The sequence below is a fragment of the Cervus elaphus genome, chromosome 31, assembly GCF_910594005.1.
Source record: "Cervus elaphus chromosome 31, mCerEla1.1, whole genome shotgun sequence".
Lineage (NCBI taxonomy): Eukaryota > Metazoa > Chordata > Mammalia > Artiodactyla > Cervidae > Cervus > Cervus elaphus.
The window spans coordinates 7,979,830-8,556,545 of record NC_057845.1 but is presented as its reverse complement, the minus strand read 5'-3'; the positions used below and the strand labels follow the sequence as shown (position 1 = coordinate 8,556,545).

The window sequence follows — 576,716 nt, the reverse complement described above, 5'->3', positions numbered from 1 at the left end:
ATGATCAATGCTAAGAAGACGGTGAAATGTATTTATTCATCAGGACTAATTATTTAAGTGTGTCTTACCCAGTTGCAGAAACTTTGAGAGTTTGGTCCTTGCTTTCCTTATCTCTAGGTCTCCAGAATCTAGTGTACTGGTCAGGAGACAAGTTGCAGTATATGTTGACTGAAATGAATAGAATTAACTTACTTTGCGCTTAGGGGCAATAGTGTTTTAACGCTGTTTAGTATGATGACCATACAGGCAGATTTTTCCAACAATTTCATATTTTAGATATTCTCTTTCTATAAATATGTCGTCACACCTTGGGAGTCTTAAGAATTTGTTTGGAAATTGGCCGTCACAGTTATAGCTTTTGTCCAGAGATTCTTTAGATGTCTCAGGTCCATGCACAGAATAGACTCTCATCCTCAGCATGCATATTTGAAAATAAGTTTTGCTGAAAGGGATATCCTTTGTAAAGTTTTGATCGAGGTGTCAAAGTCAAACTAGTTGATGGAGCCTCGTTGGAGCTTGGGTGTTCTCCAGTCACAAGTGCTAAGATTTACATCTTTTATACCAGTAGGAAAGAAAGAGGATGCTCTAATGGAGAGAATTCTATTTATATGTATAGGCTTTTTTCACTGTTGTTTCATTTTCCCTCTCCAAATGTTAATAAAAGGTAAGTCAAGAACTTAGGGTTCAGTCTGTTAAATTTTTTTTTTTTAATTTATAGGCTTCATGACTCTGAAAAGAATTTATGCCAGCTTAAAGGAATATATAAAGTGCTGCAAAGTTACATACATTGGAAAAGTATGAGAAAGAAATGCAGTGAAAAACAAAGTTGGAGACAGATGATAGACTTGCTGTCAGTAGTCTCCAGTCTGGGCTCTTATCTATTAGAAAACATATTGAACATTAACATAAATTTTCCATTCAATTAAGATTTAAAAAATTCATTACAATAGCAAAAATATATTTGGTGCTTATTCTGTTCCAGTCACCATGTTAAGCTTTTTAAAATGCACTAGTTAGTCCCTGCAACAAATATTTGATGAGTTAGGCACTAATACAATTCTATTTTACAGAATAGGAATGGCTATTACTGATATTAAGGCAAGAAAGGAAATTGTGGAGAATATTCTTATAAAGATGATTTTTATTGTTGTTGTTCATTTGCTAAGTCATGTCTGACTCTTTGAGACCCCATGGACTGGATCACGCAAGGCTTTCACTATCTTTCACTATCTCCCAGTGCTTGCTCAAATTCATGTCCATTGAGTCAATGATGCTATCTAACCATCTCATCCTCTGCCACCCCCTCCACCTTTTGTCTTACATTTCTCCAGTATCAGGGTCCTTTCCAATGAGTTGGCTTTTCTCATTAGGTGGCCAAAGTATTGGAGCTTCAGCTTCGGCATCAGTCCTTCCAATGAATATTCAGATTTGATTTCCTTTAGGATTGATTGGTTTGATCTCCCTGCAGTCCAAGGAACTCGCAAGAGTCTTTTCCAGCACCACAGTTCGAAAGCATCAGTTCTTTGATGCTCAACCTTCTTTATGATCCAACTCTCAATTCGTACACGACTGCTGGAAAAACCATAGCTTTGACTACACGGAACTTTGCTGGCAAAGTGATGTCTATGCTTTTTTATATGCTGTCTAGGGTTGCCATAGCTCTCCCTCCAAGGAGCAAGCATCTTTTAATTTCATGGCTGCAGTCATCATCTGTGATTTTTGGAGCCCAAGAAAATAAAATCTGATACTGTTTCCACTTTTCCCCCATCTATTTGTCATGAAGTTATGGGACTGGATGCCATGATCTTAGTTTTTTGAATGTTGAGTTTTAAAGCTAGCTTTTTCACTCTCCTCTTTCACCCTCGTCAAGAGGTGATTTAGTTCCTCTTCACTTCCTGCTATTAGAGTAGTACATTTGCGTATCTGAGTTTGTTGATATTTCTCCCAACAATCTTGATTCTAGTTTGTGATTCATTCAGTCCAGCATTCCTGCGTAGAAATGCATAGAAATTCAGTCCAGTACTCTGCATAGAAGTTAAATAAACGGGGAGACAATATACAGCCTTCTTGTATTCCTTTCCCAATTTTGAACCAGTCCATTGTTCCTTGTCTGGTTCTAACTGTCACTTCTTGAACTGCATGCAGGTTTCTCCGGAGACAGGTAAGGTGATCTGGTATTCCTATCTATTTAGAAATTGTCCACAGTTTGTTGTGAACCACACAGTCAAAGGCTTTAGTGTAGTCAATGAAGAAGAAGTAGATGTTTTTCTGGAATTGCCTTGTTTTCTCTATGATTCAATGGATGTTGACAATTTGATCTGCTTTTTCTAAATCCATCTTGTACACTGGAAGTTCTCAGTCCCACATACTGCTGAAGTCTAGCTTGAAGGATTTTAAGTATAACCTTGATAGCATGTGAAATGAGAGCAACTGAATGGTAGTTTGAACATTCTTTGGCATTGCCCTTGTTTGGGATTGGAATGAAAACTAACATTTTCCAGTCTGGTGGCCACTGTTGTGTTTTCCAAATTTGCTGACATATTGAGTACAGCATTTTCACAGCATCATCTTTGGGATTTGAAATAGCTCAGCTGGAATTCTATTACTTCCACTAGCTTTGTTTATAGTGATGCTTCCTAAGGCCCACTTGACTTCACCTTCCAGGATATCTGGCTCTAGGTGGGTGATCACACCATCGTGGTAATCTGAGTCATGAAGATCTTTTTTGTATAGTTCTTCTGTGTATCTTGCCACCATTTCTTAACCTCTTCTGCTTCTGTTAGGCTCTTACTGCTTCTGTCCTTTATCATGCCCATCCTTGCATGAAATATTCCCTTGATCTCTCCAATTTTTCTTGAAGAGTTCTTTAGCCTTTCCCATTCTGTTGTTTTCCTCTATTTCTTTGCATTTGCATTTAAGAAGGCCTCCTTATCTCTCCTTACTATTCTCTGGAACTGTGCATTCACTAGGGTATATATCTCCCTTTCTCCCGTGCTTTTCACTTCTCTTCTTTTCTCACTTAATTGTAAAGTCTCCTGACAACTACTTTGCCTATTGCAAAAAAAAATTGTATCTTCTAACTGAATGACAGAGGAGAAATAGGAAGTGTTGACTTTGACTTTGGATTGGAAACTGTGGATTAGATGCCAGTGCCTAAATGTGGTAACCCTTGACCTGTAAGCACGGCTAATACACATACTTTTCCAACTGAAGACGGTACTAAACAGTAAAAAAAAAAAAAAAAAAAAAGGTTGTTATTGTATTAGTATTACCAATACAATAGGTAATGCTATTGTATTCTGTAAGTCTCTGAACTTCAGTGGCTTTGTACAAAAAAATTCTTACTTGCCCTCATGTAAAGTCCATTTGTCCCTCACAGCTCTTCCAAATTGCAGTAATGCCCCCTGGAGCAAATAACCTCCAAGGTCAATGTAACAGGGGAAGAGAATAATCTCTGAAAAGGAACACCCGTTCTTACTTTTCTCAGATGGGAACCTGCATATTGTTTCTGCTCATGTTCTACTGATAAGAATTAGTCACCTGAAGTCACTCTGATGTGTGGACTTGTGAAATGTGGAGAAACACATGGATATTTTAGTGAGTTCCTGTCATCTGAGCCACACAAGGTTTAAGTCCTTTCTTCTGTTTCTTCTGGGAATTTCTCGCCTCCTATCTTTCTCCTGAGTCCTTCAGGCCTCTTGTTTCATGAAACAATATCCTTAAGATTTTAGGTTCCCCCTCTTTAAGCAGTCGGTTCAGACTAGAGGAGATGTCTAGGTGGGCGGGTGAAGACGCAGAAAAGTAGGAAAGGGAGAGGAAAGAGAGGAGATATGGGAGCCATCTCCAGCTGTCACAGCCCGGGTCTGACTGATGGTTGCAAGTGGAAGGAGATTGGAGAGAAAAGAGAGAATTACTTTCTATTTCCTTTAAGGGACCTCGGCTATTTCTTCTCCTTCATATCCCTTTATTTTCCCTTTATCAAGGCAGGAATAGAGAGGCAGACATGGAGAATGGACAGGTGGATACAGGGAAGGTGGGACAAACTGGAAGACTGAGATTGGCATTAGCTATGCTATCATGTGTAAATTAGATAGCTAGTGGGAACCTGCCATAAAGCACGGGAAGCTCAGTTCGATCCTCTGTGATGACCTTGACGGATGGGATGAGGGGATAGGAAGGAGGTTCAGGAAGGAGGGGATATATGTATACAAGTGACTAATTGACTTAATTGTATAGCAGAAACCCCCACACTGTTGTGAAGCAATTATATTCCAGGAAAAAAATTCTTATCCCCTAAACACATATTTTAGCACATTCTGTGAGCCAGTCATGAACAGGCATTCAGTCAGTCAGTTCAGTCGCTCAGTTGTGTCTGACTCTTTGCAACCCCATGGACTGCAGCACGCCAGACCTCCCTGTCCATCACCAGCTCCTGGAGTTTACTCAAACTCATGTCCATTGAGTCGGTGATGCCATCCAACCATCTCATCCTCTGTTGTCCCCTTCTTCTCCTGCCTTCAATCTTTCCCAGCATCAGGGTCTTTTCCAATGAGTAAGTTCTTTGCATCAGGTGGCCAAAGTATTGGCGTTTCAGCTTCAGCATCAGTCCCTCCAATGAACACTCAAGACTGATTTCCTTTAGGATGGACTGGTTGGATCTCCTTGTTGTCCAAGGGCATTGGGTATCCAGAAATGCACAGTATGGTGGCACCTGAGCTCCAGTGAGACCCAGGGACTATACAGTCCACGGAATTCTCCAGGCCAGAATACTGGAGTGGATAGCCATTCCCTTCTCCAGCGGATCTTCCCAAGCCAGGGATCGAACCCAGGTCTCCCGCATTGCAGGTGGATGCTCTACCAGCTCAGACACCAGGGAAGCCCAGTGGGTCCAGAGATCCACAGTGTGGCCGCGCCTGAGCTCTAGGACTCTTGGCTCACTGGTGAACACTGAAGGCAGCAAAGTGACAGAGCGATAGAGTGCAAAGTAGAAATAAAATTTAAACAACCAAGTGAGCACATAAATGATTTGACACTTCCACCTTGTGTGCAGAGAGGAGGAGCCATGAGGAGGAGGCTTGCCTTGGGGCAGCACTGAGTCTGAAGGTGAGCAGGGAAGGTCAAAGAGAGATGCTGCGTATGCTTAGTTGCTCAGTCGTGTCCAACTCTTTGTGACCCCACGGACTATATCCCGCCAAGCTCCTCTGTCCATGGAATTCTCCAGGCAAGAATATTGGAGTGGGTTGCCATGCCCTCCTCCAGGGGGTCTTCCCAACACAGGGATTGAACCAGGTCTCCCACATTGCTGGTGGATTCTGTACCGTCTGAGCCATAAGAGAAGCCCATGAATGTTGGAGTGGGTAGCCTATCTCTTCTCCAGGGGATCTTCCTCACCCAGGAATTGAACCAGGGTCTCCTGCATGAATTTACCAGCTGAACTCCCAGGGATTCCCTAAGAGAGGTGCGGGAGTTGCAAGTTTCATCACTCTTCACTACCTCCGGTCTCTTTCTTCGCTCTCCCCGGACTCTTTGGCCATGCTTCTGTTGCCCTACAACACAAATCCTCATCCTTCTCCTCACATCCCTGCTGTAGCATCTAGTCCTCAACCCTCTGGTGTCTACATACAAGGTGGAGACAGGGGATGCTCCTGATTGAGTCTTGGGACTACAGGAGATGTGTCTGTGTAGCTGGTACCCCCAAATTGGTACTGTGACTCCATCCTACTTTTTAAACATGCTGAGTTGCTCAGCTGTGTCCAGCTCTTTGCAATCCCATGTTCTGTAGCCTGTCAGGCTCCTCTGTTCATGGGGTTTCCCAGGCAAGAATATTGGAGTGGGTTGTGGTTCCCTAGTCATAATGCAAAATGGAACAATGAGTTATTTGTTTACTGTTTGTTGCATATGTTAGGGTACTTTATGATATAAACACAACTTTGCCGTGTCATCTGAAGGCTTAATTGCCATTTATAACGTGATTTGTTTGGCAGGGATGATGTAAGAGGTGATTAAGTCTCAGAGAAGCACTTGACCTAAATGATCTTTGAGCCTCTTTCCAACCTGCAGATGCTGTGATTGTGTGGGAATACACATGTGCTCTAAATTCTAAATGAGAGATTTCAAAATGAGCCTTTGGAACCTGTCATTGACTAAGAGAGAGACAGCATGTGATGTAGCAAATTCTCATTCCTTCAACGTCTCTTCCTTCTCAAGTTTTCATTGAAACATTGCTCTCTAATTTTTTTCTACTTTCTCTGTATATTCACGTAGTATCCTTTATTAATCCCAAATTGCTGCTTTTTGATTACAAGCAGTTTTGAATCTTTGTTGGCTATTTCACTAAATGAAATAAATACATCCCCAGTAGGGTAGAATATACATCTGAATGAATGACCAGGGACTATTTCATTAATTTGCTTCTAAGTCTTTGCAATCATGTACATTAAAATGTTTGACTGATGCTTTTCCTCTAATAAAATGAGAAGTGGTTGTTAATTTTTTATCACTCCCCTAAATAAACTGTGCCATTTCACATGGATGTATAACCAGAACGAATTTCAAACAGAAATCATTCCTGACATGTAAAGAGGATTATGTGAGTTTCTTGCAACATTTTATCCAGAGATATATTTTCCTGAAGATACTTTACATTTGTATTCAGTCACTTTCGTGCTTTCTACAACATATTTTGATTCTTAAAAATATTGGTATATAACTTGGGCATGATATTGGGTAGAATCAGACTTGGAGAGGTCATTAAAATCACCTTTTGCTTCCTTTCAGGCAATTAAGAATTCATTTTAAAACTTCATCTATTCAAGGTTAGGAACTTCACCATCTCTTCTGGCAAGCCATTTAAATATTTAACAACATTTTATGTCAAGATTTCTTTTCTCAGAAATAATACAGCTGAAATGCCTTTGGTCATTTTACGTTCTTTCAAACCTTGAGGCAAAAGGCAAGTAGTTGGTTAGTTTCCACAAAATCATGAGTTTATAGTAAAATCATGTATTTGAAATCGTCTTTTATTAAACCCATCAAACAAAGGTCGTCTTTATCATTTAAAAAATCAGTTTCTTTACAATGATCCTCTATCACGTTAACTTTTAAAGCATTTTCTTTTTAAAATGCATTTATTATTTTTATTTATTTGGCTACACTGGGTCTTCGTTGCTGCGTGTGGGATTTCTCTAATTGCGGCGAGCGAGGGACTACTCTCTGTAGTGGTGCGTGGGCTTCTCACTGCCGACTGTGGCTTCTCTTTTTGCGGAGCACAGGCTCTGGGGTGTGAGCTTCAGTAGTTGTGGTACACTGGCTTAGTTGCTCTGTGGCATGTGGAATCTTCCTAGACCAGGGATGGGACTCGTGTCCCCTGCACGGGCAGGTGGATTCTAAACCACTAGACCACCAGGGAAGTCCATGTCAAATTTTATAGTTAGGCTCATATTTATAAATTGTTGTTCCCCACTAAATCATGTCTGACTCTTTGGGACCCCATGGACTGCAGCATGCCAAGCTTCCCTGTCCTTCACTATCTCCCAGACTTTACTCAAACTCATGTTTATTGTGTTGGTGATGACATTAAAGAAAGCTGAGCACCGAAGGACTGATGCTTTTGAACTGTGGTATTGAAGAAGACTCTTCAGAGTCCCTTGGACTGCAAGGAGATCCAACCAGTCCATCCTAAAGGAAATCAGTCCTGGGTGTTCATTGGAAGGACTGATGTTGAAGCTGAAACTCCAATACTTTGGCCATCTGATGCGAAGAGCTGACTCATTGGAAAAGACCCTGATGCTTGCAAAGATTGAAGGTGGGAGAAGAAGGGGACGACAGAGGATGAGATGGTTGGATGGCATCACTGACTCAATGGATATGAGTTTGAGTAAACTCCGGGAGTTGGTGATGGACAGGGAAGCCCCGTGTACTGCAGTCCTTGGGGTCACAAAGAGTCAGACACGACTGAGCGACTGAACTGAACTGATGCCATTAAACCATCTCATCCTCTGCTGCCCTCTTCTCCTTTTGTCTTCAATCTTTCCCAGTATCAGGATCTTTTCCAATGAGTTGGCTCTTCGTATGAGGTGGCCAAAGTATTGGAGCTTCATCTCTAGCATCAATCTTTCCAATGAATATTCAGGGTTGATTTCCTTTAGGAATTCTTGTAAATATTTATAAAATATTTGAACAGATACTGTCCAAAGATATGAACGTAAAATTTTGATAGAAGACACAAGAGTCTTGTGGAAGGGAATATCTGTGGGGCCAGGTAGAAGAAGGACTATGAATTGCTCTGTTAAAAGGAGGAGGAGGGACATCCCTTGGCAGCCCAGTGGTTAGGAATCTGCCTGTCAGTGCAGGAGACACAGATTCAACCCCTGATCTGGGAAGATTCCACATGCTGGGGGACAATGATGCCCTCCAGTTGCATTGAACTGAGATCCACATGCCTAGAGCCCATGAACCACAAGAAAAACCACTGCCCTGAGAAGCCTGCTCACCACACCCTCACAGCAACCGGAGAGAGAAGTCAAGAGCAACTGGACCGGAGGGGCTAGTTAACCCTCCCACCCCACCCCCTAAAAAAATCCAGATCATTATTGTTCACAATCAGAAGTGAATTTCACACAAAATTGAAGGGGGTTTTGACCCTTGTGAGTAGAGGAGTGTGTAGAGGGGGAAGGCAAATCTGCAAGCAGTTGATGAGTGAATGGTGCATCTCCTGGATGAAGGAACGGGAAGACTGGCTGAAACGGGTGATCCCAAGTGTCTCTGTAATGAGCTGAATTTATGGCAGAGTGCAAGGCTGAGGGCATTTATTAGTAAATAACAAGGAGAGTGTGGCCGGGTCCCTATCACGGGCCTATAATCAGTCAGAGGTTGGCCTCCTGGGAGATTGTTAGGAGGAAAACACTGCCCTGGCCAGACACTGATGCATGGGGGGCTCATTAATGGCTTATGGGATCAGATGTCTAATTTCTGTACATGTGGAACTTCTGTTTATTAGGGAAGAAGGGAGAAATGATGAGAGACCCTGTGACTTTCCTTCGTAGTGGAGTTTCGAAAAGACAGCAAATGTTGGAGTGGAACTTAATTTAACTGCAAATAGTTGGAAGAGCTAATGAGATCGTATATTATTCTGACATCGAAGATTTTGATGAACACAATGCCTAGTGTAAGTAATCTCTTACTTACGGAATGCATTGACAAAGATGTGTGTTAAAATCTATTAATAAAGTCATAGCAATAGATTCATATATGATGAGTGGTGGGTAGGTAGTAAGGTCTGCACTGTGCTTAGTCACTCAGTCGTGTCTGACTCTTTGTGACCCCGGGGACTGTAGTCCACCAGGCTCCTCTGCCCATGGGGATTCTCCAGGCAAGAATACTGGGGTGGGTTGCCATGCCCTCCTCCAGGGGATCTTCCCCACTCAGGGGTCAAACCCAGGTCTCCTGCATCTCCAGCATTGCAGGTGGATTCTTTACTGCTGAGCCACTGGGCAAGCCCTCTACTTCTGCATCTTCAGTCTAGGGACTTTTTAACTTAGTGCTTATTTGTTGCAAGATGCATGCTGTCCTACAGAGGTATTCTAGGCCTCAGGATGGGACTTGAGGATAAGAAATGGCAGAGGCAGGAAGAGAAACCCTCCTGTGGCTCTCTCTTCTCACATCTGTGAAGAAACATTATTCCAAAAAGACATCCTTTTTCATCTCTGTGATTAGAATGTTGTGACCTGGCCATGTGTTTCTGAAAGCTGCATGAGAAGCTGGAAGATGGAGTATATAAACAAAGGAAAGAAGACAGTCATGGCTGACCTAACCCACTGCACTGGAGCCTAATTATGTAAAACTATTGATCTGCAGGCCTGCTGGGCTGTTTGTCAGGGCCGCTTGCATACTCCTGCAGGTGTGAACTGGGCTGCTTGTGCTATTTCTTACGGTTGCTATGTGCCACTCACTCAGTCTCTTGGTTGGCTCAGCCTGTCATTACTAGTATGAAGAATTGATGCTTTCAAATTTTGGTGCTGGAGAAGACTCTTAAGAATCCCTTGGACAGCAAGGAGATCAAACCTGTCAATCGTAAGGGAGATCAACCCTGAAGATTCACTGGAAGAGCTGATGCTGAAGCTCTAATACTTTGTCCACCTGATGCAATGAGCTGACTCACAGGAAAAGACCCTGATGCTGAAAAAGATTGAGGGCAGGAGGAGAAGGGAGTGACAGAGGATGAGTTGGTTGGATGGCGTTCCCAACCCAATGGACATGAGTTTGCGCAAACCATAGGAGGTAGTGAAGGACAGGGAAGCCTGGTGTGTGGCAGTCCATGGGGTCGCAAAGAGTCGGACATGACTGAGCAACTGAACAAACAACAAGTGATCTGGGTGGCTTAAACAACAGAAATTTGTTTTTTCATACTTCTGGAGGGTGGAAGTCTGAGATCAGGGTGCTAGCATGGAAGACTCTGTCTGGTTTGCAGACGACCACCTTCTTGCTGTATTCTCATGTGGCCTCTACTCAGAGCCTGCTCGTGGAAAGATGAAGTGAGCAAGCCCTTTGGTGTCTCTTCCCAGAAGGGCTTTAATCCCCACTGTAAGGATTCCACCTTCAAGGTCTCACCTAATCCTCATGACTTGTCAAAGGTTCCATTTCAAATGTCATCACGTGCTATTGTTGTTCAGTTACTCAGTCATGTCTGACTCCCTGAGAGCCCGTGGACCGCAGCACGCCAGGCTTCCCTTTCCTGCAACATCTCCCAGAGCTTACTCAAAATCATGCCCATTGACTTGGTGATGCCATCAAACCATCTCATCCTCTGTCATCCCCTTCTCCTCCTGCCTTCAATCTTGCCCAGCATCAGGGTCTTTTCTAATGAGTCCACTCTTCACATCAAGAAGTCAAGGTATTGGAGCTTTAGCTTCAGCATCAGTCCTTCCAATGAATATTCAGGGTTGATTTCCTTTAGGATTGACTGTTTGGATCTCCTTGCAGTCCAAGGGACTTTCAAGAGTCTTCTCCAACACCACAGTTCAGAAGCATCAATTTTTCATCACTCAACCTTCTTTATGGTCCAGATCTCACATCCAGACATGACTACTGGAAAAACTATAGTTTTGACTAGGTGGACTTCTGTCAACAAAGTAATGTCTCTGCTTTTTAATATGCTATCTAGGTTGGTCATAACTTTCCTTCCAAGAAGCAAGAGTCTTTTAATTTCATGGCTGCAGTCACCATCTGCAGTGATTTTGAAGCCCAAGAAAATAAAGTCTGTCACTGTTTCCATTGTTTCCCCATCCATTTGCCATGAAGTGATGAGACTGAATGCCATGATCTTCCTTTTTTAAGTGTTGAGTTTGAAGGCAGCCTTTTCACTCTCCTCTTTCACTTTCATCAAGATGCTCTTTAGTTCTTCACTTTCTGCCATAAGGGTGGTGTCATCTGCATATCTGAAGTCACTGATATTTCTCCTGGCAATCGTGATTCCAGCTGGTGCTTCATCCAGCCTGGCATTTTGCATGATGTACTCTGCATATAAGCTAAGTAAGCAGGGTGACAATATACAGCCTTGATGTACTCCTTTTCCTATTTGGAATCAGTCGGTTGTTCCATGTCTGGGTCTAACTATTGCTTCTTGACCTATTTACAAGTTTTGCAGGAGGCAGGTAAGGTGGGCTCATATTCTCATCTCTTTAAGAATCTTCTGCAGTTTGTTGTGATCCACATTGTCAAAGGCTTTATTATAGTCAATGAAACAGAAGTAGATGTTTTTCTGGAATTATCTTGCTTTTTCTAGGATCCAGCGGATGTTGGCAATTTGATCTCTTGTTCCTCTGATTTTTCTAAATCCAGATCAATCATCTGGAAATTCATGATTCATGTACTGTTGGAGCCTGCCTTGGAGAATTTTGAGTATTACTTTGCCAGCATGTGAGATGAGTGCAATTTTGTGGTAGTTTGTACATAAGAGGCATTGCCCTTCTTTGGGAATGGAATGAAAACTGACATTTTCCAGTCCTGTGGCCATTGTTAAACTTTTCTAATTCACTGGCATATTGAGTGCAGCACTTTCACAGCATCATCTTTTAGGATTTGAAATAGATCAGCTGGAATTCCATCACCTCCATTAGCTTTGTTCATAGTGATGCTTCCTGAGGCCCACTTGACTTTGCATTCCAGGATGTCTGGCTCTAGGTGAGTGATCACACCATCGTGATTATCTGGGTCGTGAAGATCTTTTTTTGTACAGTTCTTCTGTGTATTCTTGCCACCTCTTCTTAATATCTTCTGTTTCTGTTAGGTCCATATCATTTCTGTCCTTTTATTGTTACCATTTTTGCATGAAATATTCACTTGGTATCTCTATCATCACTTAGGAGTTAGAAATGCTAAGCTAGAAAAGAGACAACACACCCTCTCCTTCCCCAGCATCCGCTTTCTGCTAGATTCTGGATAAGCTGGAATGGACCAATGTTTAATGCAAGATTGAAATTCTGACCAGTACATGCATGCTATGTCACTTCAATTGTTCCGACTCTTTGTGGCCCCGTGGACTGTAACCCATCAGTCTCCTCTGTCTCTGGCATTTTCCAGACAAGAATACTGGAGTGGGTTGCCATTTCCTTTTCCAGGAGATCTTCCCAACCCAGGGATCAAACCAGCATTTCTTAGTCTCCTGCATTGGCAGGCAAGTTCTCTACCACTAGCGCTACCTGGGAAGTTCCCATATATTCACAATGGAATATTGTACAAAGTGAAAGTCACTCAGTCCTGTCTGACTCTTTGTGACCCCATGGACTATACAGTCCGTGGAATTCTCCAGGCCAGGATACTGGAGTGGGTAGCCTTTCCCTTCTCCAGGGGATCTTCCCAACTTAGGGATCAAACCCAGGTCTCCCACATTGCAGGTGGATTCTTTACCAGCTGAACCACAAGGGAAGCTCAAGAATACTGGAATGGATAGCTATCCCTTCTCCAGCAGATCTTCCCAACCCAAGAATCGAACTGGGGTCTCCCGCATTGCAGGAGGGTTCTTTACTATCAGGGAATATTGTATACTCAACCATAAAAAAGAATGAAGTAATACCATTTGTAGCAACATGGATGGACTTAGAAATTGTCATTCTAAGTGAAGTGTGTCAGGCAGAGAAAGATAATTATCATATGATATCACACATGGAATCTAAAATATGATACAAATGAACTTATATGTAAGAGATGTGGGTTTGATCCCTGGGTCAGGAAGATCTGCTGGAGGAGGAAATTGGCAACTCACTCCAGTATTCTTGTCTGGAGTGTCCTTTGGACAGAGGAGCCTGGTGGGCTACAGTTCATAGGGTCACAAAGAGTTGGACACGACTGAAACCACTTAGGAGCACATCTCTTTTCTCCATCCATCTATCGATGAACATTTAGGTTGCTTAGCTATTGTAAATAGTGCTGTTATGAACATTGGGGTGCATGTATGTTTCTGAATTAAAAGTTTTCATCTTTTCCAAATATATGTCCAGAAGTGGGATTGCTGAATCATATGGTAACTCTATTTTTAGTTTTTTAAGGAATCTTTGTTCTGTTTTCCGTAATGGTTGCACCACAATTTACATCCCCACCACCAGTGTAGGAGGCTGCCTGAATTTTCATCCTGAAACAGGGATATAAAAACCAGCCTCAATGAATAAATTCTAAGAGACAGTGGGGTGGGACAAAAATAGTTATATTTTATGAGGCAAGCTTGTTCAGCTTAGCTGTAATAGAGCTCTATTTTGCTCCCCAATCCATTTTTAAGGGGAAAAATATAATTTTTCAGAATAATGGTTTGATAGAGTGGTCATAACAGGACGTGATCTCTAGATGTGGGAATTTTCACAGGTAGTTTTCTCTGGGGGAAGTCTGGAATTAAAGCATTTCAAGTAGCTGTAATACCCACGGTGACCGCCTGGTGGCAGCCATCTACGAAAGCCGCACCTGCTCGTTCTCTGTCCTGGAAACCCTGGGCTTCTGTGTGAATAGCATTTTTCATCTCAATACCTCTAGTACAGTGCCTATTGCTTTCGGTGGAAGTTCTATTTTCCCTGACGATATCTGCTTTGTAGTGGAGTCTTCTTTGGCTCTGTGAGGCCAACTTTTGTGATGTGTTCTGAATATCATTATATTCTGCTTCTGTTTATCTTCATGCAGTTTGGAGGAAATTTAGCAGTTGGAAATCTCTAATGGTTTGGAGGACTTTCTTTTGTCTCCTTTAATTCAAATGCAGATTGACGCAGTGAGAATGAAAAGCCACTCTTCCCTTTCCCTGGAAAACTTTCCTCAAAGAAGGCAGACTTCCTAAAAATCCTTACCTACATCAGAGAGGGAAGATTTTCTGCTCCCCTTGAGGTTTCATTATTCATGTTTGCACATGTCATTAGCAGGGTGAGTTTTCTTTATATTTGCACCAGATGGTGTTTTTTTTTTTTTTTAAGAAGAGGCATAGAAATGTCCTTCATTATAATGTATCAAAAACGAATCTTTCCTAATTAACTCACTTCTTTAACAACAAAATTGCATTTTACAGGGATCCAGTAGCCAAGTGAGTCTTTAGTACCCAGAAAAAAATCTCATTTTGCAAACCAATTGCCTTCCTATGGCTCTGTAGAAATGAGGGTCAGCTTTTGTCTGGATGGAGGTGGTGGTATGGGGGGTATAGAAAACCACACCAGTCAGGTGTGAGTAAGCTGGTTTCTAAAACTGGGGCCAGAGCTTGTGGCTACACTAGCTGTGTGTCCTCCTAGCCCAACAATTAGGTTTGCTGTGATTCTGAGGTGAAACCATTCATTCAGGCCACAAACTCTGCATATGTGGCAGGTACAGATGTTGAAGCTGAAACTCTAATCCTTTGGCCACCTGATGCGAAGAACTGACTCATTGGAAAAGACCCTGATGCTGGGAAAGATTGAAGCTGGAGGAGAAGGGGACGACAGAGGATGAGATGGCTGAATGGCATCACCGACATGACGGACATGAATTTATGTAGACTCTGGGAGCTGGTGATGGACAGGGAGGCCTGGCGTGCTGCGGTTCATGGGATCGCAGAGTCGGACACGACTGAGCAACTGAACTGAACTGACAGAGTTGAATGACATAATGAGGACGGCTGGCTGTGGTCTGAGCTCACAGTGCCGACAATCAGTGGATGGAACAAACAGGACTTCCAAAGAAACACTCAAGGGAGTGAATGTATAATCAGAGACCGCGGTTAGTGCTCAGAAGGAAAAGAAAGTGTTGCAGAAATGGAAGAAACAACTAACAACAGCACACGCTCCAGGCTGGAAGTTCAGGCCAGGACTCCCCAGGAAGCTACCTGTGCTTGCATGCTTAGTCGTTTCAGCCCTGTCTGACTCTTGCGGCCCTGTAGACTGTAGCCTGCCAGGTTCCTCTTTCCATGGGGATTCTCCAGGCAAGAATACTGGAGTGGATTGCCATGCCCTCCTCCAGGGGATCTTCCCAACCCAGGGATAGAAACACCAGTCTCCTGAGTCTCCTGCATTGCAGGCGGATTCTTTAATGCTGAGCCACTGGGGAGGCCTTCAGGGAAGTTTAGAAGGTAGTTGGCAAAGGCCGGGGAAAGGGCATTGGAGCAGAGAGAAGACAGTGCAGATGAAATAGAATGGGCGTCTGCAGATGCTCGAGGTGGGGATGAGTATGATGTGTCTGAGCAGCGGGAGGGAGGTTCTGGAGGTTGGAGCACAGCGTGAGAGGGAGAGGGTTGTGAAATAAGCCTGGAGGAGAAAGTATGAGCTAATCCTGAGACCCACAGCAGGAGTGGAGGGGCTGTTGGTGATGGTGATGGACTTGCTGTGTGTTCAATCAGTTCAGTTGCTCAGTCCTGTCCAACTCTTTGCGACCCCATGAATCACAGCATGCCAGGCCTCCCTGTCCATCACCAACTCCCGGAGTTTACTCAAACTCATGTCCATTGAGTCGGTGATGCCATCCAGCCATCTCATCCTCTGTCATCCCCTTCTCCTCCTGCCCCCAATCCCTCCCAGCATCAGGGTCTCTTCAAATGAGTCAGCTCTCCGCATCAGGTGGCCAGAGTATTGGAGTTTCAGCTTCAGCATTGGTCCTTCCAATGAACACCTGGACTGATCTCCTTTAGGATGGACTGGTTGGATCTCCTTGCAGTCCAAGGGACTCTCAAGAGCCTTCTCCAACACCACAGTTCAAAAGCATCAATTCTTCGGTGCTCAGCTTTCTTTATAGTCCAACTCTCATATCCATACATGACCACTGGAAAAACCATAGCCTTGACTCAGCGGATCTTTGTTGGCAAAGTAATGTCTCTGCTCTTTAATATGCTGTCTAGGTTGGTCATAACTTTTTGGTGTGTGTAGACACAAAAATAGCCCTCTGGCTGCAGCAGTGGAGTGTGGAAGTGAAGGATGCCCCGGACTCCGAAAGAGCAGAAGTCTAGCTGTGTCAATCCTGACACAAGGAAAGGGAGTGTGGGCCAGAGCAGAGGCCCAGCAGGCAAGAACTGGATTCAGGTGAGTGGGATCTAAATGAGGCTGAACGTTGAGGGGAACTCAATGGGCAGGGGACATTCAGGAAGAGGAAAGTCATAGATCCTTCTGAGCTGAGTCCTGAATGTTTGGTAGTCTCTTCAGTGAATGAAGGAACAGAGATTGAAGACAGATTCCGGGTGAAACATGTCTCTGATGTCTATAACATGAACAGAGAAAGACTGGAATCTCCCCAGAGCGTGCAATGGAGAGAGAGACAGAAGAATTTAGCACATGAATAAATCATACAGTTAAGCTCTTCAGAAAAGAAGTCTTGCACACAATGGTTATTTTTCTTCCCTGCCCTGTTTTCTCTCTTTTCTCATCCCTTCCTTCCTTTTCCCCCCTCCTTTCTCTCTTTGCAGAATTTTGTCTAAACTTGCTCAAGTTTAATTGCAGAAAGTCTCAAATTTTTCTACCTTATGTATCATTGCGATCTTTTGCATAATTTTGGGAAAGGGTTTGTACATATTTTGGTATAATTCAGTAATTTTTCTTAAAGATAAGCTCCCTGGCCCTCCTGGGGATTTGCCACAGTTTTAAAGTATTTTTATTTTAATGCCTTTTTCATTTTGCATTTTTGCATTTTACTGCATCTTTTAACTCTAAATATAATTTGGGGCAAATTAACCTCTCTTTGCTTCAGTTTCTTAATTTGAAAAATAGGTTAATAATCTGGCTATATGATAATTGTACCTTTCTAATGTGTTGTTTTGAGGATTAAATAAGTTAAAAATTTGTAAAGTGCATTGTATGCATGCCGTAAATGTTACCTATAATTATGAGCTATTATTATGGGATGGGGAAAGATAGCAGACTGGGGGACCCAGAGATAAAGCTAGAACCAAAGCAGTGGAAATTTTAAGTATGTTTAAGGTACCCAGGAGGTGAAAGCCAGTGTTCTGTGGAGCTTCACTTTGCATCACACAAAGGAGGCTTTTCTGTAGAACGAGTGGAGAAGAGGGTATGGGTGTTCATGCTTGGATGGCAAGGTGGAGGAATAAATGTGTTTTGGGAGTTCCCTGGTGGCCCAGTGGTTAGGATTCTGGGCTTTCATTGCCATGGCCCAGGTTCAATCCCTGGTCAGGGAACTGAGACCTCACAATGTTTGGGATCCACATGTACACACGGCTGTATTTAAAATGGGTAACCAACAGGGTCCTACTGCCTAGCAAAGGGAACTTTGCTCAGTGTTATGTGGCAGGCTGGATGGGAGGAGAATTTGGAGGAGAATGGATACATGTGTATGTATGGCTGAGTCCATTTGCTGTTCCCTGAAACCATCCCAGCCTTGTTCGTTAATTGGCTACACTGTCTTTGTTCAGTTGATAAGTTGCGTTTGACTCTTTGCAGCCCTGTGACCTGCAGCACGCCAGGCTTCCCTGTCCTTCACCATCTCCCGGAGCTTGCTCAAACTCATGTCCATTGAGTTGGTGATGCCATCCAACCATCTCATCCCCTGTCGTCCCCTTCTCCTCCTGCCCTTAATCTTTCCAAGCATCAGGGTCTTTTTCAATGAGTCTTGGCTCTACCTCAATACAAAACAAAAAGTTAAAAAAGTAGTGCTGCAATGAAAAAAAAAAGACTAAATGTTTTTACACCCCTTTGTGTTTCTTTTGATGGGCCTTTTCTTAGTGACATGAGGAACGTGGCTACAGCTGAATAATAACAGTAGTGAGAACCAAGGCTGAGGACTTCCACTATGACCACAAGGAGAAAGGAGGCCTTCGCTAATACACGGCTTATCTTGATGAGCCCCATGAGAGCTCCAGGGGGTCGCGTCTGTTTTCATGTTCATCTCAGCAATGAGAAAATGGAGATTGTATACCACACTCAAGGTTACATTGATCATTAAGTTGGGTTGGAATCCAGGCATTCTAGCTTTACAGCCAAACATATATGAACGACTTCCATTTTCCCAATTACACTTTCACTCCTAAGATTTTCTCAAATGTCCAAAAGCTTGTGCCTTCTTTAAGAAGAAAGCAATCATGCAGGCTTTTCTTTCTTTAGTTTAAAAGAGGAGAGTTTAACCAGAGAAGGCACACTTTGCTTGAAATGATCTTTAAGGGCACATCTAATCCTGAGTTTCCATAATTCTATGAATAAAGAAATGATGAATTCGAAGAAGTTGATAACAATGGTGATGAAAAATGTATGTTTGTACAATCAAATCACTGTCTGATGGTCGGTCACAAAGAGTGAGAAAGACACCTAAATGAAAGGACAGCACAGATTCCACCTTCCATATGCTGACATTTATTTTTCCACTCAATATAAGCGTATAAGTACCTCCTATGATCCAGGCACTGTACTGTGTTATCATGTCAGAATCCCTGTCTTCAAGATGTTTGTGGCTCCATGGAAAAGGAAAGGAGGGGAAAGACTTTTTAAGTATACAGGTAACAGAGGTTTCTAACAGGAACATATAAATATATTATGGGAATGGAGAGAATCTGTTTGTAGTGAAGACTGGTTAAGATAAAAATATGAGTCAACAGTGGTGAGCAGTATGAGAAACTACAGATGGATTTGGGGAGGCAAACACATTATAAGTAATGAAAATAGAGGAACCAGCCTCTGGCTGAGAAGAATGGAGAGAGAGGCAATTTTAAGAGAAAAGGAAGAGAGGAGATGAAGGAGAGGCCTTACTACATTGGATCAGAGTTCCATGTTGGCATTGGCGCTCTTTCCTGGGTGTCCTAAGACACAACAGATGTGGAACCAAACCAAACCTAACACATAAAACCTAACATAAAACCAAGCCTAACACATAAACCTAACACATAAAACCCATAACCAAACCTAACACATAAAACCACAGCAGAACTACAGACAAGAATAGTCAAGGGTAGAGACAGAGAGGCAGAAGGCTGCACACTTCTCGCCACTATTGGCAGTGGGCACTCGACAACTTCTACTTCCATTTGGATCCTGCAGAGACAGTAACTCAGGCCCTTTTATTTGTTCCTTTGTAACTGCAGTGCTGGATGGGGAAGTGTTAGCAGGTGGTCCATAAATGGGCAATTGTGGTGGAGGTGGTTAGGAATGGAGCAGCCTCAGAGTAGTCAACAAGAAAGAATGTACTGGGTTGGCCAAAATGTTACTGGGGCTTCCCAGGTGGTGCAGTGGTGAAGAGTCAACCTACCAAGGCAGGAGATGCAAGAGACAGGGTTCAATCCCTGTCTCCAACCTGTCCATGCTGTTCCAACCCTGTCTCCAGGGAGTCAGAAAGAAAGCCTGGAGCAGGAAATGGCAAACCACTCCAGTATTCTTGCCTGGAGAATTCCAATGACAGAGAAGCCTGGTGGGCTATAGTCCATGGGGTCACAAAGAGTTGGACATGACTGAGCATCCATGCATCACATCACAAAACATTCACATTTTCCATAAGCTGCTATGGAAACACTTGAGCTTTCAGACCAACTCAATAAGTGTATCTTAGGCTCAAAAAGGAAAACAGAAGCGTTGCCAAACACTAACACCTTTTTCTCTGAGTTTTTCTTTATTTATTCTCTTCCGTTGGGCTCTGTGAGTATGTTGTGTCTCCAGTAAAAGTCAAGACTTTTTCATTCATTAATACATCTAAAAATGGGACAACTGATGAATAATAATTGGGTTTTCTGGCCCTGGCCTCATTTCTAAGATGAATCTTCAGAGTCAGTTCATTTGAGCTATATGAAAGGCACTTAGTTGATAATGAGACAACTTTCCTAATTAACTAAGCCTTAAGAACGAATTATCTCAGCCCACAGAGAGGGCCACCTTTACCCTCATTCAAAGGACTGGCAGATGGTGGGGTTGTGGGAGGTTTGAAGCTGATTTCCTTTGGAGTTTTAAACAGAATGTTGATCGAGAGTAGAGGGTTAACTTCAATATGTCTGTCTCTGCACAGTTAAGCAGCTAGCCATCTTCACGGGTCACTCAGCAAACTCTGAGCCCAGGACAGCAGAAAGTGCTGCGTTGGAGGCTCATTCCTCCATTACCTGGTTTATGGAGACTCTCTTGACCATTTGATGTGGTCAATGTTTACAGTTCCTCTCCTTTGCCCTCAGAGGAAATGAGTATTTTCCTGTCACTTCCCAGGGCTCCCTGTTCATTTCCTCTTCCCTCCATGGGTCTTTGATGTTTTTCATTGTTGCCTGCTGTTTCTTTGCGAGACTCACAGAAAGAGCCTAGGCAGAAAACAAGGTCTGGTACTCTGGGTAGGATGATGTTTCCCCAATCTCATTACCACTCCAGCAAGATTTCTTTTATAAAAGGCAAACACGTCCACTGACAATCATTCTATTGTGTCTAATATCTCTTTGTTGTTGTTGTTTAGTTGCCAAGACGTGTCTGATTCTTTTGCAGCCCTATGGCCTGTAGCCCACCAGGCTCCTCTGTCCATGTGATTTCCCAGGCAAGGATACTGGGGTGGGTTGCCATTTTCTTCTCCGGGGATCTTCGCAACCCAGTGATCGAACTCAGGTCTCTCACGTTGCAGGTGGATTCTCTACCAGCTGAGCCAAATCTCTTTAACATCCTATAAATAAGTTCCTAAACAGATCAAATAAGCCAGCCTTCTTTTCAGGCAGGCATTTGTAGATTGCAAAATAAATAAAATCAAATGGCTTTAATCGTCTTCTGGAAGAAATTTATTTTCTTTCCCCTTAGCACATGGTTATGTGTACGGTAGACTTCACATGGAATAGCCACTTTGTAAGTCTTCGGCTGCAAGTGCCAGCATTATTGTTCCTTTTTTGCATTGACATATAAGAAGGAAAGTGTAATAGAAGCTTCAAAGCTAGTCTAATGAGGGTGACCTAGTTGGGAGAAATGTTAAAACATCTCCAGTGTAAAACCTTTTTAATTCTCACCAACGATAAGACGAATCATTTGGAGTCCCGAGTACTTCCAATTAGCAAGTGAGAGGCTCTGATTAAAAAATCAGGCCCGGTGCATGGCAGAGGGTGTTTTGGTTCTTTATTTTGATAAGTGGTTTTAAGTATTTATTATAATAATCCACAGCCTCCGGACTAATGGGCTGTAGTATGTCTTTTAACTGCAATAAAGCCTTGAGAAAATGGGGCCTCCTTGTAAGCACTCGCAGTTAAATCTTGGCTGGAAAGTAAAATGAGGCCACTTCTTGGATCACAATGATCATGTTTTCTGATTAATGAAGTGAAAAAATAGATCATTTTCCCATATAGAAATTACAATACCCTGTACAGAAGACTATGAACAAAAGGCATTAATTGCTATTAATGGCCTTGATGTCTATCCTGAAGCATTGCATTTAATTGCTTTCTTCAGTTGCCTTATTCAATTATTTGGATTTCTCTTTCATTATGGAAGAACAACTCCCCCAGTTTTATGGCCTGGTCTTCTAACATCAGAACTGGAGCAAGATTTCCAAGGCCGCTTCCTCCGCTGTCTTCTTTCATCGCATCAGAATCTTGTCAGCGTGCCATCCCTGGTGGTCCAGTGGTTAGGACTTCAACTTCTGATGCAGGGGGTCTGGATTCGATTTCTTGTCAGGGAGCTAAGCACCCACATGCCTCATGGCCAAAAAACCCAAGAAACAAAAACAATATTGTAACAAATTCAGTAAAGACTTTAAAAATGGTCCACAACAAAAATAAATTTTTTTTTTTGAACAGAATCTTATCCAGAACGTACTCCTCTTTCATTCCTTTCTTGGCAGCTCACAACTGGCCCGCTGTTGAGCTTTTGGAACAACGCACTGGTGTGTTCATGCGTTTGCACTGGTCATGCTGTTTGCCATTGCCTCAGCCAGTTTTATTTAAACGGTTGCTCTGTCTCTGACTCAAGACAGCTTGTGGATGCAAGCACTCCTGTGACAGGTGGTGGAGAACCCCTCAGCAGATGCTAACAATCCGTTAAGAATCTTCCTAATGTGTAAATCCAAGCAGGATGGACATGCAGGCAAATCTCTTGGCCCTGACGTGCTTGCCCAGGCCGTACAAGAGCCATTGACATCAGTGTGATCAGTTCCTTGTTCAGGACAACAGGGAAGTTAAAATATCTCTGTCTCAGAAGTCTGCCAACGACTTGAGGCCATTGTGGATGCAAGTTCCTGAATGATGCTCTGCCCTTCTTCTTAGCTATGAAGGTCCTTACCAGAAAGCTTTGAATTCCCATAAATGACCCTGATTCTATAAGCACTGAAGGGATGGTTTTATTAATAGGCTTTTGTGTAGTGTTGCTGGGAATAGTGATAGCCTCTTCAGCCACAACTCTTTGCTTCTCTTGTTATTGTTTTTGCTTTTAACAAGGTGCCTACGCTTTGCCAACAAAATTCTTTTTCCAATGAATTTTGATTGAAGTGTAGCTGTTTTATCACGTGGTGTGAGTTTCCACTGTACCGCAGAGTGAATCAGCTGTACACACACACGCCGCCGTTGTGGCTCCCTGAGTCCCTAAGTCACGTCCAACTCTTTGCAGTCCCCACGGGCTGCAGCTCGCCAGGCCTCCCTAGCCCTCACAGGGACACATCCATATGCCCCTCTTTTTTTGAATTTCTTTCCCATTTAGGGTATCACAGAGCGCTGAGTAGAGTTCCCTGTGCGACACAGTAGGTTCTTGTTAGTTTTCTATTTTATGACTTCCCCGGTAGCTCAGACGGTAAAGCGTCTGCCTACAGCGTGGGAGACCTGGGTTCAGTCCCTGGGTTGGGAAGATCTCCTGATGTGATACAGTAGGTTCTTATTAGTCTTCTATTTTATACCCAGTAGTGTATATATGGGCTTCCCAGGAGGTGCTAGTGGTAAAGAATCCACCTGCTAATGCAGGAGATGCAAGAGATGCAGATTCGATTCATGGGTCAGCAAGATCCCCTGGAGAAGGGAATGGCAACCCACTTCAGTATTCTTGCCTGTAAAACCCCATGGAGAAAGGAGCCTAGTGGGGTTGCAAAGAGTTGGACACATCTTAGCGACTGAGCACTGCATATATTGTCAATTCCAGTCTCCCAATCCATCCTACCCTCCTTTCCCTGCTCTGGGATCCATATGTCTATTCTCTACGTCTGTACAACTGGATCTTTGAATACAAACTGCCCCTTTGGCTTCCAGTCCTTGCTATCCCACAAGTTCTTCTTGACTTGTGTGCCTTTGGGAACCACTCCTCTTGCTTTTGGAGAAGGCAATGGCACCCCACTCCAGTACTCTTGCCTGGAAAATCCCATGGACAGAGGAGCCTTGTGGGCTGCAGTCCATGGGGTTGCTAAGAGTTGGACACGACTGAGCAACTTCATTTTCACTTTTCACTTTCGTGCCTTAGAGAAGGAAATGGCAACCCACTGCAGTGTTCTTGCCTGGACAATCCCAGGGACAGGGAAGCCTGGTGGGCTGCCGTCTACGGGGTCACACAGAGTCAGACATGACTGAACCGACTTAGCAGCAGCAGCTGCCTCTTGCTTTTAGCTCCTTTGACCGGCCACGGTCAGCTTCCAGGTATTCCTAACCCTTCATCCCTGGAGACCTCACTGAAGGGAATTTTAGTCGCCTGTGATCTCCAGAGGCTGTATCTATCCACACCTTCGCTAAGATATTATTAGTTGTGCATCTCACACATGGGTGGCTTCCCTTGCTTCCTTGGCTGGATGCTCACCTGGTCTTGTAGCCACTCTAGGGTTCTAGAGAAATCTGATGTCAGGACACTCAGTTCCTGGATAAGATTTCTTTCTCCAGGTTCCTCTGGCTGTCTCTCCTGGTAACCTAAATCACACCATGCACTGGCACAAACCATCTCTTTATGGTCTCAATCCTTGAAGCCCAGACAAATCCCCACCTGGCCTGTTGTCTTTTCCATCTGGGACTCTTTGACCATCCTGAGCTAAAGACTTTCTAATCTGAAAATCTAACCAACTTACCTTCTAAAAACCCAGAGGAGATTACATAAGAAAGCCTTGAGAATTTATTCTTCTTCAAGACCCACACCCAGGACATATTTTCTTCTGGTTGTTCTTTAGTTACTGTAATTGCGATTCAGTTAAGTTACACGGTAGGCCTTGGATAGACAGACTTGCAAATAAAACTGTTACGTGTCCAAACAGATCTTTTAATATCCATCCAGCAAGGCTAGTATTGGGATCTTTTTCACACTGTCGTGAGGATGGTTTGTACTGTTTTACTGGTAGTCCCTCACATTCTTCATCTTGGGACTCACTATCTACCTTCAGAACTTGGCTAACTGGAGAGTATAGAAAGATGTTCTGAGAACAACTTCAGTGTGTATGTGTTTGTGTGTATGTGGCTGGGGCATTGCCCACATTAACAAGAAGGAATTGTCAGAACACCAGCTTGCGTGCTACAATTCAAGTCTGATACTGTCTACCTGAACATTCCACGTTGGATGGCATCATCAACTCAATGGACGTGAGTCTGAGCAAACTCCGGGAGATACTGAAGGACAGGGAAGCTTGGTGTGCTGTAGTCCATGGGATCACAGAGAGTTGGACACGACTGAGCAGTTGAACAACAACCTGCCTTTAGACACCATTTGTCACCTTTGCTTCTGACCGCTAGCTGTAGATTGGAGATTCCCATGAACCTCTCCTTGGGTTCAATTACTTTGCTAGAGTGGCTCACACAACTCAGGGAAGCATTTTACTTGGCAGATGATTGGTTTATTATGAAAGACTATAACTCAGAAACAGCCAGATGAAACAGATGCATAGAGCAAGACACAGAAAAGATGTCCACCTTTTTTCAGAGCACCATCCTCCCAACACCTCCAGGTGGTCTTTAATCCAGAAGCTCTCTCCTTCGGCATTTTTGTAGGGGCTTTATCACATAGGCACAATTGAACCTTGGTGATTGAACTCCATCTCTAGCCTCTGTCCCCTTTTCTGAGAGAGGTGATGCTGAAAGATCTCAGATCACAGCAATATGTCTCCTGGCAACTAGCCCCTGTCCTTAGGTTACCTTGGGACTTTCCCAAAGTCACCTCATTAACATCACAAAAGACACCTTGATCACTCTCAGCATTTGGGAAATCCCAAGGGTTTTAGGAGCTCTGTGCCAGCAAAGGGATGAAGCCTAAGTACACATTTCTAATCAGAAATCACAGTAGCCCAGGATACAATTTCTGTCACAGACCAAGTCAAACTGTGGAGCTTGGATGCTTTAGAACAGGGCTCTAATTAGATGGTGGGATTAGATGATCCCACCAGACACAGGATAAATACACATGTCCAAAGTAAATATCTATATTAACACATCAGGCTTCCCAGGTGGCACTAGTGGTTAAGAACTGGACTGCCAATGCAGAAGACATAAGAGACGTGGGTTCGATCCCTGGGTTGGGAAGATCTCCTGGAGGAGGGCATGGCAACCCACTCCAGTATTCTTGCCTGGAGAATCCCGTGGACAGAGGAGCCTGATGGGCTACAGTCCAGTTCAGTTCAGTTCAATCGCTTAGTCTTGTCTGACTCTTTGCAACCCCATGGACTGCAGTATGTCCAAAGGGTTGCAAAGAGCTGGACACAACTGAAGTGACTTAGCACATGTTAATATATCATATATCTATTTATCTATGTTTTTAATGTATGTACATACACTGGAGCTTGCAAAAAGCTGGAAAACAAAAGCAAATGCATGTGATGATCAGTGAAACCAGAATTTTAAGTGGCTCTTCATTATATTTTTGCTGATGATATAACATTTTCCTTTCTGAAGCAGAGAATGTAAATCTCTGGGCAGGAAGGAACCTTGGATTGTTATTTTCCTTCCAATCTACATAAATAAGATTCTAAAACTGTGCCTTCCTAAGTTTACCATGCAAATGGTCACCAGAGATGGAGCTGTTATAGATTCAGGATATGTATTTAACAGCAGCAGCTTCAGGACACATGCTTTCCGAGTTCAATGGACCAGAATCACCTCCTCCACCCCAACCATCAAGTGTTTATTTCTTGAGAGTAGCCCACCATCTGTCTTAGAAGCACACAAACGGATTTATTTCAATTATCAGAAATTTCAAATCTCTTCCTGCTTCTTTTAGGGGCTCTTTAGAAAGGTTTAAAATATTCCATCTGGACTGGTGATAATAGGTATGCATTTATGCATTATAATCTGAATGTCTTCTCATGTCTTCCCTATAGTAATAGCTGTGTGGATCTCTCTTTTCCTTCTCATTCTTGCCTTTTTTTTTTTTTTTTTTTTAATAAGAATGTATCCAGCAGGCTCTTGCTTTTATCTTGATGGAAAGTTTTTTAAGTCACTTTAGAATTCTGTTTCCCAAATAAGGCACAGAGAAAGGAAGCTTCAGTAGTTTTCCTTGTCACTAGGCTCTACCTGCCCTCTCTCCATTAACACCTAGCTGGAGCGCCGTGTCATGCAACGACCTTTCCTATGTTAGTCGTCTGTTACAGGAACACGTGTAGACAAGTTCATGGAAAACTTATTTTTGTTAACAAAAACAATTCAATTGCCCAACACCGCACAGTCTTGTGTGGAGGTGATTAGCAGGCAGGATGGATAAAACTTAGGAAATTATTCAACGCCTAGATGAAGGTCACATTCCCGAGCTACTTTTAGCATGCATGCTAATGATGGCAATTGCCTGGCTCTTTTACTCTCGAAAAAAAAAAACAGGCTTTGTTAAGTATGATAATTAGTGAGTTGGGAAGGTAAAAGCTTCCTGCAAATAATATTGAAATATTTTAAATAAGCATTATTATAAAAAAAGAGTCCATTATGATTTAGTCTAGTCCTATTTAACTGGAAACTGCATAACAATGATTGTAAAAGCTGGTGCAAAGGGAAACCATGTCAAAACTCTTGATATTAATAATAATAATAATAATGAAGTACTCACTTATTGAGCTCCTTGATATACCCAAAGAAGAACCTAAGGTTTCAACAGCAAACCAAAAGTAGTTTAAAAAAGAAATGAGATTTATGGCCATGTATTCATTTCTGTGAAAGAGTGCTTTTTTTTTTTAAAGTGTATTTGTTGTTATTTGTTGTTGTTAATTACAGTTGCCTAAAAACTTGGGATACCACATGGAAATTTAAGTTTCCTATAATGTAGAAAACCGTCAGTACAATATTACTTCAGAAGAAGAATATTTGCACCAAAGTGTCTGCTAGTGTCAGCTTTTCCTGCCTCTTTAAACAAACTCAGCCTCACATTAAGTACGGTGGTGGTGGTTTAATCACTAAGTGGCGTCCAAGTCTTGCAATCTCATGGGCTGCAGCCTGCCAAGCTCTTATGTCCATGGGATTCTCTAGGCAAGAATACTGGGGTGGGTTGCCATTTCCTTCTCCATACAATTTCTGTGAAAGAGTGTTTTAATGGCAGTGAGCCGTGAGGTGAGGGAGAAGTGGTTGGAATTTTAACAAGAGAGTGGTTGCTTTATTTAATCACAATAATGAATCTTGCCTTTTGTCAACATATGGCTAGTCATCCTCAAGTTATCTTAATGATATCAGGCAGAGTGTGCAGCAGTTGTTCCATGCTTGAAAATTAAAAACAGTAGAACAATCTAACTGATTTAATCCTGAATGCCAATAGCGAGAGAGGGAGCACTTTCATGACAGAAACCTGGGTGATTTTTACATCTTGTGAAAGACTGACATAATGCTTTATGTTTGTACTATTACATATAGGAGTTACATCTAAAAAGTTTGACAAGGACTTGTATTGTGGTTAATCCTCTGGGGAATGTTCTTATTAGCTCTCTATTAAACAGTCTAGAAACTTCTGTTGGGTGCACGCTCAGTCACTCAGTCACATCCAGTTCTTCTCAACCCTTTGGACTGTAGCCTGTCAGGCTCCTCTGTCCATGGGATTTTTCAGGCAAGAATACTAGAGTGGGTCGCCACTTCCTACTCCGGGGGGTCTTCCTGACCCAAGGATTGAACTTGTGTCTCCTGCACTGCAGGCAGATTCTTTACTGCTGAGCCAACTGGGAAGCCCAGAAACTTCTGGAAGAGAACAATCTATGCTCTATTTATGCACTGGCCAAAGTGAAGTGAATTCCTACATAATCTCTCACACCTTTCCAGATAAATAAACACATGAACACCTAAAGACCACCATCCAAATGCCAGCAAACCAAAACCAACTTCCCAAAAAGCTCTCACAGGTAATAGAGCTTTTTCTAAGGATCCAAGTTGCTGAGTCAGCAGGAGGTATGTTTTAAATACTCTTCATGAGCTTAGTTAGCATCAGACTCTTAGCAACTTGTGAACAGAGATGCTCCTTTTCTCTTCTCATAATTACAGAACCTTGTAGAGAAGCTGCCTTTAGATAGGTGTGCTAAAGGAGTACATAAATGGTAGTATGACTGCCTGAGTGAAGTCACTCTGGGAGAATTCTTGAGGACACATCTCAAAAGGAGCTTTAGCATTTTCCTGTGGGTGCAATATGATTCAAAGGAACATCAACTGCTCTCTTTAAAATGAAGCTAATAATAGCATCTCCTTCACAGGGTTTTGTGAATAATGTATATAAAGCTCTTCAAACCATGCTTAGCACATGGTAGAAACTATGTAAATTTTGGTTATTATTATTTTATTTTATTGAAGGGAAAAAATAGTCTGAGTGTAACTTTCACTCTGAAGGGGCTCAGAAAGGGAGAACATGCCATTCTATTTTTCTTTTCTTTTTTTTGTATGTGTAGATATGTCTTTCTTTCTTTTTTAAAAATTTATTGATTCTTAATTGGAGGATAATTGTTTTACAATATTGTGTTGGTTTCTGCCATACATCAGCAGGAATCAGCCATAGGTATATATGTATATATCTCCCCTCCATCTTGAACCTCCCTCCCATCTTATCCCATCCCTGTAGGTTGTCATAGAGCAGTTTGAGCTCCCTGCGTCATACAGCGAATTCCCACTGGCTCTCTGTTTTACCTATGGGAATATGTACGTTTCCACACTGCTCTCTCAATTCCCTCCCTCGCCTGCCCACACTGTGTCCACAAGTCTGTTCTTTATGTCTGCATCTACATTGCTGTCCTGCAGATATGTTCATCAGTTCCATCTTTCTCAACTCCATATATGAGCATGCCATCTTTACTGTGCAGGAGAAGGTACCCACAGCACTGACTTTCAGAGTCTTGGATACATCTGCCTTGGAAGATAACCTTCCTCTATTAGAATATATATATATTCTAATATATATTGAGCTATATATACATAGAGTTCAATCCAGTTCAGTTGCTCAGTCATGTCTGACTCTTTCGGACCCCATGGACCACGCACGCCAGGCCTCCCTGTCCATCACCAACTCCCAGAGTTTACCCAAACTCATGTCCATTGAGTTGGTGATGCCATCCAACCATCTCATCCTCTGTCGTCCCCTTCTCCTCCTGCCCTCAATCTTTCCCAGCATCAGGGTCTTTTCAAATGAGTCAGTTCTTCACATCAGGTGGCCAAAGTACTGGAGTTTCAGCTTCAGCATCAGTCTTTCCAATGAATGTTCAGGACTGTGAAAGTGCTGCACTCAATATGCCAGCAAATTTGGAAAACTCAGCAGTGGCCACAGGACTGGAAAAAGTCCGTTTTCATTCCAATCCCAAAGAAAGGCAATGCCAAAGAATGCTTGAACTACAGCACAATTGCTCTCATCTCACAAGCTAGTAAAGTAATGCTCAAAATTCTCCAAGCCGGGCTTCAGCAATACGTGAACCGTGAACTTCCAGATGTTCAAGCTGGTTTTAGAAAAGGCAGAGGAACCAGAGATCAAATTGTCAACATCTGCTGGGTCATCGAAAAAGCAAGAAAGTTCCAAAAAAAAAAAAAAAATACCCACATCTATTTCTGCTTTATTGACTATGCCAAAGCCTTTGACTGTGTGGATTACAATAAACTGTGGAAAACTCTGAAAGAGATGGGAGTACCAGGCCATCTGACCTGTCTCTTGAGAAACCTGTATGCAGGTCAGGAAGCAACAGTTAGAACTGGACATGGAACGACAGACTGGTTCCAAATAGGAAAAGTAGTACGTCAAGGCTGTATATTGTCACCTTACTTATTTAACTTATATGCAGAGTACATTATGAGAAACGCTGGGCTGGAAGAAGCACAAGCTGGAATCAAGATTGCTGGGAGAAATATCAATAATCTCAGATATGCAGATGACACCACCCTTATGGCAGAAAGTGAAGAGGAACTAAAAAGCCTCTTGATGAAAGTGAAGGAGGAGAGTGAAAAAGTTGGCTTAAAGCTCAACATTCAGAAAACTAAGATCATGGCATCTGGTCCCATCACTTCATGGCAAATAGATGGGGAAACAGTGGAAACAGTGGCTGACTTTATTTTTGGGGGCTCCAAAATTACTTCAGATGGTGACTGCAGCCATGAAATTAAAAGACACTTACTCCTTGGAAACAAAGTTATGACCAACCTAGATAGCATATTAAAAAGCAGAGACATTACTTTGCCAACAAAGGTCCGTCTACTTAAGGCTATGGTTTTTCCAGTGGTCATGTATGGATGTGAGAGTTGGATTATAAAGAAAGCTGAGTGCCGAAGAATTGATGCTTTTGAGCTGTGGTGTTGGAGAAGACTCCTGAGAGTCCCTTGGACTGCAAGGAGATCCAACCAATCCATCCTGAAGGAGATCAGTCCTGGGTGTTCTTTGGAAGGACTGATGCTGAAGCTGAAACTCCAATACTTTGGCCACCTGATGTGAAGAGCTGACTCATTGGAAAAGACCCTGCTGCTGGGAGGGATTGGGGGCAGGAGGAGAAGGGGACGACAGAGGATGAGATGGCTGGATGGCATCACCGACTTGATGGACATGAGTCTGCGTAAACTCCGGGAGTTGGTGATGGACAGGGAGGCCTGGCGTGCTGGGATTCATGGGGTCGCAAAGGGTCGGACAGGACAGAGCGACTGAACTGAACTGAACTGATCTCCTCTAGGATGGACTGGTTGGATCTGCTTGCAGTCCAAGGGACTCTCAAGAGTCTTCTCCAACACCACACTTCAAAAGCATCAATAGATAATGATTAAGTTGGTATAAAGAACAACGTGATCCAAACTGGATTATTATTATTGTTATTATCATTATATTCATATTTTCTTCAGATTAAAAAAGTAATATTAAAACAATTTTGTGAGTCCCTAAAAATTTCATGGGCCCTAGGCACTATATGCTGCTGCTGTTGCTACAGCTAAGTCACTTCAGCTGTGTCCGACTCTATGCGACCCCATAGATGGCAGCCCACCAGACTCCCCTGTCCCTGGGATTCTCCAGGCAAGAACACTGCAGTAGGTTGCCATTTCCTTCTCCAAGGCATGAAAGTGAAAAGTGAAAGTGAAGTTGCTCAGTCGTGTCCAACTCTTAGCAACCCCATGGTCTGCAGCCCACCAGGCTCCTCCGTCCATGGGATTTTCCAGGCAACAATACTGGGGTGGGGTGCCATTGCCTTCTCCTAGGCACTATATACCTAGCTGATAAAAGGGCCCTGAGGTTTGGGGTCAGTCTGGAGGTGAGATTGTCAGAGAGAGAGAGAGGTAGACTGCCGTTCTATGTAGTGGCTCAGAACCCAGGTTCCTGATTAAATAGATCTGCCATTTACCAGTTGAGTGATTCTGCATAATTTATCGAATGTCTCTAAACTTTAGGTCACTCATTTATAAAATGGGGTATAAAATCCTGTAAAATACTCATAGGATTGCTTGTAAGGAAAGTGAGATTATTCATATAATGCACTCAGCATGGTTGCTGGGTCACAGTGAATATGCAATAAATGTGAGTTATTTTATGTTTAGCTTATGCCCAAGTGTATTTTAAGCATCAGTGTCTCCTCTCCACTTTACTCCCACCCCCTTCCTCCCACCTTTTGGAGTAACTTCTAGGTTTTTGTGGCTTCGGGGTCATGACCAAGGTTTTCCATACCTTAGCAATGATTTTTATCATTATTCTGAAGTTTTGAAAGATTCAAAGATATTGATGGTTTGGTTCCAGAGCTCAGAGTGTTTATACATCTTCTGCAGCCTTATCCTACCGCTTAATCTTTGCAACTTAGTTGCTCAGTCATGTTGAACTTTTTGCGACCCCGTGGACTATCAGCCTGCCAGACTCCTCTGCCCATGGAATTCTTCAGTCAAGAACACTGGAATGGTTTGCCGTTTTCTTCTCCACGGGATCTTCCTGACCCAGGGATCGAACTCGTGTCTCCTGCATTGCAGGTGAATTTTTTACCCCTGAGCCACCAGGGAAGCCCTTCAATCTTTATGTAACTTTATATCATCTACCACACTCAGCCCTGAGCTTTGTTCCCAGAGGGTCCTTGTTGAATGCTTGCTAAAATGAAGTGACCCAGAATGAGAGAACATTGGGAGCAAGGTCCTCAGGACACAGAAATTCCTCACAAGCTCTGTGGCAGCTGGGTTAGGGCACTGGGGTGCACTAGGGGAACACTCTACATTTTAGTAGGAAAAGTACAGAAAGAGTAGCATTTTAAGATTTTGAATTCAAACCCACGATTGCATGATTGAGACAGAACAGAAAGAGGAGACTATTTTTATTGATATCTTATCATTCGGCAGAGTCTCCTCTGTTAACGGCTGCAAAATGTAGAAGTTATATGGAGGTTCAGTTGCTCATTCCTTCCTTTTGGAAAATCTGTCCTCTTTTCTGGAGAGGTTGTACATGCAAGCCTGCTATTTCTGGTAAAACACACGTGGAAAGGAAACAAAAAAGGATCAATGAAACTCACCAGGCAAATCAACCTCAGTGGCAAATTGTTCTCACCTTGAACTACAGATCACCTCACTGGAAAAAAGACAAATCTCTACATGGGGTTCATATAAAAAAACCAAGAGATAGTTTAAAACAGTTTAATTTACATAATTTTACTTTTCTCTTTTGCTGAAATCTTATCCAGAACTAGTCCCAAAGAAACAAAGGATATCAATGATCAAATTCAATAATCAACTTCAGAGGAATGTAGGGTTATTTACAATCTTCTATTTTTTTTTTTTAATAAGGAGTTGTATTTTCTTTCAATGTCTTAGAAAGAGCCTTGTATATTTTGCCAGTGGTTGAAAAATAAAGCAACCAGAATATCATGGTTTTATTGTGAAATGGGCTTCCCTGGTGGCTCAAAGGGTAAAGAATCTGCCTGCAATGCAGGAGACCTGGGTTCAATCCCTGGGTCAGGAAGATCCCTGGAGAAGAGAATGGCAACCCACTCAAGTATTCTTGCCTAGAGAATTCCTTGGACAGAGGAGCCTCTGGGCTACAGTCCCTGAAGTCACAAAGAGTCAGACACAACTGAGTGACTAGGTGCACATACACACACACACACACACACACACGAATGCACACACACACATACACGCACACACACGCACTGTGAGATGAGATTCCATAACCACCACCAGTGAGTGAATACTTCCTATCAGGCCATATTAGGTCCTATCTTATCGGAGATACGAGGACTTATATATTTTAGAGATGATTTTAAAGGACTGTCATTGGTGTGGCCATTTTGCTATGGCATCCATGACACCATGTTGGCTTTGATCTTTCTCTTCTCTTCTCGTGGCTTCTCTTCATCATTTGTCACTGCTCATCTCTACATGACCCTTAGCTTCTGGATTGCCTGAGCATTCTTTCTATGCTCTCTTCTCCTCTCACTCCATATCTTTTCCTCTGAGGTCTCCTTTGCTCTCAAGCTTATGGCTCCTGAAACTTCAACTCTAGCTCAGACCACTCTCTGGAGTCCCAACTAGTATATCCAGTTGTCTACTTAACATTTCCATTTAGGAGGTTTTCAGGCAAACAAGAGCTAACATAGTTCAAACTTGGTTAATTATCTTCCCTCCTCCTTTTCCCCTTCAAGACTACTCTTTTTCCAGTTATTTCTGCCCGGGAGAATGGTGAACACTGTCCTTCCATCTGTCAGACAACTGGAAGTTAACTTTGGCTATTCCTTGTCCCTCATCTTAGGCCCAAACATCTCTGGGATGTTGGCTTTGCCTTCTAGACATCTCCACTGCTCATCCATGCCTCTTTCTCCACACTGCCACAGCCCCAGTCCATGCCAGCACTGATTTTTCCCTCCACCACTGCAGTGGTCTCATAATTTAACTCCTGGTCACCATTCTTACTCTACTTCTCTGTAATGGAGACCATGCTTAAGTACAATTTTTTTTTTCAAATTCTATTTCTGATCACAGCATTTCCTGACTAAAGACCTTCAGTGGCTTCTTATAACTTAGGAAAAAGAACAAGTGCTTGCAAGAGCTTATGAGAACCTTGTAGCTTACGAGACTTACCCCCACGGAGCCTGGAGTGGACACCCTCTGTGACACTCAGCAGCATGGGATGTCCAGAAGGCCTGCCTTGGCAAAGTGGTCCTCCTTCACCAAATTCTTTGTCCTTTTTTGTTCACTTGCTGCAGCCATTAAGTCTTTTTCTGTTTCCTGAAGATGCTTTGTTGTTTTGCTCAAACATGGAAGTTCTCATTTAAGCTACTGGCCACCTTTCATATCTTAGCTCTAAAGTTTCATATCTTGACTTGCCTGGTGGGACTTCTCTGCATTCCCGTTGGTTACTCCCCATAGTAACCTGCATTTCCCCACTTGGCAGGTTTGTAATCAGGATTGTATTTATTTGCTTTATGTCATCTGCATGCATCAGGGAGACAATCTCTATCTTCCAAACTTGGAATCTGGTCAAGCATGCAGCAGCTGCTCTGTAAATTTGTGAAATAAAGGAAGGACTGAATGAATACATAACAGAAAGAAAAAAAATATATGGGGTGACTTTTGGGAAAGGTGGCTGAACATTATGGTTAGATATAAAGCCACCCATATATCTATGTGGGCTTTCCTGGTAACTCAGATGGTAAAGAATCCACCTGCAATGTGGGAGACTTGATCCTTGAGTTGGGAAGATCCCCTGGAGGAGGGCATGGCAACCCACTCCAATATTCTTGCCTGGAGACTCCTCATGGATTCTGGAATCCTCATGGAGGGCTGCAGTCCATGGGGTCGGAAAGAGTCAGACACGACTGAGTGACTAAACACAGCACACTGCACACAGCAGATATGTCTATATATTTCTTCAGTTTAATGAATGCCAAAATAACAAGTTCCATTTAAGGCAAGGAAATTATTGCAAGTCAGATATGTCTAATGGAATGAGTGTCTAGTTATTATGAGACCTCGGTTATGTTACCACTAACTAGCTGTGGTCTTGGTTGGGTCACAAAACATTTTTGCCCCTTGGTATCCAACATTTGAAATGGAAATAAAATAGTTACCACCCTTCTCTCTGCAGTAAAACTTACTTACAACAGTACTTTACACATGGAAAAAACTGTATTATAGAATTATCTTGGGGCAAGCCAATCTCAACTCAGTGTCTCTTTGCATCCCTGTTATAAAACAAGCAGGAGTTGTCAGTCTATCTGACAGTCTAGGGCGTTTCAGAGTGTGGCTTGTGGCCACTTCTTCATTTGGATGCATGGGAGATAAGTTAGAAACCCATATTTCTGGAACTCCTGTGAAGACTTTCTGAATAACAGCCCTTGGTGGTGGAGCCCAGAGAAATTTGTCCCCTTCCATTCTTCTTTCCTTCTTCTCTCTCTCTCTCCCCACCTCCATTTATCATCTATTTATATACCTATGTACTTTCTCTCTTTCTTTTTCTACCTATCCATCTATCATTTGTTTATTGATCCATCCAACTGTCATCTATCTGTCTTTATTTCTCTTCTTGCTGTTCAGGTGCTGTCCATCTCGGGTGGCCCCGCACAGCATGGCCCATGGCTTCATTGAGTTTTGCAAGCCCCTTTGCCATGACAAGGCTGTGATCCCTGAAAGGGATCTATCTTTCTACCGGCCTAGTTCCCTGTCTGTTATCTACCGTCTCTATAAAAGCTGCCAAAGTCGCACATGGGCGCATACTGCATATCCTAAAATCTGAGGATCACTGTGTGCCTTTCTTCATGTGGTTCCCCTCAGTTGGCAAGTCCTACGTTTGCCTCCTACCTACAGGCTTCACATATTTCAAGACTCATCTTAAGTCATTCACTTTAACGTGAAGCTTTCCCAGATTATTCCAGGAGTTCTCATTGAACTTCTTTTTGATGATATTTTAAGGCATTTAGAATTCAACAAATTTACACTGCAATGGTTTTCAAAGTAATTGTTCCTGTGCTAGTCTTGTTCCTTCAAATAGCTTTTAAGTTCCCTCAAGTACGGAAATCTGGCTTATTCCATATGCCCTCCAGTATGTGGCAAATGTCAAGCTTGGAGTAGGTGCACACAATTTGGAGGGAGAAGCCTGGGAGAGACAGACCTTCTTCAGTAGATGGAAAATCTGTAAAATGCTCTCGCGCCTTCTTCTCCCTGCTGACCTTGTTTACACTGACGTTTCGTTACATGGCCACAGCATACTTAAAACTCCCTGCTTGGCTTTTTACAACTCTAACGACAACAGGAGACGCAACACACATTTTGCTCCTGATGGGGGGTCTACAGATGCAGATTTCCAGCATGTAGGAAGACTTCCAGGAGCTTTGGCAGAAGGTGCCATGTGCTGGGTATTACTTTTAGAGGTTGATCCCAAAAGTTATTTTCCAATTGTGATTCTGTAATCTTACTTTCAGGAGAACAGTGGTCATTTCTGACATGCTGATCCGTGTGCATGGACCACAGCCACATCAGGGGTTTTTCTTCATCAGTCGTGATTTCTTTCTTTCTTTGTGTTGATTTCTTAAAAAAAAAATATTGACAGAAAAAGTAAAATGGGATTTATACTGACGTGAGACACAGATAAAAGAATTCTTGCAAAAATTTATTCAGAATGGATTATAGGAAGAAGACAAAAAGTCTTAGCTTTTTTTGTTTTTAAAGATGCTAAAATTTACCAGGGTGTCCTGTTTAGGGCTGCTGTAGTAAAACAGATGAACCTCAGGGACTCCTTTAAAGTGTGTGTGTGCATGTGTGTGTGTGTACCTGTGTGTGTGTGTGTGCATGTGTGTGTGTGTACCTGTGTGTGTGTGTATCTGTGTGTGTGTGTACCTGTGCGTGTGTGTATCTGTGTGTGTGTACCTGTGTGTGTGTGTATCTGTGTGTGTGTATATGTGTGTGTACCTGTGTGTATTTGTGTGTGTGTGTGTGTACCTGTGTGTGTGTATCTGTGTGTGTGTGTGTGTATCTGTGTGTGTTTTGAAACCAACAAGAACCTACTGTATTGGACAGGGAACTCTGCTCAATATTATGTAACAATCTAAATGGGTAAAGAACTTGAAAAAGAATAGATACCTGTGTCTGTAGAACTGAATCACTTTGCTGTGCATCTGAAACTAACACAACATTGTTAATCAACTGTACCCCAATATAAAATAAAACATTTTTTAAAAAAGTGCCTTGAGGGAGAAAGGCTGGGAATCAGCAGAATCTAACAGTCATAGCCATTTGTTATTTTGCTATTGAAAAACCTCCTATAAGCAATAAGCTGGTTATTAACATTTTAATCAGAAATCTTCTGTGTACCTGAGGGTCAGGTCACAGAATTGGCAAACCAAACATGTAGTTCCTATGTAAGTGACCTTGAATTAAAAAAATAATGATTGTGTTACTTTCAATTTGTGAATCTTGGCTGTAGTTTCACTTTTATGATCTCGTTTTCATTTTAATCCACATAACACTTCTCTGAAGCAAATAAACAAGAATAACTGCCTGCAAGAAGAACCAACATCCTTGCTGTCATTCAAAATTTCTCCCGGGTGGTTCATTTTGTAACATATTGCCAGTACCATTTCCCCCTTTCTGTGCCTGCCTAGAAATATCAAGAACAGCTTAAAAAACACAAGTCTTTTATCAATTTGGTATTATATTTATATTTAATTAACACAAAAAAGTGTATATTACATGCATTAAGTACAATGAGAGGTCTTTCTTGCCACCCTGGGGAGCAAGAGATATGCTTCAGTGTTGTCTGATATGCAGCTATGAAACTTGAGATCTGGCCCAAGGTGACCTTCTATCCCAGTCCACATAAAGAGATGCTGAAACCGCTTTTGTTAAAGAAGAAGAGTACTCTTACACAGGGCAAACAATTGCACAAATATAAATGTGGACTATATTATGACAACTGAGAATTCCCAGGGAGCCGTTGTTTACAAACCCATCCATTCCCACCCAAGAAACCTCAGAGTAAGTCTGCTTTATGGAGCGATCTTCCTGTTCCTGTCTAGTACCCTGGATGTGCTGCCTTGGCTTCTATTCCAAACATGCTCCGAGCCACTATTCATGCATCTGTCTTTCTTGACCTTGAACACTGTCTGCTCTGCTTTCTGCGTGCAGGAAGAAAGACATCTCTGGGGACCTGCTTGTCACCGGCACTGCCGACCAGGGCCCCAGTGCCTTGTGCTATGATCTGTGACACGCAGGGCCAGCATCAGTGGCCACTCAGCCAACTCCTGCCTCTCCCCACGCCCAGGCAATCCCTTGCTGGCCCCGCTAGAGGGCCAGGAGTCCTTCAGGCGTTTCCTTGGACGCCAAATCCTTCTCTCCCTTTTCCCAGGCTTCACGAAGCCTCCTTTCCAGGCCCCATGTGTCTTTTAAAGTCCCCTCTGCCCACTCAGTTCTTCAAGTTGTCTCATCTCATTGCATTCTTGGGTTATAAACTGTGCAACTCTCATCTCACAGCTGAGGAAGACGCAAGATGAGGAGACAGTAGCCTGGTAAATCATGGAGCTGGGACTCAGGTCTGTCTGATGCCAAAGTGTATGCTTTTAATCACAGCATTTTAATCACACAGATTATTCCTCTTTTGATGTTTAAGGGAGAACATAGTGGAGAAAGAGACTTTTTACCTTTGGTGGTGTTATTTTTTAGTCTGGAAGGAATTCAAATATGTTTTTGCTCCAGAGGACAACCTGGGAACAGAGGCTTGCTGTCAGGATGCTGAGAGAGTTTGGAATTCTAAAACTCTGAAAAGATCTAATAATTCTGGCTTTGAGAATTCAGACATGAGTTAGAATGATGGGCCCGATGCCTTTCAACTTAGTATGGTTTGCTTTGCCTGTTGATAATGAAGAATTGATGCTTTTGAACTGTGGTGTTGGAGAAGACTCTTGAGAGTCCCTTGGACTGCAAGGAGATCCAACCACTCCATCCTAAAGGAGATCAGTCCTGAGTGTTCATTGGAAGGACTGATGCTGAAGCTGAAACTCCAATACTTTGGCCACTTGACGTGAAGAGCTGACTCATTGGAAAAGACCCTGATGCTGGGAAAGATTGAGGGCAGGAAGAGAAGGGGATGACAGAGGATGAGATGGTTGGATGGCATCTCCAACTCGATGGACATGGGTTGGGTGAACTCCGGGAGTTGGTGATGGACAGGGAGGCCTGGCATGCTGCGGTTCATGGGGTCGCAAAGAGTTGGACACGACTGAGCGACTGAACTGAACTGAAGGCAGAGAAAACTCAGCTGCAAACTGAGTGGTGGAGTAAAAGGACATGTATTAATCATAACCAGGATCCTAGGTTGTTTAACAAGTGTCTATAATATTAACAAGCAGAATTGTAAGAACTACAGCATTTAATTTTAAGGAATGTAAACAAAATGGTCTATCAAGGGAACCCAGTTGAATCCTGGACTTGTGCTCAGCTGTTTGTGGTTACAGGTGACCCCTTTCCCCCAAGTTTTTATTTGCCTGAGTTTTTTTTTTTTTCCTGGCTCAAGCAAGTGGAAGAATAGGTTGAGAGTTCAGGGTGAGAACTGTATTTGTTTTCTAGAGCTACCACAAATGATCACAGACTCAGCAGCTTAGAACAACAGAAATGTATTCTCTCACAATTCCAGAGACCAGAGTCCTAACTCAAGCTGTCTGGAGGACTGTACCCCCTTCACAGGCTCTAGGAGAGGATCCTTCCTCACCTCTGCCAGCTTCTGATGGCTGCTGCTATGGAAGCATCACTCCAGTCTCTGCTGCTCCATCTTCGCATGGTCTCCTCTCTTGGGTCTGCAAAGATCCACAAATATTCTGTGTTCAAATGAGATCATATTCACGGGCTTCCCTGGTGGCTCAGATGGTAAAGAATCTACCTGCAATGTAGGAGACCTGGGTTTGATCCCTGGGTTGGGAAGATCCCCTGGAGAAGGGAAAGGCTACCCACTCCGGTATTCTTGCCTGGAGAATCCCATGGACAGAGGAGGCTGGCGGGCTACACAAAGAGTCAGACGTGACTGAGTGACTGACACTTCCACTTTTTTCACTTTTCATAGGTAGCAGAAGTTGAGACTTGGACATATCCTGGTGGGGGGGCGGTGGTGGTCACCATTCATCCTACTGTGGGCAAAAGCATTTGGGAAGGAGAGAAGAAAGATGATCAGTTCAGTTCAGTTCAGTTCAGTCTCTCTGTCGTGTCCAACTCTTTGCAACCCCATGAATCTCAGCACGTCAGGCCTCCCTGTCCATCACCAACTCCAGGAGTTCACTCAAACCCATGTCCATCGAGTCGGTGATGCCATCCAGCCATCTCATACTCTGTCGTCCCCTTCTCCTCCTGCCTCCAATCCCTCCCAGCGTCAGGGTCTTTTCCAATGAGTCAACTCTTCGCATGAGGTGGCCAAAGTATTGGAGTTTCAGCTTCAGCATCATTCCTTCCAGTGAACACCCAGGACTGATCTCCTTTAGGATGGACAGGTTGGATCTCCTTGCAGTCCAAGGGACTCAAAGATCATAGGAGTATGTAAAGGGGGGCCAGGTAGAATATGTGTCCCACTCCTTTTCTAGAGTTTGCAGAGCTGATTCTGACGTCTGGTAAGGGAGGAGTTTAAGCTGGAAGCTTAAGAACTTTTGGCGAAGTGAAGCACAGCAGAGCAACGTCAGGACACAGGCAGAACTGTGACCGAGAACATCCCCCTGGTATTCTCGGCAGACTGGGACCTCAGGATGGCCGCTGGGCGAACACTCTGATACCCAGAGTTGCAGTGGGAATGCCCCCAACCCTTGTTCTCTGAGGGTCTGTAAGCCGCGGAGGGACACCGCCTCAGGATGCCTCTTCCGGTCCACGCGATGGACGGCACGTGCAGCTAGAGCCGAAGTCCACAGGGGTCACGTGAGGCAGTCCTGGAATTTCTGAAACTATTGAGGAGGCTTTGAGGAATTCCCTTTGGTCCTTCCATTAACTAGGAGTTATTGTGATTTTGAGATGAATTTTAAGAAAGCTGTTTTCTTTTCCATGCTACAGAAGCCTGAGAGGACCAGCTTCTAAAGGTACAACAATGGTTAAAAATTACATGCAAATCGTGTGTGGGGAAACGTGCATTGGGTTGAGGCTGGTTGTGAGCTTCATTTTGCCTCGTTTGGGAAAATCAGGAGGCAACAGCTTGTGAAACCTGTGTGAGAAGTGGTCCAAACAGAACTGATAGGAGCCCTGGAAGAATTTGGATGGTAGGGGAAGTTGAGCGGTTGACTAGGGGAAGAGAAAAAAATGGAGTGAAGAAGTAAAAAGTAGAAATAATTTTAGAAATAGGAATGTTACATTATTTAGAGGAAACACACACTCCTGTAAATGAATATGCTAATAGATTGACAGGAAATGGGGTGGGGGATTTGGAAGGAAACACTGTGGAGTCTGACTTCCTTGGATGGGTACCAGCCCCGAGAAAAAGAAGAAGGAGCCACAGTCAATGGCTGACCAGCAAGCGTGGCTTTTGAACCGCTTTTCTCGGGACTGTGAGGAAGGATGATGACCGAGGGAACGCTTTCCTGAACTGGGCACTAATGCCCCCACCAGGGCCTCAGGGCCTTCCCAAAGGCTGTCCTCCTCCAATGCTGCCCCAGGGCCTGCCCTCCTGCTTGTATTCCTTCTTCTTTCAGGCAGGAAAGAGATGAAGACACAACTGACTTTTCCAGTAGAAAAAATAAGAAACATTCACACACAGTTTCTTCTTTTTAAACTTCTGCTGTCACTTTTCATAAGAGATGAACAAAACACCTGCGGAGTCTAACACACGATGCTAGCGGGCACAGAAAAATGTTTTCCCGTAGAAACAAGTGAAACGGTCACCCTTAATCATTCCCTGCTCGTACCTAGGCAGAGGTCAGCGTGCACCTTGCGGGCTACAGTCCATGGTTCAGCTAGCCACTTAGGGCTCCTACAGATCCTGACTTGGTGGTACAGTCTCTGCTTCCTTCCTGTGTCAGTTTGCTGAAATCGGAAGTTGTGTTTTAAAAGATGCGGATTTGTTCCGGGTCAGCACCAAGAAGCTGTCCCTGGAAATAAAAGGGTCTATTCATCACAGCTTCCCTGATAGCTCAGTTGGTAAAGAATCTGCCTGCAATACAGGAGACCTTGGTTCAACTCCTGGGTTTGAAAGATCCCTGGAGAAGGGCTAGGTTACCCACTCCAGTATTCTTGGATTTCCCTGGTGGCTCAAGCTGGTAAAGAATACGCTTGTAATGCAGGAGACATGGGTTCGATCCCTGGGTTGGGAAGATCCCCTGGGAAAGGCTACCCACTTCAGTATTCTGGCCCGGAGAATTCCCCGGACCGTGTAGTCCATGGGGTCGTAAAGGGTGGGGCACGACTGAGAGACTTGCACTTTCACTTTCACCACGGGTCTGTAGGGGGCAGTAGAGAGCAGGTGCCAGGCAGGGCTGCCTACGCAGCTCTGGACCATTGCACTCCCATCCCGGCTGCAGATGAAGGGAGCCTGGACACCCTCCCCAAAGGACAAGCGAGCAGAGCAATGGAATTTGGATAAACAGAGAACTTGTAGCTGCTCCTGCTACCTTCTGAAGGCTCTGGGAAGGCCCCATGTCCAAAAGACACAAGGCATTGTTACCACAATAATTAATATACAGAGTGTCTTCTCCACTTACTGGAACTGCTCAAAGGCAGGAAGGAACTTAGTCTCCATGTTGATATTTCCAACCCCAAACACAATTCCTGAAGCATAAGAAGTGTTCAATAAACATTTGTGAAATTAAAAAAAAAGGGGGGGGGAATGAATGAATTGGTAATCAATTTTAGATTCCATAGTATTTCTCCATCATTTATGATCAGAAATTCTTTTAAATATACATGATACATCTTGATCAAGTTGGATCAGTTCAGTTCAGTCACTCAGTCATGTCCGACTATTTGTGACCCCATGGACTGCAGCATGCCAGGCCTCCCTGTCCATCACCAACTCCCGGAGTTTACTCCAACTCATGTCCATCGAGTTGGTGATGCTATCCAACCATCTTATCCTCTGTCATTCCCTTCTCCTGCCTTCAATCTTTCCCAGCATGAGGGTCTTTTCCAATGGGTCAGTTCTTTGCATCAGGTGGCCAAAGTACTAGAGCTTCAGCTTCAGCTTCAAGTTGGATAGAAAGAATAAAACTGAACAATTATAGATATTACAAAAAGAGATGAATTAGACCTAAACATTTCAGTGCCTCCTGACATCTAGACATGGTATCATATTTTGATAAACTGGTGCATAGGGAAGACTTCAGTGTGGTAAATGGGAAGAAGATATAATAATAATAACTCATAACTTTGCTAGTCCATTGGTGATAATTGGTCAAATTCTGTCCAGTTTAAAGTATGTGGCACGCAGTATAGCCTTGTCATAAAGGGTCATTTGTGAAGTTGCCAATCCCGTTTTTCCATCTGGATAGAAATGAAAGATGCTGTCAGAGTGAATGGAATAATTTTGACCTATCACAGATTTTCACGTATGAGGAGAGGTCACAGGCAAAGATGGAGAAAGATTCTTTTGTAAAGAAGGCTTGAAAGCGGATGAAGTGAAGACTAGTTTGGGGAAGAACAATAAGAAACTGTCAATTGCATCACAGAGTGAACCTCACATTCCTTTCGGCATCCGTGAGGCTTCTGCTGGGTTTCCTCTCTGCATCACCTTATGGGGAACAAACACTGTGTATGTTGGGGAGAGAATGGGAACAGGTAACCTGAAATATTCTGTGTGCCCTTCATAACACTGACTTGGCATCTTGTCTTTTCTACTCTATTCGTTTTTCATTTTTATTTCACCCTCATTATTTCTCCTGTGAAAATAAGTTATTTGGTCCTATTTTGTGCATGAAAAGATGCAGCTGCTAATTTTAAACTTTTCCCGTTTCCTATCGTTTTCTTTCCCTGAGAAAAATCTGTTGGCATGGAAATATTTCCTGTCACCCTTGTCATTTGCAACCATCCTCCTGCACGTATCTGCCTCATTAACTCCACATTTCTTTTGAGAACTCAGCTTGAGATTATCTTTTCCTTTCTTGCCTAACACCAGTTCATTTTTTTTTCCTATCAGCATTATTATTTATTTAACCCAGAGTTGAATTTTTAAGTGCATTTTGTAGGAAAGATGCTGTGATAGAGAAAAACATACACTACCATATTTAAAAATCACAGACAAATAACTCCTTAGGTGATGGGTGAAACTGGAGATGCTCTTGACTTAATGCACTCAGAGTAGAAAAATGATGGATGCTATACAATGCAGCCATTTTTATTATGCAAATGTGAAAGCAAAATTAGGCATAATGTTTTTAACAGTCTTCCAACAATGCTGAAAAAGAAGAGACTTGGGCATTTCCCAAGCTGTTGACATATCTTGCTTTTCGGCTTTCTTCATTAGTTATTTATAATGTCTGCTTGTATAGATCTTTTATTGTTTTGCTTTGTAATTCCACAACAGGAACCACCAAAGATTCTGTTCTTCTGAACCCCAGCTGAGTTTCTTTTCTACTAAATGGGCATAGCATTCTGGGAGATAAGGCATCTGGCATGGAAATGTGCCCTCTTGCTTTGTAGAAGATGTCCAAATTTGAAAATAACATTTTTCAAGTAGTAATTTGTGATGGGGTAAATGTTTATGATCACTTACTGAAGACTGGGGAGAGCGGCAAGTATGGGAGTGCCTTGTTCTCAAGAGATCAGAAGATGGGGAACCTTCCTAAAGATTTGCCTTGTTTGTTTTTTCATTTTCAAAGGAAGGAGTCTACTTTGTTTAGTGAATAAAGACCACAGCGGTGTCACTCTGGAGCCCTGGGTCTGTCCCACACTGGCCCTAGGGGACTTTTTGGCACGCACTTCTGACTTTCTGCTCCTCTGTGAAGAAATTTGATGGCTTCCCAAATGGCTTAATGATGTGCTCACTTCGGCAGCACATATACCAAATGGCTTAATGATGAAGAATCCGCCTGCCAATGCAGGAGACATAAGAGATGTGGCTTCAATCCTTAGGTCAGGAAGATCCCCTGGAGTAGGAAATGGTAACCCATTCCAGTATTCTCACCTGGAAAAGTCTGGTGGGCTACAGTCCATGGGGCCGCAGAGAATCGGACACGAGTGAGCGACTGAGCACATGAAGAAATTCAGAGGTGAGGAGACCAGAACTACTTTTCTCTTTACAGGGTAGGATTTTAGTACCTATCTTTTTCAGTAGAAAATACATGCTGACAATATTCTACGTGTGGCCAGAATTATGAGACTAGAGAATAATGTAATGAATACACAGCTCAAAGGCGGAGCAGCACAGCAAACATCTCAGACATAAACAACTGCATCTCATATTTAAAGATTCAGTTCAGTTCAGTCGCTCAGTCGTGTCCGACTCTTTGCAATCCCATGAATCACAGCATGCCAGGCCTCCCTGTCCATCACCAACTCCCGGAGTTTACTCAAACTCATGCCCATCGAGTCGGTGATGCCATCCAGCTATCTCATCCTCTGTTGTCCCCTTCTCCTCCTGCCCCCAACCCCTCCCAGCATCAGGGTCTTTTCCAATGAGTCAACTCTTCGCATGAGGTGGCCAAAGTACTGGAGTTTCAGCTTCAGCATCAGTCCTTCCAATGAACACCCAGGACTGATCTCCTTTAGGATGGACTGGTTGGATCTCCTTGCAGTCCACGGGACTCCCAAGAGTCTTCTCCAGAGGAGTAAATGTCATAGTGGAGTCCCCAAAGAGGAAGGAATGCCTTAAAAAGAGTTCAGGCAGAGGACTGCCTCTTTAGGGTGCAGTGTTCCTGTGTGTTTTTCGCTCAGTCGTGTTCAACTCCTGGCAACCCCATGGGCTGTAATCCATCAGGCTCCTCTGCCATGGGATTCTCCAGTCAAGAATACTGGAGTGGGTTGCCATTTCCTACTCCAGGAGATCTTCCCAACTCAGGAGTAGAACCCGGGTCTCTTTCACTGCAGGCATTCTTTACCTGCCTGCAATGTGAGCCTGTAGGAAAGCCCCAGTAACTTTAGTTTTGGGAGATAAAAACTGCAGTTGCTTGAAGTTAAATGACTTTTGAGGGGAGCACAGGAGAGAGTCGTTTCCTAGGCAGGTTGATAAGAAGTCTAGGGGTCCCCAAGGAGAGAGAGGTCTGGGATATTCAAGGAGGAAGAAAGGACAAACTTTTTTACTTTTTTTTCTCTACATTCCTTAGGATTATATAACAATAATGTATCCTGCCTGAGGACAGTCTTTGGCTAATTCTGTTATCTTAAAATGTAAATTATGGGAGTAGGTCTGGTCTTTACAAGGATGTATCCTGCCTGAGGACAATCTTTGGATTAAACCTTCTAGCCAACTCTGTTATCTTAAAATGTAAATTATGGGAGTGGGTCTGGTGAGGTCTTTGCAACCTCCAGACATTCTTTGGATTCATTGGAGAGTATATAACTCCATTGCTAACACTAGCAAAGGGGTACTCTTTTGCCCCCTTCTGATGCCTATGTCAGAAGCTTTCTCTATCTCCTTTATACTTTAATAAAACTTTAAGACTCTGAGCGATCCAGCCTCGTCTCTGGCCCCGGATTGAATTCATCTCCTCCAGAGGCCAAGAATCCCGTGTCTCATCGTTCAGCAATAACCTTTCACACCCTTGGTTCTGCAAACAGAAGGTTAGTAGCCATCTGTGATTCTTGGAGAAAACTTTGAGATTTCCACTTGTGTGCATCCAGATTCTGCTCTTTGCTCATGTAATTTGAGTATTTTTCTCTGGTTCATGTTGTAAAAAAGACTGAGTAGTTTCCTCCCAATGAAATATTAACTTATTTAGTTATTGTTTCCTACATGGGAATATGTATGATAGGACAAACCAAGCAGTTATTTACTGTATATTTGTTTATGAATTATTATTTTTATTGAAGTATAGTTGATTTACAATATTAGTTTCAGGTGTATAAAATAGTGATTCAAACTTTTTTATAGATTGTATTCCATTTAAAGTTATTACAAAATAATGGCTATATTTCTCTGTGCTGTACAATATATCCTTGTTTCTTGCATATTTTATACATAGTAGTTTGCTTCTCGACCCCTGTTTTGCTCGCCCCCTCCCCTCTCCCCACAGGCGATGCTAGTTAGTTCCTTTAGCTGTGAATCTGCACATTTTTTTTTTTTTTTGAAAGGCTCCCAGAGCTAACTTGTGGTATAGGAGATAAACTATATTTCATGAATGGCTGAATGTAGAGACTCAGATTGAACCATTCCCCTTAAGGGAGGTAACATGCTTGGGATTCCCGAGGCTGCCTGTCAAAGCCCTTTCCATTTCTTCTGGAGAGTTAAGAGAGAGGACTATGTCTAAATTTGGAGAAAATGAGTGGGGAAGATTTGGTTCTGGGCTTAACATGTGGTGATGCAAGTAAGCCTGGCTTGACCTAGTACCACTGACTCTGAAATGCAGAGTCTGGGTGATAGCTTGTGGGTGTGTGTGTGTTTGTGTGTGCTGAAGTCAGCAGAGGATGCTGGGCATTTGGGAAACTGATCTTACTTCTTGGTAATATTAACCCAATGGACACATTGGATTAGATCAGCCAATGTGAGTGCCCCTTGAAAATATCTGGGGAGGAGCAACTTCCCAAAATTCACTAAGTGTTGACTCAGTATCAAAACTCATGATATTTGTAACAATATAACTTGATTGTACACATGGGAGAGTAGAAATTTTAAAAAATCATAGCTGATTTTGACTATAGAAGTCAACTTTGATGAAATTGAGATGGACAGTCTCTCAGAACCAGGGGCCCTACATCCCTGGTAGATACTATATAAATATTGTACTTGATAAAATATTTAGGATATAATCACAGGTTTTCTTCGTTGGCTTGTTTTTCTTGAGGTATTTCATTTGTTACCTCCTAACCCTTGTAATCTAATCAGATGGTTGACTCCAGCTTTATTTCCTGAGGGGACAGAGGACAGGAAAAGTTTCAAGTCTAATACCTAAGGGAAATTCAGAGGATTTGTAGCAAACTGTTTTGAAAAACATTACCAGTTTGCCTTTGCTAACAGGCTGCTCCAAAATTCAGTGACTAGCACGGAAACCATAGTTCTGCAACCTGAGCCAGGATTGGCAGATGGGTTGGGCTGGCTTATGGGTTTGTAGTCAGTGGTCAGTGGATGCTTGTCATCAGCTGGGGGGTGGGAACTTGGCTCTGCACCTCCCATCATCCAGCAGACCCAGCCTTAGCCTCTTCACTCAGTAGCAATAGGGTACCAGAGGGAGGGCAGATGTACGAAATGCCTCCTTAGACCTGTGTCAGAACCACCACAGCATCGCTTCTGCCACATTCTAGTGGACAAAGCAAGTCGGGAGGTCACCCCAAACTCAAGGAGAGAGAAAGAGCCTCCAATCTTTTTTTTTCAACCCCAAAGCAAATCATATTTATTTGCCTATTTCCGCCCTTTTGGTAAAAGACCCTGAGGCTGGGGAAGATTGAAGGCATGAGGAGAAAAGTGCGACAGAAGATGAAATGGTTGGATGGCATCACCAACTCAATGGACACGAGTTTGAGCAAACTCTGGGAGATAGTGAAGGACAGGGAAGCCGGGTGTGTTGCAGTCCATGGTGTCAAAGAGTCGGACATGACTGAGCGACTGAACATTTTCCGCCTTATGGACAGTACTGCAATTTTATTATTCATTCATTCATTCATTCATTTTGATGTATTGAAATTTAAAAATACAATTCCAGGAAGGAAAATATACGCTCAGCGGAGAGGTGACAGTAAGACCACTCTGAAAGCACTAATAGTAAACTCCCTCCTAAAGCACCATTTTCAATCTTTAAGCAGCGCTCAACTTCACACCTGTTTTATTGAAAGCGGTGCATCTTCGAAGGCTGCATTCTCGCTAGGGAACGCAGGACATAGAGTCTCCACTCTTGAAGGGAGGAGCCATGAGGACCATTGCTAAGGGGCTGCCTACACAGAGAGGTGTCAGTTCCCCAAACAGTGGAGTGAATCCTGTGCCCGTGGGTGTGGCAGGGAACCAGCATGGCCTCGCCAAGCCTGAATGAGGCAAGTGGGCAGGAGTGGAAGTCATCCACTACGCACTACCTGGGACAGAGAGAGACCACCTCTTCCCTCCGGTCCACCCCAATATTTTAGCACTAAGTCATTCCCCTCAACATAAACATCCACAGACAAGAGATAAAAGATACCCTGAGATTACATTTCTGCCATTTCCAACAGAATAGGAGCTGCAAAAATTTAAGAACTTTGTAAAAAATTTTTAGTAATATATGTATTTTTTCAGTGGCTGAATTTGGAGGTTGAATTTCAGCACATATCTAAACAGGAGACAGAACATACATGTAATTGTCTAAGAGGTTTTTTTTTTTTTTTTTTTTTTCATGACTCTTATTCCTAATAAGATATCAAGAAAAGACAGCATGTGGAAAGGGCTTCATCTGGGGCTCTGGAGCAGTAAAAGTGGACATTCTGATATGCCCAGGTTCCTTGGCTGTAAGAAAAGCTTCATGGCCCCAAGTCTGACCATTCTTCCGTAGGTTAATATGTTGTGACCAGCTGTGCAGATGGCTGTTCATCTTATTGTAGAAATGATGAGGTATCTGTGATGGTTAATTTTATGTGACTTTCCTGCACTAAGGGAAGTTCAGAGAGCCGGTAAATCATTGTTTCTGAGTGTGAGTATGAAGGTGTTTCTGGATGAGATTAGCATTTGAATTGGTAGTTATGTAAAGAAGATCCACTCTCACCAGTGTGGGTGGGCATCGTCCAATCTACTGGGGGCCTGAATAGAGCAAAAAGGTTCAGGAAGGGCAAACTCTTCCCTCCTCTTAAGAGGGAACATCCATCTTCTGCTCTTGAACATCAGAGTGTTACCAAAACTCAGGTCTGGTTGCTCACTTCTCAAAAGCCAATACTCCAGAGGCAAGGTTGTTGGAAAGGAAAGTTTGCTTCATTCCAGAGCCTGACAGGGAGAGGGTAGACTCATCCAAAGGACAGCTCTCTATTGAAAATCAGGGAGGAAGAGCTTTAAAGTGGAATTTCAGGAGTATGTAGGCAGAAGGAGGGGGCTACATGCAGAAACAGCAGAGTCAGCTCTGACACTCATCTTGAAATTGATCATACAGTGGTCTGATTGGCATCATCTTGATTGTTTGGGTACAGGTAATCCATAGTTTCAGGGTCGGTGTGTTCCTATTTCTTTGAGGTCAGTTCTTAGAATTACGGCAGTTTATGTCATGGCTTGGAGAAGGAGCTGGCAATCCACTCCAGTATTCTTGTCTTGAGAATCCTTGGACAGAGGAGTCCATGGGGTCACAAAGAGTTGGACACGACTGAGTGACTAACACATACACACACACACACATGCACACACACGTTATGGCTACAGTCTGGTCATCAGATAGTTAACTTCTTCCGTCTGGTGGGGGTTTCAGTATCTAAAACACATCTCGAAGGATATGGCTCAGAATGTTATCTATAGGCCTTGAGGAGGAACTAAAGGTCCTTGACCTTAATGATTAAACTATTGCTATTTGGTCTTATTTGCCTGCTTTCCTTTGCTTCTGCATTTTGTCACTTTTCTGACTGAACTTAATCTTTGGCTAAAGTTTTTATCCAGACAAATGGCAGATGGAGGACATGGAGAAGGACTGTAGGGTCTGCTCTGCTGCAAAATTTCTTAGTTCTTTAGATACCAAGACTTTTACCAGTAGTCTCCCTGGTTTTCAGGCCTTTGGACTCAGACTGAATTATACCACTGGTATTTCTGGTTCTCCAGGTTACAGACAGCACCCAATGCCATATTTCAACCTCTGAAATCACATGAGCCAATTCCTATAATTACTCCCTCTTGCACATCTATGTAATCCTTGTGCTTAGTTGCTCAGCTGTGTCCAACTCATTGTAGCCCCATAGACTGTAGTCCACCAAACTCTTCTGTCCATGGAATTTCCTAGGCAAGAAACTGGAGTGGGTCACCACTTCCTACTCTAGGGGATCTTCCCAACTCAGGGATGGAACCCAGTTCTCCTACACTGGTAGGTAGATTCTTTACCACTAGTGCCACCTGGGAAGCCCCACACTATGTATCTGTTAGTTCTGTTTCTCTGGAGAACCCTGAGACTACATGCAACACTGAAGTCATATACAGTTGAAGTCCTAAGAAGTGTTATTCCAGCCTTGGACAGAGGTCTCTGAACCATGGCTGAGGCCGGTTGTCACAATGGGACAGGAATGGCAAAGACCAGATGAAAGTGGAGAAGCTTGTGATGAAGAGTCTCAGGGCACCATGTTGGAAGTGACTTGCATTCTCAAGGTGAACAATGGTTTTGCTTCTGCACCCAAGGATTTACAGAATGTAGAACTACCACTGGGGATGTTGAGAATTTCTTGCTATTTTTCATGGGGTAGGAACAAAAGTTGATGTTAAGGATAGAGATACTACCACTGACTTTGGGAGAAACTGGGGCAGTAAGTGAAGGAAACACTGATCACCATTTCAATAGATGAAAGCTGGGGACATGCTAAGAGGAATGCTCCTGGTGGAACCCAAGTTCCAAAGGTTCTTCTAGTTATTGAGTCTGATAAAGGGAAGTGGTGGCTTGAATTAATGACCAAGGATTACTGAGTTGAAAGCAAGGTCTTTGGGCCTTAATATAAATTAAGAGTTTGGTGAAAAACTGAACATCTTAACAGGGCAGCCACTGACAAAAGAGCCAAACCAAAGAGCCACTTTTCTCTTGGGCAAAGGGAATGGATGAGGAAAGGCCGAAATAAGCATTGGGACAAATGGGCGCATGGGAAGAGGGTGTAGACACGGAGGGAAAAAAAGAAAAAAGAGAGAGAGTTTTAGTGTTTCATTCTCTGACTGTGAATTATTTAGCTTCATCAGATTTCACTTTTATTATCTTTATAATGGGGAGAGTAACAGCTGTTTTTGTTTAGTTGCTAAGTCATGTCTGACTCTCTGCGACCCCATGGACTGTAGCCTTCCAGGCTCCTCTGTCCATGGGATTTCCCAGGCAAGAATACTGGAGTGGGTTTACATTTCCTTCTCCAGGGGATCTTCCTGACCCAAGGATTGAACCAGCGTCTCCTGTATTGGCAGGTGGATTCCTCGCCACTGAACCACCATAGAAGCCCAATAATAAAAGTATCAATCTCTTAGAATTTTGGATTCATATAAAGGAGTGGTCCCCAACCTTTTTGGCACCAGGGCCAGTTTTGTGGAAGACAGCTTTTCCACAAACTGGGGCAAGGGGATGGTTTTAAGATGATTCTCACAGAGTGCACAGCCTAGACCTCTTGCTTTTGCAGTTCACAGTAGTGTGTATACGCAAGGCTGATTGACTTCATTTTTCAGAAACAATGAAGCTAACACAACAGTGCAAAACAGTTATACTCCAACAATAAATGTAAAGCAATTATACTCCAATAATAAAAGAGTAAGTAAATTTCTAAAAGTTGCTAAAAGTAACATTTTGACCTGAATAATGTCAATGTAAGCCAATGTGTGTTTTTTATAATTGCATGTGGACGTCTGACTCTTTGTGATCCCATGGACTGTAGCCCACGAGGCTCCTCTGTCCATGGGACTTTCCAGGCAAGAATACTGGAGTGGGTTGCCATTTCATTCTCCAGGGGATCTTCCTGACCCAGAGACTGAGCCCGCGTCTCTTGTGCCTCCTGCATTGGCAAGCAGATTCTTTACCACTAGTGCCCCCTGGGAAGTCCTAAGTACTCAGGAAATGTTACCTGTAGTTTTGCCACACTGAATAATATCATAAGATAGTGAAGGAGATGGGGATTCAAGCTGTCTTCCTTTTTCCTTATGGCCTCCATTTAGAACCTTCTAGTTGCTTTCAGGGTCCAGTGCCTAGGACTGATGTCAAGGTGCAGAGAAAGGGCATAAAAGGGATTTGATACTCCGTGGTGCTAGGCAGAGAATTAAACTCCCCATTATACGAACAGGGTAGATCGACTGGAGTCGGCTCATTTGATTAGAGAAGTCTATTCTGATTTCTGTCAGGTGACTGTAAGCTAGATTTCTTGAATGACCTGGTGGAGGGCTTGGAAGAAGGAAGCAGTAATAACAGCTAAAATCAGTTGAAGTACTTGGTAGAAGTCGGGCACTATTCTAAGTACTCTGTACTTAGTGTGGGCCAGGGTGAATGAATACTAAATTTAATACTGAAAAATCCAAGATGAACAAAATACCAGTGTTTTAAATAATGACAGCATCACTAGAAGTGCCATGCTGAGCCATGGTGGAGCCTGAGGCAAAAGGAAAAATTAACAATACGGATCCTGTATTTATTTAAAATTTTGATATTTTGCTAGTTAAGGATTTTTTCATTAATGGTGGTTTTTAAAAATGTAATGCACTCAAATGCCATTTATCTCGATTACTGAATTTTTGGCATTCCTGTTAATTTTGTGTCTTACCTTATTCCACCCCCTCTTCCTGCTGCTTCTATGTAACAGAATTAATTTTACCTCCGTTAAGCCCATTGTGGCAGGTTCTTTGTTACCCACGGTTTTACACATAAAAAAACTGAAGTGTGGGGAAGACACACGCAGGTTTCCAGTGGCCGCTGAAACAAATTACCACAGACTTGTTGGCCTGAGGCAACACACATTATTCTCTTTCAGTTCTGGAGGTCAGAAGTCCAATATCAGTTTTGCTGGGCGAAAATCAAGGTGCTGGCAGGGTTGAGATACCTCGGGAGCCTCTCAGAGAGAAAACTTTTCTTTGCTTTTCTAGCTTCTAAGGAGGTATTCTTTGTATTCTTTGGTCTGTGCCCCTTCTTTTAGCTTCAAAACCAAGGGCATAGCATCTTGCCTTAGTTGACACATGACCTTCTCTTTCTGTTGTGGTCAAACCCTTCTCAGCCTCCCTCTTTTGAGGACAATTGCAGTTATATTTAGGACTCACCCAGATAATCAAGGATAACTTCTGGGATCTCAGGGTCTGTCCCTTTAACCACATCTTCTCTCTCTCTCTCTCTTTTTTTAATGTGGACCATTTTAAAAGTCTTTATTGAATCTGTTACAATCTTGTTTCTTGTATTTTTGGCCGCAAGGCATGCAGAATCTCAATTCCCCAACCAGGGATCAAACCTCCACCCCCTGCATTGGAAGGTGAAGTCTTAATCACTGGACCATCAGGGAAGGTCCTGCAAAGTCCCCTTTGACATCCAATGTCACATTCACAGAGTTTCCTGATGATTAGGATGTGGATCTCTTTGAGGGACAGACATCAATCAGCCTTCCCTAAGCTGGATGGTAAGTGACAAAGTTCACATCAGACTGAGGCTGGTTGGCTTCTGTGCCCTGTTGCTGGAGGCAGTGGAGGTGTCCTTAGGCCCAAGGAGGCTGCAGGAATAAGCATCAATTTCAGTCTCTTTAAGGGATCTCTTTATATAATCTCTTTATACTGTTGTCAGCATTGAGACAAAATGGTAGGAGTTCTCTACATCCTTATCTTACATACGGAATCCTACTTGGAAGACAGAGACAGTGTCTTTATTTTATTGTTTTTTAAAATATTTTATTTGTCTGAGCTGGGTCTTAGCTGCAGCATACGGGGTCTTAGCTGCAGCATATGGAATGTTTTCATTGTGTCATGTGGGATCTAGTTCCCTGAGCACAGGTTAAACCCAAACCCCCTCCAGTGGGAGCATGGAGTCTTAGCCACTGGACCACCAGGGAAGTCCCAAGAGATGGTATTTAGAGCCATATTTATTTGACTCTTCCAGGTGGCATGATCTTATTTTATTCCCTGAGCTGGAAAGGCAGGAAGTTCTAGTAACAGAGACAAAATGGATGCCCAACCTTCTTTCATACCCATGTTTAACCTTCTTCCTGTTGTTAGGAAATGCTTCTTTTGATATATCTGAAATCTTTACGGCCTTAAATCCATTTTCTTTAGCTCTTTTGTTGGAAAGATGGAAAATAATCACCTTCTGCTCTCTAAATGATAGCATTTATGATTTCAGTGACTAGAGAAATTTGACCAATTTTGTTTTATTGTACACAAAGTAAAAAGTAGTGGATGTGTGGGAAAAACACTTTGATTTATTGGCTGTTGGATCTCAACATATGTAGTAAGGATCATCTTCACTTTTTTGTCAGCAACTCTTTGCATGGACATATAAGGACCCTCCAATTAGGGCTGGGTTAGGCAATCTTCCTCCAAGGGTAAGTTGTATCAATGCACCTCTTTGCAGGGCAGCAGTGGAGATACAGACATAGAGAACAGACGTGGACACAGTGAGGGAAGGAGAGGGTGAGGTGAATTGAGAGAGTAGCATTGAAACATATCCATTACCATGTGTAAAATAGGCAGCCAGTGAGAATTGGCTGTACAATGCAGGGAGCTTAACCTTGGTGCTCTGTGACAACCTTGAGTGGATGGGATGGCGTGGGAGGAAGGTTCAAGAGGGAGGGGACGTATGTATACCTATGGCTGATTCATGATGATGTATGGCAGAAGCCAACACAATATTGTAAAGCAATAATCCTCCATTTAAAAATAAATAAATTTTAAAAAAAGGGTAAGGTGGTAAATACTTTAGGCTTTGCAGTCCTTGCAGTCTCTGCTGCAACTACTCAGCTCTGCTGTCATTTCACATAAGCAGCTAGAAACAATATGTGAAGACATTGATGCGTGGCTGTATTCTTTGCTTATGAATTTGGCTTTATAAGTTGTGTTATGAAATATTCTTTAAATATTTTCTACCATTTATAAACAAGTTTTAACACACGAGCCATACAGAAGCAGGTGGTAGGCTATCATTTGCTGATCCCAGACCTGGCAACCTCATATTTTGTGACTTATTCTTGGATTATATCTTGATGATAAAGGGAAGTAAGCTGGAATGACATTATCCTAATTGGAGGGCCAGGTATGGGTAGTGTCTCACCCTTGATCTTGTCTAATCGCCTATCTTCAAATCCATCAATGACTCTAACATAAACTGTTTTTAAAGCAGCCCTTCTTCCATTTACTTTATGCTTCTGCCTCCAGATCATGGTTCAGCTCTGACATCCACCCAGCTCCCAGGCTTCTCTCCACTTCTTCTCCTCCTAGTCTCATGGACCTGTATTTTTTCTGTACTTTTTGTCTCTTCAGTCTTTCCCAATGGAATGTAAGCTCCTTGAAAGGTGAGAGTGAGGATTTATTAATCTTGCCGTCTTGAATGCACTTATCACAGTGATATGGAGTTCCATGAATGTCACATATAAATTCTCCTCCAAATGAGAGCCAATGAAACAAAACAGAGATAGTGTGTCCTCTGTTACGTGTTCATATGTCACACACTTTTGACCCAATTTATAATAAAAAGCAAGGATAGTTATGTCTGTATTTGAAGATACTGCTTTTGGGAAACAAGGTTTTCTTTTCTCAGCCCTGAATCATCCATCATACTGGCTCTATACTCTGCTAATCTGAAAATAAAACAAAACAGAACAGCTGGTCTAGAGGCAAACCAGAGTAAGAAAGGGCGCACAGTCAGATGGTAAAGAAACGGTGGAACACACTCAGGCAGATTCATACACTGGTCAGTTTTTGGTGCCATTGCATTCTGATAACAAAGATCTACTTTCAAAGAAACCACTCTTGATGATAAAAGAGCTTCAGTCTGTGGAAAAGAAAAAGACTTCAAACACTTACAATGGCTTCCTTATTATTTGGAAAATATATTTCTGCAGTGGCTGAGTCCTAGCATCAGCAAAGGAAGAATTTATTTAGAAGTACAAAAGGATTTAGAATTCCTTCAAGGCTCCTTTCATTCTGTTTAAGATGTGGGTCATGTCTTTGAAGCATTGTTGTCTGTGGGTTGTCATGGGGTGGTTGGCAGAAATATAAGAGCAATTGCTACCATATTGAGGGACCCATATATCATAAAGATTTGGTTTGGATGGATGTAGCAATAGGATATGTATACAAAATATTTTGCTGATGCTAGACCAAAGATATCAATGAACAATTTAAAAATTCAACTGCAGTGCAAAGGGCAGTCACCTTGCTGTGTGAGCAGCAGTGCGTGAGGGCCGGGAAATTAAAAGGCTTAACCACACACTTGAAAATGTCCAGGCTACTTTACTGTTTAAGTGAAATGAAGTACAAACACAAATAGCCAAGAGGGCAAAATTTAAATTAAACTTCAAAATCATTTTGTGTTTTAACCATCTACAATGTTCTCAGTGCTACAAAGCAGTCTACTTTCTCTGGAAGCCTAGAAAAATAATCGAATACAGAAAGCTCTCCTGACTTCATCTTCTTCCTTTACATGCTCTGCACATGTTCACTTTGAAATAAAAGTTTACCAAGATCCGAGAGAATGTGACAGAACTACCTAGGAAGAGTTTAGTTTCTAAACCATGATGACAATGGCCAACGATGGCCTTCTCTAAAATAAGACCTTGTCTGTAGCAAGATTTCAGGCCAAGATTGCCTGAAATGCTTTCCCTTGTTAGGTGACTGCATTGAGAATTGCCCTGCAAAACAGACATCTGCAAGGGAATCATTAGGAATCTTCTTCACTATACCCTCGCTTTACCTGTTGAATAAACATTTCTGTAGACTGTTTTCCCCTTGGCACAGTTGTGTGACTGATGGCCAGTCAGGAGATGGATACAAATGGGCAGGAACATTCATGAATGGGATATGAATGGGCAAGAACTGATTTTCTGAACAGTTGAGCTCCTATTCTTTGAGTCAGAGACCACATAGATTCCCCACTATAGAAGGAGGTTGGGTCTACACCGGAGCCAGGCCAGAGGTTCACTGGTTTGGAAATTCCATGGCTTTCTCTCTGAGGTCAATAATCCTTCTGTCTTTTGAAAGGTTTGGAGTCATTCCCCAAAGGAAAATTCAGTTTCTAAGAGTCTGAGATTAAGGTAGCAAGCTAAATATTAAATGCAAAATGGAACAAGTAAAAAGTCTTTGTTTTCATGGGGGATATAGCCGGGTCATAAACATCATGGACTGAGAAGTAAGGATCTCAAGTCTCTCTTCCCTCATAAGCCACACAAAGACAAGTATTTTCTTGCGAAGACATCTATCAAGTTTGTTATATAGATGTTGTTTCTTTAAGAAGACTGATAGCATTTAAGAAAGCTATTCACATTGAATTCTATACACAGAATTAGAAGTAGGAGAAAAAAAAAACAGGAAAAGGAGAAAAAAGGAAGTCTAGTCAACAGGTTTTATGAACAGATGTAATTCCTTCAGGCAAATCTGGTGAAAGGGACCAGAGCTTCTTCAGGGCCTCGCAAGGAGGCCCGGGGTCTCTGGGTGCCTCATCCACATCAGGCAGTGATGCCAAGTCATTTAGATAAAGTGTCTCCCCAAGCCAACAGAAGATTCTGTGTTTGAGCCTAGACTTTGCATTTTTGCCTTGAAAGAATTCTCCCTGTTTATTTCTTTTGACTTGACAGTGCTTTCTCCTTAGGCAGAGGCAAAAAGAAAAAAAATTACTTCTTAGTAGTCGGGAGAGAAAGGAAGAGGTTTCTCTGTGCCGTGGCGACTGAGTGGTTTTAAAAAATCTGTCTCGAATTGCTTTGATATCCCTCCTGTCGTGAGATGGAGTCTCTGTCTGACCCCCTTGACATTGGGAAGTCTTCACGACCGACTTGGTAAATGGAACAGAATTATGCTGTGTGACTTCCACGCCTAGGTTAGACAATGCCACGTGGCTTTGTGGTTTCTCTTTGGGACAGTTGCTTGGGGAGTCTTCAGTTATTTTGAGACAACGTGGAGAGACATTATGTGTTAAAGGATTAACTCCACAGGTCCAGTTTTCCAAACACTGAACACTGGAAAGAAAGGTTGTATGTATGTATACTCAGCTATGTCCCGTCTTTGCGACCCATGGACTGTAGCCCAGCAGGCTTCTCTGTCTATAGGCGTTCCCAGGCAAGAATACTGGAGGGGGTTGCCATTTCCTTCTCGAGGGGAATCTTCTCTACCCAAGGATTGAACCCATGGCTCTTGCATCTTCTGCTTTGGTAGGGGGATTCTTTACCACCAAGCCACCTGGAAAACTCAGAAAGAAAGGCTGGCCTTTGCTAACCTCCTGAGAGGTAACCTTTAAGCCTTTGGGCTTTCCTGCCTGTTAAGAATATCTTTGCTCCCTGGAGCCTTGGGCTATGCTAGATAGTTAACGCTGGTGATGTGACATATGCTGCGGACCTTGGGCTGCAGTATCAACTTGAACTTTGCAGAGGTAAGGTTAGCCATGTAGACGGTCACCCATGCTGACATGACTGACCCTTAAGAAAAATACCAGACGTCAAGGCTTAGGTGAGCTCCCCAGATTGACAATATCGCATGTGTATTGCCAAACATCATTGCTGGAATTAAGTGCTATTTACATGACTCTGCTGGGAAAGGACAACTGGAAGCTTGTCCCTAGCACCTTCTGGAGTCTTTCCTATACACCTTTTTCCATTGCTAATTTTGATCTGTATCCTTCTGCTGTAATAGACCATAATGGTGGGTATAAGAATTCTGCTAAGTTCTGCGAGTCTTTCTAATGGATCCTTGAATATTACAGAATATAGAAGTTGGCCAGAACCTCTGAAATTATTTGGTCCAGACATCTCCCTGACTTCTCTGGTGGCTCGGTGGCGAAGAATCTGCCTGCAATGCGTGAGACACAGGACACACGGGTTTGATCCCTGGGTTGGGGAGGTCCCCTGGGGTAGGAAGAGCCAACCCACTTCAGTATTCTTGCTTGGGAAATCCCATGGGCAGAAGAGCCTGGTGGGCTACAGTCCATGGGATCGGGAAGAGTCAGACATGACTTAGTGACTACAACAACAACACATCTCCCATGGAATTAAGCTCAGTAATACATTTACTAGATGAGGAAACTGAAACTTGAAGACATTCGGTGGCATCTTCGGACTCATATCAATCATTGCCTCCTCGTAAGGCTGTATTCAAGCCTCTTTAGAAAGTCTTGCACAACACTGTTCCAATGGGGCTTTTATAGGTTTGTTATTTCCTTTGATACTTTGTTCAGTGATTTGGCCAACCGTGAAGCCAAATATACTTGCAGATCATCAATGCAGCTTTGAGGCTAGCACTTCCCCTTATTCTGTGGCTCATGATGTCAGCAGAGACAACAGTGACATGCTTTATTTTTTTTTAATTTATTTTTAAAATTGGAGTATAATTGCTTTACAATGGTATGTTCGTTTCTGCTATACTACCTGAAGCAGCCCACATACACACATATACCCCCTCTCTTGGGCCTCCCTCTCACCCCGCCGTCCACCCCTCTATGTCATCATAGGGCACCAGACTGAGCCCCATGCGCTATCAGCAGCTTCCCAGTCACCATCTGAGTGATTGGCTTTAACTTTTCATCCCGCCCCCAGTCAAGTGTGCCTTTCACTTATTCATGCATTTATTTATTCACTTGTATTTGTGACAAAGCATGCATGCTGCAAAATATTTTTTGAAAAAGTACAGAAGACGTTGTGTGTCCCAGTCTGGACACTGCGGCCACTCTCCTCCTCTCTGTTCCTCTCTTAGCCGCTGACCCATCAAGGGGTCTGCCCCACAGGGGGTCGTTATGATGCTTCTGACAGTTCTTGAAGGGCAGCTGTGACCCCCACAAGGCACATTTCATATTTTATTTAGGAGGTTTACAACTACTTTGGCGAGTAAGCGCCTCTGTTTGTCAGGGAAGAGGGAAGGTTTGCTGTCGGAAAGAAAAATGCACAGGGAGAAATTTCAGCGGCTGACAATTTCCTTCAACTCCCCTTTCCCCTTTATATAAAGTGTATAGGCTCCCGTATAAATTAGGAATCTAATCAGAATGGTATGCTCCACTTAACTGTGGCAGGTTTAATTGGGGAATCCGCTTAATCAGGACATCTCCCAGGGAACTGATTTCAGTTCGATGATACATAATGGCTATGATTGCAGTTTAAAGGAGGCGATAATTCTGTTTAATTGAGACACTTTCAGGTAATTTACACTGTTTGAGGCTAGGTGTGTGTGAGTGTAGGCCTGTATGTTCTGGCCTGTCTGATTACGTTTTGATATATATATTTTTTTCTATAGTAAATTCTGGAGTGACTCAGACCACAGCATACATCAGCTCAGCACTGTGCCAGGTGAAAAAGTGAAAGTGAAAGTCACTCAGTCACGGCAGACTCTGCGACCCCATGGACTGTTGCTTGCCAGGGTCCTCTGTCCATGGAATTCTCCAGGCAAAAATACTGGAGTGGGTTGCCATTCCCTTCTCCAGGGGATCTTTCTGACCCAGGGATCTAACCCAGATCTCCCAAACTTCAGGCAGATTCTTTATCATCTGAGAATGCTTATCCCTATTGAAGGGACAAAGATTAGATTCCTTGGGAAAGAACTGCCAGGCTCCTTTCAACCACTGTAACTGGTACTTCAGCCCATTTCTGGGTGCTATTTGTAGACTAATTGACATCTCCTTTGTAACTACTTTTGGTGGGGGGTTTGCTCAAGCAACAGAAGAGATTTCATTTCTGAGTCTCATTCCTGCTTTGCTTCTGAGTGTTCTTCCTGCTGGGATCTTATACAAAATCCTGTAGGTTGATCTAACTTTTGTGGGGTTGAGCAGAATTTAAAAATAATTTTTACAGGATGCTATGGACTGGATTGTGTGCCTGCTTGCTAAGTTGCTTTAGTCATGTCTGACTCTTTGTGACCCCATGGATTGTAGCCTGCCAGGCTCCTCTGTCCATGGGATTCTCCAGGTAAGGATAGTAGAGTAGGTCCCCTCTTCCAGGGGACCTTCCCTACCCAGGGATTGAACCTACATGTCTTACATCTTCTGCACTGGCAGGCAGGTTCTTCACCACTAGCACCACCTTGAAAGTCTGTGGTCTTGACCATGTCCCCCAAAATTTGTATCTTGAAGCCTTGATCCTTCATGTGATAGTATTTGGCGATGGATCCTTTAGGAGGTCATTAGGTTTAGATAAGATCATGAGAGTAGAGCCCTCATGATGGAAGCATTACCTTTTATAAGAAGAGACAGCAGAAGTGACCTCAGCATCATCACTTGTTTCTGACATCAAGAAGACATCACTTATTTTTGTCTCCCCAATAACAATAATTCAACACTCATGGATAGACAAATGTGTCTCTGTGGGAGCTGTAGAATCAGAATCATGTGCAAGATATCCAGGAAGAATCTCCCCCACCTATGTACCTGGTAATAGGTATAGACTTTGATCCCTGATGAGGATCCCACAGTGGGCCTTGAACTTGCTTCAGTCCCTCTTGGCCGTCATCCAGGAGACCCTGGAAAACACTTTTTTAGACAACCACTTACAATGAGAGAGTCTTTGTGGAAATCCAAGTTTCTGGAGAAGAAGTTCTGTTAGGGAAAACACTGACTGAAACCACCCACCCTGGCCAGGCAAGATAGTAGCCACTTGCAGGAACTATCTTATAGCAGGAGGTCCTGGTAACAAATGTGGAGCTAACAAGATATCACCAGCCAGAAGAACTCAGGAAAGGCCAAAAGGAGAGAGAAGGTGCCTGTCCATATGTCCTACCAACCTCTCAGAATCCTCCTTGCTGGAAATCATCTTGACTGAGCAATGCTTGCCACCAGGAAGGACCCTGAGTCAGAAAGAGTGGCCAGAGACAACCCAGAAACTAATCCCATCACCATAAGGCCTGAGAGTGAGCCATGTGGTTGAGTGGTTCTCCGGGGTTCCCATACCCTGCTGCTCTCTGCTTGGACACCCCTTCCCAGTGAAGTCTCTTGCTTTGTCAGCATGTGTTTCTCCTTGGACATTTCCAAGTGTTAGACAAGAGCTCACTCTCAGGCTCTGGAAAGGGGCCCCTTTCCTGCAATAGTTTCAGCACTCTGTTGGAGCAAAAAATTCATAAGTTTGGCTACATTAGAGAGGGCAGCTATAAAGGCTGGAAGAGATAACTGCTACTTCAAAAGTGAAGACAGCAATACAAAACTTCAAGAACATGAAAAATCAAGGATACATGAAATCACCAAAGATCACAAAGTCTTTTTGTAACTGATGCCAAAGTCATGGGGAGCTTTGATTTAACTGATGAATTCGGAATAACTGTTTTAAGAAAACTTATTGAGTTACAATACAGAGTTCAAAAAAATCAAGGAAACAACACACAAACAAAAGGTCAACAAAGATATAAGTCATAAAAAACAACCAAATGGAAATTCTGAAACTGAAGAATACAATAAATGAAATAAAAAAGTCATAATATCTGCAGAACAGATCAAGCAGATGAAAAAAATGTGTGAACTAGAAAGTAGGATGGACTTTTGAAATCATCCATCAAGAAGGAAAGAGGAACAAAGAATAATAAAGAGTGATGAAAACCTCCATGATATATAGGATACCATAAAAGAACCAATTTGCACATTATTTGAGTTCTAGAATAAGAAAAGAGAGAGGAGGGGATGGATGGAAAGCTTATTTAAAGAAATAATGACTGAGAAATTCTCAAATCTGGAGAGAAATTTAGATATATAAGTTCATGAAGCTCATAAGGCACTAAACAAAATCAACTTAGAGATTTTCTCCAAGACACATTGTAATAAAACTGTCAAAAATCAAAGACAAAGAGAAAATCTTAAAAACAGCAAGAGAAAAGAAGTTTATAACTTACAAGGGAAATTCCCACAAGGTTATCATTGGATTTCTCAGCAGGAAACATACAGGCCAGGAAAGATGATATATTTAAAGAGCTGAAAGAAAAAAGGAAAGAAAGAACTGCCAACCAAAAATCTTTCACCTGATAAAATTATCCTTCAGAAATGAAGACAAGATAAAGACATGAACTGGAAAACAAAAGTTGAGGGCACTCATCACTGCTGTAAATGCCTTACCAGAAATACTAAAGGAGTTTTTCAAGATGAAATAAAAGGAAGCTAATTAGTAACATGAAAATATGTAAAAATATACAGCACCACAGTTAAAGGTAAGTACTTAGTCAGATTCAGAATATTTCATACTGTGGTATGGTGGTGTGTTAAACACTTAACTCTAGGTTAAAGAACAAGAGGCTTAAAAACGTATAGCTCCAATAATGTGTTATTGAATACACAACCTAAAAAGAGGTAAATTGTGACACCAAAAGTGGGGAGAGAAAAGGGGCAGAATTTTTAATGTGATTGAAGTTAAATTGTTGTCAGTATAAAATAGACTGCTATGTCTATGTTTATATAAGCTTCATGGTAACCACAGAAGAAAAGCATACAGCAGATTCACAAAAGATGAAGAGAAGAGAATCAAAGTATACCATTAAGGAAAATCTTCAGTTCACAAAGGAAGATAATAAATGAGAAAAGAAGGAACAAGGGAACTGTAAAATAGCCAGAAAATAGTAGACAACATTAGTGAGTCCTTGTGCTGTGCTGTGGTTAGTCACTCAGTTGTGTCAAACTGTTGGTGATACCATGGACTGTAGCCCACCAGGCTCCTCTGTCCATGAGGATTCTCCAGGCAAGAATGCTGGAGTGGGTGGCCATGCCCTCCTCCAGGGCATCTTCCCAGCCCAGGGATTGAACCCAGGTCTCCTGCATTGCAGGTGGATTCTTTAACAGCTGAACTACAAGGGAAGCCCTAGTAAGTCCTTATCAATCAATAATTACTCAAAATAGTAATAAAAAATAAAATCTAACTATATGCTACCAATAAGAGACTCACCTTATCTTTAAGGACACACATAGGCCCAAAATGAAATAATAGAAAAAGATATTCCCTGAAAGTGGAAACCTAAAGAAAGTAGGAATAGCTATACTTATAACAGGCAAAATAAAGTTTAACACCAAAACGGTAACAAGACAAAGAAAGTTGTTACATAATGATAAAAAGCTATAAAAATCATAAATATACATATATACCCAATGTTGGAGTACTTAAATATCCCTGATGAATATGAATGTAAAATTTCTTAACAAAATGCTGGCAAACCAAATTTCCATGGCACATTAAAAGAATCATAAAACATGACTGAGCTGGATATATTTCTGAGACGTAAAGACAGTTCACTACATGCAAATCAATAAATGTGATACATAGCAATAAAGTGAGAGACAAAGTCAAATTAATATCTCATTAGATAAAAAAATATTTGATAAAAGAGAAACATTTTCTTGACCTGTGTATATGTCAAGAAGTAACAGAACAGGAGATGGAACAATTGTCTGGTTCAAACTTGAGAAAGGTGTATGTTAAGGCTATATATTGTCACCCTGCTTATTTAACTTATATGCAGAGTACATGATGCAAAGTGCTGGGCTTGATGAATCACAAGTTGGAATCAAGATTGCTGGGAGAAATATCAACAACCTCAGATATGCAGATGATACCATTCTAATGTCAGAAATCGAAGAGAAACTAAAGAGCCACTTAATGAGGGTGAAAAAGAAGAGTGAAAAAGCGGGCTTGAAGTTCAACATTCAAAAAACTTAGATCATGGCATCCAATCCCATCACTTCAAGGCAAATGGAAAAAGGGGACACAGTGGCAGATTTTCTTTTCTTGGTCTCCAAAATCACTGAAGGTAGTGACTATAGCCATGGAATTAAAAGAGACTTGCTCCTTGGAAGAAAAGCTATGACAAAACTAGACAGTGTATTAAAAAGCAGAGATATGACTTAGCTGATAAAGTCTGTATAGTCACAGTTATGGTTTTGCCAGCTGTTGTGTGCAGATGTGAGAGTTGGCCTGTAAAGAAGGCTGAGCACTGAAGAATTGATGCTTTTGAAGTGTGGTGCTGGAGAAGACTCTTGAGAGTCCCTTGGGCAGCAAGGAGCTCAAACTAGTCATTCCTAAAGGAAATCAACCCTGATTATTCATTGGAAGGACTGATGCTGAAGTTGAAGCTCCAATACTTGGGCCACCTGAAGCAAGGAGACGAATCATTGGAAAAGACCCTGTTACAGGAGAAGGGGGTGACAGACGATGAGAAGGTTGGATGACATCAGTGATTCAATGAGCTTGAACAAACTCCTGGAGATAGTTAAGGGCAGGGAAGCCTTGCATGTTGCAGTCCATGGGGTCACAGTCAGACATGACTGAATGACTGCACAACAACAATATTTTCTATGATAAAAACTCAACAAATTGGGTGTGGGTGGAACACATGCCAGTAAAATATAGACCATATGTGACAAGCACACAGCTAACATCACACTCAATGGTGAAAAGTTGTAAGTTTTTCCTATAAGACCAGGAACACAACAGTGTCCTACTTTCATGATTCCTACCTAACATAGCACAGAAATCCTAGCCAGAAAAATCAAGCAAGAAAAACAAGTAAAACAAAGAAATACAGGTGGTCCCAAGAAGGTGGAGGAATAAGATTGGAGACCACTTTCTGCCCCTCAAATTCATCAAAAGATCATTTGAATGCTGAGCAACTTCCACAAGACAACTTCTGAACTCTGGTGGAGGACACCATGTAACTCTGTGAACATACCTGGGTGTTCCCCTCACTGTGGAGAATTGTTTCACCATTAGTTCAGTTCAGTTCAGTCGCTCAGTCGTGTCCGACTCTCTGCGACTCCATGAATCGCAGCATGCCAGGCCTCCCTGTCCATCACCAACTCCCAGTTTCTACCCAACCCCATGTCCATCGAGTTGATGATGCCATCTAGCCATCTCATCCTCTGTCATCCCCTTCTCCTCCTGCCCCCAATCCTTCCCAGCATTAGGGTCTTTTCCAATGAGTCAGTTCTTTGCATCAGGTGGCCAAAGTATTGGAGTTTCAGCTTCAACATCAGTCCTTCCAATGAACACCCAGGACTGATCTCCTTTAGGATGGACTGGTTGGATCTTCTTGCAGGGCAAGGGACTCTCAAGAGTCTTCTCCAACACCATAGTTCAAAAGCATCAGTTCTTCAGTGTTCAGCTTTCTTTATAGTCCAACTGTTTCACCATTAACCTAGATGTTTATCATCTGTGCTGTATGGATGGAGAAGTCTTGATGCTACTATAAGAATAAAGACTGAAAGCCAGAGGCAAGAGTCTTAACTCCAAAACTTGAGAACATCAGAGTACTCCTGATTCCAGGGAACATTAATAGACAAGAGCTCACCCAAAGCCTCCAGACCTACACTAAAATCAAGTTCCACCCAAGAGCCAACAAGTTCCAGAGCAAGACGTACCATAGTAATTCTCCAGCAAAGCAAGAACACAGCCTTGAGCATTAAAATACAGGCTACCCAAAGCCAGGCCCAACCCATAGACACCCAAAAACTCACTACTGGACACTTCATTGAACTCCAGAAAGAAAAAATCCAACTTCACCCACCAGAACACAGATGCAAGCTCCCCTTACCAGGAAACCTTGACAAGCCACTTGTCCAACCCCACCCACAGGGGTCAGGGTCCACAATAAAGAGGAACTATGAACTTCCAGCCTACAGAAAGGGCACCCCAAACACAACAATCTAAAATAAATGAAAAGGCAAGGAAATATTCAGCAGGTAAAGGAACATGATAAATGCCGACCAAACCAAACAAAAGAGGAGATAGGGAGTCTACCTGAAAAAGAATTCAGAATAATGATAGTACACATGATCCAAAATCTTGAAAACAAAATGGAGTTACAGATAAATAGACTAGAGACAAGGACTGAGAAGATGCAAGGAATGTTTAACAAGGACCTAGAAGAAATAAAAAAGAATCAATCAGTAATGAATAATGCAGTAACTTAGATCAAAAGCACTCTGGAGGGAATCAACAGTAGAATAATTGAGGCAGAAGATAGAATAAGTGGGGTGGAAGAGAGAATGCTGGAAATAAATGAAGCAGAGAGGAAAAAAGAAAAAAAAAGAATTAAAAGAAATGAGGACAACCTCAGAGACTTCTGGGACAATGTTAAATGCCCCAACATTCAAATCATAGGAGTTCCCAGAAGAAGACAAAAAGCAGGGGCATGAGAAAATACTTGAGGAGATAATAGTTGAAAACTTTCTTAAAATGGGGGAGGAAATAGCCACCCAAGTCAAGAAATCCAGAGAGTCCCAAACAGGATAAACCCAATGTGAAACACCCCAAAACACATATTAATCAAACTAATGAAAACCAAACACAAAGAGCAAATATTAAAAGCAGCAAGGGAAAAGCAATAAATAACACACAAAGGGATCCCCATAAGGATAACAGCTGATCTTTCAGCAGAAACTCTTCGGGCCAGAAGGGAATGGCAGGGCATACTTAAGGTGATGAAAGAGAAAAACCTACAACACAGATTACTGTACCCAGCAAGACCTCTTACAAACATGAAGGAGAAATCAAAAGCTTTACAGTCAAGCAGAAGCTGAGAGAATTCAGCACCACCAAACCACTTCTTCAACAAATGCTGAAGGATCTTCTCTAGACAGGAAACACAGAAAAGGTTTATAAACTTGAACCCAAAAGAAAGCAGAAGTAGCAATACCAAATAAAATAGACTTTGACATAAAGATCATGAAAAGAGACAAAGAAGGATACTACATAATGATCAAAGGATCAATCCAAGAAGATATAACAATTATAAAAATATATGCACCCAACATAGGAGCACCTCAGTACATAAGGCAAATACTAACAAGTATGAAAGGGTAAATTAACAGTAGTGTGATAATAGTGGGAGATTTTAATACCCCACTCACACCTATGGATAGATCAACAAAACAGAAAATTAGCAAGGAAACACAAATTTTAAATGATAAAATAGACCAGTTAGACCTAATTGATATCCATAGGACATTTCACCCCAAAACAATGAATTTCACCTTTTCCCCAAGTGCACACAGAACATTCTCAAGGATAGATCACATCCTGGGCCATAAATCTAGCCTTGGTAAATTAAAAAAAAATTGAAATCATTTCAATCATCTTTTCTGATCACAATGCAGTAAGACTAGATGTCAAATACAGGGGGAAAAAAACTATTAAAAATACAAACATATGGAGGCTAGCAAACATGCTTCTGAATAACCAACAAATCACAGAGGAAATAAAAAAAGAAATCAAAATATGCATAGAAATAAATGAAAATGAAAACATGACAATCCAAAACCTATGGGATTCAGTAAAAGCAGTGCTAAGGCTTACCTCAAGAAACAAGAGAAAAAAAGAAAAATAAAAACCTAACTTTACACTGAAAGCAGCTAGAAAAAGAAGAAATGAAGAACCCCAGGGTTAGTAGAAGGAAAGAAATAATAAAAATTAGAGCAGAAATAAGTGAAAGGAAACAAAGGAGACTATAGCAAAAATCAACAAAACTAAAAGCTGGTTCTTTGAGCAGATAAATAAAATAGACAAACCATCAGCCAGACTCATCAAGAAAATAAGGGAGAAGAATCAAGTCAACAAAGTTAGAAATGAAAATGGAGAAATTACAACAGACAACACAGAAATACAAAGGATCATAAGAGACTACTATCAGCAGCTCTATTCCAATAAAATGGACAACTTGGATGAAATGGATGAATTCTTAGAAAAGTATACCTTCCAAAATTGAACCAGGAAGAACTAGAAAATCTTAATAGACCCATCACAAGCATGGAAATAGAAATTGTAATAAAAAAATCTTCCAACAAACAAAAGCCCAGGACCAGATGGCTCCACAGGTGAATTCTACCAAAAATTGAGAAGAGTTAACACCTATCCACTCAAACTCTTCCAGAAAATTGCACAGGAAGGTAAACTCCCAAATTCATTCTATGAGGCCACCATCACCCTAATACCAAAACCAGACAAAGATGCCACCAAAAAAGAAAACTACAGGTCAATATCACTGATGAACATAGATGCAAAAATCCTTAACAAAATTCTAGCAAACAGAATCCAACAACATATTGAAAAGATCATTTACTATGACCAAGTGGGCTTTATCCCAGGAATGCAAGGATTCTTCAATATCTGCAAATCAAACAACGTAACACACCACATTAACAAATTGAAAGATAAAAACCATATGATTATCTCAATAGATGCAGAGAAAGCCTTTGACAAAATTCACTGCCCGTTTATGATAAAAACTCTCCAGAAAGCAGGCATAGAAGGAACATACCTCAATATAATAGAGAAAGAAAGTTTAGTCGCTCAGTCATGTCCAACTCTTTGCGATTCCATGGACTGTAGCCTACCAGGCTCCTCTGTCCATGGGATTTTCCAGGCAAGAGTACTGGAGTGGGCTGCCATTTCCTTCCCCAGAGGACCTTCCCAACCCAGGGATCGAGCCTGGGTCTCCCACATTGTAGGCAGACGCTTTACCGTCTGAGCCATCAGGGAACTCCATAAAAGCCATATATGAAAAACCCACAGCAAACATTATCCTCAGAGGTGAAGAATTGAAAGCATTTCCGCTAAAGTCAGGAACAAAACAAGGGTGCCCACTCTTACCACTACTATTCAGCATACTTTTGGAAGTTTTAGCCACAGCAATTAGAGAAGAAATAAATAAATAATTAAATAATTAAATAAATATATAAATAAAAGGAATCCAGATTGCAAAAGAAGATGTAAACTCTCACTGTTTGAAGATGACATGATCCTCTACATAGAAAACCCTAAAGACACCATCAGAAAATTACTCGAGGTAATGAATGAATATAGTAAAGTTGCAGGATATAAAATTAATATATCCTTAATCCCTTGCATTCCTATACACTAACAATAAGAAAACAGATAAATTAAGGAAACAATCCCATTCACAATTGTGACGAAAAGAATAAAATGTTTAGGAATAAATCTACCTAAAGAAACCAAAGACCTGTACATAGAAAACTATAAAGCACTAATGAGTTAGATCAAAGATGACACAAATAGATAGAGAAATATACCATGTTCATGGACCAGAAGAATCAATACAGTGAAAATGAGTATACTACCCAAAGTAATCTACAGATTCAATGCAATCCCTATCAATCTACCAACGGTATTTTTCACAGAACTAGAACAAATAATTTCACAATTTGTATGGAAATACAAAAAAACCTCAAATTGACAAAGCAATCTTGAGAAAGAAGAATGGAACTGGAGGAATCAACCTGCCTGACTTCAGGCTATACTACAAAGCTACAGTCATCAAGACAGTATGGTACTGGCACAAAGACCAAAATATAGATCAATGCAACAAAATAGAAAGCCCAGAGATAAATTCATGCACCTATGAGCACCTTATCTTTAACAAAGAAGGCAAAACTATACAATAAGCAAAGACAATCTCTTTCACAAGTGGTGCTGGGAAAATTGGTCAACCACTCATAAAAGAATCAAACTAGAACACTTTCTAACACCATACACAAAAATAAACTCAAAATGAATTAAAGATCTAAATGTAAAACCAGAAACTATAAAACTTCTAAAGGAAAACATAGGCAAAACACTTTCTGACATAAATGACAGCAAGATCCTCAATGACCCACCTCCCAGAGTAATGGAAATAAAAGCAAAAATAAATTAATGGGACCTAATTAAACTTAAAAGCTTTTGCACAATGAAGGAAACTATAAGCAAGGTGAAAAGACAGCCTTCAGAATGGGAGAAAATAATAGCAAAAGAAGCAACTGACAAATAATTAATATCAAAAATATGCAAGTAGCCCATGCAGCTCAATACCAGAAAAATAAATGACCCAATAAAAAAATGGGCCAAAGAACTAAATAGACATTTCTGCAAAGAAGACATACCAATGGCTAACAAACACATGAAAAGATACTCAACATCACTCATTTTCAGAGAAATGCAAATCAAAACCTCAATGAGGTATCATTTCATGCCAGTCAAAATGGCTACTATCAAAAAGTCTACAAAAATTAAATGTTGGAGAAGGTGTGGAGAAAAGGGAACCCTCTTACATTGTTGGTGGGAATGCAAACTAGTACAGCCACTATGGGGATCAGTGGAGATTCCTTAAAAAACTGAAAATAGAATTGCCATATGACCCAGCAATCCCACTGCTGGGCGTACACACTGAGGAAACCAGAATTGAAAGGGACACGTGTACCCCAGTGTTCATCACAGCACTGTTTACAATTGCCAGGACATGGAAGCAACCTAGACGTCCATCGGCAGAAGAATGGATAAGAAAGCTGTGGTACATATACAAAATGGAATATTACTCAGCTATTAAAAAAATACAACACATTTGAATCAGTTCTAATGAGGTGGATGAAACTGGAGCCTATTATACAGAGTGAAGTAAGTCAGAAAGAAAAACACCAATACAGTATATTAACACATATATATGGAATTTAGAAAGATGGTAGTGACAACCCTATACACAAGGCAGCAAAAGAGACACAGATGTAAAGAACAAACTTTTGGAGTCTGTGGGATAAGGCGAGGGTGGGATTTGATTTGAGGGAATAGCACTGAAACATGTATATTACCATATGTGAAATAGATCACCAGGCCAAGTTTGATGCACAAAACAGGGCACTGAAAGATGGTGCACTGGGACAACCCAGAAGGATGGGATGGGGAGGGAGGTAGAAGGGGAGATGGCTGATTCGTGTCAATGTATGGCAAAAACCACAATATTGTAAAGTAATTAGCCTCCAAATAAAATTAATTGGTTAATTAAAAAAAGAAAGAAGTACATCAGAAAGAAAAAAATGAAATTGTCTTTTGTTTGCAGGTGATATAATTTTATATATAGATCATCTTAAAGACTCCCCCTGAAACTGTGAAAATTATTCAACAAATCCAGTAATGTTACAGGATACAAAATCAATAGATAGACAAAGCTGCAGCATTTCTATGTATTAACTATGAACTATATGAAAAAGAAGTAAACAACCCCATTCACAGTAGCATCAAAACAATAAAATACATAGGAATTAATTTATCCAAAGGTATGAAAGGTCTGTACCCTGAAAACTATGACTTTGATGAAAGATATTGATGAATACACAACTATATGAATCAGTTCAGTTCAGTTCAGTCGCTCAGTTGTGGCCGACTCTTTGCGACCCCGTGAACTGTGGCACACCAGGCCTCCCTGTCCATCACAAACTTCCGGTGTCCACCCAAACCCATGTCCATTGAGTTGGTGACACCATCCAGCCATCTCATCCTCTGCTGTCCCCTTCTCCTCCTTCCCCCAGTCTTTCCCAGCATTAGGGAGTCAGTTCTTCACATCAGGTGGGCAAAGTATTGGAGTTTCAGCTTCAACATCAGTCCTTCCAATGAACACCCAGGACTGATCTCCTTTAGGATGGACTGGTTGGATCTCCTTGCAATCCAAGGGACTCTCAAGAGTCTTCTCCAACACCACAGTTCAAAAGCATCAATTCTTCTGTACTCAGCCTTCTTTATAGTTCAACTCTCACATCCATACACGACCACTGGAAAAACCATAGGCTTGACTAGATGGACTTTTGTTGACAAGGTAATGTCTCTGCTTTTTAATATGCTGTCTAGGTTGGTCATAACTTTCCTTCCAAGGAGTAAGCATCTTTTAATTTCATGGCTGCAGTCACCATCTGCAGTGATTTTGGAGCCCAGAAAAATAAAGTCAGCCACTGTTTCCACTGTTTCCAATCCATTTGCCATGAAGTGATGGAACCAGATGCCATGATCTTAGTTTTCTGAATGTTGAGCTTTAAGCCAACTTTTTCACTCTCCTTTTTCACTTTCATCAAGAGGCTCTTTAGTTCTTCTTCACTTTCTGCCGTTAGGGTGGTGTCATCTGCATATCTGAGATTATTGGTATTTCTCCTGGCAATCTTGATTCCAGCTTGTGCTTCTTCCAGCCCAGCATTTCTCATGATGTACTCTGTATATAAGTTAAATAAATAATTACCCTATTTTCATGGATCAGAAGAATTAATATTGTTAGAATGGACATACTACCCAGAACTATGTATAGACTCAACACAATTCCTATCAAAATTTCAATGCTATTTTTCTCAGAAATAGCTAAGAACAGCCCTAAAATTTGTATGGAATCACAAGACTCCAATATCCAAAGCAATTCTGAATAAAAGAACAAAGCTGGAGCCATCACATTTCCTGATTTCAAACTAAACTATAAATAGTAATCAAAAAAGTATTCTGCATAAAACAAGACCCACAAATTAATGGAATAGAACCTAGAATCCAAGAGTAAACCATGATTATATGGCCAACTAATATGTTACAAAGGATTCAAGGATATGCAATGAGAAAAGGGTAGTACTTTTGTAAATGGTGATGAAAAAACTGAATGACAACATTCAGAAGAATAAAACTGGAATCTTATCTTATACCACTCACACAAATTAACTCAAAATGAATTGCCTTAAGCAGAAAGCCTGAAATCGTAAAAGTCTTAGAAGAAAACAGGAGGAAAAACTCCTTGATGATGGTCTTGACAATGATTTTTTGTATATGTTCTGAAAAGCAAAAACAAAAAGCAATAAGTGGGATCACATCAAAGTAAAAAGCTTCTGCACAGCAAAAGAAACAATGAACAAAATGAAAAGGAAACCTATGGAATGATTAAATGGAGTTAGTATCCAAAATATATAAAGAACATATACAACACAGTAGCAAAACCCCCATGTAATCCGACTAAGAAATGGGCAGAGGTACTGAGCAAACATTTTCACAAAGAACACTTTGAATGGCCAACAAGTACATGAAAAGGTGCTTGACACCCCTAATCATCAGAGAAATGCAAACAAAAATGACAATGGGATGTCATCTCATACCTGTTGGAAAGGCTGTTATCATCAAGACAAGTGAGATAAGAATTGTTGAGTGTGTAGAGAAAAAGGAAACTTGTGTATTTTGGTGGAATTGTAAATTGGTACAACCACTGTGGTAAATAATATAGACAGTCTTCAAAAAATTGAAAATAAAACTATCATATGACCTAGCAATTTTACTTCCAGACATTTTTCCTAAAGAAATGAAATCAAGATCTCAAGTAGATAGCTAGACTTCCATGTTCATCATGACATTGTTCTCAATAGCCAATATATGGAAAAAAACCTTAAGTGTATGTCTACAGATGAGTAGATAAAAAAAGATATGGAATATATACAGTAGAATATCATTCAGCCACAAGAAAGAAGGAAATCGTGCCATTTGCAACAATGTGGCTGAAACTTGAGAGCATTATGTTAAGTGAATTAAGTCAGACAGAAAAAGACAAATAATGTATGATCACTTGTATGTGGAATCTAGAAAGACCAAACTCTAGAAACAGAGAATAGAATGGGGGTTTACTGGGGTCTGGTGGGGGGAATGAAGACATGTTGGTCAGACTTTCAGTTATGAGATGAATACATTTGGGGGGATCTAAAGTAGAGCAAGGTAATTATAGTTAACAATATTGTATTATATATTTGAAAATTGCTAAGAGAGTAGATCTTAAATGTTCTTACCACAAAAAAGAAATGGTAATTATGTGAGTGATGGAGGTGTTAACTAATGCTACCATAGTAACCATTTCCCAATGTAAGTGAGAAGAAAGCTTCTCTCTCTCTCCCTGACAATCTGAGGTCACAGTGAGAAAGCAGACATCCACAAGTCAGGAACAGAGACCTCATTGTTGAGTTTTATTTTTATTTTATTTTATTTCTTTTTTCGTTTTTCTAAATTATTTTTTTTTCATTTATTTTTATTAGTTGGAGGATAATTACTTTACAATATTGTAGTGGTTGTTGTCATACATTGACATGAATCAGCCATGGATTTACATGTATTCCCCATCCCCATCCCCCCTCCCACCTCCCTCTCTACCCAATCCTTCTGGGTCTTCCCAGTGCACCAGGCCCGAGCACTTGCAGAGACCTCATTGGAATCCAATGATGTAGAGCACTGATCTTGACTGTCAGCCGCTAGAACTGTAAGAAATAAATACCTGTTGTTACATTTGTCACTATTTGTCTATGCAGGAAACTATCTAAATTTATTAATTTACTTATTTGGGTAACATTTATCTATTTTCTTTTATTGCATATAGTTCAGTTTAGTCACTCAGTTGTGTCCGACTCTGCGACCCCATGGACTGCAGCATGCCAGGCCTCCCTGTCCATCACCAACTCCTAGAGTTTACTCAAACTTATGTCCATTGAGTTGGTGATGCCATCCAATCATCTAATCCTCTGTTGTCCCCTTCTCCTCCCACCTTCAATCTTTCTCAGCATCAGGGTCTTTTCCAATGAGTTGCTTCTTCACATCTGGTGGCCAAAGTATTGGAGTTTCAGCTTCAGCATCAGTCCTTCCAAAGAATATTCAGGACTGATTTCCTGAATATTTCGGACTCTTTTGTCAAAAAAAGTCCATGATGGCCACTCCATTTCTACTAAGGGATTCCTGCCCACGGTAGTAGATATAATGGTCATCTGAGTTAAATTCACCCATTCCAGTCCATTTTAGTTTGCTGATTCCTAGAATGTCGACATTCACTCTTGCCATCTCCTGTTTGACCACTTCCAATTTGCCTTGATTCATGGACCTAACATTCCAGGTTCCTATGCAATATTGCTCTTTACAGCATCGGACCTTGCTTCTATCACCAGTCACATCCACAACTGGGTATTGTTTTTGCTTTGGCTCCATCCCTTCATTCTCTGGAGGTATTTCTCCACTAATCTCCAGTAGCATATTGGGCACCTACCGACCTGGAGAGTTCCTCTTTCAGTATCCTTTCATTTTGCCTTTTCATACTGTTCATGGGGTTCTCAAGGCAAGAATCCTGAAGTGGTTTGCCATTCCCTTCTCCAGTGGACCACATTCTGTCAGACCTCTCCACCATGACCTGTCCATCTTGGGTGACCCCATATGGCATGGCTTAGTTTCACTGAGTTAGACAAGGCTGTGGTCCTGTGATCAGATTGGCTAGTTCTCTGTGATTATGGTTTCAGTGTGTCGGCCCTCTGATGCCCTCTCGCAACACCTTCCGTATTACTTGGGTTTCTCTTACTTTGGATGTGGGATATCTCTTCACGGCTGCTCCAGCAAAGCGCAGCCGCTGCTCCTTACCGTGGATGAGGGGTATCTCCTCACAGCCGCCCCTCCTGACCTTGAACATGGAGTAGCTCCTCTGGGCCCTCCTGCGCCCGTGCAGCCACTGCTCCTTGGAGGTGGGGCAGCTCCTCAAGCTCACAGCTCTCCTGAAATAATTGCCTTCTCAAAGCCCCATCTTTAAATACATCACACTGGGGCTAGGACTCAACATATGAATTTTGGGGCGACACATGCATTCAGTCTATTGCATACTCAATGGTGTGTATCTATCACATGCTATCTATTGTATTAAAGTAATCCTACTCATGTAACCAGTAAAAACTTCAAATTTCAGGGGCTTAAAATTTCAGATTAGTTAATGGAGTTGAAACTGAATTAACTGTCCAAAGTGGGTCTCTTCAGTTCAGTTCAGTTCAGTTCAGTCACTCAGTCATGTCCGACTCTTTGCAACCCCATGAATCACAGCACGCCAGGCCTCCCTGTCCATCACCAACTAGGGTAGTCTACCCAAACCCCTGCCCATCGAGTTGGTGATGCCATTCAGCCATCTCATCCTGTCATCCCCTTCTCCTGTCACCAAACCCTCCCAGCATCAGGGTCTTTTCCAATGAGTCAACTCTTCGCATGAGGTGGCCAAAGTACTGGAGTTTCAGCTTCAGCATCAGTCCTTCCAATGAACACCCAGGACTGATCTCCTTTAGGATGGACTGGTTGGATCTCCTTGCAGTCCAAGGGACTCTCAAGAGTCTTCTCCAACACTATAGTTCAAAAGCATCAATTTTGGGCTCAGCTTTCTTCACAGTCCAACTCTCACATCCATACATGACCACTGGAAAAACCATAGCCTTTAGCAGACGGACCTTTGTTGGCAAAGTAATGTCTCTGCTTTTTAATATGCTATCTAGGTTGGTCACAACTTTCTTTCCAAGGAGTAAGCGTCTTTTAATTTCATGACTGCAATCACCATCTGCAGTGATTTTGGAGCCCCCCAAAATAAAGTCAGCCATTGTTTCCACTGTCTCCTCATCTATTTGCCGTGAAGTGATGGAACCAGATGCCATGATCTTAGTTTTCTGAATGTTAAACTTTAAGCCATTTTTTTTCACTCTCATCTTTCACTTTCATCAAGAGGCTCTTTAGTTCTTCTTCACTCTGCCTTAAGGGTGGTGTCATCTGCATACCTGAGATTATTGATATTTCTCCAGGCAATCTTGATTCCAGCTTGTGCTTCATCTAGCCCAGAGTTTCTCATGATGTACTCTGCATGTAAGTTAAATAAGTAGGGTGACCATATACAGCCTTGACGTACTCCTTTTCCTATTGGGAACCACTGTTGTTCCATGTCCAGTTCTAACTGTTGCTTCCTGACCTGCATATAGGTTTCTCAAGAGGCAGGTCAGCTGGTCTGGTTTTCCCATCTCTTTCAGAATTTTCCACAGTTTATTGTGATCCACACAGTCGAAGGCTTTGGCATAGTCAATAAAGCAGAAATAGATGTTTTTCTGGAACTCTCTTACTTTTTGATGATCCAGCAGATATTGGCAATTTGATCTCTGGTTCCTCTACCTTTTCTAAAACCAGCTTGAACATCTGGAAGTTCCCCGTTCTCGTATTGCTGAAGCCCGGCTTGGAGAATTTTGAGCATTACTTTGCTAGCGTGTGAGATGAGAGCAATTGTGCGGTAGTTTGAGGATTTTTTGGGATTGCCTTTCTTTGGGATTGGAATGAAAACTGACCTTTTCCAGTCCTGTGGCCACTGCTGAGTTTTCCAAATTTGCTGGCGCTTTCACAGCATCATCTTTCCAGATGTGGGGCTCTTAGTTATGTGCTTTTCCTCCAAGGGGTGATTTATGGACCCAGGCTGCTTTCATCATGTAGCTTCACAGTCTTCAACACATGGCTTCCGTCCTGCTCTGGGTATTTCCTTCATTTTAGCCACCTCGGCAGAGGAGGGAGCAGGAAGAGTTGCACTGGGGAGGTGTTTATGGCTAGGTCTGCAAGTTGGTGCTGTTGTTCAGTCGCTAAGTCATGTCCGACTCTTTATGACCCCATGAACTGCAGCATTCCAGGCTTATTTGACCATCACTATCTCCCTAAGTCAGGGATGCCATCCAACCATCTCATCCTCTGTCGCCCCCTTCTCCTCTTGCCCTCAATCTTTCCTAGCATCAGGGTCTTTTCCAATCAGTCAGCTCCTTGAATCAGGTGGCCAAAATATTGGAGCTTCAGCTTCAGCATCAGTTCTTCCAATGAATATTCAGGGTAGATTTCTTTTAGGATTGATTGATTTGATCTCCTTCCAGTCCAAGAGTCTCTCAAGAGTCTTCTCCAGCTCCACAGTTTGAAAGCATCAATTCTGTGGCACTCAGCCTTCTTTATGGTCCAACTCTCACATCCATACATGACTAAGGTTTGCAAGTGGACTATTAAATTCTAGACAAATATTCCTTTTTCTGAAATTCAGCCATGTGTTTACACATAATCTCAAAGGGATACTAAGAAATGTGCTTCTTTTCTCCTGGAAGAGGAAATAAAAGATTTGGTAATAAGCCAGAAGTTTTTTACATGTATCTCCATTCTGATGGACTGACAGCCAATACTTGACAACCTCTAGTCCCCTGCCACCAAAAATAATGCTGCAGTTAACATCTGTCTTTTTTAAAAAAATCATTATTTCTTTTAAAAAAAATTAAAAATGAATTTTAGCTATATTGTGCAGCCTGTGGAATCAGTTCACCAACCAGGAATTGAATTCTTCTGCACTGGAAGTATGGAGTCTTAACCATGGGGCCACCAGGAAGTCCCATCATCTCCTTTCTTATATATTCTGTGGACCTGTGTGAAAATATTTTAAATCCATAAACACAGAGATGGAATTTCTTGTTCATTGAACATGTACATGCTCCTTTTCACAAAGAGGTGTCATTTTGCATTCTGGACCATCAACACCAGCCTTCTTTCACCAACAGTGCATAAGGATATCTTATGGAGTCCCCATGACTCCATTTTTTTTTTTCAGTAGACTAATATGTATACAAAAATATATCATTGTAGTTTTAATTTTTTTTTTCTTCAATGGCTAATGATTTTGGGCTTCCCAGGTGGTATTAGTGGTAAAGAATTTGCCTGCCAATGCAGGAGATGGAAGAGATGTTGGCTGGATCCCTGGGTTGGAAAGATCTCCTGGAGTAGGAAATGACAACACAATCTAGCATTCTTGCCTGCAAATTCCATGAACAGAGGAGGCTGGCAGGCTACAGTCCATGTGGTCATGAAGTCAAATACGACTGAGCACATACACATAACAATGTAATGAGTTTGGATATCTTTTCATATTCTTGTCAACCCTTGAATTTCCGCTTCTGTAAATTGCCTAGTCATGTTCTTTCCTCATGTTTTTTTTTTTTTTTTTTCCCATTGTAATTCTTGTGGTGAAGAATATTTTTGAAATTAAACTTGTCTATTTGTTTTCCATTAAAAAAATGCTTATTAAGAAGTCAGGTCACACCTTTCACATTTAGAGTCCACCCTTCAAGTGTCCATCTATTCAAGGCTATGGTTTTCCCAGTAGTCGTATATGGATGTGAGAGTTGGACTATAAAGAAAGCTGAGTGCTGAAGAATGAATGCTTTTGAACAGTCCCTTGGACTGCAAGGAGATCCAACCAGTCCATCCTAAAGGAGATCAGTCCTGGGTGTTCATTGGAAGGACTGATGCTGAAGCTGAAACTCCAATACTTTGGCCACCTCATGCGATGAGTTGACTCATTGGAAAAGACCCTGATGCTGGGAGGGATTAGGGGCAGGAGGAGAAGGGGACAACGGAGGATGAGATGGTTGAATGGCATCACCAACTCAATGGACATGAGTTTGGTTAAACTCTGGGTGTTGGTGATGGACAGGGAGGCCTGGTGTGCTGCAGTCCATGGGGACACAAAGAGTCAGACATGAGTGAGCGACTGAACTGAACTACAAGCATTGGTGCACACTTTTATTTTTTTCACATATTGAATCATTCTTTACTTCATCATCCATTAAACAAACTGTCCATCACTACCCATTAATTTATGGTTCCAGCCTTATTACATATTAATTTCTAATATAAATGTGTATCTTTCCCTGAATTCTATTTGCTCTATTAGTTATTTGCCTGCTTTATTTTTTTAAATTTTTATTGTTGTTTTACTATTTTGCCAAAACCATTCTGGCTTTTTGAAGTGTGACTTTCAGTTCAGTTCAGTTCAGTCGCTCAGTTGTGTCTGACTCTTTTCATCATCTGCATATCTGAGGTTATTGACATTTCTTCTGGTAATCTTGATTCAAACTTGTGCTTCATCCAGCCCAGAATTTTGCATGAGGTACTCTGAATATAAGTTAAATAAGCAGGGTGACAATATACAGCCTTGACGTATTCCTTTCCCAATTGGGAATCACTCTGTTTTTCCATGTCCAGTTCTAACTGTTGCTTCTTACCTGCATAAAGATTTCTCAGGAGGCAGGTCAGGTGGTCTGGTATTCCCATCTCTTGAAGAATTTTCCACAGTTTCTGGTGATCCACACAGTCAAAGGCTTTGGAATAGTCAATAAAGCAGAAGTAGATGCTTTTTGGAACTCTCTCACTTTTTCGATGATCCAACAGATGTTGGCAACTTGATCTCTGGTTACTCTGCCTTTTCTAAATCTGGTTTGAGCATCTGTAAGTTCACAGTTCATGTACTCTTGTAGCCTGGCTTGGAGAATTTTGGGCATTACTTTGCTAGCATGTGAGATGAGTGCAACTGTGCAGTGGTTTGAACATTCTGTGGTCTTGCCTTTCTTTGGGATTGGAATGAAAACTGACCTTTTCCAGTCCTGTGGCCACTGCTGAGTTTCCCAAATTTATTAATATATTGACTGCAGCACTTTCACACCATCATCTTTTAGGATTTGAAATAGCTCAACTGGAATTCCATCACCTCCACTAGCTTTCTTCATAGTGATGCTTCCTAAGGCCCACTTGACTTTGCATTCCAGGATGTCTGGCTCTAGGTGAGTGCTCACACCATCATGATTATCTGGGTCATGAAGATCTTTTTTGTATAGCTCTTTTGTGTATTCTTGCCACCTCTTCTTAATATCTTCTGCTTCTGTTAGGTCCATACCATTTCTGTCCTTAATTGTGCTCTTCTTTGCATGAAATATTCCCTTGGTATCTCTAATTTTCTTGAAGAGATCTCTACTCTTTCCCATTCTACTGTTTTCCTCTATTTCATTGCACTGATCACTGAGGAAGGCTTTCTTATCTCTCCTTGATATTCTTTGGAACTCTGCATTCAAATGGAAATATCTTTCCTTTTCTCCTTTGCTTTTCACTTCTCTTCTTTCACAGCTATTTGTAAGGCCTCCTCAGACAACCATTTTGCCTTTTTTGCATTTCTTTTCCATGGGGATGGTCTTGATCCCTGTCTCCTGTACAATGTCACGAACCTCCGCCCATAGTTCATCAGGCAGTCTGTCTATCAGATCTAGTCCCTTAAATCTATTTCTCACTTCCACTGTATAGTCATAAGGGATTTGATTTAGGTCATACCTGAATGGCCTAGTGGTTTTCCCTAATTTCTTCAGTTTAAGTCTGAATTTGGCAATAAGGAGTTCATGATCTGAGCCACAGTCAGCTCCCGGTCTTGTTCTTGCTGACTGTATAGAGCTTCACCATCTTTGGCTGCAAAGAATATAATCAATCTGATTTCTGTATTGACCATCTGGTGATGTCCATGTGTAGTCTTCTCTTGTGTTGTTGGAAAAGGGTGTTTGCTACGACCAGTGCGTTCTCTTGGCAAAACTCTTCTAGCCTGTGTCCTGCTTCATTCTGTACTCCAAGACCAAATTTGCCTCTTAGTCCAGGTGTTTCTTGACTTCCTACTTTTGTATTCCAGTCCCCTATAATGAAAAGGACATGTCTTTTTGGGTGTTATTTCTAGAAGTTCTCATAGGTTTTCATCAAACCATTCAACTTCAGCTTCTTCAGCATTACTGTTTGGTGCATAGACTCGGATTACCATGATACTGGATGGTTTGCCTTGGAAATGAACAGAGATCATTCTGTCATTTTTGAGATCTCATCCAAGTACTACTTTTCAGACTCTTTTGTTGACTATGATGGCTACTCCATTTCTTCTAAGGGATTCTTTCCCCCAGTTAAATTTCATTTAAATTTCATTCCAGTCCATTTAATTCACTGATTCTTAAAATGTCAATGTTCACTCTTCCCATCTCCTGTTTGACCACTTCCAATTTTTCTTGGTTCATGGAGCTAACATTCCAGGTTCCTATGCAATGTTGCTCTTCATAGCATTGGACTTTACTTTCATCTCCAGTCACATCCACACCTGGATGTTGGTTTTACTTTGGCTTCATCTCTTCATTCTTTCTGGAGTTATTTCTCCACTGATCTCCAGGAGCATATTGGACACCTACCAACCTGGGGAGTTCATCTTTCAGTATCCTATATTTTTTCCTTTCCAAACTGTTCATGGGGTTCTCAAGGCAAGAATACTGAAGTGGTTTGCCATTCCCTTCCCCAGTGGACCACGTTTTGGCAGAACTCTCCACCATGACCCATCCATTGTGGGTGGCCCTACACAGCATGGTTCATAGTTTCACTGAGTTAGACAAGGCTGTGGTTCATGTGATCACATTGATTGGTTTTCTGTGATTGTGGTTTTCATTCTCTCTGCCCTCTGATGGAGAATGATAAGAGGCTTATGGAAGCTTCCTGATGCGAAAAGACTGACTGAAGGGGAAACTGGGTCTTGTTCTGATGGGTGGGGCCATGCCCAGTAAATCCAATATTCTACAATGGGCGGAGCTGTGTCCCTGTCTGTTATTTGACTTGAGGCCAAAGTATGTAGGAAGTAATGAAGATAATGGGAATCTCCTTCTAAAGGTCCCATGCATGCACCACTGTACACAGTGCCCCCAACCTTGCAGCAGGCCACTGCTGACCCACGTCTTTGCCAGAGACTCCTGGACACTCACAGGCAAGTCTGGGTCAGTCTCTTGTGGGGTCACTGCTCTTTTCTCCTGGACCCTGGTGCACACAAGATTTTGTTTATGCCCTCCAAGAGTCTGTTTCCCAGTCCTGTATAAATTCTGGTGGCTCTATTATGGGGTTAGCCTTATGGCAGAAAGCAAAGACCTAAAGAGCTCTTGATGAAAGTGAAAGAGGAGAGTGAAAAATTTGGGTTAAAACTCAACATCCAGAAAACTAAAATCATGGCATGTGGTCCCATCACTTCATGACAAATAGTTGGGTAAACAGCGGAAACAGTGACAGACTATTTTTGGGGGGACTCCAAAATCACTGGAGATGGTGACTGCAGCCATGAAATTAAAAGATGCTTGCTCCTTGAAAGAAAAGTTATGACCAACCTAGACAGCTTACTAAAAGGCACAGTCATTACTTTGCCCACAAAGGTCCATCTAATCAAAGCTATGGTTTTTCCAGTGGTCATGTATGGATGTGAGAGCTGGAGTATAAAGAAAGCTGAACACCGAAGAATTGATGCTTTTGAGCTGTGGTTTTGGGGAAGACTCTTGAGAGTCCCTTGGACTTCAAGGAGACCCAACCAGTCCATCCTAAAGGAACTCAGTCTTGAATATTCACCGGAAGGACTGATGCTAAAGTTGAAACTCCATTACTTTGGCCACCTGATGCGAAGAACTGACTCATATGTAAAGACCCTGATACTGGGAAAGATTGAAGGTGGGAGGAGATGGGGACGACAGAGAATGAGATGGTTGGATGGCATTACTGGCTCAATGGACATGAGTTTTAGTAAGCTCTGGGAGTTGGGACTGGTATGCTGCAGTCTATGGGGTCACAAAGAGTTGGACACGAAATAGCGACTGAACTGAACTGAACTGAAATGATGATGTGGTTAATGGTGATCTCCTCTAAGTGGGCTTATGCCATACCCAGGTCTACTGCACTCAGAGCCCCTGTCCCTGCAGCAGTCCACTGCTGACCTGTAAGTTTGTAGGAGATATTCAAACACAGTTCTGTCTCAGTCACTTTGGGGTCTCTGTGTGGTGGCATGCACAAGATTTGTTTGAGCTCTCTGAATGTCTCTGGTGGGTATGTGGTTTGATTCTATACATGATTTCACCCCTCCTAGCATCTTGCTGGGATTTCTCCTTTGCCCTTGGATGTGGGGCCTCTCCTTAAAGTCACTCCAGCGCTGCACAGATGCCTCACTGTTATCCTCAGTGACTATAAAAAAAATCTTAAAATTTGTATGGAGCCACAAAAGACCCCAAATAGTCAAAGCAATCTTGAGAAAGAAAAACAGAGCTGGCTCTCTGACCTCATACTATATGACAAAGCTATAGTCATCAAAGCAGTATAGTACTGGCATAACATTAGAAATACAAATCAATGGAACAAGATAGAAAGCCCAGAAATAAACTCATGTACCAATGATCAACTAATCTACAACAAAAGAGGTATGACGGTATAATGCAGGAAAGACAGTATCTTCACTAAATGGTGCTGGGGAAACTAGAAAGCTACATGTAAAAAATGAAATTAAAACATTCTTTAACACCATAGACAAAAATAAGCTCAACATGGATTAAAGACCTTATAGTGAGACTGAACACTATAAAATTCTTAGAAGAAAACATAGGCAGGACACTCTCTGGATTTAGGAAAAAAATAAAAACTCAACTATTAGAGATTTTTGGAAAACAGAGAAGTAGGAAGAGAAGCAATCACTTGAACCATTGTCATCCTGGGATAACCTCTTCTGTTATCTGAGCTCAGCTTGGTATAGCATGAAATGGTTTTCTAGAAGAGCTACAACCGGACAGAAGGACAGTTGAATAGGAAAAACTGTCAGGCCCCAGTACATACTGCATCAGTGAGCACTGTCAGGAAGGGGCTGTTTGCTGATATCCTGCAGAGGCTGTGAGTATCACCTCCATCATGACTGTGTGATGTAAGCAGAGAATGGTCCTTCTAGTTATGGTGCCAAGTGGCCAGAAAGGGTTTGGGCTAAACTTCAAGTCAGGTATCTCTCAAGTATTTTCAGTTCAGTTCAGTCAATCAGTTGTGTCCGACTCTTGGTGACCCCATGGACTGCAGCACACCAGGCTTCCCTGTCCATCACCAACTCCCCAAGCTTGCTCAAGCTCATGTCCATCGAGTTGGTGATGTCATCCAACCATCTTATCCTCTGTCATCCCCTTCTCGTCCTGCCTTCAACCTTTCCCAGCATCAGAACCTTTTCCAATGAGTCAGTTCCTCTCAAGTATTTCAGTGGGGAATGAAAGAGACATGGACTATCTGGTGAGGCCTGGAGTTAGCAAGGGCTCTGGAAAGGTCATTGAAGCTAGGCCCAGAATAGTTTGAAATTATCTGCTAAAGAGGCAGAATAAGTAAGACATTTCTGTTTCTTGGCTGTGTGCTTCAAACAGCTCTATTAAAACATGTTGGGTAGCTTTCATTTCCTTGAGTTCACTCCAGACTAGGCAATATTCCTCTGGTCTGAATATGGACTCCATCTTTTGTTAAGGATAATTTTACATCTGGTCTTAACTTTGGTCTGAATTCACAAAGCCTGTGCTGGTTGCTGTCCACCATCCCTGCAGAGCCATTCTGTACACTTTTCTGTCCCGCTTTGTGTACCGGAAGGAGGCTGACCTCTCAGAGTGCAGCACTCACTCAGGCTCCCTGGCCATGTGCTTGTTCAGTCGTTAAGTCATGTCTGACTCTTTGCAACACTATGGACTGCGACACACCAGTCTTTCCTGTCCTTCACCATTTCCTGGAGTTTGTTCAAACTCATCATTAAGTCAGTAGTGCTATCTAACCATTTCATCCTCTGCCACCCCTTTCTCCTTTTGCCTTCAGTGTTTCCCATAATCAGAGTCTTTGCCAGTGAGTTGGCTCTTCATATTAGGTGGTCAAAGTATTGGAGCTTCAGCATTAGTCTTTCCAATAAATATTCAGGGTTGATTTCCTTTAGGATTGACTGGTTTGATTTCCCTGCAGTCCAAGGGACTTTCAAGAGTCTTCTCTAGCACTATTAGAAAGCATCAATTCTTCAGTGCTCAGCCTTCTTTGTGGTCCAGCTTTCATATCCATACATGACTAGTAGGAAAAAACATAGCTTTGACTATACAGGCTTTTGTTGGCAAAGTGATGTCTCTGCTTTTTAATATGCTGTATAGGTTTGTCATAGCTTTCCTTCCAAGGAGAAAGTGTCTTTTAATTCTGTGGCTGCAGTCACTATCTACAATGATTTTGGAGCCCAAGAAAATAAAGCCTGTTTCTAGTTGGATTGTCCCTGTAGAAGGTGTAGGAGGCCATGTTGCACGACATTTCATAATACCCTACTCCCTAAACACAGTTTATGCTGTCAACAGAGACTGTGTTCTCTTACCTACAGCCGTATCTCCTATTAGGTGGTTTCTCTCTTATGGTTAAAGCTGGCTTCTAATTGCCTATTCGTCCCCAATGCCCCTTCTGGCTTAAGGGTGACATTGCCAACCCTTATTGGTTTTTCTCCTTCTTGCCCCCAGCCCTGTAAGCAGTCTCTTCAATAACAATTCTTTTAATTCCTTGAATGCACCATTTGTTTCATGCTCAGTTCCTGACTGAAGTACTTGTTGAAAGGCTTAGCTATGCCTCATGGACTGGTGCTTTGGGGATGCTATAAGCTTAGGACAAAATCTTTCTATTCTTTGGAATCAGGTTACAACCAACCTGCTTTGATGTGCCCCAGAAATGCATGTTGCAATTTAATAATGACAATGAACATGTGGAATACCTGCTTGAGCTTGCAGAAGCACCCCTTTATGATTCTGGAGGGGTGCAGATTCTTTGGCTACTGAATACTAGAGTTTAATTTTTGTTTTTGATGTGGACCAGTTTTTTTTTTTTTTTTTTTGTCTTTATTGGTTTTGTTACAATATTGTTTGTGTTTCAGGTTTTTGGCCAGGAGACATATGGGATCTTAGTTCCTCAACCAGTCACTGAGCCTGTACCCCCTGCATTGGAAGGACAAGTCCTAACCACTGGACCACCAGGGAAGTCCCTGGAGTTTAATTTTGAGCTGCATATTGAATCTCATGGCTGCTCATTGTGTTTTTCTGTAATTTTGTTTTGGATTCCTTAGTAGAGTTTCATTCTATCCCTGTTAACTTCAGACTTTAATTCTAGTATATAATAATTATTGTTATATAAATGATTATAATAAAATATATAATAATGATAATATAATAGATGTCTATGCTGATGGCTCAGTGGGTAAAGAATCCTCCTGCAATGTAAGAGACACAAGAGATGCAGAATTGATCCCTTGGAGAAGGAAATGGCAACTCATCCAGTATTCTTGCCTGGGAAATCCCAAGGACAGAGAAGCCTGACAGCTTACAGTCCAAAGAGTTATAAAGTGTTGGACACACCTGAGTGACTAAGCAGACAATAAACTAATGCTAATATTTTGTCTCCGGTATGATGTACACAGTCTTAACAGTCACACTGTTGACAGGAGGAGACTGAGGTCCAGGCAGAAGTGAGGTAATTTACACAAGCTCACACGTGTAGTAAGTGTCCCAGGGAGAGACTCACCCCAGGTCAGTCTAGTTCCAGTTCTGCACCTTGAATATGGTTGTCTCCTTTCCCTTCTAGAATTCCCTATATTGATTTTATTCCACTCCTTTTTTCTCTCTAAGAAGCAACTTAAAATATTAGGTGTCTGTATGAGTTAAACTATATTTCAGGAGACACTGGATTTCACTTTGAAATCCCTAATAATCCTCTAGCTTTGAATGGTACTTATTACTTATTGATCCACATAAATCCCAATATAGAAGAAAAAATATTGTGCTGGGAAGTCTCTTTTTGCACCTCCACATCCATTTTTCAGCTTGTTCTCTAGTTTGGGAAATGATCTCTAGAGTCAGAACTAGTGGATTCTCTTGATTAGTGGATCAAATATGGGTACTGGCTGGATTGCGTCAATATGAAGAAATCAGAAAATCAGAGTTGTGAAAAAGTGATATCATGATTCCACTGGGTCCTTTCCACCCGGACCTCAGGTTTACAATGAATGCTTTTCTCCCCCGAAGGCCACAGGTCTTACTGGATGAACTTTCAAGGCAGCCTACAGGTTCTGGTAACTGGTCCTTTAGACTCGGGGACGGGTAACAGTTCTCCATTGTTGCTACTCTTAGTCCTGTCCACAACTCAGGAAATAAACCCTCAAGAAACTGCCTTAATCACCCAGTGGACAGCGTCAGGGAGTTCCTCCATAAGATGAGAAAAGTTTATCTTTTATCCAAGCTAAATCATGAACAAATGAAAGCATAAAACCAAGATTCAAGAATCCTTCTGGGCCCTTGAAAGGAAAGTGAAATAAATGATCTAGCCAACTTTAAAGAAAGACTTCTATTGGGAAGAATACAAGTAAAAATCCCACCTAAGGACCAACAGTCCTTATGGTGCATCCACCAACTTCTGAAGCATCTCCTGTCCAGCTCCCCTAAAGGGGCTCAGCGGACCACCAACCAAAGCGGAGCTGATGATTTGGACCTCTTTTAGATAGTCACCTATAAAGTTGGCACTAAATATTTGTACAAAAGCGGAGTTTTAATATTCTGAACATATACTGATTCTATCTTTCCTCTGTTATCACTAAAACTCTCTGATGTCCTAATTGTGCTGGCAGTAAAAGGTAATTTTGACTTAACAAAATTGCCATCTTTTCATGATTCATAGCTAAATAATTTTAAACTACAAAAGCAACGTAATTTGGAATGAAAATTTTAGGGCACAACACAAGGAGGGCTAACCATTGTCTTGGGGTCACATTGTAGACCCTGGAATAAGTATGAGGTGAAAAATGTCACTGTGGGTTCTATTGATGTTGGAATTAAAGATAATAAAGTATCTAAAGATAATAAAGATAAAGAAAGATCTGAAGTGAAAAATAATGTTGTCTTAAAAATGATAGTTTGAGAGAAAATGCTCATTGATGAGCACCAGCTTTTTCTCTGATTCAGCTGTTCATTTTGTGTAAATCACAAAACTGCTCTAATGTGCCCCCATACTAAAGTTCAAAGGCCATCTCCTCTGTAATCTCCTTCATCTGTTCAGATGGTCACAGGGTCATCTGAGAAAGTCACCTGCAGAAGTATTTGGTGGGGAATGAAATGCCTGTCTTTTCCCATAGAAGGCTCCCCATCTTCTCAGATGGGTCTGCTTGGAGCCCCCTTCATGTGACTGATGATAACAGTGGGGGAGTACACCTCTCCTTCACAGGGAAAAGTACCCACTTTCCCAGGTGGATACTGTGAAAAGTCTCTCCCATTTTATCTTTTGCAGACTCTGCTTTCATAAGCTGAAGAGTAGGAAAGGACAGTGGGAGTATGATTGGAGTGATTGTTAATAAGACCTGAAAGGTATACCTGGCTGCATGTTTTGTGGCATCCGTTAGAAGTTTTCAGCCCTCCGTGCTAATTCAAGGGTAAAAAGAACAATCACATTTGATAAAATTAAAATGGCTTTTAAAGCCCCATAGAGCATTAAATCGATGCTTTAGAATTGTGGTGCTAGAGAAGACTCTTAAAAGTCCCTTGGCCTGCAAGGAGATCAAGCCAGTCAATCCTCAAGAAAATCAACCCTGAATATTCAGTGGAAAGACTAAGGCTAAAATTGAAGCTCCAGTACTTTGGCCACCTGATGCAAAGAACTGACTCATTGGAAAACACCCTGACGCTGGGAAAGATTGAGGGCAAGAAGAGAAGGGGACGACAGAGGATGAGAAGGTTGGATGGCATCACTGACTTAATAGACATGAACTTGAGCAAACTCCAGGAAGTGGAGGACAGGGAGGCGTGGTATGCTGTAGTCCGTGGGGCCACAAAGATTTGGACACAACTTAGGGGCTGAACAACAACAAAGAGTATTAAAACTGGCTGGGTGTTTGGTTGATCTCATGGCCCATCTTTCTACTTTAAAGAAACACAACATCAACCGTCTCAGACAAATTAGAGCCCCTGTAATTCTTTGATCATTGATGCTGGCATTTTATCAGTGTCCAACCCAGTCACAACCTACCTACTTTGTCGTTGCTGTTTAGTCACTAAGTCACGTCTGATTCTTTTGCAGCCCCATGGACTGCAACCCGCCAGTCTCCTCTGTCCATGGAGTTTTCCAGACAAGAATACTCGAGTGGGTTCCCGTTTCATTCTCCAGGGGATCATCCTGATCCAGGGATTGAACCCACAGCTCCTGTGTCTCCTGCAATGGAAGGCAGATTCTTTACCACTGAGCCACCAGAGAAGCCCCTTTCAGCTACAGCTACTGTATAAGCCCCTCTCTCCTCCTTCCTCGGTGGAGAAATGGAACCACCCATGTCTACACCTCCAGTCTAGCATTCTGAAAAATGTGCAGGTGGTTTCTTCTTAGCCAAACCCAGGAAAACTTCCTCCTCCTCTCCTTCCTTGCTTCCCCCTTCCTCCCTTTTAGTCTATTAGTTCTCAACTTTTCTGTTAATACATTTTGTGGGTGTATAGTCACCTTTGCTAACATGTTACATTTTTTTAGGGTCTGGGTTGTGTGTGCTACATGCTAAGTTGCCTCAGGCATGTCAGACTCTTTGCGACTCTATGGACTGTAACCCCCCAGGCTCCTCTGTCCATGGGATTCTCCAGGCAAGCATATTGGAATGGGTTGCCCTTTCCTCCTCCAGGGAATCTTCCTGACCCAGGGATCAAAGCCCTGTCTCTTACATCTCCCACATTAGGAGGCAGGTTCTTTACCACTAGTGCCATCAACGTCTGGGTTACTCTGTGTCTTTTAAATTACAGGCTACTTTTTTATATTTGTTTATTTTTAGTTGGAGGATAATTGCTTTACAATATTGTGTTGGTTTCTGCCAGACATCAACATGAATCAGCCATAGGTATACATGTGTCCCCTCCCTCCTGAACCTCCCTCCCACCTCCCACCCCATCCCTCCCCTCTAGGTTGTCACAGAGCATGGATTTGAGCTCCCTATACAGATGACTTCTGAAATTACCAAGGCAAACACAAATGTTTCTACCCAGGAAGACTCCCTTCATCATGGATACTTGCTTGAAAGATTTGATGTGCTTTGTGAGTTTCTGGGAACTTGCAGTATTTTCTTATATCTTTGGGGAGAAAAATAGGATCTGGAAAACATAAAGGAAGAAACAAGGAGGGAAAATATGTATTCAAGTTCTTTCCAAGAAAGTTTAAGAGTGGAGGAGATGAGTCAAGTTTTATATTTGGGCGGTAATTTCATGATCTTGGGTGGATTCATTTACACATTTAACAGGGCTGGTATCCTGAATTGTGTGAGCTAGTCTTTGGAAGGGGAGGTGGAGAAGCAGATAATAAGAGTGAAACAAAATGCTGCACACATTTTTACCACCGTGGACCAAATGAGTTTAAGGTCAAAGTGCCCCAGTGCAGGTAAAGGTCACTGGAGAGGCAGGAGGAAACCAGGGACGGTTTCAAGTACAGAGCCGGCCTTCCATACCCGTGGGTTTTGCATGGACATTTCATTCTGGGGTTGGCTGAGTCTGCGGATGTGAAACTGATGTACATGGAAGGTCGACTGTGTTCACTGTTCTTCACCATTTTACAGAAAGGACTTAGCATCTGCAGATTTTAGTATCTGCTGTAGCTTCTGGAAACAGTCTCCTGAAGATACCAAAGAATTGCTGTCATCAGTGGCATTTGACCAGCGTCTTTAAGTCAAGTTTGGATACAGAGAGACAGAAGTGGTGAGAGAGAGATGGAAAGAGAAAATTTCCACTGAAGTAGGAAGACAGGCTTCCCAGGTGGTGCTAGTGGTGAAGAATCTACCCGCCAATGCAGGAGACAGAAGAGATGCGGGTTTGCCCCTGGATTGGGAAGATCACCTAGAGGAGGGCATGGCAAGCCACTCCAGCATCCTTGCCTGGAGAATCCTAGGGACAGAGGAGCCTGGCGGGCTACAGTCCATGGGGTCACCGAGAGTCTTACATAACTGAGACTGAGCCCACACGCCCAAGTAGGAAGACATGAGCCAGACACAAGCGGCAGATGCTGGCTGGTTCTGGTTCAACGAGATTAACCTGCTGTGTGGCTTCTAAAAGCATTATTTTCTGAAGGAAGTCCGAAGGAAATCATCCAGGAAATCTATGATGAGATCATTAAACATCTCAGTGAAAGATACCCTGGCAATTAATTTCATTTGCAGCATGCATGCTTATGAATCACTATTTGTTGGAATGTTGTGAAAAGGTCAAAACTAATTATATATTTGTTATGATGAGCTTAAAATTCTAGCTGTCATTTGTTATCTTGCTTCCCTTGAGAAAATGTAGACTCAGTCCCATTCCTGCATTGGAGTTCTGAGTGTCAATTTTTAAAGCTTTAATGAAAATGTTTCTTTCATCACTATAATTTGGCTTATTATGCTTAATGCCACTGAATTACTTTTAAATCTTGGCATGGCTTTATTAAAAATGGTCTCGTTTAAATTTGCTGCTCTGGGTACAGAATTCATCATGAAGACAAGAAAAAGGAGCCTGTCTCTTCAGAGATAGTTTGGCAGTAGCTTAATGACAGATATAAAAATACTGAAGACATTATCGACACATTTAAAATTCCCTCTGATGTTGGTTACTTGAAAACCTTTATTTTCTGTGTGTGTGTTTTCTGAGATTGTTACGTTTTTTGGTCTCTTACTGAAGAATTTGCCAGCATATATTCCTTGTGGGTACATTGGAATGCAAATCCCAGAAAACACAATGGCATTCACAATTACAGTCTTTCAAAATCAAGTAGCCTAACAAAATTTCACCTTTGAAATTTGATCTATTCAATTCTCAGAGATAGAAGACAACATATAAAGGGTCACAGAGAGTTGGACATGACTGAGCTACTACTTAGCATGCACTTTCTTAGTCTTCAAGAGTTAAGAAGGGGGTCCTGTGTTGCAATGATGGAGCAGGATTATGCTGAACCACTTGCCACTTCATGGTTAAGTGACTTTGTGCAAGCAATTTAACCTCTCTGAATTTCTGTAAACAATACTTCCTCAGGGTTGCTATGACCATTACATGAGCAGATGTTGTGAAGTACACACCATGCACCTGGATTCAGCACACGCCTGTTAAGTGATAGCTGCTATCGCAGTTATTACCATTTGATAACATGACCTTGGTATTTACTGAGAGCATGGCCCAAGGCAGACCACAGCAACAGGATCTAACTATCTCTACCTATATTTCCATATATCCATATGTGTACAACTTTTCTCATAATGTCCAAACTGAACTGTCAGTCCAACTCCTTCCAGTTCATCCTGGATTACTCTGATGGAGGGTAGGAGGCCCTTGCCTTCATCTGGTGCCTTTGGATAAGGCTACTTTTTAACATCAATAGGGGTTTTAGGTTTATTAGTGAAACTGTATGGTTGTCAAGAAGAGAAAGCTTGAGACCAATTAGCAAAATATCCTATAACTTATTGTCCAAATTGAGATACTCATGTGAAGGGCAGGGGGAACCCAACTTATAGGAGTTCACAATTTCAGGCTTAATGAAGAAACTTCCAGAACAAACTATGATGTCTAGGGATTCTGCTAATGAAGAAAATGAGATAAGAAATGGGTGAAAGGAAGGAAGAAGGATATGAATGCAAATAAACAAACAAACCAAAAAATTTATGTCCATGAATCCATTTGGAGTCTCAGTTAACCTACTAGGTGTATAAAAAGGGAGTAGTAGTCGTCGTTCAGTCGCTCAGTCATGTCTCACTCTTTGCGACCTGATGGATGACAGCACGCCAGGCTTTTCTCTCCAACTCCCAGAGTTTACTCAAACTCATGTCCATTGAGGTGGTGATGCCATCCAACCATCTTATCCTCTGCCACCCCCTTCTGCTCCTGCCTTCAATCTTTCCAAGCATCAGGGTCTTTTCCAATGAGTTAGTTCTTCCCATCAGGTGGCCAAAGTATTGGAGCTTCAGCTTCAGCATCAGTCCTTCCAATGAATATTCAGGACTGATTGCCTTTAGTATGGACTGGTTGGATCTCCTTGCAATCCAAGGGACTCTCAAGAGTCTTCTCCAACATCACAGCTCAAAAGCATCAATTCTTTGGCGTTCAGCTTTCTTTATAGTCCAACTCTCACATCCATATGGGAGAAGGAAATGGCACCCCACTCCAGTACTCTTGCCTGGAAAATCCCATGGATGGAGGAGCCTGGTAGGCTGCAGTCCATGGGGTCGCTAAGACTCGGATATGACTGAGCGACTTCACTTTCACTTTTCATTTTCATGCATTGGATAAAGAAATGGCAACCCACTCCAGTGTTCTTGCCTGGAGAATCCCAGGGATGGAGGAGCCTGGTGGACTGCCATCTATGGGGTCGCACAGAGTCGGACACGACTGAAGTGACTTAGCAGCAGCAGCAGCACATCCATGCTTGACTACTGGAAAAACCATAGCTTTGACTAGACGGACCTTTGTCGGCAAAGTAATGTCTCTGTTTTTTAATATGCTGTCTAGGTTGGTCGTAGCTTTTCTTTCAAGGAGCAAGCATCTTTTAATTTCATGGCTGCTGTCACGATCTGCAGTGATTTTGGAGTAATTTCTCTAATTGGCTATCTTGTGGGCAAAGCTTAAAAGCAAGTCCCTCTGGAGCCCCTGTGACTTCCTGTGAGGACACTCACCTATAAAGTCAGTCTGTTTCTGGATTTATAAATGTCAGCATGTCAAGATGGTTTAATGTTGGTCATTTCGGTCCCAAGGCTTACGGGACTTTAAGTTATTACTTGTAAATATAGTATGTATGTCTCCACTTTGGAGAATTTACCATTCCTATTTTGTCCTGCTTCTTTCCTCTCTATGGTCATTTTTTAAAGAAATGTGACTTGAAAAAAGTTTCCCTTCATATGCAGGACTAGACATGGACAAACCAGAGAAATGGTTATGCCTTTGATCAACTCTTCTGCACCCCAATAGACAACTTCCCTAAGCACTCCATTACTTCATGTGGAATGGCTTACTCGCCTCTCCCTGTGCACTTCTGACAGTCCTGTGACCATACTTGATCAGCGAACATCTGTCCTTTCCTTATTTTCAGCTGGAGGATCCAACTCATAAATGACTTGAGCAAGTAGATTGTAACTTAAGCCAGTCTGTTACTTGATGCACTGGGTCTCTGATGATGGAGAGACTCTGGTGGGTTATACATTTCAGAACTGATAGACTTTGTGTTTCTTTAAAAATCACACTGCAGAGATATTTCTTAGGGATACCTTTCTCAGAAGAGACACTCAACTTTATTTCCTATTAAAACACATCACAGGAGTTTCCTAATTCAGAAATTATTTAGCCTTATGGACAGAGAAGGCTGGCGTGCTGCAGTCCATGGGGTCGCAAAGAGTCGGACACGATTGAGCAACTAAAATGAACTGAACTGAGGTCAAGAGCAGAGCTCAATTAGGGACTGCCCTGGTGGCGCAGTGGGTGGAACTCCACCTGCTAATGAAGGGGACAGGAGATCGATCCCTGGTCCAGGAAGATTCCACGTGCTGTGCTGCACCCAGAGCCACCACAATGAGAGGCCCACACACTGCAACAAAGAGTAGTCTCCACTCACAACTAAGAGGGCCACACAAAAAAGCAATAGAGACCCAGCATAGCCAAAAACAAACAAAAAAAGAGTTGAATTAAAGTAGTAACTGCCGAGAGAGAGGAAACGTGTTGGTCATCTGCATTTTATCTCCATCTAGTTTTCTTGAACCCACTTTCTTCTTATTTCTGTCTCTCTCTCTAGCATCTTTTAAGCTAAGAATAGAAATCTCATGTATCAGCAACCCCATGGGGTCAATCAAGTAGTGGATGGCCTCTCTTCCCTTTTCTCCATGCTAAAGGCAAGAAAGGCCTAGATTTGAAACTTGAAAGGAATATAAATCTTATTTGTTAACATCATCTTTCAATCAACACTGACTTCCCTCTTTCTTCCTGAATATTTCACCTGAGCCATCTTTTCCTATTAACGTCGAGAAATTGCTGAAGGAAAAATGTTGGATCTAGTCTTTAATTAACTTTGCCATTGATTTCTACATAACTGTGTATGAGTCACTGCTTTTTACAGAAAAGGATGAAAATCTCAAAGATTAATAGTTGATCTCAGGGATTTTTTTCTGGACCACCTTCCAGATATTCTGCAATTTCTTTTTTCTCTCCTCTGAACTCATTAGCTTACTTTTTTCTTTGCCCCAACACACACAGACACACATGGAAGCATATGCCTCTGTGTGCACATCAAATGAACTTTCAGAATGAAAATATTGGGGGAAAAGGAAGGTAATTATGTATTATATTTACTAGTTGACCAAAAAAACTCTGTTCTGCATTTCTGCCTAGTTCAATATATTATGTACCTTGAATAAACGTTCAGTGATCAATAAGTGATTTTGAGCCTTAAAATATTTGTAAACCATATTGACACACAACATATTTTACATATTAGAAGTTGCTATATTTCTTTTCCCATAAATTACTGTAACTGTATGTAAAAAGATACAGCACTGTAATATTTCCTGAAATGAGAGAAAAATATTGTTCTGTTACATTAGAATATTAAACTAGAATTCCCTTAGTATAAGATTTAGTCAATTGAATAAACTATGTATTTCCCCTGTAATATTTTCACATCCATTCTAATTCATTGCCAGTCAGTTGGATTCATCAATTGTAATTCTCAAATATAAGAATCTTAATGCATTTTTTATGAACTACATTGTGTTCTATTTGTTGTTAATAAAATTCTTATTGATCCCAAATCTGAGTGTTGATTACAAGCACAGAAAAATATATGTCCAGTATCTGTTATTGCTATTTTAAAAGGTCATTTTGTTTCCTCTTCGTGTCTGGAATTATTTCTGTACTCAAATTCTGCAGGGACTAGGTTAAAAGTTTCTTTTAGTTGTAAAATAATCCTACAGAAACCAATGGGATTTAATTATGTGAAATATTGATCCAGTGCTTGCTTCTTTCCTGTTGCTGTTTCCTAATATCTCGACTCCCCAGCTAAACATTCCTTCCTCCACACCCACTCCTCTGCTCCTAAATCCTGATGTTTTCTTGAACTTCCTTTTCCTTCCCTCAAGACCACTCTCTGAACTCTGGCTGTGTGAAGTGTGCCTCTAAGTTACCTCTGTCATGCAGTGAGCTTTCTGGCCTTCTTCTGTTGCTGTTCAGTCACTAAGTCATGTCTGACTCTTTGTGACTGCATGGACTGCAGCATGCCAGGCATCCCTGTCCTTCACCATCTCCCAGAGTTTGCTCAGATCTCAAATTCGCATCCATTGAGTCAGTGATGCCATTTAACCATCTCAGCCTCTGTCACCCCCTTCTCCCTTGCCCTCAGTCTCTCCCAGCATCAGGGTCTCTTCCAACGAATCATATCAGTTCTTCGAAACAGGTGGCCAAAGTATTGGAGCTTCAGCTTCAGCATCAGTCCTTCCAATGAGTAGTCAGGGTTGATTTCCTATTGGCATTCTTTTAGCCCAAGCTACAGTATCCTTCCTCTGGGCTGCTGATCAAGGGACCCTCTCTCTCTCTTTTCCTCTCTTAGACTTCTTTCCTTCAATTCTTTCTCTAACCTCAACCAGAGTGGCTATCACCTCTGGGACCCATTGCACTCTTTGCATTTTAGCCAATAGACTCCTTTTTTTTTTGGTGTGTGTCATTCTGGCCCTATATTTTCTTATGGCAGTGCCTTAGAATACACTGTTTTTTCAACTGAAACACTTGCCTTCTCTATCTGATGTTTCTCCCTGGAACAGATTAATTTGCCCTCTTTCAGATTTTACCTATACAGTAAATGCCCTACATACGGACCTTCCAGTTGCGAACTTTCAAAGATGCAAATGTGCATTCCATCATCAGGTGTGAGTGACATTGCACACTGCTAAAGACCCTTTAGCTCTACCATCTCCCCCGTCCTCTCCCTCCTCCAGCTGGTAGCTTTTCTTGTCTGCTCACTCGATGCCAGCCCTTGTATGTCAGCTGTTGTACTGTACTACTGTACTTTACAAGGTACTGCCCTGTAAGACTGAAATGTTTTCTTTATTTTTTGTGTTTGCCTTTTTATGTATTATTTGTGTGAAAGGTGTTACAAATCTACTGCAGCACAGTACTTTATAGCTGATTACATTAGTTCTGTTCCCAGGCTTCCTTTGTTGACCATATGAGCAAAACTGGACTAACAAATAGACTCTTGGAAGGGAACACATTCATATGTAGAGGACTTACTGTGCCTTCCTCAAGGAAGACCTCCTTGTCCCATCCCAGGTTAAATACTCCTGTGTGTTCCCGCAGCTTCTGACCTCCACTGAGGAAGTGCAATCCAGCTTTGGGTAACAGAATGCTTTTCTTTTTCATTTTATTATAAACTGTGTGAGGGCAGGGACCATATCTGTTTTCCTCACCATGGTATCCCCAGAACCTAGAAGGGTGCCTTGAATGTGGTGGACCCTTTTATTTTTTAAATTAATTTTTCCTTTTTAGTATCCTTTTATATTATAGTCTCTGATCCAAGTACCATTCAAACTACTTATAAAATTAGACTTTAAAACACAAAGATGAATGGTTTCACTCTACTAGAAAAACAAGGTACTTGGTACAAACTAAAAAGATTTTTTTTTTTTTTTAACACAGCCAGAAATGGCTTTGTCAGGCTGAACAGATAAGAAGATTCATCAAAATAGCAAACTTGACAGCTGATAACACTTGGAAACCAAACACTGTGAATCAGAGCAAGTGATGGAAAACAAACCAACACTCAAACTCATTCTGGAAAAAAACCCTGTTGTTTTATTATTATTTAGAAAGCACACACAGCAGTTTATTGGGATGAAAGAGAAAAGGTAAAATAAGTGAGCGTACAAATTCATTTCAAAAGAATCCGTGCCGCTTCCCAAGTAATCTCAGTCTCTCTGAGCTTTTTAAACTTTTGTATTTCTTGTATCTGTGTCCATAATCCGAGTTATGCATATAGACGTATGGAAAACATTGCACCGTTGTTAGAAATCCTTTCTCCAAAAACCTGCAGTAAGCATGTTTTTCTTCTTGAACGCTTACTCCAGGTATGTTGTCAGCTCACGCCATCGTCTCTTTTCTCTGAGTTCGTCTTTGATGACAAGTAAGGATACTTGTGAAGGATGATTTCCCCTTAGTTCTTGACTTTTTCTTTAACTTTTTCTGATTTTTGAGTGAGATTCCCAGTTCTTCCATGATGGCATTGAAAGAGAGACACTGGAGAACATGAAATAATAGAGCATCAGTTTGATCCACTTGTCTCCAGCCTTCACTGATCTGTTTCCTGTCTAGGCTTTTAGGATTATGAGATATTGGTTGAAGGTAACTTTGCTACAGGGTGAATCCCCAGCCATTTCCCACACCTCCTCCTCCACCCACTGGCCACCCACATTTACTACTGGGGGAAACAGATTTGGCAAGTCAGCTGGGCAAACTTTGGGATTTCATTCACAAATGAAGTAGCAGAAAACTACCCAGGTAGGCTCTCAAAATAGAAAACTTACCTTTGCGGAGACACCAAAATAGAGTTAAATTAAGTCATTTCCCCCAGTGAGATGATCCAAACATTGATAGGATTATCAAGGCATACGGACACTTCAGTAATGCTATAGAAAATGAACAAACCTTCTCTACACCAAGGCTTTGTTTTTTTCTCCCATGAAACCTTACTTTGTTCCTAAAATAAAATCTAATTCTTGATGACTTTCCTTTCTGATAAAAAAAAAAAAGAAAAAAAAAACAATTTAAAATTGTATATTTTCTCCAAAAAAAAAATAATAAAAGTAAATAAATGAATAAATTAAACAGAGATCTGGCAGCAGCAATGATGCAGCTGTGGTTGAAATGAAACTAATATGGTATTGAACTGCACAGCAAAGACGATGGCATAATATGAAAAGAAAATGGAATTATGATTATAAAAATTTATGCATATGCAGATGGCATATATGTGCATAGATGTGTCTATTATAATTATGCTATATCTGTTCACATGCACAATATATAAATAGCATAATAAGACATAATTTGCCATCATTTTTTTCCAGCCAAGAGAAGATCTTTGAGTGACAAATTTCTGCTCGTATAGGGATTTCTACAAAGTAGTGTTGTTTTTGAAGAGACTGCTCCTAAAACGCTCTCTAAAAACCCAGAGCCTTTGGTAAAGTTTATGGCAGTGCAAGCACTATTCCTTGACCAGTAACTCACAAAATGCTCAGAGTTGAAAGCCACCAGCTGATTTCTAGAGGATGTGCGTGTTCCTGACAGGAAGGAAGTGGTGGCCCTTGTGTGCAAATTACAGAATGTCTTGTGTACCAAAGGGCAACATGCTTTTCTGAAAATTGACACCCTACTTTGTTCCATAAAAAAGGTGATGCATTTGAAGCAAGTAGTATTTTTAATTCTTCTACTTGATTTGAGAATCAGACAACAAATTTAGACCCTAGGTGTAAATTATTGGCTTACCAGGCTCACACCTCTAAAAAACTAGCTGTTTGCATATTCGTTCTTGTTTCTTTTACACCTAAGTGTTTATAGGATTTGAATTTCATTTCTACTTTTCTATGGTACTAAAAAAAAAAAATGAAAATTCAGGTCACGCATGTTAATTTTCTTTCAAATGGTAAGTTGTGGCTTCAGTGAATTGAGAAGGTGTCACACCACACAAAGAAAAATTCAGAAATGTTTCCCAAGAATTATACTTCAAAAAATGTAACGGCAAGGGTGTCACAAATGAGATATAATTTTTGTGCCATTATGTGATGTTATGTATTGCTACTAAGATAGAATGAATATTTTATAGTTTTGCTGTGTTAGATAGTGCTGTATTTGGTTTTGCAAGCTTTGTTCAGAATTTTATTTGAAAGGAAGAAAGTGTTTCTGCTCAGGACTTTTCTGGTTTCAGAAAGTTCAGTAAGATGGAGGGGGAGAGAGAGAGAAGGAAGGAGTGCCAAGGAGTTTACACATGCTCTGACACATAAACTGCACAACAGCTTTAGAAAGGAGTTACTATGCCCATTGTATAGCCGGGGAAGCTTACTATTAGAGGTATTAGATAACTTGCCCAAGAAATATGATTCATAAGTTAAAGAGCTTGTATTTGAACTCAGCTCGTTTGACTTCCCCAAATTAACATCTTTCACTGGAAATCTCCCACACCATGATGCTTAATCCTTTTAATTAAGTCATTATAAAGAGCATTCTGTGGGTTCTCTTCTCATAAAATATGTTAAGAATCTTTTGTTTCATTTGAAGTCTTTAATGCTTGATTTTTTTCTCAACTTTTTTTTTTTGGCCACGCTGTGTGGCATGAACCAGGCATTGAACCTGCGCCCCTTGCAGTGGAAGCCTGGTGTCTTAACCACTGGGCCACCAGGGAAGTCCCTCAGACGTTTGATTTTAGACAAATCACTCTACTTTGCACAGAAAGCCACAAAATTGGGCTTCTATTAATAGACATGGCTCATGTAGGAGATACAACCAGAAAGGGACTCTTCAGTCTTTCCTTTCTTATTTTGGGTAAAGGGGCAATCACAAATCTTATCTTGATAATACCTATCAATCAAATTTTTCTTTAAAAACAAAACAAAATCCCCCTCCAATTTTTTGATTGCCTGAAAATACAGCAAACATCTTCTTCATTTTTTGATTAACCCTGGGTATTTATTTCTTCCTGCCTGTGTGAGAAAGCATATAAATATCATTTTATCAGTGGCCTGGTTTCTCTCTCTTTGGTCATAAACTATGATTTCTTTTTGATTCTTACTCTGTCTCCAACTGTCAAAAGGAAAATGGCAAGATATTGGGGCTGACCTTTCTGCTTCCAAGTTTTTGCTATAGTCACAAAACAAGATGACCTTTAAGGCCCCTCCCAGCCATGAACTTGAGTAAACCACACACTCTCATATCCACAGGAAATGAAAGTGTGAAGGTCATCTTTCAACTCAGAGTAGCTTGGGAGAGGCTTGTCTTCATGAGTCAATTTGCCTATTGTAATCTAAGAACTGAAAATACATGTAACATATTAAAGACTGAGCTTCTGAATTAGGATCCAAATGATGGGAGCTTTCCAAGCTTTTACTTCCAGATTTGGTTTTATGAGCCCCTTTATGTTCATACAAACACACACACACACACACACACACATACTACAGGTAAGGCATGAAGGTGTAAATTTCTAAGCTCTTTTGTTAGAAAATACAAAGCATAAAAATGCCCACTGGCTGCCTTGCACTAGAGACAGGAAACTAGAGGTAGGATACTGTATCCGCATCCTTCAGTCCTCTGCAGACTGGAAACCCCCCTGGTGAGCTTGGATCCTGGGTTGTCCCATTTTTCTCTGGTAGATGGAATTCATGGATCTACATAGATGACCATGGATTATAATTGTGAGTTTGCCCCTGGTGTCAGAACACTGGAGTTGAAGGTTAAGCTTACTGGACACGTGTTTATTTTCTTTATTTCTCAGTTTTCTTGTCTGTAAACTGAAAATAATAGTAGAATACTCTCTTTTTAGCAAATAAAAATATTCCCCTGAGGAATCCTTTTCATAGAGCTAATATGAGACTCATTAATCTGACATATGTTAAACACTTAGGCACAATACCTGGCACATAGTAATTACTCTCTGTCTTTAAAATAAAATGTTATGTAGCACTGAAAATATTTTAAGCCTATGGCACTTACTGATCTACGTATCTATCTATCTATGAAATTATGTAGAGTCCCTTGGAAAACAAAGTGATCAAACCTGTCCATCCTAAAGGAAATCAACCCTGAATATTCATTGGAAGGACTGAGGCTGAAGCTGAAACTCCAGTACTTTGGCCACCTGATGCCAAGAGCCGAATCACTAGAAAAGACTCTGACGCTGAATAAGACTGAAGGCAGGAGGAGAAAGGGATGACAGAGGATGGGATGGTTGGATGACATCACCAGTTCAATGGACATGAACTTGGACAAACTCTGAGAGATGGTGAGGAACAGGGAAGCCTGGTGTGCTGCAGCCCATGGCGTCATAAAGGGCATTACTGAGCCACTGAAGACCAGCAACAATCTATCATCTATCTGTCTATCATCTATTTTGTGTGTGTGCGTGGAGCAGAGAAACAGTAAAGAAAGTTGATATTTCTTCAGTTTTAGCCTTTGCATGTCCTCCTTTGCACTAATTCCTTTGAATATTTTATAAACAGTGTTTTAGTTTAAGTAGGTTCTGTGCATGTTTAAAGCATAGAATTTTCAATGCCTGTTATTACTTGTTTTACCCAGCCCATAACATGCTTTGGTGTTTATATAGTAACAGGTTTTTATGACAGCTTGTATCTTGTTCATGATAGGTGCTCATCTATAAGAAGGAAATGGAAACTAACTGCACTTCTCGTCATTTAAATGTGTAATCGTCTTTGTGCCTATGGGCCCCCATTTACAATGAATCACTATGATGATATGTTTGATGGGAAAATTCACTGATAAATGAATGTGTGTAGTAATGAATGATAGTACTGCTATCATGCTGTTCCTGACTCTATCCAAAGATAAAGTGGTGTGTGTGTGTGTGATTTCTCTTGTAGAAGAAAGGAAACTGAGAAATAGAAGTTAATCTATTAGAGACTGCAGCTGAAACTTCAACTAGCACTACAGCTTTCTTAGCTTTAAAAGAAGAGGGACCCAAAGGTACAGATGAACATATTTGCAGGGCAGGAATAGAGATGCAGAGAACAGACTTGTGGACGAAGGGCATGATGGGGATGGTGGACGAATTGGGAGAGTAGACTTGGCATATATACACTGCTCTGGGAAACTGCTGTATAGTGTAGGGAGCTCAATTCAGTGCTCTGTGATGACCTAGAGAGGTGGAATGGGGCAGGGTAGGATAGGAGGGAGGCTCAAGAGGGGGAGGATATATGGATACGTATAGTCGATTTACATTGTTGTAGAGTGGAAATCAATGAAATGTTGTGAAGCAACTACATCCCAAGTCTTTTAAAAAGGAGCTACTGCTTCATTCTGCAGGAAGCCATTCCTCTTGTCCACTTCTTCAGTGCAGATGGTGTGTCCCATCAACCCCCCTTTCCTTTCCTTCTGCCTTGTTTTACCTCCTTACCTGGCTTGTTTCTCTTTATAATTGCTGACTACTGTTAATTAGCTGTTAATTAACTACTGTTAATCTTTGGATTAACCCCGATAATTGATCTCTTGGTACAGCTTCCCTGATAGCTCAGTTGGTAAAGAATCTGCTTGCAGTGCAGGAGACCCTGGTTTAATTTCCGTGTCTGGAACATCTGCTGGAGGAGGGGAAGGCTACTCACTCTAGTATTCTGGCCTGGAGAATTCCATGGACTGTATAGTCCATGGGGTTGCAAAGAGTCATAGATGACTGAATGACTTTCACTTCACTTCAGTGTGAATATGAACATAAATTATTCTCTTCTGACACCTTTATCCTATTATTGCAACTCTTTCCCTGGAAGGGTTGGGAGGAGCTAATTAAGTTCTTCGCCTTTTGTAACTAAAATAAAATGCTTCAGGAAAAAAAAAAAATCTAAGGTGGAGAATGTTTTTTACATCATAGGAAAAGTTGTGTGCCTGGATTTGATTTTCGATCACAATATTGAAAGAAGCCAGCCTAAACCATCTGGGACAGGCTTTCATATTGGTTGCAAACTTGGCATCAGGATGTGAATATCAGGTTGATTTCTCATTGTATATTCCACTTTTATGCATTCAGTGCTTTCATTCTTTAGTACTGTTTAGGAGAACTACTTTGAATACATAACTTCAAGGGTTTTTCTGACACATTTTTTAGAAGGTCGGGCCTACCCAAGAATATAATACAGGTTTTACATTTTGTATAGTTTTCTCCCTTTAATTTATTAGACTCCTTATTCAAAGTCACTTGAAATGATCTGTAGCATTGTGTAATAAATTTTCACCTTATGCTTAGAAGAAGAGAATGATATAGGCAATATTAAAGTCATTTTACTGCTGCAAAAATCTTTAATTTTATATACAGGCTTTAACTTAAAGGCAAGCTGCGATTTGAAGTCTTGCTGTAAAACCATTCTTAGAAAAATATAGCATATCAGTAGATATAGTAAGGAATACTTTGCTGAGAAATAATGATTATTACAACTATTGTTATTATTTTCTGGGTCAGAGGCAGTGTCTCAGTAATTTTTTTTTTTTTAACAAGAAGGACTAAGCATTCACATCCTTTAATACTAGTAAACTCTCAGGTCTCGTGTGGCTGTAAACCTCGTATGTTCAATATGCTCTGGGCCTAGAGTCCAAAAGTTTTTCAAGGAACCTGACAGAAGACTCCTGCTCATGTGCTTGCTATCTTAAGGTTTTGGAAAGTCTGGTTGCCTATCTGCACGAGTGTTTTACTTCTCAGGATAATTGATGATCTGAGAACAGAGATCAGGCTTCAATTATTCCACATTAATTACAGAAAGGAGAGTCTTAGAGGAACTATGCATGCACCGTCTTTGTGTGCAGTTCCCGTGTCCTAGAACTCAGAATTCGAGCATCATTTACTCTGGTTTTATCAGTTTTCTGAGTTTGTTCAGAAACCCTGGGTCATCTTTTATGTGACCATCCTTGGAGTTTTTTTTAAAGAAAACGGATCTTTGAGGTTGAGAGTCGCCACGGTAGCTTCCATAATAGTGGTTATGATGAACTGTGCCCTGGAGCTCATGAGGAAGTTGGTTCTCCTCTGAGTTTGTACCAAAACTCTCAAGTGGAGGAAATCTCAACACTGAGTGAAAATGTCAAAGTGTGGTCCTCGCCCTTCTCCTCACCTGTGAACCTGGGACTTAGCCGCTACTGCTTTCCCAGACCGCTTCACTGCATTTTTATGCTTTAAATGGGCTCTTCATAGGCACCAGCCCCTAGAGCCTGTCTTCTCTCACTTTGGCTATAGCACATAGATGCCAGTAGCTCATGTTTCCTAGCTCCTTTTAATGCCATGTTTTACCATCTTTATGTCCTTTTACCCTCTTTCTTCTGTATTTCATTTTTGTCCCCAGACATGAGGCTTCTTGCTGACATTTTAGCTCTCTCAGGTTCTAGATTTAAGCTTCTAATTTCCTGCATGAAGGCATGCCCTGGAATTCCTTGTTTCTTATCCAAGGTCTTTAAAATAAATATATCTATAGGGGAAGACAGGGTTACTTGATGGCATCAGATACACATGGATCATCTTTCTTGGGTTAATTTTTATTTAAGGATTTTATTTAGAATTTTTTTCCTTCCACTAAATTAAGTATAGTGTGGGATGTCATTTCTTCACTCTCTCTTTTCACCTGGTGTGACTGTCCACAATCCCCAAGCTCTTAGGGCAGTTGTCCCCAGCTGTTTTTGCACCAGAGACTGGTTTCATGGAAGACAATTTTTTCCAGGAAAAATTGGGAGAGGGGAGATTCTAGGGCACAGTTCACAGTAGGCTTCATGCTCCTATGAGAATCTAATACCACTGCTGATCTGACAGGCGGTGGAACTCAGGTGTCAATGCAAAAGGTAGGGAGTGGCTGTAAATACAGATGGGCTCTGCGAGTGGCTCAGCTGGTAAAGAATCCGCCTGCAATACGGGAGACAGACGAAGTTTTGCTTGCTTGCCCCCAACTCACATCCTGCGGTGTGGCCCAGGGATTAGGGACCCCTTTCTTAGGATATAGAGAAGTTTATTTCCCTCTAACATTAGAGACGATTTCATAGAAAGTTTTGAAATACAAAGTTAACAGCAAGGCAGAACATTTTGATACTAATCTATGTGCTTTTTTTCAATTCTATATCTCAACCTCTCTTTTTCTACTTCTAAAGCAAGAGCTTTCATATGCATGGCCCTGAGGGTAGGGTTGACCAAGGGGAAAAAGAAGTCAAATTTGCAGCTTTGAGTTCTGAAATAAACTTGTATGGATCTATAGAAGCCATTGCTGTCTTTGAAGCTATTAATTACAACAATCAGGTGTTTGAGAGGAGAAAAAAGAAGGTGCCTGGAATTGTAAACGTTGAGAGCCTTCTGGATCCAGCATTTGTGACTGGGCCAAGTGGGGAAGATTGGACTGTTCGGTATCTGCTTTCAAGGAGAAATGTCCAGCCAGGTTTGGGAGAGCCTAAACCCCTAGGGATACCTGAGAAGGGGCCCCTCACTTGTCACTGCTGGGATAAAACTCCCAAGGGGTGGGAGAAGGCAAAACAGCCTGATAGGTGGCGGGGGATTCAGAACACAGGGAAACTGTGCCCACTCTCGGGCCCAGACTCTCAGATGAAGCCGTCATTTGAGTGGAGAAATGTCACTGGGCTGCCAGGGGGCCAACTGGAGACTGTCTTCCAAGTCTCCCATGGCCTCTGACTGTTCTCAAGAGCAGCTGCCCCAGAAAAAGCACAGAAGTGGCAGATGGGTGTGATCCATCAAGCCCGTTGGCCAAAGAACAGAGTTGTTTCTGTAGTGAGGGCAGACTTCAGGGGGGCTCACGTGGCCAGCCAGAGGCGAGCAGTTCTCTTTGCCTAGAAGTGGCAAAAATATGTTTCCCTGCCAACCCAAAGTGTTCAACAGGGCCTTTTCCTCTCTGGCGTCATTGTCAAAGGTCAGTGTGAATTTCATCTCTGACCCTCTAGCTTATCTTTGGCTTCCTTACATCTCTTTGGGCTTCCCTTGTAGCTCAGTCGATAAAGAATCTGCCTACAGTGCAGGAGACCCGGGTTCGATCCCTGGGTTCAGAAGATCCCCTGGAGAAGGAAATGGCAACCCACACCAGTATCCTTGCCTGGAAAATCTCATGGACAGAGGAGCCTGGTGGCCTGCAGTCCATGGAGTAGCAAAGAGTCGGGCACGACTGAGCAACTAACACTTAACACTTAACATCTCTTGAGCCTGCACCAGCCCCTCTGATAAGCTAGGAGGCTGCCCACTGCCTCTGGATGTCGGTCTCATATGAATGTGCCCCAGCTCTGCCTGGCAGCCTGAGTTAATACCATGGAAACTGGCATCCCCTCACTTCACAGAGAAGAGGGCTTGGTCCTTCTGGCAACTGAGAGGCTGTGTTAGGATCATAAAAATAAGCTTCCAATATATTCTTTGCATGCCTCTTTTCATGCAGAGAATGACCCTGCCTTGGAGGTAAATGGACTCTGATGATGGCTACAGATACCCGTAGGGCTTGTGGGCATAGCACAGCGTGTCTCTGGGGTACTAGCATACACCCACGTGTACTGAGTACACATTTTTCTCAAGCTGCAAACTGGGGTGTGCAAAAAAAGTTGTGTGATGTCATTTAAAAAAAAAATAGCAACTCATCCTAGCCTAGAGGTCCCCATCTGCCAGTGGATCTTGTTAACTCAAGGTTAACTCACTTTTGGTTTAAAACCAAGCTTTCATTTGGTTAATGGCTCAGTTAATACAGGCCTCTTTCCACTTTTCTTCTCCTTTTCTTTCCCAGGGGTGTCTGGGCTTAGCAGAGTTTGATCGAGGGCCTGGGTATTGGTGATAGTGGGAGTGGCTGGTCCAAGACCACTTCTGTCCTTTTGGCTCCCCCAGGGATGTGACATCCTGCCAGACCATGGTTGCTGCTCTCCATCTCTGCTGCGTCCTCTGAGATGCCCTGAGGTTCCACTGTGGTCTCCATATCAGGACTACGTATTGAATCATTTCCATTCCAACCTCAAGTCTCTTGATCCACTGGTTCTCTCAGGCCTTCCACAAGGCTCCTGGTTGGGAAGGGCCATGGATTTTTGGATGCTTGCCCTGGCCTGCTCTGAGGTTAAGCAGGACTCTGAATGTGCTTTTAGGCTTACTGACTAGACATTGATATTTTGCCATTTAAGAGACAGTTGGATGTATGATTTCTCTACAGGTCTTGCCATCTCCTGGGTTACATACTATTAACCCAACAATGATACTTTCTGTTCGGGATTCCCTTGAGATTTTCTGATGTTTCTACTTTTCTGTCCCTCCAAACTGGGGCTTGGCTCAGAGATGGTCATGAGAGCTCCTCTCAGGGATTTGAATAGCACTTAAACTTAATGATTTCCCTCCAGTTTTGTCTTTCCTAGTGGTCAAGAACTGGTCAGGGATTGGAAGAAGAGGTAGAAAATTATGTATTATGCATATTTCCTCAACCTTGACATTGTTCACTTGCTCAGTTGTATCCCACTCTTTGCAACCCCATGGACCTCAACCTTGACACTCTGGGTTTTAGTTTTTGCTAATAAAGAGCTAGAGAATTCAAACAACTAATTTATTCAACAAAACACCTAGATCTTGAGATCAAAAGCCATAGTTTTTAAGATTTTTGTCTGTTCTCCAAATTTGTAAAATCCATGTAAAATTGAAGACATTAAAAGTTTGAGTCATCTCTAGCTTGGGGGCAATGCATATAAAAACCTTGATGCTGATGGTGAAGGAAGGTAGGGATAAAATCAGTGCAAAAAGAAGCACACCATCTTTTACTTTGTTTCCCTTCGTGTCTCTTTAGCAGAATTACTTAAGTTTCACTTAAAGATTAGAGACTTTCCTGGGCACTGCAGGCCCCTGAACTTCTTCTTTCTAGAATTGGGATTGAGGCTGTAATCAGTTCCATAACTTTGAATAACTCCCTAGGTACATTTCTTTTCTTTTTTTTTCCTATTTTTTTTCCTTTTTTTTTTCCTATTCTATAGGCTCACCAAAGAAAAAAATGATTCCACTTATATAATCTTTGCTGTATTTCTAATGATTCATTTATGATTTATTTGATGAGAACCCTCTCACTCTATGATGCCATGATAGCTATTTTTTTCTATATCCAGAACCAAGCATTCTACCCCAAGTATTGAAAAGGCAAAGTAATTCTGTTTATGACAAGAATTTAACATGTTCAGCATAACTACACAACCTTAATAAATATATATACATATATATATATAATATTTATCATATCAAGTCAGTCAATCCTAAAAAACAATCCTGAATATTCACTGGAAGGACTGATGCTGAGGCTGAAGCTCCAATACTTTGGCCACCTGATGCGAAGAATTGACTCTTTAGAAAAGACCCTGATGCTGGGAAAGGTTGAAGGCAGGAAGAGAAGGGGATGACAGAGGATGAGATGGTTGAATGGCATCACCACCTTGATGGACATGAGTTTGAGCTCTGGGAGTTGGTGATGGACAGGGAAGCCAAGCATGCTGCAGTCCATGGGGCTGCAAAGAGTCGGACACAACAGTGACTGAAGTTGCTCAGTCGTGTCCGACTCTTTGTGACCCCATGAATCGCAGCACGCCAGGCCTCCCTGTCCATCACCAACTCCCGGAGTTTACTCAGACTCATGCCCATCGAGTCAGTGATGCCATCCAGCCATATCATCCTCTGTCGTCCCCTTCTCCTCCTGCCCCCAATCCCTTAATATATATTTATATATAAATATGTTAGTGTGTATACATATATGCATATGGCTTCCCAGGTGGTGCAAATCATAAAGAATCCAATGTAGGAACTGGAGGAGAGATGGGTTCGATCCCTGAGTTGGGAAGATCCCCTGGAGTAGGAAATGGCAACTCACTCCAGTATTCTTGACTGGGAAATCCCATGGACATTGGAACTTGGCTGGTTACAGTCCACGGGGTCACAAAGAGTTGAACACGACTGAACACACATGCATGCCTACACATGTGTATACACACATATATACATATACACAATATATGTATACACAATATATGTATACATACATATATATGCATACAGACACACACACATATTCTCCAAGCTTTTTTCTCCTCTGCTTCTACACTTTATTTTTTATTTTAAAAAAAAATTTTTTTCCATTTATTTTTATTAGTTGGAGGCTAATTACTTTACAATATTGTAGTGGTTTTTGCCATACATTGACATGAATCAGCCATGGATTTACATGTATTCCCCATCCCGATCCCCCCTCCCACCTCCCTGTTGCTTCTACACTTGAATTTTCTTCCCACTTTCTATGAGAATTTAAAAAATGCCAGGGTTGGAAGAGAGTTTTAAGTCCAACCCCCTCATTGCACAGATGACCAAGTTGAGGAGGGAAGTATATGCAATGCCCTGCCTAGAGACCCAGCCATCCAGCAGCAGAACAGGGACCTGACTTCTTGGCTCGTGGTTCCCGAGTCACCTTCCCACTGGGCCACAGATGTCTTTCAGGGTTTGATTTACACGGTGGTGTCACCCTGTACACTGGAAAAGTTATTTCTAAATGGATGCTAATTGCTTCTTGGCCTCTCCGTTAATTAATGAATGTTTGGGTTTCCAGGCAAAGAAAAGCCTCTTTGCACAATTAACAGAAATAACCTGATTAGAGAGACTTCTCCAAATCGCTTGCTAAGTAAGTTAATCAGACTATAGAAGAAATAAAGTCAAGGATGCTTGGAAGCATCTGATAACGTGCCAAGTTTCAGTGAGAAAACAAAATTACCAAATTGTGTTAGATTATCTCTAGACATTAGTCTTTTTAGCTCTTATGGTTGGTAAAGACTAAGTGATCAGAAAAACATTCTTATTTGAAGTTGAAAAATCTGAGTATTTGCAGTCTGAACACCCCGGTTGAAAAAAAGAAAGAAAATTCTGACTAAGCTAAATTTAAAATTATAATCACTAAGGAGAACACAGTGGCTTCATTACATCACTCAGGTTTTACTCACTGATTTTGTGTGTGTCTGGATGCATGCATTGTGATGTGGAAATGCATGCAGTGCAGTGTGGCCAATTAGCCATGTTTGGGCTGATGACGATGAAGCTTAGATTCTGCAGGGCGTGGAAACCACACAACATGTTTGTATCGCTGGTCTTCTATCACAAGAATGCCCTTCTCTTTACAAATAGAATTTCTTTGAAAACTTAAGGGAGAATCCCACTTTCCATGATACCAGTCTCTGTGGAGAGGATTTAGAAAGCAAAAATGATTTTAATGTGCCTGTGCATCTGGACATAAAATTCTATAACTGTGAGAAGCATAATGAGATGGTTCCTAAAGGCAAGTTAAAACTGTAGCACTGAGCAGAAATTTTTCATTATCTATAAGAGTTAATTAATAATGCCATTTGGCACAGTTAGATGGGCAGAAAATAGTACAAGAAGTAAGAATGCTTTGTTTCCCTTTTGCTTTTCAAGGCTGTTCGGGCTGCTTTTAAATTGCTTACTAGGAAATAGACCTTAGAGCATAAGGGTCATGGGTTTGGAAACTAATTGGGATTCATTATTTTGCTGCTTTGCCACAGATGGCTCATATAGAACATACCATAATGTGAGGCAAATGCCTTGAGGTATTTGGAAATAATTTTCCTTGGATAGGTTTGCAGTCATATAATCTGGCTGATTTTCCTAAAGTCACAGTCTCTATCCACCATGTATTCCTTGGGTAGTTCCCATTTTGCTGGAAAAACTTTAAAATAATTCAATTTATAATTTTAGTCTGAAACAAAACAAGCTTTATTTTTTTTGCCTTATTACATGAGACTATACAAACTTGTTAAGAAATAAATTATACATTACATGCTCCATAGTTGCTTTTCAATCTTCTCATACCCCGCTGCTCTCTTCCTAACTTTAAACAATGTTTCTCAGGGTATCATGTTTGTGTTCAGTTGTTCAGTCCTGTCTGACTCTTTTGTGACCTGTGGACTGTAGTCCACCAGGCTCCCCTGTACATGGCATTTTCCAGACAAGAATACTGGAGAAGGTTGCCGTTTCCTGCTCCAGGGGATCGTCCCACCTTGTATCTCCTGCATTGACAGGTGGATTCTTTACTACTAGTGCCCCCTGAGAAGCCCTTCTTAGAATATAATCCACAGATAATCTGCCATTGTTAGTAAAAACTCACATTTTCCGTCTAATTTGAAGTCACACTGCTATATTCAAATTAATTTTAATAAAAACTCATGCTTACCAACTACCTTTAAGTAGAACAACTGTATTTTGGGTTGTTGGGAAAAAGCTCATAAAAAAAAAATTACTTTAAAATGATCCTTGTTTTGAAGATGATTTCAATGGAAAGTCACGTGCATGGTCTAATTTTTAGAAAAAACTGCTATATTTGAGCTATTTTTATGTAAACTAATGTGCACAACTACTTTTAAGCATTCATTCTCAGATTTAGTTAAAAATTCCAATTCCTGGGCTATATTCACTGTGGAGGAATCTCTGGAGGTACAAACTATACTCTGTATCTTAAATAATTTCCCCAGGTGATTCTGATGTACACTGAAGTCTGAAAACCAGAGACATGAAAAATAGAGTTTGAAGATTTTCTTGTATGTTCAAGTTCTCTCTCTCTCTTTTTTTTTTTTCCTAAATTCACTTAAAATGTAATGGTTCCTGCAGGGGTCATTGTGGCCTTAGTGGTTATTTACTTGATGGCAAGAATATGTCTGAGAGCATATATGAAATGAGAAAGAGGAAAATGTAAGAAACCAGGGTCTGAAACGAAGGACAGTTTCTCAAGGGAGGAACAAGGCCCGAGATGGAGCAGGAAACGTACCTGCCTGAGTATCTAGAGTAGGCCTGCCACTTAGAGCTAAAGAGGGAGATCATCATCTGAATATAATGGCATTTCTACCTCAAAGATATGCATGGTTCCTTCTTCTCTCTAGAGAGGGTTTACTAAATATTTAATGCTAAATATATCTTGCTTGGAATTAACGATCCTGCCTCTAGAATCGAGAAATAGCAACAGCCAGAGTGCCTATTACAGACATAAGAGTATGCTTTAGGTCACTACTACATAGATTCTGTGATCTGACAGGTTCGAGAAGTGCTGGATACTTTTCCAACTTGTTAGAAATTCTCAACGCATCCTAACATATTAAACACACTGAAATGTTTTGTAGTAAAGGGACATTTTTCCTGGTGTTCCCCTGGTTACTCAACCATGAAAATCTAATTTGAGATTTGACCAATGAAAGTCATTTTCACAAACACTCCTTTAACTCAACCATGTGACCTAGAAACTATAGCCCCCTATTACATATAAGAAACCAAGGCTCTGAGAAATTCAGTTACTTGTCTACAAACATTTAGTATGGGGCTCCACTAGAACTTGAACCTAAGTTTGGCTGCTTTAGAAAATTCTCTTCTAAGAGACTGTTCTAGGACTCTGGGTCACTGTCTCACATCTATTTCAGAGTCAACTGTTAGTAAAGCTGGAATAAAATTGTGGAAAGGATTAAACTAACACTACTGTATGTTAAAGCATTTTGAAACCATAAAATAATACATAACTATCAGAATTAGTTATGGACTTCTCCAGGCAAGAATACTGGAGTGGGTTGCCATGTCTTCTTCTAGGGGATCTTCCAGACCCAGGGATCGAACCTGTGTCTCTCATGTCTCCTGCACTGGCAGATGGGTTCTTTACTATTAGCGTCACCTGGGAAGCTATTTACAGTGTAAAGTAGTACATAAATATTAATTTTATCTAAGCCTCTGAATCATACTTTTAAATGATACTCTGTATAGAAAGGTAAGTTTTGTTACCATTAATCCTGATCATCTATACCTCATCTATTACCCTTGAACTTTTTGGGTAGCATTTTTGGCTTATTATATACAGTCCTTGGGAAAATAAGTTTATGTAATTGGTGCTTTCTATATATAGAATCAATGAATTATAAATTATATAATGTTTATCCCAATATCTGATTTTTTTTTTATTATGAGGATGCGAACTCTGACTTAGGGCAAACAATATGTTGCTTTTACCTAAATAAATGCTAGTAAATCTTAGTGTAATTTATAGATATTTTCTTAAAAGTGTATTTATTTAAAGAAGAAACCAAGACTGAGAATCAGTCAGGGCAAGAGTCAACTTTCCTGAACATGCTTTACTGGAGAAATACAGAGTTAATCGAAGAGACTTGTGATTCAAAAACTGGAACCCATTTAAAGCTAAGCAAAGAGAAGGCAAAAAGGTACATGATTGCACAGATGGCCTATGTCTACTTCTGAGAAATACATTTTGGGGGATCACTTCACATGTCAAAAGGTAACCCCATTAAGGAGAACAAAGACAGATGGATTCTGTATTGAGGGAAGATGAAAGGCATCTTCAAATCCCCAATTCATTGTGAAGAGGAAACAAGCTCAGAGGGACAGCAGGCATCTTTTGTCACAACAAATTAAGTATGTTGCTGGCTTTCTGTGTCACCAAGCTCAGTTAGAGTGAAAATTACTTACAGCATTTGAATGCAGGTGGAAAATAAATTTATAGAGATCTGTAACTGATGTATAGTGGAATTTTTTTTCTCTATTTTCTTCTCCTTGTCTTTCTCTCCAGTATACTTGGAAGGAATTGAAAATGGCAAAGGATCCAGAGAAATGAGTGTGAAAGCAGCAAGCCTCAGAAAGATTGCTACAAAAACAACCATTCTATCCTGGATGAGTAGGGTGGGAATGAAATAACATCTTGTGAAAAGATGTTCATCAGTGAAAAGAAAGAGGCCGGGTGAGTAGAAAATACAAGAGGCTGGACATTAATTTCTAGCTTAGGAATTGGCTCGGAGGTTGCAAAAGATAATCTATAGCTTGAAAAATCACAGTTCCTTAAAGACTGAACATACTATCTATCTGAACCTACAGAAGACTCAATTTCTACAAATAAATGTTACTTGAGAGATCCCTACTCAGGGATCATCTTTGACTATGTTATGTCTTCCTGAGTGATGTTCAATTTAGCTAATGCTCTTTGTCTGTGGTGCCTGAGGTTCAGTTTTCATTTTCTAGGTCTCTTTTTTGTATCTTTAAAATCTAACACATCTTTGAATCTCTGTATTAATGACACATTTCAAATAGTAGACTCAATTTGAATTAGAAATTAACATTGTTAAGGAGTTATGAAAAGATGGGGTTTTAGATAGTTGGAAAGTGTGGCTTTACAGAGCATATGGTACAGAGAGAAAGAAAGAGGAGAAAAGTTTGACAAAGATGAGAAGACTGCTGCAAAATAACAATTTGTTTTCACGCTTTGCACTTCTGAATGGCTGAACCTACTTTGGTATGAGGAAAAAGTTGCTTAATCTTAATACATGAAAATACAACTAAGATAACCATTCTCTCAATGGTATAGCAAATTGCTGTAAATGCACATGTTTTGGAGTCTGTATACATCTAACATACCTCTGTTTCAACATCAAATGCACGTGTGTTTCTAGTGCATTGAATTCAATGTTCAGAGTACGTGAGTTTTGCTATTTTAAAACAAGGGTAGGGGTTATGGCTATTTATGTTTAGTAGACACAGATATCATCAACAACACTAATTAGCAGAAACAGTTTCTACTGAGGTACACCTTCTTCTTCTTCTTTTTTTTTTTAAATGATTACACAGTGTGAATTGAGGACTGTGTCCGAATCCCTTTCTCCTCTCGAATTAATTTGCCACATTCTAAATCCGTAGATAAAGTGGTTCCAGAAGTGGAGTTGGTTGGATGGGTTTGCTTACACTGCAGTCCATAAAAGAAACAAAAAGCCTTGCATGCAAAAGAAATGAGAAAAATATAGAAAAATGAATAAATCAGAAGCAAAAACATGAGTGTTTAAATGAAAATTTAAATCAAATGACAATTATGAGAAGCACATTAAAGCATAACATATACAAGCTTTTATTTTTCAAATTAGTTGCATAAAACAAGACACCTCAAGAGCAAATTGAAAGTTAAAACAAAGCAGATCAGTCCATTCTCCCTTTTAGTTAAGGACAGTTTTCTCTAACAAGGTCTAAGAAAGTGGTGCTTGATGTTCTCACAATTGCCTTGTAATTTCGGGAAAATTTTCATGATGAAAACTAGGTTATAATCAATCATCCCCATCTTTGGAGATGTTTCCACTTAAAGAAAGTGGGACTCTATGAGATTATTAATCAGAACTGGGTACATTATTTGGAAGGGCAGAGCAAAACGGAAATGTACAGCCCTGTGTTCTAAAGATTTTAAGGGTTTTAAGACATTGATAGCTGAGCCTCACATTAGCACTGTCATTAACAGTGCACAATTTCAAAATTCTAGCTATTTTTAAATTCATTGGGTACCAGATGCTCTACAATGGGCATGAGCTTTGTGTTTAGTTTATTCTCTTGGGTTTATGAAGGAATTATCTTTAATCACCATCCTCTAATTCAGATTAGGGAAAATCTTGGTGTGATTTTTCATCAAAGCTAAAAGTAGCAGGCAAAAAGTGTTGACTGTTGAAATCAATGATAATCCTAATTTGGAAAAATAAATTTTTTCATATTTTATTGTCATCCTGTGTTGTTCATCATTTTTTTTTTGAATTATCTTTTTACAAAACATACTTTGATAGAGGTAATGTTCAGTTTCAAAATATTGCATTTATGTCTTTATATAGACTGCTTTGCATTAGTACATGTGCTCAGTACCTAAACTAAGGAGATGCTAACATTTCTTTCAAAGATTTTTTTTATAACTTTTCTAATTTTGGATTTATTTCTTCCTTGCTCTATCTAGGGTTTCTATCTTAAGAGCAAACAACTGTTGAGGAAATTAACTGAGTTTGGAAATTTTTGCACTGTCATTTCCAAAAGTGCTAATTGGATTTAGTGTATAAGGTTGCTTCTTTCTTCTCATTAATAAATGATGGGCCTACAGTGCCAGCAGCACCTGGCAGGGATTCAAGAGCTCTTTGCTCTAATTCAAAAATGGCTCTTCTTGGCATCTAATTCAATAGTCTATTACAAAAAGGGCAAGCATCCTAAATACCCCCAAACTTAGGACAGATAACACAAACCCCAAACGAACCCGTCTTGGAAAGAGATGACTCACCTGTTCAATGTCGCTGTTTTTTCGGGATTTGTATATAAATTCTCCGATGGCTACAAATACAGAAAGGACCAATCCAGCAGCCAGAACGATGAAGATGCCCCCAATATTTTCTACTCCCAGAGCACTGGCCTCTTTGTTGTCTTCTTCTGGACAGCCATTTCCCCTCCACCATTTTTCTTTCATCATATGCAGTTTCCCCTCTTCTTGTAATTGAAGAATAGCAATAGTAATTTTATCCCGGTAAGGAGAGCCTGTGAGTGAGGACATTTGGATATTGGTCACCAAAAGGTTGAAGAAGATGCAAAGAAGGGTTATCATCTTAGAGGTTACTTACAGGTAAATTACACGTGTCTTAGAGATAACTACTCACAGCTATTGGAAAAACCCCAGTCTACAAATTGGCCAACAAAGGGCATGGAAGCTCAATCCTATATTTTGAAGGATCTAAATAATTGGAAAGGACAAAGCTGACATGCTGAGCTGAGCTATTACCCAGATTGTCGCTTTTAAGTAAGGAACAGCCGAGCTGGGAAATGCATGACATCCTGCTGTTTCTGGTGAGTTTCCTATGAATCTTTACCCACGTTAGAGAATTTCATCATTTCAGTTCCATTTTTTCCAGGCTTTTGGATGTCTAATACTGTGACAGCCTGGCTAGATGATCACCTGTGCCATTTCTTCTTCCTATGGGAGTAGCTAGACATTTCCTAGTCTCCTTTACAATGCCTTGTGGTGACTGACCAATTCCTAGCCATTGGGAGCTAAAGTGCTGTATGACTAGTCCCAGTCCTGTCTCATTAATCCTCCCAACATGATCCTCTACTCTCTCCTTCTCTTTCCTCAAGTACTCAGCAAGGAGGAAACAATTTTAAGACACTAGGGATAGTGGAACCACTGGTTAGAAAGGGCTTGGGTCCCAGGATGACTGAATGAATCAGAATCCCTCTCTCAATCTGCTACTGGATGATAACAAAGTCAAGAAATAAGTATTTATTGCCTTGGCCACTACAGACTTGCAGATGTTGATTAGAGTAATTAGTTCATACTGACTAATACACTTATTAAGATACTATTAAAAATAAGTTTTGAATAATTCAAGGGTCTCACAAAATACAGCTAGATTTAGAAAGTTTGCAAGTACTTTATTGATTATTTATACTCTGTCTTCTAGCAATGCCATTGGACTTTTAATTCTGTTAAGAGTAGAGAGTATCAACATCATCTTGCTGCAGCCACAGCTTGCCCAATACTGGATCCTTATGTTAATCAGAGCAAAGGAAGAGATAAAAAAAAAGTGTTAGATTTCTTTATTCAATTTCTCCTTGAGTGCTAAGAGTTTTCTCAGTAGGTCTTTCTGTAAACTTTAATATTCTTCTTGGTGGAAAAAGAAAAATGAAAAAAAAAAAAAAAAAGAAAAGTAAATGTGGCCTCTTATAACCAGAAGAGAGCTTCAGTCAGTTCACTTCAGTCACTCAGTCATGTCTGACTCTTTGAAGCCCCATGGACTGCAGCACACCAGGCATCCCTGTCTATCACCAACACCCGGAGCTTGCTCAAACTCATGTCTATTGAGTGGGTGATGCCATTCAACCATCTCATCCTCTGTCATCCCCTTCTCCTCCTGCCTTCAATCTTTCCCAGCATCAGGGTCCTTTCCAATGAGTCAGTTCTTTGCACCAGGTGGCCAAAGTATTGGAGCTTCAGCTTCAGCATCAGTCCTTCCAATAAATATTCAGGACTGATTTCCTTTAAGATTGACTAGTTAGATCTTCTTGCAGTCCAAGGGCCGCTCAAGAGTCATCTCCAACACCAAGCATCAATTCTTCAGCACTCAGTTTTCTTTATGGCCCAATTCTCACATTCGTACATAACTACTAGAAAAACCATATCTTTGACTAGATGAACCTTTGTTGGCAAAGCAATGTCTCTGCTTTTTAATATGCTGTCTAGGTTGGTCATAGCTTTTCTTCCAGGGAGCAAGCATCTTAATTTCATGGCTGCATTCACCATCTGCACTGATTTTGGAGCCCAAGAAAATAAAGTCTCTCACTGTTTCCATTGTTACCCAATCTATTCACCATGAAATGATGGGACTAGTTGCCATGATCATAGTTTTCTGAATGTTAAGTTTTAAGTCAGCTTTTTAACTCTCCTGTTTCACCTTCAACAAGAGGCTCTTCAGTTCCTCTTTGCTTTCTGCCATAAGAGAGGTGTCATCTGCATACCTGAGGTTATTGATATTTCTCCTGACAATCTTGATTCCAGCTTGTGCTTCATCCAGCCTGGCATTTCGCATAATATGCTCTGCATATAAGTTCAATGATCAGGGTGACAATATACAGCCTTGACATACTCCTTTCCCAATTTTGAACCAGTCTGTCATTCCATGCCAAGTTCTAACTATTGCTTCTTGACCTGCATATAGGTTTCTCAGGAGGCAGGTAAGTTAGCCTGGTATTCCCATCTCTTTCAGAATTTTCCACAGTTTGTTGTGATCCACACAGTCAAAGGCTTTGGCATAGTCAATAATGCAGAAGTAGATGTTTTTCTGGAGATGTTTTATCTATGATTCAACAGATGTTGGCAATTTGATCTCCAGTTCCTCTGCCTTTTCTAAATCCAGCTTGAACAATTGGAAGTTCTCAGTTCACGCACTGTTGAAGCCTGGCTTGGAGAATTTTGAGCATTACTTGGCTAGTGTGTGAGAGGAGTGCAATTGTGAGGTAGTTTGAACATTCTTTGGCATTCCCTTTCTTTGGGATTGGAAGAAAAGGCCTTAGGATCCATATTATCCAATCCACTTATTTTCAGAACTGAAGGAAATTAGGATGTGAAAATATGGGTGAAAATAATAACTACTGGCAGAATCAAGAACTTAATTCAATTCTCCTAACTCTTTCTTAGTGTTGTATTCATTAATGCTTCTCCCTCCACCCCCATCCCCCACCCCATGTTATCTACCTCTCTCTTGCATGTATCTTGTTCTAAGGCATGGTTTAAAAAGCAGAAGATTAATATTGTGGCATTTATCATTTATTCCCATCCCTCTCAAGACTTCCTAAAGTCATTGTCAGTACCTCAAAATTAAGTTTAAAAGAAGATTAATGTAGAGAAGGAGAAATACTATATGATATCCTTTGTATGTGTAATCTAAAAAGAAATGATATAATTGAACTGACTTACAAACAGAAAGAGACTTACAGGCTTAGAGAATGAGCTTACGATTGCTGAGGTGGAAGGATGGTGGGAAGGAATAGTTAGGGAATTTAGGATGGTGAAAGCAGCCATGAAATTAAAAGATGCTTACTCCTTGGAAGGAAAGTTATGACCAACCTAGATAGCACATTAAAAAACAGAGACATTACTTTGTCAACAAAGGTCTATTTAGTCAAAGCTATGGTTTTTCCAGTAGTCATATATGTATGTGAGAGTTGGACTATAAAGAAAGTTGAGTGCAGAAGAATGGATGCTTTTGAACTGTGGTGTTGGAGAAGACTCTTGAGAGTCCCTTGGACTGCAAGCAGATCCAACCAGTCCATCCTAAAGATCAGTCCTGGGTGTTCACTGGAAGGACTGATGTTGAAGCTGAAACTCCAATACTTTCACCACCTGATGCGAAGAACTGACTCATTGGAAAAGACCCTGATGCTGGGAAAGAGTGAAGGCGGGAGGAGAAGGGGACGACAGAGGATGAGATGGTTGGATGGCATCACTGATTCAATGGACATGGGTTTGGGTGGACTCCGGGAGTTGGTGATGGACAGGGAGGCCTGGCATGCTGCGATTCATGGGGTCGCAAACAGTCGGACATGACTGAGTGACTGAACTGAACTGCACACACTGCTATATTTAAAATGGATAACCAAAAGGACCTGCTGTATAGTATGGGGAACTCTGCTCAATGTTATGTAGCAGTCTGGATAGGGGAGGAGCTTGGGGGAGAATGGATGCATATATATGTATAGCTGAGTCCTTTCACTGCTCACCTGAAAATGTCACAAATTGTTAATCAGCTATTCCCCAATACAAAAGTAAAAGTTTTAAGCAAATGTTAAAAAAAAAGATCAAAATGATTTGGAGTTAGATTGTGGCTTGTCATTTAAGACTGTGGATTTCTGGTGAGAAAATGACTCACAAAGGCCAAATTAAAAGACATTGGCTACTTGCTTAAACACCTCCAGAATAATGGTTAGTGTCAAAATTAGCACAGTTAACATACTCATAGTATGTGAGCATGAGAGCTTTACTTCAATGTACAGAAAGGAGCTTTGAAGAATGTGAGAATGATCACAGGGCAACAATTGCAGCAGTAATCATGGCAGCATACACAGTGGGCACTCAGTAAATATCGCCTGTTGCTCTCCTTCTGCCTTCAGGCTGCATGCTGCCTAAAACAATTCAGACAGATGAGATCGGATCTCTGTTCAAAGTTGGTCTCCAAGGAAGGTCATTTCCAGCTTCCTGGTAACCTGTTTAAGGCTTAACTGCTCTCATTCTCTTCGAGTTTTATTTTAAATCTCTCAGGAGGAGCATTTCCAGAGCCCTGTCCTGAGAACCTATAAGAAACAAAGTTTTCAGTTTTGGGTCGTGACTGAGCTGATTTTGCCCGTCATTGACGGCGAGGAGGAACTTGGAGCCTTAAGGGAGCCAGCCAGGGCAAGACCAGAAGTATGTGGGAATTTTTTATATTTGAATGTATTTTAGCTTCAGTTGTTGTTGCTTACATGGACTGAATGACATTGGAAGTGATTTATGACAAGTCACTTGAAAAAAATATATACGTACACACATGAATCTTCCTGAATAGCAAACTGATCTTTCTTAAAGAGTCAATTCATCATAGAAGAAACATCTCACAAATTTATCCAACAGCTGTATTCCCAATGGATGTATTCTCTCTGAGGTCTGCCATCTGTTCCAATTATTCCCTCATTGTTTTTGTTTTAAAAGCATGACAGGTTTATAACCACTATGAAAAATTCCTGGAGTGTATTTTTTTTTTTTCACGTAGGGAGGTGGAAAAACTCTTCAATTTTGGAATTTGTATGTCAGACACTGCATGAGGTTGGCAAAAGTTAGACTAAATTGGAACATTTAAATCTCTTTATATCATATTATATAAAATATAGTGATAATTATCACAGGGCCAGCTTCCTTCACTTGGAGGTATAGTCATTTTCAAAATGCTATATTGGATTCCCTGGTGGTCAGTGGATAAGAATCCACCTGCCAATGCAGGGGACATGAATTCAATCACTGTGAGCTCAGTCCTGTCTGACTCTTTGCGACCCTGTGGAATGTAGCCTGCCAGGCCCCTCTGTCCATGGAATTCTCCAGGCAAGAATACTGGAGTGGGTAAGCCGTTCCCTCCTTTGGGATCTTCCTGACCCAGGGATTGAACACAGGTCTCCTGCAGTGATGGAATATTATATATATATATATATATATAATAACATCTAGCTTCTTCCACCCCATTATCTAAAATGAGGTGACAAGGCTTAGTTAGGGAGATGAGACATTGCTTTTCAAATGAAAAAGAAGCCTAGTATCCTTTTAGTTAATGTCTGACTATCCTACTGAGTCCCCTGAAGAGCACAGTTTAAGGAGAGGTAACCACTTGGGAAAAGTGTACACTTCACTTGAATATTGGCATTTTCATCAGGAAAAGTTATTATAAATAAAGGGGCAATAAGGTAGTCACATGTTGCCTATCCCAATCATGCTGCTGATTTATTTAAAGGACACACATAACAATAATAATAACATAGTTAATGTCTTTACTGCATATATTTCTAGCACCAGAGGTATTGCATGGAGTCAAATTGGTTATGTATTGACAGTAAAAGGTGAAGAGAGTTGACCTTTATCTGGTTAATCAAGTTAGTATAGATCAAAAATTGAATACAGGCTACTTAATCGTTTTGAAAAAATAAATTTGCTGCCAATTTAAAGTATCAGGAAAGTTCGCCTAAAATCTGTTTGTTTTCTCTTCATGAGAAATAGAAGGTTTAACAACGTTGTGCCTGAATTCCCACAACCAACTGACCTGAAAGGCAGCTGACCCCCTTATGAATCATGTAGTCTCTAATTCTTCAGGGTTGCTACTGTTCCCTATTGCTTCTTCACACAAAGATTTATTCAGTTATGCCTGCTTGATCTCTGTAAGCATCTGAGTTTGTGATCCCTGTATAGTGTTGAGGGAACCAGATAATCCTTTTCGAAGGAGAAAAATAATAATCAACCTTGGGTCCTTAATTATCTGATGTAACTGTAACTTAAGATTTCTTATTGGACTAACCCAGTGGTCAAAGACAGCCTCCAATTCCTCCTCTTTGGAATGCTTATCAGAAAATTGCTGCTGACTCACTTGAGAAGAACAGATCGCCACCATACCAGAACCTTATACAATACAGTTTCTGTAGTGGGGGAAATAGGGGAGTTTTCTATAGGGAAGTCATTGACCCTTGAATATAGAATATAGTTCTAGATCTCGGACATGCAAGAAGACCTAGCTGTGTGGGTCTGTATGCCTACAAGGTAATAATAACCTTAGACTGTGAGGTGGTACAAAATCAAGGTCAGGACTATTTGGCAAATAGATGGGGAAAAAGTGGAAACAGTGACAGATTTTATTTTCTTGGGCTCCAAAATCACTGTGGACAGTGACAGCAGCCAGAAAATTAAAAGACATTTGAGCCTTGGAACAAAAGCTGTGAAAAACCTAGAGAGCATCTTAAAAACAGAGACGTCACTTTGCCGGCAAAGGTCCACAAAGCTGTGGGTTTTCCAGTAGTAACCTATGAATGTGAGAGTTGGACCATGAAGAAGGCTGAGCACTGAAGCAATGATGCTTTTGAACTGTGGTGCTGGAGAAGACTCTTGAGAGTCCCTTGGACAGCAAGGAGATCAAATCAGTCAATCCTAAAGAAAATCAACTCTGAATATTCATTGGAAGGACTGATGCTGAAGCTGAAGCTTCAGTACTTTGGCTATCTGATACGAAGAACGAATTCACTGGAAAAGATCTGAATGCTGGGAAAGATTGAGGGCAGAAGGAGAAGGGGGCAACAGAGGATGAGATGGTTGGATGGCCTTGCCAACTCAATGGACATGACTTTGAGCAAACTCGGGGAGACAGTGGAAGACAGGGAAGCCTGGCATGCTGCAGTCCATGGGGTGGCAAAGAGTTGGACACAACTTAGTGACTGAACAACAAGGACTATTTGGAGATTTTAGACAGTTATTAATGATTGAATCTGGCATATTGTCTGAGCAAATTATAATTTAATCTTTGACCTTTTCCTTTTGATAGATAGTTTTGTTTTCGACTTACATGGAACACTAGCTCTTTAACTTTGTCATCTATATGCTTAGTGAATTTTGCTGTATTCTAGTAAAATTTAATACAGAAAAAACTATATAGGCATGTATTGGATAACATAATGTGAAGAGTGTTAATTTGGAAGATATTTTTAAACAATATTTGGGGGTAAAATAATAAAATCTATGACCTCAAACATATATGCAGTGGTAGAACTTGAAAGAAATAATGAGTTGAAAGTTTATTAGATTGAAGATCCTTGGACTCTATTTCTAACGTGTCTATGATCTGTATGGGCACTTCCCTTTTAATTAGTTCACAGAAGGCATTGTAGACTTTCTCGGAATGTGGAGTAGATATATCTGAGTCCATTCCCTTCTATACTTTGTAATTAACATTCGCCATCTTGGATACTGCCTTGCCTTTCTTACCAATAGGCGTTCCCACTCCATAACCTTTGGAGTCAATGAGGCCCCCGATCTGGGTGAGGTTGCAGTTTCTCTGCGTCACATACTCAATGCTGGTGGACTCCATCAGCAGGGCATAGTCAGTGGTGAGCACTCGATGGATCCCCTCATCACTGTTTTTGACCAGGGCAGTCTGCTGCCTGCTACTCATGAAAGCCCACATCTTCTCATAGGTGGATATCTTCGATTTCTGCAGGGAAAAAAACACACCCGCCAGCAGAGAGTGCTGAGAAAACAGGCCCTAAAGCTACTCAAAACCCCGGGGATTCAAACTGTGTAGGGAGGGTTCTTTCTCTTTAGGTTCGAAACTAATATTGATGATCCTGGGACTTTAGTTTGGTAGTTGTCAAGGAAAAACACTTGGGGGCGCTGAGGCAGCTATGGAGAAAAAAAGAGATCCTGCCCCATTGACGTAAGAATTGCCATAAGGTTCTTTTGTTGATTTCAGAATGGAAGAAAGAACATTGATATCAATGACAGCATTTGCCTAATGAACTCTGGCCACTTAAGATTAAGACCGCAAAGCCCCAAGGGGCCAAAGGGTGACTAGATCACCCCAGGACTCTATTCATTAATTCCATTGCCTTCAACTACTTAACTTCAGTAGGCATTGTTTTACTGTTCTGATATGTAAATTTTAACATTCCTTTGCAGGGACAGCCTTGGGATACATCCCAGAGTTTCTCTGCTTTATTTATGAAAGAACTGCTGATTACTCTTATCTTCTCTAGAAAACTTAGAGCAAATGCTCTTTCAGACTGAAATTCAGATCAGAAAACTCTTCTTACTGTCTTCTTATATGTCTTTTTTGTATATACTTAGTTTTAAGTTCCAATTATGTTTCAGATAATGAGGACTAAATATTCATTTGAAACTGTATGATTTTGTGTGCATTGTTTTGTAATTTCCATATTGCTTCAATTTCTTGTCTGTATTTGTCCTCATTTGCATCAGCACTTCCCTCTATTAATTTGAAAGATGAAAGACACTGGGGGAATTACTGATAACTTCGAGCTATCTCCAGCGCACACATTGTATATGGTACACACACACACACACACACACACACACACACACACACACACGAGAGCTTCCTTGTCAGGCACAGGGCTTATCATCTTACCATCTCAGGAGTGTAAAGATGCTTAAAACATGATTTGTGGTCATAAGCAATAAATGAAATACCTGTGGACTCAACGCTAGCGTGGTTACTCATATTCTAGTGTTCCTGGGGGCTCACTCAATTCCTAACTCTATTTAAGACCTGGGTTAATGCTGCAGGCTTTATGAGTTGAGGGAGGCCAGATGGCTTTATTTTGGGTTGTTAAGCATTTGAAGAGCCCCTTGAGAAAAGTCTCAGGAGACAAATAGCAATTCAATAAACAGTACCTTCTAGATACTGGTGTGTTATGGAAACCATTTTGTCATGGTCAGGCCTGTGTGAATTACTCCTCACTTTCAGAGATATCTGAAAGTTGGGGTTCACATCACCATGAAAAAGTGTGTCTTTGAGGTTGGGGGTCAATGCCTAATTTGTTGGGTCATTTTAGCTTAGAAGAGTCTGATGATGCTAAATTTATAATAAAGAGCTACTTGTGCAAGTGCAAAGAGGTCAGTCTGTCTTTTGGCAGTGAACACACTGCCGGGGAAATTATCCCTTCATCACGAACCTTCCTTAAGGGAAAATATATTTTTTTAGAATTATGAAATTTTAAAGTTGTCAAAAGACTTTAGAAAGTGGCTCATTCAAACTCCTGTTTTCATAAAGGAGGAAATTTTGGCACAGAAGGTTTGGAGACTGTGAAAGTCACAAAACTGGTTAGTACGTACAATAGGGAATACTGGACCTCAGTGTGAGATTAGTCACTCAGTTGTGTCCAACTCCTTGGTCCTGTGTACTATAGCCCACCAGGCTCCGCTGTCCATGGGATTCTCCAGGCAAGAATACTGGAGTGGGTTGCCATTCCCTTCTCCAGGGGATCTTCCTGACCCAGGGACTGAACCTGAGTCTCCTGCATTGCAAGCGGATTCTTTACCATCTGAGCCACCAGGGAAGCCCCAGACCTCAATCCCCTGCAATCTAGTTCAATGGTCTTTGCATGCTTATTTTGGGAGGTGAATGTCAGTCTAGCTAAATTCTTCTGAGAATGATTTTCACCTTATGTGATCTACCTGTGACACTATAGCATATATTCATGAACTCGAATTATGCCCTGAGGTTATCTGTGATTTGGTATCAAGTTAATGCAAACTAGGAATTAGCCCCATATAAAAAATCCATGAAACATCTATTTTTCCACTACACTTAAATTTTATTCAGGATGAATATTGTAAATAGGTAGAAAACTGGATTTTTTGTGTGTGGTCTATGGAAGCTATAGGGCTTTCCAGGTGGAGCTAAGTGATAAAGAACCTTCCTGCCAATGAAGGAGACATAAGAGACTCAGGTTTGATCCCTGGATCGAGAAGATCCCCTGGAGGAGGGCATGGCAACCCACTCATGGCAACCCGTGCCTGGAGAATCCCATGGAAAGAGCAGCCTGGAGGGCTACAGTCCGTAGAGTTGCAAAGAGTCAGTCATGACTGAAGCGACTTAGCTTGCATGCATGGAAGCTGAGGACAAAACAAAGTTAAAGATCAGTTCATTCATGAGAAATAGACCAACTGGGGAGGAGTCCTTCTTGGAGTTTATGTACTGAAGGACATGGAAAAAGATGAGCAGATTCAACTGAAAACATATACTGTTGTTATTGATCCCGATCAAGTGTGGTTCTCCAATCATCTGCAGTGAAGGACTGTCTATGTTTTCATTCCAGGCCAGACCTATCTGGGATCCTACTGTGTTATGGTAGGTAGGGCTCATATGCACTCATACCAGGTGTGGCTCACCAGATTAAATTTTGACAGGCTTCAAAGTGGTCTATATTCAGGAAGAATCCACTAATCATGTTCTTGATGCCACCACAATATCTGAGAGCTACAGCACTGCTAAACTCTTATTCTCATTTTATTTTTTAATCTTATCACAGGTTGGTAACACAATGTTCCCTGAATCAACACATATCATATCGCACTTTGATTAGCGCCACTCTATAGAGCTGATGGGATTTCCCTGGTGGCTCAGTGGTAAAGAATCCATCTGCCAATGAAGGAGATATGAGTTGGATCCCTAGGTAGGGAAGATGCCCTGGAGAAGGAAATGGCAATCCACTACAATATTCTTGCCTGGGAAATCCCATAGACGGAGGAGCCTGAAGGGCTACAGTCCATGGGGTCACAAAGAGTTGAACACAACGTACCGATGGAACAACAGCAACAAATATAGCTGAAGGTCATTAATTAATTGAGGGTCATGACCATGACCTTAAGGTTTATTTACTTCTTCCATTTTGGAGTAGAAGGTTGATTTTGGCTTCAGTTCCCTGAGGTGCTAGAAGGGAAATCTAGCTGACATGGTCTGTGACTCATTGATGGCAGAACTTCTCCTCGGTAAGAAAATAGGTGGTCACTTGGTGGAGGACTTGGTCAAGTAGAAGGCATAGGGAACATTCTAAATTTCTCTGGTCCTTCCTGCTATGTTTGTCCAGCCTAATGGTGGAAAGCATAATGGGTCAGAGAATAGCACCCTTCTGGTTTCATTTCAAGTTTTCTTTCCTTGTTTAGAAAGTTGTGGGACTGCCTTCTATTCTACATTTGAAAAACTGGGGAGCTTAGATAAAAAGACCCAGAATGTGGCTAAGAAATAATCTTTTTAGCAGTTAAAACTATTTGTAGATGACTTTAGCACCTTAGGATATAGTGCGTTTTCTACCACTGGAAACTTGCAAGGAGAATTTCAGTGTTGGACAAGTTTCATTTAAGGATCCTTCAACTCCTAGGTACTACTCTTCAGATCAGCCTTCTCGCATTACTTATGCCAGTCCTGCAGTGAAGTGACACCCAAGTGTCATGTTGATTAAAGAGCCAATACAGAGTGAAGGTCTCTTTCCCCCTTATTTTTTAATTCCATCCTCTTTTACACTATGTTTTGCAATATTTATTTTCTGTTTGGTCATAAAGTACTATTTTAAGAGTAATTAAATTAGGTTTTTTTTTAATAGACAATTTTTAAGACACAAATCTTAATAATTCTTAAAAATAAAGGCATGCTTTATGGAACATTGTCATAAATATTAAAAGATCGAGCAAATCATCTGAATGACAGTTTGGAAATTTCTGCACTTGTAAATCTTCTATAGTCTCAGCCTGCTAAATTGCTCTAAATAATATACGTTTAAAAAGAAGAAACAGTGATTGCATTTTATTTCACTGAATATGGCAAAGGTTAATTAGAAGATTTGTAAAGTACTCTGAGCTTCTTATCAAAAATCACTAAAACTGAAAAGTCCCCATTTATTAAACCTGAAATTCTTTAGCTTTTTTTTTAAAAAAATCTTACAGAGGGCATCAAGGTTTAAATACATTTATTTTGTCTAGTTAAACCTGATTATATGGCTATTCTGATGCTGATGAAAGGTTGTTGGCAAAGAGTAAGTGTTTTTTTCATTTAAAATTTGTTTTAAGGGAGTATAACTGTATCACCATTTGATGACTTGTTTATTTCTCTTTTTTCTCTCATAATTCTTGCAAGTTAAACACTCAGTGGGAAATGATTTACAATTGGTCTCTGTGCGCTTAAAAACTGCTGATTGAAAATGGTAATAATAACCAACACATGCAGTGTTTACTGTGTGCCCAGGATGATTCTAAGCGCTTTACATTATTAATCCATTGAATCTTCACAGTGTTCATGTGAGAAAGATGCCATTATTATTTCTCCTTTACAGATGAGGAAACAGAATGCCACATAAAGAAATGGTGAAACTAGGACCTGATCCTAGCAATCTGGCTCTAGGGTATGTGTTCTTAACTAATAGGGAATCAACTATTTGTTTTAATACACAGAACATCAAACTTATGACTTGGCTGACATTTTAACATCATTAACACATTTTCTAAAGAAATAGTTGCAGTAAAAAGCTGTGGCGTTTTTCTATTATATCTGGGGCTGCTGCAATTCTTGCAGTCATCACACAATGCATGGAAACAATTTACATGAATTTAGACAGCTTATATTTGTTTAGACAAAAAAAAATTAGTGTTTAGGGAAGTGCAGCAGTTGTAACCTGCAAAGAAATGTAGGTATTGTTTATATTTTTTTCTTTTAACAGCATTTTCTATTTCATATAGTTTCATTGGTTTCAGTTGCAGGATTTTTACTATAATAGGTAAAATATGTGTGAATTCTGGAGTGTAATACGATCCTAAGACTGATAGTATGTGCATTTTATAGACCTAGCCCTCTAATATTTTATTTTTTCTGAAATACACATTATCACATTATTTCTTTAACCAGGTTATAGGGCTTCTACAGTAAAGATGTATAATCCCACTATTCAGTTAAATGAATAACTGCAATTCTACTTCAGGCCAACATATATAAAGAATAGCCAGGAGAGATAAGAAAGCCTTCCTCAGTGATCAATGCAAAGAAATAGAGGAAAACAACACAATGGGAAATACTAGAGATCTCTTCAAGAAAATTAGAGATATCAAGGGAACATTTCAGGCAAAGATGGGTTTGGTAAAGGACAGAAATGGTATGGACCCAACAGAAGCAGAAGATATTAAGAAGAGGTGGCAAGAAAACACAGAAGAACTGTACAAAAAAGATCTTCACGACCCAGCTAATCACAATGGTGTGATCACTGACCTAGAGCCAGACATTCTGGAATGTGAAGTCAAGTGGGCCTTAGAAAGCATCACTATGAACAAAGCTAGTGGAGGTGATGGAATTCCAGTTGAGCTATTTCAAATCCTAAAAGATGATGCTGTGAAAGTGCTGCACTCAATATGCCAGCAAATTTGGAAAACTCAGCAGTGGCCACAGGACTGGAAAAGGTCAGTTTTCATTCCAATCCCTAAGAAAGGCAATCCCAAAGAATGCTCAAACTACTGCACAATTGCACTCATCTCACATGCTGGTAAAAGTAATGCTCAAAATTCTCCAAGCCAGGCTTCAGCAATACGTGAACCGAGAACTTCCAGATGTTCAAGCTGGCTTTAGAAAAGGCAGAGGAACCAGAGATCAAATTGCCAACATCCGCTGGATCATCGAAAAAGCAAGAGAGTTCCAGAAAAACATCTATTTCTGCTTTATTGACTACGCCAAAGCCTTCAGCTGTGTGGATCACAATAAACTGTGGAAAATTCTGAAAGAGATGGGAAAACCAGACCACCTGACCTGCCTCTTGAGAAACCTGTATGCAGGTCAGGAAGCAACAGTTAGAACTGGACATGGAACAACAGACTGGTTCCCAATAGGAAAAGGAGTACATCAAGGCTGTATATTGTCACCCTGCTTATTTAACTTATATGCAGAGTACATCATGAGAAACGCTGGACTGGAGGAAGCACACGCTGGAATCAAGATTGCCAGGAGAAATATCAATAACCTCAGATATGCAGATGACACCACCTTATGGCAGAAAGTGAAGAGGAACTAAAAAGCCTCTTGACGAAAGTGAAAGAGGAGAGTGAAAAAGTTGGCTTAAAGCTCAACATTCAGAAAACTAAGATCATGGCATCTGGTCCCATCATCTCATGGGAAATAGATGGGGAGACAGTGGAAACAGTGTCAGACTTTATTTTTTTGGGCTCCAAAATCACTGCAGATGGTGATTGCAGCCATGAAATTAAAAGACGCTTACTCCTTGGAAGGAACGTTATGACCAACCTAGATAGCATATTAAAAAGCAGAGGCATTACTTTGCCAACAAAGGTCCGTCTGCTAAAGGCTATGGTTTTTTCCAGTGGTCATGTATGGATGTGAGAGTTGGACTGTGAAGAAAGCTGAGTGCTGAAAAATTGATGCTTTTGAACTGTGGTGTTGGAGAAGACTCTTGAGAGTCCCTTCGACTGCAAGGAGATCCAACCAGTCCATCCTAAAGGAGATCAGTCCTGGGTGTTCATTGGAAGGACTGATGCTGAAGCTGAAACTCCAGTACTTTGGCCACCTGATGCAAAGAGTTGACTCATTGGAAGAGACCCTGGTGCTGGGAGGGATTGGGGGCAGGAGGAGAAGGGGACAACAGAGGATGAGATGGCTGGACGGCATCACTGACTTGATGGGCATGAGTTTGGGTAAACTCCGGGAGTTGGTGATGGACAGGGAGGCCTGGCGTGCTTCGATTCATGGGGTCACAAAGAGTCAGATAGGACTGAGCGACTGAACTGAACTGAACTGACTAATATATATATACACCTATTTATACACTTATTTTTACATATATCCATAACCCCACACAAATACACTAAGGATAGATTATTTATATTTGATTTTTGTTATCTTATAAACAAATGGTCTTATAAATATGGTAAATACATACTTATAGAACAAATAAAATACCAAAGACAATTACATTTCTAAATGTCATCTCCAACTTACTTTTGTTTTAGATAAACATTGATTTAAAAAAAAAAAAAAGGGACTTCCCTGGTGGTACAATGGATAAGAATGCAGCCGCCAATGCGGGGGCACAGGTTCGATCCCTGGTTCAGGAGAATTCCACGTGCTGTAGAGCGACTAAGCCTATGCGGCACAACTACCGAGGCCGTGCGCTGGAGCCGGGGCTCCGCAATGAGACGCCACAGCAGTGAGAAGCCCGTGCACCGCAGGCAGGGAGCAGCCTCGGCTCACCGCAACCAGAGAAAACCCACGCAGCAACAGAGACCCAGTGCAACCGCAAATAAATAAATAATAAAATTAGGTTAAAAAAAAAATGCAAAAACCTTAAAAATCAATCAGAGACACAGAAATTAGCCATGCAGGCATCCAAACTTATAAAGCAGATATATCAGAGGTGAACCATTGCCTTAAAAGCAATCATTTCCCTTAACACACAGTTGAAGCGAAGTGAAATTTTCTCAGTCATCTCCACCTCTTTGTGACCCCGCGGACTGGAGTCCACTAGGCTCCTTTTTCCATGGGATTCTCCAGGCAGGAGTACTGGAGTGGGCAGCCATTCCCTTCTCTAGGGACCTTCCAGACCCAGGGATTGAACTTTGGTCTCTCGCATTGCAGGCAGATTCTTTACCATCTGAGCCACTAGGGAAGTTTAACAAATGATTAGATATATTATTTCATTAAATAATAAGTTATCCTGGATTTTTAAAAAATATGATTTAATTTACAAAAGTCACTTTGAAGAAAACATTCTCAGATGAAAGCATTTTTACTATAGTGAGGGGCCTCTATCTTTCAAATGTATTAATATATATGATCATTCCAGCTGATTATGCTCTTACCTTGAATTGACAGAAAGTTATGACATTTGCAGAATCTCCTAGGTTTTTAGAAATTCATGTGTTCCCTTTAACAATTTCCTTCAGTGGGATTTAAACACCTTTGCTAAAACATTTTTCATGTTTTTCTCCTGTCCAGAATTAAAGATTGGTCCCTTACAGGCAATGTATCAGGCACTGAAACAGGTTAACTTTAATTGACCTCTTGGATTTCTCCCTAAGCAATACATTTTTAAACTATAGGTACTTGGCAGTTTGAACACTGATGGCAGGATTGGCTGGATCTTTCAAACAAGACCTAATAGCTCCTATGTGAAGAGTTCCTTCCTCTGCAGAGAAGTTTGTGAAATGTCTTTCATTTTGTGCTTCCTTACATGACTATTTCTGTCTGAAACCTGTCTGCCCATAATGGCTCATTGCTTCAGATGCACTGGTGCAGCACTCAGTAACTTTCTTGAAATATCTTTTGAATTAATGAAAGTACCTAGCCACTCTCTGGAAGGAGATTATAAAGGCTAGAGACTCCCTTATTCCCACAGCAGGTCCAAAGTCCCCAGACCATGAAAGCCAGCAATGACAAACCTGTTACGATTTTTTAAAAATCTATTTTATTCAAGTCATTTTAGCCTGAACCATGATCTAATCTATGTAATCCTGTGACTTGGGTCTGAGACGATTTTTACAAGGCTAGCTTCTACTGAGAGTCATTTTTTACATGAGTATTTTCTACTATTCTGGGTTCACAAGGACTTTTCCTATGTTCACACCACTTCCTGTCTGCATAAGGCATGCTATTTAATCACATGCTGTATTATATTTAACAGGTCTATGTGCATCTTGTCTATTTATTGCTATCCAGGTCTTTAAGCCTTGAGCAAAATTTTATATCCTCCCTTTCCTATCTCTTACAGTGCCAACTTCAAGTACTGGTCAAAGTGGAGATTGTGGAAAAAAGTCTAAATTGAGCTGAATTGAGTTGAACTGCCTCATTCTTCTCAGCTGAATTCTAAGGGCAGCCTCACCATCTGCTGATTATCTATCATCTGGAAGCGGTTCTTCTGCAAATGTCTGTATGTGCTCAGCAAAGCTTCCAAGGACTAAGTTTTTCATCTGTCTTGGCCTCTGAAAATCTTTGAGATTTGGGCACTGGCACTCTCTGGAATTTTCTGTCTAGTAGCAAAAGCCACACCACCTAGGGATCACGATGGTGAGGAATCTGAACAAAGACCAAACTGGAGAGTTTTTTTTTTTTTTTTTAATTCAGAAAGTTGAAACAGCAGGACTAATAGCTAGGAATAAGGATTGGATACTAATGGTGTTGATGTTGTAGGTGAAAATTATAATAATCTTTAGCATTTTTTCTCTTTTTTATTTAACAGTTTTCTTGTTTATAATTTGCCAATTAGTATTACAAGCACACTACCTCTATTAAGTTATGTATTTCTTTTTTTTTTTTTTGTATTTCTTAAAATAATATTTTAAGGTATAGAGGATTCAATAACTTACCAAGGTCTACATAGCTAATGGGGCTTCTCCAGTGACTCAGCAGTAAAGAATCTGCCTGCAATGCAGGAGATGCAGGTTCCATCCCTGGGTCAGGAAGATCCCCTAGAGGAGGGCATGGCAACCCATTCTAGTATTCTCGTTTGGAGAATCCCATTGATAGAGGAGCCTGGTGGGCTACAGACCATAGGGTCGCAAAGAGCTGGACATGACTGAAACAACTGGGCATGTATGCACGCATACAGCTAACAAGCAGTAATATCAGAATCTGAACCAGGCTATCTGGCTCCAGAACAAAGCTTTACTCTAAGTTTTAATTTTATGCTAGTTATACCTCCTGAGAAGACTGGCTGAGATCCCTAATCTCTGAACCTAAATCATTATTCTTGGATGATGGTTTGCAAGAGGCATTGAGAAAACCCTTGCTTTAGGCCTTAAATGAGTCTTCAACTTTTAACATGACAATTATTTCTTCATCTAGGAAAAAGAAATGAGTTGCTAAACTATCACTGTGAGACGAAAGTTTGGGCTGTTCCATTTGTCCTAGGGTAATTAATAGAATTAATAATTACAAGGAGAAAAAGCAATTTCTTCACATGTCCTACTTTTTATGAGACATGGAGAAGATTAAAGATTAGTACCTTAGTGCTCTAACATAAAAGGAGAAGTTGTATTTGGGTGCCATGGCTCTCAACATCGTTGTATACAAGAGAGGAAATGGCCTTAGGAAATCTGCTCTCAAGTTATGTCCACAGATCTTGAACTGACTATTCTTTGTATCTCCTAAGATGCTGGGTTGGTCTCAGACAGTGGGGAGGGCTGGAAAGTCTATCATTCAGGATTTTGAAACAATTCAAAGGACAAAGCAATTCAACAGCAGAGAACTGAGAAACCAATATAATTAATACCATGTTATCAATTAGTATTCTCCTGAGTAGAAAATAACAAGAGAATTTGTTTAAAAAATTCTCTTATATGAAGTCTCTTGAAGCTCTGAATTATTAGCATACCGATTTATAAAGAGATTTCATTTAAAAATTGATAGATAGCCCAACAAGGACAAATAAAAGGTCCCCTTATACTTGGAGAATCTCCTAAAACATCTTCGACAGTCCCTGGACAGTTGATAAAACACTCTGCCTTTCTTTAACTTTGACCTGGTAATTGGTCTACTGGTGACTGACACCCTGTCATCAAATAGGCATTATATCATCCACAGTGCTGAAGTCTTTAAGACTCAGGGGCAGATGACCCTGAGGAAGTATGATATTTAATAAGCATCATTAACTAAATGCCCTTGGTTACAAAACTTAAAATTGTTCTTTTTTAATGGGCATTAGCATATAGGTATCTTGAGGTGTCCATCTATAAAACTTTGTGAATATATATGTATTTGAATTTATGATTTAATCCCAGTTCTTTGTGTAAATACAGTCCCTAGTGATCACTGTGATTGTTCCACATACAAATGGCTCTATGAAGGAAAACTATTTTGGCCTCCCTTGTCTTAGACAAGTAGTACCGTGATCCACCACTTGATTAATAAATGTCAATTTATTCCCTCAGCCTTGTCTAAATTCAGATGATGGATAGCGAAACCTCATCTGAGCTATTTAAAAAAATAACTTTTTTCTCACGTTGAAAATCAAATATCCCAAATCTGAAATATAAGGCCAGGTTGTCTGCAAGAATAGCAGTCTAGATTTAAAAAAAAAAATCGAAGACTTTGGATGGAAATTTTAGTGAGCAACTTCCGGTCACACTTTTCAAGCAGTGTGTGTGTGTGTGTGTGCTCAGTCGTGTCTTACTCATTGCAGCCCCATGAACTGTAGTCTCTCAGGTTCTCTGTCCATGGGATTTCCCAGGCTAGAATACTGGAGTGGTTGCCATTTCCTTCTCCAGGGGATCTTCCTGACCCAGGAATCAAACATGCATCTCCTGAATTGGCAGGCAGATTCTTCACTACTGGTGCCACCTGGGAAGCCCTTTGCCTACAGAACTTCTACTAAAAGCATCCCCTGCTTGTGTCCCAGAGACCAAATGTGAAGGGTTAGTGCACTTTGTTTATGGATTTTAGTAATTTCCATAGTCCTTTTCAGCTTCCAACTGCCTATTCCTCAGCTGTGAAACAACTTAGAATCATCTTGAAAGCAAAGAGTCGGCTTCACCATTTGAATGTGCCAAAGGGATATTTTGAGGATATTGAGGGGACAAAAGTGCTTGAAGTTACACTGTGTGATGAAATAAATGCTTCTTATTAGAAATTTCCTTGTGACTGAGTATGAATGGAACCTATGTGAGCAAGGGTCATTACAGCCCCAACAGTAGATCAGAATGCTGGTAAGCTAGACCAGGTAAAGGAAGCTTTCCTTATTGATTCAGCGACCTCAGAGAGGATCCTGTCTTTGATTAAGAGAGAAAGGGAGGAGGGACGCCGTAATGGCACAGCAGAGGTGTTGCATTAATGCAGAGCCGGGTCAGAACTGAGTCCTTGCGACTTTACCTGCTGCACTCTGTGATGGGGTGGAACTGCCCTGAGAGCTAACGGCTGGCACGTGTCTTTCCCTTGCAGAATAATCCAGCTTAAAATCCCCGAGTGTGGATCCCTCTGAAGCTTTCTGACAGCTTGCCTCCCTCAAGGGGAAAATTAAATCGGATTTAATCCTTGTTCTCTTTTTGCAAATAAATTCCTTCTTGATAAATAGGGTTGCTGGGCTACGAGATAACTTGTAAATCGAGGAACATAGGACGGCTTCTCTTCCTCTGTGGATCTCTCTGTATCCTTCCTGTTATGGTCTGAATGTTTCCTCCCCCAAATCCATATGCTGAAATCCTGACCCTCCAAGGTGATGGCATAAGGAGGCGAAGTGTTGGGGAGGTGTTTGAGTCATGAGAATGGAGCCATGAATGGGATTAGTGCCCTTATAAAAGAGGCTCCTAAAAGGCCTTTGTCCGTCTTACCACAGGAGGACATAGTAAAAATCTGCAACCTGGAAGAGAGCCCTCATTCAACCATGCTGGACCCTGGTCTTGACTTTCAGCCTCTAGAATTGTGAGAAATAAATGTCTGTTTTTTATAAACTTCCCAGTCTGATGTTCTGTTATAGCAGCCTGCACAAATACACTTCTTCACCTCCCTCCCTTCTTTTTCTTTTTTCTTTCTCTGATAGAATTCATCTCTCTTAGATTTCATCAGTGCATTTGCTCATTTATTAAAAACAGATTTTCTAAGTGTCTACTATACTTTACTAGGTATCTACAATGTTCCAGGTACTGTTTTAGGTTCTGAGGATATAAATGACAAACAAAAGAGACCAATTGTCTATCCTCAAGATGCTTATCTTCTAGAACTCTCTGGAGTTTGACTGAACTCTGGCTCTCCCATCAATAGCTTTATAAATTTGTGGTGAGTTATTTAATGGAGCTATGCCTTATTTCATCCCAATCCCAAAGAAAGGCAGTGTCAAAGGATGTTCAAACTACCACACAATTGCACTCATCTCACACGCTAGCAAAGTAATGCTCAAAATTCTCCAAGCCAGGCTTCAACAGTACGTGAACCGTGAACTTCCAGATGTTCAAGCTGTATTTAGAAAAGTCAGAGGAACCAGAGATCAAATTGCCAACATCCATTGTATCATCAAAAAAGCAGGAGAGTTCCAGAGAAACATTTACTTCTACATTATTGATTACGCCAAAGCCTTTGACTGTGTGGATCACAACAAACTGTGGAAAATTCTGAAAGAGATGGGAGTACCAGACCACCTGACCTGCCTCTTGAGAAATCTGTATGCAGGTCAAGAAGCAATAGTTAGAAATGGATATGAAACAACAGACTGGTTCTAAATTGGGAAAGGTGTACATCAAGGCTGTATATTGTCACCCTTCTTATTTAACTTATATGCAGAGTACATCATGTGAAACGCTGGACTGGATGAAGCACAAGGTGGAATCAAGATTGCCAGGAGAAATATCAATAACCTCAGGTGTGAAGATGACATCACTTTTATGGCAGAAAGTGAAGAGGAACTAAAGAACCTCTTGACGAAAGTGAAAGAGGAGAGTGAAAAAGCTGGCTTAAAACTCAACATTCAGAAAACTAAGATCATGGTATCTGGTTCCATCATCACTTCATGGCAAATGGATGGGGAAACAATGGAAACAGTGAGAGACTTTATTTTGGGGACTCCAAAATCACTGCAGATGGTGACTGCAGCCACGAAATTAAAAACTTTTGTTCCTTGGAAGAAAAGCTATGACCCACCTAGACAGCATATTAAAAAGCAGAGACATTACTTTGCCAACAAAGGCCCGTATAGTCAAACTGGTTTTTCCAGTAGTCACATATGGATGTGAGAGTAGGACTATAAAGAAAGCTGAGCGCTGAAGAATTGATGCTTTTGAACTGTGATGTTGGAGTAGACACTTGAGAGTCCCTTGGACTGCAAGGAGATCCAACCAGCCCATCCTAAAGGATATCAGTCCTGGGTGTTCATTGGAAGGACTGATGCTGAAGCTGAAACTCCATTACTTTGGCCACCTGATGTGAATAACTGACTCATTGGAAAAGATCCTGGTGCTGGGAAAGATTGAAGGCGGGAGAAGGGGATGACAGAGGATGAGATGGTTGGCTGACATCACCGACTCGATGGACTTGAGTTTGAGCAAGCTCCTGGAGTTGGTGATGGACAGGGAGGCCTGGTGCACTGCAGTCCATGCGGTCGCAAAGAGTTGGACATGACTGAGTGACTGAACTGAACTGAGCGACTGAAGTGAACTGAACTGATGCCTCATTTACTTTCCTACTAGTGGCTCAGAAGGTAAAGAATCTGCCTCCAATGCAGGAGACCCAGGTTTGATTCCTGGGTTGGGAAGATCCCTTGGAAAAGGGCATGGCAACCTACTGCCACATTCTTGCTGGAGAATCCCACGGTAGAGGAGCCTGTCAGGCTATCATCCATAGCGTTGCATAGAGTGGGATATGACTTAAGTGACTTAGCACGCATGTATAGATGCCTTGTTTTCCTCATCATACAATGGGGATAATATTAGCTTTTCCCTCAGTCGCCCTTTATAAGGATCAAATGAGATAATATCTTTAAAGTGTTTAGGAGCAGAGTGTGTGGCTATGAGCTAGTGTGTAATGCATGCTTCTCGTCTCCCTGTCATTGTTTGTACTCTCATCATGGTGTTTCTCCCTGAGATGCTTATTGTCTCGTTTGCCCGGCCACCAGAGAGACTTTTCCTTGTGCCTCAGTACCAGGGAGCAAGCAGGAGCCGGCTCTGAAAATGCCCAGGGAGCAGCTGTTGTGAGACTGGTGCTGAATTATTTCCATGAAAAGCACTATCCAAGAATACCTTAATGTGTTGACCCTAGGATCCTGCCAGGAGACAAGGGGACCAACACCCTTTATACGTAGAAACACGTGAGCAGAAACAAATCAAAATGAGGTTAAAGGATACTGTGTGAATCCAACGATTGATTGGACGGTGGCAAGAGTCAGATCTCTGGCTTTTTCAAAGCATAGCCTCTCCCTCTTTTTATATTTATGATGTGCATCTTAGTAAGCAGTATTCTTGCCAGGAAAATCCCATGGACAGAGGAGGCTGGCGGGCTACAGTCCATGGGGTTGCAAAGAGTCAGACATGACTGAGCACAAGCTCTGTGTATACTATACTATATCACAGTAGTCATAGAATCTTCTCTGCTTCTGCTTGCCCATGTCCCAATACTTTAAAACTTTTTGATATTGGTGAAAGAGGTAAGTCATTTCAGACATTTTTTCAGACTTACTCAATTCTACTTTAGCAGTGTCCCTTGGTCCTATATGCCTTGCAGGTCACTTTCCTGGTTTCTGACAAGTATTGTGATGAATTACTAGCTGGGGGTAGCTTGCGTTTCTTCACACTATTGATTTTAGGAAAATTCAAGCTTTCAGAAAGTTGGAAAGCCAATATTTAATGTCATTTGTCCTGAAAACAACACTTGTCCAAGAAAGAAACAGTCACCACACTTTATACCTTCATTAAATCAATGACATATTTCTTTTAAAAAAAAAAGTGTTTAAAAATCATTTTTTTTTAAATAGAGGAAAAGAAAATCCTAACATTTTAAGATTACTCTGTTTTTTATAAACCTCTGGGTATAGTGTACTGGTGTAGTGTACTCTTTTTATTAAGATTTTTTTTTGATGTGGACCATTTTTTAAAAACTTTATTAAATGTATTAAAATATCATTTCTGTTTTATATTTTGTATTTTTTTTTTTTTTTGGTTCCAAGGCATATGGTATCTTAGCTCTTTGACCAGGAATCAAACCCACACTCCCTGCATTGGAAGGTGAAGTATCAACCACTGGATTGCCAGGGATGCCCCCTAGTTTACTCTTAAAACAAGTTTTTATTTGTTTATCTATTACTGTTGATAACTGCTAAACCACACGCACTGCATAAGTAATAGATGGGAGCCTGGTGAGCTACAGTCCATGGGGTTGCGGAGAGTCGGACACAACTGAGCTATTAACATACACACATACACAATACCAATTTTTGTGAACTATTACACCAAGAAGTGTTCACTTCTTTTTACCCTTAATATCTTGTCTCTACATTAATATCCTCCACAAGTCAGAGCAGTCCACTTGGTCCTGGAGTGGTAACTTCATTTTCGTAATTCGGGTGTGAGATGTTGACAAAAGTGTTTTTAGAGTTTATTTTGGTTACAATTGTTGTTTTCCTTCCCCACTCCACCCCCCGCCTCCCAGGCACAATTACCTCTTACAAGAAGGTCCTAGCCTATCTCTGTCTTAAACCAAGTGTATGATTTTGAGCAGGTAATTTAGCTTCTGAGGGTTTTGTTCTTTTCATGAGTAATGTGAAGGTCTGAATCTTTCTGATCTCTAAGGTTTTTTGTCATCTCTAAAGGTTTCTGGATCTATTAAAATCCATATTTTCCCCCATGGGAGATACAGTATCTGAGATTTGATAATAAAAGTACTACAGCTTATTCTGTATGCAAGGCTGAAATCAGTTTCATTACTCCGGGTAAGTCATTAAAAGACATGAACAACAAAATGTACTTGACACTAAAACTATATTGATTCCAGCTTAAATCTCGTTTGGTGCCTCAGAAAGCTCTCTAGGCTATGGGAAGGCTTCAGGCTGCTCTGGGAGCACTGTCCCTGTTGGTGCAGATGCAATATTAGACTGGAGTCTCCTGGGATATTTTTGGATTTAATTGTGCAAATAAATTCCACTATCAACACATTTACTTGTTATCTGCTCCTGTCTTATCCAGTATAGAACACAAAGAATCAAATAATGATATTCACATTTTTTGATTGTCAGAATTTCAGATTAAGTAAACTTTATTTTGTGAGTTCCATACATGAGTCATTAATCAATGTATATAAAGGTAAGAAAAGATATTGAAGGTACTGATATGTTGAACTGAGTGTACTAAATTGAGGATAGAAGGATTGATATTTAAATGGTCTAAAGGCAAGAGAAAGATATTGAAGGTCGAGATATGTGGATCTGAGTGTACTATATTGGGCATAGAAGGGCTGATATCTAGATGAACTGAAGAAATTGCTTTACACTGACTGCCGTGGGCACCTGGGTTCTTTGTAATCAGATTATATCATTAGACATTTTATTTTATAAAAAAATGGCCTAACAATTTTTTTTAAGTTTTTGGACAGACTCTTATTCTACACCCTCTTTCCATTAGTATGAGATGACCATTGAAAACACACTGTTAGTTCCTTACCTTGAAGAAGGTCATTGTTGATCCATCTCTGACAGCCCCATATTCTATCTTGGTTTGTTTTGCCAAATCATCCGCTGAGTCAATGGGGGATTCCATTCGTTCTACTGTCAAGAAGGCGGCCAGATTGGCAGTGTAGGATGAAATGATGATTAGGGTGAAAAACCACCATATCCCTCCAACTATTCTGGTCGAGAGAGCTTTGGGCATCAACTCTGATCCTGTGATGGTATCATCAGAGTAAGAGTGTTAAACAGAGGTGTTAGAAGAGAGGAGACTCAAGATTCAACAGTAGTCTAGAGAGATAATGCATTTTTGTGACTCAAAATCATAAATCTATCAAGCATTTATTCTCTTGTGTGTAGGTGAATAGATGTATCTTTTAGAAAATGAAGCAAAATCTAAATGATCTTTTATCACTGCTGCTGCTTAAGTGTGATTTATTTCCATTTGATGGTTTTAATAGTTTTAACCCTGAGATATAATATGTCTAAAATTTGTAAATAGTTTAGTTGCTTAGGTTTGAGTTTGTTTGCTTGTTTTTGCTGAAATATCCTCAGAGTTCTGGCCTTTTTGTACTGTCTAATATGCATCTTATTGTGTGAAATAAAATGTTCTTGGTTGTACAACAGTGAAGGCTTTAAAATATTAACATTAACATTTTATTTAATATTAAAGAATGGGAGAAACTTTCAAAAGATTTACATAGCATGCTATTTATCACATGCATTTAATAAAACACTATTTTACAAATCAAATGATATTGGATGCAACTGTACTTGATGGCTGATGAATCATTTTTTATTGTTTTATGTTATTTTTGAAGTCAAAATTATTTTTTTAATGTTGATTCTTGTTTAACTGAAAATAATATATTCACTGAAAAGGCACAATTTTGTCCTCGAATAAAGTACAATTTAATTATGCTTCAAAGACTGGCTGTTTTGCACGTGAAAAGGGGTCATTCTTGGTAAAAAACACTCATTTTAGGTGTTATCAGATGATTCCTGATTATTTGTATAAAGGTAATATAGAGGCATTTAATGTATTTACCAAAAAAAGAAAAAACATCTTTCTCTCTTGAAGAAAGGGTATATGGGCAAAGTTTACCTACACAAAGGACAAGCATCTGTGAAAGCGCTCTAGCTCATAACTTTTGATCAAGCTGAGCTATGGAAGGCTATAAATCCAGCAGCAGAACCGAAAGGGGCAGAAAGGTATATGCAGCCCTTACCCTCATTGTACTGATCCATGGATGGATTTTGGTTAATCTGCTTGCCTGAAATTCACCATTGTTTCTCTCTTGGCATTTTCTCCATAAACTTGGAGAAATGATAGAGTTTATGGGACCACTTAAGAAGTGAAAGGAAAACTGCTACTGCTAAGTCACTTCAGTCGTGTCCGACTCTGTGCGACCCCATCCCTGGGATTCTCCAGGCAAGAACACTGGAGTGGGTTGCCATTTCCTTCTCCAATGCATAAAAGTGAAAAGTGAAAGTGAAGTCGCTCAGCCATGTCCAACTCTTCGCGACCCCATGAACTGCAGCCTACCAGGCTCCTCCGTCCATGGGATACACCCTAAGTTAAATCTAAAGTGTGAAGTTCAGCAGGTGAATTATCTGGTTTAAAGGAGTCTTTCACTATTCTGATTGTCTTGAAGTTTTGTCGTTAATGACTTAAGATAGGGAAATTGGAGTTTACCAATCTACAAATACATGAATTTATGCTCAAGGTTAATCTGTAAACAAATGCAAATATTTCTCATGAAATCAGAGTCAGCTCCAGGCTCATGATATGCAGATAAAGAGTTTCTTAGCTTTGAATTAGCTATAGTCTTCTAAAGCTATTCTTTGTACTTTATTCTCTTTTAATGAGATTAATGGCTTCACCGTGGTTTTTATTTCTTTTTTTTTTTTTGCTTGTTTGTTTGAATTTGAGTGTGTAACGTTACACAGATTTATAACAGTTTTCATCAAATTGCTTCTAAGGATTTAGTAAGATAGTGTGTTGCTGTTGTAATCTTGCAGTTTAATGGGATTTATATGCCTATGGGTGTGTATGTTTAATGCCCAAGTTTGTTTCATATCTTCGTGCTGAATTGATCTAGCAGCCTCATGGCAGTGTGATATTATTTTAGATCTTTAGTTGGCTATCGTTAAAACACCATTTATTTCATAAAATACCCATAGGAAATAGGTAATACAGTTAGTAGATATATTTTCCTAGCTTATAGGTATAGATTTTCTGCTGTGAATTTATCCTTATTTTATTTGGTTGCATTTGTGAAAAGATCAGGTTTTAATTTATTATTTGTATAATTGTGTATTATATGGCAGGAAAACTGGGCAGACAGATGGATAACCAACTGTCTACATGCAATAATAAATTCAATTCTATCACACTTCAAAATAAAATGTATTTATACGTTTGAATGAAGTTGTCTTGGAAATTAAAAATAATTGATAGGAACCTATTCGTACTACATTTTAAACCCTTGGTAGATGGTATGAATTTCTCAACACTTCATCTTTTGAAAAAAATTCACACAGTTTTCTGACTTTCATGACTCTCAGTGTTAACTGATATACCTAGAAATGACTTCACTCAAGTAGAGATGATTTGTTAAAGTTCAGAACTCTAGAGGATGAAATCATGACAGTAATAAAAGTAGAATAAAACATCATCAGAAAATATTTGGGATGAGAGACAATACTTGCTGAAGTCTCTTTAGTGCCTTTTACGGCAGACATGACAGCCAATCCTGATCCAGACTTTGCTCACGCTCTGTAGAAAAGAGAAAGCCTGATCATCACATTAAAAAACAAATTAAACAAAATGGTTTCCAATTGAGTACAGTGACAAACTTTTGCTAGCAAGAGCACAACAGTCAGTATAGAAGTTAGCTACCCGGTCCAATGCCACATGCTAAGGACAAATGCACGAATAGTCACCAGTCTGCAAATTTGTACATCGTAATATTTTTTCACCTGACAGATACTTTAAACTTCTTGAAAAACAAGCAGAGTCTGGTTGGGGCTGACTGTCATGTACCCAAGGTCGTGGTAACTAGCAGACACTGCATCCCACGGTTTGCTGTGGATGATGGGAAACTCCAAACAGGTAGCATATCAAAGAGAAATTTAGGGAGAGGGTACTCTCATATGATGGGCTTCCCTTGTGGCTCAGCAGTAAAGAATCTGCCTTCCAATTCAGGATACATGTGTTTGACCCCTGGATCGGGAAGATCCATGGAAAAGGATATGGCAACTCCCTCCAGTATTCTTGCCTGGGAAATCCCATGGACAGAGGAGCTGGCAGGCTACAGTCCTAGGGGTTGCAGAGTTGGACATGATATAGCGACTAAACAACAACAATAACACTCATATGACAAAAGGCAGTCACGGTCACGTATACCTGCACAGGCGTGCTGCATACTCTAGGAAACCCAAGGCTGTATTTTTCTATTCTAATGGCATAGGAAGGCAAGCTACTGGTGAGGAAGGAAGTCTCTTTCACTTTTTGAAATTGATGGCCCCCAAGATAAATGCCTTAAAGACTAAATGCACTGGTAAAGCAGTATATGTCATCCAATGAGTTTTCCTGTGGGATTTATAGTTCTGTCTTATGCTTTAAACTCACGCAAGTGATTTCCAGTAAATCAGGTGCTGGGTCCACACCTACTTTGCACTGCCTGAATAAACTATACTTAACTGCGTGTTGAGATGATTTACTCACTTTGCTCAATTATTTGGTATTTCCACACTAGAAACCCTTGTTCTCTCTCCTTGGAATTTTTAAACACAATATAAACACTTCGAGTAGCATGATAACAAGTCCCTCCTGAGAAACCTTGGGGTTTACCCCTAAGTAACAAACATCTTTAATATATATCCTAGTTGAAATTTCCTTTGCCAATTTATTTTGCAGCTTGTTGTCAAATAAGGAGATATTCCAAACACAACAGCATCTGTGACTGATGATTTTCTTAAATTAATGCATTTAATCTTGAGAAGTATTTTCTAGACCATACGCCTGGAATCAAAGCTGAGGAAAATCCACAGAAGTGTTGGATTTCTTCCAAAGGTTAAAACAACCTACTCCTCCCTTCCCCACAAAATCAAAATCCTCCAAATCATAGAAAATGTACAAAATGTATTACATTTCTGTGGTTTGAATTTCATTTCCTCCAACATCTCCAGTTTACTGTTGCTATGGTTACTAACTGAGGGAGAGTGTAAAAAGTTACTGGGAAACTAAGATAAATCCCAGTAGGGTTTGTCAGAGTGGTAATTAGGTGACAGTTTTAGGGACTGTCATCTATTGGAAGGCTGTAAGTCAACCTAATTTTCAAAGGATTCAAATTTTATCCCTTTCCAAATTGTAACTTGTGAGGTTATGACTAAAAAGGAAAAGATAGATATCTCCATCTATGCATTTGTAAACAATTTCTAAGGTAATTTATCCTTTCCTTCCCTCTAGGAAAATTTGTATTTGTTGCTTGATAGAAGTTTATTTTAGATCTGTAGCAAAGGAATTCTGTTCCTGTCATATTTTTGTCTTTTTTATTTTTAGAACTGTCTAGGAAGCTGGGTTCAATCTTTTTAACTTCTGAGTTGGTTTTTAGCCTACTCCCTATCTTCTTGGTGGAGTTTACCAGCATAAAAGCCTGTCAGCAGACTGTGGGATGCGTGTGACAAAGATGGGCAACCTTGTACCTTGTTGCATGAGAGCTCCAACTCCAAACCAGAAACTATTTAGTAAAGTAAAATTGTTTTCCACCACGTCTGAGTCAGGGTTGCATGGGTGAGGGTTATACCACTCGTAGGGTGTAAACCTGCAGTAGTTAACAGAAACAGTCTGTAAACATGAGGTAGATACTTGCGGCACCAGCAGAAATCCACTGAATGAGGCACCATACCCAACAGCTAATGAGGGATGCGTCAAACCAAACAGTAGGCCAGGTTCATAAACTTACAGCTTTAGTGGGCAAAGTGCAAAGGAGACTCTAGACATTATATATTTACCAGTCTTCTGATCTCTAGGCAAAGCCCTTTGGTTGGCTGGAACCATATTCCTCAGATCTATGTCTACTGAATTTTTCTGAGTTTTCACTCATTTCCATTTTATTGAACACCTAGATGGACTGCAAAGGGAGGTCCACTCATCCCAAGTATTTACCCCACAGAGCAGCGATGACGATGATACACACAATTGCATACCAACTGTAATATCAAGACCCTGTGTCGCTAGGTGCTGAGGAAGACAGGAAATACAGGGCTGACTGGACTTCAAGGGTTATTGACTGATAGATCAAAGGAGTCTATGTAGTCTAGTGATTTCATAATGCATCAAAGGAGTTGCAAGTTTCAAACGATTAGTGAACAAAAAGAAGGTTTGGATTGGGGTGTATTCGATGTTTTTATGATAGTATGTGGAGATAAAAATCCCAATCTTTAAATGAAGAGATAAATTCAAATTCAGAAGTACCCTGGCCCAGGCATCAGACTTCATTAATGTTAAGGCCAGAGCATGTCTGGATGGACAGTTTTAGGTTCAGACTTTCCTCTAAGATTCATTTCGAATTGTTTCTACAACTGTGAACTGTGGTCATTTGATCACCAGCCCTAGTTGGCAAGGAAGTCAACCTTGAACAAGTAATTTAAACCCTCTGGCTTCAGTTTCCTTATTTGTAAAGAAGAAAGAATCCAGATATCTCTAAGTTGTGTTAAAATAAAAATTTGAGGGGCTGAAATGATTTTTGGTTCTTCTATTTTCTAAACATCTGCCTGACCTCTACAAGTCCAAGGAGCTGCCTGCTCTGTGTTTCCTTTTTAAGACTATCTTTCCAAGGGGCACTTATTTTTCCAAAAACGACATTAGCAAGTGCTCTGTGAAGCGATGTGGAAATGATTTAAAATGCAGTAGTCCTTAGCACCGAAAGCTATGCCATTTGCCATTGGGTCCTTTTAATGCAAGCAGGAGTGTAAGAGTAATGTTCAAACCCCATAAAGTCAATGAGAACATATGGAATGCTCTCCGGCCATAAGGTTTCAGCAGTAAACAATAGCAGGCAGCTGACACGTGGTGGAGAGTTGGTGTTAGGGTGAATACATTATCTATAGCGAGAAGCGGGGCACACTTTGAATCAGGCACAAGGAAGCGGGCAGACAGTTCTAAATGAAACACCATGCTCTAAACCTGCAGACCCCTTCTGAAAAGTATACAGGGTCTCCTCATCAAGTCTTAAGGAGACTAGGATAACAGCCTCGTACTTTATCCCATAATAATGGCATCCAACTCATTACTGCGCCTCTCCACAGCTGCAGGGCAAACAGTGCAGGTTCCTGTGAAGCTTATGAATAAAGCTTTAATTGACAATGCCATGCCAATACATTTTAATTACTGTTTCAACAATATAATTAAGTTTTGAATTTATACTCTCTTATAACCATAGAAGTTTGCTGAGCCGAAGAACCCGATACCAATATTAACGAACCTACTAATTGAAGCAGTATGCAGAGTAAAAATGCCACTACTTAAGCAGTATCATTGGCACTTGTACAATAATTTAAGAAAATTAATTGCAATACACTAGGAGGGCTCTGCCTTCCAAAGCAGAAGTTTTTCTAAACAGATCATAAAACCTGGCCACCACCAGCCCCGTGATATTCCGGCATTTCTCCCATGTCTGTGCTCTGATGAATGAACTCACCACCTCTTTGTTTGGAAAGCTGCATCTCACTCGGTCCTGCTCCAGTATTTCAGACTTTGCAGCTCTAAGTGAACAATTCATCTAGTTTTCTCTGGCAAAAAAGAAAACTGTCCAAACAGCAATGTGATTCTGCCTGCTCTGTGGAGATATTTTAGATTCTTTTTCTCTGGGATTCTGAGTGACTTGGAGAGAGTGTGGACTGAGGAATACTAAATAGTGATTTGATGCTGTACCGTAGCACACTGGTTTTCATAATGCAATAGATCTACCTGTTGCCTGGATGTGGATATTTCAGCTTGAAATTCCTAACGTCTGCTTAAAGATAGCCAGTGTGACAGCAATGTCATCACCAGGAAGCCCGATAGAAAGATTAATTCATGGCCTGTACCAATGATAGTCTGAAGCTGCTCTGCTCACCTGATTTCAGTTTTAGTCAAATGACAGAGAAAAGGACAAATGTGCTTAGAATTTATGTCAAAACTTGCATCTCGAAGAGTTATACTGAAATACAGAGGCTCATTTTGGTTTTATGTTCATATATGCCAGGCTTTTACTTGAATGGAAGATATATAATGATGCTCATACTGAAGACTTCTAATTAAGGGATTCTTTTTATGACTGAGAATGGATATCAGGCTACATCAACAAGAGGGAGATCTTTTAATGGAGAAAGCTCTCAATCTTGTAATGTAACTGGCTGGGTTTATAGTATAACCGTAGAGCTACAGTCAAAGGTTTTCTTGATCTTTTCTTTGCCAGAAGCCAAATTAAAAAATGTCCATTTTAAGAAGATAAACATAAATTGTAAGATGTAAGCAGACATTATTTCTGAATATTTGGTCTATCTAAATTGTATGTTCATGATGGACATAATTCCTTGGGATTAAATACTTTACAAAAAGTAATTTATAAAATGTCAACCACAAAGCAAAAACACTGACAGGCACGTTTGTAACAAGTCACAGTAACTAAAAATTTTTATATGATTTTCCTTAGTTTGTCTAACTTTATAAATCAATTCAGTTCAGCAAATGATTCGTAAGCCTCTGTCTAGTGAGGACATAAGCCCAAAGCAGTGATGAGCTTTATTTTTCCCCTCTAAAAGGACAAGAAAGGGTATACTTCAAAACACAAATTCAAAAGCCTCTCTAGAGCTAACAATGATTAGGAGATTAACTGTTTTTCATTTCTATTTCACTAACTTTGAATGCAAACCACTAAGGTGGTAACAGAAAGTCATTTTCCATCTTAGCTTACTGATGCAGAGTAACCAAGTTCATGGTCTCAGGGTATGATGATGGGAAGTCAAAGAGAATCGGCACACTTATTTAACCAGGATTTGTCTTGGGGAATCACATCCAAGATATATTTAGTGGCTTTATGAACTGGAAGCAGAAATGGATTCAGAGGTATGGGGAAGATGAATATAGTTGCGAATGCAATCCCCATGACAATGCACCTGTGCACCGCAGGGAGTTATTTTTTAAATTTTTTACGTTTTACCACCATGCTGCGTGAAAGATTGGGTTTGATGTCTGACACTTCCACTTCTCCAAGACCCCGAGTGAAGAGAAAGACAGTGAGAAGGGTAATAAGCTAAACAAAGAAAAAACTGGTCTACAAAATGTACTGTTGGTGAGTAGGAATCCTGAGTAAATGGTGTTGATTGGGGGAGAAACAAGGCTGCTTCTTTTAATTTTTTGGCCACACTACACGGCATATGGGACTTTAGTTTCCTGGCCAGGGACTGAACCTGCATCCCTGCATTAGAAGCGTGGAATCTTAACTACTGGACCATCAGGGAAGTCCTGGAGGCTGTTTTCTTCATTGAAAGAGAATCAAGTTAGAAAATGTAGGGCTCTGGATCACCAGGAGCTTACAGAGGAACAGATAACATAAGGATGGGAAAGCTACTGAATGCTACATTCGTTTGGTGGTAAAAATAAGGCAACTTGAAGACACAGTTGGGGTCAAATGTAAACAAATACTTTCAAATCGTGTGTTTGTGAGAACTGCTGGATGCTGTTGACATGGTTTTCTCTTTTGCCAATTTGGGCAAGTCAGTGTGATAAATAATGTAATTACTTGCTCATCAACATTGTCTTGACTATTCTATTCATCAGCATCACTGCCTAGATAAAGCAATGAACTGGGGAATACGGAAACTCACTTCTCTGGTACCCTCTGCTGCTTGGATTGCCCCACTAGTCCTAAAATCACCCAGCAGGTGTGGGCCCCAAATAGAGGAATGGAACAACAAGCCAGCACAAGATTTCTTAGCTATCGTCAGATGGCACATCCCCTTGAGGCAATCATATATTACATGACCATTTGAAGGGAGTATTTATTTCACTTAGGAGCAAGTAATGAGACATGCACCTCCAAAGGTGAGTGATTCATCTTTGAAAATTAGACATTCCAAGCAATATCATCTTTAACTATTTAGAGCACAGTTTTTCCAACTTGACGCTATTGACATTTTGGGGATATCTTTTTGTCATAGGAGGCATGATGTTTTGCACACTGCAGGATGTTTAGCTACATCCCTGGACTCTATCTACCAGATACCAGTAGCATCCTCCACCCTCAGCTATAACAATCAAAAGCTATTTCCTGACACTGTCAAATGTTCCCTGGGGGATAAAATCTCTCCTAGTTGAGAACCACTGATTGAGTATTATCAAAGGATAATATCACACTACATACTGCCACTATATTATTTTCTGAGGTAGGACACATGGAAAGAATGCTTTGGTAATTATTTAAAATTAATATCTGGACAAAACTTGGAAAACAATCTAGGGTTTGGTAATTGTATAGTTTATGAGGTATAAAGAACTTCCAAACATTCATTTCTTATTGAATGTGTCTCACTCATATGCGAAAGTACACATTAATTTGCTTTGACTGTGTCTGCAAAGGATCTGTAAGACCTTTCTAAACTAGGTTATTTTTCTAAGTTTTCTTCATAATTATGCCAGAGAAAGAGTTACCTGGCATTAATCAAAATCATGCAGTGAACAATGACAAAGGACTAGGATGAAGAAATATTTCTCTTAGAAATTCCTAGAGGGAAAACAAAAATTGATTAGGAAAAAGTTTACTGAGTTGAAAAGTTACTTGTTGAAAGATGAAAAAGATTGAAAATGAGTAGAGCACATAAAAATGCAATTATTTTTTTAACATGGTTTGTCCAGGGCTATCAACTGTTTAAGCCAACAGCTTAAAGCAGCTGTGTTTCAAATTCACTATCAAAGGTATTTAGAAAATATGATCTACTGAATGGTATAAAAATCCTTTGAAAAATTGTGTGGAGCAGAATGGTTAAATGTAGAGTTGTTTCAGAAAATAAAATCTAAACAGAATCACCAGGGTAGCACAAAGATTTCATACCTCCAGATTGTATTCATAGTTATTTCTAGAATTCTCTTGTTAACCGATTTTTTAAAAATAAATTTTATACAATTTTCAAAAGTGTTTGTCTTTATTCTGGAAGATTCCATGATCCTTTTTAATCCAGTGTTTCTTAATTGCTACAACAGTTCCTAGCTGACTTTTTTTTTCTATTTTGCTTATTATTTGCAAATATTCCAGGGGTCAAGTATCCGTACACCATTTTCCTCTCCCTGTTGAATTGCTTTAGATTTATTAGCTGAGCTCTGGCTTTTGTGGCAATATAATTCATGGAAAATGGGTAAATAACCATTGTATGTTGCTTTAAATACTGATAAAATTAAATTAGTATAAAACGTAGTGATCTTACTATTTTTTAAAAGTACCTTTATAAATAATTAGAAGATATTCATTTACAGAGTGGCTTTTATGAGGGGGAACATGACAGAACAGAACACCAGGCAAAACTAAATGAATACTTTGATGTTCATGATCTCTGTCTACCTCCAGAGCACACAGTTCAACCTGAGACTGACCTAGACCTGTTGGAAGTTCAGTGGTTCTCTAACTTACCTTGCGATCACAAAAAGTACACAGCTGACTCCTAAGCAGGCTAAGAGGACATACATCCAAATGTCAGGGGACAGGGGGTTGAGGAAGGAGAAGACCCCTGGATTAGTGCCATTGGGCTTCCGGTAGAGAATGCTGATGCCCAGGGTCATGAAGGGTTTGGAGAAGTCGATGACTTTTTCCCGCACGTAGGTGATGGTAAGAGGAGCCACTGCCAGGTCGGCCTTCTGCAAAAGCAAGTTTGAAAAGGTTCCTTTAGCTGTCTAGCTTCCGAGAGAATGTCTAGACTCTCCCTGGTTCTCCTGATTCCCATTCTCAACTCCAAAAACTTCTCACACAAGAAGCTTCTATGATGATTGACTCTGACATAAAAACAGTTGACTACACAGTTATGTTTATGGAATAGTATTTGTTAGCAAAGAGAAAGCAGAAGGTGTGAAACATACACACACACACACACACGTATATATGTAAGGCAGGTGATATTTAGTTGCTAAGTCATGTCCGATTCTTTCAACCCCATGGACTGTAGCCCATCAAGCTCCTCTGTCTGCGGGATTCCCCAGGCAAGACTATTGGAGCAGGTTGTCATTTCCTTCTCCAATATATATGTGTTGTAGTTCAGTTGCTAAGTCATGTCCAACTCTTTGCGACCCCATGGACTGCAGCTCGCCAGGCTTCCCTGTCCTTCACCATCTCTCAGCCTTTGCTCAAACCCAAATATATATGTGTTAAACTCAAATATATATGTGTTCCACATACACACATTCTGGAACTAAATGGAGGGGGAAAAATTGCAGAAAAATGTCTTTAAAAAAGGACATGTGAGAAAAGTAAGAAATGAGCAACTTGGTCATAAAATTAGTTGATGAGATTTTGCTTCAAGCTGCAAACTTCAGAACTCCTTATCTAATCTAAGAATCACTCAAGTTTATTCTTCAGTATGAAGGATGAGCCCATAAATTTTTATCCTCAATTTTCATCCCTGTTGCCCTCCTAAGTAAGGAAACTACATTTATAGGTGGTTTTCTCCCACTTTTTAGGTCATTTTTATGATTAAAAAAAAAAATATATATATATATATATATATATGCCTTCTGCCTCTGACTCAGACATCTTTCTCTCTTCATTTACTTCTCATCACACATTTTTAAGACATTTAAGACCACAATGCAGGAGACGCATTTCTGCTTACATGATCTATAAGCTCCTTGACCATTCCGTTCCACTCTCCCTTGTCATTCTGAGCTCCATATTTGCCGTCAGCGACGAGTTTAACATCGTAAATGAAACCCAGGATGTTTGACAATTCCTTCAACAGATCCAGGCAATATCCTTCAAATCTGTCATTTCCATACAGGGGCTTATCAGATTTCCTGTACATCACATAGGGTTCTTCCTATATGAAACAAATCACACGTGAAACCCTGCTATAATGAAAGGAAGAATTTACTTACATGAGCTCCAACAACAGCCAGAAGACATAAAATATTTGAAAACAGTTTTTAAGATTTGAGAATACTAAAGGAAGTCACTTCCTTTTCTGCCTTTACTAAGCTCATCTTTTGTGCATCTTCTATAAATATAGAACACTTCCTATGTTGCTTTCTCTCCCTCTTCTCTCTTTGAGAGTTTTTTTCCCCTCCACTGCTGAGGGCAGAGCTGTGAGTAAACGGTGTGATAGAGACAGGATCACGTTTAAACCTTAGGTCTAGCTGAGAAGGCAGTGGAGGATCTGATGTCTGGCTGCCTGGTTTCTAGCCGTGCCTACACCTAAGCTTCTAGGGCTAGACCCACCTACCCTCCTGGCTTATATCTACGAGCTTCACCTACTTACTAAAGGAAATCTAAATCAGCAAATATATTCTCTTATTTTTCAAATTTCCTCTCTCCTAAGTACTCTAAATATTTTAATTTTCTCATTTTTCAGCTAAATTGCATTTCAATTTCACTCTTCCCTTAATATTTACATATTTTTCCTGGCTTCCTTCAGGATATCTTATTCAGAGACTGTTTTGATGTCTCCTTTCATCATCAGTTACATTTTCTTATTTGAACTCATCTCAGAGATTCCGTCTTGTAAGTTCTTTGCTTATATGATAAATCCCCTATCCTACGAATAACGGATATTTCCTTACAACTACGTATCTCTAGCCTTATTAATTCTCATTTGACTAAGTAAAATTTTACTTTATTTTATAAAATCAAAATAGTTACTATGTTACTGAACTGTCCTGTATGTTTAGGCTTATTCTCAAAAAAACTGATAGAAGTAGAAAACTCTATATTTCCATGAGAAACTAGTCACCAGAAAAAAAGTTTTTGATTTGGATGAACAATTCTCAGAAACTGTTTCAGAAATAAATTTCACATAATGGAGTGAATCAAAACAGGAATGTCCACAAGTGATGATTTTAGAGGCGGCCACTCCTATGTGTTTCTTGGATTGCGTGTGTGCTAAGTTGCTCAGTCACTTTAGTCATGTATGACTCTTTGAGACCTGATGGACTGTGCCCCACCAGGCTCCTCTGTCCGTGGGATGCTCCAGACAAGAATACTGGAGTGGGTTGCTATGTCCTCCTCCAGGGGATCTTCCTGACCCAGGGATTGAACCCATAACTGTTATGTTCTTGCATTGGCAGGCGGGTTCCTTACCAGGAGTGCTACCTGGGAATCACCATTCTTGGATTAGGGAGGAGCAAAGAGGGAGGACCAACAGTTTGTGAGTGAACAGTGGCTGGACGGGGCATGATAGGATTGCAACAGGGAGCGGGAGCTGCCTTTACCTGGGCTTTTAAAGAGCAGTCAAGAAAGGACTTCCCTGGTGGCTCAGACAGTAAGGCATCTCCCTACAATGCAGGAGACCCAGGCTCGATCCCTGGGATCGGGGAGATCCTCTGAAGAAGGAAATGGCAACCCATTCCAGTACTCTTGCCTGGAAAATCCCATGGATGGACAAGCCTGGTGGGCTACAGTCCATGGGGTTGCAAAGAGTCAGACATGACTGAGCGACTTCACTTTCACTTTTCTTTCAAGAAAGGAGTACAGCTGATAAAGGAGCAGTACAGAGGAATGAGCAGGCCAAGGTGATTTTGGACGCACACAGCAGCAACCAGCAGCTGGAAGAGAGACCTCAGCTCCCTGACCAGGAGTCCTGATTGCTAGACCACGGAGTCCAGCAACTAGGGCTTAAATTCCCAGTCCTCACTTACCTTGATAAGAAAGAATTCTGATGAGGAGGTGGAAGGCAAAGAGAAAAGCAAAATGTTTATTGGAAAAGCAGAGTGCAAGCGGAAAGACACACGGGTGAACTCTGCAAGAGAGGTGTGCCTCTGGGAAGTTTATATCCTTTATAAAGGGATGGTTTTTCGAGTCGTTGTCTTCCCACTGGCCAGTTGGGTTCTCCACCTCCCCCCACCCCACCCCACCCCCCAGCCCCAGCTAATTTGTCTCAGGACCTTCCCCTAGGTGCACCTGGAAAAGATGGACTTCCATGCAAAGGCGTCTGGGAGGAGAGAAGCAAGACTTATTATGGCCTGGCATTCCCTGAATTTTGATTCCCAAGGAGCCTCTATGCACAGGTGTAGTGTCTCCCTTGCCCCAAGGAGAGGGGCTATGTGATCTCTTGATCCTTTTCAGGCAAGGTTTAGTCCGTCTCTGTTCCTGCATGATTGCCTTCTTAATATGTCCACAAGAGACAAAGCTGGGGTTTTTATCCCTGCTTCTGTTGTTCCTTCCACTTCAGAGAGCAAACAGGAGGCTGAATGTAAATTCCTAACCTGGAGCCCACTGATCTCCTGTCTCAGGCGATGCAAGCAGGAGGCCAGTTTTAAGGGTCAGGCCTGAAGCCCATCTTTCCTGCCCCATGAAATGTAAGCAGGGGTGCACACATGGGTGCTAACTCGCTTCAGTCGTGTCCGACTCTGTGCGACCCTGTGGACTGTGGCCCACCAGGCTCCTCTGTCCATGGGATTCTCCCAGCAAGAATACTAGAGTGGGTTGACATGCCCTCCTCCAGGGGATCTTCCCGACCCAGGGATCAAACCCAAGTCTCTTCCATCTCCTGCACTGGAAGGCAGGTTCTTTACCACTATTGCCACCTGGGAAGAAGCCCCGTAAACAGGAAGCTGGTTATAAATGTCTACCCTGGAGCCCATCTGTCTCCTGCCTCAAAAGCAACCAGCAGGGATGGTGGTAAAAGTAATAGGGGGATGTCGACCCTCTGTGCCAAATTGCTTCAGTCGCGTCTGACTCTTTGTGACCCTATGGACTGTAGCCCGCCAGCCTCCTCTGTCCATGGGCTTCCCCAGGCAAGAATACTGGAGTGGGTTGACATGCCCTCCTCTAGGGGATCTTCCTGACTCAGGGCTCGAACTCAAATCTCTTATGTCTCCTGCATTGGCAGGTGAGTTTTTTTTTTTACCACTAGTGCCAACCAGGAAGACCCGTGACCAACATAATTAAAAGGTTAGGGCTAAGGCAGGAAGGGAGGAAGGAGTGGTCCAAGAGCACAGTGCAGGCAGAGTATGGAAGCAGGATCAGTGACAGGAGAGAAGCTGAGGCTGTGAAGGACAGAGGTTCTGACAATACCACTGGGAAGCAGGGGAAGACATTTCCTTGCATCTCTTCCTCCATCCATCTCCCTGGTCTCTTACCAGAATCTCCCCCAGGTTGAAACCACCCACAGCCAGAGAGCAAGGGAAACAAGCTGGGGAGGACTAGGGAGTGGAGCAGAACACAGCTAAGCATGGACTGGAGACTGGAGAGCTTCAGAACAAGGTTGGAAGTGGGTAATTCAGTCCACTACAGATATACGTAAATATATGCTTTTAGTGCCCCACTTAAAAATAGACATTTACAGACAGAGGTGTTGGCACGAAAAAGATATCTGAGGAATCCTTCAAGGTCTAGAGTAGGCGTTTTGATCAGATGCCCTGGATTCCACAGACTCAACTTACCAGAATGGTGGTGACGATGAGCGTTCGGTTGGCAAGAGAGTCGGTGATATTATTGGACCTGTCTTTGTTGCCATCCGTCATGTTAAGCCCACTGTTGGAGTTCCAAATCCCAATCTACACAGAACACATCACATCAGAGGCTGCTGACTGTCAGTGACGGCGTTTATGCTAAAGAGAGGCCCCTTCTACACCAGGAATGGGCACAAAAGTCTGGGAAGAGGACAGCAGGGCATTGCAGGGGAAGCTACTACATGTGGGAGAGCGAAACAATGGAAGGACGACTGCGTACGTGGAACAGAAAATTTGTGCTGTGTGGGGTGGAGGTAGGGGGAGATCTTTTTAATTTATCAAGTTCAATGTTCTTTTCTAAATTAAGAATTAGTAAATGAGTATCAAATTTTCTTCCAATATGTATTTTGTTGAACACCAACTTATAAACCAGGGATTCTTCTAGGCATTGGAGCACACAGCAATGAGCTAGAGAGACAAAGACTTCTGCTCTGGTGGAGCTCACATTAGACTGAGACAGATCTTATGTTGCCAAAGTGCTACCATCCATGCCTTTAAAATTTATGAGAAATGGGACGGAGGAGGCAGGGTGGACAGTCAAGAAGCTGGGCATCTAAAAGGGAAAGAAAAATGGAACAAAAAGTGTGGATGGGCAGGAGACCAAGTTCTAGGCCCATCATTGAGGAACTAGTGCTGGGTGAGGGTGTCTCTTGTAGACCCTGGTAGAACCTCTTCGTACCTCCATTGCACCTCTGTTAGGGACCTTCTTCTGTTCATATCATTGGTTTATCTGTCTTGTTTGTTCACTTGACCATGAATGCCTTTAGTGAAGGTATTACTTCTGTTGCTTATTGATCTTTCTGTCACAGAACCAACCATTGTGATTGGCAGCCAGTGAAGCCTATTGTTCTTTTAAGAACTGGTAACCCCAATTTCCTCCAGTGGCCACCTCATTCTTGGGTTATTAGAGTCTGTAGAAGTAGATTGATTTGTTCTGCCTCTAGGGACAATCTAGGAGCAGGGCCTTAGGGAACTGGTTCTTTGTCTGAAGTCTTCTGGAAGCATTTACTGACAGGCTAGTGAGGTGGAATGCAAACCTGGTTGCTGGGTGACCTTGGACAAGATGCTAACCTTTCTGAGTTCTGGTTCTCTACCTAGAAAATAATTTATAGGGATGTTGAGAACATCAAATGAATAGATGCATGTGAAAATACTAGTATAAGTTAAGAGCTGCATGAATGTTAACAATAAAGGACATCAAAATGATTGCTCCAGTAATTTCTTTAAGCTTGCCCTGTTATGAAAGAACTTAGAATCATTAGTGAAATCCTTTTTCCTTGAAATTTATAAGCTGATAAAGGAGCTATGAAAAACAGGGACAGTTTAGGAACACCAATACTTGGATGCAGTCTGCGATGGACAGGGTAGACCCAAGCTTGATCTCTAAATATACTCTTCCACTGGGAGGACACTTGGCTGGCTAGACAGAGTATGAACTTTTCAGACAGACTCTTGTCCAGATTCTAATTTTGCAATTTACCAGTAGTATGACCCTGGGGAAGTTAATTTCCTTACCAGTAAAATGGAGACAATAGAACTCTTCTGATGATTAAATAAAATTTCACGGGTAGGAATGTTAGGCTTCTTTCCTTTTCTGTTTGTTTAGTTTAATTTACTGCCCAAATGCAGCAGCTGAAAATTCATTTAGCCCAACAAATTTTCTTTTTATAAATATAAATTCTTTGAGGTAGTTTCAAGGACTATTACAGATTTGTTCATCGGTGTGAACTATTTCAATTTCACTATCTTCTTTCTATGCTTAATAAGGGCTAGTTGGATAGTGAAATAAGGAGACAGGTCTAGGTAAATGGGGTTTGGGGGTAGTTTTGGGGTTTGAAAGTATTTCGATCCTGTCTGTAGAGAGAGCACTAGAAGTAGGATTAAGCTGTAGGATAACACCTTTAATAATCACTCAGTCTTTCCAGGATCAAGTGTAATATCCGTCACTTAGAATGCATGAAACACATGCCTGCTGGTGGAAGAACCTTTACTTTTCTTTGGCTTTGAACTCAAGAAAAAGGGAAAATTTTTTTTTTCTTCGCTCTCTTCTAAACTCCACCCGTCTTCTCACTTTTGGGGGGCAGGGACCCTTGCTTCCAGGAAATCTCAGACTAACTACAGTAGGGAGTCTATGAATTTTTAGCCAAAACTATGTTTTAGGTTGTAAACAGTTGAATTCTAACTCTACGAAGACGGTGTTTCAATTGGGCCCTTGCTGTGTTTTTAATTAAACCTTGACTTAGGCACTGGGGAGAGGGGAACCTAATTTTTAATTAAATATTGAAAACTGGAGAAAATAACTGCATTTTAGCCAATTTGTTAAGTAGTGAAGTATGTGCTCAGTAACTCTTACTTCTATTAAAGTCAAATGTTTAAAAGACTTACAGTAATATTTGAAATGGTAGGGCTAGTTGGCCTTGCAACATCACTCTCTTTTAAAATACAAACTTGAAATTGTAGACAAATATATCCCACAGTTTAACATCTGGACTTGCTTCTTTTACCAGCCTCACTAAAAAGTGTGGAAGGTATAATATCATTGCTGCTGCATTTGTAACCTAATGAGTCCCAAAGTACCAGTGTAGACTTTCCTCCATAAAATAAGAAAAAGAAGAATTTTTCCTACTATTGGTGTAATGGAAGTGTCCTCAAATCTAAACTAAAAGAATATCAAGAAACAGTAAAGATCAAGCGATTCATGGGAGGTGGACAGTTTACATATGAGGTTTGAATGATCTCAGCCTTGCATTTTCAAACATTTTAATCAGCAAAACAAGTAGAGTGTGTATGTTTGCATACAGGGGTATGTGCATCTTTTAAACCAAAGTTGTCAATTGGCTTTACCTTTTGTTTAACTGAAGTAAAATAACATGTTAACAAATGTGTCTTTCTGAAAAAGCAAGCTGCCATGATTCACCCCTGCTGGGAGTTTGTTGTTCAGGCAGGAAGTACTGGTGGGGGTCGTTAACCAGGTGCCTGGATATTTAGCATTTAGCCTTTCAGTCCTGTCCTCTGGCCTTGGAGCATTGCCTCTAGGAAGCAGAACCTCAGTTTTCAAACTGTACAGCCAAAGTGGTCAGCAGTAATTTACCGTGAGAAGCAGTGGAAGGTGGATCAATTACTTGTGGGGAGGAACACTCAAAAGCTGAATAGTCTGTTCCTGTCTTCTTTCCCTTTGTAAACTGGCATGAGGGAGCAGTCATTTATCATCTAGGACTACAGAGGGAAGCATTTGAAAATGAGGACTCAAATGCAATTAAGCAGGCCTTTTTTAAAAAAGGTAATGTGACAAAGGGATGCTCAGAAAGTGCCTAAGATCCATCTCTCAAACCTGGTATGTGATTCATGTAAACTCAAAATCCAAAAGTGCTGAGTGAAATAAGTATCTAGGGGAAAGAGGTGACTCTGTTTCCCATATGATGAGTTTTATAAACATGTATTTTAGTGATGAGCTTTGTAAAGACTGCCATATCCCTCTCTTGGAAAGAACTTCAGGCAGACTGTTCTCGACCGAGAAACGTCAGAGTGCAGAGAAGAGCTTTTGGAATCAGAACGCAAAGGGGGTGAATCCTCCTGCTGTGGAGGGGAATCTTGTAGGGAAAGGACAATGTGTTGGTTGGGTCTCAACAGGTCTCTTGTGCTAGCGCTCAGATTACTGCACATTGTTGATGAGGAGTCATAACATAGAACAGCACACCACAGTATATGCAGCTTGCAACGTGGCAACAATGGGTCAGCAGAAGGAAGAGGCACAAAGGCATGGAGGAAGGCGGAAAGCCACGAAGTGCATCCTTGGGAAGTGGGGGTGATTATTGCAGTTTAGTGACAAATAAAGGACATTCCCCTCCCTTGAGAATAATTTCAGAGCTTGGATTTCATTCCCGAGGATATTTGGTTTGAATTAATTCAACATTGCAGAAAATGCCTGGAGTCTCAAGCTGGATTAGTGTAATAAGCTTTTTTCTGGGTACCGGTTAGGTTCATCTATGTATTAGCATAGAGGAGATGGGATTGTCTTCCTTGTGCCTTTGGTAGCCCGATTCATCGAAAATTAAAACACGGTTATTAAACCTGTGCTTATTTAAACTTAAAAGCAAGACATTTTGGAGCTCATCTGAGTATGCTCCAAAAGGGAGACAAGGCTTTTGACTACAGGGAGAAACTGTTTACCCTTTCTGTGACTTAACTCATAATTCAAAAGCTGAAAGTGAACCTGACTAAACTGTTCAAGTTGAACAACCTGGAGCAATTTAAAGTCCACATGTCAATCAGCAGGTAGTTTAGTGGTTTGAGGGAGAGAGAATGAAAGACCATGTTTACATATCGCTGGGACATTTTCCTGATCAGAATGTTGGTAATGTCTAACTTTCGCTTCTGTAATAAATCTGTGCACATTCATTGACAACATAATACCGTACAATAAGCTGTGAGATAGTAGGTGTTATGATTTACAAGACAATCTCATTTCCTTTTCAAAATCTCTCATGTTTTTGTCCTCTGGAAACTGTGGTTCTAAAGCAAATTATGAAACAATATGCACTGACAAGGTTTTGTTTTTCTGCATAAAATGAAGATGGTGTATCATAAAAGGGAATTTCTGAAAATGGTTCATATATTTTGTGGTGGTGACATTGAAGGAGATGTCCTGGCCCCTCAGAGCCTTAGCCTATCTGACTAGTCTGATGGATCAAATCTATTGTATTTTTTTTCCCTTTAGGGAAAAAATATTTAGTGTCAAGAAAGACTATAAATGGACCAGTGTCTGCTTCTGTTGCAGCTACCTGCTTTTAGTCCTAACAGGGACTGATCCCACTCAGGAGAAGCAAAAATAATCTAGAGGGAAATATCTAATCCATCATTATTTAATCCATCTCAGGTCTGTTTCAATTCCCAGGCAATGTTGTTGAGAGACAACATATTCAATCACCCGTGTTTTCCCTTCACGTGGAATTTCGCCTCTAAACTGCAATTAGAGAGCTACTGGTCTGACAAAACTGGAAGGATGCAGGCTTTTCCTTTGGTAATCCCACCCCACTCCCAGATTTCCTGCAGGTTTTGTCCATGTACAAACCTTCTTCCACACTTTATATAAGTGTTTAGACACTTCGCCAGCAGCCTTGGTTTTCAGAGGGGAAAAATAAAAATAGCACTTAATTAAAATGGAACATGGAAGCCAAAAGGCATCAAGGCACGTGAGTGCTCACAGTTACATACCCCACCCATTGTTTGGAATCTTGCATGTTCATTCAACAGAAAGCCTGAGAATAGGTACAGTAAAGACAGGGACCAAGTCTTTGAATCCTACAGATTCAAGTACTTGAATCCTACAGAAGTTACGTCTCCTTGGTGGTGGAACCTGCTATTCACTTTTGCTTTTGCATGCCGAAAAAAAAAAAAAAAAAGGCAAAATTCTTTTGAATATGCACACCTATGCTGCAGAGCTTAAAGTCTCCGTCATTCCTGTTAAAGTCATTTATGACCAGATAGGTCAATCAACCAACACACACATTATTCCTTAGTGAGAAGAAAGTGTGCTTATTATTCTTTGATTAGGTGCTTCTGGGCATTAGAAACTTGAGTGAAAGTGAGAAAATAGGCTTTTTTTTTTAAAGCAGTTTTCCTTGTGGACCCCGAAAGAGGCTGACACGAAAAGATGGGCGTTTCCTCCCTTGCCAAATGAGAGCGATAGGATGGCTTCCCTCACTGCCTTAAGGCTCAGTCAGCCTTCTCAGGAACTGAGCTCAAGTGACCTGGAGGAAGAAAAGTTATTGCAAACAATGAAGAGATAAGAAACAAATTGAGAAAACACTTTCATCTAATTCGATTTTGCCTTTGTTAGAAAAACACCACTAGAATGTGCATAATATTGCCGTGTATACATAGCTGGGAGAGCATAACAATAGCTCCATCTATTTCATCACAAGTCTGAGCCAAAAAGATGTTTCCTTAACAGACTTTCTTCCTGCTGCAGTTTGGTACTGTCAGTGCGGTGGAGAGGGAGAGAGAAAAGCATGTACAGAGAAGCAGACATTTTCTTTTAAAAAGAACTGTTATTGCCTTTTAGTCTGTAACAAGTATTATTTTCTTTCCTTTTGTTCCCTGCAGCCCAATGTCCACATTCCACTACAGAAGTTAGGTGGGTGCCTTGGGCTCGGTCAGAGTGTGCTAAACCAGCAAAAGAGGGAATCAGAGTGAAGAAATGCGAGAGAGAGAGGGGCAGAGATAAACAGTGAGAGGGGCAGAGACAGAGAGAGGAAGAGACAGAGACACGTACAGAGAGAAGGAGACAGAGGAAGAGAAGAGATGAAGAAAGTGGGCATTTTTGAAAGGGGAAACCTGCGTGACTAATATGGACTCTCAAAGTTGTGGACTCATTCCTTTCCTCAAGCACTTCAACACTAAAGACTACCTTTTACATTCAGCCTAATTCATCTTTGTTTGTTTTCAGTAAGCTATTTGGCAGTGGGGCAAATGTGCCTTGGTGGCTCAGATGGTAAAGAGCCTGCCTACAATGCAGGAGACCTGGGTTCAATCCCTAGGTTGGGAAGATCCCCTGGAGGAGGAAACAGCAACCCGCTCCAGTATTCTTGCCTGGAGAATTCCATGCAAGGAGGAGCCTGATGGGCTACAGTCCATGGGGTCCCAAAGAGTCGGGCATGACTGAGTGACTTCCATTTTTTTTTTTTTTTTTTCAAATGTGTCTTGGTTAACAAAAGCAACAAAACAGAAATGGAAGCCTTATCTCATTTTAAAAATCAACCCCAAAGTAAAACATTGTTCCCAAAGATGTTCTTTTACATTAAGCATAACTTTTTGACCAATGAAAGTGAAAAAAAAAAAAGAAAAAAGAAAAACAACACTGGATTATAGAGTTTAGGCGTTTGGGGGGTTTCAAGATCTTTTATCCCTAAGGTTCTAAGAGTTAAAGTCTTCACTATAAGTGTTAGCTATCCCAATATATAGTGAATTCACATTATATATTGTGAATACTAAGTTGGTGTAATAAAGAGAAGGCAAATTCTTTTACTATTATTATTTTTAAAAATATTTGTATTATTATTATTTTATCTTTTGGCTATGCTGTGTGGCATGTGGGATCTTAGTTCCCTGACCAGGGACTGAACCCTTGTCCCTGCATTGTGAGTGCAGAGTCAACCACTGGACCACCAGAGAAGTCCCTATTATTATTATTAATCAATTAAATAACTTACATTTGCATTGCCCTAAATAGTAACTTGAAACATTGAGAGGTTGAAAATTACAACTATAATCCTAAAATCAAACTCAACATTAAAATACATTGTTAAAGCATATTTCCTCATAAAATTAAGGATGCAAAGTTAGTTTACTTCAGTAAACCTTTTATATTCTACTTCATTCTGTCCTCTGTCACCCATCTCAAAATGGAGTACAATTAAAACTCACTTTTGACCCTTGGGTGTCATTCCAAAGATAAATCACTGACAGCTTCTGATTTTCCAAGTCTGAACTCAATTTCTTAGAACCTGTGAGATAAGGGGCTAATGCTCCCCACCCCTAGGGCTGTATGTATGTAATAACAGAATCATGCTTGTAAATATGCCAAGCACTATGTAGCCATTAACATTGATATTGATAACACACGTGATTTAAGAATCTAGTACATCAACATCAGTTTGCAGATCAGAGAGAGGGAGCTAGAAAACTGGACATAAATGAATAGGCTGGGAAAATAGCTTCATCATTCCCCTACTTATTGTGCAAGTAAAATGCATGAGAGGTGTTCCTTTGTAATTTTCAAATTTATCATCAAGGAGGTTACCTTTTCAGTTCCTTCCTCTTTGAGACTAATAATGTCCAGATCAAAATCCTTCCTCAAGCCATCGGTTTTATTGAAAGTGATACGCCCAGTCAAGCCATCCCACTGAGCCTATGGACAAAAGGAACATGGCGTTACTGTTTAACACTTATAATCCTTAACACCATCAAAGTTGTAATACCTCAGATTCATCACAGTATCCAATTATTCAGCTTCATCATGGTGTTATAAACCATTGTGTTAGTTCAGTAACTTGATAGCAGAGCACTTCACTATTTTATTAGCACTCATTTATTTCGTCAGTTCTGACATCTTCACATCAGTCAAATCTGTAATAGTCGCACTCTAGATGGGGGAGTATAGAAAGATTGACTGTAAACAGATCTGCCCATGGACTAAACAAAGTCTGGGAAGCCACAATATTTGGTTTTCCAAGGTCAATCCAAATCCCTTTCAAGGGACTGCCCAGGTGAAGTAATGCCCCTTTTTGTTCTTCAAGAAAAGGATATAATCCATTGACCACGGTGTTTTTTTTTTTTTTTTAGCAAACAAAAGCTGAGGAAGTTGGTTACCACTAGACCTGCCTTACAAGGTACGCTAAAGGGAGTTCTTTGAGTGGAGAAAAAAGAATACTAAATAACATAAAAACATAAAAAAGATGGATGCTATGTGATAATCAGCTCATTAGATATGTAAATCAAACCATTAGGCTCTTCATCTTAGACTTCACAGTGATTAGTCGCTAAGTCGTGTCCGAGTCTTTTGTGATCTCTTGGACAGTGCAGCCAAATAAAATAAAATAAAACAGATAAAACACAGTAGTCTGCTCTTCAGAGGACTCACAATGGAGATCTTAGGTCGTTTCATGAAATAAAAAATAGTGGCCCCAGAGGTTGTGAAGTTCAATCACTAGGTTATTCTTGATAACCTTGCCTAATTTGAGTTGACTTACAAATGAGGATAAAGGAGAACTCAGTCCTTTGTATGCACTTAGCTATTTTCCCTCTCCCAATTTTACCAAATTCATTAGATATATGTAAGATGTGAAAAAGATCCTGAGAGCTATACTATATCCAGAGACTTCATGCCATGTGTGCTTGTTGAATATATTTACCCATTTGACCAAGAGACAGAAGCAATGCAGTGGAAAGGGTATGGGTTTATCACAGAGCTGGTCTTAAATCTCTGAAGTATGACTTCGAGCAAGTTACTTAATCTAAATCTGGGTTATCTCAGGCTTCCATGTTTATCCTTACCGGGTTTCTGAGAGATTTAAATGGCACTTAATACAATTCTTACCACATTGAAAGCATTTAACATTTTAACGGAGATTATTTTTACAGCCATCTCTTATTTTTCTTCCCCACTTTCAAAACTCTAGAATTTGGCTTTCACTACTGCTAATGTCAGTACTCACAGGTGTGGTCTTTTCTGGTCTCTTCTGCACTTCATTTTACAAATTAACATCAAATTCGTTGTTCTGAAATATAATTTCCTATTTATGCAATTTCTCTCAACACATAAAGTATATAATAAATTAATGTCACCTATAAATGAGTCTAACCTTGACTTTACATTTGTAGTTATGCTTAATTGTGTGTGTCAACTTTATTAGGTCATAGTATATTGTTATCTGGTTAAATATCATCTCTAGGTGTATCTGTGAGGCTGTTTCCATTTGAATTAACAGAGCATATCGCCCTCGCCAATGTGAGTGGGCATTATCACATCCATTGAGGGCCTGAATAGAACAAGGAACAAACAATCTTTCTGACTGTTGAGAAGGGGGCTTCCACCATTGGTGTTCCTGGTTCTCATCTTCTTGGTGCCAAGAAGCATCAGGAAAGAGAACATCTAGTAGTTTACAGTTTAGTAGGAATAAGTGCGTTAATGTATTTCAATGAAACACCCGTGTGAGGATAAAAAATTGGCACATAGTAACTGAAGAAAGAAGTATGGATTGCACTTAAACCACTGCAAGAAAAAAGGGCCAGGGAAACGTATTTTAAGGAAAGCAGGCCTGAACTCTCAAAGGATGAGAAGTGTGCTGGGCTAAGTTGCTCAGTCGTGTCCAACTCTTTGCGACCCTAAGGACTGTAGCCCACCAGGCTCCTCTGTCCATGGAATTCTCCAGGCAAGGATATGGAGTGGGTTGCCATTTCCTACTCCATGGGGTCTTCCCAATCCAAGGATCAAACACAGGTCTCCCACATCGCAGGCAGATTCTTTACCAACTGAACCACCCGGGAAGCACTTCATTGAGAAGTTAGTTGACCAAACAAAGATTCACAGCCTGAGTAAAATCTGAAACACAAGACAAGTTGTATCTGCCATGGATCCATCGTGCGAGGTAAGGACTGATGAGAAACGAGCCTGGGAAGGAGAGTAGGTGCCTATTCGTAAAGGTGTCCCGAGTCACGCTCAACGGCCTGGACTTTGCTTCGCAGACATTTGGGAATCACTGGAGTGTTTCAAGCCTACACGTGTGCATTACAGCAAGACATTTTGGCAGAACTGAAGGAGAATGACTCAAGATTGTGAGCAGAAGGCTGGTTAACAGGTAGTTCTCAAAGAACAGAATGTATGGAAACGTACTCTCATTTCCATGTATGAACACAGGGACAGCACAGGTCCTTCATTTCCCTGTCCCAACAACTTGTACACCACAAATACCATCAGGTATTAATAGAAGGAGTTCTACAGCAAGATAGATAGAGTTTCTTGAAGAAAATGTTGCTATTCAAGTTTTACCTAAAGAATATGCTGTAGAATCAACTTGTCCAGAACCAACACAATTCGCACAAAATGTATTTTCTGGCTATCATTCAGATCGAATGGATATCATGAAGAAGTACACTTTATCACTTGATAATGCTGGAAGATAAATCAAATCAATGTCGGGAAATGATGTGTGGACATGAAAAGCCTACACCTCTCATCTAAGCTGCTTATATGGCCAAACTAGATGTGAGTTAAAGTGCTATGACCCATATAGAAAAATGTTTTTTTTTTTTGATCCTAGAACTTGGTCTTCAGAGTTCATCGCCAAGAGAGACCATAATGCCAAACATTAGCTCCTGCTTTAAAAAAGTGATGGCATATTTTTATGGTCAGTTCTAGCGCCTGTTGTTAGACTCTCTGAGATATAGGTGATCTCATTCTCTGCATTAGGACAAAAACATCAACATGGAAGGTATGTAGGGAGCCTCCTCTTGTGTGTACTTAGATACACCTCCTGACTTTGTAATTTCCCCTTTCACCTCATCAAATCCCAATCCTACTTTTTGTACGCAGGTCACTCCTCTATATTTTGCAAGTCAAAGGCTGGCTTCATAGATTAATGGGTTAACTGAGAGTTGCTAAATAAGTTATTGCATTAGGGTTATAGCAGCTGTGTGAGAGTAGAGAGCAATTTGTCTATGACTTTGGTTCAGTGCAAATCTCTACTGTGTTAAGGGTTTGGACTAAGTCAGTTTTCAAACCCCTTCTTCATGCTTCTAAAAACGTGCAGTTCTAACCCTCCTCCTGATATGTTTGGAAGGATGTAGTTATCTCCATTAAGTTCTGTAGGATTTTCAGAAAGCTTTTTCCTGGAGGCAACTTTTCCTTCATGGGGGTCATGCTGTGAGTCAACTCGATACCTTGTCCAGAGTTTATGGAGCTTTCTGAAAATGTACAGAAATTGGTGGCATTTATCTCTTGATGTAGCATATAGTTCATAGCAAGGTCTTAAAACCCCGTTCAGAAATCCAATTTTATTTCCACTAAGTGTGTCTATTGTGTCCTTTTGTTTGGATTCTGTGCTGCTGGTTATATTCTTGAATTTTGTGCTCCAATCAGTGGTGCAGAGTAATTCCCACTTCTCATTTCTCTTCCCTGCTCATCCAAGTGGTAAAAAGTCCCCTTTTCATGTTCTGACAATGCTTCCTTTCCAGCCTCAATATCTATAAAGACACCCTGCCCAGTCCTTTACTGAACTGAAATATCTTTTGACCTTCAAAGTCCAGTTTCCCTAACTGCCAAAATTACCTATGTGCTTCTGCTTCCCGTCCCTAGATGAATATTTCTTATATATTCTTTTTTTGTTGTTTTTCAAACTAATTGTTGATAAGCATTTACTGAAACACCAATGCATTATTGATCAGGGTGAACAGACAATGGCTATGATGAATAAGATCCATGAGGAATCCATTTTCTGAGACAAGCCTGAAGCATATGCAATTTAGATAATGATATATAATTATATTAGTCATAATTACAATTTGCTTGCCTTATGTAGAAGCATTTGCACAGAGGACAATTATAGTATACTTAGCTGAAAACAATACTTAAACTATTGTCCCTATTTTAGGAAATCACTTTAATTTCTACTCTGCATTAGACCTCTTGATAACAACTGCTGATAGCAAGTGAGTCAAATGTTGTGACTTTCTTTCCTCTTATAAGATACGTTATTTGATGGCCAAGAGACAAAAATCAAGAGATGAAAGAAGAAAAATGAAAGTTTTTCATTTCATTTTCAAACATTTTCATTAATGCTTTTTCATTTGTATATTCTTTCTCAAGATGATATACACTGTCCAAATAAAATAAAATTTTAGTATTGAGGAAGAAAGTGGCTAGCATTTAACTCTTATAAGAGTCAATTTTTAACTTCACTTAGTTAAAATGATTTCATTCTTTTTTCCTAAAGGGGACTTAAACATGTAAAAGAACATAAAGCCCCTTTCCTAGAACTAGAATATTCCCTGACACACCCTGACACAATTTTCTCATTTTGTATATGGAGTAAATAGTTTCCTATTGAAAGACATATAATTTTTTTTTTGAGAACTGGATAGAATGTGCTTTTCTTTGTTTATGCTTTTTTTCCCTTTCTGTTTCTTTTCTCCTGATTCTGTTTTGATTCTGATTTTTGCTCAAGTATATCAGACTGAAAATATCATGCCTAACTCATAGCTTTAGCTATTTCTCTTCCAAAACTGGCTGCAAAGACCAGTGGATCCACATCTAGTTGCAGACCATGAGCTGTCTCCGCAGCGCTCTTTCTGGTGCATAGTTAGGAGAGCTCTTTGTGGCTCAGAAGCGCCTGATTTGGGCCATGACTAGGTCTAGGGGTCAGTGGGTATTTTAAGAATATAGGCAAGCACTTTGTGTGTTTTTCCAGTAGTTGTGTACAGATGTGAGAGTTGGACCATAAAGAAGGCTAATCACCAAATAATTGATGCTTTTGTATTATGGTACTGGAGAAGACTCTTGAGACTCCCTTGGACAGCAATGAGATCCAACCAGTCAATCCTAAAGGAAATCAACCCTGAATATTCATTGGAAGGACTGATGCTGAAGCTCTAATACTGGCCACCTGATGCAAAGGGTGATGCTGGGACAGACTAAGGGCAGGAGGAGAAGGGGCTGAGAGAGGATGAGCTGCTTCAATAGCATCACTGACTCTATGGACATGAGTTTGAGCAAACTCTGGCAGATAGTGAAGGGAGATAAGCCTGGCATGCTTTGTGATGTATTACTTTAAGCAAAATTTCCAAGTTCCTCTCTTAAATTTAAGACGTTGAACTAATGTTAACTCAAATTAATGATAATTTCTAGAAATCTAGATAGTTTCTAATAACATAATATAGACATATAGTCACCATTTTGTGTGTATGCACATATATGCATATATACCTTTATTGTTATTTTTATGTTATAAAAAAGCTACACCTTTGGGTCATGCTAATGAATATGTTTATATTTACTATATTGAAAAGGTGTTTAAAAGATGTATGTGGCCCTAGGGCGTTGCTTATATATATAAAGTAATGGAGTATCCTTTTGTTTATAAGGTAAAGAGAAAATATGTACCAAATTATGAGAAAGTATAGTGAACAGAAAAATATCAGTGTGGCTGGTATAGAAGGTTTGAAGGAACTCCTATTTGCACTAAAGCATGATACTTGCATATAATGAGTCTGGGGAAAAAAACAAAGAAATGTGTCAAAAGTTTGGCAGTTTGCTCAGTTTTGACAAAGTTTATTAATAAGATACTTATTTTATTATTTTTTTGGCTAAGCTCACAACATGAGGGATCTTAGTTCCCCCCTGCAGGGATTGAACCTGGGCCCTGGCAGTCAACGTGCCAAACCTTAACCCTTGGACCACCAGGGAATTCCCAGGGGACGTATTTTAATTTTGTGACACTTTTATGCCAAATGCTATATGAATGTTAGAGTTTTATTTTAAAATGACAGTTGGTCTCGGAGTACTTAATCTGCTCTTAAAAGAAGGGATAAAAGTTTATAATTTACCTCCTATGTCATCTGCTCATCTGTTCTCATCATCAACAAGTGGTTTCTGCCTTATTCTCATGTTTGTCCGAAGACTTTGCTGGAAGCTATCGGCTGGTAACTGGATCTTTTTCAAAGAATAGCACTGTCAGAACTTCATGGAAAAATGGCACCCGATACTCTTACCTGTTGGTACTTTAGGAAACAGTCATTGGTACTGGCTTTGGAGCTTAAAGTGATATCATTTAACCAACTGTGAATATAGCAGAGGACTTCCAGGACTTAAGTCTGGAATAGAAGACCTTATGAATGCAGAATGCTGACACAACATCTGGCTATATAAGACATAAGGAGAATTAAATGAATAGTGGGGGTAAATCTAACTGAGATTACTTGATTTTGAGTATTGCTGATATGTTTTTAAATGCTCTATTAAGGGAGTAAGAGATATCCTTTATCTTTAACCTTCAATGTAATCACCTATAAATGACACATTCTTTATACGGTAATTTATTTCCCCTTACTCCTCAGAATTCAGTGTCAACTCACTAGTTTTTATGGTAATGTGTTTATTTGCATAAGATCAATAAACATCTGTCTTCTGTTTTCACCAGGACACAGTTTGACAAACTGGTTCTGTAAGGAAGTTCCTGCCAAGGTTGCCACACCTGAGAACAAATCTTAATTAATTAGGTATAGCAAACCCAACATAAGAAACAAGTGTTGCTCTTCATATTTAAAATCAAGATCTAGTCCTTTTAATAAACCCACCTATTATTTGTTCTATGGTTTATAGAATCCCATGAAGAAGGTCATTTACTGGCAGGACAGGAAATGTACCCGAGTTTGGGCCATTCAAAGAAATTCACCAAAATGTGTAGGTACTGTGGAGATGAGTTTCTTGCGTTTAGTTTTTCATCTGTGCTTGGTAGGGTGAATAATGGTTCCCAAGTCCCAAGTGTCCATGTTTTAATCCCTAGAGCCTAGAAGGTAGCAAAAGGGATGTTATTAAGTTAGGGATCTTAAAATGAGGAGGTCATATTGCTTTATCTGGTGGGCCCAGTGTATTCACAAAGGTCTTTATAAGAGAGATCCAGGAGACGTCAGGTAGAGAGAAGGAGGAGGGAAGAGAGAAAGAGACTGAAAGCTGCTACACTGCCAGCTTTAAAGATGGGGGAAAGGGTCCACAAACCAAAGATTACAGGAACCCCGTCACCCTCAAAGCTGGAAAAGTCAAGGATACTGATTTTAAGAGTCTCCAAAGAAACCCACCCTGACAACACTTTGATGGTAGCCCAGTGAGATTTGTGTCAGACTTCTGACCTCAGAGCTGTAAGAGAATAAACTTGTATTGTTTTAAACCACCAAGTTTATGGTGGTTTGTTTAAGAAGCAAGAGGAAATTAATATTCCAATAAGAGCCACCGAAACACCTCTGAAACAAGAGAGGCTTATGAAAATACAATCAGAGATTCCTTTTGAAATTTCCATGTAGAAGTCAGTTTTCTGACCTTAGTAGCTGCTAAACAGAAGCTCTGAATTTGCTGGTCATACACAAAGAAGCTCATGTAGTTAATAAAAGCTCTTACTACACCCATGCACATTAATTAGGTCCAAACACAATGACTCTGGACTCTTCATAACATAAATAATCTTTAGAGATTATTGATGATATAAGAGGGACTGTTGAGAAAATTATCTAAAACTTGGAAATAAAACAAAAGGATGACTGGGTGTGCTTTTAAGGTCATTCAGGGTCATTGTCTAATAGGCTCACCCAATGATGATTTAATTCTCTAGGGGTTCGTTCTTTTGTTTGTTTTACTATTTCTTATTGTTCAGGGTCAAGACTATGAAATTATATGTTAACTTGTAGACTTTTTGTCCAATAGAGATACAAATAACTTATGTCTGGTACAAGAGATAACCTCAAAGGTTATGGTTTTATTGTTCTGTAGGACAGTAATCAGTTTTGACTCTAACCCAGCATTCTTTTTTCAGTTAGCCTCTCTTGATGGGCTGAATAATCAGTCTTTCTTTAACTTCTCTTTGAACCAGCTTCACTGGTTCACTGGCCTTTTGGTTCCATCATTAAGGAATTTACTTCAATCATTATTGTTCTATCAGTGTTTTCACAGGACATGTTTACATTTGTATGAAAGTCATGTTGATAACTTTACAAAGTTACATATTGACTATTGCTAAGCTATATACTTGTATTACCTCCTTTGATTCTCACAGGAGGCAGTCAAGGTAAATAGGATTGTTCCCATTTTAATGAAGAGAAAAGAGATCCTACAGTTGGTAAGATTCATTGGAGGGATTCAAAACCATGTCTGAATCGCATTCTTTCTCCAGCACTATTCTTCATTCCTACAGATAAGGTCATGGGAAAGAAAATGAAGATGGGTGGGCTAATCTCTCTCATTATAAATCCTCACACATGGGTCCAAAGGAGAAGATATTCTCAAGCCAAGAAAATTAAAAAGATTTTTAAAAAAGGAATTATAAATGCAAGTATTAAATCAGCATGAAAATTCTGACTTCCCTCTAACTCGGTGGCATGTTAGAAGCCTGGGTTGCCCAAACTGACCCAACTTTAATCTGCTAGGTTTAATCAGAAAGACAAAAGCCCAGCTTTTCCCCTAGCTTCTAGGATCCTATTTCTCAGTTTCTGTGCTTCCTCTCTGCAGAGCAGCCTCTCCTGCAAGTTGGTATCATACAGCTGGAGGCTGATGACAGCCTGAGTCAAAATAAACCAGCCATCAGCCTCTTCTGTGTAGCTCCCTCCTGGCGCTGGGCTGTGCTTAGCCCCTCAGTGTCTGACTCTTTGTAACCCCATGGACTGTAACCTGCCAGGCTCCTCTGTCCATGGGGAGTCTTCAGACAAGAATACTGGAGTGGGTTGCCATGTCCTCCTCCAGGAGATCTTCCCAACCCAGGAATTTGCACATAGAATTACTTTGCTCTCATTTTACTTTTTTCCAAAGTTTTGAAATGTTTGCAATGTTGTGCTGATTTCTGCCATATGGTGCTTAATATTCAGGGCAAGGGGAATGTCTAGAAAGTGTCTGAACTCTTGGTTTTATGTTAGTTTGGTTAAAATGCTCCTAACTTTCTCTCTATAACTACCCGCTACTGCTCTTCAGAACCTCATTCTACTTGCTTGCAGTGGGTTAAATGGGTCCCGGGATGGTCCTACTTCCTATGATTTCCATTTTGGATTTCCCTGTGTGTGGCTGTTCATTGACTCTTTATTGAAAATGTTGGTGACTTTTGCTGACTTAAAACTGAAAAGACAGTGGAATGTGTTTTAAAGTCCTTTGTCTCCAGTCACAGAGTCTCCTTCCTTGAAACTTTCTCCCTGGACAACCCTCTCTGTTTCCCTTCTCTTCAGCATCTTTGTCTTCCCTATTTTTCATCAATCATACCTCTTTTTCTTATTCTGAGGTAGCAATAATGCCTTGACTTTTAGAAACCACATGGCAACATGTGACAGAATCAATTTATGGTCCAGAAAGCTAAGTGGAAAAGAAGTTTTCAAGTAAACCAGGAAGATTCAATACAATCATAAATTAATATGCTTTTAGCAGCCTAGCTAAAAAAAAAAAAAATCCCATATTGCATTTAAAAATTTAAAAAATACTGCTAAAAGGCACTTCACTGGTCTTCATATACTGTTCATATACAAATTTTAGTCATAAGCCCAGCATTATAAACAAGATGTGCTTCAACAGAGTGATAGTTCGTTTTAATTGTTAGCATGTTTTGATGTCTGAGTGTGGTACAGCAGGGAAGGTTTGACTTTGGGATCAAATGATGTGGGATTAGCTGGGTGACTATGTATGTTGCAAAGAGTAGGGCAAGACTGAGCGACTAGCAATTTCACTTTCACTCTGAGCAGATTACTTAACTTCTTCAACATGCATTTGCAAAAACTAACACTGTCTTTGGCTAGTTGTTGTAAAGATTAAAGGAGACAATTCTTCAGAGCTTCTAACCAGGACCATCAGATGGAAGCTCAATAAAATTCCAGTTCCTTTCTTATCTTGACCTAGTTAAAAACTCCTCAACTCTCCCCACAGATGCAAGGTCACTCATAGACCATTTTGCAGTTGATCCTTGCTCTGTGTCAGAGCCTTCCTTTACCCTGCTTGTCAGTGAAAAACTAACTTCTTTACTACATCATCAATTACACTAATGCAGTGGCTGTCAAATTCTAACGAGCACAAAACCATTGGGATACTTGGTTGACGTGAGAGCCAGGGGTTTGCAATTTTTTTTTTCACTAAGCATTCCGCTTGCTTTTGCAATCATGAAGAAGGTCCTCATACTATACTCTGAGAATTACTGAAACATGGCTCCAAGCTTGTCAACTCTGTGGACTCTATACTGCCTGTATTTGTTGAATAATCTCACCAAAAATTACCAGTCACCAAACAATTATTGAGCTTGATTTCAGTGACAGATTTCACAGTCTGATGATTAAGGTACCTGTCTGTTTATCTACCTATCTATCTGTCTGTCTGTCTAGCAGTCAATCTATTTATCAAAATGGTCAAAAATTTTGTTTGTAAAATGTTACAGTCACAGTATCTATCTATCTATCATGTATTTATCTATCATTTATCTATGTACAGGGAGTAGGTATTATATAAAATTGAAAAGTAAATGAGTGGGACTGATAAAATTTTATGGAATTGGGAAAAATTATTAATAAGTGTGGATGGTATAGCCAGTGAAGTTTTTAGAAGATGGAGATGGAACTAGTCATCGAAGATAAACAACATTTGAAAAAAAGCATACACTTAAGTCTCTCAGTAAAATATTGATCTAGCAAAATCTGTTATCACGCAGTTTGGCATATATTGATTCAATCCTATACTCTTACATCCCAAGAAAATTTGAGAAATAATACAGATGCCTCTGGGAGAAGACACTTGGTGTATTATAGGCAAAGAGATCTACAGAGTCTTTTCAAAGTCTGTGCTCTCCTTGAGAAAATAGATTTGTCCCCAAAGATCCTGATTGCTATAATTGTTCTTGGGGTCACACTGACCTCACAGGTCCTCTTTTTGGAATCTAGAATCAATCCCTAGCATGACCCCAAACCAGTTTGATTGTTGTCAGTGTTGCCTCAGTGGAATACTATCCTGGTGAGAGATTAGATTCCTGGTATGGCCACACAGTCCAAAGCTCATACATTAATGTGAAGCCGAACTAAGCCTGGAAGTTTCAGCACTTTGCCGACAGTCCAGGGACTCCTGTGTATTGCCAGACCCAGAAGAATTTACACTGATTTCTAGGCATTTCCCAGTGCTCCTACAAAACAGCCATTATAACAGTTGGAGGGAAAGCTATGACAAGCCTAGACAGTGTATTAAAAAGCAGAGACATCACTTTGTCAACAGAGATCCTTATAGTCAAAGCTATGGTTTTTCCAGCAGTCATGTACGGATTGGAGAGTTGGACCATAAAGAAGGCTTAGTGACTAAGTATTGATGCTTTTGAATAGTGGTGCTGGAGAAGACTCTTCAGAGTCCTTTGGACAGCAAGGAGAACAAGTCAGTCAATCCTAAAGGAAATCAACCCTGAATATTCGTTAGAAGGACTGATGCTAAATCTGAAGCGCCAATACTTTGGCCACCTGATGAGAACAGCTGACTCATTGCAAAAGACCCTGATGCTAGGAAAAATTGAAGGCAAAAGGAGAAGGGGTCGGCAGAGGATGAAATGGTTAGCATCACCGACTCAACAGACATGAATCTGAGCAAACTCCAAGAGACAGTGAAGGACAGGGTAGCCTGACATGCTACAGTCCATGGGGTCACAAAGAGTCAGACAGGACTCAGCGGCTGAAAAACAACAGCAACATTCGTATACGGCTGTTTCAGAATCCTCTTTAGAGCACTTCCTTGAAACAATATTTTCAATTGCCTAGAGAATGAACCCCCACCTCTCTAAGACAGTATTTACTTCTCGTCCCGGCTGTTTCCTTCTTATCCCCATCTCTAGCCATGTTTTACCCCAAGGGTAAAACTCATGTTTCAACACAGACTCTGTGCATATTCATAATTTACAAATTTGTTTAGAGTGTAAGCCTCCCAAGGCCAGGGATGGATATCTATTTTGCTCCATCCCCATCACCAAAGATAAGGCTTGACACCTAGTAAGCAGTACTCATTACATACTTAGTGAAAGAGCAAAAGAATCTGTCAAGGTCAGTTCAAATGTCTTCTTTTCTCTGACACCATCCCCAATCCCTTCAGTTAGAATACTTTTTCTCTTGGATTAAGTAGTATTATATTTATATACAATTTTAGCCTGTATTGCAACAGAGTTGTATTACAATCAGATGTGTATATTTCCCTCCAGCTTATGACTTCCTTGGAGTCAGGGGCAGTGTTGTACTCATCATTTACTATACTTAGTACTGGGAAGGATTGAAGGCGGGAGAAGGGGACGACAGAGGATGAGATGGTTGGATGGCATCTCTGACTCAATGGACGTGGGTTTGAGCAAGCTCTGGGAGACGGTGAAAGACAGGGAAGCCTGGCCCGCTGCAGTCCATGGGGTCGCAGTGTCAGACACGACTGAGTGGCTGCACAGTAGCAACTTATGAATTAATTGAATTTCTGAATAAGATCTTCCATAAAAACTTGTCTGTAATACTACAACTTTAGAAGATGTAAAAGTTGCATACTTTAATTAGAAATTCTTTGGAAGAGCTCGAGCTCTTCTCTGTTAAATCTTCCAGTGTCAGAGGCTTTTGTGGTTCCGGCTTGTATGTATGCGCTGTCCTGTCTGACTCTTTGCAACCCCACGGATTGTAGCCAGTCAGGCTCCTCTGTTCACGGGATTTCCCAGGCAAGAGTACTGGGGTGGGTTGCCATTTCCTTCTCCAGGGGATCTTCCTGACCCAGGGATCGAACCTCCTGCATTGCATTGGCAGGCCAATTCTTTGCCAGTGAGCCACCAGGGATGCCCTCGGTCATAACATGAAAGCCCTATTTTGCTCAAGTTCAGTGCCCTGTAGTTTTGGTTTCCTTGCACATAGCAGGATTTCTGTTCTCTAGGATAATCGTTTTACCTCACAGGCCTTCTGTGTCTTGTATAAATGAAGATATTGAATGGAATAATATCTGAGATTCGACCATTCTAGTCCTTCCTCTGTCTGGTTTGGAAATTTGCACAAATTCTCAGGCCATACTTACTTACACAAGCCTGCATGCAACAGTCTTAGGAATCCATCCTGGACCTATTTGAAAATGAACACTGTGCTTCTGAAAGTCAAAGCAGAATGATGGCCAGTCTGAGGAGGAATATCCAGGTCTCTAACAAATCAATTATAATGTAATGCTTAGAAATCCTTTTAATATGGAACTAAGTCCCCTCTTTCATCTCTCTACTCAACCTACTGCTTTCAGCTCCAGGAGACTTGCTGAATTTACTCTTTTCTTGACAAACATACTGCTTTCTTACCCACCGAGCAAGTAAACGTAGCTTTTTAAAAGATTATTTTTAATTTGAGCTCTAGGGGTCTTTTTCTTATTCTTTGACAGGGTCTTATTCTTTAAATCCCAAGTGCTCACCTACCTACAACTTCTTAACTAACCCTTTTGCGACTGTGCCCACTGGAGCACGAAGTAAATGGGATTTGCCTAAAGCAATATCATGATATTTTGGCAGAACTGCTGAGTAAGTCCTTCAGTTTTGTTTTTCTAACATCACATTAAGCAATACTATTTCAACTCAAATGCTTTGCAGCGTTTATTTCCTCAGGATGAGGATTCTGGGGTTTAGATTCATTCAGCGTCTCAAGAACTTCCAGTCAAGTGAAGAAATGAGTCAAATAAATCCCATGGCATTTCATGAAACTGCCTCAAAACTACAAGAGACTTAATTAGACTGCGGTTATTTGACTTAATGATGTTTTAAAACAATATTCACAAATTGTGGGTGAGAAGAAAAATTGCTTCATGCCATCCTTCAAAGCTGTCTTTTGCAGAATTGCTTTAAGCAGGAAGCAACATACATTGCTCTGCCTATTGTAGAATAATTAAGTTCGAATGGTAAAAAGTCAATTGTTTTGATAACATTACAGTTCAATTGAATCATGTTGATTAGAATAGGTTGGGCATGCTCTCATTTAGATCCTTCTCTCTCTTGGTCTGGAGCAAAATTTATTATCGGCCATCACCGAATAAAGTCTTCTAAAAGAAGAAAAAACCAATTATGAAAGATGGGCTTTTCAGATCTCTAATTAGCCAACTACTTGGAAAGAATATTAGTGAAAGTACACCTGTGGTTTAATTTTTAATAATGTTATTACTGCCACATTAAAAATACATAAAACACCTTTCAGGGAAGGGGCACACAGCAACACAGGAGCAATGGAAGGGTCCCTGCTGCTTGATGCAGCGATGAACTTGGTTCTTTTCCAGTGTGAAGCCTCATCTTCAATGATACAGTTGCCAAAAGCCAGTCTCTTTGTTTCATCAGGAATTTGTGACATTATTACTAGTCCCCTTTAAGCTTTTGGCGGATTTATCCCCAGACAAGTTTGAGCAATTGATACTGAATCTGATTGATTCTGGAAGAGATGTGAAAAAAAAAATTACACGATCAAATAGTTTATAAAAAGATGCTCTTAAAAGATATGCACCAGAAACTGATGGTTTCACCTCTGCGTGGCTTCTACCCTACCATCACCCAGGGTGCAGTGACCCTGGGCAATGCCTTAGAAACCCTCCTGGACAGGCCTGTTGCCAAAAGCTGCTTGCAAAGAGGTCACACTACAATTACTAAGACAGGCTGCTAATTTCCATTTAATGTAAATTCGGTGAGCGTTGGGAATACACGATCATGTCACATCTGCCATCAGTATTTTGCTTAGCATTAAAAGAAAATACATATTGGCAAAGACTTGAAGTGTGGCATCAGATCCACATATCCACGGGTTCTGCATCTGCAGAGTCAACCAACTGTGGATCAAAAGTATCAGGAAAAATTCCTAAAGTTCCAAAAAGCAAAACTTGAATTTGCGTGTAATGACAACTTTTTACATAGAGTCCACATTGTATTTTCAATGAATTACATAGCATTTACTTAGTACTAGGTACTTTAAGTAGCCCAGAGGTGATTTAAAGTATCCATGAGGGTGTGCGTAGGTTATATGCAAATGCTACACCATTCACTACACGGTGACAGACTTTATTTTCTTGGGCTCCAAAATCACTGCAAATGGTGACTTCAGCCATGAAATTAAAAGACGCTTGCTCCTTGGAAGAAAAGCTATGACAAACCTAGACAGCATATTAAAAAACAGAGACATTATTTTGCCAACAACAGTCTGTATAGTCAAAGCTATGGTTTTTCCAGTAGTCAGGTATGGATGTGAGATTTGGACCCTAAAGAAGGAGCACTGAAGGACTGATGCTTTTGAACTGTGGGTTAGAGAAGATTCTTGAGAGTCCCTTGGAAAGCAAGAGATCAAACCAGTCAATCCTAAAGGAAATCAGTCCTGAATATCCATTGGAAGGACTGATGCTGAAGCTGAAGCTGAAGCTTCAATACCTTGGCCACCTGATGTGAGAGATGACTCATTGGAAAAGACCCTGATGCTGGGAACGATTGAACCCAGGAGGAGAAGGGGATGACAGAGTGCAAGATGGTTGGATGGCATCACTGACTCAATGGATATGAGTTTGAGCAAGCTCCAGGAGACGGTGAAGGACAGGGAAGCCTAGTGAGCTGCAATCCGTGGGGTCGCAAAGAGTGGGACATGACTGAGCAACTGAATAGCAACACCATTTAAAGGAGATCAAGCTTGTCAATGCTAAAGGAAGTCAACCCTGAATATTCATTGGAAGGACTGATGCTAAAGCTGAAGCTCCAATACTTTGACCACCAGATATGAAGAGCTGACTCATTGGAAAAGACCTTGATGCTAGGAAAGGTTGAAAGCAAAAAGGAGAAGGGGTCAGCAGAGAATGAGATGATTAGATAGCATCACTGGCCCATTGGACATGAATTTGAGCAAGCTTCGGGAGATAGTGGAAGACAGAGGAGTCTGGTATGCTGGTATGCATGGGGTAGCGAAGAGTTGGACATGGTTTAGGGACTGAACAACAACAACACCAACACCATTTAATATAAAGGAGTAGAGGATACACATATTTTGGTATCCACAAGAGTCCTGGAACTCATGCCTTCCGGATACAGAAGACTGCTGTATTTTTTCCTGTATCCTTGTAATTCAAGCCAAAGTGCCTTTAAAGGACCCTTTGAGGTTGGTTTTGCATAGCCTAATGTTTGAGAATTTACAGTGGCTTATTTGTTTTAGTATGTTTATTCAAAATCTGTTTCTTCTTTATTGCTTCATGATCGTTTGCATTTTCATTCCTTTTCATTATACTATGACATTTGGCTTAATTCTGCCTATATTTATTAACCTCTCCATTTCAGTTGATTGTTTACCCTGTCTGGGATGCTTGGGGTAACCTGGTACCCCAGTGTCATTTTGATAATCTCTAATTGTCCTTTAGATTTTATGTTTTATGTTCCTTCCTCCAAAAAGCCCTAAACCTCAAAGACTGGGTTAGGAATTCTTCCTAAGCTTCCCCATTTGTTTAGTCACCAAGTCAGGGCCAACTCTTTATGATCCCATGGACTGTAACCCCCCAGGCTCCTCCATCCATGGGATTTCCCAGGCAAGAATGCTGGACTGGGTTGCCATTTCCTTCTCCAGAGGATCTTCCTGACCCAGGGATAAAATCTGCATCTCCTGCTTGGCAAGTGGATTCTTTACCACTGCACCACCAGGAAGCCCACAGTTTCCATATAGTGCTTTATAATTGTCACTGTGAAAGTGTGCATTGGATTGGATTGATCGCTTACGTGCCTTCCTCTCCTCTTTTACTGTGGATTCGTTGAAGGCAGTGTATCAATGCTCCATAAGACTTATGTGTTCTTATTGTTTGAAAGGCTGTCAGTTAAGCATACTGAATGAACATTTCTTTAATGGAGGCAGTTTTGATATAAAACAAAGCAGCATAGATTTTGGCATCACAGAACCCCAGAGTTAAATCTTTCCTACATTTTATCAGTTGATCAAATGGAGAAGGAAATGGCAAACCACCCCAGTATTCTTGCCTGGAAAACCCCATGGATGGATGAGCCTGGAGGGCTACAGTTCATGGGGCCACAAAGAGTCAGATACGACTGAGCAAGTAACAATTTCACTTTTCAAGCTGATCAAACCAACTGAATTTCACTTTTCTCGTTTGTCAAATGGGAATACAAAAATCTGCCTTGCAGAAATGTTGTCAGGAAAAGCATTTTCATATCTAAGCATCAAAGGGTGACCAGAGGTGATCTGACTCTTTTTACCCCTCAGAGATTTCCATTAAGTGCAGGACTTGAATTCAATCCCTGTCTCTAGAGATGTTATGCTGTCTATAAAGTAAATCTTAGAAAGACAAACATTATGAAATATGTAGAAAGCATGTATGTTATGAAGTTATTTGCCAATTCATTTAGGATGTGTCCACCTGCAAACATGCTAGCTTGGATGTGGATAGGAGACCCAATAATAGTGGGTAGTTCAGCAGGTAAAAGCAAGCATCAGCTCTGTAGTTGTCAAGTGTTGGATATTTGAGATGTAGCAGGTACTTCAGTTCTGAGTTGGAATTTCTCTTGTAGCAAATCCTTAGGTGATCTCATGCAAGGGTTACAGAAGTTTTAATGGGACAAGGGCATCGCAGTGAAAGTGTTATAAGGGAAGAATAAAATTGGAATTGGAACCCAATCAAGCAGTTTGTTGAAAGAGATGACTTCCTTCTATCATGGCCCTTCTTTAAACTCCCTTGAAATAGAGGACATGCTCTAGCCTTTGAGGGCAAGCACTTTATCAGACTTGCTCCAGAGAAAGCATTTCTTGTTTTCATTCTTTTGGGGATTGTCTAGCCTTTTCTGAACTTAAATCTTAACTTGTGCTTTACACTGAGGCCAGAAGGTTGCCAGCAGTTTCCCTTGGATCAGAAAACCCTGTAAAACAGGAACCTTACAGCATGATCCAGGTCCTCGGCTGTGATCAGAAATGGGCGATGTTCTTGGGAAAGACCTAGAAGTTAGGATAAAGCCAAGTGTTTACCTCCTTGTTTGATTGAAGCATGCCTTACTCACCTTCCCTCACTCCATTGCTGAGAAGGCGCTCTCAATAAACCGTACACATGTCCCCATCTTGGATTGTGCTTCTAGGGCAGCGAAACTTTCCTGTAACTTGCATCAATCTGTGATTTGCTAACATTATATTTAAAATCGGAAAGATCGCTGCCGTTTAGCTGGCCATTCATGTTAAAGATGATAGTATCTTCAAGATAATATGGAAACTTTCCATTAGGTCAGAGAGAGGGTAGGAGGGTTGGAATTAGCATAATGATTGCCTATGAGTTTATATCATCTCCTTTAATCAAGTTTTATCTCCTTTGTTACCCACAGGAAGTTGAGGCTCTGTTAGGTCAAGGTTAGCTGTTAGTGGGGAATCCAAGCTTAACTCAAGTTGTCTCATTTCAAAGACTGTTCTTACTGGTTTTTTTGCTTTTTTATTTTTCCGTCTTCCTTTACTTTTCCTTCCTTTTTCTTTCTCCTTATAAGGTCCTTCCTTATAAGGTCAGCTTAAAAATGATTAAGATACACTTATTTCACTGATAATCAGTAATCTCATCAACAGTCAAAAGTCAAATTGGGGGACTTGAGTTTTTCATAAGCTAGTTTAAAAATTAGTTTAAAAATTCATCTGAGAAATAGCAAAAATAGAATGAATAAAAAAGTTGCATAATTTAGTTGGTAAGTTCAACCCTATGTAATCATCAACATATTATTCACAAAAGTCTGAGGTATGAATTGTAACAAGCTAGACATATGCAGAATCTAATGCTCAGGTAACCTTTCACAGGGAGACTTTCATTTATTGTCTTTATTTTCAAAATGTTTTGTTGGCAAATCTTATTGACAAAATGTGAGAGCTGCAAGGATAATTGCAGTTCTTGGCTAGATGTGTGGCTTTGTGTAAAGACATTCTGTTTCCATTTCTAATAGTAGCAAGATGAAAAGAAAATGTGTAATTTTTGAACAGGGCGGGGCAAACTTCCTTCAAGTTCAAACTTAGGTCAACAATTTGCCACGTTTACAAATCTTGTTATTTCTTTAAAAGTAATACCTTGCAATTGTTGGAATTGTCTTTTAAAATATTTGACAGTGACCACATTCATCACATATATTGATTCAGGGGAAAAAAAAAAGTTTAGTTTTCAATTCCTTGCCTCAGAATTTTAATCACAAATACTGTCACTCCATGATTAGATTTTTTTATTTTTTGGTCATGAATCATGACTAGATTATTTGAGTAAGTCTAGATTCTTTGGGTAATTAGATGGTGTTGTTACCAGCCTGTCGGACTTTGGCTCAGAATATTTACTTTGAAAGGGTATAGGATATTTAGAATGAATATTTTTTTAAGAGTTTCTCTGAAAAGATATTACCTTTACTGTTATGTATCATGCCACATAAACTTTAAAGCTGTATTTACCATGGAATCAGTGAAAGGAAGGGATGAGTTAAAAACAAAAGCAAAAACAAAAAAACCCTCTAACATTTATACCCAAAAGGTCAGCTTCAGTTATTACTGTCAAAACCTGACTTTCCAAGGCAAACCTTAGGCTCATCAATTTACATAAAAGCCAACGATGAACGCTGACATCCTTTTCGCCGAGTGTTCCTTCGTAGGCTGCACACCAAGGGAGTCAGTATTCACATGCTATTTTCCAGTGATAATTAGCCTAACATGGAAATCACTGGTTTGTAATTTCGATAATGTTGACAACTAAAGCCTGGCCGTGGGCTGAACTTGCTGTTTGGCCCAGATGGGCCCCGGGAGGAAAGGTGAAAAGATGTCGAACGGGACTTGCCCTCCTCCTCTGCGGCACCCACGGGTTTGCTTTCCTCATTGTCCCCATCTCTCCCGCTGTTCCAAAAATTAGGGGAAAAGAAAGGTTGGATCCAGGCCTTGCTTCTTGCCTTCCTCCCACTTCCTCTTCCTCCGCAGGAGTTCATGGCTGCTTTGTGTTGCTTTGTTAGATCTTCACTTAGATCTGACAGCTGGAGGGCAAGAGGCCATGCTTATTTTGGCTTTGGTCTACTAATGTCTCTCTTAGTCTCTTCCCTACCGTGAACACTGATGAAAATTTGCTTCTGAATAACGGTCCCATATAAAAAGCGTGACTATATCTCATGTCGTTGGTTAGGGGTGATTTATGCAAGATCCGAGGGACAGAGGAAGGGCCATGCAGCCCATGTCATCTTAATAGCTCAAATGCCATCTTTCTCAAGCTGGCATAAGAATTATCCACGTCTCTGGAGGTTGAATGTGGGAAGTAGTTGTTCTTTTGGCGACTTTGCTGGGTGGTTTTGGTGCGTACTGTGAGTGCCGTGTGCTCCATCGTTTCAGTCGGCTCTGCGACTCTATGGACTGCAGCCTGCCAGGCTCCTCCATCCACGGGATTCTCCAGGCAAGAATACTGGACTGGGTTGCCATGCCTTTCTCCAGGGGATCTTCCCAACCCAGGGAATGAACCCGCGTCTCTTGTGTGTCCTGCACTGCAGGCCGATTCTTACCCCCTGAGCCACCTGGGAAGCTAGAGAACCTCTAGCTTACAGAATTGCTCAGAATCATTGGCGCAGCATAGAAGGTACTTTTGTGAACTGGCATCTGCTCATCATTTACTATTCAACCTCCTGCCGTAATTCACTCTCAGCCACCAGCAGGTCTCCAATCATATGGAATCAGAGTGCCCCTCTCCACCATGCCTCCGGCCACAGTCCAACTCATTCTCTAAAGCTGAGGCCAACCTTCATTTTCTCTGAGAAAGCTTTGAAAGCAACTCAGTGCTACCCTGTGACCCTCTCCGTCCACTGAAGAAGTCTTCAACCTGTAACTCAGCCCAGACGAAGGCATGTCTTTGCTTTCACGTCTATCATTATATTGGAATCTGCTCTTATTGAAGTCACAGACCAGCTCTCACTTGTTTATGGAGACAATTCTGGTCAGAGCTCCTAGCCCTTAGCACGTCTTTCTCAACACTGATTATACTGTAAATGTTTCAGAGCAATCTTTTTTTTTTTTTTTTCTCAGAGCAATCTTGATAAATGGTACATATTAGTATTTGGTCTATTAAATGGTTCTACTCTGGAAGAATTTTCAAATACAGGTGATGAGGCTGATATCCATTTCTTTCATTGTTGTAAAGAAGTCTAACTGTTCACCTTAACTCTCAGCTGATGGTCTTGCTTTTATTTTTTTAACAGAACAAGCAGAAGTGCTGCGTTTCTACCGTGTCCACTGACCTATCTATGAGCATCTATGCTTGTATTCCCTGCTTTCCCGCCGGTAGCTACAAATGAGCTCTCTGTGCTCATATGCATATGTGCACTAGACTTTCTCGCCTCTCACCTACACAGTGAAATTGTTCCAGCAGTTTCTCTCTCTCTCTCTCTCTCATTATCAGCTCATTCCTGTCTGACTAGGTCATTCCAATCAGCATACAGACATTGCTAGAAAATATCTCATCTTTGGGAAACACTCTCTCCATCTCATGTCAAATGCACTAGACATTTTTACAATTGCTATTTCCTTTCATTCTTGCAACTGTGTGAAGTAAAAATCATTAGCCTTGCCTTATGAGATGAGGGTGTGAGGTTCACAGAGTTACTAAGGAACAAGACATGGATTCAGACCTTTAATTTCTGACTCCAAATACAGCACTTGGCTGAGAAAATGACCCAGTGTATTAGAATGGTATCCAAGGAACAATATAGAGCCAGTGCCTGAGCATCCAAAATGTTCTTGCTGATCTGTTTTTGATGCTCAGAGACTTATGTGCCTACTCCTCTATCTCAGTTTCCCCAACTGCAGTATGAGGGAATTGGGAAATTTGCCACATTCCCATTAACCTTGAACATCCTACTCTTCGATGATGCCATTTAGGAAGTATCATATAAAATAATTCTGCCAGATGGGTCAAGTTGCTGCACTACCTAACTTTCAGGGAAGTTATGAGTTACTGTGTTTTCAGTCTAAGGCTTCTCTCTCTCTCTCTTTTTTTTTTTTTTGCTATTCTTTAAGTGTAAATGAGAGTAATGAGAATTATAGTGGACACAGTCATATTTTGCATCAAAGAAGTCTGAATCATCACTGGTCGAAGGAAGCCAGATGCAGTAAAAACCCTGATCATATTCTTCAGGGCAGAACAATACTCTTGGTCATCGGCATCAGTGCCTTCTCAGGCTCCCATGGGGCAGAAGCACAGCTACACCGCAGAGGATTCTGAAGAGCTTTGCTGATGCTGTGAATTCTACAGGATTATTTGAGATATTTCAAATATAAATAAAAGCATAGACATGAATAAAGTATAGTCATGTGTTTGGGGGAGAGTATGCTAGTTGGATACCATGGGGTAGAGACTAAGCCATTTCCTTCTCCTGGAGATCTTCCCAACCCAGGGATTGAACCCGGGTCTCCCACATTATAGGCAGATGCTTTATCATCTGAGCCACCAGGGAAGCCCCAAGGCTCTATCTAAGCATCTTCAAATTCTGAAATCTTAGAGAGGCAGTACATATAGAGACTGAGACCACTGACTTGATATTGTTCTAGCTGGATGGATGAAGTTCCATCTAGTAGGCTTCTGCAGTGACTCAGAGATAAAGAATCTGCCTGCAGTGTAGGAGACACAGGTTCGATCCCTGGGTCGGGAAGATTGCCCTGGAGGAGGAAATGGAAACCCACTCCAGCATTCTTGCCTGGAAAATCCCTTGGACTCAGGAGTCTGCGGGCTGCAGTCCATAGAGTCGCAGAGAATGGGACATGACTGGGCACAGCATATCCACCTTGTAAACTCTGGACAATTATCCAAACTTGCTAAGCCTCCATTTCTTCATGTAAAATGTAAATAACATTCATAAGGCTGTTGTGAGGATCAAGGAAGCGAATAGATATAAAACTCTTAAAACGTGCATTTCCTAATCATTCTTGTCCAATAGTTACTATTTCCCTGCTAGGCCTCTGAAGGCTCTCTTACCTCTTTCTAAGGTAACTGAGAGAGGTCTGCACCTTAAACCAACACTAAGCTTTGACATTAGTTCCTTTTTCTGATCAGTATATGAACTCTGAGGACAGTCGGCCTTTGGCACCTGGAAGGATGAAACCTACATCCCTCCTGCCCTTTAGGTAGGCAGTTAAACCAGAGGATTCTCTGCCATTGAGCTCTAAACAGACCCCAGCTCATCAGAATCCATTTACCAGTCACCAATTGCATGTCTATTTTTTTTTTTTTTGCTTCTGATAACTTCAATTTAATGCAGTCCGAGTGGACAAAGAGCTCCCAATGTGATTGACTTTCAATTCTAAAAGATATCATCACTTGCCTTTGTCCACTTGTGAAATATTTAAGGCTGTCCTCCTCTACTTTGATGGTCAAGACCACAGTTATCTCTGCATTCCTCACAAGAAAAGCACATCAAACTATTCGGTTGATAGCTCAGTTGGTAAGAATCTGCCTGCAATGCAGGAGATCCCCAGTTCGATTCCTGGGGCAGGAAGATCCACTGGAGAAGGGATAGGTTACCCCTTCAGTATTCTTGGGCTTCCTTTGTGGTTCAGTTGGTAAAGAATCCACCTGCAAAGGGGGAGACCTGGGTTCAATCCTTGGGTTGGGAAGATCCCCTGGAGAAAGGAAAGGCTACCCACTCCAGTATTCTGGCCTGGAGAATTCCATGGACTGTATAGTCCATGGGGTCGCAAAGAGTTGGACATGACTGAGTGACTTTCACTTTCACCAGAGAAGAGAAACTTTATATCCTAGTGCTCCAAACTGTAAGCTGAGCTAATAGCTCTTATAACTGAAGGTGAATGGGGTAAATCTGACCACCAAGTTTATGTAGACTTTATTTCAGTGGGCTGCCAATAGGTTGTGAGTCTATCACTCTGAACAATGTTCCTACATTGTCTGACATGAGGCAAAGAAGAGACTTTGGGAGTTGATAAGACTATTAGGGTGAAAAAGTGGTTGATCAACCTCCCTTCTATTTTTAGGACACTTTAAAGACATAGAATTTTGAACTCACAGAGACAAAGTGTTGTAATTTGCTCAAAAGTCACATATCTCATCAATGATAGGACTAAGTTGACACTGAACTGTTTCTTGATTTTTAAGACTCAAGTGTACTGTTGTGTGTGTTTGTGTGTGAATACATATATGTGTTACAAACACATCACCTTAACACATTATGACAGTCAATAGAGAGTTGATATATATATAAAGCAATGCACATTATTAAGCTTTCTTTTTTAAAATGAGTCATTCTGCTCCAAAGTTATGAAAAGCAATTGACTTGCTAAGTCAAACACACAAATCTAACAAAGGAAAATAGTGCTCCTGACTTCTGGTTATCTGCATTAAAAAAAAAAATCTGAATTTAAATATTATTGTCAGAAACTTTGTTTTAAACTATGGCTGCTATAGATTGATGAGCTGTAGGTGTCAGTATTCAACAGACCTGAACACAATTGGAAAACTTTGCCTCTCTTTTTATTTGTAACTCCAATAGGGTTTTATTAGTGGGATAGTGTTTGACAATTCTCTCTCTGGGTTTTGTTAATGGATTCATGTACCTCGTTCATAAGTTTATTGATTAATATCAATGTTTCGCACTATCAATTTTTTATGCATTGTTGAGCACATGATTTCTAGTCTGGGATTTCTGAAAAAACAATCAATCAATTATATTAAATGAATCACCCAGCACATTTTCAATATTAACCTTTGGCAAGGAGTCTCCCTTTTTGCCTTGAGTGCCTGAATAATGGGTTCCATTAGCAATGCAGTATTTGAAAACAAAGGCTGCATATTGAAATGGCTGCCTGGTCACATTTCAGAAGTGTTGCCGTCATTAGAGGATTTATTCTCAAATGCTGTTCACATCGAAAGGGTGAAAACCTTAGAGTTATGAGATGTGAGTCTTAAAAAACATATATGGTTACGGTCTGTGCTACCTCTCTGGTATACATTATTAGGTCTTGTATTATGTTAACTATTATCTTAGTTATTGTATATGGTCAACTATTTATTTATTATGCCTTGAAACATAATAATTGTATACTGTGCTGATTGTGTCCACCATCTTTTCTCCAATTAATTGTTAATTCCTTGATGGCAAGAAATGGTTTATCATCTTTGAGGTCCAATGCCTGCATTGGATAGACATCCAAAATATCGGTAGGAAACACAGTTGGATAAAGTAGTACTTCCAAAAGTTACACACTTTTAAGTAGGAGAAAGGCGGAGGGAAAGTAGCAGGACCTGGGAATTAGGATTTTATTCCTACTGGCTGTGAGACCAGGACCACCGTACAGAAAGCGGTACAGAGGAGAAACATCTGTGTGCCCCACTACGTCCTCCAATTCCCCTTCTCATCCGAGAAAGAGCTGGACAAGGAGACTGCACAGCCTGCAGCTCGAGAAGTAAAATCATGTGATCTTCTCAAGGTCATGATGCCTAGGGTCGGGGAATTGGAGACACAGTCAGATTTAGTTTATTTGCGCCCCCCAAAATCAACTCTTACATAGCAGTTCAACTCTAAGGAGATTTTTCTTTGAATTTTGAGGGCTTTCCTAGTTTAGAAATTGGCCTGTGAATGTACATGAAGAGAAATGATCCTTTTAAGCATTTACTAACTCCTGAATTAATACATTCATTCTTTTATTTAGAAAACCTTCATTTTGCTAACATTTTATCATGAAATACTAAGAGTAAGATCAAGAAATAAAGATACCTGGGGGGAGATGGTGCAGAGAAAAGAGAACAGAGAAAGAATTTATGTATTTCAAAAACTTGGCTGCACCTGATTCTGTCTCCTGAATTAAAGAATTAACAAACTCTATTCATTGTGGTATTATTTCATTTGTTTTTAATTAAAGGAGGCCCACTCTATATCCATTGTACAAATACAGGCTTGATGGACTAACTGTACACTTATTGTCTTACTCAGGTCCCTGGAGTATGATACAATGACAAATATCTGAAATTCACCCTTCATTTAAGCAATGTGATCTCTGTCCAGTCACCCACAATTTTAAGCCAGTTCTCAGAAAAGCTATTTAAAACAAAATCTGAAGTATACATAATAATGATGAGGAAAATAAACATTAAGCAAAAGAAGAAGTGATAAACATAACCTTTAGACCACATAACTTCTTTGTATGTCAGCTATTTCAGGAACTGAAATGATGCATTTATCATATTCTCATCTGTTCAATATATAATTATTTTAACTATTATGTGTGTTGTTTATAACCCATTATCTTGCAATAACAGCTTGCATGGATCACTGCATGATTTAAAAATATAATGGCTTTCCTTGCCAATATTTGATTTCCAACTTTAAATCTGCTGACTTTAACTATATCTTTGCCATGAACTGTTTCTTATCTCCTAAGACTTCGTCTCAGAATATGCACCTAGCTCTTCTTTTCTCATAAACTAATTTCCTTTGTCACTGGTTTGTGTGACGGCATGTTTTCCAAAATGGGGTGAATTGGCTTCTGTGCTTGCAAATCAACTAAATGGCCTTTAAACACAAATCTGAGACTCAGTAGGTGGGAAGTGGGTGGGAATAAGGTGCTTGCCTAATTATCTAGATAATGTGATCAATTAAATCTGGAAATCAAATCAGTCTGTCTTAAGTTACTTTGGTCATATTAATCAAATTTTGTCTTTATTGGGTATATACTTATTGTAGTTAATCAACATGCTGTTTGTCAATGAAGATAAAAATTCGGATTCCACATGGGTTAGATTCATACCTTTCCCCAGTTAGACTGATTGGGCGGGATATTGTGTTAAGAAAACATATTTATTTAGTTACCAAGCTTATTGAGAACTTGAAATGTGGCTGGTAAAAACTGAGGACTATAATTATAAGCTTAAAATTCAAACTGAATTTAAAAGACTTATGAAAATAGTCAAATAATTTATTACTTGCTGAAGTAATAATATTTTGGATATATTGGGTTAAATAAAATGCATTATTAAAATTAACTGCATCTGTTTGGTTTTGGTTTTTAATGTGACTACTAGAATATCTGTGTGATTCACATTGTATTTCTACTGAACAGTGCTGTTCTAGAACAAATCTTGCATTTGTGCATAAGAGTATATTTCTTAGGATCCCTAGTAGCTCAGTCATAAAGAATCCACCTGCCAATGTAGGAGATACAGTTTTGATTCCTGGCCTGGGGAAGATCCCCTGGAGAAGGAAATGGCAACACACTCCAATAATTCAATGCTTGGAAAATCCCATGGACAGAGGAGCCTGGTGGGCAGTAGTCCATGGAAATCGCATAAGAGCCAGACACGACTGAGTGACTGAACAGCAATGGCATATTACTTAGATGTCCATCACAGCATTTTTTGAATGTGTAAAAGAAAAGGAGGCAGCCAAAATATCCATTCATGGGGAAATGTAGAAATACTCTGAAGTGTGTTTGCTTGCTTAGTCATGTCTGACTCTTTGCAACCCTTTGGAATGTAGCCTGCCTGACTCCTCTGTCCATGGGATTCTTCAGGCAAGAATACTGGAGAGGGTTGTCATTTCATCCCCCAGGGATCTTCTTGACCAGTATTCTTAATATGAGTTGTTCCTCTGCTTGGAACCTTTGCTCTCTTAACATTTACATGTCCCACTCCCTCTCTTCTTTCAGGACTTTGAAAGAAACTCAGAAACTTTCAGAAACTCAGGTTTCTCATTATCTGTGAGGTGTTGTCTACCTGCCCCACATAACACAGCAATGCCCATTTCTCTAATCGAGGACCTCTGGACAGCCTACCCTCTTCAGAACTTTGTTTTTCTGATAGTCCTTATCATCATCTGCAGTAAAATACCCCCTTTTAAGTATGCCTCATTCCCCCACTAGGGCATGAGAGCAAGGGATCTGTTTTGCTTACTATGGCAATCATGGTGCCTAAGTGGCTGCCACATGCTTAGTATTTAGTAGATATTAGTTGAATGAATTAATGACGGAATATTAGATTTCAATGAAAGTGAATGAACTGGATAAATAATAAATACACATAACTTAGATATATTCCAAAACTTGAATAAGTTTGATTGGAAAAACAAATTTCTAAATGAAATCTATATATGCACAAATATATGTAGGCATACACACAAAATATGCACACTATATATACATTATATACACACACAAATATGTACACATACATCCTCATATATATAATTATACACACATATATATGTATATACATACATATGCTCACACAATAGACATATATGTGTACATACGTGCATATATATCTATAAAATGACATTTATTTAAATAAATGAAACACACATGTGCATGTACACATATACACATGTATACGCATGCATAACAGACTGAGGTATGGAAAGCAAATTCTTCAATCAACATCGCAGAACCAGGACATTAGTAGCTGAATGGAAGGAAAGCGATAATCGACATGAGTCTGTGAATGCTATTTCATAGATAAAAATGTTATTTAGAATCACATAAACTAAGGAGAACTTGGCAGAACCTCCCATTTTATGCTGACATCCCCTTTCAACATTTCTGACAGGCGCTGGTTCACCTAGTTACTGACTGAATGTTTTGGGAGCAGGTCTCTTAGCACCTTAATGATAAATGAGATAACACATGAAATTGGTTAAAACTGTAAACTTTGAACATTTAGGAATTGATGTAATTTCTCTGTCCATTTGTACAGAAAACTGAAGCAGGGACCTGAAGAATTCAGTCTTCCTTTAGGTCCAAATGTCCAAAATGTGAAAGGATGCTGGTGTGAATGGTTTTCATGAATACAGTGCAAGCTAGGAGTCAGAATGTAGGTAATTTTCAGTAGGTGCAGAATGAAGAATACAAATGGGTATTTGTCTGAAAAGTATTTAGAAATTTGACTGAGTTGGCTGCCAGCTCCAATGTTATCTAGTTAATCCAAGGGACAGCTTGTCCTGGCTATCAAACTCAAATGGCATGCAGTAATGGGAAGCGTTACTCATTGGAACCACAGTAGGAGAAAATCATGTCAGAGCTTATGTTTCTCTAGGGACTTCTTTTCCAACTCTGTAATTTTTCATCAGGATCCTGTTTTGTTTTTTTTTTTTTTAAAAAAAAAACCCACTCAATACTGACATTTTAAGTAAAAATCCAAATAAATATCAAAGCAAATATAGGTGCCTCAGTGGAGAATTTTATCTTTTACTCTTTGATTTTTAACATCTTATCTTGAATATCTTGTTTATGTATTCAAATTTGTAATCTTCATTCCTTCCAAATAAATCAATAAATTGCATTTTCATAGCAAAACAGTGGCAGAAAGCTGCCCTTATTTTATATAGCTCTCAGTGATATCCCATATACTTTGGCACTTGAAATAGTGTTTCACTCTTATGTAGGAAATTTATTTTGGACTAGATCAATTAGGAACTATTCATATAGTTTAAAATTAAGTATCAACTCAGCGAAATTTAATAAAAGTTTGCTAGGTTTTAACTTCCTGGGCTCAGTTCAACAAGCATCTTTTCAATGCCTGTCACGTACCACACAGCCATGTGAGGATACAGAGATAAATCGACTTTCTCCTTGTCCAAGGGAAAGATCTTACAGTGTCTGAATGACGCATGTGAAGTGCTAACAAAGAGACATACATGAACTATGAAATCTGTTGGAGGACCCATCCCCAAATAAAGGCTCAGGGGAGGCTTGTTGGACTAGGAAAATTAATTCTGAGAGAGTGTTAGCCCATGTGAAGAATGGGAGGCAGTGCTTTTCAGATTGAAAAGAGGATGACAAGATTGGTTTGTAAGATCGGTTTTGTCAAGAAAAGAGAAACTCATTTGTCTTCACTGTATAAGAAAAGCATGGCAGACATAGGAAACTGTAAGCAAGTTTGTGTTTCTAGAGGTTAGAACACCTACTACGCGTATATGTACATCACTTTGCTTCTACGGGGAAAACAGCTGTAAAAGGGCTGACAGTCAAGATATGGAACCCAGTCAGAGGCTCCTTCCAGCTTCCCTGGTGGCTCAGATGGTGAAGAATCTGCCTGCAATGCAGGAGACCCAGGTTCGATCCCTGGGTTGGGAAGATCCCTTGGAGAAGGGAATGGCAACCCACTCCAGTAATCTTGCCTGGAAAATTCCGTGGACAGAGCAGCCTGGTGGGCTACAGTCCGAGGGATCACAGAGAGTTGAACGTGACTGAGCAAGCCCACAACGTGGCACACACAAGGAGGTCCGACAGCTCAGAGTGTGATGAGGAAGTCTTCAAGGAAAGAAGGAAGAGAGCCAGCCATCCCTCCATTTCCCCAGAGTCTTCCAGCACAGGTCAGGGAGAGGACTTTGATGTAAAATCAAGTTGTGCATTTGCTTAATGTTTTAAACTAGATATTCTAATTACTGTGTTGAAATTCAACTTAAACTCTAGGACTTCCATTATCTTAGTAAACAAAAAAAAAACATAGTCTCTGTCCAATTTTCATTAAACAATTTTAAATGAGCAGTAGGAACAAAATAAATTGATTTTGTTGTCCCACTGGTTGTGTTTGTTTAATATACTGGTTATATCATAATTCACCAACATTGGACCTATTATAGCAATAATAAATTTAATAGATAAAATGATGGATTCTATTCAGGAATTTGTTGATATGTGGATGGTAGCAGAACATCCAAGTGGATTTTTCCAATAGTGAAGCAACTGAATGAATTTATACCTAAATTCATTTTGGTCTAAATTTTGGAGAGAAATTAGGGCTATACTCAAGAAACATTTGTTTCTCTTGAACATCTTTTTTTTTTCTTTTAGCTCTTTATGAGTGATGATTACTTCCAAACCAAGATATCTTCATGAACCCACAATTACCGTGGGTTTATCTGTTTCTATGAAAGCTATAGGTGGTTACCAATAAAAGCTATCTAAAATACTATTTTATCTCAAGAACAGTAACTTCTTATCAACGCTTGATCAATTTTGAATTTCTCAGCAGGCAATTTCCACCAGTTGTCTCTCCATATTTATGTAAACTCATATTTCACCATTTCTACAAGGGATGACTCCATCTGAGCCTAACAGAACTCATGTGTCATTTATATTTTTGCTGTTCAACATGTTGAAACATGCTTTCAACAAAATCCTACCTTAAATACCTAGTTAAGACACTCTTTTTTTCTTTCTCACTGAAGTATAGTTGATTGACAATCCTGGGTTCATTTCTGCTGTATTGCACAGGGACTCAGTAATACATACACAGTCCTTTACATGTTCTTTTCTATCCAGGTTTCCCGTAGGATACTGAACATAGTTCCCTGTGCAGTAAAGTAGGACTCTGTTGCTTATCCATCCCATATATAATGATTTGCATCTGCTAATCCCAACCTCCCTTTCCTTCCCTCCTCCCCTTGGTAACCACAATTCTGTTCTCTAAATCTGTGAGTCTGTTTCACAGATATGTTTATTTGTATCTTATTTTAGATTTCACATATAAGTGCTATCATACAGTGTTTGTCTTTCTCTTCCTGACTTCACCTAGCATGGTAATCTCTAGATCCAACCAAGTTGCTGCAAATGGCATTATTTCATTTCTTACGATTTAATGATATTTCATTGTATGTGCTGGAGAAGGAAATGGCAACCTACTCCAGTGTTCTTGCCTAGAGAATCCCATGGACAGAGGAGCCTGGCGGGCTACAGCCCACGGGGTTGCAAAGAGTCGGACACGACTGAACGACTTCACTTCACTTCATTGTATATGCTTCCCAGTTGGCTCAGTGGTAAAGGACCTACCTGCCAAATGGGAGTTGCAGGTTCGATCCCTGTGCCAGGAAGATCCCCTGGAGAAGGAAATGGCAACCCACTCCAGGAGTTGTGTCTTGGAAATCCCATGGACAGAGGAGCCTGGTGGGCTACAGTCCATGGGGTCATAAAAGAGTCAGACACAACTTAGTGACTAAACACAACAACAATATCCCACTGTATGTATATATACAGGGCTTCCCAGCTTGTGTTAGTGGTAAAGAACCCACCTGATAATGCAGGAGACATAAGAAATGTATGTTTGATCCCTGGATTGGGAAGATCCTCTGGAGCAGGGCACGGCAACCCACTCCAGTGTTCTTGTCTAGAGAATTCCATGGCCATAGGAGCCTGGCGGGGCTACAGTCTATAGGGTCACAAAGAGTCGGCCACTACTGAAACAACTTGACACACATACATGTATACAAACACACACACACATACATATGTATGTATGTATGTGTGTATATATATATATGTGTGTGTGTGTGTGTGTGTATGCCACATTTTCTTTATCCATGCAGCTGTTGATGGACATTTAGGTTGTTCTCAAGTCTAGGGTATCATAAACAGTGCTGCTATGAACATAAAGGTCTGTCTTTCAAAGCTTTGGTTTTTCCAGTGGTCATGTATGGATGTGAGAGTTGGACTATAAAGAAAGCTGAGTGCCAAAGAATTGATGCTTTTGAACTGTGGTATTCACAGTTTACAGTCTTCACAGGAGAAGACTCTTGAGAGTCCTGTGGACTGCAAGGAGATCCAACCAGGCCATCCTAAAGGAAATCAGTCCTAAATCTTCATTGGAAGGACTGATGCTGAAGCTGAAACTTCAATACTTTGGCCACCTGATGCGAAGAACTGACTCGTTAGAAAAGACCCTGATGCTGGGAAAGATTGAGGGCAGGAGGAGAAGGGGACGACAGAGGATGAGATGGTTGGATGGCATCACCGACTCAATGGACATGAGTTTGAGTAGACTCTGGGAGTTGGTGATAGACAGGGAGACCTGGCTTGCTTCAGTCCATGGGGTCGCAAAGAGTCGGATGTGACTGAGCCACTGAACTGAACTGCACCAATTTACATCCGTACCAACAGTGTAGGAGGTTTCCTTTTTCTCCACACCCCCTCCAGCATTTGTTATTTGTAGACGTTTTAATAATGGTCATTCTGATTGGTGTGAGATGGTAATTCATTGTATAACATGTATTTCAAGGAGCCCAGCACGCATATAAGATCCATGAGATTATAAGAATATTTGTATATCTTCTATGGGAATAATGATCCATGATTTAAGTAAGTTTTGATATAGGGTCCATAACACAGAAAATAGCTAAAAACCACTGATTGAACCTAAAATCTGATTCACTTTGCTCTATGTATGCACAGTTTACTGCCCTTTCCAGCATCTGCAATTACTGGAAGACTCTCATCTGCCAGATGTTTTGACTTGCTTGCTCCTCTAGAGCTGTTCCTGCTGATTTCCCCATGGCTAGCTGGCATTTACTCTGGGTCCAGAGTAGCTCTTGTCACAGGCAGGAGAGTTTCAGCTTCCTCATCCCCCACATTCAGCTATAATTTCCTAGACTGACCTGAGATGTGATTTGCCAGACTTTTCTGTTAGCTCAGCACTCCTGATTGTTACCTAATAATGTCTTTGGGTCCCTATGGAACAATCACATGTGTTTGATGATTGAAAGCTCCCTCACTCCCTGGCATCATTGCATTTAGCCTCTGGTGTGCAGCATGCCAGTCTTCACTGAACTCCTGATTTTCCTCTGCCAGGTCTTGTCCTCCTTTTTTACAAGCACTGTTACTTCATCTTGACTCAGTAATAACAACGATGACGCCGAATAACAAAAGCAAGACTGAGGCGCTTACATGTGCTAGGCAATATACTTAAGGTTTTAAATGTGTTGCCTCATTTCTTTCTGACAACCACTTTATGTGGTATACATTTTTAACAATTATCTTCAGTTTAATCTGCCTGCAATGCGGGAGACCTGGGTTCAATCTCTGGGTTGGGAAGATCCCCTGGAGAAGGGAAAGGCTACTCACTCCAGTATTCTGGCCTGGAGAATTCCATGGACTGTATAGTCCATGTGGTCACAAAGAGTCAGACACGACTGAGTGACTTTCACTCACACTCTTTTTGAGCAACCACTGTATGGCAGATATTTTGCTATGCTGTCCATATATTAAATGCAATCTTTACAGACATATAAAATGGATATTTTTATCCTCAATTTGTAGAAGTGTGAATTGAGAAAAAAGAGGCTAAGTGGGTCAGTTTATGCAGAAAAGAAACTGATTAAATCTCAGGGTCTGCATTCCCATTTCATGGTATTATTGTTTTTTAGTGGCTCTGGCTCAGTTGTGTCCAACACTTTGTGACCCCATGAACTGCATCACACCAGGCTTCCCTGTCCTTCACTATCTCTCGGTGTTTGCTCAAACTCATGTCCATTGAGTCGGTGATGCCATCCAACCATCTCATCCTCTGTCGTCCCCTTCTCCTCCTGCCCTCAATCTTTCCCAGCATCAGGGTCTTTTCAAACGAGTCAGCTCTTCGCATCAGGTGGCCAAAATATTGGAGTTTCAGCTTCAGCATCAGTCCTTCCAATGAATATTCAGGACTGACTTCCTTTAGGATTGACTGGTTTGACCTCCTTGCAGTCCAAGGGACTCTCAAGAGTCTTCTCCAGCACCACAGTTTGAGAGCATCATTTCCTTGGTGCTCAGTCTTCTTTGCAATAAGGAGTTTATGATTGGAACTACAGTCAGCACTCAGTCTTGTTTTTGCTGACTGTATAGACCTTCTCCATCTTCAGTTGCAAGGAATATAATCAATCTTGTTTTGATATTGACCTTCAGGTGATGTTCATGTTTGCTATGACCAGTGCATTCTTTTGGAAAAACTCTGTTAGCCTTTGCCCTACTTCATTTTGTACTCCAAACCCAAATTTGCCTGTTACTTATCTCTTGACTTCCTACTTTTGAACTCCTGTCTCCTATGAAGAAAAGGACCTTTTTTTTTTTTTTTTAATGTTTGTTCTAGAAGGTCATGTAGGCCTGCATAAAACTGTATAACTTCAGCTTCTTCAGCATTAATGGTTAGGGCATAGACTTGGATTACTATGATATTGAATGGCTTGTCTTGGAAATAAACAGATCATTCTGTCATTTTTGAGACTGCACCCAAGTACTGCATTTTGGACTTTTTTGTTGACTATGAGGGCTACTCCATTTCTTTTAAGGGATTCTTACCCACAGTAGTAGATATAATGGTCATTGGAATTAAATTTGCCCATTCCTATCCATTTTAGTTCTCTGATCCCTAAAATGTCAATGATCACTCTTGCCATCTCCTGTTTGACCACTTCCAATTTGCCTTGATTCATGGACCTAATATTTCAGGTTCCTATGCAATATTGTATTCATTTCACATGCTAGCAAAGTAATGCTCAAAATTCTCCAAGCTAGACTTCAACAATATATGAACCAAGAACTTCCAGATGTTCAAGTTGGATTTAAAAAAGGCAGAAGAGCCAGAGACCAAATTGCCAACATGTGCTGGATTACAGAAGAAGCAAGAGAATTCAAGAAAAACATCTACTTCTGCTTCATTGACTATGCTAAAGTCTTTGACTGTGTGGATCACAGCAAACTGTGGAAAATTCTTCAAGAGATAGGAATACCAGACCACCACCTACCTGCCTTCTGATAAATCTGTACCCAAGTCAAGAAGCAACAGTTAGAATCAGACATGGAACAATGAACTGGCTCAAAACTGGGAAAAAAACATGTCAATGCTATATACTGTCATCCTGCTTATTGAACTAATATGCAGAGTACACCATTCAAAATGCCAGGCTGCATGAAACAAAGCTGGAATCAAGATTGCCAGGAGAAATATCAATAATCTCAAATCTCAAATAATCTAAAAAATCTCAAATGACACCACCCTTATGACAGCAAGTGAAGAGGAACTAAAAAGAGCCTCTTGATGAAGGTGAAAGAGGAGAGTGGTTTTGACATTAAAACGTAATATTAACTTAAAACTCAGCATTCAAAAGATGAAGATCATGGCATCTGGTCCCATCACTTCACGGCAAATAGATGGGGAAACAATGGAAGCAGTGAGAGACTTTATTTTCTTGGGCTCCAAAATCACTGTAGATGGTAACTGCAGCCATGAAATTAAAAGACACTTGCTCCATGGAAGAAAAGCTATGACCAATATAGACAGCATATTAAAAAGCAAAGACATTACTTTGCCAGCAAAGGTCCACCTAGTCAAGGCTATGGTTTTTCCAGTAGTCATGTATGGATGTGAGAGTTGGACTATAAAGAAAGCTGAGTGCTGAAGAATTGATGCTTTTGAACTGTGGTATGGGGGAAGACTCTTAAGAGTCCCTTGGACTGCAAGGTGATCCAACCAGTCCATCCTAAAGGAAATCAGTCCTGGGTGTTCATTGGAAGGACCGATGTTGAAGCTGAAACTCCAATACTTTGGCCACCTGATGGCGAAGAACTGACTCATTTGAAAAGACCCTGTTGCTGGGAAAGATTGAAGGCAGGAGGAGAAGGGGACAACAGAGGATGAGATGGTTGGATGGCAACACCAACTCAATGGACATGAGTTTGAGCAAGTTCCAGGAGATGGTGAAGGACAGGGAAGACTGTTGTGCTGCAGTCCATGGGGTCACAAAGAACTGGACACAACTGAGGGAATAAACAACACCCTCCTTTATTGTCTAACTCTCACATCCGTAGATGCCTGATGTCAAAACCATAAGTTTGACTATATGGACTTTGTCAGCAAAGTGATATCCTCGTCTCTTCCTAAGACCCCTGACTCACTCTTCCACTAGAACCTATGACTTCAGTGGATGAGTCTAGTCCAGGCTTTCATTTCTGCCTTACTGAATTGTGTCTGGATATGATATTCATGCATGGGGCCAATGGCTATAATATTGTTCATAGATTGGGTGTGTTCTTCAGGTACTTTGGTGTTCATTTGTTCACTTATCCTCTCATTTACTATTTATTGAGTGCTCACTTTACGTTCAGTGTTGTGCAAGTACTAGGGAATTGAGACCGGAAAAGCACAGCTTGGAGACAGACATACAACCCACTATGATGGTCTCACAACAGCTGTAATGAAGGAGAGGGGCCTGAATTTGTGAGTTGGGGCCACAGTCAGGAGCTAGTGCTTGAACTGGATCATAAAGGGTGATCCAGAGGAGGCACTTCAATCAGAGGCAAGAGAATTTGGAAGGAGTATATGGCAAGTTCGAGGAGTCACAGTGAATTCAGCGAGTGTTGGGATGGAAGCAAGAGATGAGAGAGGCGGCATAGGAGGTCAGGAAGGGATCACTACGGACCCTGCATATCCTGCTGAAAAGTGAGGGTTCAGATGAATGTGGATGAAATCTGCCATTCCTCCACCGTGTACTGATAGAATTTATATTGGTAGACAGTAGAAACCACATTTTATAATTTCAGAGAGATATCTCCTGTACCAAGTTGTGTGCTAAGTCATTTCAGTCATGTCTGACTCTTTGCGACCCTATGGACTGTAGCCCGCCAGGCTCCTGTGTCCATGGGGATTCTCCAGGCAAGAATACTGGAGTGGGTTGCCATGCCCTCCTCCAGGGGGTCTTCCCAACCCAGGGATCGAACCTGCATCTCTTATGTCTCCTGCATTGGCAGGTGGGTTCTTTACCACTAGCATCACCTAAGTTAATATAACTTGTATAATGGAGTCCCGGTTGTTGAGTGGGGATTTATAATCTCCTCATATGTACTCATTTAGCAAAAACCCAAAGAGAGAACACTATAACCTATACTGTCGTGTTCAAAATAGTCTTTAATTCTTTCTCTCTTTCTGGTCAGTCTGAAACACTGAAAGGTAGCCAGCTTGAGAGACCAGCCTGAAAGGCTTCCTGATTCTAAACATGTGTGGATTCAGGGGTTAGTGCACATTGCAAGTACCTCTCTGCTCTGGAAATTTACCTCCTGTGATTCATTTGATCTTCTCTCATACATGCAATCTGCTGACTTGCTTCTTTACATTATTTCTGATTACAGTTTTGGAAATAGCTTAGAAAGTAACAGCTACTCAGAGAAAGGACCAAGGGACTTATGTTTCCTAATCAAATCTGATGGGCTTCCCTGGAGGCTCAGTGGTAAAGAATCTACCTGCCAATTCAGGAGATACAGGTTCGATCCCTGGGTTGGGAAGATCCCTTGGGGAAGGAAATGGCAGCCCACTCCAGTATTCTTGCCTGGAAAATCCCATCGTCGAGGAGTCTGGCAGGCTACAGGCCATGGGGTCACAAGATTCAGACATGACTGAGAGACTAAACAACAACAGATCACATCTGATGGCTGCAAAGTCTTGTATTAGGTGCTCATTGAAAGAAATATCTGTATTTTCTCACTTTTGCATGTTTTAGTTTGTCTTAAAATTCCCTCAGTGCAAGTCTTTCAACAGGCCAGGGCATCACTCTTTATCTGATTTTCCATCTTCTCTGCAGGTGCCTAAACCCTGTCAAAGGCAGTAGAAGACATCGTGACTCAGGAAACCAAAGAAAACATGAACTCAAGCTTTCTAATGCGTCTCCCCTCGTACCCCAGCTGTGGAGCCTGAGAATGGGGAATTTATTCTTTGGAGTAAAATGAATGTAAAATGCTGTTTTGCTTTCAATGTGGTTCCTCCTCTTCGAGCTCATTATTTCTTTACACACATCTAAATACGACTTGGTAATTTCACCTTCGTATGCAACTCAAATATAAGAAAAAAAGGTGCTTGGGGTGCTCCAGAGTGTTTGATCCCAAATTGTAATGTGGTCTCATGCCTCTTCTTGCTCTGGGATGAGATAAAAGGAAACAAGCTGTTTTGTTGTTAAAGATCAAGGCGGTCTGAATGGCGATTCGCGACATAACCATGATCACTATGGGGAAAGGAGAGGCTGCGTGATGTTTTCCTATTAGGCACAGTATGTCAGATTTCTGTAACTGTCAGAAAGGGTATTTCATTTCATGCCCAATTGTGATTTCTTTGTTGCTGTTGCCAGTTTTAAATTCCTGGCATCATCCTCAGTAAAATCGAATGAGGGCTGCTGTGAGCAGTCCTTTCCAATGGTAAGAGAATAGCTCATATTTCAGATTCTTATTATGTCCCTGTCCTGTTCTTCCCAAGAATTAACTTTACTCGTTATCCTCACAGTACTGGTGTGAGATAGAAGGTGTTATTCCCATTTTACAGATGAGAAAACTGAGACACAGGGAGTCTAAATAACTTATCCAGGTTACATTGCTTGTACATGTTAGTGGAGGTGGAATTTAAACCCAAATAACCTTGCCAGGAATAGAGTGAGGTAAGAGAGGTGCCCAGGGCACAAAATTTAAAGAAGCAGTCCTTCTCAGTCTTCTGCATGTGCAGGATTCAAACTTGAGAGTGAGTGCCTCCTTAGATCATGTGTCCAAGGCACTTTGCTGCTTGCCACACTTCAGCCTCAGCCTTGTAAATAACCTTAATTTACAAGGAGCCTGGCTAGCCTGTTAACCTTCATACCTCCTGTCTCTCTGCTCCTGACCCTTATGGATTACAGTCAGACTTCAAGGAAGAAGTAGATAGAAGAGCCTGAAAAGGGGGTCTGTAAGTGCACAAGAGACCAGCAAGATAAAGCCCAAAGTAGGCACCTTTCTTTAGATATCTCCCTTCCTCTTCACTGGGCATTATTTTCTTGAACTGTGCTCCTTGCCATTCTTCTTTGTTAAGGCTTTGTCTCACCCCAACCTTCTCCAGTGCAGAAAGGAATAAAGATACTCTTCACTTGAGAGGTAAATCTCTGATCCCATAGAGAAAGCATTAGAACAGCACCACAGCATATGTATCCTCAGTCAGACTCGCCTGCCCCCAAATACCTTGTATCATCTTGTCAAGTCCAGACACACTCCAAGGTGTGTGTTGGGGTCAAAGATAATCCAAGAATACATACCTAGAAGGCATCTCAAGACCTTAGAACAGGATCCAGTGAAGAGAAATTAAATTGTCTTTGAGAAAAGGGAAGGTGCTCAGGGTAAGAGTGAGAACTCACCTCCTCCCTAAACCCTGTACTCTTGAAAATCCTTCAATACATGGCGTAGGTTTCGAAAGATACCAGATTTTTCAGTTAGCTGACAACTGGTGATGTAATCAGTGTATCATTAGAACAAAGAGCGCCTTCTGTTCAGTCCTATAGAACCCACGACTTAGGGAAACCACTGGGACTAGAGGCTGAGAATGGGGAAACTATCTCTGGTTCTCTTCAGTGATGGACCGACCTACCCCATGACTCAGCAGGCCATAGAAGAAGCACCTGTGAGTTATTATGAACACATGTGGAGGGCCAGAAGTAGCTGGGGTCTGAATTGCAACAAAGGAAGGTGCATGTCATAATCCGGTAGCTTTTGAAAGCTTCTCAGCATCACACTAGAAAGTTCCTGGTACTTCTACACACATTTTTACCAGTGAATTCCCAGCAGACGGGTTGATGATGGCTTCTCCTCTCTTATAGACTTCATGCCAACAAAGCCAAATGGAAAGGACCTCACCAAATGACATCATGCCAACAGAGCCAAATTGGAAGACTTCACCATGTGAACAAGGCCAGAAGCACTAAGCCAGAAAAAGAACTGAACTGTGAACAGTGTCACTTGCCTCTTTGATCAGATTCATGAATCTGGGCCCAAGGCGCCACGGCTTGTGTCGGTGGCACTGCAGGGAGCTGACGGCCAGCTGGGAAGCCCGGTGGGAGGCAAGGGCCACCGTGTAGACAGCGTCATACATCAGAGCAGCTTCAGTCTGCGGAGGAAAGCACAAGCCACATCTTCAGCTCCACCTTTGCTCCCTTCCCTTTACCTGCGGCATGACTCTGCCCACTTCCTCATCTCCTATTTGTCTGATCTCAACGACCATTTATTCTCCAGCTGAACACCTTTCCTTCTCCCATAGCTATTTTCCTCTAAAATAATATCTTTGTACCCCAGAGTAAATTGTAGTCATGGCTCTGCTTCATTTCAAGTTCTTTAAAAAAGAAAAAAGAAGAAGAAGAAAAGAAAAAAGCAACTTGGATCAGCCACAAAAGACTTGATTCAGAGAACCAGTATGTTTGGAGTGTCGTTTGTTAAACCCAGTGTTAAGATCAACTATCAATGCATTGAATTAGAAGCTTAATATTTCAATATCAGATTTTGTCTCTCAGTGTTTACCTATCTCTTGTCTATTTACTTGATTATATTTTGTAGAAAGAGAGTGCTGTGAGCAAAATTAACATGTGATTTCTAGATAAAGATACTGATATTGGGCACTTCCATTGACCAGAGTCAACAAGGCTGTAGTCATAGAATGAAATTCAATAGCAGATTTGAAGAGACTCTGAGAAGAACAGACCTCTGCAGCTTGCTCAGAAAACATGTGTTCTTGTTAGCACTTGCTTTCCTGATAGAAATTGGAACTAGCCATTCCTTTGGGGCCAGGGGCTTGGCTATGTCATTCTTAGACTCATGAGATTTCTCTCATTTGCAAAATTTCACATAATACTCTCAGTATTTTCTGAAGTACTGCCCTGTGCTTTTTTTTTTAAGGATAAAATCATATATTACCTTTGCATTTTACTTGAGGATTTTCATAGAAACTTCAAATATACTAGTTCATCTGAAATTCTCACCAACCCCACAAAATAAACAGAACACGTGAATCAAGCTATTATTATTTAGGAAACTGACCTCCAGGCAGTATATTGATTTATGTAGGGTCATACAGATAACCAGTAATTTGTATAGTCAAACCAAAAATCTAGGTCACAGAATGAAGACTATGATGTAGTTTTCCAAAATAAGATGATTTATTCAGCATATATTTATTCAATATTTATTGAAAATGTCTTGATGGAGGTAGAAAGAGAAACTAAGGGGAATTACACCTTGTATTCTATCAGTCTTTGAGTCCAGAGAATATGTCTACTTTGAATGCTTATTATTCTGGGCAATCTCTATCATTGCATTTTTCATATAATATATTAGTCTTTTTATATCTCTTTCTCGATAAAAGTGCTCAACTTCATTTTTCAGTGGCTAGCACAGTTCTTGACACATGAAAGTTGTTTAAAAAATGTTAGATGAAGGAATTAATGTTATTTCATGCTTAAAATAATTTTTTGTGAAAACTGTATAATTCCAAGGTTTTATGATGTATTTCTAAGATTAATTGCTTCACTCACACTTAATATGAGTGATATGTAGAAGCCGTGATGGTGATAATTGTTAAAGCTTAAAAATATTCTGATCATTTCAGTTCAAGGCTGATATAATCAATTTTACAGATCAGAAAACTGAAGTTCAGGGAAATTAAGTGATTAGTCTAAGGCCTATCTATTGACAGAATGGGCCTTTTTAAAAGGCAGTCTATTGTAATAGCTGACATTTATAGAGCATTTATATGTCAGGGCTTCCCAAGTGGCTCAGCAGTAAAGAATATGCCTGTAATGCAGGAGATTCAGGAGATATGGGTTTGATCCCTGGGTGGGGAAGATCCCCTAGAGGAAGAAATGAAAGCCCGCTCCAGTATTCTTGCCGGGAAAATCCCATGGACAGAGGAGCCTGGCAGGCTAGCTACAATCCGTAGGGTCACAAAGAGTTGGACACAACTGAGCATGCACATACATTGGTTTATATGTCAGGTACTCTTCCAAATATTTTGCAGTCATTGTGTCTTCACCATAATTTCTACTCCTTTATGGATGAAGAATTGACACAGTTACATGTTGTCCCCAAACTAGTGATGACAAAGCTAAGATTCAAACACAGGAAGCTGGTGCTCGGGTTTATGGTCTCAACCACAAAGCTGAGTTGCATCTAAACCAAGTATTTGTATGGTGATTTAATGGTTTAAATAATAGGTCAACATGATCAATATCCATTGGCGATTAACTACGTTCTAGACACTATAAGCATTTTACATGTTATCTCCTTTAATTACTGAAATTAAACCTTCCAAGTAGGTATTTTCCCCATTTTGAAAGTCAAGAGTGAAAGTGTTAGTCGCTTAATCATGTCCAATTCTTTGTCACCCCATGAACTGTAGTCCACCAAGCTCCTCTGTTCATGGAATTCTCCACGTAAGAAGACTGAAGTGAGCCAAAAGAAAAAAAGAAAAGACTGGAATGGGTAGCCATTTCCTTCTCCAGGAGATCTTCCAGACCCAGGGATCAAGCCCATGTCTTCTGCAGTGGCAGGCAGATTCTTTACCATCTGAGCCACCAGGGAAACCCAAACACAGACAGAGAAATTGAGGCTTGAATGTACCAGACATAACTTTAATAACAAGTTGCCTAAAGTTATATAGCCAGTAAGGGAAGGAGCAAGGATTTCATCTTGGGATGAATGCTGAGTTCAGAGGGTATGCTCTCAACTACCATGCTGTGGGGACCTGGGACTTTTGGGCCTTGGAATATAGCTTTTTAAAATATACATTTGTTTGTATATTCACTAATTGGCTGATTGATGATTGATTTGATAGAGAAACGTGAGGAGAGGAATTCCAATGGTCGAACTTTTCTATACACTTAACTTAGTCACTCGGATTTCAACTTTCTTTGTCAAGGTTGTCTCTATACTGAGCTAAGTAATAACAAGATTCAAAACTATAGGCCAGATTGGTGCGTTCCAAATTCAAAGAAGAAAATCATTTATTCTAAAATTATGCTTCCCCTTTTATACAATGTTTTCTTAGATTGAGAAGACATTTAAGTACTTTATAGCACAAATAAACTAGCACTGAATTTCCTCCCCTTTTCAGTTTTATGCTAGAGGCCTGCTTACCAAACAGCAACTCTCAAGCCATTTTAAGTAAATATATACAAAAAAAATGGCCAGTGTTTCAAATTTTATTCTTCCAAATATGTTTGTTTTCACATTCTATTTACACATAAAGCTTAGAAGACACCACATGCTCAGTGCCTCTAAAAGAATATTTTTACAGCACGTGGATCACAAAACAGGCACATTGAAAGTGGGCTTCTACAATGAGGTACCATTACACGCCAGTCAGGATGGCTGCTATCCAAAAGTCTATAAGCAATAAATGCTGGAGAGGGTGTGGAGAAAAGGAACCCTCTTACACTGTTGGTGGGAATGCAAACTAGTACAGCCGCTATGGAGAACAGTGTGGACATTCCTTAAAAAACCGGAAATAGAACTGCCATATGACCCAGCAATCCCACTCCTGGGCATACACACTGAGGAAACCAGATCTGAAAGAGACACGTGCACCCCAATGTTCGTCACAGCACTGTTTATAATAGCCAGGACATGGAAGCAACCTAGATGCCCATCAGCAGATGAATGGATAAGGAAGCTGTGGTACATATACACCATGGAATATTACTCAGCCGTTAAAAAGAATTCATTTGAATCAGTTCTAATGAGATGGATGAAACTGGAGCCCATTATACAGAGTGAGGTAAGCCAGAAAGATAAAGAACATTACAGCATACTAACACATATATATGGAATTTAGAAAGATGGTAACGACAACCCTATATGCAAAACAGAAAAAGAGACACAGATGTACAGAACAGGTTTTTGGACTCTGTGGGAGAAGGTGAGGGTGGGATGATCTGAGAGAACAGCATTGAAACAAGTATACTATCAAGGGTGAAACATATCACCAGACCAGGTTGGATGCACAAGACAAGTGCTTAGGGCTGGTGCACTGGGAAGACCCAGAGGGATGGGATGGAGAGGGAGGCGGGAGGAGGGGATCGGGATGGGGAACACATGTAAATCCATGGCTGATTCATGTCAATGTATGGCAAAAACCACTACAATAAAGATTGCCTCTTTAGAATATTCTGCCTAATCAGAGTGTCTTTGCATCACAGGGGTCGTGGGTAATGCAAATAATTTATGCTAACGGTGTGACTCATGGTGATTGCTTATTTTTGTTCACTTGGTGCTCTGGACCTTGTCACATTAGTTTGACCTCTGGAGTGGCTGGAGACTAACTGAAGCCAGCTAGGTAGATGCTCTTTGCCTATGTGACTGACCTCCCATAAAATCCCTGGACATTGAGGCTCAGATGCACTTCCCTGGTTGGCAACATGTGATACATTTTGTCACACATCTTTGCTGATGTGTGCACTGTCAATTCAGACTTGGTCTTCGTGACTTTTGTTGATGTTAATCTGTATCCTTTCTCTGTAATAAATTGTAATTATGAATATAACACCTTTTCTGATTTCTGAGTCTTCCTAAATGAAAGTGAAAGTTGCTCAGTCGTGTCCGACTCTTTGTGACCCTAGGGACTATACGGTCCATGAAATTCTCCAGGAGAGAATACTGGAGTGGGTAGCCTCTCCCTTCTCCAGGGGATCTTCCCAACCCAGGGACCGAACCCAGGTCTCCCGCTTTGCTGGTGGATTCTTTACCATCTGAGTCACCAGGGAAGCTCTTGGGGACCCCAATAAAGTGGCCTTGGGGACTCCAATACAAACCAATGAGATGCTATGCCACCTTAGGGATGAGAGCTAAAAGCCTGAGACAGCCTTATGGAGTCTCCACGTTTTGCTCCCTGCCTGGCATGTTGCTGTTGTTGGAAAAACCTAGAGGAGATCAGGGTGCTGAAGGGAGACCCACCCAGTCTTTGGAGAGCAAATATGTGAAATGTACGGATTTTCCATCTTCTCTCCAAATTTGGAAACATTCACATTACCCTGATATGGATAAACAAGTCGTTTCTCTAACAGTGAAATGCTTTCAAATAGTACCTCATCCCCCTCATTTCCTAGTTTCCTCTATTAAAATGTTAATATCTCACCCACACATAGAGCTAACAGCAAGTTGCCTCTTAGTATGAATTAGCTGGTCCTTCTTTTTCCTGAGACACGCCCCTTGAAACGAGGATTCTGGTAAGGGTGAGAAGCCTCGTGTTTTGGCTACAAGACCCCTGCAAGGGAGCACAAGCTGGTGGGGTGGAGGCTTCTGAGGGAGCCAAAGTGCTAGGAGAGTCGGTGAGCACTCGGGAAGTAGAGACGAGCAACTTGCAAGTGAGCTTGGGTTTGGAAGAAGGTTGTGGAAGGTAGCAAAGATACCACCTTGTACTCATTATCTAGAAATTCAGTAATTAGGAGAGCAGCTCTAGTGCAGTCTGGCACAGAAGTTGACATACTGAGAACCTCAATGAGTATTTGCCAGCTTTTGAGAAAGACAAGAATAGGGAAAAGAGGATTTATGTGGAGTTGGGAAACAGAACTGGGTAATGCCATTGGTCATACAAGGTCACACAGATCCCAGGGAAGAGGCTATCTTGGACTAGACTTGCAAACAGAAGAACGTGTGTCTTTGTAGAGAATTGGACCCTGCCTTGAATAAGATAGAATCTCTTCTTTCAGAAAGCCTTTTGTTCTTCTTTCATTGAATACAAATTGGCAAAACAGCAGGTGCCATTAAGTAAATTCAATATTATGTCCTAGAGGCTTTGTGTATGTTACCTAACTGAATTTGTAAAGTAACACTGTAAAGTATTATTATACAGAATGCAGATGAGCTAGGAGGTTCAGAGAGGCTACACAATTTAGGATATTTAGTTATTCAGGGACATAGGAAGGACTAAACTAGGTTTTCCTAATCTGGAAAGATCTTGCTTTTTCCACTGAATCCCACTGCCTGTTTTATCAGAAGGGTAGACACGACGGCAGTAGACACTCAGGGTGACTCTCAAGTTGGAGACTCAGAGTTGCCTTCTCTATGGATCATCATTACAGGAAACAGTTACATGTGAGATGAGGGTACTGACTTAACTTCACATTGTGAATGCATTTGAAGAACTGGGAAGGCAGATGACAAATCAAAGCTTTGTTGTTTCCATGGCTCTGTGTCATATTGAATAACACAGAATTTTGGTTCACAGTCAGAGAAGAATCCATCTGAGAATGGGCCACTCCATTACCAAAGTCTGTCCTCAAAACCCAATAGATTGAATTAGTCCAAGAGAGAAATTTAACCGTAGAGAAAAGAAATGAAGTACATTTTACAAAATCACTCTATTCAGTTAACTAACACTTCAGTTGATAAAACACTCTTTTTAAATCTCAAGGTGTTTTTAAATAATGAGTTTCACTATTTTTGTACTCTTGACTCAGTAACAGTTTTCTTAATTAACTCAATTTTGACCCTGTTTTTAATGTCAATTTTTTTTTATTATTAATATATATATGTCTTACCTCTGAAGTCAAAATTCTTGGACTTACATATTTTCAGGTTTGAGTGTGTTCTGACATAATAATATGCTTTGAAGATATTTTTAGTGCATAATGTTCTAAGAAATTCTTAATTGTTAAAACATTGAAAAGTAGATAAGTAGATGGAATGTCAAAATACATAGGTTTTTAAAAATATCCTATATATTATGTTCATAAGGGCATCTGTGCATGTACTTGGCACACATGAAGATAAAGGACTATAGGGAGATTCACTTTGGAGAACAGTGAGGAAATGGCATGCGATTTTGGAGAAAGCAATTTCATTAAAAGAGTATTACTTAATTATCGATAGTGGTTAGTGTATGACTAATTTTTGAAATAATATTATTACTTTAGAATAATCTCTATTTTTATTAATCATGCCCATTTCTCATTTATAGAAGCTCTCTTTGGACTTTTGCAGTATTATCTCAGGGCTACATGCATATTTTTCATTTAATATCTTGTGTCTTAGTAGACCTCAGTGCATACGTAGTAGACCTCAATTATTTAGTACATTAATTCTTTTATTAAATGCGTGTTTATTGAAGGTCTGTTTTGTGCCAGCCTCTTCCTAGTGTTGAGAACAGAGCAGAATATGAACAGACAGAATTTCCAGCTTCATGTATTTATATCCTTGCTGGTGATAGCACCAAACAAACAGATCTGAATGTGACCTATCGGCATCAGGGCCGCAGAGAAAAGTAACACAGGTTAGCAGAGGGAGAATAAGAGGAAGAGGGGGTTCTAGACTAGGTAGCAGGCTCATAGAAGGTGTCTTCAGGGATGTAACCTTTGAGCAAACCTGAATAGGGGAACGTTCCAAGCCCTGGAAGCAGCAAATGCTAGAGATGCAGGAATGAAGTAAGTCCAAAAGAGAAAAACAAATCTTTCATATTAGCCCAAAATGTGGAATCTAGAAAAATGGTAAAGATGAACCTATTTGCAAAGCAGAAGCACAGATATAGACTTAAAGAACGAACACATGGACACTAAGAGGGGAAAGGTGCTGTGGGATGACTTGGGGGACTGAGACTGACCTATATACTCCATGGACACTATGCATAAAGCGTAACTAGTGAGAACCTACTGCATAACGAAGGAAATCCACAAAAGGGGGCATATATGTATACGTATGCCAGACTCACTCATCTCACACGTCAGTAAAGCAATGCTCAAAATTCTCCAAGTCAGGCTTCAACAGGACATGAACTGTGAACTTCCAGATGTTTAGGCTGGTTTTAGAAAAGACAGAGGAACCAGAGATCAAATTGTCAACATCCGTTGGATTATTGAAAAAGCAAGAGAGTTCCAGAAAAACTTCTATTTCTGTTTTATTGACTATGCCAAAGCCTTTGACTGTGTGGATGACAACAGACTGTGGAAAATTCTGAAAGAGACGGGAATACCAGACCACCTGACCTGCCTCTTGAGAAATCTGTATGCAGGTCAGGAAGCAACAGTTAGAAGTGGATGTAGAAAAACAGACTGGTTCCAAATAGGAAAAGGAGTATGTCAAGGCTGTATATTGTTGCCCTGCTTATTTAACTTATATGCAGAGTACATCATGAGAAATGCTGGGCTGGAAAAAGCACAAGCTGGAATCAAGATTGCTGAGAGAAATATCAGTAAAGCCTCAGGTATGCAGATGACACCACCCTTATGGCATAAAGCAAACAAGAACTAAAGAGCCTCTTGATGAAAGTGAAAGAGGAGAGTGACAAAGTTGGCTTAAAACTCAACATTAAGAAAACTAAGATCATGGCATCTGGTCCCATCACTTCATGGCAAATAGATGGGGAAACAGTGGAAATGGTGACAGACTTTATTTTGGGGGGCTCCAAAATCACTGCAGATGGTGACTGCAGCCATGAAATTAAAAGACGTTTATTCCTTGGAAGAAAAGTTATGACCAACCTAGACAGCATATTAAAAAGCAGAGACATTTCTTTGCCAGCAAAGGTCCATCTCGTCAAGGCTATGGTTTTTCCAGTGGTCATGTATGGATGTGAGAGTTGGACTATAAAGAAAGCTGAGTGTCGAAGAATTGATGCTGTGGTGTTGGAGAAGACTCTTGAGAGTCCCTTGGACTGCAAGGAGATCCAACCAATCCATCCTAAAGGAGATCAGTCCTGGATGTTCATTGGAAGGACTGATGCTGAAGCTGAAACTCCAATCATTTGGCCACCTGATGAGAAGAACTGACTCATTGGAAAAGACCCTGATTCCGGGAAAGATTGAAGGTGGGAGGAGAAGGGGACGACAGAGGATGAGGTGGTTGGATGGCATCACCGACTCAATGGACATGAGTTTGAGTAAATTCCAGGAGTTGGTGATTGGACAGGGAGGCCTGGTGTGCTGCAGTCCATGGGGTCGCAAAGAGTCGGACACGACTGAGTGACTGAACTGAACTGATGCCTGACTCACAGCAGGAAATAACACAACATTGTAAAGCAACTATACTCCAATAAAATTTAGGAAAAAAAATAATAATGAATGAAATATGGATCGGAGATATATAGACACAGTGGAATTGAAACCAAAGGAGTTTTTATCTTTAAGGTAGAGAAGAAGGAGTTTGAGTTCAGAGGCTATTTGAGAACAAAGACTTGTTAACACTGGGCCTGGTCTTGGGGGCCTGGGGTGTGCTCTCTTCATTCAACCATCAGTTCATCAGATGCCCTTATTGTTGCTGTGGTTCAGTTGCTAAGTCGTGTCTGACTCTTTGCAACCCCATGGACTGCAGCAAGCCAGGCTTCCCTGTCCTTCACTATCTCATAGAGTTTGGTCAAGCTCATGTCCATCAAGTCGGTGATGGGCTATCCAACCATCTCATCCTCTTTTGCCCCCTTTCTCCTCTTGTCCTCCATCTTTCCCAGCATCAGGGTCTTTTCCAGTGAGTCAGCTCTTCGCATCAAGTGGCCAAAGTATTGGAGCTTCAGCTACAGCATCAGTCCTTTGCGTGAATATTCAGAGTTGGTTTCCCTTATTATACTTGCCCTTTAAGCTTCCTGTGACTGTTTCTATACTCCCAAATCAGCCAAAATGAAACAGTGAACTGCAAAATGGACTCTTTGAAAAAATACAGGTCAACATATGCTTCACAGGATCAATAGCAAGGCTCTATCTGCATAACCGTGGGATCTGCCTTCTAGTGGCCAACTGAGAGTTACCACTGTTTTTCACCAGTAATGTCATAATCTAACATAGTTGCTCTACCCACTTTTATAGCAACCTGCTGAGCCACCTTCTGTTCTAATAAATCCCTATTTCCTTTTAGAGTTTATAATAATAACAACAACAACAACGCTAGTAACAATGACTCCTCTGGTTAGATGAGAAGACTATAGTAAACTCTAGAGAGAGTCTCTCATCCCTGGGGACCTGGGGCTGCCATGCTTCCTGTCCACAGGACTGGTGAGCCTGGCTGGGTGGGAACTGTATGGTTCTGTCTGCCTCATTCAGTGCTTTGTCTCATCTCAGTCAATATGCACAAACTCTTCTGTCAGCTCAGTATAATTGAAGACAATGGACAATTTTTGTTTTTGATAAATTAAGACATACTTGTGATGAATAATTAATGTCTGGCATGAATTCACATCTATATTAAGGTAGGTCCAAGCTCTAACTCTTTCAGTGGTACTCAAGGAACACAGGTAAAAATGACTTGCAATCTCATCCTGTGATAGAGATCTTGCTTGAGAAGTGGGGGTAAAGGGTGGACAGAAGGTTTTGAACTGTATTTGAACACATTGGGATTACAACTCCAGGAGGAAAAATATACCAGCAACTTTTTTTTAGTCTCTCTCCTTCCCTCCCTCCCTTTCTCTCTCTTTCTTTATCTTTCCTTACAGAAGTCTAGCATTTCCTTGGATATTTTCTACTTCTTATTCAAAGCAAAGTTTCAAGTCATCCCAAGGCTCATTTGTACCAAAATGCTTTCCATCATTATCTCTCAGATCACTTTGTATATTTTAAGGGTTATTTCAGATCTGAACAAAAGACAGGGACCTTAAACATGGAATCATCCAGAACCACTTAATTCATTTGTTTCTTCTTCTTTTTTTTTTTTCATTTGTACCTTGTTCAAAAAAGATAGAAAAAGAATAGAAATCCCAAGTTTATTTATCTGTGAGATGATGCCTTTCAGTTATCAGTAAATTGCATCTTAAAAGCAAGAGTGTTTCTCCCGATGATGGGAACAGAGAATGAAATACTATGCCAATTTAAAATGCTATTACCTGCCCGCATTCCCAATATCTTTTCCCTTGGATGACACTGTTCTGACATAGAGATCTTTTTTTTTTTCTTTTATTTCCTGCAATTTTCTTTCATCACACAGGGAGCTTCATTAGAGAAATAAAGCTAGGGTAGGTGCATTTGACAACAAGAGACAGATGATGTTAGTGAGAAGCTCTCTGATGAGGCAGTTTGCAATTTATGTGTTAGCAGAGTACCTCTCTCTCCGTAGGAGGCAGGCTTGGCATCTGCTTTGAGAGCGACATATGGCTGGTGTAAAGCACCGTGAATGCCTGCAAAGGTGCGCCTTCCTGCACCCTGGACAAGAAGAATGTGAACACTCCAACCGTATGGAAATCTGGATTTTTCCACGTGTGCCTCTGCTTGCTGAGATGTGGCAGAAGCAAGGAGAGCAAACTGGTTCTGAAGAACCTCTACAGGCAGCTTGCTCCTCCTCTTTCCCTCCCTCCTTCCCAAGGCAACGTTCCCGGGGGTAACCCTTTTCCTATTTCCCCTTGCTTTGGTTTATGCTTTGCCTCCATTTAGCTGACAGTGGTGACAGTCTTGCATTTACCTTTTAATCTGAGGCCCTTACTGTCAGGAAGTTGCAAAAAGCAATTTTTGACAGTTGCCATGCCCAAGCTCTTAAAATCCATAAAAATCCTTCCTCCTCCTCGCATACAAGTCTAGGCACAGGTTATAACACGTTTTCTTTGCACGATAGAAAGCATGCTATCTGTGTGCTAAGTCGCTTCAGTTGTATCTGACTCTTTGCAACCCACAGGACTGTAGCCTGCCAGGCTCCTCTGTCCATAGAAGTCTCTGGGCAAGAATACTGGAGTGGATAGCCATTCTCTTCTCCAGGGGATTTTCCTGACCTAGGGATGGAACCTGGGTCTCCTGCATTGAAGGCAGATTCTTTGCCACCTGGGTTACCAGGATAGCCCATAGAAAGCATATGATATTCTTAACCTAACCCCTGAGGAAGTCAAACATGATCTCAAATAATTTTATTTAAAGCCACTTACTGTCATCATGCCATCCAAAAGGCCAGTCTCAGGCCTGGGTGGGGCCTGCAATCTCTCCATGGACCACTTCTCGATGATGGCAGACACGTGAGGGTTGTCAATATTAAGCAGCCGAAACCCAGTCATGTTTACACCACTGTACCTATAGAGTTCCAGATCTAAAGCAAATAAGTCCTGCGCAGTATTAAAAATGATAAAAGTAGAAAGAGTTAATATTGTCAGTGTTCTTGATGCAAAAGAGAGCTAATGCTTGCAGAAGCAACAAACAGATTAAAATAAGCATGGCAGCCATCATCACATTGGTTCTATGAAATAACGTTTCCTGTTGTTCTTCATTTGCATGCTGCCTGGCAAGTTCTAAGGCAGTAATAATTTTCATTTTCATCTATTTGTTTTTGCAATAGTGTTAGAATTTGTATAAACCGAGAACAGGAATTAAGCTGCCAGTAATTAGCAAGCCCTCGGACATAGGATATGCCATTCTGAGAAGCTAGAGAATTTTGTTCCTAAGGATATAGTCCTCTGGGGAGTTGAAAGGGGCCTTTGTGTCCATTCGTACACTGACTTTCTTTTCTAGACGAGGAAACTGAGGTCCTGAGTGGTGATGTGACTGGCCTGTAGTGGCAGTACCACTTGTCTCCCTCGTAACTTTCTGCCCCACGCTGCAAAGGAGGTGAAGTTTGGATCTTGCATATACATTTGACAGGAAGATCACTCTCAGCAAAAACAAAAAAACCCCAACCATTTCCTGGCTCATTGAAACTAATCTATGTCTCATATAATGAGAGCATGAAAATTGCTCACTGGACACAAGCTTAGAATAAGAACCAAGGGTTCTTTTCAGAGAATAAACTAGAGCCTGTGGTTGTGTGGATATGAATATCTTATCAGTAGAACTTGTTCTTTTTAGGTAATGTTTCAGGGGAAAGAACTTGAACCCATCCTAGTATTTTCCATTGTATATGAGGGCTGAATTTAAACCAAAAATTTTGTCGGTTTGCATTTAAAATAGACTTAAGTGACCATTTCACCTTTTGTCTATAAAGAAAAGAGACTGTAAAGGATGTCATTAAAATATCTCACATTTTGGAATGAACCAAAATTTCAAAACAGTATTTAACAGTTAATAAAAGAAAAAAAAAACTTCCATAAAAATTTTCTACCAGTGTAACTGCTTTATTGAAAGTACAAGACAGCACATTACCTGTGATGACAGTTGTTACTAAGAGGAAAACTTCAGAAACATTTCATGATTTATATGTGTGGAAGATAAATATGCATGTATTATTTTGAATAACTCTTCTGTATCACTACTTCCAAGATAACTTTAGACTAGACTGCGGAATCTTAAGAATGCAGTTCTGAATACCTGGCTCATGTGAGAAAAAATGCTCTGCATTTTAAACTGTTATGCTTACTTCCCTTGCACTGAGTGACTAATTTTCTTTTTCCTTTAAGTTTCATTGATACTCATGAACAAAAGTGGTAAGACAACAAAAGCAAAGCATGGCAGAATGCAGATAAAACCAAAGGAAATTGCTTAAAGAAGTAAATTTAAAGAATAAGATCCAAGGCAGAATGATTCCTTTAGCACACTCAATGAATACAAGGAAAGTTATTCAAGTTACAGGGGGTCAGAGGGAAACTTCCAGGATGTATATTGATTCCCTTATTAATTCAACAGTACAGAAATACAATACACTCATGTGAATATGCTAAATACGTTGAATATTCATTTGGTCTCCAAATTGTTTCTGTGCAAGACAGAATAAGCAGAGTTCGAGGGCCAATTTTCAACATCCCCTTGTTAGTGGAGGATGAGGCAACAAGTAAGAGTGTGAAGGCAACTGGTCTGTCCTTCCATTGAAGAGTAGCCTTCTTAGGCTTCATTGTTTATATTTTTCTCAAATTTCAACCAAACTAACTCTTAAAGGCATATACACCTGAGAAGGATAGAAAGTTCAGAGGCAGATGGCGATCTCACCTTGAGTAAGACGTACGTGTTCATGGTGGTGGGGATGGGCAATAGTTGTGAGCAGAGTAAGACACTTTCTAGTTCTCAGGGTCTCCCTTGACTCTTCTGATAGAGGACCCCATCAGGATGTCAACGAGGGGGTGAAGACCACGGAAACTTCAGTTCAGGAACTTCTGCCCTGCGTCCCACTCCCTGACTCCGAGCTCCGGAGCAGTGATAATTTTAACAGCTACCCCAAAGCATTAGTCTTGTGATATCCTCTGTAGCCCTCCCTGCTCTCAGGAATGGAGTTTACTGCTTCCAGAAGTAGGTGCCCGAGACCTGTCTGGTCCTTGTTCCAAAGGCTTTGATTTCCCTAATGCACCAGCCTGCTTTGCCAGATTCCTTTGGGAAAATGATACTCTTGTTGAATCTCGCAAATCTGGGCAGACTTTAGCTGACACACTTTTACAGGTTAGAAATGGAGGTTGACCACATGTCTTCTTCTCATGTAAGAGAATGGAGCGTGTGTGCTGGGAGTGGTGTAGTGTGTGTGTGGCTGAGAGCTAGCACATCATTCTGATGTGTTAAATGCTTCAACCATTCTTCCTCGACCTGATAATCTCTCAAAAGTTAAGATTGTATAGCTTCTTTTGAATGTCTCAGGCTTAGAGCCATAGTTTTTCTTATGATGAAGAATGTTCAATGTGGAAAGCCTCTACCAAGTTCCTTATCTTGGTAGTCTTCCAAACACCTGACAGGTGACCCCTGGCTAAACCAGCTGCCCCCTGGACACAGGTGGGGAAATCACATCAGATAGCATGCCAAGATACACTTTAATGTGTCCTCTAGTACATGTAGAAAATATAGATGACTCTTCTTTATTAATAGTTTGTATTTTGGCAGCTTCTATTTAATGGAAGCTTTATTTTAATTCCTTTCTGGATGCACAGGCATTGATGCTAGTTAAGAAAAGAAAGAAGGGAGGGAGGGAGGAAGGAAAGAAAGGAAGAAAGAAAGAAGGAAAGGAAGGAAGGAAGGAAGGAACAAAGGAAGATACTTGCTGTTTACCGTTTCTAGATTTAGAGGATTCTTAGGAAAATAAAACAAACCTCCATGACAATATCCTGCCTTTGACACCAGGGCTGACTTTAAAATAAGCAAAGATTTTTTTGATAGTGTAAAATACATTTCCATCAGATATGCTTACCAGGGTTGTGAAAAAGTAATGATAGTATTCAGTCATCATGCCCATGAACAGGATCTGCCAAAGAGAAATAAGGGAAAAGAATCAGAAACAGAATTAGAAGAAGAAATAGATGATTAGTAGGTTGACTGCAGTAGCCTGAAGATATAGAATAGGAAGGAGCTTTGGAAATCCAGAGACTCAGTAGAGAGAAACCTGAGGCAAAGCAGTGATTAACGTGGAGCTAGGACCCAGGCCACTGACCTCCACCCTATGTGTTTTCATCACGTTATGCTTGACCTTCATGGGAGAAATTGGTCGGCTGATCAAATTGAAAAGTAGTTCATGATCAACGTATTTTATATCTGGAGCTGTCCATAATGGCTCAGAGACTTACCTTTTCTACACTTGGGTTTCTGAGTAATCCCATGCTGAGGTATATATTTTATTGATCTTCTTAGCTTTAGCACTTATCATAATGCCTCAGAGTAAAACTCATTAAATGTTGAATTGGCAATACTGATATGTAGATGTATTTAAATGAAAATCTATACATATTCATATCGCTGAAACTCTCCTTTCTACCTTTTCCCATCTTATCCCATCTTATGAATAGGCAAAAGAGGGTTGTTTATAAATAGAAAGATGGAACTATTTTTGTACTTCTTCTCACTGCCTCTTAAGTCTGATTCTGTTACCTAACTGGGAACCTGGCAGTTGCAACATTCTGTGTGTATGGTTTTTGTTTGGTGGGGAGGAGAAAAAAAGAGGTAAACAGAAAAGACAAAGATTCTAAATAGAGGTAGTTTCTTAGACTGTGGTCTTTCTCTTGGATTCCTGGAAATGGTGTCCACTGAGATGAAAATGAAAGAGGAGAGTGACAAAGTTGGCTTAAAGCTCAACATTCAGAAAACTGAGATCATGGCATCTGGTCCCATCACTTCATGGGAAATAGATGGGGAAACAGTGGAAACAGTGGCTGACTTTATTTTGGGGGGCTCCAAAATCACTATAGATGGTGATTGCAGCCATGAAATTAAAAGACACTTGCTCCTTGGAAGAAAAACTATGACCAACCTAGACAGCATATTAAAAAGCAGAGACATTACTTTGTCAACAAAGGTCCATCTAGTTAAGGCTATGGTTTTTCCAGTGGTCATGGATGGATGTGAGAGTTGGACTATAAAGAAAGCTAAGTGCTGAAGAATTGATGCTTTTGAACTGTGGTGTTGGAGAAGACTCTGGAGAGTCCCTTGGACTGCAAGGAGATCCAACCAGTCCATCCTAAAGGAGATCAGTCCTGGGTGTTCATTGGGAGGACTGATGTTGAAGCTGAAACTCCAATACTTTGGCCACCTGATGTGACGAGCTGACTCATTGGAAAAGAACCTGATGCTGGGAAAGATTGAAGGCAGGAGGAGAAGGGGACGACAGAGGATGAGATGGCTGGATGGCATCACCAACTCAGTGGACATGAATTTGGGTAAACTCCGGGAGTTGGTGATTGGACAGGGAGGCCTGGTGTGCTGCAGTCCATGGGGTCGCAAAGAGTCGGACACAACTGAGCAACTGAACTGAACTGAACTGAGAAGAAACAGTTCCACGTACTTTGGAGGTAGGATTGTCATTAATCTTTTAAATCAAGAGTATCACTTTCTTAGGTTTCCCTGGTGGCTCAGTGGTAGAGAATCTGCCTGCCAACCCAGGAGACGAGGGTTTGATCCCTGAGTTGGGAAGATTCCCTGGAGAAGGAAATGGCAACCCACTGCAGTATTCTTTCCTGGGAAATCCCATGGACAGAGGAGCCTGGCAGGATACCGTCCATGGGGTCACAAAAGAGTCCAGTAGGACTCAGTGAGTAAGTGAGGACAGCATCACCTTCCTTGGGGCTGGTCACTGAAAGACTGGGTGCTGTGTTTTTGTTATCTGCCTAGAATGGAGAAGACTCGGAAATCAAACTTTCAAGACAGTTATCCCCATCACTCATAAATTCTGGATTCAAATGAGAATCCCCTCCGGAAGCTTTAAAATCAGATATTCTTAGACTCCATCCCAGAGACCGCTTGAATTAGAATTTCTAAGAGTGGAGTTTCTGTATTTCACAACAATGGTTGGGAATCACTGCTCTATGGAAAACATGTCCATTTGCATTATGGGCTTTCATAACTTCAGTTTATGAAGCGTGGATTGAAAAGGTCTTCAGAAAAGCAATACAAGTTATCAGAGCTTTTGGAAGGTGCCTAAGATATGCAAACTAGAAAGATTTTACATCAAAGGGGAGGGAGCATTTGGAGACAGCACATAAGATACACACAGATCTGACACTTCCTGTGCTTTCACTGCTAACACGGAAACAAGAGGAATATTTAGTGAAATTGTAATGTCATGAAGGTAAGACAAATGAGAGGAAACTCTCCCTATGAATCATAAGCCCACAGTATGCAAGTCACTCCTATGGTGATAACAAGACCAGGGGCACAAAAGGATTTTTAACAGGGTGAATTGCTTTAGGGCCATCAATAACACTTAAAGGCATGCGTGGTGAGGTCTTGTGACCTGATCTCTTATATCATTGGAGAATAAAGAGCTAACCTGCTGGGGTCACTCAGAATTCAACTTTTCATTTTGGTCGTTAGTGTAATTGCAGCTGAGATTATCTCTTGAAAGGGAACTGGAAAGTTTTATGTCAAGATACAGACCTGGACACTGAGGTTTAAAATATTATTTCTGGAACTGAAAAAAACACCAAGGCACCTGAATTTTCAGCCTTTTATATGGGCGGATTTTTCTTTTTAAACTTTATTATGGAGGCATTTGACCACCAATTGAGAGCACAGATTTTTTTTTCTTAAAGCAAACATTCAACTAATTACTATTATTTGTAATTCCTGGAGGCAAATACGCATCTAAAATGTCTCTTATTTAATGTTAGAAAAGAGTTATGCAGATGCAGTGAATAAACAGCTAATGAACCTGCTTTTGTTGGTTCTGACCTTGGGTCTTCCACATACACTTTTTATTTGATATTCCACAAAAATCCCCATTCTTGACTTTCCTACCTAGAGCCTAGGTCAGTGCATCCTAGAATGAAAATTAAGAAGCAAATATAATCATGGATCATTGAGCTCTCAACCTCGTGGACTCTCTAGGACTTGGGTTAATGAGAAACTTTTAGATTGAAATAAAACTAATATCAACTCATTGGAAAAGACCCTGATGCTGGGAATGATTGAAAGCAAAAGTAGAAGAGAGCGGCAGAGGATTAGATGGTTATATAGCATCACTGACTCAGTAGATACAAATTTAAGTAAACTCCAGGAGATAGAGAAGGATAGGGAAACCTGGTGTGCTGTAGTCCATGGGGTTGCAAAGAGTTAGACATGACTTAGTGACTGAACAACAACAACAAAAAGTCAATTTCACCAAAGGTGATGTTTCTTAAACAATTGTGCTTATAATGATTTGTAGACTGATTAGGACTGGCTGCTCTGTTGTCTAATAGTTGTATACACTGCATTTTGTAGCATTCATATAATGATTTTCTTTCTGTGTCAACAATGGTATTTCAACTAAAAGTCATTAAGGGATTATGAAAATGTCACATCAAGATAAAAGTCAGTTTTTTAAATAAAGAGTGTAATCATGATATGGGGATTTTTAAATGGCTCTTTGCAAAGCTGACTTTTTCCTAACAAATAATATTTTAAATTTTGTTACTGTGCTTTGCTGAATTGACCAGGAGGTGCTGACCTAGGCAGTGTATACTTTATCAAGACAGTATTGCCAGGGACTGTTTTTGGCTCTACTAAAATTATTTTTAATGTTGCAAAGCACATCACATCACACACACTAATAAGTGATAAATATGGCTGTCAATACTATTTATATTGATGCCACATCCCCCTTAATTGCTTCCACCAATATTTTAATAATGGTTGTTTCCTAACAGAATTATTTTTATTAAATAAATCCTTGAGATCATATTATTAATGTAGATTAATGGTAAAAATCTAGCTCTTTCAATACCATTGTATATCTATAGTAGGGATTTATCCAGTACCTATTAGTCTTCTTGATTTTGCAAGACCCACAGTGTAGACTTCATTAAAACCACTGCCAATTTTCCAAATTGAAAGGCACATGATAGGATTATATTTCTTTGGTCCTTGAGCTTGGGTGTGGTCATGTGCTGGTTTTGGTCAAGGAAGAGGGAACGTGATTGATTTATGTCACCCTCTTCATCCTGACAGAGATCTCACTCACCCTGACTAACATGTTAGGTGACTAACATGGTTATCAGTGCCAGGCAAACTGAGTTGTTTGTTTTTTTTTTTTTTCTGAATAAATACAATTTTCTGTTTCATGAATACTGCAGAATATGTCATGTGTGTGTTTTGATTATTAGGGACTTTAGGGTCAAAATTGTGGGTCCTCCATTAACAACTAATCAGGAAAAAGGATATATATTCTATGTACTAATGTCATTCAGATTTATGGTTTTCTTATCTAATACTCCCCTTGATGCCAACTCCTCTCCTTTCTTAAAAAAATTTATGACTTTGTTTCAAATTATTTTTCTAGGCTACTTTGATTCTTTGTGTAATAAAGATATAACATAAATAATCATGGTTGAGATAAGCTTAATAATTTTCTTTTTCCATAAAGAAAGATGAACTATTCAGATCTGATGTAACTGGGCTGGGTAACAAAAAAGGTCTCCAGCAAAATACTATTCATAGTTAATCATACTCTATGTCCATACAGAATCAGTTATAAGAACTCAAAGGTTTTCATAGATGGTGACAGTTCATGTTGTGTCAACTTGACTGGGCCAAGGGGTGCCCAGATTAAACATTATTTCTGGATGTATCTTTGAGGATGTTTCCAGATAAATAAGCTTTTGATAAAGCAGATGATCCTCCCCAGTAGGAGGCATCATCCAATCCCCTAAGAGCTTGATTAGAACAAAAAGGCAGAGGAAGAAGGAATTCACCCTTTTTCCTTCTTACCTGACTGCCTGTGCAGGGACACTGGCTTTCTCCAGGCCTAGGGCTGAGATTTTCACTGTTGAACTCTTCTGGTGTTCAGGCCTACAGTTTCAGCCTATAATTATCCCACAGCTTTCCTGGGTCTCTAGCTTGTAGATGGTGGATTGTGAGCCTTCTCTGTCTCCATAGCTCAACTGGTAAAGAATCCACCTGCAATGCGGGAGACCTAGGTTCGATTCCTGGGTTGGGAAGATCCCCTGGAGAAAGGAAAGACTACCCACTCCATTATCCTGACCTGGAGAATTCCACAGACTGTATAGTCTGTGGGTTTGTTTAGGGGAAGCACGCTGACTGAAACTGCCTACCCTAGCCAGACACCATAGTGACCATTTCATGAGTTGTTTTATGACAGGAGGTCCTGGTAAGGAACACAGAACTAATAAGCCACCACCAACCGGAAGAATTCAGGAAAGGTCAAAAGGAGACACCACATGTCCGACCACCTCCCAGAATCCTTCTCTCTGGCGTCCATTTGGCTGAACAAGGCGTGCACCACCAGGAAGGACTCTGAGTCAGAATGATTGGCTAAAGACAACCCGGAAACTAATCCCATCACCATAAAACCCGAGACTGTGAGCCATGTGGCAGAGGTGTTCTCCTGGGTTCCCTCACCCTCCTGCTCTCCACCTGGGTGCCCTTTCCCAATAAAATCTCTTGCTTTGTCAGCACATGTGTCTCCTTGGACAATTCATTTATGAGCGTTAAACAAGAGCCCAGTTTCAGGCTCTGGAAGGGGCACCCTTCCCTGCAACAGGATTGCAAAGAGTCGGACAGGACTAAGCAACTTTCACTTCACTTCACTTCCGTCTCCATAGTTATATGAACCAATTCCTCATAATAAATTTCTTCATGTACATTTCCTATTGATTCTGTTTCTCTGGAGAACCCTGGCTAATACAGAGAACAATAGAAAAATATTAAAAGTCCTACATAGTCTGCATACGTATGATGTTCCATTCTATCTAGATAACACATTCCTTAAACCAGTGAGGGGAAGGGTGACTGACACCTACATGAAGGCTTTCTCTGTATCAGGCTACTACAGATATGCCACAAGACTATTCTATTGCTTCAGTGGTTAGAAAATAATTATAGTTTTCTTTTTTTGTAGTTAAAATGAATTATTAAGAGGCAGAACAAAACCCATTGCCAGTTGACTCTTGGAAGAACAATTCTAATGACCCCTCTGTTATTAAGATACTCTGAAATATCAGTTCAGTTCAGTTCAGTCGCTCAGTCTTGTCTGACTCTTTGCGACCCCATGGACCGCAGCACGCCAGGCCTCCCTGTCCATCACCAACTCCCGGAGTCTACTCAAACTCATGTCCACTGAGTTGGTGATGCCATCCAGCCATCTCATCCTCTGTCGTCCCCTTCTCCTCCCGCCTTCAATCTTTCCCAGCATCAGGTTCTTTTCCAATGAGTCACTTCTTCGCATCAGGTGGCCAAAGTATTGGAGTTTCAGCTTCAACATCAGTCCTTCCAATGAATATTCAGGACTGATTTCCTTTAGGATGGACTGGTTGGATCTTCTTGCAGTCTGAGGGACTCTCAAGAATCTTCTCCAACACCACAGTTCAAAAGCATCAATTCTTTGGCACTCAGCTTTCTTTATAGTCCAACTCTCACATCCATACATAACTACTGGAAAAACCATAGCTTTGACTAGATGGACCTTTGTTGGCAAAGTAATGTCTCTGCTTTTTAATATGCTATCTAGGTTGGTCATAGCTTTTCTTAATAGTTCTTGCCCAATAACTATGATGGCACCACCCTGGCTCAGCTGCTCTCTGGAGTTTTTACAATTGAACCTCATGGCTTTGTTCACAATAGCACTGACTCTTCTTGATCTAGCTCTATTGTTCTTCGAAAAGACTACCTCTTGGATTTAGATCAGTAAATGTTATCACATACAGCCTGAGCATCACAAAGGCCATATTTTAGATTGTCTTGACAGCCTTCATTCAAGTCTAGGTGAAGATAGTTTGGGGGTCAAATTCCTGTGATTGGTGAGAGACTTGGTCTATAAGACACTTAGAAAGTCTCTGGGTGAAAGTCTTTCCATAATGTGTTCTGTTATCTTAAGATGCCTATGTTGCATTTCAACTGAATTATTTTCCAGAAGGCAATGCGGAGATATGAAGACAGAAACTCACGAACTCTCAGCATTCATTGCTAAAAGCAATTCATATGTCACAGATAATTGGCATAATGTTGCTACCATACTAGCAGAACCTTAAAATGGAACCTGAAGTGCTCCTCAGCAATTTTGAGAGATTCTTGTAATATTTATAAGGGTTTTTATTACTGCATCTTTTCATTGAAAAATAGGTGTCTTTGAAGTTTATATTGACTAATCTAAACTGTATTGCTCCTTTTATAACCTTCTCAATATCAGGATAAATTCTAAATCATCAGACATAGTTTCTAGTCAATAATTTCGAATGAACATCTTCCAAATGTGTGACATATGATGTGGCTAAAATAATTGCTTTACTCCAAGATAGAAATAAGTTATTTCAGCATAGGAATAATCTTCAGGAAACAGTTGAATAATATCAAGCCTCAGAGAAGCAATTTTGAGAAGAAGCCTTGATCTCTAGGGTGTAGCTCTTTCTCACTGCCAGCTATAGTACTTCTGGCTGCAATTACACTATCCTCTGAGCAGAATGCACCTTGGATAATACAATTTTTAACATTGGTCATCAGTAGAACAAGCTAGGTATAAGTAGGGCCTTAGATCAGTTTTTATTGATACAAAAAGAAAAGACACTCATATTAATGCTTCCCTGGTGGCTCAGATGGTAGAGAATCTGCCTGCAGTGCAAGAGGCCTGAGTTCGATCCCTGGGTTGGGAATATTGCCTGGATAAGGAAATAGCAACCCACTCTAGTATTCTTGCCTGGTAAATCCCATGGACAGAGAAACCTGGTGGTCCATGGGGTTGCAAAGAGTCAGACAGTACTGAGAGACTAACATTCATACAACACTAGCTGACTATGATATATCCACAAAGGGAACAGAGGAATGTAAGAAAAATAGCACTGGATCCCTGAAAACCCTGATATACAGAAAACTACCCTTCTCCTTAAAGAGTAGGCTGGATAATGGCCTGTTACACATGACCACATCCTAGTTTCCAGAATCTGTTAATGTGTTACTTTACATGACAAAAGAACTTTGAGGATGTGATTAAAGATCTTAATTTATGGGAGATACTCTGAGTTAGGGCTTCCCTTGTGGTTCTGATGGTAAAGAATCCACCTGAAATGTGGGAGATCAGGGTTCAATCCCTTCAGCTGACGCTCCAATACTTTGGCCACCTGATGCGAAGAGCTAACTCACTGGAAAAGATCCTGATGCTGAGAAAGATTGAAGGCGGAAGGAGAAGGGGATGACAGAGGATGAGATGGCTGGATGGCATCACTGACTCAATGGACATGAGTTTGAGCAAACACTGGGAGAAAGCGAAGGACAGGAAAGCCTGGCACTTGGTAGTCCATGGGGTTGCAAAGAGAAGGACAGGACTTAGCAACCAAACAGCAACGACAACCCTGGTTTATTCAGAAGGGCCCAGTGTAGTCACAAGGGTTCTTATATATGGAAGCTGATGTTCAGAAGGCAGAGAAGTGATGGGAAGATGGAAACAGAGGGAATACAAGGCAATGTGATCTGGGACCACAAGCCAAGAGATGAAGACAACGTCTAGAACTGGAAAAGGCAGGGAATTAGATTTTTCCCAAATCCTTCAAAAGGGATATAGCCCTGTCAACACCTAGATTTTAGACATCTGACATCCAGAACTGTCGGAGAATAAATTTGCCTTGTTTTAAGCCACTTCATTTGTGATCATTTGTTGCTAGCACAGCAACAGAAAATCAACATACTCATTTGTTCATCTTTATGGCCTATGAGATTGCACAATTTTGGTGTATTGATATCAAGAGCATGTATTAAAAGGAAAAATGACTTGCTTGAAGTTGAAAACTTTCTGAATTTCTCTGTGCCCCTCCACTCACATTCATATTCTAACCACATGCATGTACATAGATACAAGCTAACCACAGAGAGACTCTAGGGTCTCCTTCCACTGGGAGATTGTGCCATGCGATTTATAAATCCAGACCACTTCCCCCCTGCCTCCAAGTGAAAACAAAGAAAGTCAGAGATATTCTACCAAGTGTTGGTGAATGGAATACCTGTACTATTTGGGAGTGTCTTTCAGTCTTAAGTACTATATAAGCTTCCCTTTCCAGAGGTATGGTCAGAAGAAGAAAGGAAGCTGATACTAATAGATATTAATAAGTGAATTGGAGACCATGGGGTTTAGTTTGGCTTCAGAAGGTAATCCTACTAGAAGAGCCACATGGCATCATCCATGTGCAGAAAGAAAAGATTATGTAATTTAAGGGGTACATGTTGCTGACAACAGGAGCAGGGGGAAAAAAAATAAGATTCCCCCTGCCAAAATGAAATAGGCAACCTGGCGAATAGGAAAGAGTAAAACTTTTAGATGATGTTGGTTAGGATAAACTCTTTGCAACATTTGGGGGAAGTTGGTGGAAATCTGATGTGTAAGAGGACCAGAGCAGAAGAAAAAGTTTTAATAGCAAAGAACATGCAGCTGATTCACTTCATCATATAGCAGAAACTAACAACACTGTAAAGCAGTTATATTCCATTTTTTTTAAAAAGAGCTGAATGAATCTAGAAGCTGGAAAATTAACAGAGAATATGCTGCATACATTGCAATCTTTTCACAATAAGTTTCTTTCTTAATGGTGGTAATAAAAACTATACCTCAAATTTGCCTGAGGGTAACATTTTGAGGGAGAAATAGTCATGAAATCACTAAATGATGATCTTCTTGGTCTCATGATATCTTTGTAGCATACAAAAGTTACGATCTGGGTCCTGTTTCTCTGCCTTTTTGGCTTTTTGGATGACTTTATTTTGTAAATTTATCTAATAGCTATCAGACTTAGAAAATAATTATTTATATCAGTGTTTTTCAGTGCACTAGACTCTCCAAAGAACTTTGTAGAAAACACCAATGCCTGTACCCCATCACTAAATATTCTGATTTATTTGGTCTAAGGTATGGTCTAGGCATTAATATCTGTGATACTGATACTCTCCAGGTGATACTTACATATAGCCAGAGCTGAGAATCACTCATTTATATCAACCAAGCATATTTTAAAGCTGTAACAATAATGATCAAACCTACTATTTGATAGGGCTTCCCTGGTGGTTCAGACGGTAAAGAATCTGCCTGCAGTGCAGGAGACCCAGGTTTGATCCTTGGGTCAGGAAGATTTCCTGGAAAAGGGAACAGCTTACCCACTCCAGTATCATTGCCTGGAGGATTCCACGGATAGAGGAGCCTGGAGGGCTACAGTCCATGGGGTCGCAAAGAGTCGGACATGACCGAGCAACCAATACTTTCACTTTATTTCACTTCACATGTCCACTGTCATAACATGTTCTTTATCTGCTATTGGGGAGGAAGTGTTATCCTCAATTTACAGATTTGAAGGACAGATCATGGTTATAGTATTTGAACCCAAGTATGATTTCAACCCTGAACTCTTTATGCTCTATTTATAATAGGAGGTCAATGTGGGAACAAAGTCAGTGATTTGTACAAAGTCTTTCTGGACTTCTAGAGCCCAAATAAAAGCCTACGGTCCTTGGGGAGAGCAAAGGTAGAAGGACAGGAATAGGATCTTTGTCTTAAGGAATGAATCCATCAAGCCAAGAAAGCTCAATAAGTTGCCCACTGATCCTTGTTCAAAGAGCTGCACTCCACTCTAAAAGGTTGTACCATGGGTGATGTTGCAGGTACTATGCAGAGCCTTACTAACTTTTCCTCCTACTCTCAGGAATTCAGACCTACATGGCTCTTCTACCCCAACATCTCTTTACACATTAGAATTAATTTGATCCTAATTTTAAATCCCTTTAGCGATCTACCAGGAACTTTAATCTCTTTAATGTAATCAGCCTTCATCAAGAAAGGGGAGTTTGTAAAAGGAATAGTAATGAAATTGTTAAAATTGTGTAATACATGCAATAATATTTTTGTGTTGTTGTTGTTGTTTGGTCGCTAAGTCATATCTGACTCTTTGTGACCCCATGGACTGCAGCACTCAGGCTCCCCTATCCTTCATCATCTCCCGGAGCTTGCTCAAACTCATGTCCATTGAGTCAGTGATGCCATCCAACCACCTCATCCTTCTCCTGCCTTCAATCTTTCCCAGCATCAGGGTCTTTTCCAAAGAGTCAGCTCGTCACATCAGGTGGCCAAAGTATTGGAGCTTCAGCTTCAGCATCAGTCCTTCCAATGAATAATCAGGGTTGATCTCCTTTAGTATTGACTGGTTTGATCTCTTGTGTACTTGTTATAATGGTAATGTACACAAGGTGTGGGGGACTTTGCAAGACATGCTAAACAATGTGGCCTTTGTGCTTAAGTCAGTAAGGGGGTGGGAGAGAGTACTCCGGAATTTCAAACATGAGAGGGATAAGATCAGATATTTTATCTAAAATGAACATTTTTTTAAGGCTACAGGGAGGCTGGATGGACTAAAAGAGAGGGAGGGGACTTGTGACCAAGGGATCAATTGTTCTAGTACAGGAGGAAGATGATGAAAGTGACGGAGAAAAGGAGGTAGAATATGGAACATATTTAGAAGGCAGAATCTTCAGCATTCAGTAACTAATAAATTGGAAAGGTGAGGGAGAGTCAAGGAGGTTCCCAGGTTTCTGGCTTGAGTAATTGAATGATATTTCTAGATACCAAGACAGGGACCAGAGAAGAAACAGGTTGGTTGGAGGAAGATGTGATGTGTTAAGCGTGGCATGGAGATTGAATGACATCAGATGGGATCTTCATGAGATCATGAAACAGTCATTCTGGCTGAAGGAAGGTTTGGGACCCACTACTGTGATATGGTGGGGGAGGCGACAGGGCTAGAATTAGGACTGGGAAGCACTGTACACTCTTGTAGTTTTGTCTAGATACCCTACCCCTGATAATACTGATGATGATTATCTGTAACATGTGCAATATTTCATGTGTCAGTGATGAGCCGCTTAATGCCTTTAAGTCATTGTCACATTTAACTGTTCTCAAAACAACATGAGTTACGTGCTGTGACATTCCCATTTTACAGATAAAGCAAACGGCAAGTCACTAAGTCCTCTACTAAACAACCTCATCTGATACACTGGAATTTTCCATTGTTTTTAAATTCATTTTTAATTGAAGTATAGTTGATTCGCAATGTTGTGTTGATGTCAGGTGTATACCTGATATATATATAATATGCAGTATATAATATATATACTAATTCTCAGAGATCAAATCCTCTCCTTTTTTAATGAATTTTATTGGAGTATAGTTGCTTTACAATGTTGTGTTAGTTTCTCTTGTTGTTCAGTCACTAAGTGAGCTTACAGTAGGTTCTCATTATCTATCTACTTTATACATAGTATCAGTAGTGTATATGTGTCAATCTCAAGTATTTTATTCTCCCCCTTTACCCCAGCACAGTCTTCAGCACATTGAAAACATACAATATGTGTTAGCTGAGTAAATGGTGACATTTACATCTTACAGGATCACCCTTAAGACAAAAAAAAAAACAACAAAAAAAAAACGTGACTAACAGTCATGGGGAAAGTAGCATGGAGGGGTCTTTTTGGTAGAATCTTGCCTTTATGATTTTGAATTTTGTATTTATGATTCTGGCAGCTTCCCTGGTGGCTCAGATGGTAAAGCGTCTGCCTGCAAAGTGGGAGACCTGGGTTTGATCCCTAAGTCAGGAAGATCCTCTGGAGAAGGAAATGGCAATCCACTCCAGTACTCTTGCTTGGAAAATGCCATGGATGGAGGAGCCTGGTAGGCTACAGTCCATGGGGTCACAAAGAGTCAGACATGACTGAGCGACTTCACTTTCACTTTGCATTTATGAACGGTTGAAGAAGCAGATATGATTAACGTAACAAAGTGATTTCTAACCTACTTCAGTATTCAGGCCTCTTTACGGAATCTGATAGAAGCTATGGATCCTTTCCTCTGAGAAAGGCATGCTGAGGGACACAGACATCCTTAAAATTTTAAATAGAGCTGAGGTTCATTTGTTGACCATGATGGCTACTCCATTTCTTCTAAGGGATTCCTGCCCACATTAGTAGATATAATGGTCACCTGAGTTAAATTCACCCATTCCAGTCCATTTTAGTTCACTGATTCCTAGAATGTCAACATTCACTCTTGCCATCTCCTGTTTGACCACTTCCAATTTGCCTTCATTCATGGACCTAACATTCCAGGTTCCTATTGCAATATTGCTCCTTACAGCATTGGACCTTGCTTCTATCACCAGTTACATCCATAACTGGGTATTGTTTTTGCTTTGGCTCCATCCCTTCATTCTGGAGTTATATCTCCTCTGATCTCCAGTAGCATATTGGGCACCTACCAACCTGAGGAGTTCCTCTTTAAGTATCCTATCATTTTGCTTTCTCATACTGTTCATGGGGTTCTCAAGGCAAGAATACTGAAGTGGTTTGCCATTCCCTTCTCCAGTGGACCACATTCTGTCAGACCTCTCCACCATGACCTGACCGTCTTAGGTGGCCCCACAAGGCATGGCTTAGATTCATTGAGTTAGACACGATTGTGGTCCTGTGACCATTATATCTACTACTGTGGGCAGGAATCCCTTAGAAGAAATGGAGTAGCCATCATGGTCAACAAAAGAGTCTGAAATGCAGTACTTGGATGCAATCTCAAAAATGACAGAATGATCTCTGTTCATTTCCAAGGCAAACCATTCAATATCACGGTAATCCAAGCCTATGCCCCAACCAGTAACGCTGAAGAAGCTGAAGTTGAATTGTTCTATGAAGACCTACAAGACCTTTTAGAATTAACACCCAAAAAAGATGTTCTTTTCATTATAGGGGACTGGAATGCAAAAGTAGGAAGGGAAGAAACACCTGGAGTAACAGGCAAATTTGGCCTTGGAGTACGGAATGAAGCAGGGCAAAGGCTAATAGTTTTGCCAAGAGAATACAGTGGTCATAGCAAACACCCTCTTCCAACAACACAAGAGAAGACTCTATACATGAACATCACCAGATGGTCAACACCGAAATCAGATTGATTATATCCTTTGCAGCCAAAGATGGAGAAGTCTATACAGTCAGCAAAAATAAGACTGGGAGCTGACTGTGGCTCAGATCATGAACTCCTTATTGCCAAATTCAGACTTAAAATGAAGAAAGTAGGGAAAACTACTAGACCATTCAGGTATGACCTAAATCAAATCCCTTATGACTATACAGTGGAAGTGAGAAATAGATTTAAGGACCTAGATCTGATAGACAGACTGCCTGACGAACTATGGACAGAAGTTCGTGACATTGTACAGGAGACAGGGATCAAGACCATCCCCATGGAAAAGAAATGCAAAAAAGCAAGATGATTGTGTGAGGAGTCCTTACAAATGGCTGTGAAAAGAAGAGAAGCGAAAAGCAAAGGAGAAAAGGAAAGATATTCCCATTTGAATGCAGAGTTCCAAAGAATAGCCAGGAGAGATAAGAAAGACTTCCTCAGTGATCGATGCAAAAAAATAGAGGAAAACAACAGAATGGAAAAGACTAGAGATCGCTTCAAGAAAATTAGAGACATCAAGGGAACACTTCAGGCAAAGATGGGTTCGATAAAGGACAAAAATCGTATGGACCTAACAGAAGCAGAAGATATTAAGAAGAGGTGGCAAGAATACACAGAAGAACTGTACAAAAAAGATCTTCACGACTCAGATAATCACAATGGTGTGATCACTGACCTAGAGCCAGACATCCTGGAATGTGAAGTCAAGTGGGTCTTAGAAAGCATCACTATGAACAAAGCTAGTGGAGGTGATGGAATTCCAGTTGAGCTATTTCAAATCCTGAAAGATGATGCTGTGAAAGTGCTGCACTCAATATGCCAGCAAATTTGGAAAACTCAGCAGTGGCCACAGGACTGGAAAAGGTCCGTTTTCATTTCAATCTCTAGGAAAGGCAATCCCAAAGAATGCTCAAACTACTGCACAATTGCACTCATCTCACACGCTAGTAAAGTAATGCTCAATATTCTCCAAGCCAGGATTCAGCAATACGTGAACCAAGAACTTCCAGATGTTCAAGCTGGTTTTAGAAAAGGGAGAGGAACCAGAGATCAAATTGCCAATATCTTCTGGATCATCGAGAAAGCAAGAGAGTTCCAGAAAAACATCTATTTCTGCTTTATTGACTATGCCAAAGCCTTTGACTGTGTGTATCACAATAAACTGTGGAAAATTCTGAAAGAGATGGGAAAACCAGACCACCTGACCTGCCTCTTGAGAAACCTGTATGCAGGTCAGGAAGCAACAATTAGAACTGGACACGGAACAACAGACTGGTTCCAAATAGGAAAAGGAGTACCTCAAGGCCATATTGTCACCCTGCTTATTTAACTTATATGCAGAGTACATCATGAGAAACGCAGGGCTGGAAGAAGCACAAGCTGGAATCAAGATTGTCGGGAGAAAGATCAATAACCTCAGATATGCAGATGACACCACCCTTATGGCAGAAAGTGAAGAGGAACTAAAGAGCCTCTTGATGAAAGTGAAAGAGGAGAGTGAAGAAGTTGGCTTAAAGCTCAACACTCAGAAAACTAAGATCATGGCATCTGGTCCCATCACCTCATGGGAAATAGATGGGGAGACAGTGGAAACAGTGTCAGACTTTATTTTTGGGGCTCCAAAGTCACTGCAGATGGTGACTGCAGCCATGAGATTAAAAGATGCTTACTCCTTGGAAGGAAAGTTACGACCAAACTAGATAGCGTATTAAAAAGCATAGACATAACTTTGCCAACAAAGGTCCATCTGGTCAAGGCTATGGTTTTTCCAGTGGTCATGTATGGATGTGAGAGTTAGACTGTGAAGAAAGCTGAGTGCTGAAAAATTGATACTTTTGAACTGTGGTGTTAGAGAAGACTCTTGAGAGTCCCTTGGACTGCAAGGAGATCCAACCAATCCATCCTAAAGGAGATCAGTCCTGGGTGTTCATTGAAAGGACTGATGCTGAAGCTGAAACTCCAGTATTTTGGTCACCTCATGGTAAGAGTTGACTCATTGGAAAAGACCCTGACGCTGGGAGGGATTGGGGGCAGGAGGAGAAGGGCGTGACAGAGGATGAGATGGCTGGATGGCGTCACTGACTTGATGGGCATGAGTTTGGGTAAACTCCGGGAGTTGGTGATGGACAGGGAGGCCTGGCGTGCTGCGATTCATGGGGTCGCAAAGAGTTGGACACGACTGAGTGACTGAACTGAACTGAGGTTCATTGATTCTACTTGGGTTTAAGACACGCTTTGATACAGTCTTCAAACTCTTTATATGATTCCTTTTAAATTGCCTCCAATTCCATTGCAAACATAATTTCTCTTATTGCCTATTAAAGCCAAATTTTGATATAGCTGGAATTAAGCATTTGAGCATTTTCTGATGCATATATGTGATTTTTATTACCTCTCAGTTCAGATTGAAACAAATCTAAGTCCTTTCCCAAATTTACTCGTTGAAGATTTTAGAGAATTCTCAAAAGGGCATCTTGTACACTAAGAATATAAACAAATTGCAAACTGCTTCAGGAAATCATTGATTATTCATAGAGCTCAATTAATTCTTGTGTATATTTAATAACACACTCATATCTATGACTGTTCCTTACAACCCAAACTAACTATGTGCTCAGGAATTGTAAATAGATTTTAATATCAGCCCAAGAGAAACATAATTAGGATAGGAATGTGCTGCCAAAATAATTATATAACATACTACAAATTATCATCTAGTTAGTATAAATTGAGATTCATACTATTACATTGTCAGAATTTATCAAAGTAATGAACTTACTAACAATTAAGTATCTCAAAGACTACTAAAGCACTCTAAAAAACCTTTAAAAAGAATGAACTGCTTAATTATTTCCCCATTTCTTTGAAAGTCAACTAAGTACAAGGCCATGTGCAAGTTCTTTATGTCTAGACACTAGTAAGAGGATTCTTGCTCACTTGTATGCATGGACGCTCAGAGCCGAAGGGAAGATTAGCAACAATTAGAACAGAATCCAACAATCCTTTTTTTACAGATGAGCTGACTGGGTTGAGAGGAATAAACCGACTCGTTCAGAGTAGAACATTAAAACGGTCTAAGAAATTCAGATCAGTGGCACTTTAGACCCTGGTTTGAAATTCTAGCCCTAGCCCTGTAACCTCATTTTTCTCATCTGTCACATGGGATATTTTGAGACAGTAAAAAGATATCATTTTAGTCAATACATAGCCTATTCTGGCACACAATGTCTACCCAATAAATGATGTCTATTTTCTCCTATTAGGAGAAGACAAGAATTTACAACTCACGACTTTCAGTCCAAGACTGTAGTCACAGTCCCTTACCACTTTAGAAATTAGCTTCGTGGTCTCCAACCAGTATATTGGCATTGGATAGCTAAACTCTTGTGACATTCAGTTTCCAGTTCTCTTTTTGCCTTAAAGTGGCAAACATTTGGGATTTTGTTATTGTTTTTTGCTGTTGTATCTTTATCACCTTCAATCAGTGCTGGACAAATAGGTGTTGGATGAAAGAATAATTTGCTCTACCGTGTCCCTACAATGTTCACTACTGGGCTTCGATAGAAACAGCATTTCTTGCGGCCTTGTGTAAACTAGAAATGATTGGATGTTTGAGAATCAAGGGAAATAACTGCATTCAAGAAGCAGAAAGCTTAATTAAAATGTGTTCCAGGTGCCATTACTTGGAGAATCGTTTGACATCTTGATGTACACAACAGCAGTAGAATAGGATTACTTTCTTTTCCTTTTAAATCCTGAGACAAGTTTCAAATCGCAGCCTAGCCACTAGCTAGTTCTGTGACTCTGGGTAAGTTATGAAACTCTCTGAGCTCTGTCAGCTTCTTGTATGCAGACTTTTCTCACACAGATTAAATGAATGATTAATTTAACCTGCTTAGCACAGTGCCTGGCACACGATACGTGCTGAGTAAAAGGTGGCTTCTCTGATCTTTGACTTATTTTATGTGTTCTGCGACTAGAAATAATGGACTTGGGGATCTGACTTAGCGGATGTAAGTTCCAAACGCAGGTGTGCAACCTCTCAGCATGGCACAGTGTATACTGATTAATTTGATGTCTTCTGTCCTAAGACATGAAGACCGGTGGTGTTTCTGTCCTGTGAAAACGTGAAATGAAACCCATCTAAAACGTGAAGTCATACCCATCGGACTACTTCCTCTTGCCTTAGTCACAGCTGTTAGGCAGAGCTTCCATGAGGACAAAAAATCAACGCACAAAATTATTTGATTAATCAGCATTGCCATTGCACTTCCTAGCAGAGGGAAGCTGGGCATTTAAAAAAAAATGCATTTTCTGCCTGGCCTCATTTTTATGTTAATTGAAACAAAAGGAAAAAAAATAGCAACAAAAGCACACAAATGTTGACGGGAGAAAATGCAATATAATTTTACAAAATATTTTGGTACTAAAATGTTTTATGGAGACTAATGGCTCAATTATAGCTTACTGCTCATTGCCACGAGTGTTGTAGGGGGGAAAACATCTCCCCTCTGATGTACTTGCTCATGTTAACAAGAGAGCAGGTTTCCTGAGTCAGAAACAGTATGTTCTCATTCACCCAGTGGCCACTCTCTGGCTCAGAAAATCAGTCCAGCCCTAAAGCAGTATCCCAGCTGGATGGAGCACCACTGCGTCGCCTCCCTCCCTATCAGAGGACCATTAAGTTCCCGCTACTATGCTTGAAATAGTGACTTGCTTTCTCAATCCTATTACAGGGTTTGAAAACAACTCTGCTCTTCTCCAAAGAGGCACATTTATTTTCAGGTTGTGAAATGCATTTTATTAGCTGAAACGTATCACAGTTAATAATACAGGTCTTTGGGGCTGAATGAAACCTTCCTTTTGAGGAAACTGAGGCACAGAGGACTTGTTCACTGTGCCTGGCAGAGCTGAGAGTTCAGCATACTGAGTAGGGTAGAGGAAAGATTATTTATGAAGAGCCTCAAGCACAGTTCTTGGAACATGCATTTTATTTATTCATTCAATAGAAATGTATTGAGCCCTTATTGTGTGTTAAATAATGTAATTGGTATTGGGGATTTGGGAGAACGAGACAAAGAAGGCATCTAAGCTCTTATATAGAAGAGTATAGTAGGGGATACGTGTAACAAACAGATCAATGTCTTTCATTGATTATAGATTTTTATTAGAGTTACAAAGCAACTAAGTAGAGTGCAAGGTCACAAGGAGCGAGAAAAGATTTCCTTTGGGACTTCCCTGGTGATCTGCCTTGCAAGGCGGGGGATGTGAGCTCTATCCCTTGTGTGCTAAGTTGCTTCAGTCATGTCTGAGTCTTTGAGACCCCGTGGACTGTAGCTCCCCAGGTTCCTTTGTCCATCGGATTCTCCAGGCAAGAATACTGGAGTGGGTTGCCATCTCTTCCTCAAGGGGATCTTCCCGACCTAGGGATCAAACCCATGTCTTACATGTCTCCTGTATGGCAGACTGATCCTTTACCCACTGAGCCACCTGGAAAGCCTGGTGGGGAAACTAAAAATCCCACAAGTTGTGTAGCAACTCAGCCTGCACGTTGCAACTGCTGAGCCCAAATAATATGGCTAGAGAATCCATGCACTGCAACAAAAGATCCTGCCTGTCACAACTAAGACCTGTTGCAGCCAAATAAATAAATATTAAAAAAAAAAAAAAAGAATGAGTTCTTTCTTCTTTATCTCCCGATGAGTAATCACAATGGCTTAGGTGAGGCCGACTTTGGAAAAAGGTGTCGGCAACAGCAAGTGCAAAAGTCCTACAGGAGGGAAAGAGCCATGTTACACATCCAGGCAGGGTGTCCCTGAAATAGGGTATTGGAGGCCAAGAGGCTAGAGGGGGGAGGGTGGGTTACCTTACATAGGTCACAGGAGTTTGCATTAAAAGCATGTTCGGTTGATAAAATTAATACTGTCCCTGAGCTTCAATTTTTATTTCCAAAAAGAGAAAAAAAAGATAATACCAGTTTTATCAAGGGCTATAATGTTTATGAAAGGAGAATTTTGTTTATCACCCAGCATGGCACTAGACACATGTTTGGAATTCCCTACCCAGAGTCCCTACCCTGTGCCTCATCTTTAAATTTATCTGCCATCAGCTACTCTCTTGGTAGAAGCACATTCAGTGGGAATGAGTGGAGGTGAAAATGTGGTGGATGGTGAGGAGTCATGGGGAGGAGAAAGACTGGGGGAGGTGGAAGTCAGGAGGAGCTGGTGACCTGGGATTTCGACATTAAAGGTGGATTAAGTGGCGCTCAGCATCCTCTGAAAGCAGCAGGATGCCTGCTGGGAGGTGGTGGGGGGACAGGGGGTAAAGAAGACCTTTAGTGACCTGACGGGCCCTAAGTGTGTGTTGACGCTTGTTGGGGCCACTCTCAGACTGCAGAAATTCACAAAGACAGTGTGTTCACATGGGAGCCCTGCTCCTCTGTAGCCTAATCAAGTCTTGACATTTGAATTTCTAACTAATTTTGGGGAAATAACTTTTCAGATTCTCATCATATAGTACTTGTTCAATATGAATAGAAATAATTACTTTGCTGAAGTGATTAGCATGCCCAAGAATAACTATAGACTTTCTCCCAGTTTTTACTTTTAGATAAATGTCAAATATCTTCCTTAAAGTGCGTTGGATTTCTCTTCTCTAAAGAATCATTGAAAAGTGGTAAAATATGATGAAGGTGTAGGGAAGTACCGAAAAATAATGAGAAATGTGCATGAGAAGAAAGCCAAGTCGACCCGGCAGAGAAAATTTTCTCAGCAGTGATTGTAGTCACCACAGAAGTAAAAGCTGACAATACTCATTTCGTCTAAAGGAGAAGAGCAGTGAGTGGGTGTGTTTTCCCCAGACAGTGCTGGAAGCCTAGTTCAGAATGTAAGGCTTCTCCATTCTGAAATGGGGGCCCTTTATGGCAAAGTCAACTCACTACTTCTGAGATCGGGTGGTCTGGAGACCCAGCTTGGCAGTTCAGGGAGTGACCTCGTATGAAGCATGTAACCTATCTGAGCATCCGTGTTGTCAACTCTGAAGTGAGAATGCCAGATTTACCTCAGGATAAACTGTCATAAACCAGGAAAAGGCAGTCCATTCTAAAGGAAATCAACCCCGAATATTCACTGGAAGGACTGATGCTGAGGCTGAATCTCCAGTACCTTGACCAACTGATGCAGCGAGCCTACTCATTGGAAAAGGCCCTGATGCTGGGAAAGATTGAGGGCAGGAAGAGAAGGTATGGCAGAGGAGGAGATGGCTGGATGGCATCACCGACTCAATGGACACGAAATTGAGCAAACTTCGGGAGATAGCGAAGGACAGGGAAACCTGGCATGCTGCAGCCTATGAAGTCTCAAAGAGTTGGACATGACTTAGTGACTAAACAACGATAACAACAAGCTGAGATGACACGAGATGACATGCAGGGTGTCAGATACCATCTTTGGCATCTCGGTGAAAGAGATGAGTCTCTTTCCTTCCTTTCTTTCCCTCAGGAGAAAGAGATAGGTTAAGTGGTGGATGGAATAGGATCCTAGACTCCTGAACCCTCAAACTCCCTAGAGATACTCCACAGACATGCAGGAAAGGTCTCAGAAAAATCTTCTATATGTAGTTGCCCAGGGCTAATGGAGCAAGTTCAACTGAATCACGTAGAGTATCCATTCACACAGAGTGCCCCACTTTGATCAGAATAGAAGGTCCTAACACCTTCTTTATAACTTTAAAAGATGTAACTTCCTGGTGGCTCAGACAGTAAAGCTTCTGCCTACAATACGGGAGACCCGAATTCAATCCCTGGGTTGGGAAGATCTCCTGGAGAAGGAAATGGCAACCCACTCCAGTATTCTTGCCTGGGAAAGCCCATGGACAGAGGAGCCTGCTACCAGGCTACCCTACAGTCCATGGGGTTGCAAAGAGTCAGACATGACTGAGCAACTTCTCTTCACTTCACTTCAAATTGTAACAGCCTCTTGGAGGTTCAAATGAAGCCCATCCAACCAACCTGGGTCCTTTGCTTTGATTTCAAAAATGGGTAATACTTCTACCCGATGCAGTAAGATAAGGGTTTCATGTTGGAACCTTTTAAAAACGTTCCCCTCCCTGCCCAATCTTTTCAGGCCTTTGGTCTAGAACAAAGAGGGGATGAACAGTCTCTTGAATCACTTTCCCTCAGCTCCATAGCCAATTGTCCCATTCAGATGAGTAGGGAAAGCAAGTGCAAGATAAAACATGATAAGAGAGGATGGCGAAAGAAGTGTTTGGGTCAATGGCTTGGGCAAAACTGAACTGATCCTATTTTTCCTTGACCCTACCAGACAGTCCTTGAGAGGGCTTATCTTGGATGATTTTCTGTGTTTTTATTTTCATTTAAAAATTTTCCTTTGAATGATGTAACCTCTATGCTACAAGGAAAGAATCACTTGTATCAAAGGAACTTTATATCCACATTTAGCAAATAGAGAAGAAGCCAGCAGCCCCTTACATGACCACCAGGCGTTTCTCTTGCCTGTTCCCAGCCTGCCCTTTGGGAGAGATATGACCGGTTTTGTGAGCCAAATAGATTTCTAACCAAGAGAAGCCTCATCGGCAAATCATCCCCTTAAATGTAACAGAAGTCCCTGGCTTCAGTTATAAAAGACTCTTGGGATAGGATGCTTCTTTGCATTTTGAGGGCTCTGCATAAAATCTGGGTGTTTTTCTCAGTTCTGGTCCACACTCCATTACACACTTTAATGACCGCATTAAAATTCTCAAATGAAGCTTTGGGATAAAGGGCAGCTGATTATATTTATTCACCTTTCAGCACTGACATCACTGCAATATGCTTGCTTTCTTTGCTGAAAGGTACTTATAATATCCAAAGACATGTTAATGGAACTATAGTTTAGAAGTAAGTAACGGCTAGTCTGCCTCACTGGAGAAGAAGCATGTCACAGCAGAAAAACCACCAGGTGGGATAAAGGAGGCTGAGTTCTAGTTCCCGGCTGGGTCACTCTGGAAAATCATGTTACCTCTTATAAAGGGAGAGGATTAGCTTTGATGATGTCTATGATTGTTTTCAGTGACAATTTTAAATGTATCCTGTGACTCAATGGCTTCCAAGAAATGCCCTTCAGGTATCAGATATAAGACTGGAGAGTCAAGCAGGACGACTGTGCCAAGAGATCTCTTCCAAGTTACTCAGAAACCAAAAGCTCTGCATCTGCATGGAGGGGTAGGTCTACTTGCGAAATCAGTGCGCATTACCAGTCAATCACACAGCTCACCCAATACCTTTAAACTAGTAAGTAAGTAAATAAGTGTTAGCTACTCAGTCATATCTGATTGTCTGACTCCATGGACTGTAGCCTGCCCGGCTCCTCTGTCCATGGAATTCTCCAGGCAAGGTTACTGGAGTGGGTAGCTATTTCCTTCTTCAGGGGATCTTCCCTACCCAGGGATGGAACCCGGGTCTCCTGAATTGCAGGCAGATTCCTTACCATCTGAGCCACCTGGGAAGCCTGGAGAGTGCAATAACACCTGTGCCATTTTAGATAAAAACATTGCCTTCGGTGACAGTGACCACTTGAAAAACACAAAGTCACCGATTAGGTCATGCAACTATAACCTGGCTATTTTTGCCTACTTTCCTCCAATTCAATTCCCTGACTCTTATTAATGCTTCTATTTTATTATTATTATTTTATTAGCATTTGTTGAGGCAGAGTTGCTTTACAATGTTGTGTCAGTTTGCACTGTACAACATGAATCAGCTATATGTATATATATATCCCCTCCCGCATGCATCCCGATGTTCACTGTAGTGCTATTTACAATAGCCAGGGCTATATTCAATCTTAAATTGAATGGATAAAGAAGGTGTGGTACATATATACAACGGAACATTACTCAACCATAAAAAGGAACAAAGTTGGATCATTTGTAGACCTAGAGACTGTCTTACAGAGTGAAGTAAGTCATAAAGAGAAAAGCAAAGTATCTATATTAACAAATATATGTGGAATGCTTCTATTTTAAACACCTAGCTTGCTTTTCCCATTGTCTATGCTAGAGTTTCTCAAGGCATTTTAGGCTAAATAGTCCTTTGTTGAGGATGGGGGAGGGGTGGGGATTGTGTGCCGTATAGGATGTTTAGCAGCATCCTTGGAGTCTAATTACTAGCTGTCAGTGGAGGGCCACTGTCCCCAATACGATGACCAGAAATGTCTCCAGATGTCGATAGAAATCCCTGAAGGGTGAAATCACTCTGATTTGAGAGCCAGTAGTCTAGGTTTAATCTTTTTTTTTTTTTTTTTTTAGTTCTGAACTTTCTTTCTTGGGCATAAGACCAATGTTATACATCCTGAAGTGCCCAGAAAGTATTACTCTGTTGTTATCACTCTTAACATTACTAACATCTTTCATTTATATAAGGTTTCACAATTTATCAAGTGTTTCCACCCACATTATCTATGGAGATAATGCATGGCAGCTCATGGTCTGGGACAAATGAGGAGAGAGAAGCATCTTTTCTGTGATTTGTCCCTGTTTCCCTTTTTCGCTGCACTTGAAATCTTGCATGTTTGACAGAAGAGGTCTTGCCATGAGGACAAGTCAGGCATTGTATAAATAAAACTTGGCATGTTTCTGAGACTAAAAAAAAAAGAATGCTTAATCACCTTAAAATGATACTCATCTCATTGTCTGCTGGCAGGATCTATTAATCTCTCAAGAAGGACACAGGACCACACATCTGTAATTACATACCGACAGCTGGTTTCAAAGAAGCCTGAGGCCAATGGCTCTTTAAAAGGGTTCTGAACACTGTGATCTTCAGCCTGACTGAACTGCTGGAGTTTTAGCTTACCGCACTCAGTGATACCGGATGGCATTTTTGAGAAAGAGAAATGAACACATTCCCCTCCTTTTCCTCCCTCCCCCTCTTACCTGCTTAAGGATCTCAGCGGCTGTTTCATGTGAGCAATCAAATATCACATAGAACTCCTTGCCTTTCTTCATTTCCTTGAGTAACGGCTTAGCATCTTTATTCCCAGAGGGCAGCTGGCGGATTTTGATTTTAATATTATATCTGGAGGGAGCTTTGATGAGCTCTTGCAGGCGAATGAGACCTAGAAAATGACATTCAATCAGGCAACAGACTCTTGTCCAGAGTTATTTGTTTATTGCCATTTAGAGTCAAACTCATATCATTCCCCCAATGTATCAAGAGGCTGCCTACCTAAAGGTTGCATTATTGACTGCTCATTTATCATTCCTCTTTCTATGGTGGTCATGCTATATTTTCCTTTTGTGGGTATGTGTGGCTAGAAGCACAATTTTCCCAAGAGGATTTTGAATTTTTTTCAGAATGCAATTGTCCTCTCCAGCTTTTACCACAAATCTTTAGCAAATCAAGTCAATAACTGTAAAACTTTTGTAAACAAAATTTGCTTGATGTTTTCAAAGGTGCTTGAGGTAATGGATATACCAGCTTACTTAAAAACAAACAAACAAACAAACAGTAAAATACTAGAATTTCTTGGGACTATAAACCTCTGCAAACCTTTCATCAAATATTTATATATAACATACTGTTTTGCAGTTAATTGGTCGGCCTGTTTTATATCATCTTTCAGTTCCTGCCATATTTATAAATGACTTATTGTTTCTTTCTAATGTAATTGAACAATGAATGGGAAAATATTTTCTTGATTAAAAGAAAAGACCATTGAATATTTGAAAAATCATGATAATAAGGGCAGAAGCATATTCTTTAAAAAATCTACTATTGGTAGTTATAGGAGTGTATACAGCTAACTAAACTAACTTGAGGAAGAATGTTTAATTCACCACAAAAATGAATCCAGTGAATTGCACCATTGTTTTAAACAGAAGTGTTTTACTAAGGCAAGACCAACAGCTATATAAAGCCTTAGTCTTATTTCCCCTAATATTAGCTGGTATTTGTTACACTGCATGATGCTGGCTCTTACTCAAGGACTCGCACTGGAAAATTGAATTTTTTTTTTTTTATTACACAGTCTGTGCCTTCAGGATGTGTCAGTTTCAAGCAATCAATAGGAAATGTTAAGTTTTGTCACTATTCAGATAGAAATCGTGGTATGCACCATGCAAGATACAGCATATACACGCCAGCTACCTCTGGACATGAGGCACTTCTTTTATTTGTTATTTATTTATTTTTTTATTTAGTTATTTGTAAGAATCTGCCTGCAATGCAGGAGACCCAGGTTCTTTCCCTGGGTTGGGAAGATTCCCTGGAGAAAGAAGTGGCAACCCATTCCAGTATTCTTGCCTGGGAAATCCCATGGACAGAGGAGCCTGGTAGGCTACACTCCATGGGGTCACAAAGAGTCGGACGTGACTGGGCTACTAACACTCTCACTTTTACCCTTTCCCCTAGAAGCTACATTTTTGTGTCTAAGATGTTATGAGTTCTCCTATATCTTGGGTAGGTGTGGTTCTGAAGTACAGTAAATTTGAGAGAAAGTTACTCTTCAGGGTCAAATGAACCAGGGCAAGGAAAGAAGGAGTTGTAGAATCATATAAAAATTTAGTGCTCATTATCCTTCTTAATTTTTTAACTTCCTGGGAACTTGCTTCTTTTCAAATCAGTGTGATTGAAGGCTCCCAATTACCTCACCTACTTCCTCAGTGGCTCAATGGTTCAGTAGGTAAAGAATCTGCCTGCAATGCAGGAGACCCAGGAGATGCCAGTTAGACCCCCGGGTTGGGAAGATACCTTGGAGGGGAAAGTGGCAAACCAGTCCAGTATTCTTGCCTGGAGAATCCCATGGACAAAGGAGCCACAGGCTATACCCACGGGCTATCCGATCTGTGTGCTTGCAAAGAGCGGACACGACTGAGAGCCAGCTCACACAGGCACGGATGGGTTACTCGGCCTCTTACTTCCAGAATCACTCGTCCTGAGCACCTGGCGGGTAGCTAGTAGAAGAAAACTGAGCCCACTGACTGGTGTATTTGTTCGTCTTCACAATAACCCTATGAAGAAGGTGTGATCATCCTCATTATTTTAAGTACAAAAACCAAGGCTCAGAGCGATGAAGTAACTTACTCATGGTTACAAAGATAGGAGGAGCCATGGATTCAAATTGCCTGTGGGTCCAGCTCTCAGTCTTTCCATGTCATCATCATGCATTGCGAATACAAATTTGTTGATGCTTGAGGGAAGAGGTATAACTTTGATTTGATGGGATGGGGAAAAAGTTGAAAGAGGTACCTACCCTCCTTTCTTTTTTACTCTAGACTGCTTGCGAGTCTCTCCCATAATTTTTTTTTCCCTCTTGTCCTCTTGCTTTACAATCAGATTTTTTTTTTTTTTTAATTTGAGCATGACCACAAGGGAGATCAACATGGGCCTTTAAATAAAATGAGCAAAAATTTTAAGAATTTCATTTCATATGCTGCCACGAGCTGCTCTTTTGTTCTCTGCTAAATGGAATGTCAGTCTTGAAGTGCATCTTCCTATCATGATGACTTAGACACATTAAGAGCCTTTAAAGTTGGATCCTTTCTCTCCCTTCATTCATTCATGTTTATGGGAAAACATTTCCTGGCTGTTCACTGTATGCCAAGTACCACACTAAGAGTTGGAAACACATGGACACATCTTGCTTTAAAGTCTTCACAGCCCATAGAAGGATTTCATTCCATCAACTCTTGTGATGTTCATGGACATCTCTTATTACGTAATTTCATAAACTATGACCCAAGGCTAATTGGGGCTGGACCAGCTTGCTCAACGTTGTGTTAAGACTCGTTATTCAGTCACTAAGTCTTGTCCAACTCTTTGCAACCTCATGGACTGCGGTATGCCAGGCTTCCCTGTCCTCCACTATCTTCCTGAGTTTGCTAAAGCTCATGTTCACTGAGTCACTGATGCAATCTAACCATCTCATCCTCTGCTGCCCTCTTCTCCATTTGCCTTCAATCTTTCCCAGCATCAGGGTCTTTTCTAATGAGTTGGCTGTTCGCATCAGGTGGCCAAAGTACTAGAGCTTCAGCTTCAGCATCAGTCCTTCCAATGAGTATTCAGGGTTGATGTCCCTTAGGATTGGCTGGTTTGGTCTCCCTGCTGTCCAAGGGACTCACAAGAATCCTCTCCAGCACCACAATTCAAAAGCGTCAATTCTTAGGCGCTCAGTCTTCTCTATGGTCTAACTCTCACATCTGTACATGACTACTGAAAAAAACATAGCTTTGACCATAAGGACTTTGTTGACAAAGTAATGTCTTTACTTTTTAATGCACCATCTAGGTTTGTCATAGCCTTCCTTCCAAGAAGCAATTGTCTTCTAATTTCATGGCTGCAGTCACCACCTGCAGTGATTCTGGAGCTTAAGAAGAGAAAATCTGTCCCTGCTTCCACTTTTCCCCCTTCTATTTGCCATGAAGTGATGGGACCCGATGGCATGATCTCAGTTTTTTTTTAATGTTGAGTATGGCTATTGGGTGGCAGATCCAGGGCATAAAGCCAGGTCCACCTCTGACTGCTCAATCCAGGGCTCTTTTCACCAAATCAATCACCCCTCCTGACTATGAAATTTAAGATCAAATATTTAACTGACTGAATGACTAACTAATTATATAAATAAATATCTGTGTAAATAAATAGAGAGAAAAAAACTTTAGACCAGCATAAAACCTTCAGCCTTTATTTGGCAAATGAATCCATTAATAAACAGGTTCCCTCCTCCTCCAAAAAAGTAGCTGTGAGCTTTCACAGTTGTTTCATAAAAGAAAGTTCTTAATACCAATAGAAGAGAAAGGAGAACTCAGTACAAAAGACTAGCTTTTAATTGGACTAAATTTATCTTTTGGAGAAACTTACTACTAAACCCTAATTTACTCATTTTGTCCATATACAGGTGAATTTGCCTCAGGAAAGAGAGGATCAGCAGATTTAAAGATTACAGACCCAAGATGTAGAAAGAATAAAGAGCAAGGAAGGGGAGGTTTACATTTCTCTTCCAAAGCAATTGTTTGCTTTCAAAAAAGAAAAAAACAACCGTTCTGCCCTCATTAACAGAGAGCAGAATTTACAATTCAAAAGGCTTTTTTAGTTCACAGGAGACAAAAATTTAGAGAAAGCCTTCCCTTTTGTTTGCATTTTGCAGCAATCCATTAATCGTTTACATTTCATTGTAAAGAAGTTAAAACTTGTTTTTAAACTAGTCATTACTTCAGGGAAAGATAATTGATTTGGATTGCTGCTGCTGCTGCTAAATTGCATCAGTTGTGTCCAACTCTGTGCGACCCCACAGACAGCAGCCCACCAGGCCCCCCGTCCCTGGGATTCTCCAGGCAACAACACTGGAGTGGGTTGCCATTTCCTTCTCCAATGCAGGAAAGTGAAAAGTGAAAGTGAAGTTGTTCAGTCGTGTCCGACTCTTAGCGACCCCATGGACTGCAGCCTACCAGGCTCCTCCGTCCACAGGGTTTTCCAGGCAAGAGTACTGGAGTGGGGTGCCATTGCCTTCTCCATTGATTTGGACACTACTCCTAATTTTGCTGGGCTTCCCTGATAGCGCAGTTGGTAAAGAAGCCACCTGCAATGCAGGAGACCCCGGTTTGATTCCTTGGTCGGTGAGATCCCCTGGAGAAGGGAACAGCTACCAACTCCAGTATTCGGGCTATGAGAATTCCATGGATTGTATAGTCCATGGGGTCGGAAAGAGCTGGACGTGACGTGACTTGACTTCACTTCCTAATTTTGCTAATGGTCCTCCTCTGTGTGGATGACAGCCCTGCCCAAGTCACCCCGGTGCTTCCAGGACTGGAGTCCAGTTGGAGAGAACGGTAAGGGTACAGGCACGCTTGGTAATGGTGATGGGTTTTCTAGCCCACTGCAGTAGTTTGTCGTTGTTTAGGCACTCTGTCTTGTCTGACTCTTTTGCGACCCCATGGACTGTAGCCTGCCAGGCTCCTCTGTCCATGGGACTTTCCAGGCAAGAATACTGGAGTGGGTTGCCAATTCCTTCTCCAGGGGATCTGCCCAACCCAGGGATTGAATTGGTGTCTCCTGCACTGCAGGAGGATTCTTTACCACTGAGCCACCTAGGAAGCCTGGGGACACTTCAAAAACATTAAAAATGCAGAAATGGAGGCAACTAAACAAACCCAACTAGGGGACATTCTAAGGTAAAATTGGTGTGAACTCTTCCAAAATGTTAAAGTCATGAAAGACAAGGAAAAGTCAAATTGCTTTAGACCAAAGGAGACTAAAAGGATGTGACAAATAAATGCAATGAGGGATCCTGAATTTTTTAGAAATGCAATTGGGATAATTAGGGAAACTGGCATATCATATATCTGTATTGATATTAATATTGATATAGATGTATAAAGATTGTATCAATGTCAAGTTTCCTGTGTTCAGTCATTGTCCTGTGGTTATAAAAATGGAAGATCCTTGGTCTTAGGAAATATACACTAGTTTATTTAGAAGTAAAATAGTCATGCTATTTGCCACTTACTTTCAAATAGTTCAACAGCACTACTACTTATTATTGCTGCTTTTGCCCTGGGAGACTCATAGAGTATTAAATCAAATGTGGGCAAATGATGAGGTGAAGTGGAGTTGCTCAGTCATGTCCGACCCTTTGCGATCCCATGGACTGTAGCCTGCCAGTCTCCTCCGTCCATGGAGATTTTCCAGGCAAGAGTACTAGAGCAGGTTGCCATTTCCTTCTCCAGGGGATCTTCCCGACCCAGGGATCAAACCCAGGTCTCCCACATTGCAGGCAGACGCTTTACCATCTGAGCTACCAGGGAAGCCCAGGGCAAATGATGACAGCTGCTAAACTTAGATGTAGGAGGTATAGGAGTTCACTGTATATTTCCTGCCATTTTTCTCTAAGTTCAAATCTTTCTCAATAAAAAGACAAAACATGAGCCTCCTTCCTCCACTCCCACCTCCAGCAATGCAGTGATGGTAAACTGCACCTGTAGTTTGAAAAGTGTTTGCTTGAGAGCAAGGAGCCTGTTTATTCCCTATGAGTTTGAGCTGGGCTCTGCATGTAGAGATAAGTTTCAAAAGCGTCCAAGTGGCCAATTCTAAACACTTTCTTGGGCCATCTATCTGCTCTGTGCACTCAGACATGACACAGAAAAATGCTGATTTGCATGCACATCGACTCTGGGAACAGGTGGAGCATATGGAGGAGAAAAAAAGAACCTGCTATTTCCAGAAGTTTAAAAATTCCCCTGTCTTCTCCTTAAATAATAATAAACTTTGCTATTTGCATTGCCCCTTCCTGTGAAGTATCCTACATGTCTTATAAATAGCTCAGTAAACCTCAGAAGATACCTCTGCGATGGCTAGGTGTCAGTGCTATTTTACAGTAAGGAAAGTGAGGTAGAATGAGGTTAATTGTTTGAATTGGCCCTGAAAATGAGTCACAGATGCCAGGCATTGGAAGAGACTTAAAGGTCAAACCCCTCCTTGATGCATGAATCCCCTCTACACAGCTGCTGCCGAACACCTATTAGTTTGAGAAATTCTCTACCTCACTTTTTGCAGCTCAATCCATTTTTGGACAGCTCCAGTTATATTTAATGAGCAGCAGTTCAAAAGAAAAGTACCTAGGTTTTCTGGAGTCTTAATCCAATTCCCTGTTCATTTATATGTACTACATCAGTGGATTTGATATCATAAAAATTGAATGTGATGGGACCCAAAGATAAGATCACACACTTTAAATATTAATTTCATCTTCATGTGAACTTGCCAACATGCAAAATGGCATTTCACAAACATGTTGGTATATTAATATATCCAAATCTAATAGGATTCTTAAGGGGATCTATATACTCTCCAGAGGGGAGGAAAAAACCAGACTGAGAAATGGAGATGAGTAAGTGAGTGAATTACTTGGGGAAATACAGCACTTTTAAATGCAGATATTCACACATACAGTTTTTCAAAAGGGCATCAAAAAAGGCTAAAGACTGCCCAAAAGAAAATTTGTGTCTCTTAATGGAAAAGAGCCCCATAGAAGAATCTAGTCAAAATATTCGAGATTAACTTAACTATGTGCTAGTTAGCTCCACCAGTATGTTTTGGTCCTGAATTCTGGTTAATATCAATGGTAGCTAAAAATAATGTCATCATGAAATATCTAAGGATTGGTTTCCTGAGCAGAAATCTGAAAATTTGAATGGGTTCTGGTTAGAGGATTAGAGTGGGTAAACAGAAAGGGTAGAAAGAGTAAGGGCAGAAGGAAAAGAACTGTAATATATTATTTTGTTGGTACTGAGTGACCAGGATTTTCCATTCTCCAACTAGTTCAGGTAGGATTGTAGGAGGGTGTGTAGCAGAGTGTTTTGGCTAGCATAGGTGATCATAACAACACAGAGATGTAAATTATGATTGCTAAGGTAAAAAATTCAGCTATTCCTTTACTTGGTACTGATTGTTCATTTTTTGGCTTGACCACCTATGTCAAAATGTTTAATTTTCTTCAAGTCCAAATTTTAGACCTTTGTCAAGGTTCTTGCTTCTATACAGTATATTTCTATTTTCTTTGGGGAAATGAAGGAAAATATCATAGGCATAATAAACCCAAGTCACTGTTTAAATGTAGCCAAAGAGTAGCTATTGCACTTACTTACAGGGTGGTTGAGCATATTAAATGAGTTAATCACATTCAATAATTAGAATAGTGCATGGCAATCAGTCAGCACTTCGAGACTTTAGTTATTGTAATTTTTGTGGTCGTCATTTTTCTTGGGTTTTCTATCTGGATTTAGTGTTTCTTTCAATCACTGACATTTTTATATATGTTAGATTATTTCAAATGAATCCTCATTGTAAAACTTTGAGACTATGTTTTAAGTAAGTGACAGATAGTACTTCTTTATTGTAGGCTGCATTTTATAAATTTCATGCTCTGATGTGTTGAAAAAAATGACTTAAGGCAACCATGGATTAAAAAAAAATCTTAAGTATTATGTTTTATGAACATATCTGGATGAGGAACTAACTTACCTGATGGCCTCATCTAGTTTTGTCAATATCCTGAGGACCCTTGAGTTTGTATCCCAGTGTACACTACATTCCTGAACTCCAGATTCATATATTAACTGCCTACTCCTCAACTACATGAGGAGGTCTACTAGACATTGCAAAATCAAAGAACATATTTATGACTGAAGCCCTGATATCTTTATTTCTCCAAACTATGTCCATGTATACCTTTTCACATCTCAGGAAAAGGATAACTCCATCTTTTGGCTCAGGCCGAACAGCTTAGTTATCTTTGACTCCTCAATTTCTTTCATCCAGCCTACACTCCCTCAGAGCATTATGCTAGCTCAACATCAAATGCTTCTAGTATCTGACCATTCCTCACTCCTCTATTGCTATCGCTTTCATCTCTTGCCTTGATTTCTGTAGGAGCCACTGATTTTATGCTTGCCTCTCTATGTCATTTTATTAATAAAAAGGCCAGCGTGATCTTTTTATGATATAAATTTGATCATGTCACTCCTCTCCTGAAAACTGCAATGGCTGCCCATTTCATGAGGAACCGAAGCTTGTTCCAATAATCTACAAATCCCTCCATGATCTTTAAGGCCCACAAGTGTGACACAGTCACATCTTCCCTCTCACTGTAATCCAACCACACTGGCTTCCTCATTTGTTGTAAATAAAGGTTTATTAGTGCAGTGCAAGTTGCTCAGTTGTGTCTAACTCTTTGCGACCCATGGACTTCACAGTCTATGGAATTCTCCAGGCCAGAATACTGGGGTGGGTAGCCTTTCCCTTCTCCAGGGGATTTTCCCAACCCAGGGATTGAACCCAGGTCTCCTGCATTGCAGGCGGATTCTTTACCAGCTGAACCACAAGGGAAGCCCAAGAATACTGGAGTGGGTAGCCCATCCCTTCTCCAGTGGATCTTCCTGACCCAGGAATCGAACCGGGGTCTCCTGCATTGCAGGCAGATTCTTTACCAACTGAGCTATTAGGGAATCCAAAAGGTTTATTAGAACACACTATACTTGTCCATTTCCATACTGTCTGTGACTGTTTTCTTGCTACGTCAGCAGAATAGTTGTGACCAAGGCACTAGGGCTCATAAAACCCGAACTATAGAGTATTAATATCTAGCCCCTTTGAGAAAAAAGTTTGCAGGCCCTTGTTCTACAGAATTGACAGTGGTTACATTTCACTAACATTGGCTTTGAGAAAGCAGAAACTGCTGAATATTCTCCACACTGCATTTGGTGCTCAGCTTCTCAGCTCTTTTTGATGCGTGTGGAGGGATGGAAGCCAGGCTTCCACCAGGAGTCTAATGAAACAGAGGGGATGACCCATGAGTAGCAGTTTCCCCCATTGCCTAGGGTAAGTGTGGGAGTCAGAGAGAAGCAGGTGACTGATGGGAAGAACATCCCAGCAATAGAGAGGGAGAGAGGAAGCGAGGCAAAGCTTCACTCCCCATAACTATTCTCTGGGGTCTTTCTACACTTGTTCTTCTAGAGGACAGAATTCTGCCTACTAGCAGACAGTGATTTGGACTTTGTCCTCAGAGACACGCACAGTGTTCCCGTTGACTTCAATGGGAGTCATGGACCATTTAGTCCCTTAGACATCTGTGCTGGCTTCAGGCTATTTAACAAACTCCTAAACCAATCCCAATAAAGTGCTCTCTTTAATGGGTTCTTAATTCTGGTGTAAGGGCAGGTGCCGAGCACACCTAAGTCCTTTCTTTTCCTTCAGGTTTAGTAAGTTTTCTCCTTGTTACAGCTTGATAATTACTGCAACCAAATCCCTGAGTCAAGCAGTATTAAACCCACTCAGAGTCAAAAGATGTCTGCTCTTATTGATCTCAGTTGACCTGTTTACTCTCTGGGTTCCAAATTAATGGCTCAATTGATTATTCACTTACATTTTTAATGTCTTTGTGAGCAAAATCATTTTACCATGAATCATCTCTAACTTAATGGGCAAATACAAACTCATTTTGGATTTTTCAATTTTAATAAGTATTTAATGAGCAACTGTGCTCAGGTGAACTCAATAGGAATGAAGAGGACATTTCAGTTTCTTTTTAAAGGTAATAGAAATGATAGTTCAAATTCCCTCTATGCAAAATGGCTGTCAGTTTTGAAATCTAAAGGGTGGTTAGGATATCAACTTTTATATTATCCTTTTGCAAATTATAATTTTTCTCAATATAATTTGCAGTCTACAAGTTATGCCCACACCTTTAGTTAAACTTTCTTAAGTTAAATCCAGATGCCTCAATATTATTCATTGATTTGTTTTCCTTTTAGATGGTCCTGTTTCACTGGAAATGGTAGAAATAATGAGAGAGAATTATGCAAAAAGTGTACTACATAATGGGAAATAGCATTTTTTTTTATTAACTCATGGAATTCTCTATGTACAAAGGGAGACAACATGAAAGGCCTTACTATACCTATATACAGTATATATATCATAAGGCTTTTTAAGTGTATGTATGGAGTTCATTTGAGAATATATTTTCTTCCTTCACAGCAAGCAGGTGACCCTCTAAGAAGCCACTGCCGCTGCCTGTGACTTATCCTTCCTAGTAGGACTGTTTTGAATTTGGTATTTATAAATTATATATACAGTCACCTAGTTCACTTCTTTCTAAAATGAGATGAGGTATAAGAAAATACATAAATGCATATTTCCAACCACAAAAGTCACTTTTATCTGACAGATGAAAATGGGAACAGAGTTTAGTGCCAAATAGAGGAGGCTCCTTGTTCATCTTCTGAGGAATAGTATCCATAAATGCTAGTATCTGGTGAGAAAGAGTAGAAAAGTGAGGTACTATTAAAAAGTTTGGAAAAGTTTGGTTTGGTTAATTTTTGCTGATAATTTTATTAGCCTTACTACCAAATGTATAGATTAAGGAAAGGAGATAATTTCAATTCTTGAAAAAAAATTTCAGAAAGAAAATAGTATTATTCTTCCCACACGTAATTACTAAGCACTTCCCTATATGCCAGGACTGTGCTAGATAGCAGATTTTAAAAATAAATAAGATAAAATTCCAACTTTTTGGAATTCCTAGTCTCATAAACATTTAAACAGATTATGGGAGCGTGTAATATAATGCTTATATTTATAATGTACTGTTAACTCCCAGTGTCTCAGAGAGCTTTAGAAAGAAAGGGGAGTTGAGTGTGATCATGGAGAATGGGGGAACTTATCACCTTGGAGGTTATATGGAGGACCTTCCAAAGTGAGGGGCCAACCTCAGAAAGAAAGATTTGGGATGGACTTCGGGGTATTTAAGAAATGATGTGAGAGAACTGGGGATGTAGCTCAGTTAGCACTTGGGTTAATGAAGATGAAAATGGTTAGATGGTGAAGAGCTTTAAATTAGAAGGACTTGGACTTACCTATGTGGAAAGAGTTACTGTCAGAATTTAAACCACACGAAAGGGGTCTTTAACTCCAACAAACCTCACAACGTAGACAGAAGGCAAGGGGGGAAGGTACCAATAAAAGAGACTTCCAATTGGGTAAGGTCAGAGAAATGTCTAGTGAGGCGCTCAGCACGTATCTGTCCTTCACCTTAAAGTCAGCAGGTGGAACAAAGCAAGTTTCATTAAGGGTTCATTACTGGGGTTCCTAGTCCTTTCCCCACGAAATGATCAGATCTATCAGTACAACCTCTAACTGGATTCTTCTGTTGATGTACTTTATTTTTTATTAATTTTTATTGGAGTGCAGTTGCTTTACCTACCTTAGAAACTTTTCAAGACATTTACATAGCTACTTATTGAATTGGAATCATATTTCAAAACAGTCGTTTCCAAACTTTCTCTGTTTTAATTAACAGTGGAGTTGTAGTCATATTCGTAATGGAGCTGGATTCACTAAATTGCACTTTTGCTATTCAGATTGGATCACAACATATATCAATAAGGTGATATTTCTTTTTTTTTAAAGTTTGATGATGAAAGGGTCATCAGAAAGGATCAACTCACCAAAAGGAATAGGGGCCCGCTACACATGGCGCTTCCAAACTAGAATACTCAATTAGCTTCATATAAAAGACCATCTTCAGGCACTCTGCCTGATGAGTCGATGCCTAGAGAACACTCTGGTTCCCTTTATGCCAACCACACGTGGCCAGGTGAGGGCTTGTGTGAGTCCCATACCTGTGCTATCTTCATACACCACGGTCACCGTCTTCCAGTTGTAGTAGAGGACCAGATCCAAGACCGCCCTGCTGATAGCCGCATAATCAGGGTAGAGGTTGATGTAAAACAGGTCTCTGTTGTCGACGGAGGGGTGTTTCCAGCGAGTCTGTATGTGCGGAACCTCGAGAGCGTTGCAGATAGACTGCACAGCACTGACGGAGGAGCTATGGGAAGGGCCAAAGAGAGCAGCCACACCAAGAGCCAGCTGGTCACACGCTGACGCCCATCGGCAAGGAGAGAGTGGAGAGGGGAAGAGGGGAGGGAGAGAGAAAGAAAGAGTTCCGTGAATTTCATCTCCCCTTTCATGGTTCCTCCTTATTTTCACTGTTGGAAACTTTCCTCCACTTTCCATCTGTATGTTGAGGAAACATGCTTAATCCAACTTCCAACATCCCTGAGATATTAAATACTAGAGATGCAAATGTTGAAATGATTAGCAACACATCACAGGGCCAATGCCTTGCAAACAAAAATGAGTTGTTGGTCTCACTTCAGTACTTTTAATCAGATGGAGTTTAAATCTCCTGCTTGGTGTGATGCCACCCAGAAGCACTCAGAGTGACTATAAGCCATTTGCCAAGTGAATGTCATATGAATTCAATTCTGTCATGTGACAGTTTGGCAGTGAAGATAATTAATGTGGTCATTGAATCAGAAGCCTTTCTGGGTGGCTGCAGAATACTTTAGTTCCAGTCCTTCCCAAAATTCAGAAAAGAGGTCCAGGCTATTGAGAAATTGCTAAAGAGTGCTCAGTGATACTGATAATTAATTAATTACAGAATAATAGAATAGCATAGCTTAAAAGGGTCTTAGAAGATATGTGGTCCAACCCACTAATGTCATGAATCCACTACCGGGCGTTGGTTCCCTGGTAGCTCAGCGGGTAAAGAATCCGCCTGCAACACGGGAGACCTGATTGGATTCCTGGGTTGGGAAGATTCCCTGGAGAAGGGATAGGCCACACACTCCAGTATTCTGGCCTGGAGAATTCCATGGACAGTATAGTCCAGGGGGTGGCAAAGAGTTGGACACGACTGACCGACTTTCACTTTTCACCTTTTCACTAATGTCAAAGGCAATGCAGTGAGTCAGGGTCTCTGGATAGTGGTAGAATTGACCTGAGTCCAGGGACCCAGCTCAAGGGCGGCCCTATTTCTACATCAACATTAGCCAACATGTAGTTGAACAAAATAAAGTAGATATGTACATAAAAATTAATTTTAACATTAATTTTTGCCTTATAAGATTATATACACTCTTTGAGATAATTTAGAATACTGAAAATTATAAGAAAGTAAAAATGGCCCTGAAATTCCATCAACTTCAAATAATATCAATTCATATTGAGTTGGCTAAAAAGTTTGTTTGGGTTTTTCTGTAGGAGCTTGTAGGAAAATCCAAACGAACTTTTTGGCCCACCTAATATTTTGGTATTCCAATTTACCTAAAAATTGATACAGTTTGATATACTGCTCTCTGTATTCAACACTAAATTTAACAATAAAAACACACTCTTACCCTCAAGTCATTATAAATTCTGCAAAAGTAATATTTTTAGTGGCATAGAATAGCCTAGTCCATGATGCCGAGTGTCATTACTTAACTAGCCCTATGTCGCAAAGAGTCGGACACAACTGAGTGACTGAACTGACTGATGATGCAGAATGGAGCTTCCCTGGGGGATCAGATGCTAAACAATCTGCCTGCAATGTGGGAGACCTGGGTTAGATCCCTGGGTGGGAAGATCCCCTGGAGAAGTGAATGGCTACCCACTCCTGTATTCTTGACCGGAAAGTTCCATGGACAGAGAAGCCTGGTGGGCCATAGTCCATGGGGTTGCAAAGAGTCAGACATGGCCAACTGAGTGACTGAACATTTGGTACTGAATTAAGTTGCTCCTAATTTTTGGTTATTATAAGTAATATTATAAGCACTTATCATAGTTCTTATATTTTTCTCTAACTTTTACATTACTTTCTTAGAGTAGATTTTCAGCTATAATTAAATGCTATTGATATTTTTAAGTTTCTTGATATATATAAACCAAATTCCCTTCCAGAGAGGTTGGGACAGATTATCTTCTATAACCTCAGAAAATAAAAGTGTTAGTCATTCAGTTGTGCCTGACTCTTTGCGAACCCATGGACTGTAGCCCATCAGGGTCCTCCATCCATGGAATTCTCCAGGCAAGAACACTGGAGTGGGTTGCCATTTCCTTCTCCAGGGATCTTCCTGACCCAGGGATGGAGCCTGGGCCGCCTGCACTGCCGGCAGATACTTTACCGTGGGAACCACCAGGGAAGCCCTATCGTAGATATATGTTGGCATCACACATGAGTGTAAAAACATTTTAACTGTATATATTAATGCTAGTTTAAAAGAGTTTGGAACTTCCGAGAAACAATAGTTGAATATATGAATTAAATAATCGCAACATATATAAATGAAATTGTGTTGATTTTTATCATAATGCCATTTCACAAGTAAAAGATAAGCAGGAAATAATATATGGCCTTGTCAAGCTTATCTGACTTGATTTAGAGAGAAAAATTAATACATAAAATTTTGAGAACCATATTTCACGTATCTGTGGGACAGCAAGTGTACACAATCATTCATAAGGTACTTTGTGACACTGGGCTCTTCATTACTGAATTATCACATGAGATATAAAGGCATAATTTTCTAATACTATAGGTGAAAACTGTTCTCAGATGCTAATTTTCTTGATTGCTTTCACTGGTTAGCAAGAAAAAGTGACGGCATGAGAGTATATGAACTCTTGTTTTGTCTAGCATCAGCAGTGGATTGAGATTTCTGCTAATATTTAGCTCGGGGATTCTAATATTACTTGACAGAAAATCAATCCTTTTGAATTTTGTTTGCCAGAAAATTACCAGTTTTAAGAAGCGTTGGGGGTGTTTAATTTATAAACATGGCAGGTACTTCAGGTCACAAAAATGCTTTGGATTTTATGTGGGTTGAAGTATTATTGTTGAATGTGGTTGGCTTTCTGGGGATATTTATTCAACAGTGTTTTGCGTGAGTGTGTATGTGAGCGTGTGTGTCTGAGAGAGACAGAGAGAGGAGACAAAGAGAGACAGAGAGGGAGATACAGAGAAGGGACAGAGAGAAATCTACCTCATCGAGATAATTTATGTGAAGATGCCTTACACACTTTAAGTTCTGTATAAACATAAAGTTTTATTATTTGTTCACAGACAACTCTGACCTATATAGTATCTGCAACTTTATTGATCTTTAAAAAGGGAAATATTCTTACACTAAGATGATGCTATAGATTTTTAAAGAAAACCACTATACTATTTGATTTTCATCTGTACTCCCAGGAAAACAAATTTCACTGTTTTTTTTTTTTGGAAAGGACACAAGAATTTGGCAGAAGAGCATATGAAGTGAACACATCCTACAGTCCTATCCTAATGAGGTTAACTCTAAGTGGAAACAACCAGTGTTTAGTTACTTGGAAATTAGTGTGAACATGGCATTCATTGTATTCCACTTAATTGTGTGTGTTTTTAAGTTTTTTTTTTTTTTTAATGTGGACACTTTTTAGTCTTTATTGAATTTGTTACAGTATTGTTTCTGTTTTGTGTTTTGTCTTTTTGACTGTGAGGCTTGTGAAATCTAAGTTCCCCAACTAAGGATGAAACCGGAACCCCCTGCATTGGAAGGCAAAGTCTTTACCACTGTACCACCAGGGAAGTCCCCACTTGTGTGTTTTGGATGGGCAAAGCTTTCTTCTAAAAGAGAAAGAGCCCCTCATATTCTGGGGTGATATTCCCAGACAAATACCTGTAGGGAAACCCAACAACTCTCTAGTTAAGAGTCTATCTTCAAGTATGTCAAATGTGGCTTGAAAGGGTCATCTTGGAAGTGTTTGGAGGATTTGTAAATATGCCCCACATCAAAGACTCTTTCCATGAGACAAACCTTGCATCCTACATGCAAATTAGATTATTTTCTAGGAAACTGTCTTCTGTTCAGACACAAAAGATTTTCTTTGATCCCATAAATTTCCCTGCTTTATTTATTTATTATATGGTTCCATTATTTTTTTTTCCTATTTTTTCCTTTTTTAAAAATTGAGGTATAATTGACATAGAATATTATATTAGTTTCAGGTGTAAAATATAATGACTCAATATTTGTAATCTTCACATTTCTCTGATCTTGTGGAAAGGGAATAAGGTAATATTTGAGAGGATGCTAGGTAAACCCAGTGGCTCACAGTCTCTTAGAATTCAGGTTGTGAATTCTGTGTGTTGTGGGCATTTCCACATGCTCGGTAGGTATGACCTTCCACAAAGTTTTATTTGACTGCACTGTACAATTTCATGGTGGTATCTCAGCCTCAGGAAGGAAAAACAGATCAAGCTTGACATTTTCCATTCACAGCTGAACCAGTTAATCATAGAGTGGAGGGCACCGAAGGGTAAGCTGATCAGAAAGGCCCAGAAAACAGAACTAGGTAGCATCCACTAGGAGGGTTCAGATGGTGCTGGGCCGAGATCACCTGCAACTCCTTTGCACAGAGATGTCCACTTTGCAAAAGGGCAGGTAGCAAAGAGTAGGTGCTTGTGAAGCAGAAACATCACCCAAAGAAGCTTTTAAAAGTGTGAAAATAGTTACCTCTCCGTGAGGCTTCGAAACTATCAAAAAGGTTAATTTTCTGGATATCGTAGGTTAATGTGGTGTTAGGCATCAGGGTTCGATTTCTGTTAATGCTGGTGACTGCAAACTTGAACGCTAATTCTTCAACGTTAACGGGTTCATTTTCCACAGTTTCAAAAATCCCTCCTGCAAAAGCAAAAGAGATGCATGAAAAGCATTAGTTATATCATCCATGTGCATTCTTTAAAGAGAAGAATATAAGTGGTACAAGCAAAAGGCCCAAAAGAATCAAAGTAAGAATAGTCAAAATAGATCCCAACCCCAGCTAAAAGTTACATCTATCAGCATATCAGATGCAGATAAAACTTCATATATGTGTGCTTAAGATTTCAAATCCAATGCTGGATTGTTTACCTACCAGATGGTGAATGGATTCCAAATATTTTGTATCATATCAAGTATGATTGATAATTTGATGAAGGATGATTTTCCACAGTGTGGACATAAATCACTCTGCGGTTGACCTAAGCACAATCTCAGCTGTATCTTGGTAGGACCATCTTTCCTTAAAATGAATCTCATTCTATTTTTAAAAAAAATAGACATTCTCAACTCCAGAAGGATCGTGGAGAGTTGAGTAGGGTCAAAATGAGTCATATGTGCACTTAGGTTTATTTCAGAATGAATATACCTCTTCCTTGTGGCTCAGAATTCTGCAGTCATATCCTAGTACTTTCCAAAGTGCGTGGGCAGAATTTAGAAATAACAAAACTGTTTTTGTGTTGCTTTGAGAAACTGATCCTGTTGCAGAGCAAATGTACGTTCTATCTCTGGAGAGTGTTGAGTGTTCCTCCACTCAACAAACACATGCACTAAGTCTTTGCTGTCTTAAACATGAGGACCTCATCACAAGCAACAGTACAAAATATCAGTGCTTAAAGAGTCATCAGAGAATTCAGCTCTGATTCTGATGTTCAAAAAGGCAATTTAAGTATTATTAAATATACATTCTAAATGTTCTTTAAAGGCTGTCCTGGGATTCTCAACAGTCACAGAACATAGAGTAGAGGCTCTTAACTGTTGGCCACTTAACTTGTTCCTTGATTAATCAATAGTCCTCAATTTCTTTGGAAAAACATTAATTGGTGCCCATATAAGGCTGAACATTTGTAACTAGTAGACTGCTATTTGTTTGCTCTCACCATTGAGACTGGTTTGCAAATGCTTCAAGTTTTCCCTCTACTTAAAACACACAGACAAAAACAAAACAAAAATCTGAGTGTGAAAATAATGAACATCACTGGCACAGGTACAACTTATGTTTATTCTTTCTAAGAAAAAGAGCTTCCATTGGTAGATTCTCATTTCAGAAAATGAATTGACTCTAGTTTGAAAGAACAGTAAACAAATACTCATCTGTAATTTTTAAGTTAAAATTATTTGATGGAGAGGCAAATTCTTTCTAAACTGACTTTCTATGTTGAATAATCAACTAGTGCCCATTTTTGAAAGCGAAGATATTTGATTCAAGTATTTTGGCTCCTTAGGAGATGTCTCTGGGTTTTTTAGACTGATGATGTGAGATGTGTATGGAGATTATTTCTCTCTTCTCTGAGAAACCAGAGATGAATAGGACTTGGCTTTGTTAATGTTTTCCTATAGAATCATATTAGATATTTATTCTGAAATTAACCTTAGGAAAAACCCTGCTCTTTGACTTTGCTTTTTTTTTTTTTTTTTTGTCAGACAATGGTAAACAGGTCCTAGGCTGGAGGGACTTTCAGATTCTCTCATTACTGTCAGTAGATGCTCGAAAGCGATGTGATAAGCTCACACAGTAGACGCTTATTCACCAGAAGATGAACATACAGGGGCTTCCTGCCACAGTCCAGATGACCCACAATGGGAAGAGCCCCTTCTTAAGATCAGAAACTCTTTGATGCTGGAATTTCCACAGTAGTTATTAGCAATTATTTGTTTACTTGTCTATCTCCCCAAGAACATGGTGAGACCCTCAGGAAGATGGACTGAATCAATGTCCTCATGGAGACCAAAGTATCTTAAGATGTTTAACCTGCAATAATAGTTCAGCAGTCCCCAAACTTCTCGGCACCAGGAACATGTTTCATGGAAGATAACTTTTCCACAGACCAAGGGTGGAAGTGGGGGATGATTTGGGGATGATTCCCCTGTGCACTTTATTTCTACTATTGTTACATCAGCTCCACCTCAAGTTATCAGGCATCAGATCCTAAAGGTTGGGGACCACCTGGCTGAGAAAAGTTAACCATTGGCTAAGTCACGAGGACCTTTAATCTGCTCAAGACAGGCTGGTAGGGAAGAACAAATACCTGTATTGGAATCAGAAGTTCTGAAGTCTGAACCTTGGTCCACCTATTTTTTCTTTGAGAAAGATTTTTAAGTACCAGGAAGAAAGTTTCTACAAAATAGCTCTTTCACTATGAATATTTCATTTAAAACTTATAACAATACAGGTAGGAGGTAGTATATTTGTGTTCATAAATGAAAACATGAACAGAGATATGACACATTTTGCCCAAATTATTCATAATCAGAAAGCCTTGTCTTTAGATATAAATATATTTACTTCATGATGTACGTCATCTCTAAATGAAGTTAATGATGCTGCCTTGCTTACATTGGGCTTCCCTTGGACGATTGCTCTGTAAAGGGAATGGTATAATGCAGTGAAAGTAACCTGAACACTCAATCTTGCCTCAGAAATGAGTATTATTACACATGGATAGAGCTTCCCTGGTAACTCAGCTGGTAAGGAATCCTCCTGCAATGCGGGAGACATGGGTTTGATCCCTGGTTAGGAAGATCCCCTGGAGAATGGAAAGGCTACCCACTCCAGTATTCTGTCCTGGAGAATCCCATGGACCGCATAGTCCATGGGGTTACAAAGAGTCGGACACGACTGAGTGACTTTCATTTCACACGTGGATAATAAGGATAAAGAAAGGACTTGGCACTTGTAGAACTCCCCCTTCACCTCAAAATTGTTTATTGGTATAGAGTTGTGTTTTACATAAAGCTGGCTATACCTGAGTTTAAGAGAATATTAAGTGATTGTGTTACGTGCTTATGTGGTATGAAGGGTACACTCTGTTTTGTCATTTTGGGGGCAATTTTCCTTCCTCTCTTCACCAAGCAAGCATTATACATGGTGTCTTTGGCTCAATACCCGCCACTCTCTCCTTTTTCCTTTAGTGCTAAGTTGCTTCAGTTGTTTCCTGCTCTTTGTGACCCTATGGACTGTAGCCAGCCAGGGTCCTCTCTCTATGGGATTCTCCAGGCAAGAATACTGGAGTGGGTAGCCATTCCATTCTCCTGGGGATCTTCCCTACTCAAGGATCAAACCCAAGACTCTAATGTCTCCTGCATTGGCAGGTGGGTTCTTTACTATTAGTGCCACTGGGGAAGCCCCAACATTTTCTTTAAAGAAGATTGCAAATACCAAAAACCTACAGAGACATGAGGTACATACGAGACTGGGGAAGTACCAAGAAAGCAGAATATGATAGAAACAGGAGGAAGTTATTAAAAGGTGCCAGATCTCAAACAGAAACAGACACTTTCAGCATCAGCCAACTTCCTCTTTCCTCCCTAAAGCTGCAGATTTTTCAAAACTGAGTTTCAGTGTCTTTGATAGAAGGATTAGAGGGACACATACCTAAAGACATATATGTATTATTACTATTACTATTATTAAACTACTATTGTTATTTACTACTACTTCTATTATTATTATTATTTTTAGATTTGTAGCTGCGAGCTTGTCAATGAGACCTTTCAAGTGTTTGGGGCTCTCCATTTAGTCAACTTCTGGACGCCTGGGTTCCGTGGTTTCCAGAAGAGGAAGCCCAAGCTTGTTCCTTCCTCTGTTTGTCTTCTTTCTGTGTTCTTTTCTCTCCTTTTGCTGTCCCCCCACCCCTTTCCCTTTGTCTTGAGGTCAATGCTTCTCTCTGTTTTTATTATTTAAGCTGAGCTGAGCATGACTTCCCTTAAAAATTCAATGAGCCACAGAAGGGTTAGAGAAAGCAAAACTAAGAAAGTAGCTTAGGTTCAAGGGAGAGTTAAGTGGCCCCTCTCACCCCTGACCATTTTGTTTTCTCTAAATTGTCTCAGTCAAGTCCGTGCATAAAAGAAGAAAGCAGGAATTTAAGAGTTCCTCAAAGAAGGTAAGGAACCAAATGAAGATGAAGAACCAGCTTTCTTTCTTTCTTTTTTTTTAAACTGTAACTGCTGTGAAGCAGAGAATGGCAGATGGAGTGCAGGAGGGTGATAAACCTCAAAATCCATGCGCCTGACTTTTCCACGGTCACTTTCATGACTTACAGTCACACCTCATACGTACCCAAAGTTAAGAAGTATTGTTTGTACTTTTCACATACATTATTTTTTTTTCTGTTTTTATTATGTGAATATATAAAAATACTTTCTGTTATGTGAATCAGACTGAGTACAGATCATAAATCATATCCAGGCATAGCTTGGATATATGTGACATTGTGATTTGCAAGAAAAAGTACATATTTGGTCTTTGACCTCATTTCTGGCACCAAACACCTAAAATTGGAGATTTCTTAAGTGATGAGAGCAATAAAGATGTCCTTTATTATATTAATGAAGTGTTTTTGGAAAATACCTAAGGATGGGAACTGATTGTCAGGAGAATCAGCCATATACTAGAGGACTGAAACTTTCAGACCCACTCCCAAGCCCACTCCTGACCTCTGTCTGGGAAGGAGAGTGGGGCTGGAGATTGAGTTCAAAGGACAATGCCTAATGGTTTAAATGATCAATACCTACGTAATGGAGCCTCTATAAAAACTCAAAAAGACAGCACTTAGAGAGCTTCTGGGTTTGTGAACATGGGGATTTGGAGAGAGTGGGGTACTGGGAGAGGGCATGGAGGCTCCGTGATTTTTCCCTGTACCTTGTCTTATGTATCTCTGCCATCTGGCTGTCACCCAGGCACATTCTTTTTAATAAGCCAGTAATCTAGTGCCTGGGCTTCCCTTGTGGCTCAGATGGTAAAGAATCCGCTTGCAGTGTGGGAGACCTTGCAATGTGGGAGAATCTGATTCTGATTCTCTCTCCAGATAGATGGTGTCAATTGAGTTGAATTTCAGGACACCCGGTTGGTTATCAGCTTCCCTGGTGGCTGATAGTAAAGAATATGTTTGTGATACAGGAGACCCGGGTTCGATCCCTGGGTAAGGAAGATCCCCTGGAGAAGGGAATGGCAACCCACTCCAGTATTCTTGCCTGGAGAATCTCATGGACAGAGGAGTCTGGCTATAGTTCATGCGGTTGCAAAGTGTCGACACGACTGAGTGACTGAGCACACAGCAGAGTTGGTATTGGAGATTTGCTTGGAAGTGTGAGGAAATCCTTCCTCTTCCAACGTACGTGGTGGAGTTAAAATCGGAACCCTTTTAATGTGGTTAGGGATCAGTCTCTGTCTTATCACCAACAGGAAGTTTGGACAGGGGTCAAAGGTCATCATCAATATATAGCTCCCAGCTTCTTCCCAGCTCACCCATCATTTATCATTTTCAGCCTGAGGTCATGACAAATGATTATTTAGAATTCATTGTCCAAGCAATATGAAAAGGTCAGAAAGTGGAAAAGGTCTTGTTTTATTTCGAGTCAGGTTGTGACTTCGTATGTGAATATTGGTGCCATTTAAAATGATAAAGGTGGGCTTCCCTCATAGCTCAGGTGGGAAGGTGGTAAAGAATCTTCTGGTAATGCAGGAGACCGGGGTTTTATCCCTCGGTCAGGATGATAAAGGTAACACATCAAATATTCTACACACAGCAAAATTCTTTGTGTTCCAGAAAACATTTTTTTTTTCTTAATAAATGTGGGTATTTAGGCTTTGTTCACGAGGGTCTAAGGTCTTTGTCTTGGTTTTTACAATTATACTTTGTGGGGAAGAATGGATGTTGGTACAAACAAAGCTAATGTGAAAGACTCTGTCCCTTCTGCTCTGGATCTCTCACTTGAGAAAAGTCACCACACGTGCTAACTCGACAAAGAGTGTGAAAAAATATGTGTGTACATATTCTGAAGTAGTTTTAAAATTCAAAAAAACTTTTTTTGGTATGGGGCAACTCGGGCTATGTGGGAGCAGGGCTGCTCAGGGAATTTTGAGAGTGTAACCTCCTTGGGCAAAGCTGTGAAGTGGCCTGATCATCACTGTGGGCCACTGAGTGCTCTGTCAAGCCATGGGCTGATTTTTGCTACTGCAGTGGGTCCAAATGGCAGAGCTTTGAGCCAAAGAGGATTATTCCCAAACCTTGGGCTCTCTTGGAATTCACCTTGCTTGCTTTCAGACTTCTTTGGGATCCATCACCTGTTTCTTTCTGATTTCTCCCTTTTGGAGTTGGAATAACTATTTCATGCCTGTCCCAACATTGTATTTTGTAAATAACTTGTTTGGTTTCACAAGTTCATAGCTGGGGGAGAATTTTGGCTTGGGGTGAATTCTGCCTGGAGCCTCACCCATTTCTGATTTAGATGAAGTTTAGATTAGACTTGGACTTTAGAGTTAATGCTGGAGCAAGTTAAGACCTCTGGGGCTGCTGGTATGAAACATGTGAATTTTTATGTGAGAAGGACCTGAATTTAGAAATAATCAAGGCTAGAATGCTACAGACTGAATGTTTGTGATCCTCCAAATTCATATTTTGAAGGCCTAATGTGACAATATTTGGAGGTGAGGACTTTGGGAAGTAATGAGATCAGAAGAGTGGAGCCCATTATGGAATGAGCATCTTTATAAGAAGAAGAGAGAGCAGTCTCCATCATGTGAGGATAGGAGGAAAGATAACCATCTACAAGCCAGAAAGAATGTTCTCACCAGACACCAGATCTACTGTCATCATCACTTGGACTTCCCAACCACCAAACTGTGAGAGACAAATGTTTGCTGTTGAAGCCACCAAGTCTATGGTATTTATCACAGCAGCTCTTGCTGACTCAGATACACAGCATCTTCATTTTTTAGCCCAAGAGTTTTGAAATTGAAAATGGACAACTTAACAGAAGTTACATCTATGCATGTACCATTCTCTTCCAACAGGATTCTGAATTCACGGCATAGTGGTTTACAGTAAGCAAAGAAAAACTGACTTGCAGTTGCCAGAAAATTTAGGTAGCAGAGTTTCTCTCTCTATTGGGTAGACTCCTGCACCGAGTTCACGTTAAGATGTAGACAGTAGTGTTTTGTGACGATAGGGACACAGCTGGAAACCACAGATGGCTACATCCTACACATAGTAGGTTGCCTTCAGTGGGATATGGTGATGGGGAGATGGAAACCTAGTCAGAACTCATGGCTTTCAATCACATAGCTCCATCTAGACTTCCAAGAGAATTGTTCATAATCACAATGCCTACTGCTGTAGGGTCAACAGCATAATACTGTAGGCAAAAGGCAGTGCTTTGAGAAGGCCAAGACCAAACGCTGTGCTTCTACAAGAATATCTAAGGTAAACCCGAAACAATAGTTTCCAAACATTCTCTAGACCCTATTTTACATGTAACCCCATAGAATTGTAATGTCAAGGAATGGGGTCCAGAAATTTGTATATTAAAATGACCCAGCCTTGCTGTAGGTCCCATTGATTGAATATACTTTTTAAAATTTATTTTTACTTTGTTTCCAAGGATACTTAATAACCTGCTTCTTAATCTGCTTTCAAATCATTGCTTTCCTTTTTCTCTGAAAGACCTTTTTCTCTGACTTTATGGCTTACAGAAGTTTAGCTCAGTTCAATACACATCTGTTAAGTACATGTGTGCTTTCCCTGAAGAAAGCTGTGTTTAGTTATGACAAAAGGGAACTGGTCATTTCCTAGTTTTCTGTGGAGCAGGGAGGTATTCCAGCCAAGCCAGTGTAAGTATAAAATGGTGGAAATTAAGGTCCTTGTCACAGGCACATATTTTATAGAGAAGCTGTTCTATTATTGCCTATTGTTTCCACCCCAGCTCACTCGAGATGGATCCTGTTCTGGATGATGAGTGGGCAGTATGAAATATACACCATTCTTCCCAAAAGGAATTTAAGAGAAACAATACTCCATTGTTCCAGGAATCCATCTGATTGATGATGAGAAGAAAAAAAAAACACAAAAATAATAGCACTTGATCTTGTTCCTATAAAACAAATACATTGTTTTGATTCTACTTACCTGATAATGGTAAATATATTCCCATAACAACCATTTCAGAAATGCAATAAAATTACACCCCACATATACTTATTTGTTTGTTTTGTTGTTTTACTTCAGCTGGTCATTGCTTTATCAACTATCAAAGAAATCATTCATTCATTTGATGATTCATTCACTCATTTATTCATTTATTTATAAAATGCCTACCCTACTTTGAGCCAGACACTGTTCCAGGCACATGGGATACAACTGTGAACAAAATAGACAAAAATTTGACTGTTGAGATTTACATTCATCAACAAGAAGGCCATTGACATGTCAAGGTGAGAGACCAGGAAAGATCTCACTGAGGGGGCAACTTCTGAGTAAAAACCTGAAGGAGGTAAGGAAACTGCTCTGAAGATAATGGGAGAGCATTCTTGTTGGAAGGAATAGAATGTTCCACAGTGGGAATCACAGAGGGCCATATAGGCCAAAATAGGACTCTGAGTTTTAAATACTGAGTGAGATGGGAATCATTAGAAGATTTTGAGAAGAATAGTGATATGATATGACATATTTCAAGAGAATCACCCTGTGTGATTTTGTAACTTAATAAAAGAAACATATTCTTTGGTCTTCATTATATTCTTTGGCACAGAAAAGGCTTCTAAAGCCTTTAGAATTACCTAAGTGGTGAGAGCAATCAATGTGTCTTTGTTGTGTTAATGAGGTGACTTTGGAACCACCTCTGAGGATGGGGGATGGTTGCCAGCAGAACCAACCAAGGGATTAGAGGGTTGAAATTTTCAATGCTACCCTCCGACTTCCCTGGTGGGGAGAGAGGTTAGAGGTAAATCAATCATCACTGGCCAGTGAACCCATCAATCATGACTATGTAATAAAGCCTGAAGGATGGGTTTCATAGAGGTTCCAGGTTGGTGAACACATTCATATAACAGGAAGATTGTTTGGTTTGTGTTCGTTTAGTCGCTAAGTCACGTCCAACTCCTTGCGACCCCATGGACTGCAGCATGCCAGACCTCCCTGTCCATCAGGGGAAAGCGTTAAATTGCACTTTAACACCCTGGTAAACGTGAGTAAGCATTTCCTTGAGCCCTGTGAGCTGCTCTAACAAACAAATCCATGAAGGAAGAGGCCACGGAATCTCTCATGTGTAGCCAAGTTGAATGAAAGTTGTAGGTAGCCTGGGAACCTACCATTTGAGATTGGCATCTGAACTGGCAGGGAAGTCTCATGAGACTGAGCCCTTACTGCATGAGATCTAACAGGATCTCCAGGTTTCATTGAGTCAACCTGTGGGACACCCAGTTGGCATCACAGAGAATTGCTTGGTGTGGGAAAACCTCCGCACATTGGATGACCAGAAACGCCAGAAGTGTTGTGAATGCGGCAGTAGTGTGAGATTAAAGGGGGTTGGATTTGTCTAACCCCTCCTTGGTTTCTGTATTAAGAATGGACTGAAGGGAAGGGAGACAGGAGCAGAAGGGGATGACAGAGGATGAGATGGTTGAATGGGATCACCGACTAGATGCACATGAGTTTGAGCAAGCTCCAGGAGTTGGTGGTGGACAGGGAAGCCTGGTGTGCTATAGTCTATGGGGTCGGACATGACTAAGCGACTGAACGGAACTGAAGGGAAGAGAAGGGCAAGAACAGAAGCAGAGAGCTACTCCTGGAGCAGGTGCAGTAGTAGGTCATTTTAATAAGAGGCACTGAGATAATCCAGGTGAGAGATGATAATGGTTGTTACAGGTATTGGGGTTGAGTTCCAAATGGAAAATTGAAGGTAGAGCTGGCAGGATTTGCTGATGACCCCTAAGTAGAGGTGTTTGACTTGGACAAGCAGAGGTGTCAACCAGAAAGTCACAATATGCATCTGAACTTTATGGGAGAGGTCTGGACTGAAGCTAGAAATTTGGGACTTATTGCCAAAGGTGGTAATTAAAGACTGGTTAGCATTACCCAGGAGCAAGTGAGGACAGAGAGGAGCAGAGAGAGGAGTGGTGTAGTCACAAGTCAAGGAATGCCTGGAGCCATCGGAAGCTGGACGAGGCAAGAAACTGAATCATTCCTGGAGTGAGTGGGGCCCTACTGATAACTTGGTTTTGGACTTCTGGGCTCCAGAGCTGTGAGAGAACGCATGACTGTTGTTTTAAACCAATTTGTGGTAATTTGTTATAGCAGCCACAGGGAACGAATCCAGTATCCCCATTGTCTTAGGAGAGTTTTAATAGCACCTGCTTTTAATTACTGTATTCTTTCCCTCTTTGTAAAATGTTAACTTTATTCAGTACTTCAAATGATAATCTCTGGGTTTCCAACTTGATTTTGCAAAGAAAGCTAAATAGACATACCACACAAAACATCAGGTTTCTTTGTTTATTACATTTTCCTTGAACATGCAATAAACATGGAAAGCAGGTTTTCCTTGAACTCTGCTTATTGCCTCAACTAGCTGCTATGTGCCCGTTGTGATAAATTTCGAGGTCATCCAGGAAAGAAGGATAAAACTATTAGCTGACAATCAAGAAATGGAAAGCTTCAGAATTGTTGACTCCTGTTTTACATTCCTGCCGAATAATAGCCATTCCAGAAGCTATCAACGGAAAACAAGATGGAAATTTGATCTATTCCTTTGTTGATAGCTGCTCCTTAAGTATACAATATTATATTGCCTCTCTTTATTGCCACATCTATAATTCTAGTTTATTACATCATAAGCAATTTACTATAGGCCTATATTTACTGCACCTTTAATTTCAAGGCTACACATTTAAATTCTAAGATCCCCTTTGATAAATACTCTCTTCCTATTCAGCTTAACCTCTTCTTGTTTACTTTTGGAGAACAAAATATTCTTGATGAAGATTTCGTGGTAGGTGAATTTGGAGGGGTAGCAAGTGTTTCTTTACATAATGGAGACTGAAAGGACAAGGGTATCTGAATTTTTATTTGTCAAGAAGTCCTGCATGAGGACAGAGCTGTGGGTAAGGATGAGGACAGACTCAGTGGTCTGGCTGTTGACCAAATCTGCTACAATTGTCTTCAGATCTCGGTATCCTTTCAAAAGGGGCAATGGGGTATGGTGTCCCCCTTTGAGATAGTGACCACAACCAAGCTCTCTCCTTGATGACTCAGAGCATGAATTCAGTAGGAATGGCCTTTGAGGAAAAAGAAAATATGTCTATGGGGAGAGGAATTTCTTCAAAGGGTAGCCAGTTTTGGGAAAGACTAGTTAAAGAAAGTTAAGACTAAACTAAAGACTAGTTAAGAAAACAGTTATGTTTTATTTACAGTTTAGCAGATGCCGCCAGTATTTTTTCTTAATAAATTCCAATTGCACATAAAAGAAAAAAAAGTGCCCAAAGCCGAAAATACTTTTATACTAGTGATATTCAATATTCAATTTAATTCAATTCATCAAAATTTATTGGCAACCTATTCATATCTAAGACCACGCTAGCTAGCCACAAAGATGAAAGTCTTTCCTGATTCTTCTTTGAGAGCTGAGCTCTTCCCTCTCTTTTGATAACATATAATCTAGCTCATGGGGTTTCCCAGGCAGTGCTAGTGGTGAAGAACCTGCCTGCCAGTGCAGGAGATGTAAGAGATGCAGGTTCGATCCCTGGGTCAGGAAGATCCCCTGGAGGAGGGCACTGGAAACCCACTCCAGGTTTCTTGCCTGGAGAATCCCATGGACAGAGAACCCAGCAGGCTATAGCACATAGGGTCTCAAAGAGTCAGATGTGACTGAAGCAACTTAACACACACACACACAAAATCTAGCTCATATTTGAGGGCTTCATTTTGGTGTAAAATTATAAGCTGGAGTCTGGGGTAGGGACAGTATTTGTTGATACTTGCCCTCTCTGCCAGGACTCAGTGCAATAATTTGAGCATTGTACATTGTCCCCAACAAAAGATCAATCAATTGAATTGAGTCTCTTTTTGCTTTAACATCTTGCCTGATAAAGGGGTGAGTTATGCCAAGACCAAGAGGCGTATGAGAGAGGCAGGTGGTTGCTGAGGCAGTTAGATAAGCATGGCTTTCCCCATCACTGCCTTTTTAGCAGTGATGACTCCCTCTCTCTCAACTATTATGGTCCATCGTCTCCAAGCACGTTCAGGGCTCTGATTCTCTCTAAACGCTCACTTTCTTCAGGCTGCTAGCACCACCGCATCATTGAGGAATGGCTAATCTCCTATTCAGCTACTGATTTCAGGCCAAAACCAGGAATATTGCCAAAGGATTCATGCCAAAGTTTTATTCTTATGAATGTCTGTGATCATTCCAACGTCTCTGGAGAGCAGTTACATTTTTAGCTTTTAACATATTTAAATGCTGAAAAGGCTTGAATTTCATTTATCTACTTATTAATTAAATCAATGAAATATGCCAAGTTCACAACCTGTAGTTCCAGGCAAGCTGTGTTAGACATTTCATCGTACTTTTCTGGTTTTCTTCCCCGTCTCTTTCTGCTGTTCCTTAAGCTGAAATTTCATCTTGCTGAGAAGGAAATATTGCTGTTATAGATGAGGACTGATGTCTGGAGTCCTCAGAACAAGTGGAAGCTCACAGTTCTGACAGAGCAGTATTTACCAACATATGTCTACAGAAGTCACTCATGAGATGCTGCACACAAAAAGATTTCAGTGGCAAGTGTGTTTGGGAAGACACCTGAATACCACCCCTTTTTGGAAATTCACACTGCATGATAACATATAAAATTCTCTGAGAAGCTCTATAGTAAAGAAATCAATTTGATTCTGTTTAATCCAGTGTCCCTCAAATTTATTTGATTACAGAAGAGCCTTCTTTGCAACTGGGACATGCAAACACACATCCTGAGAAACACATTTTGAACAATGTGATACAATGACCTTCTTTCTTTGGGACTAAAATAATTTGCAGTCTTAAGTATTTTGCTTTTGTGCTCATTTTAATGAAAAGTTGAAAAATTATTGATCAGAAATAACAAACCTTCTCTATGACACAGCTTTTAGAGAAATTAGTATTGGATTTATACCAACAACTTTTATCTCTTTTTCCATTTATAAAAATAAGAAGAGGGTCTGTGTTTCTATGAAAAAAAGGCACCTTTTAATTAGTCATTTCAGATATGTTGTAGTCAGGATGCAAGTTCTTGACATTTAATGCAGATATTTATAAATACAGAGCCCTCGGCTACATTTTCTTTTTCTTTTCATTCTTTTGCATTGGGTTTTAACATCTCTGCATATTTATTTGAAACATTAATAAAGCCTTTTAATGAAACTTTTCATTCACTGATTTAGAAGTTGTGCAAAATGGTATAACAGGCAGTAACTATCATGCAGAACACCTGGAAAGGTTACAGAATCTCAAAATTAAACAATATATTTTACTACAGCCCTCTTCCATTACAGAATTTCAAGTTGAAATTCTATACTTGTTATTGTTCAAGTTTCCCAGAGTCTAGAAGGTATTTCTGTTGAACATACACTCCTAGACTGGCTCAGTCATATTCTCAGGTAAGACACTAAAAAAATGAACAGTTTGCCAAAGGAGAAAAATAATAATTTCAAGCTCTACCACTCAGAGAGTTAACAATATTAAGATCTAGGTATATTTTCTTCCATTTTTTTCCCCAATGTTTAGATCTATAGTAGAATTATGTTGCATATAAGATGCTGGGTGTTTGTGTTTTTCTCTTAATGACATTTTCTATGTTATTTAATATTCAGTAAAATAAAATTTTAATATGTATAATAATTCATCTCAAAAGACAAAGGTTTGTTTAGGTAACTCTGTTGCTAGATTTGTATCTATTTCCAATTCTTGCTATCCAAAATGTTTCAATAGATATATTTTCATGAAAAATATTGTCTATTTATGTCTTCAATTATGTTCATTCTCAAAGATCTTGATGCATATTAATTACCCTCAAGAAAGCTTACATCAATTTATATGCCTACATGAGTTATAAAAGGGTGTAATTGTCTGGATTTCTAAGCATTGTAAATTTAAAAAGAAATCAATTCTCTAGGCAAAATCTTTGCAATTGATGGTTATTTAAATTCACACTTTGTTGGCTATTAATGAAGCTGAACATTTTCCCACAATATCCTATTGTATTTCATTGCAATTGTTCTTTCTTCCATTCTTAATTTTTGGTTTTTGTCCATTTTTAGTGGGGTATCTATATTTATCTTATACATTTATTCATTAAGGAAACAAATTATCTTCCTGTAATTGTTTGATATTCTTTCCATTTTGCTATGGCTTTCAATTTTAACTTTTTTTTTTCTGATCATGAAAGTTTTACACATTTTTGTGATTTTATCTATCTTTTTATAGTGAAGATATTTACTTCTTTTCTTTCTGGGAACTGTTCTCCACTCATGCTTCCATACCATTCTTATGGTGAGGCAGCAGTGGCCGTTTTATGCTCTGGTGACAACTGAGTATATGAAGAAATTCTAATCTCTTTTGCTGAACTTCCCAGGTGGCGCAAGTGGTAAAGAACCTGCCTGCCCATGCAGGAGATTAAGAGCTGTGGGTTTGATCCCTGGGTCAGGAAGATCCCCTGGAGAAAGCAACGGCAACCCACTCCAGTATTCTTGACCAGAGAATTCCATGGACAAAGGAGCTTGGCCAGCTACAGTCCATGTCCCAAAGAGTTGGACATGACTGAATGACTAATGCATAATGCATTTGTTGGACTTTCATATGAAGGTCAAGAGAAAGCAAGTCCATCTCTCTTCCTATACCCAAACTACAAAACGGGAAGCTCAACAGTGGTCAACACACTCACTGCCTTTCACCATATTGATAGAGAAACAAAGAGAACACATGCAGTGATTGGAATGAAGGAGTTGTACAAAGGACACCAGAGATTAAAAATAGCTTAATAGGGTTCAGGTCTCTGCCTCTAGTAACTTCTGGGGTCCAGCCACATCCTTGCCTTTGCATCTCCATATATTAATACATGAGCTTCCCAGGTGGTGCTAGTGGTAAAGAACCCGTCTGCCAATACAGGAGATAAGAGATGTGGGTTCAGTCCCTGGGTGGGGAAGATCCCCTAATGAAGGAAATGGCAACCCACTCCAGTATTCTTGCCTAGACAATTCCATGGACAGAGGAGCCTGTCCAGCTACAGTCCATGGGGTTGCAAAGAGTTGGATATGACTGAGTGACTAACATATTAATACATATAATAAGTTCTCCTTTTCAACTTAAACTAATTTCTTATGGATTTTTGTTAAATGCAACCAGAGTTCTAGCTGATATTTTATCTTTATGACATTTGTTTTATTACTGTAATGTTTAAAAACTTCTATTGTAATATCAGAGAAATATTGCCTACTATTCTTTTCTGTTGATTTTTGAATATTTAGTGTAATATCTTTAGAATTATTTTGTGTATGGTGTGAGGTAAGCTTTTTTTATTTTGGTAATACATGAATACATTAATAAATAATATGCTATACTAAAAGAAATTCTAATTATTGTGGAATTTTAGACAAATAAATATTAAATCTAGATTGGGGGTTAAAATATATTTCCTGAAATTTTTGGTTTGTTTATGAAAGAAGCATAGAATTTTGAGAGGTACAGAAACAGAGCATTAGAAAAGACTTAAAATTTGGAAAATATTGGTCAATTTAGGACCATGTTCCTGGAAATAAGTTAAGTTTTTCCCCTGCCTTTTTGTCTCCAGCTGTTGTACAGGTTTCAGGTATGGCTCCTCCTACTCTGTACTGCGCTAATTTTAATCCCCTGTTTTGAGCTACAAGCCTGAACTCTCTTGTCTAATCTAGAGTCTCTACAACTGTACGTGCATTGCACACACAAAGGTGGTCAGTGAATGCTTGAGAAGTGGATGCATAATGAAATGTGAATTTTAACTGGAAAGAGGCAGTGGGGAGATAACCCAGGGATTTACCTACGATGCTAACATGATCTAACTAGTGTTTTAAGCCCATTATTATACAGCTATAATTTTATAATATGTATATAGAACATCTTTACCTTTTTCTCCATTATATTTTTATGGTACAATTTGCTATGTATGTACTTCTTCCCAAAGTTGTCTTTGGTTTTTCAAAGTTGATCTCTTATCATGAAAAAAGTGAAAGTGAAAGTGTCAGTCGCTTTGTCATGTCCAACTCTTTGTGACTCCATGGACTATATGTAGCCTGCCAGGCTCCTCTGTCCATGGGATTCTCTAGGCAAGAAAACCGGAGTGGGTGTCCCTTCTCTTCTACAGATCTTTCATCATAAATCCAAACTATTAGCTAAAAGTAACAATTGATTCATTTCTGAAAATCAAATTCTGAAATCAAACAAGTGCATCTTATGTGAATCATTACAAATATGAACTACCCAGGAAGAATAATGAGAGAAGAAAAGCCAATGTGCATGTGTAACTTGGGGGATGTTTCTGGTTACCAACTAGGATGACTAACCATTGTGGTTCTCCTGGGTTGCAGGGTTTTCAGTGTTAAGACCAGGATAGTATATCACTCTAGATCATGAACTCCTTATTGCAAAATTCAGGTCACTCTGTAACCTGACCAATATGAGCATCTTTGACTTTACCAAAATTAGGTGAATATCTGTGGGGAGCACTGGGGAGTGTAACTCATGCCACCTGAAAGCAACATGATATATTTTATTCTTCCAACTTTAGAAATTGGGGAGCACCCCAGGCAATGTAATTGCAAGGGCTAGGAAAAGGACTAAAACAATCTCAGATGTAAAAGTTAACTCTAGCTGTAAATGCTTCTTATAGTTTTGATTCTAATTTCCACTGGGATTCTTTATAAATAAATCTTTCTATCCTTCAACTTTTTAACTTATCAAATGGGACTGATAACACAGAATGACAACAATGAGTAATGATAATGTGGAATGATCTAAAGCATTCTGTAAGCATCGTGCCAAATTTCTTCTAAAACCTAATCTCTGAGGATGGAATTTGATTAGATATTTTACTATTTTCCTTAGAATTCAGAGTCCAGCTTTTCACAGGACAAGGGACAGTGAATTTGAATCTCATTTGGATGAACTCAAATATTCTTGGGCGTTGAAGATCACTGATGACGCTGTCTCTCATAAGCATCCTCTGAAGTTGGGTAGGAGTCCCTTCCCATTGCCATGTAACTGGACAGAATTCAAGAATACATGCCTGAGTGGAGACACTAGTTCATACTTGGGCACCATGAGTGTGTGCTAAGTCGCTTCTCTCATGCCCGACTCTTTCTGTTACTTTGGACTGTAGCCCACCGGGCTCCACCGTCCATGGGATTCTCCAGGCAAGAATACTGGAATGGGTTGCCATGCCCTCCTTCAGGGGATGTTCTTGACCCAGGGATTGAAACTGTGTCTCTTATGTCTCCTGCAGTGCAGGTGGGTTCTTTATCACTGAGCCAGCTGGGAAGCCACTGGGTACCACACACTGAGCTGAAATTGCACTCAATTTCATAGCACAGGAGGACTCTCTAAACTGCTGATGGGGGCCTGAGGAATCAACAGTGACCTGGTGAGGGGAGCCTGGGGCCATCACAATCAACAGATGAAAGCTAGCTTCAGGGGAAAAGGAACTAAAGAGCCAGGGTTGGAACTAGGGCAATGGGAACACAACAGAAGTCAGGAAAGGTAAACAATATTTTAATTCAATATTTTAAACATCTAAAATTAATGCAAAAAGTCTATGATGAATAAACTATCTGAATTGCCAATAAAGTCAGACTCCTCTGCTGTTCTTGAAGTCTCACTCACTGGCCTCCCCCTGACCCTGACTCTGCTCAGGTCTATAATGGGAGAAGCATGGGCTGTAGTCACATCAGAGAGTAGCCTTCTCACCAGTGTGTTCATGATGGTTGTGAATTCAGCCATCTGAACTTGAGTGTGTCTACTGCAGCGAAGTAAGAAAGTTAGAATAACTTTTCAATGTACCTACTTTCTACTAGAGAGTGGCTTGTGTGTGCTTAGTCGCTTAGTGGTGTCCGACTCTGGGCGACTCCATGGACTATAGCCCGCCAGGCTCCTCTGTCCATGGGATTTCCCAGGCAAGAACACTGGAGCAGCTTGCCCCTTCCTTCTCCAGGGGATCTTCCTGACCCAGGGTTTGAACCTGGGTGTCCTGTGTCTCCTGCTTTGCAGGCAGATTCTTTACCTGCTGACCCATCAGGGAAGCCCTAGAGAGTGGCTTAGGTACTCAAAATATTGTTTTCTTGTAAACTGAACACGCTCAGTGCCAACCACTGTGGTAAGTGCTTTATATTTATTGCAATATGTATATGATTTTCCCTCTGTATATTTTCCCAATATGTATATTATTATAATCCCTCTAGTTAACTGTCTTATGAGATTGATGCTGCTGTGCCGTGCTTGGTTGAACAGCATGTTTGACTGTTTCCGACCCCATGGACTGTAGCTCACCAGGCTCCTCTGTTCGTGGGGATTCTCTAGGCAAGAATACTGGAGTAGGTTGCCATGCCCACCTCCAGGGGGTCTTCCCAACCCAGGAATTGAACCCAGGTCTCCTGCATTGCAGGTGGATCCCTTACCATCTGAGCCACCAGGAAAGCCCAAGAGTACCAGAGTGGGTAGCCTATCCCTTCTCCAGGGAATCTTCCCAACCCAGAAATTGAAATGGGATCTCCTGCATTGCAGGTGGATTCTTTACCAGCTGAGCCAACAGGGAGGCCCTTAGATGCTACTACCATCTCTAATTTCTAGAAGAGCAAACCAAGGTGATAAACAGCTTTCCTGCTGCCACAGAGCTGGTAATAGTAAAGTCTGCTTGAAATTGGGCTGATATGGTTACAGAAGCCTTTTTTCCATTTATTACTCATCTGTTGACCCTATAAAGCAGAGAATTAAGTGAGGTAGCTAATATCTTATAAGCAAGCACCCACGTGTGACTGAAGCACAAATAACTGAATAAGCAAAGAAGCACATACAACAACTGAGATCTCTGGCAAATGTATCCTGAGAATTTTTGAAAGGCAAGAACCGAAATTTCTGCTAGTGTAAATCATTATTCAGAAATTGATAGCAAGAGTGTGTTAGTTGCTCAGGCATGTCCGACTCTTTGCAACCCCACGAACTGTAGCCAGCCAGGCTCCTCTGTCCATGGGATTCTCCAGGCAAGAAGACTGGGGTGGGTTGCCATTCCCTTCCCCAGGGGATCTTCCTGACCCAGGGATCAAACCCTGGTCTCCTGCATTGCAGGCAAATTCTTCACAGTCTGAGCCACCAGGTACTGTTGATAGCAAGAGGCAGGATTGTTAACAAGATGGTAGTGAGAGACTGAGTCAGGGTCTCAGCTTCAGAGCCAGTTTTCTGACTCAACAGTGCCTCACAGGGATGTCGTAGACCTTGTATCTTGCAAAAAATTTTACCTTCATTATGCACCGGGCAGAGCTTTGAACGCAGTAGCATGGCAAAATATGATCATATGTGCTGATCACTGACCACGTAGACCTAAAGAGGGTGAGCTGTTTGGAGAGTGAGTATATAGTCTAAGTGCATGGTCAGAAATGTTTCTGTTGCTGGGCATTTGGTGCTCAGAGTCTATAACATTCCTCATCCCATTTCTGGTCATTCAGTGACACTTTTTAAATGTTTGCAGGGAGCAGTTAGGAAAGAGAAATGGTGAAACCTGTTTCTGTAAAATATTATAATGTACAAAACTCATGGCAATATTTCTTTTGCCTTTGCACTTTTGCTCCAACTTCCGTTCAAGTCAAAATAGATTTTACTCTGGAAATATAAAAATGGATACAAAATGCATCCCTTTGGGCCAATATTTATAGTAGGAAGGTATACAAAAGTGCTTACTTTATCTGGATGGAATATTTTTTCCCCCAGTGATAGTGTATTTTAGTCTTTCAGCTTCATTCACTTAAGACTGGAGGAATTGTCTCTTGAGTCTATTTTAAGAATCACCTGACAAGGCAAGATCTTGAAACTTCTGGGATTTTCAGAAGTTTTCAGCTTTAGGCGTAGCTCTCAGCTTTAGCAGGGCTTCTCAGGTGATGCAGTGGTAACAAAATCTGCCTGCCAGTGTAGGAGACAAGAGAGACATGGATTAGACCCCTGGGTAGGGAAGATCCCCTAGAGGAGGAAATGGCAATGCATTCCAGTATTCTCACCTGGGAAATTCCATGGATGGGGAGCCTTTAGGGCTAAAGTCCATTGTGTCGCAGAGTCGGACACAGCTGAAGGACTGAGCTCACTCACACGTTCACAGTGCCTGCTGCCACTTCCTCACTTGCTTGCTTTGCTGCTCACCTTTAGAGGAGAGTTTGGACCTTCACGTCCATCAGTTCTTTTATGTTTCTTTGTCAGAGTATAATTTTTGTAAAATTAGGACTTCATTCTTTCAGAAAAACTTAAAATATATGTTTTAAGTATTTAACTACATCTCAAAGTAGAAAGACAAGAACCTGAGTTCAAAAGATTTTTTTTCCTCTAGTCAGAATGGTCTTCATTCCCTGTCAGAAATCTTAGCTTTAAAAGTTCTGCAGCATGTCCGTAGAGCCTTTGACAACAGCTTCTGTACTATATAAAAATCTCATTATGCTTATTAAACAATGAACTTTACTGTTTCCCAAGGGAATCAGTTTGAACTAAGATATTTCCCAAAGGACCAACTGGCATAATTCACATTTCGAGACTTCTAAGCAATCTGTTCCTCTTCCCTTTTTAACGAAAAAGGTTATTTATCTTGATTTACTTACATAATGTATTGCATAGACCATAGCCAATTTCAGAAATACAGGTTAAAAGCTAATTATATCAAAAATTCACCCTGAATTTTCTTCTCTTTCATTTAAAAATACTTTTATGTAGAAAAGAAACCTGAGTCACTCAAGAATTCATTAAAATTTGGACACGCTGATTTCTAATTGGATTTCTTCTGATCATATTTCAACATTTTAAAAAAAGTAGAAAAAAATTATTTATCCAGGTAATAGTGCTCTTACTATGGTTACCCCATCCCAAACTACATTGGTCATAATTGTTATGTCATTAAATGTGAACGTGGTTGGGATCTTTTAAAACAGTGTGTGTGTGTGTATATATATATATATATATATTTCTCAGATAATTATTTTAATTTTATATATAAAATACAGCTTCTTTCACTTTGAGTCATTGAATTCTATGGCCATAATTTCTTGTTTACAAACTGCTGTCAGTTATGGCATATAGCCTATTTCAAATTCAGAAAAATCCTCCTATCCCTTAGTGCCTCTACTGACTTGCATGTTTCTGGGGGTACAGTTCTTTCCTATCAGAATATGAATTTGGCTTGTTCATTTTAAGTTGACAGAGCAACTGCGGACATGTAAGCAGCAATGGTGTCTGGAACTCATTCTACTAGAATGAACGGAAGCCCTTGAAACAGTTGGTGGGCTCATGGAACATCAGGGATGCCTCTAAAAGATGAGAATTTGGTACCCACATGGAAAATCCAAGCCAAATAAAAATGTTCCAGAAGAGAGGTGGATAGGGTGACTGTCTGAAAATTCATCTTGCATGCTGATGCTTTCCAAATTAAACATGAGCACCTCAGGACTGTTGTTAGAATTCACATTCCAGTGACAAGGATCTCATTTTTATTAAGTTGAATATTTACTTTATGGAGGATTATAGTCAGAGGAACCTGGCAATCTGCAGTCCGTAGGGTCGCAAAGAGTAGGACTTGACTGAAGAGACTTAGCATGCGCACATGCATACATGTGTAAATTTATAGACATTTACCAGATAGCCTACTTGGTAAGATTTAAGGCTTTGGGGAACATTTTTTTTTTTTTTAATTTTTTTATTAGTTGGAGGCTAATTACTTCACAACATTTCAGTGGGTCTTGTCATACATTGATATGAATCAGCCATAGATTTACACTTATTCCCCATCCCGATCCCCCCTCCCATCTCCCTCTCCACCCGATTCCTCTGGGTCTTCCCAGTGCACCAGGCCGGAGCACTTGTCTCATGCATCCCACCTGGGCTGGTGATCTGTTTCACCATAGATAGTATACATGCTGTTCTTTTGAAACTTCCCACCCTCACATTCTCCCACAGAGTTCAAAAGTCTGTTCTGTATTTCTGTGTCTCTTTTTCTGTTTTGCATATAGGGTTATCGTTACCATCTTTCTAAATTCCATATATATGTGTTAGTATGCTGTAATGTTCTTTATCTTTCTGGCTTACTTCACTCTGTATAAGGGGCTCCAGTTTCATCCATCTCATTAGGACTGGTTCAAATGAATTCTTTTTGACGGCTGAGTAAAATTCCATGGTGTATATGTACCACAGCTTCCTTATCCATTCATCTGCTGATGGGCATCTAGGTTGCTTCCATGTCCTGGCTATTATAAACAGTGCTGCGATGAACATTGGGGTGCATGTGTCTCTTTCAGATCTGGTTTCCTCAGTGTGTATGCCCAGAAGTGGTATTGCTGGGTCATATGGCAGTTCTATTTCCAGTTTTTTAAGGAATCTCCACACTGTTTTCCATAGTGGCTGTACGGGGAACATTTTTTTATGAGCAGGGCAGAGGGACTTGGCATCTTCTCTTAAAATGTTCATAGCAGGTTGCACAGTGTTCAAAGATGTGAAAGGGCTCTAACTATTTCACTCAAAGGGCTTTAGAAAGCTGAGTTGATAATGGGCAAGAGATGTAAGTGACTAAAAATAAATTCATTCATGGTAGATAAAGAATCAAAGAGAGAAGCAGAACATATAAATAAAGAAAGGTGGCGAAGAGCTAGGGAAAAAAAAAGTCACATTTTATGTTTCCTGAATGAAAAATATACAAACAAGCAAATAAGCAAACAAAAACTGCTTTAGAAGCAGGGTGTTCCAGGCTCAAAAACTTGTAAGACTTCTGACTGGACTAAGAAAGAAACACTGCTTACTCAGGACTAGTGAAATTGTCAAGTGTTTAAGCAGCCATTTGGAATGTTTCCGTTTACCCTTGGATGGTTCTTCCAAATGCCTGTGCATTCTGCCTGACTCCCAGGCTCATTTGCAAGGAATACAGTGGACAACTCAGGGCTGCATGATACGAGTGAGAAGCATGGAAGAAGCTACCAAATGACCCAATAATCCCACTTCTGGGTATATGTCAGAGCGAAATAAAATCAGCATCCTAAAGAGATATTTACACACCTGTGTTCATTGCAGCATAATTCACTATAGGCAAAATACCGAAACAACTCACAAGTCCTTTGAGAAATGAATAGGTATATATTCATACAATTTATCTGATAAAATATTGTTGTTGTTGAATCTCAAAGTCATGTCTGACTTTTTTCGATCCTATGGACTGCAACACACCAGGTTCCTCTATCCTCCACTAGCTCCTAGAGTTTGCTCAAATTCATGTCCCCTGAGTCGGTGATGCTATCTAACTATCTCATTTTCTACTTCCCCCTTCTCTTTTTGTCTTCAATCTTTCTCAGCATCAGGGAAAAATTCTGCCATTAACATGGATGAATCTGGAGGTCATTATGTTAAGTGAAATAAATCAGATAAAGACAAGTATTGTATAGTGTTTCTTATATGTGAGATCTAAAATTTTAAAAACTGATTTTACAGAAACATAAATAGTGATTGCTAGAGGCTAGGGGAAGAAAAATGTGGGTTGCCACAGTTCAAAGGGTACACATTTTCCACTATATAAGGATAAATTCTGAAGATTTAATGTATAGCATGTATCCTAATGTGATAAAAGAGTATTGCATACTTGAAAGTTGCTAAGAGTAGATGTTAAACATTCTCACTGCACACATATACACAAATTTAACTATGTAAGATGATGAATGTGTTAGTTATCTTGGTCTTGGTAATCATTCTCAATATATATGTATATCAAATCATCACGTTTCACACTTTGAATATACACAATTAGGCATGTGTTAGTCACTCAGTTGTGTCTGACTCTTTGTGATCCCATGGACTGTAGCCTGCCAGGCTTCTCTGTCCATGGAATTCTCCAGGCAAGAATACTGGAGTGGGTTGCTATTCTCTTCTCCAGAGGAACTTCCCAACCCAGGGATTGAACCCTGGTCTCCTGCATCACAGGCAGGTTTTTTCACCATTTTTATTGACCATTGTTCAATAAGGTACTAAAAAAGAGACTTTCCATGGTAAAATGCATAAAGATAGTTCCCTTTCTTCATAGAAAAGGTGAAAAATACTTATTTTCTAAGCAATTCGAGTTTTTCAGAAGGCTCATCGATAGGTTTGATTAAAATAAATCTCAGACCTTAGAAGGACTTGGGTGTGCTTATCCCTTACATAGTGACATATTCTGGGGTATGCCACTCTCTCTGTGGTCCTCACTGATAATGAAAGCTCTCGTTAGAAGTATGTCATTGAGTAAGGCAGAGAGGATCACAGGCGACTTTGTGACTGCTGCATTTCAAACAATAGCCTGGTTGGAGGGTATTGTCAGAAAGCCAGATTAAAAAATCAAGACTCCACATCTCTGCAAACCTAGAGTCTGTCGTACAGAATGAAGTCAGACACAGAAGTATAAACATATTATTGCATATATGTGGAATATAGAAAAGTGGTACAGATGAACCTATTTACAGAGCAGGAATAGAGATGCAGACATAGAGGTCAGAGGTGAACTCAGCGGAGGGGAAGAGGTGTGGGATGAATTGGGAGGTTGGGACTGACGTCTGTGCACTGCCCTGAGTAAAACAGATAGCTAGTGGGAACCTCCTGAATTGTACGGGGGCTCAGCTCACTCTGTGATGACAGAGAGGGACAGGATGGGGAGAGAGAGGCAGGTCCAAGAGGGAAAGGATGTAGGTGTATATGTAGCTGATTCACTTGCTGAACAGCAGAAAATAACATTGTTATGCAATTATGAAGTGAAGTGAAGTGAAGTGAAAGTCACTCAGTCATGTCCCACTCTTTGAGATCCCATGAACTGTAATCCATGGAATTCTCCAGGCCAGAATGCTGGAGTGGGTAGCCTTTCCCTTCTCCAGGGGATCTTCCCAACCCAGGGATGGAACCCAGGTCTCCCACAATGCAGGCGAATTCTTTACCAGCTGAGCCACAAGGGAAGCCCCAAAGTGATTATACTTCAATAAAAATTAATGATTTTTTTTTTTTTTAGAAATGAGACTCATCCTCTTATGTTCCTTTTTAGCTGTTGTAAAGACAAACTAAGATTAGCTGGTACTTGAAACAAAGATTTAAAGAAAGAAAAGTACATGCTCTCACATACATTGTATGAAAATGATATGAAGGAGGGTTAGACAAAAAAAGTAGCATATTCGTCCTCTCTTTCCCACCAACTTATTCTGCTAGTTGCCAGCATGCCCTTTTCTACCTTCCCACCACATGAGAGAAGAAAAGAAAGGTTGAATTGAGATTTGTTGAGCAACTACCTAATTATATTAATATTCCATGACTAAAAAAATGTATAGAAATATACTCAATGAAATGCAGCAGGTTAATTTTAGGAAATTGAGTTATAGGTGATTTAAAATTTATCCTTTAAATGCCAACCTTAAATTTTCTTCAAGTAGAATCAATTATTTGGTAATAAAATATTTTAAAAAATCTTTACTTGCTCAAAGCACAATTTGGATATATTTTTTAAATGAAAAATTATATCTGATTCATTCATTTAATTGCTTTTGAAACTTGTGAATGCTAAGGTAATCTTCAACAAATAAGTTGAAATATTAGCTAATGAAAAACTTTATCTTCATTATAGGGATGCCTTATATAGAATATTAACCTTTAAAATTAAAAATTAAGTTTTTAAGAAAAATGCTATCATTTGATTTTTAATTTTGTTTTTCAAGTTTAGTAAGTTATTTAACTTCATTTTTGTTATCAGTAGTTTTAGAATATCTTTTCTCAAATTTCTCAGATGAAAAGAATCATGGGCATGGGGAAAAAAGAACTTATTAAGACACAAAATGGATAGGTTGACAGAATCTCCAAGGGAACCACCCAGAAATGTGCTTCTTGTTTACTTGTTTTAATAAGCTCCCCAGGTGATTCTTATCAAAGAAGTTGGGAAACACTACTTTAGATTGCACATTTCCTAATATTAGATAATTCTGTAAGCATGTTTATGATGAATGTATTACATGGAACAATGGACCAGTTTTTATATATATTTCTGTGACTGGATAGTGCAATGATTGTATTTCGGATATTTTTATTCTTTTCTTTTGTTTTAACTACAATATTGTCTATACTTTCTAGACAGCATATTAAAAAGCAAATATATCACTTTGCCTACAGAGGTCCATATAGTCAAAGCTGTGATTTTTCCAGTAGTCATGTACAGCTGTGAATGTTGGTCCATGAGGAAGGTTGAGCACCAAAGAATTGATATTTTTGAATTGTGGTGCTGGAGGAGACTCTTGAGAGTCCCTTGGACTGCAAGGAGATCAAGCCAGTCAATCCTAAAGGAAATCAACCCTGAAATATTCATTGGAAAGACTGATGCTGAAGCTGAAGCTCCAATACTTTGGCCACCTAACGTGAACAGCCGAGTCATTGTAAAAGACCCTGATGCTGGGAAAGATTGAGGGAAAAGCTGAAGGGAGTGGCAGAGAATGAGATGGTTAGATAGCATCACCAATTCAACCAACATGAGTATGAGCAAACTCCAGGAGATCGTGACGGACATGCAGAGTCAGACACAACTTAGGGACTGAACAAGAAGAAGATATTTTCTAAGGTCTCCCCTGATGGCTCAGTGGTAAAGAATTTGCCTGCCAGTGCAGGATACACGGGTTCAATTTCTGGGAAAGAAAGATCCCCTGGAAAAGGAAACGGCAACTCACTCAGGTATTCTTGCCTGGGAAATCCCATGGACAGAGGAGTCTGGTAGGCTGTAGCCCATGGGGTCGCAAAGAGTCGGACACAACTTAGTTACTAAACAGCAACAGCAACGTATTTTCTAAACTTACATAAGCAACTCTAAGCAAAGAAACTGCCCTTTCTTTCTCTGCATTTGCCTTGTAATTTCACTAGTATGTAAATTAGGCATTAGAATAGCAGTTTGATCCATAGGTCTTATCCTTCACTTTCCACACACAAACCAACATAATCAACAAGAATAACCGCCTGGAAATACTATGCCTAATTGGCTTGAGGCACCATACCCTTTTTCAGAGATGTACATAGGTAATTCTCTTGAGAGTCACTTGGCCTATGTATACAGAAGATACCTTTAACATGAATATAACCTCAACTACCAAATCAATACTTATGGCCAAGGAATTAATCAGATAATTCCTCTAGTACAAAATCAGACAAAAAGGTTGTTTTAATGCCCCCAATTTTGCAGCTGTCTCATTTTTATGATGTGGATAATTAGAGTGCAATAATACCCTGTTTGAAAAAAAAAAGGTTACTGGTATTTCCTATGTTGTAGGAAAGAGTTAGTTAGGTCAGTTGTCTGAGATTTGAGTTTTGCTGGGCAATTATCAATCTGGCAGGGTTCATTTCTTCATCCACTGAGGGCTGTTTACATATTTGCAATTCCTCATTCTCGTCTTCATTAGTGAATTCTATAGTGCTGAGTGAAGACAGACTGCACCCCCCTCATTTACAGCTTTTATGGAAGTGGTAAAATATGCAAGAACTGGGAGTACTTTAGATCCAAGACAAATGGATTCTACAACCAAACATGGGTGAGATGTTTTTATGATGCATTGACTTCTTTTCAAAGAATACATTATATATTTTTTTAGAAGGCTGCATTTTCTCAGTAATGATTTAAAAATACTTAGCTCACATTGATGAAATAAATACTTTCCCAGCAGTGTGGAACCATTTGATAGAAGACCATATGGGCTCTAATTCCTATGCATAATAAGGCCTGAATTAAGGGGCTACAGAAGCCCTAAGTTAAGTGCTTCTTCTTACATTCTTGCTTTGTGGGAACACATAATGTCTTCTTAGTGCATTTTTTTTTTCTCAACTGGATTTTCTTCACTATTTTCTTGAAGGTCATTTAAAGTGGAAATTTGGCATTTAGTATTTAATTCCATTTTCATATTGTCATTTAATTCTTCATTGACTTCAGTGAAATTCAGTGGATTCACAAAGCTACTGAAACCTTGGCCACTTTGTCACTTATAATAAAACTCTACTGCCACATGGGATAGTTAACATATATACAATATTCTGTATACATAGATACACAACAGAGACCTACAGTGTGACACAGGGAGCTATATTCAATATCTTGTAGCAACCGATAATGGAAAAGAATCTGAAAAAAGAATATATACGAATAACTGAATCACCTTGCTGTACACTTGAAAATACAACATTATAAATCTATATTTCAATAAAAAATTATTGTACTCATGCATATGCAGTCTTATCCCACTGTGACCCCATGGATTGTAGTCAGCCAGACTCCTCTGTCCTTGGGATTTCCAGGGCAAGAATATTGGAGCAGGTTGCCATATCCTATTCCAGGGGATATTCCCAACTCAGGGATGGAACCTGGGTTAATTACACATTATTCAAGAGTCTACTCAGCCAACACCCCAGCTGGAAAATGAGCTTTCACCAAATGCTTCAACTGCAGGAAATTGAGAATAAAGTGACTTTTCAACAGCCTTCAAATAAGAAATAAGAAATCAAAAGCATAATAAATATCATAAATACTGTGAAAAATGGCCCTGGCATACAGTAATAGGTAATTTCTAACATGTAGTATTGGAGAGTAAGCAATAACAGGTCACCTCTGCTTTTCCATGTCAAGGGAAAAGGATGAGTGACTCACTGTGGTTTACGTTTTCAAACTTTCAGGTGTCTTCCTTGGCAAAAAGAACTTGAAATCACCGGGGTGAATTTTCTCTTTGATGGTTTTGCTGGCTCAGTGAGGCGAAAGGTATATAAGTTATTTAAATACAAATGGATTGATAAATTCACAAGTCCTGCTGGAGCACAGTGTGAGACAAGCAGCTGAAGTTTTAAATCCCACCCTCCTCCCCCTTCCCCCCACAACGGGTTTATAATAGAAAAACAGAGAGATTGCATACGACCAGGTGTAGACATAATGTAGTACTATTAGAGCGTTAGCTTCATTGTCAGAAACTTCATTTAAATGTCCATAAAAACATCCTGATACAAAGAACGAACTGTAATAGCTTATAATTATGATAGTGCATAAAGTATGCCTCACAGCCCATTACAAAGCCATAATTTTAGCATAAAAACCATAAACCAGGAGAACAAAACTTGAGAACTTCAAAATAAAATTACAGCTTTTGTAAAAGCCCAATAGAGCATACCTTTTTTCTCCACAATAAATGATTCTCATCTGATTCCCATATGCAAAACGGGAGTGTATTTCTGATTTTTCAGACTTTCCACTATAACGCTTTCCCTAAAGTCTCTTTCGAACTGGAACATTAATACATTTTCAGAAGAGATTTTAATACCCTTTCGAATGAGATCTAGTTTCAGGTGGAAGGATGGTTATTATTCACTCATGTCAAGATGGGGAAATTAGGAGGAAAAATCTATTGTGCTTGGTCTGCTTCAAAAGCCCCCTCCTTGTCATGAGGAAAGGGAAATGACAGTCTGGATCATGAAACCAATGCAGTGGGCCTGAATGAGATTTATGAGTGAATAGAGGAAAATGAACATCTAAGAACTGTATTTTATGAAAATAAGCTTGGTTTCAATGCCAAAATATTTAACTTTTTGTCAGCTCTCTTGACCATTTTTAGGGTCTGATTTTTCTCGTATAACTGATGACAGTTTACATGATGTTAACAAGCCAAAACCCTCCTTATACATAATCACATATACATCTGTATATATATTTTTTATAAAAGTCAAAATATGCATGCTAAAATGTGCTTTTAAAATATACTATTTATTATTACTTTTGAGATAATTATTATACATGAAGAGTAAATTAAAATCTCTTATAATTCCATCACTGAGAGAGAAACTTTTTTAATAATTTGAAGTATAAGTTTTGGATATATATTTTCAAAATACTGTTAAATTCTATATATAACTTTATATAGTTTATTTTTCAAAAAGCATTATATAAATTTATTGCAGTATATCTAATCCTTATGGACAAGTATTTAGATTGTTTATAGTTTTCTGATATGATTTACATATATGTACATATTAACAGAGTCTATTTAGACCTCTAACTATTATCCCAAAATCAATTTTTAGAAGCGCAGCAAAAGATGTGTGTGACTGACTCTTTGCGAACCCATAGACTGTAGCCTGCCAGGCTCCTCTGTTGATAGGGTTTCCCGGGCAAGACTACCAGACTGGGTTGTCATTTCTTCCTCCAGAGGATCTTCCCAACCTAGGAATCGACCCTGTTTCTCCTGCCTCTCCTGCACTGGCAAGGACATTCTTTACCACTGCACCACCTGGGAAGTCCCAGAGCAAAAGATAAGAACGTACTTTAGGTCTCAGTATAATTTGCTAAATAATATTGACAGTTTTTGAGGTTATTGTCTATCACATTGTTTTTTTTTAAAGCATTTTATTTTGTATTGGGGTATAGCTGATTAACAGTATTGTGATAGTTTCAGGTGAATGGCAAAAGGACTCAGCCATAATATATATACACGTATCCATTCGCCCCCAAACTTCCCTTCCCACCCAACTTGCCACATAACATTGAGCAGAGTTTCCTGTGCTATGCATATGTCCTTGCTGGTTATTCATTTAAAATAGAGCAGAGTGTACCTCTCCATCCCAAACTTCCTAAGTATCCCTCCCCTCCTACCCTTTCCCGCGGCAACCATGTTTGCTAAGTCTTATCACATTGGTTTTTTGAAAATGAAGTTTCAGGCATAGATAATATTAGAACTTTCCCTAATTGTAAAACATGATGTAGTGGTACTATATGTGGACAAGGACTTTAGAATCCTCTCCATGCGGTCTGGAATAGAAATTAAAATCTTTGCTCTAGCCTCGTGGGATCCAACCCCAATAAGGGCCATTTGGTCAGAATCTGGGGAACAGACCACCCAATGTGGGAGTGCAAAGGAGGCCCTGGTGCAGGGTACTCGAGGAGAGAGAAGTTGGTAAGTGAAGGCAGATGAAAGTTAACAAAACTCACACCTGATATTTTCCACTTTCTCTTCAAATTAAGAGATTTATTTCCTTAATGAAAAATGAGGGGCCTTCCCTCATAGCTTAATTGGTAAAAAATCTGCCTGCAAAGCAGGCGACCTGGGTTCGATCCCTGATTGGAAAGATCCCCTGGAGAAGGAAATGGCAACCCACTCTAGTACTCTTGCCTGGAGAATCCCATGGGCAGAGGAGCCCGGCAGGCTACTGTCCATGGGGCCGCAGAGTCGGACATGACTTAGTGACTAAACCACCACCAAGGAAGAGTGAAGGGGGCAGGGAAAGCTGGGAGGCTTGAAGCGTGAATGTGTGTAACTGTCCATGTAGAAGAGTAGACTGCAGGATGTAGAACATGTCAGTAACAAACCCATCTAAGCACATCGAGGTCCCAGCTGAAGTTCAAAGTTGTAACATTGTAACAGCATGCACACAGTTATATGTGGTACCATGTGCATTGGTGACTGGCTACTCAGGGATATAAGATAGATTCAAGGATGTAGGTTTGGGAAACTGCAGGATATTCATGATAGAAGGCCAAAAGTAGCAGGGCTTAGTGAACTGGGAAGTAGAATTTTGACATGGAAAGTGGGGTCTAGATTGAATAAGGAAGAGAGTAAGAACATAATGGCTTATAAACTTGGAGAAGAGGGAAGGGCCAAAAGATGTGGACTGTTAGACAAGATCCATGAGCAAGTGCTGTGAGAGTGAAAAAGGGAGAGTTAGCTCTGTAAATCATATTTCAATGCTGTAAATTATGACCTCACATTGTGGGTGAAGATGTATATTATAATAGCTCATAAAAAGAGAATGTGATGTGTCAGTTACATGATTCACTCCTTCTGTCTGTCTGCTCAGTCGTGTCCAACTCTTTGCAAGCCCAGCATGGTAACCCACTCCAGTATTCTTGCCTGGAGAAGTCCCATGGACAGAGGAGTCTGGCGGGCTACAGTCCATGGGATTGCAAAGAGTCAGACATGAGCAAAGTGATTTAGCAGGCACACATGGACTGTAGTCGGCCATTCTCCTCTGTCCATGGAATTTTCCAGGCGAGAGTACTGGAAGGATTGCCATTTCCTACTCCAGGGGATCTTCCTGACCCAGGGATTGAACCTGTGTCTCTTGCATCTCCTGCATTGGCAGATGAATTCTTTACCACGACACCACGTGGGGAGCCCTTCACTCCTTCACTGAACATTCACCATGTGTCAGGCACAATTCTAGGTCCTGTGCAATGAAACAAAGTCATCAGCATCATGGAGCTAATATTCTAATGAGATGGGAAAGATAAACAATAAACAGAATAAATGCATAAAATATGCATCTGACATAAAATATCTCAAATGGTGTTAAGGAAAGCAGGAGCAGAGAATAGCGGGTATTGAGATAAGACATGGTATGCAATTTCAAGTAACATGGACCCAGGAGAAGTAATTAGAATGATATGGAAGAAGAAGTGACAAGGGTGTATAAGTGGAACCCAACTCATAAATGGGTTGAGTATGTTGCTTTACAAATTGTCATCTGTATTTAATCAGTTGAAACTAAGGGCTCCTTTTTCCAAAGAAATGAGGTAATTGATTATGACTGGGCACTCATGTGATCCTGACCCTCCCCTCCCCAAAACATTCTCTGACTGGTCATGAGTTATAAATACCATTCTTTGTAGCCCTATATACATATATTTTTTAAATAATTTATTTACTTTTAATTGAAGGATAATTGCTTTACAGAGGAAGGCATGGAGACTCACTCCAGTATCTTGCCTGGAGAATCCCCATGGACAGAGGAGCCTGGTGGGCTACAGTCCGTGGGGTCACAGAGAGCTGGACATGACTGACAGACTCAGCACAATTGCTTTGCAATATTGTGTAGGTCTCTGCCATGCGTCAACATGAATCAGCCATAGGTATGCTTGTGTCCCCTCCCACTTGACTCTCCCTGGATCTCTTTATATCTGACTTCTAGTTTGTTTTATTATCTTCTCCTTCGCAGCCTGCCCCTTTACCCTGGTTGTCTTGTGAGGTGTGTACCTTGTTTGTTTTACCATTCTTTTTTTCCTGTTCACTATTCTTGGGTGATGTCATTTACTGTTATGATTTTACAGCCGTTAACTACATCCTAACCTCCCTCTATCTCCTGTGTGATCTGTACTTTACCTTCATTTTGGATCTCTACTGAGAGTAAGACGGCAACCAGCCGGTTTACCAGAGACTGTCCTAGTTCAAACACTAAAAATCTGGCATCCTAGGAAAGTTCCTCCACAAGGTGGGAAGTGTCAGGTTACAGGAGTTAGAAAAGATTGGGAGAAAGGTACAAAATCCAAACATGTGTGTGTGTGTGTGTGTGCGCGCGTGCACACGCTTAGTTGCTTGGTTCTTTGTGATGCCAAGGGCTGTAGCCCACAAGGCTCCTCTGTCCATGGAATTCTCCAGGCAAGGACACTGGGGTGGGTTGCCATTCCCTTCTCCAGGGGATCTTCCCAGCCCAGGGATTGAACCCAGGTCTCCTTCATTGTAGGCAGATTCTTTACCATCTGAGCCATGAGGGAAGCAGACAAAACCCATATAGTACCCCCCAAATTAGGGGCTGAAAACAATACTGTTTTCAGTGTTGAATGGATACAGCACAGATTATCTACTTTTCATTACTGTCACTACTTTGGCTCTGGTCACTGAAGTTGGCAACCATGATTTTCAGTTCACGGTAATGAATCATTAATTGCTGATGCTCTTCAAGTGATGTGTCTTAAGAGGGCATTTAAATGAATTTCAATTAAGAGTGTTAATAATCCATCTTTGACTTTGCCAGTGAATTAACTATTGCATTTTGTATTAAGAAACAGAGTTTTGATTTATTAAAGGTCAAATGTGTAAAACATCTTGGAGGAATATACCATTGGGCTTCCCAGGTGGCTCAGTGGTTAAGAAATCTGCCTGCAAATGCAGGAGATGCGGGTTGCATCCTTGGGTCAGGACGATCTCCTAGAAAAGGGAATGACAACTCCAGTATTCTTATCTGACAAACAAAATCCCATGGGCAGAGGACCCTGGTGGGCTACAGTCTATGAGGTCACAGAGAGTTGGACATGACTGAGAGACTTCCACTTCCCCCTTTATTTTTAACATGACATATTTAATTATAAATTATATAATTTGATGTTTTTCTTAGTAGCTGTGTTTAGCAATAGGCTTGCAACATTCCTGAAAATTGAACAATTGGCTCTTGTGAGCTGGCAAAAACCAAGCCCAGCATATCACTGGCCTCATCTTAAGAGGCTTCACTGATGACAGAAATCACCATACTCTGCTTCCAAGCACCGTCTCCACAACCGCTCCCTCCAAGTTACTGACGTGCCTCCCAGGATCACTGTGTGGTCTCCAGCTCATCCTTCCGCTTCCCTCCTGCCCGCCAATCCACTTCTCAACTAGAGTGATCCTTGTAACAGCCATGGGGAAGGGTAGAGTTCTTGTTTTCAAAGTTCTCCAAAGTCTTTCCCTCTCACTCAGAATGTAACCCAACACTCCATCCACTTCTACTGCCTCTTTGTGCTCCATTGATGATATTTTGGTCTTGTTTTCTTGTGACTCTGATGTTGGCTGCCGCCTCACCAGCCTTCACGCAGTTCCTCCCACATACCCAGGACTTCTGACTTAGTGCCCTCAGCTCTTGCTTCCTTGACTTGGCATGCTGCCACTCCCTAAATTGCCCTGTCTCTAACCCAAGGTTAGAACTATCTGACAATAAAAAGTGTTTCCCTGGTCCCTATCCAGTCTGCTTTCTCCTCCATTACCCTACATTTCATTGTTTTTCAGAGCATGTATTGGAAACTATTAATACTATGTTACATATTCATTCATTTATTTTCCATCTCCCCAGGAAGACATGCATTTCATTTAAAAAGGGACTTTGTTTATTCACTTTTGCATCCTGAAGGCTAGAAAATTGTCACATAATAAACACTGACAAGTATTTTTTGAAAGTATATATGACTCCTAATTGTTGTTGACACTGAAATTTGTTCTTTATGGTGAAGTCCACTACTATTCCTCTCAGGATAATTTGTTCAGTGGGTCAAGGGAACAGAAAGGGGCCAAGTTCCTCAGGTTACGTACTGCAATGTCCCCTCAGAGAAGGGTCTGTTTCCAGTTCTCAGGAAGGTGCCATATGGGCTGATAAGGGATCTGACTTCATCTCATTGACAGATCATAACTCTCATCTTCAATACATTAAAAATTATTTCATAACTTAAATGTTTCTTTCCTCATTGTACCCACAATCTTCTAATGACTTAAGACAACTTTCATTTGCTAGCCACCTCTCTGGAAGAAAAGAGGATATACGAATATGACAAAGTAACCAGAATACCACATTTATATTGAAAGGCACTTTTATTGTCTGTGGATAATTAAGAATTGGAAACATCTGTGATGTTAGTTCTTTGGAACTGCTAGTTCCAAAGAAAAGATGATGGAGAGGAGTTAAAGAAAGGCCATAATTGTTTATAATATTGCAGGAAGGTTAAGTTAAATATGTAAGGGATCAAGCCAAATATTTTTCATTACTACAGCCCAGAAATGAAGTCTAATGTTCTAGAAAGCAATTAAAACCCATTATGATGAGTGCACTCATATTTATAAACAGCATGGCCAGAATTTTGCTGTTGTCTCATTTTTTTTTTAACACGGTCTTACTTTACTTATGGACAGAAAAATCAAATAGAAGCATAAAAAGAGAGCAAGAGAAAGCTGTCATGTTCCTGGTTTATTTTATAATAGCAACATGACCACAATATCAAGGGACAGTTTTCTCCAAAGTCTAAACTCTAAATGGCTGATTATACATATTTCCTTTAAGATCTTGGTTTCTTTATCTGTGAAGTGGACAAAGTAAACTTATCTCCTGTGAAAATGTTATAAACATCAGATAATATGTGAAAAAGAACATTATTAGGCTTAAAAATACATTAAATTACTTTTAGTGTTTATTAAATGGACATTTTTATGAAAAGGTATGTTTTCATAAAACTTTAATGATGCGTGCATTGCTCACAACAAACATTTATTATCATTCACTTAGACAAATGTGCATTGTTTCAAAGAATACAAGTGTTCATACCTTCAGATGTATTCTTCATTTATGTTTTATTCAATACTGTATAAAAGTCACAGATGCTTACCACTTTCAAAAAGCAGTTCATCTTTGTATTGACATGTACACACTTACTATACTTAAAATAGATAACCAACAAGGACTTACTATAGGGAATCCTCACAGGGAACTCTGCTCCATATTCTACAATAACCTAAGTGGGAAAACAACTTGAAAAAAAGATTAGATACAAGGGTGTGTATAGGTGGAGCTTCCTTGGTCACTCAGAAATTAAACAACCCACCTGCCAGTGCAGGAGAGACAGGTTAGACTCCTGGGTTGGGAAGATCCCCTGGAGAAGGGAATGGCAAACCACTCCAGGGTTCTTGCCTGGAGAATCCCATGGACTGAGGAGCCTGGTGGGCTACAGTCCATGGGGTCGCAAACAGCCAGACACGACTGAGTGACTGACACTCTCACTTGTCACAGACAGAGCTGAATCACTTTGCTGTCCTCCTGAAACTAACACAACATTGTTAATCAACTATACTCCAATAAGACATACAGTTTTTTTTAAAAAGCAGTTCATCTTTCCAAGAAGTCCCCTTTTCAGTGTGGCCTGACAGACCTCACCCAGGTGGCTTGTGTGAGAGTCTTGACAGAAGACTATGGCCTGGGTGATAATTCCGGCTCTGATTTTGCTGCTTACAGCATAAGGAAACTGAATCTTGTTTTCCCTAGGATGGGGGGAGCTGTAGCTCTAACAGTCTAAAATTGGATTTTATTGGGTAATGCTTCAAAGCGCTCACTTTGCATTTCTGCTAACAAAGCTGAACATTCAGCCAAAATATTGGAAAGGAAATACTCATGCAGAATGAAATGACAGAGGCGGCTTGGGAAGTGGGGAGCCAAGCCAAGAATGACAAAATAAAAGGGGGACATTCCAGAAGGAGAAGTGAAAGAGAAAACTGTTTTTAGTTCATTGGCTAGCATCTCCTCATCCCACAGCCATATCTGAATCTTGGAAATAACAAAATCTACAGCTGATTTTTTAGCTTTTCCTCTCAAATACTCACTTAAAACCCTAGGGTATTACATTAAAGAAGACTTTAGGAGCCCTTTTGGGTAATCCAAGCTTTTAATACAAATTGGTGTTTACGAGTTAATGGCAGGTGCCACAGATGGAGGTCACAGGAAAGCTTTCTACCCCAACACTGGAAATAAAATGACTTTAGCTTTCATGCAATGAAATAAAAGAGGTGCTCTGCAAAAAAATTTTTCTGTCAGAAGCAATCATCTGAAACACCGGTCTGGGAAGTATTTTAAGCCTCATACATGACTCTGAAGGTGAGCACATCTACCTGTTTATCTCCTACTAGGATAACTTTATTCATACTATATTGATTTTGCTGTAAGCTCTTCTGCTTCTTGAAAACCACTGTTTATTTGATCTTGGGAAGCCAATCCCACCCAAACTGCCTGAGTAGCTTATTTAGATCTGGCTGAGAGCAGTCATAGAGACAGCCCCGGAAGCCAGTTGCAAAGGACAAATCAGAAAAGAGGACTGAACTAAGCAGATGTATGTGTTGGGTAGAAACAGAGGATTGGATGGATTGATTTCAGGAAGGTTCTGCATTAGTAATTTTGTCAATGACATCTCTCTCGTGCTCATAATCCCCCACCCCGTGTGTGTGTGTGTGCATGTGTGTGTGTGTGTGTATGCACTTTTGTTTTAAAAAAGTCATCTTTATAAATTATAACAGGTACCACCTTTCCTGGCTTCCCTAGTGGCTCAAATGGTAAAGAATCTGCCAGCAATGCAGGAGACCTGGGTTCAATCCCTGGGTGGGGAAGATCCCCTGGAAAAGAGAATGGCTTCCCACTCCAGTATTATCGTCTGCAGAAGTCCTTAGATAGAGGAGTCTGGCAGCTACAGTCCATGGATTGCAAAGTCAGACACGACTGAGTGACAAACACCCACTCACCCCCCCCCCACACACACGCGCGCACACACACACACGCCACCTTTCCACCTTAGACGAGATCCCAAATTTACATTTGGAACTAATAAACATGGACACTCCACTCCATCATACCTAAGAGGACAGCAATCAAATCTTCCTACAATGACTTGGATATTGTTATACTGTGATTTTTTTTTTCAAGTCTCTTGCAGTACTAAACAACCCACAAAAGTGAAACTGGAATTGCTAAAAAGCAAAAACTGATACTTTGTGCTTAAGACATGAGTTGTGTGAAAATGATTAATGCCAAATTTGAAAAAAATCACATTAGCTTTTTTCTGTTTCTTTTAGATTTTATGTCTTTAAGTGGTTTTTGCAGGCAAGCTATATTTGAGAGAATAAGAATGGATAGATTATTATCTTTGTATAGGTGATTATTTTTAATGTATGCATTTGCCTTAAATTATCATCAAGTCCAAGGATTTAAAGGGGACTTGGTTATATAGTAAACTTCTTACTTGAAACTTTGGTTCTTTTAGAAACAAAGCCATTTAGATATTGCTAAAATATCTTCAGTTAAAGAGACTGGACATTGGCTCTCATAACAATAACAGACTTTTTGTACTGTTTTCAAGTCAATACATATGTATTGCAAATCTAAGCAGTACTGGGGATACAGAATTAAATATGACACTTCCTGGTTCACATATGGATCCATTTAAAATGTTTACTGGGTGTCTACAAAGTACCAGTACTGATTTGAAGCAACATTACACAAGTTTAAAAATAAGTAAGACTAAATAGCTGTTTTGAAACTATAATGTAGTAGAAGGAAAAAAAAGACATTAAAAATATTTAATACAAGAACAGGCAGTGCAAAGTGCTATGCTAGCAGACAAAGTGGGCAAGGGATCCAGGGTGACAGGGACATGGTGCTCTTTTAGACAGGATGGTCCAGGCAGACCCCTCTGACAAGGTGATGTTTTAAACATTTAAAAGTTGAGTGGGATGAGAATGAGAAGGAAGGCATTATAAGGAGAGAAATCCTGATGCCAAAGCTACCATAGTAAGGGAAGAGAGTGGGTTGGGAAGAATTCCCTTGGCCAGTGCTCTCTGCTGAAATTGAGGGAAATGGGGAAATTGCAGAAGAGGAAGCAGGAAAGTGATGTGGGGAGAGTATTCGAAGCTCCGATACTTTGGCCACCTGATTTGAAGAGCTGACTCATTGGAAAAGACCCTAATGTTGGGAAAGATCGAAGGCAGGAGGAGAAGGGGATGACAGAGGATGAGATAGTTGGATGGCATCACTGACTCGATGGACGTGAGTTTGAGTAAGTTCTGGGAGATGGTGAAGGACAGAAGCCGGGCCTGCTGCAGTCCATGGGGTCACAAAGAGTCGGACACAACTGAGCAACTGAAGAAAACAAGTCTTTCTGTATTTTCTGCAGGGAACATGTACATATATATTACTTATGTATAATAATAAGTAGTCCAATCATAAATAAGTTATGATTATATAAATTGTAAAATTTATTAGTTATAAAACCTATGTCTACTAAAATTAATGCATAAGTATGTTGTCAGGGCTTCCCTAGTGGCTCAGATGGTAAAGAATCTGCCTGCAATGTGGGAGACCCAGGTTCGATTCTTGGGTCAGGAAGATCCCCGGGAGAAGCGAACAACAACCCACTCCAGTATTCTTGCCTGGAGAATCCCATGGACAGAGGAGCCTGGCAGGCTACAGTTCATGGGGCTGCAAAGAGTCAGGCATGACTGAGCAACTAACACATACACACACACACACATAAATATGTTGTGCTATATACCTATACACACACACACACACACACACACACACACATGAATATAGTAACATATTTCTGTGTGCTTGCATGCAAAGTCACTTCAATCGTTTCCTACTCTTTGCAATCCTATGTACTGTAGCCCACCAGGTTCCTCTGTCCATAGGATTCTCCAGGCAAGAATACAGGAGTGGGTTGCTGTGCCCTCCTCCAAGGGATCTTCCTGGGATCTTCCCAGGGATCAAATCCCATCTCTTAGGTCTACTTGCATTGGCAGGCGGGTTCTTCACCACTAGCGCCACCTGGGAAGCCCATAACATATTTATAAACATGTATTGATTTTAGTAAATATAGTTCAATATAACTAACACATTTTATAATTTATATATTCATAACTTGTTTATGATTAGAATGTTTATAATTATGCATAAGTAATTTATTTAGTTAGTATAACAGTAATAATAGCAATCCCTCGGGTGGTACTTGTTATGTATCCACTGCTGTTCCTGGCGAACTTCATATTTTATCTTAATTAGTTTGATCTTCACAACCACCCTATAAGATAGCTCAGGCATCTTGTTCAGATAAACAAGGGGTGGAAAGGAGGGACTTTGGTGATAGCAATATCATTCAATCCTTTGAGCATCTTCAGTGTCACAGGCCAAGATCGAAGAGTGAGCCACTATTAAAAGGTGCTATCTATTAGTCAATTCAATAAGGTAGTCTAATTTTTCATAGCAGAATATTTGAAAGCACTCAACCTGGAAAACAATCAGTTGCTGACTCTCAGAGCCACAATTATCAGTGATAGCAGTTATTACACCCTAAATCACTGCAGAAAGGCTAGACAGTGAGTAGGCCAGAGGTTGGCAGGGAAGTTTAATTCACCAAGGGGACACCTTGACTGTGTAAGTGATCAGGTAGATTGGTTTTAGGAAAGGTTCTTATGGAAGCTGAACCTCCAGAACTCTACGCTTGGTCAGTTCTGATCGTTTACTTGTCACTTCGGCGAGGCCTTATTGAAGCGATGCTCACATACTCAGTTACTCAGTCGTGCCCAACTCTGTGACCCCATAGATAGTAGCCCGCCAGGCTCCTCTGTCCATGAAATTCTCCAGGCAAGGATACTGGAGTGGGTTGTCATTTTCTCTTCCGGGGGATCTTCCCAACCCAAGGATTGAACCCACGTCTCCAGCATTGGCAGGCGGGTTCTTTACCACTGACCTACCTGGGAAGCCCGGAGGGATGTTTGATGCACCTCTAAACTATTCTTTTTGTAGGCTTTCTTGTCCTTAAGAAACTTCTTGTCCTTTTCAAAATGTGCTTTTCACAATTTAGGAAAATACGTCGTTAGGGTATTAAATGACTATCTCCTGCCATGATTTGAGACTAGAGACCAGATTTTTATTACTTTGATCAGGTCTCTTAACAGTGCTCAGTCCTTGACAGGTTAATTTATGTCTTATTGGAGTATTGATCCATTTTTTTCTTCCTGTTAAACAGCAAAGTAGTATTTTAAAATTGTGCAGACTGTGAGTAAAAGTGGTTGATAGTGGCAGGGGGAGGGGGCAGAGCTGAAAATTATGGATGCAGCTGCTGTTAAGTATCATTTCACTCAAATAAAATTTTTAAAAATTGCTATAAGGGGAAAAAGCCTTTCCTATTTCTATCCTTGGAATCATTCTGAAGTCATATTGATGAAAAAAAAAGATTTTTAAAATTTAAGCAGGCTACAGTCCTCCTAAAAGACACATATTTCTTGAAGGATACCAAAATGAAGAAGCCATTTTGATGTATTAATCTTACAGTAGAAGTTTTCAAACCTTGCTGGTTGAATGATCTGTTGGAACATGACCATTTTTTATTAAACCGTCATATTTTAACTTATCCAACAGTTACTTTCATAGTGCAAAATCTCATTAGGGATTTTACATGTCTCTACAGGTAGACTGGTGGAAAATTGATTGCTGTTGTTTCATTTGACAAATTCTTGGATCCTCATATATTTCCTTGCTTTTGCCCATCACCAGGAAATGGACTTTCCAGGCCTTTGCTACTGGAAGGAAACAGAGTCCTTTTGAAAGCTCTGGGTGATGTTTGTGAATATTTAATCATGGGGGTGGTACAATGGCCTCATTGACAGTGGTATGTCAAAATTAATTTCATGGTATTCTGTCAAGGAAAGAATCTTACCATATGCCCTCAAATAAAAATAAATGAGTTAGGAAAACTCTGACAAGAAGTTTGTTAATTCTGCAAAATCTTTGGACGCAAGATTCCCTTAAATGAAAATAGAATCATTCATGCAAACATGATTGAGTTTAATTTATTTCTGTTGTTAAAAAGGAATTAAAAATAAAAGGGGTTTCTATCTTGTTATGCTTCCAAATTCATACTGAATATCTTCAGTACAGAATCTTACATTTTTATTACAAATGCATGAAATGCAAAATTACGTGTGAAGACAGAGGAAGAGCAAGAACCTGACAGACATACTTAGAAGGATGTCAAACACTTGGATTGGGGATACAACGAGCAGACTTTCAAAGTACAACATCCATTCCCTGGAACCAGGACAACGTTACATGTCAGCGAGTCACCCAAAAGATGTGTCATGGCAATCTCAGAGAAAAGAGCTTACCTCTGCTCGAACCCATGAAAGTGTAGTCACCACTGAATAATAAACCTCAGGGCCTGGTTCAAGAAACACATGCAATGCAAGTGGGTTTATGGATGAGCTTCTTAAACAAAATTTCAGTTTTTGTTATGTGATGCTTTAATATTTGGGATGCAGGAACATTTATCAGTTTTTGAAACTGTACCTGGATTTTTTTTTTACCCCTAGGTCATAAAGAAATTCACTTATTATTATTATTTTTTGGTATTATACCTTTTCACTTTTTGCATGCTGAAATCTAGTGCATTTGAAGTCTCTTTCTACGTATGGAGCAACCCAAGTTTATATTTTCCAAATAGCTATTTTGTTTGCCCCACACCATAAACAAAGTAGTACATCTTTTCCTTACTGTTTTGAAATGTCACCTTTCTAACTTCTAATTAAAAAAAATATATTGGAATATAGTTGCTCTGCAATGTTGTGTTAGTTTCTACTGCACAACAAAGCGAATCTGCTATAAATATACATTTGTCCTTTTTTAAAATTTCCTTTCCATTTGGGTCACAGCAGAGCGCTGAGTGGAGTACCACACGGTACACAGTGGATGTGCATGATCAGTTGTGTCCGACTCTCTGTGACTCCGGTGGACTGCAGCCCTCCAGGCGAGAATCCTGGAGTGGGTTTCCATTTCCTCCTTCAGCAGATCTTCCCAGCGCAGGGACTGAGCTCACATCTCCTGAGGCCCCTGCACTGTCGGGCGGACCCTTTACCCCTGGGCCACCTGTGCCTTCAATAGGCTCTCACTAGTCATCTATTTTATAGACAGTAGTGGGTAGATGTCAGCTCCAAGCTCCCAATCCATCCCACTCCTACATGTTCTCCCTTGGTATCCATACATCTTGCTTCTAAATTTTCATTTGTACTAGAGTCTTTTTTTAGGTATTCTGTTCTCTATCACTGGCACATCTGTCTAGTCATATTCTAGTACTATGTTGCATTACTTACAGAGGGTTTATTGTATGGTTCAATCCTGGATAAGGCTAGACTTTTCTCACTCTCCTCCCTGCTCTTCTTTTCCAAGATTTTTCTAACTGCTTTTGCATGTTTATTTAGAAGGACTTAGGGCTAAAGTTTGTTTGTTTTTTTTTTTTTTATATTATTAATATACTTTATTGTGACTTTTATTTATTTATTTATTTTTTTCAGTGGGTTTTGACATACATTGATATGAATCAGCCATAGATTTACACTTATTCCCCATCCCGATCCCCCCTCCCACCTCCCTCTCCACCCGATTCCTCTGGGTCTTCCCAGTGTACCAGGCCCGAGCACTTGTCTCATGCATCCCACCTGGGCTGGTGATCTGTTTCACCATAGATAGTATACATGCTGTTCTTTTGAAACATCCCACCCTCACCTTCTCCCACAGAGTTCAAAAGTCTGTTCTGTATTTCTGTGTCTCTTTTTCTGTTTTGCATATAGGGTTATCATTACCATCTTTCTAAATTCCATATATATGTGTTAGTATGCTGTAATGTTCTTTATCTTTCTGGCTTACTTCACTCTGTATAAGGGGCTCCAGTTTCATCCATCTCATTAGGACTGGTTCAAATGAATTCTTTTTGACGGCTGAGTAATATTCCATGGTGTATATGTACCACAGCTTCCTTATCCATTCATCTGCTGATGGGCATCTAGGTTGCTTCCATGTCCTGGCTATTATAAACAGTGCTGCGATGAACATTGGGGTGCACGTGTCTCTTTCAGATCTGGTTTCCTCAGTGTGTATGCCCAGAAGTGGTATTGCTGGGTCATATGGCAGTTCTATTTCCAGTTTTTTAAGGAATCTCCACACTGTTTTCCATAGTGGCTGTACTAGTTTGCATTCCCACCAACAGTGTAAGAGGGTTCCCTTTTCTCCACACCCTCTCCAGCATTTATTGCTTGTAGACTTTTGGATAGCAGCCATCCTGACTGGTGTGTAATGGTACCTCATTGTGGTTTTGATTTGCATTTCTCTAATAATGAGTGATGTTGAGCACCTTTTCATGTGTTTGTTAGCCATCTGTATGTCTTCTTTGGAGAAATGTCTGTTTAGTTCTCTGGCCCATTTTTTGATTGGGTCATTTATTTTTCTGGAATTGAGCTGCAGGAGTTGCTTGTATATTTTTGAGATTAATCCTTTGTCTGTTGCTTCGTTTGCTATTATTTTCTCCCAATCTGAGGGCTGTCTTTTCACCTTACTTATAGTTTCCTTTGTAGTGTAAAAGCTTTTAAGTTTCATTAGGTCCCATTTGTTTAGTTTTGCTTTTATTTCCAATATTCTGGGAGGTGGGTCATAGAGGATCTTGCTGTGATTTATGTCGGAGAGTGTTTTGCCTATGTTCTCCTCTAGGAGTTTTATAGTTTCTGGTCTGACATTTAGATCTTTAATCCATTTTGAGTTTATTTTTGTGTATGGTGTTAGAAAGTGTTCTAGTTTCATTCTTTTGCAAGTGGTTGACCAGTTTTCCCAGCACCACTTGTTAAAGAGGTTGTCTTTTTTCCATTGTATATCCTTGCCTCCTTTGTCAAAGATAAGGTGTCCATAGGTTCGTGGATTTATCTCTGGGCTTTCTATTCTGTTCCATTGGTCTATATTTCTGTCTTTGTGCCAGTACCACACTGTCTTGATGACTGTGGCTTTGTAGTAGAGTCTGAAGTCAGGCAGGTTGATTCCTCCAGTTCCATTCTTCTTTCTCAAGATTACTTTGGCTATTCGAGGTTTTTTGTATTTCCATACAAATTGTGAAATTCTTTGGTCTAGTTCTGTGAAAAATACCGTTGGTAGCTTGATAGGGATTGCATTGAATCTATAGATTGCTTTGGGTAGAATGTGTGTAACCAACTTTGAAATGAATGTGTGTATATGTACACTTACACAGAGAAAGAGTAAAGTAAATGAAGCAAAATGTTACCGCCTGGAGAATATTGATAAAGGGCATCTGTGTATTTTTCATAACAATATATTGCCGCTTTCCTGGTCTGAACATTTTCAAAAGAAATATTCAATAAATATTTTGAAAAATATTCAAAATAATAATTGTGAGAAAAATCAAATAAATAATTTTAGTGGAAATCAAAGTGGTTTCCTATTAGCCTTTAGGGGAAAGATGGACAGACATGAGGGATCAGAAGAAGAATGCTCAGTGTGTATTTCGAAATAATACTTTGTTTTATTTTGCAAAATTGAAGTGTATTAGCAAAACAAAACATCAATAAAATCCAATTTAAAGCAATTCTCTATGAATATGAGAGCTGTGAGGTGGATTTCAAACTTCACAAGTATTTAGCATTGGGAGATTTAACAAGTATCAATGTTCTTGATAGTGGACCAGCCCAGAAATCTCTGTCAGTGGTCTGGCTCCCCCTGTTGTCCAGTAAACCACTGCTTTAGTGGGGCCAGAAGCAGGATGGCCTCTCCCACCCAGAAAAGATGTTGCCAGAAACTCAGGTCCTGTTGACCTCGGGATGATAATTCTGACTTCTCTTCCTACCCTCCTCCTCTCTCTAGACATTTCTGCATTAATTAAAAGCCTCGTGTGACAGTCTCTAGGTTCATCCATGTCTGTACCAATGAGCCAATTTCATTCCTTTTAATGACTGAGTGGGTTTCCCAGATGGCACCTGTGGTGAAGAGTCTGCCTATGATGCAGGAGATGCAGATTTGACCCCTGGGTTGGGAAGATCCCCTGGAGAAGGAAATGGCAACCCACTCCAGTATTCTTGCCTGGGAAATCCCATGGACGGAAGAAACTGGTAGGCTACGGTCCATGGAGTCACAAAGAGTCAGACACCATGAAGCAACTGAGCACAATGGCTGAGGAATATTCCATTGTGTATGGAGGGTGGGGGGGTGGCAGGGACGCCCGAGACGGAGGGGATATATGTACACATAGAGCTGATTCACTTAGTTGCACAGCAGAAACCAACACAATAGTGCGAAGCAACTACACCCCAATTAAAACAAAAGTCACATGAGTGCAGCGTCTCGTTGTTGGAACTCGCTGGTGTGCGTGCCTCTGACATTCACTTTGCCTTCTTTCTGTGTCTCCCCTTTCAGGTAGGAATGCCCAAGAGGAGAGGGGCAGTCATCCCGCACAGTTCTCAGTCTAGCTGCTACCGTCCCTCTTTCTGGGCTTCCCAGGTGGCCCTAGTAAAGAGCTTGCCTGCCAATGCAGAAGACATAAGAGAAGCGGGTTCGATCCATGGGTTGGGAAGATCCCCTGGAGGAGGGCAGGGCAATCCACTCCAGCACCCTTGCTTGGAGAATCCCCATGGACAGCGGAGCCTTGGCGGGCTACGGTCTACAGGTCACATAGAGTTGGACACAACTGACGTGACTTAGCCCAGCACACATCACTCTCTCTGGTCTCTAGGGCTTTCTGTCTTCCTGGAATTCCACTCTCCTGCTTCTTATCCTTCATCTACTTACTGCTGTCCTGTATCCAAACTTCAATAGACTTTAGTTGTTATGAAAAGTCCGTCTATACTTTTCAAGACGGTTTTAAATTTTCCTCTCATGTCCTTCCATAGTTCTTTGAATAACCTGGACATAGGACATTTTACGGTTTATTGTAATTATCTAAACTACAACTAACATTTACTTGGTATTCACTATATGCTCAGGGCTTAAATGTGCTATTTGATTTTGAAGTCAATCCCATGACATAGGAGACATTTTGACTTCTATCTTAGAGAAAAAGGAAATAGTCTTAGAGATATTTATTTGCTGTAACAAACAGACTTTAAGATGACCCCCAGTATGTGTAGACAAATTTGTCTACAGTGCATATTTGTCTATATAGCTAGACATATTTGTCTACAGTTGTTGTTCAGTTGCTAACCACTCTTTACAATACCATGGACTATAGTTTGCCAGGCTCCTCTGTCCATGGGGTAGGTGCAGACAAAGACTGTTTGATTCACTTATATGAGGTTCCTAACAGTCAAATTCAAAGAGTCAGAAAGTACATTAGTAGGTGCCAGGGGCCAGGGGAGGGGAGGGGGAGTGGGGACTTAGTATTTAAAGTTTAGAAAAGTGAAAAATTTGAGAGATGAATGATACTTACAGTTGCAAAACAATGTGAATGTACTTTTTGCCACTGAAATGTACAGTTGAATATGGTTATTAAAATGGTTTCCTTTATATTATCTGACTTTTACATCAATAAAGAAATATTTTAAAAGAAGATGACCCCAATAATCACCACCTCCTGTTACCCACAGTCTTGTGTAAATACCTGCCCCTTGAATATGGACTGGACACAGTACATTGTTTCTGAAAAACAGCATCTAGGGAAAATGATGATAGTTACCTCTGTGACCTGATTTTAAATGACTGTGATACCTAATCTTGATAGTTGTTCATTGTCCTTCAGTCTCTCAGTCGTGTCTGACTCTTTGCGACTCCATAGACTGCTGCACGCCAGGTTTCCTCGTCCTTCACAATCTCCCAGAGCTCACTCAAACTCATGTCCATCGAGTCGGTGATGCCATTTAGTCCTCTGTTGTTCCCTTCTCTTCCTGCCTTCAATCTTTCCCAGCATCAGGGTCTTTTCCAGTGAGTCAGCTCTTCTCACAGGTGGGCAAAGTATTGGAACTTCAACTTCAGCATCAGTCCTTCCAAAGAATTTTCAGGACCGATTTCCTTTAGGATGGACTGGTTGGATCTCCTTGCAGTCCAAGCCACTCTCAAGAGTCTTCTCCAACACCACAATTCAAAAGCATTAATTCTTCAGTGCTCAGCTTTCTTTATAATCCAACTCTCACATCCATACATGACTACTGGAAAAACCATAGCCTTGACTAGACCGCCCTTTGTTGTCAAGGTAATGTCTCTGCTTTTTAATAGGCTGTCTAGATTTGTCATAGTTTTTCTTCCAAGGAGCAAGTGTCTTTTAATTTCATGGCTGCAGTCAACATCTGCAGTGATTTTGGAGCTGAAGAAAATAAAGTCCATCACTGTTTCCATTGTTTCCCCATCTGTTTGCCATGAAGTGATGGGATCAGATGCCATGATCTTCGCTTTTTGAATGTTAGTTTTAAGCCTACTTTTTCACTCTCTTCTTTCACCTTCATCAAGAAACTCTTTAGCTCCTCTTAGCTTTCTGCCATAAGAGTGGTATCATCCGCATATCCGAGATTATTGATATTTCTCCTGGAAATCTTGATTCCAGCTTGTGCCTCATCCATCCTGACATTTTCCAAGATGTACTCTGCATGTAAGTTAAATAACCAGTGTAACAATATACAGCCTTGAGGTACTCCTTTCCCACTTTGGAAGCAGTCCATTGTTGCATGTCTGGTTTTAACTGTTGCTTCTTGACTTGCATACAGATTTCCCAGGAGGCAGGGAACGTGGTCTGGTATTGCCATCTTTTTAAGAATTTTCCACAGTTTGTTGTGAGCCACACAGTCAAAGGCTTTAGCATAGTCAATGAAGAAGATGTAGATGTTTTTCTGGAACTCTCTTGCTTTTTCTATGATCCAACAGATGTTGGCAATTTGATATCTGGTTCCTCTGCCTTTTCCAAATCTTGATAGTAGAATCTTTTTATTGATTTCTGGTTTGCACACTTCGTTGAAGTAAGTTACTATGTTCGAAAGGTCAACACGGCAAGGAATTGAGGGTGGCCTCCAGCTAATTGAAGCTGAGGTTCTCAGGACAACAACCCTCAGCGAATTGAATCCTGTCAACAACTGCATGGGTACAGTTGGGAGTTGCCTCTTCCATAGTTGAATTTGCAGATGAGACCACAGTCATGGGTATGATCACAGCCTTGTGAAGGACCTCGACGCAGAGGGAGTCCTGACTCACAGACACTGTAGGGTAATAAATTTGTGTTCTATCAAACTATGGGGCTTCCCTGGTGGCTCAGTGGTAAAGAATCTGCCTGCCATGCAGGAGATGCTGGTTCATTCCCTGGGTAGGGAAGATCTGCTGGAGAAGAGAATGATAACCCACTCGAGTATTCTTGCCTGGAGAACCTCATGGACAGAGGACACTGGTGGGTTACAGTACATGGGGGTCACAAAGAGTTGGGCATGACTTAATGACTAAACCACCACCACGACCAAGTTGCTAAGTTTTGGGGCAAAGATAGACACTACAGATTGCTATCAATAGACAACTAATACACTTGACTGAAGTCCCACAGGTAGTGGGAGTACAGGGTTAAAATCTGGTGATTCTGACTCTATAAAGAGTCCTCATGTCATGCTGCTGGGTGACTTCCCAACTGTTTCTTCTTCATTTAAATATATTCTGATCTTCACTCCTAGCATTTAGCCTGGTGTTTTGTGTGTCTTTGAATATTTTGGGATGAAATGTGGGTCTATGGAAAACAAAACCTTGCATGGTGAATCAGCCAGTCAAAGCAAAGTTTTTTCAACTTAAACTTGGTTTCTTAAAACTTGGTAAGGAGAATAGATCCACATAACATAACATGCTGGCTTGAAATTTCTCCATGCAATTCTGCATGCTCCCTGTCACATTTGCAAATTCAATTTTAATATCTTTATGCCATAGAATAAGAGTCAGGGAGCAGGCCTAGGCCCTAATTTGAAGTTAATTCCTTTATCAAACATTTTAAAAATACTTTCTGAATTTCTGCCTCTGTTTCAAGTCCTTGGAATACAAAATTGAATAGAACAATGTAAGGGGCAAGACCCCATGCAAATAAAAATGTTATTGCATGACATGAAAAGTGACTGAATTGAGGTTTGAATAAAGAGCTGTGGGAATAAAGGATCAACGAAGAAGTGACTAGAGTGACCTTCCTTTCGTGTTTCTCTCTCTAATACTCTTACTTTTTCTACACACACGTGTGCTGAGTCCATAAAACCATAAATATTCATACAGAAGAGTTAGAATTTTACTCAACGATTTTAATGATAAAGTGACTATGAGAAAAAGTTCAAGTGAAGCTACTTGGCTGATCTGAAGTAGGACATTATTGATTTTAGTGAATCACTGAGCAACAGAGGTTAGACACTTGACATTAAAGGAGGTGACCCACAAATAAAAACTAGGGAATTGCCAACGAGGGAAGAACAACTGGAGAAGTGATTTCAAGTGTGTGGTTCTTCTGATGTTCAAAGTAACTTCTGATGGTTTTTACACACTCACAAATCTTTTTTCCCCTCCATGTTGAGATGCGCGCATGTGTGCTAAGTCACTTCAGTTGTATCCAACTCTCTGCGACCCCATGGAATATAGCCCACTAGGCTCCTCTGTCCATGGGTTTCTCCTGGCAAGAAAACTGGTGTGGGTTGCCATGCCTTCCTCCAGGGGATCTTCCCAGCCCAGGGATTGAACCTATGTCTCCTTGTTTCCTATATTGGCAGGTGGGTTCTTTACCACTAGCACCACCTGGGAAGCCCCTTTATCAAGATACTATGACACAAAATTATCAAAAGAAAAAAATTATTATTTGCAGTTAGCCATCTTCTATACCCCATTCGGGCTTCCCAGGTGGCTCAGTGGGTAAGGAGCCTGCCTTTAATGCAGGAGACACAGGAGATACGTGTTCGATTCCTGGGTCATGAAGATTCTCTGGCTTCCCAGGTGGCACTAGTGGTAAAGAACCCCCCTGCCAATGCAGGAGACATAAGAGACATGGGTTCGATTCTGGAGAAGGGCATGGCAACCTGCCCAGTATTCTTGCCTGGAAAATCCCATGTACAGAGCAACCTGGCAGGTTACAGTTCACAAGGCAGCACAGAGTCAGACATGTTGAAATGACCTAGCACTCATGGATATCCCATTCATGTCACAAATTAATTTATTATTATGTTTACCTACAAGTGAATTTGGGTGTTCCATCTCAATAAGCTATTTTATAATGTTTCTTTTTGTCAGCCTGTATGGGATATCATCAACTGTCTTCCAAGAACTCTGAAACGATGGAAGTAAATTGCTCCTCTGAGAGTCAAACAAATAATGAATAAACATGGAGAATTGAAGTTATCTTAGACAGTGCTGCAAGACTTGATTGTGACTTGCCTGAAGGAATGACGAATGAATGAATGTGCTAAAGAAGGACATATTCTCAACAGGTCGCTGTTCAGCCATAGCAGGATGAAGGAAGAGAGTCCCAGAAGCAATGTGGGCCATGCAACTTAAGCACTGTCCCAGCCAGGGAGCAAGAGTATCTTATTGAGCTGGATGCGTTCAGCACCTAGGCATCAGATTAATCACCCCAACTCTTACTATGTCCCTCTTTCATGTGCAGTAAGAAAACTTCCAGTTGCTATCTTACTTCCTGCATAGGTCAAGGTTAGTGAGACAGGCCCTGAGAAGAGGTGAAGGAAGAAACAAATTGTCAGTGAATTAGGGAAAATGACAAAAGTAGGAACAGAGATTTCAGACAACAATTTCAGTAGCTCTCAGCTTTTTTAAACTATGAACTTTGTTTTTAAACTTTTCATTTTGTATTGAGGTATAGCCAATTAACAATGTTATGATAGTTTTAGGTGAACAGTGAAGGGACTCAGTCATGTATCCATTCTTCCCCAAACTCCCCTCCCATCCAGGTTGCCACATAACATTGAGCAGAGTTCCCTGTGGTGTACAGTAGGCTCTTGTTGGTTATCCATTTTAAACACAGCAATGTGCACACATTCATTCCAAACTTATTAACTATCCCTTCTCCCCAAGCTTCCCCCCCACCGCCCCTGGCAACCATAATCTCCATCTCTAAGTCCGAAAGTCTCTTTCTGTTTTGAAATAAGTTCATTTATATCATTTCCTTTTAGGTTCCAAATACCTATGATATTTAGGTTCCAAACACGTATGATATTTCTCCTTTTCTGTCTGACTTACTTCATTCATTAAGACAATCTCTAGATCTATCCATGTCTCTGAAAGTGGCATCATTTCATTCTTTATAATAGCTGTAACTCTGCACTTCGGATCAACCCATGAGAATTTAAATGTATTTAATCCTCTCTCATTTGAAACAATAAAATGCAATAAACACACAACATCCATTTTTCCAATAACACTTGCCTTCAGTCCCAGACTGATAACACTGTGAAATCAAGCTACAAGTTTATGAATTTAATTCATTTAACTTGGATTTATTTACCTATTGTTTCTCCCTAGCACTGAGAAAAGTGTTATTTGAATTTCCCCATTGCATTTCAGTGGTCTTACACAGAGGACTAGCTTCCAAAGAGTTTATTAAGGAAGAGACTAACATCATCAGTAAAACTTCAGAGAATCACAGGGTGGGGTCAACCCCACAGTGTTCTGCTGCCTCTTGTCATTAAGAAAGTCTCCTTTTATGGCCAACTTTGTTAGTTTGCATGAATCCTTTTAGATTTTCAAGTTTGGGACCTTCCTGAGAAGCTTAAGAAAACATAAGATGCAAAATTTTCAAAATGTAGAAATAATCCAAATGGATAACTCCTTTTATCTTCATAAGTTTGGTCAGAAACATGACCACTTGGGCAACTGTGTGCAATGTTTTACATTTAATGACTTTTATGACTGAAACTCTCCTAGGCAGAATGGTGTAAACACTTGTAATCAATAGAAAAAGAATCCACCTGATTAAAAAATCCAAATTTCAAAAATCAGGTAAGATTGCATGTCTGAAGCTCATCAACATACTTGAATGCATAAGAGGGTGAAATGCTGGAGCGACCTCTGGAACCAGTGGCTCTTTTCCTTGCTATGAACAGGAGAGTGAGAAGCAGCAAAGAATCATCAATAAATGAGCACCCTTTTCTATATTTCTTGTAGCTATGTGGAATGGGCAGGGAAGAAAAATGCAGATAAGAAAATTAAAACCACAGGCTCCTGAGGACCAGTGACAACAGCCTTCTGATCCTAATTTGATGCGGAGTTCGGAGTGCAGGGAAGTTCCGTGTTGGTTTCCTTCGCACGGCTGAGAGCTCTGACTCTTCTGGCAACAGCATTTCCCTGGAAGCTACACAAAGTCCCCTTTGATTGCCTGTGATCAAAGCCGTGAAGGAACTCCTGCAACATCTTAGCTTCAGAAAGCCAGGGAAATCAGAATGCTGAGAGAGTATTAATAATTTCTAAGCACGTTTTTAAGGTGAGTGGTGCTTCTGAGAGAACTTCATCATTACTAAAAATGATTTGTTTCTGCCCTTCTTGTTATACACCTGGGAAAAAGCTAGCTTTAACTCTCAGATTAGTAAGTTGCATGTCATGGAGGGTATTGACAATACAGTAAGTCCCCTACATACAAACAAGTTCCACTCTGAGAGTGCATTTGCAAGGCCAACAAAGTGATCCTGGATATCCAACCAACACAATTAATTGGCTCTCTAGCATGTAGTGTAATAGGTTTATAATACTGTTGATGCAAATAATGCACACATAAAAACAAACAAACCATTTTAAATTTTATAATACAGTACTGTGAACAATACAGTGGTATAGCACAACAGGTGGCATACAGGGGCTGGCAGGCATGTTAACATCTTTGTAAGTTTGCAACTTGAGGGTTTGTATGTAGGGGGCTCACTGTACATTCAGTTGTTCTTCTCAGAATTTATGCAGCTGACCATGTGGAGACAGACAGGATTCAGTGATGGAAGGCTCTCTAGACTGCAAGTCAGGGCACTCAGCTTTGTCACTGATGAGCAGACTTGTCAAAGAGCCTTGGCCTCAGTATCGCCATCTGTAAAATGGGACTAGAAGATGGAGCTCCACATTCTTGGCAGCTCCTTTGAAGCAACCTCAGTAATGAGGCTCCTGTTTGATTCCATACATTCTCACTTATGCCATGGATGACCCTTGGCAAGACGGCCAAGTCCTAAACTTTCTCTATGGTGTTCTTTTTTCCTCTTTTTGTCCCCTTTCTGCCATGTTTGGTACCTCTGTCTGAAGGAAAGATGTCTCAGTGTGAATTAGTATGTAGCACCTGGCCAAGAAAGGTTGGTAATTTTTAAAAAGACAGCAAGAGAATGAGAAAGGAAAGAAAGAAAGGAAGAAAGGAAAGAAGGAGGAAGGGAAAGAAAGAAAAGGAATATATATGGAAAAGGGAACGTGTTTTAAAGTCGGAAAATCTGCTTGTGTATTTCAACCGTGCAATTTATTATTTGTGTGAATTTCAGTAAGTCATTTGACTTTTCTGAGCCTCAGTTTCTTATCTATATAATAAAACCTAGTCCATAAGCTTGAGAGAAAGTGAGAAAGGCAAAGGGTTTAAATGCAGGATGAGTTTATTACATAAAGTACATAATCTAAATTATGAGGTTTTTATTATGTTTGCTATTTATTTAACGATTTCGTGAATTTTGGTAGTAGTGGTAATAGGGGAGTATGCATAGGGACGGTTGCAGTGACAAGAGCTACCAAAGCGTTTTTTATTTTTTTAAATCGTTGGTGAAGTAGAGTTGATTTACAATGCGGTGTCAGTTTCTGTCGCACAGCACAGTGATTCCGTTTCAAATTATTTTTTAATGATGGCACGTCATACGCAGTGAAGAACCAAGGTAAAAGAATTAACCGGAGAGAAGATAGGACCTGTTCAATGCAATTAAAATATGTATGTCTGTTTCTAGTATAATGTAGAAACCATATACCTGGAATATTTGTTTAATTTTCTTCCCTCTATTCCCCCTTCTCTGCTCTCTCTCTCCCCTTCTCTTTCTTCCTTCCTTCTTTCCTTCCTTTCTTTCTGTTGCACCCACTCTGCATTGACAAACTCCCATCCATCCCCTGATACACTCTAACAGAAAGGTAAGCTGATCACACGGTGAAAGCATCACCTTGGACCAGAACTCTGTGTCATGGTGGATTGCAGGGGCATCTGGTGAGGATGAGAGAAGTAGCTATTCTACATGGAATTTGGAAGACTTGAGGCTCAGAACCAGAGCTGAAATTTGGAGCCCTCACAGAGGTGTACGGACAAAATGTGCTGCCAAACTTGTCCTAAGCAAGTGCTTGCAGAGACAATGTGTTTTCAAAACATAGGATCCCTGGCAATGTGGTTGAAACTCCTGTCCTGATCAGAGTTAGCAGTGAGATAGCAGGAAGAAAATAGAATAAGAGAATCAAAAATTGGAGAATGGTGGAAAGTTAGGCTCTCTTGTAGGTTTTCAGAAGGAAAGGGAAAACCCTGTGGTAGTAACATAGATTTCAAATAAAACCAGTAGGCAAGAAAGCTTACTTCCCCAACCCAACCATAATCTCAACCTCTTGCACATCCCCAGTCTTTAAGCCACCTGCCTCTTTTCTGGGGGTTGGCTATTTCTTCCAGCTCTTCTCCTTCGGCTGGCTCTTGACGCCACCTTTCCTCTCAAGGTGCCATCTGTCCCCTTGAGGCTTAAGGGTTATCATGACCTCATTTCTGTCCACTGGAGTAGGCAGTGAGCACGTGTGCTCTTATAGCTATTTTTCAGCGATGGGCTTCCCTTGTGGCCCAGCTGGTAAAAAATCTGCCTGCCATGCGGGAGACCTGGGTTAGGAAGATCCCCTGGAGAAGGGAAAAGCTACCCACTCCAGTATTCTGGCCTGGAGAATTCCATGGACTCTATAGTCCATGGGGTGGCAAAGAGTTGGACACGACTGAGCGACTTTCACTAGTGATGGTTGAGGGCCCAGGGAACTCAGCTGCGTGCTCCAGAAGCTGTTTATCCCTTCCAGCCACACAGCAGCTCTGCTGATGCCTGTCTGCCTAACAAGGTCAGTATGTTAACTGCAAGAGGATTTTTACTGTAGTGGGAAGGGATCTTTCCATGTACTTTCCATCTTTTCGTACTGGTGCATCTGGATTTTTACATTGGTTGCATACAATTGTTTATTTAATGACCTTCTAAGGAACGTTTGCCTTGTGACTCTTATTCCTTTCCAAACCAATTCCTCCTAAGGGTGGTTTTCACTAGAGGAGCTAGCTGCCCACCTGACCTGCGGGTTCACAAAATTGATGAACTCATGTGCACGTGGCAAGAGTGTCATCCTTTTATTCACTTCCAAACTGACTAGCATAGACTGTCTGACTTGCAGAAAGCCTGAATGACAATGGTGAAATTTTACAGTCCCAGCAAGGGATAACAGTCACCACAGCTGTTATGGTTTCTGAGAAACCCATACTGTCTCCAAGGTCTCTTTAGAGTTCAAGAATATTTCAATGTTTCTCAATCACTGCATCTTGCTTTTGTGACTCTCATTTGCCACAACCCGAATTAAGTTCTATTAGTATGATATTTCTTTCTATTCAAGCACTGATTATTGTTGCTTTTTAAAACCCCTTTTCTGCCTTTATTTACAGAAAGAATTTTAAAACTTTCCTTTCTATGAATTTGTGCTGCAGTTGGATTTCAATTGCCAAGGATTCTGGCCTTCAAATGCTCAGTTCTTCCCTCATAGACTGGGTAACCTCATTGTGCCAGAACTTTCTTTCAGGGAAATTTAGCTTTATTGTCCTTTTGATCTCCTGGAGCTTTTCATTTTTCAGTAAATAATGATCTAGTGACTGCCGTGAGATGAGGTCAAGGCTATAGTGGACTGTTACTTTGCTTTCATTAGCAAGTGTCTAAACACTTAACCTTGGAACCTTATCCTTTACAATAGCTTTTCCCATTTATTCATTTTCTTCCTAATTTAACTCTTTATAAGAGTGAAGAACTTTATTGTCTTGAGGTGGATAATCAGAAAAGTGAAAGTGATAGTTACTCAGCTGTGTCCAACTCTTTGTGACCCACAGACTGTAGCCTGTAGGCTCCTCTGTCCATGGGATACTCCAAGAATACTGGAGTGGATTGCCATTCCCTTCTCCAGGGGATCTTCCTAACCAGATCTCCTGAATTACAGGCAGATTCTTTCCCATCTGAGCAACTAGAGATACCCATAATCAGGGAATTGTACTTATTCTTGGGCTTTAGGCTGTGAGCACAAAGGACGCATGAACATTTGTAAAAGAAAAAATCTGTTCCTTGTCTTTGAAAAGCTTATCATTGCTTGGAGGAGATCAAACACCCAGAAAAGGAAGGGGACTTAAAAATATTCTACAGAGCAAAATCGAAGAGAAAGTGCATGTGCCAAATGCATCTACGGCTGGGCACTAACAGGGAAGATGGTCACATGAGTGACTGGCGGAGGTGGGACCCGAGGTCTCTGCACAGGACACCCAGAGAAGTTCTTCCTTGATACAACAGGCTGCTCTAGTTCCTATCTGAACTTGGATATAAAGAATATAACACACTGTGTTCTTATCACAGGATAACATGCCAGGGGCAGGAGCTCTTTCTCTGGTGAATGCTTGTAGTGTGTGTGTGTTTTATAAATTTGCATACTATCTTCTTTCATCCATTTGTAAGGGGAAAAACATATTGGCTCAGTATATAAGCGAATAATTTCATGATATAAATTATCTAGTGACGTATAAGAAATAGATAACTTTTTCTTCATTAATGATAAAATATACTTTGATTAAAACCAACCAACCAACAAAAAAAAACAAGCAATTTTTCATCTGCATTACACAAATAGGTAAGAGGTAATTAATGGGAAGATTTTTTATCCCTTCAAGATAAATCAATTGTATACTTGGTTTCCTCAGCTTCCTGTCAAGAAAACATCTTAACTCTCCCTGCACTGAGATGTCTCAGAGGCAGACAGTATGTGCGTGACATGAAGACTGTGCTGGAATCAACCGCAGACCCTCCATGGACAGTGGGCCAGCTTCATGATGTCCTCTGGTCTAGATGGGCTTTGTATTACTGACAAGTGCCATAAAATTGTTCCTACAAAACCAGAGTGTTTCACCAAGCCACATATAGCTTCAGGGTAAAAAAAGAAGTGGGAATAAAATATAGAAAACAAATCACTCACTCTCTTCTAGAGTATAAAAACATGCTGTCAAGCTGTTTTTAAAACAAGTACCTTTAAAAACAACTCCTTTGCTTTACTAAACAGAAGAGAAATTTTTATTTCATGTTCAGATGTACAGAATTCTTTAGGTCAACGGTATAAAGGTCTGGGGGAATAACCTATGTACCTCTGAAGGGATAATGATGCATACAATTGAATGATAGGATGATCTGTGCACTTGTGTAGAGGTGCATATAATATCATACATGGACTGTATATATGTGTCCATATATGATACATATATGGATGACAGAGGATAAAATGGTTGGATGGCATCACTGATTTGATAGACATGAGTTTGAGCAAGCTCTGGGAGCTGGTGATGGACAGGGAGGCCTGGTGTGCTGCAGTCCATGGGGTCGCAAAGAGTCGGACATGACTGAGCAACTGAACTGAACTGAACTGATGGACTGTAGCCCCCCAGGCTCCTCTGTCCATGAGGATTCTCCAGGCAAGAATACTGAAGTTTGTTGCCATGGCCTCCTCCAGGGGATCTTCCCAACCCAGGGATTGAACCACAGGTCTCCTGCATTGCAGGTGGATTCTTTTACCATCTGAGACACCAGTATCATATATATACTGGGTAAAATCCACCTGAATATGGATATACATATACAAATCTAGGTGAACCAGAAATAGGTGTTGGAATCCTTTCTTTTTTCTTTTTTTTTTAGGGGGAAAATGCTTCAAAGTTAAATACACTTTCCTGGGTAAGCTGATTCATTACCACAACTGTACCATGTAGATAAGTCTTGGGTGTTCAGAACCTAACTCTGACATGGAGACATCCCCATTTATAAATTTGTCTGCCTAGTAAAATAGTCACAATTAATCATCTTTTCTCCATAGTAAAATACCAACTGGAAACTCAGATTAAAATTTAAATGACTGGACACTGTTCCCATGGATCACTCCACTCCAATGAATTCAAGTGTAGACTTGGATGTTGTTGTTGTTGTTTAGCTGCTAAGCTATGTCTGACTCTTTCGCAACCCCATGGACTGTAGCCCACCAGGCTACTCCATCCATAGGATTCTCCAGGCAAGAATACTGGAGTGGGTTGCCATTTCCTTTTCCGGGGGGTCTTCATCTTCCCATCTCAGGGCCTGAACTCACATCTCCTGCCTTGTTAGGTAAGTTCTTTACCATTGAGCCACCAGGGAAGCCCAAAGATGTGATAGTACAAAACAACAGAGAAGTCCAAAAAAACTGATGTGAGGTTTTGGAATCTACCTGGAGAGAAATATAGGCTTTCCTGGTGGCTCAGCTGGTAAAGAATCTGCCTGCAGTGAGGGAGAGGGGAGAGAGATATGGTCAGACATGTGCATCATGTCTACTGAAAGAGCCCAAGGTCCAGGTAAGAGCTCAAGAAAGTGGAAGGAAAAGCTGAATTTCCTACAGAAATTATATGTAAAAAGGGTTTTAGAGCCATGCAACCAAGGGTTCAAATCCTAGTTTTCCTGCTTAGTCCAGTTACACATTATCTCAGATTATAGAATGTAGCTTTTTCGCCTATGAAATGGGAATAATCCCTACCCTGTGAGATTTCTATGAGGAATAAATACAAAAGCACTTGTATGACCCAGGTTAGTGTGGTGGTCAGTTTTGCACGTCAACTTGCCTAGGTTATACTACTCAGTTATTTGATCACATATTAACCAATGCTAACCAGTGTTGCTGTGAAGATATTTTATGAAGTAGGGGAGCAGAATTTGCCAAACCAAAATATATCTCTTTGGTATTATTAATTATTTTAAACTGGTTACTTATTGTTTTTTTTTTTTTTTAAAGAAACATGGGCAACACTCTGAAAATTAGCCAAGAGTTAACATTTTGTAAGACATTTACATTTACATGGAAAATGTCTACTCATAAGTATCTCCCTGACTATACCACAAAGAGGAGGATGACCGTATCTTTAGCAACTCTTATTGATGGAGAATGCAATGACTTAAATCTGCCTAAACAACCTTACCCTTGTTTACTGTGCTTTTCCTGGTCAGCTTCTTAAGTGACAGTCAAGCTCTTTTATCTTTAGCTGAGGGGAGCATTTAAAGTGAAGGTTTCTTGATAGGGATTGCATTGAATCTATAGATTGCTTTGGGTAGTATAGGTATTTTTCACAAAACTAGAACAAAAATTTCACAATTTGTATGGAAATACAAAAAACCTCGAATAGCCAAAGTAATCTTGAGAAAGAAGAATGGAACTGGAGGAATCAACCTGCTTGACTTCAGACTATACTACAAAGCCACAGTCATCAAGACAGTGTGGTACTGGCACAAAGACAGAAATATAGACCAATGGAACAGAATAGAAAGCCCAGAGATAAATCCACGAACCTATGGACACCTTATCTTTGACAAAGGAGGCAAGGATATACAATGGAAAAAAAACAACCTCTTCAACAAGTGGTGCTGGGAAAACTGGTCAACCACGTGTAAAAGAATGAAACTAGAACACTTTCTAACACCATACACAAAAATAAACTCAAAATGGATTAAAGACCTAAATGTAAGACCAGAAACTATAAAACTCCTAGAGGAGAACATAGGCAAAACACTCTCCGACATAAATCACAGCAAGATCCTCTATGACCCACCTCCCAGAATATTGGAAATAAAAGCAAAAATAAACAAATGGGACTTAATGAAACTTAAAAGCTTCTGCACAACAAAGGAAACTATAAGTAAGGTGAAAAGACAGCCCTCAGATTGGGAGAAAATAATAGCAAACGAAGCAACAGACAAAGGATTAATCTCAAAAATATACAAGCAACTCCTGCAGCTCAATTCCAGAAAAATAAATGACCCAATCAAAAAATGGGCCAAAGAACTAAGCAGACATCTCTCCAAAGAAGACATATAGATGGCTAACAAACACATGAAAAGATGCTCAACATCACTCATCATCAGAGAAATGCAAATCAAAACCACAATGAGGTACCATTACATGCCAGTCAGGATGGCTGCTACCCAAAAGTCTACAAGCAATAATGCTGGAGAGGGTGTGGAGAAAAGGGAACCTTCTTACACTGTTGGTGGGAATGCAAACTAGTATAGCCGCTATGGAGAACAGTGTAGAGATTCCTTAAAAAACTGGAAATAGAACTGTCATATGACCCAGCAATCCCACTCCTGGGCATACACACTGAGGAAACCAGATCTGAAAGAGACACGTGCACCCCAATGTTCATCGCAGCACTGTTTATAATAGCCAGGACATGGAAGCAACCTAGATGCCCATCAGCAGACGAATGGATAAGGAAGCTATGGTACATATACACTATGGAATATTACCCAGCCATTAAAAAGAATTCATTTGAATCAGTTCTAATGAGATGGATGAAACTGGAGCCCATTATACAGAGTGAAGTTAGCCAGAAAGATAAAGATCATTACAGCATACTAACACATATATATGGAATTTAGAAAGATGGTAACGATAACCCTACATGCAAAACAGAAAAAGAGACACAGATGTACAGAACAGACTTTTGGACTCTGTGGGAGAAGGCAAGGGTAGGATGTTTCAAGAGAACAGCATTGAAACATGCATATTATTAAGGGTGAAACAGATCACCAGCCCAGGTTGGATGCATGAGACAAGTGCTTGGGCCTGGTGCACTGGGAAGACCCAGAGGGATCGGGTAGAGAGGGAGGTGGGAGGGGGGATCAGGATGGGGAATACATGTAAATACATGGCTGATTCATGTCAATGTATGATAAAAACCACTACAATATTGTAAAGTAATTAGCCTCCAACTAATAAAAATAAATGGAAAAAAAAAAAAAAAAAGGCAATGGAATCCCCTAATGTTGCTCCTCAGCACGTGAGGTGAGTTGATTATGTTTATGTGATTGCCAAGGGGACTAAGTTCATTATTTCAAAAAGAAATGTCTCTGAACACTTGTTTTGTTATGGGCAATTTTATGGGCATCAAAAAAATAATAATAAAGATGAACGAAAATAAAATAAAGTGAAGGTTTCAGCCATCATGGTGAGTTGCTCTACTTTCCTGCGTTTCTCCCGTACACACAGGTTATTAAATATTTGTTTGTTTTCTCTTGTAAGTCTGTCGCATGTCAACTTAACTCTTAGATGAGCCACAGGATCCTAGATGGGTAGAGAAAAATTTCTTCCTCTCTGATGGTAGACATAATTGGCGTCCACAGTCAGCTGACTTTAAGTACAAAGGATTATCTTCTGTAATCTGAGTGAATCTGATCCAACTAGTAGAGAAGATTTAAGAGAAGAACTGAAGTTTTCCTGAGAAAGGAGAAATTCTGCTAACGGAACACAGTGACAGCCCCTGCCTGAGAATTTCTATTCTGTACCTATCATCTGTCTATCTATCTAATCTGTCTACAAAGCTAATATTATGATGGTTAAACTTAGTATTTAAGTGTATGAATTAACCAAATTGCCCTATTTCTGTGAATAAAAGATGTTTAGTTTATCTTTCTAAACTTGCCAAATGATTAAGTAATGCAATTAATATATTAATTTTTGTTATTGTTCAGTTTCTTTGTCATGTCTAACTTTTTGCAACCCCATGAGCTATAGGACACCAGGCTCCTCTGTCCTCCACTGTCTCCCTGAGTTTTCTCAAATTCATGTCCATTGAGTTGGTGATGCTATTATTATAATATTAATTAATTATTAATATAAAATGAATATATTTCTATATTGCTAAATATAGACAATTTGAAACATAAGTGGTGACTGCTTCTATGGCACTGAATTTTTTGTTGGTAGATTCTACTTTAAAAGACTGTTGGCCTTAGGATAGCATCATTTTTTTCTTACGTTCTTGTTCAAAGAGTCAGCCAATCAATGAAAACATATTGAATATTTACTAGATAATCACTCTTTCAGAAGGCTTAATTTTAACCAGGGCCTTCCAACTTTGGCACTAGTGACAGGCTAGATAATTCTTTGTTGTGGGGGTGGTCCTGGGATTTTGGCTATTTAGCAACCTTCCTGGCCTCTGCCCACTAACATCACCCCTCTCCCCAGCTATGACCACCAAAAATGTCTCTGGATGGTGCCATAGAACCTCAGGGGAGAAAACTCACTCCCAAGTGAGAAACATTACTTTACATCCATGAAGTAGATTATATTTGACATGAAATGGATTGCAGGCTGTGTGACAAATTCTCCCCAGAGCTTAGTGGCTTGAGACAATTACCTATTTTTTGTTCAAATTAGAGTGAAGGAAGGGTGATTATACTGAGAAGAGGGAGCATGTTCCATATTAGGGAGCCTTCCACCTTGCAATTGTTTGGGTCACTGGCCAGAATTTAATCATGTGGACCCCCTAGATGCAACAAAGGCTGGGAAATATAGTCTAGCTCCTTTGCAAGGCAGACAAAGTTAAAGGTTAGTAAATAAGAAGTCTCTGCTGAGAAGCAAGAAGTTTTTGCCCATACATATTATACTAAAATGAGGCCAAGAGATTAAAACAAGACGGACAAATTAATGTGATGGCTTTGGAAGGGCTTCTCACAAAACAGTATTAGAATTGTTTACTTCCAATCAAGGAAATCAGTATTTGCTCATTTGGCTTTCAACCACTGAGTAAAAATATGAATGGATGATTTCAAAGCCAGGGCCTCTGCTCAAGTCCTTAGCAAGCGTTTAGTGAGATACTGGAGTCTTTTCCAGTCCGATATTCTCTTTGGGTCTTTTAAGACATCTCAGATCTAGGACGGTTACATCAAAAGTGGTGTGTCTGATCTGCTTTCTCTGGATTCACAAGAGGCTCATAAGAGCAACCAGAAAACAGAAAAAAATAATAAACATATGGCTCTAATTTAGGGGAGTCTTCTAGGAAGGCTGCTCCGCACCAGCACTCGGAAGTTGATAGATGAGCCCGGATTCAGATTTTGACTTCAGAAACAACTCTCTATGAGACCTTCAAGAATATTCTTAACTGAAAAGAGCTCAGTTTTCTGATTTGTAAAAGGAAAATGCTATGCTTTCAAGATTGTCATTAAGATCAGTTGAATTAACGTACGTAAAACACGTAGTGAATAGAGTGCCTGGCAGAGCAGAATTTTTTTTATTTGCTTCTTGCTTCTCAGCGGTCATAGATGATGTATTACCTCCAGGCTGACTGACAGACATGATCAGAAGGAGAATAAAGAGAGGAGACCAGAGGGAGATCAGAAGTCAGAAGCCAGAACAAAGAAAGCAAGCATAGAAATACACATGGAAAAGTCAACTCAGTTCTAGTAGAGGGTTTAGTAGAAATGGAATATTGGGCTTACCAGTAAGTAGGATGCATTCTTAAGGGTTGAGAAAGAATAGTATCATTAGCTTTATCTGGATTGTTCACTAGGGATCACTATGGGATGCCAGTTGATCTTCCCTCTTTCATCAACTCTTATCCCCCCTTGGAAGACAGACAGTGACAGATGCTAAGACTGATTTGTCCTGGACGATCTTAATAAACACACGTTTTTCCTAGAGTATTTAAAAATTCTGAGTAAGCCAAAACTAAGACTTTCAGCAGTTGCTCAAGCTTTCTCAAATAGTAATAGAGTGACTGTAGAGTCTATATTGTTCAGTTGCTCAGTTGTGTCCAACTCTTTTGCAACCCATGTAACTGCAGCCTGCTCCTCTGTCTATGGGATTTTCCAGGCAAGAATAACTGGAGTGGGTTGCCATTTTCTCTTTCAGGGGATCTTCCTGACCGAGGGATCGAACCCACGTCTCCTGCAAGTCTCCTGAATTGCAGACAGGTTCTTTACTGCTGAGCCACCAGGGAAGCCCATTTGTGGGAAGTCTCTAACAATTTTTATTATGTGTCTAAAATAATTTTTCCTATGTATCTATTCCACTTTTTACAGCTCCCTGCATGAGAGGGATTTATTGTCTTCCTGTTTTGGGGTGTGGAATAGGAGACCTAAAGAGGTTAAGTGGTTGGTCTTTGATTCTAGATTTTCTGATGTAAAGCCTTCCTTGTTCTCTCTAACACGCTGTCTGCCTGTCCCTGGTGTATGCAGTGTTGCTTAGGTCTGAGGTTGTTCCAGCACATCTCCTTTTCACCTCCCACATGCTTGTATTCATGGCCTGGTTATCACGTTACATGCCTTGGAAAACCCTCACTGAGAGACAAGGTGAGTAAAGGTGGCATTTCCCTGGGTGACATGTCCCTTAAAGCATCAGTCCCCAACCTTTGGCACCAGGGACCTGTTTCGTAGTAGACAATTTTTCCACGGGCTGGGGTGGGGGGTGGGGGTTGATTTGGGGATGATTCAAGTGAATTACTTTTATTGCACACTTTCTTTCGATTATTATTGTTATCTTTTCCACCTCAGATCATTAGGCATTAGATGTCAGAGGGTGGAGACCCCTGCTTTAAAGAATAAGCTAAGAGAGTGCCAGGCCTCTAAATAAGAGACACTTAGCTGTTTTCTGTAGCTTAAATACAAGTGAGTTGAAGGATTAGAGAGGGAAGTTATTTTAGGCCTGACAGTGTTTTGAAACTTTCCTGTTTCACCATTAATGGTGGCACATGATCAAATTAGTATTGAAGAGCAATCAGCGCTCCACAGGGTGGCTCCGTGGTGCACAGAGGTGCCTCATAGAGTTTAATTCTAACAGCTTCCCACAATAAAACTGTTACTGACTTTGAGAGTCATTGGGAGTAATTCCAGTAGGTCATGTTTATGCACCGTCTTGTGGTGGCATCTCAAAGCCCGGTGGCTATAGGTTGAATCATTCTCTGCAGTTAAAGCTGTAAGTAGAAGCACAGACAGAAAACTACATCTGTCAGTGGCTCACACTCCACACAACCTCAAGATGCACATTTCTCTTGAAAGAGATTCTAATAATTCAGATGCAGAAACGTTCCAGATTCCAAGTGATTGCGCTTGGATACTACAAAGGAGGAGAGTCACCATTTTCATGGACTGACTTAGTTTAACAGCACACAGCCTTCCTGTATGTTGCTTGGTGAGTACTAAGCAATGGCATGCCTTGGAGTATCTACTGTACTATGGGCTAGGCAAGGATTGGTTCCACACGGAGACCTAGGATTTGTCCAAGTTGTCAGAAACTCTCCTTTTCCCCATAAGCACTTTGTCAGGCTAGTGTCTACCCCTTGGAGCCACGCCCCTCTTTCTATCACCCATTTGGCCTTTTTCCATTAGCATCTTACCCACAGCATTTGCATTTAATTCAAGCTTTGTTGTGGACCTCCAAACCAAAAGCCACATTATTAGACTTGTAAGAATCTTCAACATTCCTTGCCACCATACCCAGCTTTCTGGAAAGACCATAGCCCCAGTGTGGCAGAGTTCCAGAAAGATGGAGGTGAATGCAATGAAATACTCTTTATTTCTCTGGGGTACTAAGACCAAGCCCACCATTTAGCCTTATTAAAGATGTGATACGTATGCTGAGAAAACATATCAGAGAGTATTGTGTCATATAACTTGAAACAGGAAAACCAATCCTGAAATGAAAAAGAAAACAAAACATATATATCAATGTTTATATATCTACCCTATGTGTGTGTGCATGCTAAATTGCTTCAGTAATGTCCGACTCTTAGCAACCCTGCAGACTGTAGCCCGACAGGCTCCTCTGTCCATGGAATTCTCCAGGCAAGAATAGTGGAGTGGGTGGCTATGCCCTCTTCCAGGAGAACCTATCTTCCTGACCCAGAAGGGATCCAACCTACTTCGCTTATGTCTCCTTCATTGGCAGGCAGGTTCTTTACCACTAGTGCTGCCTGGGAAGCCCATATCTACCATATATATTAGGGTAAATATTCAATTCCCCAAATTCCTTATTTTTGAAGAGGATTCACTATGTGACACCTTCAGTTAGGTCTTTCAAGCTGAATTCTGTTTATGCCTTTACAACTACAGCTAGACTTTTAGAAAAGCTTTTCTTACATGAAATAAAGCTATGCAGTTCAACATTTTTCCACAAGGAGATATTTGAAATGTGGAGATCTTTTTTTTTTTTTTTTCATCTGTTCACAGCTTTCTCCATTCAGTACTCCATCCCAGTGAAGGGGACATATATGATTTCTCCAGTTAACAGGTAATTTGACTTTAGAAATGACAACTCTCAGAACCAGTCTTCATATCTTCACTGCAAAGTGACACTATGTGAACCATTTTGAGATTTCCTGAAAGGCTAATTTAAAAGAAAAATCAGACATATACTAGAGTTAATTTTTAAAATCACAGCCTCTCTTTCATTTTTCAATTATTCATTTATCCAAAAGACAATGAATCCACTGTTTCATTCAGCAAATTGCTGGAAATTACTTTTGAAGGTAAGCAGGTCACCTACAAGTTATCCATTCTAACCTTCAATTATGACATCTATTTAAGTAATAATCGCTATTTTAATTCCACTACAACTCCAACTGTTATTGGAAAAGAGATGAATAACTTTTCAGGAGCGCATATTCCTATTTGCTTGATTATCTAAGAGTTGGGAAGACAGTGCGTGAGTCTGTGCGGTAAGAATTTGCTTCTAGTGGCACCAGGAGGAGAGGACCACCTTGCATTCGATTTGGGAGGCTCTACAAAGTCACCTCTAGACTGCACAGTGATGCTGTTCTCCCAGAACCAACCAGTCCCAAGTTTCTCTCTGTGTCCTTTGCTTTTATTTCAAGGACAAGTCCTCGTCAATGCCCAGTGTAGTATTTGGTGTGTAGGTTCATGATGTATATCACAAGGAGAGTGGAGATTTTCTTCTGAAGTTGGAAGATTCTGATTTATAAGGAAAAGATGTAAGACCAGATTTTGCTCCCACTTCCCCCAGACTCATAGCTTGACTTTCACTTCTGAAAGGCAACCAACTTTCCTCCTGCAACTTGACGTCAGGTTCCTATCTACTAAGGAGTCTGAATAGCCTTTAATATAAGCCCTCAGAATATTGGAGCTCTCTGTCCAATGATGGTCAAATTATTTGTGGTAAGTAACTGGAGAGTTTGGGGTTAGTATTAAAGCTCATTAATGGTCCTATCTTTGTGCTCTTGTGCTGCCTTTTGCCTTGTCCTAAAAGTGTCAGAGCCAGAAGGGTAAATTGCATCTGATGATGGAATAAGAACCAAATATGCTTCTGCTGCTTCAGGAAAGGGTTACCCTTATGTCATTGCAATTTCAATCCTGTAAAACAAGGCCTGATAAGGAGATCAGAACAAGGCTGGGCTGGGCTGGGCTTGAGCCTCCCATGACATTAAATCATTGCCTTTGAATAACTGTTGCTAATAAAACTGAGTAAATAGAATGTATAATTGTGTGCCCCAAGTGTGCACATGTGTTCTTGCTAAGTCACTTCAATCATGTCCAATTCTTTGTGACCTGATGAACTCTAGCCTTCCAGTCTCCTCCATGGGATTCTCCTGGCAAGAATACTGGAGTGGGTTGCCACATCCACCTCCAGGGGATCTTCCCGACTCAGGGATCTAACCCATGTGTCTTATGGGTTCTTTACCACTAGTGTCACTTGGGAAGCCCAAAGTATGCACTGCTGCTGCTAAGTCACTTCAGTCGTGTCCGACTCTGTGTGACCCCATAGAGGTCAGCCCATCAGGCTCCGCCGTCCCTGGGATTCTCCAGGCAAGAACACTGGAGTGGGTTGCCATTTCCTTCTCCAATGCATGAAAGTGAAAAACAAAAGTGAAGTCGCTCAGTCGTGTCCAACTCTTAGTGACCCCATAGACTGCAGCCTACCAGGCTCCTCTGTCCATGGGATTTTCCAAAAATATGCACAGTTGGATTTAAATTGAATTTCTGGCTCCAGTTAGATTTCTGTTTGGGATAGTCCCTCATTGTGGAAGTTGCTGATGTGAAATGAGATGTTTTAGGACTTATGTATTTCCTGAACGTCAAGTGGATGCCAAATAAAATGTTGGTTAAATGAGTAAATGAGTTAGTTCTCCAAGAAAGACATCAATTACTTTGAGATTCTTCTGCTATCTTTAAGAGATGTGTACAATTTCAGAAGAATAATTGACAAGGAGAAGAGATGGAGGGAAACATGGAGTGTGAGGGGTTCAGCCAGGGACTGAAGATGATACAAGGGGAGTTGGTTGAGAAGGCCATGTCGAGTGTCTGGAAACTGGGAGAATAAGGCATCCAGGCTTCCTACCAGCAACAAGAAGAATGGAGAAAGAAACATGCATGGTTCAAACATTGTCTAAGATCAAGAACCACTTGCTAGTCTAATAGCCCAGAGAAAGCACTGTTTTTCCACTGAAGCTGAAAAACATTTATTTATTTCCTCCTTTCCCTAAGCATGAAAGCAGGGGCGTTGTAGTATTGTTGTTCAGTCACCAAGTCATGTCCAACCCTTTACAACCCCATAGACTCAGCACGCCAGGCTTCCATGTCCTTCACTATCTCCCTGAGTTTGCTCAAACTCATGTCCATTGAGTCAATGATGCCATCCAACCATCTCATCCTCTGTTGCTGACTTCTCTTCTTGCCCTCAATCGTTCCCAGCATCGAGGTCTTTTCTAATGAGGTGGCTCTTTGCATCAGGTGGCCAAAGTATTGGCGCTTCAGCTTCAGCATCAACCCTTCCAATGAATATTCAGGGTTGATTTCCTTTACTATGGGCTGGTTTGATCTCCTTGCTCTCCACGGGACTCTCAAGAGCCTTCTCCAGCACCACAGTTTGAAAGCATCAAATCTTTGATGCTCAGCCTCCTTTATAGTCCAGCTCTCATATTCATACATGACTACTGGAAAAACCATATCTTTGACTCTACAGACCTTTGTCTGCAAAGTGATATATGGCAATGTGCTAATTTCATACACCTGCTGGGGCTTTTGCTAAGCAGAGTTAATTAGTATTAGGTAATAGCATTAGCTTTCCCATATCCATAAAAAAGTAATTTCTCTATTGCAAAGTCATCTAAAATTTTGTGTCAGCTCAGGCTCTCCTATGAATGTCATTCAAAGGAAACACCACCCCAAAGGGCTAATTAACTTCCAGACAAATGATCCAAAATTTGATGCCTAAATTCCCCAAGTAAGGTCAATACTGAAAGCCCCTCAAATAAAACTGATAACCTATATGCTCATGCACTAGTGATCTTAGGGTAAAGGTCCTGAGTTTATTGATTTCTAGATATCTATAGTATCTAGTTAATTTCAGCAAAACACTTGCCCTTGAAGAAAGCATCAGAATTAAAAACATTGTAAATTCACTTTTTGGTGGTTTGGGCATAAAAATTAAATTTATTTTAAGCTTGAATAAACTTCATTTTTCCTAGTTTCACTAGATTAAATAATTGAATCTAGAGATATTAAACGTGGATTCAAAATAATCTAAGGATTTCAATATTCAGTTCCTAGACTATTTGTAAAATGTGTTCCAAACCTTCTTAGAGATATTATACTTTATTACTGGCTTTAAAATGAAAAGCTAATAGGTTGAAATGAAACATTCTTTTCAAACTGGAGAAATACTAAAATGCATTTCTTTGAGAAGACCGTGACCTCTTTGCACTTCTGTCTCCCTTGTAATGACCCCCGCCTCTGGCAAAGACTGAGTTCTTAGAAGAACAGAGGAATATGCTGATGTAATGCCCAGAAGTCAGAGACCTCTATTTATTTTTAAGTTATTTGAGCACCTTGCATGTATTGCACTAGAGTCTAGCATTTTTTCCCTTTCCTATTATTTTATAATAAAATCTAATATGTGTATTTTCTGGCTTGCTTGAGGGTAGAGATTACACTTTCAAGCAATGTGGAAATCTCACTTCTCCACTGTGCAATTTCCTTCCAATCTTTTATTTTCCCACCTTGAGTGGTCTCCTTACTATCTCCTGTTCTAATAGATTACTCAGCACTCCATAGAGACGGCCACAGATTTATTTAGGCTATCACATTCCACCTTTCTCCTATCATTCAACTTCACAGTCTGTAAAATTCCTCTCATTCTGGGTCCAAATTTAAGATTGTTTCCCCAATAGTCACAGAGAGGCCCATCAGGGAAAATGATGCTCTCTGGACCACCATCTGCCTGAGGACAGTAACTTGTGCCTTGAAGGGGAATTAAGAGGGAGAAGGAACAACAGGTAGGAATCCTGTTGGCAGACAGAGTAAATTGAGATTATACTTGTAGTTATACTGCAGCATAATAAGAATTCTATGTTTTCTCCACCGTTCCTAGCACAGAGCTTCTAAACCCCTGTAGGGAATTCTCTGCGGTCCAGTGGTAAAAGGCCTTGTGCCCCACTGTGGGAGGCACAGGTTTGATTCCTGGTTGGGGAGATAGAATCCCACATGCCACACAACACAAACAAAAATTAAAATAAAATGAAACCCTTGTAACTTCCTGAGTGATGGGGTGATAGGGTTATTTTTTGTCATAGTATTTATTCAGAGTCCCAGTTCTTAACACAATTGATTCGAAGTAAATCTCTGGAGTGATAAGCATGTCTTTTGTGTGCTAATGAGAATTTAGTTGATCTGGGGGGGGTCCTAGATGGCTTAGGACTGGCGGTCAGAGAGACAGACGCTGTGTTTATAGGGTTGGAACTTTCAGCCCCATGTGGAACCTGGGAAGAGAGATATGCTGAAGACTGAGTTAATCACCAACTGTCAATGATTTAGTCATCACGCTTATGTAATAGAATGCACTTCGGTGCCAATAAGGTCCCATGCCCCTTTCCAGATACCATGCCCTGTGTGTCTCTTCCATCTTGCTGTTCCTAGGCTCTAGTCTTCATAATAGAGTAGTGATAGTAAGTGAAGTGCTTTCCTTAGTGTTATGAGTCATTCTAGCAAATTATTATACTTGAGAGGAAATTGATGGGACCCCCAATGTGTAGTCAGTTGGTTAGAAGAACGGGAGGCCCAGACTTTACGATGGGCATCTAAGAGGGGACTGCGCCCAGGAATTCTCTGGTAGTCCAGTGGTTAGGACTCAGCTTTCAGTACCCAGGCTGTGGGTTTGATACTTGGCTAGGGAATCAAGATCCCGCAGATGGCGCAACCAAAAATAAAATAAAATAAGACTGAGCTCATAAAGTATGGGATCTGCATTTACTCTAGTTAGTTAGTGTTAGAATAGGATTATAGGATGCTCAGGTAGTGTCCAGAGGCTTAGAGAAGAGGTGGTTGTTGTTTTTTAGTGGCTCAGTCATGTCCTACTCTGCAACCTTATGGACTGTAGCCTGCCAGGCTCCTCTGTCCATGGGATTCTCCAGGCAAGAATACTGGAGTGAGTTTCTTTTTTCTTCTCCAGGTGACCTTCCCAACCCAGGGATCAAAACTGTGTTTCTTGCAAATCTCCTGCATTTCAGGTGGAGTTTTAACTGCTGAGTCACTGGCGAAGCCCAAGAAAGACGAGGTTTATGTGGGGAAAAAAACAAAAACAAAAAACCCCTACACATTTGGTGTCAGAAGTGTCATGAGTAAAAAACATAAGATTAGTACATGTGTGTTTGAACCAGAAGCAGTGCTTCTCTATTTCCTGTCAATATTTCTTTATTACTGGTCTGGTCAGTGATAAGAAAATTAGAGAACTCAGTATTCTCATAGCATATCTTATGTCCAGACCCATGACTTAAAACAAAATCCTTCCAAGAAAGATATTGCTAACATAAAAGCGTGTGTGTTAGTTGCTCAGTCGTGTCCCACTCTTGGGGATCCCGTGGACCTTAGCCCGCCAGGCCCCTCTGTCCATGGGATTGATCAGGCAAGAATACTGGAGTGGGTTGCCATTTCCTCCTCCAGAGGATCTTGCTGACTCAGGGATCGAACCCGAGTCTCCTGCACTGCAGGCTGATTCTTCACTGTCTGAACCACCAGGGAAGCCCTGCTCACATAAATATGGGATTTTAATCAGGGGTGATTCTCGCCCCCCCACCACTCCTACTCCCTGCCCGCCCCCCACCAGAGATATCTGGCAGTGTCTGGAAATGGTTTTGATGATTACAAATGGGCCGGTGTTACTGGTATGTAGTGGGAAGGGATGGGGATGGTCTTCAACACCCTGCAATGCACAAGACAGTCCTCACTAGGGATAAACCAACCCTAAATGCAATAGTGCTGAGGTTGAAAACCATAGCACAGAGGTCTGACTCTCATCTCTGGAAGCCAGAAATTAGATCAGACCTTGTCAAGAGGCATGCAGAGCTTTTGAAATCATCATATTTTATACTTTATTTTACTGACAAAACAGAATGAGAAGTTGAGAGAGTCAATTCTTAGGGAAGGTTAATAAGATGTCCAGGGTCTCCAAGGAGGAGAGAGGGGTCTGGGGCTCTCAAAGAGGAGATAGGGGTCTGGAATTCTCAAGGGGGAGGAAAGGAAAAACATTTTTCTTTCTCTACATTCCTTAGTCTTATTCACATGAAACCTTTTTTTTTTTTTTTGGGCCTGGAACTGATGATTACACAACAAACAACTCAGTTTAAACTCTGTACTAAGGCAATGTACATACAGTTTAAACTCTGTATTAAGGCAACATAACAGCAATATATCTTGCTTGAGGACAGTTTTTCCTTCCTGAAAACCTTTCTGGCTAATCCTGTTATCTTAAAATGTAAATTATGGTAGTGGATCTAGTGAGATCTTTACAACCTTGAGACATTCTCTTGATTTATTATAACAACTAATTTTAAAAGTATATAACTCCCTTGCTGAGATGAGCGAGGGGGGCATTCTCCATCCCCCTTCTGATGTCTATGTCAGAAGCTTTCTCTGTACCTTTTCAACTTAATAAAACTTTGCTATACAAAAGCTCTTGAGTGATCAAGTCTGGTCCCTGGTCCCGAATTAAATCTTCTTCTTTGGAGATCGCAAATCCAACACTGTTCTCCGTAAGCTATCACAATTCATCACGACCTGAGAACACATATTAGCACTGGTACAGTAAGTAGCTACCTGCTTCTAAATACTCTATCTCACACAACAAGACAACTGTCCACAAGCATGGTAGGATACACCTCATCATAGGGACACCTCTGAAAACTTATCTTTATAAGAGGGGAGAATAAAGTTTATTTTATCCCCAAGGGAAGTATGTGCTTTAAAAAGAGCTTCCGCCTTTCTAAATCTTCTTGAGGCTACAGCGCAGAGATTTTTCTTCAAAGTTTCTTCCATCTGTCTCTCTTAATGAAATAAACTCCCCTAATGCGTGAAAGACTGTATTATTGCATTGTTTCCCAAAGACTAAGGATTCTGAGGGCTTAACTAGCTTAACTGTAAATTAGGAGTATACTTTGCAGGGTCAGCCTTTCCACAGCACATTCCATGGCAATATAGAGCATGCCAAGGTAGCTGGACAGCACCTTTCTTCTATGGGGCTGAGTGATATTCGTATTTACCCTATCCATAGGAGGGATAGAGCTCAGCCCATGGAAACGACAGGAAGAGCATTTGAGAATTACACAGTATGTTAAAGTCAACAAACCTTTGATTATTAATGAATCATAAAATTGTGGGAAATAGATAAAAATATAGGACATGACTTTTTTAAAAATATTCTGTAATCTTAAGTCTTGTTCTAATTATTTCCAAGATGTCTATGGATGTCAATTGTAGTCAAAAGGTATTATTATCTATATAATAGAACATCTTAATGGAATACACAATGATAATGGAATTTTTTGGAACATCTTCTATAATTAATCTAGATGGCAATTCATTCACATGTATAGCTTTTAGTGCCGTTAAGAGAATGAAGTCTCCCTGCGTTATGGAATTTGGGGTGACCTTTGCAGAAAAAGAAGTTGTGCAAAAATAAAAGAATTTCAAAACAAAAATCTTCTATAAATCATAATCTTTTAAAATACAGGGCTCTGGACGTTGTGGGAGGAAGCACCTCATTAATATATTTATTTTTCTAAAGTAGAAATGTCTTTAGCATAATCAGACACAATTTTCAAGGTCTCCAAAGGCTCCCATGCTTAAACTTTTAATTGGATGGTGGCTGAGGCAATCAAGCAGGCCTGTCTTTGAGTCAGATGTCTCTACTCTTCTTCCCTTTCCTTTTGGTTCTAGTTAATTTCTCTTCAGTTGAAATTCTTGTTTTGTACAGTGGTAAAACCCTAAGAGACAGAACATTTACATTTTACTTCCGTAACTTGCTGTTTCAGTTTCACTTCAGATAAAATTATTCTTAAGCTCCTCTTAGAGAAAATTGTTCTGTGGTGTTGGCAGCTGGACTCAGCCACCCCTTCTCTGAGGCAGAAGTTAGGGAGTAGAAAGGATCAGAACTGCTTTCCTGCATGCAAAGTACTGTCAAGGGCTTATACTGGAAATGTGGTAAACGAGAGTTCTTAGGTTGGATGAGCTCTTTTGTAGGGAAGATCTTCAGGAAGCCAAGAGACTTAGATGCTAATTCTGGGTTTGCTTGAAACGGTGTGACTTTGGAAATGTGATTTATAAATCAGTTGTTTACATCTCCGGAATTGGAAAAATAACATCTGATACCAAATGTCTTACACTGGGTACTTTTGAAAGTGAGGCATAAGGTCAAGGCTTGCATGCTAATGGTTTGCTTAGGACTGTGACTTTTGGAAAGCAGCAGCCTAGGACTAGAGTGAAGTAGGAAGAAGGGAAAGACAATAGGATGTATTGTTGAATTGACCATCACTATGGTTAACTGGTGTTTGACTCCTTTGGAACTTCTGAAAGCCCTGTGAATGGTGTTTTAGAACTGTCTTTCCAGGAGATGAAAGGGGAAAGCATAATTTATTGGTTGTCATTCCCATGAGTTAAAAATGTCAATGGATCTTGACATCCCTCAAGGGCTTTCCAGGTGGCATAGTGATAAAGAATCCATCTGGCAGTGCAGGAGACACAAGAGACACAGGTTTAATCTCTGGATTGGGAAGATCCCCTGGAGGAGGAAATGGTGGTATTTTTGTCTCTGAAATCCCATGGACAGAGGAGCCTGCGGCAGGCTACAGTCCATGGGGTCACAAAGAATCAGATGCAACTGAGTGACTGAGCGCGTGAGCGCGCACACACACACACACACACACACACACACACACACTGACATCCCTCTGTTCCTAAGATACAGAGGCACGAGTCCTTGGCAATGCCTCCTGAATTCCATGCTGCAGATCAGGGAAACCTAAGGAGGAAGTGAGAGATGTATGGCACATGGAAGAATTGTCTGGTTGACTATTTTCATCTCATAAAATCATATTAGATTACTCTGTTCCTTACGCGCACCTTTTCAGACCTCATTTCTGTGACTTTGCTCACATAGTTTTCCTGATATACCTTCTCCTTTGACTGAAGAATTCCTAATCAATTATTCAAGCTCAAGTCAAATATAATCTTTCTTTGAAGTTGTTCCTAAATGTTGTAGAAAACCATGCTTACCTCATCGAGTTGTCGTAGGGTTATGGGAAACTGCTTTAAAGCGTTTAGAAGAGTCTCAGGTAGAGAGGTATCAATCAACTACTGTTGTTCTATTAAACATTTTTTATCTCAATGATTATTATGTCTGCTAGATTATGAAACACAATGAGGGCAACAACTGTGTCTTAACCATTTGTGAATGCCTCACGTAGCACCTGGTAGCTAGTAGGTGTTTATTATGAGTGTAATTATGTCTCCAACAAATGACATGTTGAAATCCTAACCCCTAGTACCTCAAAAAGTGACCTCACTGGGAAAGAGGGTCTTTACAGAGGTAATCAAGCTAAAATAAAGTCATTACAGTGGGACCTAATGGTATATAACTGGTGTCCTTATAGAAAGAGGAGCTTTGGACACAGAGAAAGACACATAAAAGGAAAGATTATGTGAAGACACAGGAAGAGTACCATCGACAAGATGAGGAGCAACTGAGAAGCTAGGAGAGACGCATGGAATGATCCCTTCTCAAAATGCTTAGAAAGAACCAACCTTCCCTACATTTTGATCTAGGCGTCTAGCCTCCAGGACTTTGAGGTAGCACAGTTCTATTATTCCAAGTCACCCAGGTGTGGTTCTTTGTCAGAGCAACCCTAGGAAACTAATAAAGCACTCAGTGAATATTTGCATTGATTTGAATGGATAGGTGAATGGCTAAGACCTGAATCGATTTTCCTTCTGTAACAGTTTACCCCATGTATCTTTTGCAATCCAGATAAAAGCTAAATTGTTAATTGCTCAATCGTGTCTGACTCTTTTGTGACCCCATGGGCTGTTGCTCTCCAGGCTCCCTGGCCCATGGAACTCTCCAGGCAAAAAAACTGGAGTGGGGTGCCATTCCCTTCTCCAGGGGATCTTCCCGACCCAGGGATTGAAACCGAATCTCCTGCATTGTAGGTAGATTCTTTACTTTCTGCGTTTTACAATCCAGATAAATTCCCATAAGTTCCATAGTTCTTCCCTGACTGGATGCAGGGAGTACCCGTCTACGAGTTAATACATAGTCCTTCTTATTCTGCTTGATGCAAATACTGCTGAGTGACTTTCCTAGAATGATTAGATAACTCAGCCTTTTAAGTTTATGCTCCAAGGAGAAAGCCGAGTCTTTGTCCTAAATTGAAAACATGCTGGTCAACCAAACTTCAGCTAGGGTACATACTAAATGCCCTGAATGTTAATAAATGTCCAGATCTCCTTCTCAACTAGTGTCCGTGTCTGGGGATGAGACTCTGCTCTCTTCCCCATGTAACATTTCCAACAGCAGTGTGATGAAGGGAAAGGTCACCAGCGTTGCTTATGGCTCTAACCATGACCCTCGTCTGCACTTCTCTTACTGGGACAAATGACTAGTAATATTTATGTATACTTTATACAAAACAGAGGCTCCTCTGGTGGCTCAGTGATAAACAATCTGCCTGCCAATGCAGGAGATGCAAGTTCACTCCCTGGATCGGGAAGATCCATTGGATAAGGAAATGGTGACCCACTCCAGAATTCATACCTCGGAAATCCCATGGACAAAGGAGCCTGGTGGGCTACAGTCTATGGGGTCACAAAAGAGTTGGACATGATTTACTGACTAAGCAACAACAATATAAAGCATGCACATGTGGTCATTACTGAGTCTAGGCAGGCAGCTGACCACAGAGACACCTGGCCAGCAGAGAAACATGTCCATTTCTTGGACAAACACACACATGCCCATTGTAACTTACAACAGGGTTTCTTAGAACACGTGACTCAAATGTATCTAGTTCCTTACTGCTGCACACAAGTTAGCACCCTCATTACCCCCTTCTGTCCTAACTTGTCTCCTTAAGAACAACTAACAGAAATATTTAATTTCAATATTGGTTCAAGGTTTCTTTAAACATCGTCTTTGAAACAATCATCTCAAAATGCTTTCATGAGAAATTCATAAAGGCAAAATACTTACATGCCTAAGTCTTAAGTAGTGGTTAATGCAAAACTGAACAATTATTACCACTTTATTCCAGCATGAAACAGAAAACAGGGTTATTTTCTTTTTAATAAGCATTCTAAATTAGGAAGTAGGGTGGGTCAGGAGGGAATTACTGACACCAAATCATTAAAGATGATTTAATCAATATGGATGTATTAGAAAAATTTGATTAAATATGGTTTCATATTATAATTTGTTCTGATATTTTATTAACATGTTTCCATGTGTAACCATCAAAATATTCACACAATCATGCCAATGATTTTTAATCATTTGAAGTTTATTCTAGTAAGTTATTTAAATGTTAAAAATGGCAATTTTTAAAAGTTTGAATTAGCATAGCTTCTGTGAAGAATGTACAAAAAACAGAGCTCATACTGTCTTATTCCCCCCAAAGAGTTAGTCATTCAGTTTTCTCCCAGAGGATTTCATACAAATATCTGGTAGAAGAGGGACTCTTTCTTAATTGTCATAAATATAAGGATCCCAATAACTAGCAGAGTGAAGGAAATGAAAATATAAGCTTTACAGGGGAAAATAAGTCTATTGAGGGACTAATTTTCTTTACTCCTATTTTCATTTAATGGTGATTGACTTATGCTGAGGATCAGCGGGGTGATACGCTTGTATTTTGGACCAGCTATGGTCTTGGTTGGAGCAGAAGTAAAGTTGATTAGAGAAGTGTTATTATTGAGCCTTGATTTTTTTTTTAACCAACAAAGCAGAAGATATTAAGAAGCAGAAGATATTAAGAAGAGGTGGCAAGAATACACAGAAGAACTATACAAAAAAGAACTTCATGACCCAGATAATCACAATGGTGTGATCACTCACCTAGAGCCAGACATCCTAGAATGCAAAGTCAAGTGGAACTTAGGAAGCATCACTATGAAAAAGCTAGTGGAGGAGATGGAATTCCAGTTGAGATATTTCAAATCCTGAAAGATAATGCTGTGAAAGTGCTGCATTCAATATGCCAGAAAATTTGGAAAACTCAGCAGTGGCCACAGGACTGGAAAAGGTCGTTTTCATTCCAATCCCAAAGAAAGGCAATGCCAAAGAATGTTCAAACTACCACAAATTATACTCATCTCACACACTAACAAAGTAATGCTCAAAATTCTCCAAGCCAGGCTTTAGCAATACATGAACCATGTACTTTCAGATGTTCAAGCTGGTGTTAGAAAAGGCAGAGGAACCAGAGATCAAATTGCCAACATCCGTTGGATCATCGAGGAAGCAAGAAATTTCCAGAAAAATTTTTTTTCCAAAAAAAAAAAAATTCTACTTCTGCCTTATTGACTATGCTAAAGACTTTGACTGTGTGGATCACAAGAAACTGTGGAAAATTATTAAAGAGATGGGAATATGAGACCACCTTATCTGCCTCCTGAAAAATCTGTGTACAGGTCAAGAAGCAACAGTTAGAACCAGACATGGAACAACAGAATGGTTCCAAATCAGGAAAGGAGTATGTCAAGGCTGTATATTGTCACCCTGCTTATTTAACTTATATGCAGAGTACATCATGTGCAATGCCAGGGTGGGTGAAACACAAGCTGAAATCAAGATTGCTGGGAGAAATATCAATAACCTCAGATACGCAGATGACACCATCCTTATGGCAGAAAGAGAAGTAGAATTAAATAACCTCTTGATGAAAGTGAAAGAGGAGAGTGAAAAAGTTGGCTTAAGGCTCAACATTCAGAAAACTAAGATCATGGCATCTGGTCCCATCACTTCATGGCAAATAGATGGGGAAATAATGGAAACAGTGAGCAACTTAATTTTCTTGGGCTCCAAAGTCACTGCAGATGGTAACTGCAGTCATAAAATTATGCTGCTCCTTGGAAGAAAAACTATGATCAACCTAGACACCATACTAAAAAGTAGAGACATTACTTTGCCAACAAAGGTCCATCTAGTCAAAGCTATGGTTTTCCAGTAGTCATGTATAGGTGTGAGATTGGAATATAAAGAAAGCTGAGCGCCAATGAATTGATGCTTTTGAACTGTGGTGTTGAAGAAGACTCTTGAGAGTCCCTTGGACTGCAAGGAGATCAAACCAGTCAATCCTAAAGAAAATCAGTCCTGAATATTCATTGGAAATACTGATGCCAAAGCTGAATGTGCAATACTTTGTCCATCTGATGCGAAGAACTGACTTCTTGGCACAGATCCTGATACTAGGAAAGACTGAAGGCGGGAGAAGAAGGGGATTACAGAGGATGAGATGGTTGGATGGTATCACCGACTTGATGGACATGAGTTTGAGCAAGCTCTGGGAGTCAGTGATGAACAGGGAAGCCTGGCATGCTGCAGTCCCTGGGATCACAAAGAGTTGGACACAACGAGTGACTGAACTGAACTGAGCTGAAACAAATGAACTGCAATAACTGGATTCATGGGAAAAGTGTTCATATACCTGAAGCTACACGGATGTGAAAAAGCTGATCTGGTCCCCTACACAACCCAAGTCAGTGGGAGGCTAGACCTCACTGAGGAATAAATGATATTCCCCTGAGGAGAATCACACCAAAGGAAATCAACCAGGGAGCACTTTCTGGCTGTACCAGTAGTTAAAATATAAAAGTACTTCTGTACTGGTTGGTAAATAGCTTGTCTTAAGCCTGTGGGCACTCGGTCAGTATTCCAGCCCCCTAAATCCCTCCTGTGAGGCTACTTACACTTGTTGAGTTTCAGCAAGATAAAGATAAACACTTGAACAGATAGCCTCCTGCTTTGGCTCCAGGACATGCTTGTTAGTTGATGCCAAGCCTCCCAGGTGTCAAAGATTTTGAATATCACTACTGGGGTTATAATATCAACCTGTTAGTTTGTTAGTTGAGACTCACCTGTTCTCAAAGTGCCAGGGCATATTGTGGCTTAAAAAACTCATTTTGGAAGACTTGTTTCTTTTCATTGGAGTATTTCTTTTACTCCACTGACTCTTTCTAAATGGGAATATCCCATAAAGAAGACAGAGCACCAAAGAACTGATGCTTTTGCATCAGCAATCACAAAAGCAATTGCACTGTGGTGCTGGAGTAGATTCTTGAGAATGCCTTGGACTTCAAGGAGATCAAACTAGTCAATCCTAAAGGATATTGATCCAGAATAGTCATTGGAAGGACTGAAGCTCCAATACTTTGGCCATCTAATGCGACTAGCCGACTCATTGGAAAGGACCCTGATTCTGAGAAAGATAGAAGGCAAAAGGAGAAGAGGGTGACAGAGGATGAGGTGGTTGGATGGCATCACTAATTCAATGGACATGACCTTGGACAAACTCTGGGAGATGGTGAGGGACAGGGAAGTTTGACATGCTACACAGAGTCAGACATGACTTGGTGACTGAACAACAATAAAAACACCCTAGATTTTTTTTTTTAATCAAAATGTATGTCTTGGTCCATAAGGGAAGAAAATCAATCTCATTCAATTTTGTTTATTACTGAAAAAGACCTCAAGTCATAGTTTAAAAGTGTTTGCTGCCCTTTCATCTTTTAATTACAAAAAAAAAGATTTTTATTAAAACTAGTTTTTGAAAGTATATGATCAGTTCTAAGAGCATTATCACTCTTACGAATTAATCTCTCTTGGAGCTATCATGGAGCTTATTTACAATTTCATAATAAGCTATTGTATCAATATATAATTTTTTACATTTTATTTCAACAAAGTAAAAAGTCAATGGTGAAATGTTTCAGGCTACAAGGACACAGTCTTCCATGTAATCAAGGGCAAAGCTTAAACTTTCCTGTCTTTTAGCAGAGGAATACAATTAAACTTGTCATTTTTCTTCCTTTTTTTTTTTTGGGTAAGAGCTAATTGCAGGCATAAAATTTTCCTTATTATAAAAAGGGCACTGCTTAAAACCAGGTTGTAAATTCTCATATTTGAAACCCAAGGAAGAGATCCTTAAAAGGTTCAAGCACTAAACGTGTACAGAGAGCCACAAACAAATTAAGCAGAAGCAGGTTGCACAGTAGGTGGGCCCATTCACTTCCCAGCGTACAGTTAATTACATGTATTATAAATATTCTATTGCAGATTTTTTTTTTTAGTTTATGAGCATCGTGTCATGATATATTTCATATATTCTTCTGTGTCAAAGTTTATGCCTTAGATTTAAATTCCCTAGAGGCCAGTGATTATATTTCTTGCTCTTTGGTTTAAACTTATATTTCTTCATCCAGGAGTGAGTGCAGGAGAAACGAACAAACACTGTTAATGATGACAGTGGTAATGATGTTGAGAAAGAGGAGGCTGATAAAGATGTAGTACAAAGAAAGTATCATTTATTAATAGTTAAATTCTTCATTAGGAAGCCTGGGAAACCAATGCTTTATAATGTGTTACAAAAATCTCTTTTTGCATTAGCTATATTAAGACAAAGCAGTAGAAATAGGACTCTTGCTGCTCCGCAGCAGTCTACGTTCTGCTTTTGAACATTCTGTAAGCATGAGAACTGGCAGAAGAAAAATGCACAGGACACAATGGGTCCTGGTTCTTCTTGGTTTCAACTCATTTCAGGTTGGGGCAGTGTATCCTGGAAATATTTCAAAATGAGCCCTGGCAAACGTTCATATGAAAGAGCTGGTCTTTCTTCACCTGTACTGGGTAATTATGAAGAGCATCACCTTTGGTATTCTCAAGTCTTCTTTCTTGTCTACTGGAAATGTGCAGGCAACTCTTTTTGACAGATGGCCACCTGTCTTTTGCCAAGGTAGAGTCACAAAAAGTTTCCTTCCACCTCTTCGTCACACCCTACACAGAGCACACACTACTTCATCAAACATAGGCTGCAACCAGATTGCCCCACATGGATTCCTTTATACCTCTAAACGTCATAGCCAGTGCTTTCCAACCTCTTTGCACACTATAGCTCATTTAGAAAATGATAAAAGTGTGTACAGAACACACCAGGACAAAAAAAATGGAGGACGGAGTGGGGTCAGTATTACAGTAAGTTTGTAACATATTCCACGGGCATCCATGCACCTGGTAGGGAATTCCATCATACAGGAAGGCACTTTGGATTGCTTTCCTTCAGCCTGAAATAATATAAAAGCAACATACTTTTTCAAGCCTTGTCCATCTTTTTTTTCCATCTGAAAAATCACTCATTTATTCAGTCTAACTTGTTAAGTTATATATAGCCAGACTCTATGCTAGATGATGCATGCAAAAATAAGGGTGCCACATTTTCTGCTACTTGTTGGATTTACATATTTCTGAATATAAACTCTACCAGCATGACATTCATCTCCCCCCACTTGCTTTCCCCTCCAACTCTGTCTTCTGCAGTAAATTATCGCTTCCTCATACCCATTGGTTTCTTGGTTTGTCAACCGAAAGTAATTTTGTTTTCTTTGATTACTGAATAGGCAGCAAGTTTCCCTTTTACAAAATATATTGATACAACTTTAAGATATTATCTGGGCTTTCCAGGTGGCGCTAGTGGTAAAGAATCCACCTACCAATGCAGAAGACATAAGAGACCTGGGTTTGATCTCTGGGTTGGGAAGATCTCCTGGAGGAGGAAATGGCTACCCACTCCAATATTCCTGCCTGGAGAATCCCGTAGACAGAGGAGCCTGGCGGGCCACAGTCTGTGGGGTCACAAACAGTCGGACACGACTGAAGTGACTTAGCACTCAAGCACACAAGTTATTATCTGATATTGTGAGCAACTCAAGCTCTGTTAGGAAAAGAAAACTTTTTCTGCACACACTTTTGATCTAGTAGAGTATCACAGTTGAAGCAGAAGTTAAAGTAGCCAGACATCTATTGAACGCCAACATATAGAACAATGTGCTGTTCCTTGACCTTCATGCTTTTCAAAGCTTGACCTCAACCAGGGCTGCCTTCAAAGGTCTTGGATTGTGCAGTTGCACAGGTCCCGTGTTTAGAAGACCCCCGCACCTGGATTCATGCTCTACTGCTGCCTTCTTTAATAGCTCAATCGTTTTTAGACAATGAGCCTGCATTTTCACTTTGCACTGGGCCTGTGGATTATTAACACATACCAAGTCCCACACCTGGTATATTTGCCTTGGGGTTGGTACATTCTCTGTCCTTGCTACTGGACAGCCCGTTGAAACCTGTGATGATGGACACTGATGATGGACAGCCATAAACTCTGGAGGAACCGAGAAGTCTGGAATCCTGATACTGAAGTTCTGAGGATGTGCAACCCACTGAGGGGCTCCTCTTTCAGCCTCCTCTTTTTAGCCATTCAATCAGCCGAAGTGTTTAAAAGGAAAAAAATAAATAAACAAAGGTGTCAAGTGCCAAGAGAGGGAATAAGAAAACTGTATTTAAATTAGCCTAAGGAAGAAGAGCTCATCCTTGCCTGTACTTTAGAATCACGTTGGAGAACTTAAAGCCAAGAAAATGATCCAATTCTCAGCTCCCAACCTAGACCAAGTAAGATAAGGTCATTTGAGGTATCAGTACTTTCAGAAGCTCCCTGGGTGATCCTCACAAGTCAGGGTTCCCTAAACTTGAACCAGCATCAGAATCACCAGGAGCACTTTAATAAGTTAAATATGGTTTAATAAATTAAATATTAATAAGTTTAATATGGTTTGATAACCATACATTGTTCAGTCCCATTTCCACAGATTCTGATTCAATAGGTCTTGGGTATGGCCCTCGAATTCACATTATTACCAAGTTCCCAAGTGTTTCTGAGGCTAACAGTCATGCGTGCGGGCTTCCTAGGTGGTGCTAGTGATAAAGAATCCACCAGCCAATGCAGGAGACTTAAGAGACAGGGGCTTGATCCCTGCGTTGGGATGATTCCAGTATCAGCAGCCCACTTCAGTATTCTTGCCTGGAGAATTGCATGGACAGAGGAGCCTGGTGTGCTATAGTCCTTAATGATCTGAAAGAGTGGGATACCGGAGCAGCTTAGCATGCATGTAGGACAGGGAAGCAAACTAAATGCCCATCAACAGAAGAATGGATAAAGATGTGATAAATATATACTCAGCCATGAAACAGAACAAAATAATATAATCCACAGCAGCATGGGTGGGCACAGAGATTGTCACACTAAGTGACGTAAGTCAGACAGAAAAAGACAGATACATGGTATCGCTTATATGCAGCATCTAAAATATAGTACAAAGGAATGTGTTTACACAACAGAAATAGAGTCACGGATAGAAAAACCAAACATATGGTTACTGGGGGAGAGAGGGGCAGGATGAATTGGGAGATTGGGATTGACATATATATATATATACTATATATGAAATATATACTATTATATAGAAGAATCTGCCTACAATGCAGGAGATACAGATCCCTGGGTCAGGAAGATCCCCTGGAGAAGGAAATGGCAATCCATTCCAGTATTCTTGCCTGGGAAACCCCATGGACAGAGGAGCCTAGCGGTCTACAGTCCATGGGATTGCAAAGAGTTGGACATGACTGAGTGACTAACACTTCACATATAAAATGGATAACTAATGAGGACCTATTGTATAAGCACAGGGAACTCTGCTCGGTACTCTGTAATGACCTACGTAGGGAAAGAATCTACAGAAGAGTGCATAAGTGTATATGTGTAACTGATTCACTTTGATGCACAGCACAAACTGACACAACAGATTACATGAACACAATACGAATTATAAAACAAATACCAACAAGATTTCCTAAGGCTAGAAATATGTGTTAACAAAGGGAGAGCTGGTAACTGGGAGGATCTGGGAGCATGGAGAATGGCTTGTGAAAAGATGCAGGTCAAGAAAGAACACTTGAGAAACTGAAAAAGGTCTATTATGCTTAGAGCACAGGGAAATGATATGAAGAGTGTTTAGGGCTAAAGTTGAAGTGGCAAGCAAGGAATAGATCTTGACTGCTGTTGCAAACCACATTAAAGAGTCTATACTTCATCTTACAGCCAATGGTAATCCATTAAAGGACTTTTAAGTGGGGAGATGGCACAACCTGATCCCTGATCCTTAGTTAGAAAGGTGGATACAGGTAACAGAGTCAGACTAGAGGTTATTACACTAATGCCCATGGCAGAGGAGAAAGAAATAAACAGATCCAAAGATGAAACCATAAAACATTAAGACTCATTGAGTGGTGTTGGGCGAAAGGAAGGGTGGGGTCAAGGATGACTCTCCCAAGTGGCAGAGCTTCGTAGAGTGTAGAGCCACTCACCACGGTGAGAAAAAAAAGAAAGTGGGTCAGTGACAAATACCGTCAACTTTGGGCACTTCAGTCGTGACTGAGTTCCTACGGACTCTAGCCCACTAGGCTCCTCTGTCCATGGGATTCTCAAGGCAAGAATACTGGAGTGATTTCCCATGCCCTCCTCCAGGGAATCTTCCTGACCCAGGAATAGAACCCTCGTCTCCTGCACTGCAGGTGGGTTCTTTATCACTGAGCACTGGGGAGGGCCCGCTGTAAACTTCAGCAGATCTAATTGCCTTGCTTCAGGGTCTTTTTGTGTAGAAGAGAAATAAACATCTAAATCATAGGTCTAAGATTTCCCTGGTGGTCCAGTGGTTAAGACGCCATGCTTCCAATGCAGAGGACATGTGTTTGATCCCTGTGAAGAATTAAAATCTCACATGTTGTGTGGTGGGACTAAGAAGTTAAAATAATAACAATAAACCATTGTGGAGATTAAGAATGTTCATGTGCAAAATACCCAACATATAACATGGTATGTAACTTTTACTTCCTGCCTTTCCAACTTAAATACCCATTCTCTGTGTCTGGTGAGGAAAGCTCAGATCTTCAAGCACACAACACTGTGTTTTTAATAATGGTCTACAGAAATGTTATTTTCCCTTTGTCCGCTCCAAATATATATGCTCTTTTTTTTTTCATTTATTTTTATTAGTTGGAGGCTAATTATTTTACAATATTGTAGTGGTTTTTGCCATACATTGACATGAATCAGCTGTGGATTTACATGTGCTCCCCATCTTGAACCCCCCTCCCACCTCCCTCCCCATCCCATCCCTCTGGGCATCCTAGTGCACCAGCCCCGAGCACTTGTCTCATGCACCCAACCTGGACTGGTGATCTGTTTCACACTTGATAACATACATATATGCTCTTAACCGGAGGGATTGGGGGCAGGAGGAGAAGGGGATGACAGAGGATGAGATGGCAACAATGTTTTAGGAAGGTTTTGCTCTTATTGTTGTTCAGTTGCTAGGTCATGTCCGACTCTTTGCAACCCCATGGACTACACATGCCAGGCTCCTCTGTCCTCCACTATCTCCCAGAATTTGCTCAAATTCATGTCCACTGAGTCAGTGATGCCTCCAACCATCTCACCCTCTGTCATTGCCTTCTCCTCCTGTCTTCAATCTTTCCCAGCATCAGGGTGTCTACCATGAATGATCTCTTCTCATCAGGTTGCCAAAGTATTGGAGCTTTAGCTTCAGCATCAGTCCTCACACTGAATATTCCAGGTTGATTTCCTTTAGGATGGAATGGTTTGATCTCCTTGAAGTCCAAGAGAGTCTTAAGAGTCTTTTCCAGCCCCACAATTCAAAAGCATCAATTCTTCTTTGCTCAGTCTTCTTTATGGTTCAACTCTCACATCTTTACATGACTACTGGAAAAACCATAGATTTGACTATATGGACCTTTATTGGCAAAGTGATGTCTCTGCTTTTTAATATGCTGACTAGGTTTATCATAGCTTTTACTCTGCACATGCCCTATTGACTGTGACTCTAGTTTTTGTTCTTCAGAAGTGTGACAAAAATTGAACTTCAGATTTTCAAGTTAGTTGCTGGTAGGTGAGCAAGTTGTTTTGAAACAGGTATGGCCTCCTAGGTAGAAATCCTTAGAGTCTCAATGTCAATGGAATGCTTGTTGGCTTGATGACTTCTGAGGATATTAGCCCTGTGTTATCTCACCTGCTCCTCTCCCACTTTTATTTCTTAATTAAGCCAAAATTTCAAAATGATTTGGAAAGTATGTTAAGGCCTTCTTCCCTGAGATATTCCCTTGTGAATTATGATATAACAACCTCCCCTCTCCAAAAAAAAAATAAGTCATTCTGTTTGGTCTGAGGACACAGTGATCTTGCAGGTTCACCATCTGACTGAGCCCAGTGAAAGTTGAGTCCCCAAGAAGAAGCAGAAATATTCCATTTTCCTAATTCATTGAGAATTACTTTTAGAAAATGACATATTTGCTTTCAATCTTCAAAGCAACAGCCATTTTTATACTTTACTTATCCTCAGAAAAACACGTCAAATTTCCTTAACTCGGCATGAAATGCATGTGATAAATCAGACAGAAAAACTATATTCTCCTTTACCATGAATAAAATATTGTTGGAGAGGGAGACAGACAGACAGACAGAGACAGAAAGAGAGTCAGAGTGTGCGCGCATGTTTTGAGGACTTATGTGTGTTAGGGGGCTTATTATTTTCAGTTATACCAAGTTTATTTCTACTACAATCAGACAACAGTTCTGTATTTTGCCCATCCATGATTCTGTGTGTGTGTATGTGACCCCAACTAAAGAAAGTTTTCCATTCTGTTTAGACATAATTATCTTTACAGCCACAAAAAGTGAACTTTAAGAAGTATGCAAGAAACTCTGCAAGGGAAATCCTGATGATCATAAATAAAACATGTAACATAGCCTGGTGTCTCAGACCATAAAGAATCTTCCTGCAATGTGGGAGACCTGGGTTCGATCCCTGGGTCAGGAAGATCCCCTGGAGAAGGGAATAGCAACCCATTCTTGCCTGGGAAGTCCCATGTACAGATGACCTGGCAGGCTATAGTCCATGGGGTCTCAAAGAGTCAGACACGACTGAGTGACCAACACAGAATACGAGCCCAAATGACTATTCTCTACTCAATATTTTTTTCTCTCAAGCAACTTTCAGACTCAGTGGCTTAGCTGAATTAACTGGATTCTGGAAGTTCCATTAATTTGCCATGCGTTGAATATTTTTAAGGGTGTGACTTCATAAAAAGCTACATATGTGTAGGAATAACTTTTGTGGCAGGTATCCAGTTGACAAAGTGAATGTGCTCCAATTGGTAAGTGTTTATTGCTTCCACGGATACCCTGCACAAGGCAAGTGCAAAGAGAAAGAGAAGTCCACGCTTGAACTTTGTTCTTAGAGTGCTTATATATGTGGAGACATAGTTGAAGTTCAACTCTGGAACTCATTAGTTTTGTAGTCATGCTTAAGTTATCTAACCTCCAGGACCTCAAATTTACTCTTTAAAATTAGGCTAATTATACCTATCTTATAAGTAGATATTACCTTTAATTAAGAAGAGGCAATGAGATACAATATGCAAAAAGTTTATTAGGCGCTAGCTAGTATCTTTGAAATTAGTAAATGTTACTTGGAATTATTTGAAACTTACCTATGTGGTAAGTTTACTATGTAAACTTGCTAAGTAAACTTACTATGGGAAATACCATTTTTAAGCAACATTACCATTTTCAACCATTGTCTATGAGGTTAGGAGGGACCTCCAAGATTTTTGGAATTAAGTGAATGTACTCATCTTGCACTTGCTTATCCATTGTTTTATAAAAACATTATTGGCATATTTACAAACATGGTGACATGGAAGATTTCAGGGCATCAGACATTTCAATAAAGAAAGTAGGTGGTGTCACTTCAATTATTCAGTGGTCAGATGCCCCAGGGGTTGCCTAAGGCTTCATTTCATTCTGCTAGGGGTACACCTTTTCATACTGTTCATGTGTGAGAATTGGACCATAAAAAATGCTGAGCTCCAAAGAACTGATGCTTTTGAACTGTGGTGTTGGAGAAGACTCTTGAGAGTCCCTTGGACTGCAAGGAGATCAAAACAGTCAATTGTAAAGGAGATCAGTCTTGAATGTTCATTGGAAGGACTGATGCTGAAGCTGAAGCTCCAATTACTTGACCACTTGATGTGAAGAACTGACTCAATGGAAAAGACCCTGATGCTGGGAAAGATTGAATGCAGGAGAAGGGGATGACAGAGGATGAGATGGTTGGATGGCATCACCAACTCGATGGACATGAGTTTGAGCAAGCTCCGGGAGTTGGTGATGGACAGGGAAGCCTGGTGTGCTGCAGGCCATGGGGTCGCAAAGAGTCAGACACAACTGAGAGACAGAACTGACTGACTGAGGGGGTACACCTGCCTGAAACAGTGGAGACTTTGCTAGAATGTCCTGCCTGCAAGAGTGTATGTAGAACTGAATTACTTTGCTGTATACCTAAAACTAACACAACGTTGTTAAACAACTGTGCTCCAATATAAAATTAAAGTGCTTAAAAATTTTTTTTAAAGAGTAGAAAAAGCAGCAGCTCAATTGAAGTAGCTAGGGGAACAAGCAGCTTCAGGGGAATTGTGGTAAGCATCTTTTATGGACCTCGTATCATTCTGTTGCTTGGTTTCAAGCCAGAAAAATTGTTTCTGATATTGTTTTTAATTACTGAAGAAGCATCCTATGGATTTCCTATCCATCTTAATAGTGCATTTTAATATTTTGTAGCTAAATCACTATTGCTTCTGTCACATCTGCTGTATATTTGACACTTTAGATGGTGAGGGAAAAATGATTAAAGACAATGTTTATAGGAAAGTAATGTCAGGGGATCTGCTATGCCTGGTTGCATTATTTCTTCCTACACTTGAAATTATGCCACCTCCTCACCTCAAACTATTGATATAACACACCCTCATCTGGAATAACCAAACAACACAAAAAGAAGTATCAGAGAAAAAAACAATCTGCCAGGGTGACACTGATGAGCATTTTTGGTGACCATTGTTTCAGATATCTCTTTGCGTACATAGACGTACAAGTGTATGTCTGCAAAGTCACGTATAAATGGGACCATACTATACTTCTTTGCAACATACTCCTTTCTCTTTTCCTTCTTTCCTGCCTTCCTCCCTTTCACTCTCTGTGAATCCCTTCCTCTCTTCCATCCTACCTTTCCTCTTTCTATATTTTATTTCTCTGTTCAGGAACAGAAAGTGAACTATATACCCCCCATCCATTATTATCATTAATAATTATCCTTATAATCCCTGCTAGACTCCTCTTCATAAGTTTTATGTGTACATATTTGTCCTTTTTATTCCTATTTCCCTCTCTCATTTCTTCTTCATCCAAAACTGACCATTCTATAGGTTAAATGCCGATCTTTTTGTTCATATCTGGAATATGTCTACAGTTGTTATGCTTGCATGCATTTTCACTTACATGAATGCTATTATTTTGTTTTACAGATACTCTTGTTTCATTTTTTTCTCAGAATGATCCTTGCTATTATGTGTGCACCTAATCCATTGTTTCTAACAGCTGCCTGTCAGGCCATGGATTGCATCTCTATTCATTCCTCTGCGATGGACATTTGGCTACTGCCAATTCACTACCCTTTATACAATGCTGCAACAAATGCTTTCTTATTTTTTTCTTTTCCATTATGGTTTATTACAGGATATTGAATATAATTTCCTGTGCTGTACAATAGGACCTCGCTGTTTATCCATTCTGTATATAATAGTTTGCATCTGCTAGTCCCAAACTCCCAGTCTCTCTCTCCCCCACCTCCTTATCCTTTGGAAAACCATGCATCTGTTCTCTGTGTCTGTGAGTCTGTTTCTGGTTTGTAGATAAGTTCGTGTCATATACTGGATTCCACATATAAGTGATATCATATGGTATTTGTTTTTCTTTCTGACTTACTTTGTTTAGTATGATAATCTCCAGGTCCATCCATCTAGCTACAAATGGTATTATTTAATTTTTATGGCTGAGTAATATTCCATTGTTGGACCACAAAGAAGGCTCAGGGCTGAAGAATTGATGCTTTCAAATTGTGGTGCTGGAGAAGACTCTTGAGAGTCCCTTGGACAGCAAGGAGATCAAACCAGTCAACCCTAAAGAAAATCAACCCTGAATAGTCATTGGAAGGATTGATGCTGAAGCTGAAGCTCAACTATTTGGCCACCTGATGCGAAGAGCTGACTCATGGAAGAGACCCTGTTACTTTAAAAGATTAATGGCAGGAGGAAAAGGGACGAAAGAGGATGAGATAGTTGGATGTCATCACTAACTCAATGGATATGAGTCCGAGCAAACTCTGGGAGATAGTAAAGGACAGGGAAGCCTGGCATGCTACAGTCCATGGGGTCAAAGAAGTCAAGCATGACTTAGTGACTAAACAATAATATTAGGATATATGTACATATAATATATATATACCACATCTCCTTTATAATCTCATATAAATATAAAGTCATCTCATATAAATTCTTATGCACTTAATCACACTTCTCCTAAGTGAAATATACTAGAAGTGAAATTTCTCCAGTAGAAGTCACACATTTTACTTTTTGATTTGCATTATCAAAGTTCTCTGTAAAAATGTTGTACATTTTTCTATGGCCTCTGACACAACATGTGAGAGTCTCAATGCTGAATTTATCAATCCTTGGTAATCTGATAATAGTTTTTATAGTCATCCTTTGAGTGAAGATGAAGATTTTAAATAAACTTTTTATCTTCTTTCTATACATGTTATTAGAATATGTGTATTATTTTATTTTATGTGCAGTACATATATTGTATAAGTACAAAGTACTTAATTCTGAAAATCAAAGGAAAGCAGACAAAACAATTTTTTTTAATGGACCGAAGACTTGAGTGCACCTCACAAGAAAAGTATAATTAAGGTGATGTGATGAAAAAGCGTCCAATATCAATATTCTCAAGGAGATTGCATTAAAACCATAAAGAAATACCAGTAAACATCTACCTAAATAGATAAAATGAAGCATAATGGGACAGCTAGTGTTGGTGAGTAACCAGAACCCTCACAAGCTGCCGGTGGGAGAGGAGAGTGTACAGAATGCTTGGTGGTTGTTCAGTCACTAAGACCTGTCCGACTCTCCATGACCCCATGGGCTGCAGCACAGTACGCTTCCCTATCCTTCAGTGTCTCCTGGAGTCTGCTCAGATTCATGTGCATTGCGTCGGTGATGCCATCCAGCCATCTCGTTCTTTGTCACCCTCCTCTCCTTTTGCCTTCAATCTTTCCCATCATCAGGATCTTTTCCAATGAGTCAACTCTTCACCTCAGGTGGCCAAAGCTTCAGTTTCAGAATCAGTCCTTCCAGTGATCATATCTATTAAAGCTAAGCATATGTAAACCCTACCTATGTATATACTCAACTTGAAATAATTATATGTATTTCTTAAAAGAATTTATAAGAGTGTTCTTAACAGCATCATTGCAATCTCCAAGTTGGAGAAGGAAATGGCAACCCACTCCAGTATTCTTGCCTGGAGAATCCCATGGACAGAGGAGCCCGGTGGGCTACAGTCCATGGGGTCACAAAGAGTTGGACACGACTGAGTGACTGACTTTCAGTTTTACTTTTCAATCACCAAAAACTGGAAACAATGCAAACGTCCACCAATAACAGAAGGGATAAATGAAGTGTGAATCATGATATAGTCATATGATGGTGTACTATACAGGAACAAAAACCAGAAAAACTTTTGTTGGTTGTGACAGCGTGGAAATTCAGAAATACAAATAATTAGGGAGTTTGGGATTGAGATGTACACACTGCTATATTTAAAATGGATAAGCAGCAAGTACCTACTGTATAGCACAGGGAACTCTGCTCAATATTATTCAATAACCTAAATGGAACAGGATTTGAAAAAGAGCAGATGTATGTGTGTGTAGAACTGAATCACTTTGTTGTGCAGCTGAAGCTATCACAACACTGTTAATCAACTATACTCCAGTAGAGAATAAAAACAGGAAAGAAATGCAAATGAATGAAAAACAGACACAAAAGTACAGGACATATGGTGCTACTACTGCTTTTCTTTCTTTTTTAATAACAAAACTAATTTTTGGTGTCAGAAGTCATAATATAGGTTTCTGTTAATGAAGGGGTAATGGATGGCAGGTGGGGTATGAGAAAGATTTTGGGGTTCTTAAAATGATTCGTATCTTGGCTTGGGTGACATTTAAATGCATATATTCACTTTGTAAAGTTCAAATTGGACACTTATTTGTGTACTTTCTGTCCATACAGTATAATCTCACTTAAAAAATTAGGGGAAAAGAGATACTTGACAAAATCCAACCAAATAAGACAAGATTCAAAATAAAGAAGCCAATACAAATCTAAGGTATCTTAGACATCTTAGGTAAAATATAATATCTTAGGTATCTAAGGAAAGGAATTCTTAGTTCCCATTGAATTCACTTGGATACAGAACTAAGGCTAAGCTACCATTAAAAACCAGAAAGAAATGTATCAACTGCAACAATCTAAACTCATGTAGCTAAAATACAGTTTCTATTATTCTATCCTGCAAAAACAGTTGGATAGATCTTCAACAAATTAAATGGTATATTTGGGGCAATCTGACCTCATCTATAGGCTTCATGGTATGAATTTTAGTTTAAATAAAATCTTCATTTTATATTTTACAGTAGATTCTTGTTGATTATCTATTTTAAACATAGCAGTATGTTCATGTCAATATTTGTATCATCATTTCAAAGACCTCAGTGAGTGCAAAGGCTTTACCAATATCATTGACTTCAATTTCTCATTTTTTCATACTTAGCAGATGTTCGATAAGCAATTTATTGAATAAATATTAATACTTTGCCAGTCATATATTTTTGTGGATTTTATTTGCTTTTAAATTTTATTTTGTTGATTTTTGCTACACATTTCCATATCGATCTATCGTCTATCTATCTATGTATTTTTACCTAGTCAGTCCATCTTTTTCCCTGTGATATTCAACCTTCATGTGTATATATTAATCCTCTTATTCCCCAAAGTATAAGAATATTTGGTGTCTGTTTTATTATAGCTACTTTGTGGTTTTATTTATTATTATTTTATTCTAGTACTTTTGTGATTCTATGTATTGCTATTATCTTATTCTACTATTCTGGGGTTTTATTTATTAACATTAAATTTTTTCCAAACCAGGAGGAGTGAACTTGGTGAGATTAATGAAATAAGGTTTTGATCTACATTTTTCCAACCACTTTTATTGACTAGTATGTCTTTTACAATGTAAATCATATTTATCTTATACTAAATTTCTGTGCATACCTGATTCATTTAAGAATTTTATAATTGCTTCCACTGTTACTTAAGCTATATTTATTTTAATTTTTATTATTTTGAATACATTTTATTATTTTGAATAATTATTATATTTTAATGTATTTTGAATATTTTATTACTCTATTATTTGAATACACAGTCATGTGGTTCAAAATTCAGAACATATCAAAGGGAATAGAGGAAAGTATTTTCCCTACCCTGTTACCTATTAACCCAGCAATCAAGTCCTGTAAGTAAACAACTGGGCCCCGACCATTCTTTTTGAAAAAATAGTATATTATAGGGATTGTTATGCATCTTACCTTTCCTAAAGTTTAAAAATAAGCCCTACTCTGTCATTATAGAAGGAGTTTCTTCAATTGCTTTATTGCATAAATGAAACACAATATAGTCAGTTTCCTACTGATGGATGCTAGTTATTTTTTTCCAAATTTTGCTGCTGTTAAAAATACCAGAATCAATAACCTTGTAGAAACTTATTTTTTTGGTATGTGTGAAGCATGTTTCTAGAAGTGTGATTACTAGGTCAAAGGCTAAATGTATTTGTATTTCTAACAAACATTGACAAATTGCCTGCCAGGGACGTTGCTCTAACTTTTGCATAGTAGTTGTTATATTTTGTAGTATTTTAGCAGCAGTTTTGTTTTGAAGTTGTAAATACCATTAAATAATTAAATTGGACTTCCCAGGTGGTATGTTGGTAAAGAATCTGACTACCAGTGCAGTAGATACAAGAGACTGGGTTTGACCCTGGGTTGGGAAGATCCCCTGAAGTAGGAAGTAGCAACCCACTCCAGTATTCCTGCCTGGAAAATTCCAAGGACAGAGTAGCCTAGTGGGTTACAGTCCACTGGGTCTCAAACAGTCAAACATGACAGCAGTTCTTATTTCTTAGGTAAAAAATTAAATACCTGATTTTAAAAAATGCAATTCAAAGATTTATGGGCTGTGAGATACTTCTATTTAATAAAATATTCCAGACAGAGGAAATATCTTGGAATTTTCATCTTATTTTGAGTATACTCTCATTTTAGTATCTGTAGTTGGTTATCTTGTCTATATCTAATATAAAATTTATAGATATAAAGATTAAATGTAGACTGTCTATGGCTTAATTAATATTATCTAATAATACATTACTTCTCAAATATCTAATACATTATTTCTGGTAACACCTTAAATTTTTTAAATTTTGTGAATTTCAATTCTAAAATTTGGGTATGTTTCAGTGGAGTGTAATGCCAAAAGCTGACAAAGAAAGGTTTTAAGTCAAGGATCTTCCAGAGTTGTCTGTTTTTATTTCAAAGCGTGCTTTTATCTCTCAAGCAGAATATGGAAAGTGTCATGTAGGAAAAAAGAAGCCAACAAACAAGTCTTCAAATATATCCTGCTCAGGACAAATAGTAATTTGGCTAATGGCTTTAGTAATTATTATCAAATTGCACCAAGACACATATGGAATGTATAGACAAGCCCCGAACAATTCAGAAAAGATTCCCTCTGACATGAAGCTTTTCTAGTGCATTTTAAGATGTGTAATTATATTTTTAAAAATTCCTCCTAACAAAACAACAGTAGCATAAAGAGTGGTGTTAGTTTATAGTGTTGTGAGTTGCTTAGTCGTGTCCAACTCTTTGCAACCTGCCAGGCTCCTCTGTCCGTGGACTTCTCTAGGCAAGAATATAGGAGTGGGATGCCATGCCCCGCTCCAGGAGATCTTCTCGACCCAGGGATTGAACCCGGGTCTCCCTAATTGCAGGCAGAATCTTTACTGTCTGAGCCACCAAGGAAGCCCTAGAAGATATGAACCTCTGGAAGCCGGATACACGGGGGAAAGGTTTTTACCTTCACAGGTTTTTACCTTCAGTTTCACTGTGTGTGTGTGCGCACGCGCGTGTGTGCACTCTGTGGCCCATGGACTATGGCCCACCAGGCTCCTCTGTCCATGGGACTGCCCAGGTAAGAATACCGGAGTGGGATGCCATTTCCCTCTCCAGGGGATCTTCCCGACCCAGGGCTCCAATCCTTGTCTCTTACATCTCCTGCACTGGCAGTCGGATTCTTTACCTCGAGAGACTTGACCTAAATAGTTCTAGCAGAAAATACTCGGTCTACTCAATAGCTCAGAATTAACTTTGGGGATTTATTTTCATTTTTAAAAGACAACTTTGCTTTATACTATTTTACCTGGGTTTCAAGAGATACCATATTCCTGCAAAAACTAAATTCCAAAATTAAGGCACTGGCTGTACTGGACTCCCTCTGAAGGCTCTAGGGGAGGAAACTTCCTTGCTTCTCCTGGTCAATGGTGGATCCAAGCATTCCTTGACTGGTAGCTGCATCACTGCAGTCTCTGCCTCCATCTTCACATGGACTTCTCCAATCTTCCATCCCCTCTGTGCCTCTTATATGGACATGTCCTTGCATTTAGAGGCCATTTAGAATATACAAGCAAAATCTCATTTCAAGATCCTTAATTATATCTGTAAACATCTCTTTTTCAAAAAAAAAGTAAAATGTCACATTCAGAGATTCTGAGGCTTAGAATGTGAAGAAGTTGTAGGGGGAGAGATCTTCAACCCTCCTACACATTTATTTTTTAATTGATTTTTATGGGAGCATAGTTGTTGTAAAATGTTCTATTAGTTTCCACTGTCCAGCAAAGTGATTCAGCTACACATATACATGTAACCCATTCCTCTCTTTTGGATTTCCCTGCCATTTAGGTCCCCAGAGAGCATTGAGTAGAGTTTCTTCTGTTATACAATAGCTTCTCATTAGTTATCTATTTTACTTTATTAGTGCATGTAGTCAATCCCAATCTCCCAATTCATCACATTATCCCTTCCCCCTGGTATCTATACATCTCTATGTCTGTATCTGTATTTCTGCTTTGCAAATAAGTTCATCTGTATCATTTTTCTAGATTCTACATATAAACAATATTATATGATATTGGTTTTTTTTCTTTCTGACTTATTGATGCTTCACCCTGTGACAATCTCTAGATCCATCCACATCACTGCAAATTACATAATTTCATTCCTTTTAATGACTGGTTAACATTCCATTGTATAGACACAATACATCTTCTTTATACAGTCTTTTGCTGGTGGACATTTAGGTTGCTTCCATGATCTGGCTACTGTAAATAGTATGCAATGAACGTTGAGGTGCAGGTATCTTTTTGAATTTTGATTTTCTGTGAGTATGTGCCTGGGAATGGGATTGCTGGGCCATGTGGTAGCTCTGTTTTCAGTTTTTTGAGGAACCTCCATACTGTTCTCTGTAGTGGCTGTATCAATTTCCATTCCCATCTATAGACTAAACCCTTATTTTGAATTCTATCCCTATGGTTAACTTTTGCCTGTTCTCGAATTTTATAAAACTGGAATCATACTTGTGCCCATCTTGGTATCTGAATTCTTTCACTGTTTTCCTTTGAAAAAAGAAATCTGCAGAAAAGGCTTCTGGGACATCTCTGCAGTTAATCTGGGTCCCCTTCAAGACCAGAAGGACCTGAAAAGAACAGTGATGACAAAGTCCAGCAGCTTCTGCAAAGCGCTTGCCAGTGCAGACTTCCCATCTAGCATATTTTACAACAAAATACTACATTTGATCTATGAATTATAACCTAAGACTTCTCAGTTTTAGGAGAATTGGTATACAGAAATTGAACCAACCCCCACTAAACACTCTTATATGAGTGCCTCTGAAGGAAGGAATCAATTGAGGTGTAGCCTTACTTTGAAAAATAATATCCTCAAAGTCACAAATATAAAAAGACTCTTTAATAGCTCTAGATGCGGCCCTTTTCATTTACCTGAGATTCATTGTAATGCATTTGTTTCCTCCTCTTTAATGAATGGATATTGCTTCCCTAAAATTTAAATTTCATTTCAAATACATATTTATGATATCATTGTCTGTGCTCAAGCAGGCGATTTTAAGATGATCTATAAGTATAACCATGCAAATTCACTGCTCAAATGAATTCTGCCAAGATATTTCTCATTAATCTTGGGAACATTGCAGGTGCGTTTATTAATACAGAGGACTTTGTGTTAGAATGCCATGATCCTTTCTGACATATAAGCCATTTTTAATTTGCTCTTATCACTGAAAGCCTCTCTTTTTCAAAGATGTTAGATAACTCTAGGGTGTTAAGCAACATAAAGTTATTTAGGGGTGCAAAGAAGAGCAGTAGGAGTTATTAATCATAGGCAAATACCTATCTAATTTTCAAAGGATCCAGGCACCATGACAAATGAGAAGATCCATGGACTATCTGGGGGGAAGATAATTTCCTGTTTATTTAATTGATCCTCTGTTACTTTTTTTCTTGGCAGGTATAGCTCACTAATGGAATTTGCTCAGTGCCATCATTATTAGAAATGTCAGTGTGACATTTGATTAATCCAGTCTATTTAGACTTGGAACACAAATCATGTATTTCTCCTAACAACATGATTAATTAGTATTCCCCCTATTGCTTTCAATACATTTACAGAATCTCTTAACACTTCTATCTTAAGCCTATAGGTACATTTTATATTATACCTCTTTGTAGGTTGGGTCCATTCCTTGGGTCCTGTCTATGTGATACCAGAGACCAGTTGGTAAAACATCAGCAGCTTGAGTCACTGTTGCCACCGGTTTCATTTAAAATTTAATTGGATTTCTTTGGTGATCTCTAGTGCTAGGAATTGAGCAGAGTTTTATGGCTCTCTTCCCTTTAGGGCTTCTCATTTTCATTCTCATTTTCCCTAGGTACCAAAGAGAAAACGATTCTTAAATACTATTGTTTTTTTCAGCGAAGTTTCCCAGTCTGTGATAATACTGTATAATTTCATTAATTTATTCTTTCAATATTTTGTTAGGTCATTTAGTCATCTAACATATGATTATAGCTAATAAGAGTACAGTAGGGAATAAAAGATACACAATTCCTGTCCATTTGAGCTTACATTTTAGTGAAGGGTGTGTGTGCGTGCTCAGTGGTGTCTGACTCTGCGACTCTATGGACTGCTATCCACCAGGCCCCTCTGTCCGGGGGATTCTCCAGGCAAGAACACTGGAGTGGGTTGCCATGCCCTCCTCCTTAGGCTCTTCCCAACCCGGGGATTGAAGCCGAGTCTCCTGTGGTCCCTGTGTTGGCAAGAGGATTCTTTATCACTGAGCTACCTGGGAAGCCCTTAGTGAAGGAAGTAGAAGCCAAAATAAGCCAAAGCCTACAGTTGTCATAAATGTCATGGACTGAAATGTTACAGGATGAGGAGCTTGGAAGGATGAGTTGTTATGAGGAAGAATAATTGTCTCATTATGTAAAAGCAGTCACCTTTGTGAAAAGGTGATATTTGAGTAGACACCTGGAAACAATAAGGGAGAAAGTTGTGTAAGTGTCTTGGAAGAGTTTAGACAGAGGGTGAACAAGCCCAGAAACCTTGGAGGGGGAACACACCTCACATGGAACCCGAGGAGGCCAGTGAACACAGGTGAGACGGATGGAGAAACTCAGATCGTGTAGGGCCTTGCAGACCACTGAAAAATACTACATTTTACTTTGGGTGAATTAGAAAGCCTCTGAAAGTGACGATGTTAAATTTAACCTGAGCCCTGTGCTCCTGGAAACCAGAGATAATTCAAGAAACCCCTCTGCTTTTGTATCCTGGGGAATGGCTTACTGAAAAGGACTACACTTCCACCCATGACTAAGCTAAGATTCAGAGAGAATGTCCTTGTTTACTTTGGGAAAGGCCGCACACTGACCCTTCCCACTCTCATCCCTTATCTCATTAATGATTAGGTGAACTCTTGGCCCCCTCTGGCCAATCAGATTACAAAATGCCTGTTGACTTGACCAAACTTTAAAGTTTCTCTCTTCATCACATGATCCTGAACTGGACTCACCCTTATGGTTAAACAAATTTTGGAATTCAGAACAATTCTCCTTAATGACATCTCATGAAAATTACTCACCAGGAAAGACATCTCCTATTCAATTGTCCCATTAAACCAGCTGCTCATCCCATTTCTGCATTCCTGCCTCTGTTTAGCCTGATTTCCTCCTCATCATAAAAGAAAAGCTATTTGATTTTGATTTGTTTGCAGACCTCATAGTCTGGGCTTTTTCCCTATTGCAGTAGCCCTCTTGTTCTATAGCAGTAACACCTTCCTTTGTTGCAATGGTCTTTTTGAAAACTGTTTCTTCTAAAACCAAGGCTTTTTTTTTTTTTTATTTGATAGAGGTTTTGAGCAGAGGATGGACATGGACAGTGGAGATTTATAAATGAAGGCCTCAATCTGGGTGCTGAGTGCAGGAAAGTATATAGAAATGTGTAGAGGAGCAAAGGAGCTAGTGGGGAGACTATTTATTTGCTTGCCAAGGAATTTTGAGAGGTTAATCATATAGCTTCCACGTAGGTTGGTAAGAATTGATCCTGCCTACGGGCTATGTTTGGTCCTCAAAAATTAAATCTTTGTGAAGCTCACAGATAAATGAAGATTGCTGGGTAGAGCAGGCAAGCTGAGTGACATGCTCACATTTCTGCCACACTTGAGACTGCCGTTTTTCAGTAGGAGGGCTCAGGGAACAATGTAAGTTAAGATGAACAACATGGTGAATGTCCAAGTTAGAAGATTCATCTTATTCACCTATTTACTTCCTCAACAAATGTTTAGTAGATGCATCTTTTACAGATTCCAGGTTCTAGGATGATGCAATGAAAAAGGACCCACCCTTTTGCCTTCTAATCACAGGATATGGATTCTAAATAATCAGTTGAAAAGAAGTGCAGATTGGGGTAGGAAGGAAGTACACAGATGGTGGGCAAACTTAAAATTGGTTGGTTTGAGAAGGCCTAAGTATATGCCCTTGGAACTGAGAAGCAGCTGAAATAGTTAGGTGAGAGTCCCAAGAGGCCCAGGAGTAACTACAGTCCAGGATTACGATGTAGATCATTGTGGGGATCTGGAGGAAAGTCTGATGTGAATTTCGGTCAAAATGAGGAGCTGGGTCCAGAACCTGTGGAATCCAGTAGGACATGATGAGGAGGTGAAATTTTATTTTAAGTGCGATAGAAATTCAGAAAAATCTGTGAGACACTGATGCTGGAAACTTCTTCCTACTAGGATTTTCCGTGCCTGTGTCTGCTCCCAGGGGCAGAGAGAGGAAAAAAAAGGATGTGGAGTTTTTCTTGATGCCAGTGACTGGGAAAAGAACATCATTTTACATGAATTGAATAGTTACTGTGGTATGGGTCTAGCCTGTTGAATTCCAGGCATAGATGGATCAGATTCAGTTCTACACACATATGAGAGAGGGATGAAGACAGAAAGGAAAAGGTGAGGGGAGAGAAAACTAGATGGGAAGGGAAAGGGAAAAGTTTCAGTAGCATAGTTTAGGTAATTCAATAAGCTTGGAAGAGTACATTCATGATGTTGACCCTTTGAAAAGGAGGCATCAAGAATTTTAATGAATTCTCAGCCTTGGCAAAGAAAAGTAATCAATGTAATTCATTTTTCAGGTGGGTAGGTAAGTGATAGTGATAATTTTGTGTTAGTCTATTCAAAGCAGTTGAAAGCCTTGGAGAAATATTAATTAATAAAAAGATGGAGACCTGATAAAACACCATACAGGAGAGGATGAAGATAACCATAAATAGGAAACACTGATAAGCTGAAATTTTGAGATATTGGTTGAAATGTTTGAATCAGAAAACACTTAAAATTAATTTTGAATATGTTTTCTCCATAGAATTATATGCTCACAGCACTACAAATGTAAAATTTACACATACGTTAAATGACTGGATTATACATTGCAAAACCATATATTTGGGACTTTGGGGTCATTCATGGGATTTTTTCAACTGACTATAGTTTTTGTTTCATATTCAAATTGAAGAATATAATCTTACTAAATTAGAACTGCTAATTTATAGCATTGTTGACAGAAAAAAATGTTTCAAGGTTTAATAAAATAATTCATATATACATTTTAGAAGTTAATTAATTTGTAAATTAGAAACCAACAATATAAGTTTTATGTATATATGTAACAATATATATTTATTATAAATCTAATATTTATCTATATGTACATATAGAAGTTTTTTGGCCTGAGTAGACATGATGTTTGAGTTTACTGTAATAAGAATTTTCCCTTTGTTCCATCTGTATGAGAAGGAAGGGATCCTTATGGGTGCCGTGATTACATGAAACATGGCGGAATTATGGTTGGTGTTAGGTAAGTGCTCATGACCACCATTATTGCAAATTTGTTATGGGGCAAGGTGAAAAAATTATTTCCTGAAGGTGCATTTACTCTTGAAGGACACCGATTTGTCATTCCCCAACATTATGAAGTAATTTCCTAAAAGGCACAGCCTTCTCAACATGTGAGATCCTAGAGCATCACTAAAAGCAAGTTTTGTCCTAAGTATGCAGTAGGTACTCTATAAATGTATGCTGAATGGGTACAATTTGAGAAGCTGGTCCCGATGACTACGATTTGGCTATAACCAAAGTGCCCACGATGGTTAACTGAATATGCCCACTCTGAAACGTTCTCTTCACTTGGCTCAGCGCAACACGATGCACAGACCGCATCATGCAGACTTACTGCTAAGACTGCAGTGCGTGTGGTTGTCCAGTCACTCGGCCGTGTCTCACTGTAGCCCACCAGGCTCCTCTGTCCATTCTTCAGGGATTCTTCAGGCAAGAATACTGCAGTCGGTTGCCATTCCCCTCTCCAGGGGATCTTCCCAACCTAGCGATCAAATCCGAGTCTCCTGCATTGGCAGGCTGATTCTTCACAGCTGAGCCACCAGGGAACATATTGCAAAGCAAATCTATTCCTATTCGTGATGTGTCTTGGTATGAAAGTGACAGTAAAGATATAAACCACCTCATTAGCAGCAGTTACCAAGCTTAAATTTATAGCATAAAGAGTAATTGTTTCACTGGGGAGAAAAGAATATGTGCTTTTTAATTTTTAATGTTTCCTTAGGATATGGGTGGAATAATTTCTACTTTTATCTTAGTAGTACTTGGTGTAATCAAACCTATTTAATGTCACTATTTCTTATTATTCTACATCAAGGAATATACCTCCATTGCTTGCTTTCTGTGTGTGTGTGAGTTGCTCGGTTGTGTCTGACTCTTTGTGACCCCAAGGATTGTAGCCCACCAGGCTCCTCTGTCCTGGAATTCTCCAGGCAAGAATGTTGGAGTGGGTAGCTGTTTCCTTCTCCAGAGGATCTTCCAGAGCAGGGGCAGAATCCAGGTCTTCTGCATTGCAAGGAGACTCTTTACCATTTAAGCCACTAGGGAAGCCCTGCCATGTCCAATTCTGCCCCTGATAGGTTGCAAAAGAGAGCTGGTCTGTGTACATGGTCCAGAAAAGCAACACAGAGAAGCATGCTAGAAGACAGTCATCCTTTATATTAATATATACACATACCACATCACTGTACTTGGACCTAACATGCAATGCAACATAGGGGATTGGTGAAATTGAGCCAGATGACACGAGCAAACACTGCTGCCTATGGATATCCCAGATGAGCACATGTTTGTGGGTGTGTGTAATGTGAGTCAGAATTACATTTCTGTTTAGAACTACAGCCTTGGACGACCCCAGGGGGGCAACTGCTTATATTATAGTCCATAGAAATGGTTTGCCCTGGAGTTCTACAGTGCATCTCCTGGAGCATATATGGTAGCCCTGATATATAGAGTTAGCCAAAAGGTTAGTTCAGGTTTTTTTGCAAGATGTTCTGGAAAAACCAGAACGAAATTTTTGGTCAACCCAATAGCTTACGCTCTTGTATATCTTGACTGGAAATCGCTCTTCTCTACCTCTCCCCTTTCTAAATCTTCTAGTGTTCCCCTTGGTTCTCTTCTTCCTCCTTTTTCTTTGCTTTCCCCTCTCTACATAGAGAAAGACAAAATTGAGAAACAAAAAGAAGCCTTCTTCTACTGGAAGGGACATATCTTACGAACTTAATCATTTGGTGGCTGGATAAATAATTCAGATTAATTAGAAAAGATTAAGCAAGCATCAGTGAATTAGCTGGATTAAAAAAAAAAAAGCTTTATGTGCTTCCCCTGCGGTCCAGTGGTTGAGAATCTGCCTACCAAGGCAGGGTACATGGGTTTGATCCCTGGTCCGGGAGGATCCCACATGCCATGGAGCAACTAAGCCTGCGGCCACAGCTATTGAAGCCCATTTGCTTAGAGTACGTGTTCCACAAGAGAAGCCGCTGCAATGAGAAGCACATGCACTGCACCACAGAGTAGCCTTTGCTCGCAGAAACCAGAGAACACATGCGCACAGCAAGGACAACCCGGCGCTGCAAAAATAAATAAATAAATCTAAAAAAAAAAATCCTTTCAAACCATTGCTTTTAAATAAGTACAACAAATAGAAGCTTAGGAAATTTTGCCTGTAGCTGTCTTCAGCTGACTTGCTTACATAATACATGTATATCACATGTAATTGTCTGTTAAAATGAGTGCATTCTTTGGAAATTGAAACAGTTCACACACTTTGCTAATCTTCACAGATTTTATCCTTATGAAAGATGTAAAAGTCCATTTTAGCATGCCTCTGTCCAAATCATAATTATGGGAATTGTTATAAACTCAGTGAGAATAGAAAGGAAGTGTTTCTAATGAGAAAACAACAATAAAACTTGTTTTTATTCCACAGTGACCTGGATTAATCATTTAACCTTTATAATCATTAAGGTTTGTTTGGTAAAATAGATATGATTATACTCTTCTTTTTTTAACATTCCAGAGATTTTGTAAGATGCAAATGAGATTTACACATATTGAAATTATTCTTTAAAAACAGCCTGAAGTCCCTGTCGGAATTTAGTACCTAGAAATCGTAATTATTATGAAATTAATGGAACATCATGTATTTTTTAAGATCAGCTTTAAAAACCTGACTCAATAGTACATCACATTAAAATTCAGATCTGCGTATGTTACTACGTTAAAGAATCTTTATCCAATTTTTGAGAGCCAACAAATGTTTTCACAGACTTGAAATACTTTCACTTGTTGTGGAAATGAGGAAGTCATTTTGGGTTCAGTCACAACTCTTATTGTTAAGCTCTCAAACATTCTCATCATCACTTTTAAACATGGGACCAAAATGCCCTTAGTTCTTTGTGGATCCATGAATCCACCTATGTGAGGGTTTTCTGGGCAGTTCAGGAACTCATTTAAAAAAAAAAAACTTTTTATTTTGTATTGGGGTATAGCTAATGAACAATACTGTGATAGTTTCATATGAATAGCGGAGGGGCTCAGCCATTCACATACATGTATCCATTCTCCCCCAAACTCCCCTCCCATCCAGGCAGGAACTCTTTTTTTTTTTTTAATGTCAATGTTTTTTCAGAGACAGGAAAATGTGGTGAGTTTACTGGGCTTTTTGGTTCTTTTTTAATGTTTCCTATGGAAAATAGAGTTTGAACAAAATGAAGTCTGTATCTAATATAACTAACTTATTTACTGCTAATAACGCCATTCAAGTACCTATTCTGTCCAGAGAAAACAACTGAAAGCTTCCTCTGCATTCAGTTTCTTAGAAGGGTGACCATATAATTAACTTATCATCCAAAAGCAGAGCATTTTTGAGTGCTCAACAGACATAAATTGGAGCATCAGTATGTGCATTTTTTAACAATGGTCTTAGTTATTAAGGGATTTTATACAAACATACACCGACACATCTAGAGATTTCAGAAATTTGGAAACAAGTATCAGATTTGTTCTAAAGACTTTAACTTTGAGGGTGGACACCATCTCCTAGTCTTCACTATATTTGCAGAGTGTAATATGGATCATTGCAGGTCCCATTAACATCTATTTAACTGATGGAGAACCAAGTAAAATTTGGAGGAAGACTCAGTCTCCCCAGTCAACTTTGTGGTAATGGGTGCAGATCAACTTTATTCTCATGTTCTAAATCACTACTTTTCATCCTTTAAAGAATTAAAATTTTATATAAAGTCTGCCTGCAATTCAGGAGATGGGAGTTCCATCCTTGGATGGAACTGGAGGAGGGCATGGCAACCCACTCCAATATTCTTGTCTGGAAAATCCCAGGGACAGAGAATCCTGGTGGGCTACAGTCCATGGGGTCGCAAGAGTTAGACAGGACTTAGCGACCAAACAACAAAAACAATACTGTAAAGAAATGTTCTAATATATATCATAAACTATTTTATAATTTTAGACATTCAGTGATTGATCTGATTTTGATTGTAATTAATGCAGCTTATGTGTTTTTTGTTTTATTACACAGTTTTAAAAACTGTATCTGAACTCGTACTAAAACATAATTTAGTTAGATCCTAATGTACTAGTGCAAAAGTAAACATGCCAAATAGCAGGGTAGAAGGGCGAATTTTCCTATTATCAGGAAGTCAGGTAGCCTGCTATCAAGCTGCCAGCAAGACAGTGAGAGTTGTTACCTATGTAGAAAGAAAATGGAATAAAGTCCAGAAATACACTAACCCTTCATGCTATGTGGGGAAATGCGAAATTATTTCCTTGTCTGTGTGAAAAATGCTTCCAATAGACTTTATGTCTTTGTCCAAGGGAGGAGGGCATGAGGAAGCCACACAGAAGGCTCGAGTGGTCCCAGAGTAATTGCTGTCAATCAGGTTTTTCCCACCAGGAGTTCTGAGATGGAGGACTTGTCACACTTATATAATGAATTTCTGATTTGACAGTCTGCCACCAGCTGTGATACTAGGTTTCTGCCTTCCATTGATTTTATTATAAATCTACTTCTGGAGTATAGAGGTGGAATGACACTGAAACCCTGTCTAGAAAAAGCTGTGCATTATACATGCACACCTTCATTTTTCACTCATTGATAAATTTCTGCCTGGGCAAAGAATTCCCTCATGTAGACTCAGAAGTCTTTTTAGTTAACCTATGACATCTGTGCAATTAATTACATTTGTCAATACTTTAATAAAGTAGATGGTTGAATTTTCAAGGCTAGTAGGCTAAATTAATCACTAATTTTTGATCAGTTTGAAAAGAACAGTTCCATTTATTAATAAAAGCTGTTGGATTCTCAATGAAAGGCAACACTCTGCTGAATTTGTTCTCTTTTTCTTAAACAATGCCTTCTTTAGATCTTTTAGCAAAAAAGTACAAGATTTTCTCTCACTGGATGAAGTTACATCTTTCAATGTTCACTCAACCCCTTTAATATTATTTTCCCTGAGTAGATATAGCCTCCCGTAATCTTTAGGAAATCTAAGTCTCTATGTACATGCTTAGTTACTCAGTCATGTCTGACTCTTTGCGACCCCATGGATTGTATAGCTCACCAGACTCCTCTGTCTATGGGATCCTCCAGGCAAGAATACTGGAGTGGGTAGACATTCCCTTCTCCAAGGGAATTTTCCTGACCCAGGGATTGAACCCAGGTTTCCTACATTTCAGGAAGACTCTTTACTGTCTGAGCTACCAGGGAAGCCCCAGGTCTTTCTTTAGTATAATTCAGATAAAATTTGTTTTAAAGTTGGTTGCTTTTCAGTCCCAACAACTAAAACTTTGTTTTCTTTTGCTTTTGTGCTCGAGTTTCCAAAGGATTTTTAAAACAAATTATAGAGGATAGATGGCATCTATACACCATGGTGAGCCTTGAACACAAATTGTAAGAAATTGACTACAATTATTGAGTATCCTTTCTGTCTACTGTCTTTTATAATAAACTTGGCTCTTTATCTTGTATTGATCCAACCTTATAATAAACTTTATTAGGTCTCCCCTTAGAGGATAGTATTGCTAAAGGATACTATTGCTAAAAGTTTTTAGAAAGACAGAAAGAAGTGACAGCTAGATTCTCAATTTAGGCTTTCCTTGCAGCTACAGAGAAAAAACTAATAGCATTGATAAATTTTAACCCTATTAAATTATCAAGAATATCTTTCATTTCTTCAATATAAGTGATACTAAATAGTTCAGTGCAATTTTAATTATTTTTTTTCTTACAACTGTATAGGTTAGATCTATAAGATGATTTGGATATTTGGGTTTTTTCCTTCCCTAAATTTCTAGAACTTATATAAATATGAAAACCACATGAGACCCAGTCTTATTGTTGCATTGCAATAAACTAGAGGGAAAGAAGGACAATAACTCTAATGAATTTTAAAACTTCTTCACTCATTACTTGAAATTCTGGAAGAATTTCAGAGTGATTTCAATGAAGAATCCACAGAAACAATTTCTAAAGTTCACATTCCTCTCATTTGGTCTTTGGAACAATACTGATGTCCCCACAAGTTCTAGAGATGATGTATTCATCTGGTTTAACTATTCATTGGTTAAAAATGTCATCGTCCATTCTGAAGTCGTCATGAGACTGGTTTGCTTTATTTGATGATTGGTTTATTTACATGCTGTCTTTGGTGGAGATGAGAATGAGAGTTGGAGAGAAATTGAGAAGGAGAAGTCAGTTCCATTTGTCCATTTCTGACAATCAGCAGACAGAGGTAATCTCTAGAAAATACTGACTCAGAGAATACCTAAGTGTTATGAACATTGCCTGAAATTGCCGTGTTCTAAGAACACCAAAGACCCTAAGGGTATATCCCATCATCTATAATAAAAGTTATCAGGCTTTCCTCTTACATCAGTTATATTACACAAAAATAGTCACATTTTTTTTTCCATTATGTCATGGATAGGGATGTGCTATTGAACTAGTAGATTTTTAGAATCTGTCTTGTTTTTATTATTAGAAAAAATAAGGGAAAAAAATTCATTCTGCAATTGTCTTACAATATCAAATCTGAAATGCACACTGACCACAAGTAAGCCAGATTTTGTGCTGTTCATGCTGCATTTCATTTAAGGTGGAGACTAGAATGTCTTTCATTTAATGGGTGAAGTGAACAAATGTTTAAATACATTAGGTGACGTGGGATTTGAACCCCGATGTATGTGTTTCCAGAGCTCAAGATTTAGGACCTCTTTTTGGGGGAAACATAGTTAATAGGACTTCCCTAGTGGCTCAGTGGTAGAGAATCCACCCGCTAATGCAGGAGATGCGGGTTCAATCTCTGGGTTGGCAAGATGCCCTGGAGGAGAAAATAGTGACCTGCTCCAGTGTTCTTGCCTGGAGAATCCCGTGGACCGAGGGGCCTGGCAGGCTACAGTCCATGAGGTTGCAAAGAGTTGGACACAAGTTGGAGACCAAGCAGCAACAAACAAGAGTTAATATTTGGATAAAAATTCTTTCCACGGGACTAACAAACCAGTTATTTTAAAGTTAAGCCATTAGACGCTCTACAGTGAAGTATGAAGGAGTTTTGTTAAGCAGGAAATGATATGTTTAATCACAGGAAGACTTGAAGAACCTCTTTCACAGATGAGATTTGTTGTACTCATAGGCAGCCTCATAGATCTCTATCATCTAAAACAGTGCGTCACTCTCTTAATACTATGGTATGAGAATTGAGACAGTTCCTTTCTATGTGGGGATGGGAAAGCAAATTCCTTATAAGTTATCTGGGTCACAAAAATAAAATACACGACTTGGCTTTCTTAAAGCCTACATTGCCAAAGGCACGGAATCTTTTGCTGTTCTCTCTAGACAAGCAGTAATTCAATACTAGCCGTTGTTTCCTTTCTTACCTGTCAGAGTTGATCTCTGAGAACAGCAGAGCGTGATTTTACAAACAGAAAGGAAGACAACCTTTCTCCAACATGAGTGCATGCACACAGACCTGTCCACCCACCCACTTCTCTCACTCCCGCTTAAAAGGTTTTGAAAAGAAGGCACATTTACCAGACAAACATTACACGTCAGTGCCATTGTATTCTCCTGCATGTGATAGAACCGCTGTCTGCAAACTGTGTGCTCATGTGTTGCAATTTAGAAAAGGGACTATGTTTCCTTTTTCAGTGCTCATATATTGTGGTTGATGAATTCTTGTTGGAATGTCTGATAGTTCATCAGAACAAAAGTTCTTTGAGTCAAGATAAACTATAAAATATAACTCATATTCAAGAAGTGCACCTAAAAGCTTGGAAATCTATATAATGTTTGTTAGGCAACTTATATATAGTTATAATGTATGTATAATAATATTAACACAGCTCTTTCAGAATTGGAAAGATTTTGTAATTAGTATAATAACATGGATGAATTGAATATAAAAATAAACTAAATTTTATAAATGTAAAAAGAAAATTAAGCAACCCTATTTGCTCACCTGGTTTTCGCTGAACACCTGCTATATGTCGAATACTATATCAGATCGTGTAGAGAATACAGCGCATGTAAGACAGGCTCTATACCATGGAGTGGGCTTTCACGTGGATCAGATGGTAAAGAATCTGCCTGAAGTGCAGGAGACCTGAGTTGAATCCCTGGGTTGGGAAGATCCCCTGGAAAATGGAATGGCTACCCACTCCAGTATTCTTGCCTGGAGAATTCCCTGGACAGAGGAGCTTAGGAGGCTACAATCCATGGGGTTAAAAAGTCAGACACGGTTGAGAGACTAACACTTTCACTTTCACTTTCATACCATGGAGATCTTATAATAGTAATATATTGGGATATCAAAGGCTATCAAAACATAGGGGACAAAAATTATAAAAGACGCTCTATGCAGACAGAGGAGGATAGAGTGGCTGGTAGAGTTTGGAGAAGGAGTCACAAATTATGGCTGGAGCTTTTGGAAAAGTGGGTTTCATGCAGGGAGGAGGGGAGAGGGATAGTGGGCTTTGTGGAGAGGGTTCTGGGGGGTCAAGCCACGGATGTCAAAGGGCAGAGGACAGGGACGACTTAGATTTTCTTGTTCCACAGCTCTCAGGCCAACAGTTGGGGCAAAAGGAGGTCCACGATCTTACCACAAATGAATATTATGGGGCATTGACTGTGGCAATCATCACTTTAAATTCTCTCCTTTTACAAGGGAGAGAACTGAAGCAGGCTAGTGTGAAGTGCCCAATTCAAGATCACATAGCTGATTAGTGATAGACATGGACCTAGAAACCCAGGAAAAGTGACCTTTTTTCCTTTTCTTTTCTGCTTTTTAATGTACAATTTCCTTCACACTTCACCTCAATTCAAGCACTTATTTCTTTACTTACTCTTCTAAGTATTACTTATCTTTTTATAAATTTACTGACCCAGTCTAAGGAGTGGAAAAGTCACTTCTTTTTAGTCAGTCTATTGATCAGGAGCTTAAATCAAGTAGCCAAATTGAATTCAGACTTCACTAATTTGCTGAAGCCTGAAATGGAACAAACTCATATTTAGTCGTACCTAGATCTGATTGTCATTTTACTTGACTACCAGTGTGAACTAGTTGTCTATATTTTCAATGCAATTAAGATTATCCACTTTTTATAAGACTGTATGGAAATATGGGGATATAAAGTTCTGCAACTTTTTGGATATATTTTCAATTGATTTTCTTATACGCATATATACAGCTATTTATTACTAACTATGTATAGACAGAGGCACATTTTTTGAGAAACAATTCTGTACTCAGAAATTATGGTTTAAATAAAATAAATGGTGTTTTCCCACTAATTATAACCCAGCAACAATTATAACTTAGAATTCAATCAGACATTATTTCACAAAGAATTTTTATCACTTGTCCCTTTTTACTCTGGAGATAACATTCTCTCAGGGTCTTCCCTGGTAGCTGAGTGGTAAAGAACCTGCCCATGAGTACAGAAGACACAGGTTCGATCCCCGGATCAGGAAGAACCCCTGCAGAAGAAAATGGCAACCCACTGCTGCATTCTTGCCTGGGAAAACCCACGGACAGAGGAGCCTGGTGTGCTGCAATCCATGGGGTCGCAAAAAGTCGGACACGACTTAGTGACGGACAACATTCTCTGAAGTCCCACTTTATCAGTCTTTGTGAGAAAATAGAAACCATGCTAAAAGCTGGACATGGCAACTCAAAGGTACATGGGTTTCTTCACATATATCCTGGCATTTTTTTCTCTATGATGGAATAGTGGATGAAACCCTTTCAAAAGCTTAGATTTTATTATTTTTTTTTTCCCCAATCACACTGATAATGAGCAGAAACAGCTCTCCTCAATCACTGGACACTTAGGAAGAACAAAGAGGTACCCTAAGATGAACAGTGAAACCTGAATTTTCAATTGTCTCCCAATCCAAAAACTGTGGAATCAGAGCTTTTCACCCTTTTTATTTCTCAGTGTCATTAAACCTTGCTGATGCCTCTTCCCTTCCTGATTATGTCTCTATCATCCCTTTAACATAAGGCTTTGTTATGACATACCTTCCGTGAGCACCAGACTGCTTCCTTTTGTCTCTTGACAGTTAACTTGGTTCCTGCACCCCATGTCTCTCTCTCTATTACACACACAGTGGAATAACTTATTCTTCAAAAAAAATATTGCTTTCCTGCTTAGCAAACTATTGAATCAAGTGAAAATCTTTTTCTCAGGATTTCATCATTCCCTACCCACCCTCCAACATGATTCACTGCACAACTTGCTCCCCCTATTCTACAAAGGCCTCTAAGATCGCCTTTGTGGTTTGGTTCCAACTAGTCACGTTGCCTGAAATACAATTTCAACCTTCCATGCTTATACCAACCATAGACATAGATTCTAGAGCATCCTTCTTTGTCTGTCTATCTTCTGAGAACCATTTCAAGCTCTGGGTCTTTCAAGAAATGGATCTTGGCCAATTTAGCCAACATAAAGTACACATTAACTTATTTTCTTAGTTACAACTTAGAATTTGATCCCTTATCTTTCTTTAACATTTTTATATGACTCCTAATAAGTTGTATGTTCCTTAAGATGGGTACTAAATCATTCAGAGTGTTTAGCATTGTTGTTGCTTAGTTGCTAGTCATGTCTGACTCTTTTGAGACCCTATGGAATGTAGCCTGCTAGACTCCACTGTCCATGGGATTTCCCAGGGAAGAATATTGGAGCGGGTTGCCATTCCCTTCTCTAGGGGATCTTCCTGACCCAAGGGTCAAACCTGCATCTCCTGCATTGGCAGGCAGATTCTTTATCACTGAGCCAGACACGTGGGAAGCTCACGTTTAGCATTTGTTGTTCAGTTGCTAAGTCATGGCTGACTCTTTGTGACTCCATGAACCGTAGCATGTTTGGCTTTTCTGTCCTCTATTGTCTCCCACAGTTTGCTCAAATTCATGTCCATTGAGTTGGTGATTGCTTACTAATTGATCATCAAAGACCTCAAGCAAATAGTACAATTTTATTACATAACTCTATAGTTTTATTCAGGCCCTGAGACTAGATGAGATGTAGATGTTTGAGAACAAATGCAATAGATGAATGAAAACATTAATAGACAATGCTGTGGTCAGATGCAAGATAAGACTAATCCAGGAATCTAGGGCTTTTTCTTGTAAAGTAATCATAACTCCATCCTCCAGCTCTTCCATGGTCTTCTAGGTGACGTTAGTCTACAACTCCGTTACTTATTTATTTAAAAAATGAGTTTATGAAATGCATACAGGGTATTTTGACAAGTCAGAAAATACCATAGTTATGGTTCCTACAGGGCTAACGTATTCATCTTTCACAAGCGAAATGTTAAGGCATACATTTATGTGCCAAACTAATTAGCAATTATGTGCACCTTATAAACAAATGATCATCTCATAACTACAGTATTTCCGCTCCTTGGCTCCACAGGGCACAATTCAGAAAAGCATCAACGAGCTGCAAGGCAATGCTCTGTGTTGAGCTGAGAGATTTGTTCTGAGACTGGGCTGTTCTGTAAGCCCTGAAGGTGATGCTGGATGTAGGCTGGTAAGAGGGCTCTTGGTCTCTTTCAGGTCTTGGTGCAGTACGTGTCTGGCCCCACTGGAGTGATGAGTGCTCTGCGGAGCTGTAGACGGTGGGCTAGCTACCGTCCTACTTTGACGAAGATGTTGTTCAGCTCTCTCCACAATGGACTCACTGTCTCAGATAATTGGTAAATTGAGGGAAAAATATCTTTTATCTCTCTGCTAACAAGTTCCCAGCTATGGTTTTTCCTAAACTTAGCATTCTTCTCCACCCCTTTATACAAACAATAGACCCCACTCCCAGCCACCATGTGACCGAGGTGGACCTGGAGACTCATTCCCACGGAATTTTTCCCATCCAGAGGTGGCAAGAAAGATTTTCCGCATCCATCGTGGAATGTGAGGATAGGGAAAGAACTGACTGCTGCTGTGTGTCCAGTCTCACGTGGGTAAATATCTTGTCTGGGAGAACAAAGCTGATACATGAAGACAAAGGACTGGAAAACGGACAGAAGGTTTTGATGACATTAGAGCTCCTGATGCTCAAGAAATTCAGTCTTTCCAAAGTTTGGCCACCCAATTCTTCTTTTGAATGTGGGAGTGAATGATCATCACTCAGTGGTGTCTGACTCTTTGACTGTGGGATCTACCCCTTCATCATGAAAATAACTCCATCTGATGGGGCAGTGGGTAAAGAATCTGCCCGCAGTTCAGGAGATACAGAAGACATGTGTTCAATCCCTGGGTTGGGAAGATCCCCTAGGGGAAGAAATGACAACCGACTGCAGTATTCTTGCCTGAAAAATCCCATGGACAGAGGAGTCTGGCAGGTTATAGTCCATGGGGTCACAAAGAGTCGGACACAACTTAGTGATTAAATAATAACAACTCCATGAAGCATCCATTTTCCCCCTAAGTTGCCTCCCACTCATAATAATAATAATAATTAAACTGTCTAAAACATCAGCCAAGGCCAGTGAGAAGTTTTTTAAGCTAAGCTTTCATCTGAAGAAAGGAAATCCCAAATACATATTCTTTTCCATCAGCATGTTGAGTTTCCATTGTTGTTGTTGTTTAGTCACTAAGCTGTGTCTGACTCTTTTGTGAGCCTGTGAACTATAGCTTGTCAGGCTCTTCTGTCCATGGAATTTTCCAGGCAAGAATACTGGAGTGGGTTGTAATTTCCTCCTTCAGGGGATCTTCTTGACCCAGGGATCAAACCCACATCTCCTGCATACCTACCTTGAAAATACATGCACAAAAGTGCTTCATAAAGAAAAATTGCAGACTTCAAGGAGACAGCCTTAATTAGACAATAGAGTATGACCCATTTTTCAACTCTGATTAAAAGGAAAACAATAAAAGCAGAACACAAAGCTTTCCTCCGTAACTGTAGCAACATTTAAATGGAATGAATATAGAATCTGAATCTAATTAAAAAGTCACCCAACGATAGTATCAGGATATTGAGGTTAATGTGTTTAGTATTGTAGGATATTAAGACAAATTACTTTTAGTTTATTTGTTAATCTTTCTCTGCAACAGAAATGACATATTCAATGTTATCGATTGGTACTAATGAATTCTCCGTATATGAACGGCTACTAGTTTGAGAACTTCCTCATGCTATCATTCTAGCAGGTAAATCTTATTTTGTATGTGTTAAAATAAAGGCATCTGAGGGAATTTAATTATACACTAAGGCCATCAAAAATAATAATAGCTAAGAATACTATAGTATTTACTATATACTAGATAGTACTCTAAGTTTTCCACATATCTAGGTTCCCTTTAATCTTATAACAGACTTAGAAATGCTTATTATACCCATTTTACAGATGAGAAAACTGAGGAACTGAAGTAGAGGGGACTTAACTTGGCCAAGTGTCTGATGAGAGGAAGAGTAAGTCAGAGGAAAAGGAAGTGTTGAGATACAAGGAGCCTGGCTCCAGAGTCTGTGTTTCTAACTGATTTTACCTCTCAAAGGCAGGATCAAAGGTCATGGAATAGACCGTTTTAAGTGCTTATCCAGAGTTCTGTTTCCCCTGCTTTGTCTTTCTCAAAGTTCCTAGATTTTGTGAGGGTATGCAGTCCATGAACTTTCTGGGAAACTCAGCTAATTCATGCTACAGGAGTGAAGCCTGGGTGGTGAAATCCAGTTAGCACACACTCTCCTCCCAGCCACAGCCATTCGTTCCAGAATGGTCCTGGGACCGAAGAGAGTCACAGCTTTCCTAGGGGCAGATCGCAGCTCTGCTGTCAGAATGCTGGAGCAGACAGACCCTCACTCTTGGGATCACAAGTGAGGGAACTGTGAAGCTGGAACTGCTGCAGCCGCCGTGCTACCATAAGCAAACTGGTTTCGCATGTAGCTGATGGTGTGGAAGGCAGAGAAAAGGGACAGAAGTCTCCACATCCTTCATGACCTCTTTGAGCCACTGATCAAACGGACCATGAAGTCTGACCTCCCATGAGCTTCTAGTGTTGTGCAAGCCATTAAATCCACTTTAGGAGTTAAAGCTACTTTGAGCAGAACAAAATATAGACTATTTCCCCTGCCTTTTAACTTAGGAGGACTAAGAAGAAATGTAGTGTTCTTCTAGAGGATAAAGCAACTCCACTAGAGCCAGTAAGAATTAGATACTGTATAAAGCCACATAGAGATGTCCCTGGCAGTCCAGTGGTTAAGGCTTTACCTTCCAAAGCAGAGGGTGCTGGTTCGAATCCTGGTTGGGCAACTAAAATCGCATGTGCCTTATGGCCAGTAAACCAACCCTCTTACACTGTTGGTGGGAATGCAAACTAGTACAGCCACTATGGAAAACAGTGTGGAGATTTCTTAAAAAACTGGAAATAGAACTGCCATATGACCCAGCAATACCACTTCTGGGCATACACACTGAGGAAACCAGATCTGAAAGAGACACGTGCACCCCAATCTTCATCGCAGCACTGTTTATAATAGCCAGGACATGGAAGCAACCTAGATGCCCATCAGCAGATGAATGGATAAGGAAGCTGTGGTACATATACACCATGGAATATTACTCAGCCGTCAAAAAGAATTCATTTGAACCAGTCCTAATGAGATGGATGAAACTGGAGCCCCTTATACAGAGTGAAGTAAGCCAGAAAGATAAAGAACATTACAGCATACTAACACATATATATGGAATTTAGAAAGATGGTAACGATAACCCTATATGCAAAACAGAAAAAGAGACACAGAAATACAGAACAGACTTTTGAACTCTGTGGGAGAAGGTGAGGGTGGGATGTTTCAAAAGAACAGCATGTATACTATCTATGGTGAAACAGATCACCAGCCCAGGTGGGATGCATGAGACAAGTGCTCGGGCCTGGTGCACTGGGAAGACCCAGAGGAATCGGGTGGAGAGGGAGGTGGGAGGGGGGATCGGGATGGGGAATAAGTGTAAATCTATGGCTGATTCATATCAATGTATGACAAAACCCACTGAAATGTTGTGAAGTAATTAGCCTCCAACTAATAAAAAAATTAAAAAAAAAAAATTAAATAAAATACTTTAAAAATGGTCCACATTATAAAAAAGGAAAGAACTTAGAAAAAGCAGCATTCATTCAGACCAGTAGCATGGTCAGTAATACATGTTTTGCTTTTTAAATGTTTGCTAATGTAGGATTGAGATAGCAAACACATAAGGTGCCAACCTTGCCCACCCTGACATTCATAGCAGACATTGCTGATCAGCCACCATGGGCTTCTGCTGAGCCAGCGTTCCTTCTTGACATTGTGCTTGAGGTAAACACAATCAGGAGATCAGAGTTTGTAAAGGAAATTCGTGATCACTGATTAAGTAATCATTAAGCTTTAGCACAACATAAACTTGGCAATTTTGTGAAAGCACTTCACTGTAAATCAACATTGGTTCATAGGAACACTATTATAACTGTGAGTTACATTGGCGTCCGAGGAAGCAAACTTGCTATAAATCACAGAATAATGGGAAATGTGACATAAAAACACAACCTTAATAATAAATAATAAACCTTAAAATAAATAATAAAATTGTACTCTGAAGCCTATTAAAAGAACCTACATTTATTGTATCCATTTATTTTATGAGGCATCCCACTATACTATGAATAATACTTTCAGCTTATAAAATTATAATTCTGTTGTATCATACATTTTACACAAAATGAACCCATAAGATGATATAAATATTACCTGAATTTTTAATTGACAGTGATATTTTCATTTAGATAAACCTTTTTCATGGGATTAGGTGGCCATCAAACAGCTAACTAATCAGTCAGCCAATAAAAAACCAAGTATCAAATTAAATTTCAGAGCTTTCAATAGAAAGACCCTATAGAGGGTAGACAGATTCAGAATCATTCCCCTGGTATTACAGATTAGTACATTTATGCTAATGGTTATCAGATGTTTTCCCATTGAAAATAATTTTTAAAATATAATTTCTTTTGACTCTTTCTTGTCTCATATATTATGGAAGTAGCTATTCTACATCATTCAAATATCAGTCTTAAGGGGTTTCATATATGTAGGCAAATCACTATTTAAAAGTCTTTTAACAATTTATCTTGGGAACCATACCAAGAGCCTCCATTAAGTCACTATACCAGTCCAGCATTAATTCCTACTTGGGTACCTATCTAGGGCTGGGTACTATTTCAGGCACTAGGGACATGTAACAGTCAAGAAAACACACATACTTCCTTCCCATGTGGGACTTAATTTAATATTTGTTCAATTGAACAAAAGTTAATAACAATAAAGGTTTATAATAAATGTTTGTGCATGCTTAGTTGCTTACTCATGTCCAACTTCTTATGACTGTACTGTAGCCCGCCAGGCTCCTCTGTCCATGGGATTTTTCAGGCAAGGATACTGGAGTGGGTTGCCATTTTCCTCCTCTGGGAGTTCTTCTCGACCCAGGGATCGAACCCACATCTCCTGTAATATGCTAAGCCATTGGGAAAGCCCATCATAATTAATATCCGGCCATACTCCATTTGGAGTTTTTGAAGATTTCAGAAAAAAACTATTTTCTGTCACTGTTGGACATGACCACTGATGTATTAAGGTGTATTTTGATATTGAAAAATCATAGTCTAGCTAGTTCTCACCTTTTCTCATTGACTGGCTTCCTCATCTCCTTTTCCAGGTCACTAGATTAAGAAACTGGAGAAGGCAATGGCACCCCACTCCAGTACTCTTGCCTAGAAAATCCCATGGACGGAGGAGCCTGGTAGGCTGCAGTCCATGGGGTCGCTAAGAGTCGGACACGACTGAGCGACTTCACTTTCACTTTTCACTTTCATGCATTGGAGAAGGAAATGGCAATCCACTCCAGTGTTCTTGCCTGGAGAATCCCAGGGATGGGGGAGCCTGGTGGACTGCCATCTATGGGGTCGAACAGAGTCAGACACGACTGAAGTGACTTAGCAGCAGCAGCAGCTTAAGATACACAGCCCAGTTCTCATAGCCTTCCTGCTCCTGATGTCACTTCAGCAGGGTTTGAACACAACAGAACAATACATGCCCAGTCTCAACAGTTCTTCAAGACAGGGACTGAAGCTTCTTTTATCTGCTCTTGTCAGTGATCTGGTGACTAACCACGTTTATAGACATCCCGTGACAGATGAAGTATTCTGAGAGCCTGCAAGCGAAGTGTCACTTCCCAGCAGCAGCTGTCGGGTGTGAGAGATACAGACCTGTGTGTACAGTTTTCAAGTGGCAGCAAAATGTTGGTCTGACGATCTATCCTGCAAAGGTTGTGATGGATCCAGAGGAAGAGAGGAAGTTATCCCAAAGGGAGACCTGAAGCTTGAATGCTACATTCTTCCTCTTGCAAATGTTTCAGTTCAGTTCAGTTCAGTCACTCAGCTGTGTCCAACTCTCTGGGACCCCATGGACTGCAGCACACCAGGCTTCCTTGTCCATCACCAACTCCCAGAGCTTAGTCAAACTCATGTCCATCAAGTCAGTGATGCCATCCAACCATCTCATCCTCTGTTGTCCCCTTCTCCTCCTGCCTTCAATCTTTCCCAGCATCAGGGTCTTTTTCAAGGAGTCATTTCTTCGCATCAGATGGACAAAGTATTGGAGTTTCAGCTTCAACATCAGTCCTTCCAATGAAGATTCAGGACTGATCTCCTTTAGGATGGACTGGTTGGATTTCCTTGCAGTCCAAGGGACTCTCAAGAGTCCTCTTCAATGCCACAGTTCAAAAGCATCAATTCTTTGGCACTCAGCTTTCTTTATAATCCAACTCTCACATCCATACATGACCACTGGAAAAGTCATAGCTTTGACTAGACAGACCTTTGTTGACAAAGTAATGTCTCTGCTTTTTAATATGCTGTCTAAGTTGGTCATAGCTTTTCTTCCATGGAGCAAGCATCTTTTAATCTCATGCCTCACTCACCACCTGTAGTGATTTTGGAGCCCAGAAAAATAGTCTGTCACTGTTTCCATTGTTTCCCCATCTCCTTGCCATGAAGTGATGGGACCAGATGCCATGATCTTAGTTTTCTGAATGTTGAGTTTTAAGCCAACTTTTTCACTCTCCTCTTTCACTTTCATCAAGAGGCTCTTTAGTGCTTCTTTGCTTTCTGCCATAAGGATGGTGCCATCTGCATATCTGAGGTTATTGATATTTCTCCCGGCAATCTTGATTCCAGCTTTTGCTTCCTCCAGCCCAGCATTTTGCATTGTGTACTCTGCATATAATTTAAATAAGCAGGGTGACAATATACAGCCTTGACATACTCCTTTCCTGATTTGGAACCAGTCTGTAGTTCAATGTACAATTCTAACAGTTGCTTGAATGCTACATTCTTTCTCTTGCAAAGGTTTCCATGGGGTTAAATTGCTACCACCTCTGTCTTGTTCAGGTAATAATCGTTCTTTCACATAGCCGACCAAGTGACCTGCATAGTTAATCTTGGTGATATTCTAAGGTAGAGGACCTGTTCTATGGTGATATTTCCTTAGCCTCTTTTTTTTTTTTTTAAATTTGAGTACTCCATGAGAAAAGTAGCCAGGAGTTAATTAATGCATCCTTGCCTCTCTCTCTCTCTTTCAACTGAATCCATGAGTTAGCTATTCTCACCTTTCTGCCCCTGAAACTGTTTCACGCAGACTTTTTTGTACTCCAAAGATTGATAGAGATTGTACTTTTGTTTAAGGAACTGAGAAAAATGCATAGCATATGTAAAAGCAGAATTATTATGTTTAGTTTGTGTCACACGCTGGGCAGTTGTTCGCTGATACCATTTCCTTTTTTCATTTCACCAACCTTAGGACACTTAGACTACATGAGTCCTTCCCCTTCTTCCTTTCTAATTAGGTGTGATCATTCGACTGAGTTCTGGAAAAGTGTAGTGTGTTGGAAGTGACGTACAGAACTTCTATCCTTGACTTTAATTAAAGTTTTTCCAACTCATGATCCGCCAGCTTAATGAAACATGGCAGTAATGGGAGACACATGATAGAAGGCACCAGGATCTGGAAGTCACATTTGGATGAGAGGTAGATGGCACTTAGGATCACCTGCTTTGGACCTCTGGGAGCTAGGAAAGAAGGGACTTTATTGTAACAGTAATCTTAACTAAGAGTTAGTACCCATGTCTGCGCTAAGTCACTTCAGTCACGTCCGACTCTTTGTGACCCTATGGACTATAGCCAGCAAGGATCCTTTGTCCATGGGCTTCTCCAGAGAAGAATACTGGAGTGGGTTGCCATGCCCTTTTCCAGGGGACCCTCCCGACCCAGGGATCAAGCCTGTGTCTCTCCTGTCTCCTGAACTGGCAGGCAGGTTCCTTACCACTAGTGCCATTGATTGTGATCACAATCTAAAGAACAAAGGTAGAGGCAGTGGGTTGAGTTTCAAGTGGAGGTGTTTACTTTTGAAATTGTCTTCTACAAATAAGGTTGCAAAAATTGATAACGACAACAAAACACAGCAATAAAGCAGACAATTGGAGAGCTAGTGTGTTGATACATAATTATATACAAAAAACCAACTCATTTGCTTTTACATGAGATCTTCAGATCCTTCCAAGGACCAGATCCATCCACTATTTTTTATCTCATGGATTTGGAATAAGTGAGAAGTCTGTCATTTTTATTAGTTTCTCAGGCTGAGTCTGAAGTATTGGCACAACAGCAAGTGTCCACGTTGAGCTGTGGACTCCTGGGGGCTTTGTCTGTGGCTGGGGCCTCCTTATTGGAAGGCTTAGCCCATTTCCGTGGGTACACCTGAGGTCTCCTCACCTGGGGGCTCAGTGAGGGATGGGGTGATTTTACAAAGGGAATGTGTTAAAGCCCTAGGATGAGGAGAAGAAAGGGTCGCTGAGCATTCAGAATTGGCTTCTTCCCCCCTAGATTTGATGCTACCCTACTGGGAATGACGAATGAGAAAAGGATCGCAGTAGAACATGGATTTCCATTATCACAGAAATTTCCAGAATGAAGGAAGGACGTTTGTTTTTGAGTTGTAGTGACTGATAAGAATTTGTGAGGCCCTGCAGGAAGCCAGAGATGGATTGGTTCCACCCTCCAATCTTCATGACATTGCCTCTCAGACGCAAGACCAGAACCTATTGGTGAGATCCAACGATCCCCTCCCACACTGAATGGCTGGAAATGAATTGAAATCTGACAAGAGCTGAAAAGTGAGTGGGCATGCCTCGGGCTCACAGGCATAATATACAGTTTCTGAATACACATAGAGAGTGGCAGCCTCGAGAATGGAACTTGTCACTGTGACCAGCCTTTGCAGGAGACCAATCTGAGACGCTGTATATATGAAAGTAATTATCAGGACATGCAAAGAAGGAGCCTGTTAGCAGCAGATGGGTTGTTTTTCTATCAGCAGATGAATAGGAGTCACATAAAGCAAGGCCAATTTCCTTTTGAAGTTCTGGCAGCATTAGGTGCCAGTGTTCCTCATTCATGCTTTGGCTCCTTCCGGGAGCACTACAGGGGATTGGATGCTTGTAATACATAGCACTTATCCATAATTCCTTTTGAAAATATGTCTTTCTGATTTTCAGCTTTCAAAGCTAGCAAGCACATCCAGTGGTCTCTGCCGTCCAAGGTGCAGTTCATAGTTTTCCTCTGCCCGCCATTCTCTCGCCCCTGTGAGGTGTTGAATGAGTATAGTGATGTGCAAGCTTGAAATACAGAGAGAAAGTCAACCTCCTGCAAGTTCAAGGAGCGAAAGGTGCCCTTTGGAACACTTAGTATTGGCTAAATATAATTTTCTCCATTGTGTTCCTATGTTTTTTTCTTCCTCTCACACCATCTTTCCCTCAACCCCAATTTTCTTAGTTATCCTAATTTGTCAAATGGAAGTTTTTCCTCATTAAGTACCTTCCTTTCAGTGCACTCTCTATAAACACAATGGAAAGTGGAAAGAGGCACTGTGAAAAGCATTGTCATTGTATCTAATACTTAAAAGCCACGATTTTGTTACAGGTGAGACAGTGTCATCAGACATAATTAGCTAATTGAGTTCCCATTTTCCTTATTTAAAGTCAGTTGATCTTGTTTAGGGAGGCATGGCAGTTTGGGGGGACACAAGTATCTTACTTCCATTCATGTTTTCTTCTTACGCTTATTGAATCCACGAGTGAGAAACACATGAAGTTAGACATCTCAGGAATTTAACACAAGATGGGAGTCATAGCAGGAAAGCTTTGAGAGCAAGTGAAAGAAGAAAGAGAAGTGGCAACAGCTGACTCAAAATTCCGTTGCAATGCCTGGTTTCAACCCACCGGCTTGAAGTCTTCATTAAATATCTACTATCTTTCCTGCACCCCCATTGCCAGAGTTATAGTCTTCGACAATAGCAAAGGTGATATGGCAGCTGGCTTATTCTGGGAATGGGAACACAACAGGCTCCCAAAGTAATAACATTTCTTATTAAAAGGGAAGATGTCTTTAACCGACCCTTCATTTCTCCCCTGAGACTGGCAGGCAATTTCGACTGTTTATTTTTACTTGGCTCCGATGAATGACTCTATTTCATCCAGCTTCACAATAATTTGGTGGTGCACACTGCTTGCTGGCATCGAGTGGAAGTGTAAGTGAAGGGCATCATTAGAGGCATTCCCGAGCAATCTTGGTGAAATTAGCTTCTTTGGAAACTAAATCAAGCCTTAGTTTCAAGGAGGGGAAAGCCGAATGAGTGGAGAGTAACACGAAATTGACTGAATTATCCTTGGCTTTCAAGGCATTATGCAAGGTCAGAAAACCAGAGTTTAAATTCTGTTTCCACTCATGTGTGCACTCTGTCCATAATAACTAGCTAATGAGCATATTTGTGGTAAAGAATCCACCTGCCAACCCAGGAGATGTAAGAAGTGTGAGTTCGATCTCTGGATTGGGAAGATCCCCTGGAGTAGGGAGTGGCTACCCCCTCCAGTATTCTTGCCTGGAGAATCCCATGAACAGAGGAGCCTGGTGGGCTAATGTGCGGGGTCACCAAAAGTCAGACAGGACTGAGCATTCATGCACAGATGCAATGAACATACTGATACGTACACCATGTTTGTTTACTTTTAGAAAGCATATTTTCATTAAATTGTGCAATCGTGGGTGCACAAATACATTGCTAGTTGGTGACTTGCTTTATTCTCTTTATCTGAACTATAAGTAGATATTTTATTTTTTTTAAGTTTTTGTTGGAGTATAGTTGATTTATAAGGTTGTTAGTTTCAGGAGGACAGCAAAATGAATCAGCTCTACATACACATGTATCCACTCTTCTGCAGATTTCCTTCCCATTTAGGTCACTACAGGGCACTGAGGAGAGTTTCTCATGCAGTATGATAGGTCCTCATTAGTTATCTATTTTATGCATTAGTTAGTTAGCATGAATGCTGGTCGTTCAGTCGTGTCTGACTCTTTGTGACCCCAGGGACTGAGGCCCACCAGGCTCCTCTGTCCAAGAGATTCACAAGGCAAGAACACTGGAGTGGGTTGCCATTTCCTCCTCCAATTTTTCTACACACAGTAGTGTGTATACGTCAGCCCCAGTTTATCCCTCTCTTTCCTCTTACCCCCAGTAACCATTTGTTTTCTACATCTGTAGCTCTATAAATACTGCTGTTTTGTAGATAAGTTCATTTGTACCCCCTTTTTAGATTCCACAGGTAAGCAATATCATATAATATTTGTCTTTCTTTGTCTGACTTATCACTCAGTATGATAATCTCTAGGTTCATCCATGTTGCTGCAAATGGCATTGTTTCATTTCTTTTTATGGATGAGTAATATTCTCTCTCTATATATATATGTGTGTGTGTGTGTGTGTGTGTGTATACACACACACCACATCTTCTTTATCCGTTCCTCTGTTGGTGGACATTTAGGTTGCTTTCATGTCTTTGCTATTCCAAAATATACAAACAGCTTACATAGCTCAATATAAAGCAAACAAAAGAGCAAACAACCTAATAAGAAAATGAACAGAAGACTTAAATACATATTTCTTCAAAGAAGATATTCAGGTGGCCAATAGGCACATGAAAAGATGCTCAGCACTGCAAGTCAACACTCCAATGAGGTACCACTTTACACTGGTCAGAATGGCCATCATCAAAATGTCTACAAATAATAAGTGCCAGAGAGGGTATGGAGAAAAGGGAACTCTCCTACATTGTTGGTGGGTATGTAAGCTGGCGTAGCCAATATGGAGAACACTAAGGAGTTTCCTTAAAAAAAGTAAAAATAGAATTACCATATAATCCAGTAATCCCACTTCTAGGCATATATCCAGAAAAAGAAGAAAACTAATTTGAAAAAATACATGCATCCCAATGTTCAATTGCTCTTTGATTTTCTACTTCTCCCAATAGAAGATAAGCTATAATGAGACTTTTCCTGTCTTGTTAACTGTTATGACCCCAGTTTCTGGAATAATATCTGATAACATAGTAGAATTCTTCATTTATTCAGGAGCTCAAGGGAAAGAGAGGCATAATGCAGTAGTTGGAAATTTAAAATAATGCTTAACAAATTCCCAGCCCAATAACTCTAACTCTGTCCTTCATCCTCTCATTCAAGAAAACAAAGCAGAACATAGGTGAATAAAATAGAATTTTATTCTATTTTAAGATAACAATGAAAGAATGTCCTTGAATCCTTTGATTTCAAGCTTTAATTTTTAAGTTTCATTGGTAATGGTTTTCCTCTAATAGTAATAAGTGTGTTCTAACATCTGTCTTAAAAGGCCCACAGTGTGAATGCAACTGTGACCAGATCAGAGTGACAAACTTGCATTCTCTTCCTCTCTGAACAATTTAATTTCCTTTGGATTCTCGCAAAGAAAACAGTCAACATCCAGCATCCACCACCGGCGCATTTGTGAAGCCACTAAGAAATACACAGATGGGTGAATCCGGGGATGCTCAGACACGCTTGGCCAGGCTAGGTCAGCGTAGAAAGGATACTCAGTCGCTGCCCTTGCGTCTCACCCAATTCTGCCCAGGTCAGTGTGCGGACATTCCCAAAGGCAGGAAATCGGCAGTGTGGCTGGGTTCAGGAATTTGCCATCTTCTTTACGCATTTCATGCTCAGTGACTGAGGACTTGGACATAAATTCTCAGAAGGAAAAAAAAAAATTACACGTAGGGAGGGAAGGTATTCTAGGTGGAGGAGATGTCCCAGTCTTTTTTGTGAACTTGTGTCAGTAAAGTGAATGCAGTGCTCTGATCATCTGGGGCAGCCCAATCTGGGGTTTCTTGAGTCAGCTCTTTCAGAAGCATACAGTCGTTTCCTTTCTCACATGCCTGGCAATCCACGTAGAAGCCAGCATGATTGATACATGTGATTTCAAGATTTGGTGATGATAAGCATGGTGGAATTGCTGACATCACCTACCTTAAGCAGGATAAGTATTAACCCAAGAGTAATTTGGATTGTGGTACTACTAAAAAGTTTGAAGTACAAAAGTGAAAGTGAAAGTTACTCACACAGTCGTGCTGACTCTTTGCAATCCCATGGACTGCAGCCTGCCTGGCTCCTCTGTCCAGAAAATTCTCCAGGCAAGAGTACTGGAGTGGGTTGCTATTTCCTTCTCCAGGGGACCTTCCCGACCTGGGGTTGGGACCCGAGGATCAAACCCGAGTCTCCTGCATTGCAGGCAGATTCTTTAGCAACTGAGCCAGCAGGGAACCCCAAGTATTAATTTTTGTCATATGAAGGCATTGTGCACTTTACTTAAGCAGCATGTTAATTCATATCTCTTTACCATTAGGTTGTAAATTAAATTACTGTCTAAATCGGTGGGTGCCCTTAGCTGAGAAGCATCAGAGACCATGGAGGTTCATAATCGTTGAGAAAATTTACTTGTTATGACAGAGGGTGACAATATACTCATGTATCTTGTTGAGGAGTCAGGTTTCATACATATTTTTTTTATCAATATACAAAATTAAACTTCTAAATCCAGTAGAGCTGAGTGTAAAAGACATTGGGAAAACAAGGGTGTGCAACATTAAGCAAATACAGAAAGTGTCTTAAAGAGTTATGTGTAAAGAATAAGACAAGCAATGTAATCTGTAAATTACTATATCTTATTTATTGCAAAGCAGTAATTCCTTCCCAGAGCACAAGGCTAATGATTCAATATAGGTTTTTCTTATTTGATTTGATCTCTTCATAAGATACTATAGTGCAAACCAGATTCATGATCAATCCCTATTCCAAATGAATCGATGGAGACCCAGAGAAGTGAAGTGAATGCCTACCCAACCCGTAGTGAACACTGAGGCCACAGGTTGACCTAACATCCGATATGTAAATGGGTGACATCTCAGGAAATGATGCTTACATGTTTCCACCTGGTGCATATGATGTGCTTTTTTAATAAACAGACCTAACTAACATGAAAAAAAAAAAGTGGTTAGCACATATCCCTTTGTCATGGAGAAAATTCATAAATTAACTTGAAGGAAGGTGCTCACTACAAATGGGGGAAATCTTCTTTTAGTTCCTGATTAAACAGTAACGATTCCAAGGACCAGATTGCTTTTGCTAAGTGTTATTTTTCTCTGCTTTGTTTTCCATTCTGGGTAGCACACTGATTTCAGGTTTCTTCATTTGTTTATTTCCTTAAATAAGGAGAAGGGTCATTTCTCCCATTGCTGCAGCAGTTTGCTGTCCCTTCGAGATAAAGGAGATGTAGGCTGATGCCATCCTTGATTTTTCCTTATTTACTGTAAATAATGTTTTTAGATAACTTAGATGCCTTCCCCCCAGTTCTGATTTTGGGATGCGGGGTGGGGTAGAACACACATAGGGATGTGAAATGTCTTACTGGGCTCCCACAAGCCAGGAGTATGCAGAGACAGCTAGACTGTTTACAACCTAATTGGCAGTGTCGTAGATCATAGGATGCCCAAAGTTCACCAGGAGGAGATAAAGATGTCAGAGAGGACCCCTGAAGAGATACATCAAAAGCTTCTCCCTTCTGCCTCTCTCGATAACGATTCCAACTGTGTATTGCGGGTTGTGGGTTGTTATGGTGACAGGCACGGGGTATAACCTGGGAGGCAAAGAAAGAAAATAATTTGGCCAGGAAATCATCTCTAAAATCTTTGCCTGTGAGATAGGTTTAAAATACTGCCTCGCCTGCAGATTGTACAGTTGAGCAGCAGAATGTAGAATGTGTGTGGACATTTTTAAGTTAATAAAGCTTTCCATCTTTTTTGTTTTATATATATATAAAGGCAATAGTGCACAGGGTCTAAGAATGTAAACTCTGACATTAGAATGCCTTGTTTCAAAACTAGTTGTCTCTATGTAACCACTTGTGCAATCTTGGTCTTAGTTACTTTAACTCTCTGAATCTTCACCTTGGGGATGATGATAACATCCATTTTATTAATATAAGCATGTTTTGAGGATTAGGCATGTTAAACACTGAAAACAATGAAGGTGAAAGTGTTACTTCCTCAGCAGTGTCAGCCTCTTTGCAACCCCATGGACTGTAGCCATTCCCTTCTCCAGGGGATCCTCCCAACCCAGAAATCGAACGTGGGTCTCCTGCACTGCAGGCAGACTCTTTACCATCTGAGCCACCACGAAAACCCTATGAAAACAATGCCCTACCCATAATAAACGATTAACCTGCGTGGCTCGCCTGTGTGTGTTCAGTTGCTCAGTTGTATCCAAGTCTTTGCAACCTCCCGGACTGTAGCCCACCAGGCTCCTCTGTCCATGGAGTTTTCCAGGCAAGAATATTGGAGTGGAGCACCATCTCCTCCTCCAGGGGATCTTCCTGACCCTGGGATTGAACTCGCATCTCTGGCGTCTCCTGCCCTGGAGGCAGATTCTTTACTGCTGAGCCAGTGTGGCTTTCTGCGGCTGTCGTAATTGTTCTATATTTTCACAGGGGCTAATATAGTTGAACAACCCCAGTCTGAACTGGGTAGGTTCACTTCTACTTTGATTTTTTTTCAATAAATATACAGGCAGCCCCCTGGAGCTGGGGGTTTCAATATTTCTAGATTCAACTAACCACAGAAGGCAAACTTAATACATGATCCATGGTTTGTTAAAGCTGCCAGTATGGAATCTGCCCATAAGGAGGGTCATTTATGGTACTTGAGGATCCAGGGATTATGATATTGATGCTGGATCCTGGAACCAGTCCGTGGTGGGGATGACTGTATGGCATATGGGTGACATGAAGGCTATGTGGTCAGCTGCCTGGATTTCAGTTCTTGTTTAATCCCTTCCTAGCTGCGTGACTTTGAGCAAATCACTTAACCTCTCTGAACCTCAGCTTTCTCATCTGTAAAGTGGAGGGATTTGTAGTGGATACTTCATATGATACTTGTAGAATAAATGAGGAAACTCCTGTCAAATAATAGTGCCTATTGGATTATAAGTGAGCTGTTATTATTTAAAGAAGTTAAGACTAGTGAGGTGATACCAGGAATGGGGTGGTATAGTGGTACCAGCCATAACACTATGGTATAATATGATTCAGGGTTCTGCTTGTAGTACCAGGATAAGAGTTTCCATTGACTAAAGAAATTAAATCCATGAATTTTCTCTTTACAACCTGCAAAGCTTCCTGGGTAAAATCTGAAACTGGCCCATCTACACAGAGGACAGAGGAGAACTGAAGAGGCACACCATTGCAGATTGGTAGGTAGCAAGTTTAATAAGCAAGGGAACTGATATAGGAGGCTTGTCTTGGGCAGCTGCTACACAAGTAGATCTCTGCATCCACCTATCAGGATTTTAAAAGTTTATTTTGTTGTTCAGTTACTCAGTTGTGTTTGACTCTTTGTAACGCCATGGATTGAAGCATGCCAGGCTTCCCTGTCCTTCATCTCCTGGAGCTTGCTCAAACTCTCGTCCAACCTTCAGAAATGCCATCCAACCATCTTATCCTCTGTCATCTGCTTCTCCTCCTGCCTTTAATCTTTCCCAGCATCAGGGTCTTTTAAAATGAGTCAGCTCTTAGCATCAGGTGGCCAAAGTATTGGCGCTTTAGCTTCAGCATCAGTCCTTCTAATGAATATTCAGAATTGATTTCCTTTACCTCCTTGCAGTCCGAGGGACTTTCAAGAGACTTCTCCAACCCTATGGACTGTAGCCTACCAGGCTCCTCTGTCCATGGAATTTTCCAGGCAAGAGTACTGGAGTGGGTTGCCATTTCCTTCTCCAGGGGATCTTCCCAACCAGGGATCGAACCTAGGTCTCCCGCATTGCAGGCAGACGCTTTACCATCTGAACCACCAGGGAAGCCCCAACAGTTAGAAAACATCAATCTTCAGAGCACTCAGCCTGCTTTGTGGTCCAACTCTCACATCCATACATGACTACTGGAAAAACCATAGCTTTGACTAGACAGATATAAGTTTGACTATCAGATACAAGTTTATCCAGAGGACTTAACTGGATTCAGGCACATATACAGTACAGATGGTCTCAATGATGCTTTGCTTTCTCAAGGCTATGTCCTTGGAATGGCTCGCACTGTGGCGATAGTGGGTAGAACATACATCCCAAGGATCAGGAGAGGGTGAAGAGCCTCTCATTTCCCCATGTATTGCTCAAGGGTCAAGCATGCATCATGTCTTCCTGATTATCTCCTCCAACAACTCTTCAATGCTATTATGAAAATAGAACATATGAAAGGAGTGTGTTTATAGAAAGAATGTCCTTATCTTTGATCATAAGCAACATTGAATGATTACAATGATTACTGCTATGAGCACCCAACTATTATTGCCCAATATTTATAGAATAAGAAGTACAGATGTTAACATTTTTTCAAGTGAAATACCTCTTAACTCACATGCATGCATGTGCCCTCAATCATCTCTGACTCTTTTCAACCCCATGGACTGTAGATCACCAGGTTCCTCCGTCCATGAGATTTTCCAGGCAAGAATACTGGAGCGAGTTGCCATTGCCTTCTCCACAGGATCTTCCCAGCTCAGGGATCAAAGCCATGTCTCCCAAGTCTCCTGTATTGGCAGGCAAATTCTTTACCAGCTGAGCCACCAGGGAATTCCCACCAAATTGAAAATAACTTGACATTTTAAGACTCCATGATTATCAACCTAATAATACTGAATTGTCATATGTATATAATATTATTAATTGTATTATCATTCTTAACTATTTGCTGCCTCCTAAAAGGTAGAGCACACTTTCTTATCTTAATTATTTGGGTTTTGGCCCTAGGTCTTTTTTTGATCAGTGGAAGATAGATGAAAGTGATGATAAACTGGTTGTGAACAGATGCATTAAGCAGCATCTCAGATTCTTGCCACTCTCTTCAGTTTTTGCATTCCACTAAGCCAGCATCAGGGTCTAGAGAGTGTCTGCTCATACAAGAAGTCATATGCAGTCCAATTAAGCTCAGAAGAATCTGGCAAAAATCACAGTAGGTGGCAGGCATCGTGAAATATGAACAATAAATTAAAATTCTGTTTTTATAAGTCACTGGGATTTGAGAAGGCTTCCCTGGTGGCTCAGATAGTAAAGAATCTGCCATCAATGTAGAAGAACTGGGTTCGATCCCTGGGTGGGAAAGATCCCCTGAAGAAAGAAATGAAAGTTGTTTGTTGTGGCAGCAAAAATTGAAGAATAAATAGAGAACCATTTATAGAGGACTTACTATGTGTCCACTGCTTGGGTAAGCATTAAACGTATTCTCTTATTTTATTCTCTCCCTATTTCTATGAACTGAGCTTTATTATTCCTATTCATCAGATGAAAGACAGAGTCAAAAAATGTTGAATAATTTGCTATAGAAATAATTAGGGACCACATTGAGATTCAACTCAACACTGTCTAACCCCAACAACCAGAATTATAGGCAACAATAGTGTGCTGTATCCTAAGGACAGAAATTACCTGGGTTGGATTTATAGGTGAAATATGTCCAAATCCCAGCCTTTCCATATGGCTAAACCTTGACGTCCCCCTGGAGAAGGAAAGCGTAACCCACTCCAGTATTCCTACCTGGAGAATCCCATGGACAGGGGAGCCTGGTGGGCTGCAGTTCATGTGATCGCACAGAGTCTGACATGACTAAAGCGACTTAGCACACAGCACAAGAATTCTTAGCATATTTTTAAAAATGAGAAACAATACACACAGCATTTTACAACCAGACCCAAAAGTAAATAATAAGTATTAAATAACCATGAAAAATTTCTAGGACCAAAACTTTTATGACACTGGATTTATTTAGGTGACTCAGACACAACCCAAACCACACTGAATCATATTCAAATGATTTAAATTCTCATGGAGAAAAGAAGCCAGAGTTTTATTCTAACTCTTTTAGACTCTTAGCACAGTCTCCATGGCCCTTTCTACATAAACTCTGGCCTTAAGAAAAGGCCCCCGGGCCTCTTTGACTTTTTCTCCCTAGTTGAGCTTTGAGGATTCCTCTCAATTTGAAGAATGAATAATTCAGAATTAGAAACTCTACAACATGGGCCTTACCATTCCTTAGCCTCCCAACTTGGTCGTATCCTCATTATGGGAAAAGCCATTCCAAAAGGCAAACAGCTTTTCATAATTGTTATTTAATGAATATTGCTCACTCCTGGGATTTCTTTCTCAGGGTGTATTTGTAATTCAAAGGTCACCATAATACCACTGGCATACACAAGGATTCTGAGAGATTTGTTCCTCCTGCTTGAAATTCAGATACAGTGGCACAGTAGATTAGTCCGGGAGCCTTTTCTGTGGCCTGGGTCACCATTAGGATGAATCTGACTTCCTCTTCATTTTAGGCCTTCACCAGTCACTCAGAAAGCTGACCCAGGAACATGGACTCTGACTGGGAGCTTTTGCTCACCAGCTGGGCATAAGGGGGACGTCATGACATGAAAAGGTTCCATGCTCTGCCACGGTCATTATTCCTCCCCATAACTGGCCCTAATGGCTCCTAAATGGCTTTCTCTTTGAGATAATTTAAGCTGGAAAAGTCGGCCCCAGAGAATAATTTAGGTCTCATGTGTGTACATATTTGCAGGATTTATATGGCAAGCCACCCTTAAATTAGTAATGGCAGTCTCATTTCAAGATATTATAGATTGAAATAATATTCCACAAGAATGCTGTTCTTCAAATAGGCATGGGTGATGATTACTTATTAGTTTAAAATGCTTCCCTTCTTCCCTTCGCGCCAAACACCACTTCCACTTCGAATGAGCCTGAAGCTCTAACACACTACAGTTTATGCATGAAGATTGGCTGCTTAGAAGCATTTGTGGCTTGAGCTAGAGGGGAGACAAATATTCTCTAAAATTCACAGTGTTTATGGTAAATACTTGTTTACTTCAAAAAAAGCCGAATTAAAAAATCAGAAAGGAGAAGTTCGAGGGTAGCCAGCATGGTTTGTGTGTTTGTATATAGATGTCTCTGACTGTGAGAGAGAAATTTTTCTTTTTTCTTCTCTCTGCTTTTATTTTATAGACTGTGATATTTGGAGTTCGCTGTTGGGGTTATTTCCAATCAAATTGCATTCAGCCTCGGAACAATGGATAGATTGTCAGCATGGACGATAGTGGGTTGCGGGCCACAGTTCTCCAGGTTTAAATGGAAGATATAAAACTAATGTCTGTAAGGCCAACATTTCTTCTTCCTCCCCTACAAAAATATCTGATGGTAATTTTGAGAATAGAGTCTTGAAGGAAGCAGCCAATAAAAGCTCAGAGAAGAATGAAAACTTTTGAATGCAGAAAGCAAGTTCAAGGGCTCAGTTTCCTTATGAGACCCCCCCAACACCAGTGGCAAGGATCACACTCCAATGGCATTCTCCTGCCCTCACTGCTCTTTGCCCCCATCAGGTAGTCAACTGCTGATCTTTGTTCAATACTAGCTTACACGCTGAGGCTCAGATGAGCCCAAAACAGAGTGCATTTTCTGGAGCCTTCTTCAAATTTCAAAACAAATACAAGCTGTCATACAGGGTGCTCACCACATGATAGATGCTGACCTGCAGCTTTAAACACATTATCCCAGAGACAGAGAAGAACAGCAGCAACGTAGTAAGCAGTGGCACACGTGGGCAGGCCACTGCGGGGCTAACTTTTAGTACGTGGTATATTCTCGAAAAAGTTGTCTAAGCCTCCTGTTGCCATTTTGCCCTCCTGTTCTCATGTCCAATCCACTAAGATTTTTACCCCTACCATTTCACTCTAATTCCTTTTATCAAGGCCATCAGTGACATCTGTCATAGTAATTCCAGTGGTCATTTTTCAGTATGTACCTTTATTAACCTGTCAGTAGCACTTGATGTACTATTTTTCATAATGATGATGAAAAGTGGAATGTAAGCCAGAGAAAAGACATTTTCTGAGAAATTCAATTTAAAATTGCCTATCTGAACAATATAGAAAAGATATACTGGCACAAATAGATGGTGGATGGAGGTAAAAGAAGACATGATATGTACCTATAGTCATTCACTTTGCTATACAGCAGAAATTAACATAACAGTATAAAACAACTACTCCAATAAAAATTAATTTAAAAAAGAAGATATAACACAGAAAGCATGGGCATGAGGTGTTGAGAAATTCTTTTAGAGTTAGTTATCTATTTGAAGAAAACAAAAAAACTGGCAAAAATAGATGGTGAAATAGAGATAAATAAGATATGACACAGAAGTTATGGGCGTGAGATGCTATGTGGCTAAGTAAGAGCTTCAGGCATATCACTGCAACATAGCAATGAGTATTGTTCTTATGTTTATGTATTCCATTCATGATCAAAGAAAACTAACCAAACTGATCACATGGATCACGGCCTTATCTAACTCAATGAAACTATGAGCTATGCTGTGTAGGGCCACCCAAGACAGACGGGTCATGGTGGAGAGTTCTGACAAAATGTGGTCCACTGGAGAAGGGAATGGCAAACCACCCCAGTAATCTTGCCTTGGGAATCCCATGAACAGTATGAAAATGCAGAAAGATATGACACTGAAAGATGAACTCCCCAGGCCAGTAGGTGCCCAATATGTTACTGGATAAGAGTGGAGAAATAGCTCCAGAAGGAATGAAGAGACTGAGCAAAAGCAGAAATAACACACAGTCGTGGATATGTCTGGTGATGAGAGTAAAGTCTGATGTTGTAAAAACAGTATTGCATAGGAACCTGGAATGTTAGGTCCATGAATCAAGGTGAATTGGAAGTGGTCACACAGGAGATGGTAAGAGTGAACATCGGCATTTTATGAATCAGTGAACTAAAATGGACCAGAATGAGCAAATTTAATTCAGATGGCCATTATATCTACTATTATGAGCAAGAATCCATTAGAAGAAATGGAGTAGCCCTCATAGTCAACAAAAGATACGAAATGCAGTACTTGGGTGCATTCTCAAAAATGACAGAATGATCTCTGTTCATTTCTTAGGGAAACCATTCAATACCACAGTAATCTAAGTCTATGTCCCAACAACTAATGCTGAAGAAGCTGATGTTGAACAGTTCTATGAGAACTACAAGATCTTCTAGAAGAAACACCAAAAAGAGATGTCCTTTTCATCATAGCGGAGTGGAATGCAAAAGTAGGAAATCAAGATACCTGGAGTAACATATAAGTTTAGCCTTGGTGTACAAAATGAAGCAGGGCAAAGGCTAATAGAGTTTTGCTAAGAGAAGGCACTGGTCATAGCAAACACCCTCTTCCAACAATGCAAGAGAAGACTCTACACATGGACATCACCAGACAGTCAATACTGAAATCAGACTGATTAGATTATTTGCAGCCAAAGATGGAGAATCTCTATACAGTCAGCAAAAACAAGACCGGGAGCTGACTGTGGCTCAGATCATGAACTCCTTATTGCCAAATTCAGACTTAAATTGAAGAAAGTAGGGAAAACCACTAGGCCATTCAGGTGTGACCTAAATCGAATCCCTTTCAATTATACAGTGGAAGTGACAAATAAATCCAAGGGATTAGATCTGATATACAGAATCATGAAGAACTATGGACGGAGGTTCGGAACATTACATAGGACCCGGTGATCAAAACCATTCCCAAGAAAAATAAATGAAGAAAAGCAAAATGCCTGTCTGAGAAGACCTTACAAATGAGAAAAGAAGAGAAGTAACAAGCAAAGGAGAAAAGGAAAGATATAGCCATCTGAATGCAGAATTCCAAAGAATAGCAAGGAGAGATAAGAAAGCCTTCCTCAGCGATCAATGCAAAGAAATAGAGGAAAACAATAGAATAGGAAAGAATAGAGATCTCTTCAGGAAAATTAGAGATACAAAGGGAACATTTCATGCAAAAATGGGCACAATAAAAGACTGAAACAGTATAGACCTAACAGAAGCAGAAAATATTAAGAAGAGGTGGCAAGAATACACAGAAGAGCTGTACAAAAAAGATCTTCACAACCCAGATAATCACGATGGTGTGATCACTCACCTAGAGCCAGGCATCCTAGAGTCTGAAGTCAAGTGAGCCTTGGGAAGCATCACTATGAACAAAGCTAGTGGAGGTGATGGAATTCCAGTTGAGCTATTTCAAATCCTAAAAAGATGATGCCATTAAAGGACTACACTCAATATGCCATCAAATTTGGAAAACTCAGCAGTGGCCACAGGACTGGAAAAGGTCAGTTTTCATTCCAATCCCAAAGAAAGGCAATGTGAAATAATGCTCAAACTACTGCACTATTGCACTGATTTCACACACTAGCAAAGTAATGTTCAAAATTCTTCAAGCCAGGCTTCAACAGTACATGAACTGAGAGCTTCCAGATATTCTAGCTGGATTTATAAAAGGCAGAGGAATCAGAGATCAAATTGCCAATGTCCACTGGATCATCAAAAAGCAGGAGAATTCCAGAAAAATATCTGCTTCATAGACTATGCTAAAGCCTTTGACTGTGTGGATCACAATAAACTGGAAAATTCTGAAAGAGATGGGAATACAAGACCATCTTACCTGCCTCCTGAGAAATCTGTATGCAGGTCAAGAAGCAACAGTTAGAACTGGACATGGAACAATGAACTGGTTCCAAATTGGGAAAGGCTGTATATTGTCACCATGCTTATTTAACTTACATGCAGAGTACATCATGAGGAACTCTGGGCTGGTTGAAGCACAAGCTGGAATCGAGATCGCCGGGAGAAATATCAATAACCTCAGATATGCAGATGACACCACTCTTATGACAGAAAGTGAAGAGGAACTAAAGAGTCTCTTGATGAAGGTGAAAGAGGACAGTGAAAAAGCTGGCTTAAAACTAAACATTCAAAGAACAAAGATCATAGCATCTGTTCCCATCACCTCATGGCAGATAGATGGGGAAACGAAATAGTGACAGACTTTACTTTTTTGGGGTTCCAAATCACTGCAGATGGTGACCGATGCCATGAAATTAAAAGATGCTTGCTCCTTGGAGGAAAAGCTAGAACCAAACTAGACAGCATATTAAAAAGCACAGACATTACTGCCAACAAAGGTCCATCTAGTCAAAGCTACGATTTTCCCAGTGGTCATGTATGGATGTGAGTTTGAACTATAAAGAAAGCTGAACACCAAAGAATTGATGCTTTTGAACTATGGTGTTGGAGAAGACTCTTGAGAGTCCCTTGGATTTCAAGGAGATCCAACCAGTCCATTCTAAAGAAAATCAGTCCTGAATATTCGTTGGAAGGATTGTTGCTGATGCTGAAACTCCAATCCTTTGACCACCAATGCAAAAACTGACTCCTTGGAAAAGACTATGATGCTGGGAAAGATTGAAGGCAGGAGGAGGAGGTACAACAGTGGTTTAGATGGATGGCATCACCAACTAGATGAACATGAATTTGAGCAAGCTCTGGGAACTGGTGATGGACAGGGAAGCCTGGTGTGCTGCAGTCCATCGGGTCACAAAGAGTTGGACACGACTGAGTGACTGAACTGAACCACATGGCGTTTGAAACCACCAGCTAGGCCATTTACATGGGACACTCTGATAAACATCTTGTAAAGTTGAGACACATGAAATGTTAAAGAATGATGGTTCCTCTGCTGTACTAGGCAGTGTGCTATAATTTCTAGCTGTTTCAAATGTGCTCACCTAATCCTTACAATAGCCACCTTCTCTGGTGGCTCCATCGGTAAAGAATCCACTGGCTATGCAGAAGACCTGGATTTGATCCTGGGTTGGTAAGATCCCCTAGAGAAGGAAATGCCCACACATAGCAGTATTATTGCCTGAGAAATGGACAGAGGAGCCTGGAGAACTACAGCCCATGGGGTCACAAGAGTTGAACATGATTTAGCGACTAAACCACTTCTAATCCTGACAATAACACTGCAAGCTTTATATACTATTATGATCACTTCATGGGGAATAGATGGGAAAGCAGTGGAAACAGTGTCAGACTTTATTTTTTGGGCTCCAAAATCACTGCAGATGGTGATTGCAGCCATGAAATTAAAAGATGCTTACTCCTTGGAAGGAAAGTTATGACCAATCTAGACAGCATATTAAAAAGCAGAGATATTACTTTGCCAACAAAGATCTGTCTAGTCAAGGCTATGGTTTTTCCAGTGGTCATGTATGGATGTGAGAGTTGGACTATAAAGAAAGCTGAGTGCTGAAAAATTGATGCTTTTGAACTGTGGTGTTGGAGAAGACTCTTGAGAGTCCCTGGGACTGCAAGGAGATCCAACCAGTCCATCCTAAAGGAGATCAGTCCTGGGTGTTCATTGGAAGGACTGATGCTGACGCTGAAACTCCAATACTTTGGCCACCTCCTGCGAAGAGCTGACTCATTGGAAAAGACCCTGATGCTGGGAGGGATTGGGGGCAGGAGGAGAAGGGGACGACAGAGGATGAGATGGCTGGATGGCATCACCGACTCGATGGACATGAATTTGAGTAAACTCCGGGAGTTGATGATGGACAGGGAGGCCTAGCGTGCTGCTATTCATGGGGTCGCAGAATTGGACATGACTGAGTGACTGAACTGAAATGAACTGAACTGATGGTCCCTAAACTGAGCTTACAGAACTGAGCATAAGTAATTTTTCTAGTTCTTACAGATAGTTAGTGTAGAGCTGGTTGAAAGGTATATCCTTTCATATTAATATTATTGCTGTGCATGTACATATTTATTAATACAAGCAAAATACATGTATTGGTGTTTTCTTATTATGTTAATAGAGTTGGAAAATTTAAAAATAATGAATCTATTTTAAAAACTTGAGCCCACTGATCTAGAGCAGAGATCAGGAAATTTTTTCTGATTGTTTAAATCAGAATCTGATTTAAATCTGATTGTTTAAATTGTTTAAAATGGCCACACGGTAAATGTAGTGTTTGTGCGCTATACCAGCTCTGTTCTGAATACAGCTCTGCTAAGGCAGGTATAGACAATATGTAAATAATTAGGCATGGCTGTATTTCAATAAAATTTTATTCACAAAAGCTGATGATGAACACGATCTGACCCCTGTAGTTTCCCGACTTCTCAATATTCTGTTTAATGAAAGCAACCCAAAGTTCTTTCATGACCATAGCAGAGATTGCTACTTGAAATTCAGTACACCTATTATTATTTTCTTTTTTGAAAATAGAATCAGTACTTTCTTTAGCTGGACATATGGCCGTCCAGAATAAAAGTTACCCACACTCCCCACCACCTGAAACAAGCTGTGACCATGTGACAAAGTCTAGCCAATGAGAAGTAAGCAAATGTCTTCTAGGAAATATTGGCAAAAGGAGAGACTCTCTGTTTTCTTGTGGGCTGGTATTTGGATGAAATATCTGGAGTTCCAGCAGCTATTGTAGACCAAGAGGTCACTTTTGGAATGAAACTCTTATGATGGAGCAGAGCAGGAAGACAGAATAAACTTTAGTTCTTTAAGCCATAGGGCACCAAGGCTTTCTATATCCAGACTTCTTTTACATGAAAGAGAAATAAGCCTCTATCTTGATTAACTTCTTATTTGGGTTTTCAGTCACAAGATAGAGGCTTATTTCTCAGCTTAATCTAGCCCTTCCTGGTGCAATGGTCACAAATCTTTCTTATCTATATCAAGAAGATGAACTTGTTCCACATTACCAGGGAAATGACAGGATGGGAATGTTAGGTGAAATAAGAAATGTGAACTGAGCCAGAAGTCATAAAACCTAGTTGTGCCAGTTATTGTGTGATTCTGGGCAAGATGCTTTAAAATTGCTGCCAGTTTCCTCATTTGTAAAATAGAATTGGCTGTACCTAATTCACATGGGTGTTGTGAGGCTAAAATGAAATAAAGTGTGAAGGATACAGGGTAATATTTATCCAATATTTGTAGAATAAGTAAATGCGTATGTGTATAATTTGTGTTAAGATGGAAATAACATACTAAGAAGAGCAAGGATAAACACTAATATAATTAGCATGTTACTTTAGCAGTGAGATGAAAGCTAGTGTTAGGGGACATTTGATCTTTATACATATATGTATTTATTACAATAAGCATATTTATTTATAAATCAAAATAATAAACGGAAGCAAAAAGAATATAAATGTAATATATAATATAAATGCTACATAAACATAATAAATATCAAAACATAAATATAGCCCAATATGACATCAGACAAATATGAGATTTATCTTTGTTGAAACTGAATATGACAAACTGCAAAATCCATTAGTTCCGCAAATTTATTATTATTTACAGAGTAGAAGAAAGGAAGCTGAAGGAGGAAAGTGTGAAAGTGTTAGGAATTGACCAAGAAGTATTTTTTCAAAAAGGCTGAACTGAATATATGCCAACCATGCTGCATGCCTCACTATATCCTGAATGTGCTAGACATCTTTTACCTCTGTGTACACTGATCTGTGTTGTTCTTTCTAACATGTATGCCATTTCCTGCTTAATAAACTTTTGCTTATCTTTAAACTCAAATACTTTTCTCTTTCTAAAATCTCTTACAGCTCTCCCAAGCAGAATACATTTTTTTCTGTAGTTCTTCCACATGCTATAAACATGTTTGCCTAAACATTTCATAGCTATTTATTGATATGCTTTTGTTCCAAAGTATAAGAAAATCTCTAAGACATCTTCTGTTTATCATCTATTCACTGGAAACATTTTGGTGGAGTGTTTCCCATATATCATGTACTGTTTACTTTCAGAAATTACAATGGTGCTCAAGTATACAAACACCCTTTGCTCATGAAACATATTTCACCGGTGGGGAGAAAAAACTCCAAAAGTTAAATGTATAAGATGTCAGATGGAGATTGGACAAAAAGCATGGTTAGTGGATGGTAAAGGGGCAAGGAGGAGCTTTTCAGGTAGAATGTTCAGAGGATTCTCTGACAGATGTCACTTGTTACATGCATGAAGAACTCAATAAGGAAAGGGGTGAGCTCTACATGTGAGCAGAGACCCTGAGGCAGAAGCCTACTATTCATGCTGAAAGACTGCAAGTAAGCCTGTGGGCATGGAGCAAAGCAAATGTGCAGAGAAGTAATTGCACATCAATTTTCAGAAGAAGAGGGAAAAGATTATGTGATTAAGGGCATGGTAAGTCTTTGATCTTTACTTTTAGGTTAGTGAGAAGACTGTTGAGGGTTGTGAGAAGGTAAATGACAACCAATTTACTTAACAAGATCCCACTGCCTTCTCTGTGGAGAACATATTAAATGTGTAAGGAGGTCAGAAGCACAGTTCAGTTCAGTTCAGTCACTCAGTTGTGTCTGACTCTGCGACCCCATGAACTGCAGCACGCGAGGCCTCCCTGTCCATCACCAACTCCCGGAGTTTACTCAAACTCATGTCCATTAAGTTGGTGATGCCACTCAACCATCTCATCCTCTGTCGTCCCCTTCTCCTCCTGCCTTCAATCTTTCCCGGAATCAGGGTCTTTTCCAGTGAGTCAGTTCCTCACATCAGGTGGCCACATTATTGGAGTTTCAGCTTCAGCATCAGTCCTTCCAATGAATATTCAGGACTGATCTCCTTTAGGATGAATGGGTTGGATCTCCTTGCAGTCCCAGGGACTCTCAAGAGTCTTCTCCAACACCACAGTTCAAAAGCATCCATTCTTCAGTGCTGAGGGAATAGCTCGTGATCGTAGCTTAGGTGAGGATGGTAGACATGGTAAGAAGTGGTTTGATTATGGATATATGTTGAAGTCAACTGGCAATTAGTATCTCCAATTACAGAACAAATATTTAATATGCATTTGTGGAAAGAGAGAATTATTGAAATCATTGATTCAATATGAGAACTAGAGAATGTTATCATTTAAATGATTATAAAGAGATAATTCAGTTTCAGTTCTCAAATATAAAGTTATCAGAGAAGCAAAAATAATATTGCGTTTCTTGGGTCTTTGTGAAAAAGTAAGAAATCTTCTGTAAAACTCCAAAGTTTATAGTTACAAAAGCAATCTCTAAATGTTTAAACAGTAAATTATGGTACTGAGAGCACTACTAGGGTGATTAAAAGGTTAGTGGTGTTAAGAAAGCAAAAGCATTTTTACTTCATACAACCCAAAACATGGCTTAGATTATAAGAAATGATTAAAAAATACTTACAAAATTTCTCGTATCTGTGGTTTTGAAAAGAAAAAGTATTCTGGTATTTGCATAATGTTCTAGATGACATACTATATCTTTGGATATTATATAGATATATTAACGTTATACAGAGCGATGTTTACTGACTTCCTGGCTAAAAAAGGATAACGCAGCTAAGTTTAATTGTGATGATATATTTTGCTAGTGAGACTTTAAATTTCCATGAATCATTTTGAAAGATCACATAAAAGAAAAATATGAAAGCTGTAAGAATGATCAAAACCTCACTTTATTCTTGGAGGAAAAAAGTGTTAGGCTAAAGAAAAAAAAAAACTTTAAGAAATGGGTTTGACTTTTCTAAATCACTTCTGGTATTATCCTTCACATCATTTTAAAGTTTGGAATGCACATATAGTCATATCCTGAATCATGATTGTTTAAATTTGAAACCAGAATTGCTCTGATACATTTCGTTTGGACACTATTTTGGGGAATGATCATCTCCTTCTGCACTCAAACCTGTGTGATCTTATGTAATAGGAATTCCACTCCCTCAGAATAATTTTAATAAGGGAATTGCAGCCTCCTCACTGCCTTCACAATCATTCCTCTCCAAGGGAAGCCAGTGGCATCAGATAGACTGAGAGAAGTGTGATACACATGGATGGAATATTCTTACACTTGGCCTGCGGTCTTGTCTGCTCCTTATGAATCTGTACGTTGGTCGCTAATGCGGAAAGGTCTGAGTAGTAGGAAGCCTGTTTGGCCATTTGTCTAAGCCATGACCTCTATTCAAACACCACTGTTGCTCATCTCCATCTGATACTTGTACTATCTTTCAGGGCTTCCCAGATGGGAAAATGATAAAGAACCTGTATATCAATGCAGGAGACATAAGAGACATTGTTTCAATCTCTGCTGGCAGAGGGCATGGCAACCCACTTCAGGACTCTTGCCTGGAGAATCCCATGGTCAGAGGAACCTGGTAGGCTATAGTCCATAGGGTTGCAGAGTCAGTCACAACTGAATTGACTTAGCACACACACAGTATCTTTTAACTGGCCCAGATCTCAAGGAGTGTAGTGGTTCATATTACTTGTCAAGATGGTTGGGGCATGGTGTCCAGATATGTGGTCAAACTTTATACTGATGTTTCTGTGGGAGTGTTTTTGGATGAGATTAACATTTAAATAGATGGTCATTGAGTAAAACAGATTGCACTCTTTAATATGGGTGTACTTCATCCAATTGGTTGAAGGGCTGAATAGAACAAAAGACTGATCTCTCCTAAGCAAGAAGAAATTCTGTAGTAAAGTCATACTTAAACTGAAATACTGGCTCTTCCCTGGGTCTCTGACTTTGGACTTGGATCATAGCATCAACCTGCTGGTCCAAGTTGCAGATTTTGGATTTGTTAGCCTCTGTAGTTGCTGAACCAATTCCTCAAAATTAAACACACACACACACACACATGTAGATACCTAGATACAGACATAAATGTAAGATATCTCCTCTTGGTTTTGTTTCTCTGGAGAACCTTCAATTAATAGAAGTATAATAGAAAAGTGAAGTGTTAGTCACTCAGTTGTGTCCGACTCTGCCTGTCATGTACAGTCTCTGCCCATAGACTGTACCCCACCAGACTTCTCTGTCCATGGAATTCTCTGGGCAAGAACACTGGAGTGGGTTGGCATTTCTCCTCCAACGGATCTTCGCAACCCAGGGATCAAACCCTGTCTCTTGCATTGCAGGCAGATTGTTTATCATCTGAGCCACCAGGAAAGCCAGTGACAGAAGGGAAGTGTAATAGGAGGACTTGAATAATTTTAGCTCATAACCCAACAGATATTGTTCTAAAATTATCAATTAAATAGTTGCTTATATTATAACATAATAATTACTTCTGAAGTCTTCTACCTGGTACTAACAGACTTGACAGCAGAGATATTCTTATGGACCGTCATGCCTTCATTTCAAGGGCAAATTAAGAAAATTTTGCCAACCATTTTGTTGCTCTAAAGTGACTCAGCTAAATCATGGCCCTTTGATAAACCTTTGAGTTGTCCAAACTCATCCCATATAGCTGGAACTAGCACAACACTGCTAATCAACTCCTGTTGTTCAGTCGCTAAATTGGGTCCCACTCTTTGTGACCCCATGAAGTACAGTACATCTGGCTTCCCTGTCATTCACTGTCTCCCAAAGTTTGCTCAAACTCATGTCCATTGAATCAGTGATGCCATCCAACTAACTCATCCTCTGCCACACCCTTCTCTTCCTGCCCTTAATCTTTCCCAGCATCAGGATCTTTTATAATGAGTTGGCTCTTTGCATCCAGTGGCCAAAATATTGAAGCTTCAGCATCAGTCCCTCCACTGAATATTCAGGGTTGATTTCCTTTAGGGTTGGCTGGTTTGATCTCCTTCCTGTCCAAGGGGACTCTCAAGAGTCTTCTCCAGCCCCACATTTTAAAAGCATCAATTCTTTGGTGCTCAGCCTTTTTTATGGTCCAACTCTCACATCCGTACCTAACTATTGGAAAAACTATATATCTTCCCTGGTGGCTCAGATGGTAAAGCGTCTGCTTACAATGGGGGAGACCTGGATTTGATCCCTGGGTCAGGAAGATCCCCTGGAGAAGGAAATGGCAATCCACTCCCGTACTCTTGCTGGGAAAATTCCATGGACGGAGGAGCCTGGTAGGCTACAGGCCATGCAGTCATGAAGAGTCAGACATGACTGAGCGACTTCACTTTCTTTCTTTCACACAGACCTTTGTTGGCAAAGTGATGTCTCTCTTTTTAAGCTGCTGTCTAGGTTTGTCATAGCTTTTCTTCCAAGGAGCAAGCATCTTTAATTTCATGGCTGCAGCCACCATCTGCTGTGATTTTGGAGCCCCCCAAAATAAAACCTGTCACTGTTTCCACTTTCCTCCAATACTTGCCATGAAGTGATGGGACCAGACGTCATGATCTTAAATTTTTTAACTGTGAAGTGAAGTTGCTCAGTTGTGTCTGACTCTTTGCGACCCCATGGACTGTAGCCTGCCAGGCTTCTCCGTCCATGGGGTTTTCTAGGCGAGAATACTGGAGTGGGTTGCCATTTCCTTCCCCAGGGGATCTTCCCAACCCAGGGACTGAACCCGGATCTCCTGCATTGCAGGCAGACTCCTTACCCTCTGAGCCACCAGGAAGTCAGTCCATAGAATTGCAAAGAGTTAGACATGACTGAAGCAACATAGCACACACGCACACACACATCGCTAAATTAAAATTATTATAAATAAGTCAATATGTTACCAGAAACTCTGACATTATTTGGCACTTTATAAAAGGCAAGGGCGGTAAAAGTATTTTATATAATTTATTTATTCTTATACCACCTCATAAGGTAGACTTTTACTATCACCCCCATTCCATAGATGAGGTATAGGCTTATGAATGTTAAAAACTTGTCTGAGGTCACACAATAGAGCTGGTATTCAAACTTAGTCAGTTTTACTCCAGGGCAAGCATTAAAACCAGTTCCCCTTGCTGGAATCTAGTGTAAGAAGTCTGGTTTCCAAAATGTCAGGGTTTGTCATCGTGAAGATGATTGGTTGATCATAGTTGATCATGGTTGATCGTGGTTCATCATGAGGTTGACTGGATGAAGCTGATAGGCCTAGACTGAGCCCATTTCCAATATGGCATAATGTCATAAGGAAGAGACAAATAAAGTAAACTCCATAGCTGTGTAAGTTGCATAGAAACTTCTTTCCTAGGGGAGAAACGGCACAAGTGGGTAAACATCTCACCACATATTGCAATGAACTTACTGAGGCTGATAAAGGTACACCTGGCTGTTTTAGTCACTAATTTTAGAAAATAGCCTGTTTCTGGACCATTATGTGGTGGTTCTTTCTCCATATACTATTTTGCTCAAATCCTTCTTGAAATATAGGCAAAGTATTGCAGCCAGCTTGTGGCCTGTGTGTAACACAGATCATAATGAGATGCAATTATCTTATTTCATACATCTCTATTGATGGTGGTAAACTTAAAAATGTCAGACATTGTTACAGTATTTTTTTTTTATTTTGTTTTTTTGGAACTTCAGCTTTGTATACCCTGCAGGAACTCAATCAACATTGGCTGAATGAATGTTTGCTGGTGACAAATACCTACCTATTTTTCTATCTGTGTTAGCAAGCAGTACCACTGAATGTCATTTCACTCATCCTGAATGATCAATTCTGCCACCCAAGCAGAAACACAACGAGCTAATGAGATGAATTTAAGAAGCCTCTGAGGACTTCTCTGCCATGGAACGTCGCCTGATAGAACTCAATACCGCACACTGTCTGATATGAATTACTCACTGACTCTTCACTCCTATATCATTATACTTTTCATTCTGCTGTGTCTGCACAGAGAGGATTGATTCACACATCATACCCTGTAACATTTATAATCAGAAAGACTGGAAACATTTCACAGAGAAGAAAAACATATAAGAAGACACTTATAGTAACTACACTGACAATTGGTTCACCAATTCCCATCTAAGCAAGAGAAGTGCTGGAAGAAAGAAAAAGTGTGTTACTTTTTGTCAAAATATTCATTGTTTAAAAAGTCATTTCAAAATAGAAACACCTATTTTCAAAAAGCTTAAAAACTATGAATCAATTGTGAAATCTTACACCACATGGTCCAAAATAGGGTGTTTTGCTGGCAATGATTGGAAAGCACTGGCTTGGAAAATTTACATATAGAATCATTCCAACCATGGAAATGCATGAATTAAAAACACTGTTCTGAATTAATTACAGCGTGTGTGCACGTGCGTGTGTGTTTGTTTAGTCTTTCCCATGGGAAATAAACCATGACTGTTGAATTAGAAACAGACACACACATGCTCACCAAAGTGAGGGAAAGCAGCTCAAATCAGAAAGAGGAAAATGTAGACCCAATCTAACTCTCCTTTTAATGTCCTTTATGTTTATGCAAACAAATAATGATTTATTGAACTACTATCTGCTGTACATATTTCGGGGTACTGGGAACAGAGTGGTGAGTGATAGACACAGTGCTTGCTCCATGAAGCTTGTACATAACCTAGTGTATCTCCTTATAATTTAGTCTCATAGAGTTCTAGAAAATGCTACAATTTTTCACATAATCATTACAGAACAAATACACATCAAACCAATCCAAAGAACTCAAAAAATCTTAATACTGTAGGAATAATTTCACTCTTTCAAATTTAGATGTTAATTTACACTTAGAAGTGCTGAAAGGAAGATGAGTATTTATGCTATTATGTGATGTGTGCAGTGATCATAGACATTTCAATAAGGATGCACATGTAAGAAATCAAGGTCCATAAATACTGCCACAGGTGTAATGATACTAACTTGGAGTGAAAACACAGAAAATCATATACATTTGGTTGGGAGGGAATGTGTTATAACACAAGCAGAAAAGGGAGCTCCCGGAACAGGTCCGTCTATCTGGGCTTTAAAAACAAACAAAAACAAAAAACTCAAGGCTTCCCTGGTTGCACAGTGATTAAGGCTCCGCAGTGCCGAGGCAGAGGGCGCAGGTCTGCTCCCTGGTTGGGGAATTAAGATCCCACATGCTGAACTCGTGGCCAAGACAGGGAGTAAACCACCAAAGAACCCCATGTGTTTGTGGTGAAAACCTGCTCCTTTAAGATGTGGGTTGTAATACTCTATTACCACAATTTATCACAGAATATGAGCACAGTGGATCCTGAAGGGGCTATCGATTTCACTGAAACACACACTCTTTGCCAGAAGTAAATATTTTGTGCCTCACCTGCGTAAATGAGAGAGAGACAAAGGCAGAAATGCTGACCGACTGCTTGTCCTGCCTGCCCTGGCTCCTTCGCTTCCCCAGTTTTCCTCCCACCATCTCACCCTTCGGCTCCCTCGCCTTCTTTCAGGCCCCAAAAGCTCTTTACTCTCATCTACCGAAAAGCCCTTGAAATCATCATGCCCTCCTCCCCTGGCAGAAATGTTCTTTCTATTTCCCCACTATTATTTTTTCAGCAAGGTGACTACTGCCAACCATTCTTCAGATCTCATATCATGCACTATGTCCACTGGTACCCATTCCTTAACTGCAGTGATTATGGAGAATCTTCATTAAACACATGCAGAGCACCATGAACTTCTCCATGGCATTTATGGCAGCCTTAATTTTATACACATAAGTACAATATTATGTATAAAATTAATTTTATGTACAGTTTTATATATAATTTTATCTACATATTAATATGGGCTTCTATACAGGGTTTACTATGTTTGGTCAAATAGTGGGTTCTTAATGTCTATTGAATAAATAAGTGAATGGGAAAGAGAGTGTTGCAATAAGTTAATTGCCTTATTATAAATTTTGAGGACAAAATAATTTTGTAGCTTTAATATTTTTAGAACAATGATGTGATAATTTTTGCAACACTGAGTTACACAACTATATTAATTTTTTTATTGAAGTATAATTGCTTTACAATGTTACCTTCGCTTCTGCTATAAAACAAAGTGAATCAGCTGTATGTGGACACTTCTTCCCTTTGTGTTAAGCCTCCCCACACCGCCAGTCTCAGCCCTCTAGGTCATCACAGGGCACTGCGTTGAGCTCCCTGTGTTATATAACAGCCTCCCACTCTCTATTACAGACAGCTACCTCAGCTGGTAAAGAATCCGCCTGCAAGGCAGGAGACCCCAGTTCGATTCCTGGGTTGGGAAGATACGCTGGAGGAGGGCATACCACCCCACCCTCTCCTTCCCCATCCCCACCACGTCCAAACCATTCATGACACCCGCGCCTCTCTTCTCGCCTTGCAGCTGGCTTCATCAGGACCATTTTTCTAGATTCCATATACATGCATTAATATATGATATTTGAGTTCATCTTTCTGACTTACTTCACTCTATATGACGGACTCCAGGTTCCCCCACATCACTACACATGACCCAATTCATTTCTTTTTTTTTTTTTTTTTTGACCCAGTTCATTTCATTTTATGCCTCGATAATATTTCACTGCGTATATGTGCCACATCTTTATCCACTCACCTGTCAATGGACATTTAGGGTGCTTCCATGTCCTAGCTATTGTAAACAGTGCTGCAATGAACACGGGTACACCGTGTGTTAGTCGCTCAGTCGTGTCTGACTCTTTGCGACCCCGTGGACTGTAGCCCGCCAGGCTCCTCTGTCCATGGGATTCTCCAGGCAAGAATACTGGAGTGGGTTGCCATTTCCTTCTCCATATCTTTGTGAGTTATGGTTTGCTCAGAGTATACGCCCACTAGTGAGATTGCTGAGTCATATGGTAGTTCTATTTTTAGTTTTTTAAGAAATCTCCAGTCTGTTCTCCATGGTGGCTATATCAATTTATATTCCCACCAACAGTGCAAGAGGGTTCCCTTTTCTCCATATTCTCTCTAGTATTTATCATTCACAGATTTTTTTGAAGACGACCATTCTAACCCATGTGTGGTGATATCTCATTGTGGTTTGACTTATATTTCACTATTAGTGATGTTGAGCATATTTTCATGTGTTTGTTGGCCATCTGTATATCTTCTTTGGAGAAATGTCTATTTGGTTCTTCTGCCCATTTTTTATTGGATTTTTGTTTTTTTTGATGTTGAGCTGCATGAACTGCTTGTATATTTTGGAGCTTTGTCAGCTGTTTCATTTGCAAATATTTTCTAACATTCTGAGGGTTGTCTTTTAGTCTTGTAAATGATTTACTTTGCTCTGCAAAAGTTTTAAGTTTAATTAGGTCCCATTTATTTATTTTTGTTTTTATTTTCATTACCCTAGGAGGTGAGGTGGGTCTAAAAGGATCTTACTGGGATTAATGTAGCTGATGTAAATTGACAACTATATTAATTTCTACCAACATCTAATCAAGCTTCCCTGGTAGCTCAGATGGTAAAGCGTCTGCCTGCAATGTGGGAGACCTGGGTTTGATCCCCAGGTCGGGAAGATCCCCTGGAGAAGGAAATGGCAACCCACTCCAGTACTCTTGCTTGAAAAATTCCATGGATGGCAGAGCCTGGTAGGCTACAGTCCATGGGATTGCAAAGAGTTGGACACGACTGAGCAACTTCACTGACTGACTGAACATCTAATCAGGTATTCAGAAGAAAATTTACAATTTTTGGAAATTACTTAACAGAAGTGATAGTATTCTAAAATTTTTTTTCAGCATGATCTGTTACCACTGCTCATGATGGTAGATTTGCTTTTTACACCCCCATTTTGTCTTCACTCCTTGGTTAATTCCTGTGTTTTCTTGGCCCTTCACCTTCAACTTAACCTTATAATAATTGTTAAGACAGTGAGCTTGGGACTGTGACATACCTGGGTTTGAATGATGGTTCTACCAGTATAGTCTACCCCATAACTTCTACTTTTCCCTCTTTGCATCCTAATAAATGATAGGAATAAATATCCTGCTTCACGAATCTTGTGAATGTTTAATGAGGTAATATGTGTAGATTGCCTAGCAAGCTTTTGGCACTAGTTACAATTCAATAAATAGCTGTGAGGTTTTTTGTATTATTATTATTATTATATTTGTCTTAATTTCTGTTCCTCTCGTCTTGATTACAGGTTTGACTTTTCTGATTTTCAGTCTTCCTGTGGGCATAGTGTTTCTATGCTCTTTCCGATCACAGATGCTCCAGGTAACATGCCATGCATACTGGCATAATGCATGCTCAATATAATATTCTTTTTTTCTTTGCTTCACTTTTAGCTCATGCTACTGTAGCTCTGGGCTTCCTAAGTGGCTCAGTGGTAAAGAATCCACCTGCCAAGCAGGAGACCTGGGTTCGGATCTCTGGGTCGGGAAGAACCCCTGGAGAAGGCAATGGCAACCTTCTGCAGTTTTCTTATCTGGGAAATCCCATGGACAGAGGAGCTTGGTGGGCTTCAGTCCATGGGGTCTCCAAAGAGCCAGACACGACTTGGCAACTAAACAGCAACAAGCAACAAAAACCCTGCAGCTGTGTTTTGTGTCTCTGTCTGAGCGACCTTGCAACCTTTCTGAAACAGTGTGGGTACTTGCCCAAACTACTGACCTACAGCACCTGGAAGTTCATTTTAGCACACCTGCTGACTGTTGGGGTCCCCTATCCAGGACAAGCGAGAGGACAAGGATAGCAGACTGCTCTCAGGGGACACTAGCTGTGAGTGAAATCGTGCTACGCCAGACCTTCTTTCTTTGTTTTCGGCCTTTTGTCTTTGCTTCCTATGTGCTTTCATACTGCTCTGATACAGTCTGTCAAACCCAAACCTCTAATTCATCAAAACCTTGTTGAGAATGCAATTATGTTTTGAGAGATCTCTAGGGCCCCCAAATCCCATAATCAGAAAACTAGATGAGGATAATGTGCATCTCCAAACAATTGATCATTTGATGAGGGTATTTTGGCATACAGAACAACCAGGGCAGAGAGGAATTTGGGAAGTCAGAGCCTCTTAGGAATTTTGAACCTAGATTTTATATTTCATAAATACATTTAGTCCTGAACCCTTAAACACAGGTAATATTTCTTAGCCCTAGGGACAAAACATGAACCCTTAAGAAGTCATATTTCAGAATAGCTTGAAGTAGAAAAATGATTATTTCCTTTCTTTTAGCTTCTTGTTGCTTTGTTAACATTTCCAAAAAGCTCAGTTGAGAGCTAGTGATTACTAGTAATGTGGATCCTGTCTGGTTTTATAATTCTGTCAATAACCTATTCCTCAACCGAAGGTTTTTTTTTTTTCTCAAACCACATGAATGTTTGTTCCCACCCCACTTCATGGCAGCAGGCATGCTTGAAGAATGCTGTACCAGAGGGTGATCCCCTTGAAAACAATAGCGTGTTGACCCTTTCATAACCCTGGCAGGCTGCTGCCTGCTGTTCTGTTATCATGAGCATTCATTTCAGGCAATCAACACATTGCCCTTTGCAGAGTAGACAGTATCATTTCTTAGAAATAAAAGTAGGAAGTGGATATCAACCAGCAGGAAATTGAACTGAAGCACTGGAAAAATTAAGAGAAAATTGCATTATGTCTTCATTTTTAATATAATGAAAGAATCAATCATGAGAAATAACCTTTGGGGGCCAACTAGGAAAAGGATAGCTATGTAAAAATACTAAGTCAGATTACTATCTCTAGAAATGATGACATATGTACACAGATGGATGTCACCTGGTTTATTTGCAGATGTTCATTTCAGGTGTTTTATATGTAGTCCAGCCTCTTTTCTTCTCAACCAATTTAATCTGCTTTATGAAAAATCCCTAGGTACAGTGGAACAGTTATTATGATAACTACAGTAGGACAAATATCACACAAAAAAGTCTCTGCTAGATTTAGATTAAACATAAGATCTGCCCTAATCTGTCATGGTTTCACACGAATCATACATTTATAAACATGAAAACTGATAAGTATATGTAAATAGCTAGTAATACATACATACTTAAACCTGTGTGTGTGTGCGTGCACTCAGCTACTAAGTCATATCTGACTCTTTGCAACCCCATGGACAGTATCCCACCAGGCTCCTTTGTCCATGGGATTCTCCAGGCAAGAATACTGGAGTGGTTTGCTATTTCCTCCTCCAGAGGATCTTCCCAACTCAGGGATAGAACCTGTGTCTCCTACATTGGCAGGCATATTCTTTACCGTTGCACCACCTGGAAAGTCCTACTTGTACCTATATTTATATCTATATTGATAACTATATCTATTTATATAGAGATCTCTACACAGATGCTAGCAGACACTCACAAACCACATAATATGAGCAATCAGACAGATGTTGGGCTAAACTCCTAGTCATGCGCTCATACACTTTTCTTATGCTAAAAAAGCAATAATTTTATTAATAACGTAGAAGACATGAAGTTTAATTGTCTTCATCTGCCATTCACCTAGGAAAGAGTGATCACTGAGTGTATGTGAAAGACAGGAGAGAGAAAAGAAAATGTGACCTTTATGTACTTTTGTCTCAAGGGTCCCAGAAAATTTTACTTTCAAAACTGCCTGTGGCTTTAGAGAGAAATTCCAAACTCCTAACTTAGATACAAGGTTTTTCATGATCCAGTACCTGGTTTCTCTCCAACCATTTTGGCAAATGTGGGCCATTTGCTCTAAGCATTACCCGCAATCTTCAAAACTTGAAATGCTATTTCATACTCCTCCCATATGTTTTTATGCATGGGATGCTCTTTCCCCAATTTTTTACATAACTGAGTTGGAACTGTAATTTAAAATTAACCTCCCGATTTTAATATCCCTCATATGCCCATCTCTTGTATTTTCTGGTATCTTTCTTCCTTATTAAAAGGACAGTTCCTAGAGTTCCTGGGGCTTGGTCTGCAGTGACCTTGTAATTCTGGTCTCAGACTTGGCCCAGCCCATTGAAAAGGCCCAATAGGGGTTTGTGGAGCGAAGGAGCAAATGAATTATTGACACTGAACTTCCACTAGTCAGCAGTGTTCTCTAACATGGATGTATCCAAGGAAACTAACATCTGGATACTTGTACCCCATTATGAATAAAGAAACACATATGTGATTGTATTTGGTTCAGAGTCACAGGAGGAAGGACTAAGGGAGGACTGAGAAACTGAAGACCAGGGCAGCCAGGCCCCCACTGAGAGGGGGGAGGTCGCAGTGCAGGGATGGCTGGGACAACCCTCCTATCTATTGCTACTTTCTTTGAGTCAGACTTAGTCCTGGACAAGTATTTCACATTTAAACCTATTTCAGAACCCACGAAGAGTAAGCAAAAGGAAAATCAACTTGTTTATAATTAAGTCAAATTTAAAGGCAGACCTGCTATAGTAATAAGATTTAGAATATCAAAAGTTATGGTGTAAAGAGGGAGATTCAAGAGGGAAGGGATGTATGTATACCAATGGCTGATTCATGTTGAGGTTTGACAGAAAACAACAAAATTCTGTAAAGCAATTATCCCTCAATTAAAAAATAAATACATTTTAAAAAGTTATGGTTTAGTGAACAGTTCAACAGTCCAAGTCAGTAGTTCAGTTCAGTTGCTCAGTCGTGTCCAACTCTTTGCGACCCCATGGTCTGCAGCACACCAGGCTGTCCTGTCAATCACCAACTCCAGGAGTTTACCCAAACTCATGTCCATCGAGTCAGTGATGCCATCCAGCCATCTAATCCTCTGTCGACCCCTTCTCCTCCTGCCCCCAATCCCTCCCAGCATCAGGGTCTTTTTCAATGAGTCAGCTCTCCGCATCAGGTGGCCAAAATATTGGAGCTTCAGCTTCAATATCAGTCCTTCCAATGAACACCCAGAACAGATCTCCTTTAGGATGAACTGGTTGGATCTCCCTGCAGTCCAAGGGACTCTCAAGAGTCTTCTTCAACACCACAGTTTAAAAGCATCAATTCTTTAGAGCTCAGCTTTCTTTATAGTCCAACTCTCACATCCATACATGACCACTGGAAAAACCATAGCCTTGACTAGACAGACCTTTGTTGGCAAAGTAATGTCTCTGCTTTTTAATATGCTGTCTAGGTTGGTCATAACTTTCCTTCCAAGGAGCAAGCTTCTTTTCATTTCATGGCCGCAATCACCATCTGCAGTGATTTTGGAGCCCCAAAAATAAAATCTGTCACTGTTTTCACAGTTTCCCCATCTATTTCCCATGAAGTGATGGGACCAGATGCCATGATCTTAATTTTCTGAATGTTGAATTTTAAGGCAACTTTTTCACTCTCCTCTTTCACTTTCATCAAGAGGATGTTTAGTTCTTCTTCGCTTTCTTCCATAAGGGTGGTGTCATCTGCATATCTGAGGTTATTGATATTTCTACCGGCAATCTTGATTCCAACTTGTGCTTCTTCCAGCCCAGCATTTCTCATGATGTACTCTGCATATAAGTTAAATAAGCAGGGTGACAATATACAGCCTTGAGGTACTCCTTTCCTGATTTGGAACCAGTCTTTTGTTCCATGTCCAGTTCTAACTGTTGCTTCTTGACCTGCATATAAATTTCTCAGGAGACAGATCAGGTGGTCTGGTATTCCTATCTCTTGAAGAATTTTCCACAGTTTGTTGTGATCCACACAGTCAAAGGTTTTGGCATAGCCAATAAAGCAGAAGTAGATGATTTTCTGGAACTCTCTCTCTTTTTCTATGTGGCAATAGTCTGGCCTCCCATGTCAAATAACAAGGAGGGAACACAGCCCTGTCCATCAACAGAAAATTGGATTAAAGATTTACTGAGCATGGCCTGCCATCAGGAAAAGACCCGATTTCCCTCTCAGTCAGTCTACCCCATTCGGAAGCTTCCATAAGCCTCTTATCCTTCTCCATGAAAGGGTAGACAGATGGAAAACCACAATCAAAGAAAACTAGCCAATCTGACCACATGGACCACAGCCTTGTCTAACTCAATGAAACTACAAGCTATACCGTGTAGGGCCACCCAAAATGGATGGGTCATGGTGGAGAGTTCTGACAAAATGTGGTCCCCTAGAGAAGGGAATGGCAAACCACTTCAGTATGCTGGCCTTGAGAACCCCATGAACAGTATGAAAAGGCAAAAAGATAGGACGCTGAAAGTCAGTAGTAGCTGGAATAAAAAGTACAATAGCTCAAACGGAAGTAACAATAGCCCTACACAATAGCCTTTAATGAACTGAGTATGCTAAAACCCCAATATTCTATAATTTACTCCAACTAATCCTATATTTCTGACCAAACTAAAATCTAACTTCCAAATTTCTAACTAGAAATGAAAATTTAAAAACTTCCTAGAGGGAACAGGTTTGATTATATACTCTTAGATTCTGGAAGGAAAGACGGTTCAAAAGTAGACAAGTGAAATTTTGTCTCTGTGCTCCTAAATCTCAATCAAGAAGAAAAGGGGAAACTGCTTTAAAGTAATACACGTGTTTGTTAAAGACCCACTCAAAGAGCTCAGAGGTCAAGAGTTCATGTTAGGCATGATAAGAAAACAGGAACCACATGATTCAAGGGTGAATACAGATTGCTAGAGGCCCATGGGTGCCAGAAAGCCAAAGAGAACGTCTAGCCACTAGAGGCTGTGGAAACTGAGTTGGACACCAAGAAGGGAGTTCTGTGCTTCAGACTGTGAGGCGCCGTTGCCCTCAGAATGATGCAGTGGTGGTGCAATAAAGGTGAATCCCTCAGTGGTCAGTTAGCTTCTCTTTCGTTTTTGTTAGGGAACTGAAATCCAATATAGGTTCAAATATGATAAGTGGACCCTCTCCCTCGACACACTCAGACACATCTCCACTGCTCACAGGGAGTTTTGGCTCCCAGCTTAACTGGGTTAAATTAGCAATTGCAGAACTGCCAGAATCTTAGAGAAATCACACCAAATAAAAAGATACACCAGAATGCTGTGTGCGTGCTCAGTCATGTCCGATTCTTTGAGACCCCATGGACTATAACCCACTGGGCTCCTCTGTCGTGGGATTCTCCAGGCAAGAATACTGGAGTGGGTTGCCATTTCTTCCTCCAGGGGATCTTCCCGACCCAGGAATCGAACTCGCGACTCCTATGTCTCCTGCATTGGTAGGTGGAATCTTCACTGCTGTGGCACCTGGAAACCCCATCAGAAGTCTGGTGAAGGGCAAATTGCTATCTAGTTTTCAACGAAATGTGGACTTTACAAACCCAAGCACTAAGTTTGATGATGCTTATAATAAACATCCTAAAATTGTTTATGAAAGGGATGTCCTGTGGTATCCTAAGATAAAATAATTATTACAAATGTTTAGCATGGTTTGCCTGAGAAAAAAACAGGAAAATAAGGCTCATCTCTGTTTTGTCAGCAAAAATGAGGTCCTTGGATCATAGAAATTTAGTTGACACAATTTAGGTTGTATAAAGGAATCTGAAACAATTATGATGTGGACAAGGTGGAGAAAAATGTGTTTAGGCCAATCATTAGACAAGTTAAACCATTGCACTTGAAGAATACAAATTCGTGGATCAATATTATACTCTAGGAAATTTTCTGGTAATGGTTTCACTCAAAACTCTGTGAAGTTACTGAAAACAGTTGTACAGCTTACAGATGACATGACACAAAAAGATCTGGATCCCCCAAATTTTGGTAGATTACTTAGATTGTCTATATCTGAAGGTAACTTCAGTGATAATTGTGAGATCCTATTCTTGAATTAAAAAAGCAAAAAGACAACTATAGAAGGGGAAAGATGAGATGTTTTGGCAGCATCATAAGCCTTAGGGATTTGAGAGCATGTGTGCTAAGTCACTTCAGTCGTGTCCAACTCTGTGACACTATGGATTGCATCCTGCCAGGCTCCTCTGTCCATGGGATGTTCCAGGCAAGAATACTGGAGTGAGTTGCCATGCCCTCCTCCAGGGGATCTTCCCAACCCAGGGATCAAGCCGGCATCTCTTAGGTCTCCTGCATTGGCAGACAGGTTCTTTCCCACTAGCACTAAATGGGAAGCCCCTTAGGGATTTGAGTCAACAGTAAATGAATCACCAGTGAGATGTTATGGAGACAAATGTGAAGGTCCCAGTCCAGTATGTGGGAAGGGACAGTCCTACTCAACTTTATTTGCTCAGACCGTATCTGGAATAAGGTAATACTCTGTGGGTTCTCCATTTCAGGAAGAATTTAAATTTGTAGGACAGGGTCCTGGCTTGGTGGTCCAGTGGTTAAGAATCTGCCTGCTAATGCAGGGGACATGGGTTCAATCCCTGGTCTGGGACAATTCCACATGTTGGGGGACAACTCAGCCAGTGTACCACAAATACTGTAGCCCGCATACTCTGGGACCTGCACACGGCAACATGAGAAGCCACAGCAAGGAGAAGCTTGCACACTGCAAGTAGAGAGTAGCCCCGAGTCGCCACATCCAGAGAAAGCCCACGCAACAGTGAAGATCCTGCACAACCAAAAATAAATAAATAAACAATTTTTAAAAACTGTAGGACAGGCAACCAGGATAGAACCAAGATAGAACTCAACAGCATATCTTATATGGAATGATTGATGAAACAGAACATATGGCATGGAGAAAACTCATCTCTCTGATGGCAGGGCAGATTACCATTGGCTTCACTTACAGGAAAACTTTTCGTATCAATGAGATGTTAGACCATTCTTTACAGCCCTCCAAGCTTCAAATTAATACACATTGGTGGAAAGTTAAAGAAATCCCTTGATTTTATCAAGAAGACCTTAAATGATAGGCTTAATTTCCTTGGAAGTACACGGCAGACTCCCAAACATTGCGGAGTAAGAACTGAAAACAGAAATGCTGAACCTCAGGATTCAATGTCCTTTTTCAGCTTTGAGCTTAGATCATTCAAAGATTTGAGGAAATATATCTGCGCTCCCATCCTATTTCTTACTCTAAGTCACAGCTTAAAAGTAGAAAAGAAAGAAAAAAAAAGACGGGGGGGGGATTAAAGGACATACTAGCAATGCAAACATAACCTTTAGGAGAGAGGGTTAGAAGTCTCAAAGTGTTCAGAAATATTAATATTGCCAGTTAGATCCTTCTGAAAGAAACCACGCCTTGCAGTTTCACCTTCGAGAAAGACATCAGAAGAGACCGTTTGAGTTTCATGTCTATAAATAGCCATTTCTTTCATGTACGACTTTTTTCATATTACATCATCTCTGAGTATCTTTGAAATAGAGAGATGATAAGCCACAGCCACAGCTATTTAACCAACTGGAATTCCTGAAATTCACTTTCTATGGAGATCTCCACCATTGACCTGAGGAATTGCTACCTAACCAGTAGAAACTATCCTTTTGAAATAATCACTCAGAGGATGGAGCAGACTTGACAAGGGGCTAAGAGCAGTGAGACGATGATTTCATGCAGAATAACTTCTGTGATTGTTTTGGCTCAGAATAATTTGTTTTACATTGTGTCTTAATGACACTTTCTAGTATTCTCAAGCTGAAATATCAAGGTGATTCTCAAAGTAGAACAAGAAAGCTCAAGGCTGAACCCAAAGCAAATGCATTATGGAAAAAGCAGCTCTCAAATACAACCACCCTGATAGCCACAATTTTGTAAAATACACACACCAGCTGGAAAACACGTAGATGGGAGATTTGGCTTGGTGAATAAATAGGAAGAGGATATGGCTTAGCAAGTGGCTGATTATATTGGTTGGCTGAATTTAACTTTACATCTGGATGGTTTGGCATAGTTCAGCTAGCTAGCAAAACCATATACATTATTTGGCTTCTCATTTTTTCAGTTACTTGCATAAACAAATGAGAAAGTTGATGGCAACTGTGTTTAAACTTTTATGAAATTGTGTGATACACATAGCTACCATGAATTGGACAGTGACTTATATTTAACTTAATGATGATAACAGTAGTAACTTTCCACTGCCTGTTGAAAATCAGTGCCTTTACTGAATTCAGCAAAAACCCAAACTAACTTGTTAGCTGATGGAATGTTTCCAAATGTGTTAAAGTGTGCATCAAAATTATATAAGCTTGCCTATTGCTCTTTCTGCTTTTGACAAACATGGCAAATTTAGATTCCGTGGCAGACAGGAATTTTTTTTTTTTAACACTTCATAATTAATTTCTGTCTGAGGGCTGGCATGCTACTTCTGATTTGAGGACAATATTTCTGATACCTTCTAATGACTGATATAGTTACTCTTTCAATAATGATAATACACGTCTTTTCCTCCATCTCCTTCGAAATAGAACAAGGATTCCATCTATGGCTATAATAGAGTTAACAGGTCCACATATGGCCAGGACTCAGAAAGGGGTAGAAACTATTCACAAATAAAGCCAAGATAAGCAATGATTTGATATCTCTCCTCTCTGACAATGCAGGTCTGTGTCCATGCTTCAACCCACGCTAGGATCATGCCTCCATTATCACAAGAAGATAAGTAAGACATACACAGATTGATACAGTTTCAACAAACTCCCTTTATCTTGCCCAGTTATTTTATGGCCCTTTTATCTTAGAAGCTTTTCCTGGAAACAGTGGCAGATGGTTTCCTGGATTGGTTGCCTCATCCCAAATATCCAGCTTTATACTTCTGCTACAGGCGAGCAACACTCAACTGTATAAATACATTTCACTCATTCTCAGGCTCAACATTTTATTATTTCTGGGTGAACTGTTACAGGATGCTCTAAACATCTAGTCAATTCCTGTATTTTTTATGTGCTTTTCCTTAGCAAACACAACAGTCTGATCTGCCAAAAACATGTAATGCATTACAAAGCCAATTACAAATAACCTTGATAAATCCTTCGTTTTGAATTACCCAGGCCATTGTTTGCTTCCCAAAGTGACTATTCAAGAGATTACATATCTTTTGGTTTCGGTTGATGGTCCAGAGAGGACATAACCAGAAATGTAATTTAGTTTACCTCCCTATTTCTGTTTATTGTAGGAGGTGATTTGTAAGGGTATTGAGAATGAAAAATAGAATATTTACTGCAAAGGGCGCTTATGTTCCTTTTGCTTAGGAACATAGAGTGAAGTTAGAACTGGTGAAATATAGCAAAGCCAAAAAAGGATTACTGTGCTAGATGTGGGTCAGTATACTTCAAATTCTGACAGCTTACTGAAATTTTAAAAGTTTTTGTCTCCATTTTTGGGAGGTCAACTTATGATGGTTAATTTCAGAAGACAGATCTTGTTTTCAGTGTATAGCAGAGAAGGACTTAGATTTTAAAATATACGTATTTTGGGACTTCCTTGGTGGTCCAATGGTTAAGAATCTGCTTTGCAACATAGGGGATGCAGTTTCAACCCCTCGTGGGAGAACTAAGATTCCACATGCCTCGGAGAAGCTGAGCCCACGTGCTCCAACAAGAGAGTCTGTGAACTGCAAGGAAGACCCTGCGTTTTGCAACTAAGGCCTGCCACAGTCAAATAAATAAACATGTAAATAAACTTTTAAAAGATGAAAATTAAAAATATATATATATAATTAATCATGATGTTGACGAAGTTCCGTCTAGTCAAAGCTATGGTCTTTCCAGGAGTCATGTATGGATGTGAGAGTTGGATTCTTACATAAAGAAAGCTGAGTGCTGAAGAACTGATGCTATTCCTCCCTCCTGAATTTTCCCATCTGCCCTTTCTGGTGAATTATGTCACGTTTCCATTTTTGAAGCTCCAAACCTTTACATACTGTTCTGCCAAGTTACTTTCACAGGTTGATAGATCTCTGCTACTCTTGAAAGATTCAATGCTTATAACTAGCTTTGTGCTGGAGGTGACTCTTCAGAGTCCCTTGGACTGCAAGGAGATCAAACCAGTCCATCCTAAAGGAAATCAGTCCTAAATATTCATTGAAAGGACTGATGCAGAAGCTGAAACTCCAGTACTTTGGCTACTTGATGTGACTCATTGAAAAAGACTCTGATTCTGGGAAAGGTTGAAGGCAGAAGGAGAAGGAGATGACAGAGGATGAGATGGTTGGATGGCATCTCCGACTTGATGGACATGAGTTTGAGCAAGTTCTGGGAGTTGGTGAAGGACAGGGAAGCCTGGCATGCTGTAGTCCATGGGGTCACAAAGAGTTGGACGTGACTGAGTGTCTGAACTGAGCTGATTTAAGCATGATAGGAGTCTATTCCAGAGTAAAATTTCATTCCTTCCTATCATTATAATCTGCCTTCCCAGGGAGCACTAGTGGTAAAGAATCCACCTGCCAATGCAGGAGACATAAAGAGATGTGGGCTTGATCCCTGGGTAGGGTAGATCCACTGGAGGAGGGCACGGCAACCCATTTCAGTATTCTTGCCTGGAGAATCCCATGGACAGAGGAGCCTGGTGGGCTACAGTCTGTGGGGTCACAAAGTGCCAGACATGACTAAAGGGACTTAACATGCATGCACACGTCATTATAATTAAGAAAAAAAGGACAAAGGTTAGGCAGTGATATTTCAAATCTGATGGACAAGTCAACATCAACTTTTTATATCATTATTGTATTAAAGACTTTATCTTTGCTATGTACATTACTACTTTGTGGGCATCTTAATGTCTTGGCATTAAACACAGCAAGGATGCTAATAATTATTCACTTTCTATGACGAACTCTCTCCGTTTTACTCTCAATTTAAGATCTACATAGATTTCTTGGATGACCCTTAGGCTAAAGAGCACATATTCTACATAATGGTTAATTTTAGAACAATAGTGCTGGGAGAAGGTGCAGCATTTCTGACCTACATTCCAAATTATGTGTTTATCTCCTTCTCTTCTCATCTGTATCCCTGGTTCTTAAGCTTCCTTGATTCATGGATGACATATGCATGGTGGTGGTAGTTTTAGTAGCTAAGTTGTGTCCAACTCTTTGCAACCTCATGGACTGTAGCCCCCCAGGTTCCTCTGTCCATGGGATTCTCTAGGCAGGAATACTGGAGTGGGTAGCCATTCACTTCTCCAGGGGATCTTCCTGGCCCAGGGATCAAACCTGCATCTCCAGCTCAACAGGGGGATTCGTTATCACTGAGCCTGCATAGTAAGGCTCAATAAATGCCCACAGAACATGAGAATAAATCCCTGAACAGTTTCTTCTGAGTATACTCGCCTTGTCAAAGCATCACATTTAAAGGATTTGTTGGAGTGGCTCATGGGAGTGGACACTGCAGCTCTCTGGGCACCCTAGGTAATGACTATTGCAGCTCAAAATAGTGATAGACATTCAGAACCTAACTCAGGACTCCTGAGACCAATCTAATCCTGCTCATTGGAACTTGACCTTTTCAGGACATAATTATTTTGGCTTTGTTTTGGTTTTAAATGCCATTTTCTCAAAACTGTAGATTAGTAGTGTCTAATCCACAGTGAAGATCAAATGGACATTTTTAAAAATATGAAACATTTAACAGATGTTTGTTTTACTGGTGTTTGATGCTTACATAACATCAAACATTACAAACATAAAACATTGTCTATTTGTGTCAGTATTTTGAAATTTGTTGAAAGCAAAGTTTGCTTTTTTTTTTCTCATGAAAAGCATGAGTCAGTTTTCTTATATATAAGAGATGTAGCCCTGATGCTTTAAAGGATTTCTTCCTTTTTAATATTTATTTTCTGATTCTTTATTATCTCGGAACATTTAATAGAATGGATAATGTTAGCGACTGATAAACACATGCCATTTAAGATCCCCCAAATGCACCGAGGAATTGATGCTTTCAAATTGTGGTGTTGGAGAAGACTCTTGAGAGTCCCTTGGACTGCAAGGAGATCCAACCAGTCCATCCTAAAGGAGATCAAGTCCTGGGTGTTCATTGAAAGGACTGATGCTGAAGCTGAAACTCCAACACTTTGGCCACCTGATGCGAAGAGCTGACTCATTGGAAAAGACCCTGATGTTGGGAGACACTGAGGGCAGGAGGAGAAGGGGATGACAGAGGATGAGATGGTTGGATGGCATCACTGACTCAATGGACATGAACTTGGTCAAACTCTGGGAGATAGAGAGGGACAGGGAGGCCTGGTGTGCTGCAGTCCTTGGGGTCACACTGAGCAACTGAACAACAACAAGAAGATGCCACTATGCGTTTTATATTTCTATTTTTAAAAGAATTCCTTATTTTAGAATTCTGGATCCTTCTGAGAGCTTTAGAGGACAGCTGGGCAAGAGAAACCTTCATTTCTGTAGGAGGAGAAAGTCCCAAGAGAAGAAAGATGGATTTTAATTTAGCAGGAAGAGATCTACAAATTAATTCCTTTGTCGGGCTTGGGAAGGGTGACTAACTAAGGGAGAGAATCTGGAACCAGCTCCTCTTCCTTCAGAGGAAGCTCCACTCTGCTGGTGTTTTAAATTTACAGGCTCACTCCTTCTAGAGGGAGGATTCTTCCTTTTGACTGACTCGGTCCCCACAGACTCCTGGATGTTGGGCAGGCTGTGGGTCCTGTCACACCCAAGCTTTCCCCCTGTGATCGTCAGCACACTGGGAGGAGAGCTGACACAGACAGCTGTCGTTTTCTGACCGGAGAGTGACAGTGGGCATTGAATCCACTCTCATTATGCTGTTTTGAAAGGCACAACGACTCAGGAGTAAATACTAGTGGTTCATTGGTCTTAATTTGATGTGTACTTTGATAGATGTGTCTGTCATTCCATTTTTTCCTTTGGTTTAATTGTTTTATTTCCTATAAATATGATTTTGTTTTAAATGTGGAAGATCTCGAGCTTTAACTTGTTTCACCTCTGAATGTAACATATCCTTGCAGTTCTCAGACAGTTTAACCAATGCTACCAAATATCTGACATCACCTATTATCTTAGAAGCACTAAAATCAGAAGGTCAAAATTAAACATTCACCGGGGGCCTGCAGAGGGTGGTAAGGATATATCCCAGGCCTCAACTTTTGACTCGTGATTTGGCTCATTCATGTATTTTTTAATTAAAGAAATCATTTAAATTTAGATGCAGTAAAGAAAAAAGGTGGGCTTCCCTGGTGACTCAGATGGTAAAGAATCCACTCGGGGTGGCAGAGTCGGACACGACCGGGCGACTAAGCGCAGCCCAGCACAAGGAGAAAGGTGCTGAAGTGAGACTTAGAAAATGGTTGGACTTTAGGTACATGCTTTTTCAAAACAAATCAATAATTAAAAATCCCTCTAGATTTAAGAAAAATGTAATGAAAAGCATGCAAGTTGGGATCATAATGGATTTTTAACTATAACTTTCAACCTCAGACGGCATCTCCTGCTGCTTTACGGAAGTCTCATTAACAAGAGCAACTCTTGTCACTATCCAGAAGAGGCATTAAATGTCCTTCTACATGTGCCTCCCTCCTGGACTTTGCCACCTGCCCTTTCTGGGAATTACATCATGTTTACATGGCTGAAGTTCCAAACATTTACATACTGTTCTGTCAAGTTACTTTCACAGGTTGATAGATCTCTGCTACCCTTAAAAGATTCAATGCTCATAACTAGCTTTGTTACCATAAATTTTCTCTCCCCTATGTCTTTATTTTGATATACCTATTCTTTGATTGGATAATACCCTGGCTTCCTTGGTGGCTCAGGTGGTAAAGAATCTGCCTACAATTCAGGAGACTCAGGTTCGATCCCTGGGTCAGAAAGATCCCCCGGAGAAGGGAATGGCAACCCACTCCAGTACTTAAGCCTGCAGATTTCCATGGACAGAGGAGCCTGGTGGGCTACAGTCATATAATATCATATGATATTTGTCTGAATTACTTCACTTAGTATGATAATGTCTCGGCTCATTCATGTTACTGCAAATGGTATTATTTGATTCTTTTTTGTGACTGATATTCCATTGTATAGATATACCTCACGTTCTGTATTCATTCCTCTATCTCTGAACATTTAGGTTCTTTACATGTCTTGGCTATTGCAAATATTGCTGCAATGAATATTGGGGTGCATGAATCTTTCTCAATTAGAGTTTTTTTCCAAACATTTGCCCACAAGTGGAATCCCTGGATCATATAGTAGCTCTAAATTTTCTGGAAAGTGCTCAGTTCTTGCATGCTCCAGAATACTTGCTGACCCTTGATGGCCAAAGCCGTGAATAACGGTCTTTCTCTTACTCTCAAAACTTTCAAGACTGCCCTCTGTCTTCAGACCCAGGGTGTTAGTAAGGAAAAATCAAAGGACCCACATTTTATTACTTCTTTATGTTCATGTAAATATTTTTTTTTATCTTTAAAGTTAAGTACCTTCACTAGAATATTCTTAAATTGCTCTAATTTTTTTCAGGGAATTGGGGGCCTGCCTAGAATGATTGTTGCTTTATTTCAGGAAATTGCTTTCCCTTATATTCCTGGATGTTTGCCCTCCTTTGTTTGTTAAGATCTCTTTTCAGGAATAGACTGAGCAAGAGGTATGCAGTGTATCTTTTTCTGTGTTCTGTCACCATTTTTGTGTTCATTTTAAAAATCCCCGTTCTTTTCCATTTTGTTTTGAGAGATCTCTCAATCCTGTTCACTGCGTTTCTCTGGTTCTCATTCCTGTTAACCTTGTTTTGTCTACTCTATTGTGGCTGTTGTTTTTTTTTTTTTCTTTCTCTAAACATTTACGTTACTCTAAACATTCCTTTGTTAGTGACATTTGCTGCCTTTCCTTATATTTTCTTATCTCTGATTTGTATGCTATCATCTCATCTTTACATCTTCCCATCATCCTGTCTGCAATTTATTTGAGAAAATGGAGCTATCTAATATCTGTTTTGGTTTCCTCTTGAGGTATTGGGTTGGCCAAAAAGGTCGTACGGGTTTTCAGTAAGATAGTACAGAAAAGCCCTAATGAACTTTTTGGCCAACCCAATATTTGTTTTCACTTGCCTTTTGCTGATTTTCATTTTTCCCTTTTTGTTTCTCTACATTATGGACACCTATGTTCCGTATTGGATCCTTTCACATTATTTTTTCTTTTTCCAAAGGGTTAGTAGTTTGCCAAAGAGTTTTGTGGGAAGGGGTTGCAAGATAGGAAGTGAGTGAGCAGCCTGCAGTGTGGACACAGTTGAAACCTTGAGAACCCAGGCTCTAACGTTGTTATATGCTTGTCTTAGGAGGACCTCTTTGTTTTTGCCTTTCATAAAGGTATTGCTTGTCATAAAGTCCCTGGATTATCAAAGGACTTGCTTGTAATTTTGATGCTCTCTGCTTTCTTTTCCCTCCTTTGGTCCCTGGGCCGTCTCCTCCCTCTTGGCTGAAACCCCACATGGAACAAATCTCACACGCTTGTCTCCGCCACTCTGCAGAGCTGTGTACAGATTCATTGAGGATGTTCCCATTTGGTTTTTCTGTGACCTACCTTGTACACTACATCAGGGCTTGACTTTTCAGGACAATGACGCATCTTTTAGGGGGAAATCCTTTTCCTGCTTACAGATCAAAGAGACATTTTTCTTCTTGTAATCCCCCTACATTTTGGTTCAGATTGGATATTTGGTGAATATTCTTTGTAATTACTTCCTGTGTATTCTTGTTTCCTTTACATTGAAATGCTTTCCCCACCCGGTCTCCATCTATATGTATGTGCGTGTGCACATGTGTGTTTACTATGTTTTATTTTTTTTAAATAAAGATGTGGCCTAACAGTGTGATCTTTGTTTAATCAAAGGCCTTCTTTCTACTTAGCACACCTCCTTTTTGGTTTTACTTTTTGGCTCTTCTTCATTTTGTCTTTCCAATTTTCCCTTTTCCGTCTCCTTGAGTGAATCGTTTTCCTCTTCCTCATGATGTTAGGGATTTCTAGGAGCGTAATTCTCAGCCCTCTGCTCCCTCTTCACTATTATTGTCCTTTTCATTATTCTCTGCATCAGTTCTCTCTTCTAGGGTCTTCCTGCCTCTTGTCATCTCTATTTCTTCTCTATATTCTTCCTCAGCACTCTAGCTATGGCTTCTACGCAGAGTACTCCCAAATTTAAATTTCTGGGATGAATCTCTCTGAAGTTCAACATCTGCACTGCAATGGCTGGTTGTCTTTCTAACCTCAAATCAAGCATCTTCAAAAACAGCTTATCATCTGATATTTTATATTTGCTCTTTAACTGGACTTTCATTTTTTCCATCAGTTTTCATCTATGTAATTGGCTAATGAATTCAAGGGCGTATATGAAAATCTCTAATTGTATTGCCATGATTCTTCCCAATTACTTGATTTTTTTTTTTTTTTTTTTTTGGTTTACTCAGTTCTCAGTATTCATTCTTCCTTCCTTTTTCTCTTGCTCTCTCTCTCAGACATAGAATTTACCATCACCCTACCTAGCCATAATTAGCTATTAGTACATTAACATTTGCACAGTTATCCAGGGTTAAACTTGGATTTTCTCAGACATTTCCTTCTATCTTGATTCTCACAACCAATTAGATTCCAATATTTGTGGACTTTGCCTTGGCAATGACCATCCTCTCTGTCTCCTCTTTCCATCCCGCTGTCCTCACCCTCAGACTCTAACGCCCTGTTTACTGGCTATCATTGTAGATTTGTTTTTGGACTCACTCTAAATTCTTTTTCCTTCCATTCCAGCATGCAACACATGTTGCTGCCAAATTAGACATGCTGAACTGGAACTACAACAATATCACTCCTCAGCGGTAATACTGCCTGTGACTCGCCCTCATTCCTGGAATGAGCCCTTAATGTCTTGCTTTCTCCGTGATATGTTTCAACCTGTGCTTCCGGCCTCCATGTATACCACTTGACTGCCAGGGCACGGTCCTCCACTTGTTAGGGTCCAAACCAGACACAAACTGTCATTTCTGTGTTTAAGCTTATGTAGTTGTTTTATTTAGGAGTCATGCTTTCCACTACCATGCTTACCAAACTCTCATGCCATTTTATCAAATGGAACCGTCTCCATGAAGCCCTTAGTTCCCTGTGGCCTCTGTGCTCTTCCTTTCAACCCCTACCATCTTCTGCAAGGCTCTCTCTGACCTGGCCCTCTGCACACCCTTGATTATACTCCAGCCTGGAGGTCTTGCTCTGGTTCCTTTAACATGCTAAGCTCTTCCTCTTTCACTCCTTAGTATAGCTAAAATGTTCTTTTCCTTCTCTTTAGAATGTGTATTTCCTTCTTAAGTGTCAGCTCCAGTAAAAGTCTTTTTTTCTCAGCCTATTTAAATAGATTCTTCAAAACTTCTTCACAAGCCAAAGGATTCTTTACCATATCCCTCTGTCATTTTCCCCCAATTGACTGACAACTCCATGAAGAATCCCAATCTGTTCTGTTAACCACTACTTACATAACATATATAAATGATACATCTTTTATTAAGTAAATCAATGATTAAGTGATTAAGCATTTTGTCCACAAATTCTCTTAACATGTTCTACTCTGTATTATACTTTCTAATACACTTGCTTTGTGGACTGTAGCCCACCAGGCTCCTCCATCCATGGGATTCTCCAGGCAAGAATACTGGAGTGGGTTGCCATTTTCTTCTCCAGGGGATCTTCCCAACCAAGGGATCAAACCCAGGTCTCCCGTATTGCAGGCAGACGCTTTAACCTCTGAGCCACCAAGGAAGCCCCAATACACCTGCCTTACTATTCTTATAAGATTTTAGGTCCTCTGAAGTAGAAAAATTGGTACTGTCCATCTTGGCATCCTGTAGCCCCTTGCATGGTGCCAAGCATTCATGAGATTAATAAATGTTTGCTGAATTAAATGGATTTGAATGAAACCTTCAGAACAGTATTAAGTTATTGCCAGGATATCACAGATGGTAAATGGCAGTCTCCTTTGCTAATAGCTTCCAAGGTTGATGATGAGATAAAATCAGTCAAGCATTCATCAATATGGGAAAAGCTCCTAAATACGAAATCCTCTTTTTAAAAGTCGTATTATTCTTGCCTCATTGTCACATTAAAATTGTGTCTCATGTACCGATCCTTAGAGCATCAAGGTTATCGCTGTGGATAAGATAGGTGTGGGGTAATGGAAAGAAGGAGAAAAGGTTATTAACAATAGGCTATTTGCTTTCGGCAATATTCTTGACTCAAAACAACTGATCTAATGAGGTTTTGCTCCTTTCTTCTTACTTAACTCCTTGCCTTCAGTTTCTCAATGAATGAATTAAATTCAAGGTGAGTACCGATGAGGGTTTTTAAAAGTGTGTGTTGAGGAAGCGTCCCCAGTGTTCTGCAGATGTTAATCATGGCAGGAGCCACCCTAAAAGTGGAGAGAGTGGAGGTGCCCGCACTGCTGGTCTCCATGACGGCTAGTGCCCTCTAGTGCCCGCAAGGGAGAACTGCTGACCCAAACAGGTTGTCCTCTTGCCATGTATTTGGGTGAAATGACAGAACAAAGGCCCCAACAGAGACTTGTGTGTGTGTGTGTGTGTGTGTGTACAAAACCCTGTAAATCCTAAAAGAGTGCAATCTTGTGAAGTTCAAGTCTTATCTTTTTGGTTCTCTTTCAATCACCGACCTTCAAAAATACCACTAATTTTCTCACTTTATTAAATTTAACCAATAGGAAATGCTCAAGAACTATTTCAAATACTTAAATAAACTTTCTTTCATAACCAAAATAATCTCCTTTTTGTCATAAAGGTGAATATTCATGTGGATCTTAAGTAAGATTTCTTAATTCCTACAAGTATAAACATAATTCAACAGATGTAGCATTTTTCTTTAGGGATACAAATTAAGCAGGTTGTAGGCTTGAAAATCTCCATTTTTTAGATGTGTGGCCATGCATGTTACTCATTTTAAAGTGTTCAAGGTTAAAGATAATGCTACTCCTGGTTTTATGTTCTAAATGCACGCATACATGTGCACACACACACACATACACACACCCTAGACCCAATCTCTGGTATCCTCTTTCATAACCACTCCTGTTCAAAGCAACAATAATAAACATAGCAATGAGAACCACGACACACAAACAAATTAAACCCAGGAATGGATAGTGTGGTCACGGGCACCAGGAGGTTATGATGAGCATAATTTTTGAGTACCTACTTTGGACTTGGGCTTCCCTGGCTGCTCAGCTGGTAAAGAATCGACCTGCAATATGGGAGACCTGGGTTCCATCCCTGGGTTGGGAATATGCCCTGGAGAAGGGAACGGCCACTCCAGTATTGTGGCCTGGAGAATTCCATGGACTTTTCCACGGGGATGCAAAGAGTCAGACACGCTGAGCAACTTTCATTTTGTACTTATAACTTGTGTTTTCGTTCTCCATCCAGACTCTGACAGTCCTTCGATCTTACCGCAAACCAACCACATCCATTCTCTTCATTAAGAACTGGAACTCCTGTTCCCATTTTGTGTGAACTCATCAGTCATATCCTCAGCGCATTCTAAGCTGGAAATCACCAGTGCAAGAGGAGAAGTGATACATATTACACAGTGAGTAACAACAAAATCTGTGTAACAGCCAGAGCGTTCCCAAACAAAATGAATTATTTTAATAGCGCATGCTCTGCTGCGCTGTGCTGAATTGCTTCCAGTCGCGCACGACTCTGTGCGATCCTACGGACTATAGTCTGCCAGGCTCCTCTGTCCATGGGATTCTCCAGGCAAGAATACTGGAGTGGGTTGCCATGCCCTCCTCCAGGGGATCTTCCTGACCAGAGATTGAACCTGGGTCTCCTGCATTGAAGGAGGACCCTTTACAGCCTGAGCCAGCCAGGAAGCCCTTAGTAGAGCATACCTGAATACAAACTTCAACTTACGATATCAACAAAAGCTAATTTTGAAGATGCCAGTAATATGATCAGACTTCTTACAGCTGTCAGTTTGTACAAACCTTCAGCTTGTTTTAGAATCAATGAAAAGATGAGTATCGTAACGATTCAACTATAATGATTTTCTGAGACGAGAGGATAGCATTCCTTGCGCCAAGCAGCTTGCTTACAAACACAATAAGAGACAAAAGGTAAACAGATTAATAAACGTGAACAGCATCCTCTTGGCATAGCTGTCATCCCCTAGGATCCCACTTTCAACTTGTTCTTTGCTTTTGATCCTTCCATTAACCAGGTAACGTAGAGTTGGACTAACCTTAGTTTGAGTCCCAGGTCTGCCTCTTGCCAGCTGTGTGATTATGCATTTGTGATCAAGCACATTAATTAATGTCCGAGGATGCATTTCTTATTCTGCAAAACAGGGACCTAATAACTCACTTACTGAGCTATGAACTTAACTAAAGAAATCATATGTACAGAACTTAACCCATCAGGCTTACTAGCACATCCTGCAGCCTCAGCAAATTTAGCAACCAGAGCATTTCCCAAAGCAGTATCTTTAGTGCTGACTGGTCTCTCTCCTTTGTTCCCTCATTGCAGGATCATTTTTTTTTTTTTTTTTTTTTTGCCCCGTGACATGTGGGATCTTAGCTCTCTGACTAGAGATCGAACCCACACCCTCTGTATTGGAAGCGTGGGAGTCTTAACTCTGCACTGCTAGAGAAGTCCTGAAGCATCAATTTTGATATCTTCATTTGGAGAAAATGTCCCATCTTCAAATTCACATGTTAAAAAGCAAACATATTTTTGGTTTCCCTAAGTTTGCACTGATTCCTAATATCCTGGTTTCTCTTAAAGGCAGCAACATCCCCTTTTCTTACTTAGCCATCACAGTGATCTTTGACCCCCTCTCCTCAACTTCCTACCTGCATGGAAAAGCTGCCAAGTCCTACTGCTGTTTCTCCTTCCACAAACTTTATTAGATTTATTTCCTTCCATCCATTCCCATTGTCAGCATCCCAGTTCAGATTGGTTACCTCTTTTCTGAGCTCTTTTGATGCACCGCCAGCCGCTCTCACTGACTTCAGTCTCTGCTCCCATCATCTCATCTATACACTTTCTTTTGAAGGATTTTCTTTAATAGCTCTTGGCGGGTCAGTGCTTTATTCTCTCTTCTCTCCTGCTCTGCATGGCAACACCTTGACCTTCAAAGTCTTCAGGAATCTGACTCTACTTAACTTAAATAGCCAGTTCTCTCCCTAACACCACTTTTAACATGTCTGTTCCATTAAAAAAAAAATGCAAATAGTCAGTTTCTGAACCATGCCCACACCTCGGGCACCTCCATCGGTTGAGACGTTCATCACTATGTTACTTCTATCGGGAAGGCCCTCTGACTATGGCAATTCTACTCCTGCCCCAAATCTTGGATTGAAAACCACCTGCTCTCTGCAGACTTCCCTCATCCTGCCTCTGTTGGCTGAACCTCTTTGGCCCTTTATCACTTCCACATTAGTTCTCTGTGAAAGGAAAAGTGTAAGTCGCTCAGTCGTGTCCAACTCTTTGTGACCCCATGGACTGAATTCTCCAGGCCAGAATACTGGAGTGGGTAGCCTTTTCCTTCTCCAGGGGATCTTCCCAACCCAGGAATCGAACCAGGGTCTCCTGCATTGCAGGCTGATTCTTTCCCAACTGAATTATCAGGGAAGCCAAATTAAATGTATGTAGTTCTCTGTACCTACACTTAATCTCTCTCACTAGATTACTGGATACTTGAGAGTACAGTTCATTTCTTCTTTGTCATAGGCACAGAAAAGTCTCTAAAGAGACATTGTCTGAAAGTTGATGTGAATTTTTGAAGGCTACTGCTGCTGCTGCTAAGTCGCTTCAGTCGTGTCCGACTCTGTGCGACCCCATAGACGGCAGCCCACCAGGCTCCCCCGTCCCTGGAATTCTCTAGGCAAGAACACTGGAGCAGGTTGCCATTTCCTTCTCCAATGCATGAAAGTGAAAAGTGAAAGTGAAATCGTTCAGTTGTGTCTGACTCTTAGCAAACCCATGGGCTGCAGCCCACTAGGCTCCTCCGTCCATGGGATTCTCCAGGCAGGAGTACTGGAGTGGGGTGCCATTGCCTTCTCCAATGAATGAAGGCACTACCGCGTAAATATGCAAGTCATTTAGGGAATTTTGCATATGTCAAAATGTGTCTCAGCTGATGAATGTCTCATACAAAGCAAAGTGTTCTGTCAATTTATTATGCTATATTTTCTTCTGTCATCACGAGAACTATTTCTTTAAAAAATCTTAGCACTTACATCAAATTATTGTATTTCAACTGTAAATTTGAGATTGCAGTAGGGATATATTTTTATTTTAGTGCTTCTTAATTTATATAGCTTCTCTGATAAATATACCATATTTATCTATAAACTATTTTGAATGTCTAGATAATAACCTTCTTCGGTAACACAATTCACACTGATCATATATCTTAAAGCCTCAAGATCTGCATAAAATCAAGCATATCTTCTCACTCTTAAAGTACTATTCTGTGTCATATTAAAGGCAGTAAAAAGATTTTTTAAAAAAAATATAAAAAGCCTTCTAGCCTCCTTGAACAGTTTAAGTAAACTACTTTTTCTCATTCCTCCACTGGCAAAATATTTTACATTATCTTTAAAAACCCTAACAATTCAAAGGAAGTGACTATGAAATTGGTGTCATAATGAATCTTTCCTTCAAATAAGTAAAAGCTCACTACTTAAAACAGGAAAAGCCTTAACATTTATACAGCAATTCAGAGTTTCTCAACCTCAGCACAACTGACATTTTAGTATGAATAATGTCTCATTGTGCGGGCGGTCCTCTGCATTGTAAGAGGCTCAGCAGCATCTGCTCACGAGACTCTAGTAGGACCCGCCGCTATGAAAGCCACAAATGTCTCTTGACATCACCTAATATTCCGTGGAGGAAAATCTCCTCTACCAGAGTACCACTGCCACAGTAGATGTATTTAGTACTTCTCCTTATGGAGTTTTCATTAATTTGTCTGTCTATTCCACTTAGAGAAACAATAACCTCACCATGTTGTTTTCCTTAGTCGGTTTTTCAGAATTCATGGAAATGTCTGTTTGTCTTCAACTGTTAAGAGTCCCAGGGGTACCTATATTCAGTGAGTGTCCATTGAGTGACTCTATACTCTGTGCTCTGCTTTCTTCTAGGCAAGATGACTATCTGTGACCTTAGATCCAGAATTCAAGTTCAAGTCTTAAAAAGGCCCAAGTACCTTAGTGTAATAAAATTAGGATGGATGTAATAAAATTCGGCAAAAATCTGTGAAACTCACATTCTAATGGAAGAAGCAACACAATAAACAAGTGCATAAAATAAATGGCATATCACGGAGAGATGATAGTAAGGCAAAAATTGAGGAAGCAAAGAAAGAAATCAAGGAATAGACAGTGCTGGGACTTCCCCATTGGTCCAGTGGTTAAGACCCCACTGGTCCACGGTTAAGACCTCCCGTGCAGAGGGTGTGGGTTCTATCCCTGCTCAGGGAACTAACCTGACTAAACTAACCTAATCTCACATGCTGCGCGGTGCAGCTGTAAATTAAAACAAATAAGTAAAACTTGTTACTGAAAAAAAAAAGAAAAAAGGAATAGGCAGTGCTGCGAGAGGAGTGGGTATCTGGAGGTGAGGCTGGGGTATAATTTTAAATAAAGTGGTCAGGGGCAACCTCACTGGGAAGGTAGCTTCTGAGCAAAGACCTGGAGGAGGTGAGGAAGTGAGCCCCAGGGCACTTGGAAGAATGGCTTTCCAGGGGAGGGAACAAGCGCAGAGGTCCGGAAGAGAGAGCCTGCTAGAAATGATGAGGGGCAACAGAAATCTTGGGATTGCTGGAGTGGTCTGAGGGAAGGGAAGAGAAGTGGGAGAATAGGAACATGCATGGAAACCACAGAAGACCTGTAGGTCACGGTCCAGGGTGGAAAAATGACTGCCAGGGCAAGTCATATATAAAATAGCAGGGAAATGTTTTCTAATTATTTTTGATTGAATTAAGAATCTTGTTCATGATGATTCAAGTACCCAAGGAGAGAAGTCAGTCTGGTCAGCCTTCTCCAGCAAAGTCCACACTCCTGATCACACTGTTCCCGCTTCTTCGGTCAAAGTTTCAGGTAACTCAGTGGTAAAGAATCTACCTGCTAATGCAGGAGACACAGGAGATGCAGGTTTGATCCCTGGGTTGGGAACAGAGGAGGAAATGGCAACCCGCTCCAGTATTCTTGCCTGGAAAATTCCATGGACAGAGGAGCCTGGTGGGTTACAGTCCATGGGGTCACAAATAGTCAGACACAACAGAGCACGCATGCACATAGCAAACAGTAGAGGGGGTCAGTCCTTTTTTTGCTAACTAACTTGTTTCTTTAACTGATGCAAAAACGCATAGGAAGGTGTTAAGGTTTAATAACGCTTCACCCACGGGTATTTGCATCTTAGAGGAAAGCCTCTTGGAGAATTGACTTTTTAAATTGATTTTTGAAATAAAAAAGTAAATTACTATCTTGAGAACTGAAGTCATTTAAATAGGGCAGGGAATGAACTATTTAAGGTACTTGGGCCTTTTTAAGACTTGAACTTGAATTCTGGATCTAAGGTCACAGATAGTCATCTTGAATTATCAACTAAATGAATATTAATTGAAATCTCATTATGTGCTACTCATACTCCTTAGGGCTGGAGAGGCAGTGGTGAGACAGATTAATTCAGGTTTTCACCAAGCTATTTTCTTGTAGAGTGAAAGAGACACAAAATAAGGTGGTAAGTTAAAAGAGTAACTAAAAGTGTTAGTTACTGGTAAGCACTTTTGAGAATTAAAATACAAGGATATACTAGATAGCCTGCCTACAACTTTAGATGAACAGTTTAAAAAGCTTCTACCAAGAAGTGATATTTAAGTTAAGATCTGAATGAAGAGAAGAAGCAGGAGAAAGAACTTTCTAGCAGAGGGAATAACTAGACCAAAGGTAACAATAAGTTTGACATGAGAAGGAAAAAAAAAAAAAAAAAAGCCAGTGCTTCAGGAAAAGTAAATTATGTAGTCAGTAGAGAAATGCAGTTTGAAAAGTAGGCAGAGGCCAGAGGTCTTGGTAGGCTATGATAAGGTTTTTTATTTTTCTCTCTGTAATGGGTACTTGAAGGATGATTTTAAGAAGGGAAATTGGATGATCTAATTTGTGTCCTTGAAACCTTAAAAGATTGTGGCTCACGGTTCACCTGGGGGAACAGGCGTAGGAAAGAGGCTGAGATCCGTGCAAGACAATGGTGGGAGCGAAGGTAACAAGAAGTGGGTTCACTGGGGATAATTTTGGAGACAGAGTCAGCAGGATTTTCTGATGCATTATACGTGAGAGATAAAGAAACAGAGATGCAGGCTTAGAGAACAGAAGGTGGACACAGGGTGGAGGTGGGAAGGGGAGGGTGAGGGGAACTGATAGAGTGGCCGTGACATCTGACACTCCTAGGAAGCTGCTATATAATACAGAGGGCTCAGCCCCTGCTTAGTAAAGACTCAGAGGGCTGGGATGGGGCGGGGAGGAGGTTCAAGAGGGAGGGGATGTATGTAAACAGACAGCGGATTCACCGTGTGGTCCAGCAGAAACTGACACCACATTGTAATTATATTCCAACAAAAAATTAAAAAAAAAAAAAGAATAGAAAAGAATCAAGAACAGTTACTAAAGTTGCGGCTTGAGCAACTAGATAATTTGGTACACATTTAGTGAAGTGGGAAAGACTGGAGGTGGAGAAAACCACTCAAGTATTCTTGCCTGGAGAATCCCATGGACAGGAGCCTGGCGGGTTTGAATCCATGGGGTTGAAGATTTGGACACAGCTTAAGAGACTTAGGACGCGTCATGCACAAGACTGACCATGATGACGCATTTTTGATAGACTGAGAATTAGTCTTCCTGAAAATCACTTTATTCTGAAATATTTGCATATTTCATCCTAAGTGCCAGTGTTTAAGCCCTGGTGTAGAAGTCCAGACATGATGCTTGCTTCTCTGGAGCTCTATTGAAGAAAGTTAGAAAGTCAAGTGGCTCATAATTTATTTTACTGAAGTGATAAATGCTATGATGAAAATAGAGTAATGGTTTGTAAAGTTCCTGAAGAGAGGGGAGTGGCTTGTAGAAAGCTCAGAACAGAGGACTTAAGGATGAGGGAGACTCACCTATGGAACCTCCAAAGGGAGTGTTTGAGGCAGAGAGAAGACCAAGTTTAAGGACTGAGGTTGGAGTGAATTTGTGCTTGAGGAAATGCTCAATGTGGATGGATGGAGAGATAAGCGGGGAGAGAATTGCTTAGTATTCTCAATGCAACTGAGGCTAGAGAACTCAGTGGAGGATAAATGGTATAGAACTTACGGTTTGAATTTTATCATTCAAAGTATAGCTGAAGTCATCAAAGGGGTATAAGCCAGGGGATTATATGTATTTAATCTTGTTTCAGTTCCAGAAAACACCAGTGTTGGTATAGGCAAAGGATTATAAAGGGTGAGCCGCAATGTAGAAGCAGAAAAATTCATGAGCATGCTACTGCAGTGGACGAGGGAAAAAAAAAGATGGTGGCTTGAAGCAGGGTGATCGAAACGAGCAAAGTGGCCAGGGGCAGAGCGGGGACTCCCACAGTGGGCCTGAATTCAGAGCTGTGTCCTTTCCCTTTGTTTCACACTGCCTTTCAAGCTCAGTGAGTCATCACAATTTGGCAATAATTCAGGAGTCAGTCCTACAGATGCCTGCCGAGTCACCAGGAAATTTCTCTTAACAATACATAAATGTGAGACACTTGGCATTTGTATAAGGAGTTTACATCAGATCTATCTGGGAAATAAAAATAGAAACGGTGAGTTAAAGCACAAATTGTAAAACTTAAAGACTCAGGTGGGCATTTATAAACTTTTTGTTAGATTTCTAGAAGAAACAAAGTCTTCCATGGCTAAAAGACATCTATCCAGAAATAAATTATTATTATTTTTTTTTGCTATTAAAAGGGTATACTTTATATTAAAAATGGAAAGAATGTTCATGTAAAATGATAAAGCATTTCAATTATAAATTGACCAATAAATAATAATCCTACAATTATATATTACAATGCATTTCTTTCCTTTGGATCTATCTTGGCCACTTGTGGACCTAAGATTTGAGTTATTGTGTCAGGACTTTAACCACAACACCAAATTGTTTAATGTACCTCATCATTTGTGACCTGTAAAGGTAATAATTTCTCAATTCTTAGAGCAAATATTCTGTTCCCCCTTAAAGAGGCAGACAATGGAGGATGACGCCATGCCACCCTGGACAGGCAGCATTCTTCAAGAATGGCGCCTTTCGGCCATGATGCCGTCCACAGGTTCTTCCTCTCCCTCATCTGTTTTGTAGCAGCATCTCCCACGTCAGAGGCGCCCAGTGTGTCCCGGAGCCTTTAAGAGCAGCACTCTGCAAATGTCCTTGTCAGCTCTGGTTCCTGGAGGAAGTGACTTCCCAGAGGTTCTTCCCACAGGGCCTCAGGTAGTTCCAATTTCTTCTCCCTGCTAGAAAATTACCCAGGTTTCCTAGTGGTGGTCAGGCTGTTCAGTGCTAAATTATCAGGGCAGTTCACGGTGCTGCCCTTCAGAACAGCTTCACATAGGTCTGTTGAGGATCTTGTTTAAGGAGCCACCGAGCTGCAGGTGAGAAGCAGCCAGCTTCCTGAGACGCTGCACCGTGCTGAGTCATACTTGCGGCTCCTCTCAGAGGCAGAGTCTGGCCCTTGGTTGGTGCAAAGCCTTATTCTGCTTAAGGGAGATTCACTGCTATGCGAAAGCCTGCATATGGAAATTCCATCCTGCAGTAGCAAACTCAAGCAATCAAGGACCCAAACCCACACTTCTTTGCGTATCTCCCCCCTTGGAATCAGGGGATGCTAGTTATAGCTTTGACTATACAAAACTTGCTCAAGAGTGATACAAACCAAACCCTAAAAGAGTCCAAAAATCATACTAGTTGGAGGAATATATTTCAAATCACTGGCAGTCCCACTTCTCTCTTCTAGCCACAAGGGATAATAGTAAAATAGATAGATAGATAGAATGGAATATTACTGAGCCATATAAAATAATGAAATATTGTCATTTGCAGACACATAAATGGACTTGGAGATATTACACTTAGCATTTGTCAAAGAAAGACAAATACTATATAATAGCAGTTACATGTGGCATCTAGAAATCAAATAAATCTAGAAATAAAATTAAAAGGCAGATATAACACAGAAAAGGAACTTGTGGTTTTAAATAGGGCAAGGAAGAAGGAAGGACAAATTAGGAGTACGAGATTGGCAGATACAAACTACTATACATAAAATAGATAAGCAACAAGGATTTACTGCATAGCACAGGAATTATACCCAATATCTTGTAATAGCTTATAATGAAACATAATTTGGAAAAAGAAGAATCACTATGCCATATACTCAAAACTAATGCAATCTTATAAATCAATTACTCTTCAAAAAAAAAAAAAACTAATGTAGAAGACTGCATTGGAAGTATTTGAATGTAGAGTTCAAGTTCAGTGGAGATGGTCTTGGCTAGCTGACATCAAAGGCAGGGCCTGAAATGAAAAGGATGGTTTTAATTGCTCTGCACTGTTGTAGCATCATCTGAGATCCCAGTTCTCTGATGACAGTAAACTACTTCCTCATCATGCCTTAGAGTTTTAGAATTTCCATGATATTTGAAATTTGTCATCTTACAGGTGAGAGTTTGACTTCTGTCTCTGCTATTTTCTAACTGGAAGAGCTCAGCCAGGTATTGTTACTTCTGAACTTGGTTTTATGGACTGTGAAAATAATGCCACCTAACCCATAGGGTTGTAAATGGAATACCACTAAGAAAGTACCCACTGTTCATCACAGTGCACTATGAGTATTCAATAGATAGCAGTGATTATTATATGCTTCTCTTCTACACAAAGCAAGAAAATGTGGTGAGGAAAGGAAAGTCACTTGATGTCTCATGAAGGCATGTTGTGAATCAAAGATTGAGTAAGGGTTTCCGGTATTTGCTTCAGGTGAAGGTTTGTGAAGAAACCAAGAGCATACAAGTGAGATGTGCTGGGTCTAAAAGATCCTTCCAGTCAGCCTAGGGACTCCAGAGGGAAATAAGAAGCTGTTTGCTCAAGTTCTTTGACTGTTGGAAACCTCCCAGCTACATTTTGAGAGCATCGGGTGCATTTACAGTCTGCTGCTGTGGCTGCCAACTCGGGGAAGCAACAGCACAATTGGATCTGGCTCTTGCTGTCTTTTGGCTCGTGACAAGAGAGATGGAGAATGCCCACCTGCAGGGAGGACAGAGAGTCAAGGAGACAAAGAGTCTGGCTCATAGGAAGCCCACATGCCCCTCTCAGCAGCCTGGCTCCTGCCCTTTCACCTGAGCTCCCCTCCTAAATGACTGAAACCACGAGGGACAAATTATGTCCACAAATTATGTCCACAAACGTGTCAAGGATACTGTCTGCTCACAGGTACCAGACAGTACCTGTGGCTTTCGGTATTAAGATTACTCTTTGGAAAAAACCTCTGATGTTTTGTGCTATGCTGTGCTTAGCCACTCAGTCATGTCTGACTCTTTGTGACCCCATGGATTGTAGCCCACCAGGCCAGGGGATTCTCCAAGCAAAAATACTGGAGTGCATTGCCGTGCCATCCTCCAGGGGATCTTCCCAATCCAGGGATTGAACCCAGATCTCCCACATTGCAGGTGGATTCTTTACCTTCTGAGACACCAGGGATTGTTTTTATTGTAGAGTTTGTAGCTGAAACATGAGTGTGATCTGCAGGAGCAAGATGTTGTACTTTAGATCCCTAATTATTTACATATTTCAAAATTTTAAAATTTTAGAATGAGAAAGGGAGTCTCAGAAATCATAAAGACCTGCACTGTCCAATATGGTAGCCACTAGCCTCACATATTTCTTGAGCATTTTAAATGCAGCTAGTCCAGACTGAGTGAAGTATAAATGGAAGAATGTATTATGAGCACAGTAGAAAAAGGAAAATATTGATTTTTAACATAATTATATGTTGAAAATGATAATAGTTTGGATATCATGGGTTAATACAACTTACGAAATTTATTTCACCTGTTCCTTTTTACTCCTTTCTATGTGACTGCCAGAAAACCTAGAATTACATATGTGACTTGCTTTGTGGTTCTTACCACATTGAACAATGCTGTCCTAGACTAGGGCTTCCTAGGTGTTGCTAGTGGTAAAGAACCCGCCTGCCAATGCCAGAGACTTAAGAGACAATGGGTTGGATCCCTGGGTCAGGAAGATCCCATGGAGGAGGGCACAACAACTGACTCCAATATTTTTGCCTGAAGAATCCCCATGGACAGAGGAGCCTTGAGGGCTATGGTCCATAGTGCTGCAAAGAATCAGACAGAACTGAAGCAACTTAGCACGCGCGCACACACACACACACACGTCCTAGACTCAAGCCCATGTTTTACAGATGAGGAAACAGAGGCCAGAGAAGTGAATCTGGACTCATATATACGGTATTTTATAAATGTTCTGCCAGGCTAGATGACCACTCCATGTGTGTGTAAACTTGTTAAGTTATTGCATTAGATAGTTTCATAATTATTTTAGGTTGTATATATTTATATATTCTGTCGTGTTTAAAACTGTTAAGAATGTAAAATGCCATTCACTCCCGTCTGATAGCAAGTTCAGACACTAGTATTAAAATTTATATTTTTGCTTTAACTTTTATTCATAATTTTGAACTCACTATTGATTTTTAATTGAAAATGTTATTGAGATCATTGCTGTTTTACCTTCAGTTGTAAAGAAACAATGCAGGTTTTTTTTGTATGCTTTGTGTGGTTCTCAACAATGGTAAAATTTTACAAAACTACTGTGTAACATCCAAAGCAAGATGTTTACACCAATCTTATTCAGGTTTCCTTAGTTAAGCTTGTATTCAATTTCATGTGTTTATATTATTATTATTTTTTTTTTTTTTACGATTTTATCACCTGGGCAGGTGACTGTCAAGATACTGAAAAGTTGCAGCACCACAAAGATACCTCCTACTGTCCTTTTATAACCAACTTCCTGCTACCTCTTTTACTTACTTCCCAAACAGTGAAGTGAAGTGAAAGTTGCTCAGTGGTGTCCAAGTCTTTTAGACCCCATGGACTATTCAGTCCATGGAATTCTCCAGGCCAGAATAATGGAATGGGTAGATTTTCCCTTCTCCAGGGGATCTTTCCAATCCAGGGACCGAACCCAGGTCTCCCAAATTGCAGGTGGGTTCTTTACCAACTGAGCTATCATGAAAGCCCTTTGAAACAGTGATTAGAGTAATTGCCCCCACCCTATTTTTCTCTGTCAAATTGTTTTAGCAACCCTAGGGCTTGTTCCTTCCCACACGTGGTTTAGAACACACTTGTCTATGTCTAAAAATAAAAGCCGTTCTGAAATTTTCACAGGAATTGCATTAAACCTATAGATCAATCTAGGAAGAATTGACCAATTTATTATGATTTTGAGTCTTCCAATCCATGAGCCTATTATCTCTCCCCATCCCCTATTATCTCTCCCCATTTAGGTCCTCTTTGGTTTCTTTTATCAGCATTTTGTAATGGTCAGCATGCAAATCTTGCAAATGTTTTGCTGAAATGTACACCTAAGTATTTCACTTCCTTGGAGCAACTGTAAATGGTGTTATTTTTAATTTTATTTCTGTATGTCTATTGTTTGTATATTGATATGTGATTGATATTTCCTTTTGATATTTTCTCTTTTAACCTTACTGAACTCATTAATTCTAGGAAGGCTTTTTTTTTTTTTTGGTGGAGGGAAGGAGGGGGCATATTTCTTTTGGGAAATTTCTACAGTGACCAGAGTTCTATTTCTTCCTTTCCAATCTGAGTGCCTCTTATTTTTTCTTTGCTGTATTGCAGCAGCAAGTATTTCCAGCCATATGTCAAACAACAATAATGAAAATAGACCATTCTTCCCTTGTTTTCAATAATAGAGGAAAGACATCTAGTCCTTCATCAAGTAAGATGTCAGTTCAGAGACATTACTTTGCCAACAAAGGTCCATCTAGTCAAAGCTATGGTTTTCCAGCAGTCATGTATGGATGTGAGAGTTTTACCATAAAGAAGGTGGAGCAAACAACAACAACAACAATAGGTTTTCTGTGCTTATTCTTTATCAAGTTAAAGTCATTGTTGTTTTTTCCTGACCGAGTTACTGAGAGTTATTACTAAGAATGACTGTTGGTTTTGTCAAATGAATTTTCTGCATCAGTTGATCTGATTATATGCCTTTTCTTCTTTCAGCCTGTTGTTATGGTGGTTTACATTGTTATTTTATTTTATTTTTCTGCAAATATTGAACCAGCCTTGCACACTTGGAATAAATCCCACTTGATCACATTACATACTTCTTTTTACATGTGGTTCGGTTTAGTTTGTTAATATTGTGTTGGGAATTTTTGTATCAAAGTCTTTGAGAGATATTACTGCATAGTTTTTGTTATTGTTTATCTTATTTTGTATTTTATGCTATCTTTGGTTTGCTGCCTGGGTAATACTGGCCTCATAATTATTCATTTTTATGTGAAAAAAAAAATTCTTCAGCATTTTTCTCTCCAAAATCTTGGTTTTAGGCTATTTTGTAACTCACACTTTATAGTAACATCTTTTTTTCTTTTTAATGCTAGGCTTTTATGGAGACCATTTAAAAACCTTTCTAGCAGTGTTTATTTTTTTTCTAGCAGTGTTTATTATTTAATTTATTGCTCATCATTGAACAGTAAATACAATTTATTAGGTCCCCATGACCTAAACAATTTGAAGATCAAAATCCAAGGTATCGAAGGATTGCCCAGCTCCCCGAAGTCTTCAGTTGTAAAAGGTGGGTAGCATCACTCATCCTCGACAACCTTCCTCATTTACGCTGACACCAGCTGGACTCCAAACACCTGCTTTGTACATGCGCTAATGGTTTTTTTTTTTTTTTTTTTTGGTTACTGTATGAAACAAAGGACTGATTGATGGAGAGGTGACAATAAGCAAACATTCAGGGAATGCCTTATACTTTTAATAAACCCCTTGCGTGTAAAGACAGATCAGTCAAACGCCTGCTAGGCAGAGTGGTTATGTTTATGATACAGCTATCCAGGGTCTGGAACCAAAGATTTATGAGCACAGAGTACAGCTGAGTACCCAGCAGGTAAATTTTTTATGACAGCGTAGACCTTAACATTTGGTCTTCTGGCACTGTTCCAATGATGATGGACAACTACACAAAGATATATATTCCAGTGATGATGGACATTCTCTTTCTTTCTCTCTCTCCCCATCCCAAATCTATGTATTGAAATATTCTACACATATTGGTCCATAAAACAACTTTGATATTGTTTTTGTAATTAAACCTTGAGAGCTTAATACCTGAACATCATATATAATGATTTCCATACATTAATTTACATATGCATCAATTGGGGAGCTTTTATCAAAATGTTGATTCTTGGGCTCAAGCACTAGAAATTTTGATTCAGTGGGTCTGAGAGGAAGGTCCAAAATCACACATCATGTTTCATTGCATCCCAGAGACGTTTATTGTGTGCTTGCTCAGAACTGCCCAGATTTTTGGAAAATCAATTTGTGCTTTATGAGTTAAATAAACACATTCTATAAACTTATTGTAAATAAGAGAAGTTTCCTTTCCACTCTTCCAGACTCTGAGATTCTGATCCCTAGGTCAACTGCTCTTAACTTTTAGCTGTTTAATTCGGCAATTACACATATTTCTAAATACATTTACACTACTATGTCTTGTTTTTTTCTTGCCATTGCTTTTATGAAAAAAGGAGGATATAGCTTACTTAGAAACCACTGACATATTTTTTTTCATATACTTCTGTGATTCTTCTAATGTTTTATCACAATTTCTTAAAAATGAAGAGTCAGTGTTTCCACTATTACACTGGTTTAAACACTGCTCACCGCTGAGGTATGTAACAAAGAATTTCATTTCTTGCACAGCTCTTTGCTTTTACTGCAGGTCGTAATTTTTTTTTTTTCATTTGTTTAGTTTTGTACAGACAGCAATGGCACAATCTTCCCCATCTCTCTCACAGAATTGCACAATCTTTTTCGGTAAGGTCAAGTACGTGAAATAATCTATTGGTTCTATTTCTTTCCCTTGGAGATAGCATGATTATATTCTTTTATCCTCCTGTTCCAATATGAATGAGCTGTTCTCTAGGTCTCCTGTGTCGTAAAGACTCCCTTCAACATTATTTTAAAGATCTTCTTTGCCATTCTCTTTTATTTGGATCTACTCTTGTTTTTGTAAAGTTTATTCAACAGATGTTTCTAAGATGGTGCATCTAAGATGCATTTTTGACATCACATACTTGTGACAATGTCTTTATTTTGCCATAACCCTTGACTGATAGCTAGGCTTATTGCAAATATCTGGATTAATACCATTTTCTGTTAAATTTTTAAAGCTAGTATTCCATTATTTTTTATTTTTCTTTGTCACAAGAAGTCTGATTTATTTTGATTCCCAAACTTTGCATGCAGGAAACTTCTCGTGTATTATTACTATATTTGATAACTTCCTCCACTCTATTTTCTCCAAGTTTTTATCTTCTAAATTGATCCCCAAATCTTACAATTTTACTCCATTTTCTATTTATTAACCCTTAGGTTGACTTTCTGAAATAATTCTTACCATTCCCTTTTAGCCCTATTATTTTATTTCAAACATCACAATTTTGATAAAAAAGTTATTTTTTATTCTTGTATTTTTAAGTAAAAGCCTGTATTTACTTCATATATATAACCTATTCTTTCGGAAGATGTTAATAACAATATAGTTTGAACTTTTATCCTCCTCTTTGTATTGCATCTGTTCCCCCCTCTTTTTTTTCTTTTTTGCTCATTTTGCTCTTTGTCTTTAATGCAGAATTTTCCATAAGTGTCTACTGATCTTACCTGCCTCCTGAGAAATCTTTATGCAGGTCAAGAAGCAACAGTTAAAACCAGACATGGAACAACAGACTGGCTCCATATCGGGAAAGGTGTATGTCAAGGTTGTATATTGTCACCCTGCTTATTTAACTCATGTATAGAGTCAGTCAGTTAGTCAGTTCAGTTGCTCAGTCGTGTCTGACTCTTTGCGACCCCATAAACTGCAGCACACCAGGCCTACCTGTCCATCACCAACTCCAGGAGTTTACCCAAACTCATGTCCATCGAGTCGGTGATGCCATCCAACCATCTCATCCTCTGTCAGCCCCTTCTCCGCCTGCCCCCCAATCCCTCCCAGCATCAGGGTCTTTTCTAATGAGTCAACTCTTCGCATGAGGTGACCAAAGTATTGGAGTTTCAGCTTTAGCATCAGTCCTTCCAATGAACACCCAGGACTGATCTGCTTCAGGATGGACTGGTTGGATCTCCTTGCAGTCCAAGGGACTCTCAAGAGTCTTCTCCAACACCACAGTTCAAAAGCATCAATTTTTCGGCACTCAGCTTTCTTCACTGTCCAACTCTCACATCCATACATGACCAGTGGAAAAACCATAGCCTTAACTAGATGGACCTTTGTTGACAAAGTCATGTCTCTGCTTTTTAATATGCTATCTAGGTTGGTCATAACTTTCCTTCCAAGGAGTAAGCATCTTTTAATTTCATGGCTGCAATCACCATCTGAAGTGATTTTGGAGCCCCCCAAAATATAGTCTGACACTGTTTCCACTGTTTCCCCATCTATTTCCAATGAAGTGATGGGATCAGATGCCACGATCTTAGTTTTCTGAATGTTGAGCTTTAAGTCAACTTTTTCACTCTTCTCTTTCACTTTCATCAAGAGGCTTTTCAGTTCCTCTTCACTTTCTGCCATAAGGGTGGTGTCATCTGCATATCTGAGGTTATTGATATTTCTCCTGACAGTCTTGATTCCAGCTTGTGTTTCATCCAGCCCAGGGTTTCTCATGATGTACTCTGCATATAAATTAAATAAGCAGGTGGACAATATATAGCCTTGATGTACTCCTTTTCCTATTTGGAACCAGTCTGTTGTTCCATGTCCAGTTCTAACTGTTGCTTCCTGACCTGCATATAGGTTTCTCAAGAGGCAGGTCAGGTGGTCTGGTATTCCCATCTCTTTCAGAATTTTCCACAGTTTATTGTGATCCACACAGTCAAAGTCTTTGGCATAGTCAATAAAGCAGAAATAGATGTTTTTCTGTAACTCTCTTGCTTTTTCGATGATCCAGTGGATGTTGGCAATTTGATCTCTGGTTCCTCTGCCTTTTCTAAAACCAGCTTGAACATCTGGAATTTCACAGTTCACATATTGCTGAAGCCTGGCTTAGAGAAGACTCTTGAGAGTCCCTTGGACTGCAAGGATATCTAACCAGTCCATCCTAAAGGAGATCAGTCCTGAATATTCACTGGAAAGACTGATGCTGAAGCTGAAACTCCAACACTTCAGCCACCTGATGCAAAGAGCTGACTCACTGGAAAGCATCATTTCCTGATGCAGGGAAAGATTGAAGGTGGGAGGAGAAGGGGACAACAGAAGATGAGATGGTTGGATAGCATCACCGACTCAATGGACATGAGTTTGAGCAAGCTCCAGGAGTTGGTAATGGACAGGGAGGCCTGGCGTGCTGCAGTCCATGGGGTTGCAAAGAGACAGACACGACTGAGTGACTGAAATGAATTGTCTATTGATGTTTAACTATTATTCTTCAGCTTTGTTAGCCTGGGGCCTGGTGAAATTTATTGTAGGGCAGAACTTCTCAGCCCAAGAGGATTTTTTTCCAAAGAGGACATCCAGCAATATCTGGAGACAATTTCAATTGTCATGGTTGGGTAGGAGTTGCTACTGGCCTCTGGTGTGTAGAAGCCAGCGATGCTGCTGAACATCCCACAGCACATAGGACAGTACCCACAATAGGGCCTTATCTAGCTCCAGATGCCAACAGTGCCACTGTTGAGTGAGTGAAAGTCTCTCAGTTGTGTCCCAACTCTTTGCGACCCCATGGACTACACAGTCCATGGAATTCTCCAGGTCAGAATACTAGAGTGGGTGGGCTTTCCCTTCTCCAGGAGATCTTCCCAACCCAGGGATCGAACCCAGGTCTCCCTCATTTCAGGCAGATTCTTTACCAGCTGAGTCACAGGAACCCTAATGTAGAGTGATGAGGAGGCAAGGTCCCAGGCATTCTGCCGAGTTCTCCAACATATTAGTGTGCAAAGGACTTCATTTTCTTTGTGTCAGTTCTTTGAGGAAGAAATACCCAGACTCTTGCCTTCCCTAGCTGAGTATAATGCTGCTAATAGTACAACATTCATAAAGCATATTCAGTTCAGTTCAGTCACTCAATCATGACTGCAGAACAGTGTGAAAAGCATATTACTCTTCTGTTTAAAATTGTATGTATGTGTGTTATTTGCTCAGTCATGTCTGACTCTCTGCGACCCCATGGACTGTAGTCCGCCAGGCTCCTCTGTCCATGGAAGTCTCCAGGCAAGAATACTGAAGTGGGTTGCCATTTCCTTCTCCAGGGAATCTTCCTGACCCAGAGATGGAACCTGGGTTTCCTGCATTGCAGACAGATTCTTTACAGTCTGAGCCACCAGGGAAGCTCCTAATTGTATATGCTACAATTCATTTCAAACAAAACTTTATTGTACATTTCTCTTCTCCACCCTTCTCCCTTGATACCTCCAAATAAAGACAACTACACTCTGGACCTCTATTCACCTACCATTCGGTGTTTCCTAAAAATATTCATAAATTCATTAAATTCAATCTTTTTTCCTGAAAATACTCTCATGCTATTTTCCATAGTAAATGTGTAAAATTCCAGTTTCAACTTGAGAGTTAATAATCAAGCATGTTAATTCTGCCAGAACAAACACACAGACATGTGTCAGCACAATAAAGAAGAGCAGATTCCAGCAGAGACACTTGCTTTGCAAGCATTGAGAACCTAAAAAATCATATCAATGAGAACACTGTTGAATAAATTATGGGGCATATATGTAAAAATGTTATTCAGCTATTAACAATAAGTTTTTAATGGATGATGTAGGAAATATATGTCATAATATTAAGTGAGAAATGCAACCTACTTTTGAAAGGTATTTTGATAATGATTTTCAAAATAAGGTAGCTGGATGAATATCCTTTGATATTGATCCTATTCCACTCTTACAAATTGAGGGGTGTGCCTCCTCAACTTGCAAATATACACATATAAATACTCACCATTGAATATGATGGATGGCCAAAGAGGGGAAACAGTCAAAAGGTACATTATTTGACAACTGGTTACATAAAGCTCAGAAACTCATATTTGCATGCAATACTATACTCTCATTTAGAAGAACAAAGAAAATTAACATGTACTGAGAGGGGAACACATTCTGTTTTATAAGTACTGGAGAGGTGCCTTTTTTTTTTTGTATTTTTAATTGCTTTTAATTGAATAGATTTTTTTTTTTTAAAGAAGCTCATGAAATTGTACCTGCTTTTATTTGCTGAGGTGTGAGAATGGGAGTTAGGAGGAGACAAAACCTTTGCTTTTTTTCCTTTTGTCGCTTAGTAATTTTTTATTTAATCCTCATTATACAATTGCAATCTTAAAAATGATTTTTTTTAAAACACTTTATTTTGTATTGGGGGTATAGCCCATTAACAATACTGTGATAGTTTCAGGTGAACAATGAAGGCACCCAGCCATGTATATACATGTATCTATTCTCCCCCAAACTTCCCTCCCATCCAGGCTGCCAGAGAACACCAAGCGGAAAACTTCTACTTTTCAATTTCATCCCTTAGGTACTGTTTTCAGTTTTCACAACGAACATTCTTTTTTATTGTTTGCAAGGAAAATCACAGCCAGAAAACTTGGCCATGACAGTGGTACAGAAAGCTTGGGGGACTTATGGATCTAAAATCTGTGAGTGGAAGCAAAATCAGTGGGAAACACATCTTATAAAGACAGAATATGTACAGATGCAGACATGAAAGATTATGGCATATCATTAGGAAGAATATTCAAGCATTTTTATGGCACATATAATTGAAATGACATTCAAAGTATGATTCTTGAGAAGGAAAAGTTTGAGCTTAGTATTTGAAATCAGTTCTGACGTTTCTTATCACAAGAAGTCAAGGGGTATGTAGAGTGGAAAAAAATAAATTTCTTCAAACAATTTACACTTGAATATCTACATGTTCTTTCAAATCCTGTGTTCACTTGGCCTTTTCAAGTGTCCAATTCATTCCATACATGAGCTTCACATAGCTGGGTGAACCCAGTGGACAGTAAATAGATTTGTATTTTGTTTTCATAATATTAATAAATGACAAACAAAGCATTTGCAAACAAAAGCTATAATGACATTGTGAGCATATGTTCAATAAAATAGTCCCAGTTTCTTGTTTCCAGTGCAAGGAGTGACTTCTAAATCTGTTGGAATTTAGAAGCATTGAGACCCCTTGCTATCTTCTTGGTGTGTAGCTGCCTTGGTGAGTTAGAATAAAAGATCCTTGGGGACAAAAGCTACAAAGCTGTTTCTCACAATGAAAGAAAAAGAAGCAATGCACTAAAGATGAAGAAGTGAGACATAAACTAAGCTTAAGAAAATAGGACAGAGTGAAGAAAAATAAAGGGAAAAGGAATGAAACAGTGTCATTTGCAGAGATGTGGAGGGACCTAGAGACTGACATCAGAGTGAAGTAAGTCAGAAAGAGAAAAACAAATACAGTATATGAACACTAATGAGTGGAATCTAGAAAAATGGTGCACATGACCTTATTTGCAAAGTAGGAACAGAGACACAAACACAGAGAACAAACTTATGGACCCCAAGGATGAGGCAGTGGATGGGATGAGCTGGGAGACTGAAATTGACAAATACACAGAGCCATGTATAAAATAGGTAACCGAGTAGGACCTGTTGTGTTGCACAGGGAACTCTACCAGTGGTCTCTGGCTAGCCAAACGGGAAGGGAATCCAAAAAGGAGTGACCGCATGTACACAGATAACTGGTTCCCTGTGCTGCATGGCAGAAACTAGCAGAACATTGTAAAGCAAGTATACTCCAATAAAAATGAACAAAAATACAATAAAATGGTAAATATATTTTTAAAAAGAAAAAAGGAGAGAAAAGATGGAAGCATGTGTGCAGGGGACTGTGAGAAGAGACCAAAGCTCTTGGTACGGATATCATTTATCCCTTTAAAAGTGCTTCTGTAACATCAATGCCAACTCTCAGGACTTCAAAAAACCTAGAGTAGATACTGAAGGGAAGAGAAAGATGCTTAAAGAAAACCAGGTGTGGGGAAAACAAATGCCCGGGAGACCCCTTTGCATAACACTTGCTTTTTAACAGGTTTCCCACAGAGGTCTACTCAAAGTCAGACCTGAAAAGACAGTGGTTGGTTTGTTTGCTATTGGTTGGTGTAACCTTTATTCTATGATAAGTGCCTAAAGAAGTTAAAAACACAGTGGCACGAAGGGTAAATCTATTTTTAAACAAGACAGCCTAGGATATAGCTGTCATTGAAATCACCTTTAGAGAAAAAACACTGAGGTGAAATCTAGAAGCTGTAAGATATTTCGGAATCTTGTCATCCAGTTGTGTTGTTTTCAGAGATCTTTCCAGACTCCTGAGTCCACTAAAGTTTCTCTACAAGCATATCTTTTTACTGATCTTTATTTTTCTTTATTTCCATTTTTATGGAGCATGTATTTCTACTCTAGTATTTGTCAAAGCAATCCTTGGGCACCATCAAGTTATGCCACTGGGACCTACATATATATCAGGGTACGCCTAACGAGAAATGCCAGCCAATGTTCCCACTCTTATTTCTCTCTTTTATTCGTTTACTATATTTTTTCAGCACATACATACTGAAGCTCTAAGTGGTTTGATGGAAAACAAGCAGTTTGCCCTGGAATAATGGGGAGGTGATAGATGGTGGGGGTGGAGAAGATTCGAGAGAGGCTGGATGGAGAAGGATTTACTAGTGGGACGACACTTAACCTGAAAACTGAATCACAGTCCTGATTTTATTCCATGAGATCTGGGGGCTTCTTAAGAAAACCTTGTGTCTGATAGTAATCTGGGAATTAGTGGGTATCCTGACTTGTACCAGTCATAAATGTAGACCATTGCCAATGTAAAAAGTGATAGAGAATTATACATGAACATATAAAAGCATATATACACATTTTTCTGCTAATAAAAATAACTCATAGAAAAACATAAACACAAAAAAAAAACCCAAAAACTGAAAAAAATGATAATCAAGCCCCACTACAGGTAATAACTACTGATTTAATTTTTGTGTGTTTTCATACACTCTATGGGGTTGCAAAGAGTCAGACATGACTGAGCGACTGAACTGAACTGACTGAAGTTATACCTCTCCACCCTGACCCCTGTAACTCAATATATTTTTTATCTCACATTTCCAAATAGGGTAAAACACATTTTTACAGGTCCTTTAAAATTAGGGTTGCCAGATTTAGCAAATAGAAATACAAAATACCCAGATCCATTTAAATCTCAGATAAAGACTGAATAACTTTTTTTTAAGTTGATAATGTTGTTGATTCCTTTAGGGTATATTTGCTTCAGGCTTCCCAAGTGGCACTAGTAAAGAATCTGCCTGCCAATGCAGGAGGCCTAGGAGATGTGGGTTTGATCCCTGGGTTGGGAAGATCCTCTGGAGGAGGACAGGGCACCCCACTCCAGTGTTCTTCCCTGAGAATGCCCACGGACAGAGGCACCTGGCAGGCTGTGGTCCATATATCATCGCAGGGAGTTGAACACGCCGGAGCAGCTTGGCATGCAGCATGTCTGCTGTATGGTGCTGTGTTAGTTTCTACTGCGTGAGTTTCAGTGAAGTGAATCAGCTATATGTATAGTTTGTGTGCTCTATGCAATGTTTGGGACATGTCTATACTAAACAAAGTACTCCTTGTTCATCTGAAATTCAGATGCAACTGAACATCCTCTTTTATCTGGAATAGCCTCATTTGAAACACATCGTAACCATCATTTTAAAAGGTTTCAAAAGATTAGATTACATCATAATTGAGGACTTCACCATTCCCTCTTTGTTGGAAATACATATTTCCAATCTTTTATTCTGCTAAGTGTTGCTGAATTTTATAATATTTCCTAAGAGAGATGCCTAGAAATGAAATTATTAAGCCCAAGGGCAAAAATAAGCTTTTCAATTCATGATAGCCATTATCACATTATACTTGCTTTCATCTTTCCTTTGCCAACATTATAATTATTTTTAACAATCCTAGCCAATTTAGAAGGTAAACAATAGCACAATTATTTTTACACTAAATAAGCTATAGTTAATGTAATAATTTTAGGTTAAAAGAAACTGTTTCACTATTCACATTTTTAAGAATAATTTCTTTTTAGCTATTCATGCCTGTGTTTCTTTTCTAAAATATGACGTTGTGTTAACAGACTGCTATACTATTCAGAGCCTCTTTAGATTTCCCTTGTCTCTTCCCTTATCACTTGTCAATTTCTGAAAAAAAGCTATGACAAACCTATACAGTGTATTAAAAAACAGAGACATTACTTTGCAGACAAGGTGCGTAGAGTCAAAGCTATTCTTTTTCCAGTAGTCACGTATGGATGTGAGAGGTGAACCATAAAGAAGGCTGAGTGCCCCGAAGAATTAATGCTTTCAAACTGATGCTGGAGAAGACTCTTGAGAGTCCCTTGGACTGCAAGGAGATCCAACCAGTCCATCCTAAAGGAAATCAGTCCTGAAAATGGATTGGAAGGACTGATGCTGAAGCTGAAGCTCCAATACTTTGGTCAGCTGATGTGAAGAGCCGACTCATTGGAAAAGACCCTGATGCTGGGAAAGATGGAAGGCAGAAGAGAAGGGGACGACAGAGGATGAGGTGGTTGGATGGCATCACCGGCTCAATGGACATGAGTTTGAGTGAGCTCCAGGAGATGGTGAGGGACAGAGGAGCCTGGTATGCTGTAGTCATGGGGTGGCAAAGAGTTGGACACAACTGAGCAACTGAACAACAATATAATGTAAATAGAATTACATTTATAGTATAAATCCAATCATATTTCTCTATGCTTTAAATGGGTCATTGACCTATTTCCTCTCATCCCATTAGCAAGGGGATTATGTTTAAGTGCCTGAAGACATGTAAGATATTCAGCATCTGCTCATTTAGTTTTCCAGCTCACTTCCTACTCATCATGTGTGAGGTTTTACATACTTGGACTAGACACATGCAGTTTCCCAGCACCCCAAGCCATGTGACATATCTGGGACCTCTGCAAAAACCTCTCCTTCTTCCAGGAATGCCCTGTATCTCCAGTCTATCCTTCAGGGCTTGGCTCAATAGCTGCCTTGTCTGTGACCCTTCTCTTACTCTCCTTGGGTGGAGCTGCCAATGTACAACAACAAAAATAATAACTCCACCATTTTTAGAGCAATTACAAATTGTGAGGCACTCTGCAAAGCCTACTTTATCTGTCTTAACTCATTTTATTTCATACTAATCAAGTGAATTAGGTAATACTATTTCTACTCACTTTACAAGCGAGGAAACTGAGTCCTAGGGAGACTAAACAGCTTATGAATACAGCTTATAACTGAAACAGCCAATTGGCACTAAGTTGTTTATTTTTCCCTTTTTTTTATTGGAGTATAGTTGATTTAGCTCAGTCGGTTAAGAATCTGCCTGCAATGCAGGAGACTCGGGTTTGATTCCTGGGTCAGGAATATCCCCTGGAGAAAGAAATGGCAACCCGCTTTAGCATTCTTACCTGGAAATTCCATGGACAGAGGATCCTGGCGGGCTAAAGCCCATGGGTCGCAAGAGTCGGACACGATTGACTGACTTTCACATAGTTGATTTACAATGTTGTGTTAGTTTCAGCTGTACAGCAAAGTGAATGCATCATTATCTACTTATATCATCAGTTATATAAATTATAGGTCTTGATTGGTCTTTTCATCTTTAATCAATTGTGTAGAGTTTTGAAGATTAAATAACACAAAGCATAAATGCTCTTAGTGTTTGGCACAAAGGCAATCCCTAAGGGATATGAGCTATTTCATTACCATCTATTCAGCATATTCTTAGTTGATCAACAAGCCTTTTTTAAAACTGTGAAACATTTAGCAGGACAAATATACTAGAATATCTTTGGGAAATATTGCCATAGTTAAGTATTGCCTGTGAGAAATTATTGGACCAATTTTGAAGGGTCTTGAATGTCAAGACAAGAGTTTAGACTTTATTTTATATAGGAAGGAAAGTTTCCAACTGATCAGGGGTATGTATATTGAAGCAGTTTTAGGGCCTGGTGGACTACAGTCCATGGGCTCGCAGAGTCAGACATGACTGAGTGACTAAGCACATAGAATTATCTGAGTGGGAGAAAATTAAATAAGGGCAACAAATTAGCACATAAGTACCCTTATTTCTTATGTGATGATAAGAGCCATAACAAGGGTGACAAGATTGAATGGGATGGACACCACAGAGCTACAGACAGAACTTGGAAATTGATTATACATGAGTTGTCTGCTTTCCACAATTGTAAAACATAACAGATACACGGATTCATGATCATACTGTATGATAAAAGCGTGCTATTTCAAAGTTTTAGATAAGATTTTCAAAACTCTATTTAAAGCAGTCATAGTGTTGACTTGGCCATTTTCCTAACACAGGTAATGTGTAATAGTATCAGTTTTTGAAAGAAAAGTGTGTGTCTGCATATGTACGTATATGTGCATACTCAGTCATGTCTGACTCTTTGCAACCCCATGGACTGTAGCCCACCAGATTCCTCTGTTCATGGGATTCTCCAGGCAAGAATACTGAAGCAAGTTGCCATTTCCTTCTCCGGAGAATCTTTCCAATCCAGGGATCGAACCCATGTCTTCTGCATCTCCTGTGTTGACAGGTGAATTACTTACCACTGTGCCATATGTGTGTGTGTGTATATATACACACACATAGTTGTCAATTCATTCTTCTTGTTTACTTCAAATTAATTAGCCTTGCAAAGGGTAGATTTAATTTTACCTCTGGACTGCTTTATCAATACCTCTCTCTAATTATAGCCTGTGTTCCCCAGACGTCTGAGGACCAGCTTACTGTTTAGTGCCTCTGTAACTGACTCAAAAAAAGACTTTGAGTTCTGAGCTACCATTCCAGCAGATTCCCTCATAGAAATTATTACTGTCTATCGTCATTCAGTGATGTGTTGACATTAATTATCACCACACATTGTCTCCCAGGTGGCGCTAGTGGTAAAAACCCACATGCCAACACAGGAGACATAACAGACGTGGGTTGGATCCCTGGATCAGTAAGATCCCTTGGAGGAGCGCATGGCAACTCACTCCAGTATTCTTGCCTGGAGGAATCCCATGCACAGGGGAGCCTGGCAGGCTACAGTCCTTGGAGTCGTAAAGAGTTGGACACGACTGAGCAACTAAACTGCAATAACAACATCAACACACTGTCTCATTCTAGGATAGAAATGAGAGCTGGACTTGATTCCAGCGTAGCCTTGACGTGACTCACTTTCTGCTGCTCTCAATGGCGCCATTTTCTGTTAGTTGTCACTCATGTTGGTGGATCCTAGATACCTTTGTGCTCAGCTGCATGCCATCTCCTATGGGCTACAGTAACCACCAGGATTTCCACTTTGTCTCATCAAGTGCTTCCTCTTAGAGTAGCTTCTGGAAACAGGGACTCCCAGGAGTTCCTCTTCTCTTAATTCTTCTTTCCTCCTCCACCCCTGCCCCTTCTTTCTCCCTTGCCCTTCTCCTTCATGTCCCCTTGCGGTCTCTGACCGCCTTCTCCTTGCTGCTTCTGTGTTCCTCTCCTTCATTAAGTCACCATATACTTGGAGTCCGTCACGACTAAGAAACCATACTGAGCCCTTTGTGTATCTATCTCAATATAATTCGATTACAACCTTTTGAGGCAGGAGTTAATATGTCCCTTTTGGATATGAGAAAACAAAACCTCAGAAATAACCATTTTGATTTTGGAGCCTGCTTGGCTCTAAAGCTCACATATGATTCCTGAAGACGGTGGTGGAACCCATGTGGTGGAACCCATGTGGTGGGTTCCTTGTGGCACACGATGGCCTCCCCGTGAGGTGCCCCGATGGTCCCTGCTGGAAAAGCTGGGACAACTGTCAGGACTCTGAGTTGTCTGAAGAGCAGGCAGCTGTCCTGGACAGCCACTCAGCGCAGACTCCCACCTGTGGGCCCCTGCTGCGTGGAATGGTGAGCAGGTCCTTCAAGGGGACGTTTGTCACCCTCGAGGGCTTTTGTCTTTTCCTTTTACTCCCCTATTAGTGAAAGGCCCTCAGTCATGACTCTGCAAGCCCATAGACTATACGGCCCATGGAATTCTTCAGGCCAGAATACTGGAGTGGGTAGCTGTTCTCTTCTCCAGGGGATCTTCCCAACCCAGGGATCGAACCCAGATCTCTCACATTGCACAGTCCCCCCAAAAATGGAGAAAAAGATGGAATTATGTGTTGATGCTCAGTCACTAAGTCATGTCTGACTCTTTGTGAACCCATGGGCTGCATGCTATCTAACCATCTCATCCTCTGCTGCCTTCTTCTCCTTTTGATATATATGTGTGTGTGTGTGTGTGTGTGTGTGTGTGTGTGTATATATATATATATTTGTTGTTTAGTTACTAAATCAAGTCCAACTCCTTCTGACCCCACGGATTGTAACCTACCAGGATCCTCTGTGCATGGGATTTCCCAAGCATGAATACTGGAATGGGTTACCATTTCCTTTCCTTCGCCAGGGGATCTTCATTGAAACTGTGTCTCCTGCATTGCAAGTGGGTTCTTTACACACACACACACACACACACACATACATAATATATATATATATATATATATATATATATTGCTATGATTCTCCAGAAAAAACAGAATCAATAGGATGTAAGTAGTGGTGGTGATGCTAAGTCATGTCTGACTCTAGCAACCCCATGGACAACCAGGATGTAAAAGATATATGTAAGAAGAGATTTATTATAGGAATTGACTCCATGGTTATGGAGGCTGATAAGTCCCACAGTCTGATCTCTGCAAGCTGGAGATTCATGAATGCTGATGATAGAATTTTGTCTGAGTCATCAGGCTGAGAACCAGGGCGTCATTGCTATAAATCTCTGGGTCCAAAGTCCGAGAAACAGGAGCTCCAACGTCCAAAAGCATGAAAGGACCAACATCTCAACTCAAGAGGAAAGTGAGAGGAAAACACCCTTTTTGACCTGATCAGGCCCCCAGTGGATTGGATGATGACACATTGGGAAGGGCATGTCTTCTTTACTCAGTCCACTACATCAAATGCTAATCTCTTCCAGAGACACCCTCACAGAACACCAAGAAACAAAGTTTTATCAACTATCTGGGCATCCTTTATCCCAGTCAAAATAATCAGCAAATATAGAAACTATATATGATAAAAATAAACTATATATGATAAAAATAGTATGTATAAAATTATATATATAGGATATGAATATGGTTTTGTGTGTGTGTGTGTGTGCACATGTGCACTCAGTCTTGTCCAAATCTTTGCAGCTCCATAGACTGTAGCCCGCCAGGCTCTTCTGTCCATGGAATTTTCCAGGCAAGAATACTAGAGTGGGTTGCCATTTCCTCCTCCAGGGGAACTTCCTGGCTCAGGTATTGAACCTGAGTCTCTTACTTCTCCTGCATTGGCAGTGGGTTCTTTACCACTAGTGCCACATGGGAAGCCTACCAATTTTATATACACATGATTTCATATTTGTGCTCTATCTACCTATTAATCTGTCTCCTGGCAGCTGTTGCTACCAGGTACATGGATGCTTTGGACAGTCATTAGAATCTAAAAACATGCCTAGTAATACCTACTTTATAGGACCATTGAGCTGTCTCATAAAATACTTTACTGAAAGTGCTCAGTGATACCTGGCATTCACTGAGTAATCAGTAGCTGGTAAAAATCTCTCCTTCCTTTCCACTTTTCCTTACATCAAATATATTATTGCCTCACAAACTATAGCAATTTATTTGAATCTTATTGTCTCAAATTTTGAATGCTGTAATTATCTTGATTCCATGGATGCTTCGACGATATCAGAATCTACCTCCTACCAGGGTGAATTTTTCATCAGTTTATTCTTTCTTTGCAAATTACATTCAGTATGCATGCTTTTCATTCTGCCTTTTCTATATTTGCTGGAATTCACATCTTATGATGCTTGCATTGCCCTGGGAAGGGTGATCAGTTGGAATTACACCAATCTCATCCCAGTGCTACTAAATCATAGAGTTGTGTTTCTTAAAGGCTAACATCTTCTTTGAAGTTCATTTGGGGATCAAAATTAGAATTTATGTAAGCATGCTTTCTTTTTTTAAAGAATCCATAACATTTTGGAAAATTCTTTACTTTTACCACATGCATAAATTGAATAACTAAAGTTTAATCATTTCTTTAGCTTTTGGAAAATAATTATGGTTCATCAAGCATGCTTCCTAGAGGAACCACAGAACCAAGAATACACTCTCCATGATAAATTACAATCTACTTAATAACCTGCAAATTAAGAAGAGCTAGCTCAAAGGAATGTAAATAAACAGGCTCTGAACATAAAACTTTCTTTAACACAAAATGAGACCTTCTCAAAAGATACACAGTAAAACGTATACTTTCAAGTATATTTAGAATAAAAACTTGCTAAAATATTCCTAAACTGTGTCTTTTAGAAATCTATATCTCCATATGCCATGACAAGCATCAATATTTATTTATGCATTTACAATAAAAGCAGTGTCTTTCTTCTCTGAAGCCTGCAGAAATAAATTGCTTTATAGATCCTTCATATTTTATAAATTTAAAATTTCATTGAAGTGAGCTGAGGAATAGTACAGGGATGTCGTCTTTTTGTGATGGAATTTTCATTCTTAATTAATCATTTTTACAAATTTATTACAGAGAGGTCTTTTGAGGATTAATGAAAAAATATTTCAAAGCATTTTCTCATTAATTCTCAAAATCTTGGATAACAAGCTCTAGATAAAATGAGAAGGATTATATTACTATTATTCACAGTAAGAAACCTAGAGTATCAAGTTATTCCTTAACTAAATTTTATAGGATGAAATATATAAATCACTAAAAGTTGAATTATTAAGTCTAAATGGCACCCAGTCCACAAAATCATATCTTGTGCTACATTGCAGACTGTTAATTAAATCTTTTCCCAATTTCATAATGAATCATATTGGAAATATTTGGTGGCAGATGTATCTACTATTATTTTATGTGGTCAGTGTTGCTTTGTACATCAAGATTTCATTCTTAACGTGATTATTGGAATATGCAATATCCAATTCAACCTAAAGCCTATTGTTTTGTGGTTGTGTCTAAATTAGTAGTGAATCATTAAATCAAGCTTGTTAGTTGCTAAGTTGTGTCTGACTCTGCAACCCCACAGACTGTACCCTGCCATGAACCTCTGTCCATGGAATTCTCAAGGCAAGAATACTGGAATGGGTTGCCATTTCCTTCTCCAGGGGATCTTCCCAACCCAGGGATCAAACCCGGGTCTCCTGCATTGCAGGCAGATTCTTTACTGTCTGAGCCACTAGGGAAGACCCACAAATCAAGCTTAAGAGCAGTTTAGTTGAACCCAAACACTTTGTGCCTAGTAAGTATGGGAGACAGAGGGATGAGAAAGTCACCTTTTGTATCGTCCATGATCAAGTAAGAAAATCAAGCCTAGCAAGATATCTTGAACAAAAACACAATGAAAATGCAATTAAACAGTAGGAAAATGCTTTTTTAAAATTAATTAATTTTTATTGGGGTATAGTCACTTTACAACGTTGCATTAGTTCTGTTCAGCAAAGTGAGTCAGCCACACATATACATATATCCCCTCTTCCTCGATTTTCCTTTCCATTTAGGTCAGCACAGAACACTGAGGAGAGTTCCCTGGGCTGCAGTCGGTTCTCACTAGTTGCCTATTTTATGCCCAGCAGTGCCTCCTAGGTACATCCTAATCTCACAGTCCATCCCACCACGCCTTCCCCCTTGGTGTCCACATGTTTGTTCTCTACATCTGTGTCTCTATTTCTACTCTGCAAATAAGTTCATCTACACCACCATTTTTCTAGATTTCACATATATGCAAGGTGGGATGTAATGAGATTAATTCTGCCTGAGATATGTCCTGGGGAGTCTTTTTTGGAGAAAACATTTGAAAGATATTAAGCATAGAGGGCACTTCTACGAGAAGATGTGGAAGCAAGTTTTTCATCCTTGGAATAGTTGAAATCAGAGAGGTAGGGAAGTAAAACTTAGAAGGTCAAATTAGTAGAAGCATGGAAAAGATAATTAAATAATAATAAATAACTAAATAAATGTCTAATAATTAAATAAATGTCCCTGTTTGCTGGGATTGTTGGTAAGGGATAGCAGGCAAGAGAGGAACTTTAGTCTCAACAAGGAAGTGAACTTGAGAAGTGACTGGGAAGGTTTGCTCAGCAAGTATTTACTGGGGATGTCATGAATGCTGGGAGATGAGGACAGGAAGATAAAGGAGATTACACTCCAGTGTGAATGGAGCCCTGATGAATGGAAGTATAGGGTACCATAGATACGTTCAGGAGGAGCTCCTCACCTGGGCAGGGGCTGGATAAAGCAGTCAAGGTTAAGTGGAGAATGACCGAGAAAGGAACCAAGGTAAGGGGCTTCAAAGATGAAGCAACAGAATTCAACCATTGAATGGCTGAAAGAGGATCAGACAAAAAGTTGCTTAAAGATGACTCTGAAGTTCCTGACTTGAGACAGGAGGGTCTAAGCATTCTAAGAAACATGGAAGAAGGAAAAGCTTTGAGTAGAGAACAGAGGGTTCAGCTATGGACATATTGGGTTTGAAACATTGGAGGAAAACCTATCTGAAGGCTTTCAAAACACAGTAGGAATGTGGAGGTCTGGAGTTCACAGGGGAAGCCATGTATGGAGGCATCTATGTGGAGCCAGTAGCCTAGACAAAGGGCTGAAATCATGGTACCCAGGAGAGGCTGAAGGGTAAAGCAAACTGCCAAAGAGGAAGAAGGGCTAGTGAAAGTGATCAAGAAGGAGCCACGTTACACCAGCCATAGAATTATACAAGTCATCCTGTGGAAAGTTACCAGTTGGTCTGCTGTTTGTTTGGATGGGCCAAAGCGTATCTGACAAATTTAAGAGAAAGGATTTTCTTTTAATTAGGTAGGTTTAAGGTTGGCTTCAGAGTTTTATTCATCTTCTTAAAAACTGACAACCGTAAAGTCGATTTACGGTTTCTGAGCTAATGCTGATTTTCTTTTTTTTTGGAGGGGGGGAAACTTTAAACTAGTAGAAGAATTAGTGGTCCCAATATTCCACCAAGAGACATTTTAGGGATAACAGAAGCTCATTAAAGAGTTATTTTATTAAAAAAAAGAAAACAGGATATTAAGACCAGGCATTTTGCAACTGTCCAATTCATTTTCTTTAGATGCAAGGTATTATATAAATACAATAACAACCCATTCACACAGCTCTAGTTCTTTTATTTATTTTTGGGAAATAAATGCTTCAAGCAAACAGGAGATGAAGGAAACCTCAAGTAAGCAATCTCAAAGACCTATTAGCATTTAACCTGTTAATATTTAGTGGTGAAAAGAATCTACACATACAATTTTTACAATAATGATTCTCTGAAGCTCTTTGTTGTTGTTGTTCAGTCAGTCGCTCAGTCACGTCCAACTCTTTGAAACCTCATGGACTGCAGCACGCCAGTCTTTCCTGTCCTTTACTATCTCCTGGAGCTTGCTCATACTCATGTCTATTGAGTCAGTGATGCCAACCAACCATCTTGTCTTCCGTTGTCCCCTTCTCCTCCTGCCTTCAATTTTTCCCAGCATCAGTGGCTTTTCGAATGAGTTGGCTCTTTGCATCAGGTGGCCAAAGTATTAGAGTTTCAGCTTCAGTATCAGTCCTTTCAGTGAATATTCAGGGTTAATTCCCTTTGGGGTTGACTGGTTTGACCTCCTCACCATCCAAAGGATTCTCAAGAGTTTTCTCTAGCATCACATTTCAAAAGCAGCAATTCTGAAGCTCTTGGGGGCCTCCGTATATCAATGGTGCTAGATTGTCAAAATACAATTTTGATAATAACCCAAGCAGGAAACAAAATTATTCAAGCTTCACTGTATTTTAAACATTACACTACTTCACCTCTAATGTAATCAAATATTTTGTTAAATATAATTATAAACTTTATGTCTGTATCATTTCTATCCTTTAAACATTGACAAGAAGAAAATATTTATTTTTTATTTGTTAGCAAAAAAATTTTTTTAAAGAAGCCATTATTAGAAAAATCGTTTCCAAGTTACCAAGTCATTTCATGTTACTTTAAATCAGAATGATTTTATTTCTCTGCCAAGGAAATGTAGCCAACTTCAGCTATGCATTAAGAATAATGGTCTAGCAAGATAGCAAGTTCCAATTTCCTATGATCAGAGAATCTTATTACCTTTATTCTCTCTCTGCCTTCCTGTTCACATAGGAAGTTAAAAGATGTGGGTTTTTTTTTCGGTTTGAATTTGCTTAGCTCTACATTCTCCTAAGTGGAAGGTGATGTTCTGGGGACTGGCCAAGCACTAACTGCATCTAAGAAATGTAATTCTAAAAACCAAGTTTATTTCCGGTTGCTGTTAAATTTTCCCATTTGTTGTTAAACGCGCAGATTGCAAAGTAGCATATTGTGCATGACAACTTTGCACAATGGTGGAGATCTGCAGATGGTGTGTCTTTTCAAATATGATAAATGCCCAATTTAATGCTGATTTGTAGCAATCAGGACAGTGCTGCAGGCTCCTTGGGTTCAGGGATGTCTTGATAGGAGATCCAAGGGCAGCAGATGGACTGCCTGAGCTTGTAGCACAACACAGCAAATGCCACTCCCTCTAAATCTTAAAGCTCTCAAGCTGGTAACGACCACCATTCTTGCAAATGAGCAAATGGAAGTTCAGGAGGGTTAGGTGACAGGTCAAGGTTTTGGGGGTTGGTAGCACTCTGGGTCAGGGGCCACTGGGCAGTACCAGAGTGATTTGTTTTGAAAATCACCCAGGTTGACAACAATCTCAAGACTGAATTTCTATCGACAAATCTAAGCCCAGATTTTGTTTTACAACCCAGCAGAGATTCTGAAACACTGTAAATATCAATGTGTTTAAAAAATGGATGTGAATTAAAGTGATTTAAAGTCCTCTGAGCCATCTGTACCTGTTGCCTATGTTCTCCCCTCTCAATGGCTTTGCTCTGCTTCTCCTCTTGTTGTGTGTTCTTGGCTGCTCAGTCCTGTCCAACTCTCTGTGACCCCATGGACTGTAGCCCACCAGGCTCTTCTGTCCATGGGATTTTTCAGGCAAAATTCTGGAGTGGGTTGCCATTTTCCTCCTCCCTGTTTACAGTTACTAGGTTCCTGACCCAGGGATTGAACCCACATCTCCTGAGTCTCCTGCATTGACATATGGATTCTTTGCCTGATGAGCCATCATCATTAATGCGCAATCTATTTGCCCTATCTGAGTACTAGATACCTTCCTCCTGATCCTGAAATGCTATGGGGTGTATATTTATTTCCTCTTGATGAAAGTGAAAGAGGAGAGTGAAAAGATTGCTTAGAACTCAACATTCAGAAAACTAAGATTATGGCATCTGGTGCCATCACTTCATGGCAAATACATGCAGAAACAATGGAAACAGTGACAGACTTTATTTCTTGGACTCCAAAATCACTGCAGATGATGACTGCAGCCATGAAATTAAAAGACTCTTGCTCCTTGGAAGAAAAGTTATGACCAACCTAGACAGCATATTAAGAAGCAGAGACATTACTTTGCCAACAAAGGTCCATCTAGTCAAAGCTATATAGTTTTTCCAGTAAACACATATGGATGTGAGAGTTGGACTATAAAAAAAGCTGAATGCCAAAGAATTGATGCTTTTGAACTGTAGTGTTGGAGAAGACTCTTGAGAGTCCCTTGGACTACAAGGAGATCCAACCAGTCCATCCTAGAGGAAATCAGTCCTGAATATTCACTGGAAGGACTGATGCTGAAGCTGAAACTCCAATATTTTGGTCACCTGATGTGAAGAACTGATTCATTTGAAAGCATCATTTCCTAATGGTGGGAAAGACTGAAGGGGGGAGGAGAAGGGGACGACAGAGGATGAGATGGTTGGATGACATCACTCACCAATGGACATGAGTTTGAGTAAGCTCTAGGAGTTGGTGATGGACAGGGAAGCCTGGCGTGCTGCAGTCCATAAAGTGGCCAAGAGTTGGACATGACTGAGCGACTGAACTGAACTGAAGAGGGCAAAGTTAATTGTATTAAAAGTGGTATTTTATTTTTCTAGGAATTCAACCACAAGGCAGAGTTGATAAAAGAAAGTGAAAACTGAAATCTGAAGATTCTCAGTTTTTCAAAGGAAGAATTAAGGAGCACAGACTCTGAGGAGCTTGCTCCAGACCACACAGTAGTTGAGCGTCTTGCTCCACATGTGAGTTAACGTCATCTAAGGTATGCACCTGGGACTTTGTTGGAAATGTTTACACACAAAATCATGTTTACAATTACTAGGATTCCTCATTTTATAGACTAGAAAGCCAATTTCAGAGAGGTTAAGGCACTTATAGAAGATTCCCTCATTAACAAGAGGTGAAACTGGAATAAAAATCAGGATCACCCGATCCCTGTCCCTTTCTCTTTCTTGTCTATCATGACTCCTTTGGCTAGTGGGAACTTGATCCCCTTAAATGAGTTGAACTCATTCCTTGACATAAAGGACTATACATATTTATTAACTTTGGTAATAAAGTGTTTCCTTTATAATTTTTTATTCAGAAAAAAACCCCATGCTCTTCAACTGGTGGTACATTTTGCATGTTCTTTGCACCACCATTCACTCATTTAGTTCTTCCACTCATTACTGAGCCCCCAGGATAAGCCACACATACCAGGGGAGATGGTGGGAATTCAAAAATTAATAAAACTTAGTACCTGGTGTCATATGATTCATAGAATAGGAAAGAGAACAGATGGTTGCAGTAAGGGTGTTTAGGGAAAGCCTTTAGAGATTAAAATAAACAATACTAACATATATAATGAAATAAGAAAGAGTGTCTAATAGCCACTTCTAGGTAATTTAGCAAGAGATGGGACATTTAGGCAGTTTTACTGTTTGGAAAAGAATGAAATTATCTTATGCATGATAAAGCTTTGGAAGATATATTGTAAAATATATTTAAGAGACTAGGTTGACTGCCATACAAACTTGGTATGAATTTCACTTTCTTGGCTTCATTTCTGTCTTCCACACTCAACTAATTCCTTAGTTTCCTCGTGACTATTCTATTATTCCCAGGTACTTTTTTGGCTCTCAGATGGTAGAGAATCTGCCAGGAAGATCCCCTGGAGAAGGGAATGGCAACCCACTCCAATATTTTGCCCTGGAGAATCCCACGGACAGAGGAGCCTGGCGGGCTATTGTCCATGGGGTCCCAAAGAGTTGGACATGACTGAGCAAATAATACTTTAACTTTCAGCCCACCCTTAATGTTCACCCCAACATCCACCAACATCAAAGCCTTCATTAGCTATTTTCTTGTTTGTTCATCACCCTTCCCCTCTGTCATTGAGGAAATGTTTTAGTGTTAGAACTGTTTCTTAATTGAGAAGGACGTAGAGTAGAGAAAGGTCACTGGGTAAGAACTGCTTGTTATGTCTCCTTTCCAATTCTATGCTCTCACAGTGACATTCTAATTTATAGTCTGAATCCTGAGAGGAGAAGCCCGTGATGAGGAAGACTCCAAAAGAATGATGTGTCTCTATCATCACATCATCCCATCTATAAACTCTCTCCATAAATTAATGCCTAGACACTTGCCTGTCCACCACAGGAATAAGTTTACTACAGGCTTTTCCATCCCTTACTCAAACTGTGAGGACATCTGACATGTCCTTATGACCATCAAAGCATCACTCAAGCCATGAAGGGCCCAAGTCAAATGCTTATTCTCATTGTCTGATCTGAATCGATTGACCTTTCACTTCTACCCACAGAACAGGATGAAAATCTACAATTACTATTTATAATGATATTTTGTAAATTGAAAGAGATCTTAACATTTTATTCAAGTCATATTAGCATTGGCCTTATTCTTATCTGTATCTCACAACATATGCTTATATATTTTGTAAGTACACACTACTGTGTGCCGAGTGTTATTTTTAGATTTAAATACAGAGTGATCAAGACAAGATTCCCATTATGCATAATTTAAGAAAACACAGACATTATCATAACACATCATAATGTGTTAAGAACAATGAAAAAAATAAGCAGGGTGGTAGAATAGAGTATACATTTGATGAGGAGGAGGAGAGGATATATAGAGTAGAAAGGTAAGTGTTTTCAGGAAATAGCATTTATATGATGAAGAGGCCAGCTATGCAAAGAGCCACCTACAAATCACTTTAGGCGATGAGATGGACTACAGACAGCCACAAAATGCCTCTCCTTTCTCTAGCTTTTGGGCTTCCCTCATAGCTCAGCTGGTAAAGAATCTGCCTGCAATGCAGGAGACCTGGGTTTGATCCCTGGGTTGGGAAGATCCTCTGCAGATGGGATCATCGGCTACCCACTCCAGTATTCTTGGGCTTCCCTTGTGGCTCAGCTGGTGAAGAATCTGACTGAAATGTGGGAGATCTGTATTCGATCCCTGGGTTGGGAAGATCCCCTGGAGAAGGGAACGGCTACCCACTCCAGTATTCTGGCTTGGAGAACTCCAAGGACTCTATAGCCCATGGGCTCGCAAAGAGACAGACATGACTGAGCGACTTTCATTTCACTTCACTTCTCTAGCTTTTAGTTTGGCCTGTGATTTGCTTTGATTGGTAGAATCTGGTGGATGACCCCATGGGACTTCTGAGGTTGGTCCATAGGGATCGACAGCTTCCTTTTTCATGAGCTGGTACAGTCCCTCTCAGACCCAACTCGTATTCTTTGAGGAGTCCAAGCCACACAGAGTGACCAGAGGGAGGAGGACTGAGGTGCTGTAGTTGACAGCCTCAGGTAAGCTCCCAGACAACAGCCAACACCAACCGCCAGCCATGTGACTACGGCGCCATCTTGGAGGTTCCAGCCCCTCTAAGCTGTCAGATGCCTGCAGTCCCAACAGTACTATAGGAAGCAAAAGCACCCAGATGAACTCATAAACACGTAGAGTCAGGGAGAGAATGAAGACTTTTGTTTGTTTGTTTGTTTAAGCTTGTTTGCTTGAGTACTGGGGTGGTTTTCTAAGCAGTGACAATTAAAACATGTAGTTAAGGAAGCATGTGTAAAAATCTTATAAAGGGAGAGAGCTTATCAGATTCACAGAACAAAAATGAGGCTCCTTGAGGACAGATAACTATCTTACATGCATATTCCCTGGAAAGTTATAGGTACTAGATCAACATGCAAGAGTAATTGAATGACTCAATGAATATGAGTTTGAGTAAACTCCAGGAGATGTTGAAGGTCAGGGAAACCTGGCATGCTGCAGTCCATGGATGGATTTGCAGAGAGTTGGACACAACTTAGCGAATGAACAACAACAACAATTGAATGAACCTGAAAAATTTCTTTCCATTTCTCTGCCAATAAAATTTGTATTTATTCTTTATAACTTAACTAAAAGTTGCCCTCTCCATGAAGTTATTTTCTATATAATACAATTTATACAGAGTTATTTCTTTTTCTTATCCATTTTTACACTGATAACCAATGACATAAGTTGCTATACTTTTTTGATGTCTATATATTTTGTGCGTGCTATTTTTTTCTATTCAACCGGCTCCCAAGGTCCTTCAAGGCAAAGATCTACTCTTATCCTCAGTCATTATGTTCTTTTGACTCAGACGTGGTGCTGGACTTATTAAATCACTACTGTCTACTGTTAGTAATTTAGGGCTTTGCTAGTGGCTCAGTGGTAGCGAATCTGCCAGCCAATGCAGGAGATGCAAGACACATGGGTTGGCTCCTTGGGCTAGGAAGATACCCTGGAGTAGGAGATGGCAACCCACTCCAGTATTCTTGCCTAGAAAATTCCATGGACAGGGGAAACTAGTGGGCTATAGCCCATGGGGTCACAAAGAGTTGGATATGACTGAGCTACTAAGTACACGAGGGACTCAGTTCAATACTAATTCAGAAACGTGATGCCCACACAGAAGCAATACTTAACATATATGAGAGGTAGCCTGATTCATTTAATGGTTTTCAAATATGGAGGAGGAAGAAAAAATATGTTTGTATATTCTGAATGTGGTTCTACTTATCTTTCAGCAACCTTTTAAATTCACCTCATATAACTCCCAAGGTTCCATGAAGCAGTCTAAACTTAATAAATGAAATAGAAGTCTAGTGAGTCAAGTCAAAATAATAGCTTCACATTCGACCTTTAGCAAGTAAAGAATTCTCAAGCAGATAAACTTGCAATGGTTTTACTTCATTAGGTTACTCAGCAACACATCGACAAATGGTTGTTTCAGGAAAGAAAGTCGTAACTAACAAAGCAGGGTCCTTAACACTAGCCTCCAAGGTCCCAGATTTACCACAAAGGCAAGCAGTGCACTTATTCTGCCAAGTGGAAAAAAGAAAAATAAAACATGAAAATGCTTTTGACTGTCCAAATCCTGATCTTGTTTAGATACTCCCAAGATACCCAGGAAGGTATTAGCTTAAGTAGGTTTAGCGTTATTAAGCAATCAGAGTGTAATCCTATGACATACCGAATGGAACTAGCAAGATTGCTTCACAATAATTTCAATATTTTTTAATATTTGTGTATTTCTTCCTAAAGCACAATTTTCCCCCTTCCTCATTACAAGTAGGTTGGTACAGACACATTTCAAAGTCTCTCAGCTTAGCCTAGCTATGTTCTGCAGTGAATGCTAAGGAAACCATGGAATAATTACAAAGGAGATATTTAAACCCAAATCAATCAGAACAACCCCTACAGGCTTTCACAGCTTCCTTCAGGCCTGACTCTTCCTAAAACAGGGAATGCATTATGAAATCTATTGATAAGAAATCAGATTCCTATTGACTCCCAGATGCTCCTCCATTTCAGACAGGGAAGCACATTGTCTACTATTAAAAAGGAATTTTTCTTTGCAATATGCTTCTATTATCTGTCCATATCACTGCTCTATAAGCTGCTATGAAGAAAACTCATTATTTATAATAAAAGTTGAACAGACAGATGGGATGCATTTTCAAAAACGTATGGTTTCAATCAAAGCCATATTCCAACTGTGATGTCATCTTCTAAACCGAAGAGTTTGTTCATTACAAGCCTGTTCGTTCCAGGACACCTTTTAAAACAAATCTTATGTTACTATCCTATTGTAAGATGCTTTTGGATCAAGAAATTTCTACTTAAACCATTTAGCATTTCTCTTAGTATGGTAGAGAGGCAGAATATACTGGGTATATTTTTTTTCCATCTTAGAGGCTAATTTTCATCACCCACCACCCTCCCCATCCCATCCTCTGCCCCAAATTCTTATTTTTGCAGTGAGAGAAGCAAAAGGGAAATTGATGGTAGTCAAAGAGGGAGTTACTTGGTGACTATTCTGATGATGAAATAATAGATGAGAAAATGTAAGAGCAGGGCTCATTTTTTTTTTTTTTAAATCTACCAAATAAACTTTGCAAACTCCTGAGCTGAAGCTGAAACTCCAATATTTTGGCCACCTGATGCAAACAGCCAACTCATTAGAAAAGACCCTGATGCTGGGAAAGAATGAAGGCAGGAGGAGACGCAGATGACAGAGGATGAGATGGTTTAATGGCATCGCCGACTTAACAGACACGGGTTTGAGCAAACTCCAGGAGATGGTGAAGGACAAGGAAGCCTGGCGTGCCACAGTCCATGGGGTCACAAAGAGTTACACATGACTGAGCGACTGAACTGAGCCAATCATTAGGGAGTTCTGAGCCACGTACATTAGTAAGAATGACTATGAACAGAGCATATTAAATGTTAGGTAGTACGCAAGTATGGGGCTTTCCTGATGGCTCAGCAGGTGAAGAATCTGCCTCCAATGCAGGAGACACAGGAAACATGGGTTCGATCCCTGGGTCAGGAATATCCCCTGGAGAAGGAAATAGCAACCTGCTCCAGTATTCTTGCCTGGTAAATCCCATGAAGAGAAGCCTGGTGGGCTCCAGTCCACGGGGTCACAAGAGTCAGACACAACTTAGCAATTAAACCACCATGTATGAAAGTTATGAGATGAAAGATAAAAAACCTAATTCAAAAATACATGTGTGTACCAAGTGCAGTTGTAGCTGGAGCAATTAGTTAAGGGAAAGAAAGTAATTATCCTCATCTTAAATATGAGACCACTGAGATTTAGAAATTAAGTAACTTGGTTGGTTAAGCCAGCACTTGCTTTTCACCATTAAACCACTTGCTTTTCACCATTACCCACTGCTACATCCATAAAGCTATGCTTACTGATTGCTGGAAGGGAAACTTTACTCAAAACCTAGGTCTCATCCACAGAGCTATCCAGAAAAAGCCTCTAATCACAGGAAGACCCTGGTTCACTTGGCATCGATATTCCTCAAACCTGTTCCATAAAAAAGAGTAATATCGACTGAATAGTTTCATTATCATTTCCATTCCTGGAAAAATCTCTCTCGTCCGGGTTTTGAGCATAGATTTACTTTCGGGGAACCCAACATCCATGCCAGAAATGCCTGTCAGGACAACGGGCCTTGTGTGGTTTAAACAGAGACTTCAGCTTTTTCTGAGCTTTTGCTACCTGGGTTCCAACGAAACACAGCCATATTACATGTGTTTTCCCTATGCCACAACACCAGTCAAGTTATAGTTACTCCAGGTGGAACTCTGATGGGGTTATATTTTTTTCTCTTACGTTAAAAAAAAATGCCTTTCTAGAGATCTGAAAAATCATGTGATACAGAATTGGAGTTTGGGGTGCAGAGGGATAGAATTTAGTAGTGGATGCGATGTAATACCTGTTTTTCCATTTAGAGTTTTACTGAATAAGTACTTTGTCTGATGAAACTGGCTTCAAAGGAGATGTTACTGAAAAGCTAGGGTGAAAGCCACATTTTCAACTTGACGTCATGGAATACATGAACATATGTACTGAGCTGGTCTGCTGTAAATGACCTCACATCAGTAACCTCTCTTTGACAGGGAGCACTACTGTGCTATCTCGTACTAAGCATTAAACTATAAGAAGTAAATGAATGGCCATAATCTATCAAGAGCATTCAAAGCCTTTGTCGTTTTGAATACCACCAATTGTCTAAATTTATAACTGATATAAACAGGAAAACCTGAATTAAACCTTTAAATTGCTACCTCTCCGTCATTGGGTCTTCTTTATCTTTCCCATTAGAACCATTGTTAGTCTAGCCGTCTTAACTAATTCAGAGGAAGCATCAGGAGAAGATCAATGTGTGAATTCCCCATGGCCTATTTGATGTTAAAATGTTCCTTTTATGAAACACTCTTCCTATAGACTTACAAAGTGTTATTGTCACATTTTCAGACTGACCTGCATAACACTCAGTAAACAATGCAGTTTTTTCCCTAATGAGAGGAGGCATATACATGACGGACACAATTTTTTTTTAATGCTAATTACAACATGAGATTAGCTGAACAAAACTTTAATTCAAATAGGAAATGCTTGCAAGTTCTAAGTGGTCATAATTAAATGTATTTTGCTTTTATCTAGAGATAAAAATAAAAGGTCCATTCTCTTTTTGCCTCACCCCCTTCACCTCTTTCTTGGGTTGATTTTGCTCTGTGTGTTTGCACATATTTGCCATGGAAACCAGTACTGGAACTTTGGGGGATATAGATTCAGCTGAATACTTCAGTGTATTCATTGCAGAGCTTGGCAGTGGGAGTCCAATAAGGAAGAGAAGCATTCCAATGTATTGTAAAGATGGAGGAGTTGGGCAGGCGAATTTCTTTCTATTGAATGCAAAACACCTTAGAGGCTACAACTTGGTCCTAAAAATACATCCTTTTTGTACACAACAAGTTCAAGGGGAAATTCAAATACCCAAAATGTCTCCTCTTTTTGCTTCCCTTTCCCATTTACAATGGGTCCTTTCTACCTTCTTTTCTGCCTTATCACATTCTCCCTTATCACCAGGTTAACAGACCTCTAAGCAAGGTTGACAGGAAATACAGAAGCGTATGCATAAACATAAATCTTTATATGTGCGTGTATACTCGGAGACAAAGAGAAAGAACTGCGAGTTATGAGATAAATGATCACAAAGCCTATTTCAAAGATTAGATTAGTGTGTGTATCTGAACATAGGTATAGCTGGAACAGTTAGTTAGGGGAAGGGAAACTTCAAATGAATGTTAAGGAGAAATACTTTATTACATTTATTTCAGGCTATGATTAAGGCAGAGTTCATTAAAATTCCTTGAGTATTTCTTCTCATTTACTGTTTTTCACCATAGGCATGTGAACTTATGCTAATTGTATAGTGGTTTTCCAGATACTGAGAAAGATTTTTCTGGCCAAATAGTCAAAAATACCTTGATTTTAAATCAGATAACTTGGAAGGTTACATTAACTCTTTCAAGACACTGAAAGAGTCAGAGAATTATGAGTTTGTAAATCACAGAGCCATCACTTTCACTACATAGTTACTGTTTCTTCCAGAAAATTTCAGGTATTTTTCAATTTATTTCCCAAGAAATGAATTTCACTAATTTACTTCTTGGGAAGATTCTGGGCATTTGGAAGTTCTAATTTGGTAATCTAAGTTGTTCACATATCTATGACTCCCATATTCCATTTATGTTTAGGTATCTAAAACAGGTATTTAACTTCCTGAAGGATCTCATTCAAGTCTTCACTTTCACTAAGTATTCACCCAGGGACTTGAGATATTGATAAGTCAATATGTTAAATAATCAAATAGGCATAGCTCTTTCGACCGAGCCCAGAGGGGTCATTTAGGGCTGTGCTGTTGCTGGGCTTAGTCGTCTGGTCACGTCTGACTCTTCACGACCCCATGGACTGTAGCCCACCAGGCTCCTCTGTCCATGGGGATTCTCCAGGCAAGAATACTGGAGTGGGTTGCCATGCCTTCCTCCAGGGTTGCTAGGCTATCAATAACAAAATACATAACCAACTGTGGTTTAAAAACTAATTGAGGGTAACTTTTTTCATATAACAAGGAAATTAGAGGTAAAGGGTTGCTTGCATGACCTCAGCTGCTCACTAATGCCAACCTGGGACCACGTTCTTACTATCATCCCCTCTTTGTTCCTCAACACGTTCACATTTTCTCTCATACTCCAGATATCACATTCATGTTTGTCGCAGGAATGGCAGGGGGGTGGAGGGTGGTGGAAGAAATTCCCAGAGAATATTTGCTTTCGCCTCATTGTCCATAATTATACAATATGCAAGACTGGGGACATGACTATCTCTCTAAGGCTAGGTACAGGGCTTTCCTGGACAAAATCAGGCTTCTGTCTGCAGAAGAGGAGAACAGGGCTGGGGTGGAACCTAGGGCTGTCGGGTCAACTATGGTGAAAACCACCCCTTCAAGTGCTGGAAGTGAGGTGCCTCAAAGAACAGGGGTATATGGATAAGGAACCTTCTCTCTTTGTCTTCATTTACTACCCCTTCCCTTTTTACAGTTGTATTATAGACTAGTCCTTCATTTCTGGGCAAGTGTGGCCCAGCAGCTGAGAAATACCAGAAGTATTCTTAAATCCACTAACAGGCCTGACAGCTGATGTGTGGCGCTGAGGAGCCTGGAGTCCTTTTTATGCACACTTGCATAAAGGTCTCAGGCTCGAGATGTGTACTCACCAAAGACAACTACCATCTGCTCACCACGGTGGTGCTGTTTTAGGTGAAAAGAGCATCTTTTCCAACATCCTTTGAAGAACAGGTGGTTATCTCATCTTCCATCATAGAGGCTTCCCTTTTTACACACGGTGACTTAAATGAACCCATCATAATTTTTGTAACTCTATCCTGAGGTCTCACAAGTGTCCAAAATCAGCTAAAGTTTCTGCTTCTCAAAATAGCTCTGAGCAAATTGACTTCTCAAGGACAAAAATCTGTGCATGGATCTCTTAGCATGTGGTAACTTGACTTCTAAAATCTTACTTGAATCAAAAGTAGACTGACTCTTTAAAAATATATTAGAACTTTTGGACCACACAACACAAAATAAACTTTAGATAATGGCTAAACTGAATAAATATGCATGGATAAGATCATAAAAAGTGGAAATGTTATGATACAAGGAGAGTGATTTTTTTCTTTGAAATGTTTTAAGTCACTTCTATTTGTTCTTTGATGAGACAAGCTAATTTAAATTGCGGAAAAGGTAACAGCACAAGCCATGGAAAATTAGAGAAGGCGCCTAAAATAGGGTATGATTCCTATTAGTAATAACTAGTAATTTAGTAATAACCTAGGTTATGTATGTTACATAATTTTGTTGAATGAATACAAGATTTATAGAGCATAATGTCATCTGATAGCCTGCTGGAAATGATCTGTTATATAGCTTATATGCATTTTCAACTTAAAAAGGGTAGAAGAGATAGTTACACTTAATCTCTTAAATTGTAGAGAGAATCTTAATATCTAAATTAAGTGTGAGTGTTTAGTTCTACTCTGAATTGGGATAAATACAAAATCATAAGCAAAATCTTCCTTCTTCCATAGAAATGTCCTGATTTCTGAAACTTTCGCTTTTCCTTTTTTTCTTGTTTCCCCTTCTCCTCCTCCTCTGTTTCCTTTTCCCCTAGTCCAGCAAGTGCCCTGCTATATAATAGATATTTCCCAGTGGGCTATCAGATGACATTATGCTCTATATACCTTGTATTCAATCAACAAAATTATGTAACATGCATGATCTAAATTATTACTAAATAAGAAGAATCATACCTGATTTTACAGGTCTTCTCTAATTTTCCATGGCTTGTGCTGTTACCGTTTCCCCAATTTAAATTAGTTTTTTTCATCAAAAACAAATAGAGGTGACTTAAAGACTAATTTATATTTTGAGGACCTGGTTTAAGCAATTTCTCAATGCACTTACACACAATTATCACCAAATAAAGGGAAAAAAAAGAGATCAATGTTAAGTACATAATACATGTAAGTCATAGCTATAGAAAATAACACTATGTATTTTAAATAACTATGTCCTTTTTAGAGTTTTTTTTTTTCTTTAACAACACCACAAGTCCTATTTTACCTGGACCTCTTGGGCCAGAGTAATTCTGTCCTTGTTTAAATTCAATATTTTCCTTTTGATAATTAGTCATATTATACCTCTTGTCTAAATTATATTTTAATTTCTAATATCACACGTATTTTAATGTATTCCTTATCTCTCTGATTAGACTGAAGAAATCACAAAATATTTTGGTTTTCCTCAGTGTCCTATGGGTAGTATGCTCTCTATTGATTATAAATTAGTTTCCCCAAATTAGAAAGTAGACTTCTTCTATAAAAATGATAACCTTCTTAGTGCATTTGGAAACTACCTAATACAGGAAATCAACATGTAAAGTAAATCATTCTTTGACTCACTTCCTAAAGGATTTTTCTCATAAACCTCCTTTAAAACTTTTGAGTTTTACTTTCTGCTGAGATTTCAAGTCTTGGGGTTTTCTGCCTAGAGCTTATTGCGCATTCTCTTCATCAGTGCTCAGTCTGAAGGAATCAAAGCCCCGGCCAATAATTACTGCCCCAACCAGTGGAAACCAGGCCCACACATCCTGATGTCTGTGTGAGAACAGCTGTAGATCTGCATTTCATCCGAAAATATAATAATACGTATTGTGTGATACCAGTATATTTGAAGTACAAAGTGAGATGTTTCTGAAATGCTTCAGAATTAAGATATTAGTATCCTAGCAGAAAGTAACCTTAGTTTTTCCAAACTGGTTTTAGTTGTCAGGTTCTCTAGCAATCTGCAACCAAGATTCTAAGTGGCAGGCACACAATATAAAGGTCACACTGCCCCCCGCCGCCCCCCCCCCCACATTCATACACATAAAACACTCATAATTACTTATAAACACATAAAACTATAAGATGCCTTTGCCATATAAACTGTCATGAAAACGTTGGAGATAAAGACAGCACATTTATATAATCAAGGCTCAGAAAAAATAATACAAATGAAACTAGTTGGTCTACTATTTTCTCCCAAGCTATAGCTCACACACCACCATCATCTGTAACATGCATTATCTGTATTGAGAAGCTATTCATTAGTATCTGGTGACCTGAATATCTTAAACTTCTCCACACAAATTTCTGATATATCATTTCATTTGACATTTAATTCTAAAATTAACTAAAAGTTCATGCCTCACTGGACTGTGTAATAATTAATAAGTTCTGTCAGGATGAAACTAATCATTTTAGATCATTTTGATAAAAATGATACTTCCATCATTCTCTTCTATCATCACGTTTGTGAAGAAAAAGCAAATGCCAAGCACTTAAATCACTCATAAAAATGGAATGTCTCTAGTATGAATCTAATCATTCAGTATCATTAAGAGTCTTATACAAATGTATGTAAAATAATTTCAATTTGTGAGTCAAACATGGAAAAGGGAATGGGTCTACACTCTGTGTAGGAAGCCAGCCAAGCACTTTATCAATATCCTTTAAAATTTTGATTTCATTCTATTGTAATCATGGTGATAGCCTGTGTGATCTTCACAATGCCTTCTACATCTAGAGAATGGTTATGCTTAAAAATTCCACCCTCTCTCCTTTCTGGGATAAAGATTTGCTTTCAACATTATCAATAGCTGAAGCGATGCTCATCTGTGACCATCTGTTCTTATTATAAAACTGTAGATTTTGGCATAATTTTCAAGCATTGAGCTTGTCCAAACACTGGAACACCTGTTTGATCTTCACGCTTCAGATGGGTGAGTGTGTGTGGGAGGTTAGACATCGGGAAAGAAACGTTTCACAATTTCTTTTGAAATGGAAAATAAATAAATGAATTATTTTTTTATTTGATGATCATTCATCTACTGTTAGAAAAAGTTATTGAACTAAGTGTTGAAAACTGGGATTAATATTGAGACATCTATAGTTAAATGTAGAAATGGGGAAAATACACAAATATATGTATGATTCTGTAGTGATAAAGAATCTGCCTGCAAATGCAGGAGATGCAAGAGATGTGGGTTCTACACCTGGGTCAGGAAGACCCTCTGAAATAGGAATTTCCCAGTATTCTTGTCTGGAAAATGCCATGAACAGAGGAGCCTGGCTGACTGTACTCTACAGGGTCGCAAAGAGTGGCATAAAACTGAGGGAGTGAGCGCGCGCACACACAGAAGGAGACTGCATCATCAATTCCCGAATAAATACCTTATTACCAGAGTAGTGTCAGCATGTGGAGGTTCTCACTATGCATGCATGCATGCCAAGTCCTACAGTCATGTCCCACTCTGCGACCCGATGGACTGTAGCCTGCCAGGCTCTTCTGTCCATCGGATTCTCGAGGCTAGAATACTGGGATGGGCTGCCATACCCTCCTTCAGGGGATCTTCCCAACCCAGGGATCAAACCCTGTTCTCCTGTGGCTACTGAACTGCACGCAGATATTTTTTACTACTGAACCACCAGGGAAGGCCAGGGACTCACTATACACATGCTTAATAAATAAAAGAGAATGTACTGCTCATAGCAAACACTCTCTTCCAACAACACAAGAGACAACTCTACACATGGATATCATAAGATGGTCAATACCAAAATCAGATTGATTGCATTCTTTGCAGCTGAAGATGGAGAATCTCTATACAGTCAACAAAAACAAGACTGGGAGCTGACTGTGGCTCAAATCATGAACTCCTTATTGCCAAATTCAGACTTAAATTGAAGAATGTAGGGAAAACCAGTAGGAAATTCAGGTATGACCTAAATCAAATCCCTTACAATTATACAGTGGAAGTCACAAATAGATTTAAGAGTGCCTGAAGAACTCTGGATGGAGGTTTGTAACATTGTACAAGAGGAAGTGGTCAAAACCATCCCCAAGAAAAAGAAATGCAAAAAGGCAAAATGGTTGCCTGAGGAGGCTTTACAAATAGCTGAGAAAAGAAGAGAAGCAAAAGGCAAAGGAGAAAAGGAAAGATATACCCATCTGAGGGTAGAGTTTCAAAGAATAGCAAGAGAGATAAGAAAGCCTTCCTAAGTGAACAATGCAAAGAAATAGATAAAAATAATATAATGGGAAAGACAAGAGATCTCCTCAAGGAAATTAGAGATACCAAGGGAACATTTCATGCAAAGATGGGCAAAATAAAGGAAAGAAATGGCTGGACCTAGCAGAAGCAGAAAATATTAGAAGAGGTGGCAAGAATACACAGAATTATACAAAAAAGATCTTAATGACCCAGATAAGTACAATGGTGTGATCATTCACCTAACAATCATATTATTAAGAATACACAAAAGAACTATAGAAATAAGATCTTCATGACCACACTGGTGTGATCACTCACGTAGAGCCAGATCCCCTGGAATGGAAAGTCAAGTGGACCTTAGGAAGTATCACAATGAACAAAGCTAGTGGGAGTGATGGAATTCCACCTGAGCTATTTCAAATCCTAAAGATGATGCTGTTAAAGTGCTGCACTCAATATGCCAGCAGATTTGGAAAATTCAGCAGTGGCCACAGGACTGGAAAAGGTCAGTTTTCATTCCAGTTCCAAAGAAAGGCAATGCCAAAGAAAGACAATGCCAAAGAATGTTCAAACTACCACACCACTGCGATCATTTCACATGCTAGTAAGTGTATGCTCAAAATTCTCCAAGTAAGGCTTCAACAATATCTGAACCAAGAACTTCCAGATGTTCAAGCTGGATTTAGAAAAGGTAGAGGAGCCAGAGATCAAATTGCCAACATCCATTGGATCACAGAAAAAGCAAGAAAATTCCAGAAAAAAACATCCACTTCTGCTTCATTGATTACACCAAAGCCTTTGACTGTATGGATCACAACAAACTGTTGAAAATTCTTAAAGAGATGAGAATATCTGATCATGTTACCTACCTCCTGAGAAACCTGTATGTAGGTCAAGAAGCAACAGTTAAAACTGGAATGGAACAACAGACTGGTTTTGGGAAAGGAGTATGTCAAGGCTGTATACTGTCACCCTGCTTATTTAACTTATATGCAGAGTACATCATGAGAACTGCTGAGCTGGAAGAAGCACAAGCTGGAATCAAGATTGCCAGGAGAAATAGCAATAACCTCAGATATGCAGATGATACCACACTTATGACAGAAAGTGAGGAAGAACTAAAGAGCTTCTTGACAAGAGTCAAAGAGGAGAGTGAAAAAGTTGGTTTAAAGCTCAACATTCAGAAAACTAAGATCATGGCATCTGTTCCCATCACTTCATGGGAAATAGATGGGGAAACAGTGGAAATAATGACAGACTTTATTTTTCTGGGCTTCAAAATCACTGCAGATGGTGACTGCAGCCATGAAATTAAAAGATGATTGCTCCTTGGAGGAAAAGTTACGACCAACCTAGATAGCACATTAAAAAGCAGAGACATTACTTTGCCAACAAAGGTCTGTCTAGTTAAAACTATGGCTTTTCCAGTAGTCATGCATTGATGTGAGAGTCGGACTATAAAGAAAGCTGAGTGCCAAAGAACTGATGCTTTTGAACTGTGGTGTTGGAGAAGACTCTTGAGAGTCCCTTGGACTGCAAGGAGATCCAGCCAGTCCATCCTGAAGGAGATCAGTCCTGGGTGTTCATTGGAAGGACTGATGCTGAAGCTGAAACTCCAGTACTTTGGCCACCTGATGCGAAGAGTTGACTCATTAGAAAAGACCCTGATGCTGGGAGGGATTGGGGGGCAGGAGAAGTAGGGGATGACAGAGGATGAAATGGTTGGATGGCATCATTGACTCAACGGACATGAGTCTGAGTAAAGTCTGGGAGTTGGTGATGGACAGGGAGGCTATGTCGTGCTGCAGTCCATGGGGTCACCAAGAGTCAGACAGGACTGAGTGACTGAACTACAATAGCAACAATAATAAATAAAATTTGTTCAAATCGCATAAAGGAGTGGCACTTTTATTAACATTTCCCTTTTATAGATGAGTAAGACTGAAGCTAAAGTATAATAATAGGTAGAGTTGAGACTCAGAGGGATTCCCTCAGACTCCTATTTACATAGTTTCCATTAGACAGTGTGAGAAACTGTTTCAGATGTATTCCCTCTATTAGTAACATCTCAACAGATACTAGAAAGGCCTGAAATACCAAAGTCAGAGGGTATCAGTTTGGAAAAGCTAGCCAGAGGAAGTGACTTTTAATGAAGTGACTTTTTTGAAAGCAGAAGCAAGAATTTGGAGAAACCAGGAGGTAAGGAAAGGAGGGAACATACATTCTTGGAACAGGTATGTTTACAATGGCAGTGTCACAAGCAGGCAGGGGAAGGGATGTTTCTATTTATATGGAGGGAAGAATAATTGGTAGAGAGATTTGAAACCTACAATTAGGAGCTTGGAGCTGGTACAAAGCAGAATTGGGAGAGTGACTGATGTGCTTAAAACGACAGTGGTGGGTGAGTACTGCTGCGGGGTGAAGAATGGATTGGCAAGCCTGGGAGGTCTGGCTGCCTGGAAGGCTGGCACAGTAGGACCCTGTCTGGATCAGTTGCTGATGGCACTCGATTGAGCCAAGACAGAGATGCTATCGAGACAGAATCCATGTGTTTCAGCTATGTCTCCAGGCTCCTCTACACCCTTCAAAAAGCTCTTATGAGTGATGAAGCACCTCATTTTGTCTTTTCCCTTAAAACATAGTGTTTTTAGTGTTCTCTTAGAATATCAAATTTGCACACGAGCTGAAACAAAATATTTTGTGTTGTCACTGAAGTACCTCCAAATCAAACAAAAAAGAGTCCGGGGTGATTTGAAAACTAAAGCTAAAACAATATGTTTGTTAGCTGTGTATGGAAATGGGAAGCTTATCTTGTCTGACTGTTCTTTTTTTATTTCAAAAAAGGGAAATTGAGACTTGGAGAGATGAAGTGATTTTATTTGTTTATTCATTTAGCACAAGCTCTAGAGTCAAATTCATCTTAGATTTGAGCTTTCCATTTATTTTCTGAGTCACTTTGGAAAAGTCATTTGACTTTCTCTGTTCCTTTGTCTATAAGATAAAGATAAATATAGTGCAATGATCATTATAATCAGTATAAAACATTACTTTTCAAGGAACTATAGAGTGATGGTTGATGGCACATGCTCTGGAACTAGACTCCTTGGATTTAACCCTCAGCTTAACCACTCACACACAGTGAGAACTCAGATCAGCCACCTAGTCTCCCCAGGTCCGTCCTCTGTTAAACGGAATATGCCTATCAATATTTGTGTGCACTTGCACAGTCAGAGCTGACTTTGCAGCCGCATGGACTGTGTCCCATGAGGCTCCTCTGTCCATGGGATTCTCCAGGCAAGAATACCAGAGTGGGTTGCCATGCCCTCCTCCAGGGGATCTTCCCAACCGAGGGATCGAACCTAGGTCTCGTGCATTGCAGGCAGATTCTTTACTGTCTGAGCCACCAGGGAAGCCTGCTATTTTATTCAATATTAAATGAGAAAAGATGGGCTTCCCAGGTGACACCAGTGGTAAAGAATGTACTTGTCAATGCAGGAGACATAAGAGACACAGGTTCGATCCCCGGGTTGGGAAGATCCCCTGGAGGAGGGTATGGCAACCCACTGCAGTATTCTTGCCTGGAGAATCCCATGGACAGAAGAGCCTGGTGGTCTATAGTCTATAGGGTTGCAGAGAGTAGGACACAACTGAAGCAATGGAGCACACACACAGATGAGAAAAGATGTATGTGTGTATATGTATAGATGTATATAAAAGATAAATAAATATATATTTATTGTACACACAAACCTGTAAATCTTAAAGGCAATCAACCCTGAATATTCATTGGAAGGAATGATGCCTAGCCTTAAACAAGGCTAAGCTCTAACTAATTGATGTTTTCAAACTGTGGTGCTGGAGAAGACTCTTGAAAGTCACTTGAACAGCAAAGAGATCAAACCAGTCAATCCTAAAAGAAATCAACCCTCAATATTCCTTGGGAGGACTTATGCTGAAACTGAAGCTCCAACACTTTGGCCACCTTATGTGAAGGGCTGAATCAGTGGAAAAGACTTTGATGCTGGGAAAGATTGAAGGCAGGAGTAGAAGGGGATGGCAGAGGATGTGATGGTTGGCTGGCATCACCGACTCAATGGACATGAATTTGAACAAACTCCAGGAGATAGTTAAGAGAAGCCTGGCATGCTGGAGTCCATGGGGTTGCAAACAGTCAGACATGACTTGAGACTGAACAACAACTGTATACACACACACACACACACACACACACACATTACCAGACTTCACCTCCAGCCAATAACACTGGATACATGTCAGCTATAGCTACGATTGTTATTGTCCTCATTCTCATCGTCTTTGGCTAATACCCACGGTGTTTGGGGCAGTGCATCTGATGAAGCATAGAGGGGAATGACTGACCCAGTTTCTTCTGTCTAGGAGCTCTAGAGGCTAGGGAGGTGACATAAAGTAACTACAACAATAAGCCAGTGTGAAAAGCGCCACCAAGGAGGACTTTCTTTCTTAGAGCTCAGGAGCAAGTGGCTGCAGGTGAGTCATCTGAATTGAAACTGAACAGATAACAGATAGTTCTCAGTAGATCTTGGAGTGGCAGGAAGGAAGAGTTTGTATGTATTGAGCGCCTTGGGAGCAGAGAGAGGGTCAGCTAGGTAGAAAGCATGTGCTTAAGCTTAGAGAAAATCCAAGTGGTAGTTTTGTATGGTTGGTGGTAGATTGAATATGAGGAATAGGGGGAGGTGAGGCTAAAATGTTACACAATAGCTTGATGAAAAAAGGCCTTGTTAAGAGCACTAAATTGTGTGCACTTTTTCTTGAAGGCATTGAAGTACAATGAGATGATTTTAAGCAAAAAAGTTCTTCTTGTCAAATATTACTGGATGCCCTCTGGTCCCACTTCTAACTATATGGATACTGCAGTACCATTACCTGTTGACTTGACTGCTTTCATTTCTCCTACCAGGTGGTAACTTCCTTGAGGGCAGTCACCTGTCTTTAAATTCCCAGTATCTCTCACAATGCCTGGAAGAAGTAGGTATTTCATAAATATAGATGAATGAATAAATAAAAGGAGGGGACAGCACAGAAATTCATCTGAGGCTCTTTTCCCCTTAATTCATGTGACTTGATAAGAATCTAATATTGTCAGTGGCAGGAGACACAGAAAGGGGGTAGATTCAAGAAACATTTAAGTAAGAACATTGACAAGTCTTAGAGATTTAATTGGAAGCAAGAACTTGTCTAGAATGACCTTTAGATTTAGAATTCAGTTAACTCAGTGGACGATGGTAATATTCACTGAGTGAATAGCCAGGAGTAGGTTAGCAGCAGAAGATAAAGAATTTACACTCATGGATCAAATTTAAGGATCCTGTGGATCGAATAAAGGGATCTCTGGGAGGCAGGTGGATGGAGCTATCTTGGTGTCTTTTAAGTCAGAATCCGCTGCACCTTCCCCTGTGAAATGCTTTTTAAAAAAGCCAAACCAACCAACTACTAACTAGAATGTCAGCTACCAGCTATTAGAATGTTAACACAATTTATGTATATTGACTTTTTAGTGGTTATAAAGTCAAAGAGGGTATTATTCTTGACCATTTGTCTGGAACATTCATAAACCCATCTTTGTTTCTGGAAATGATACTCATCTATGAGGGTCCAGGTTGAACAGCAGCCCCTGCAAAAGAATTCTTGCCACACCCTTCCAGATGCAGTGAACATACACGCAGCATTTCATTTAACTCTGACTTTAGCACTTGTACCAATGGATACTCAAGCATTTGTGTTCATCTTCCTTTATTACATGCAAGAGAGTGTCACAATTAATACTGTGGATTGTGGAATAAAATAAGGCTTGAAATCTGAACTTTGTCACTTAACTGAGTGATTTGGCAGAAGCAACTTGCCTTAGCTCAGCCTCAGTTTTTATCACATGTAAGATTCATTGTAACAGATGAGCCTATTTGCAAAGCAGAGACAGAGACACAGAGACAGAGAACAAATGTAGGGACACCAAGGGGGAAAACAAGGGTGGCATGAATTGAGAAATTGGGATTAACATATATATACAGCTATGTATAAAATAGATAACTGATGAGAACCTGGTCATTCAGCTGGTAAAGAATCTGCCTGCAATGCAGGAGACCTGGGTTGGATTCCTGGGTTGGGAAGATCCCTGGAGAAAGGAAAGGCTACTCACTCCAGTATTCTGGCCTGGAGAATTCCATGGACTGTATGGTCCAGGGGGTCACAAAGTGTCAGACACGACTGAGCGACTTTCACGAGTGAGAACCTGGTGTAAGCACAGGGGACTCTCGGTGCTCTGTGGTGACCAGGATGGGGAGAAGATCCCAAAAAGAGGGGACACATGGATACAGGCACCTGATTCACTTTGCTGCACAGCAGGAACTAACACGTTTTAAAGCACCTATCCTCCAATAACATTGCTTTTAAAAAATTCAAAGGGTAACACATCATGAAGATTTGTAACCCTCCACTGGCTTTTTCATCACGCTCGATGTAGTATTCCCATCTCATCTCATTCCCTCTGCTCCAGCCACACCTACCTCCTCACTGTCCTGGGATGCCCTTTCCCAACCACCTGCACGGTTATCTCCCTCAGCTTATCAAACATTGTCACAAAAGCCATCCTCTGTCACACACAGAATAGAGGAAACTGCTGCCTAGCCTACTGCGGAATACATGCATGCATCCCGGCAAAGGCTGCAAGGAGATTCACTCCAAGGAAACTGTACCAGGGAGGAGAATGTTGAGTAAAATGTTCTCCTTTTACATTATCACCTTTGATGTAGTTCTGACATTTGAAATGCAATTAAAAGTTCAATTCCTTCAGCGAGATCTTCCCTGGATCCCTTATGCAAAATTTCATTTTCACACTACAAGATTTCATATCTTCCTTCTCTGCTTTATTTTTTCCTCCTTAGCATTCATTACAATCTAATATGCTAACTTATGTTTTATACCAAACAGGAAAGAACATTTTTTGAGAATGGAAATTTTGGTCTGTCTGGTTCACTGTTTTATCTCCAGCACCTAGAAAAGTGTTTGGCACATAGTAGGCATTCAAAAAATATATTTGGAATGAATGAATTATATACATAGTAGTTCTACATTGTATCTGACCTGCACCAAGTGCTCATGAAGTGGTGGCTGTTATTGTCACAAATTTTGGTAATATTTTACAAGATCTTCAGAAGTCATAAAATACACTGCATTCATTATCTTATTCTAATACAGTAGGTACTTTGTGAGCTTCCAAGGTATCAGTAGCAGTAAAGAACCCATCTGCCAATGCGTAAACATAAGAGATGTGGGTTTGCTCTCTGGATTGAAAGATCCCCTGGAGGAGGGCATGGCAACCCACTTCAGTATTCTTGCCTGGAGAACCCTATGGGCAAAGTAGCTTGGTTGACTACAGTCTACAGGGTCGAAAAAAGTCAGATACTACTGAAGTGACTAGTGCAGGCACAGGTAGTTTGTGGATGAATGAATAGAAGAATCGACCAAAGGTTAATTACCTGGGTTACTATTGGTGACTTGGTGCTGCTTCCAAGGCAACACTCTAGATCTGGAGACAAACTGGAAAGTAGAGTGGGCTCAGCAAGTCTGAGAAACTCCCACCCAAAAGTCCCCTGATTTCTGTGGTTGTTGTCCACTCACTGAGTCATGTCCGACTCTTTGCGACCCTATGGACTGTAGCATGACAGGCTTGCCTGTCCTTCACTGTCTCCTGGAATTTGCTCAAACTCATGTCCATCGAGTCGGTGATGCCATCCAACCATCTCATCCTCTGCTGTCCCCTTCTCCTCCTGCCCTCAACCTTTCTCAGCACCAGGGTCTTTTCCAATGAGTCAGCTCTTTGCATAAGGTGGCCAAGGTATTGGAGCTTCAGCTTCAGCATCAGTCCTTCCAATGAATATTCAGGGTTGATTTCCAATTTCCTTGGAATTGAGTGGTTTAACCTCCTTGCAATCCAAGAGTCTTCTTCAGACCACAATTCAAAAGCATCAGTTCTTCATAGGTTATCATCAAGGAACATTTGCCTCTCTCGCAGCCTCTGAGTCTGTGGGTTTTGAAAACTGAGGCAAGAGGTAAAACATTTCACTTATTTAACTTTCTTTTAAAATTAAATTGCCTTCATAGTAACTCAGAAATGGACTTAAAACAATCAGATTGTACAACCCTTCTTTCTTTTATATAGACACATGAATGTGCACACACACGCACACACACAGGATTTAACCTGATAATTTGAAATTCTTTTTCATGCCTTTGTCTCAGTGATTTGTGGGAAGTGTGCAGATATTTCCAAAGTGTTATTAATGACTTCAGAAAGTGGGAAGTGTGTCCGTCAAAACCAAGTTTAGTTAGTCTGGTGGCAGGTGGTACCAACAGGCATAATGAATTCCAAGTTTAAATTACAAAGAACTATTGATCCTGACAGTAAGGCATGCCTGAAAGTGAAATTGACATGGAATGAATCTGACATTGAAATATTATCTTAAAATCTGGAAAAGCATAATAGTGAATTCAATTATATAACAAAAGGGAATTGGATAAAATGAATAAATTGGTGGTGATCTTTCCTTCAAACATGTATTTTTCTCTATAGGTCAAGTTCATATTGCACACAAGCAGTTCTCCTGATTTCTTACTTCTTCACTTAGTTTCAGTAATGATTTAGCTTAATAATTAGAAAGTTTTGAATTCACATTAAAGTCAACACATTAAAAAAAAAAAACAAAAAACTACAGGAGTAGTTTGAGTCCAATTTGCAAAAAAGAACTTTAATCCAGGACCTGAGGTGAATTAATGGGAGACCTTAAAAGCTCTGGGTGTGAATCCAGATTCTGCAAGAGAGAACCGTGAACCATAGGCAAGTTATTTAACCTCTGATTTTGAGTTCTTTGGCTGTAAAGCATGAACATGATGATTCCTACTCCATTGTACCTGTTTTGAAGCATAAAAGAAAGGTATGTAATTGGGTCAGACATATAAAAAGATAGATAAAATTCATTTTGACATATGTTTGAATAAAACTGTCATAGATCTTTTTTATGGGATCAAACAATTGTGTAAAGTCAAGAAGAGAAATGTTTGCAGTTAGATTTTATAGAAGAGGAAACATGCTCAGATGTGTAAAGTAACTTAGACACCAAACAGGGATTGTAATTCATATCTTCTGGTTCTTAGCCTACTGTTTCTCTTCATTCAATCTCTCACTATATTCCAATAAGCTATGAGGTGAAGATCAAAACTATTCTAACATAATTTTTTTACTCTTTTCACTTCCAAAGGCTTAACTACACACTTAATAACCTATACATCATATATTTTAGGAGTAGTTCCTATGTGCTAGGCAGGTTCTGCCGGCAGCAAATAGTAGAATAAAAGTATTTGCCCCATGAAGCTTATACGGTGGTAGAATTGATTCATTCAGTCAATGTACATGGATGCTGTTACATCCCAGATAGAGTCTAGGAACTAAAAATGTAGAAGTCCTTATAGTAATGTTGTAGGTAAAGACATATATCAGGAAAGGGTGAGTGAAGATACAGCACGTAAAGAATTCTGCATGCTCAGGCATGGTAAAGGCTAGGGGGTTAGTTAAACTCTGATTAATCTAGGAAGTCTTTCCAAGGATGCAGACATTGAGCTCGGTCTTGGAGTATAAGATAATAATCCAGTTACCTGAAGCCAATGTGGAAGATACCACCTGGAGGAAGGCTTCACCCTTGCTTTGAAAAACAGTGTGTTTGATTTAATATCTAGGAAAAGGCATGCCCCCTGAATTATTAACTATACCAGTTTTCTGAAATTGTTGGGTTTCTAAATGGAAAGGAAATTCATTGTAATTTTATATAATGTGCTTTTTAGTGCATTCAGAAAGCTTATTGGGAGATTTATGCATAACAGTTAGGGACTGAATCTTTGTGTCTCCCCCAAATTCATCTAAAGAAAGCTTAACTCCCATAATACAACACACTTGGGCTCTTTCTAAGGCTATTTCTAGTTGATCCACTTTAAAATGATTTACCAAATGGAAATAAGAATTAAATTTTGAAATCAATGGATAGATGCAATATTGCTCAAAATGTCCTAAAATTACTCTGAAGGACTAAGCATTAATAATACTTAAATTTATGATTAAGCCTGGAGTAAATCATGGCTTTGTGTTAGCTCAACACAAAGATATTATTTTTTTAAGACCTACTAGAGTTCAGCTCTAAGTATATAGTCTTGTAGTCCTAGGATTTTCTGATATTTTGTACAGTAATCCTTTCTAAGCCCAGTTATTACAACAGCTTTCTGTACTTTGCAGGTTTTTCAGACTGGTTCAATTTATGTTTTTAATCTAGTCCTCAAACTTTTCAATGCATCTTGTCATTCTTGCCCGCCATCCTGACAAAAGTCGTATGCAGCAGTCATTTGAAGAAATATAGTATCTATCAGCATGAAAAAGCATATTGCTTTGTCTTTTTTGTCTGTTTGTTTGGGGGGGGGTGGTGTATGTTTTGTTTTCACTTGCAGCTAGCGTATTTATATACTATCAAGTGAGCACATAAGTCTAGGACATTTTTGTTAATCTCTTAGGATAAAATCTGGCTAACAACCTCAGTGGATGATTACAGATGTGTCACACTCAGGCATAATCAAGGGGACTATTTGTTTGAATTTCTGCAAACCACACAGTGTCTTGAGAAGTAGGAGCCCTAACAGAGCCCTGAAATGAGAAGAGTTAGTCCGTTAGAACAGAGTTCAGGCCGCCAGCCTCCTGGCTCAAGCCAGCTTCTCTGGATGTGGGCAATCAAGAGAGTGTCTCCCAAGGCTGTGCTGTGTGCATCTTTCCAGGAGTGCAGAAGAGCCTTTCCAGGTGCCCACACAAGATGGTACAAGATGTGTACCATCCAGTCGGTGAGTCCCCGCAATGAAAGGAGAATAGCCACGTAAAATAATGCCAACCCTGTGTAAGTGGACTGTGGTGGTTTTGAGAAGCATGGATCAATGAGCACTGGCCAGTCAGGAAGCACGTGGATCACTCAGTCTATCAGTTCATCCCATGAACACGATGCTGCTCATTATTCTGTGCTGGATTGTGCTAAAGCCAGGAACAGAAAAGTCAGCAGCAGGGTCGCAGTACCTGCTCTTGCTGGTTCTGCAAACAGTATTCCCTCACTTACTTATATGCTCAAATTTCAATTTCAATTAAAAAACAAACAGATTTGTACTTGAGTCCTCAGCCCCCCTTTTTTAGCCAAAAATAAATAAATAAATAAAATGTCCACAATGCTGTGAACTCTCTTAGATATGGAATGTGTCCTGTTAATCTTTGTGTCCCCAGCACCCAGCAGAATGACTTTATATAGTAGGTAGTTAAGAAATATTTGCTAAGTAAATGAATCCTACATTTTGTACTGAGAACATGATAAGCATTTAATTAGACGTGTGATTTGGATATGAGGGAAGGCAGTTCTTCCTTAAACTTCCTTAAACTGCCTCGCCTCTCTAGCCCCAGTCCACCTGAGCAAATCTGGATAGTTTCTTTGTTCTGCTTCACACTGGGGTCCATCTCCTTATTTTTTTGGTTAGTTACATAAGCCTTGAAAACTCAAGTGTGTCCTACCCTAAGAAAGTATAAAGTAAAATTTCTAGATTTACAACAGAGTTCATATTCCAGATTTACACAACAGTATTCAACTTATGAAATAATAACTAGATACTTACCATGCTAAACGAGGTACATGCCACAAATCATAATTCAAGGCAGGCTTTTTCAATGTTTTTTATAATCATTACTGTTAGTAGCTCTGTATATATATGTATGTATGTATATAAATTTTATACTGCAAAGAAACAATTGAGAATTGAAATTCAGCTAATGCATTTTAAATCAGTTAAAAGATTATCATAAATATTTTTTAATGTTTAAAATTCATTATGTAAAAAGAAATAATCAAAATGTATCATAAATGGATGGAAATGAGAGCTAAGCCTGAAAAAGACAGGAAGTTAAAAGAGAAGCTCTATCCCGATGGATACTACAGATGGCAAAGACTTCCACTCTGCCCATAACTTGCTACTAAATAAAAGAACACAGATTCAAAAGAGAAGAGCAATGTGATGTATAATAGTGGTAATTTTAAAATAGTTATTTTAATGCTAGAAGCTATACCAGTCCATTCTGTGCTATAAACCAATAAAATATAGTTATACCCAACACATTGTACAATTATATTTAGGTTTTATTATTGTTTTGATGAAAACTGACTTCTACTCATTAAAAAATAACTCAGTTACATAGAATATTCATCTTATAAATTAAACAAGTTCAAGTAAATGATCCCTTTGGCCTCACTAAATATAATAATAGTTAACATTTACTGGGTACTTACAATACACCAGATACTCTTCTAAGGATTTAACATATATTAAAAGAGTATTAACATTTGTTAATCAAGTTTATATAGGCGAAAAAAAAAAGACACACAGAATAGTTTACATGTCATGGGTTTATACAGATTTTGCTGACATAATTTTACTTAAACATAAACAAAATAATCATTTTTATTATTTCCCTGTTTCTTAAATAACTACATTTCCTAGACACAAACCTGCCTTTCCACCATCTTTTATTTTCTGTTGTTTTATATTTCTTCTCCCAACCCTTTTCTTTCATCACCAGTTTGTTCCTGTCTCATCTTATATCATGCTGGCTGAATCTATCTTGGTCCAAATTTTTGCTGTTGTTCACAAGGTTAGCCAAATCTCCAATATTACATGAAGGAAGCTGAACAGCAGAGAGTAGCTTTAGGAAATTTCTTTCTACTCTTTCCATATAAGACACCCTAGAAATCAAAGAATATTGTTCAAATAATTCTCCAAAACACGTTTTTAAAACCAAGTTACTTCACTAGCTTTGCAAAGTTGCCTATTAACATCTGTATTTAATGATATCAATTCAATGTGACTCATTAGAATATAAACTTAATTCATATCTTTCTAGGATGTTACAACTAAGGGAAAGAAAGAAAGAAAGTGAAGTTGCTCAGTCGTGTCTGACTCTTTGCAACCCCATGGACTGTAGCCTGCCAGGCTCCCCCATCCACGGGATTTTCCAAGCAAGAATACTGGAGTGGGTTGGCATTTCCTTCTCCAGAAACTCCTCCTGACCCAGGGAACAAACCCAGGTCTCCTGAATTGCAGGAAGGCTCTTTTCCGTCTGAGCCACAAAACACTAGTATTATTTGCCCAATTATTTAATGGAGATAAACACTTACAATTCAATGTTTCCATTGTTCAGGTTAGTACAGAACTTTCAGTAATGAATATGATTTCTCTGTTAATAGTGACACATTATTTCATTTGACTAACGGACATGTGGCCTATACTCATAAATTATTCAATGAAATGTTAAAACCTTAAGATTTTCTTCTATATAATGCATTAAGTAAATTGACATTTTTTCCTAGATGCACAAATTATAAAAAAACTTTCAATTTGGGGTAAAGAAAATCTTTATAAAAGTAATTTAAAAGCATTTAATTTTTAGAAATAAAATTTCATTAAGAAAACCTCATCTGAGTTTGTTTTGCACATCCATTTTCAGAGAAATGCTTCTTTAACAAATAATCCAACTTAAGAAGAAACTGTTTCTACTTGATATTTCAGTTCAGTTGCTCAGTCGTGTCCACCTCTGCGACCCCATGGACTGCAACATGCCAGGCTTCCTTGTTCATCACCAACTCCCAGAGCTTTCTCAAACTCATGTCCATCAAATCAGTGATCCCATCCAACCATCTCATCCTCTGTCATCCCCTTCTCCTGTCTTCAATCTTTCCCAGCATCAGAGTCTTTTCCAATGAGTCAGCTCTTTGCATCAAGTGGCCAAATTATTGGAGCTTCGGCTTCAGCATCAATCCTTCCAAAGAATATTCAGGACTGATTTCCTTTAGGATTGACCAGTTTGATCTCCTTGTTGTCCAAGGGACTCTCAGGACTCTTCTCCAACACCACAGTTCAAGCATCAATTCTTCAGCACTCGGCCTTCTGTATGGTCCAACTCTCGCATCCATACTCTACTTGATAGACTGTCACTGATTTTTTGAACCAGACTTCTTAAAATGGCACGTATAATATTTAGCAGTGATCTTTAAGGGTTGCAAAATATTTAAAGACTTCAAGATGAAATGAAATAATTTTATTAGCTGTTCATCTCATTTTTCTTTATTACTCTATAAAATATTTAATCAAATTATTGACTTTTCTGTGGGGTTTTATAATGGTTATTTTAATAGAAACATGAGTGAATTTTATGAGATCTCTATAGTTATTAATATATGATTACATTACTAAAATGTGTGTGTGTTAGTCGCTTAGTTGTGTCTGACTCTTTGCGACCCCAAGGAATGTAGCCTGCCAGGCTCTTCTGTCCATGGGATTCTCTAGGGAAGAATACTGGAGTGGGTTACCATGCCGTCCTTCAGAGGATCTTCCTAATGGAGGGATCGAACCCGCATCTCTTACATCTCCTGCGTTGTCAAGTGGGTTCTTTACCAGTAGTGCCACCTGGGAAGCCCAAACTAAGCAATAATGATTAGAAGAAAGTAAACTAACAGCTACTTTGTTAAATTAAGAGTGGTCTAGTTCTTTAGGCCTAAAAATCCTGAGCAACTGACAAGGTGGTCCAGAAACTGTTTCCTGAGAAATCATATGGGTTCACAATTCTATTAAGAAATCCCTAGAGGACCAGGGAGATGTCAGCTGAATGGAGACTAACAATAGGCAGCCATGTTTAAATATCTTTATTGAAATAATTGAAGCTTATAGACCTTGTAGCATAACTTTTATCCTTCAAAAGATTCAGGCTTGAATCATTTAAAAAACAAAAAAAAGACATTCAATTTATAGGCACTTGGAGTAAATAATACCGTAAAGTAGCAGACTAAACAGCTGCCCAAAAAAGACTCCAAAGAATCATGGTGGCCTTCAACAAAACTTTTCAATAAAAGATTATTTTTCAAAAGCACTGTTTAAAAATACTTAGGGATTCTTGAGAATGAAGATAAGTTTTTGTGATATGTAACGATCTTAGTTTTCCTCTTTCAGTTCAGTTCAGTTCAGTTCAGTTCAGTCACTCAGTCGTGTCTGACTCTTTGCAACCCCGTGAATTGCAGCACGCCAGGCCTCCCTGTCCATCACCAACTCCCGGAGTTTACTCAAACTCATGTCCATCGAGTCAGTGATGCCATCCAGCCATCTCATCCTCTGTCGTCCCCTTCTCCTCATGCCCCCAATCCCTCCCAGCATCTGAGTCTTTTCCAATGAGTCAACACTTCGCATGAGGTGGCCAAAGTACTGGAGTTTTAGCTTCAGCATCAGTCCTTCCAATGAACACACAGGACTGATCTCCTTCAGGATGGACTGGTTGGATCTCCTTGCAGTCCAAGGGACTCTCAAGAGTCTTCTCCAACGCCACAGTTCAAAAGCATCAATTTTTTGGCACTCAGCTTTCTTCACAGTCCAACTCTCACATCCATACATGACCATTGGAAAAACCATAGCCTTGACCAGATGGACCTTTGTTGGCAAATTAATGTCTCTGCTTTTTAATATGCTATCTAGGTTGGTCATAACTTTCCTTCCAAGGAGTAAGCGTCTTTTAATTTCATGGCTGTAATCACCATCTGCAGTGATTTTGGAGCCCCCCAAAATAAAGTCTGACACTGTTTCCACTGTCTCCCCATGTATTTCCCATGAGGTGATGGGACCAGATGCCATGATCGTAGTTTTCTGAATGTTGAGCTTTAAGCCAACTTTTTCACTCTCTTCTTTCACTTTCATTTTCCTCTTTAGATTTGCCTAAATGTGCGCATCCTTACCATCTAGTCTCCTTCTCACTTAAACCTAGTGAAGCCCATCTCTCCATAGAGAGAAACATTAATCTTCAATTGACCTCTGTCATTTGGGGTGTCTGGAGTACAGAAACTACCAACTTGCAAATTTCCCTAAACCGAGAGACAGAGATGGCTGAAATTCTCCCCTCCTCAGACAAAGTCATGGTGGACTTCTCCTTGACCTTGTAATAGTGTATAAAACAGAAAACTGAACTGAGAATATAAGAAGTTGATGTCTAAATAGCTACCGGACTTAATACTGTGAAATATTCAGCTAAATGGGAATTATCTCTTTTGTGGATGTGTAAATGCCTAGCATATAGTATGTCCTTTGCAACTAATTATTGCAATTATTGTATTATATCTGATACCCATTTTCACATGAAGCTTTTCATCTGGGTTAGTAATTTTATGTAGCTCTATTTATCCTGACAGTGTATGGCTATAATCTGATAGAGAATATGGTTCTTCCCTTGCTTACTGAGAAAGCATGAATATAGAAGCCAGTCAGTTTTCTTTTTCACAAGAGTAATTTTGTTGGTTAGAGGTAGACTCTGTCGGAAATCTGTATTGGCAGAACACAAGACGCCTCATACCACAAATATGGAAGGCTTTTACATTATTTCAATTATTATTCAGAAACCTTACATGAAAAGTGAGTATGGGATAGTAATAATAATGGTAATGGTAATGATAATAGTAACAATAATAAATATACCTCAAACTTTCTATATGTCAAATATTGCTCTAAGTGTTTGGAATACCCTAATTCTATTGAATCCTTCTAATGATGCTTATGGAAGTTACTGTGATTATTTCTGGTATACTTTATGCATGAGGAGACCTAGAGCACCAAGAGATTGAATAACTCGCCCGAGTTCACAGAAGTAGGAAGCACCAGGGCCAGGATTTAACACAGGCAATGAGACTTCAGGGTCCATGTCATCAGCCACTACTCATTTGCAAGTATAGAGTCAAAGTGCTTATTAAATCAAAACAGAAGAATATACTATTTATGATAGTATATCTATATTATTATAATATAATATAGTATTATAAATATATAGTATTTACTATATATAAATATATATATATATTTACTAAAAATATAGTATTATACTATTATAAAATAGTATAATATTTATACTATTATGATACCTAATATTCAAAACTATTACTGTGATGCTGGATAAAGTAAGCTGAGGAACAATTTCATATTTAAGTTTAAGACACTTGGTGATCCTCTGCAGTAAGGAGTCCTCAGGAAGACCCTGGACCAGTGAAAATTCCTATAAAGGTTATTATTAAGATAGCTAGGAAAATTTGAATAATGCCTATCGTGTTGACAATATCATTATGTCAATGTTAAAATATACTTTTATAATTGTATTATGATTACTTGCATGAATATTCTTGATTTTAATAAATAACATCAAGTGAGAGTCGCTCAGGCGTGTCTGACACTTTGCAATTCAAGAGTTGATCCAATAATTCTCCAAGCCAGAACACTGGAGTGGGTAGCCTTTCCCTTCCCCAGGGGATCTTCCCAACCCAGGAACTGAACCCAGGTCTCCTGCAATGCAGGCAGATTCTTTACCAGTTGAGCCACATGGGAAATCCCAAATAACATCAAAGTGTTTAGGATTTAAGGGACATAGTTTCTTCAGCTGCAGAGAGAGGCAGTAAATAATAAAATGAATGTAGCAAAAATGTTAACTATTAGTGATCTGCTGCTGCTGCTGCTGCTAAATCGCTTCAGTCGTGTCTGACTCTGTGCGACCCCATAGACGGCAGCCCACCAGGCTCCTCCATCCACAGGGTTCTCCAGGCAAGAATACTGGAGTGGGCTGCCATTTCCCTCTCCATTGGTGAATCTGAGTAAAAGGTATATGGCAGTTAACAGCAACTTTTTTCTATAAATTAAGTTACATGGTATTGATTGAAAAGCCCTGGATATGGAGAAGATGATTTATCCAGGATTTTAATACATTGCAGCACATTTTTTACAGTACAGACTAACATAAAAAGTGTCCTGTGGGTTGGAATCTCATTGAAAAACTATTAAAAAGAAGGAGAGATCTTGATGACATAGTGTCCTTGAAAAAGTGTGTAAAAAAGATATTTCCCCAAAGTTACGTTTCAGGCAATAACAGGTATTAGTCACCAGTTTGTCCACCTAAAATAGAAAATTTAAAATATATTTGCTTGTTTAGAATGCTTGATATAATTTCACTTAGCTCACAGCTAAAGTCCAACAAATAACATTCTTTGTTTGTATATACTTACAGGCATATGTGTTAAAGAAAATATCTTTATGCCAGAAAATAATCATACATGCAGGTTATTTTATGAAAGTGATTTTCTTGTTCTTTCAACTCTGAATTCTGGTCCAAAGGGCCTGTATTGCACTGGCAGTTTGGCAAGAGCATCAGCTTGAGAGAAGGACTTGGTTCAAGCCCTACTGTTGTCACCAACTCCCTATGTGACTATGGAAACTGACTTCACTATTTCACTTTCTGTGACCTCATCTATGAATTGGAATGATGAAAGTCTACTTTGTTGTGCTACTGTGAAAATCAAAATGAGTAACTCTGTAAAGCATTTGACATATATTAAAGGCATACTTTTCTGTTTTCAACATTTTATAAACACACACACATATAGATATATACATACATATGTGTATATATATATAATGGTAAAGAACCCACTCGCTAACAAGGAAGACATAAGAAAGGGGTTCGATCCCTGAGAAGATCCCCTGGACGAGGAAATGGAAACCCACTTCAGTATTCTTGTCTGGAGAATTCCACGGACAGAGGAACCTGGTGGGCTACAGTCAAAGAGTTGCAAAGAGTCAGACACAACTGAAGTGACTTAGCGCACGCACGCGCGAGCACACACACACACACACATATTAGTGGTCATTAGAAGAAGGAAGTGCTTTGACAGAGAGAGTATAGGGTGGACAAATTATACACATTTTCATAGTTTTGCAAGAACTAGCCTCTGTGTTAATAATCCTTAATGATATTTAAATTGAAGTACATTCTTCATGATTAAGCATGATACAGGACTATTTTTTTTTTTTTGAGATAATGGAATAAGATATCAGTGTCCTTGTGGTAACTTAGGAAAGATGAACTGTGTAGGATGCAAACTGCCACAGAAAATAACAGATTTCAATTAATGAACCACTGCAATGCTTCCCTTTGGGCATTTGCAGGCGAAATTGTCCTGACTTCCAACTAAGGAACCACAGGACACAGTTAAATCTTCTGGTAGGTTGAATATCTTTCTCATCCTTTTATTCTTCACTTCTCTGTTGTCTTTTCCAAAATACTTACATACATAGAACTTACAGGTGATAGCTGTCATTCGAAAAAGAAAATATATCTTTAGGACTCATAAATATTGACAGACACTATGGATGTACTCCCTTGACTTTTCTACTTCAGTTTTTGCTAAAATAACTAAAATTGTGTTCTGGCACAGCATGTCCAGGCTCAGGAGATGAGTAATGCTCAGTTGAAGACAGAACTTCTCAGCCTTAGATACTGACACTTTAGATGAGTCTTTATTGCTGAGGGCTGTCCTGTGTAGTAGAGGATATTTAGAATCACTAGATGCTAAAGCACCCAGCCCCCAGTTGTGGCAACAAAAATGCCTTCACACATTGCCAAGTGTTCCCGGGGAGGCCTGGGGGTGGTCCAAAATCACTCCCAGTGGGGAGTGGCGTTTAAGCCAATCATGGACACTCCATTCCCACAGGAGAGGATTTACCCTAGGGGGCGCTATGTGAAGAGGGCTTCATTCTTTCTCCTCTTTTTCCTTCCTGTTAAGTACAGAATCATGCGCAATCAAACCCCAGACTTTTCTGACAGAGGATGAGATGGTTGGATAGCATCACCGACTCAATGGATATGCCTTTGAGCAAACTCCTGGAGATGGTGAAGGACAAGGAAGCCCGGTGTGCTGCAGTCCATGGGGTCGCAAAGAGTCAGACATGACTGATGTCTCTGCCTTTTAATATACTGCCTAGGGTTGTCAGAGTTACTCTTCCAAGAAGTAAGTGTCTTTTAATTTTGTGGCTGCAGTCAGTGTCCACATTGATTTTGGAAACCAAGAAAATTAAATCTGACTCTGTTTCTATATTTTCCCCATCTATTTATCACGAAGTGATAGGACCGGATGCCACGATGTTCATTTTCTGAATGTTGAGTTTTAAGCCAGCTTTTTCACTCTCCTCTTTCACCTTCTTCAAGAGACTCTTTAGTTCCTCTTCACTTTCTGCCATTAAAGTGGTATCATCTGTATATCTGAGGTTGTTATTTCTACCAGCAATCTTGATTCCATCTTGTGATTCATCCAGCCCAGCATTTCACATGATGTACTCTACATATAAGTTGATTCTTATATATTATGTGTGTATCTTTACTCTCTGAACCACCGTGGAATTCACATTACATAGTGGTAATGTATTGATGACTCGATACAATTAAATTATTTCTTCATTCATCAATCATTGAACAATTGTTTACTGAATGCTCACTATATAATGTGGCTTCCCTTGGTGGCTCAGACAGTAAAGAATCTGCCTGCAATGTAGGAGACCAGGGTTCAATTCCTGGGTCGCGAAGATCCCCTGGAGAAGGGAATGGCAACCCACTCCAGTATTCTTGCCTGAAGAATTTCACTGACAGAGGAGCCTGGTAGGCCACAGTCCATGAGCTCGCAAAGAGTTGGACATTATTGAGCAGCTAACACACACTGTGTAATAGGCAAGTATGTTTTTATGTATACTGGCCAGCTAGTCTAGGTTTAAAGATTAACTTCTCCTCTCACAAAAAGTGAACATATTCTCTGGAGAGCAAGACAGCTAATTCAGATGCTAGTCCTACCCTAGTGTATGCTGCCAAAACACCTGAAGCATGTGTTATAATTTTATACCTTGCTTGGTGTACGTTAACAACAGCAGTGATATAAACAAATGCACCGCCATAGGCTTTGGAGCTAGACCTGCATAAGTTTAGATCCTGGTTTTGTTCCCTATAGCTCAGTTGATAAAGAATTTGCCTGCAGTGCAGGCAATTCTGTACTGGAGGAGATCCCAGTACAATTCCTGTGTCGGGAAGATCCGCTGCAGAAGGGATAGGCTACCTTCTCTAGTATTCTTGGGCTTCCCTTGTGGCTCAGCTGGTAAAGAATCTGCCTTCAATGTGGAAGACCTGGGTTTGATCCTGGGTTGGTAAGATCCCCTGGAGAAGGGAAAGGCTACCCACTCCAGTATTCTGGCCTGGAGAATCCCATGAACTATATAGTCCATGGGGTTGCAGAGTCAGACAGGACTGAGTGGCTTTCACTCTTGTTCACTATAAAGGAATTGCTTGGCCTTTCTAAACTGCAACAGCATCACCTCTAGTAGATCTGTGACAACTACCTGATACGATGTATCTAAACAGCACAAAATGAAGACTTAAGGTTCCTTTCTTTTTCTGTGAATCCTGAAAATCATCTTTTATCCTTCTAGCACTTCTTATTGTTTTCTCATAGAAAGAAAACATTCATTAAAAGTTTATGATATACTCCAAATCTACATTTAGAGTTTCTAAAACTGAAAAATAACTTTGAGAAAAGTTGTACACTACTGTCACGTCTGTAAGAGGTCCTGGTGAACTACAAACTTAGTTAATGTTGGCTTTCGTGTATTTCATATGTTTGTCGTTGCAATTTTCTTATGATTAGTTATGCAATCTCCTCTCTTTGAAACATTAAGATGAGTGCAGAAAGGAAAGTATATAGAAGTGGAGAAACTTGACACTGACATTTCCACAAAAACGTAACAATCAGGAAAGAAAAAACTATGTTTCAGGGTATTAATATCCACATTATAGTGTTGTTGTAAGAATAGACAAGACTATAATGCAATGTATTACAATCCTAGGCACAGAATCAGCTCTAAGAAAATGGTAGCTTATTGGACTTACCATTAAGAGCTCAAAGTGAGAGCCAGATAAAAGTATGTTTTTATAAAAAATGTATACATAGAGATATATAAAGATAGTTACATAAGAAATTTTAATCATCTTAATCAGTGCATCAGGTAACAGGTGTTAACAATCAGTTAATATCCTTACATTTGTTTTAGAGACAGAAGCTACGATCCCCTAAATTTCTATCCATAAACATTGAGAGAGGAGTAGGGGAAAGAATCTATGAGAAAAGAGACGACTTAATGAAAGCAATGGAATATAAGCACCAAGTGTGTAGAGACAAAGGAACAAACAGCAATCTTTAGAGTAACTCATCGTACTGTGACTGCATCATTTGTTAGAGAACTGTTTGCTCTTCACAATAAGAAAGCCAAAGTCAATTAAGACTTCAAGCCTTAAATATCATTCGTTTAATATAAGTAAGCCACGTATTCTTGGTTTGCAACCTTGCAAAATACATAGACAATTGCAAGCAGTGGAATAATAAAAGAAGGGGAATGCGTATTCACAGATATTGGTTTACTGATAACACAGGATTGAGTGCATGTTTGTGTGTGTGTATAAGTTCTACCAAAGAAGCTGGCATTGTACATCACAGTATCAAGTCTTCCCACAAAAAGTAATAATGCTTGTGCTTTTGCCTCCAAACCAACATGCATCTGAGGTTTTATCATTATCGTCAGCCTAATTAAGACTTTAGACTTTTTGATTTTCTTATATCGTTTGGCATGTTTTTGTCTGCACACCTAAATACTTCAAAGACGAAGATTGACTTTTACCTTAGGATAGGAAAGAATGTTCCACTTAATGCTTTTGCTGTTTATTGTCCACAGAAACCAGAATATCCCAAAGCAGAGCAAAATTAAAACATGTTTTCATCGCAATTTGATAACATACTAGATTCTGGGACTGAATATGAGAAAACTGAATGGCCAAACACATCTAACTTATTGCTCAAGTTTGCACATCAGTATTTACCCTCTCTACTGCCATTTTCTATGCTGTTCAGGAGAACGAGATGCCAATCTCTGCTCCAGTGACATTTTAAAAATAATGGTGATTTATGCTGTGCTTTTATTTTTACTCAAGTGTTAGAAGAGCGAGTGTGGGAAACAGCACAGTTTACCAACATGACAGTTTTCTGTGCAAAGCATTTTCACTTGAACATTCTCTTCTTCCATCTAAAACTTTTCAGCTGCTTCTGATTAAACTGAGAGTAAAACCTATGCTCACGTCTTTACTAGAGATAATGATCTTCAAGCATTTTTTTTTTTACTTACCACTAAAATAATTTAGAGACCCTAGGACCTACCCCTGCACATTTAAATCAGTATTTAAGATGTTTAATGAGTGTTAAATGGTATCAAAACATGTAATTTCTGATGCATTATATCTTATATATGTGTTTTATGTATTTCATCAAAGCATTGAAACTGAAGACTTTTATTTGCTTTTGGGAACATATCTGATATGCCACTATTTTTTAGCACTAGTTATTCCTGTCAAACCAATCAGCCAAAACAGAATTGTGCAGTGCTTAGTCACTCAGTCGTGTCCGACTCTTTGTGACCCCATGGACTGTAACTCACCAGGCTCCTCTGCCCATGGGGATTCTCCAGGCAAGAATACTGGAGTGGGTTGCCATGCCCTCCTCCAGGGGATCTTCCCAACCCAGGAATTGAACCCAGGTCTCCCTCATTGCAGGGGATTCCTTGCCATCTGAGCCATCAGGGAAGCCCGAAACAGAATTAGTTTATGTTTAAAAGATATGATTTATTTAAAACATACACACCTGTGCACACACATGCGTACACACACGCTCACATCTTAATATGCTTCCTCAACTGAGACAGCTTCTGAATTCTAATTCTAAAATAGAGAAAGATGGGCTAATGAGGAGATGGATGGATAGATACAAGACAGATGATTGATGACAATACATAGATGACAGATTAGAGAGAAAGAGAATACTCAGGTTGTTAGGACTGTTTCAGTGGATAAAAGGAAGCAAAACCACATTTGGTCTTTCTTACTTTGCTCTCCAGGCTTCCTCCTCAGAAGCACTGTATTGACTTATGCCCTGGGGCACTGCACCAAGGGATGATTCAAGCTTCCTGGCAGGTGTGCTTTCCCTCTCTAAATGGGAAAAGGGCAATTATGGCAAAGGAGGGAAAAGAGAACTGGCAGAACACAGATGCAATCTCAGTGGCATCAATCTTAGGAAAGAGTAAGTGCGAGAATCTAGAGGCAGATTCCCTTTCATCTCTTGGTGAAGCCTGGAAATCTTCGTGGACCTGCAGAGGCACACGGATGGTCAGAGGACTGCAGGCTGAGGAGGCAGGTATGGCATGAGCTGGTCCTGGTTGACCTCAGCCTGGCCCGGCCACGCCAGCCTTTCTTCAGGTGTCCAAACATGCCAACAGCTTTTCTCTGCACATGCTGTCCTCTCACATAGAATGTTCTCTCCTCTACCCTTCCCATCTGGCTCATCATCTCCCAGAGCATGTCAGTTCCACTTGCACCTCCGTGGCTGTGTAACATCTATATCAATATCTCTCCCGAGTAACTCACTTGACCAGTCTCTGTGAATTTCCTTTGTTTCTTTGGTAACATTTAACTCTTCATATTTATTCTCTGTGTTTATTTCTCCATGGTCTCGTCCACCAGCATCCTTGCAGGTGGGAATTGCTTCTATCGCTTTACCAGGGAAGCCCCAGGGTCTGGTTCAGTGTCTGGACATTGAAAGCTAAATAGATCAATGAAAAGTCTTCAATACATGAGGAAATGTAAAAACCAGCTGAATTAAATCTTTGTTGGCTAAGAATATAAAACTATTCTGGTCCTGCCATATTTTTACTGCATTAGTCAAATTTCTACTGAATTTGAAATATAGTCTGGAATTTTCTCAGGTAAATTTAAGTATATAACAAAACCGCATAAAGTTTTGCATAAAACTACATAAAATCAGTCTTTAACTGCCATAAAAGTTTTACTATGCAAAACATCCAGATTTTATCCATTCAAAATACTGAGAATGGTGGAGTATTGAAAGAACACGTATTTGATTATCAGGGAATAAAACAGAAGTAAAAGCTGAAAGGACTGATGATGATATAAGAGAAAATAAAAACTAATGATAAAACCTTGGCTGGAGGCAACTGAAAATCACTAGATGCTCAAGATCTACATATAGAAATATTAAAATGTCCTTATCTTTTTGACACTTTAAGTGGAAATCTGAATAGTAGACAATGCAATGGAAGTGAGATATTAGGGGAAAAAGAAGTTGACTTATGTCAAGAAATAATGAAATTGCTGATATGATTGTGAAGAAACTCACCAATATGATGAAAGAGATTACAGAAGTACTTTCAGTCACAAAAGTTGTTGAAATTAGAAAGTAATTGATAATGGAAGAAATTTCTATAGTTAATATATCAGTTATAATAACCTTAAAGTATGGAGATTTTTATTTCTTGCCTGCCTGTGTGCTAAGTCACTTCAATCATTTCTGACTCTTTGAGACTCTATGGACTGGAGCCCACCAGGCCCCTCTGTTCATGGGATTATTTCTTATGAAAATAGAGAGGGAGAGAAAGTATTTACTTATTTGAATTCAGGCCTTTTACCTATTTCAGATTTCTCATACTGATCCAAATAAAACTCTCTTCTTTCAATTTATAAAAATAGTTTGGCTCACTCTGTTTACATTGTTCTGTGGGTTGATTTGTGTCTTCCTGAACTTTCTCTAAGTCAACATCCCTCTCTGAGAATCTGTAGCAGCCTGTTCCTGCCACAGAACAGAAGCCTGACATGTGTTTCCTGAATATATGACTGGTCAATTCAGTTCAGTTCAGTCGCTCAGTCATGTCTGACACTTTGTGACCCCATGGACTGCAGCACGCCAGGCCTCCCTGTCCTTCACCAACTCCCTGAGTTTACTCAAGCTCATGTCCACTGAGTCGGTGAAGCCATCCAACCATCTCATCCTCTGGTGTCCCCTTTTCCTCCGGCCTTCAATCTTTCCCAGCATCACGGTCTTTTCAAAAGAGTCAGCTCTTCACATCAGGTGGCCAAAGTATTGGAGTTTCAGCTTCAACATCTGTCCTTCCAATGAACATTCAGGACTGATTTCCTTTAGGATGGACTGGTTGGATCTCCTTGCAGTCCAAGGGACTCTCAAGAGTCTTCTCCAACACCACAGTTCAAAAGCATCAATTCTTCAGTGCTCAACTTTCTTTATAGTCCAACTCTTATATCCATACATGACTACTGGAAAAATCAAAGCTTTGACTATATGGACCTTTGCTGGCAAAGTAATGTCTCTGCTTTTTAATATGCTGTCTAGGTTGGTCATAACTTTTCTTCCAAGGAGTAAACATCTTTTAATGGCTGCAGTCACCATCTGCTGTGATTTTGGAGCCCCAAAAAATAAAGTCTGCCACTATTTATGACTGATATAGGGAGTAAAATTTAAAAAAAATAATTCACAACTCAATAGCTTCTTGACTAATTATATAGGCAGCATCTATCTCTTGGATGATACTTGCTATCCTACTGCACCACACTGGTAGAACTTCTAAATATCCAGTATTAAGCCAAGATTAAAGTGCCAAAGAATTGATGCTTTCTAATTGTAGTGCAGGAGAAGACTCTTGAGAGTCCCTTGGACAGCAAGGAGATCAAACCAGTCAATCCTAAAGGAAATCAACCTTGAGTATTCACCAATAGAGCTGATGCTGAAGCTCCAATACTTTGGCTACTTGATGCAAACAGCTGACTCATTAGAAAAGACCCTGATGCTGGGAAAGATTGAAGGTAGGAGGAGAAAGGAACGACATAGGGTGAGATGGTTGGATGGCATCACTGACTTGATGGACATGAGTTTGAGCAAACTCAGAGAGATGGTAAGGACAGGGAAGCCTGGTGTGCTGCAGTCCATGGGGTTGCAAGGTCGGACATGACTTAGCGACTGAACAATGAACTTATTCAAACTTAGCAACTGAACTTATTCAGTTACTTTATTTCCAAGTGGTTTCTCAACTTTCTCCCCTAAGTTAGGTTCTGTGAAAATGAAATATCTTCCAAAATGGAGCTTACATTTCTTAGCCATGAAGAACCTCTTTCTTTAGGTTATCAAAAACAAGAAGAATGAACTTACAGTAAATAAAAAATGGAATCACTCTTACATGAATTTAATATCTATTTCAAATGAACCATGTCTTTCATGATGTACATTCACCACTTTTAGGTGTAATATAGCGAGGATTTTCTATAAACTTGTTGCCATAAGGTTGATTTAATGGAACCAAGTCAATATGTGTATGTGGGTGAATGTGCATATTTTTTTTTGAGCATCAGAAATTCATACTTTAACCCTTTAGGTGAATAACTTTCTGAAAATTTCCCACATCTGTAATTTCCCACATGTGTTTTGTGACTACTTTTGAGGAATGTTGCCTATCACAAGATAAAAATTGCCAAAAAAGTCGGAAATCTTGTCTTTCTAGTAACTATGTGAAACTCAGTATATCAGTCATTCTCTTAAAGTTTTCTTATCTCAGAAATGAGCATAATGATTGGCAGTAGCTACCACCTATGGTTGCCAAGTTTTGTGGACTGAATTTTGGTGACATTCCAAATTTCATATGTGGAAGCTCATAGCCCCAATGAGACTCAGAGGTAGGGCTTTTGGGAGGTAATTCGATCTAGTTAAAATCATGAGGGTCAAGCTGCCATGACAGTATTAATGGCTTTATCAGAAAAGGGGGAGACCAGAGGTCTCTCTATGTATTGTGTGAGCATACAAGGAGACAGTCATCTGAAAACCAGGAAGTAGGCTCTCACTGAACACCAGCTCTTCCGGACCTTGCTGGACCCTGCTGGGACCTTGATCTTGGGCCTCTTAGCCTTCAAACTGTGAGTAATAAATGTTTATTGTTTAAGCCATCCTGTCTATGGTATTTTGTTATAGCAGCCTGAACTAACTAACACACCAAGAAGATGAATACAAATTTCTTCACAAATAGTTATGTATAAATAAAGCAGTGGTAACAGTAATGACAGTTAACATTTTTAAGCATTAATCTTGTCCCTGACACTGTGCTAATCACTTTTCACATAGGAACTCAGTTAACCTCAAAAGCCCAGTGAAGTATACATAATCAATCCCATTTTGTAAAGAAAACTGAAGCAAAGAGAAGCCATACAATTTGCCCTATGTCCCACCCACAGTGAGATGTGAAGCTGAGATTTAGATGTAAAAAATGTTAATAGTCAGCCGCTTCTATCACTTCATATTCACCAATGCATGTTACATCTCTTCTATTTAAGTTGAAAGTACTTGAAGGTAAAAACAAAGTCACATTTTTCTGACATCCTTCATAGCACATAATCATGCCAGGGAGGGGTGTCAATGTTTATTTACCAAACATATTTATTAAAGTGAACTTGTCCTGGAAACTGACTGAAATTAAGCAAATAAATGTCAGGAAGCAATGCATATATCATATTATTAAAATGACATTTCAAGGAAAACCTAGCTGGAATGCTTGTGTATAAATAGAAAATGTCTGATATACATATTAAATGGCACCTTTATTGTATCCTTATGGTTTCATTGTCCTATCCTAGCCCAATTGCATATGGCACTCTCATAGGATGTGGTGGAAGAGTAATTAATGAAGGTGCTCTTTATAAACATGTGGCAAGTTAAGAGAAAGGTATGGGGTAGGAAGCTAACTCCTAGGGTTTATCAAGAGCTGTAGGTCATGACCAGTCTACCAACCCTAGGACTGGAGGGGTAAGGGAGTGGAAGACTGAGATGCTCAGGCCTTTAGGAGAGAGACTCCCAAAATGAGCTGAGACGGGTGGAGGAGGGACTGAGGCGCTGACGATTCGCAGAGAATCAGCAGGGAGGGAGTCTAGGAGACAAAATTTCAGTCACCTTCTGTTCCTGTCTTTCCACCTGATGGTGCTTTCCATTAGCCAAAAGCAACAGTAAGCCAGAAGGCAAGAGAATCTTTGATCCAACTCCTAAAGTTCAAAGGCGATCAGTGAATGATAAAGAGTGGATCTGGAGAAGCAAACAGAAATTATCCATCATAGCCTTTGGTGAAGATGGTCTCCGACTGGAGGAAATGTGACCATTGATCTTGGAAGGTTAGTCTATAGGCACACATAGGACGTAGTCCAGGCTTTCTTCAAGAAATAGTACAGCAATCTATAAGTAGGGGCAAATCTTACAGTATTCCATAAGGACACACTCAGCACACTCAGGATGTGCTGCATGGGAATACAAAATGTATATTCTGGGTCCTCTTTGTCTTAATTTAACCTCACTGAGCAAAGGCAGCCAGCCCTGTCTCAGCAGCTTATAGGAGAATCAAGAGTTTTCCAGAATACAGTGCTTGCTGTCTACCTGATTTCACCATGTAGGTTGAATTCAAACTTCTACTTGACTAACTCGTAAACTATACTCTTAAATGGCTTCTGTTCTGTTGTTAAACATAAGATGTGTAACCCTACACAGTGTTCTGCAAAGGTTCAGAGTGCTAAGACTGTCACACTTCAGCAGGACCAAAGTGCTTCAGGGTGGTATACTTACCAGGTGGCGCTAGTGGAAAAGAACACACCTACCAATGCAGGAGATGTAAGAGACCCAGGTTCAACCCCTGGGTTGGGAAGATCCCCTGGAGGAGGGCATGGCAACCCACTCCAGTATTCTTGCCTGGAGAATCCTCATGAACAAGAGGAGCTTGGCGGGCTACAGCCTATGGGGTTGCAAACAGCTGGACACGACTGAAGTGACTTGGCATGCAGGCACGCGCATTAAATACTGAAGATCTCTCTGTGCCTCAGTTGGCTTAATTCATAAAAACATAAAAGTGAGAACCTTCTTGGATCTAAAATTCTTTGATTCCTTGTGTTCTTTGACCAAAGATGGAGGTGGGGAATGGGATAAAAATATTACAGAGATAAGAGAATTCTCCCAGAGGCAGAATAAGATGAGAGTTAACAAAGATTTAGGCAAAGAGAAAGGGGTGTGTGTGTCTGTGTGTGTATTTTTTTTTTCTTATGAGTTTTGATGAGGCAGAAATTCCCTCCTCTATTCTTTTGTTCAGAGTCCCTCTGAGGATGATCAGAACATTCTACTTCATTTCTCTATGTCATCAAAGAGCAGATTTAAATTTTATCTTTGGGGGAGACAGCTATTGGTTATATAACTGGTTATGCATTGTAATTTTAACTTAAGAATATTCTTATTTTTCCCACTATCTGAAAAGGGTTACTGGAAAGGTATTATTGCACACACCCAGCCAAACAAAAAGTAGTGGTAAAAGAGCTAAATTGTCACACTGCTTTCCAACCTTGCACTTCCCCATATGCTGTCCCCCTGCTTAGAATACTCTTTTGTCCCCATCAACACTTGTCATACAGATTTAAACTCTCTCTCTCTCTGTATACATATATATATATATATATATATATATATATATATATACACACACACACACACATATACATAATTTTTTTTTTACTCTCAGGAAATTTTCCTGGATCTTCTTAAACCTTGTCAGTTTCTCCCATTAAATGATCTCATAAACCATGACCCTCTCCTTCATAATTTTTCCTCTTTACAATTACATATTTACTTTTGTGATCACTGTATTTGTGTCCATATGCCTTTTCTACACTGCAAGTCCCGTGAAGACGGATCGTCTATTGTAGTCATGAATGTCTGTACCCAGTGGTCTGCCTGGAGAGTCACCGAGTGGGGGGCAGTAGAGACTGAGATGCTTGGACGATGTCACTGAATCACTGGACATGAGTTTGGGCAAACTCCGGGAGACAGTGGAGGATAGGGAAGCCTGGCTTGCTGCAGTCCATGGGGTTGTAGAGTCAGACACATACACAGTTTGAGAAATGACTGCAGGGTCTGCTTGTGTCTCAGATGGACATGTCCTCAGAAGTGGCACACAGATGGTGGCCAGGGGAAGCGTTATCAAAAGCTAAGTCCCTGATTCATAGCAAAATACGACCATGGTATGTAGCCTCTGTTTATCATATCTGAGAATGTGTGGTTGAATGTTTTATTTATTTTTTCTGAAATAAGATTTCCAAAGCATCTATAGTAAGCCTTTAGTAGAAATGTGTTCCAATCTCCATTTTAGAACTGTTCAGCCTCAGTACTGTTGATATTTCTGGGCTGGTTAGTTTTTGTTGTGGGGAGCTATTCTCTGTATTATAGGATGTGAAGCAACATTCCTGACTTCTACCCACGAAATGCCGATAGCAGGTACCCTCCCGCCAAGTTGAAGTAAAAGCAAAAATGTCTCCAGACATAGCCAAATACCTCCTGGGGAACACAAATCCTACCCAGGACTTTGAATATTACGGTTGTGGAGGAAAAACCTGAAAGATTCAAACAAATATATCCACATGATGGAAAAGGGCTATTGAAATGCTAGTATGTAGTTTTTCCAATACACTTCACAATCAAAAAGAATGGTTGGCATGTTAGTCCTCATTGCATGGCCCACGAAGAGCATTATTCATTCAAATTACTGCCATTCTTAATGGTTTCATTTTACAGATTCAAAAATATCTTAATCTGTAATCACTCCCTAGGGGTTTTCAAGTAAAAATTGAGTCTTTATAAATCAAATAAATCAAGAAATAATAGGCCAGCATAGGTCAGACTTCTCATATCTAAAATTTCACTCAGGTTCCCTACGCTTTTAATTAAGACTGTTGGATTTGGTTTGGTTTCTTTGGACAGAAACTCACTTTAATACAGTTATGCAAATTAATATACAGGAAAAGCCTGCAAAATAGAATGAGGCAAAGTTCTAAGAGAAATCAGATTGTAGCAAATTGAGAATTTTAAGTTAACTATTACTCACAACATGGTCTTGTATTTCTTCTGATACTCGATGCTTATTACCCTACAGTAGGCTAGGATTAATTTTGAAAATAAGTGGATTTATTGCCTTTTCTTTTGATGACACACTAGTCTTGCTGGGTGATACTATTGTTCTGAACATAAAAGCAGATGAAGGAAAAGTGGGCAATTATACAAATATATATGATGCTAGCAATAAATTCAACAATGTACTCACGAAAGCTATTTTCCCTTATTGAGTTAAGTACAAAACTGTTTCTCTATTGACTTGACTTTGAGCATGAAATCTGGCCTCAATTTCCACATCAACAAAATGGTTATATTAGGAATAACTACCTTCTACTTTGGAGTAGCAATAAACATATGGTATATAAACACATACTTCATATAATTTGTGTCCAAAAAATAATATTTAAATTTTAGGATGAATTGATAAAACCACTGACATGTTTTAATTTTGAAATAAGTTTCTTATATATTTATTTCTTCAACACATGCCAAACATTGTGGGAAAAATAATTTCTGTGATTGAATAGCATCAAGTTCACAATTATTATTTTACAGATGTTTATCTTTGGCTAAGTGCCAAAGAATGGATGCTTTCAAATTGAGGTGGGAGAAGACTCTTGCAAGTCCCTTGGACAGCAAGGAGATCAAACCAGTTAATCCTGAGGGAAATCAACCCTTCTTTATTGAAAGGACTGTTGCTGAAGCTGAAGCGCCAATACTTTGGCCACCTGATGTGAAGAGGTGACTCATTGGAAAAGTGTCAGCTGATGCTGGTAAAGATTAAAGGCAAAAAGAGAAGGGGGTGGCAGAGGATGAGATGGTGGGATGGCATCATCAACTCAATGGACATGAGTTTGAGCAAACTCCAGGAGATAGTGGAGGACAGAAGAGTCTAGTGTGCAGCAGCCCATGAGGCTGCAAAGAGTTGGAGGTGACTTCCTGACCGAACAACAAGCATACCCTTCTAATGCTCTTTGTATCATTGGATAATTTAATATACACTTAGGCTTTCATTATACAGAAATGGTTCTGTCTTTAACGATGTTGCATGGATCCTATGAATACCAGGGGAAGCAGTCTTAGAGAAAATATTAAAAATATGTGTTAAGACCAACTCAAATACATGTGTTTTCATTCTTCCCTTTTAAGCCAATTTTCTTCACGCCTCCATGTTAAAAGTTATATTTCCTTAAATTATTCTTTAAAATATGTAGAAACAGCTCTTTGTTTAAAAAAGCAAACATATAACCTCAGGTGCAAGCCCATTACCTTTGCTGCTATATTCCTTATTCCTTTTTTACTTAGTTGTAATTTTTGTGTCCTATGTGTGCATGCCCCTAAATGAATCTCCTTGCTGAGCAGCTTTTGGGGATAATATGTAGAAAGGGTTGAAAAAAATGTTTAATAAGAAAAAATCTTAAATGTTAGGGTTTGGTACGTAAGACCACACTGCAGGATATAAAATGGTTTTCTCAAATTCATACTAGCCAGAAAGTGACCACTTTTTGGCTATTTCGCCAGACTTTATGTGTTTCTGATTTGCAGGATTCTGTGCCATTTGGGTGTGTTAATTTGTGTGTGTGAATGGGTCTTTCCACCTGTAACTTTACTACAGTTCCTTTCAACTATGACCTCTGCTGTCTGCAGATTTATAAAATGTAATGCTAATTTAAATGGTCATAAATGGATACACAATGTGACATTTTTTCTCTTTCAAAGGCCCTGAAGAAGTTCCCCCATCCATTCCTGCATATTACTTTTCGGTAGAAATGCCAGTTTCTAGCTTTTCTCAGACATCTGTAATGGGGAAATTCTACTTCTGTATAATTTTGTATGTATTGCATTCACATTAATATTTGATGGAGAGGAAACTAGATAATGATTGCAAAAAACAAAACTTTGGCAATGCTAAACAGGTGAAATAGAAGGAAGCTACCATTAACTCAATTTGTAGCTCACCTTGTCATTTTACAGAAGTGACAGAAATCTTTAGTTTTATCAAATTATTATTCAGCTCGAAGTATAGCAGTATTGGTTTAGAAATAAAATATATTGTGAGGTTTTAATGAGTGTTTCCTTTCTCCCAGAGAAAAAGGTGAGAAATTTTTAAAATTTAAAGTTTTCTACAAGAGCCACAGAGAAAGATCAAAACCTGAAGCCAAAACCACATAATATTTCAGGTTTTGCTTGCTTGTTTTTAAATTTGAAAATCATTGCAGTGCTTCAGCAAATAGAATCTAAAGAAATTTGGACAAATTTGACTTTCAGGACACAGACTGAAAAACAAGATTTGAAGTTGTTTCTTTTCACCCTTGTAGAAACAATGGTCCTATATCATGAAATAGGCTTCTCTAGGAAAAGATGATTAGAATTATAAAGGAGTATTTGCAAGGTTCAGAGAGGAAACGAAACATGTAAACTTTATTCGTGACCAGTATAGGCCAAGCGGATTCTAATTAAAACCAGAAATAACAAAGAGCACAACAGAATCTAAGAAAATCTAAGAAACAAGATACTCCAAAACAAAATCTAAGAAAACAAGATAGTCCAAAAATTGGTAAATTATTTTCTGAATATATATATATATATATATGTATGTATGTATGTATGTATGTATGTATATTGTCATGAACCAGTGACCTCATGAGACAACAAGTTTTATTCTATGTTTGCTGTGAGAAAAATAAAAGGGGGCTAAGATCAACTGCTCTGAAACCCCAATCATCTTGGTGGACAGATAATACTGAATATATTATTGGCTTATAGATGACCGTATAGGAGGTCAGTGTGTGTACAATTTCTATTAGCTTGAAAAAACACATTATTTACATTTGATGTCTCAAAGAGATTTATGTTTCCTCCCTTACTCCTATTTTTTTTCCCTTTCATAACTCCAGTCAATGCTTGATGATGTTTGCAGCCTTGTCCTCCAGTGAAGACAAATACATTGTAATTCAATGTGATAAACTCAAAAGGGTTTTCTGAACAAAACTTTGGTCCAGCTGTTTTGGTCTTCTATTCAAGGAGGTATCTTGTTTAGGTTTCTTAATTTCATAGAAGGGTCTCATCCACACCTTCTGATATGTATGATCTGCTTTTCACCAGAAACACATACTTTGCCACAATCTGCTATCCCTGCTACTCACCTTCCAATAAAGCTCAGATTTAAGGATCAATAGTAATGAATAATTGTGAAGTGATATGCAGTCCATCCATCCATTCCCCTGATATTACAAATTTCCATCTTGGATCAAACCACACTACTTGAAATTTCCATACCAGGATGTTTGACAGAATTATTTTTGTTATTATTTGGTGTCTGGTCATGGAGCTATACCGAGCACTTTATAACAAACAAATGAATGGAATGCACTATTTCCGCATGAGAATGGTATCAACAACATGATATCATTCCCTTTATTAAGATCATAGGATATATTTCTTTCATGTTTTGTAATGCAAAACCCTTTAATTTGTCTAAGCTACTGTACTCTGGGACTTTGGGATTTATCTTGTTTCCCTTCTTACTTCTGCTACAAGAAAGCTCAGATAAAGTATTCTGGGCCAGTTTTTGGCATCTTCTCAAGGATATTTCCCTGCTTTATTTTATTTCAGCATTACCTCCTCTTCATTATTGTATTTGTATCAGGTTATAATATGTGCATTTCTGTAAGCCTCTGAAATAATTTTATAAGACAAGCTATAAATATGAGAATGAACAAATGAATAAGCAAACAATGGGAAGTGTGAAAAAACATAAATTAAAACTTTATCCTCTGAAAGGAAAAGAAAAGGTCAAATGCTACTCTCAGAATCCAGAAGTCAATGTGAAAGATTACTTTATATGAAACAAAAGGCAGTCTAGACCTCAGGAATAGTACAGCAAATTTATTTTAATATCCTCTCCAGGAATTGTTTACTGAATTTGTTTCTTATAAGCATCACATTAATTGCTCGTTCCACCTCCCTTTCTGATATCTGATATAGAGGTGGGAAGATGAATCTCAAAGTTCCACACCATAGCCTGCCTTTCTGATTTTTCATGATATTCTCAAAAAGTCAGCAATCGATATTACCCTAGACAGTCATCCCTCATATGCTCATGCATTAAACCTAACCAAAGGCTAATGTTCACTTAAAGTAGCAAATCATACTGTTAGTACTTTGCTGGTGGCTCAGATGATAAATAATCTGCCTGCAATGCAGGAGACCTGAGTTCGATCCTTGGGTCGTGAAGATCCCCTAGAGAAGGGAATGGCTACCCACTTTATTATTCATGCCTGGAAAATTCCATGGACAGAGGAGCCTCGTGGGCTACAGTCCATGGGGTCACAAAGAGGTGGACATGACTGAGTGACTAACACTTTCAACTTTCAATAATGTTAGTAATAATGTTAATTATTCTAAATTTTTATGCTAGAGCTCACTCATTTGTAATTGTTCTTTCTAGTTTTTTTTTTGGTAAGAGTCTTATCAGATATGAAGACTCTCCTGTAACTCAAATAAATGTAAGACAAGTTGACCAGAAATGCTTAGATTACACAAAGTTGGGGGGAAAAAAATCTAAAGATATGTACATTTAACAGCTTTTTGTTAAGATTTCTCTATTGATATTTTTGCCACATGTCATACTTTCTCTGGATTTTACTCTTTCAGTAGTTATCACCACCTGGACTGTATACTTCACCTCCATTTCTCTGGTCTACCTTCTCCTTTGATACACCTCTCAAAACATAACTTCTCAGAGCATCCAGATTTAAAGAAACCACACTGATAGTTCTGCAACCCTTCTGGAACTTCTATGTATTTTACTGGTTGATTACAATACCTCATTCATTTAAGCATGGATTTTTAACAAATCTCAAATGAGTTGAATGAGAAAAACAAAGTTGCAACAAAATATCATTGAGATTCAGGCTGGGCTGCTTTTATTTCTGGGATCTCAATGCTCTCTTTTACCAAATGAGGAAGTTGGGTGTTATGGTCTTTGAAGTCTCTCCCTTGTCTTAAGTACTATTATTTTAAATTTATTTATACATGTATGTATATGAATTTTATTTGTGTATATGTCACATGAAAAATATTTTTATATTTATATGCTTTTTATAGCCTGTTGAAAGCGACTTTTGGGTCTGATTTCTGTTTACCTTTTGGCTATGTAGCAGTCCTGGACAAGGATGCTGCTTATATTAAACTAGTAATAACCAATTCTTTACATTTTGTGGTGTTTCCTACTAAATCATTTTCTTCCTTAAGATGTTTATTTTGCACCTTAATATGGATTCTTTTCTGACAAATGATCCACAGAGGTAGCAAAAGCATTGTCAGCACTATCGTATTAATTGGGCCCTGTACTCAATGGTGTCCAACTCTTTGCAACCCCATGGCTGTAGCCCGCCAGGTTCCTCTGTCCATGGGAATTTTCAGGCAAGAATACTGGAACGGGTTGCCATTTCCTACTGCAGGAAAGCTTCCCGACTCAGGGACCAAACCCAAGTCTCTTGTATCTCCTGAATTGGCAGGCAGATTCTTTACCACTAGCACCACCCTGATGTCATTAAATCTTGATGTTCAATCTGACCAATAGGGATATTCCCATAGGTCACTGAACAGATGTTTCAAAAGCCCTTGTAGCCTAAGGACATTTGTCATGGTCGTGATCCCTATGCCCCCCCTCTACTTTTCTCTCCATCTCCCACCGCCACCAGTCATAAACAGGGTGTTTATCACCCCTGGGGCTTTCCTGGTAGCTCAGTTGGTAAAGAACTAGCTGAAATGCAGGATACCCTGGTTCAATTCCTGGGTTGGGATGTTCCCCCTGGAGAAGGGATATGTTATCTACTCGAGTATTCTTGGGCTTCCCTGGTGACTTAGATGGTAAAGAATTCGCCTGCAGTGCAGGAGACCTGGGTTCATCCTTGGTTGGGAAGATCCCTTGGAGCAGGGTATGCAACCCACTCCAGTATTCTTGCCTGGAGAATCCCCCTGAACAGAGGAGCCTGGCAGGATACAGTCCATGGGATCACAAAGAGTCAGACACGACTGAGCAACTAAGCACAGCACAGCACATCACCATTACCCTTTCCAAGTTATTTTGAAATGCAATAATTAGCTTCATACATGATACTTCCCAAGGTCAAATAAACAAAGCATAGAGGAAAACATAAACTGGAATTTTAATATATATTTAGGCATTCATACTTTCAAACTGTGCTATTGGAGAAGACACTTGAGAGTCCCTTGAACTGCAAGGAGATCCAACCAGTCCATCCTAAAGGAGATCAGTCCTGGGTGTTCATTGGAAGGACTGATGCTGAAGCTGAAACTCCAATACTTTGGCCACCTCATGAGAAGAGTTGACTCATTGGAAAAGACCCTGATGCTGGAAGGGATTGGGGGCGGGAGGAGAAGGGGACGACAGAGGAGGAGATGGCTGGATGGCATCACCAACTCAATGGCATGAGTTTGAGTAAACTCCGGGAGTTGGTGATGGACAGGGAGGCCTGGTGTGCTGCGATTCATGGGGTTGCAAAGAGTTGGACACGACTGAACGACTGAACTGAACTGAGGCATTTATACATGACTATACGTATATTATATATAGTAATATATATAATATGTGTGATAATGTATGGATATGTATATGTAATACATATAATATATACTAATTGTATAATTATGATATAACACATACCATATAATAATTAGAGAGGCCTTAAAAGCCTAGACTTTCTTTTGCAAAATGCAGAAAACTGAAATGTACAAAGTTTGCTTCTATTGTTGCTTCTTTTCTTATCTTAATTTTTGAAACAGTTATAAAATATAGTTTAAACATAGTTTTAAAAGTAGTTTCAAATCATAGTTTAAACATATTTTTAAAAATCACCCTAGTGTTCAAAGCTTCAACATTAGAGTTCAGATAAAGGTGTGCACTCTAAGAATCCAGATCTGTTTCCCCTCTTTGCAGTATGGAAACCTCACATTGAGACAGGTGGTCAGTAGAGCCCCTGGGATCTGGGGAGGGCCTAGACCCACATAGAACTGTGTTCTCTGTGAGTACAATCTGCACGTTTTGCTGTTCAAGGTACATAAATGAATGGAGACAGAGGCACTGTGTACTCGAACAGAAAGGGCCTGAGATAATAATTGGGGCCTGGAGATAACTTGAGGCTGATTGCTGCTGTGTGAACCATGGATTTCTCCTTAATGAGGTGCTGGGTAAACAGCCCATTTCAGAAAGCAGACAGAGAATGCTGGCTCTCAAAGGGTGAAAGTGAACCACGTGGGCTTTCGGTTGTGGCTGTGGGCAGTGGATGCCTGGAGTTAGAGGTCAATACCCGGGTTCAGACAGAACCATGACATCACAGTGGATGTCTTGGATGAACAACAGCAAACCTTCTCCCTGAAGGACCGGGAGGGAGGGGTCTTTGGTCTATGCAGCGAGAAGGAAGAAAGGAAAGCTCTTGAAATTTGCATTTTAAATGGAAAGTGAAACCTTGATGTGGTCCTCGTGGATACAGGGGCTTGTGTGCCTAGTCAAGCTTAATTTCAGGGAAATGAACAAAGTTCCACTTCCACACTTTTGATTCCGTGGCTGTAAATGTGAAGCACAAAGGCGCTGCATATCCTCATGTGGTTACTCAGTTCAAACCAATGACAGTAAAGCAGAATCAACACTCCAGAGGGCACTGAGGATGAGGACGGGGTTAACCATTGTGCCCATGTACCTGGTTTACCACCAGCTTCCTCAACCAAGGAAACGGGCTCTTAAAGGCTAGGAGACACGACCAAGCTAACAATCACCAGAACTGGAAATATTCTCATTTCACTGTGCTTCACATTCTGCCAAACTGCATGCAAAGGACTGCTAGAATAATCTAGAAAGCAGAGAATGGTGACTTTAACCAGTCATTTTTAAATTAGGCAAGGAGGAGTAATAGGAATCTAAATGAAAGAAAAAAATTCACCTGCAACTCACCATATTCACAAAACAAATGGACTTTCTTTTCCCACCTTAATTCTTTTAGTTCTTATCTATAAGCAAGGATGAAATATAAACATTCCCAATCCAAGATATGTAAAATCATACACTACTTCCTAAGCAGTTTTCATTTTAAGACCTACATTTTACCATAAGGATTACATTTAATAGATCCTTCTTTCTTGAGTTTTAACTATTCCTTTCTTAACCATTCCTTCCTGTTGATTTAGTCGATTTACAATCATTTATAAAGGTTCTTGCCAATTTGGTAGCTTGTATAAAAACAGCCTTAGAGTTCAAATATATCCTGAATTAAAAGAAACACACACTGCCCAGAATTTAAAAGGTAAATGAATATCACCCCATAGACTCAAAAGATAGAGCTCTCTGACTAGTCTGTTTTTAGGAAATGAAATACAGTAACATCTTATACAATATAAACATAGGCAGGTCATCAGAATGCAACTTCTGTTTATGGTTCCCCAAAGTATGCAATCCAACAGTTTAGAGGTTTAAATTTTTATAAAAGAACAGCTTTAAAAGTTGTAATTGAGTCTTCACAATGGAAAAGAAAAACATTTGATTTTTACCATCCTTTCCTCAATTTGAATGATAAAGTATTCTACTGGCCCTGGGAATTAAGTATTGATTTTTAAAGACATATTGAGACCATTTTGCGAAGAAAAGGAACCGTGCAAATGGTTTGCTATGAGCATTCATTCTAAGACATCCATACTTAAAGCCTCTAGCAGAGTATGTCACAATGCTTGAATCAATATTCAAAGCTAAATTTTGTTTAATTAAATACAAAAAGTACATAATTGCTGGAAACCTAGATAGATGCTAATAGATAGAAGCAGCTAATGTCTGATTTTCTATAAACCCATAGCAGAATTCTAAAGAAGAAATATAATTACTATTTTATCAATAGCAATTTTTATATAAAGTTTATTTCCTTAATGATTTTTCTGATATTATATGCTGTTGTATTTATTTTAATGATACTCTAGAAAACTGGAATTGACAATAGGTTTTCTATTTTCCTTGATGCAATTAGTTATAGACTTTTATGTACTACAGAGTAGGTAGGAACAGTTATAGCAGAAGAGATCTTGATATGGGTTGAGGGTTTGGTTTTTTTTCTTTTTAATAGACTTTATGCATTTCTTTTTTAGAACAGTTTTAGACTTACATTCAGAGAAATTCTCACATACTCCACATCTAGTTTTTCCTATTATTCACAACTTTATATGAGCATGGTGCATTTAAAATTAATGCAACAGTATTGATACACTATTATTAAGTACAATGGTATGCATTTTTATCCAATGTCCTTCATTTTCACCTAATATCCTTTTTTCCTTCCAGGATCTCATTCAGAACATCCAATCACATTTATTTATCATGTCTCCTTAGACTTCTCTTGGCTGTGACAATTTCTCAGATTTTGTTAATCATGACCTTGAAAGTGTTGGCAAGTATTGGCCACATATTTTGTAGAATGCCTTCTACTGCTATTGATCTGACGTTTTTCTCATGTTTAGAGTGGGGATCTGAATTTTGGAGATGAACCCCAGATAAGAAAAGTTCTATCTGCCTTATCACATCAAAGATAGATACTATCAATATGATTTATCCATGGGAAAACTGACCTTGATCACTTGGCTCATTTGTTTCAGAGATATGTCTCTTCTCCATTTTTTACTTTAATCATTTATTTATATCAGTATGAACTCAAGGTCATTTGTTTTATACTTTGGTTATAACCCAATACTACTTTAAAAAATTTTTGCTCAAATTATTCCATTTCTGACCTTGGGAGCCCAGTACTTGATGCCTGTGTGCCTTTAACACACTCCCATCAATGGGATTTTTGGACCACTTATTTTTCTGGTATTACAAGATACTCCATGACCATCTTGTATATTTTCACTTCAGCCCCAAAACTGTCCATGTCTACAAGGATGCCTGGGTACAAGTTCTGTTCATTGCTACCAAAGTGTCATTGCTTACAGGCCTTCTCAGCTGACAGAGCTAAAAAACATAGTATGTGAATACCAACCCGTTTGTGAGTTGAGTTTTAATCAATCAAATACAATACATCTTTCACCCTAATGTAGTTTATAATCTTCAACTTGCTCAGTGAAACAAATAATGCATTTTAATATAGTTTTCATTTTGCATATTTTAAGAAAAATAAGTGGTAGTGAACTGCCAGTCTCCAAATTGACAACTGATGATGAGAGTAATAATTAATCACTAGATTTCTATTAAATAAAAATAAATTCTAGTATAAAGTATACATTGGTGAGTTCCTTTTGAAACATTATTCAGTCAAAATTTTAGTGTTAATAGGCTTTTATATGTTATTTTATTTTGTGTTTTGCTTTTCCCTGATCAGGATAGCAGTTAACTAGCAATTTATCAAATGAGGTAAGATAGGCTAGTCTTTCAAAGGTATTCAGCCAACTAAGGCACCTAATAAAATAGCAAAATAATTTAGAGGTTAAAAGAAAGTGCTTTTACTGCTGTACAGTATTTTTGTGAGATTGTTTTGTGGTTAACAGGAATTTATTCTTAATTTAGTCAATGTCATTGTTTCTTAAGTACACCTTGTAACTAATCTTATCTTGTATTTAATAAATATGTTAACATAACATTGTACAAAATTACATTTTAAAAACCTTTAGCTTTTGAAAAAGAACAAAAAGAGAGTAAAATATCACCCAAGTCACACAGGGATTTTTATTTTTTAGTAGCTTACAAGTTACATAAATACAAAATAGCATATTTTTACCCCTTTACTTTTTCCCCCTCAGGATAAATCTGAGCTTTTCATTTGACTTGCAATTACTAATATTAGAACGTTAATGTAATGAGAGTTTAGGTTTTTCCAGTTTGATATGACAACTTGATCTCAATAGAAAATCAAGATGAGAAACTTATTTAGTCCATGTAGCTGGTGTACATTCCTTTTTATTTAAATATTTGCATTTCTCTATGAAAATTTATCACTGAAAACATCAAATACACATTTAAAAAGTATATAGTTTGAAGTTTAAATATAAAAAGAACTTTAACTTACTACAAGTTATACTCGTAGAAAATATATTATAAAACTGATATATTTTTTCCATTTAAAACAATGTTAAAAAAGTAAGCCTAGTAAAACCAAAAACAGGAAAATGGCCCCATATCACATTTTAAGCTAAGAAAAATGATATACCTTCAGGATAGGCAATGTGGTTTTTAAAAATGTTTTCTTCATAATACAGAACAACCTAAACATTTAAAATCTATTCTTAAAGCCTTTTAAAAAGACATTCTGAAGTAGGGAGTGGGCAGACTGAAGAAGCAGTAGGATGTGTGGTCATATGAGTTTTAATGTATTTACTGACAGTGCAATGGTCTTAATGTCCAGTGTTTCCTTAAATATGTTCTGGGCAGCATGGGTTCAGTAGGACCTTAATGGCTGTGGTTTAAGTAAGGGTCTTCTGATGATTAAACTGTGGGAGACACCATATTAAACAACAACAACAAAACAGAATTCTTTGTGCAGAATTACAAACCACCTTTAATATATAAACCTGCCCCATGAATCTCTAAAGGAGAGCATTTCCCCATGCTTACTTAACCAGACATATCAATTATTCTTCAGTATGAAACTCCTACCCTGTTCATTAATCAAAAGAAAGATCAAGCTGAGGAGGGGCCTGCGTTAACCCTAACACAAGTCATACATTTCACATATGATATCACTTTTCTTCTTTGCAATAAATCCATGAGTTTGTTATTATTATTTATCCTTCTATAACTAACACAATACATTAGTAATTTTTTTGAGGCCAATTAGAAAACGGCAGTTAGAAATATGACTTCCCTTCCACTTGTAGTTCTCCACCATTCTTTCTTTGAGCTGAAATAATTTCTGGAAAATTTTAGCATATGGATAAAATATGTTACATTTTCTATGGATAATTATCTGTGAAACAACAAAAGAGGATTAAGAGGCCATAGGGTAACTCACCGCCACTAGTATCTATCTATCAGTCTCCCCTGAAAACCATTTCAATCGCTTGTACAGTCTTCATTAAAAATAGTGTGTTGGCTAGATACTAGGCAACAAGATTCCCCTCCAACTAGATTATCTTCCTGAACCCCTTCTTATTAAGAAATTATGGGGAGTCCAATGATAATAACAGATTTCCTTTTTGGTAAATGTCTAAAGTATACTCAAATATAAATCACATTAACTTTGCTTTATGTGGTTATTGCTTAATAACTAACAGCAACAGTTCATTTCTCTGATATTTTGACTTCAGCTTAGTTTAAACTGTTGTGTAACTGACATACACAAGTCCATCTATAATACAGCATAATTTAATGCAAGGGGCTTGAAACTTGAGATTGGAATGTCTAGCTCCAAAGCCCAGCATTCCTACTAATTAGCACTGGAACTTAGGCAAAGCCACAAAGTCCTGGTCTTCTCAAAACTGGAGATTAAAAGCCATAAAGGAAAAGTACTGCAAGTCAGGTTTACATAATATAAATATCAGACCTGTAAAACCTACTACACCTGTAAAATCAATATTAAGGAAAAAGGTGATTTATGCAGATAAACTAATAAGGCAAAAGATCTGCTCATTTGCAGAAATACGTTCACATTATCCAGAGACTTCCTTTTTATCCTCTATCAGATAGCTTCTCCTCCAGATTTTTCTCTCAGGGTCAGTGGAGTTTTAAAGTCAATGATGAGATCAGCATGCTTTCTCAGGGTGAAATCTACCTCAGGGCCAAATAGATCTTCCTAAACAGAGGCAGGGATTTCTGCTCCAGGTTTGGCCGCATGAATACACTCTGTCCTCCGTGCATTTGAAGGCTTGGACTTATTCCATGTGGACTATGCCATGGATATAATAAACTGACGGCAGAAGATGAATGGAGAACTCTCCAAGAATAATATCTGACATTAAAACATTAAAAAAGTGTCTTCACTGAAGGCCTTGTGAAAATTTTCCATGGTGACATAGATTGTAAACCATTAGAATATACGAACCAAGGAGGCAGATGCATTTTGTTCACTGTGGCATGCCCTGCACTCGTCTGGCTCACAGGGGTGTGTACTTAGTCGCTCAGTTGTGTCTGACTCTTTGCAACCCCACTGTAGCCCGCCAGGCTCCTCTGTCCATGGGGCTTCTCCAGGCAAGAACACTGGAGTGGGTTGCCATGCCTTCCTCCAGGGGATCTTCCCAACCCAGGGATCAAACCCAGGTCTCCCACATTGCAGGCAGATTCTCTACCAACTGAGCTACCAGGGAAGCCCAGCTCACAGGGTAGGAAGCACTTAATAAATATTTGTCTGTTGAGTGAAGAATGAATATTAAAATGACAAAATAATTCATTTTGTGATGGCAGAATAAAGTTGTGAGCTTTTGTACACCTCAGCAAAAATATGAATATGCAGTGTTACTTTGAACTTTGGGGATATTTATGATTAAATATTTAAAAAATAATGCTATAGTCAACTTGAAGGTTGAAATAAAATACATCTGGATCTCTCTTAAGGAGATAAAAACATTTGAACAATAATATTGCCATTTAAATTTCTATTTTATTCACATATTCCACAGTATTTCTCTATGTATACTATATTTAATTACATAATGGTAATACACTGTATTTCTATAGTGGTTTGTTTGCAAATAACAAAAAACATAGTTTATTTGATCCTCCCCTGTGAAATAGGAAAAGTAGATATCATTACTACAAATTCACAGATAAAGAGATACGGGCTCAGAAATATTAAATGTCATAAACATACACCACACTACCTGTTAAGTCCCTGTTTAGAAAGCCAAATTTCAATGATAATAATTTTTAAAAAGTTCAAAAGGACTTCCCTGGTGGCTCAGTGGTAAAGAATCTGCCTGTCAACGCAGGAGTCATGGGTTTGATCCCTGATCTGGGAAGATCCCACATGATGCAGAGCAATTAATCCCGTGCACCACAAACTATTGAGCCTGTGTGCTGAAGCCGAAGAGCCACAACCAGAGAAGCCAGCACAATGAGAAGCCCGCGCACTGCAACTAGAGAAAAGCCCATGCAGCAGTGAAGACCCAGCACAGCCAAAAATAAATAAGTAAAAAAATAAAAGTCATCTAATAAATTTAAAAATTAAAAACAATTACAAAGCAACTAATAAATCCATAGACTGCTTAAATCCCTTCCCTTATTTATTTTCTGTACTTTTTACCAATGACATTTTGAGGTTGCAATTGCTTTAATTTGATTTTTCAGATGCAAACAAAAACCTATGAAATAGAATGTCTTGCTGAGACACATTTCTAGTAAGTCTTAGAGGCGAGACCCAAGCCTGTGCTGTGTGACAACAACCATGTGTCAGAAAGCCTGGTGGCCCAACACTTAACTCTTAAGTGCTAAGCTTTAACCACCACCTCTGTGATTGGGTATGTTGAGATGATACATTAAAATATACTATGCAAAAATTTAATCCTGTTACTATCATTATTAGAAATATGATACAGCTTTCCCAGAAATTACATATGCATATAGAATTGTTTTTCTTTATTTTTTGTCCACTACTGGTGGTATGCTGCCATCTACTCAGGTCACCTAGATCCAGGTCTAACTACTGGTTATCTGGCTATGTAACAGAGATGTCTGTGACTGAAGCATGTGTGTGTGATTAACTGGCTGTTGACAAACACCGGGGTATGAGACAGAAAGACAGGAATAACCCCAGCGTGCTCTAAAGAACTCCCTGCCTCCAGCCATTATTTCTCTTCCATGCTGGCTGTTGTGGAATCTCTGAAGTATAGTTAGGAGTAATGCTTAGGACCTCTTTGCCCTATAGAACCCCCTTTATATAAATTGTGCTGCAAGACTGTAAACTTTTCAACAGACATCCACAATATGCATGAAAATCATGCATAATACACACTCAAGACCTCTCTAATTCTTAGGATGCATGAATTTTCTGTTAAATTGTATCCCTTTCATTCACTTTTTTCTCAATGGCTGAAGTTTAAGCAGACACTCTTGCAAGAAAAGTAGATGTGTAATTAATTCATTCAAGATTCAAGTGCTTTCTCACAGAGCAAAGTGCCAGACATCTATGTTTTAGTTGGGGATGTTTCAAGCTACTGGAACACTTGTAATACTAATGCAAGTTAATGATCAAGTGCCCCTTTTTGATGGCTGGTTGATTGGTGGGTTGGCTGGTTAGATGGTTAGTGGGGTGTTGGAAAGGGGAAGGAAAGATAAGAAGTGAAAAAGAGTGTGTTTTCACTCTTCTCTTTCCTTTTCTCAACACACACACAGTGGCTCAGTCCCCAACTCCTTTGATATTTCATACTCACTGTTGGACTTGACTGACATAAGAAACTCACTGGAGAGAGGCAGGTTTCCACTGAGCTAAAGCTAGTTTCCATGGTGCCGAGATGTGCGTTTAAAAGTAAGCATGGTTCTTAGGTGCCTACAGGGTGGTGTTCATGACAAGCACAGGTCACAAATGAGCCAGAAGAAGTAAGATGTTTGTCCTGCACATAAACAGCACCGGGCTAGCTATTTTACTTTATGCATTTTGGTTCCCATTTAGAAAAAGAAAATCTCATTATCGTGTAGCATATATTTTAAGGTTGGTGAATCACGTTGGGTTGTTTTAACTCTGAAAACTAATTTAAATGGATGAGTGTGATTGCTTGGAGCTTAGGTAAATAATCAGATCTGTGAATAGATATGTCCTAAAACATACTTTCACATCCCCTCCTGAAATTCCTTTAGATTTGGGTGATATAGGAGAGTAAAGTTCTATGTTAAGTTTTTGTACAAGAAGGGGGACTGTTAGCTGGCATACCTTATTCTAGTGTGTCTAAATTTGTCTTTTTTAAGATATATAAAATATATGCAAAACACCAATTAAGTTAATGAACACTGGAAATGTAACACACTCATTGTTTATGCTGTGTTGTTCACAGGAGTGAACAACCCCAGAGTGTGAAGGGTTGATTGCATCCCCCCCCAAAAAATGAATAAATAAAAGAGATAAAAAAAGATTAAAAAATTTCAAGGTTAAAACATAGCTAACTTGAAGAATATTTTAGCTATGAGTGGTACTTTTTGTAGAGGAATCCTTTGAGACATCTTAAATGAACAGTCTAAATCATCCATTTAAATGTGCATTATCATATTTTAGAGAAAGATACCTGTGGTAAAAGTTAGTATTTGAGATCTTTTCTGTCCTTGAAAAGCAGATCCCATGTGCCTAAAGAAAACACATTTCAAAACAGTAAACTTCCATTTTTTTTTTTTTTTTAAATTTTCAATGGGGATATTCAGTGAGAGGAACTAGGTTCTGACTCTTTGAAAAGAGATGCGTTCATTGCAGGTCAGAATTAATAAAGTTATTGAACAATTTCAGCCACTTTAGTGGCATTATGAGAGTCCCCTGGATGGTTCCATGCACGTTCGGTCAGTTCCTGGAAAGGGTATAAGTTAGAAGTCCTCCGAGGTGAAGACCTCAGTCACAGCGGGAAACTGGAAGAGCTGGGAGCCCCGCGTGGTGTCAAGACTTCACCTGTGGCTCTCAGCTTTCAGCGGGTCTTTAAGAAGCCCAGTGGGCTGGGGTGGGGGTGGGGGGTGGGGAGGACCAACTGGGAATTAAAGGAATAGAAATTGGGTTTAGTCTGCCAAGGAGAGCATTAAAGTAGTCACAGGATTTTTTCAACCCAAAAAGCCGCTCAGAAATCGCCCCATGCCTTCACAGAGCAGACCTTGGTGGCGGGTATTGTGTTTAGGTCCCTGAGTCCACAGCCTAGCAAAGATCGTTCTCTCCCCCTGTGATCATCTCACCCTCCTCAGGCTGCCCCCGGGGGCCCTATCCTCAGCCTTCCAGTCTCCTTTTATCCCCCCTTGAGATGGAAGTCCAGAGTCTCCCAGCGAGTCATCCTGACGGGCCTGGATCGTGCTCACTGGCAGGCAAGTGGGGCAGACTGGGGAGACGGTGGGAAACTTAGGGGCCGGCTCGCGGCGCTAACTCGACGGTCCTCCTGACTCCTCGAACCCTCAGCCAGAAGTCAGATCTCAACTCCGCCCCACTCGAACGGAACCCTCCAGGCTTGGCGACTCCTCGAGCAAGGACCCAACTTAAGTAAGGAAACTTGCAGGATCGGGGTGAGCAGACTCAGGGAAGTTCCCGCATCCCTGCTGGTCCCCAGGTCGACTCCGGAGATCTGGGCATCCCGCGGGTACCCAGAGACTCGGTTGCCAGGACCCCCCGGGCGTGCATCTGGACAGAGCGATGCCCACGGAGGCGCAGAGGAGAAGCGCATCTCAGGGCTCAAACCAACCGGTTGCAGCCTACACACTCAGAGTAGCCAGCAGGTCCGGGCGAACCTGGACCGCTGGCTCTCTTGCCCGCGTTCCCGGAGCCCGGATTAAAAAAAGAGAGAGAAACCCGCCAACTGTATCTCGCGGGGAAGCCCGGTACCGGCCGGGAAGGAAGCGGTGACGCGGCCTCTTCTTTCCCGGAGCCTCGGGTGGGCAATGACCTCCACCAGCCCCCAGCTCCTGCCCCCCGGACCGACGCGCGCTCCCTCGCCCTGGGACCCCGCGGCGCCCGCGCTGGCCGCGGGGAGACACCGCGTCCCCGGAGCGGGCCACCTGGAGCGCTCCCCCGCCCCGCGGGGTCCACTCACCGATCCGGAGTACTTGCGGGGCGGTCTGGGGGAGGACGGAGCCGAGGAAATAGAGAAGCGTCCAGCCGGCGTCCCTGGTCCTCAGCCTGGGCTGGGCGAGGAGTGTGCGGCGCTCCATCTTCCTGGCTTCTTAATTCATGCCGAGACCCAGCCGCCGCCGCTCACCCTGGAGATGCTGCCCGCTGGGCTCGGGTCCCTGCCTCATCCTCCCTGGGATGCTAATGCGGTGGTACCCAGCGCGCTCCCCTGGCGGAAAGAGCTCGAGGGAACCGGCGTGGGATGGCGGAGCCGGCGGGCGACGCTGGGCTCGCTCGGGCTCCTGGCTTCTGCCGCTAGCCCATCACCGTTCTTCGTCCTCCTCCTCCATGGGCCGCGGGTCTCGGAGAAGCCGCGCGCAACCGCTCCCGGAGCCGAGAGACCAGCCGGGGAAAGTTGCTGCCCCAATTCGCCCGAACGTCTCCCTCATTCGTCCTCGGGTCAGATGAGAAAGTGGGGTGGCGGCAGGGATGGGGGGCAGGTGGAGAGTGCCACGAGACCAAGCGGGGTTGGGGGGGGGGTGGGAGGAGAAAGAAGACAGAGGAAGAAGGGGAGAGGGCACGGGATGAGTTGGTGCAAGGGCTCTCAGCAGGAGGAGCTCCAGCAGGTTAACTGGGATCCGAGCCACGCTGTGGCTTCTCGGTTCTCGCCGCCCGCCTCCCCTCTCTCGCCCCACCCTTTATTTACTGCCCGCCCCAATACACCCATCCAGACACTCCGACGCGCGCACACGCACGCACATTCTCCCTCGCCCTCAACTTTGCGCCGTAAGGCTGGAAAGTGTATTGAGGATTGCCTCCCGAAGGCAGAACATTTAACTTGATGATCAGAGCAGAGGCAACCTCTGCTCTGGGCCGCGAGTGGCCGTGGAGCCCTCCTTGGAAATGTCCCCGGACGCCTGTGAGAGGGTCTCCGAGAGGAGGTTCTTCCCCATCACTTGATGGAAAAGCGTCATCTCGGACGCCAGCATTTCGGGGAATAGAAGAGCTCTTATTTTAACTCTGGCAAAGAGGAAGGAAAGCAGGAGGAGGAAGAGGAGAGAAATGAAACCTCGGCACTCGAAGATTAAAGTGGCTTCTCTCCTATTCAGACCCCAGATAACCTCTTGTAAATTGCTTCTATTTACATGTGCAGAACTGGGAAAGGCAGCTTCCAGAGAGGTTCCTTGTCTTGGTTTTCTTTCGACTGGCACGTTTGAACGCTGGAAGAGAGGCTATTTTAGCACTGTAGGTCTGGAGACTATTTCTCTGTGGAAGGACAAGGATGCTTCCCTGGGGAAATCATCAGCATTTGATCATTTTGGCTTAATTTCCTTTGAGCTTTGTGGAGGAATGTTCTATAAAAATGTTGGCTAGCTTTGCATTAACCTTCATAGATAATTTTTTTTTCCCCTCAAAGTATGGATTTTGGAGAACTAACCTAAACTGAGTTAATTCATCTGAAAAACATGTCCACAGTTTATAGACCTACAATAGGAAAGGATTACAAAAGAAACCTAACATAACTTCAGCTGCATTCATTCACTCTTATATGTAGTGCCAGGCACTATATATATACATATACATATATATGTATGTATATATATAAAGAGAGAGAGAGAGACTATATATGTGTGTGTATGTGTTTGTGTGTGTAAAGTTGCTCAGTTGTGTCCAACTCTTTGTGACCCCATGGACTGTAGCCTGTCAGGGTCCTATGTCCATGGGATTTTCCAGGCAAGAATCCTGGAGTGGGTAGCCATTTCCTTCTCCAGGGGATCTTCAGGACCCAGGAATCGAACCTGTGTCTCTTATGTCTCCTGTACTGGCAGGTGGGTTCTTTACGACTGCACCGCCTGGGAAGCCCACGTGTGTCTTAGTCGCTTAGTGCTGTATAACTCTTTGCCACCCCATGAACCACAGGCCGCCAGTCTCCTCTGTCCATGGAATTCTCCAGGCAAGAATACTGGAGTGGGTTGCCATTCCCTTCTCCAGGGGATCTTCCCAACCCAGGGACTGAACCCAGGTCTCCTGCATTGCAGCGAATTCTTTACCATCTGAGCCACCACGGAAACCCACTGATATAGATTAGATATAGATACAGGGTTTCCCTGGTGGCTCAGTGGATAAAGAGTCTGTCTGCAATGTAGGAGAGCCATGTTCGATCCCTGGGTTGGGAAGATCCCTGGAGAAGGAAATGGCAACCCACTCCAGTATTCTTATCTGGAGAATCCCATGGACAGAGGAGCACAGTGGACTACAGTCCATGGGGTCACAAAGAGTTGGACACGACTGTGTGACAAACACTTTCACTTTCATAGATAAAGAGATAGAGATAGATTATAGATATAAATATGAGTCTTTTTTTTACTGAAGACCCATCCTCCAAGAGAGGTTATAGCCCCACTGCTGGAAGCTCATACTTCAAATAGTGTGCCTGGTTCTGATACTTCTGTAAGAGAGTTGATAAAATGGAACATATCCACAGATAAGAAGATGGGTGGATCTGGATTTAAGAATGCATTTTATGCATAGATCGATGAAACCAAGAAAAATTAGGAGCATATGAATCTTATCTTCAGAAATTTGAAGAGCTAAAAGATCTTAGTCATACTATTAGGCAAAGAGAAAAATAAGAAAAATGAGAATATTGGATGGAGATTGTAGACTAGTAAATTTCACTTATTTAGGTGAGGAACATTTCTAAGTCTGGAAAGTGTCAACAATGATAGGACCTACTTCAGAAAAGAGACAAACTCCCTTTAATTTATTCATTCATTGGTTCATTCAATGCATATTTGAGTACCTACTGTGTGGGAGGTATTGTGCCAAGCCCTGGAGACAGTGGAAATATGGTTTCTGCCATAATGAAACTCACAGATGTTAAAGAAGTGTTATGCATTTCACAAAATGGTACTATGGGCATGATGAAAAGAGAAATATAACCTCTTGAGGTACTTGGGAAGAACTTGATAAGGAAATGATGCTTCAAAATTCCAATGGTGGGTACTTTATAAATCCTTAACTAAGTATTTATATTTATTCTTAGTAAGTATCTATACTTATTCTTAATATTTATTTATATTTATAAAAGTATAAAGCCTGGTTGGGTTTCTCTAATGGCTCAGAAGGTAAAGAATCCACCTGCAATGCAGGAGACCTGGGTTCGATCCCTGAGTTGCAAAGATCCCCTGGAGGAGAGCATGGCAACCCACTCCAGCACCCTTGCCTAGAGAACCCCCATGGACAGAGGAGTCTGGCGGGCTATAGTCCACAGGATCACAAAGAGTCAAACACAACTAAGAACACACACACAAAGCTTGGTAATGGATTTTTTTTAAAACCTAAAGATTTGTGTAAAGCATGTTCAGTTGTCTATTTTTCTTGGTGCATACAGGGCTAGTGGATAATAAATACGAGCATGACTAGATCTTGAGAATTCAAACTCTAGAATTGGGTCAGCTTTTGAAGAAACTGTTTCAATCCTGGTTTTACCTAATTCTTGATTTGTAGCCTTGGTTAGATTACTTTATGTTCCTATAGTAGAGATTGTTGATGCTTACCTAGATCCATTTCTCTTTTACCTGGGCATATTAAAACCTCTTCTTTTTCAGTGAGGTGTAATAATCTATATTTAGCCAACAAAATGGAAGTAGAAGTAGTATGTGCCATTTCTGGGTAAGAAGGAAAGCAGTGAAAGGCTCTCCCCCATCCCTTGGGGACTGTCTTCTGCCACAGTAATTCTGAAAACCACAAGTTCTAGAGGTCAAGATGGAAGCAGCCTGTATCCCTGAGACACCTTCTGGGAAGGATTTGCTTGAATAGTTGTCAGATTAGCAGCAAATTGGTAACAAATCAGCGAAAACAGAATTTGTGTTATAGTCCGTGATACTTTTGAGATCTGTTTGTTACTACAGCAAAACCTCTTCTATACTGACTGATACACTCTCTGGGATTTGATACCTTCATCTGTAAATTGAGAATGATAACACAGTGTGGAGATTGGAGGATTATATGAACTACTGTATGCAAAGTATTTTCCAAGGATGTTATTACTCAATATATATTAGTTCAATTGTGGTAATTTGCTTTTTTTGGTTAAATTAATCTGCACATCATTTCTAGTTTAACTATGCCTCAGATGGCAGAGACTAAGATATTTTGCCTGTTAGGAAATGACTCCTTTAATAGTATACATATTAGAGCTTCCCTAGTGGTGCAGTGGTAAAGACTCTACCTGCTAATGCAGGACACTCAAGAGACACAGTTTCGATCCCTGGGTCAAGAAGACCTCCTGGAGGAGGAAATGGCAACCCACTCTAGTATTTTTGCCTGGAAAATTCCATAAACAGAGGATCCTGGTGAGTTACAGTCCGTGGGGTTGCAAAGAGTTGGGCACGGCTGAGAGACTGTGCATGCAATAGTCTATTAATAGTAATTTGGCCCAGTGCTATTTAAGGACATTTTATCACTTTTACCTGTATTATCTTTTGTCTCTAAGTTCTTTTTTGTTGGTAGAGATAGTAGAAATTTTGCATTTCCCAAAGTAGGCTTCTTAAAGAATACATGCACACTTAAGTTGCTTTTCTGTATTATCTATAAAACCTGTAAAGCTTAAAATTGAAATTTATTTTCTTGTTAAAATGCTTTCCTCCACTGCTCATGTACACAGGCTCATGGTGTTAAGTTACTCATGAGCGATCAGCAGCTGCTGTTAATTTGTTCTGTGCTTCTTAGAAGCAGTGTATTTTGTATATATATGCGTCTAGTTATTTTTGCCTAAAATGACTACGTTACTCACTCTTGATTCACATTTTCATAGTGCCCCCGTAAGAATAAAAGTGTCCAATTGAACGCATTCAGTCTTTCCCCAGTTTCCCAAATCTTAAGCTTAAATTGATACTCTGAGGTTAATAAGGAAGCGATGTGCAGACTTGTGAGATCTGGTGACATTACTTAGATAGTAATTCATTTAAGATTACTCGATTTTAATAACGTAATGAGACATAGGAAAACTAGCTTAGAATAAACTAAGGCACTCAAATGTTGTAAATGTGTTTTCAAAGTTTTGAGTAGGCTTGAGTTTACTTATAATGTTACCCAGGACATGGAAAGCAAAACAAACAAACAAACAAACAAAACAAAAAAACAAATCAGGTGGCTTTTAGAGCTTCCTTAAGAATGTGTAGCTGATTTGGAATCAAAATTCTTACTCCTTGACTACTTCTTTATGTCTGATTTCTCCCCTAGGTGATGTCATATGTTTCTAAGACATTAAATATCTTTAAGCAAGGATCTCAAATTTCATCTTTTGCTCAGATCTTGCCTCTGAACTCCAGATTCTCATAGCCAATTCTATTACTATTTCCCACTGACTACACATGTCAGTCTCTTGATTCTGTGTCAAATTATTGTTCCCTCCCTAGCCCCCTTTCAAAGTTTCTCATTTCAGTATGTGTATCACCCTGAAGCCAGGTATTAAAACTAAAAACTCAGGACACCATCCTTACTTTCCCCTTACATGCAGTATATTTTCATATGCTATTGGTTTTGTGCCTCAAACATTTCTTTAATTTGTTTATCTTCAGTTCCAATGCTATCATCCAGCCTGGAGTTTCTTAGCTTCAAAACTTTTGACATTTGGGTCCAGTAGATTATTTATTGAGGAGGCTGTCCTGTGTATTACAGGACGCTTAGCAACTGCCCTGGACTCTATCCACTAGATGTCAGTACTGCGCTCCTCCCAGGCTGTAACAACCAGACCATGTCTGTAGACATCACCGAAAAGTCCTCTGAAACATGCATCACCCCAGCTGAGAACCGCTACACTCACCCAAATCACTGGTCTTCCATCTGGTCTATTACAGTAAGTTCTTAATTATTCCTCTCCTCATTGCCTCTCTCTGTCCATTCTGTTGTCTGATCTAAATTTGCTTCTCCCATTGATTTCTTTCACAGTGCCCTGTTCTGTTTCCTCATGGTCATTATCAATTCTATAAATATCTGTTTACTTTGTTAGAGACTCAGTGATGGCAGACTGAAACCTCAGCATTTAGCGCTTTGCCTAGCAATTAGTGGAAACTTGATAAATGCTCACTGAATGAATGAATGAATGAAGTCATAACCCACACAACCTACAATTGGTAAGTGTATATTTGCAGGACTATTATACACCAGATTTCTCTTTTGATTTCATTCAAAGCTCCTACATAGATCAGTTTATATTTAAATGTCATACTCAGGACATTATTAATACAATATTAACAGTCCACTGTGTCTAGAAAATCTGCGGCATAATCTTAGATGTCAAATGTCAGCAAAATGCTATAGAGAGTAGGTATTTCTCCTCACATTTTTCATTTTTCAGCACCATGGCCACCATCCCACATGCCTTAACATTTTTACTGTAATTTTTATGCTAACACTGGTCCATTTGCTAAAGCACTGCAGAAAGCAATTGTAGTAAAATCTTCAAAAGAAAAAAAAAGTCTTTATTTATTCATATCTTTATATGCTAGTATTACAACCTGAGTGTGTAAAAAAGAATTCCATCGTGTGCAAAGTCTGAACCCAGTTGGTATGTAGCTACATCCACACATAAGTAAGGGGCGTAAAGAAGCAAAGAGCCGATCAGGCAGTCGGGATGTCAGGAGACCTGGGTCCTCACCCTGGTCTGAGCACTCACCGTGGCTCCCTGTTCCAAGTCCCACCCTCTCCTAAGACCCAACGTGATAGCAAGTGGGCGGACTGATGTCTTAAAGCCAACGGGGACTAAGTTCTCCACTTCTCCTTCCAACTCCAAAAGCCGATTTTATAGAGGAGGGACCCACAACTAACCTCTGTGCTTCTGGTTAAGCTTTTCCTTAAAATACTGAGTTTATTTTGTGTTTTATTATATATTCCAAGCACCCTTATCAGTGCTCATGTCTGAATGGACTCAATACTGAGAGCCACCCTGAGAGGTAAGGACTCTCAGTTCAGTTCAGTTCAGTCGCTCAGTCATTTCCAACTCTTTGTGACCCGATGGACTGCAGCACGCCAGGCCTCCCTGTCCATCACCAACACCCAGAGTTTTCTCAAACTCATGTCCATCGAGTCAGTGATGCCATCCAACCATCTCATCCTCTGTCATCCCCTTCTCCTCCCACCTTCAATCTTCCCAGCATCAGGGTTTTTTCAAATGAGTCAGTTCTTTGCCATCAGGTGGCCAAAGTATTGGAGCTTCAGCTTCAGCATCAGTCCTTCCAATGAACACCCAGGACTGATCTCCTTCAGGATGGACTGGTTTGATCTCCTTGCTGTCCAAGGGACTCTCAAGAGTCTTCTCCAACACCACAGTTCAAAAGCATCAGTTCTTCAGTGCTCAGCTTACTTTATAGTCCAACTCTCACACCCATACATGACTATTAGAAAAACAATAGCCTTGACTAGATGGACCTTTGTTGACAAAGTGATGTCTCTTCTTTTTAATATGCTGTCTAGGTTAGTCATAGCTTTTCTTCCAAGGAATAAGCATCTTTTAATTTCATTGCTGCAGTCACCATCTGCAGTGATTTTGGAGCCCCCGAAGATAAAGTCTGTCACTGTTTGCATTGTTTCCCCATCTGCTTGCCATGAAGCGATGGGACCAGATGCCATGATCTTAGTTTTCTGAATGTTAAGCTTTAAGCCAAATTTTTCAGTTTCCTCTTTCACTTTCATCAAGAGGCTCTTTAGTTCTTCTTCATTTTCTACCATAAGGGTGGTGTCATCTGCATATCTGAGGTTATTGATATTTCTCCTAGCAATCTTCATTCCAGCTTGTGCTTCCTCCAGCCCAACGTTTCTCATGATGTACTGTGCATATAAGTTAAATAAGCAGGGTGACAATATACAGCCTTGACATACTCCTTTTCCTATTTGGAACCAGTCTGTTGTTCCATGTCCAGTTCTAACTGTTGCTTCTTGACCTGCATACAGGTTTCTCAAGAGGCAGGTCAGGTGGTCTGGTATTCTCATCTCTTTCAGAATTTTCCACAGTTTATTGTGATCCACACAGTCAAAGTCTTTGGCATAGTCAGTAAAGCACAAATAGATGTTTTTCTGGAACTCTCTTGCTTTTTCAATGATCCAGCAGATGTTGGCAATTTGATCTCTGGTTCCTCTGACTTTTCTAAATCTAGATTGAACATCTGGAAGTTCACTGTTCACATACTGTTGAAGCCTGGCTTGGAGAATTTTGAGCATCACTTTACTAGTGTGTGTGATGAGTGCAATTGTGCAGTAGTTTGAGCATTCTTTGGCATTGCCTTTCTTTGGGATTGGAATGAAGACTGACCTTTTCCAGTCCTGTGGCCACTGCTGAGTTTTCCAAATTTGTTGGTATATTGAGTGCAGCACTTTCACAGCATCATCTTTTAGGACTTGCAATAGCTCAGCTGGAGTTCCATCACCTCTACTAGCTTTGTTCGTAGTGATGCTTCCTAAGGCCCACTTGACTTCACATTCCAGGATGTCTGGCTCTAGGTGAGTGACCACACCATTGTGATTATCTGGGTCGTGAAGATCTTTCTTGTACAGCTCTCCTGTGTATTCTTGCCACCTCTTCTTAATATCTTCTGCTTCTGTTAGGTCCATACCATTTCTGTCCTTTATTGAGCCCATCTTTGCATGGAATGTTCCCTTGGTATCTCTAATTTTCTTGAATAGATCTCTATTCTTTCCCATTCTATTTTTTTCCTCTATTTCTTTGCATTGATCACCGAAGAAGGCTTTCTTATCTCTCCTTGCTATTCTTTGGAACTCTGCATTCAAATGGGTATATCTTTTCTTGTCTCCTTTGCCTTTTGCTTCTCTTTTTTTCAGAGCTATTTGTAAGGTCTCCTGAGACAACCATTTTGCCTTTTTGCATTTATTTTCTTGGGGATGGTCTTGACCACTGCCTCCTGTACAATGTCACAAACCTCCATCCATAGTTCTTCAGGCCCTCTGTCTATGAGATCTAATCCCTTGAATCTATTTCTCACTTCCACTGCATAATTGTAAAGGATTTGCTTTGGGTCATACCTGAATGGTCTAGTGGTTTTCCCTACTTTTGCACAGAGAGGAGAAGCAACATGTCAGAAATCACACAAGTAACTGACAGAGTCAGAATTTGAACTTGGTCTGGCTCTAGAGCTCTTATGGTTTTTAAAAATTTGAGGTGAAATCACAAAACATGAGATTTGCCACCTTACAGGAATCATTCCACAGCATTTAGCACATGCATGATATTGTGCAAACACTGGCTCATTCCAGCGTGCCTGGAGCATCCTGAGTGATACAGAAGCAGCAAGAGTGACTCAGAGAGACAGCTAGGCACTTGTGGTCTGCTGGAAAGGCTCTGACTTCTAATCTGGATGATATAGGGAGTCACCAAATATTCTGAATAGAAGAATGACAAAATCAGACTTACGTTTTCTTATCTTCTGTTTTGGAGATTATACTAAGTATTAGAGACAGAGTGCATAGAATTTGTTCTTGCTTTCATGGAGCCTAGAGTCAAGGAAATAGTTCTACAATTAAATACAGAATTTCAAATTATGTTAATGATAATAAACTGGCTTTTTAAAGTGCAAAATGAATCCTAAGTTAGAACACAAAGATGAATTATTACAAAGTGACCACTGTCATGCAACCAACCACACAGACAAGAGACAGAATGCCATCAGAACCTCTGTGTTTTTTCTCAGCTGCACCCTCCAAACATTGCCAGTATTTTCACTTTCAGCAGCAGATATTAGTTTTGCCTGCTTTGAGACTTAATATAGTTATAATATATATCCTTCTGTTCCTAGCTTCTGTCAAATGATAGCTTACATTACAGAGCCTCTACCACAGGTCAGGCACTATCTTTTGCAGTTTATATTGGGTTGCCATGACCCTCTGAGGTGGTCACTAATATTACTGCACCCATTTTGCAGAAGAGCACATCGAGGCACAGAGACAGAATGCAGCCTCCATGAAGGATGGAGATAGATTTGAAAAGTGGAACTCGCTTTGGGGTAGGAGCTTAGGAAAGAGTACTCTGAAGAAGTAGCCTTTATGGATTGACTGAAAGGGTAGTTTGGGCTTCCTGGGTAGCTCATGTGCTAAAGAATCCACCTGCAATGTGGGAGACCTGGGTTCAATTGCTGGGTCAGGAAGATCCCCTGGAGGAGGACACAGCAACCCACTCCAGTATTCCTGCCTGGAGAGTCTCCATGTGCAGAGAAGCCTGGAAGGCTACAGTCCATGGGGTCAGAAAGAGTCAGACATGCCTGAGTGACTCAGCACAGCTCAAAGGGTAGTTGGGAGTTACTGAAGGGGGACGAAGAATAAGATTCCAGGCAGAGGAAGGTTCTGTTGTGGGAAGCTCCCTACTATGTAAATCCGGTAGAGCTTGAGTGGCTGATGTCAGCTGGAGAGAAGGAACTACCAGAGGAGCCTCATCCCTGTCTCAGATGCCCAGATCCTCCAAGGTCCTTACCAGGCTTCCTGAACGTCTGAGAGCTGATTCTAAAGGTGAGCCTGGCCCCATCTTTCCAACCTGTAGTCACTCGCTCACCCATCTATGTGCTTTATAAGGCAGAGTCTTCACGATCCAGGCCACAGGAAGGTCAACATCTTCACCTTGCTTTTGCTTCTCATGTTCCTCCTCATTCAGCCACATGGCAGGGAACTCTCTTCTCAGTTGGATCCTGTCAAACCAGTCCCCTTCTGGTCCTCAATCGTGGCCAACGCTGTGTGTCAGGACATTTTTCCAAGCTGCCTTTAGCATCTTGAATGTTCCCTTCCTCACACTTTCCCTAATGAAGCATTATTGTTGCCTCCTATCTCATTACTCAGAAAGGCTTTCTTTGGATCCACAATGAAAAATATGTCCACCCAATTTTACCCTTCCACTGTGTCCTGTACTTTTCAGCAATTATTAACAATTTTAACTATTTGTTCATTTGTTGCATATTTCTTTCTCCTTTTAGATCGCAAGCAGCAGGAAAGCAGGGTCTTCATTTGGGATTGAGTCTCTGGATGCATTCAAAGCCTTGCCCAACTCCTGATACATAGTTGCAGCTCACTTTACTGAGTTTATCAATTGCTGTTTATTTACTAAATAATATATTTGTAGGCTTAATGGGTTTGAAAGGGAGGAGTAAAATGGCATATCTTGCACACATACCTATGAGCTTCCCAGGTGGTGCTAGTGGCAAAAACCTACCTGCCAATGCAGGAGATGTAGGTTTGATCTCTGGGTCCGGAAGATCCCCTGGAGGAGGATATAACAACCCACTCCAGTATTCTTACCTGGAGAATCCCATGGACAGAGGAGCCTGGTGGGTTACAGTCCACAGGATCGAAAAGAGCTGGACACCACTGAAGCGATTTAGCATACACATATACATACCTAATATATTCAAAGTTTGCTTTGGTACATATTTTAATAATCATTATTTTCAGTAATTGTATAAGCTCAAGTTCCTTCAGTTTTGGAATGATTAAATAAGTGAGCAGAAACCTTAAAGAACCTGTGTTAAAAAGCTAGTAATTGCCTTTAAAAAGCCAAAAACTGAAGCTCACAGCCGTTACAACCTTCTAATTTTTATTCAGCCCACCTTGCCTTATAGATTTCCAAAGTCAACCTCTTGATAACAATAAATACTAAGCTTCTTAATATTCAAATTATGCAAATTAATCCAGGTTTCTAATTATTACATCTTGGTTTAATTTCTTGCCTCACAATCCCTTCTTGGAGCATCCTGTGTTTTTTTAAACTATTGTGTTTATTTATCAAAGAAATACATGCTTATAATTAAATACATGCATATATAAATACATGCATATAATACAGAAGTTAGTACTAAATAAAAATGTAACATAGCACCACCATTTCACCTTGTTCTCCCAGTGCTTCTTCTGCAACTCTTTCAGATATTGTGCCCAGCATTGACACATCCCATGTCTCTACATTTGTTGTTGTTCAGTCGCTTCTACGTAGTATACATAAATAGTTCTTGTTGGCTTCATGAGTTGGTGGTATTATCCATCATGCTGTCATGGTATATGAGATTTTCACTCTCTAACACCTTCATCCTACTGGCTTCCATTTCTCCTCTTAATAAACTGAACTTTCAAGTGCAGTCACTATTCAGGGTTTATATTTGACCCTGATGCACAGTGCTGCATGCCTGTGTGTGTGCTAAGTCGTGTCTGACTTTGGGATCCCATGGACTGTAGCCAGCTAGGCTTCTCTGTCCAGGGGCTTCTCCCAGGCAAGAATACTGGAGTGGGTTGCCTTTTCCTCCTCCAGGGTATCTTCTCAACCCAGGGATCAAATCTGGGTCTTCTGTGTCTCCTGCATTGGCAGGCAGATTCTTTATCACTGGACCACCAGGGCAGCCCCACTTGTTATCACTAAAAGCTGTCGAACTTGTGGTTATGGTTTACTATAAGGGTAGGATCATGATGAAAATCAGCCAAAGAAGAGAATCTGAAAGGGTTTGAAATGCAGAGCTTCTGCTAGTCTCTCCTTATGGAGTTAGGACATGATACCCTCCTGGCACTGACTTGGGGAAACATGCATGAAATACTGCCAGCCAAGAAAGATCACCTCAGTTCAAATATCCACAGCTGCTACTGGAGCTCCATTCCATAGTCTTGATTGATCACTTGATCTCCACATGATTTAACTCACTCTCCAGAGCAAGTGGCACTTGTGACTCAAATCTCACCCCTGTCCCAATCATATGGTTGGTCTTTCTGCTGTGGTTAGCTTCTAACTTAAGACTATCAAGTATGGCTAGTCCCTGCCCTAAAAGCAAAGACATTTCTATCAGATATGACATAGATTACCTCCCCCAAACCCAGTGTAAAGATCAGATCTCTTTTTTGGTGTGTGTGTGTGTGTGTGTGTGTGTGCATGTGTGTGCATGTGCACATGCTCAGTTGTGTCCAACTATTTGCAGCTCCACGAACTATAGCCTGCCAGGCTCCTCTGTCCATGGGATACTCTAGACAAGAATACTGGAGTGGGTTGCCATTTCCTCCTCCAAGGGATCTTCCCGACCCAAGGATTGAACCATCCTCTCCTGCGTCTCCTGCCTTGGCAAGCAGGCTCTTTACCACTGAGCCCCCTGGGAAGCCTGATCTCTCCTTAGGCAAGGCCCAAATTGTTACTCCTTACATGGGGTCATTGGTTTTCCCTCTTGTTTCGCTAGAACAAGCACTCAAGAAGCTTTTTCATGTTTAAAAAAAGAGCATCATAAGTGATGCTAGTGATAAGCCTTGACTCGTCTTTCTCTTGAATTAATGCTGCTTTATTCAGGACAGCTGGCTGTCTACAAGAAGGTCAGTTTCTCTCTTGCAACACTACCTTTACTGTCACCTGGGGATTCTCTTCCTTTTCTGTATATTTAGTGTCTGATGCTTTTGGTTTTGCTTTAGCTTTGAATCCTATCTCTTTTGCTCCTCTTCCTCCTCAATTCTTTCTCTATGTCTCCCTGTCTTTGTATCTCCATCTAGCTCATTCTTCCCTCTTTGTTTCTCTCAACACATATTAGAATAATTTCCTAAGCAAAAGTGTCTCAAAAATTTCTCTTTCTCTAGTTTGGTTTATTCAGATAGTGTACCTGTTGCATGAGAACCTCTCTTTGTCAACTTGTGTAACCCTTTGGGGCATTTTCTGAACTTTATGTCTTAATCCTTTGATGATTTTTTTTCCTTTATGCTATTATGTTTTTATTTTATGAGTTATTTTTTTCCCTCTCAATGTTAAATATTTTGTTTTTGTTTCATAGCTGTAATGTCTGTTTTTAAGCCTTTGAGGATATTTTGGAGGGATTTTTCTCCCCTAAATACTTTCTGTTAGTTTCAAGATGCCTTTCTTGTGTGTTCTTTGGTCTCCAACTTTCATAGTGGGAACTTTCTCAAATATCCTACAACCTTCTGCTGTCTGTTCATGTTTAAGGCGAAAGGTCTGGAAGGCTGATTGCAAGTATGGAGTAAAATTAGGCAGGATGTGTGGACTCTTAGCTTTGCCAGTGGATCAGCAGGTAAAGAATCTCCCTGCCGTGCAGGAGACACAGCAGATGCAGATTCGATCTCTGAGTTGGGAAAATCCCCTGGAGGAGGAAATGGCAACCTGCCCCAGTATTCTTGCCTGGAGAATCCCAAGGACATAGGATCCTGAAAGGCTACAGTCCAAAGGGTTGCCAAGAGTGGGACAGGACTGAGTGACTAAACACACACACACGCACACATGCACACACACGCACTCACACACATGCACACACATGGCAGTGACATGGGGGCACCTCTGATGTCAGTATTTTCAAGAGTATGTTTAAGAGTTTGCTACAACAAACCAGTCAATATAACAAAAATGAAGCAAACTCACAGCTATAGAGAAAAAACTAGTGATTACCATAGGGAGACAGAATGGAGGAGGGACTATATAAAGATGGTGGGGTAAGAGGTACAAACTATTAGGTATAAAATAAGCTACTAGGATATATTCTACAACATGCAGAATATAAACAATATTTTATGATAACTATTGATGGAGTATAACCTTTAAAAATTGTGAATCATTCTACTGTACACCTATAACTTGCGTAATGGTGTACAGCAACTGTACTTCCATAAACAAACAAATAAAACAGAATCAAAATCCAACACTCAACAAAAGGTAATGTAAACTCATGACAAAGAAATATCACAATGTTGGTTGCCTTTGGGGCAGGCAGAATGGGAATTCAACTATGTATGTAATGTTTATTTCTCTTTAATAAATAAATTTGAAGGAAATTTTAAAAAGAATGAAGTTTTCTTCTGGGCTGATTACATACATTCCCAGGAGAAGACTCTCCTGGTGCTCTTCCTTAAGAGTCAAGGTTTTACCTGTCTGTGAACTGCATGTTCTCTCCTGAACATTATCACCCTGCTTACTTAACTTATATGCAGAGTACGTCATGAGAAACACTGGGCTGGAGGAAGCACAAGCTGGAATCAACATCGCAGGGAGAAATATCAATAACCTCAGATATGCAGATGACACCACTCTTACGGGAGAAAGTGAAGAGGAACTAAAGAGCCTCTTGTTGAAAGAGAAAGAGGAGAGTGAACAAGTTGGCTTAAAGCTCAACATTCAGAAAACTAAGATCATGGCATCTGGTCCCATCACCTCATGGGAAATAGATGGGGAAACAGTGACAACAGTGGCTAACTTTATTTTTGGGGGACTCCAAAATCACTGCAGATGGTGACTGCAGCCATGAAATTAAAAGATGCTTACTCCTTGGTAGGAAAGTTATGACCAACCTAGACAACATATTAAAAAGCAGAGACATTACTTTGCCAACAAAGGTCCATCTAGTCAAGGTTATGGTTTTTCCAGTGGTCATGTATGGATGTGAGAGTTGGACTGTGAAGAAAGCTGAGCACCGAAGAATTGATGCTTTTGAACTGTGGTGTTGGAGAAGACTCTTGAGAGTCCCTTAGACTGCAAGGAGATCCAACCAGTCCATCCTAAAGTAGATCAGTCCTGGGTGTTCACTGATGCTGAGGCTGAAACTCCAATACTTTGGCCACCTGATGCGAAGAGCTGACTCATTGGAAAAGACCCTGATGCTGGGAGGGATTGGGGGCAGGAGGAGAAGGGGACAACAGAGGATGAGATGGCTGGATGGCATCACCGACTCCATGGACATGGGTTTGGGTGGACTCCAGGAGTTGGTGATGGACAGGGAGGCCTGGCGTGCTGTGATTCATGAGGTCGCAAAGAGTCGGACACGACTGAGCAGCTAACACACACACAGTGTCATTACAGAGTTCTGTTAGCTCCTGCGGTACCGTGAAGTGGATCAGCTGAATGGATACACATACTCCCTCCCTCTTGAGCCTCCCTCCCGCCCTCACCCCGTCCCATCCTTCTAGGTCATTGCCGAGCCCGAGCTGAGCTCCCTGGGCTGTTCAGAGAGTTCCCACTTGCTGTCTGTCTTACATACGACAATGCACGTATGTCAACGCTCATCTCCAGTTCATCCCACCCCATCTCCTACCCCCAGAACCTGTGTCCAAATGTCTGTTCCCTACCTCTGTGTCTCTGCTCCTGCCCTGCACCTTCTCTTCTCCTCCTCCTTCACATTCACTTCCTCTTGCTTCTTCTTTTTCACTGTGGGAGTTGGGAGGTTTAATCTAGGTCCAGTATCTCGGAATCTGCTGCTTACCTGGCAGAACCCTGAACTGTGTTCTTTACTTTCTCCCAGAGTTTCCCAAAGGAATTCTGTTCCAGTTGCCTGTGGAAATCACTTACTGGGTAATGCATCTTTTATCAGCTTTCTTCTCTTTTCCTGTCTCTTACCTTCACTCTTACTGGTCCTTCTTTGTTTTTTTTTTATTTTTATTTTTTATTTTATTTTATTTTATTTTTTTATTAGTTGGAGGCTAATTACTTCACAACATTTCAGTGGGTTTTGTCATACATTGATATGAATCAGCCATAGAGTTACTGGTCCTTCTTTGAATGAACTCCCAAATTCACTTATAATAATTGAATTCTCAACTCTGCCTGCTTCTGAGGGGACCTGGAAGTTTATTTCCCTAGTTATTTCTCTGTATCTTTAATATACTTTACCTACCTTGCTAGTTTTTAGCTAGCCCAGGCTTCCCTGGTGGCTCAGATGGTAAAGAATCTGCTTGCAATGTAGGTCACCTGGGTTCAATCCCTGGGTCGGGAAGATCCCCTGGAGAAGGGAAGGGCCACCCTCTCCAGTATTCTGGCCTGGAGAATTCCATGGACAAGGAGGAGTCTGGTGGGCTTCAGTCCACGGGATCACAAAGAGTGGACACAACTGAGCGACTAACATGTATCCATGTACCCTGTTATTTTTTAGCTAGCTCATACTTATTTGGTATTTATTACTTTTCAAGCTTGGATGGTTAATCTTATCCTTACTGTGTTGGTCACAGCAATGTAGACCGGAGTTACAAGAAACACATTTGATAGCCCTTTTCTTTATGGCAAGCGATTTCCTGCTTCAAGAAGATGGCGTCGCTCCTCATTTAGGAAGCAGACGTGTTGTAAGACATCACTTGATGAAAATGTCCTGAGTTTGTCCATGGCCATCCAATTTTAAAAGCATTTCCAAGTCTCATACTAATTGCTTTTGAATCATCTGTAGCACAACAGCAAAGTGAGAGCAGGGGGATCACAGTCACAAAAAGCCACTAGCTCCTAAAGGAGTAAGGACAGAAAGGCCTTACTCTGTGCAGCTCAGATATTTGGGGCACGTGACATGATCTCTAAAAGCTCATGACATAATAAGGAAAGAACAGATAAAAGCCCAGTTAGATAGATATTTATCCCAGGGCTAGGTAAACAAATTTCTTCCCACCACAGTACAGATTATTGACCTGAAAAATTCACACTGGAAACCGTGCCAGTGTATCAATTGATTTTATTTATCTTTTAAAATCCTCAAAGAGAAACTCCTCTGTAAAGTATTATTACAAAATACCTGTGTTCTATAAAATTACTTAGACAAGCAACCAAATTCCTAGAGTAATACTGATTTTTGTCATTGAATAGTTCTACAATAAGCAATGAGAGCATTTTTAATCACAGCGGTAGACAATATCAATGTTTTCACTCTCTCTACATTTCTTTCCCTCTGACAGCCATAATAGGCAACTTGAAGTATTGAAGGTCTTGGCTCTTCAGTGGCCACTTCACTGCTCTCCAGATTTCTCCTTTTTATTTTATTTCCAACATAAAACAACTCTTTCTATTGTGTCCTCTACACAACTGCCACAGACATTTGGAACCATATGTTCCTGTCTGGTGCACACCATGAACAAGTGCAGAATGTCAAAAATACGGCTTACAGAAAATCCTCCACGACGTGGCGCTGCACCCTAGACAGCGGTGAGATGGAAATCTACCCAGGAAGTTGGGGAACGAGCTCACAGCGGCCTTTTCTCTTTTGGAGTCACCTTGATGATGCTTCTGCCATCTCTGCTCCTGCCTGCGCCTGTCAGGCCTCTTCAGAACCTGACATCAACACTTCAGTGGTAAAAACCAAACGGTTGATATGCAGTGTAGAACCAGATACTTATGGCTTACCACTCTGCCCAGCCCTACACAAACGATAGAAAATCTCTGCTGTACCAACACAACCATCGGCCATCATTAAAACAAATTTTCAAAGGGATTATGTTCTTGCTAGTGGGTACCAGAGGAAACCAAATGACTAAGCAGCTTCAGTGTTTTTGTTCTACATCACAAAGCAGCTTTAGTCTTCCTATGCATGACTTCACCGGCTGCATTGTGCCACTTCTAAATGTACAGTTTTATTTATTAATCTGTTAATTTACCAGTGCTTGTTCTATTCATAACAAGACATGATCACTCTTCTGGGGAACTGAGGAGATGCATGATGATTCAAATATGAACCCAGCATTTTAAGGTCATAAGCTACATTGTTAAATCAGCTTCATGCATTATTTTAAAGCAGAATCAAAACTAACAATTTTTTCTTTGTATTTGTTCATGGCAATACAGCCTTGGTTTCCCTGCTCTCTCTCTGTCTCACTCCTGAAACCATATGCTGCGCTTAGTCGCTCAGTCTTGTCTGACTCTTTGTGACCCCGTGGACTGTAGCCCACCAGGCTCCTCTGTCCATGGGGATTCTCCAGGCAAGAATGCTGGAGTGGGTTCCCATGCCCTCCTCCAGGGGATCTTCTCAACTCAGGGATGAAACCCAGGTATCCTGCATTTCAGGCAGATTCTTTATTGTCTGAACCACCAGGGAAGCCCAAGATTACTGGAGTGGGTAGCCTATCCCTTCTCTAGGGGATCTTCCCCACCCAGGAATTAAACTGGGGTCTCCTGCATTGCAGGCAGATTCTTTACCAGTGGAGCTACCAAGGAAGCCTCCTGAAACCATATATGATCCTATAAATTCAGATGTTCCTGCCTGTCTCCTTCATGTTTGATTTTCAAGTCATATTTATTCTACTTATATAAATGGTTGTGGTTGGCTTTAAGAAGATACAGCATGCATCCCTAAAAATAAAATGGTTGTTGTTCTATTACCATTATTCCCCATTTTTCTGCATCTAGAGAAAAGAAGGAGTGAGAGAGAGGCAGAAAGATCCAAGCATTCAGTAAAAGACAAATATTATATATAACAATGTGTGAATTTAGGCCATAAAAATACACAATGGAGATTTCTTATTTAGTAGCAGCAAGCTGTGGGCCCTGGAGAGTGCAATAATAAAACTGTCCAAAGTCACAAATACTGTATATAGTTAGTCATGGGTGGTGTCATTTGCTTCAAAATAGACTTTTATTTTGCCTTTCTTTCCCTTAACCACATTCAAAATTAGAGAGGAATGATGAGAACCAGCAGGAAGACAGAGCAAACAGCTAACAGAATCAGGGGAGTTTTCAAACAGCCAGCTAAATTCATTGCACATCTCAACCACAGAAATATTTCAGGTGACTCTGTTTTTGACAAAACGTGGGAACCACAGGATCCACAACACATACAAGCAAAACTCAACAACTCTAATAATAGTTACAGAAGTGAAAACCAATTTGGATAAAATAAGACATTGACTCAAGTCCTCTGAGAGAGGATTTTTTAAAACAAAGTTTACAAAAATCTCATTTTGCCTTCTGGGAATTGCCTTTCTGTCTACACCTTGACTCTTTTGCTGGATTTCCTTGTTAAGGGGAGAATTCTCTTGCACCATTTCTTCCCCGTCTGACATCATGAAATGTGATATATATGTTTTTCTTTTTTTTATCATAAGGTGACTAAAAGGCTATTTCAGGCTCTAGCTATTGACTGAGCATGTACTTTGTAGCCCACCTTCCCTGAGAATTACATGGATCACTTTAATGTGTGGTACGAGTGAATTCAGGAATCCATGGTCTTTACTGTCTCAGTGTGTGTGTGTGTGTGTGTGTGTGTGTTGTGTGTGTGTGTCTGTGTGTGTCTATGTGTGTTAGTCACTCATCATGTCTGACTGTTTGCGACCCCATGAACTATAACCTGCCAGGATCTCTGTCCATGAAATTCTAAAGGCAAGAATATTGAAGTGGGTTGCCATGCCTTCCTCCAGGGAATCTTCCTGACTCAGGGGTTGAACTCAGGTCTCCTGCATTGCAGGCAGATTCTTTACTGTCTGAGCCACAAAGGAAGCCCCTCAATGCCTATACTTGCTCTAATAATATATCCAGAAGGTGGCAAATAAAAGTAACAACCTTAGTGTCTAGCAGCCCATCCTCTAAGACAGGAGAAACCTGTATGAAATTAGTTTAAGTATTCTTTTATATTATATAGGCCTCTTATACTACGGTTGAAGTCCATCAGTTTAGGAGACTGCTTTGTGCTAACATTATTTTCAGAATGCATTGGATGGTTCTCCTCCATGGGTGCCAACTACCTGTTTCTTTACTGAACTTAATATTTGAATCATGTTTGTCCCTCTTGTTTTTCTCAAGCTACATGAAAAGTGAAACTGTTAGTCATGTTAGTCATGTCTGAGTCTTTGCAACCCCATGGACTGTTTGTAGCCCACCAGGCTCCTCTGTCCATGGAATTCTCCCGGAAAGAATATTGGAGTGGGTTGCCATTCCTTTCTCAAGGAGATTTTCTTGACCCAAGGAGCAAACCTGGATCTCCTGCACTGCAGGCAGATTCTTTACCGTCTGAGCCACCAGGGAAACCTGTGCTTTGTTAATTTGGAAAATAATAAAATGGGCAAACAATTATTTTTCAAGAGCCAATAAAAAGAATGACCACATAGTTGTAGACATCAAGACTTGTGGCGCATGGCCAGGAAAGCAGGTTACGGAATGAAGTCCCTTTGTTCCGTGCCTGTGTATCTGCTGGGCACATTGTGTCTGTTGGCTGGCTGGACCTCAGCCTTCTCTTGTTAAATGAAGCAGCTGAGGTCAGTGTTCTTTAAGGTCTTTTTGTTCCCAACTTTCTATCTAGAGTCTCTGGTTTCCTTGTCTTACCAGTTTGCTGCTTCTACTCATCAGGTGCCACAAATCTGACATGGTCAATTTTGGGCAACAGTAAGTTCACTATGGTTGCAATGTGGGAAACAGCCTGAAAGGGTGGATGAGGTTGGGGAAGACACAAGTAATAGACGAATGCAGTAATACTTGAGTACATTGATGGGGGCATGATTTCATGATGTGGGATAGAGGTGGATGGAGTTAGAGGGTTTATGTCCTATTAAGCTGCCTGGAAGCAGCTTTACTGATTTGGATTTAGTGAGTGAGGAGAGAAGAGATGTCAAGGTAACACTCAAGCTTCTGGTTTCAGTAATCAGTTCAGCATGGGCACCCTTCACTTGGATGGAGTATCAGCTTTGGGGAACAAAGATACAGCTTGTTTTTGAACGTGGTAATTTGAAATCTCTTTGGGACATAGTTACCTGTACACTTGAAGATTATAACCTTCACCCAATACGTAGCTGAGGCCTATCTCACAGCACCTAGAAAAAAATTCAAATCCAAAAATAATTTCAAGGGACTTCCATGGTGGTCCAGTGGTTAAGACTCTGTGCTGCCATTTCGAGGGGCACAGGTTCAATTCCTGGTTGGGGATCTAAGATCCCACATGTTGTACAGCATGGACAATTTTATTTTTAATGGTAATAATAAATAAAGATCTAGTACAAAAAAACAACAAAAATAATTTAAATAATTTTGAAAAGCAATTTAAATTTTTATGGAGGTTTCATTGGAAAGATAGCAAAATGGAGTTACACTGTATTTCACGTATTAAAATTTCTTACTTTAATATACTTAACTTCTTAGTAAACTTTAACAACAAAGTCATCTCTTGGTGGTGGTGTTCAATCGCTCAGTCGTGTCTGACTCTCTGTGACCCCATGGACTGGAGCACGCCAGGCCTCCCTGTCCATTACCATTTCCTGAAGTTTGCCCAAGTTCATGCCCATTGAGTCGGGGATGCCATCCAGCCATCTCATCCTCTGATTGCCTCTTCTCCTTTAACCCTCAGTCTTTCCCAACATTAGGGTCTTTACTAGTGAGTTAGCTTTTTGCATCAGGTGGTCAAAGTAGTGGAGCTTCTGCATCAGTCTGTCCAATGAATAATCAGGGTTGATTTCTCTTAGGATTGACTAGTTTGATCATCCTTACTATACGCCTTTCTCTGAATCTCAACTCCCTGTAGCAATTCTAATCATGTTTTTTTTTCTCTCTTTTAAAAAAATTCTCCCTTTTTCCTCTTAGCACCATCTTCTAAATTGCCAAAATTTTGCATTCTTCATTCAACTAGGCATGAAGCACAGGAACCAGTCATGGTCTTGGTGTTTCAATGCATCTTGTCACACTTCTCAATTTTATTAGTAAGCACATTATATTCTTATTAATCATATATCAGTCTTCTCTATTCCTCTATTTGTTGTTGAGCCCCTGAGGGACATGGCTAATATTTTGGTTTTTTTATGTAATCCTATTTGGGTTAGGCTTATATTAGGTAGGAAAAAACATATTTATTTGTTAAAAATATATTTAGGCATTAGCTAATATTTTCTGGGAGGGATTGGGGGCAGGAGGAGAAGGGGATGACAGAGGATGAGATGGATGGATGGCATCACCAACTCGATGGACATGAGTTTAAGTAAACTCCAGGAGTTGGCGATGGACAGGAAGGCCTGGCGTGCTGCAGTCCATGGGGTCACAAAGAGTTGGACAGGACTGAGTGACTGAACTGAGCTGACCTGAATATTTTCAAACCATACTTTTTTCATGAAATATCCCTGAACTTCCCAGATTGAAATAATCTCTCCCATACAGGTTCCCAAAATGTATTGCTTTTACATCTGTTTTTTGAATTCCACTTATCACAGGCTATGCCATATTAAGGTAATTTCAAACATATTGTGTCTCTATTATAGTAGTTGAAGTATATTAGTCTTTGTATTACCAACATGCATACTATGATTTAACTATATCAGGTGTTCAAAAAGCAGTTTTTAAGTGCACTTGAGAAGAGATAAATGAACGCATAACTGGGGTTTTAGGTGTATGGCTATGTGCTGTCTATGATATCAATCTTTTCTCTCTCTGTATATGAAACACATCAGGGCTTCCCTGGTGTCTCAGCGATAAAGAATTGACCTGCCAATGCACAAGACGTGGGTTCAATCCTGGGGTCAGGAAGATCCCCTGGAAAGGGAAAGGGCAACCCACTGCAGTATTCTTGCCTGGGCAATCCCATGGAAGGAGGAGCCTGGTGGGCCACAGTGCATGGGGCTGCAGAAGGGGCAGACATGACATAGACGCTGCTGCTGCTGCTGCTAAGTCGCTTCAGTAAAACACAACTGATTCTGATCATTAATCTGTACTATGTCCACTCTGTTTTATTTTGCTTGAAAACAGGGAATGTTTCTTTTCATAGGTCATATCCTTGAATTACATTTCCTACTTACATATTTTGCTGATGCTAACTGCTTAAAATATGTCTATTGAACAAAACCATACAATCACAGTCCTATAAGCTATTCAGTCCACGATCACAGAAGGTCATCCTCAAATGTGAGAAATAAGCACCCGTAAGTAGTTGAGCTTAAGATAGGAAACCCTTCCTAAGTGAACAATGCAAAGAAATAGAGGAAAACAATAGAATGGGAAAGACTAGATATCTCTTCAAGAAAATTAGAGATACCAAGGGAATATTTCATGCAAAGATGGGCTTAATAAAGGACAGAAATGGTATGGACCTAATAGAAGCAGAAGATATCAAGAAGAGGTGGCAAGAATACACAAAGGAGTAAACTAAACAAAAAAGATCTTAATGGCCCAGGTAACCATGATGGTGTGATCACTCACCTAGAGCCAGACATTCTGGAGTGCAAAGTCAAATGGGCCTAAAGAAGCATCAATACGAACAAAGCTAGTGTAGGTGATAGAATTCCAGATGAGCTATTTCAAACTGTAAAAGATGATGCTGTAAAAGTGCTGTACTCAATATGCCACAAATTTGGAAAACTCATCAGTGGCCATGGGACTGGAAAAAATCAGTTTTCATTCTAATCTCAAAGAAAAGCAAGGCCAAAGAATGTTCAAACTACCACACAATTGCATTCATTTCACACGCTATTGCAACTGAGTGTTATACATGCAATATTTTTATTTTCACAAAGGAGATACCTGAAGAAGATATCTTAAAAAGTAATTACTCTTTTATTCATTCAGGTTATGGAAGATATACTTCTCAGTAGAACTATAAAGAAAAGAGCCATAACCTAGAATCTTACCACCCAGAGGCCAACTTTGGGAAGTTTTCATTTTGTAACAATAGTTAACATAGTAAAAAGCTTTCCTTGATTTTTCTTTGAAATTCTAGTATATAAATTATATCCATTGAGAGTGTAGATGCTCTAATATCCTTATACAGTGGTTTTAAACATGTGCTCAGATCTAAATTAGTATTTATAATTTTGCTTAAACTTATACTGGAGAAGGAAATGGCAACCCACTCCAGTATTCTTGCCCGGAAAATCCCATGGACAGGGGAGCCTGGTGGGCTACGGCCCATGGGGTTGCAAAGAGTGGGACACGACTGAGCGACTTCACTTCACACACTAGCAAAGTAATGCTCAAAATTCTCCAAGTCAGGCTTCAATAGTACATAAACTGAGAACTTCCAGATGTTCAAGCTGGATTTAGAAAACACAGAGGAACCAGAGATCAAATTTCCAACATCCATTGGATCATAGAAAAAGCAAGATAATTCCAGAAAGACATCTACTTCTGCTTCATTGACTACGTTAAAGCCTTTGACTGTGTGGATCACAATAAACTGTGGAAAATTCTTAAAGAGATGGGAATATCAGACCACCTACTTGCCTCCTGAGAAATCTGTATGCAGATCAAGAAGCAACAGTTAAAACTTGACATGGAACAACACACTGGTTCCAAATCAGGAAAGGAGTACATCAAGGCTGTATCTTGTCACGCTGCTTATTTAACTTTTATGCAGATTACATCATGCAAAATGCTGGGCTGGACGAATCACAAGCTCAAATTGAGATTGTCAGAAGAAATATCAATAACCTCAGATATGTAGATGACACCACCCTTATGGCAGAAAGTGAAGAAGAACTAAAGAGCCTCTTGATGAAGGTGAAAGAGGAGAGTGAAAAAGCTGGCTTAAAACTCAATATTCAAAAAATGAAGATCATGGCCTCTGGTCCCATCGCTTCATGAAAATAGATGGGGAAACAATGGAAACAGTGAGAGACTTAATTTTCTTGGGCCCCAAAAGAAACTGCAGATGGTTACTGCAGCCATGAAATTAAAAGACACTCACTCCTTGGAAGAAAAGCTATGACCAACTTCGACAGCATATTAAAAAGCAGAGACATTACTTTGCCAACAAAGGTCTGTCTAGTCAAAGCTGTGGTTTTTCCAGTAGTCATGTATGGATGTGAGAGCTGGACTATAAAGAAAGCTGAGCACCGAAGAATTGATGCTTTTGAACTGTGGTGTTGGAGAAGACTCTTGAGAGTCCCTTGGACTGCAAGGAGATCCAACCAGTCCATCCTAAAGGAGATCAGTCCTGGGCGTTCATTGGAAGGACTGATGCTAGAGCTGAAACCAACACTTTGGCCACCTGATGCGAGGAACTGACTCATTTGAAAAGACGCTGATGCTGGGAAAGATTAAAGGCAGAAGGAGAAGGGGACGACAGGGAATGTGACTGTTGGATGGCTTCAGTGACTCCACGGACATGAGTTTGAGCAAGGTCCAGGAGTTGGTGATGGACAGGGAGGCCTGGTGTGCTGCAGTCTGTGGGGTTGCAGAGTTGGACGCGACTGAGCAACTGAACTGAACTGAAGTAGTTGAACAAAGTTTGTAACATCTTTGAGGAATAAGGGGCAAAAGCTACTAGGAAAACCAGTGACAGTGTCTTGCTCTACAGGATGTTGCTTATTCTCAAGAACATGTTTAATTCCTGCCCTGCCACAGGTACCATTTTTCTAGTTTCCACATAAATGCATTAATATATGGTATCTATTTTTCTCTTTCTGATTTCACTTTCACTCTGTTTGAAAGTCTTTAGGTCACCCACACTCTTTAGAAAACAGACTTTTGGACACAGTGGGGAGAAGGGGAGAATAGGGAATAGGACAAATTGGGAGCATAACATTGACATAAATGTCAATCTATTTATCTATCTATCTATCTATCTATCTGTCTGTCTATATACTATCATGTGTAAAATAGATAGCTAATGGGAACCACAGGAAGCTCAGTTCAGTCCTCTGTCATGACCTAAATTGGTGGACTGGGGCAGTGAGACTCAAGAGGAAGAGTATATATGTATACATTTAGCTGATTTATGTATACATATACACTTCCTTGTATTACAGAAGCTAACACAACATTGTAAAGCGATTATGTATGCTCAGTTGCTGCAGTAGAGTCCGACTCTGTGTAATCCCATGGATGATAGACCCCCGGCTCCTCTGTCCGTGGGGATTCTCCATGCAAGATTACTGGAGTGGTTTGACATGCCCTCCTCCAAAAGCAATTATACTTCAGTAAAAAAAGCAAAGAATGTGTCTAAGACTTTGGATCTGTTCACAAGGAATTTTTAAAAAATAAATATCAATACTTGGTTGCACTAACTTGCGTGTTTATTTATTTATTTTTTTACAATATGTACATTTGACTTTTTTTCTCATTGGGTTAAGTGCTGTAGCAAGTGTACAAGTCTTATCTTACATAGCACCTGCAAGGAATTTTAAGCATTTTAATCTTTCATTGAAAAAAAAAAAACCACATTACCAACTTTAAAGTGTAAAACACCTCTGGAACATTATATGGAAATGGTTTAACTGTACCAAAACAAACCTTCACAGAAAATGAGAAATTTTCCTTTAATTAGAATGACAGCGGGAGTTTAGGAAGATAGAATTTAATGTAATTAAAATTGGAAAATCATTATTTAACAAGAATCATGCTACATTTCTTGAAGAAAATACAATGAGGATCTTTTAATTTCAGATGAGTCAATAATTTTATTTTTATGTCTCTCCTGAGTCTCTTCTAATTAAACGAGTATGGAAGATAAATTTAAGGAAGCATTCTACACTTTCCTAGTCTCATTTGCAGTCGTTTGCTTGGGAAGTGTTTTCACAACATTAAGGTAAATTTTTTTAAAAAAGAAAAATACTTGAAGAACACATGAATATGGGGAACCAAGACTATTGAAGAAGCAATAGAGCTTCCAGGAATGAGGAATTCATTCAGTAAAGAATGAAAAATGTAGCTGCACCAACTCATTATATATTCATTGCTGCTTATTCACTTATTGGCATTTTTAAGTTATCAAATAAAGTTTATCATGAGCTTATCCTGAACTTACACACTGTATTCACGTGGTGTATTTAAAGTTACAGGGTGTATTTTGCTATTGTATGTTAGGTTTTACAGCTTCAATTCTCCTAATCAAACATAAATTTAAGGAGCTCAGATTATTAAACAGAGAAAAAGCTCATATAACAATTGTTCTACTCTGTGTCAGGAAGGGAAAAATGCTATAAAATAAACTGTTTTTTTTAATCACATATTAAATAAGAAAAAACATTTTTGAGGAGAATGAATTAGTTGGGTACCAGTGGTAAGAAGGGAGTTTTTAATTTGTTGCAATAATTACACCGTGTGCTTCCCAGGTGGCACAATGGTAAAGAATCTGCACAATGGTAAAGAATCCTTCTACCAATGCAGGAAACTCAGGAGACACAAGTTTGATCCCTGGGTTGGGAGGATCTTCTGGAGGAGAAAATCGCAATCCACTTCAGTATTCTTGCCTGAAAAATTTCATGGACAGGGGAGCCTGGCAGTAACGTTAGAGCCCATAGGATCACAAAGAGTTGGAGGCGACTGAGCATGCACACAGGCAGTTACACCAAAGATATGGATTTAAACGTGAATTTCCATCATTACTGATGGGGTATGATGCATGATAGGGAGAGTTTTGAACCTGGAATTTCTCCTCTGCAGCTACTTTGCCAGAAGTCATAATGGAAATTAATGTTTAATGAGTTTAGTCTGCACTGGTTATTTTATATGTATTATCCTTTTAAATCCTCTGAGCTAGATTATATCATTTTATCATCATCTCCATTTTTCAGAGGAGGGTTTGGCAGCAAGGAAAAGTTAAGCAAACTACCCGGGATCACTTAGCCAATAAGATGCGGAGTCAGGATTCAAATGAAATGGTCTAATTTATGAACTTGTGCTCTCTAGAATGTAACATTCTGCACTCTAGATGTATGTTTGTATACTGTTATTGATGATTTCTGTATTGTCTCTATATAAAACCCTCTCTTCCTCTGATTATGCATCTGGTGTTAATTCAGTTTTATTTTACTTGAAATCAAGAACCATTTCTTTTTTCAAATTTTGCATCCTTTAGATACACCTCCTACTTCCACATTTACCTAATGCTAATGCTTACTCCTTGGAAAGAAAGTTATGACCAACCTAGACAGCATATTAAGAAGCAGAGACATTACTTTGCCAACAAAGGTCCGGCTAGTCAAGGCTATGATTTTTCCAGTAGTCATGTACAGATGTGAGAGTTGGACTATAAAGAAAGCTAAGCGCCGAAGAATTGATGCTTTTGAACTGTGGCGTTGGAGAAGACTCTTGAGAGTCTCTTGGACTGCAAGGAGATCCAACCAGTCAATCCTAAAGGAAATCAGTCCTGAATATTCACTGGAAGGACTGATGTTGAAGCTGAAACTCCAATATTTTGGCTGCCTGATGTGAAGAACTGGTTCACTTGAAAAGACCCTGATGCTGGGAATGATTGAAGGCCAGAGGAGAAGGGGATGACAGAGGATGAGATGGTTGGATGGCATCACCGACTCAATGGACATGAGTTTGAGTAAACTCCGGGAGTTGGTGATGGACAGGGAGGCCAGGTGTGCTGCAGTCCATGGGGTCGCAAAGAGTCAGACATGACTGAGCAACTGAATTGAACTGAATGCATGCTAATAAGTAGGTAGAGCCAAGATTTAAGCCAAGTAATCCAACCCACCTGACCTTGTGTTCTTCAGCACTAGGCACCACCACCCAAGAGAAACAATGTATCTCTCTGCTTCAGTCTCCTTATCTGTAAAACAGAACAGGGAGAGTTAGGTGGTATTTAAGGACTTAGTCATCTTGATAGCTTAGTCATCACATGTAGTAGATATGCTGAGCTAACACAGGGCTAAGGAAAACAGACCTCTGTATGGGGCTTCCCTGGTGGCTCAGATGGTAAAGAATCCACTTACAATGAAGGAGATTTGTGTTACATCCCTGGATCAGAAAGATCCCCTGGAGAAGGGAATGGCTACCCATTCCAGTATTCTTGTCTGGAGAATTCCGTGAACAGAGGAGCCTGGCGGTCTACAGTCCATGGGGTTGCAAAGAGTCAGACAAAACTGAGTGACTAATGCTTTCACTTTTATGGAAAGGAATAATAAATATTGATTTACCAGAACGCTCAGTGGTTGGGGCTGGTCTTGGTTTCCATTCTCACAGATTCTTACCCTGGGTCAAGGATTTGGATGTAAGAAGTTTGGGAGATTATTCCAGTTGTGCTAGTAGCAAAGTGGAATGATAAGAAGGAGATATGGATTGTTAATATGATGTATATTAGGAAGCAAGTCGCTCAGTCTTTCTGAGGAACTCTCAGAAAAGCACAGAACACAACTAGAGAGTTCTATTACCAACAGGGTTGCTGCTGGGAGACTTATTTGTGTCCACATGAACTTGCTTAACACAGAGGCTAGTTTGGCTTTGCCTGTAGATAGAATCTGCTCAGGAGACCAGAGGAAATACCCAGGCAAAGCAGTGTAGGAGCTCTGGCCATTCAAAGTTAGACCTGCTCACAGTGAAGAAGAAGGGCAAATAGATATACCTGGAATGTTTTCCACAAGAGTATGCTGACATTTCCAGTGGTCATGTACAGATGTGAGAGTTGGACCATAAAGAAGGCTGAGCACTGAAGAATTGATTCTATTGAATTGTGGTGCTGGAGGAGACTCTTGAGAGTTCCTTAGACTGCAAGGAGATCAAACCAGTCAATCTTAAAGGAAACCAGGCCTGAGTATTCACTAGAAGGACTGATGCTGAAGCTGAAGCTCCAATGCTTTGGGCACCTGATGGGAAGAGCCAGCTCATTGGAAATGTCCCTGATGCTGGGAAAGACTGAAGGCAGGAGGAGAAAGGGATGGCAGAGGATGACATGGTTAGATTAGCATCAGTGGACATGAGTTTGAGCAACTTCCAGGAGATATTGGATGACAGAATGGAAAGGCATGCTATGGTCCACAGGGTCACAAAGAGTCAGACAAGACTCAGTGACTAGACAACAACCTGCTGACTAACTTAAATTTTAGATGAAGAGTTACCCCAAAACATTTGTTTATTTGATTTCAGGTTTGGTCTTGGTAGAGTTCAGTTTATTTTCTGAATCAGTACAATCGTCTTCCTTATTTCAGTAAAGAGAGTGTAAAGGACACAATTGAACCTCTTTGATAATAAAGTCTCTTGTCATCACTCATTGCCATTACTACGACAAGTTTGAGTGTTTTCGTTCTACTTGAGAAAATGGTTTCACACAGTGTGATGCCTCAGAGAAATACTTTATGATGAGTTCTCTGCAAGTACAATGGAAGAATTTAGAAGCCCAAATGATGGCTGTTATCTTTTTCTGCCTGGACTTGGAGAAATGCACTGAACACAACTGCAGTTGTAACTCTTTGAGAGCAATGATTTCCAACCTTTTTCTGTTCTGTCCCAGAGTACCTAGGAGCACCATAAATAACTCAGGTGGAAAGCAACACATAAAAACAACTGCTAACAAAATCCAGAATCAATACAAATTTAATTTGATTTCCAAAATGTAGATATAGCAGGAAACACGTTTTAGGAAGCCGTTTGTCTAATGAAATAAAACCAAAATAATAGGTGCTATAATTTGCAAAGCTGGCTAGCAACTGCTTTATTGAGCCAAGAAAGAATGAAAAACATGGACCCAGAAACTTCATGAGGGGAATATATATGTAGTAATCAAAACTGGTGTAGAGCCAAAAAAGAAATTCACTGGGGGTGCAGGAGGAAACGGGCAACAGGCTCCACCTTGAAAGCAGGACTCCCATCTTGGGCCGGACTGTGGACTTTGAGCTCTATGCCCAGTATCTATGGAAACAACATGCCAACTGGAAAACAGGGCCCCCAGAAGGAAGAGCCCCAGGGCTGTCCATCGCCTAAAAGGGTACCCTAATTATCTGTGCAACCGAATAGAATCAGGCATTCTATTATGCTTATTGGGGTAGGACCACAGGCCTATTGATTATTCTCCAATATTAACTACCTAGGCTTAAGGGATAGGAATCACAGGTTAACTTTGATTGCATCTTTCTTTTCCTTTGTTCAGACTAGTTTCAGGGAATTTGGGGAGGTGGGTTTTGGCATGTACAATTAGGGTATATAAGGGTTTCAGAAAACCTGGTTGGGGTCCTTGGCTAAGAGGAGTCTCTGGCTTGGGCCCGCTGGTGTAATGAACCGCACTCCACGGGAGCGAGAAGAGGAATCATTACAGACAAGAACTGTTTTTTTTCTGTGACCTCCACATTTATTTCTCTAGAAAATCAGTGTCGTTGTTCTTGCACCTCTCCACTTATTAATAAATTTATTTTGTTTTATGAGGAGCTCTCTCTCCCCATATCTCTTTCCTTCCTAACTGGTATAGGGGAAGAAGACAACTATTATTACAGAAGTTTCTCTCTCTTGCACTCCTAAACATTTTCTAATGTTCTCAGAAGAGATGTTCTGGGAAAAGCCATAGACTTTTCTCCGTATTTCCTGCTTTGGTCCTTTCAATGAATTTATGAAATGCTACCTAATTTTCTTGCCATATTATTTTTCAGGATCCTTCCAGATGGAAACTAATTGAATCTTAAAGTTGGAGATAAAATTTTGTTTTGAAAATGCTTAAAGGATATGAAATATATTGATAAGGGATAGTATGGCATCTTTAATGCCAGTATTATTTTAACTTGAAATTGTTTCAGTTTGTTTTTGCAGGCCTCTTAGACTAAGTCATTTAAATTCCTAACAGAAAACAAATATTTCAGTTTATATTGGCAGCATCTCTTTGGAAGAGATGGCTACTGTTCACTGAAATCTTTTCTCACCTTCCTCTGTATGAAATTTGTAACTAGAAATATGCCTGCCCAGGGAAAATTTATGTTTCATGGGCCCTCTTGAAACTGCTTTAGTCATACGGGTCATATAGTCAAGTTCTTGCCAGTGGAATTTAAGCAGATGTGATGGGTTCTAATTCTAGTTCTAAAGGTTAGAAAATCGGGCATCCCTGTCTCTGCCCCTTGTAAGAAGCATAGCTTTGAACATTTAGATGAGGAAAATGCCTAAGAGCAAGAAAATTTTAAAAACTGAGAAAACCCTGGACATTAAGTGACTGCCTGGACCAAACCGTTCTGCCGATCTACAATGTTTACTGCTGGAAGTTATGTGAGGGAAAAATAAACTTGCTTTCTTTAACTCTGTATTTTAGGGCCACATTGTTATAACAGCTTTGTCTTCACACTAACTAAAGCATTCCTCAATCTGGAGAAATGTTTAACCCCTGAAACCACAGCAATTATCTCAAAAAGACCTGATACTGCTTGTCAGACAAAGGCGGTCAGTGAGCACAGAGCTGGTTGGAGCAGCTCTATACATTAAACTTTTGCTGCTGACACTTAAGAAAACAGCATAAAGGATTTTTTTTCCCTACCAAATGAAAAACATCACTGATTTGAAAGTAACTTAAGAAGAGCTTTAAATCTCAAAAGCAAATGATAGTATTTCCATAATTTGTGTGCTTATGGATTGTCCTACAAATATTCCAGTGGTAAGAGTGGGAAATTAATATCATATATATATATAAAAATATAAATATATATATATATATATATACATATATATACATATATATATACATATATATATATATATATAAAATGAAGTGAAAGTGTTAGTCACTCAGTTGTGCCTGACTCTGCCATCCCATGGACTGTAGCCCTCCAGGCTCCTCTGTTTATGGAATTCTCCAGGCAAGAATACTGGAGTGGGTTGCCATTCCCTTCTCCAGGGGATCTTCCCAACCCAGGAATCGAACCCGAGTCTCCTGCATTGCAGGCGGATTCTTTATTGAGTGAGCCACCAGGGATTGAATCTCATTTAATGTCATGATGATCATAAGATTTTGAAGTTATCAATCTAATATAGGCTTGGCAAAGATGAGACAGTTTTGGGAGGATGAGGAGGATAATAGTGGCAGATAAGGAAGAAAGGTAACAAGAAATAAATGAAGACAATATGAAGAGGAAAAAATGTGTTTGCAGGTATGATCACTTGCAAAGCAAAAGGAAAACAAAGAGAATGAAGATAAACAATTGCTTATCTGATAAGTGAGGATTTGCTTAAGCCATAGAATTGCTTGAGGCTGGAAAAAGGGGCAATGGCTGGTGGCTCTGTGTCCTTGGGCTGGCATGTCAGATCTCCAAGGAATGTCTTCTTTTTTTTTCATTTACTTTTATTAGTTGGAGGCTAATTACTTTACAATATTGTAGGGTTTTTGCCATACATTGACATGAATCAACCATGGATTTACATGTGTTCCCCATCCTGAACCCCCCTCCCACCTCCCTCCCCATCCCATCCCTCTGGGTCATCCCAGTGCAGCAGCCCTGAGCACTTGTCTCATGCATCCAACCTGGACTGGGGATCTGTTTCACATATACATGTTTTGATGCTATTCTCTCAGATCATCCCACCCTCGCCTTCTATAGAACAGACTTTTGGACTCTATGGAATGTCTTCTTGAATGGCTGTAGTCATAAAATTTGAATGCTTGTCAGATCTATTGTATTAGTTTCCTAGGTAACTGTAACAAATGACCTCAACCTAGGTGGCTTAAAACAACTGAAATTTATTGTCTCACATCTCTGGACTTCCCAGGTGGCGCTAATGGCAAAGAATCCCGTAGAATCCGTCTGCTAATGCACAGGAGACGCAGCAGCCGCGAGTTTGATCCCTGGGTTGGGGAGATCCCCTGGGAGAGGAAATGGCAACCCACTCCAGTATTCTTGCCTGGAGAATCCCAGGGACAGAGGAGCCTGGTGGGCTACCGGTCATGGGGTCGCAGAGTCAGACAGGACTGAGTGACACCCACAACTCTGGAGGTTGGAAATCTGAAATCAAGATGCTTGCAGGCATGTACACTTCAGATCTTCTAGAAGAGGGTCCTTCCTTGTCTCTTGCAGCTACTGGTAGTACCAAGTGAGTTGTAAATCCTCGGCATATGGCAAGCAACCCCAATCCTTGCCTCTGACTTCACATGACCGTCTTCTCTTGGGGTCGGTCTGTCCCTGTATCTTCACACACGCTTCTCTACTCTTCTTTGTAAGGCCACATCCCCTCTGTGTCTCCTGCCTGTGTGTCTTTCCTTTTATGGGGACACCAGTCATATTGGACTAACTCATAGTAAATTAATCAACTGCATCTTCAATTAACTAATTGCATCTTCGATGACCCTATTTTCAAATAAGGTCACCATCTGAGGTACTGGGACTTACCCACATATCTTTTTACTGGAGACACAGTTTAACATATACACTCATAATAGGGGCTGAAGTTTCCAAAATGGAAAATAATACTCTACTAAGGTTGGTTTATTTTTAGTTCTCCTTTTTCATATATTAAAGAACTAAAAATCTAACTTTATAGCACACTAAAAATAAGTTAAAATACGTTGCTAAGAGCTAGTCATTTTTACTTTTAGATAAAAGCAAAAATGGGCCCAAAATTCTAAAAAATTGTTTTCACTGTCAATTCAGTGAATTCTTTATGTTCAAGCTCTCTTCCTTTCTTAGAAATGGCACTGAAGAATGAGTGAACCCAGTGAAAAACGATTTGGACCCTCTGCAATCAAATTGTACGTGGCAAATAAAAGAACATCAATGTACTTTCTAAAAATACTGTGTGTAAAGAATCATATCCATAGCATATAGACATCAAAGCTGCCAAGGCCACAAATAAAAATCCTACTGTAATAGGTTAAACCTTTTATTTCTTAATGACTCCTTAACTGATTTCTAAATAAAGCAGTCTAAAACATCTCATAAGTTTTTCCAACATTTACAAATATCAAAGGCTAATAGCAGCAGATTATTTCATCTTTTTGGCCTTCATGTATTCTATTTGACTTTTTTTTTATGTGCTTTAAATCTTTACAGGTGCTTTGAAATAAAAAGATCTTCCATCTATTCTCTGTTTCCCAAAACAGCTTTATTTATGTGGGAACCAGTGAGAATTTGGGCAAACTTTCCTTTTCATGAAACTGGTGAGAGTTTTGACAATCTGGCTGCTAGCCTGAATTTTGTGGCACATCTGTAGTTATAAATATAGAATTTCAATTATGTAAATCACCTTGGCAATGTCTTTTTAAAAGTTAAAACAGAACACTGTAGTTTATCTCCTGTATACTTTAGTAATACTCTTATGATTTAGCTTCGTGCTATCAAAATCAAATTAAAAGCTACATTACATACCAGTTTTTTAAATTATTTTTAGAGAGAGGCTTTATAAAATCTTTGAGTTTCTTCAGATTAAAGAAAAAAAAAGAAAAGAGACTACCTCATTGAGTTAAATGTTTAGGAAAAAAAGAAAGGAAAAAAATTCTTATCTCTATCTTGCTACTTTCTTTAATATTATAATCTAAAACACAAACAATAGCATAAAAACAAGATTAACTGTTTCACTGTGCTAAGTCACTTCAGTCATGTCTGACTCCCCCTGTGGACTCTAACCTGCCAGGTTCCTCTGTCCATGAGATTCTCCAGGCAAGAATATTGGAGTGGGTTGCCATGCCCTTCTCCAGGGGATCTCCCCAACCCAGGGATTGAACTGGATGGAGTCTTTTATATCTCCTGCAATGGCAATTGGGTTCTTTACCACTTGGTATCACTTGGGAAGCCCACAGCTTCAGTATAGAATCACAATTCACTATAAGCAAATTAATTTTTTTCTCTTTACAACTTATGTCAGCAGTTACCAATGCATTATCTACTTGAGAACAGTGATAGGATTTCATTTCCTCCCATTTCTCTTTGAAATTACCTATGGGGAGAGGTGTCTTTCAAATTTGAATCCCCAGCAAAGATCCTGGCATATATTAGATGCCCATAAATGTGTAAATTAGAGGCCGTGGAGAATAAATGGGGAATAAACAACCATTAAAGGCGTTTTCATCGAAGTGAACCAAACACTGGCATCTCCCAAAATCAAGCTTGCTGGTGTTGCCCTATTGATCTTTGCCTCATGTCATGGCTTTGTACTGCCAAGCTGCATGGGTCTTAGGGAGGATCTCTCTCTTTACAATCTCATAGATTTTTTGCAAGAATTGAAGGTAAAGGGCATTCTTTGCATTTTTCAAAAACCCTTCAGAAATCATCAAGTTTTCTCTAAGGAAAACAATTAAAGTATAGTGACTTCCTTTAGCAGGATGGATGGTTCTGAATCAGTCTGTGCTAGAATATTAATATCTTCTTTTGTGATGTGGCCGTGCACACAGAACCCTAGTCCTTCCAGTTTTGTGTGGCTGTTGTTGTGGCTATTTTTTTTTTCTTATTTGTATTCCTTGACTTCAGCCTAATTCACATTCTGTCCACCCTGTTCTGTTGCTGCTTGAGCGCCTTGCCTTCCACTAGCTGATGACTTTTCTGTTACTTGACCCTGCAGAAACACTTTATTGCCTTTTTGCTACAAAGCAGGACAGGATAATATATCTCAGCCAAAATATCTCATTTCTCTCTGTGAATGTATCTGAAAATTCATGTTTCTATCAACAGTTGCTGAAACACCCACTTGAAGAAAACGCTGAAAATGTCCTCGCAGAGAATACACTGGTGGCCCCAACTGCGCCCTTCCTTTTACATGCATGTGTCACTGTGGAGTCTTCACGACCAGGAGAATTCAGACAGCCCACGTGCTTCTTAATGAGGTCAATGAGTTTCAAAACTCCTTGGATTACCCCTGAATTGTGACAATAACTAAATCAATCATTTACCACTGAGTAACTTCCACAACTTCAACTTAGATACATAAAGCTGTGTTTTTAATGATAATAAAGTATTTTTAGCACTGAGAAATTAGATAATCAGCATAGATATGTCATCTTTCACATCCACAGTATACATTTTTCTCCTGAACCCTGACATCAAGAAGCCTTAATTCATGCCATAGAGAATAATGAAAACAAAAAGGGAAAGTACTATTTTATTAGTTTTAATGAGTACATCATTTCCTTTAATTACGCTTTGTGGGATTTTTTTGAAATGGTGAATGTACTTTTGATTTTATGTCATCAAGAAATAGGTTTAATTTGACATTTAAAGAAGTATTCAGATGATTTTGTTATTTATTATTCTTTTTTCCTTGAATTATAAAATTGCTTAAAATCAATTAATTATCCCTTTCTTTGAAAAGAAAATTTGTGATGTTCAAAACATTTCCAATTACTTTGAAATGATTTCTTGGATCACAGTATAAAATTGTGTTTTCATAAATTCTCTGGAGGAAAATATTAAGCACTTTAAAGAAAGCTTAGTGCCAAAGAATTAATGCTTTTGAACTATGGTGTTGGAGAAGACTCTTGAGAGTCCCTTAGACTGCAAGGAGATCCAACCAGTTAATCCTAACAGAAATTAGTCCTGAATATTCATTGGAAGGACTGATGCTGAAGATGAAACTCCAATCCTTTGGCCACCTGATGTGAAGAATTGACTCACTGGAAAAGACTCTGATGCTGAGAAAGGCTGAAGGTGGGAGGAGAAGGTGACAACAAAGGATGAGATGGTTGGATGG

The 576,716-nt window shown here is 40.1% G+C and overlaps 1 protein-coding gene across 8 annotated transcripts; it reads right to left on the bottom strand.

The window, feature by feature from the left end:
- Positions 1–100,537: 100,537 nt before the first annotated feature.
- GRIK1 (glutamate ionotropic receptor kainate type subunit 1) lies at positions 100,538–539,375 on the bottom strand. 8 transcript variants are annotated; one of them, XM_043893051.1, is made up of 18 exons: positions 538,725–539,221; positions 266,487–266,654; positions 261,792–262,049; positions 249,552–249,733; positions 224,409–224,462; positions 221,245–221,418; positions 209,398–209,541; positions 168,469–168,576; positions 165,739–165,783; positions 160,599–160,712; positions 156,836–157,039; positions 155,644–155,867; positions 149,681–149,799; positions 144,969–145,186; positions 127,317–127,542; positions 119,565–119,815; positions 101,407–101,493; positions 100,538–100,998 (listed from the first exon to the last, which is right to left on the bottom strand). In XM_043893051.1, the coding sequence occupies exons 1-18, from the start codon at positions 538,840–538,842 to the stop codon at positions 100,843–100,845; spliced, it is 2,850 nt and encodes a 949-aa protein (XP_043748986.1). In that variant the 5' UTR covers positions 538,843–539,221; the 3' UTR covers positions 100,538–100,842. The 8 variants fall into 8 exon arrangements, with proteins under 8 accessions (XP_043748986.1, XP_043748988.1, XP_043748987.1 ...); XM_043893053.1 differs by lacking the exon at positions 101,407–101,493 and having other exon boundaries at positions 538,725–539,375; XM_043893052.1 differs by lacking the exon at positions 165,739–165,783 and having other exon boundaries at positions 538,725–538,842.
- Positions 539,376–576,716: the final 37,341 nt, after the last annotated feature.

Excerpts from the sequence above, each read along its gene's own strand:
- GRIK1 (XM_043893051.1), bottom strand. The coding sequence starts at position 538,842 with ATGGAGCGCCGCACACTCCTCGCCCAGCCCAGGCTGAGGACCAGGGAC. Across the intron at positions 266,655-538,724 it reads CCCGCAAGTACTCCGGATCG|GAGGGATTTTTGAAACTGTG; the intron begins GTGAGTGGACCC and ends TTGCTTTTGCAG. Across the intron at positions 119,816-127,316 it reads TGGAGTGGGAACGCCTATTG|GCTCTCCTTACCGGGATAAA; the intron begins GTAAGAAAGGCA and ends CCTCACTCACAG.